Consider the following 462,281-nt stretch of genomic DNA (forward strand, 5'->3'; position numbering starts at 1 on the left):
TATTTAGCTTTAGACAGGTTGAATGGAACATTTATTTTAGGGGATATTGTTCTTTAATTTAAAATGTACAGGCAGTTTAACACATTTGCGAAATCAATAAAGCTCATGTTTATATGATATGTGGATTTGTTTTAGAAAATGTCTATGACTGAAATTTGAAAGTTAGGTGGTAAGTCTTGGTATTTATAAGCAGTAAGCAGCAGGAATCAAACCATAGAGACTAGTCAGAATATGTGACTGTTGCTAATAAATTCTTTTATTTTATGAATGACTCTTGCATCCCAGCCCAAGAGAAGTTTTGTGACAAAGGGTTTCTCTTTGTCATTATCTTTGACCTCACCATTGTTCAGGAGTATTATGTGGAATGGGCAAATGCTGTTCCTTCTGCTTTCTAAACCACCCCGTAGCTCATAACTGACAGCCCACTGAAATTATACAGGCGTGAGCCTGGTCAGTGTCTGGATGGAAGACCTCCTGGGAAAAAAACTAAGGTTGCTGTTGGAAGGTGTTAGTGGGGCCAGCAGGAGGCGCTCACCCTGCGGTCTGTGTGGGTCCTAATGCCCCAGTATAGTGACGGGGACACTATAATGTAAAAAGGTCCCGTCCTTTGGATAAGACGTAAAACCGAGGTCCTGACTCTCTGTGCTCATTAAAAATCAGAGCTTTCTTGAAAAGAGTAGGGGTGTAACCCCGGCATCCTGACCAAATGTTCCATTGGCCCTCACCAATCACGGCCTCCTAATAATCCCCATCTATGAATTGGCTGTATCACTCTGTTCTCCTCCCCAATTATAGCTTATGTATGGTGAGTGCACTGGCGCACAATGGCTGTCGTCTCATCATCCAGGTGGGACTGCACATTGGTGGTGGTGGAGGGGGGTCCCCATTACCTGAAAAGCGCTTTGAGTCGAGTGTCAGGAAAAGCGCTATGTAAGTGTAAGGAATTATTAGTATTATTAACAATACTTGGTGTGGAATGGGTGAATGTTATTCCTTCTACTTTGTCTTTGACCAGAAGGTGGTAGAGTCAAGTAGTCTTGTAGAGTTTTCTGGGAAATGGAGTAAATATTATATAATGTACAGTATTGTACTGATATTCTCACAGTCTGTTCCTTAGTGTGATGCTATTATTTAAACCTGTTATTGCTATTATAAATGTAATTTTCTCTTATTCATTTTCAATATGCTTCAGAGGGATAATATGTCATTAAAATCAAAGTACAATTTCTATAATGGTCAATTAGTAGTAAGAATAAGTCACTAAATCCTTAAATCCTAAGGGCAGAATATTTAATTGTTTTGAATGGTTACAATGTTTCATCTCATGTTTCTCACTGAATTAAATATCACAGGACATTATTGAATGTCCTTTCCCTTTATATGAGCAAAACCATCAGAAAGCCAAACACTTAGATTTTGTCTGATCAGGATTTTCTTGTAAACAGCACCCCATTTCAGACATTCTTCAAACAGAACCCTGTTCTGCTAGGCGAGGTGGGATAGCTGTCATACCACAGCTGATGTCTTTCTCAGAGATAACCACAAGCAGATAAATCTGGGTATCAAAGTAAAACCCGCAGGTCTTAGAGGCTGCAGGTGCCTGTTTCAAAGGCTACGATTTTGTTAGTGGTGACAAGAAAGGACAGTGGACGCTCTTTCACTCAGTTCATTAGTGCCTGGCAGGCTGTGTCTCTTTTTCTCCCTGTAGGAACAATGCGGGTGAGTTATTTAGTTCTGGAGCGACCTTTTGTAGCTCAGGAATCTGAAAGGAATTTTTCTACTCCACAACTCACGATTTCACAGTTTCTTTGTCTTTCCCTGCCTTCCTCTGAGCTCTTTCCCTAGCACAAAAAATTAGAAAATATAGGAGACTCTGAAATAATGTGATTTAAGCATATATTTTATGACTGCTAATTTTTAGGGGATTTATATGTGTATGGAATATTTGGTCATACATTTCTCCTTCCCTGTATTCCACTGAGGCCTGTATGTAGTGTGCTGTAGGTATTAGTCAAACAGCAAATTCTCACTTCATGTCATTCATTTGCCTGAAAGAACTTAGTTGTCTAAATGAATTCATCTATATTCTTAGTCCAGTGAAAACTACATTCTGAAGCAATGAAATTTGAAACACAAATAGGCCCACAGAGAACACAACCCCGAGGGCAACAGCAGTGCACAACAGAGGACATTTTAGCTCAGTATAACCACAAATGGTCTCCAACCAGTGGATTGTGAACGAAAGGGTGGAAGGATGTGTTACACATGAAAAAGTTCAGAACATATTTCCACGATGGTCACATTTGTCCCCAGTTTTCACAATACAGTTGCTGGAACAGGCCCAATCATTTTATAATCACCTTGGTCATCGAATACACTAAACACATGACACCTTAGCCAGCAAAATGTTTCTTGATGTCAACGGATTGACCTGCAAACCATTCATTTTGACAAAGAGAAATGAGAGCCCATCTGTATTCATGTTTTGACATCTGCACCCGAGCTACCCCTTACAAGGGTGGCACGGTGGCATAGTGGTTAGCATTGCTGTCTTGTAGCACTGTGGCACTGGATGCAATTTCAGACCTGGGGTGCTATCTGCATGGAGTTTCTTATGTTCTCCCCGTGCTCATGGGATTTCCTCCCACAGTCCAAAGACATACTAAAAGGTTAAAGGGGAGCTGCAGTCCCAATTTCTCAGACCGGTTATTAAATCTCGGAAACAAAATAAATTCCTTGACGTTACAGAAATGAATTCCAAAGTTCGAATTAAGCACAAAATTGTGAACTTTGTGAAAGTACTGGAAGTCGCCATGCTATCGCAAACTCGCATTCGAGTTCCCACGGATTGAGACACGATTCGGCCCTTCCTGCTCACTAGTCACTGTAGTGACTAATGTAATGAGATGTACGTGTGAATAAATACAGGTAGTGCAGCAGACATGTCATCGCAGAATCGTTCCAACGTGATCAGCATGTAGAGTTAACAGTCACAAAGTCAAGAGCAATATTTCTATTGGATTAAAATACTGTAGATGTATCGCTTCTTTACAATATAATAGGACCACTTCACATTACCACAAGTTTTGTTGTCTTGTTCTGAATAGCAGAAAATGGCACTGCGCAAACCTGGAAATTGTGTCTGTTTTGTGATGTAAATTGAAGGTTTTACAAGTCATCGTGTACATTTTATTTTCATTGTGGTTTGAAATGCACTCATCAGTGCTGATTCTTTTGAACCTCAAAATATGAAAATAGCGTTGCAGGTCCCCTTTAAATGGTTTCTGGAAAAAGTAGCCCTGAGCGTATGGGTGTGTCTGTGTTTGTGTCTGCGATGGACTGGTGTCCTGTCCAGGTGGCACTCAGACTTGCTCCCGAGATAGATTCTGGCTTCAGTTTCTTCTGTTTTTCAGTTGTTGGCCTCACACATCATTGTTTAATGTTGAGGGGTGAAGAAGAGCACCTACTGTATTGGCTGGCCTAAAGCAGAAATGCTTTTTGTTTCGGTTTCTCATTTTCTGTGTCAGATTACTGTATGTGCGTGTCCAGATTTTGTCTTCATTAAAATTTCCAAATTACAGAAGGTTTTGTGGCACATACCGTCTTATAGCAGGCGGCGGTAAGGTGTATGCATAAAAAATAAGAGAATTTCAAGGAGGATTTACAAGAGTTTGTTGATGGTTTATCACTCTCGGTGGGTGTATATTCGTGGCAGTTCTTAGGATTTGGAAAAGAGAAGGACACTGCAAGCTTTCGGACGTGGACAATTTCACAGTCAAATGTAACCAAGATTAATGCCCTTGTAAGTCCTTCTGTATCTCAGCTATTGGTGTCATTTGATCTATTGGCTTGCTTTTATCAGACTGTACAGCTGCCAGTGGAAATGAATGGAATGTCTTTAGACAAGACAGGAAGTCTGCCCATCTACCCTGATGCTTTGAATTTGTATGCACATCTACTGTGAAAAGAACTGTTGCCTTTTGGTACAGTACAGAGATTAGAATGATGATAAAAGCAGTGAGCATTAGGAAAGAAATTTGCATAGTGCACTTTTCTGATAAAGAATTAACAAATGATCCTGTGTGCTATAAAGGCGTCTTTATCTGTTACCTTAAAGCATCTCTGTTAAAATGTGAAGATTTTCATTTGTTTCTTTTTTTTGGTAAGGAAATGCTAACCACGTCACTCTTTTGAGGAAAACATTTACATTGTCTCTTTTTAAAAAATGTTCATGTCAGATTTCCTCAATCGCAGACAAGACGGTGAAGAATATAGTGTGAAACGGTGGTTATGAATGAGAGTTGGTATTCGTGACCACCGAGTTTGTCCTTAAAAGGAGTCATGATCTGCTAGCTTTAAAACTAAGCTAGTTTAAAGGTTAATTACTGTTTTGTTATATTTATAAAATCCCATGCTCATAGTTCTTTTTTTTTAACTACTTTTAAGAGGCGGTTCTGTAGCAAAAGTAACCTGCAATATCTATAATGAGTTAGGTACATTTTGGGCTTGAGGAGAGCAGATCCTCAGACAGATTACATCTTAAAGACATGTTCTTCATTTATAGTAGGTTACCACATTGAATGCATCTTTCCAGTTGAAATACATTCAACATACAACAGATGTACCTCACTAATTGATAGTCACTTTAATTTTTTTTATTTCAAGAAAATAGTTCTCTGATATAGGTATACTGTATACTGCATATATGAAATAGTTCTCTGGAAGTAAGGATCTGTTTTGAATGACTTCATGTTTAGTGAAAAAGGTTGACCCACAATGGGTTATGAGAATGATACTAGAGATAATGACAATATTGCATTAAAATCTTAATAAAATGCAAGCATACAATTTAGGATCGCATTAGGCAGACTTCGAGCTGCCTAACCATTCCTCCAATCTCTCTTGACTTTTTAAAAAGAAATTTGGTTAATCACAATAAACTTTCCCCAATTTTCCTAACCAACACAGATTAGCATCACAGCAAAAAAGGGTTTTAACTGAAAAAGGTTCTATAAATAGCATAAAGGAGAAGAGAAAATGGTGAAGCCGAATGATTCACACACTTGGACTGGAATCTTGGAATGGGTGGGTGGGAAGAGATGGAGAATCTGTTGGACTATTTTTACAGAAAAAGCTAAAGCTAGCCCAACTGCACAAAGATTAGATGCAGAAAAGATGCAGGTGCAGAAAGAAAGACCTCAGTTAGCAGTGCAACAGGCTGGGGTGTTCTGAACTGATGAAGTGTTGTCACAAGGTGTCTTTGAAGATTTCACCTGAAACGTTTTTTTTTCCATAGCAGGGATTCTCACTGAAACATGATGGAGGGCCACACAACCAACAGGTGTGTGGTATTTTCTGGAGGGCACCAGCTTCTCCGTTACAGTAAAAAAACACAAAAATTAAAAATTCTTACAATGAAGCATATCTTCTTGATGATATACCCTCTTGCTCTACAGGAGAAAAATCCAGTGACTCCTATTTCATGGAAAGCAGTGTGCTCTGTTCGTTCAACTGTAAGGTGATGATATGAAAATCCAGCAGCAGAGTAACCCATACCAGAGGGGCCCTAGAAAGGGTTGCTTTCTCTTTAAGAAAAACAAAAGAGAACATTCTGTAATTGGATTGAAAATTAACTGTAATAATTCAGAGAAAATTTGAATTATTCTCTATCTCTGTGAAAAACTATACCCCATAACCACCCCATACCAGACAGGATTTATGAAAGCGATGATAGTCTGGGGTAATTGTAGAAGGATTTTTTTTTATGTTATATATCAAGCCTAAATCAGTGGCCCTTTCATTGGAAAGGCGAGCAATTTACGGACATTTGTTGCTGACAGATTTAACTCTGTCCCTTCATTCTCATCTACTCGTGTTATAATATAGAGATTAAAATCACATAGCCTTGCCTATTCTTTCACCTTGGCTTTTACTGAGTCATTTTCAGAATTGGACTATCCAAGTTGAGTGCAAAGTGCAAATAACTGCACATGGAAAATAAAACTTGAGAATGATCAGGATTTAACTGAAAACAAGTACATCATTTAGCTGTGCTCCACATTTTTACCCATTACTTAAAAGGAGATTGTGATTGTTTTGCTTTTATTATATTGATTATTAGAATGGCAAGCAGGCACAGATGTTAGCATTGCTGCCTCACAGAGCTGGGTTCCTGGGTTGAGTTCCTGAGGTGCTATCTACACGGAGCTTGTATGTTCTCCAGGAGTTTGCATGGGGTTTTCACCTGGTGCTCTGGTTTCCTCCCACAGTCCAAAGATATACTGGTGGGTTCATTGGTTTCTGTGAAATGTGGCCCTGGTTTGAGTGTGTGCATGTTTGTGTCTGTGTGTCTGCCTTGTGTTGGACTGGTGTCCTGTCCAGGGTTTCCCTTGCCTTGTGCCTGTTTCTTTGGCTCCCTTGCAACTCTGAATTGGATAAAGTGTGAGAAAATGGATGGATGTTGATTGTTAAGTCAGGAACTTGTGAAAGGCACCTTCTCCTTGATATTTAAATTTTAATCATTTATTTATTTAGCAGAGAAAATGCCTTTTTGATTCAAAAATACTGCTGAATATTTCCATCATCTTACCTTGCAGTGTTCCCCCATAAACCATCTTTATCTTTTTATCCCTGTATTAAATTAATATAGTCGGCTGTGCGTTAAACCTGATATGAGACATCAGCTTTAAATTAAGTGAATCATGAAAGGAAGTAAATGGTGGAGTGTTTAATTCCCAGTCTACCTCAGGACCACTTCCTGTTCAGCAATCCAGCTGTTAAGCTGTCACACAGCAATATACTTTATAAATACATATGTTTTAAGAGTGGATGCAGAATATTTGGAGAGGTGTTTTTCAGTCTTCAGGGAAGCAAGCTAACACACTAACTAACCTAATACTTCCTACCAGAGACACTTAAATGACCAATTCATCTATGTAAAATAAACATAGCTGTTTATTTTCCTTGCTAGGATATTCTCATTTACATGCTCTGCATGGGAAGAAAATATCGAACACATCCACGATCCCAAATATTCACAGATAGCCCAGATCCTTGTTTGTCCCAGTGAACCAAGTGAGTAGGCACTACCAGCCTAGTGAGCTCTGAAGGACCAAAAAGAGATCATGAGATCAAAGAGAGAACATCTGTCTGGCTAGACTAGAAGTCTGGTGCAGAGGGGTGTTGCAGAAAATAATAATAATAATAATAATTGCTTACACTTATATAGCGCTTTTCTGGACACTCCACTCAAAGCGCTTTACAGGTAATGGGGACTCCCCTCCACCACCACCAATGTGTAGCATCCACCTGGATGATGCGACGGCAGACATAGTGCACCAGAACGCTCACCACACATCAGCTATCAGTGGGGAGGAGAGCAGAGTAATGAAGCCAATTCATAGATGGGGATTATTAGGAGGCCATGATTGGTAGGAGCCAATGGGAAATTTGGCCAGGCTGGGGTTACACCCCTACTCTTTTCGAGAAACACCTTGGGATTTTTAATGACCACAGAGAGTCAGGACCTCTCTCATATTACATCTCATCCGAAGGACAGCACCTGTTTACAGTATAGTGTCCCCGTCACTATACTGGGGCATTAGGACCCACACAGACCACAGGTGAGCACCCCCTGCAGTCCCCACTAACACCTCTTCCAGCAGCAACCTTAGTTTTTCCCAGGAGGTCTCCCATCCAGGTACTGACCAGGCTCACACCTGCTTAGCTTCAGTGGGTTGCCAGTTGTGAGTTGCAGGGTGATATGGCTGCTGGCCATGTAGATATAACCTACAGGTTATAAAATAGGTATAACCAGATTATAATCCAGACGTGACCTATCATAATTACATATTATAGCGTGATGCTGATAAAAGTATGTTTTTTATTTCCTATGTGATCTTCCAGACACTATTCAAACCATTGTTTCAGAGTACAATCAACTTCATGCTAGCAGAGGTACTGTAGTTCACTGCCTCTGAAATTCGTTCTCAACTGTCCCCTCCCCCTCTTTCAGAACTACATGATATGTAAGATGCAAAGCTGACAAATCTCTCAACACATCAAATATATGGTAGCAGACAGAATTCAGATTTAGCAAATGAAACCAGTATAATACTGACATCCGTTTATGAAAAGGGATTTTCAGAAATTTATATAGATGGCTAATTAATAATTTAGAAGAGATTACTGGAGAGCATCTGCCTGCCACAAATCCTGTCTGGTATGCCTGATTTATATGGCATAATCTTTTGAAGTAGTGCTAGGTAGTTGATCGTTTTCTCTATTATATTTTTTGCTTTTACTATAGCCAACCTTTTCACTAATAAGACATGCTTTGTATGTCAGAAGAGAACTCCTTTTGGTATTGTTAATCATCCATTATGGTGATGGAATTCACTTCTTAGTAGTAGTCCAATTGCACCCTTATTTAAAACCAAAAACTCTAGGGAATTTAAATACTGTACATAGTCTCCTTAAATGTTTTTTTTAATTCATTTTATTTATTTATGTATTTTTTATCAAGTATTTAACTTATTCAAATTAGATTATATATATATTCTTAACTACAAAAATGGCAATGCAAAACAAGCATTGATTCCAATATAAGCATTAACAATAAGCACAGGCTTTAATATCATTTATTCAGTATCTGTAATCTTTGAGATACAGTGCAAAGTTACAGTATTAGAGTGCACTTTCTTTCTAAATAGTAAGATAATTTAGTAGTAGTGAAAGTGTATGATTTTGTTTTTAAACTAAGAAACCTACATTAAACATTTCTACTTTTGAAAAAGGATGTGCTGGCTAAAGATGTTTATTCAAATTACACCTTACAGAGGGATCACACTTAAGTGCTTCACTTGTATAAAACCGTAATTCCTTGGCTAATATAACTTTTCCTAACAGAATGAAATGTAGACTATTGCAGTGTCATGTAGAGAAATGCCTACAGCAGCTGCTTGATCCACACAACAGCAACTGTTAGCTGAATATGTATAAATATAGCGTTTATGTGCACAGAGGCAGATCTGACACTGTAAACCACATCAGAAGTAAATTTAATATCCCCCACTTAACCAGCAAAGGTGCATATTCTAATTCAACGATATGATCCATCCATTAATTTTCTAACTGCTTTATGCAATTCAGGGTTGGGGGCAGCCAGAACCTATCCCAGCAAGCAACAAGTGCGAGGCAGTATATGCCCTAGACAGGAAGCCAATCCATTGCACACAGACACCAACACACTCACACCAAGGCCAATTGTCCCAGAAGGCAGTTAACCTACCAGCAGGCCCTCCGAGAGCTCAGGTGAGGCCCGGGCCATTTCACATTTTGAGGCCCCCTCATTGTTTGGGAAGAGGGTTAAATTTAATTTCTATTCTATTTTAATTTAAAGAATGGCATGGTGGGAAGATGAAGGCGGGCATTTTGACACTCCTAAAGAAGGGTAGATTCAGCACTGAAAGGGGGACGTTTTTTCACAGCCGTAGACTTTACTCGAGAATCACAGTATATGGTAAAAGTTCCAAATTCGACTCAAGTCCAGAAACACAGCCAAAGGGGGGGGCGGTTCGGTGGCTCTGTGGCTTAGGCTCTGCGCCTCTGGCTGGAAGGCTGCCGTATCCCAGGACTGGCAGAGGAATCCTACTCCGTTGGGCCCCTGAGCAAGGCCCTTCACCCCAAATGCTCCAGGGGCGCTGTATAAATGTCTGACCCTGCGCTCTGACCCCAAGCTTCTCTCCCTGTCTGTGTGTCTCATGGAGAGCCAGTTGGGGTCTGAGAAAAGACAAATTCCTAATACGAGAAATTGTATATGGCCAATAAAGCATTCTGTTAAAGTGGAGGACCATGCACCTTTGGCTGAGGTGAGACCCTTATTCCAATAAGGGTCCTGGCAAATAGAAGCCTGTCCTGGTGACATAGGACAGAAGTATCACCACTTTGCAGGTTGATGTGATCATCTCCCAGAAGCGAAGCAAAGTTGGGCCCGGTCAGTGCTGGAATGAGAGACCCTCAAGGACCCTGAAGGAAAACCAGGTTGCTGCTGTAGGAGTGGTGATGGGGGGGCACCGTCCTTTGGATGAGACAATATGGGTCCGGACTACCTGTGGTCTTTACAGATCAATTCGCATAGGTCATAACACTAGGAGCACCAACCCCAGTGTTCTGGTGAAATTCCACCCTGATCTTAAACAATGTGGACGACCTACATTTCCAGCTCATCTCAATGAAATAGGATTTAATGGTGAAGCCCATTCTCACTTTTCCATCTGATCTACTTTACTAACTGGTAAAATAAACTGCTGGAAGTTTACTAACTTCCATGTGCCATCCAGTTGTTGCACTTCAGTTGTTGGTGACGTATACCCCTCCTACTGCTTTCATTTCGGATGAACATGGGTGGATAGATAGACTGAGGACATCATGCAGATGCATCTTTTTAGACTTAATCACCTTCTGGGTGGCATCAGAGGGTAGCGGTTAGGTTTCTGGGCTATTACTATTACCTGAAAGGTTGTAGTTGGAGGTATGGACCCCTGTAGCACAACTGAAACAGTTACTTTACCCCAGTTGTTCCAGTTACTCATGATATTAACTATGGAAGTGGGCAATGCTTTCAAGTGGGTACATTTTAGAACATACAGGGTATTTAGGACATAGGGCATTGAGGACCTATTAAAGGCAAAACATATAAAAAACCTTCTTTTTTGCAAATGAAATCAACATATCCACATTTCTACATGCACAACACGGTCCATAGCTGTTGGGGGTACCGCAATTTGTAAGCAGATGGCTGAAGAACTCACTGAGGTTGAATAAGTGTTGATCAATCCTAAACAGATGTTGTTTTGCTGGTGTAGGTGGAAACATCATACTCTTATAATCTACTGTAAGTACTCGGGATTAAACAATATTTTGGTGAAACAATATTTTCAGTAACAGTACAAAGTGAAGTCTACAGGAATGCATGGATATAAATAGTTTAATATTTTCAGTAATGGCGAGGTACACATGTGAAATAACTAACAAGAGTTGTCCATAAATACCCATAACATATACTGTATGCAGCATGACCAGTATAAACTAGTCAGTCTCTGTAACAGCCATTACAGCCAGAAGTTATCCTTTTATACTACTTATACACATTTTTTTTTGCCAAAATTGATCGTGCCTATGTTTGTGTTTAAATCTGATGGAAATAAATTTTGTGAGAAGATAAAGGACTTTGATTGAAGCCCTTATCAGGAGTCTTTGTATAGGACTGTCTGTTTCTTTTTGGATGCAGAAAGGAACATACTTCTGTACACCTACACGTAGATTCTGTACTGCAATTCTGTACAGAATACACTTTAACCATTTATTTATTGGTGTGCTGTTAATATATATGTGTGATATACAATGTCTTACAAAGGTATTTACACACTTTCACGGTTTTCAAATTTTGTAGCTTTAAAGCCTACAAACCTGACACTTTGAAGTAGCTGTAATTATTATTATTATTACATGCACAACCAGCTCCACACATTTAAAGCAAATAACAAAAGAAAAAAGTAAAGGTAAAATGAGTATGAAAGAAAAATCATGATTGCATTCGTCTTCAAACCCATTGCTGTGGCAAACCCAAATTTAGCTGCTCAAACTTACTTTAACACGCCAAACAATTTGAATGGCCTTATTTTATGTGCAATACTAGTGGTCCTCATGATTTCAGAATAAAAACACCTAAGTCATCAGTTTGAGCATTGAACACAATATTAAATTTAAAAGCATGTGTATGCATTAGTTTGTAATTTCTCAAAGTAGGACACCATAGAAAGAGCTTGAATACTTTTTCAAGGCTCTGTATCCAGGTACATTTGCGGCATCTGTCTTACTAAGAGTGTTCCTGATAAGTCTGGTCTTTTTCCCTAGCACCCTTTTAGCATACCCAGCTGACTGGGTCTGTATTCATTCCTGTCAGCTACTCAAAACAGAAACTCTGGACAATTTCCAAATAGGTCAAGCACTAACCCTCACATTAAAGCTATAGTGGCATTTACAGTATGATTCACATTTGAGACAACAATTGTTATATGCTGGTGAACATTACCTCCACAGTCTCTCTATTCTGTGAAGGTGTTTTTCGTTAGTAGGTTCTCACTGATGTTGTCAGGTTATACAGCTTTGCGTCCGGAAACGAATTTAGCCAAAGGTATTGAAACCTGCTCACCTGCTTTTCTCCTAAAGGAGACGTAAAAAAAAAGTCAAGAACAAAATTATTTGATAGTCCTGAGTCAATTCACACCTTCATGTCAATAAACTGAAACACTAAATGTTGTATTATATTCTACAAAATGCACTTCATTTTTTAACTTGTTGCCATTTTACATTGGTACATATGTAAAAGTGTATAAATGTTTTTAGTGGCATTTTTAAAATACTGTTTACTAATATTAGCATGTGCATTAAGTGATGCATTCCAACACTATGCAACCTAAATAAACTGCATGCATCAGCCTGTAAACGTTATCATCATACATTTTCACCAGGAACTTTTCTGGTCATGTACTGTAGGTCACAATCTATTTGACAAAACTGAAACGTTACAGTTTATCACATAGGTTTTGTCAAAATGTACCAATACTGAAAATGAATTATAATTATTTTCAGAAATGTGCTTTCTGCTACAATCCACGTACACTAAATCAAGTTGATATAGAAAATCCAAATGTGCAATCTGTTCAGTTAAAAGGTGAATGTGTACAGTATATATACGCTGCTATTCCCCCAGCAAAAAGCATAAATAACCTTTTACAATTTATAGTTATTAATAACAAAAACCAAATGCGCACTAAACATTTTTTAATTAAATTACGTTAATGGTGTACTCAGGTTTAGCACAAAGACTAACTTTGAGCATCATTATTAATTAACACAAAAAAACGAACTCCCCCCCTTTCTCGAGACCGGCAATTACAAACGTTAACAATTACAGGACATCGCTACTTATTTCCCCCAAAAATGCACAACAGCTCCCATAACGTTGACTGCCGCTATTCCCACCCTGAATCACTACTGCCAAGACTAATTATTAGCGCCCCCTAACAACGTGGAGGCCAGGGTCTCTTTTATCTCACTTGTGTTTGCCGGAGCCTGGAGTCGCAGGAGCCGCCATATTGTGTTCCCACAGACGTTGAGAGGTAATATACTGTACAGAATGTTTTAGTTTTTGGAGTCTTAATTTTTTTTTCACTTGGGGAAAAATAGACGTGTTTTAGGAGCCAGAATGTTAGGCTTGTGTCTAAGGAGGGTTGAGAACAAGAGCTCCGGTCGATGGGCTTTATTTTGCTAGTGTACATTGTGTGTGAGGCTGCTGGGGTTTTTTTTTCAGGTTGCATCTTCAGACCACATTATAAAGGGTGGACACAAATTCTTCTTTATTTTACACCTGCGAGTGTAGCGTGAGGACGGGAGAAAGGCTGGTTTGGGGTTGAAAGAGTCCTTTGGGTTCATTACTTTTTTAAGGGGGGTAGGGGGGTATTTTCTTATCATTTTTGGGGGGAAAAAAAACAGGTCTGCTGCGTCTTCCTGGGATTGAGGCACATATACAGGAGGAAGGAGGGGAGGAGTAACAGCTTCCAACATGGTTTCTGAATTTTACTGAAATGCAAGCAGAAAACCAGAGAGGAAAAAAAAATATTTTCTCTTTGAGGATTTTAGGCTTCTAGTCCTTTTCGTAGTGAACTGAAGGAAGGGGACGTCTGATTGTATTGCCGGTAGCTGACTTGACTTTCCGCCATCGGTTTCCGACTTGTTTTTTTGAGGTGTGTTTTAAGTGATCACATTTCGCTGTTCGTCGTGGCCATCATTTTATCGTAATTTCGCAATAGTACACGCCGTGGGTTTGTATGCATGTTAAAATCGCTATTCCTGCGACTTTCATCGCAGTTCCAGACGCTTTGACGTTAATTTCATTCATAAATTGAATTGGTGTCATTTCCCCAGTATTTCTGGAGTAAGCGTTGGACAAGTCGTATATTTTTAGTATTGCATTTCCAATATTTTCATTCGCAGTTTTTTTTATGTCTCCGTGTGTAAAATATTGCCGGAATATTTTGAAGAGCGTTTACTGGGCTCTAGTGGATGTTTTCAGATCTTGCATCACTTCTGTTTTCTTTGGCGGGGCTTCGCACTCAGGAAAGTCCCAGGTCTGACTGGGCCTTCTTTGGGTGTTGGGTGGTGGTTAATTGAGAAGGGGGGTTTGATGTGCTAAACGCGGTTGTCGGTGAATCATTTCGTTTTGAAAAGCAAAGACAGTTTATGGGAAAGTGTAAAACTTTACAATGTGGTTCCATTTTGCGGATTTCGTTTTAGAGAAGGGGTTTCAAATCTACTTCTTCCTTGCCGTGACCAAATGGGTATTATTTTTTTTTAGGTGCTCGTTGTATAACTAGGTCTGTAAAGAAGTTTTAATACCAAATGTGTGGGATTTGCGTCCAGTCTGCGTTTCCGTGGAGGCGCCGAAGGGATGCTGTCGTAACTGCGATGAAGTGTGGGGCAGCGCATTGACGTGACTGTCGAATCGATTGTGCTTGGCCCGGGCCGTTCTGGGTGTTGCTCGGTGTGGACATAAGGCGTGTGCAGTACAGTGTGTGAACGTGCTTGACGTTGTAATTAAAAGCACAGCCGCAACTAGCAATCGATATTTTGTTCATTACTTTGAACGCTGCCATAAAATTGTGGTATACTGCATAAAGCATAATTAACTATTAATAAACCTCTTCAGCTTTCATTATGCCTAGTTCCCCCCCCCCCAATGAAAATCTCCATGTGGAAGAACCAGACCTTTTAAGTGCTTTGAACAGAAAACATTAAAAAAAAAGTTTTTGTAAGCTAGACGTTTTTTTCCCCCTAGCAATTGTAGTAACTCCTAGTTTTATTAACACTTCCTTCTGGAAATAGGCTGATCTTGTAAGTGATTCCTGCTACAGACAGATCCAGTCCATAATGCACCCGAATTACGCTTGTAATTGTATTCTTTGAGGCTAGCATCCAGTCCTGGGTACATCCTGCCTTGTGGTCATTACTGCAGCGTCTTCTGCTCTTGGTGAGCCTGTATTGGACTACTCGGTTGTTGAAAATGAAAATGAATGCATTTCATCCGCCGCTTTCTACTTTTGAACTTGATTCTTTTGGTTTCCTCTGCCTTTACAGCTCTGTGTTAACATGTTTTGCCTGAATCATTCTCGGGTAGTTGCCACCATAAAAAGATGGCCTGCCAAACAGACCAAAAAATCATGCATGTTGTTCTTTGTTATTGAAGGTGTATTTAGCGGCAACAGAAATTAACCATTAATTAGCCACAATCTGTCCAATGTTTATCTACCAAAAGTTGGCTTCTTTAATGAAACGGCTACACAAGGTTCTCGTGAGATCCAAGTGAGACGGGTATGATGATGGGCACCCCTCTTGCTTGTACACTTTTTTTCATGGGGGGGGGAACAAAGCCATGTTTAAGATATTTTATGCACATCCCTGATTTTAAATGTTTAATTATAACAGTTTGTGTAAAATCGTAGGGCTCATTAGGATCTTTGAAACTATTGGGATGGGCCGTGCACACACAACTGTCTTGTGTGTATTTGAATGCATTGAAAGCTGCTTTAATGCCTACCGAAAGGCATAAGGACAGGAAGTGCAAATTTTGTGACAATATGAAACCTTTTCACTGTTTTAAAATATACTTTCTACCTTATGTTTCTTATACTTTTTGGCTTTGCATTGAAATCTCGATGGTATTTTTCTCATTGTGGGTTCAGTTATAAAACAAACCTCTTGTACTTCCTTTAGACGTAGAGATCTTGATTGCAGAGATCCTTAATAACTAGCTGGTAAATAGAGATGGAATAATCTAGTTGCCGAAGTCCTCTCAATTTATTTTAACACATCAGTCTTTCGGAATTTGTGTTGCTCCATTAATACGTGCATTGATATATTAAATGCTTGCTACTTGTACTTGTTCCCTGGTTATGTTGGTATCGCAACGGTGAGAAATTCTATCCTGGTTAACTGTTACTGATATTTAAAGAGGCACCTTAATTTTTGTACAAATCAGTTTCCGTTGACTATTTGGGAGATCTGCAAAAAAGATTGCAGCTGGGTGGAGTTAGTAACAGCTAGTCCCAGATATGCATCAAAACTTCACACAATTTCAGCTCCTTTCTTAGGTGTTCATTTACAGAAATAGATTTCTCAATGGCCTAAAAGGTTTGAATAATTGTTGCCCTAACCCAGATGTGAAGGATATTAGAATATTTATTTTGATTTGTTCTGAAACCCTTACGGTTTGTTTAATACAATTGAAATGAAGGGATCTGATCATGTATTGTTGGGAAGTCGAAGAATGTTCATTTCATGGTATACCATGGTACAGAATGCAGGTTTTTAAAGTGCAGAATTCCATATCCTAAAAGGTCTCATTTCTGTCTCTGCCGTCTTGATCAATTTTTAGTTTTGAAGTTGGTGGGAGGTGGTGGTCTGTTTCCTGATCAGTATAAACCATCACTATTGAAAATGAACAAACCAAACACCCATTCACAAACCTGCGTAAATATGAATTTCTCTTTTCTCAATAAAACAGATAAGTATCTCTATATGAAAGTATTTGAAGTGTTAAAACAAAGAGGGTTCATTAACTTGAGTGGAAAAATCTGTTTCCGGAGAGCAGCTGCAGGTGGGATCTTTACACAGATTGAGTATATCACCCAATGTAGGGTATTTTGAAAGATGAGTTGTGCAGGAAGGGAAAAATAGAATTTCGAAATTACGAAGCTATGTCAGATCATTAAAACATCTTTAAAAACATGATCATTGCTGTTTTTTATTACAAGGATTTGATTTCATAACTACATTATTAGTTCCTGGTAGAAGTGTAGCATCAGTCGCCTTCTGTACACTGATACAATAAACTGTGTGCAGTTGATCTGTGTAATTGTTCATATTTTGCTTTGCAGTACTTTTGTTTGCAAGCTTGACTGTTCCAGCTGAATATAGCCTATTTCTGTTTTTGTCTAACTTGTAGAATTAAGTGTCATCTTAAAGATTTCCTATATCTTGTTTGAGACTGTTTTTTTTTTTTTAGTCTGAGGTCTGCATGCTAATAATTTTAGAGGAGTCCCTTCTGCCTTCCCAGTCCCAGTCGATGAAGTATGGAAGCCTACTTCAGTACTCCAAAAGCAGCAGATTAACAGGGGGGTGTCACTGTTCGCTGTGAATTTCACAGACTTTGTGTGAACTGACGTGAGGCAGGCTGCCCAGTTTGCATGCTGCAATCTGTTCATGAGTAGTTATGTGCCAGCGGGTTAGATAATGGAAGGGCTGGTTTGTCTGAGGTGTTGGTTTTTGCAATTAAAAAAAAAAACATTGTAGTGTAGACCCTTGTATTGGTGTGTGACTTCTAGTAGACATTCAGTTCCATTCAAGTCTTTAGATGTATGTGCTTGTCAAAAATTGATCTCAAAAGCTATACCATATGTAAGGCTTGGGGTGTCAATCCCACTTTCCAAATTCTGGCTACCCTAAATTTCCCCTTAATTCAACAAGCAAAGTCATTTCTTATTTCATTTCTTTCTCCTTCTGGCCTGATGTGCAGCGTGGCTGTCATGTCTCACCTAGGTGGGTGCTGCGCTTCAGTTGACTCCCTATATCCTTGGGGATGACGAGTGCTGTACTGTTTTTCATATTCTGTTGTTGAGATTCCTTTCAAACTTTTTTTCCCCCCCCCTGCAGCTTATGCTGTTCCACCAGCCGCTCCTGCTAAGCCATCGCATCTGTCCTGAGCACTTGCACCTCTTACCTGCAGCAAGAAGGTACCATACGAGGTGAGACTATTCAGTTTAAAATGTGTTGCATGCTCCTCCAGGACTCTCATGTCCTTCCGTAACTTATAAGTATTAATAAAGTGTGTATAAAGTAAGTAAAGTGGGAGTTTCATCACTTTGCGCGTGCATCCTACATGTATGTAAATACACCTTGATACCCTGACACCCTGTCTTAGTTCCTCTTTAAAATAAAATCAAAGTATTATGTTGTCTCTGATATTGCTCAGCTGCAAGACCTTTTTGTCATCTTGCTTTAATAGGAGCAGATCTTATAACCAGTTGTTAATTCATCTGAATTTCACCTTTTCTGGTTCTTAAGAAGTTGGGTATGGTTAGTGCCAGTTTCGACTGATCCAGTCAGGCCCATGCCTTCACATCTGAAACGTATGTAATTATACTTCTGCAGAACTTCTTAGTTTGTGTTGGTGTCATTCCTACCTTTTAATTAAAGTTGTTTAGACCTAAATAAAAACGGCAACCACTTGAAAAGCAAGTTGAGGAGAGACTGCTTTGAGATTTGTTTGCTAAATCTTTGCCGCACCTGCATCACTATATTTTTTTTACATCAAAGACTGAAATAAGCAGAAACAGGTTAAGAAGGTCTTGTCATGCAGGAGATTTCAGTAAAGTGATCAGTTAGAATTGGTAATTAATGGCTCAGTTAGAACAAAAATCATAAGAGAGAGTGTCCCCGGGACCAGGCTGGGAGATTTTAAAAGGTTTTCGCAGGCCTTCATTTGTTTTCTTCTGTATGTGCGTGTTTTCAGTAGAGTGTGAAGGTCAGCACAACAGCCATGTTTGAGTGGTTATAAGGTCACCGTAACTGACCTACTTACCACTGAAAGGATACGGCATTTTAACTCCTGAAACCACCTGTCATTGCTTAATTGTAACGAGTGCTGTTAAGTTAATTAACTGTACTGTGCCTTCATGTAAAACATATCTGGATTTTTACTTCGTCATCAATAAAATTTACATTTTTAAATTATACATCTTCTGTAAGCTTGATAATTTTTGCTCCAATGTATACGGATACTCTATATAGATACAGAGTCTTAATGTTTTAATTTGTTGTAATTCTCCTCAGTATAATAGGTCCTTTTAGTGTGGCTGCAGGCCATTTGTCTAGCATGGATAGATTGTGTGATAGTTTGCCTTCCTCCTGGAAATGGGAGCGTAATAAATCTTTATTGCATTATTAATGGAACTGCAAGATGGCTGTGGTGCAGAATATACAGTGCTGTCAGAATGTATTCACCCCCTTTGGATTTTTCCACAGTTTTTTTTGCAAACTCTAATAGAAAGGGTGGCATGCTGGCGCAGTGGTTAGCAGTGCTGCCTTGCAGCGCCGTGGCCCTGGGTCCCATTCCAGACCAGGGGTGCTCTGAGGAGTTTGTTCTCCCTGTGTTCACGTGGTTTCCCTCCAGCTTCTCTGGTATCCTCCCACAGTCCTAAGACCTACTGGTAGGTTTGATTGGCTTCTGGGAAGAGTGGACATGGTGTGAGTGTGGGCCTTGTGATGGACTGACGTCCCATCGTGGTTAGAAAATGGGTGGATGGCTGGACTTGAAATATTATTGTGTCACGGATCTACACAAGTTCCTCTCTAATGCTAGAATAAGAATGAGTGTTCTTGAAACCTTTTCCATGTAAATTAAAAGAAAATGCTGAAATGTCTTGATTTTCAGTATTCACGCCTTTTGTTAGGACATTTCCAAATTGAGGTGCATCCGATTTCCTTATGAGATTGTTCTTAAACCAGGCTAGAGTCCACCTGCGGGCATTTCAATTGGTAGATGCGAGTTCAGAGGAAATACACCTGTCTGTATAAGGTCCCTCAGTTGCCAATGTATCACAGAGCAGAAACTCTGCCATGAAGATCAAGGAGCTGTCTGTGCAATTCTTATAATAAAGTAGAAGCATTGATCTGGGGAGGGGTATCAAAACATATCTAGGATGTTGAGAGTTCCCAGGAGCATAGTCAGGTGTATCAAATGGAACCAATACAGAGCCACCCACGCTCTTCGTAGAATTGGCTGTCTGAACAACTAGACAAGAAGGATCTTGGTCAGAGAAGAGAGCAAGAACCCAGTGATGACTCTGACAGAGCTACAGGGTTCCACGGCTGAGATTGGAACCTGTTTAAGGACATACAGTGGGTATAGAAAGTCACCACCCCCTTTCAAAATTTGTACTTTTTGTTGTATGCCACTCTGAAAATAAAAACAAATTAAATTAGGCTTGTTCCATTTTTATTTACACACAGTAACCCACATTAGTCAAGTGACAAATACAATTCTAAAGCATTCTGAAAATTAATATTACAACAGTAAAATACCTTATTTGGATAAGTGAACACCCCCCTTATAATTGCATTTGTGAACTTGCTCAGGTATAACCAATCACCTTACAGATCACACAACAAACTAATTGGCTCCCACCTGTGATCAATTGTGGTGATTTTGATTAGTTCAGAACAGAGGCAGCCATTTCTAGAGGACTCCACCGCTTGGAAGTGCATTTCAAAACAAGGAATCCACTTTGGGTGGAAAAAGATTTCAAAGGCTTTAAGTATCCCATGGAGCACAAGACCATCAAGAAGTGGAAGGCGTATGGCATCACCAGACCTTGCGTAGATCAGGCTGTCCCTCCAAACTGGATGACCGAGCAAGAAGGAGACCAAGAGGCCGATGGCAACTTTGGACGAGCTACAGGCCTTTATAGCAAGCACTGGTCATTGTGTGCCTCCTGTTGTGGGGGTGTTTTCTCTTCAGCTGGAACTGGGATAGAAGGGAAGGTGGATGGTGCAAAATACAGACAAATTCTTGAAGAAAACCTGCAGCCCTCAGCCAGGAAATTGAAAATGGGAAGGTGGTTCACCTTTCAACATGACAATGACCCAAAGCACGCCGCTAAAGCAACCGTACAGTGGCTGAAGGACAGGAATGTGCTTGAGTGGCCTAGTCAGAGCCCCGACCTAAATCCCATCGAAAATCTTTGGAATGACTTGAAGAGGGCAGTCCATCAACAGTCACCACGCAGTTTGACTGAGCTTGACCAATTCTGTAAGGAGGAATGAGCAAATATTCCTCCCTCTAGGTGTGCAAGGTTGGTAGAGATGTATCTTAACTGTCTCAAGGCTGTAATTCAAGCAAAAGATGGTTCCACCAAATATTAACTCAGGGGGGTGTTCTCTTATCCAACCCAGTATTCTACTTTTTTATTTTTATTTTCATAAAATGTGCTTTCTTTTTTCACTTGGTTGTTGCAAGGTACAGTTTGTAAATAAAAGTGGAAAAGGTCTGATTTTATTGGTTGTCTTTTTGGGCTTTAGGGCAACAAAAGGTGAACATTTTGAAAGGGGGTGGTGACTTTGTATATCCACTGTAAGTCTCTGCAACACTACATTGATTGTCGCCTCTATGGGAGAGTGGCTAGATGGCGGCTAATCATATGCCAGGAGCTTGCAAGAAGGCACATCCCCAGGATAGACGGAGCAAATTCAGGCAAATCCCTGAGGCAAACCTGCTTCTGTTCGCAAAGCATTTTAGACGGGGGCAGAAATTCATGTTCCAACAGGACAACTACCCCAAGTGTACAAGTGCCAAAGCAACCCTGGGGTAGCTTCAGAACAGGAAGGACCATGAGTGACCCAGCCGAATCCCAGCCTTGAATCTCGGAAGGACTGGGAGATTGCAGTTCACTGACACCCCCCTTCCAAACTGTGAAGGTAACCCGAATCCAGAAGGACAAAGCTGCTCCATGTCCAAGAAGACTTAAAGCTGTAATTGCTGACTAACGGGGGTGACTTAGGGTGATTTATATTGACTTAGGGGGTTGAATACTTTGGTCAACGGGATATTTCCACTTTTCTTATTTTTGTTACACAAAAAATATTTTCACTTCTTTAAATTACTGTGTATGTGAATCAAGGAAAATGTCATTTCAACGCATTCAAAATTCTGGTTGTAACAACATTTGCCGTTGTCACAGCGCGTGAATAGTTTCTGAAGGCACTGCAGTTCAGACATTAGGAAGCATGCTTACATCAGCTTGAAAGCCCTACCAGTTTCACTTCCCACTTGGAATTCACCTTCTTGACCAGTAAACTGAAACATTCATTGTTCCCTCACCTTGCTTTTGAGTGTGTGACTAATTTTTCATCCTGCTTTGATAGTGTGGATTTAACCATAAATCAGTCTCGTGTACGACTGCTTCAGCAAAAAGAAAATCAGAAAGCTGTATAATTAAAGGTTTTTGTTAGGGTGTAACCATAAAGTAATGTGTATTTTGAATGATTTAATAAGCAGCTGCATGGAAGTACAAACTTGCTAACATCTTGAATTGTTTTTACCATGTCGGATTGACATGTTAGTTGGGTTTAACTTTTCTTTAAAGGCCTTTTTGTCTTGAGATATGTGCCTGCTCTTTTTGTAGTCTTGCTTATTGTTGACAACACTGTTAAGAATAAGCAGTTGAGTGATAATTTTAAAAAGGTTTACGTAGCCATCTGCAGTTACTCAAGGACCACCATTCAGTGAAAGTGCATCTTCTCAAGTGAATTACAGTAATGTTGTTTAGTGATATCCAACAATCACCCTGAATTGTAAATAAGATTGTACAAACAGTATCAAATATAGAACAAATTATTTAAGAAGTGACATTTGCACCAAAATATCTGAATGGATTTGGACAATGATAATGATAATTGTATTCTTAGTGGTTTATGCAGAAGCAGAATGTTAGGTGAATACATTGCACTGCCTACACCTGAAAAACCATTTGCTTAGAAAAGATAGACCTGGACACCCAACCTCAAAGAATGTTTTTCATCCTGTAGGACTTAGTATAAATATTTCTGATATTTTATTACACTGTATGTCTGCTTTGTTTAAATTGTTTGTTGGATGTAGTCCTGATTTTAATAGTTTTATTACAGTTATAAGAAACAAGTTACAAGAATAGACTGACTAGACATTCTTTAGTCAATTCTATCCAGAATGTGTCTAGAATCTAGACATTCTCTACTTTTTCCCCTGTGGATATCATGATATTTACTGGGCTTGTGATATATAGAATTTAATATTTGGATTGTGGCATCTTCAGCAATTTTGTGGATCCTTCCAATTACAGTGTGTGCTGGTGGCTTTAGGGCTCCCTTTTTATAGGCAGTGAGTCACAGACTTCATAAATTAGCAGATGTGCTTAATGAAAAAAAATGTAGTGTAGTGTGCACTCATATCCACAAATGCTTCAGTGCTTTTTTAAAATGCAGTGTGATTTTGTATGGTTTTTCTGTTTTTTTTCTACACTGTTCAGTATAGAAGGATCATTCTCACTTGTGAAATATTTTTTTACTTCTAGATTTGAATTGCAACTACAATAGTGATGTTTTTTTTGTTCCCCTGATAGTAAGGCATCTTTTGGCGGGTTGTAATTTTCTGTGGCGTTTGCCTTTACTGCTGGTCATATCTCTTTCAAAGCTGGAAGAATTGCTTGCTTATAAAATGTAATTTTATAGGTGTAAACATGCCAGGCTTTCTTATTTCCAGAAGGCTTTCTCTGGAGAGGAATGTTATCACTTGCAAATGGTATGTTTCAAGCTTGTACACAAGTATCTAGGCCAATAGATTTAATGTTGCCATAGTAACCAGCTATTATGTTTTATGTTTATGGTTTGAATCCTAGTAGATTTTGGGTGCAAATATAGAAGCATTATTATTATTATTATTCTGTTTTGCTTCCGCCATTTCTTTTTCTCTTGTACTGTTTTGCCAGTGCTAGTGTTCTGTGGGCAGTCAGATACCAAAAGGGTGGATTGTTTCCAGCTTGCGATGGTTCTTAACTCAATAGCAGTTTCTCTATAAGAGTGAGAATGTTAGTGTAATTATATTCGAACTTGGAAATTGACCAATATGAGAGTTCATAGATGTGGAGGAAATGAGTAATTATGTGAGCGTATTGTAATAGGTTGGTCCAAATAGTACAGGTGGTTATAGTATGGACTACACAGGGGTGACAGCACTAGAGAGTATATAGAGGCCCATATGAGAATTGGCTCAGGTGGACTTTTATGCAAATTGATCTCTAGGTAGGAGTGACAGTCTGCTCTACGACTCTGTCTTGGATGGACACTTACTCCGAAAAGATACAGGAAGTTCTGTACTGTTAATTTTCTAATAGAGAGTGCAATCCATACATGGTTATTAAAAAAATCCATTATTCTTAATTCCATATAAATTCAGCTTCCTTCCATTTATGTTATCCACTCCTTGAACTATGTTTAATCTAGCAGAAGGTTATCTTCATCTGCAGTCTTATTGTTGGTGCACAATCCTTACTACCTTCAGAAATGTGTTAGTAGTATGCATTTTGAAATGCATTGATGAGTTGCAGTATATTGTCATTTTTGGCAAATGTGGTAGGTGGTTTTACTGCCGTTTATATACAGTGTCTCTGTTATATTTCTGATACAGTGCTTGACAGTGTTTCAGCAAATTAAGTATTTCAGAAATACAATTCACAAGCTTTACAATTTTTTAAGTAAAGGATAAATTATAGGTTAAGCACAAATTTCCTTTGTGGTAATTCTTTCACTGCAGAAAATATCCCTAGGCTGAAAATTGCCAGACATTTTGTACACAAAGTTGAGGTACAGTGTATTTTCTATGGAGATAATGTTTTCCAAACAGTCGCCTGCCTTAAATGATAGGCTGAGTTTCATAAATTTCAGCATTTCATTGAAGACTACAACTTCACTGCAGTACTGGCTGTTTTGTTCTGTGCATTAACAAGTCACTTTTTCCATCTCGGTCAGCGCTTAGCTAGTTATTTAAAGTGGTACATTTGACCATTTCTGTTGTGAGAACGCACCTTATTTTTTTTTTATCTATGGCACGGCAAAACCTTTGCCAACTCCACACAAATACACTGTATCGTGAGGCTTGAACAATATCATACCCTTCCCTTTACTGGGGTGGTGGATGTAGAAGGTTCTTTTCCATTTGATAGTTAACTTAACTACTTTTTAAAACCGAATTGGAATGTAAATTTGAATTTTCTCCCTTTTTGCGTAATAAATGAAGATATTTTTTAACAGCAGGAGTCTTCTGGCTGTGGGTATATTTCCCCAAACGTCTCTTGAAAATTTAATGCAGATTTTCCCAGGGGCATCTTATGTTGTTTTCAGGTTGCTTATGAATCTGATTTGGTTTAAAGCGTGCCAGATTCATTTTTCCAGTTTTCAAACTTCCAGTTTTGTAACCTACTGCTGGGATTACAGGGGGCAGTGTTTTTTCATTACCTTGGGTTTTTGAGGCAAATATAATGACAGGTTGCACGGTTAAGACAGCCTGTAGTGCCGCTGGCGTAGAAGCTAAATCCCATGTTTGTCTTTCTGTTTTCAGGTGATCCCCAAAAATAGTACCTTCGCCTCTTTGTTCGGAATATGTCAGGACCAGTCCCGAGTCGAGCCCGAGTTTACGCTGATGTAAACACACAGAGACCCCGGGAGTACTGGGATTACGAATCGCATGTTGTCGAGTGGGGGTGAGCTTTTTGGCCGTTCTTTTAAGCTGTACTTTATCACACCTGACGTAAGTTATAACTTTATCCAAATATTTAGCCATCAGGCACTGCAGTTTATATGTTACTTGAAAGTCTAAAGAATTGTATTTAATGTTGAACGAGTTGGAAATTGTATTTAAAATAATGTACCATATTAAGTACTCAAATAACTTTGTCATTTCATTTTAACTTTTCTTTAAAATAGATAATTCAAGTTGCTTAAATTTCTTTCTGTGGTTGGGTCAATACATTTTTTTAGTTTCTGATAAGGAAAGACGTTTTTTGGTTTCAGTTTACTAACATTCCCATTTTGTACTAGAAGAAGTGTTTGTGCTAACCCTTGTAATGTTTAATTCTCGGTTGGAGCCTGACCACTGAAGTCCTTTCCAGCCTCTCAAAACTCAGGTCACTGATGGGTTTTAGTCATTGTCAAGTGAAGCAAATATTAAGGCACAGACGTTTTTTTACATGCGTTTTGGCATTTCTACATGTATCTTCATTCTTTTTGATTCAGAAATCAAGACGATTATCAGCTGGTGCGGAAACTAGGCAGAGGCAAATACAGTGAAGTGTTTGAAGCCATAAACATCACAAACAATGAAAAAGTAGTTGTCAAAATACTCAAGGTATGATGACTTTGTTCAATTCATTTATACTTTTCCTGCGAATGAGGGCACGATAACTGGCACTATTTGTTGTCCTGTTTGTGATGGGATTTCTTTAGCTAACCCAGAAAGCTGTCACAGGCAACACGTGCAACTGTCAAAAATGCGTTAGCGTCACAGCTGTAATGTAAAGCTAATGTTGCTGTAGCTCAATGTAGCAATTTACTTTCCAGAAACTTGGAATCTGAAAGGCTATATACTGTAGTGATTTGTTTTCAGTTCTTTGAAAGTTATTTTCTGTCATTTTTTAATTAAATATTAATAAGTCAATAAGATTTTTACATGCTGTTTCATATGTTTATACATACATAAATATTGGCATATATTCATTTAAGAAAAAACTATTTTTGCAGAAGTGAGTTTTGCAAGCTTTGTCAAAATGGATTAATAGTTTTACTGTTATTTGTGTTATAGTATATCAGGGACTACTTGTATCTACTGGGATACTAGATGAAATATTCTCTAATTTATATGTTCCTTGAGTTCTCCAATTTATATTCTGAAAACTTGATAGATACAGCTGTCTATATGGCAGTAATGCATTGTTGATCAATCTCGATGCATTTTATTCTTTGAATGTTCTTCGAGTCCTCAGATGTGTTGTTTTTAAAAACTCATTTATTTTTCAACTTTACCGTTTATAAATTGATTTCTTTGGCACTGATTTTTTTTACCCAAAGCTTGTACATAAAGGCTTATTTATAAGGTACGAAATATTCATATCCTTTGTGAAAGTGGTTTCCGTTATGGTTGTATAGTAAAATTCTGCGTTGTATTGACTGTTTACAGCCAGTCAAGAAGAAGAAAATCAAGCGAGAAATTAAAATTCTAGAAAATTTAAGAGGTGGCCCCAACATAATCACACTTCTAGATATTGTCAAAGATCCTGTGGTGAGTTACTGTTGGCATTCTGTTAAGTGCTTAATTAAAATTTGCTGCAGTTGTTCCTATGGTTAAAATCACTGTTTGTCAAATGTCGATTTAATGTTCTGCAATTAAGACTTCCCTTCAACTGAAACTGTATTGGTTCATCTCAGTAAACCTTTTCTTTAAGTTCTTGGCTTATACCATAACGTAACAGTATACATTAAAAAAGGTAAAACCAGCTAACTTGATGCATAAATGGCTAATAAAACAACCTAACAAAAATTCTTTATTTTATGATGCATTCTTGTTAGTCTCGGACGCCAGCCCTGGTTTTTGAACATGTAAACAACACAGACTTCAAGGTGAGTGTGTTCATTCCCCCTTTTTTATAAGTCTTTTAACAAAGCTGTAGGTCTGCAAATAGTTTTCCATGTACATTATTCAAGTTGCCAGGCTTAATAGATATTATAAACAGCCATGGCTGCACAGAAGAAACACTTGACATCTGCATTAAAGACATGCACTGCATTTTCTTGAATGTCTAAATTGAGTTTCATGGTCTTAAAATTTTGTTCATTTTCGTAAAACTTTTTGTTTTTCAGCAATTGTATCAAACGTTATCAGACTATGACATTCGGTTCTACATGTATGAAATCCTAAAGGTAAGTCTTTGTGTCTTCTAATGTGCTTGTGTTCTGATGCTGTTTTGTGCGGGTTGAGCTAGCATCTTTCTGTCCATTTAAAGTCTGAAACCATATCTACCCCTCCTCCACAGAACGCCTCAGCAGGTGCAAACACTTCAAGTCTTCTGTAGACGGGGTTGATGTTGCCTTTCATCAGTGGGCTTTGATTAAGACCAGTAAAGCTCAAGTATTTCTGAAACAAATAAGTTGGGTTAAAAGATGTTCTCACCTTTTCTCATAGTTGTAAATTTAAAGCCTCTGAAAAGAGTTTTAACTATTTAGGCAAGCGATGTCAAGCCAGCCAGTGGGGGTTGTGATTTCCATGTCCAGCCTTTTCCCACCACCCATCCACATACAGCTTTCATATTCCTTCCAAACTGCAAGGAGCCCTTGCTCATACACAGTTCTGCCATGAAAACCTTTAAAAAAGTGCGCTACATCTCCACCAGCTCATGTCTTGTCTCCTTCGTGCATCGTGTATGTCTCTGCCCAGCTAGGTGTTAGGTTGTGTATGTTTCACATTAGCATGCCCATGATTTCAGTGCTCTTTTCTTTTGCTGTTTATCATTTGTGTTGTAATTTAATTGCAATGTTTTATTGCTTTCAGATATTTATGGCTCAAGTTGTTTATTTTTAAGGGAGACATCTGCAAATAGGTTTTACAAGGGGGCATTCCACTTTTGTTCCTTGCTTTATGGTGTCCAGGTTCAAGTCACGTCCATATGGAAGTGATGTTCAGTGTGTACAGAAAGTCCACCCACCCTTTTCCAAAATTAACACATTTTGTAACCTAACAGTCTGAAATCAAGGCCGTGGAATCAGAATTTATTTGACCTTTGTTTACACATAGTAACACAGCCTCCAAGTGAAAAGAGCAATGCTCCAGCATTCTGAAAAATTAAATAATTAAAACCTAGAGAAATGGGTTGAATAAGTGTACACACACCTTAATAATAGCAATTGTAAATGAGCTCTGTTATAACAGTTGACTTCACACAATAAGCTAAATTAACCTCCACTGGTGTTTGGCTTCTTAAATTTTTTTTAGTCATCTGGATGTGTTTGGCTTTCCTGTAAAGTCTGCTCCTTGCTTTCTTTCTTGGTGGGCTTCTGAGCACTGCTCCTTTTCATTAAAGATTCATTTTTTTCCATGCATTGATTCACAGGTTTAACTTGCATCGCAACAGGTTTAACGATGCTATAATAAGAATAAGAATTACATCTTTTTTATGTTTTTTCCTACACATTTGCAATCCTTAAATGTAGCTTGCAGACGGTGAGTATGCTGATAAATGACAAAGTAACAGTGTAGCTAAAATAACTGGATGTTTAGCCCGACGTTTTAAAACATCTCGGAACCAGATAATCTGTTGGTGTTGGCAGATGTTTTCATTTTAAAACTTTCATCTACTAGTGCTTAATTTGTCCTGTGTCTTTTTGACATGATTGCATTTTGTTAACACGTTATCGTATAGAAGATTACATTGTGTTAATTATAGGCCTTTGATAAACCTAGCATTGCCACAGTATGGATTCCTGTATGTTGTGGCCATGAAAGCCTCCTCCATCCCCCTAGTTTTTAAAATCTTAGCCATCTCACCCAAACACAAGTGTTTCTTGAGTATTAGTACCCTTTTCCCACTAGTACTGTTGAGCTGATACTTAACCAAGCATGCACAGTGTGACTCAGGGTTCCCTTCCCCCCTGAGGATTGTGGTTCATGATGTTGCATGCAGTGTAGGCAAAGGAGAGAAGGCTTCTTGGGAGAGAGGAGCAATTTCATCTTGGTAGAAATGAACACCTGAAGAAGAACAATGTTTTTGCATTTTAATTTTTTTTCATAGTACTTCCTTGAGTTTGGGCTTTTAATTCCCTTCGACATGCTGAACTAATTTGCTTGGTCTGGTTGTTCCAGACTAATAAATAGGTTGGATGCTATACTTCTTGAGGCATGAACATACCAGCTCTTCCCGAGTAATAGAATGATTTGCCTAAATTGTAATGAGCCTTCAGCAGACCAGTGCTGAACTCTTCTTTCTTTCCACTACTGGATGAATCATTCTGTTGTGCACTGATCAGCAGAGCATAAGGGCCAAATGCAGGCCACTCCAAAGGTTTCACTACACTAATGGCAAAGAGCTATATAGTGCCCTCTCGATGCAGTCAGAGCATCAATGGAATGGGAACAAAAAGCATAAGTAACGGAATGAATTATAGATTGGATTGGCTTAAAACACAAAGTCATGATCTCATTGCACAGAGCAAAGTCATATTGTACATATTCCTTGGAATTAAAAAGTCAACTTTTCTCCAAGCAAACAGATTATCCAGTTTATAAATCTTTTTTCCAATTTTATCAGTATAAATTAATCTGGTTGGCATTTTAACTGCCTTTCAAGTTAATGTGAATCTTGTGATTTATGTGATTTGTCAAGGAAGAAGAGGTTATTGTAAGAGAATGTGGAAGACTCTTGCTTATTTTCAAAGCTGTCTGTTTTTCCTGTCCTTAGGCCCTGGATTACTGTCACAGTATGGGAATCATGCACAGAGATGTTAAACCACACAACGTAATGATTGACCATGAACACAGGAAGGTATTGAACCTACTGCTTATGACTCGTTTTTTAAAATAAATTACTCATTGTAGCCAGTGGTTGAAGGACTAAAATTGTGTAAAACCGTTCGTTCATGTAGAGTGAATGAGAAGTGAGTCTTAAAGATCGCCAGGTGTGTTCATGGCACTTCTGGATTATCTCTTATCAGTACAGGAAACCAGGAGAATTAATTTGACGTAGGTCTAATTTCACTTTTCTATTCAGTTAATTAGGTAAAGCATGTTCCTTTCTGAGGTAAGATAAGTTGAAGAAATTTTGTTTTTGCTCCTTTGCCAATACATACAGCTAATTAGTGATAACACATTAATGCATTATACTAAAGTTTGCCCTTGTAATTGCTGAGATGTGTGTTATTAATAAGGTATGATTTTTATTTTGTTTTGCTGTTGATCCTACTCAAATCTGCTTTTACTTTATGGATATTATGGATGTTGGACATAGTATGGAAGTTCATGTTCATGTATTCATTTTTAACAAATATTAAGCAGAGTGTTGTTTTTCAATGAACAGCCTTGATGCTTATTAGGCTGTACATAAATGGTAGTAAGACCATGCATAAAATCACCTTTAATTTAATTCTGCCTCCATGTTGCAAAAACATAACTGGAAAAATTCTAAAAAAGCCTCGTTTCTTTTGAAACTTGATTTCCCTCATTCGTATTCTCTTTTTCAGGTTTTATTGTATTTTTCTCAGGACTTAGTATTGAAAAGCAAAAGCGCTCTTGTGTTTTTTCAGGTGGGGTCTACCTAATTGTAGGCGATTTAGAAATGATATGAATAAACACTTGTCAATTACAGCTTCGTCTGATAGACTGGGGTTTGGCAGAATTTTACCATCCTGGCCAGGAGTACAATGTTAGAGTTGCATCCAGGTACTTCAAGGGACCTGAACTGCTGGTAGACTACCAGGTGAGTTCAGCTTGTATGTCTTATGGTACTAAGATTCACTGTTAAAACACTTTATAACAATTTACATCCATTATTTAAATGTTTTTAATACAAGATTTTTTATACAACTATTCATATTGTATGTTCAAGTTTAAGCCTGTTTGTAAAGTTCATTTTAATCCAGTTTTGCCAGCAAGTCTTATCTATTTCCCATTCCACACTTTTTTTTTTAACATTGAAGTGGTTTGTGGATTTTGCACTGTGAATCTTTCTTTTTCGAAAACCAGTTCCAATCAATAATATCTTCTTTTAGGAAAACCATATACAGTACCATATACATGACTAGTGCAGTACCATATACATGACTTCTGAAATGTCACATTAAACACGACTCTTTACAAACATTATTCCTGTTTTGAATGCCAGTTTTTAGTTTGGTATCTCTGATTTTTTTCTAATTCCATGTTTTTGGTGGTTTAGATGTATGACTACAGTTTAGACATGTGGAGTTTAGGTTGCATGTTGGCCAGTATGATCTTCAGAAAGGAACCCTTCTTCCATGGACATGATAATTATGATCAGGTATGGGAATATTATTTTTAAAAAATTAAAAATGCTATTTTAAAGTTAATATGTGGTTTGAGCATAATTTCTGATGTTTTTTTCAGCTTGTGCGAATTGCTAAAGTTCTGGGCACAGAAGACTTGTACGATTACATTGATAAATACAACATTGAATTAGACCCTCGGTTTAATGACATTTTGGGCAGGTATGTTTTTTTACTTTCAAGCTTAAAACCACGAAGTGGAGTTATTGAAGAAAATGTATACCTTTGTTTAGCTTTCATACAAAAAAACATGAGATCCAGCAAGCAGCAGCCATGATAAATACAGAAATCATATTATTGTCTTCAATTTTGATGAACATATCTGAGCTTGTTTTACAGTTAAAAAAAGATATGGGATGATCTGAAACTGAAGAACTATAACATTTAAATGCTTTACTGTATGTCACCTTTGTTTGCTAAAGTTGTCTTGCATCTGCCTACTGGAAAGATAACCTGAAATAGTGGATAACTATCTTGCAGTTTCAGCCATCAGGAATGATGGTGCTTTATATTGTAGAAATTATCTACCAGATAAATAACTCAGTGGTTTTTCACAAGAGGATTTAGTGTTAAGGGCTACATTCACATCAAAATAAAATACTCGTCAGGAAGCCCATCAGGATTCACAAGATTTTCACATTCATCCTGTCGATACAAGAATTATACCTAAGTTGATGTTAGTCTTCAAGCAAGAGAAAATAACTTCTTGCATGCACCATACACTTCTGCTATGAAATACTGTAAGTCAATTATGGTAAATACAGAAATCATATTGTTTTAAAGTGTTTATTTTAAATAGCTGAGCTTATTTTACAATTCAAAACTGTACGGGTTAATCGAAAAATTAAGAACAGTCCAGTCTTTATGTAGTATCTTAGTGTCTCTACAGGCCTAATTAAAACTAATTTTGATCAACTGATGGCAAAAATCGGGTTCCCGATGAAGACAATGCTTTTAAGCAAGGCTCTTTACCCAGATTACATGAGTCAACCCATCTAGGGACAAACAGATATCAGAATTGCTAGGGGATAACCCATAATGGTCCAGTGTTTCATCCAGAAATTGCATTGTATTCACGGCTTGATTAACCCTGCAGAAAGCAGGCCTAGCTTGGACTATAAAAGCCATTAAGACTCACGATGGGCTTTAAGATGGACCATAAGACTTTAACCTTACTTTGCTGTTTAGTGTTGTCTCTTCACTTTGCTTTTGAAAATGAAGACCCGAAATCTGCCTACTCTGCAATTTGTTTCCCCAACAGACATTCCCGCAAAAGGTGGGAGCGATTTGTACATAGTGAGAACCAGCACTTGGTGAGCACTGAAGCACTGGATTTCCTTGACAAACTGCTTCGCTATGATCATCAAGCCCGTCTCACAGCAAGAGAGGCCATGGAGCACCCTTATTTCTGTAAGTTACACAGCTAACTGGAAATACTCTGCTTTAAACCTTTTAAGATGCCTTTTTTTTCCACATGTTAATTTAGGGAATGATAGATGAAATTGTCATTTCCACTATGTAAGGGAAATGCAGGAGACACTTGATCTTGTAATATGTGAGGAAAGACTGAACTTTCTTTTAGTTGTAACCTCAAAATCATTCTTCATCAAAACAGGCTGTTCCTGGGTGCAATGCATACCCGAAAATACTTTGAAATTTGGTGGAGTCTACAAGGGATTCTCATAGTATTTGTGCTAGTATATCACTGAAGGTGTTGCCTTGGTTCCAAAAAGCTCTATGGATCACCAGTTTCAGCTTGTCCCTGAATAAACGAGTATAAAAAGTGAGGGAAGTGTCATCTTAATGTTGGGGGTTTCCAGCAAAATGAGCAGGAATGAGTTCAGAACAAGCTGTATGCGGTCTGAGAGAAGTGTAGTGAAGAGCAACACTCAGACGGCACGTTGTGTGATCCATGTCAACGTATGTAGTGTAGAATACCACCATGAAAGTAAAAAATATTTTGCTAGTACTTCAGTGTTTTCTTGAATGGGAAGATTTGTACAGGTAGTGGCATAAAAAGAAACACCAATTTAAAGTCACTTAATTTGCCATTGAGCCACCAGGTTTTGCCAGTTCAGCCTGTCTGCACCCTGGTATAGAGTCTGGTGTAGAATTCAACGTCTTGAATTCTGCTGGAGGCATGTTGCACCACTCTTTGGTGAGAAAGTCTTGTCAACTAAAACCTGGTTAATGGAAGCTGAAAACCCTGTCTCAGACATCATTCCAAAATATCCCAGCAATGCTTGATTGGGTTCTGGTCCGGTGACTAAGAAGCGCATGACATACTGATGTTATTCGTATGTCATATTCACTCCGAGACCTCCGCATAGTTTTTGGATTGGGGTGTTGTCAGACACCCTTCCTGGAAAGAGAGGATGGCTGCAAAATGTGGTGAAGATGCATGCTAAATACTATTAAGTAGAGAATGCAACTGATCTGGCCTTCTAAGGGAATGTGTGTTCCTAATCCATGCCAGGAAAATGCAAGACCCAGAATCTTTCACTGTTTGAGCCAAGCACTCAGAACTGTAATGTTCTTAGGCTGGCGCCACACACACTCATTTGTTTGTTGAGAACATGGCATCAGATGATTCATTTGACCAACTTGCGTTATTCCACTGCTTGGCAGTCCATTGCCTGTGCTCTGTGCACCACTGCACTTGCCCACACAGCCTGCTTCAAAGTCACTGACGTCTCCTCTTGCGGCCATGTTAACCATTAGTATAGGCAATCAGATATGTACAGCATTTCTATACATGACCCTAAGCATGCTGGGTTGAGCCCCACTTGTATAGAAGCCCTTGCTTAAAAATACTTGGTGTCCGTCAGTCACCCAGGTGTTTTCATGTTTTTGTCCATTACCTGTGTATTAGATGTGTAGTGTAATTTATGAAATAGTTTGAGGCTAAAATTGTTTCATCGCTGTTGGCTTTATTGGGATGCTTTCTTATGAGTGAATCAAATGATTACTTTGCTTCCGAAAGCACGTGACTTTTATTTCAGTAAACAATGTATAATTAAACACTTTGTTTTGTGAAAATTGTCTAGTCTTATGTTTATTACTTTTGTGGCAGTCATTTACACTAATTTAGTGCAGAACTATTGTATTAAACCATAAGTTAAAATCGCACACTGCCTCGCTGGGGCACATATCCACCCTTATAAAAAGTAGTTGCATGCAGCGAAAGCACCATTCATTTTGACGAACGCTATTGTTTTCTCTTGCTTTCACATCTGCAGTCATACTCCACTGGAGTCAGTTTTCACTTTAAACAGTATAGATAAGGTAGCACAAGACAGCCCAGCAGGTGGCATTATTCTAGATTCATAAGCACAGAATACTGGAGCAGAAACAACCTGTAAACAGGCTGTATGTGACTTGGTGCTGCAAGAGAAGCTGTCTGAGGTCCTGTCTGTGCTTATCTAACCGTAAATAATGCTTTGCATTTTTCAGAACATCTAGATCCAGTGACTATTTTTACAGTTGCTTCTGGCGTGAGCGAGTGCAGAATTGTTCAGTTTAGTTACTAAAATAGTGTTTAAGCATCATGAAAAGCCCTGTACAAATATCAGGAGCACATTTGAAAACAATATATGGTAGCAGCTCATCAAGAGCTGAATATATTGGTTTGTTTGGAGGGAATATTTTTTAAGTGGAGCCAATCACTATGATTTGTGAAACCATTTTTGCAGTCGGCACTATAAAATATTAATCTCTGTGGGGGGGGAAATGGATATTTTGATGGCAAATGTTGTGGGCAATTGTTTGATCACCATGAAGTGAAACGTGCAAATCTCTGCTCCTTTTGCGTGACAGATCCCATAGTGAAAGACCAAGTGAGGATGGGCTCCTCGTCGGGAATTTCTGCCGGAAACACCCCAGTTAGCTCCTCGAGTATGATGGCAGGTGTGTGATGAGAGCTGCTGTGATTCAGTCTTCCTGCCTTACTTCTGTCATGTTCCTTTACAATTTAAGAATCTTTAAAGTATTGTTTACGTCCAATAAACATCATTTTACTTCTCTGTATAGTTAATTATAAGAGTAGTAATTGAAAATGCAGGAACTTATGATATACTTTAAAATGTGTTCATTGTTTTGGAAGTGATGCTTTCTGCTATTGATTAGAGAGATGTTATTAATATTTAAATTATATTAGATGGTATATAAGAATTGAACACACAAGATTTTTGCCTTGACTACATTTGGTGGTGTCTGGGCACTCTCCAGATCTGCTCCTGTTGTTGGAAAGGCTACACTTCATCTAGCTTTCTCTTTTTTGTTTTTGTAGGAATTACGTCAATGTCTTCATCGCAGCCGATGGGTAACCTTGCTGGATCCCCTGTCATTTCCTCTCCGAACACTTTGGGAACACAAGTCCCAGCTGCCACAGGAGTGCAGCCCTGAACTCTGACCTCCGACCTCTGGTTAACCTGACAAATAGGCCCTCCACCTCATCCCCTTTTTTCATGTTATCTGAGTGCCAGCCAGCAGCCTCCAGTCCTGTGCTATGAGCTGTAGAGGTGCTTGGCACTCTGGAGTTTATTTTTATTATGTTGAGTATAACAAAGAAAAATTAGGTTCCTTTTTTCCGTACAATAATTATATATTGAGATTCAGACGCAACAAAAATTTTATGTTGTGTCTGTGTCTGGATGAAATGTAGCTGCGTTCTTTCATGATCACAGTGTCTAGAAATGCAACTACAATGTAGAAATTAAAAAGAAAAATGGATAATAAAATTTATTTTATATGTCCCAAAAGTACATCCTTGTTTGATGCCATTTACTGCTCCTAACTGTGGGATTGGATCTTTTGTGCATTGCCTTTTAGAATTTTACGTCAAACCATTTATCCCCTTATTTTTCAAGTTCAAAATTGTAATATGGGAGCGTATTAACAGAATTTTTTTGTACATCCCCAGTATTTGATGTAGACTGGTTAAATAGGTTTGATTTGTTAGATAAATCTATTCAGATATTCGTAGTATCAAATATGATTTTAAAGCAGTTTTCCTGTTGGGAGTCTCTGTCCATTCTGAAACACGCTCGAGTACAAAAAGACACTTTGAGGCTTGGAAAATGTGACGAGTAAAGATGTTGATACTCCAGTATGCACTTTATTGTGGTCACAGTTAAATTGAACAGTGCTTAGGATGGAAAAAAAGATGTTCTTTTTCTTTCCAACATATTTTCTCATTTCGTGGTGTTTATAGACTGAAACAGCACTTTATAGAGAAATCTTTTCCATGGAGACCTTTTGTGTTGCAGAAAGACTAAAATTGTTCCATAAGTTTGAAGGTACAGCATGAACACAACTTACTCCAATGTGCTTCTTCTTAAAGGAAACATTTAACATCCTTGAGTAACAGATTATGTAGTCTTTTAGCTTCTTGTCTTTATGGATATTTGCACTGTACGTTCCCATTGATATCACATTTCTTAATGACATGTTAGCATCTGAGAGTAAACAGAGATGCAACACTACTGCTCCAAGAATCCCCTTAAATACATATCTTGTAAAAACTTAAATACAGTACAACAGGATGAGTGAAATATAATAAATCAGCTGCCTGATAAGTTGTTTGCTTATCAGGATACTAGACTACTACTAGCAGGGAGTAGCTCATTACCATAATTTGGCGCTGTAAAGCTTCAGAAGGCCTGAGACATGAGACATCTAAAATTGCAGCCTTCCAAACAAGACAAACATTGCTCCTCCACTCTCAACGCCTCGTCGGACTACGTTACTAAAAGCTCCTTAATTATTCAATTGGCTACCTTTGTTCTGCTTAAACATTAAAGAGTTAATTATACAGGATGTGCAGTGTAATGAACTACACCATCAGTTTTGACCTCTTTAGAAAAGTGATCTGGTTCTTTCAAAACCTTCTTGCATTTGGAGTTTCTGTGCTTTAGTGCACCTACAAAGCTGGCATTAGAGTTACTGACCCTATCTTATATATTTATTGGTGAAAAGGGACCTCTGTGACATCTTGTGTTTTTTGGAAGTCAAACAGTGGTCAAACCAGTTGTTTCAGTGCTGGTATAGTTGAGCTGTGACCCTAGGAATGTTATTGACTTGATTTAGTTATTGGCGATCATAAATATTTGGACAATAAATAAAAATGACTTTTTTTTATAAGACGGTGTAGTAGGTGTGAACCTCCAGCCACACTATCTTTTTTTCACCTCAGTCATGAGAAGCTGTGTTCATTCTTAGAACACTGCTGCCAAAAAAGGCTTTTAATTAGTAGTCAAGTTCCATGAATGCCTTAACCCACACCGTTCAGAATCTGTAATAAATCAGTGTGAAATATGGGCAATGTAACCAAGTTATAAAATTAAGATAGGGGTAGATCTTTGTCTGAGTAAACCATCTGTTAGTTTGTTGACTACCAAAATACGTAAGGTTTGGTAGTGTAATTTTTATACGATTAACTTCAGACATGGGGGAAAACATTGCCTAATATGATGCTATGGAACTATCCCTGTTAAATTAGTAAGGACACTTTTTTTCAGTTGTCTGAATCTCCCATTTTAACACCAAATACCCAGGAAGGCGTTTCTATTGCATTTTCATAGTATCACAAGGTTAGATATTTTCCCTTGGGCTGTTGTAATGGATCTGTAGTGCAGCTTTATTATAACAGAGAAAAGACCGGACTTCATTTGAAAAGAGTTCTGGCTGGTATATCTTGCATGTTTGGCTTTGAATGTAGTGGTGCAATACTATGATAAAGCTGAATCCCAATAAAACAACGTTTTGGTACAGCAATTTGAAGGAAATTGTAGATTAGATTATTTCCATAAAATATGTTGCTCAGAAATTAAGCAGTCTGTCTGCATTCTCCCGGTATTTTATCATAAGTTTTGTATTAGTGATTATTGAATATCGGCTTCATCAGCTTGCAGAAACCTTTTATTGGTTTAACTCCAGCTATTCTTTGCCATGAATCTGTATCTGTGCTTTCTTCAATTCTGTTTGCTTCCAGGGGATTTCCACAATGTGACGACAATACCGTTCCATATGATACTGCCCGAGCTAACAATAAGCTCTGTGAGTTCATTCATATCCTTAACACTGAAATGGAGTAATGGCACACCAAGTATGCTTTCAAGATATCAAAGTAATCTTATGTTTTGTGAAATATTCATTCTGTCAGTTCTAAAGGTTTGTAATCAATACTTGGTTGGCTCTGGGAAAGTAGTGTGTGGCCATTTGCACTTACTTTGAGTGAGCTTTTTTTTTTGTTAAAAAACAGCTTGATTCGGTTAGCAAAATGCTGTGATTTCCATGAGAATTTGTCCTTTCATTCAGTCACATAATGTCCTGTTTGGCCTAACGCTGTGCCCCATTTCACGGTGCGGAACTTGTTTCCTTCCTTCACAGAAAGGCCTTTTCTGAACGTTCCACACAGGATCTTGGACGTTTTCAGCCTCCATCAGCGAAATTTCTGCTTGACGCAACCTGGGACCACACTGAAGTCTTTCCTTATGTCGTTTTAGTTACTTTGATTACACATCCATGGTATTTCATGAATAGTTTTAATATTGGTGTTAGGCCAAAGCTGCTGATATTAAAAGCTTAAGCAACCTGTCCTCAGGAAGATGGCCAGCTTAGTGTAGATTGGTTTTGTTTTTTTAAGCGGGGTTCTTGTTCACTGAATAGTGGAACGGAAGGCTTCTGAAATGAGTGGGCTCATTTGTTTGAAACAAGGTCTTGATTTTCTGTGGTTAATGACAGGCAGGAGTTCTTGGCTCTGAAGCACTGAATGGAAAAGTAATTTCAAAGGGGAAATTTGGCAATCTTTGTCCTTCACTGTTGACTGTTATTCACTAAACAGGACGTTTGGAGGATCCGTCTTTGACGGGAAGATTCCAGGGAAACAGGAGGTGTTTAGAGGTCAGAGCATGTCCCACAGGGCTAGCCACATCAAAACAGGAAACATCACCTGCTACCAGGGTGAGGATATGTCACCTGCAGCACAGGAGAGGGGAAACCACAGGCCTAGCTGCTACCAGCAGGGCTACAGCTTATACCATCATCATGTCCTATAGAAAGTGGATAAAGCATTACTTTAAACAAATCTCCATGCTGCCCAAACCAGGGCTTCAAATAACATATGACAGCCTTTATTGAAAGGATCTTCAAAGCACTGATGACCACAAATGTCAAATGGGTCAAATTGAATGCACATAACGTGTGATGGGTTGCATGGTGATAGGACATTTTGCACTTTAAGCACAAAGTGGGTCCTTACTTTGGTTACTGTGGCACCTTGTGTGTGGAGTTTGCATGTTCTCCATAATCTTTGGTTTACTTCCCCAGCCTTTTGAAGGTGGGAAAAAGTTTGTCTCTCTTGGCCTGTGTCTTTGTGTGTGAATATCCAAAGATAGACAGGCGTCCTGTCCAGGGACTAATTTAACTTTGTGCTCTGTGCTTCTATTATAGGAATAGCCCTGTCCATTACAATTGGACATCACCTTCGAAATGCATTGTGGCCTATCACTGATGAACTGTTTGACTGTGCACAGATTTAGTCCAGCCGTTTGTATGGGATGAGGTTGGTTCTGAATTACTGTTGTGCTCCTTGTGCGTCTGTGAAGGAAATCATGAACATCCCGGGCCAGATGACAGTTATTGCTGCTATGTCCTATCCCTTCTTCCTAAAATGAGGGGATGTGTTTTTTTGATTATTAAGATAAGTTCTGAAGGCTGTCAACTGATCTTTGGAGTTGGCACCCTTCCTCTGCTGTCTAGTCATCTATTTCTCTGTTGTAATGAACAGAGCCATTTGTCTGGAAGTCCGATGAGAAAATGTAATGTTCTAAGATGCTTAAACATGTAGCTTTTATAGAATCTAGAATTGTTTATTCCTCTTATGTCAGTATTCTCGGGAGGAGGACAATGACATACTGTGATATTCTATTTCTCTTCATGGTTGATAGGCGACTGCAGAATTCATTTCAACTCAGTAGTGCTCTGTTCTTTTGTTGCTGAAAGTAAACAGTGACCTGGGATTGTAAACTTAACGTGAAATTATTTCAAGGGACACATTTGCTGATCTCTGAATGGTATTATTAGCTTTTTCCTTTTCCATTTCCTGCTACAATTTCTGATACCTTCAGGCCTACTTTTGCATGTTACACAGGAATTAATCCGTGGATCATCACGGAGCACTAGTTTGGATAATATTCTTGGCAGAAAGAAAAGGGTTGATGTTTGTTTGATTAGAACCTAACAGTATTCCTGGAAAGTTTCTATTAACAGTCTTTGATGTTGGCAATATTAAGCATTTGTTCTCTCTAGGTTTTAGCCTCAGGACTTCAGCATTAGTCTTTAAGCAATTGTAGACGTGTGTGTGGGGTTTAATTCTGGGGGCTGAGACTGGCTTCAGTTTCGACGTCTCTCATTCCACTTGCAGCGTTTCGCTGACGAAAATTGGCATGGTCTCTCACAGTCACTTAGGCACCATTATTAGGGAAAGGCTCAGCAAATCATGTTCGCTGAAAATGGAGACTGAGTGATTGACCATATCAGCGCGCATGAAGTTCATGTATGCTTAATTTAAAGTCTTTAAGAAAAGGTCACCACACTAGGGTTACTCATATGGCTTTTTTTTTGGGAACGTTGGCGAGCACACAAAGAAAGTATTTACAGATGGGGGGTACAGGATTCTGTAAATGCAGGTCTTAAATTTTAAAGCGTGGGGATTTCCCAGCTATGGTTTGTTACAAAGGGGATACAGTTGCAAGGAAAGTCCTTTAGTTGCTTAACTTGATATCTAGACCTTTATTTCGTGACGAAAATAGATAAAGCCGGCCCTGCCTCCCCCCCCCCGGCCCTCAGAATGTCTTCCAGAGGGGTCCAGCCTGGGTTGTCTGAGGAGGTTTCTTGAACGCGCAGCACAGAAATCCTATTCCCCTTGAAACATGCGGGCGATGAATGGAGCACAGATTTATGAGGTACAGGATTTTCTTTTTCCCCCCTTTCCCTTTCCCTCTTTGTACCAGCACCTCGCGCAGGTGTGGTGGAAAGCCTGGAACACGACCCTCTCGAGGGCGTGGAGAGGCCAGCGCACAGACAAGGGCCTACGCAGCTGGGCTTTCATGAACACAATCCACCTACTGTCGTCTTCCAAAGATTTTTCATGCTTAAGACCTTTATCAAGAGGGTTTAATTGTGCTGACTGCTTAATACCCCCCTAGTATATGTGGGAAAACATTTTTCACATGTATTTTATCCCAACACCAGTAGACGGACATCTCGGTGCTGAAGGTGAGGGGGCTCATTTGTCAGAGCCTTTGTTAAAGCTGTGGGCGCCCATGTCTACAGAACAGTTGGCACCATGGGGAGTGCTGGACCTCCTCTGACTGACAGCTTTACAAGCCAACAGGAAGTCACAGGGGGTCACGGTGGCCGGGGATGTCCTCTCAGGCTGAAATCTAGGCTGGGCAGCTGGCCCCAGACCAACCAGGTAGGCCTTCAGTCAGGGCAAGTGCTTCACCTTACCACTACATGAGAAAACAAGTTGAATCAGAACTGTGACCTGATTGGAAAACGTGGCTTAATTATAACTAGACACTACTAAGATATATAGTGCCTATAGAAAGTCTACACACTTTCCAAATGAACACAGTGTGTGGCCTTATAGCCTGAAATCAGTGCTTTAAATTGGAATTCATTTTACCTTTACATTAACCCATTTTTGTGGTTATTTGTAACTTCTTAGCAGAATGTTTAAGCATTTGTTTTTTTCCCTTGGAGGGTTTAACAATTTTCTTGAGGCACTGTACATATGAAAGCAGCATCTTAAAATAAGAGCAATCAAATACAGTATGTTGTGCAAATACAATACTTGTATAGCCAAATTAGCTAATTAAAGCCACATGCTTGTTAGCCATGTTGAAATTTATGTGGTTGTGTTCATTCATGCATCTACCTAATTTGGCACCTGCAAGGAGTCAGTAATGAAGATGGGCTGTTCTGATGAGCTGATCAGTGGAATCGTTGGTTGACAGAAAATGAACTGCCAGTGTTATTCTTACTTTATCTTTTAGTTTAAAGGTAACATACAAGGTCTGTCCTGTCTTAGTGTTCGGTTGATTTGGGTTTAGTTAGCAAACCCTACTCAGCCTGGGTAGCTACTTGTTCCATTGTGAATCTCCACATGGTGGATCATAACTTACCTTTGCTAAATGACCTAGCTAATGCTTGAATTGACACATGGGGATACAGCACTAAACTGAACCTCCACCATTAAAAAGACTTTCTAAAATAGTGAGTAACCTGGCTGCATTTGCTATGAAAGCCATCATGTCTAGTATAGTTTATCATGAGCCGTTGTATCAACATATCTTTTTTTTGGAGACAGGTCAGAAACGTGCGCTCTCAAAAGCCAGAGATCTGTTTCAAAGGTGTCAATTTAATGGGTCACAAGTACAGTATATAGTGCTGTTAACTGTACAGTATCAAAAAGAAAACTTCATTCCAAAGGTTATACATTAGGGCAGCACAGTGGTTAGCATTTGTCACAGTACTGGGACTGTGGGTTCAATGACAGAACTAGGGTGCTATCTGTGTGGAGTTTGCGTGTTCTCCCTAGGTTTGTGTGGGTTTCTTCCAGTTCAATACTGGTGAGTTAACTGGTTTCAGGGACGGTTAGCCTTGACGATGTGAGTGTGTGCATGTCTGTATTGGACTGGTATCCCGTCCAGGGTGTATCCTGCTTTGCTCCCGTTGCTTGCTGGGATAGACCGCAGCTCCTCCAGAGTTAAGAGAGAGCAAGTGAAATTTTCAGAATTTTCCTGTGTTCAACCTTGGGTCAGTTCCATGCAGTTTTTTTAAAATTCCTAATACAAAAAATGCATTATTGTAACCATTAACTGAAAATAGAAAGAAGCATTTCACTATTTTAGTTATCTAGTACAGTTTTATTTCCCCATAGTTCTACTTTCTTACTAAGGGAACTTTCCTTGGGAGTATTCTTAGTCAGGGAGACAGTCCCCTTCTAACATACCGCCAATTAAAGCTACCAACACCCGTGTAGAACTGAAAATAACGGCTGAAAAAAATAAATTTTAATGTCTTGGCATTCATGTTTAGGAAGGCACTCCTAGATTTGCTTTGACATTCAACTTGTAACCTGTGCTAGTCACAAGGATGGTCACATTGCCTTGATGTGCGACCGGTCGCTTAGTTTCTGTGGCAACAAACAAAAAGAGAGAACGTCAGATGATTACGGTTAAACGACACGAGAAGCCAAGAATTTCATCGAGCATTTCAGGAGGACGGGCTGATGTACTCTCCTTGTGAAAGGGCACAAAAACAAGATCATGCATTGCTTTGATTCATTTAGGCTTTCAATTTATAGTTAAAGTAGTCTTCTTTGGCATAAAATAAAGGCAGAAGTTATCCAATATTCAGGCAGTGAGCATTCTACTTACTGAAAGTACCCTAGATGTTTCCACTAGGTTAAAAAAGAATTCCCATAAAGGCAGCAAGAGCTCAAATAGCAAGAGAATGCCTGATGCACCCCTTTTTTTATCTCTGCATAAAACGATGGTTGAAAAGCCGAAATGACTTCTAGTGTGAAGATCATGACAAGTACGCTGAGGTACCGATAGTGTACTTAATCAGCCGCTCTTAAATCAAAATCTGACAATGGATACCTGGACATTATGCTGTTTAACTACATTACTGATCAAAGTGGGGAAATGATAGTGGGCTAAACTAAGTTTAAATCATACAAAGATTAGTAATCAAGGTTTCAAATGAATGCTTCTGTAGCTGACTTTAGTTCTATGAAATGTTAATAAGAGTATAATATATAGGCCGCTAGTGTAATCAATGCGCTTAAACTACAGCCTAGCTCTATATTAGCTTAAACCTGCACCACGCTAGATGCTTTCTCTTAAATATAGAAATATCAGTCAAGATCTCAAATCTGTGCATGTCATAGAAACAATCATACAAAGAATAGCATTCGGGTTGCAAACAGCATTTAGTTCTCTTATATTTACAAGATCTCCACTGGGTGGCAGCATGTATTCAGAATTCAATTAATTCACCATAAGACGGTACGGTTTATACAGTTAGTACATGACAAAGGTGACAGAATATTCCACCTGACAAGAGCACAGAATTGAAAACTGCCTTAATGGTTTTTTTTAAAAGGCTGCTTTTTATTATTTTCTTTAGTCTCCAACATTTTCAGTAAAAGGATGTAAACCACCCGTCCAATCGTCCACGTTTTAATGTTTCTTTTTTGTTACCATGAACAGCCTGAGTTGGGTGACTTCCAAGGCAAAACCAGGTGGATTGTACCTCAAAAGATAGGTTTCCCTAAATACCTGGCTGATCATGATTTTCTGTGTGGACACAGACAATAAGGGGTTTTACATGACTTCGGAGCAGTTGGTTTCTTTAGTCTCTGAGGTGCCATGTTAGTGACTCAGAGCTGGAAATATCATTTCCCCCTCATTCCTCACCTTCCCTACAACTCACCCAAACAGCTGCAAGCTAGTTTTCTTCTTTTTCTCCATGACACATGCCCCAGTCTGGGTTATCTGATTTTGGTGAGGTATTCAAATTTCTTAGCATTTTGTTTTGTATGAAACAATGTAAAAAATAATTTCTTTTAAAAATACACAGTCCTCACGTATCCCAGCCCTACATCCACCCCCCATCACCTCCCATCACCCCGTCCTTCAGGAGTGTGGAAAAACTCATCTGAGTGGTGCTACAGTTGAATGGGACTTGTGCTAGGAAAACATACAAAATAACGTAAAAACAGACGCGGTTAAGCATCACGATGGTAAATTAAGACAGAGGTCAAAAAGTACATGTTCTCCGAAGCTGTGGCAAGTAAAAACACAGACAAGAAAATGCTCTATGGGTTCCTTTGTGTCCATACTAGCTTGGCTTTACAATGATCAGCTTAAAAAGGCGCTACTGCAGCAATCCGTGGCATTGATTGTTTTATTCAAATGTGCAACGTTGAAGCCACCAAACAGGGCAGCTGCTGTGCTTGTTGACAGTGCTGTTAAAATCAGAGGTTCAGTGCATGGTCGTGGCACCCAGGTGCCCCTGATGTACTTGGGAAACACAATGTGAAGTTAGCTGAGAGATTAACCAGCACTTGGGATCAATTTGTACAAACGAAGACTAGATGCAAAAGGCTCGTCTCTAACAGCCCTGAGCTTGAGATCAGTCACGAAAAAAAAGAGTGGCGACTCCTAAGCATCTCCATTAGGTTACAGGGTAGTGTCCGGGTGCATTGGTTGTGACCAGTCCATTTTCTGTAAGCCATTCGGATCCGTCAGAGGGCTAGCCAGAGTCACATGATGCAGCACTTGTTCTTGTGGTTGTGCGGGTCCTTGAAGCGCAGTCTTTGTTTGGGGCGATACTTCTCCAGGTAGGTCAGCTGCTTGCTGTTGATGGCCCCCCTGCGTTTCCTGCAATGCAGATCCTGAATCAGAGCAGGGAAACGTTCCTAAAACTGGTCAGTTTGAATGCTCAAAGTCCGCTCCTTCCCCTATTGCACAAAATAAACCCATTCTGCCTATCACTGCGCTCTGCCCTACTGCTTCTAGAGCAAGATACAGCAAGGGCTGCACTGGCTGATCTGCTTCTTCAGTCTCTCTGGCTTTTGACGACTCAGCAGTCACACGTAGTCGGAATAAGGTGGTGGTTAGAATACTCACTGTCTAATAAACTGAATGGCATCCTCGTACTTCATCCCACTCTCAATCAGCGCTAGTGCCACCAGGACAGGAGCTCTGCAACGCAAATACAGAAATTATACATCCCCGCTGCCGACGCCTGTGAAAAACTTGTCATTTTCACAAAACACTTTGGAATCTCCCGACCTCTAATTTCTCTGCTTGAGGTGGAAGAATGAAGAAAGGTCTTCTGGTGTTTCATATCTACAAAAGAGATCAAACCTTTCACCATGAAATGAAATGTTTATGCCATGTCGGCACCAGTAGAACAGCACCATCTAGTGTACAGAAAATAGAGAGTTGGAAAAACAACTCTAGAAATAGTTACATTTTTCTGAATATTTTCTACATCTTACCCCACCTATTCATTAGTACCAATTAACCTTCCCAGCCTGTCTTTGGAAGGTGGGAGGTACACGCACATGGAGAATGCCCATGGGGAACATGCAAGCTCCCCCCCCAGGAGGTGGGACACCTACCCTGCCACCTTTTGTAAAGATTATATTAAAAGAATTTATACATCCAAGAACATGGAAAATGCAGGCAAAACCATATTGCTCAAAACCAAAGAAATCACTAGAATTTCTGTAATTAGTGACATTTGTTAAAAAAGGACACAAAACCAACAACCATCTATCCCCATATCTTACACATTTCCACAACACTGCAGTCCCAGGCTGGTGGTGTTTTTAAGTGGTGCCACATTGTTCTCATAATTTATTCTAAGAATCAGTGCCACACTGGCTTTGTAAGGAAATATTAATAGGTGGAAACATACTTCTATAATTGGCCCTAGTTAATTTGTGCCTGTCTGTGTTTGTGTCCGTGTGTGCCCTGCAGTGGACTGGCGTCCCGTCCAGGGTGTACCCTGCCTTAAAGCCCATTCCTTACTGGGATAAGCTCTGGCTCCCCTGTGACCCTGAACTGGAAAAAGTGTTTAGAAAATGGATGGACGGAAACATACTTCTGCATTTGTAAACAATCTTTCAAGCATGATGTGAATGAAAAATTGAATACAATGACAGAGATGAAGGAATATGCTTATATGCATAACAGATCATTTGTTACCCTCTTGAGTTTCCAATGTTAGAAACAAAAAGTGTATGAATTAGTAAAGCAGTCGTGAAAATGAGTCACAAAGGATCTTGACTCTTGAGGTTCAAGACTGCCTCATTATGACATTGTGTTGTTCCTGAGTGGGTCACCATGGTAACAGCAAGGGCAGAAGAGGCTCTTTATAGCTAAGGAGTCGAATTCAGAAAGGACTGGTTCTATAAGGTCAAGGGCTGATTTCCAGAACACTGACTCTTTGTGCATCAGCCCTTACCTACAGACTTTCCGACAACTGGAAGCTGCTTTTGTCTTGCTGGACTTGGTGAAAACATCAACAAAAAGCCGGCCAGCCTCAGCAGTTTCAGCCAGATCAGAGCTTAAATTAAAACCTTGCAGTTATTTTTCCTCAAAAAGAAACTAGAAAAAAAATGTTTTGTTGTAAGCTTGGCGTTTCTGTCATTTTTGGTTTGGATTTCTCTCCTGAGAGTAATTAAACTCCATAAATGTAACTCTGTGGGGGGATAAAAAGGTTTCAAGGTGTCAAAATGTAGCCTAATTAGCATCAGATATGCCTTTTTGAGCACATTAGCTCAGCGTTTGACGGGGGCGGGCGGGCGTTCTTCTCTTAAAACTGCAAATGAACATTTCCCATCCCGAATAATAGAAAAATAAATAAATAACATAAGAAAATAGAAAAAAACCCTGGCTTGTTTCCAAAATCTGTAGACAAGTCCCAAACGAATAAATACATGCGTCAGAGATGGTGCTTCACCAGCTAGAGCAAACATGCCGAACTCTAACGGCCAAATGTAAGAGAAACTACTCTCTGGCCAAATTAGAACCAGAGGGAAGATTTAAAGAGGATTTAAGGGGGGGAAAATCCTATCGTTATTCTTTAAGTAAAAAAGAAACTAAAACGGAAAAAAAATTAATAATGAGTCCTCACCATGAGGACAGTTACAGTTCTTTGAAAATATACATTTTCTGTACATTTCATCCCATGGGCTGTAATAAAATCAAATGAAGCAAAACCATGCTGTTCTCTCTATTGAACTCACCCTTTCAACAGCACTGTGGAGTTACTGTTCAATGCATCTTTAAAATACACTGGTTTAAAAACGGGTTGGACAACGGCAAAAATGTGGCCCGTGCTAAATTTCAACAACCAAAAAGAGAGAGCGAAGATAATGTCGCCGGAGAGTTAGCCATGTTGGTCTTGTAGAATAAAGCCATGAGGCCTTTCACGCTCACCGTCCAAGCCCTGCAACACAGTGGACTGCCACACAGCAGCCAGGATCCTCACAGAACTTAGTCTTCAGGAGGTTCAGCCAGTCTTCCACTATCTTGGTGGGAGGAGGGGCCCCATCATCGAAAGGCCAGTCCTGTAAAGACGGAACGTAAATCACACTCTCTTCTACCATGTCAACACTGGTCTCTCCACACAAGTGTGTAGCATTGGAGCAACAACAGCAAGTGTATGCTGGTCAAGGTTAATGTCAAACAGACAACCAAGGTCTTCCACTGCAGCTTCTGATGCTGTTTGCTAGAAACCAATATCGTGTTGCTCTTGACAACACATTTTCCTCTCAGTCAGCTAGCATCAAGGACAGCTCCCAACAACTTTCTGATCATATGCTGCTGTTTATTAGATGTTGTCATTACAAAAGGGCTTCCAAACTTTCTAAAGATGCGAGTACAAGTACACCTTTAATTCATGATTTTTCAAACGACTGAAGTAGCTTCTTCCACATTCCCATATCCTAAATGTTTTGTCACATATTTTAAGTGCAATCTACAATAATAACACTATGTAGCACATTACAAGTGAGGGGGGAGTGGTTAGCATTTTCCTCAGCCTTAACGTTTTCATTATCAAATAATATAATACTGACTGACAAAGCATCGGCTGGCTTCTCTCTGCTTATAATTTAACGCACCAAATCTTGCCATTAAAATGAAAGCAAGGGATGAAAATTCCTTTGAGGCCTTGGTTGCCAGCTGAACAGTGAAGCTGAGATAAACAAAAGCACCTTTGTTTCTTAATTGTTTTCGTCCGTAGGTCTGCTGTTTTCCAACTTTCCCCCACAACCGTTTAAAACAAGCAAGCATTTAGGCTCCCAGTCCTGCTCTCCTGACACACTTCCAGTATCCATCTCCACGTGAGTACAGGACCCAGTAAATTGCTCATTCACCCTGGGAACATGAGGCTTATGTTTCTTTAACAGAAGTGGGAGAATAACACACAAACCAAAATCAACCTCAAAGTTCTCCGAAGGCCATTGTACAGGCCGTACAGACTTATTTGAGAGAATGAACACAGCTCGTAACTGAAGGGTATCTGCCTGGTTAAAAATAGCCTTTTAATCTGTTAAGGGGTTAACTGCCAGCATTTAGCATGTGCACAGTATTAATTCCATGAAGCGGTTCCAAGACGCACCCTGCAGTGGAGTACACTGGAAACGCCAGAAGTCAGATCTAATTGTGGCTAATGTCTGCTGGTTTCCCAGAATTACACCCAGTATTCTTCTGCAATATGATACGAAGGATTTGAGAATTTCCGAACACCTGTTTCATGTCAATATACTTGCTTGATTCTCTTGAGCTGTTTGTAAACACAAGTCGTAAGAAGCAGGGTGCAGACGGGAGGGCTGATTCATTGTGCTGGCTTGCTTGCTGGTAGCTTATTGACCTTAAGATGTTGTTCGGGTCAGGCTCCCAGCACCTCCCCACGTTTCAACAGCATGACTTGGCAGCTCGTTCCAGACTCCCACCACCCTTTGTGTAAAATGACCGTTCAGTTCCAGGTGCCATATACAGTTGCTTCTAACTTTCTGTTCTCTGTTGTGCTTTTTTTTGTTGCTATAAATATGTGGGGCTTTTTGCTGAGTATAAATGAATTCATTGGATTTTGATTACTCCTATTAAATTCTCTAGTAATCTCCTCTGTTCAAAACGTAAGAGCTTCACTTCCCTTAAACCATCTATACATAACCTGGAATTATTTTGGTTGCTTGCACGTCTTTTAATTCATTCTAGGGCAACAATGTTCTTTTTATATTGCAACAGCCAGAACTGTACACAATATACTGAGTGAGTTGAAACTAATGAACCGAATAACCTTATCACTGTTTCCCTTGACTTAACCTCTTAATTCTTCAATTTTAACCATAAACCCAGACGTTTTGATGTCTTTTTTTAATTTCCAAGTCTGTCTGAATGAGGACAATGATGAGTCAAACTCCTAGCTTCAAAACAACATTCGTAGGCTACTTTCTTTAGCACCGAACCTGCTAGCTGATATTTATAGAGTACGATTTATTAGCTGCATGTGTTACTTTGCACATATCTACATTCAACACTTTGCCAGGTGTTTGCCAATTCGTGGATACGGTCTATGATTTTTTCTCTTTCCAATTGTTTGCCTTTCCTTCTGTTTCATAACAACTGCAAAATTCACACATTTAATAGCGATGCAGAATCAAGATCATTGATATAAATTGAGAAGAACAGTGTTTGTAATACAATCTCTCCGGCACCTACTAATTTGAACACTACACACAGTTACACTCTCTTTTCTTAGCAATTAACCAATTTTGGGTCCATTTCTATATAATATCTTTCTTATATCTTACATCTGTTGAATCAATCTTTAACATGGAACTTCATGAAAAACCTTACGGAAATCTGAATATTCCATTTCAAAATCTGTCAGCATCCATCACTGTTGTTTCTTTCTCAAAACAGTCTGATAGGTTAGTTAAACAGGATTTGGCTTCTTGAAACCCATGCTTTCTATCCCTAATGAAAGAATTCCCACATAAAACTTAATTCTTCCAGAATTCATTCACTAAACAAACACAACTGCACCACATTATTACATGAATAAAAAGTACTAAACAAAACTGAAACAGTACAACAATAAAAACACTTTTTGTTTAACAGTTTATATATTGAACTAACTGGAGTACTGCATGAAATTAATAGTTCATCATTAAGTACAATACTGTTATGTGTTGCACCACAAATATGCTCTTAAAACAGCATAATACCTTAATGCGTGACAGCATTTGAGCTCTTAAATAACAGGCATATATTTATTTGTTGATCATATTTTATAGTGCATATAATCTGCTAACAGATCTTAGTCTATGAATGGTAACAAAACTAAAAAGCTGCATCATGTATTTCAATCAGAAAATGGACATATATTTTTTATACAAGTTAAATACAGAAGTATTTGTTTTAATTTTTAGGAGAAATGTCTTTAAACTCTGTAGGGAACTGATACACTACGGAAAACCAATATTGGGCTATCAGCAATTACATGCAAAGCTGTGAACGAAAAATTTACAATACTGATTTCAATGAGCTGTTTTTCTAATCTCAATTTATAGATTTTTTCAGAGAACAGGCATCTTGTTTTTGAGTTTTATAATCATGCACGCTTTACAGATAACCATAGTAAAATGATCCAAAAAAAAGGACTATTCCGATTAATAAAGTGATTTAAGATATACACAGAATATACACTCCAGGATTTGCTCTTTGCAAAGGAAACTGCTGCATTGTTCAAAAGAATAACACTTAGAATTACTAGTGACTACAAAAATGTAAACTTCATACATTATTTAAGAAAAAAAGCAATAAATACACCCCTGTTACACGCTTTAAGATATATAGCTGTCATCTGTAGTCACAAAACTAATCTGCGTGTTTTTAAGAGCTGCGAAGAAACTGGAACTTATGTAAAAAAATATATTTTCAGGTGATGTCATTTGCCTGCAGGGGAGTCACTGGGGACCCAGATGAACCCATTCTTGTTTCGATATTGGGCTCAAGATTTCACATTGAGGCCTAAATGTGGAGTCCTTTTACATCTCCTCAGAAGCAATCACTTCTAAAACCTTTCCCTCTACCCCTGGGGGCAACATCAGGCAAGGGGTAAATTGCAGAATAAACATGTCACTGATTTCTTTTCAAGCAGCCTCTCCCTCCGTGACAGCAGTGGCGTTTCAGTAGAAGTCCAGAAAGTGGAGACCACAAGAAACTGCCTGCAGTAACAACATGATCACCGAGAGACCCTCTAGTTCCCACGGCAACGGGGCAATGTTGACTGGAGAAATTGAAAACACATGTGCAGTGTGGAAAACTGCACTGCTCAGATGAACAAGTAAAGGTTTATTCCCATGCTGAAAAGAGAAGAAAAGAAACACAACATTTCGGCTGTGGAGCCTTCTTCCTTCTTTGGAAGCAGGCTCCACAGCCGAAACGTTGCATTTCCTTTCTTCTCTTTTCAGCAGGGAATAAACCTTTACTTGTTCCTTTGCAGCCTACGCATGCTGACGCAGCTACTTCCTTGCACTGCTCGGATGTTTGGTGGAAAACGGGGAAGAACAATAACCTTTAGCAAAAACGACACTGGGCCACAAATCATGACAATATGACAAAGAGAAAAGCCTATCAGAGCCAGTTAGAACTCAAGCTTAACGCTGAAATCATTTTCTTCTGCCTTCATGGCAGGTTTTACAGCATAAGTTCAATAAATAAGGCTTTTTTATTTGACCTTACCATGCCAAAATGCATAAAGGTAAAGCTATTTAAGATCTTTAGCAGCCTGTTCAATAACTCACAAAATGTTAATAAAAAACATTGGTAGTAAAAAGAGAAAACACAGAGGATTTTATTGTCTAGCTGCATATGATAGGGAGGGCCAAAGCACCTGGGACCTTTAAAAGAATAAACATGCTGAGGCATGCTCTTAACCAGATTTTTATAGTAGAACACAGGGAAAATACACCTTGCTTCTCCTACAACATCTGCATTAGTTCACTGAAAAACAACTACAGGAAATGACGATCCTTCTATCGGTATAATCTTGTTACATTATTGGTAAATACAGGACTCCCTATTGACATGTTTATACAGATTAAATGATTTCTGCAATATTTCCTAGTATTAAAGCAAACCCTGTTGCACATTTGGGCTGTACGGTATACAGGAATTTGGCAAATAACGTACTGCATCATGAAAAATCCAAAATCTAGGCAAGATGCATTTTTGTGGCAAAAACCATGCGTCTTTCAAACAGCTAAAATATTGTGCTTACAATTAAAAATCAATTCAACAGAAATATTGCATTGTACTCACCATTACAGTAATTCCATCCTTTTCTAATGGGGCTTTATCATAGGTGACTTCACAGACTCTAACAACTGTGGTTGCACCATACTTCTTCAGATCCTAGACAAAAGCATTCGTGATATATTCATTTATATTTTACAGCAATAAAATCACTCTGGAAGTAAATTAAACTTTTCACCATCAATAAAATGCTAATAAAGTAAGAAAAAACTTAATAGCATTTTGAACTCGACAGGCAAAACTGTAATGAAACAGACTCTAAAATAATTTATTGTGCTTGTCTCACCAAAGGTACGCATCAAGTACGGAGCTTTGACATTATAAGTCATGCCAATTTCACTGCTAAACAAAACAGAGAGGTTATTAGTGGTCATTCATTTTTAGAGCAAACAGTGCTGACTCTACAGCATGGAACAGCTACTCCACTTCTGTGAAGGAAATCGAAGGTATCCTTTTTGATGTCTGTAACAATTTTTGGCACTGTAAAGGAAAACGGTGCAAAGTTTCTTCCTGATGATGAATGGAGCAGAAAATACAGGAAAAAATGTAATAAAAATATATTTCACTGCTGTTGTTGATGGAGCTATTAATGTCTCTGCCAAATGTATATAGGATCACATGAGAAAGGAAAAGCTGAAGGCAATACTGAGTTTTTGCATATATTTATTTTTGTCTCATCTGCCAATAAAACCTTGTTCAAAAACTCTCCTGGTTCATCTTTGTTGCTTCCAAACACATCCTGGAGCATGGTTGAGTTAATTTTAAGGTCTGAGCATGCAGATGGAACATATGTAAAACGAAAATACATTTTTGATGACATCTGTTGACATTTTCTGCTTCGAATACTATAGCAGTACTTTTAGAAACACTTGGTTCAAGCTCTGCCTTTCAAACAAACAAAACCGCTAATGGGAGGGGGTTTCCCCACCTTCCACTAGTTAAACCTCAAAAGAGTTTGTATTGATCTGACAGCTAAATCAAATTTAACTACTCATTACGTTACTTTTAAAGGGGAACTGCAAAACTAATTTTTATACTTTAGGGTTAGGAGGAATCAGCATTGATGTGTGCATTTTAAACCACAATGAAAGTAAAATGTACACAGTAACAAAATAGATAAAATTTCCAGGTACATGCAGAGCCATGTTCTGCGATTCAGAAAGAGGCAACAAAACTTCCAGTGACGTGAAGAGGCCTTATTACATTGTAAACAAGCACATCTGTTTTAATCCAATAGAAGTACTGCTCTCGACTTTGAGACAGTTTTGCCAAAAAAACAACTTACTAGTTAACTGCACGCAGATCACATTGGGACATTTCTGCGGTTGAAATGTCTGCGGCACAACCTGTACTTATTACTTATTTGTGCTTAATCCAAACGCCGTAAAAAAATTCTATACCGTCAATCAATTTATTTTGTTACTGAGATTTAGTAACCGGTCTGAGAAACTGGGACGGCAGTTCCCCTTTAAGTCATGAATAATGTGAAGCGAATAAGCAGCTAGTAGTTTTACGATCTGTGTCAGACAAGAGGTTGCACGTCCTCACCTCAATGAAAGTGTTGAGAGTAGAGTTGGTGGGGTTGTGTGTGATGAGAAACCTCATGTTCTTGTAGCAGACTTCCACAGGCGCAGGCCGATTCATGCGAGCCATGATGAAGTCACCGTGCCCAACTCTTGAGTCCAACAAAGGAGACTTCTGCCTCTGCTTCACTTGAAGAGCGGGGACGTTTGCCGAAAAGGAGCTCAAGGAAAGTGCAGTGTGCCCACTAAGCCAGTTCCCAAAGGGGTTTTTGTTTCTCCTTCCTTCTTTTCTTTTGAAGAAAAAAAAAACTAAAGAATGCACAAGCTCTTGCTTCTGGTAGACCTGGGTGCCCTTGAAATTCGGCCCAGTCTTTCACGTTATGGATGAGGATGGTTATGGGGAGGGGGGGGGGAGGGAAAGGGGGGTGTTTTCAGTTCTTTTACGCTAACAAACTTGCTTACACGTTACCCCATTTGGATTTCGGAGGAGCCTCAGTTGAAAAGACCTCGCCCCGCAATGGAGATTATGAGGAGAAACAGTTTTCCGTTTTCACATCCAGCTTCTCAGAAAAGTTCTTCCTCAGCGAAAGGCATCCTCGGCTTATTCAGACGGAGGGATGTTGTGCGTGGCAGTAGTCACCACTGCCCCTCAAGAACTCCATCAAACTCCCACCGGTCACAGTGCAGGAAATCTAAGGACCACAAACACAAAAAAAGGTGAAAAAACAGATCAATCGTTTGTTATATAACACTTGAACAAAAAGCTCATTATCACTTAGTCACTGGTTTCTTGGGTAAAGGGGTGTGAGCAGTGGTGAAGAAGAAACATTTGCCTGCTGTGAAATTAAAGCAGTATTGTTTCTTTCAAATCCTGGATAGCTGGCACAAATGAGCATGGAACTAAGCTATTTTTCCACCTGGGGCTATACAGGGTGGTCTATCCAGGTCTATCTATCCATAATGCAGTGAACAAAAGAAGACAAATTTCTCTGAACACAGTGTGAGGGCAGTGAGTCACGTTGCTTTCCAAAGCCCTGCATGACTTCAAGTTATTAACAACACAGTACAACTTCTTTTTTTATTAGGAGTAATTTAATTCATCTCCGAAGCAACAATGGAATAAAAATATCTGGAAACAGGACTGAGCGATTTGGATTAGAAACGAGCTGTAACCCCACCGCCACGCACCGCTCCCAGCTCTTGAGCAACAGATGATTAAATCCCCCTGTCCAAAGCTTCATTTAAGGTCAGAGCCATTTGTGATCCAATGAGGAAAAAAAAGAAAAGCTAAAACTAAAAAAAAAAAACATGAGCTCCTCTGTTTCTCTTGCTCACTTCCAGTGTCTGTAGAGCCAAGTAAAAGACCTTAACAAGGTGTCATCTTACTTACCTTGTCAAAAGAGGTATAGTAATGTGTTCTTTCATATTAACAAAAATTTGATGGAATGCTCTGTGTCCAGTGTGCGTCTTTGCACCCTTTAAACACTGGGTGCCATTTCTGATCTTTTCAGCTATATGCCAGGGACTTGTGCAGTATATTTATATTTGTAATGTGCAATACAACTTTTTGTGTACTGTTCTGGTTTGTTCTTTGTATATTCTGGACTGTGAGCAACTCTTCTTAGTCCACTTCTCACTGACTGCACTGATTGTAGTGTATGTATTGTATTATTGTATCCTTTCGTTACGCTGTGCTATGTCGACTGTGCTAAGCTGCTGTTGCACTGCAATTTCCCTCATGGGATCAATAAAGTATCTATCTATACTTTTTTAACAAGAGCAGGCAGTGCAAGTATAGTCTTCATACAGCCTTTGATATTGAAGGGTGGAGTATTCTAAGTTCCCATTGAGAGAGCCTTATTACGCTGAACTCTTGCCAGTTGCCTTCTGTAAGCCAGTGGAGCACAGCGGTCAGGAGTGTGGTTCACGTGTCGTAAGCCATCATCGCAATGAACAACTCCCACTTCGCTGAGGGATGAAAAGTCCTTCATTCATGCGAGATTCTTGCAGGAACGAGACTCACAACTGCACAGGCACCTTCATCAAAGCCATCATTGGCTACAAAGGAAAATGCTACATACACTAAATCAGGTTAGAACCTGTAATTAAGAGCACAAATCCAGGTCACAGATACGATACACTGCTTAACTCCAAAGCTGTGGCTTTGAGGGGAATTAAACTGCATGAAAACTACCAACATCTGTTAAGTTCTGAGTGTTAAGTAGTAGTACAGCACTGGCTGCTTCAGAAAGTTGAGGTCTTTCTTCACATTCTTACTCACAACTTTAGAAAAACAGGTGAAAAAAAAAAGATTTTCATGGGTAACTTGCTCAAAAGCACCAGATGGTTTGGCTGACAGGAAAATTAAAAAGGTGATTGTGGAATTCAAGGCAGAATTTATTGGCACACACTTATTAAAGCTTGTTACTGCTTGTGTCCGCTGCAGATTTCCTGCCCGTCTCTTTAAAATTAACTAAAAAAAAGAACAAAATTAATTTTAGGCTGAGGATTAAAAAAAAATATCGTCCAAAAAGACCCTTCAAATCATGCTGCCCCTGCAGAGATTGTAATTTTCTATGTTGATGATATTGAGGCCTTTTAAACTAGTGGTCTTAGCCAACACAACAACAGATTTTATCATTTGTTGTGCAAGGTTTTCAACAGTTATAATGGTTCATTTAATTTGAGCGTTTTGTTAAATCAAGGTTACTTTGTAGAGAAAAGGTTGAATTAATGAATTAAGAATTAATGAAACCAATTAAATTATGTTAATACATATGTAATCAAGCATGTGTCTCTTCATTATAGCAAGATGTATTAATCAAACTGAGGTTAATAAACTGAGCTAAATTCTAATATGTAATAGTTTACAGAAAGACAATTCTTCAATACTGCACTAACTGTGAAACTTATTCTATTATACACCTTCTATAAGGTGAGGTAACAGGTTTAGATTCAGATTCATATTTACATCCTTTGCTATGAGAATTATTCCATTTTCTAAGGACCTGCAGGAGGCAAAATCCCAATTGCACAAATCAAATCAAATCCAGGCTGCTGCATATCGGCATTGCTGGAAAGGAACGGTAAATCGTCCTCTTCCAAAACTGAGCACCTTTCAAACCAATTCTGGCGATTTCAACCAAACGATTCACGTTTCACAATGGCGAAAGGAAACATGCAGAATCACCAGAGCGCACAAACAGAAACTGCATACACTGAGCACATTGTACTGAAACAGTATGACAAGTCCTGTGTAGGATAAATGACATCTGCCCATGATTTGTCTTCATTCAGATCTTTGTAGCCCCAGACCAGAAAACTAAAACCTCTGCCTGCAGAGATAGATTAAAGATAATACTTTAATAATGCAGACATGATATAACGAAGGATTGTTCGTATTTTAGGGTTTTATTTTGCGTGTTTTGTTTCAAGGTTCGTTTCCCTCCTTCCTAAGATAAGAACTTACTTTTGCTGCTCTTACCTTTGTGTCATGTTGCTTTCTGCTCGGGATAAAGTCCGTGTCTCTGAGGGGAATGACGCGCAGCAAGCTGCCACTACTGCTGACACTAATAACTGTCTCTGCTCTAAACCAGCTGAAGCTGCCTTCGCTTGCCATATGACACTGACAGCACTCAACTGCTAATGTCAGAAACAAATGCACACTTAATGCTCTTACACAGGAGCTGAGAGTCTGCTCCCACCCCCAGAAAAGATATCCAATGATTAAACAGGTACACTGCAAACAATCTGATGTCTATTTCTGGACCTTTCCTTCAAACACTCTACAACTAAAAAGAAGTATGTTTTATTTTGCACCATACAATACTTCAATACCTGCTGGTAATCCACAAGAAGAGTTTATTTCAGCCTCCTGACAAAGCCATATGTAAGTGGTAGCACACTATTGTATGCAGATGAGAGGAATACTCAAGAGTTATCAATTCTTTCGATTAGCTTCCCTTCTAAATGCACTTTGCTTTGAGGTAATGAAAAAAACTCCACTTGCTATAAAGGTTTATATATGAATGGTATTATATACAGTACTGATATGTTAGTCTACTGGTTCCCAAAACTAATTACTTTCAAAACATTTGGAAACGTTTATATACAGTAAAGCCACTGAATTTATCCTTGTTATTGCAATTTCATTTCAATCCGAATTGAGTAATTTCATGCTATCTGTAAATTAAAAGAAACTCACATTGGTAGCAAATCTTTCAGATGTTTCACTCGTATAATATCAGCTTTTTTCCGTATGTTCAGCAAAGTACTAAAGAATAATGGACGAAACCCAATATTGTTTTGGATGTAAGTAACACTATTTCAGTTCTGTTTTTACCACAAAATATTTTCTGAACAAAGCAAACATATATGGCTGTTTGTTAAAACTCTCTGATTACAGAATTAGGTCAGCTGAGAAGGTTTTTGTGTGTTGAATGTAGTGCAATGCAGAACAAAAGCCTGGACAAATCTCCAAAAGATAGACACAACCTTTAGCAAGGTAGATATAAATACAGGCCTTACTTTGGATCACCTTATGTCTTCTGACATGAGCCATAGGTTTACAGTAATCAAATCGCTGCATGATATGTTCATAGTAAGCAGTACAAGCATGATTAACATCAAGCAACAAACTTAGGAGGCACAGAATAATCACTAAGAATGTTATGCACTTCCATTCCCAGAGCTTGTACACAAAAGCACGTGGTTGAGTATTCTTCTGAATTAGATTCCTAGGAACCTGGGAGTCAGCAGGAACAACTGAACAGGAAATGATAAGCCACTTTAAAATATACACTATATGCTGCTCATATAGTCCCATGGAGTTTAAGTAGATATATTTTACAGTTGAGAAAGCTCTGATCTTTTGAGCAAAAAATTCCATATACCAATACATATATAATTCATACATAATTATATATTTATGTATAACTGAATTCTAATTTTTTATTCTACGCTTGCTCGCCTACAGAATTGTATAACTTTGTTGATTGACAGCCATTGCATGCAAACAGCTCCGCCACAAAGCAGATCACATGGAGGAGTTAATAAAATTACACTAACTGATTTCAAGTGAAAATTCATTGGCACTAGGTTATGCAAGAGAAAAGTGAAATTTAGCTTGGTCACTGGGGTTAACAACCCTACTCTTACTAAGAGTGCCATGAGGCCTTTCACTGTCAAGTGGTTTCATCCAGTAGGTAGCACTCCCTAGACCTACCCAGTCACCATACTGGGACACTGGTTTGGACATTCTGGCCCAGAGGGAAGAGTCACCACCTACTGGTCAAACAACACCAGCAGTAATCTGTCTTTTTCTTAAAGGTCTCTCATCCCATTAATGATCAGGCCCAGCCTTGCTCAGTTTCTGCGATCTGACAAACCAGACTAAGATAAGATCACTTTATTGGCCCTATACAATTTCTTGTACTAGGAATTTGTCTCTTCGCATACCCCAGCTTGCTCTCCATGAGACACACAGACAGGGAGAGAAGCTTGGGGTCAGAGCGCACTGTCAGCCATTTATACAGCACCCCTAGAGCAGCTGGGGTTAAGGGCCTTGCTCAGAGGCCCAACGGAGTAGGATTCCTCTGCTGGCCGCGGGATACAAACCGGCAACCTTCCAGCCACAGGCGCAGATCCTTAGCCACAAAGCCACTGCACCGCCCAAAAACTGGCATAAACTGACTAAAGAGTGGCATCGCTACTGTTGTGTTCAAGTTCAACTTTATATCAAAATCTCCAATTTACCTGAACATACTGTTAAAGCTAAAAACAATTATGAATTACCATCTGGAGATTGAAAATTTGTCTCATCAGCTTCTGGCCAGAAAAAAATTGTACAGTATATGTGATTCAAATACTATAGTGCTGATGTTGATTCACGACTTCATCTATTGAAAATATCAAACGTTTACACAATGCACAGTTCTCAAATTGAGGGCTAACAGCATTGCCGGTGATTAAAAGCGGTCCCCTTCTTAAAGAAAGCATGAAGAACTCAGTGCCCTAATAAAAAAGACTCAAGGACGAACACTGCCAAGGGATCCCTGCCCCTCCAGTATTTCTCTTGTTATGCTTTAACAGCCTGAACACGAATTAGGACCACCAGACAGATCCGAATTTGTAAAACCGCAGTAGGCGAGCAACAAATGTCAGTGAAAATCACAGTAAATGAATTCTGCAAACACGAATAAGGATGCGCTTTTACTAAATGCTACCTGTACATAAGACGAAAGCCCAAGACAGTCATTAAAACTTCATGCCTGAGTTGGCAATGTGGTTGCAGAAGAAAGGGCTGAAGATTCTGAGGGCGCCCATGAGAGGCTATGAAAAACAACTGATTCGAGGCAGCGCGAGCTGATATCAAGTTGCTAGGATCCCAATCCAGAGAGCCCAGCAAGTGATTATTATTGTTATGCAATCCTGTAGCTGGAATGCTCGGAACACACCGCGTGCAATACTATAACTGTGTCTGCTGCGACACCTAAGCTTAGTGCTACAGTATTAGTCTTTACACACTGGGCTGCTTTTGGCTCATCATGCCTTCATCCTATTACACAACTCTTGAATTTAAGACTGTGCAATAAACATGAAACAAACGCTGGAAAGACAACTACGTTGAGGCATGAACCTAAGGAAGAATACACAATCTCAAAGTCAGTTTACTGAGAACATACTTGAATGTATTTCTACATTTTATTGGTCCTTGCAACAGAAAAGTTAATGTGCTGCTGGATTAGACAGCAAGGATCAACCTTGTTTCACCTCAGCTTCCATATCTACTTGACGTCAAGGACTCTTGTAAAGAATTTTAGAACAGTTCTTGTAAGGACTATGCTGAACCCGTTCAATAAATGTGAATTTACTTAGAACTGTTTTGACTCTGTTAAGTCTTACTGTAGGTAGGCACTGGATAATTTAACCAGTCAATCAGAAAAGCACAAAATTCTAATGGGGATCAGCCTGACAAGTGACCCTAAAAACCATACGGTTATTATGGTTGTGTCTAGGGTTCATGTTACTTATTCATTTGAGATATTATCTTATTTGATTAACCGCTCGACAGTGAAGCATGAGGACCATTTTCACAACCTTAAGTATAAGTGACTTACTAATTATGTTATCAATAAGTTACATAATAGGTCTTACAGCCAATCTGCATTCTGTATTAGGACCATCACTGCCTTGCCCAGTCATTCTCAGCAATGTTCCTTCTGTTAACCACATCCCTCCTGGAGCTTTCAAACCACTCTATCAAAAGCAATGCAATCTGCTTCTCCTGTCAGCCTGCCATCTTCTGCCAAAACACACACATCCTTCAGATAAATCTGTTTGTACTCATTCCAGCCGTCCAATGTCAGAATTCCGTGCTGTGACATACTTGCTCTTGTGGACAAGAGAGCCTTTCTTTCCATCTACAATTTCCCTGTTTTTTTGGGGGTTTTTTTAAATGAAGATCTCCCACATCCAACGCGCATTCTTGTGAATTCTTAAACCTTTGAATGAATTTCCCAGCTCTCACCCGCTGCTTGTAAACCATATTCCTTCCTTGCATTCAGGTCTCCAGCAGAGCATTTCTTGCATGTTACACTCATGCTCTATCTTCATTCTGGCTTGCCATGTGTTTTTATTCTTGTCAAACAGAGTCAACATTTAAATAGAAGCCCTTGGGTTCAGGCATAAGGCATACATTATACACTTGTAAAGACTATATTATTTTTTTTACTTACAATAATTAAATTGACCCATTTTTGAACCAGTCAACCTAGCTAAGTCCTTGTATGTCTCTCTAATATGTAGGTAATGAGGTTGACCCCTCAGAGCCTACATAAGTGTAATGGCAGCAAAACCCAGAGGACATATGTTGCTCTTAAAGGAAACACTAAGTTCAAGTGCAGGAGTTGAAGTTGCTCAGGTAGCTGATCGTAAGCTGATCACCTTGGAAAACACCTTAGAGCTCATCAAGGCTCGACTAATTCTACACCACTACTTGGAAAACCTTCATCAGCTAGGACAGGCAAAACTGGGGAGGCCAATGGCTGGACAATAAGGCTCAAACCTGCACTATAAACAAACACCTTGCCTCAGGGACACCTCACGGACCCCTTCTGTAGTTTTGCTTTTGCCCCATGTCTGTGGTGGAAACAAAGTATTAAAATTCTACGAAGAGAGGTGAAGAGAAATGAAGTTAGCGAGTGCTGAAGCAAAATTATAGAACGAGACACCAGAGAAAACGCTGGACTTTTAATGTGCTAAACTTTTACTTTCCATGGAAAGACATCCAAATGTGAAAAGGCATTTTAAACACATACCACCCCTGAATCCTGTCAGTGAAGGTTACCTCTTGGATTACCAAGAAAACATACAGTTTAAGGGCTGCTCTATCCCAAGGCACATTTTTCTTCTAAAGCAAATTAAGGGTTAATTCGATATTTTCTTTTGCTTATACAGGTGTACCCGTATGTGTCAACTTTTGAGGTCTGGTCTGGACAGCTCAAACTGGATTGCTTTGACATCGTACTCTGAAGCACTTAACTTGAGAGTAAATCCTGAGCTGCAACATTTCACTGGCACCTGCTTTCTAAATTTAACCATGCCATCTGCTATATTATAAATTTAGCATGGCTTAAATTAAAAGAGACAGAAAGTTTTAGATAACCAGGGGAGATGGTATCTTGGTGGAGTAGTTGTTATGAAACTGGAGTACACCAAGTACCAATACACTGAAAAAAGGTACATAATCATAGTACTACCAGAAACAAAAAAAAAACACCTTTCTGTCAAAGGAAAGCAAGAACTTCTGAAGATGAAAAAAAAACAACTCTGTAATTACCAGCGAGCCAAGTTTTGGTTCGCCAGGAAAAAGATCTGCAGTTCACGACAGAAAAAACTGTCAGAGGTCAAGAAAAACCCTAAAACAATTATCAGTGAAGTCACCAACAACCTCACAAGAGTACAGGGGTGAAGATATCATATCCGCAGTTCACAGAAGACTGCAGAATTCCAAAGGCTGCACTGCAAGGTACAATCTCCACACATCCACAGAAAGGTGAAATCAGAACAGCAAATCCAGATTAGAAATAGATCGGAGATTTATTTTTTATTTTTGGGAGACCTTGAAAACAACATTTTATGAATAAATGAGACCTAGGTTAACTTACCAAACTGAAGGAAAAGTTAAAGTGTGGCGACAGAAAAAGAACTGCAGATGTTCCAAATCACATCACCTCATGTGAGAAGCTAAGCAGAGGTACTGTACAGTGATGTCCTCTGGCTCACTCATCTTTATTGATGGTGTAACTAGTGAAGACCAGCAGCAGAAAGAATTCTGGGATTTACAGAAATATTGTGTCTATTTATATAAAAGAAAATGCTTCCTTATTGTACCGAGAAACAGAAGAAAAAAAGTGAAACACAGGTCAAACAGATAAGACATTCGGGCACAGGAAATCAACTTAGAGCAATCAAGGGTCTGAGAGACTAAATGATTTAAAATGTCAGCTTTTAAAGATGTCACATGCAATGACCTAGATTCTAGTTTAGTTACCTAACTAGTCAAGTTCTCAGATGGTACAAAAATAGGAGGCTTCTCAAATACTGGAAAGTTGCGAAGAAAATTCAAAAAGATAGATAACAGTTCAAGGCTGGACCAACACCTGACAGATGACATTTAATATAGACAAGTGCAGAGTGTTCACGCAGGTAACAAAACCAAACTATAAATATAAAATGGGTAATGCTAAGCTTGTAGAAGCAATTGCAAACGTTTATGTTGACAAGTACATTAATCTCTTGTAATACAAGCTTAATTTTTTTCCCTGAAAACAGCTTGTAAGAAGAAAACACATGTAACAGAAATTGAATTCCCATTGCTTCCTTGCTATAATCTCAGATTGGCTTCAAAACTCAAAACTCTTCCCTCAGACATCAAAGTATCACCTTGATACAGCACAAAATAGAACCTTAAGTATGAAAACAATTGCATTCCTGGTTAATTATTCAAGTAACATGCTTAAAGTCACATCAGCTGATGCATAAACAATAGGTCCTCCTCCTCATTTTAAGTAGATACATTGTAATAGTAATTTGCTAATCCATAATCATTAGGGCTCATCTGAGAAGATCCGAGACAAGAATCTCAGCAATGTCCAGCTTGCAAGAGTGAAAATGGGTAGGAATGACTATATCTTGTACAAATGAAAACTCGTACAACGAGGGAATACTGTACACACTCTCTAGATTATGGTGGCAAGCATTTAAACACTATTAGACTTAAACACTATTAGAATATTTCAATCAAGGAATCCCATATTAAACTGTATAAATCATCACCATGTTATAAAATGGATATTACTGCTCTGGAATCAGACCAGATAAGAGCAACTACATTCCTAAGTTTAACAGCACGTTGCATACACTGACAGTCTTAAAAAACTGAACTGTTTTAGCCCTGAACAGAGAACACTACACCGAGACTTGTATGAAACATGTACACTGAAACATGAACCACAGGATACAAGACGAAACTTAAGTGTATTTAACGCTGAAAGCTGGACACATTCTTTACACAAAGGGCTCTGGAGGTCTGGAACGAACTACCTCTACACTTGTTGAATTTGACATTCTGATTTCATTCAAGAAATGGCTGGGCGAGATCCTTTTTCTATTAAAAACCAGATTAGCTACATGGCCAGAATGGCTTCCTCTCTTTCGTAACCATTCTTATGTTCTTCTTCCATCTCAAGGAAAAGAGTACAGCTTTCACGATTTGCCACTCAATATTTTGATTCTTGCATGATAAATGCTCTGCTGTTGATGCCTAACATCATGACGAGCAGGAAAACAAAGAGCTTTGACTGCCTGTGTTGTAATCTGGCAAGAATTCTGGATATCTGACACCAGCTGAGGTAAGCCATCCCATAGGACAGCAGTTCTCAGTCCTGGAGTATCCTGATGCCCGCTGGTTTTTGTTCCAACTTGGCCCTGAATGTTAACTGCTGCCACTAACTGAACTTTGTTGCTTGTTGAGACTTATTAATAGATTATGATGATCTTACATCCATCCTTTTTCTAACCGCTTTATCCAATACCGGATCGCTTGGGAGCCATGGCCTAGATCAGGAAGCAATGGGCACAAGGCACGGTATACCGTACCTTGGATGGGATGCCAGTCCATCGCAGGACATATACAGATACAGACATACACAGTCTCACAAAAGGGCCAGTCTTCCCAGAAGCCAATTAACCTAACAGTATGCCTGTGGGCTGTGAGAGGAAACCCATGCAAACACTGCAAGAACTTAAAGACACCACACAGAGAGCATCCCAGGTCCAGACTTGAACCCAGGACCCCAGTGCTGCAAGGCAGCAATGCTAACAGAAGGAGGAAGGTTTATCATACTCAAATACCACTTAGATAGCGATGCCATCTTGAGGCCAAAGATGACTTTGGGGAAATGCATGAGATGGAAGAAACTCCAAGAATCAAATCTCGCCTATACAGCAGAGTGGCACGAAGGAAGCCGTTACTGAATAAAACAAAAACATCCCAAATCCTGCAAGGAGTTTGGAACAAAATACTGGAGTGATACTGCAAACACGTGACAAAATTTGTTTTGCGATCAGACAAAACTGGAACATTTTGGTCTATATGGAACATTTGTCTAATGCAGAATGCAGTGGGTAAGCTTGGGAGCACAGTGGTGAGCATTTCGACCTCCCAGCACTGCGGCCTGGGGTTCAGTTCTGGACCTGGGGTGCCATCTGCGCGGAATGTTTGGATGTTCTTACCGTGTTCTCACCGTTTGTTTGCCAGGTGCTCCAGTTTCCTCCCGCAGTCCAAAGACATACTGCGTGATTCTGTCTGAGTCTTGAGTGTCGTCAATGGACTGGTGTCAAGCAAGGGAATGATGGCATTATATTCTACTGCTTCTACAGTAATCAACATGTTCTGGGAGTGCTGTCCAGATCAAGGGGAACATAGATGGAGCAAAGGTACTGGCACGTCTTAGAGGAATACCTGCTACAAAACCTAAAACTGGGACAAAAATTCACCTTTCATCAGGACAATGTCCCAAAGCTCAAGGCCAAGTCTACCCTGGAGAAGCTTAAGTATAAAAAAGGGAATGTCCTTGAGTGACCCAGTGAAAGCCTTGATTTGAATCCTATTGAGAACTGGAGGACAGACCTCTAGATCTTCTGTCCATAAGCAATCCGCAAGCAACTTGAGAGAGCTTGAGCAAATCTGCAAAGAGGAATAGGCAAAACCTTTACCCAGCTGATGTGCAAAGATGGTATAGACTTACCTAAAGAGACTTGCACTAGAATTGCTTTAAAAGGTGCTTACACCAAATATTTCGCAAAATGTGCACACATCATTTTGTAATTTTTACATACTGTAGATAGAGCACCAAAACGTTTGCACTGCAGTGTAATTTAACAACACTTAGTATATTCATGTGCTTTATTTTTCTTATTTGTGACTTTCAAAAATCCACAGCAGATTTATTAACGTCTGAAGGCACACCCCTCTGCCATGGCTCAATGATTGAGAAACTAAAATCACCTCATTAGTAAGAGCTGACTGGGCACAGGTGACGAGGAGTTTGAACCTGTTGAATGTCAAACATAGTCGAAAGAAAGATCCACAAAAAGGAGTGCAGATTCCTGATCAGCAAGTTGAGGAGAGACTGGCAGAAGGACTACAGTATGTCCTGAAGTTGCTGAGAATTGTGTACTTTAACCAACATATTATTAAAACCAAGGACTGAGTGCAGAAAAAAAAAGTCCGAACCAGCAAGTTCATTCGCAGGCACAGACGACTAAGGGCACAGCTGGAATAAAAATCAGAAGAGACAGGAGAACTACAGGATCAGAACTGAGGACCACAGCCATAGGATATTTCCAGCTGGCGCTGAAAACATGGGTATTTTTGACGTTGTTAGCTAGGTCTGAATCACATTTCAGGGCATGCATATGAGCCTATGTGATTGTAACATCAAAAAAAATCTCACAAATTCAAGTGCAGGAGCTGCCCAGTAAGACTTTTTTTTTGTGAATAAGGCCTGCAGAGACAGCTGGAGATAATCTGTTATTGTTGTGTGACTGCTTTTCACAACTGCCGGTTCTAGAAAGCTACAGCAAGTTTGGTACAGAGCAGTACGGAATAACTGCTGAAGCATTTCACTGAGAGAGGCCGGCCCACAATGACCAACCGAGAAGAAGTGGTTGAGGATGTGTTTTGCGTTAAACTGTGCTCTGACTTCTCTCAGCCTTGTAAGGACACCTACTGGGACATGTGGGAATTTATCTCAAGTATCAAAGCGTGGTATGTGATCCTTATGTCACATTGTGGGTCAAATACCTCACAGTCTACCTGTTAACTTTCATATATTTGCCATGTAAGTGACAACGTAATAATCACTTTGGGTGTGTACAGCATGCATCAGCCTTTGATTAGACATGTCTCTAAAGGTCTGCAACATGTTTACCATAAGTGAACTACAGACGCGGTCTGTAACCATGAGAATTTGAATTTGCAATAAAATTTCAGCATTTTAATGTTGATGGAATAGTCTATTTCGGCTATTTTTTTTAGCAAATTCTTACTTTATAAATATCCCCCCCCCACATAATTATGCATGAATGCATTTATGCTGTAGAAAATATTCATGCTTGAGCTGGTGTCAGCCCATATACAGGACAAGTAATAGGTTTATTCCAGGCTGAAAAAAAGAAGAAAGAAAGCACAACGTTTCGGCTGTGGAACCTTCTTCAGGTGTGAGCTTCAGGTGTGAACCTTCTTAAGGTGTGAGCTTCAGGTGTGAACCTTCTTCAGGTTGCTCACACCAGAAGAAGGCTCCATGGCCAAAACATTGTGTTTTCTTTCTTCTTTTTTTCCAGCGTGGAAAAAAAACTATTACTTGTTCCTTTGCAGCCTACGCATGCTGATGCAGCTACCCACCTGAACTACCATACACAGGACGACTACAATGGTTTTGCAGATAGAAAAATAATATGTTCTAAGACGCTACAGCACTACTTTAGATTTTTGTATTGTAAAATGAAAGCTTACAACAAATTAGGACGTTGTGCAACAGCCTGCACATTTACAGTAGAGTAGCTTTGCTCCAATAATAGCCATTTCTCCATCACATGTTGCACTGCTCAAATTCCCTAGAGATTGCTGTAAATCTATCAACACTTTTGCATGTTTACGTTTGCTTTCAGCACTCAATGTACAGCTGGTACCAATTAATCAAAACCATTCTGGGGTGAGGTCTCTAGAACACTGTATGCAGTAGAATGTCACTACCTATGGTGGTAAATATATTGATTGATGGCACAAGAGGCCAATTTATCAAGTGCCTAAAAGCATCAGATTATAGCAGTGTTTAAGTTCCTCCAACTCGGTTTGATTTAGCAATCTCTAAGGTATTTCTTAAACACCACTTACTGCACATGATGCGGTTGATGCAAAGCTAAACACGTTTTGATAGTGCTCTGGGGCTTTTGGTACAAGAAAAATTCATTTCTAAAAAAAAAAGATGAAAACCGATAAAGTATTGTGTTTGCCAACAGATTCCTGTCACAAAATGAATCATTTTTTAAACAGTATTACTGTATTTCAGTTTTCCAAAGGCCACGTTTAATCAATTAAAATTAAAACAAAGTTTTAAGCTCACCTTCTAAAGCAGAGCCTACTGAACTTGGTTTTGTTCAGTCCTTTGACGTATTAAAACTAATGTTGCATGAAGTGAAAAAAAACCAAGAAGGTAAAAATATGTTGTTACACATCACTAGTAGTACTTTAGATATTTATGAGTTGTGCTTAAATTTCTGTAAATAGTGGAACATGTGTATTATGCATATCACAGAAAGGGCTGTTTTTTTAATTATCCCCTTATTAACTGTGAGAGCTTACAGGATGATCTTGTCTCAAAAAAATCAATAGTTTTTCCCCCCCCCCCACACAAAGAAGTATGTCTTTTAACATTTGAAACAATGAAGAATGGGATTGTCACTTTATGCATTGGATTATATATTAATGAGATGAACTTGCAAAAATGACTAAAATGATTTAAGTCATTTGAGTGTTATGAAATCAGTCTTTGGAAAAGTTGCAGCTTCTTTTGAAAGGAGAGATACTGTACATGTTTTTTTATAGGAATTTCTCAAGATCTGTGATTAAAACAGATTTCATGCCGTCAATTATCACTTACAATGCATAACATCTTAAGACTCTTGATAAGTTCACCACAAAACTTCCTTTCTCCTCCTTCATTTTCAATATGTCAATGATTCATTTCAGTGCCTATCACCAAACATGTGAAAAACACCTCCATGCACTGGAGAATAATGACCACTGTTCAGGACTGCAGCTTTAATTTCAGTACAAGCTAATGTACACAGGTTTCTCTTCAGAGTATGATTGACATTAATGGTTTTATTACTGTGAAACAGCAGCTGGATTTGGAGTGTTAATACTGTGGGACGGCCATGAAACAGCACCCTAGCAGTTATAGGGGGTATCCTACCCCCCAAAAAAGCCTGGAAAAGCACAATTTAAAAAAAAAACAAATTATGGAAGATGCCATAACATCCTTATGTTGTGACAAGTTGCAAGATTGCAATCGACTGGTTGGGCACCCTTGTGCTAGACCATTAGAGAAAATGGCCAGTACAATTTGGACCCTACGAAGATTGGTAAGGTTAAAGCATCAGGGTCAGTCCAGCCTCAGCCTGCTTCCATCCTCCCTCCATCCAAAACTACACCACACTACCCGGGTAAGGAGGATATGCTACAATTACCCCACTACAGAGCGAATCAGGTGGGAAACGAGACATTCCGTCACCAAGGGAAAATAGGGGGAAATTTAGGGAGGCCAGACCGTGAAACACAAAGCACATTTAGCCAGGATTATCAAGGCTAGCCTTACACACCTCACCATGGATTACTAATGACCTAGCATTTTAACTGAAGGGCAGCAGCAGGGGTGAGTCACAACAACCCCTAAACAATAGAGTGTGAAGATGTACATTACTAGGTATACAAATGAAGGAGCCCGAAGGAGACTCATTTACATCTCAAAAGACTTAAACTAACACAACACTCGGGCAAAAACTAGAAGGTGGCAATTATAAATTTGCTAATCTACATTAACGAGGATTTCATTAATAACGGCAGCCAGAACTGAGGTCACTGGACTGATGCAGTGACTCCTCTTATATTTGATTGTACAGACTGTGTGGTGTTTAGATGTTTAGAAATTATTCCGTAAACAATGCCAGTATGACCTAAGAAATTGATCAAAATGATTTTGGATCCATTAAGACAATGCTTTCAATTGGTCATTTCATTATATTTGTATTGCTTCAGTGGTATGTATAAAAATGGATTTATCAAAAGCAGTGTGAGGAGGCTTGGCCTACAAGGGACTTTTAAGTAACATCTTGAAGATAACACACCATACATATAATGACACTAAATTTTGCACTGTCTTGCAGTTTGGTTTTCCACAGTTGACTGTAATCTAATTGTTATCTGCTGTACATATAAAAGTTTTATGAAGTATTTTCTTAGTACAATATACTGCACTGAATAATAATGGAGATTATATGAAATAATAAAATGTATGTTTCATTTACTGCAAACCAACAAGTAATTAGATTTCCAGGCATTTGGAGGGTTTATATTCAAAACCACCATACGTAACATCATAAAATGTTAATATTTGCATAGATTTGCATGTGGAGCTATGGTACAACTAAAGGTTTTCCACAATAGGTGATAAAATTCACTTTAATTTAAAAATAAGCACCAAGCTATACTGCTATGCAGTTTACAAGCTAACACAGACACTGTACTGTATGTGGAAAGAAATTTAGCTTACATTTTTTCAGTTTTCTGATCATAGTCTCCTGTTTTCTGTCAGTGAATATTTCATTAGTAGATTATATAATATACAAATTTACTCTATGATAGTATACTGTATGTCTTCCTTTTTTGATACTTAATAAAAATCATTAGATTTTCTGAAGATGCTATCAATGACTAGAATTTCATTTAAAAAAATCTATAAGCTTTTTTACCAATATTTTTCAATTGTACCAGAAAGTGGGCTGAGCAAAGATTTTGCACTTTGACAGCTGCTGTGTTCATTATTAAAGAAATCATACTTTGGACAGAGCTCCCAATTATAAAGAGAGAGAAAAGCAATCATGGTCTAAGAAGCCTCTCGAATGTGGTCACAAACGTATTTGTTCAATAACAACACCCATGCAGTTCATTCACAATCTTACATTTGCATTTCACTGGAGAGCATTATCACCTAGGTATGATCACCACAGCACGTTAATAAAACTAATGGCAAAATTGAGATCTTTTGGCCAGGAGCCATATCACCCTGCAACTCACAACTGGCAACCCACTGAAGCTAAGCAGGTATAAGCCTGGTCAGTACCTGGATGGGAGACCTCCTGGGAAAAACTAAGGTTGCTGCTGGAAGAGGTGTTAGTGGGGACTGCAGGGGGCGCTCACCCTGCGGTCTGTGTGGGTCCTAATGCCCCAGTATAGTGATGGGGACACTATACTGTAAACAGGCGCCCTCCTTCGGATGAGACTTAAAACCGAGGTCCTGACTCTCTGTGGTCATTAAAAATCCCAGGGCGTTTCTCGAAAAGAGTAGGGGTGTAACCCCGGCGTCCTGGCCAAAGTTCCCATTGGCCCTTACCAATCATGGCCTCCTAATAATCCCCATCTTTGAATTGGCTTCATTACTCTGCTCTCCTCCCCACTGATAGCTGATGTGTGGTGAGCGTTCTGGCGCACTATGGCTGCCGTCGCATCATCCAGGTGGGGCTGCACATTGGTGGTGGTGGAGGGGAGTCCCCATTACCTGTAAAGCGCTTTGAGTGGAGTGTCCAGAAAAGCGCTATATAAGTGTAAGCAATTATTATTATTATTATTATTATCTACTGCACATTGGAGACCCACATGGTTAAAGTAAACATTTAAAATCCTTTTCCCTAGTTATTTACTCAAGCTGACAATTACAAAGGCCATTTTGATGCATCTTCTTCATTCGTATTTATTTTTACTGCTTTTCCTGTAACACACACACACACATTACAGGTCAAGAGCTGCTGTAGTTGAACACTCCAGCCACCACAGAATGCCGATCCAGCAACATGCCTAGACTGGGATAAGCCATGCTTAGTCATTTGCGATTGTCATTAACAATGGATTTACAGGAGACGGGCAAATATAAATAGACCCGCAGGGGTTGGATGAGAACAGAAAACGGGGCCATCTTTTAATACTTCTGTAAAAGGTATCAATTTCACCATTAAGGACAAATCAACCACTTTTAAAAGAGGAGTTGGAGCATTTCAGACTATTTGTATAGGTCTAATAGTACAATCTTCTGAGTCTAACGTATCCTTTAAGATACTTTAAGTACGACCCGTATTCTCAGTGCAAGTATACTAAACTAGGCTATATACTGCAGTACTGTATTGTCGTAAAAACAGAACAAGATACGGCTTGAAAAATATACAGTAATACAGCTGTGTTCTGTTAAGCAGACCAAAATAAAACCACAACTGTAAACCACATACCTGTGGTGTGGTACTTATATTGAAGTTATCGTTAGAATAAATTTTCATACCAATACAGACTAATATTATTAAACTATATATAATAGTTTAAGAATTTAGTTTTAAAATGCCTTCAAAGCATTACCTTTTTTTCTGGAAGCGAAACAGCTGCAGAAATGGAAAACGAGGTATTAGGAAAAGCAAATCTTATTATCCTGTGCTCAGAGATGCAGATTTAAATGCAAGTGAACAGAGAGCTTGCAGAACACAATCACCAAATGAGATCACAAAGCATTTTATCACTGCTGGGAAGTGTATGAGGGGAACCTCTATATCACTCGACAGTCAGGTATCCTTAAAGCACCTTCATAGTGCAAAGGGCTTTCTGGTCAAATGTCCTTTTGGATACGTTTTATTTTGTCTTAGTCAAACCTTACTCAAGAAGACCAGCATCTCATGAAGTGTTGATAAAATGACCTCTGCTTTATGTCCCTTACTGACACATATTACATAAAATACAGAATGGTGCTACCCTTTCTGCTTTATCAACGTTATTGTAGCATGAAGCATATTCCATATGTTTGGAAGTTCTGCTGCAAAAGCAGACTTCTTAAGCTGCATTAAATACTGTGCAGGTGTTTAACTTCCAAAACAGGATAAAGTAACACTATGAAATCACAGCTTAGAAAATTAGAAACCCGCGTGGCTAGCATTGCCCTTAACCGGACAGCAGCTTTAACGAGCACCTATTATGCAATGCTATTAATATATACCGCTGTGCAAATGTCGTAGACATTTCGCATTGTTCTAGTCTGTCGATGTTTTTTTTCTTCTTCCTGCAGAAATTATTCAACGGAATTCTGTCACTGACATTTTGTTTTGAGCCAACAGTTAATTCTGATGAAACTGTACTTTATACTGCAAAGTGCCCACTGACAACTCTGCTGCAGAGTTCCCGGATCCTCTTTGATACTGGATGTGGGGCACCAGCTGTGTGAAATTTGCATGCCGTGCAAGTGTACACATGTGTTTTATCTGGAATCTTCAGCTTCCTTCCACTCTTCAAAGACATCCTGGCGAGGTTAACTGGTCTAAATTGTCCCTATGTGATTATTTTTGACTGTTTACGTTGAAAGGTTTCATCATACGGACCCCACAGTGGCGCAGTGGTTAGCATTGCTGCCTCACAGCATTGTGGCCCTGGGTTCAATTCTGGACCTGGGGTGCTGTCTGTGTGGAGTTTGTATGTTCTCCCTGTGTTCGCATGAGTTATCTCTGGGTACTCCGGCTTCCTCCTACAGCCCAAAAATTTTTTTTTCTAACAAAATAAACCTTATTTCACGATAGACATCTTACAATAAGCAGACACTCTAACAAGTTATATCACAAAAGTTCTTAAAAGGGTGATTGTCCTTTAACAATCCGAGTAAGTGGACTCGGGGGCTGAGTACGCACAATTTTAAAGAGTCCCTCCAAGCCCTGACACTTGCTGTTGTCCATGCCTTGTCCCTGTCCCGGCTCTGAAACTGCAGTCGTCCAGCTCTCCTCAGGAGCTCAGAGGAACAGAGATTTCCTCCTTAGTACCTGTACAGGGCCCACAGTCCCTACCAGTGCTCCTTCGCTGTTGAGAAGCCCAAATTGGAGACTTCATGCTTCATCCTCCCTCTGATATACTGGTAGGTTCACTGGCTTCTGGGAAAACTGACCTTTATGTGAGTGTTGGTGTCTGAGTAGCCGCCCCGCGAAGGACTGGCGTCCTGTCCAGGGTGTATCCTGCCTGGCGCCCATTACCTGCTATAATAGGCCCCAGCTCCTCTGTGAGCATTAACTGTATGAAGTGGTTAGAAAATGGATGGATGGATTAGACCCATCATCAGAACCAAGGAACAAAACAGGCAGAACAGAATGTGCCGGGAAATACAAAACTGAGAAACTGAGACCAAGATAAATCATTACCAAAGTGATGGCAAGTGTGAAGAAAGGATGGATAATGAATGTCATAGCCTGGGACTAGGTGGCTGCTTCTAGCACACACATTGTTGTTGATGATACAACTGAAAACTTCAGCAGCCGAATGTATTCTTAGTTGTACAGAAATATTTGGAGTGCTAATGTAGAGGAAAACGTTCCCATACTTATTGGGCTTCATTTCTGTATAGCCAATGCAACCACAGACACAGGAGCAGCTGAAAAATCTTAAAACTGGTCAAGTCAATCTCCAGATTTTAATCTAATTCAGCATACATGGTACTCGCTGAAGAAAAAGACAGAGAATAAGCAAAAAAAAATCAAGGTTTCTGCATCAAAAGTGTCCAAAGTTGTAGACGTCATGCAGCCATTGTATCACAGGCATCTGTATCCAATTACTGACTTCTACACCCTGTAATTTACTTTAAATTAATTTGTCCCAATAGTGGTCAGTAAAATCACAGGGATCAACAAAAATGTTTTTGTTCTACGATCGTGATCATGAACGGAATTGAATTTATTCCTATTAATCCCGTGATCAAAACTACAAATTGCTTGACTATAAAGTATAAGTGTTGACTTTGCTATCCTAATGCTTTTGGAGTGCACAGTATCATCATAGTAGAAAATAGCAGCAGAGGCTTTGAGTCAATTCGTAATATATATATATACGACTCCTGACAATTAATTGAATAGAGCCGTGCTTATAGTGGAAGGTCTGTCATGTTGAAATAGGAAGGTGAAGTTTAGTTGAAAAGATATCCTGTGTGAAGTAAATCACTGCCTACTGTCCAGTTCCTTAGTACTAGCCTTGTAAGATCTGACAGTCTGAACCTCCAGGACTTTAATAATTCATCCTTAGCCCCTGACCTTCCTACAATGAGTTCCGCAGAGTGGACCACCCCCACCCAGTCTTCCAAGAGGTGGCTCCACTCCAGCAGAACTGCTACTTAAAAAAATCCAGCCCTCTCCAAAACAGAAATGTCTCCTGCAAAGAAACAGGAAGACACTCACAAGGCAAGGCATTCTGGGCCACAAGCAAACTACAGTTTACCCCAGTTTTTTTACACTCTTCCATTGAATGGAAGGGCTGTATTCTTCTCTGCTGGGAGGAAGCTGTGTGAGGGAGGATGGGTTGTAGTCCGCCTAATCATTAATCAAAGAACAAAACATGAGAAACTTGAAGGTGTGTTTTCCAATATCATTAAAATGTTCTTCTTTTTTAACAGGAAGGGGACATGCAAAAGCAAATACAAAGCAGTTACAGTAAGGGCAATTAAGATATAATGGGTGGTATTTTCCCACAGTTAATAAAACAAAATGACAGCTAGGCCAGATGCATTAACAGGAATTAAAAGGCGAATACAAAGGACCATCTCTTCCTCTCTACCTTGTCTAGTCTTAACACCCCCAGAGAGAAGTAAAATCAGTTTCTAGATTATTTTTGTCAGCCTACACAGCTCACAGGTGCTGGCTCAAATAGCATTCTGAGTTTCAAAGGGGCATGTATTGTGATTAACAAGCATTACTTCTATTAAGAGTGCAGTTCTGGAAAACATGCACAGAAGCACAAATATACCTCACCTGGAGGGCCAACACCCACACCAACAAATTAAAGATCAAATTAAAAATCATTTTTTACTCAACTTCAAAATGTATATTCTGCATCCATGGGTATTTCATTTTAAAGCGAAGATCTTTATAATACCTATAATAAGAAATGTGATAAAATAAACCTCATCTTTGAGTCATTTTGCTGAAATTTTCATGATCAGTTAACAAAATACATACTTTACACTTTTGTAGCTCACGTTTGTAGGAAAGAACCACATAATGATTAGGTATGTTTGCTATGGGGAGTCAGCACTGTGCATACTGATTACTGAATCGTGAAAAGCCTGACCCTGCCTGTTTCAGCTCTTTAATTTTACACTTGGAAACTGTCAGGACTGGTAGCGTCAGCAGCCACTAAATGTTTCTTTAAAGCTGCTGATGCACACACACACCTACTTTAACCCACAATTAAACAAACCTTGTTTTGTGTAAAAAAACAGGCCTGTTATGAGCAATAGGGTCATCGAATACACCATAACAGAAAAATCACTATAATTTACCCTATGATTATGCTTTTAAAATACCCCATATAATATCCAAAGTTTCACTTCTGCCTACAATGAAAATCCCTTACCTGTTCCTGAATAGCACTACCCCTATGGATATCTGCAAGTTGCAAACTAAATTATAGAACGAGCTGTGAATGTTAAACATTGGAGTTTGCAACCTGCTGGCTGACGCACTAAAACAAATTCTCCTCATTTCTCAAAAGTCATTTCTGCTGCTTATCAGGAACCAATTCCTTTTAACATCATCTGAGGGCATGACAGGAACAATCCAAAAGTGACAGTCCTGCACCCTACAATAACAGAACTTGTTAGTATACACACACAAGACCTTGCAACATTTATAAGAGATATAAGATCACTTTATTAGCCATATACAATTTCTTGCATTAGGAATTAGTCTTTTTGCATACCCCAACTTGCTCTCCATGAGACACACAGACAGGGAGAGAAGCTGGGGGTCAGAGCACAGGGTCAGCCATTGTACAGCACCTCTGGAGTAGCTGAGGTTAAGGGCCTTGCTCAGGGGCCCAACAGGGTAGGATTCCTCTGCCGGCTGAGGGATTTGAACCGGCAACCTTCCAGCCGCAGTGCCACCGCTCCGCTCTGCTTATAATCCTAAATACCCTGAACTGAAGAGTACTGATACAGAGATGCACACTGCGTTTCTTTGCTGAAAACAACTCAACTCACTTGATAGTTTGAGTGTCTCCTGCACACAGGCATTGCAGACCAAGCCCTTGAAAATGTGCCACTTTGCTTCTTCTCTGACCCGACAAATTGCTTATCAAGCCTTGCAAATAAAATTCAGTACCAAGCTGCTCATGACTCCTAGACCTTCTGCCTTCCACAGACAGTACTCCCCGTCTAGGGAACTGCACATAGTCCAGAAGCATTGCTCCACAGGGCAGAGATCAGCACTGCCAGTGATTAGGTACAAGCAGGAGACGCAAAAGATCTGGGGGGATACCTCAGAGCTACCAGTCTGATGACAACGGAAGAAACCACTTAAGAAATCGAGATCATCACCCTGCCTGGTGATACTCCTAGCTCCTGCATCATGACAAATGAGTACGAATCAGACACACTTGTGAATAAAATACCTGAGTTTTCAAATAGTCTTTAGAAGCTGCCATGATACATTAACATTCTATTTTCCTTGTTTGCACTCCTGCTTCTCTGGAACGTAAGAAGCTGAATCAATATAACTTGTTTATGACACCAACTGGTCTGATGTTCTGTATTCACAGCAGAAATATATTTCCACTGATGCAAAGGATATTTTCTCCCTCCAGTGCAATCCTGTTAAGAAGTAATTTTGAAACACTAGTTTTAGCTAAATAACTACATTTAAGAAACCCAGATATTCATTCAAGCATAGCTGTCAGGTAACCATTAGACTCCACGCCATGAACACTCTCCTCTGGCAGTGACTTTGCACCTAATTTTCCTGCTGTGTATTTCAGTCTAATAAATTCGCAGTATCTGATTAAATGCATCTCACATTTTCATACTGCTGTGAATAAGTAATGGCATCTGTTTGAGGTCTTTACCTACCCACCAATTAGAGCATCAGAGGTCACAGTAAATCAGCAAATCATATACAATTTCAAGACGAACAGTAATAGACCCAGCAGCTGCAGCAACTCAAAACATGCCTTTAAAACATACAGTACTCCAATTTCGGTTTTGCAGAGAAGCAGGTGGTTCTCCAGAGTATGCAAAATTAATCAAAACACTTGAAGCAAGCAAATGCATGGGCAACACTCTGTAATGCTGTTTTGCATCTGTGTGTACATTTTCAAAGAAAAACTGCACTACACTGGGCAAAAGAATGTTTTTTTTTTAAATCATTAGTTTCATGTAGAACAGAATACCATTCACAGTTAAGGAACATCAGAAAGACTGAGTCTGAATCATCAGTAATTACAACAGTTTCAAGCAGATAAATCAGAATGGTATATTTCCGTATTTCCCAAATCCAATATTTATTAATTCAATTCTCAAGAAATGCCTGCCTCTGCACCTCACAAGCAATCGCGGCTCTCTCTGCCCCATACATATTTCACATGTGTAAGATGCAATTACACCTGAGAAAAGACTGTGTTGCACTTCCTCAACACACTGTAAGTACAAATGTCAGAAAATCAATCAGACAGAGAATGCTTAGCTCTGTAGGGATAATCATAGCAAAAGCACTTCATACTTTCTACCATCAGGGAATCTGGTAACGAACAGAATCTTTCACACTTCTTAATTTTTTAATTACACAGCAACAGAACTAAGACCATGCAACGGAAGAAGTTCTAATACACCCGTTTTTGTAAGACACAAGCTCACCTCATGTGCTACAAAGATTGCACACGTTCACTCACAATCATATCGCATATTGTCCTGATTTCTTGTTCCTTCAAATGTAGATAATATGCACAGTTCCTCTCTTAGGATTTATGATTCCGGGAAAAGCATAAATATTCATCTTCACCGACCACTGCAAGCATGATTACAGCACAATCTCTCCAGTCTGCGTCGACGTAAGCAGATACGAATTGCGAAAAGTCCTTCTGTGAACAATCAATGCTACAGGCAGGCATGCCAAGAGGATGTGAGAGCTACAGAACAGGTGCTTTCGGTGACCTCCAGCTTGCCCCGAGTTGAACTCGGCCCACCAGGAACCCATTTCAGCTGGGCCGCGTCGTGTGGCCAGAGGTGTTGGCGCTTTTTCTCAGGAAAAAGCTGCGACACAAAGCCCGTGACCCCCATTCGCTTCACGGCAGTCCAAAGCGACTTGATGCCTGCTCTCAGTTCACAAGCCGCGTGAAGCATGTGACGAACGCTACCAAGCCTCATTTTTTCGGAGCAAAAAAAAAAGAAAATTCCCACAACATTTCGAAAGCCAAGTGTGCTTCCGAACTTGGCGGGAAACCTACAGGAAACACTTCCCCTTGCTGTGGCTCTTGCTCCTGCCCAGGGATCAGCTGAGGTCAAGCGTATGCTAGTGGAAGTGGCCCCACAGCTGAGAAAGTCAGATGTAAATGTCTTACTGTAACAGACAAGTGCCAGCGTCATAAAAAAATATATAAGAGCAATCGCCCCCTCAGGGTCATGGAGAAGTTGCAAAAAGAGCAGATGTTTGTTTTGCTGTTTTTTTTTTAAAAAACTACTGAATGAGATTTAGCAGAAAGAAATGGCTCTATAGAACTGCACACCATCACGCACAAAAAGAACTGTTAAAAAATGGGGCCTAGAAACTGCTTGCACTGCACTGAAGGACAAATGCATTACCAAGTTATTACAAATATGATATTGATTTGAAACAACATTATGCAAGTTTTATCGAGTCACAAAAATAATGTCAGGAAGCCTAACATGTCAGGATTAAATGGGGGCTGCTAAGAGTAACTCAAGGTCTAAACAATCATTTTTTCAAAATCCCAGAGAAACGTCATCAATCAATAAACAGACTGGGTAACAGAATAGTATGTTAAAAGGGGGGTATGTTATGACACACACATAAAAATAATAGGTAAGGATCTTTTTCTGAAATTAAATATATTGGCTTCTTAAGTAAACTACCTCCAGACACATCTAAAATACAGAAGTAACATTTTATATTGCTGCGATGTACATTCGGCAATCCTGGATTCAGAAAAAAAAGAAATCCTAAACTTTCCAGTACTGAAATGGCCCATAATGATATATATTTTGTTACATTTAAATGTTTCGAAACAGATATCATATGAATGACCCTGAGTGTCAAAGGTGTCATCCCAGCTGCTCCACTACAGTAAAAATACTGCATAAACACAAAAGCTGCTTCACACAAATAAAGCAGAAAATCAGCCTCTAGCTTCGCTCTAAAACCACTCTGGAAGTTTTGGTGTTCTTTAGGCTAGCAACACATGCTTTAAAATTATAAGGCTAAAAACTCTTCTAGCTTACCCAGCAGACAGCCCACGTAAGACATTTAATCCATGTTCCACCAAACAGAGCAAAAAAAAAAAAAAAAAGCAGTTTTTGTCCTGGAATAGAGAAATCCTGTTTTGAATTTTTTGGGATATCCCTCTGATCTGCAGCTGGGAGCTTTCAAAGCCTTCCTGCTCTGGACTCCCAGCTTGACATATAAATCTTTCAGAAAAAAAAAGGAACAGGCAACATTAAAAAAAAGAAAAAAAAAGCTGTTCCACTTTGAGCAGTCATGTTAGAATGGCAGAAACACACAGGGTGCAATATGCAAATTGTTAGCCAACTGCAGGCGCTACAATTAAAGCAAGATCTCACCTTTTGCTGCCGGCCAGTCCAAATGGGCTTCAACACTCTTTGGACTTCCAGATAAAGCCCCCTTTTTAAAACAATGTATTTCCTGCTTCTCTGTGTGTGCGCGCAAGTGTGTGTGTGTGTGCACATGGGAGAGCCTGCCAGTTCTGTGATGTCTGTGTTCAATTAGTGGTCTAAAATGCCAGTTCGAAGGAGAGGGGAGGCCGGCTCCCCAGGGAATCGTAATATAACCATTTATTTGGCTGCTGCTCAAATCTGAAAGCTCCACCAGTTCCCTTTTTTTTTATATTTCTGGCCTTCGTCCAGGTTATAAAAGGCCAGGGAAAGTTAGATCTGAGGTCTCTTCAGAAGAGGGATTATAATGGTAAGGTTTAGCTCAAGGCAACACTTCTGGTTTTGCTGTAAAGCTTGGATGGCATACATGATGAAAACCTAAAAACATAAGAAAATACACAGAATCCTCTGACTACAGATCAGAGGAGTCAAATCAGCACATCTAGCTCATTTGGCTGTTAGTTGTATGCAAGAATGACTGCAGTCTTGCAAATGTAGATGTTTCCCTGAAACTTTGTTTTCAAAGCACACTGATATGACACATTCTTCACAAAACCTGACAAGATTACTGTACTTCCTGTGAGATGTTCTACAAAGGACAACAACAACCAAAAAAACACTTGGCAACAATAAATGTTTGCCCCCCCCACAAAGTCCACAAGCCTGAAATTAAAAATGAGACGTTTCCAGGAATAGATTCATTACAACGGTTCTTACTGTGACAACAGCACCCTTGAAAGACCGAACACCGCAGTGCTGAGGCCCCAGTAATGAGAAACAAACATAAGCCTAGACAGTGGCTTGAGCTGCAGAAACTCAAAAGGCTGCTCATTCTGACCGGGGAACGTCGTGCTTCAGGAAACATGGCAGCAGCCTCTAAAGGCTTTCACTGACACCACCGCAGCCACACGTGGAAGAGCTGGGACTCACAAAGTTATCCGTACTGTAACATATTTCTACCACCTGCTTTAGCAGACTTTCATTTTGTTTCCATTCCCTCCAATTTTTGCTCAGTTCGGAGTGCACGCTGCTTTAGCCTTTGGAGAGTTCCTGTGAAGTTTCTTTTGGTGAACACCCTCTTTCTGACTCCATTTATTGCTAAGGGACGTACGGCGGTGGCCTCAGCGGTCAGATTTTCCTAATAAAATAGGAGTTGCCTGCCCTCTGGAGAGGAAGCCATTCCTGCCCCAAAGCAGTCTTTTTACGTCAGGGCTGAGCTCAACTGGCCAGTGCCAAGAGTCAGGCCTACAACATTCCAATCACCTACCGCTCAGTGGGCTGGAGGGCCCGGGCAAGCTGGGTGATTTACAGTAGCCGAGTTTCCCCGAGAGAGTAGGAGAGTCAACACTACGGGAGGCACCAAATCAGGTAGGAGGAAACCCTGCCCTCCGAGGACACATCCTGTACGGCTGATTAGGGAAAACTTCACGGGGAACTGGGATGGGATTCACACCCTTCGAGTTTATGATTTGTGTGAGACGAATTAGCCGTGGAATTAAAAAAAAAAAGGGCAGCAAAAAAGCAGGAGAGTAAAAGACCGCACTGCCAGGAGGACGTGTGATGCTGGCCAGAAAGACTCAAGTCATAGCCGAGAGACCGAAGGAAATAAATGATGCACACCACATGCAACTCTTTTCGCTTCTTACAGTACGAAAAAGATGGAAAAGGAGCTAAGTTTTAAGACATCAAATTACCGATTTCCTCATGGCAGCTAGGAAAGAGGTTCTTTTAACCGAAATTCCAATGATTTGGCATTGGAGTCAATATTTGAGGAGAACATCTGAGTCCAATGCCACGCTGCAAGCTTAAAACGTATTTTCCAATACTCACTTCCCTCTATTCACTCTGTATATAGTAAATTCCATCCATTCCTTTTCTTACCCTCTTCACCCAGTCCAGAGATGTTGGGGAGCCAAAGCCTATCCCATCAAGCAACGGGCACAAGGCAGGATACACCCTGGATGGGATGCCAGTCCACTGTAGGGCAGACACACAGACGGAAATCCACACGCACGCACACCGGTGCCAAGTTCCACAGAGGCTAATTAATTCAAACGCTTCGGGGCTGTGGGAGGAATCCGAAGAACCCCAAGGAAGCCCAAGCGAACACAGGGAGAAGAAACAAACATCACGTACAGAGCACCCCCGAATTGAACCCAGGGCCCCAGCAATGTGAACCACTGTGTCACCCCAGTATATACAGTATAGTGCCATGCATATATTCATGGAAGATTTTTGCTCATACAATGTCACTAAGGGTAATAGTTCCTGCTACTACCCTCATACATGCTGACAGTGGAAACTATTGCTTTCAACTGAAATCAACTTCTTCACACCACTCTCCCCACAGTGACCACAAGAGACAGAACTGAGTAAAAGAGTGAAACAAGACGCTTTCACTGGTAAAACACCAGAGGTCTAGCGCTCCACCGTATGAGGAATCTCATTGCTGTTGGATAATGACACACTGCGGCCTAGATCCAGGTGATGTCTAGACTACAGAGATAAACCTGCCCTTAAAAAAGGCAAAATATTAGTCTAAGAAAGCATGCCAAAATTACCTCTGCAAAAAATAGCTTTTGCCAAACTAGTTAAAACTAGGTACTAGATTATATGCGGCACAGTAAAAAGCATAAACTTTAATAACTCTCAGTCAAATCTTAGACTCTTTTTATACTAACTATACAACAATCCAAAACTTAAAACTTTGAAAAAAACATGTTGTGAGCCAATGAATACTCTAGTTTTAAAATGCTCTGACAGCTTTATATCCAATAGCTTAGGGGAAGGAAAATTCCAAAATGTCAGTAACAAGCCCTAAGCTAGGAAAAAGAAAAACTAGAAAAAAATATTCATCTACTTCAGCGAAGCTAAAGAACAAGTAGGCTGAAATAAAAGAATCTGGAAGACCTCAGATCCTCAAACAAAACATTGAATAGAAAGATGCAAGGAGTGTATTGTTCAGGCAATGCATCTGCTGTCCAACAGATACAAAACAAATCTACTCGTACATGAAGAAGGCTGCAGTTTCTCGTGATGAATTTTGTTCACATTCCACACAGACAAAAAAAACACAACAAGGCAAAAAGTTCAATGAAAGAATCGGGACAAAACCTAGACGGTAATAAGATTGGTCAAATAAAACAAACAATTTCGCATTTTGAACCAATCAGTGCACTTAATTTAGTAACCTTTTCAACAGCTTTCTAAAACTCACTGAGGATTCATGTAGAAGCTCAATGTTCATTGATGATTTGAGCTGCTGTTTCCTCAGCTACAGAAGGTAACGAGTTACTAATATATAGCAGTTATGAAATGTAGTTTAGAGCTCATGCTGCTATATTCCTGATTGTACTTCAGTATTTTGTCGTTAATGCCAGCAGTTCATTTGCAGTCGTTATGATATATATACACTGTACATGCAGTAACACTGGACTAATACACCTAGTCCTGACTATATTTTTTAATTCCAGCATTCTGTATAAAATATTTTTTGCCAATGGCATGTAAATATAGTATAACAGTTTAAAATTATGCACCTCACTCAAAATGGCTTTGCTTTTTTTCCCCCCACAAACTGTCAAAAAGACAGCTTTTCCTTTAATTTTGGGGCTGTACTTGTGATACAAACAGCCCTTTTGCGACTTCGTGCAGCAACATAACAGATTTGTTTGTGTAACCCTAGGTACCAAATAGCACTAAAAGCTCCAGTGAGTCCACCCCAAAGGGGAATTGCTAGTGAGGAAAAGCTCCGAAAGATTCAGCACACAGTTCCAACAGTCAACTTCAAGAGAGCTGATTATGAATTTTAATGATCCAATTCCCTTCCTCACCTTCCTCACTGGGACATGAGTAAATCTGCCCCACATCTCATTCCATCTATGCCACACCTCGGGAAGACTGCTTTTAAGGGAAGGTGAAAAAGCAGTCGCACAAGACATTTCTTCCCCCCTAAACTGGAAAGAAAAGACAATAAACAGAGCTTACACAGTAGATGGCTGTCAGTCAGCCTATGATGAGAAACCGCTCTAGAGTTTAACCGGACAAAGGCAAGTCAAGAGGCTAGGGCTCATTAAGCTGCACCCACTTGTGGGAAAAGTCACATGCACTGCTCCTACCTAAGGCATCACATGAGCTATCAAATCACTGCTGGGGAACCACAAGAGAATCCACCCCCACCCTCCGAGACGCTTCCATAACAAGAGCTTAGGACACAGTTAATAAAATAAAAGACACATTGGAAAGTAAACACTCAAACTTTAAAATCCTCATGCTCACCTACAAGGCTCTGCATGGCTTGGCACCTCAGTACCCGTCTGAACTACTATTGCCCTACGCCCCACCTCACAACCTTCGCTCTTCTAATTCTGGTCTCCTAACTGTCCCCCAAGCCCGTCTACATTGTGTGGGTGACAGGGCCTTCTCCTGTTATGCCCCCAAGCTCTGGAACTCTCTGCCCAAGGATATCAGAGAGTCACCTTCTCTAAACTCCTTTAAATCCAGACTCAAAACCTTCTTTAGAAAAGCCTTTACTTAGCTGGTTCCATTCTTCACCCCTCTGCTTTTCCTAGTACCACTATCCACGGTCTCCTCTGTATATTGTAATTGTGTTTTATCTTGTGTATTCTTCTTATTTATCGTTCTGTAAAGCGCCACCTTTAAAGGCGCTATATAAAATAAAGTTTATTATAAAAACTAAAGGATTCATGAAATCAGAAAACTATTCCCAGGACACAGCTACAAAAGAACAAGAAGTCTTAAAATTGATAACAAAAGCTCAGAAACGTATAAACTAATTTGGTGGGTTACATGTACATTACGTAATATAATCATATACATTCAGCCTTCACTATTCAGACCATGCTGGTTTGATGTGTACCGCATGAAGAAAATGAAAAGGGCTGCCATATACCATTTATTTGTTTCCCCAATCTCAGATGTCTGCAGATTACAAAAGTGGGGAAGTTATAAGGCTGTGGTTATAATCCACTGGCATGTGGTTTCTGGAAAAAAGTGTTTATATATTTATATGTTCCTGTCATCTCAGTGGAAGCCTATATCACAAATTCGTGCTTAAAGTTAATGAAGCCTAGAAAAAGGGCAGTACAGAAGAACTGGTTTGGATTTTTTCACGGTGCTGTCAGCTCTCTGGTAAAAAAAAAGTAGCCTACACATTATTGTAAATTGAGTTATTGGAGTTGTCACTGTAAAAGCGAAATACAGTAGAGCAGAGTTGTTAGTTTGCTCACTGATGAGGTTCCACCACTGTGAACTTTAAGGTGGAACACAAAATCAGTACTGTATTCTTCCCAATATAAAATAAAGCCAACATCTTGGTGACTATTTTTCACATTTTAGTCTAGCTCGTCTCTGGAAGACAGTTATTATAATACCAGATAAATGAAATATTAGACCAACCTTAAGTGATTGTATTTTATTTTCTGAAACAAAAAAGAAATAAACTCACAGAAATACATACCAAACATCAATAGAAGGTACACCTATAACTGCACCAGATTCGCAATGGTATCACTTAGAAAATTAGTTTTTTTGTGTAAGATTTGTCAACATTTTATTGACTAGACGATGTACAGGTGAAATCATTAATGCCGATTATTAATTTGTCATTCACAAGGGAACCATGTGAATATCACAGGTTAGACGCATGTGTGACACCACTGCAGGAAGCACCACATGCCCAGGCTCTGGGACGGTCTTGTGGAATTCTGCATCATTCCTCTCACAGAGACAAGAGGAGCACGTGCCTCTTCACCGGTCTCCGAGCCCCGCACACCACAGGTCTTCCCAGATCCTACCACAGCCATTCAAGCTGGGACTCGGATCTGGAGAGTGGGGCATCCACAGCACAGTCTCGCTTTCACGTCTCGCTGGGAAGCTGTCGGTACACAAGCAGAGCCAAGACATGCGTGGTCCTGCCGTAGTACGGTCACGGAGACGTGCCCATAAGAAATGCCAGCAAGTGAGGTCCCAGGGCACGCAGACCGGTCGACATCACCTGTACGGTTTAAGTCCTGAAGCAACGAGACACTGCCCAGACCACCATACTGTCGTGAATGATCAGTTGACCCAAAAGACACCAAAACCATGTCAGTCAATATCCGACATCCATTTCATAACAAAAACTTTATTTTTATTAAAGCACAAACGCACGAAGAGTGCAATAGGTTTCTTTTGACACGGCGTACATACAGTATAACCAAAAAGTTGGCAGAAACGGCCGTTTTAAAAGTCACTTATTTCACATCAAGTTTGACAACAAAATGATTAATTCTTCCCTTAAATCTTTGTGAATATTTCACCTCTAACATAACAATAAGTACAGCTACTGCTGTATAATGTATGCTTACAATATGGAATCCTGGCCCATAACTACATCACACACTGATGTGATACATACAGTAACACAGGAAGATGTTGCACTTGTGTGGACTTCCTCCTGTATGCAAAGTGCATTGAGATTCTGCACGATTAAGAGCACTAAGCAAACAATTAAATATGAAAGGCAATACGTTTTATAAAAGGTGCATTTACATAAGCCTTTACTTTAAAAGGTATATTCACTTCATTCCCCTTTGAGGTTTCTGTTCTCATTTAAACGGGAGAACATGTCAGCGCATGAAGGGGGTGTCAACAGCCTGAGATGTTGCTGTAAAAAGTAAAAGTAAAAATATGTTGCAGCTTTTGTCTGTCATGACTGTGTGCTACTGTGCGGAACATGAAACCTGAACTACTGGCATCCTCGCAGGGGAAAAAAATTAAAAGTGTACTGAAACGTAAGATACATTCACAGCCATTTGACCCTTTCTTCCTTTCCTTCTTTATTTCCAAACCCAGAATCAGACTGCAATTTGAAACTTGGAAGTACCTGCAAAAAAGGAAAAATCTATGAATTATGAATCTGTCAGCTACTGTACCTACACAGAGTGAAAATGAGAAAAGTTTAGCATTGTACAGTAGACTACACAATTAAAAGCAGGCATATAACATTTGCACTTTATCTTAACACATGCTGAGCTTCGGAATATACAGCACATCAACTTTCATTAAGCACCTATCCAATTCAGGGTCACAGTGGACAGGAGCCTATCCCAGGAAGGCTGGATACACCCTGAACTAGGCTCCAGTCCATCAGAGGACACGCACAGACGCAAACACGCACACTCACACCAGGGCCAGTTTTCACAGAAGCCGATTTACCTACCAGTACGGCTTTGGACCGAGAAGGGAAACCGGAGCACCCTATTCGAACATAGGGAAAACATGCAAACTCCACACAGATCGCACCCCAGAAACTGAAACAAGGGCCCCAGAGATGCAATTATGCACCGCTAATCCATTCTTAACTAAAAAATAATACAATTTTGAAGACTCATAGCAAGAGTAAATTATAACTTCAGTCTGGGTTTCATGGAATGAAGGCTACTAGGAGCTCACTTCTTTCCAGTGACTATCACAGAAAGATTTACCGCTAACCGGCAATTAGTGTGCACAACTTGTCCAAACAGAAACGGAAAAACAAAACAAACCAGGCTCTCAAGGTATTGTTTTAAAATCTAAACTGTGAAAAACAAAACAATAAAAATCAATTATCCTTCCAGCCGACAATGATGGGATTTCAGCACATAGCAATCTCGCTATGCATAGCACATTATGATTGGACTTTAAAATAGAAGAAATCATCAGAAAATAAATATACGACCAAACACAAATCCCAAGAGCACAAAACTAATCTGCCTTGTTGCATAACCTCAGCATTTCTGCTTTAGAAACCAACTGTAATAACAGGCTACCAGGCTGCTGCATATGAAGAAATGTTAAATGAAAAGGTGCTCTCTCAACTTATATATGGTACAATAAATCTGCACAAATCTTGTCCCGCACAGGATGAAATCTTAAATTCTACTCTACATCTGCTATTATATAAAATAATCTTGCTTTGTTCGAGTATTAAGTCATATCCACTGGGTACATCTATTACTGCCCCTCTTACAGGTTTTTCTTGAATCTATTTATCCAAGACTTCTTACAGAGACACAGTTGCTGTACACCGCAGCTTCAAACCAGATTTCTTCAAATTTACGATGCATATCCTAAAATGTCACTATTATTACCGCGTGCCCATAAGAAAACCTTTATTTTATATTGTGCCTTTGAGAACATTACAAAAACAGCAGAGAGGTTTAAACTGAGGAATAAATTAACTTAACTCGTGTATAAAAAGGAGGAATTTGAAAGTTCATTCCACAGTTTTGGATCTTGCAACAAAAAGCACAGTCTTCCGTGATACAGGAAACTAAAAGGCCAATTTAGGTACTGTATTTCACATAAGCCTAGATGTAAGTTGCACGTTCCTTAATGCAATCAAGAGGAACTATTCAATCCCTTAATAGTCAGAAAATGTATTTTTAGATTGACTCTGCAATCCATAGGGGGCTGGCACAAGGAAGCTGAGGCAGGAGACATTCTTGTGCATTTTAGTTTGAGCTGTGACTAAAGTTGAAAAATTATACCATGACTCCCGAGTTGCTCATCGAGTTAATCCTTCTGATTAACTCAATGATCCCAGTGCCAGATGGAGCCCAAAATATAGAGCTTTAAACACAATTTGCGCTTCTTGAATCTGCACCAAGCCCAAAGATTGCATTGGTGAACTTTATCGTTGGATACACCTATACACTGGAAATGTGGAAGATGACTCTGTGAAATAAGCTCTCTTTTAGTAGCCTATCCTGCAACCAAAAGCAGATATTGGTTATACATGTGGGTTACAAACATTTTCAGTTGAGATAAACATCACAGCAGTTGTTAGTTCCTACAAAGTTGTGAGATCTGCTGATGAACATAACATTTATTAACAAAACTGAAATTTGTTATCATCTGTGATCACGCGTGTGTTCAGCTGTCTGTCATTGAAATATCACTGGATAGAAATGCCAGCTGCTATACATTTAGCTCTTTTGCACGGAAAACAACCATTTGATGGTTACTGTAAATAAGAATTATCATAAAAGCTGCTTACAGAAATGTTACACTAAAAGTGTTATAAAAAAACACAAGAAATGGAATGCATCATGTGGGTTACAGTGGGAATTTATATCAAAGCAAAATGCATCACCCCTTCAACTTTAGCCAATGTGAGTAAATGGAAGTGTAGCTGTGAAAAATTGAAAAACAGACCATTTCTGCATAGCAAAAGTAACTATTGAACTTCACATGGAATGGAAACTTTTAATTGAGAGCCTTCAAAACAAGAGAATAGGGCTTTGTTACTGGACTCAAAAACCCAAGTCAGTAATAACAAGAGAAGCAATGGAACAACAAATGATATATCTTACTCACAAAACTGCTGAGAGAAACTGGCAATAACTGGAAAACCAAGTAACCTCCAGGAAAATCAAATTCCCCACAAACACATGATAGGTGGCAAGAAGTTTACCGACCATAACAGTGCTGGCAATAACGGCGATTAGTTACACTTGGTGTGTCTAAATACCCTTTATCGACAGTGATCACATAACCTCGCAATTTATAGGTCAAGTAGTACAAGATGCTATCCAGCAATCATTAAAGCCAATGGCCGCACTTTGTTTATTTGTTCTCTTCAGTGGATATAGATAAGGAGTTTGTACACGGGAAGGAATTTCAAAAGACGCTGACTTCCTTCCTTGCCAAAATGATGTTTTACACAGCACGTGTTTGTGTTTAAAAATATTATACATGTCAGACGATTTTGTTATATTAATACAGAATAACTTTCTAGGTCAATGTGTAGGTATTAAAACAAATGGACAATGTTTTGTCCTTTTTTTTCTACATCCTTAATCCAACTGGAATAAATAAAATAATGCGAAAAGATACCAGAGAGGATTCCACTGTACCTTGGCAAAAAGTGGCAGATACTACCCTCTAGTAGGGCAGAAATCAAAAGAATTACTGTACCTGGGAGTCAGGCCAGAGCAGGGAGGAGTGTGGTCTTTGGTCTACTAAACAAATATGGAGAAAGTGGATTTGTTCTGCTTTATCAGCATTGTTAACTCCTTTAAAACAGTGGAACCCCCCCAAAATCGCAGAAAATGATAAATGTCTGTGCTCTTATACTATAAAATGATAGAAGCTGCAGGAAAGTTGCATGTACAAATATATTCAGATCACTAAAGGTTACATTTACATAGTAAATGTGACCTTGATATTTTGCCATCTTCTCTGCCCCATTTTGAAAATAGAAAAAAAAGTCAGGGTTAACCAGCTACAGAGCAGCGATTTTTAATCAAGTTTTGTTTTCTCAGAGCACAGCTGAATCTTGTAAGTGCGCTGGAAACTCGCCCAAATGTGTTCTTTCATAAACCCACTCCTGGCAAATAAAAAGTAAAAAAAAAAAAATCGGGGAGCTAGCTTTATCGAGAAGCCACAATCTAACCCTGACCATGGAGGACACTGGAAGATGAAGACTCTTTTAACGTCACTCTCTGCAAGGGAACAGCTGGGTCTGGCACAGAAAAGGGGGTCATGTGGAAGTATTTAGGATTCCGCATCCTCATGAGGGGAGGCAGTGCGAAATTCTCATCAGTCCTGAGAATGCCCTCGTTTTTACGAAAAAGGAAGGGTCCTTGAGCCAGCTGTGCACAGGCTGGTAATACAAGCTACGGCTTCAAAATTTTAGTATTTTATACGCATGCCACAGTTAACAGAAATCCAGCGCGCTGGGAAACTGGAGATGAAAAAAGTACCCCCATATCTAGCTATGCTGCTCGTTTCGATAAAAGTTCCCAAAATGAGCTGCAGTATTGCATTTCTGCCCTATTAAACAAAAGGCTAGAAGCCTCCCCACCCCTCGAGAAAGGTATGATTGTTATGTCTGATACTGCAACACAATGACTGAAAGGGTCTAGTGTTGGGCAACACGCCAGATAATCCTGGGGTTTCTGCACAAAGCTAGGTTAACCCAGTCAGTGGGCACTTGCTTCCTCCATCTCCAGCCCTCCAGACAAGATCCAAGTCATTTCGGACACCAAAACAATTATATGCTCCAGCTCAAGAAGAAAACTCATATTTATAGGGTTTTCTGAAACAAAACAAACAGGTTCAGCAGTAAAAAAAGGGCACAGAAACAGCACAGTATAGAAAAGAACCCCAAACAAAAGGCCTAAAAGACCTATACAGTACCAGAGTTATTGCTAATATGATTCTTCTTAACTAAAATAAATGTAAAAGGTAGCCCGTCAGATGCAAAGAAGGGACCAAGAATTTGGGCTAATAGCACTAGAGCTGTTAGTGTACACTTCCAAAGAATGCTGGATATATTCAGATTTGCCTTTGCCCAGTTTACATATTCTATTTTAGTTTAATTGCAATATATCCCTTAACTCAGAAACGGAGACGGTGAAGTAAGTCAGGTAAAGTTGGCTCTTTCCACACTAGATGCTTAAAAGCAGGAGAATCAGGAAAATTCTTTTAAAATTTTAGTTGAGCTTTTAGATTCATACCTTGATTCACAGATCATGGACATATTTTTTGCCATACAGACATAAAACACTCAAGGAAAACAAAACCTCAAAATACAGAGCCCTGATCTCTGCTTGTTGCACTTCGTCATTCAGCTTAGCTTTGATGAAATGCCGAGATGAGAAAAAAAAACGAATGCCGTCAAATCGGCAAAGCTTGCTCGAGGTCGGTCTAGAAAAACACTGCAGAGAAAAGGATTTTAAAAAAACCCTCCACAAACACACAAAGAAATGACTATAGTGCAATGTCTAACTAAAGGCAAAAACGTGCTTGAAGACCTCAAAATTAACTGCTCCCCAAAGACGCGTCTTTTCAAAACAACTATTTCTCCAGCTCCAGAGGGATTGTGGAACCTTCCTTTGGGGGTACAGAGGGAAATATACCCTGAAGACTACTAGAGAAAACTCTGAGAATCATAAAATGTTATCTAAAGTCAACACAAACCGGAGACTCAATGTACTGTAGATTAGCCTGACCAGACAAACAGATGAAGATAACAAATGACTAGATTTAAATTTGACTGTACTTTTTAAGGTGACAACACTCTAGAAAGAAGTAGTTCAGGTGGGTAGCTGCGTCAGCATGCGTAGGCTGCAAAGGAACAAGTAATAGGTTTATTCCATACTGAAAAGAGAAGAAAGAAAACAACGTTTCGGCTGTGGAGCCTTCTCTAGCTCACACCTGAAGAAGGCCCCACGGCCAAAACGTCGCATTTTCTTTCTTCTCTTTTCAGCATGGAATAAACCTCTTACTTGTTCCTTTACACTCTAGAAAGAACAACCCATTTTAAAAACAGGTGATCTGAATCACTTACAATATTTTAATCTATTGGCCAAATAGGTAATTTAACAGAGGTCAAAAAGAAAAGCAAATTTTAATATAGAATAAAAATTCTGGAATAATGTAGAATAAAGCTCCTAAGTAGAAAAAAAATTACAATATATGTGTGCTATACACGGAATTTGAAGAGTGTAATTGAACCCTGTTTGATTTCAAACATGCTTTTTAAAATGCCTCGTATTAAAACGTAGTTTCCAAATTTCTTATACATAACTCTTACAAATTCCTCTTTTTTTTCTAGAATCTTACATTATGTCATAGAATAGCAAATCCTGGTTGTGGGTACAGAGATAAATGCGTGCAAAAATGATGTTATGCAGAGAGTGATAAAGAGAAGTTTAAGACTTCAAGCATGCGACGAGCTACAATTTGATTAAGGACAAAGAAACACTGCAAAGGTTTGGCTTCTGTAACGGATCAGGCAAAAAAAAAAGACAGCAACAGTTCTTGTATAAAAACTGTAGCATTACTTCTGGAAAGTTACAAAAGGGATAAACTGGATTTTGCAAGACAAAGGGTACAGTAGTTTATACAAACGTCATGCAGATACATAGACGATACATGTTGAAAAGCTGGGGCCCCACTTATAATGTGTCACAGCAAAACTTAAGTCTGCACAAATTGGTATTTGAACAGAGCACCCCCTCAACTGTTGTCCGATCGCCTGGTGCCTGGTGGCTGTCAGGAATTTAAGGAATGTGAATCATTACCATTGATATTCATCCAGTAACAGGGGTCCATTATGTCTCTTTCACAGCTTTCATGAGCTCTTGAGCTCAATGGGCTTGATAAGACTGAGGACTCCCTGGGGTTTGGAAATCTCAGGGTGGGGGTGAAAATTCCTTTTCCTGTACCTATCGTACTAGAAGTGGGGGACAGGTGATGATGCCAGGTGAGAAAGTGCCACATTCCAATGGACTGTGAAGTTAACACTGCAAGACATGCAATGACTGTTTGCACCTCTGCAGCAGGTAATTTGTACAAAAAAAACTTCAGATTCAACATGGGGGAGGGTGGACAAAGCATCCTAATGCATCAGATTTCTCAGTCCGGCTCTTTCAAATCCTTTGAAGGAAAGAACCATACTGATGACAAACTGCAGCAATGCTCATCTTTAGGCTGGGATCACAATGGAACTGCAGCTTACAATAGGAAAAGGTGTAACCAACACTGGCAAATATCTTAAGTCAACCACATCCAGGTTGAAAAATTCCAAACCAGAGGAAGAAAATGGCATCCCATGCGGAATGACAAAATGTATCACATTTTTCAACATATTAAACCCGGTAAACACAAAGCGAGCTTGATACAGTATCAATTTCTATTAAAAGTCAAACCTTACTGATTTTTGCATGTTGCTTGTAGCAGCAATCATAACTTTACAGAGGTGGTACTGTCCATTTAGTGGTAAAGCCTATTAACAGTATTTACAAGAATACAGAGCAGTTTCTCTTAGATTGTTGTACTTTGTAAATCCTTTTTTTAACCGTTAGATAAAAACAGTCTAAATGACACAAAGCATGAACACCTAACCTAGTAGTACTCAAAGTACACCTCCATTTTAGTTGTGTACGGCTGCTGACAACAGATGGCTGAAAAAGGTTTTTACTCATTTAAAATACGTACTGAATGTGACGTACAGTACAACTTACATTCTGCGGGAAAGACTATATGCAATTACTTCTTGGTATCAGATCCTGAAAACGCAAGTCCCCTCAGAACTATTAAGCAGATCCCAAATATCTGTTTTGGTATAGCCAGCATCACACTACACAACTTTGCCTACGATTTTCAGGCGCAGCCTTCATTTACATAATTGTAAGAAAATCACAGCAAGCTGTAGGGAGTCGCAGCTTTACTGTCAGTTGTGTAGTGGGACACCCCCAGCGACTCAGTTATAGCCCCTACGACTCTTCGCGACTCACTACGATATCAAACAGATTTGATTTTCTCATTGCGAGTCGCAAGTCGTAGAGGTGGGCTCTTGCATCTGTGAAAGGCAACAGCCAATGAGCGCTCAACCGAAAGTACAATGCAGCTGCAAGGAAAGAAGGAAATTAATTTAATTGCTTATATAGTGCTTTTCTGGACACTCCACTCAAAGCACTTTACAGGTAATGGGGACTCCCCTCCACCACCACCAGTGTGCAGCATCCACCTGGATGATGCGACGGCAGCCATAGTGCGCCAGAACGCTCACCACACATCAGCTATCAGTGGGGAGGAGAGCAGAGTAATGAAGCCAATTCATAGATGGGGATTATTAGGAGGCCATGACTGGTAAGGGCCAATGGGAAATTTGGCCAGAACACCGGGGTTACACCCCTACTCTTTTCGAGAAACGTCCTGGGATTTTTAATGACCACAGAGAGTCAGGACCTCGGTTTTATGTCTCATCCAAAGGACAGCGCCTGTTTACAGTATAGTGTCCCCGTCACTATACTGGGGCATTAGGACCCACACAGACCACAGGGTGAGCGCCCCCTGCTGGCCCCACTAACACCTCTTCCAGCAGCAACCTTAGTTTTTCCCCAGGAGGTCTCCTATCCAGGTACTGACCAGGCTCACACCTGCTTAGCTTCAGTGGGTTGCCAGTTGCGAGTTGCAGAGTGACATGGCTGCTGAAGTGTTTTAGACTGTGGAGGAGAGGCTCGTCGAACTTTGGTGCCAGCACAGATGTCTGTCCGATGTTTTGCGTTTGTTTACTTCTGGGCGGTGCTCCTCTTATTCCGGTGTGCTCCACGTGGATTGGCTGCCAAAATGAGGCGACCTCGCGGTTCTTGCCCGGAGCAATACGAGATTCGGAACCGTGACGAAAAGTCGTGAGGGAGTCGTGTAATCAGTCACCCTCTATGATTCCTCTAGGACAGAAAAGGCAGCAAGATTCAGCAACTGCAGTCGGCAAATTTGACACGCTCTCCGACTAGAAGTCATGTCGAGCCCCCGTAGTATGACGCCGGCTTTAGCACAGGCTGTCTAAACTCAGATGTGTCTATTTACAATTAATAGCAATTACTGTAATGTCACAAATGTATAAAAAAATGGATCATAACACCTCCAATTAAAAAAAAAAATCATAAATATGCAACTATAAAGATTTGATGGCAACTCATAACCAGGGAGGAAAACTCTGGCCTTTCGGCAACACTGAATAATCTCCATTTATTATATCCTACTTTATTTATTAGATCCTACTGACCAGTAGTTCTCTCAGTTACTGTAGTCTTAGCCCTGCCTGCTATCTGCATGGCACGAAGCCAGCCTAAGCCTCTCTTGGCCACCCATGTGACTTTAACACGCAGTATCTATTCACAGTCCACAACAGCCTAATCCCTAACAGACGTGACAAATTCAACAAATTGATTAATAGGAATAAATACGTGGGGTTTCCAAGTGTAACAGTTGGGCTTTGACAACACCAAGCTGTTAAATGACATCAGAAAATAAGACGAGGTTGTTTACTTCACACCTGCTACCGTGATAGCAGTTCTCTTTGCAGTCATTACACTGGATACAATGTAATAAGACAACCAGCTGCAGACTGGGGGAATGATAACATAAGAAAGGTTAAAAGTGAGAGGACACCATCATATCCTTTCTAGCTCATTGGGTAGATCCAAGAACCTCATCTCACCATTTCTTCAAAAGAAACCAGTGTTTGAGCTTCAACGACATGGCTGGGTAGCTTTTTTTCCTGACCCCCCACAAGTGTGAGAGGGAGGCAGATCTAGCAAACTGTGAATCCCAATGGTTTCCTCAAGACAATTACAGTCAATATGCAGTACAACCCCACACCACTGGATTGGTAGCAACACCATAAAACCTATCCTTGATCACCCACTTTTAAAATAATGTCCTTCATTTCAGTCAAAAGAAAATACCATATTCACTATGACAACACTCCATGTTTACATTGTACTACAAGTAACAGGTGGCAATTTCCATTACTATAAGAGGACGCCGCCAATTTCGTTACCAGTCACAGAAATGAAAGACAACCCTTTAAAATTAGGATGACTTCATATGAAGAGCCCTAAATCAACTTTTTATAAATCTCAATACATTTGTTTTTTTAATGGAGAAATACTGTATAAAACAGAACTGATTTTTTATTAAAGCCTTTTACACAAAAAAAAAAAGGTGAAATCCCAGCACTGCATTTGTCACTCCTGGACATAAACCTTCAAATTTTACGAAAGACTGAATTCTCCTGTGTCAGAAGTTCTGTTGCTGATAATTTGGACCTTTTTGGTTCCAATCACCCCATTCTTCTAAACCAGTTTAACACTACTAAGGAACTACAATACACCAGGTCTTCCAAACTGACGTACTGACTGTCTGAGATGAAAACAATCTAGCAGCAAAGAGTAATATACGTACATTTACATTGACATGAGTTTTTCTCTAAGCCTGTATGAAAAACAGGATGTGGTTGGTGAAAAACTGTAGTTTCTCATTTTGTGTGCTTTTCATTTAGAAGCCCCTGGAAACACCTGGTTACAGATACATTTGATCTGATTCTGTTCAAACAATATTTGACAAACGAAGGCACAGAGCACCGTGTAGTGGAAATGGCAATATTGCCTTTCACCGCCATGAGGAGGACGTATTCTACCTTTGACTAGACAGGAAAGGCTGTTTATTTTTCTCCCTCCTAAAGTCTACGTTTCACTCTTTTTTTTTTAACCCGAACCCAGAGGAAGGTTTTTAGGATAGAGCAAGGCTCCATGGTTGATTACTGAGAGAGGAGAGAAAAAGCCCACTGTGTAACCTCTTCCAGTCATTTGGAACCAGGAATCAATCTCAAAGTCCCAAACAATGTAAAACAGCAATCACCGAAAACTAATCACAAAGTTTAACCTTAACACAGGCTTATTTCTCTCTGTTAATCTCAGTACTCTTGAATAATAACTGTTAAAGTCTGAGAAGATCTTTGGCCCACTTCATCCAAGGTACTACAACTACTTTAATTTTTTCTAGTTCTAGAGAAACAAAATACTGCTGTATCTGGGACATGCAGTATAAGTCAGCCTATATAATAAGGTGCTAGTCACCTGTAAACATATGTAAAAATATGAAGTGTTATTTCTTTAGTTTTTAAAATACATAACCACACAGGAAAGCTCTAATTAAGGAATGTGTGCATGTTAAAAATACAGGTGGTTGTTGTGGGCCCTCTCCTTAATGGACTTTTGATTTTTTTTAGAATTAAAATGCAATTAATTAACAAATTAACATATTCAGTCTGCGGAGCATTGTTTCTCTTCCTGGCATTTCAAACAAGATGATTTTCCTATCTTAGACTGGGCACTTACATAGACGGATTCAAAATAGTTTGCAATGCAACAGTCAAAGCAAGTGTGGAAATCTGTTATGACTGAAATAAAATGTATTAAAAGCATTCCCTTCTGGGAAAATTATAATTCATCATCCAATACTAACTAACTGTTTATCTGAAGACTTCAAATATAGGTGCCTTAAATATGATAAGTTAACAAAATAACATTTGAATACCCATACAACAAAAAACTCCTTTTTCCATTTTCCTATCTGCGGTAGAAAAAGTGAGAATAGATTGACAATACTAAATTTTCACTCGTTTTTATTGACATTATCCAACAGTAATGATCATTGTTCTCCCATTTTGCCATACTGAGAAACAGCTGTTACTCAAATTAATCTACCATTTGTTTACTTTTATCAAATCTACATTGAAACGTTTTAAACAGATTTAGAGTTTACCACATTAAAAAATATAGGGCATGCTGTAATACAATATGTACGTCTGCGGTCTTTTTTTTTTAATTGCTTTTTTCTTCTTTCTGGTAAAAGAGCTACAGCAAGGTCTCAAAAATTAATTTTCTACTAACGTTGCCAACACCAAAGTCACACGCTTTCCATAAAAAGGAAAACGCCTTTATCTGTTTTTGTTGGGGAGGGTTGTCGATTATCGTTTTAAAATTTACAGCCGTTTAGACAGAAAATATTGTAAATTCTGTATTATATTAGACCTACATCTCACCACACTGTCTTTATCTGTATTTCACCCTACTGTAACAGACATCTCCATTGTTTCATCACAAACGGACTGAGATGCATCTTCCTACACTTGAAAGGCGAGCAATTTATATTGCAGCACATTTTTATGAATCTACCGGCTAATTAGCACTCATCTGTTAATTATAGTGGAGTCAGTGCAATAGCTTTATCGCCTGCAGACACCCTTTGTAATGAGCATTGCACGCTCTTTGTTTCCGGTAAGGACCCTTTCTTTGTAGGTTAAACGGTTCCTTTGACCTGAGTATTTCCAATTTCTCATTTTCGACATTGTTCTTTTTCCACGTTATCTGCACCGATCCAGAAATTCATATTGGCTAAATTATTTTCATCGTCATTCCCTTAAACCTGTTGCCTTCACCCCCCCTCCCAGCACGCCGGATTCAAACCAAGCAGTCGGATGTGTTGTTTCAACAATCGGTAAAAAGGACACATTTGCACATCGCATTCACCGGAACACACAAGAACCATCTTCTCAGAAGAAGACATGAAAAAGTACATTTTGTGCACATACAATACTGGCCCTGACTCAAATCAGAGCAGCCACGATCTGCTCGTCCGAGTCTCGGAGCCAGGCATTCACACTCCCTTCTTTCCTCCAGGAGAGGAGATCTTCCTACTCACCAATGCCAAATACGGAAAACGTCTTTTCTTTTCTTCCTCCCCACCAAAATACTCTCCCTTCTATTTTATATTGTGCATTCAGACATACTACACAATATCGCATGAGCTAGTCATAGGGCAGCATAGCGAAACTCGGTCCATGTGATTTCAGAAGCAAAATTACATTTTTGTCCCTCCTCCCGTCTCCATGGGGACGCGCTTTGTCATCATGCGGCGTAGGGGCAAAGAGCAGTGTTGGGCGGACTCGAGAAATTGGCGGCGGGATTAAAACTCTGGTGAAATAGCGGTTTCCTCGGCAGTTCGTCCCAAAACAGCATTATTGGGAGTTATTTTTTTCTCAAGTGTTTACAATACTCCAAGACAATTCACTCTTCATTTTAAACGTGTTAGCCAAATTGTCTTTTAAGGCCATTTTAACGAGATCGGTGCTCTCTTGAGGGAGAAGTAACACGGAGTAAAATTGCGGAATAAAAAAAAAAGATATCGGTTCTTGAGGATGAAAATGATGCAAATATTCAAGACAAAATTCATTCTGCGAAAGGTTAATTAACTCAGGCGTCTACCAAAGTACTCGTGATTAGGAGACGCTTCTTAACATCTAAGATGTAATTACACAGTAGCAGCACACAAACGCAAAAGGGAAAATGACAGTTTAGCGGAATAAGCAAGATGCAGAGGATTTATTGATAATGCCAATTAAATTCACAACACTCAGATAATCTGATTTAAATTGAAACAAGCACAAACGCACAAATTTACTTTCCTCTCAAGGTTATAGCAAACACTTAATCTTACACGGATTTCTTCCGGTGAATATTTAAACCCAGTGCTAATATACGATACCTAATTACATAACACTACAAGGTTAATGGAAAAAAATGAACTCAATTTAAAATCCAAATGCATTGAACACTGAAAATTTAACAAGTACGTCAAAGAGATCATAAGATGATTAAACTGGGAATATGGAAAACAGTTGAAAATAAAATGCAAAAAACTTAAAGATTAGACCAGAAAAGGCAGAATGTGGCAATAAATGGAGACGATGTAACCACAAAGTTATTGTCAAGAAAAATGAATGCCAAAAAAAAAGATCTCTTAACAACAATATAGTGCAAATGAATATCAAACAGATTTCACCTGCTCACGGATGAAGTACTGGATGTTTTTTTTTTCTGGAAGGAGTAAAACATGCTGTCAAGCAAATAAAGAAGAGGAAAGCACTGATGATGACCTACTGTATAAAGACACATTGGCACAGGCTTCTACTAAGTGTATGGGGAAATAAATAGGGCATCACTGTTGTGATACCTTTACACAAAAAATGGATAACCACCTTGTAAATCTTCAGAATTACTTTCCTTTTAAATTACACCCCCCCCCCCCCAACTGCAGTATCCAGTTCAGGGAATAAGCAGAGAATTCCAGAGAATTGAATTAGTACCCTGGATCGCCCTTCAAACATGAAGAATGGGTTGTAGTTTTGAACACCAGATTTGTTGATTGAAGTATTTTGCAAGGATCTCTAAAGCATGAAAGTATTGAGAAAACTACACTGATCTAGTCAGTATCATTTATTATTACAGTGGTGCCAAAGCTGCACAAGGGGTTAGGGTTAAGGACAGAGAAAGGTCATAAACCCTTTTACAGCCACAATGCAGTTCTTTAAGATGCTGGATTGGGAAGACAGAGGCCAGAACATTAATAGAGCCACTTTAGATACCAATCTGAAACTTCATAATAGTGTCATAAAATCCAGAAGGATTAGAAATACAATTAAAGTGTAGTGTACACGTATGAAAATGGTTTTAAGCTACTGTTACATGCATCTAATCAGGTTGACAACTTTTATACTGTGATCTGTTACACTTGAAACAGTGGAACTAATTTAGTGCTGAATTGATCCAAAATGATATAAAATGAAATTAAAAGGTATACATATACAAACACACACACACACACACTTCAAAGATAATAACTAGAAGAATTTAGCTATAAATGGTATTAATTGACCACTACATCTCAGATTTTAAAAATGTACACATAATGTACATTGGAATGCAGATAAAATGATTCTCATCCAGATAATGAAATTGAATCAGAATTAGCCAGGGAAGGATCCTTTATGATTATCCCTACATTACTTTTATGAGGCTTCAGAGTCTGTCAGCAGAGCCTAATGAGGCCTTAAATCAGCCACCAAAATGAAATTCAAACACTTGCTAATTAATACCCCTTCCAGCTGCCTAAGTAATGTAAAGCACTCTAGCAAGGACTACCTTCACACTCATGCTATAATATTTAAATGTCTGTTTTCCCCGTTATGTAACTCCAGAAGCTGCAAGATATGTTAGAAACTTGAGTTTTGCTTTACAATTCAGCGCCATTTATTTTTTTTTTCCCCATCACTTTAGTTAAAACTGAAGTCTATAACCTTTCAAGGAATCAAGTGTTTATACTTCAAAGGAACAAGTAATAGGTTTATTCCATGCTGAAAAAAAGAAGAAAGAGAACACAACGTTTCGGCCGTGGAGCCTTCTTCAGGCCGAAACGTTGTGTTCTCTTTCTTCTTTTTTTCAGCATGGAATAAACCTATTACTTGTTCCTTTGCAGCCTACGCATGCTGACGCAGCTACCCACCTGAAGTGTTTATACTTGCCCAGTTTGGCATTTTTAGTATGTGAAAGGAAATACTTTTGATTCATTTCTGTTCAGTTTCTTGTTTTATCCTTTCAAGGGTTGCAGTAAGCCTGAACATAACCTGGCAGTTAGAAGACCACAAGAAATGACTCCTTCTCCACACATCAGTCACACCAAATTGTCCCTCAGCTAATTAACTTGGAAAGCAGGTATTTGGAATGTGAGAAGGCACCTGGGAAAAAACCCTTGTGTTGGCACATTCGTCCTTCAAACTCCATAAAAAGGTCAGAACTGAACCCAGGATCCAAGAGCCACGAGACAGCAGTGCCAAGCACTCTGCCACCAGTGGAAGGGAATTAATCTGTAAGCAATGAACACAATGCTGGGAGACCTGAATCCTGATTCAGTCTGTGCATAGTGCAAATCACATGATCACATCACTTTCAATAACCACTCATCCAATTCAGACTCACAGTGGCCAAGTGCCTGTCCCAGCAAGCACTGGGCACAAGGTGGGGTACACCCTGAACGGCACACAGAAACACACACACACTCACTCCATGTTTACAGAAATAAAATTAACCCATCAGTATGTCTCTAGACTGTGGGAGAAAGCTGGAGCAACTGGATAAAACCCTTGCAAACACTGGGAGAACATGCCAACTTCATGCACAATAGCACCCCAAGATCACAATGCCACCCCATTGTTGCTTAACTACTGAAGTTTTATCCCAGGATGTTAGGGATCTCAAGGAGCTGGGTAAAAATGATCAAAATCACTTGAATTTGTCACTTTGGTAGAATATCAATATTAAAAGACCCGATAATTATTGAATTACAGTTATAAAGAGAACATTGTATCTTAGGGACTTATATTTGTGCATTATAAATCCGATACAGCAGTGTGAAATAGGGGTTAGGTCTCTGAATGGTATTAGACCCACATCCTGAGTGAGGCATTGGTGTTTGACAAGAATTTCACTCAGATTCCTCCAAAAAACATTGAGATAAATATGTACAAATTTAAGACCCTTTGGAATTTGAAAGTCACCAGCCACATAAGACCCAGGTATATATATATTTTTTTACTTTGGACTGTCTGCGAGTACTTTAGATCTGCATCAATAAAAACATAGCGGTTGTAGTGGAATCCATGTTCAAATGAGATCAGTCACTTCTCAGTATCACATTGACTCACAAATTAATAAAGATAAGAGCAAATCAGAAACATGGTAGTGTATGAGAAGATACCGAACAGTAAATTCAGTTAATTACTCATATCCACTAGTGAAGTGGTGCCATCTAGTGTCAATTGCACCTGGAAATCTAAATTTATTCACATATCAAAGTATACAGTATATATATCCATCCTCATTTTATCTTTAACTTGTTTTCATTGTTGGGTGGAATTCTGGTGTAACCCAAAGCTCATAGCATAATCAGTTTTTCTTTTTAGGAACAAAGTATATGCATTTAATTCTTAATAAAACTAATCTGCATTAATTTTACACAAGGATTTGTATTGATCTTGTTTTACAAACATCTCCATTTGTGATGTACAGGGGGGTTTCATTTATGGATGTTCACATGAGAAAAATTTAAAGCAACATTCAGCCTAGGATGTGAAAAACATGGTTTATTTTCCCCATGTGCCAGAGGTGTAACATTAAAAATCTTGTAAACTCTCATCTTCAGAAATATCCAGTAGAAACTGAAAGGGAAGACATATTTCACTCAAACGGTTATGATGAAACATGCCCTAACATCTCCTAAAACTATATGCTTATGTCAGCTGTGTTTTCTCATGTATTAATTTAGCTTATCTAATAAAAAACATAAGCTTTTTGTCTTAGCACAAACAGTGCTCGTCTCACCAGACCAAAACTAACGTTTCCAAATTGCAATTTTTGTTTGATATATAACAAAAAACAAACCATATATACAAATAAAAAGTTTTGTTTCACTTCTATTCCCTGGAATACTGAATATACTGTTACAGTATCTATCCCTTTTCTAACCACTTTATCCATTATAGGTTTGCAGGGGAGCCAGAGCCTATTCTCAGCACGTAATGTGCACCAGGCAGACAAACACACACTCACACCAGGGCCACTTTCCCCTGACGAAAATTAGCCTGCCACTGTGGGATGAAACCCACATGAACACGAGCAGAACATGCAAACTCCACACAGATAGCGCCCCGGGAATTGAACACAGAGCTCCAGAGCGGAGGCAATAATGCAAACCATTGCTCCACTGTACGTTCTGATACATATTCATTATATTTTGGCTATATTCAAGATTCACTGCCGTACCAACTTAGTTAGGAATTTGCCTCAGTGTCCTAACAGTTAAGACAATAAAAGCATTAAACACAACCCAACATAAAACCATAAGGTAACAAAGAATCTTATACAATATTAAAATAAAATGAAATAACTGGTGTATTAAAGGTGTTTATATTTACATTGTCAATAGTCCTAAGATACTAATGTGTAATTGGAAAGCTGTTCAGTATCCGTATATTGTATATAGGCAACTAATGTTATATTGTAATTTTGTATTAGTGTGTCCTATGATTTTCACATCTGAAATTGGATCAAGAAATACAACATTCAAATGTTCGATACAGTAAATGTTTGTCTACTTCACGTTTCTCAGTCTTAATGTATTTCCGTCATACATGCCCAGACATACAGTATTTATTTCATAAAGCCGATTATACTAAAACCTGTATTTTTATATACAAAAACTCAATGCAAGCATAGCTAAACGAACCTAGGTGAGATAAAATAAATTGAAGAAGCATTAAATTTCTGCATACTACAAGAATAGAAGGGGAACGGTAGCTCTATGTAAAAATAAGGTGTTAGTTACACATAAACGAAATACCCAGTAACGTTGTACAAGCGAAAGGATAGTAAGGGTACAGCTATTTTAATTTTAATATTAAATGCGTGTACGGGGGAGTGCTCATGTAGGATTCTTTACTCAGACTGGACGATTGTGAACTCATATACACAAGGTGAGGCACAGCTTTTATAGCCTTGACTAAGTTCTCACCCAAATTGTTCCGGTAAAATACCCAGCTGTAATGGATAAGTGGGTACAAATTTAAATCGCTTTACAGCCTCACCAAACAGTAATTCTTTTTACGTCAGTGCTCCTCAAGGCCACAGGTTTCACATTCTTAAAGTAGCCCCCATTATTCTTTGGTTGTCTATGAAAATATTATAATTTTGTAGTAACTTGCTTTCGTGAACAAATGTACGTTTTTCCCCAACCTTAATCTGATCTCGGGGCCCACCCAAAGTGGTGCTGCCTCCACAGTTTTCACCTTCTGTGGATATGCTAATTTCCCATTAAAGAACGCATACAGCCCATTATTGAACGCATTGTTTCAGGACTACATATAGTTCTGGGGTGTTTGGACTGCTGTAATTACCGGGCTCATCAGCAGCAAGAGAAGAACGTCGGCTACCAAACTGTGGTGAAAGACTCGATATAATCACGAATTTATTCTTCGGAGACATGCAGGCCGACAAGGAGAACCTTCGACCAAGCGCACTTTCTGCCAAACCGCAGAAAAGGGAATATGTGCGCATTGTCAAAACCCAGACTTACCTGGGCTTGATCGCTAGCGTCATTCAGCAGTCTCCAACGAGAAGACTAACATTCCTTCAGGTAAAATACGTCTCTGTAAAATGCGCTGATTTAACGTATACTTTCGGCTATTCAAAGCTTAACATTTATATACTACTTTCTTTTACTTCAATATTTCTCCAAAGTGAATTTTCTCTACCCTTTTCCTACAGATAATGAAGAATCTAAAAGGGTTCGTTTCGGGACAAAAGAAAAAACTGGAAAATTGCGTCAGAGTTACTTTGACGTCCAACAAGTGCTTTGTAAAGGTTTGTATACAAGAGCTGTTTTTTTTCTGTGTAGTTTGGGAAATGCATTACACGATGAGGCAAATAAGAAATCTCTCATCCGTAATTTGGGTACTCATTTTAATGTGTCCTTTAATTCATCAGGTCCCCGTCAATCCGGAGAATCCCAAGGGAAAGAAAAGCTTTTGGGAGTTTGACGAAACTCGCATCACCCCAGTACTATTCCGACGTCACTTTAAGGGCTTGGAGGGCACCTTCACGTATCTGGATCAGAGAATGAACAGAGGAGCGAAGGAAAACTCTCCGTCTTCGGCCACTCCAAGCGCTTCCAAGGAGCAGAATACAAAATTTACCGGCTCCTTTTCAATCGAATCCATCTTAAACAAGAAAAGACCTTCCCAGTCGATTGAGAGATGGAGCCCTTTGCCGGGACCGCCCAAAGCAGAGAGGCCAGGAAGTTTGGAAGTGGTCCGAGGAGGAGCTACAGGGAAGATCGACAGGGATGAACAGGTGTTTGGCTTCTGTGAAACCGTCCTGAATTTCCGAGGACGCACGCTGATGGAAAATGAGCCTAGTGATCCGTTTTCCGCCAGCGGACAGGATAGAGATGGGATCGACTACATGTACCCTAGATCGGGGTGTATAGCGTTACAAGATGATCCTTATAAAATAAGCTCATCTTATCTCCCTACATACACCATTCCACCTGCTTTCATTAATCGTCAATATGATCAGTCCTTTGAAACGAAGTTAAGCAACCAGTCGAATTACCCTATCTGCACGTACAGTTCTTGCAGACACTGACCTCATCACGCATTTGAGTCGACTGTAAAAAATAACGCACTTATGTCTTGTAAGGCGCTTGATTCCTGAAAAGCACATTTCTCCCCTCTCTACACGTGTTGCGTAATTTATCAATAAATACAAGATGTGGAGAAAAAAAAATCACGTTTATCGTTTGGTATCTTTATGTCACTTCCACCTTCGTTTACCCAGCTATAATAATCGACCCTTCATAATAGGTAAAGCACTTTGCTTATTTTAGTCGCGGGTTGAGAAAACTTTATTCTGTACCCGTCTGCATTTCGAATGATAATTCACTGCCAAGAATGAAACTCGGCCGTATGGTAGCAACAAAAAGCTGCCTATACCAAAGGGAAAACCGGCGGAAAGGCCTCTCTTACAGTATGTTCCTGAATTTTGTTTAAACTAATGGGTTTCAACGGCGATTTTTAGCCTTTTCAGAGTGGCTAACTCCTCTTAAAAAATCATGCCCACAAAGAACTTAAACAAATCCCAGATGAGTGTACAAGATATAAATAATTCGTATCTTGATTAGAATCTATTAAATACAGAACAGTAGGTCTGTAGATCTACCGTGGAGAAAAGGGGATCTTTGCCATAACCGGTGCCATCAATTAACTAATAACTGGATCACAACTACTCAACTTCGTGATCACTCTGTTACACTGAGAAGTATATTTATATATCGTTTTATTTTTTTTTAATCCAAATACGTACAGGTTTAACTTATACCATCACTGGTTATACAAGGTAACCAATACTTTATATAGTAGTCAACATATTCTAAGAAAATTACAAGATTAAGAACCATAAAGAATCATGAACTCAACTGTTAAAATAAAGGTGGGAAAAAAAATAGGCTGTAGGCCTGTCAAAACACGTTTACACTGATACTTCCATGTTTTACATCATATGCTTTTAAATAAATTTGTCATTTGATTAATTCTCAAATGATCAATTCAGGTTTGTGTTGGGGAGAAGATACTAGTTTTGAGACTCAACAATGAGCTCAGCCTTGTAAAGTACATCTCCCAGCACGACAATGATCCAAAACATACTGCTAAAGCCACAGGACAGTGGCTTAAGAACCAAACAGGTCAATGTTCTGGAGTGGCCCAGTCAAAACCCAGACCTCAGTCTAATAGAGAATCTGTGGCAGGAATTGAAAATGTCCGTTCTCCAATTGTCCCCATCCAACCTGAAGGAGCTTGAGCAACGTTACAAAGAATGATCAAAAATTGCAGCAGCCAGATGTGCAAAGCCCATAGATGCCTATCCGAGAAGACTCAAGGCTGTAATTTCTGCCAAAGCTGCCTCTACAAAATATTCATTATTATTTTCAAAATGCATTATGGCCCTATATTGTAACAGTAAAATGTGGAAAAAAAAGGCCAAACTACAAGCCTTTGTCCAAACATTTCCAGAGATACTGCTGTTTCCTGCACAGACCGCTTTTAAACAATAAATCCGAATTGAGGTCTGTTGAGATGAACTTTAAAAGACGCTGGTTCTGAGGCCCGGGAATGAGTAGCTCAGTCTTTAAGGTACATCCGACGTGATTCTGAACAATTTTCAATTTCAATTTTCAGTCCTTCTCGAATCTGAAAAAACATGGCGATAGAAATCCCAATAAATACGCAGTATAGTAGCACATACTCATTATATCGTTTGTATAAATCCAACAATGAAATTATATTGCAATGTTGCGTCGATTGGATCCCCTGGCGCAGTTCTAGAAGAAAAGGGTTTTTTTTTTTAGAAACCCGTTTCTACTTAATGTGGGGAAAAAAGGATTAATCATGTGTCGGAAAAAAAATATGCACCTGAATTGAACGACACGAAATGTATACTTCGAATTTAGAGTGAAATCCATAAGAAACTTTTAGGTCTCTAATTTTTCCAACCTTAATGTATTTCTCATTTTGCATCATACATTAAGAAACGTGCATAGAGTATGTATTGTCTTAAAGGGATGTTGTTTCAAACCCTGTATATAAAAGCAGTAAATGACAACTTTTACTAAAAAAGGAGTCTACATGATATGAGGACTGACCATAAACCATTTCTGAAACTGCAAGCTGTTCTAAAAAGTTACTATTATGTTATGATTAGGCGACATCATCTTTCGATAACTAATACTTGGATTTCCGAGAAAAAGGAAGGCGATTACTGCAAGTACATACCAGAAATATTTGAAATTGTTAGCAATTCGGTAAGACAAGGCACACAATACCTGTGAAAAAGACCTGTCGACTAACAGTTCTCAAAAGAGTAAATTAGCATAACATATGGAAATGATAACTGGAGAGATAAGGAATGCAACCTAAGAAAACAAAAAACGCCTAGAAGTTAAACAACTAAAAATAGCATGGATAGTGACACTTCTAAAGTCGTGGGCTACTACAAATGAGTATAATAAGGCTATTCAATACTACTTATTTTTACATTCTAGTTTTAAATCCTATTGTTATACTTCCATTAAATTAACTATTCGGCAAACGCAGGTGCCAAGACATTGCTGTCCATGCAATTGTTAAATTAAAATGAATAAAATGCTACGAACTCGAGACCTCGTAAACGCCAGTAGTCAGGAAATGCTTTACTTGTCACCTATGAACCTTTCCGCACAAAGCCATTTAAAATTTTCTGCACGCAATGTTAAATTAAAATGTTAATTTTTATTTTAGCAAACGTGAAGGGGCACAAGTGTGGATCAATCATTAGGGTTTTTGTCTCTTGACTAGAGGAGTTTATGTCCTAGGGGAGACACTGTCGTACCCATTCCAAATCATTCTGATCCACGGGACACGCGATTATTTGCCCCAGGTCAACTAGAAACTTTAAGACAGCACAGGTCTCTTACACGTTACCGCTTAACTGAAACAAAGCAACATCACCGCCAAGAGCAACATCACCTGTTTATTTTCTTCCAAGATGCATCAACTGATTGTGTTGTCAAAATAACTGGTAGTCTTTTCCAATTTCTTGCAAAGATTCCGTGCCGAAGACGACGCATTAATGAACAGAGGGCAATCTCATTTGCAATGGGGGTAATTAGTTAAAAGGAGTGCAAGGGAATTTAAGTACAAACGCAAAACATTCAAGATGCGGTTGTTTTTTTCGTGAAAGTACTGTAAACTATTATAGGTGATAACTAAACATTAGTTGGCAAACACTTTTTAAATGTACTCCAATATAGGGAAAAGGGGAAAAACCTGCCTATGCCGAAAGGTTTCAAATCTGTTTGTTAACCGTATTCACGCCATATGCTTCACTTTTCTAACCTTTTCTAAAGGTCTCATTATCCTTTGCATGTCTATAAAAAAACAACACTTTAAACAATTTGCAAATGTAGTATTAATTTTCTCCCGTTAACAAATTAAAATACCCTCCCACTTAATATGAACTCAGGGCATTCCTGAAAGTGGTGCTGCCTCCACAGTTTTCACCTTCTGTGGATATGCTAATTCCCCATTAAAGAACGCATACAGCCCATTATGAACGCATTGTTTCAGGACTACATATAGTTCTGGGGGTTTTGGACTGCTGTAGTTACCGGCTCCTCAACAGCAAGAGAAGAACGTCGGCTACCAAACTGTGGTGAAAGACTCGATATAATCACGAATTTATTCCTCGGAGACATGCAGGCCGACAAGGATAACCTTCGACCAAGCGCACTTTCTGCCAAACCGCAGAAAAGGGAGTATGTGCGCATTGTCAAAACCCAGACTTACCTGGGCTTGATCGCTAGCGTCATTCAGCAGTCTCCAACGAGAAGACTAACATTCCTTCAGGTAAAATACGTCTCTGTAAAATGCGCTGATTTAACGTATACTTTCGGCTATTCAAAGCTTAACATTTATATACTACTTTCTTTTACTTCAATATTTCTCCAAAGTGAATTTTCTCTACCCTTTTCCTACAGATAATGAAGAATCTAAAAGGGTTCGTTTCGGGACAAAAGAAAAAACTGGAAAATTGCGTCAGAGTTACTTTGACGTCCAACAAGTGCTTTGTAAAGGTTTGTATACAAGAGCTGTTTTTTTTCTGTGTAGCTTGGGAAATGCATTACACGATGAGGCAAATAAGAAATCTCTCATCCGTAATTTGGGTACTCATTTTAATGTGTCCTTTAATTCATCAGGTCCCCGTCAATCCGGAGAATCCCAAGGGAAAGAAAAGCTTTTGGGAGTTTGACGAAACTCGCATCACCCCAGTACTATTCCGACGTCACTTCAAGGGCTTGGAGGGCACCTTCACGCATCTGGCTCAGAGAATGAACAGAGGAGCGAAGGAAAACTCTCCGTCTTCGGCCACTCCAAGCGCTTCCAAGCAGCAGAATACAAAATTTACCGGCTCCTTTTCAATCGAATCCATCTTAAACGAGAAAAGACCTTCCCAGTCAATTGAGAGATGGAGCCCTTTGCCGGGAGGTTTGGAAGTGGTCCGAGGAGGAGCTACAGGGAACATCGACAGGGATGAACAGGTGTTTGGCTTCAATGAAACCGTCCTAAATTTCCGAAGACGCACGCCGATGGAAACTGACCCTAGTGATCCGTTTTCCACCAGCGGGCAAGAAAGACATGGGATCGACTACATGTACCCAAGATCGGGTTTTACACTGTTACAAGACGATCCTTATAAATGGATATGCTCATCTACTTACCTCCCTTCCCACACCGTTCCACCTACTTTAACAATCAATATGATGAGACCCGGTACTGCTTTGGACTTCAGCATCCAGTTGAATTACCCTCTGGGCCTGTACAGTTCTGAGACACAATGGGCTCCTCTACACGTTTGAGTCGACCGCGAATATGACGGACTAATGTTTGCAAGCCGCTCGACTCATGAAAGCTAACGCGTGTGTTTGGTAGCGTTCGCATCCTTTTAATAAAAATAAGTAACAAAATCCTACGTTGTTTTGCATCCTTATGCCCTTTCCGCTTCCATTTACTCGGATACAAAGTAAAAGTATGCTTATAAAACTTATTTGCAGTTCTGAAGTTTTTCTTAATTGCCGAATATGGAACAAGCTTCCCAGCCATGTGGTAACAATCTACTGACAACCCAAGGCGTAAGATGGGGCGGACGACCTCCCCAATTGTAACTTCATCATACCCATCCATTTTAATCACAGTGTAGCGGTTTCTGATTAGGCAACTCCTTTATGAAATCACTCTCGGAAAGAGCCAATTTTAAAAAATTGAATTGTGTACCAGTTATACATCTTGATCAGATGCAGAACGGTGGGTCAGCATGGCGGCGGCTCAAAAAGCTGTTCTAGCATCAGTAGTTTTGTAGGAGGGACGTCGCCTTATTTCGTTACATGCTGGATTGTCACCGAGGACAATTCGTACAAAATTACAGTGTTATCCTTGTGTATTTAAATTTTCGAATCAATACAAGTATAGAATTCATATAAAATGTCGGTTATACAAGATGACAATTTTTAAATGCACGTATATCAAGTGCAGAATTCTTTACCATCATAACCACAACTGTTAAAATACAGGTTTGAAGAAACGTAGGCTGTAGTCCTGTCAAAATACGTATATACATACACACACCTAATTTTCTACGAGGGTACATTTAAACAAATTTGTAATTTGATTAATTCTGAAGGGATCAGTTTAAGGTTGTGCTGGGTTGAATAGAAGACACTAGCTCTGAGCTCTGAGGGGTTTCTGTTCTAGCTGTGAAAGAGGTCTATGAACCATCCAGGACACAAGGACATTGCAAGCACACTCCACTATTCTCAAACTCATTTCACCATGGAAAACAGTGGAAACAAATTGAACATGTTATAGTATTAACCCCCCAAACCCTAAAAAAATAAAATAAATAACACTCCCTCCCACACTTTGTCTTTGAGAAGAAACATGAAGGTTGGTTCATAGTCCTCTGAGGGCCCTTAACCCTAAACCTTGACCACAGATCTGAAGCCCTGCACTCAGCTCCAGCTGTAGACTGCAAGACACCAAGGCCAGTTTATGAAGGTTTAAGACCACTGCCTTAAACCACAAGCCCTCAGTCATGTAGGCCTGGAATCTGTCCCTCAAGGTCTATGAATGGGAGTCTATTGTGCATATGTCCCCGATAGGACTCCTGGTTCTCAGATACATCACAAACGTTAATAAACTCATTGTCAGAGGCCCCGCAGACCCGCAAACCGCGAGTCCAGCCCTCTGATGACAATTCCTAACAGCTGAACTCCAGGCCACTTCGAGTGAAGGTCACGCACAACCAGGAGACAGCAGTTCTGTGCTGGAGTACCATACAGTTATCCAGAGAGAGAGCTTCCCCAATGTTGTTGGCTAAGGCACAGGCAATGAAGAATTTGGAGCGGGGGGCCAATGATCGTCTGAGGAGACAAGCTGTGCACTTCGTGACCGAGTTCAATGTCCCGATTAATGCTGAGGCACCAAACTGTCTCCACAATACCCTTTCAGCTTAAGCCCTTCATGAGCCATTGCCAGGACCCGTGTTCCAAGAGCCTCCGGAACCCTAGAAGCTGAATGGGATGACTCCCGTCAACGCACTCCCAGCAGGATAACCCACCTCTTGCACTGGGATGTGGCAACAAGTCCCCACCTGCCTTGGGGAGCCACCTTCTCCGATCGGTGTCAGGAGCCAAACATACAGGACTTCTCCTGTGAAGCTCTATGCAGCAGTTCCATAGAGATGACAGAAGACAGAGGTACTGTATATGAAGGACCTACATTAGCTCATGTTCAGCCCTTAAGACCTGATGGATGTAGAGGCTGCTTCTCTGTGGAGGACGTTCCACATCACTCGCACCAGTACATCTTTGATTTTGAATTTATTTCACTCCAAAATTGCTGCTAGTGAGTGAAGCTGATGCTGCACTGGGTGACTTGGGAACTGAGTAGCAACATCTGGCAAGGGTCTATAATTTCTGCGAGTTCTTACAGCTCTGACCTGCTCAAGTGCATTCAGGTGAAACAGCTGCCTTGTTAATGAAACCACGACTACTGCAGCAATTAGGACAGAAATGTTTTACTTTCCGCGCTGGAACTTGCACAGTCACACCACTAGATGGGGCTATGGGTGTATCTTCTGAAAGGTCACTATAGCCAGCCGGTTTGCATGCCAGTGTTCCTGCATCTCCAACCTGCCAGCCAATTTCCACCACTCTTGCAAGTGTTAAGGAATGCAGCTCCAATAACGGGCAATCCCAGAGCTGCACACACACACACAATTCTTTTTCCAATAAGCTGTCACTGATGAGTTGGTCCTGGAGTGCTGTGAATTTGCCGTTCGGCACAATCTTTTGCAAAGCTGACACAGAGGGGGGGGGGGGGGGAACTGCCAGGAGACAAAACGAGGTGTCCGGGAAGCTTACAGACACCGCGTAGGAGTCATCTGCTGGCTGTAGCGTTGAACAGATGCGCTGCTCCTTTGCACCCAGACAATGAAGGAGAACAGTTCTCTTCCTGGGCTTCCTCACGGTGTCTAAACTGAACGCAAGGAGTCTCAAAGGAAGGACTGGAACCATTGGCTCCAGGAAAGAGCCATCTTGGCGGGAACTGTCAGAAAAGGAGGAGATGGAGGTAAAGAAAGATCAGCCATCCTCGTCGGCAAGTGCTGTGTACCGCAAAAGACGCAGGGCGTATAAAAATAACTTAAAATGAAAGAATGCTTTGTTGCTGCAAGCACGTTATACCAACTCCAATATTCACAAACTCCTCTCACCAAGAAAACGTACTGAACATGCCATGGTACTAAAACGGCAACTCACACAAAACCCTGGAGCACGGAGAACAATGTTGACTGTGAACATGACAGGCAAATAAGCATAATATAAGAAAGTCCTCATCGGAGAGGAGATTAGTGAATACCACAGGATATTGGCTAAAAACACAGAAAAAGGTCAATGTCAGCCAATTAAAACAGTACAGATAATACACTTTGTAAAGACAAAGGCTAATGCACCTCAGAGCATACTGATCGACCATTGTAAAGCCAAAAAAAAAGTAATTTGCTTTCAGTTATTTAAAATTAAGTTCACCAAAAATGTTAAGACTATTGTGCATTGTTTGTTATATAAATGTAGTTATCAAAATGAATAAAATGCTATGAACTGGAAACCTCAACACCAGTGGCTGGGAAAGTTTTAAGCATCGTATATTACAGTAGATGTATCTTTATATATTACTTGTACTATGTTCATCCATCATCTAGCCACTTTGGCCAATACAGAGTCACAGGGGAGACAGAGCCTATCCCAGCAGGTACATCTTTGGACTGTGGGAGGAAACCCCAGTAAACACAGGGAGAACATACAACCTCCACACAGATAGCACCCCAATAAGTGTACCCAGGGCCCAGTGCTGCAAGGAAACATTGCTAACCACTCAGCTACCCCATTGAACAATATTTGCACCCAAATCCTACAGTAAAATACAACAGCAAAAACAATAGCCATAGAAATACTGTAGGTACATGCGAGTCACTTTTCAGCCAATAAAACACTTGATACTTTGACTCCTCAATGTAACCCACTTAATTGTATTTCCATCATTTCTTATAGCAGTGGGATTACATTTCAGACATGTAAAACAGTATTAATGGAACCATCATCATCTTAATTTCTGAAGATCTACAGGATCATTCTGATGTACAGGACACTCAGTTATTAAATGTCTTTGGATACCAACTGACCCCAGATCAACCAGACACTTGGAAACAGGACAGGTCTTGCATGTGACCACTATAACTGACATGTAAACATTTTCATGAACATCCACCAACTATTCAACTGAACAAACAGTCAAAAGAGATGGCCATCAGTACCACCTTCTTGAAAGGATTCACTCAAAAAAAGGAAGAACATCTACAATCACCACTAGCCTATAAAAACCAGAACTGTGGAAAAGAAAACACATAAAACAGGTTCTAAATTCCTTTGTGTCTGAATTGCCATGCAGACTGTCAAATAATCCATCACTCATAGAGCAATGCAAGGCACATTCAAAAACCGTAAACCTAAACATCTTTAAAAAGATCACAAACTTACAAAATAAAAAAAATCCCAGAGAGGCACTTACCTTGTTACCTTGGGAAGACCCCCCAATGAATACAAAAGACTGCATTAATAGGTGGCTTTATAGTGCCTGATGGAAAAGGTTGTCCCTAGTGGGGAGAGACCAAATATTATTAAGTAATGTAATTGATGTATATAGTTCAGTTGTTTGAAATGTTGTATGTTTAAAATATTGTATGAATGTTTGAAAAGTTATGCATAGTGTTACATATTACAAATGGCACTTTTTCTAAAATATCTAGTAATTGTGAGAAACTCCTATCTGTGCATGAATGGTTTTGTCCTTTGGGAGGAGCTAGAGATATATGAGTGTGTTGCTCATGGATAAAGGATAGAGAAGATTAATAGTAAGATGCAAGGATATGCTATACTGTTATAGTAAAGAGGATTGAGATACTAAGTTTGTTTTTTTTTGTCAGGTTCCCTATCTATGGTAGTTTGAATTTTGGAAGGACACTGGTGAAAAAAAGTGCATTACTTTTTCATAGGCAGTTTTTTTTGTGCTCAATGTAACTAGTTCAGGGCCCACCTGAAATTAGTACTACCTCTGCTGTTTATACAGTGCCTTTTTTCCCATCACAGAATGTGTACGGCTGAATTTTGTATGTTATTTCAGTGTAATGTTTAATTCCAGGGTTTTTGTGGCTGTTGTAGTTACAGTCTCATGAAAAGCGAGAGAAGGATGTCATGTACTAAACTGTGGTGTTTAGACTTGATATGCTAAAGAATTAATTCTGCAGTGATAGGCAGGGTGACCACTGACCAAGAGCACCTCTTGGCAATCTACAGAAAAGATTCCTTAAAAAAGTGCACATTTAATAAGAAGTCAGACCATAACACCTGTGTTCAAATTTGTGTATCAGGTGACTTTGATTTCTTGACTTATTGTACCCTTTTCATACAGGTAATGTACCCTCTCAGGTTGTTCATTTGGGGACAACAGGATAAAAAACATGGAAAATTGCAGTTACTTTTATTTGAGTTACTTTAATGTCCAAAAAGTGCTTGTAAATGTTTGTATATGAAATTGAGGTATGTTGTTTCCTATGCAGGTTAGAAAATACAATACATAAGCAATACATGATCTTGAAAATGAGTAATTTCTCATCCGTAATTTGGTACTACTTATTCTATTGCGTTCAATTCAACAGGTACCCGTGAATCTGCAGAATCTGCAGAAAGTTGAAAGAAACCCACACCATCCCAATACTACTCTGATGTCACTTTAAGGGCTTGGAAGGCACCTTTAGTGACCTATCTCTGTGAATGAAAAGAGAAGCCAACTGATGGAAGGACTAGCCACAAGGATAAATCTCAATCTTCGGTCACTCCAAGTGTTTCCAAGCAGAATAACAAATTCGCTGGCTCTTTTCAATTAGGCCAGATCTTCCCAGTCGATTGAGAAAATGACCCCCTTCTCAGGACCATCCAAAGGAGAAACTCCTCGAAGTGTGGAGACAGTCAGAGGAGGAGGAGTTACAGGGAAGATCGACCGGGATGAACGGGTGTTCAGCATCAATGAAACCATCCCAGATTTCCGAGGATGCGCGCTGATGGAAACTGAGCCTAGCGATCTGTTTTCCGCCAGTGGGCGAGAAAGAGATGGGATCGACTACATGTACCCAAGATCAAGGTTTACAGTGTTACAAGATGATCCTTAGAAAATGATATGCTCATCTACTTACCTCCCTTCCCACACTTCTGCACCTACTTTACCACAATCATTATGATCAAACCATGTGTTGCAATCGGTTGAATTACGTGCTTGGCCTGTAAGGTTCTGAGACACAGTGGGCTCCTCGTCATATTTGAGTTGACTGCGAATATAAGCGACTAATTTTTGCAAGCTGCTCGACTCATGAAAATGGGATTAAACCTGCTACTTCCTGTGGGCTTTTCCTTTACCTTTACACAGAGGTGAAACTGGACTTTGTTTATTGATCCTCTTATCCCCCTTGCTAGACTTTCCTCTTCCTCTCTTATAAAAATGGGTAGAATTCTTTATTCTCTCTCTTTCTCCTTGTGTGCTTCCAGGGGGTGCCTGTGTCCTTTTTTTATTTCTTTTTCCTGTTATTTTTTCTTCTCTGTGATTAGCACGCCCCCCTGTAAAGGACAAGGGCAGTAAACCTGTGAGCCTGATTCTCCTACTCCAGTTTTGTTCACTGCTGTTTGGTATTTAGCTTTTGATGGCTGAGCACAGAACAAACTGCTCAGCCATGTGGTAACAACATATAAGCTACTATCTGCTAAAGGACAAGATGAACGGAATGGCTTTCTCTCGTTTGTAACCTTTCTTATGTTCTTCAAATATTGTTAAATCTGGTGTGTTATACCAGTGATTTCTGGACATTTCTCACTGCGTCACTCCTTTACAATACATCTTTCAGTCAGAACTATAAACAAAACACGTTGTTAAGAGATAAAGTAGTTCTTAAAGGAGCGGTTTCCGGCTTGTTGGGGTGAAATTTTGCAGAAGGCACTGGTTCTGGCGTCAAGGAATGGGAACAGTATTCTACACTTCACAGTCTTATTAGAAACCGTCGCAAGCAGGGAGTTAAAAATCAACCTACAACTGGAATAAGAGAGTAATACGCAGTGGCAGACATTTCTTATGTGACAAAGTATGTAACCAAACAATGAAAAGTATCTTCAGTAAGATGTAAATAAAATATTTATTCGTTATTAAAATAAACGGTATTTGTAAATAAAATATATTTGTTATTAAGTTGACTGAAGTTTAAGAAGCGTCTTACCACACGCTTGCATTAGAGTGGCGCTGTTTAGTGAAAACAACCTGTCTGAAAACCAAAAAAGTACTTATAGCATAAAAAAGTGGAGCCAGGGGCGAAGGATTTTTATATGCTGTAGTTCGTGCTAAGGTGTGAGTAATAAAAGAAATTTACGTGCCCCACTCGTTTACAATTACCATTCGGATCTTTCTAATTTACATGAAACAAGCAATAATTCCAAGTCAGCCTGGAAGTGGGTTTAAAAAAAACAGCGGCTTTCATGCAGGCGTGCTTTAAACCAAACATTATTTTTCTTTTGGAATTCGTTTCCCAGTGTAAGAAACGAAACGGTTTCTGTAACGTGTGGAGTGGTGCTTTAGAATGATTTTTTTCGCCAAAGATTTAGCAATTCAGCCTGTATAAGTGCAAGGCGTTCTTTCATATGTCAAGGTAAGTAAACACGAAGCTAGTGAACTCTGATTGCACATATCTCCACCTATGTAATTTCTTTTACAAAGGTTGCAAAATCTGATTTCAAAAAAAGATATTGCTGAGCAAGCATTCTGGGATCCTATCGAATTAAAAACAATACAAATGTTGTTTTTATTAGGCTTTATTAGATAAAATTCCACCGCTGATTTCATTTCACACTTGAGCTTACAACTGTTTCTGTAAACACGATTGCTTTGTGCAAATTTTAATTTACATAAATTAGGAGTTACAGAAGGATACTGAAAACATTTGGCTCCGAAGCAAAATTTACTGCGTGTTTTTGGAGGTAATTGCAAAAGCAATTAATGAATGTTTGCCAAATGTTTTTTTTCCCGCGCTTAAAACTTTCTGCAATCTTCTGATTTCTTATGAAATTGGGAAAAACGCACATGAAGTGAAATAACATTTAAATACTATTTTTTAAAAATATAATACCTGCATATGTAAAAAGCAGTTTTTAAACGTTTCTGTACATTTGTGTCATGTTGCATTGATTTAGTTCACGGTTAATTTATGTGAAACACTATGCAGTATTACATTTTACATTTTCACCAACTTTTTATATTTGTTTTTTTATTTTTTTCTATAATTGTAAACGTTATTTAAACGGTATTTAAAAACTACTCGCCAGTAGATGGTGTTGTTTTAATTTGCTAAGTGCTTTAGTAAAGGGGCCCAATTGCCAATTGCAAATCGGGCAAAGGTTCTGGCAGCTTGACACGTATTACTTTCCTTCTGTTGCATTTTACCTAGAAGTGAAGAGTGAACGACCAAATATTGTGACTATTTTTGGAGAGGTACGATCCTGTATCTCAGTTTCTTATTGTACTGGCTGTAAAGGTATGCTGATAAGCACTCATGTGCTTTTAAGTTACAGAGTAACTAGGTGAGGCATCTGTAGTTAAACCAGCGTGTGAAGAAGCCGATATACATTTTTAGCCAACGCAAGTAACATAAGAAAACAACAAGGTACAGCTAAAGGTTGTTAGTATGTGAAAACATACAACACAGATTTTCTGAAAATTGCTAATATTCCAAAATCAAAATCCCCAACGTTATGCAAAACTGCTAAGGAAAAAAAGTCAATGTTTTTAGACTAATATTATACAAATATGCGTCATGGCTGTATACTGAAAAATTTGAGCAACGTTACCAAGCTACTACAATATAAAGCACAAATAAAATGTCCTGTTGGCACCAGATGTTGGTCAGATAATGTAAGGCTCTGCTTCCAGTCAGAGAAAGCACAATAATAAAGCACAATAAATAGTGTTTCTTTCATATTCAATATTGTATGCCCTATTACCCAGTCTGCCTAAACAAGAGGATGGTAAAATCATGATAACATTATTTTCCAAGTGAAAATAAATAACAGCTAATCTGAAATGTTAAGAAATGTGTTTTTTCTTCATCCCAAATTGGTACTGAGCAAGTTTAGTGGATCGGTAACTAGAAAATGCTTTGTTTTAAGAAGAGGTTTTGATACTAGTTGTACTTTCAAACAACACAGTCTTTGTCTTCATCACTCTAGCTCATCTTATTCTTGTGAACAAATGTCTCCACATGAGGGAGAACCTTTAAATATGTACTTTATTCTGATTTCCATCCTGAAGTGAAGTTTATCAGTTATAAAGAAATATAGTTTTATTGTCATTCAGTTAGGGCAAAGTCTTGAGTCCAAGACCAAGTCCAAACTGCTTTTAACTATGGACAGTCATTATGTTGCTAGGACAACTAATGTCAAGATGCGATCTATCTGAATTTAAAGTGACAGGGTGCAGTACTGTATGTGTATAAAACATGAAGCTTGTGTTTAAAAATGTAGAAATCTTAAAACAACAAATGCTGTTGGGTCCAATCCAACTTGCTGACTTTAGCATCAAGTATCTATTGTCGGTTGTCAAAATAAAATGTTGTAGATTAGATTTTATTTTTTAAACTTTTTGAGTAGAAACAAATTAAGTTTGTTTAAAACTAAATCTAGCCTGGTGTTTCCGTTTTTTTTCTCTCTGTCGCGGTGATGTAAAACGGTCTAACAGATTAATTGAATTCCACGCACTGCAACTGCAACTGGCTGCACACCAGTCAACTTGATCACAGCTGCAAATACAACACAGCTGCCCAGGCCATAAATCATTGAAGAGAAACAATCAGTATGAAGCTGGTAAAAAAATTGTCTACGCAGCAAAAGCACAAAAGCTAGCCTCCCCTCTCACTCCTGATTGCTGCTTACACCTGTTTTAAATTTCGACTTCTTCCATTCACCTCTTGCATTCCTCTCATGCTATATTGATGCCCCCATTTGCAGGTGATGTTCATTTCCCTTGGAATGTAACACCTCTCTTCCTAGTACCTGCACTGAATTCATTTGCATTTTATTTTCCTTATCACTCCAGTCCATTGAAAGGAATGGCTTTTCATCCATGATAACACCTGGCATTCCCGGGTCTAAATGCTATGATTAAGAGCATAGATGTGCAGAGAGACCTTTTGGTGGGCACTGGTTCAAAAGGGGAGAAGGGGGCACTTTCCGGGTCAGGATTTGTTACATTAGAGTATCCTGGACACAAATCAGTGCCCGCTTGTATTTCTGTGTTTTTTAATTTTACAGGAAGTTTGGATGTGACATCGGAGGCATTATAATATTCACAACCTTGGCAAAAAATGTTGGTCCATAATTGCTGATTATGTTTGATTAACAGACAAGATATTACAAAAAGGAAATCTCAAATCTAGCTAGCTAAGACAGATAACGTGGCGAGTTTGCAAATTTAGAATAGGCAAATGAAAATAGTCTTTCTTCAACACAAAGTGCTCAATACGACACCCTTGGTGTGTTACTTTTTTACAGTCCTTCTGAAAAATCTGTGTATCTTCTCACCGTTCAAAAATGTTGAACACGACCTCCACAGTTATAGTAGCCTATGTTGCTTATCGACACCTGAAGAAGGCCGAAACATTGTGTTTTCTTTCTTCTTTTTTTCAGCATGGAATAAACCTATTACTTGTTCCTTTGCAGCCTACGCATGCTGACACAGCTACCCACCTGAACTATGTTGCTTATCACTGCTTTTTTCTTTTTACAATGAGCAGGCGGCGGGCACTTGTGCTCGGATTAGATCAATTAGGTCCAACATTGTTTTTTCCCTAACGGAAGATCCGAACTAAATAAAGAAGCAGTATCAAGAATCATCAAGGGGCAAAAAAAAAAAGAAATTGGTTGGACTTTTTTTCTACAAGCCAAAAAGGGCAGTTGGGCCAATGAGGGAAAAGGGGCAGGGGCTTGAGCCAGTGTAGCCACCCCACTCTGCATGTCCCTGATTTAGAGCCTATACTAACCAGCAGCTACATTCATCCTGTGTGTAATTTTAAATTTCTCTTTTGTATGGGGAATTACAAATGGATTTGCAGGGGATGACTTCTACATGTGCTAATGAGGACCATTGTGCCCGTCAGAGGTACTACTGAAACACAGAGGCTTATCTTGGAAGAGACACATTTGGTATTATGTTCAATAAAAATGCTGTTTTCGCCTTTTAAAAAATGCACAACTTTTGAAAACAGCACAATAAGACTTCAAATGACTTTTTTTTGATAAAACGTGTCTTTGATGCCCAGGCTTGTACAAGTCAGTTGTCCTGCAAAGACAAAGTTTCAGGTCAATTACCATTCTTGCTCTGCAGATAGTTATGTTTCCTATTGAAAGGCAACCTCTGGTGTTGAAGGGCTCTCACACAGCCAAATGGAGCTGCTCTTGAGAGGAGAAGGAAGTAATCACACTGCTGTCAATCCTATTGACTCCTTGGTCAGTTGAAATGTAGACAGTGTATAGCACTGCTTGGATTCCAGCACACAGTGTCCAGATGTGAAGCTCATCCTACACACTAAAAAGACTCTGGAATGAGCTACTTCTGAGCCTCTCAGCATCTTGCTTTTTAGTTCAGTGATTACATTGCTGTATGGGCTTTCCCTGAGAAGTCAATTTGTGTGTTTGTTTTTAATCTGTCAGTGGTTGACTTATTTCATTTGAAATCTCACTGTCTTAGTGCCCAGTTATCCTGCCATCATGCAAAAGCTTAATATTTCGATAACACGTCAAGATTTCAATAAGAATTTAGAAATCTAATCTGTGTCACTGCTGTGTGTCTCAAACTGGTTTTGTATCCAGTAGGACTGCTAGAGTAAATCACTAGGGTAATTTACAGATGAATGATCAGAGATTAAAGAGTTTACTATTTTATTTTTTATTGTTTGATTTGTGTACAGCACATCAGACCCTCGCTACATTCTCCTTTTAAATGGTAAAAATTTATACTAATTGGATTTTAAAATGCTATAAACATAAAAGAGGTAGTTGTCAAATGTTATGTTGCTTTGCATAACACAAAACTATTAAGGGTTAAATAAAATTATTTTAAGCAAATGTTTGAGGCTTTTATGTTCTAATGTATTAATAAAACAAGAGAATGTACTCTCCCCATACCACACATTGATGGCATTTTTAATATTTTAAGAGGTAAAAACCAACAAGTAGGACTGATTGTCCTACAGATGCAAAATTCCACAGATTTCTTGAAAGTTACAAATAAAACAAATCAAGTCGCAAGTTGGTCATGATTTTGTCAGTGAATCGTTGACATTCAAAGCATGACAGCAACAGCATTCGTATTAGCGTGAGACAATTATTCAGCACAGACTGCACTCTGCATACTCCATTTTGTGGGATTACAAATCATTGACCTAAATAGTGACCCCCCCCCCCCTCCCCCCGACTGATCAACACAGATTAACAACACTAAATTGGCAACAATCCATATTTCCTGGACAATGTGGCTCAGAAACTGAATTTACAACCACTGGGAATTGTGGAGCTTTTCAAATTGATTTTTGCATGTTTATTAAAATGATCTTTGGTTAATTCTTGGTAAGCGCATTAGCACAGGTTTCCAGAACTGTTAGGTTTCTGGGGGAATTTTGATGGACACCAATTTTCAAGTCATGCTGTGGCTGTGGCGCTGATGGGGACACTGAAGAACTTTTACTTTTTTATTCCTTATCTAAGCTTTCCTTAAAATGTTTTCAGTTCTCTGCTCCATCCATTTTCCTAGTCCTGACATGCCCATAACATGAATCGTCTGCAGCTATCATGCTTCACAGTAGGGATGGTGTTCTTTAGATGACGTGCTGTACTGCGTTTTCACAAAATGTAATGCTTTGCATTCAGACCGTCAGGCTGCATTTTAGTTTTGTCAGACCACAACACCTTTTGTGTCACCTTTTGTGACCACAACATCCAAGCGCTTTGGGAAGCCACCTTTAAAGGTGATATATATATAAAATAAAGTTTATTGTTATTATTATTGTTTTGTGTTAATAAGTTACAGTATGTGCAGCTTGGTGGAGCAGTGGTTAGCATTGCTGCCTCACAGAGCCAGGGCCCTGGTATGAATTCCAGACCCGGAGGGCTGTCTGTGTGGAGTTTGTATGTTCTACCCCTGTTTGCATGGGTTTCTGACACGGTCTCCAGTTTGCTCCTGCAGTGCAGACACAAACTGGTAGGTTAATTGGCTCCTGGGAAAATTGGCCCTTGTGTGTTTCTTTGTGTCCTATGATGGACTAATGTCTCATTCAGGACATGTCCTGCCTTGTGCCCATTGCTTGCTGGGATAGGCTCCACTGCAACCATGTACTGGATAAAGCTGTTAGAAAATGGATTGATGCATAGAAGTGACAGTACTATAAAGGTTCAGCAGTTTATTGTGGTGTGGAACATGATTTTATATGGTCCAGCATACAAAGATGTATATCAAAATGAATTGAAACAGAAAAGTAGCACAATCCATGTCATTTTCCACGAGTTTCTAGGTTTCTTCTCAAGAAGGAACTTTGGTAAAGAAACTTTGCTCTGGCCACTAAACCTATGGTAATACTGCCTACAATTTGCTTTCTGATTCAACTATGATGTACACAGGGTTTTGTGCTGCATGCAGTCTGATATGACTGGCGATTAGAAAGCTAAAAATATGACTGTATCAGTCTTTGAATTTGTGTAGGCTTAGTGATTGTGGCAGGCTGGCCCAAGTAAGGCAATAACAAAATACTTGTCACTAGAGGTTGCCAAAAGGCCTTTAACACCTGTAACTAGACTCAATGGATGTCATTTTGATTATTACAGTTAGGGTGATGGGTTTAAATTCACTCTCTCACTTAAATTTAATTAGAACATAAGAAAAGCTACAAATGAGAAGAGGCCTTTCAGTCTATCTAGCCTGTTTGGAAGTTAGAAGTTTTTTGATCTAAGTATCTCATCTACCCATCCAGTTTCGACAGTTTCTGTGTGGCAGGGTAGATTGCTCCATACTTCCACAACTGTTTGGGAAAAGAAGGGCCTTGTGTTCTCAGTTTTTAATATACTTTCAAAGGTCCATAGCTTCCATTTGTACTCTCTGGTTTGTAACATAACATCACTTTTATATAATGAATTTAACCACGGTACCATTAGGAATATTGCGTGGTCAAAAGTTTAATCAAAATGATACCTTTCGAAATATGATATTACTTCTTATGTTGAAGTAAAACACCCAGAGTTCACTCCTTTATTCCTGCCATAAAACATGGGTCTTTAATGTCTTTTCTTTCCCACAGTTATTGATATTTGGCAGGGAATTGATTCAAAACAGTCCAGAGAGACATCATCAGGTCCACAATAAAGACTTTTTTTAACAGGGGAATGAAGGCCCTCTTATGGAAAAAATAAATGTAATTTGCGAAATGCAGTTTATCTCGCAGTGGTGGAGACCTCAGTTCAATTCCTGACCTGTGATGCAGTCTGCATGGAGTTTGTATGTTCTCCCCATGTTCGTATGGATTTCCTCTAGGTGTTCCGGTTTCCTCCCACGATCCAAAAATATACCGGTCTTGTTTTCTGGCTCTTCACTGACCAGAGGGAGTGCTAAACAATCAAACATAGCAGAGGATGGTTTCAATCAATCAACCTCTGGGATATGGGCCCAGCACACTTTCACCACGCCCCTCTACCTGTAGCTTCATCGGCTTCTGGGAAAATAGGCCCTACAATGTGAGTGTGTGCATGTCTGTGTGTCTGCTCCTGCAATAGATTGGCGTCACATCCAGGGTGTACCCTGCCTTGTGACCGTTGTTTGCCAGGATAGGCTCCGGTTCCGATTTGACCCTGAATTGGAAAACTATTTAGAATACAGTATGTGTGGATGGACAATGCTCACTGACAGCACTACAAGTCATCTGCGTTTTCAACCGGTCATCCCAGTAAATTCAAGATGCCATGGAACTACTCTTAATCAGAGGAGAGAAGCACTCCCCCTGCCACACTATGACTAACAGTGACACCATCTCACCTATCTCATCCAAATCCTTAAGTGTAGCTTTGTTACTAATGTGCTGGCCTAGTGCTGTAATGGATTAAGGCTAATCTAAACCCAGCTGCAGCTATTGATGTGTCTTAAACTTCACTGCAAGTTCACTACAAGTTCACAAAAATCTGATGCCAGATGTTGTTCTTCCAGTATCTTTTACTGTTCTTTCACTTCCAGTATCTTCAGATCAACAACAAAGTTGTACTATTATTGTAATCCCACCATAGTTGTAATAATGGTAAAATACTGTATACACTAGAAATTTAAAGCAAGCTTGTAAGCCTTACCAGAGGCTTCTACTACACCTACTTTTTATGTTTCACAACAAATTGAGATAATGCCAATTTATTTTTAAGTATCATTCACTGTGGTGTGCTGCTACATGCTTTTACAGTAACGCAGGCGCAGGCAGCAACATAGGAAGGAATTGTGCTTCACTGTCTCGTCTGGTCGGGGGCTTTAACCAGTACGTCCTCTGTTATCTAACAATACATCTACCTACTGTACCAAATCTCCTACAATTGCAGATTTGGTTTATGCCATTCTAGTATAGGTGCAAGTTAAAGGCATACAGTAAATGAGGAAATGTACCTTAATTTGCTAAAAAAGACCACAGAGCTACGTGTTCTTTTAGTATCTACAATGCCAGTGAAGCAATAGCCCAAGAGTCACGTATCACACATACTGTATTAGAAACATGCAGATAAACATGTCTTCAGCTTTCTGAACTCAAACTTTCTTTTCATGGCGCGTGGCTTTGATACTCCCCACGACGTGTCAAAGACGTGCACATCACAATATTCTGACATATTTTTGTCTTATCGTTTTCTTTTTATTCCCGTCTTCCATTCGTTCAGTTTGAAACGGGGAGGAAGACCTGCACAGTATCAACTCTTGCATGCTTGGCTAACGTCGTCTCCCACGTCTTCAGTACGTCAAACTAGAGACTCCGACATAAAAAAAACGAGAAGTTTAGAAAAAAATAACCGGAGTTCTGTTCTTTTGATGAAGAGTACACAGAATTATAGACGACACTTTAACGCCTTTTAACCAATAGATGCAATACCAGTACATGCCTTAAGTATTATGTTTAGTTCAAATAGAAAGCTATCAAATGTCTTTGGCCATTTGGCCCATTTACTTATTGCTTGTAGTTTTTTGATCCGAGGATTTATATCAACTGTGTCATGAAAGAAGCCAAGGTAACAGGTTCAACAACATAACTGGATAGCTTATTTCATGATTACACAGCCCTTTGTGTCAAAACTATGTCCTTTTGTCAGTTTTCACAGAGGCTCCACTTGTGTACTCTGGTTCATTCTACTGTGTATACTGGAAGTTGCAGACCAACACTTTTGAGGATTTAAAAAACTCAGATCAGGTACTACTGCCGTCTTCTCTTTTCTTTCTCTTCTTACTTTTCTTTGGAAGGATTCCAGTACAGCATTATATTTCTCGTCACGTAGTAACCAAAACTGTACACAATATTCTGAATGAGATCTCAGTCATGTTTTGCACAATTGAAACATAACACCACTTGCTTTAAATCCTGTTTCAGCTATATATCCTAACGTTGTTCACAGTTTTTATTGCTTGCTCCCACTGTGTTAATAGAAGGTGCAAGCGATGTATCAACAAAAACCTTTTTCAAACTTACTGTTTTCCATTTTATACCTATAGTTATCATTTTACAACATTTTTAGTTGATAATATGCATGCTTGTAGTGCAAAACTGTGAGAATTAGGACTGTAATGTCCCATCTTGGCTATATGTTTGCACTGTGATGCATGGATGTTTTCATTAATTACGCAGCTAGACCCGTATCATGACTGATTAGCCTCTGTACTTGACAGGATGAGTCCTAGTGAACACTAGTGCAAAATTTGAAGGGGTATTTACTGCTTTTATGATATTAGAGTTGTGGATGCCAAAACACTATAGGCATCGCAAACATGGAGTTATTACCATCCAGAAAATTAAAATGGGACAAGAGTTCTCTCTTCATCTGTAACCTTTATGCTATGTTTTTGAATGATGTGCTTTGGTCTCCAGTTAAAAATCTGGCATTATTTTTTTCTGAAATCTATTTGATTGTTTTAGATAATAGTGCAATAATGCAAGAAGAGAGATCATCACTGTCAATAGTTCGAGCAGTACATTATTTGTGATGCTGAGCACACCGTATGAACAGTGCTGCCTAAAATATTTCCAAAACAATTCCGTCCCTTTGCACTGCTTTTTCTTACGGATTAGAATTAGTTACTGCTGACTTTTTAGGACCATGCATTCTCTGAGCAGTGTGAGTTGTTTGTAACAAAATTTTGAAGGAATCACAAGACCAATGTTGGGCCTTATTAGGTAAAAAAACAACAGTACAATGTGGTTTTCCAGTTCATTTAACAGTCCCTGCACATTAAACACGAGCAGTGACCTGTTGCATGAGTTGTGCAATTCCTTCAAGTCATACATATTTCCCCACTCCCCATTAACTCTATTGAATCATATCATTTTTAAGCGGGCAGAAACTTTATATTCTCTAATTTCATTCTCTACACAAGTACTGTATTTATAATAAACCTTTTTTGGGACATGTTATTGAAACATTATAAGGAAATTATTCTTTACATGTTTTAACTGTTATGTACAGACACAGTTTTTATATAATATCCTTATTTAACAGGAAAGAGTAATAAAGCTTAAAAAAACACATTATGATAAAAATATCAGCAAAATAACAATAATGCTGTATAACAAGGCCTTGAGTGGTTTGCTTATCCAGTGCAATGCAGGGATATTGAAAGCGAGTCTTGAACTCAGGCTGTGCAGTGTTCTGACTATGGCCAGGAGTCTCTCTGTTCGTGGGATGGAATTGGAAAATAAAGAGTACAGGTGTTATTGTTTTTTCATATTGGCAGCTTCAGTGAAATACTGAAATTAACACCCCCTATTTCTGTGCCATAACTCAAATTTCCCACAGAGGATAATATAAATTCAAATGAATTGAATTTCCAATGCTATAACACAACGATACTTTAAAATAGTAAGATGTTTCCTGGTGTATGAAGATATTTTAATGTCAATAACCACTCCTTTGTTTATTACTAAATATTTTGCTCTCCTACATACACCACATGACTATAGAGAAAGTTTCAAACTAGAGTCACACTTGTCCATGATCTTCCTTATAAAGATTTCTCAATATTAAGCTGCAACCACCCACTCACTATAGGGTATAATGAAAATAAGGTTTTTGCTTAGAGAAATAAACTAAATAATACCTGCAATCAATTACTTTTATAGCTTCTATCAATCATTTTCATCAAGCAGAGTAATTTCTCCAGTGCAAAGTAGTTGTTACAAATCATTTACAAAACTCTTGAGTAAACTTGTGTTTGCCTGGTATATCTTTAACTAGTTCAGAACAGGACAAGGTTATAAACCTTGAAATTTATCAAAGACGGCTACAGCTAATCAAATTGATTAAGCTTATTAACACGGCTACAAAAAAGTGAAGTATGAAATATAGCGAACAACAATGTTCACATGTTTTTATGTTTGATTATTTATTAAAAAGACCATTGTATCCACAAGCTACTGTTTGGAAACCTTTATTTGGTCTTATGTGTGAAGAGTTTTTTTCTTTTAACCCTTTCTCTTCTCTTGTTTATTGCAAATGAATAAGATTTTCAAATTTCCAAGGTCATAACACTGCACTTGGGAAGGTGCCACAATGTAATCAAAAGGCACTGCCTGGTTTAAGAAAAGAGTCCTACAATTTTATGAACAGTAATGCTTAAAAATATACACATTGTTAAACAGAACAGCCCTATCAGAACTATCCCATAAGACAATGGGAACTGATGTACATACTGTACAGCATTGACGGTTCCTGCACATTTATTTACATCTTAACCTGCTTTGTTTGAAAGTCTGCCTTCAGGACAGCTGGACAAAAAAACCTCCATCTGAACCCAGTGATCACAAGAAAGATTATTGAAAACACGATAAACAATGAAGGAGCTGGGAGCTGTGACGTACATTTACAGTACAACATACAGTAGTCCTTTACAGTTGTCTTGGCTAGCAGGTTGAATTGATTTCACTGATATATACAGACTCGAAATGATTGGAAATCTATCTCATACAGAGGCTGGAAGTTTACACCCAGACTGCCAACATGTTTATTGACATAAATGCATAACTATTATGTAAATATTTTATGCATACAAACTTCTACACAGATTCCAAAAAACGTGGAAACTGAATACTATAGCATTGTGTGTTAAGGCAGTTTTATTGGGTCAGATGGTTACAAAAACAAATATTTTGGTAGAATGGCACAGTACCAACAGTATTGAATACAATTATTTGATAGATTGAATATTTCTTTCATATTTCTGACCACGCACTAATAGTTTTGGCAAATGTGCTATATTACAAGAATTGCAAGAAGTCTGTACTATTTTAAGAGCTTGTACCTCATTCTTTTGGAAAGTTAAATACATTTCTTGAATAAGTGGACAAGAAGGAAGCAGGGCACAAAGAATTAACAAAGAAACAGACTCACTTTTGATTAACAATCCATTCAAACATTGTAAACAACCAGAGGTGCAGACTTATAAAGTGTTTGTGCCATTCAAAAATCAAGATTATTTCAACAAAGGTTTAAAAGTGAGTGATATATGAAACCACTTGGTTGAGACGACTCTGCCCCGTTAAAATATAATGCTTTTATGGCTGAATTTATCTTCATTCTCCAAGTGTGATTCTCTCATTTAAAGAAGTAAAAAAATGTAAAAAGATTGTCAGCATTGCTTGATATCTTCTATTTAATTACACAAATACTATCTTTCAATTAATTTGACTTCATGATTTCTATAAATTGAATAAATTATTCCTGGATTAATAGTACTTCAGTATGTCACTTCATGAACTGCAAAGAAGGTAAAGTTACCTTTTCATTGCTGTCATATGTAAGGCTCCACAATGGCTGTTTGATTTTCCACTTTTTTTCTTTTCTGTGTTGATCTTCGCACCTATAAAAGTATTGTTCAGGAGTGCAATATTCCAGAATGGCTTTACAATTGCTAACTCTGTGATAAGATACATACAATCTTCCTTGCCCTCCGTGACAGGTAAGGGGATATTGGGTATTTACTGCTAGAAGTCTTTAAACTATTTCTTCAGAGAACAATTTGCAATGAAGGGTTTTAAAGCTGGAGTCTCTGAGCATGTTACATGTATATTGTATACTTTATGATAATGATGTTTTCAAAACAGAAAATTGCTTTCTACTATACTATTTGCTTCCTATAAAAATATATACACAAAACACCTGAATGTTGTTTTATAAACAGGTTTCACACAAAAGCATTTTTTCCACAAACAAATACGCACCATGTAGACAGAGAACTTGAGCCAAACAGTTATGTTTCATTTATTTTAATGTTGTGAGAAACAAAAAAACTGTTCTGGGAATTCATCTGCATGGAATTATTTGCTTTCAGTTAAAAACCAAAAACTCAAATCATTATTACTCTTGTGTAGTATTTGTTCCAGTCATAAATTGTAAATCTTCTTTCTGTGTTCTTTCTTGCCAGATGATATCATAAGAACCATTGAAAGCCACGTTCTTTTTGCAGATAATAAGAATGGCCTCTATTTGAAGCTGATAAGTTAGCTATATTGCGGCAGTTTTTCAGTATTCTCATTCATCAATCACTTAAAGATTTGCTAGCCTTCTGTACATCCTTAGAAGACAGACTTCCTAATTGAAGAGTCTCTAAAAATGTCACTGGATTTCATTTCTTTGTCCATGTTCATTACTGAACATTATCTCTTTTTGAAGTGTCTGAAACGGTCAAAAAGAAGGCAACCAGTGATTGACTGCTGGCAGTGGGGAGTCTGAGATGTAATGCCACAGTTACCCCAGTTACCGGAGATCAAACATCTTTCTCCAGTATCATTATTTCTGTTCCTGAAGAACTTGATTGAAAATTATTCACCACCTCTACATTTCTTTCTACAAAAAAGAAATACACTTTTGTAGTTGGGTCTGCAAAGGCAATAGAAAGTATTGTAGCTCTTCAGAAAACACCAACATATACTGTATATTGCTTATGTTTTATATTACTTCTGTTAGATATCCCATGTTGGTGCTTAACAATACAAATCTGCTTTGTCTGTTTCTTTTTAAAAATATTTTCTCCTTTAACCACAGGCGTACCATAAATGGGCTCTAGGATAAATGTTCCATCCATCACTTTTCTCCATCCAATACAAGGTAGCTGGAGTCTATCCCAGCAAGCAATGTGCACAAGGCAGGATACACCATGGAAGGGACACCAGTCCATTGCAGGGAACTCACTTTGTAACCTGGTTTGGTTTTAGCCATGACATTTCAGCAGCCCGCCTTTGTATGCAGCAGATTATGTTGGAGGTAATTGCAAAACAGCTGCTACCTATATCACTCTTTCTGTTTGTCTTGTGACATATCAAAACATCAGGCACAGCACATATATTTATGCACCGTGTATGGAACAGAGTATTCACATCCTTTGCAATATACACTATAGCGGCAATTTTGTAGGACTCATCAAAATAATGTTTCTGTTAATGAATGAAATTTCATGTTTAGATTTAAAACAGGTTTCAAACTGTTTGAATTCATCTGGCTTTACGATTAATCTCCGACTCTACAGCCATAGTGGTGGTTGGACTCTGAATCATCTCCAGGGTGTGGAATAATGTAATTCCACTTACATTAATCCATTACTGAAAGCATCAATTTAGAGTGGCCATTCAGTCTTAAACTATATGCCCAAGTGTGTTCATAGGAATTGGAGCATCAGGTGTATACATTCAAACAAAAAACAGGTAGAACATGCACGCTTCCCAGAGCCAGGACCTCCAGCCCAGAATGAAACCAAACCCTAAGGGTTGTGACACAGTCATTCTAGACGCCCCACCACCATCTTGCTTCAAATTCTACCTTTACTACCAAAATTAGATTAAAGATGCAGTAGAATAATACGTATTTACATGTCATGATTGTTTTCATTTTCATCGACATTGAACAACATAATGTTAAGCGTGAAGCTACTGTTTACCTGGCAAGAAACTTCAATACTTATATATTCCCAGCACGTATTCGGTTTTAGTGCTGCCTCTATCTAATTTTAAATATATTGCACACAATCACTTATGACGTGCACAGATTACAATCACGGTTTTTGGATTTCATCAAAACAATGGGAAAAAAAAGAGAATTCTCACTCTTAGAATTCCTGAGTGGCCAAAATAAACCACAGGAAATGGTGTCTGACTTACACAGCTTGTTATTTTTAATTCTACAGGATGTTCGTCAGCAAAACGAACACGAACTTCTTATTGTTTTCTTGTTAGGTTTGCCACTGTTGCAGCAAGAATAATTTCAGTTAGGGTATATGAAAATCAGACTTATATATATTGTATTTTTTTCAAAGTTTATTATAAAAACACTTTATGTTTTTGCCGTGAATACTAGATAGGGAGAAAACAAATTAAGATCTTTTTAATCCCTTTGTAAGGCTGTTCAGATATTCAGATATGTAAAATATATAGAATGAGGAAGTCTTGTGCTATTAATGTAGCTTTACTTGTAAACCCATACATAAAATGCCTTATATGAGCATGTAACATTGCCTGAGTTAACCAGAACAAAATATTTGTATCCTTTGTCTCCTTACGTGATATTCAAAATGATCTTTGTATGAGGTACAGTATGCATAGAACCACATCATTGATTCATGAACAAACCCCACCTAAGAAACAATATGTATGCGTAATTCAGTTTTAATTTCTGTCTTTTGAAATCAAAAGCAGTTTTCAGATGACTCAGCTGACATCTGCAATGTATTTGTTAGAGGAATTAAAGTGAACAGAAATACAGAACAGAGGTTTATCGGTTTAAACTGGAAGCTTTATTTCATGTCCTGAAAGACATCAAAGGATTACAGTTACATTTTTAGTGGTTAGTTATTTAAAAAAGAAATAGGAAAAATAACTTCAACTGGCTTTAAGAGCCAGTTCAGTACTGAGGCTTCTTAATAATCTTTCATTTCCCTCTCTGTTTGTGAGCAGTTCAAAAGTGGAGTGTTTATCTTAATGTAATCAGCAGCTCAATACATTGCCATCTGTTATCTCTCCTTTAAAATCCCCCAAAAAGCAATGGAAGATTTATTGTCTTGAAGAACAATTTGGTACATCTCCAGAGAGTCTGGTTTCACTGGCCTATCCAGCACTCTGGAGGTGTACAACTTTTAACCATGAAAAGCAATATGAGGTTAATAGATTTTTACAAAGAGCTATTTAATGAAATCAAGAATAAAAACATTACAAAATATATGCTGTATTAAATAATGAATTATCGTGTATGTGATCCCTTACAAAACTGTGTTATTGTACTTATCTTAATCAGTGAGCAATACATATCACTTGGTCAAAGGAAATTAAATTAAGCTAACACTGATTCAAAGTAAATGAGTGTATTCTCTGTAAAATGCACTTAACAACATGGTTGCATTGATATGCTGGGAAGCGCTATTCTTTTCAGTTATGTTTTCATTTATTTTAACACAACCATGCCAGCAATTACACTGACCAATTACTGGAGCACAAACACTTTATGCACTTTGCCCATTTATTTATCTACAAAGCAACTGGTTTACATAGCAACTGTAATTTGATGTCTCTTTAATGCAATTAAGATTATAAAGACATGGTGCATTCTGAATAGGCACATTAAATTTTGTGATGCCTAACGAAGTTAAAGCTTTTTTTTACCCTTCCATGCCGTTTATGAATGTTTTTTATATTTTAAAGGATTAAATCGATCCCTAAAACTTCACAGCAATCCTAAAATTCACAGTCAGAGAAAACTGAATTCGGTTTGTTTGGTTTTAACACAGAATTATTTCATGATCACACAACTTTGATTTTCAGTCTGCCTTTTTAGTCAGGCCAGGGAAAGTTCAGTGTAGTTGTTACTGGTCTAGATACTGTTTGACCCAGATTCGTAGTAATGACTAATACTCGAGGCATTCTGTTGGAAAATCAGGGTATGGTCTTTTAACCTAGCAAATATTTATTTTTAAATTAAGGTGTCTGGGTGATTTATGTCAGAACTGATTCCTCTTTCAAAATTTCCTTAATATTTTTCTAGCTTGACTGAAGAGAATATTTCTTCTTTAAAAGGTACCTAAAGCAAGCCAACCATTAAATTAACTTAACTTTACAAAGCTAATCACAGTGGATTTGTAATTCTCTGTCAATAAAATGTAATTGAGACACCATGTTGAAAAAAATGAAAAAATGCATACCACACTACACATTTTCATAGTTGCTACTAAAACATAGCCCTAAATTAAATGGATTATTGAAAAAGATGAAACTGATTTAGATGGTACACCATATATATATCAGTAAACACTCAAGGATGAAGTTGTTCAGGTGGGGAGCTGCGCCAACATGCGTAGTCTGCAAAGGAACAAGTAATAGGTTTATTCCATGCTGGAAAGAGAAGAGAGAAAACACAACGTTTCGGCTGTGAAGCCTTCAGGTGTCTCACATGGAGCATGGAATAAACCTATTACTTGTTCCTTTGCAGACTACGCATGCTGACACAGCTACCCACCTGAACTACTTCAACCTACTTCTGCTGCGACCCACTACGCCTTCCTCTAAATCTTTTTCTAGATCTCTTCGTTGTTCCTTCTCTTCCTCCCTGGGTCACTTGTCCCCCTCTCTTACTAAACCAGCATACCGTCTCTTCACAGCGAACTGTCCCAAGACCAGGCTTTCCCACCACCTCCTAGTCCTTTACAGATGATGTCGTTATAATATCATTCCTAAAGGATTTCACCTCGAATTGAACACTTTTTCTTTTGACTCCGGTAATACTCGGAGACTTCTACAACAGTGTTCGTGGAAACTAATGCTTTCTACCATTTTCTCCCTCAAACAACAGAACACTCAAGGATACTGTAAATCCCTCTTTCGATTGTTTCAGGCCATTTCTCTGTCAGTGCCTATCAAGATCACAAAGTATATGTGGAATAAATTGCAGCACATGGCTACTGTACAGTGTCACATTCATTCCTCTAAACAACATTAAGGAAAATAAATAAGGCCTATGAAAAACATTACAAAATTAAATTCTGCACTAATCTATATTTCATACAGCATGATATTAGAGATGTTTGTCTCAGACTCTTACACATGTCCTTAGACAGAAAAGACATAGCAAAGGTTCTTCATGCAAAGAGCCCCTGTCTTCCCTTCAGCTCATAGCTACAAATCCAGACCAAGGAAGAAGCTCAAACCAATTAAAGCTGTTATAACTGGGATTTGTTTTAAAACAGAAAACAGTGTTTTCAAAACAAATGCATTTCTGGTGAACCGATCAGATGTGCCCGGATGCTACAGGGTTGATACTATACCCTCAGGGTTTGACATGTGAGCACCAAGGTACTTCAGAATTTGTCTTTTAACTGGCTCATAATTTAATATCGTTCTCTGAGTTATATGGTAGACAGAAGCTTACAGAAGACCATTCATAAAACACACCAAGCACTGCTTTGGGAATCGGTAATTTAATGAGAGCAGGGAGAAAAGAAAGAAAGCACTTAACTGTATTTACATAGTTGTAATTTCTAAGAAACAAAGCAAGCCATGGTATGAAATATTGAGATGTCTCAGAAACAATTACATATTAATTATTAATATTAATAATCCAATAGTCCCATTAATACAGACCTATGCTAAATCTTGCACAGTGAAGACTATGAGGTGACCTAATTCAATTATTATCTTTAATTGCCTCAATCAGGTTAAACCAATTGGAATCTATCAGAAACAACAGGTAAAAAAGAACCAGAGGACTCAAATAGAAAGAAGGATTGAATTTAAAAGCAGGAAGAGGAGACACTTTCTTTTCACTTATTTGTGTGCAGTTTATACAATAAAATTACTCTCGAACCCCAGCTGGAGGGCTGCGGGTTTGAATCTGTGTTAAGTTTTTAATAAATAATAACAAACTTTATTTTATATAGTGCCTTTAAAGGTGTCTTCGCAAAGCGCTTTACAGCACAAAAACAACAACAACAACAACAACAACAAATACACAAGATCTTGCTACAATATGCCCAATGAAAATACAGCTTGACAGGGGACCACTTGGTCTCTGCATTTATCAGGTCACTGCTGGTGATGTTGGAGCCTGTTTATTAAGGTCAATTTAACTCAGCTGAGCAAATTGAAAGATTTTGGATGGGAAAATTAGATAAAAACATGTTTCCTGACCTTTGAGAAGCATAAGCAATTGTCTTCTGTCCAACAAATGCTCACACACACCCAACCATTTAACTCCAGATGTCATGAGTCAAATTTTATACCAAGGGTATTTGTGTATATCCACAAAATGCAGAATCCACGCATATGTGTATTGCTTTTGTGTTATTATTTGAAATGCCCCTCTCCAACACACACACCACTGAACCTTCTGTTCAGAAATTCAGGTGTTCTCATGAAGAAAATTAAAAAGGTATAATTTGAGTGGGCTAGGTGAGGAGGGAAGCTGGCGATGACTGGATACCCTAACAGCTGAACTTTCAAAAACATCAGACTAGCTATTCATATTATCGACGTCCCGTTTCGCTCTTTTCAGGCACTCGTGATGCGTCGACAAGCAAGGTACATTCCAGAAACTTGACTCGGTTTCCTGTCTGAATTCCCAAACAACGTGGTTGAACTACCTTCCCTGAGCGCTAACCGCTTTCCGTACAGTGTGATCTCTGGCTACAAAGCGCTCGCTTCATAAAAGTGGGCTTGGTGCAATACCGTACAAGAAAAAAAAAATAGCAGTGTAGCCCAATCGCCGAAGAAAAGAAACATGGGGTGGGCAGGGCTGTATTCACACAAATCTTTATAAAATTCACTGCTACATCCGTCTACTACAGCTTCACATTGTAAACAAGTAAGCTGTTGTCATACGGAGCGTGGGTGCAGCTGCTGAGCGATTGAGTTTGCTGTAATTTAGGATATTTTCGGTGTGCGTTTGTTTGGACTTTTGAAAAGGTAAGATTGTGCACCTGAAAATGAACAGTGCCTTTGCATGGAGTTACTTTGTTCAGATCATTTTTGTAATGCCTCTTGCACTCTTAAGCCAGCTGTTACAGGAATCGAGTGTGTTTAGACGAAGTAAAGTTTCTTTAAGGGTCTATGCGTTAGTAATTTTTAGGTTGAGGGGGGGAACTTAGTTTCCATTTTGTAAGATCACTGACTCGTCGGTTGCAAGCGATAATTTTACTGATGTAAAATCGGTCTGAAACTCAAATGTGCAAGAAAAAGTATGGAATATACGCTTGTCATGCAAAAACTTGTCATCTATTGCAAAACACGTAGTGCGATCTGACTCTTCAAGTACACACAGTAAAATTGAACGGCACTGAACGAAGTTTATTCCTGTAACGGCACACAAAACACTTGAGCATAGGGAACGTTAAAGGATACTGGGCTGTTTTAAAAAATTACATTGTGAAACAACCTGGGTCTACACTATACCGTTGTTATAGTTTTGCAGAGGTGCTGCAGTTGACAGTCAAGCTCACAGTACCCCCTGCACTTTAAACTGTACTTTGCTGTAAATTAAATAACGTTATTTGCAGTGCAACTCTACTGCATTTGGTGTGAAGAGTGGAAATATAATGAGGAACCTAATGACATTAAAATGTGCTTCAGCAATTTGTTCGCTTGGTTCCTTAATATGTATAAAAAGCTGTGACTGTAAGGACTTTCTGACCAGGATTTATTCATCACGAACCGAAGTCCGCCTCACCATCCACTCCCAAGATACTCTCAGGCGTGTGAAACCAACATGGGAGGAAGTAAAAAGGGGGGAGGTATTCACAGTTGATTGCATATTGAATAAGAATGATGCAAGGCATCTTTCTTGTATATAATACACTTTATAAATACAGTGAGTGTGTAGTTTACGGAGAAAACGTGGTGATGTGTATATACTGATCGGTGAGACAGTGGGTACCGCTCCCCTCCCCTTAGGAAGTGGTCCTTTCTCCTGGGGACAGCTGTCCGCAGTTGACCTTAGTATCGGAACCCGTTTTTTTTTAAACTGGAGACCGTGTACTGCTGCTCCGAGGACACAGGTCATTCACCGGAGGTGCTGGTGTGGTACTAGGCGAGGGAAACCGAGTGCTCTTTGGTTCATTGCCGGACGGTACATTCACATGCGCAACGTGTTTTTTCCCCCCTGTAACCTATAACCCGATTTACTGTATGGATTACTTTGAACTCTCCACGTTCCAGTTAAATTCTAGTTCATACTCTTCAGTTTTTACGTTTTAAAAGTAAACCACCCCCTCCACACAAGAGAAGTTACGTGTGAAGATTACACGAGCACAATAAACTGCTGCATAAACTAAAGAAATATAAATTTGATTTTTTTAAATCTAGTAATTATAGTTTCTATAAGTATACATTCGCTGTATGAAATAATGCTGTCATGACTTAATATATTTATAGTACCTTGATAGGAAAGGTAGTATGAATGGTAAGTGGATTTTGGTGGAATGCACCAGGATGAAGATCAAATAGCGTGAAAGTAGTGTGAGCAGCAAATTGTGCAGGCTAGTTAATCATTCAGTTGATATTCTTTCCTCATGTTTTATTTCTGTAACACATACTGTGCAATCTTTGGGGTGAGGTTTTCCAGTGCAGCCCTGGAGGTCGGTATACCCACATTGGTGTTATAAACCGCTTTTATAAATATTGCATGCATTTTCCTGGAGATTCAACAGGTTCTGCGATTGGTTATTAATACCTTTATATGGACAGTTTTGTTTTTAGTAAGGAGGCACTCATAAAAGCTTATCAACAGCATCTGCAGTTAAGTGAAGGCCACTGAACTTGTGACCTTGGAAAGAGTATATTGCATCTTTAATATGTGCGGTATGTCCTTCAGTAACCTTTCTAAGGAAGTTAGGCCATTATTTAATGCTTTTATACCTGAATGTCTTATTGTGCTTTCACATATGCAGTGTAGTATATTTGTTGTGCTTGATTAACTTTTTTAGGAAGTTAGTTGCTCTCGGTCTGTTCTAGCAGTACCCACCTCAGTAGTCAAGATCAGGATTTCAAAGGATTCACATTGCTGGCTTGGTAGCACAGTGGTTAAGTAGGTTAAGTGGCTTTTGGGAAAATTGTCTCTGGTATGTGTGTGTGCGAGTTTGTGTGTGCCCTGTGACGGACTGGTGTCCTTTCTGAGGTCTATCCTGCCTTACACCTATTGTTTGTCAAGATGGACTCCAGCTCCCTTGTGGCCCTGAAATGAAGTGGGTTGAAAATGGATGGATATCAGTGGTGGACAGTGATTTTTTTTTTTCTTGTTAGTTGAGCAGCACGATGTGTTCATGCGTGCTGCTGCAGTTGCCCGTCATCAGCTGATTGAATAAACTAATCAAATTAGTTTAGCGTTTCAAGTGAAAGAAACAGAAACAGATTTTGGCCCTTTTTAATGCTAAATCCTCTGACTTTTTATCAGTCTGCAGCATATTGTGTGTTTTCACACACTGAGCTGAACAAGGCTTGAAATAGTCCTTTAAGGCTAGACATGGTTGGTATAATTGAATTAACAGAAAACAGAAAATGACTAAAGTAAATCCAGTTTTTGTACAGTAAATTAACTTGTTTACTCTCCTGATTTCGCAGAGGGATTTTCACAGATTCTCATCCACCTTCTGACCCCATCCTTAAAAATAAGAAAACTAATTTGGATGCAGTTGACACTCTTTAAATAGCATCATACTGTAGGTTGACCTACAGTAAATGCACACAATGTGTATTTTCTATTATTTCTAATATTTTGTAGAATTATTTAGGAAGATGTGTTTTGCTGACATGTTTATTAATTGCAACTTCCATTCAACTAATATGCAGCACCAAACAGCTGCATATAGAGTAGAGTAGAACAACAAAAATAAGTTAATGAACAGAATGACATACTTACTTAGCCACAACCAGAACTGCATAGTAATTGGGCAAATACACAGATGCATCATGAGATCTACAGAACAGATATGATTTATATATATTAGTTTATTTTAGATTTTAAAAAATGCTACTTTAAGCTTCTGTATTACAATGACAGGAAAGTGGTGTTTTATGAAGTCCTGTTTTCTCAAGCTGGCTTAACGATGGTTTTTTTAACATTGTGACTACACTAGTTTCTGTTCTGAAGTTTTTTGCTCCCGTCCACTAAATAGTAGCTGTTTCCTTTAAGTATTAGTCATGGTCACATAGTTTCAGCCTGTTGTGTAATACTGCCCATCTCTGATTAGGATGCAACCCTGATCTTAAACCGTTCTTTGGCCATTTGGATTCAATTTTTTTAAATTGTTTTTTAGCATATAGGAAATAATAATATCTGTAAGTTAGATAATTAACTTTGATCTTACTTAAGATGTAGGCCTAAATCCTTGTTTGTTTCTGTTAGGCTATTCAATTTCCCAACTCATTTCATCCTTCCATTTTCTAACCACTTCTTTTAATTCAAAACAGGTACAAGGCAGGGTACATCCTGGAAGCCAGTCTATCGCAGGGGATGCACAGACACAAACTCACACACTCGCACTTAGGGCCAAATAACCTACCAGTATGCTTATGAACTGTGGAAGGAAACTGGGGCACCTGCAGGAAACCCATGCGAACATGGGGAGAACATGCAAACTCCATGCAGATAGCAGGTCTTGAATTGAACCTAGGGCCCTGGTGCTGCTTGGCAGCAATGCTAAACGCTCTGCTACCCTGACGCCCCCACAACCCACTCATTACAACCAGTGTAGTTATCTGATATTTCAAGATTTTGATTGTCAAAATACTGTTTGTGGAAATACATTTTGGGGACTTGCATGTTCATTCAGATTATAATAGGTCAGCTATCGATCATCCCTTGACTTTAGAAAATGCTTAATCCATTATATGTATTCAAAGAGCCTACAATAAATGTTTGTCAAACCTAAATCTCCAGTTTTGTTTGTTAAAATCAAGTGAATTTTTCTTCTGACAAATCTAGGAATTATCGCTGATAAATGGAAAAGACGTCTGTCGCGTGGTCTTGATGATGAGATGGGTTGAAATGCAGATGCCGTGGGCCAATATGAAGGTTCTCTTTTAATGAAACCTTTGTTCTTATTCCCATGTGTTTGGGACGGTGTACATACTGTATAACCTCTGGTTTAATTGCCTTCAGATTTAATGGTTGAGATCTGCTAATGAGGAATTTTATCTGTAAAATAGAATTGTCTCACTTTCCCCACAATAAATGCACAATTAATAAAATAAGGGAAAAGAAATGCTACATTCAGGAATATAATTTCCTTATAGGGGTGGTCATTGGGTGTTATTTTTGTTTTGTACACTTCAGCAAAATGTATTCAGTATGTTTTTGACATGTGAAACAAAGAGCTTGTATATTTATGATAAGGCACAGGAACAATTTTCATTGACTGTTCATTGCAATTGTTAAAAATGATCCAGAAGGCACATATACTTTTATATAAATTTCTCATGTAGTGATTTTGGGGCTGAAAAAAACATCATTTAGGATTTAACGGACACCCCTTTCCCTGTATTAGTCTGTTAAATCAAGTATTTAGTGTATTTACTTGTACATACTGTGAGAGTTTGATAATATTTCCATGAAGAAATCTGTTGAGAATCTGTGTAATCTGCCATCTTTTGTCTGTTTCAGATCTTAATGTACTGTATGTTTTCTGTTGTGAACTGCCTGTATCTGCACCAGCAGTATGCTATTGGTGTTCTGCTTTGTCAGTTATGTTTATGAAGATGTAAATGTAGTCTTAAACGGGCATATTTTTCAGTTTTTTCAGTTGGAGTTCTAACAGATTAGTTCAGAAGGATTAAGAAGCAATCGTTGTTTTCATGTGCAGTCGGTAGGATTTCTGGATCTATGGGGTTGTTTTCAACAGAATGGGCTTGCATTAAGTATACAGTGTAATATTAGAGATTTATCTTCCACAATATATTACAAGGTAATTGGTATGATAAGGTAAAAGATGTCAGTTTGTTTTGTTAGAATATCCCTTGAACTTTAATGAAGTAAGGATATCCGTTTAAATGTTTCTTCACAAGAGTCTATGGAAGTGGAGAAATGTTTGTTAAGTGTTTTCTTTCTTTAGTTTGTTCATACTGCACTCTTCTCTTTATGGAAATGGAAAAACTGATTTGTGCAGTGAAATTTTAATAATTGCTTGTCTTTGGACCAGGGAATTATAAAATCTTTGGTTGCCTCAATATCAGCATTTATTTCTTCATATCCCATAACATTGTGGGGAAATGTATTTTTTTTCCCCTGACTGTAATCATTTTTTTCCACTGCAATAATCTAGTCATAGCTGCTGAGTTGTTTTTATAGTAGGTCTTGTGCTTATATGGTTATTTCTTCATGTTATTTGGATCTGAATGTCTACCGATCACTGAAAACATCTTTTGTTCTGCTTTATTGCTAGTTTAATATTAAAAAAACACATCTTAACAACCTCATATCGAAGTACTTAATTGTAGCCTCTATAAATTTCTTGCTTTTCAAGGAAAATAGATTCTGAAATGGTCTTGGACTTAATTGGTTTTGATATTTCTATATGAGTTCACCTTCTTGGGTTTGAGCTCCGAAACCTCAGGTTTTTAATGATCTGCAGTTGGGGTACTCTGAAACCTTTTTAAAACCTGTGCTCACCGGTTCTTTAAATACTGTTTCGCGGTTCATTCCACCACCTCCTTTTGGTGACCTTTGAAGCCAACGGCAGGCAAACTTGAAATCCTGGTTTATAATAAAAGATGAAAGTGTCATGGTTTGCAAGCGTATTCTTCCAGTACAAAGTAGTTTTTACTGGTGAGTAAACCTGAAAGCTATGGCCTGACACTATTTAACAGATGTTATGCAGCCTTGTACTCTAGTAAAAGGCCAGAATGAGATGCGTTAATGTACAAGTGATCTTTGCTTGACTCCCACTGTAGAATATTACACAGTGCAGACAGGGTCTTGGCAGTTGTGGGTGCTGCAAACCGTGATAGCACTGTTGTGAGGATTGAGCAAGACGACGTCTCGTTGATCCAAACTGGAGAACCTCTTCTCTTATGGTTTAAAGCTGCATTGCAAACAAATTACATGAATACTGTACACCTCCAGCAAATGCATGTTTTAAAACCTTCCATACTTGTAGGAATGTGCATCTGTAGATATTTAAAAGCTAGCAAGCCTGGCATATCCTCAGCATTTCATTTTGGAAGAGGAACTGCTGATAGTTGTACTTATAATCCCAGCCCCAGTTTCTGGAGAGTCACAGCATCTGCAAGTTTTGATTCTACCCAAGCTTTTAATGAATTAAATGAATCTATTGCTATTAATTCAGGGTGTTTCTCTATTTTAGTCTTTGAGATGCTGTATAAAACTCACAGAGCTGTAGGCCGCTAGACTAGGAGAGAGGATCTCTGACCCAAGTAATCAGTAACCTAAAGAACACATACTACACAGTACATTTTTGAAGAGTCATGGGTGCTTGTGAAAAACAGTCCTGCAGTTTAATTTACTGCACTACAAAACATTAAGTAAAACCAAATTGTGCATGTGCTTTTACCAATACCTCCACCCTTGTGCATGTAATGTTAATATGTAATCTGATTTTTAATTTGTTGAAGTTTTACTCTGCACGAAGAGGCAATAATAAGCAGTTTTGGATTAGCTGTTGCGTAACTTGTTAAAAAGTCGGAAAACTCGAATATACTTTTATGGTTGTATTTTGAATTTCAAAAATGGTTTGCTGGGTGTTTTCGGAGAAGGAGGGGAAAAATGCCTCAGAGCATGTGCTGTACTAATGAATTTCTCTGTTTAGATATTTTAGTGAAGCATAACTGATGGTCCTGAAGCAGTCTACCTAAAAGTTAAATATTAACTAAGTGAGGTTGTAGGGTTGCCCTTCACGCGTGTAGGAGGTGACCTAGATGTGGAATGAGACTGCCAACTCAGCAATGTTAACAGACCACAGAAGTAAAGAAACCGATTTTATGGCATCTTGTTTGCTTGGCAGTGCTGCCTATGGGACACATGGTGCCTCTATAAACAAAACAAAAGCTTTTAGTGTGTGTGTTTTTTTCCCCAAGTCACCAGCCACTCATTTCAGAAAGCATTCACGTGTTTCAATCCTGGAATCTGCGTGGGGCTGAAACTTTTCTTAACAAAAGAGCCAGTTGAAAGCGACTCATTTCCGGTGGTTGGAAGGCAAAAAGCTTTTCTTGTTTGGAGAAATTTGTCGGGGTTGTGAAAGTTTCTGTTCAGCAGGACGTTGGATAATGAGACCAGTTGATTTTTTTTGCTTATTCTGATTGGCGATGGAATCTGTGAGCGAGGAGAAAATACCAATTTTCCTTATCGTAGTTGTTTTTTTCCCCCCCAGATCTTATTTACACTTATTATTTTTTTAGAGGAAGAAAGTACTAAAACTCTTAAAGCCAGATTTAAACATAGTGTTGTCAACAACCCAGAGGCCAAAAACAGTGAGAAGAGCACATGAATGCAGCTGTCTGTGGTTTCCAGCAAGTTCCTGCTCTGAGAGGCACTGTGCCAAGTCTGCCTCTCCATACAGGAAGAGCATGATGAGTAACCTTTAGAAACCTCTCTGAACAAAGTACTCGCTATCTCCAGATGTCTTTTTTTTTGTCTGTAGTTTTTTTTTTGTTTACATTAGTACTGCAGTTTCTGGCTTTGAAGATCTCATCTTTCATTTCGAGTGTGGTAATATTCTTTGACATTTTTGTAATGGCAGTCAAATGCAATGTACACGTGGTGACAGTACAAAGAGTGCATGACAAACCTGCTATGGGTTTTAAATACACATGAATGCTTGAAACGTTAGATGTCAGTACAGCACTACCGATGAAAGCAGTAGTGTAGTGTCTTGATTGGGTTCAAACTTTATAATAGACGTTTAAGTCAGTATTCACTTTTCCCAAATATTCTTTGCTCTGTTAAAAAAAAACCCCACTAAATGCATTATGTACCAAAGCAAACTTTCTCAAATGCTGTAGATTAGATGGATTGGAAAAACTTTTTTTCCCCCCCAGAGAGAATTTCACGTTTTGAAATCTCTGTAGATTGGCAGATGAGGAATGCATTGGTTACTTAGAAGCTTTGAAGGTCCTATACTAAAAAGCTTTTTCCCTCTTGAATCTTGTTTACACTTGGATATTTTGTGCTTATTTTTGATCAGACACCATATGCAAGATGATGTCCAGTAACCTATCACAGAATTGAATCTGAGCCTTCACTGTATTTTTGTTTGAATAGCGTTTGATGTAACACACTGATCCGTTTACTTTCTACTTCTACGTAATAATTTGTTGAAATGCTAAGACTCATGTGTTATTCTAGATCATGTTTTCAGTACTGTGAATTTTGTGTGTATTAATGTTTCTTTTTTCTTTTTTAAGGATCGCCTCAGCAATGACGGAGGAACAGCAGGATACTCACCTCACTGAAACAAAGCCCCTTGTGGACCGAGAACTGCCTGTATGTTTTTTTTTTTGGGTTCATTGGTTTGTTTCAGTTAGATCATTGTGAAAATTGTTTCATAAAACCTCATCAGATGACTATAACATTTATTGCTTTTCTTCAGATTACCTTTAATTGACATCGAAACTACTGTTTTTTGTTCTCTTGCCTTTTTGCCTCTCTTCTGTATCTCACAAGGATACTTTAGACCTTTCTCATAAACTGGCTCAGAGAACAGAGGTTTGTAAAGCTGCAAAGCATTAAAAACGACGTTTTCACACAAGCTTTAATCGTTCATGTAAATCCTATTACCTGAACAGGATGCCTGCGTGTTTGATCTCCAGTTTTATTATCAAATTTCATTCTTTTATTTTTTGGGGGGAGTTATTCATCACTATAATCTCACCGTGTTGAAATACTTGCTTAAGCAAATGAAATGCTCTTTGTGGCCAATAAAAGTAATTTCTGCTGAAGAGCAAACAACATTTTAATGGCTGCCTAGCAAAGAAATAATCAGTGAATTGCAGGTTAAAAAAAATGTTTTCATATTGCAAAAAATTGCACATCAAATATGACATTTGTAATATCGTGTACATTCAACAAACTAACAATAAGATGCTTGAAGCCAACACAAGCTGGAAGATCTGTGCAAGTGCTTGGTGAAACAAACTGTATACAGACAGTATGAATACCAGGCAGCAGTGAAGGCGACCCAGTGATATGCACTTCGTATTTACACTCGAAAGGAGCAAAAGGCACTCAAAGACCCACACTGAATGTAACCTGAGAACTGAGAGAGCACAGATGAATCTTGAGTGGGCGGCACAACGGTTCAGTGGTTAGCATTGCTGCCTCATGGTGCTGTGGCCCTGGGTTTACGTCTGGACCAGGAATGCGATCTGTGTGGAGTTTGTATGCTCTTCCTGTGTTTGCATGGGTTTTCCCTCTGGGTGCTCTACCCATAAGTCCAAAGACATGCTGGTAGGTTAATTGGCATCTGTAAAAAAAAAAAATTGGCCCTAATTTGAGTATGTTCCCTGTGATGGTCTATCATTCTGCATGTTATCCTGTCATGTGTGCATTCCTGGCTAGGTTAGGCTCCGGCTCTCCAAGCATCCTTGTTCTGGATCAGCACATTAGAAAATAGATACATGAATGTTGATTAGGCCATGAAAAGTGTCACAGAGTGAGCAGTTCTGATAACTGTGGTGAGATCCTTCCTACACTTGAGTGTGAATCGGCTTTGGGACTGGTAGTAGAGAGAGTCTAATGGAAAAATGGAGACTGTGTTATGGAGGACTGAAAGAGCAGAGTGATTGAGAAAATGGTAGGCAAGGACTAGGGTTTTAAACCAGACGGGTGGAACAGTAAGGAAGGTTGGGAAAGAAAGGCTAATTTTTGCAGTGAGGTCTGCCAAGAGAGTTAAAGTGGTTGGGGCAGGACAGTACCAGGACTTGGACTAGCTGCTGTGTAGAGTAGTTGGTGAGCAATACCTGTTTACTGTGAACGTTTCTCCAAAAAGAAGTGGCATGGGCATGCCAAAGAAGATTGGAGTTCTTGGCACAGGGAGGCAAGGCGTTGGAGTCAAGAGAGATCAAACCAAAGAGGTCCACAAAAAGGGCAAGTAGAGAAAAGGAGAAAAAGGTCAGGCTTTGAGAGGCTGAGTTTTAGATGATGGGATTGACATCCAGGAGGGGATGACTGTGAAACAAGCAGAGGTAGAGAGCAGAGCTGAGCTTCTGGCGGAGCACCGAATATGTGAACACGGTGTGTATGATACGAAGAGGAGAGAGGACACAGTGTGTGGAACTCTAGAAGGACACTGTGAACACCATAGGAAACAGAGGCAGAACCTTGCTAGAAGATCTGGTATGTGTGATCAGCATGGTAAGAAGAAAACCAGGTGAAAATGCCATCAGATGCAAGTGTTAGTGGAAGAAAATGGATTGATCCAATATATTAAGGGCAGGAGAGAGAGGCAGCTTGAGCTGAAGGATCAAAATTGTTAACAGACAAGAAGGCAGTCACAGTTAAGTATGCTGAGCATATGACCGACTGGGAATACATTAATTGAAATGGACTTCTAAAATACTAGTGAGGTTTGGGTGAACATACTAGGGGAAATAGAGTGGACTGATATGTCAGTATTTCATTACAGTCAAATTTGAATGGTTATTTTGCCTAGATCTATATCGTTACATAAACTAACTGTAATACAGTGTATAATATAAATACAACACTTTAAACACTTTAGTGAAGAACTCTTGTCAGTCTTCGTAATGTTCTTTATTCATTGCCTCTGCTCACAGTAGTTGATTGTTGATTGTGTTCACAAACCTATTTCTTTGTAAAGGACACTGAAGGTAATATAGTACTGTCCTGAGGAACGTTCACTTTCATCACAGTTTTCATTATTTTTTTTACTTTAATCCGATACCAGTAAGTTTTATGTGGTAATCTGATTTCCAAATGTACACCTATTACTTTTGTTTGTCTTCCAGGGGCTACGAGAGGCAATTCAGGAGTTTGTGACCAAGGCAAGTGTCCAAGACTTTTGATTTATCAAGATCGTATTTTATTTGTAGGAGAGCTGATAGGCGAGAACAGCCATTTGTTAAGGTATGTTCAAGCGGTAAAGCCAAAATAAATGATCTCAAATGAGTGGCAGCTTCCTAGTTGGCAACATTCATATCACTCTCTACAACATTTTGCCAACAAATTTGAAATTAACAAAAGATTTAATTAACATGATAGGAGTAGCTGGCTTCCAGGTACATTCTTCTATTTTATAGTGCATTTTACTGTATGTAGTGAAAAAAGGAAATGGTTATTACAGGACAGGGGTCAAGACTTTACAACGAAAAGAGTATCGCAGTTTTATACAAAAGTTGCAATTTGATGTAACAATTATAGGGAACAGTTTGAATTTTCCATAAATTCCGGGCAGTACTTGGTACATTTTGATCCACAGACGTTTGGCTCCACCTTGTGATGTGCTCACGACTAAGTAACTGTTGGTGGTGGAAGGGAGTAGGGAGACAATCAAGCTACTGTACAGTATAACGTATACAATACAAAATATAAAGCAATGTATAAAACATTTGACATGCAGTTTCCTCAGTTTTTATTAAGTTTACATGTTTTTGATAGGACTGTTATCGGATCTAATATTTTTTGATTGGATGAAACAATATTTGGGCTGGAAACTGTTGATTGGAGTATGTTTTAATTAGCTTAAACTTTGATTTCTATGCTGGTGTGTTGAACACTATGGCTCCTATCAAGGTTCACGTTTAGTCCTATAACAGCCTTTAGGTGGCACTTGCTATTGGGTTGCCTTGACAACCAATTAAAATTCTGGCTTGTCAGTATTGCACTATATAAGATGTCCTTTTCATGAAAACATAAACTATATAATTAAATGTCAATTACACACCCTCTTCCGTTTCCTTTGTTTTATTTCTATTGTTGTATGAGGATGAGGTCATGTTTATAAAGAATATCATTCAAATGTTTAGGTACCACAGCTTGGTCAGTTCATTTCATAAAGTGTAATACTATGAAACGGGAATCTTTTGTTATTGTAATTTTAGAACTAAATAGATCTGAACTTTTTTTGTTTGGAGATTAATGATGTTGCCTTTTACAAGAAATTAACCATAATTGATTAAGGTGTTTGATAGTCTTGGTTCAGGACCTTGGAGAGCACCAGATACATTAAGTGTTACATGTCTTGCTAAGATAAGACAGTCACACTGTTGCATAGACTGTGCCAGGGTAGTTTTCAGTTTCCATTTCAATTTTAAAAGCTTGATTTGAAGTTGCAAAAGCTCAAAAGAATTGTGTCCTAAAATAAGACTTTATTCTAAAAGCTCTGTGCAATTGTTTGCTTTGATGATGCAAAATCTTGTTGCAGAAATGTGAACAACCACCTTTTTAACTGACAAATTGGTTGGTACATATGAAATAATAGTGCCGAAGATCTGATAACAGTTTTATTCCTGAGTAAACGAATATGAGGAAGGATTTTAAACCATTTGTTTTGTTGTTATGCTGTTACTGTTTTGTGAAGTTTTAGACTCTTAAATTTGCTTTGTAAAATGGGCAAAAATAGTTTGTTTAGACATTAAATTATATACTATGGTTGGTAGTTTAATAAAAGCTTTATTTTCCACATTTGCTTCTCAATATTAATCTCTGTTGCCTTTTGCAGTTAAGTGTTGTTAAGGAATTCACGATTCCTTATTGGGATGTAAAGTTTTAACAGATTTTGGCATCGTGATAATTTTTCCCCCTTCAGTTGATTGCATGAGCCTTTACCACTTTTGTATGATTTAAAGGGGTAGTATGGAAAGGAAAGCAAGCTTATAACTTATCACACTTGAGCAGTCATAATGTCCTCTAACTATAGATTGATTGATGTGTGCACGGCTTCGTTAAAAATTTGAACTTGGCTACTCTTGATCACAAAAAAGGCACTTCTGAAAATTTAATGAACCTCGGTAACAGTTTGAGTGTTATGCAATATGCTGTTATTTAAGAGACGTTTGAGAGGAAGTCAAATTCTAATTGCGCACTTCTGCTCTCCAGCATGTAATTCAGGAGCCATCTTTTCTACACTCCTCTCTCCTTCCCAGCTTCACCATTGTAACAGCTCCCTTGACGTTTCCTCATAAGTGAGGAGGGTTGCATTTCCTCAGCTAGGTGCATTAACGCCAAAGTGTTAACCAAGTTTGTCCTTCGTATTAAGGAACAAGTAATAGGTTTATTCCATGCTGAAAAAATAAGAAAGAAAACACATTTCGGCCCTGGTGCCTTCTTCAGGTGTGTTTCCTCTCTTCTCTTTTCAGCATGGAATAAACCTATTACTTGTTCCTTTGCAGCCTATGCATGCTGACGCAGCTACCCACCTGAACTACTAAGTCCTTCATATTAGTCTGCTTGTTGCATCGTTCTTAGAATTTGACCCGAGCTACTGAATTGTTGGTATGGTTTTTGAGTTTTGAGACGACTAAAATTCTGTGCTGTACTAAATTCTAAGGGGTCTTTGAGCAAAATTCTTTTGAAGATTTATGTTCCCAAGTAAAAGGTAAAATGTCTTCCCAGTTCCAGCAAATCGGAATAAAACTGAACAATATTGTATTTGTCAAAATCATGGTTCAGTGGTGCTGTACCTTTATTTTGCTGCTGTGGTGTTTTCAAATGCACGTATAAATTTCCTTTTGGTAGAGAAATCAAATTTGTGATTAATCATGGCACAAGATTCCTTAGTAGGTGCTGCTTACTTAGCGTTGTTAATAAGGGGATCCTCCTTCTTGCTGTTGAGTTTAATTAAAATGGATACATCGTTACCTGTGATATATTGTCACACCGTTTGTTGATCTGAACATGTGTAGAAGGTGATACCACAATTATTATGGCAATTAATACAGTACATGGTAGAATCAGAAATTCTGGTCCTAAATCAATTGGACATGTAACCCTCATCCCAGTGAGTCATGTTCAACTGCCTGTTATTGGATTCCCAACATTTTTTTTCCCCTTAGTTTACCTCCACTAAGAAATAAATATCAATGTCAGCAAAATGATGTAATGTTGTGTAATACTGTTTCTTTATGAAGCCAATGGAAAATCTTTGTCCGAATACCTATGCATCTGCCTTGCACAATGACTGCCTTTCATACATGACAATGAGAAGGCCATTTACTTTTGAAAACTGTGCAGGAATCTTGCTTATCCTCGAGCTTTATAGATGAGAAATAATTGTTTGGGAGAATGCTACATGCTTTCGAACATGTCTTTTATGATTAACTCATCTGTGAACTTGCTGTAACACATCATCACAATTTAAATACATGTATCATGATGATAAGTGAAAATGAGATCAATTTAAAGAGTAATCCACAAAGGAGGAATATTATAAAAACCGTGTTTAGTAATACAGAGACTGTGTGCAGGGAGTGTTGCTGCCTTATAAATGAATTTATAAACAGATGGCTGTCCTGTGCTGATCCTTCCGAACAGATTACTGTCTTTGGTTTTCCAGGGCAGTGTTTAATATCGAGGACTGTCTACAACTCTAAGAGCATTGACGTTGGAGCAGGAGAAATCCCATCTGCTCTAGCTGCTTCGCACTGCAGACACTAACCGCACGTAGTCAGCCTCTCTGGTTAAATGGGATTAGTGCAGCAGTAAAGCTGCTGATCACTTGCATCAAGAAGGAACTGAGGCAGACAAAGCATCAGATGTTTTGCCTCACGCATGGTACAGTATAATGGACATTGGTTGTATTTCTGGCCCTGCGTTTATATGTGGGTTTTATGAAGAGACTTTTATTACAATGAGCATTCAAATACAGTATGTATTCAGCTGCTGCTTTGTGCTGCCTGGGTTTTTCTTTGAGAAGCCTATAATCATTTTACGCATTGTGCTCCCATATGTGTTCTGTAATAAAGTTTGAAATATGATTTTCATGGAATGAATCTTCTGAAGTAGAAATTATTCCAAACTGTTACAACATTAAAAAAAAACACAGAAACATGAATCAGCACATGCCCCCCTTTTGAATTTCTCTAAAGAGCCCAGCATAGAAAGGCATAATGAAAACATTTCCACTTCTACATAGTTTTTATGAACTTTTTTTCCTTAAATTAATCACAGGCCTGTTCTATAGAAGTTTGTTTTTGATGTCCCTGACCCAAAGAGGGCCAGCATTCTTTAGATGATCAAACCCCCCTGACTTTGACTGATCCAATTTAAAGATCACTTCATCCAGAATTAGCTTGTTGTGGTTACCGTGCAAGGCACCATGGGAGTCCAGAGCTTATGCTGAATAGCAAACAGCAGGAGTATAAAACTGAGATTTCAGCTGAGTTCAGGCTAAGTACTTTAGGAGGCTTTAAAGAGCTTGGGTCTGTCCCACCTTGCACCAACTACAGTAAACATGGTTTTGGAAGATGAAGACTCTGTCTTTGAGATTGATATTGCTGTGAGTAATGCTTTTTTTTTTCGTCTTCAAGTAGAAGGGCTAAAATGAAGTTTTTATGTGATATCTTAAGAATGTGATGAATAAATCAGACTAATGGTTTTTGTTGAAAAATGTAGGAATACTGTAGGCATGCAGCCATCCATTGAAATTGTCTGCTTCTTATGTTACTGCATTCTAAAACACCCAGACTGTACTGAAGGAATTTGATGTTTTGCATTCTTTTGAATGGGTAATACCGAGTTATTGGGGAAACACTAATTAGGTAATATTTCTTTCTTTAACCAATAAGTCCTTGCATTTATACAACATTGTGGTAAGCCTTTAAATGTGATTGAAGCATAGTTCAGATCTTAAGCTTTTTTTATTCTTTTGTCTTGTAATTTAGATTTATTTTTAAATCCACTGCATTTTCACTGTGATGGTCAGTAAACAATTAAGTGCTGGTGAATCGGAGTCCAATTCAGAAACGTGAGCAGTATAAAGTTTTACTCCAATCTTTTACAATGTTAAACTACGGTAGCCTTACACTTGTTTGAAAGTAAAGTATTCTAGAGCTGGAGAAGATCATTTTAACCAGTTTCAAGAAAAGGCGGCTGGATTTAGTTACTTCAGACTTTTTGTGCTTTTGGTCGTTAGGAGTAACTGGTGGTTAGCGCAAGAATAATCCGGACAGATTAAGAGAAATGATCCTCTTGTGCCTAACACTCTGTGGTAATGGATGCCACAACAATGGAATGGTTTAAGGTCTCCTATTGCACATGTGTACTACTGTATTTTGAGACCTTGAAATAAAAAATTGAAAACCTATACGTTATAGAACTGTGGAACAATAGATTTTGATAAAATATACTCCTTATTCCCCATTTCTTTTAAATGGCACTAACTAAGGATAACAGAAGAGTGCGGTTACTTGTCTCAAGTATGCCAACAAAGACCTAACCTCCGTTTTAAATCCACAGGAACATGACATTGATACACCACACGGTCCCATCCATGTCACCATGCAAGGAGTCCCAAAAGGCAACAGGCCTGTCATCCTGACGTTTCACGACATTGGACTGAACCGTAAGTACACCCTTCCGTTCATTTTCGAACTGCTTTTTCAAAATAGGGTCACAAGGAAGCCAGAGCCTATCTTGGCAAGCAACAGGCACAAGGCAGGACACCAGTCCATCTCACACACACACAGAACAATTTTCTCAGAAGTCTGTTAACCTACCAGTATGTCTTTAGACTTAAGACTGTCTTTAGACTCTGGAAACCAGAGCACCCAGACAAACCCATTAGCACACAGGCAGTACCCCAGAGGTGCAAGGCTGCAATGCTAACCACTGTGCTACTGTGCCACCCTGAACTGTAGGTTAAGGGTTAAAATATAGAATTATTTGGACATTTAAATGACATTCTAAAGACAAAAAAGGTTTTAAATGTCAGTGGCATATTCTAATGAAAAAAATCAATTTGTACAACTTGTACCAAAGATTTATCATATCCATTTTGGGATTATACTTTTAATTTATATCCTAGACCATTATTTCGATTATACAGTCGCTATTGATGTCATCACAATTGCATAAAAATTCCTTGTTCTTATTTTGAAACCACTTCCAGTCTGGTTTCTTCATGAAGTGCTGTGCATTTATATTGCAGTAAACCTTTTTTTATAAGGGAAAATCCATTAATATGTGCTGCTTTCCTTGTACAAATTAAAACATTTGGTGACTGTGTGTCCATGCAGAGCTGGGTTCCTTATTGCTTCTAAACCCCCAGTTACTAAAATGTGATTTTTTAAAAATATATATTTTATTTTTCACTTCTTTAAATTTGCTACTAGTGCTACACCTTTCAAGGGCTTGGATGCAGGTTTTGCTGTGACAAAAACATTTTGGGTTTTCTAAGTAGACTCGCATTCCCCCCCCCCCCCCTTTGTATTCAGATAAGACGTGTTTCAACTCGCTCTTCAACTTTGAGGACATGCTGGAGATCACCCAGCACTTTGCAGTCTGCCATGTGGATGCTCCTGGACAGCAAGAAGGAGCCTCATCCCTTCCCACAGGGTGAGCCTCCTACTTCTTGAGGAATTCTTGAGATGGAGTGTAGTTCTGTACAGAAATAGTTTTTTGATATATGATTTTAGTAGACGGTCTGTGCTAGCCGGCATCTGTGTTAAGGCGTAAGAGGTCTCTGACCTCTTCGTTTTTTGAAAATGTAGGTCATGGTGTCAGACTTGTAAACAAGTTAGAATCTTTGATTACTTGGGCTAACAAAGAATGTCTTGTAAACCAATTATCCTTGTCACACTGACCTACTTTCAGTTCAGGACCGACAAAAGGAAGAATAGCTGCATCTTTCAGCTTCCGTCAAAGTCTTCTGAATGTTAAGCTGTTTTATTGAATGATGGCATTAAAAGTTGAAATTGAAAAGCTAAATTTAACGTGCACAAAAACGCTATAGTTTTTTTTTTCTACAAGAACACTGTTATTATCTTAGCTTACCCATTTGGGAATGGGATATTAAGTGTATCAATTGATTTTGACCATGTCAAAATGAACAGCGTTAACACTATAAATTCACATACTGATGGTTTCCTTTTTGCCGCATGCTTTAAATGACAATTTTGACACAAAATCTAAGCAACAAGTGGGTCATAACGGGGGCTACAGCTTTGAAATGCTCACTAAGTAAAAATAAGAGGTTGACCAGAACTGAGAAATTTTCCAGTGTTTTAATGACCATGGGGATATAGTCACTGCCACTCAGAATAATTAAACACCGATTTTAGTTTGATTATAGAAAAGTCTCTGATGGATGCCTTCTGTAATACTGTCTTGATTTAGAGCTTTATGAGCTCAAATATGAATACTTGTTCCATAGGTACAACTATCCCTCTATGGACCAGCTCTCTGAAATGCTTCCAGTGGTTCTCAAACACTTAGGGTAAGCTTGTAATTCTAATGTCCATATTTTTAGGATTCGGTTCAGTATGATCTTCTCACTGTCTAAAACAGACATTCTTAAACATGCGATTTAGATTTGTTTTTGTTATCCATTATGTTAGAGGAATCAGAAGGTAACTAAATATTATATAATGGGCTACTGTAATGAGAAGATTTTTACACGGAATAGTCTTCAGTTTTGAAAGCAATAGCATATAAATGTTCTTCTGTTTACCAGTCTGAAGAGCATCATTGGAATGGCCATTGGGGCTGGTGCATACATCCTGGCAAAATTTGCGGTGAGATTTTTTTTTTCCTCTCAAATCTTTTTCCCCCCCTCTCCATCTTAATTATGAAAGATTAATTAAACCAGGATTACTTTGATCAAATACTTTATGCACATACCACAGTGTTGATGCCGGCAACATAATCCTTCTTATTGTTGGCATTCCCTAAGTCTTTAGATTTCTTTCTGGACAAGTAATGAACTTTACAGCAAGGCTAGGTTTGTAACGTAATTCTTCATTTAGCTCTTTAAACTTCATCTCTAGAAGTCTCTCAAAGGTGTTGTGCAACTAGAAGGTATGAGAAATTCTTTCCATAATGATTATCTCAACAGAAGACAAAATGTGGAAAACATTAGCACAATAATTCTATATTCTGCCAATGTGGTTATATCAACTATTGTTGACAATTATATTGTAATTATGTTTTCAACCTAAATGACTCCCAGATGCCTTAATTGTACTCCTATATTTGTGACGTTCACTAATATTCTTAAACTTATAATTTCTGACATTTTTCTGCGTTGGGAATGACAACAGTCTAATGGGACTTAATGCTCGTTTTCCTGGCTCTCTATTCCCATCTGTTTTGTTTTTTAGGCTGTGGAAAGATTATATATTTTTGACCAAAAAAACACATAATGAAAATGGTCTCTACACACGAGACAGAAGTTAACTTCTGCTTTAGAATTTCCCCAAGTTTTTGTGAATAATCTTGTGTACATCCCCAAATATTTTTATTTTGGTCTAAAGTAGGAAGTAAAAATCCAACAACTCTAAATCTGTCTTACTGTCAGAAAGTATAAATCATGTTTTAAACCTAATAGTATGCATTCTATAATATGATCTTCCTAATTGGTTTTCACTTTGATAATTGTGTACTATAGTAAGTGTCTGTATGTTGCAGCTGAACCATCCTGATTTGGTAGAGGGGCTGGTGCTGATCAACATTAATCCTTGTGCAGAAGGATGGATGGACTGGGCTGCTCACAAGGTACAGCTGTTGTCATACTGTATATAAAACTATCAAGACTCCTGCTTTATAGCGTTTCAGTTTTGTCTAGAACCAGAGCTGACTTTAAGAGTGCTTAAATTATAAGATCTCTGATTTCCTCTTCATGGTGTAATTTAACCATAATGGTGTGTTTGGGAGGAGGTCAAATTCTGATGCTGCACTGCTACTCTCCTACATGCAAGACCTCTCTGCCAGCCCATAACTCTTCACACATCTTATCTAGCATCCCGCCCTCCACCCCAACTTCACTGTGCTAACATCCACCTTGCTTCATTCCTTGTAAATGAAGGGGGGTTGTGAATTAGTGATAAAGTCATGAGAAAACCTATTCCTTTTTATACATCGGCTTGTTTTGTTGTTGGCAAATTCGGTCTTCTGGGCACAAGGGTTTTTTAAACCTTTTCAGCCAGTGAAAAAGCCAGTGAGAGAGTGAACATTTGTTGGCATACTCCTCCAACTTGCGCACCCGCTAAAAGCCACTGGTCTTTGAACGTGTCACTGGCTACTGTACAAGAGGCTTAGTGCTAACTGGAGGAGAGGGGTGTCCCTCACCCACAGTGTTGCAAGCATGCAATTTCTCAGGAAGCCACAGAGTTTGCTGTATCATTTAGGGAGCTGATCAATCCCAGCCCTTCCTTTAGCACATCCAGGTCATTGCACACTGCTGCTTGATCAAAGTTGACTAGTGTATGACCCAGGCCCAGGATGCTTGTATCACAGAGCCCCATCTGTGCATGTCTGCTCCTTTTTCAATTGAAATGCTCATGATCCTCGCTGTTTGCTATCTATTCTAGGAATTGAATTTTTTGTAACTAAAAAATGAAGCCCCCAGAATGTCCCATATTTCAGTGATGGCTCTTGCTAAGAATAAATTATGTATCGGAAGATATTAGCTTTGCTCAATGCTCCTGTGCAATAAGAGGGAGGGCTTATTTTAATTATTTCCTTTGCTTCTGCTGTTTTACAGCGCAAGTTACAGAATAGATCAAACAAAAAGCAAATACAAAAAATAATTCAAATTCAGTAGTAAAAAATAAAATTGCAATGCATCAGACACATGTTAAAAGTGCTATACCTGCGTAGAGTGAAGTGACACGAGATAGATCACTTTATGGGCCATACACAATTTCTTGTATTGGGAATTTGTCTTTTCGCATACCCCAGCTTGCTCTCCATCAGACACGCAGACAGGGAGAGAAGCTGGGGGTCAGAGCACAGCGTCAGCCATTTATACGGCACCCTTGGGACAGTTGGGGTTAAGGGCCTTGCTCAGGGGTCCAACAGAGTAGGATTCCTCTGCCAGCCGCGGGATTCGAACCGGCAACAGTCCAGCCACTGGTGCAGATCCTTAGTCACAGAGCCACCGCACCTCCCGTTAATGTGTGTAGGTAAGGTATTGTTGAACAAAATAAGAAATCCCATTGAGCAGAGGGCAGTATCGACTGCTTCTAAAATTTCACAATGGTGTGTGGATTAGATTAGAGGTGCAGTCTAAATGATCAGGGACTGAGCAGTTTCCATTTCAATGGATAGTTCGTTCCATAGCTATAGATCCAGGGATGGGAATGAATGCCCCCTGGAGGTGGTGGAGCAGGGAGGATACAGGGAGAGCTGAGGGACTGGAGATGGACTGGGGCAGAGTGGGTAAATTGGCAGTAGCCAAGAATGAAAGTTTGAAATGGTTGTATGCAGCTAACGTCGGCCAATGGAGGAACCAATGTAGCAGTGTGTCATATGAAACATGCAGGTAAACAAAATAAGTTTTTCCTGCCAACCTTTGTTTAGAGCCCTAGCACATCATGATCTTGATGTAATGTGGTACTGTGTAAACCTTTGATATAATAATAATAATAATTGCTTACACTTTTATATAGCGCTTTGAGTGGAGTGTCCAGAAAAGCGCTTTACAGGTAATGGGGACTCCCCTCCAGCACCACCACCAATGTGCAGCATCCACCTGGATGATGCGACGGCAGCCATAGTGCGCCAGAACCCTCACCACACATCAGCTATCAGTGGGGAGGAGAGCCGAGTAATGAAGCCAGTTCATAGATGGGGATTATTAGGAGGCCATGATTGGTAAGGGCCAATGGGAAATTTGGCCAGGACACCGGGGTTACACCCCTACTCTTTTTCAAGAAACGCCCTGGGATTCTTAATGACCACGGAGAGTCAGGACCTCGGTTTACTCTTTTACTGTTGTGTAGAGATCGGTTAGTAAATTTTCTGTTAGAATTAAGATTCTAGAGGTTATACAAATGTTGACCCATTCACCGTTAAACCCGTTTTACTTAAATTAAAGATATTATCGGCAAGTGCAGATCTATGTCTGCCTGGCATTTCACAAGTAATCATTTGAAAATTGATTTCAGATTTCTGGGTGGGCTCACGCTTTGCCAGACATGGTCATCACTCACCTGTTTGGGAAGGTAAGTGCCTTTCCTGGGTTACCAATACAGAACTGCCAATATAAATATTAATTGGAAAAGCATTTAATGAAGAATTGTGAAAGGCAAAATTGGGTTATTGAGAAAGCAATTTATTTCAAACCAATGGCATTTTTTTAACATCTGCAGATAAAGGTTGGCATTCAAACAAATATTATTTGCTTGGGAATTCCCATTTTGTAGCCAGAAATACCACTTAGGAGTGTCCTTATACAAATTTGAGAGTACACACAGGCTTGAGGTTTTGGTTATTCTTGACCCTGTTGCTCTCATATTTAAAATCTGGACTCAAAGGTGAATACGTTTACTGATTACTGTCCAAAAATCCATAACGCGTTTTGTATTGATCTTGCTATTTACAGAAAAGATGTATATTGTACTCGAAACTTTTTAAATTCTTACTCATCATTCCAGTTTTAAAAGTTGGTGTCATTATAAAGATTAATTGTGTTTAAAATGAAAATGTTTGTTTTACTTTGCTATAATTCCAAATCCTACTCTGAGAGAACTGTACACTGGTCATTTATTTGCATGAATTGTGATAGGTGTCTGTCAAATATTGTATCTTCCTATGCACCTATCATAATAAGAATTATTAATTGTGGTAAGGCCAGCTGTCAAAACCAGAAATAGTTTTTAAAGGTTATTGTAATCTACTCGGTAAGACTAGTCATTTATCTTGTCATGTTCAATAAAGACTGAGCACTTTTGAGATTAATGAACATTAATAATCAGTGAAAAGATTATATTTAGCCAAAAAGAAGGGCATGTCCGTACTGATGAGCCTTTTCTGCAGGAAGAAATCCATAACAACCAGGACCTGATCCAAGCATATCGTCAGCATATCGCCAATGACGTCAACCAGCACAATCTACAGCACTTTGTGAAATCCTACAACAGGTAAATGTTTTAAAATGCCTCTGGACCTCAAATAGAATTCCATTTGTTTTAATATACTTCTGTTACAAAATGTTTTGTTTTTGTTTACAGCCGACGAGATCTGGAAATTGAACGACCTATTGCTGGTGGAAATGTCAATGTGAAAACCTTAAAGTGAGTTGTACGCTCATGAATGAAATGCTGAAATTCTGCTCTCCTGTTTATTTTATGGAATTTAATGACAGAATCGGCACATCTGAAATACTGATCTAATGGTGTTTTCCTGCAGGTGCCCTGCCCTTCTGGTAGTAGGAGACAGTTCACCTGCTGTTGATGCAGTGGTACGTTCAGTTGATTTTTTTATTTTGAAAAATACTCATTATTTTACTGTAAATTGCACAACTACCTTACCTAATTACCTTCTGCACATTCACCTAAGCAAAATACCAGCTGGTCACCAAAAATAAACCAGCCCATTTCATTCTGTTTCCTATGTTTGATAGCTCAGTGTTAAAGTTTTCAGTTCTAGGTGCTTCTTGCTTTCTCAGCACTATGAAAATAGGTACATAGTTCGGTTATTGCCCTGCTGGTTTGGGAAAGTAACTATAGTGAATCATTCTCCCTGCCACCACCTACTTTATAGTTTTGGACACTCTTTTCTTAGGAAGTTCTTGGGGGGAATGAGCATGCACTTGACCCTTGCCTGAGATAAGATTGACCACAGTAGTAGTTTTACCTACTGAAACTGGTGCCCCCTTTGGGGGGGGGAATGTAGATTTAAAGAGTGCTTCTGTTTAACAGTAAATGTTTTTTTTAAGGTGGAATGCAATTCAAAGCTGGACCCGACAAAGACTACACTTCTCAAGGTGTGTGCAATTTAACTCTTAATGCTAAAGAAGACGTAGGAATTCAATACGATACTGGCACCTATAATAAGTAACAGTAGAAAAGAAACAGGTGATGTACTTTCCAGATTTGCTGATAATGTGGATCAATAAGTACTTGGTAAGTATTCTTAGTTGTGAACAATTAACATATACAGTATTAGCAAAATGTCCTCAAGGAGCCCATGGGCACATGGCCTGCTCCCTGTTTTCTGTTATTCAGTGTGTATTTTCTATTTTTGCAGCTATATATTTAGAGTTATTCCGGTGTGTTGACAAACCTGTTGTGCAGTTGACCAGTTGGTTAAACATTTTTATAAAAGCCTTCAATAATTTTGCCCCCTCTCCAGCTTTATGAGTTATGTATGTGAAACCTGGAAAATAAGGATATAAGGATATGTGAAAGTTTACATTATCTGAAATTATATTTTCCACTTTCATTTGCAGATGGCAGACTGTGGAGGCCTACCCCAGGTTGATCAGGTCTGTAAGCGTTTCTGTTGGCACTGTGATCTGTGGTGGATAATTTAAAGTGAATTTAAGTTTGTAAGAAAGTAGTACTAAATGGTTCCATCTGAAACCATATTTAACAGACCCCTGTCAGGCTGGAGTTCTTAGCTGTTAGCTTAATTCCTGTTTTTATTGTAGCTTTTTGACTTTTTTTCTGATTAAATGTATGATTTTGTATGATACTAGTAAAGTCTTTTCACTTAAATTCTTAAACTCTTTTTTTATGACATGCCGATTATAAACAAAACTGCAACCTGAATCACTCTGCCCATCTGTGTCATGTAAAGATGTCGAAACCCCGGACAGTACATTAATCCCCCCCTGCACCTGTGTGGTATCTGTAGTGCAGTCCATCTGTGCGCAGATGGACTTTGGATTTAAACAACTGCACACATGGAAGATCCACTTAAAATTACATTTGTTGCAAAACACTGAATCCTTTCTACTCTGTTTCAGAAATCTGGTCATTGCAGATACCCCAAATAACCCTTTTCCCCACTTTTTCCATCTCAGCCTGGAAAGCTTACAGAAGCCTTCAAATACTTCATCCAAGGCATGGGCTACAGTAAGTACATTTCTCTTGCAGAAAACACTCCTGATTGATACTTTTCCCGAGAGCTTCTCTTAAAAAAAAAAAAAGAAAGGTACACTTGAGAAAGTACAACATTGGAACAATTGTAAATGAAGTAATCTATCGATGTATGGTTGTTAAGGAATGGAATTTTTTCCTTTGTTATCTTAATTTTTGTACTCCTTACCTTCAAAATCATTCTTCACAACACATCTCTTTTCACGCGTGTGGTAATCATTCCTTATATTCATATCGGCCTTTTATTTTACATTTAACTGTTTTGATAGCACATGCTGAGATTTTACCTTTGTTCCTTCTTTAAATAGAAGTAACGATTCAATGAATGGATTTCAGCATACTGTGATGCAAGTTAAAAATGAGAGGAAATTCGAAATGCGTGCTATTAGAGTCTTTTATCTTTGTAGTATTGCTATTAGAAGTCCTTGTAGTTTGTTCACAAAGAGTGAGAAGCGACTCTGTACTTTTTGAGGCAAAGTTGAAAGTATTAAGATAAGCTTTTGGAAATGTATATACTGCAGTAGGCCTTGCAATATGCTCTGGTTTCAGCCCACAGTCAAAAGACATGCTGGTAGGTTAATTGGCTTCTGGGAAAATTGGCCCCGATGTGAGTGTGTATCTGTTTGTGTCTGTTTGTGCCCTGCAAGGCGTATCTGCCTTGCTGGGATAGGCTCCAGCTCCCCCTGAACCTTGTATTGAACAGGTTACAAAATGGATGAATGGATTTGCATTGTGGAAATGAGCCCAACAGACTCTCAGCTGAAAGCTAGTCACTTTACATCAAGGCAACACAAATGTCTAGTTGCACTTCACGTGTGTGTAAAAATTATGTTTGAAGCCAAGTGTAGGGAGCACTGTTTTGAAAGCACATGCTGAGGTTTTATCTTTGTACCTTCTCTGCATAGGAGTAACCGTTCCACGAACAGTATTTGGTTTCATCTGACCTGTAAGCTCTTGCATGATCTTGCAATGGCATGTAACACATGTAGTGTTTCTGTTCTACTGCATTAGAGTTTGTGCTCAAAACAAACCTCATATAACACTGTAACTACTGATTTTTTTTATTTAAAGATTGAAATATATTCTTTGAATAGCAAATGTAGGTGGATGAATATCTTATGAACTTGTTTTTGGACACAAATGGAAGCCATCTGGCAGTTTCACATTCTCACATTTGATCGCCTTCTGTGTTACTCTGTTGAAAATTCAAGAAAGGCCTACTGTAAAATTCTTCCGCCACCTGCTGGCGGCCTTGTTGAATGAGACCGGGCCTACAAACTTTAAAAAAAAAGTAAACGCATGATAAAAGGAGTATGCATGTCATTCCAAGTATTTTTGTTTCCTTCAGAAAGGTTAAGTATTTACTGTACACTTCAAAGATTGGTAAATGGACATTCACTTGCATGCTTTCAGATCTGTGTTGTCAGTGTATAAAACTATAAGTCACCCTGTAAAAGGGGCGGAGCGGTGGCTCTGTGGCTAAGGCTCTGCACCTGTGGCTGGAAGGTTGCCAGTTCAAATCCCATGGAGGAATCCTACTCTGTTGGGCCCCTGAGCAAGGCCCTTAACCCCACTGCTCCAGGGATGCTTTACAATGGCTGACCCTGCGCTCTGACCCCAAGCTTCTCTCACCCCGTCTGTGTGTCTCATGGAGAGCAAGCTGGGGTATGCTAAAGACAAATTCTTAATGCAAGAAATTGTATGTGATCTGATCTTATCTTAAAGGCACAAAACAAAGACAGAGGGATCGCTTAGGCAGGTCATTGCAAGGGTGTTTGCTTATGCCCAAGAATCCCTACACCTAAGCACCGTGATCGCTTTCAGAGCCTCACTTGTCGTCCTCTTGCTCCTAGTGCCCTCGGCCAGCATGACGAGACTGGTGCGGTCCCGCACTGCCTCCGGCTCCAGCGTGACCTCCTTCGACGGGAACAGGAGCCGTTCCCACACGGGGGAGGGCAGCAGGAGCCGGTCCCACACCGGGGAGGGGAACCGCGGCCGCTCGCACACGGACACCCAGGTCGACTCCAACTCCGTGGACCAGGCCGGGCCCAAGTCCACCGAAGTGTCCTGTTAGACGGGCCGCCTGGCCGGGCCACCCACACACCCCCACCTGCACCTGTGCTGCACTGCTGCTGACAATAAACTGAAGGCATTGCATGATTTGCCCATTGGACGTTTTTCTATTTCACCCCTTCCTCCTCCAAAACCTCCCGTATTTTCCCCGTTGTAATTTTGCACCTCTAATGCCAAAGAATGTTTGCGTTGAGGACATAGGACATGTTTACGAACTGCAAAGTAAAGTGCACATTAACTTCATCTTAGTTTGAAAAATGTAGACCGCAAATAAAAACACTTTCACAAAATCCGACGGTACCATTGTAAGAAATGAATGTCCTCTACTTAGGCTAAAAAGCTGCATATAAATACAAGTGGCTTTTTTTGCTAGGAGCAATGCAGTACAGGCAGCTGTGGCAAAGAAAATGCACCACTGTTGTAGAAAGCTGCATCCATAAGCTATATAAAAATCTGTAAATAGTTAATTTGAAATGAAATCTGTAATTTATCTTCTTTGCTATTGCATCTGTTAAGATTTTTAGGATGTTGCGTGCATTTTAGAGGTTTCGGATGCCCTAATTTAAAAAGCGAAACGAATCATTTCGAACGGAGCTTTGAGATTCTTCCTCTGACAGTCTTTGCATTTAAGATTCCTGGTAGTGGAAAGCTTTAAAGATGAAGGATTTTTTTTCCTCTTACTGGACAGGTATCCTGGCATATCTAAGCACTTAAATTTGAAAGCCAAATTGGGGTTCTGTGTCAAACAAGATGGTGGTCTGACTCGAATATTAAGACAATTTAAAAATGGAAGAATTTTTTTTTTAAAGTGCCACAATGGTTGATCTAGAACTTGGCAACACAAGCAGCTTTGTAAATTCTCAAGTGCAATGACAATTTTAATGTCTGCAACAGGTGCATGTGGTCTGCTCCTGTCTAATTCTATTGACAGGTTGAATGCAGTACAGTATGTAAAAATGGAGTCCCTGTTTGAACCAAGATGGCATCTAGTCTGCTATCTTTCTTGTCAAAAAGTGGCTCAAAACACTAGCCCCTACTAATTAAAATTGTTACTGGGCCATTATATTTAAAATAACTAATTATAGACATCATACTGACAATATCAGTATTCCAGTGTTAACCAAGATGGTCTCATGACTGCCATTTTCTTCTCACAACTTCAGCTTCTGCCTTGAGAACCACTGCACTAACCAAATCGAATCTTGGCAGATTTCATAACCAGCCAAAGCTGCTTCTCATTTTCATATTTACTTAAGCGGTTGCAATTGTTGCACCCAAGGTATGTTTAGAATTGCTTGACAAAATACAGCCCCTTAAGCGAACTGCTCCTGTTCAGGGACAGTTGAGAGATATTGTAGGGATAATGCAGTGAACCTATGGCAAAACAGGGTGCCTGTATTCACCATAATGGTTGCTTGACAGCCCCTCCCATTGTGTGGTCAAACTTTGAACTGCTGCTCTTTTGGAAGTTGCTCCACTGATTGACTTGAAGTTTGTCAGATTTTCATTGTGCCTAAGCCTGCTTCAGAACCGCACCTTACTGGTTCCATTGATAATTGACATGCCCACTCCAGCTCATTGACTGCTTGGTGAAATGCAGCCTCTTAACGATGCTCTTCAAAACTCCAAACTTGGTAGGTATCGTTCTAGTTTCTCCAAAGCTCACTTGCAGTTCAGTCACACTCTTCAGTGGGTATTGACTTGATTGGAAGCCCTTCAAAACAGCTCGCAGTTTTCCAGGTCAAGGTGATATAATCTTGGTGATAGACTTGTGCTCTTGAATTGATTCAAATTTACCAAATAGAGATTTAGCCCATTTAGATGAAAACGAGGGCAGATTGTGATTGCTGATCAGTGTAGAGCTTCCTGGATTGAATTTTAATTTTGATGTTTTTGAGAATATAATGCGCTAGTACTATGAATTTGTGAGCTGTAAAGTGCAGTGTGTTGTGGGTATCCTTGCTCTTCTATATGTGTCTGTGGTATGAGTTACCCTACCAGACTTGGGGAGGATGGCAGCCGTTGCAATGGGGAAACCCTTTTCCATCAAGCTAAATCAAATGTATAAAATTACCCATTTTTTGTATTTTCTTTTCTAATTATAAGATAATTTGCAAGTAATGGTAAGCTGTGGTTTTCTGAAATCTGTTGTCCTATGCAAACAATTATGGTAGAACAAATTGTGCCATTGAGCCCTAAATTTGCATTCTGTGCTACTTCTCCCTGCTGGTTTGAGAGCAATATTCTTCTACTTATAATAGCAAAACACTAACGTGATTCAAATACTTGGCAAGCTTAATTTTATATAAATTGGCATTTTAGTTAATCATTAAAATGTAATATTTGGCTTTCTATAGATAAATGACCCTTGTAAAATTGCAAAAAGCCGCATACTGTAGAAGGATGTTTTTTTTTCTTAATGATAAGCTTGTATTTATTTAAACAAAAATAAAATTTGTAACTTTCAAGTCTTTTTTCTTTTCCATTAATTTGTGACTATTCCTTATTCAAAGTATAGGTGGGATTCCTTTAGAGTTACCGAGTGAAAGGCTGATATTTAAAACAGCAGCTGCATTAACAGAATTAACTAAGTGTTGAAAGTGTTTTTGGAATTTGAATTGAACTTCACTAGGGATGGCAACATCCAAGAATGGAATGCTTGAAAAACTTGGTGAGAAAAGTTTGGCTTGCCCTGCTTGGTTAACTGGCCGCCTCCTGGCCACAGGACGAGGAGACTCGAACCCCATTCAGGCTGAGTGAACCAAGGGGCAGCTGTGAGGTGGACATGTGGTGGAGGAGGGATGCTGGAGACAAATGTGAAGGGAGGTGATTGAGTTTGGTACTGTACTGTATATATATATACTGTAGCGAATTTCATAATGCTGGCGATTAGGTGCAGCTGAGTGAGATTAACTTCTTGTCATCCCTCCTGAATTTCAGTCAATAGATTCCATTTAATAATCGCTACTTTAAATTATTTCCTGGGCTTCAACCGATTGTACTGATTTATTTTGATAAAATAAGAAATGAGCTACATTTTAAGTGGGTTTATTCCTCTAAATGAGCAGATCTAGTTCTGACACTCCAAAGGTAGCTACTGATTCAGAAATTTGAACTGATGAAGAAATGATTCAGACTTAAGTTCTCTGTCAGTGAATCAGTTCTTTTTCCACATCTGTATACTGGATGGTTGGGCCTAGCTCACTTTGGTTGGAGTAAAATGTGAAGCTGTTGGTTGGGAAAAATAATGTTTAAAGGTTAAGAAATAGCATGCAGTCTGCCTTTGCAGAAGTAGTCTTAAGCTCTGGAACCATTTAGTGCTGAAAAGCCTGCAAGAAATTCAGTTCCTCGTGATAAAACTTATCTATTCGCAAAGTTTGGTTTTCTCTTCCTGTCAGTGGAGTTTTCTGTAGTACAGTGGCTGAAAATGAATGTAAATATGGAAATGCAATAAACACACTTTAAGTACAAGGAAAATAGTATAAACAAGAAGCACTTTATATTCAACTTTGAAATGTCTGTTTATTTGTAATATTGACTTTATACAATTTTGAATTAAACACTTCACAAAGCTTTCTTTTTATATTTTGAGTCCCTGATATAAAACAAAAACTAAAATTAGATATTTTCTTTACATGCACTTGGTGCTGTCTCTTTTCTGCTGCTTCTTTTATATTAGTGTAAAATATACAAACAACCTCAGTTTGGAGACCATACTCCAAAAATCGCCATCATATAGTTTTGAGCAGCAGGTTTGAAAATAAGTATTTTCTGTTTACTTTTTTCCCATTGCAGTTATAAACATACAGTTTATAACATAACATTAGATCTCTATGAATAATATATATATATAAATAAATTCTGTACCTGGAAAGCATTTTAATCTGTCTCTGTGACAAAGAGTACACATAGCTTGAATTGGAGGGGAACAGAAAAATTGACTTTTCTAGTTTTGGAAGCAAATAAAAATGAGCAAAGAGTAACAATGAAAAACAAAATCATACCGAAACAAATGGAATGTGTCAAAAGAGGAAAATAAATAAAAATGTTTTGGATATGTAATATACCAAAATATTTACAGTTATTAAAATAACCTGTAGATACAGCATGTGAAAATGTGATTTTGTGTATTTTCTGTTCTTGATTTCCATTCTAGAAAAAAAAATTGGGGAAGAATATTTTGGTAAGAATATGAAGATTCAATCCAAGCTATATCTTTTGTACTGTATATGAAGCAAAACGGTATAATTTGTTCCTTTTCATTATAAAAATGACAACTGCTCTATATAGTTTAGCGTAGAGGTCCTCAGGTCTTTGAGAGGGCCACAATTTAACAGGTTGGGTCTCTACAAATCGTACGTTTAAAGCATTCCTGAGCACTAGGTCATAACTTCCAACACTAGAATATTAACATTAAGAGCTTCAGTGCCCTATTAGTGTTGATATCCATGTGCTTATTTGTTCGTATCACTGCAGTCAGGAGCTCAGTTTGTTTTTTTTTTCCAAAGGAGGCACCTAAAATTTGCCAAGCAATGCTGTGCAGTTTTCTCAAGTGGTAGCTCTCGGAACCAAGAGCGTTTAAACTTTCAGCCTGAGGTCCCGGAACTGTGTATAGTCTGAGAGAAAGATGTTACTGAGGCAGAGAATCCAGAATGTGTGGAGACAGAGGAATGTCGCTAATCTTGGCTTTGTACAGTTTTGAAATTTCATCATTGTTTAATCAAGCTCCAGTTCAAAGTAGTCTTTGTTATTCACGCTGAATATCAATACTAGCTAAAAGTATTGTCGAATATCAATTTTCAAAGTAATGATTATTATTTCAGATTTTTGGATATAGTGCTCAGAAGCCCTGTGACCTGGGATTCATAAGGAAGTCCATGGTTTAGTTAGCATCTGAATTTTAAAACCTTATTAACTTAAAATTAGTTCAATTTAAACATGAGTGCTGTATCTAGCACATTTTCATAACTCTTCAACAACAAACACAACAGAGAGGATACAAAACAATAAAAATGAATGATCAATGCTTAAACTACTTCTCTGGTGCAATAAAGAAAGTCTGTTATATCACTTTGTGGTCATACTTTCTTTTGTATGCTGTCAAAGTCTGGATTTGTGCTATTCAGACATGATATTTTCCATAAAGATTGCTTTAAGCTACAGTATTGCTGTGGTGAGGTTTGATTATATCCTTATATACTCGTAGAGGAGTGAGGAGTAATAGATTGGCCTACATTTGTAGGCTGTAAAATGCAGTCAATATTCCCACTTCTCAGACAGTAAGATTGTGTAAGTTCTTCCAGGCATTGTTGGCTACCAAACCTAAAATAACAGTACAAGATACTGGTATTTCTAAGACATTAAGGCAAGAGACATATGTGATCTACCAATGGATCTGAACAGATTTATAAAAGCAGTTATGTCCTACCCAGGACAACGTCATTAACATAATCCTCTTTTCCTTTTTTTTATAAATATATATTTTCCAATAGGAAACAATATACTTTTTTAGAGATGCACATTCTAAGCACTTTACTGTGCAGTGCAGCATTTCAAAAATAAGTCTTAAATTTCTCTTCAGCGAGTATTTTTGTGAAGGTGCATCACAGAAAACTCAAAAGCGTTGCTCAGGGTTTTAAACTATTAAGTAGACAAGGAAGTGGACACCTAGCGGTAAGGAGTGAGAGAAGAAAAAGTCTTTTTGGGGGGGAATTTAAAGAAAAAAAAACCCTGCATTTTCCTTGACAGAAAAACCGTTCCTTTTCTTAGTTCACGATTTCAGAATAATCGTAATAGCGCTCCAGGTCTGTGAAAATGTCGTTAGGATTCTTGCAACTCAGGTTGCAAAAGCAGGCATTGATCCACATCATTTGCCAAGAAAATACAGAACCATTGGGACACTCGAACTGCACCTCAATGGTCTTGGATTTGTATGGAATGCAGCAGCGATTGTCTGTACAGACCCCACAGTACTTAGGCCTGTAGGGCGTCTTACTGACACAGCCTGAAATTGTGAAATTGCTGGGCTTCTCTTCCCTGTACACTGACAGGCACTTCTTTCCAGGCTGTAATGCACAAAAAGAAAATAACATGTTGTTACGAATGCACGTGGTCGGAGAGGAGCATTCATAGATTAGTCTTAATAGAAAATTGTCAGTCTTGAGGCTTCATCAGTCAGTTTGAAAGCTTTCTAAAGAAATTGGCAGCAAAAAGATGCAAAATTAAGATGAAATCACACAAGTGCAATTCTGGCATGCAAGAGGTCCTACTTTTAATATTCCCTTCAGAGTCTTTCAGGGCCATTTTTGTGATTAAGTACATGCCAATTGCTTCATAAAATGTGCTGAATTTCTCCCTAAATAACTCATATGGAAATTGCTGTGTTTGTCCTTTTTTAGTGGACTCGGATATGACACTTTCAGATTTAGGGTTTTCAGGGTATCGAGGGCAATAATCAGTTGTTAATAAGGGTTAAATGCTCCATGTTATGTGTGTCTTCTGAGCTGTAAACATTGTTAACAGAGGAGCACTGACCAAATTCTTCAGAATCAACAGTGGAACATGAACCATGCGCAATTAGAAACTAAAGGGATGTGAATTTAAAACTGCAAACAGGAGGCACGTTTTGTCCAAGGATTTATGAGACTCAATAATAAGCGACCCATTTAAGTTGCTGATGCAGTTAACCCTTCTTTCAAGACAAGGCTGGAGGGATTTTGAAATTTGGAGCTCTGCTCATGTTCTTATGACAGCTGAGAGGCTTTGACAGAAGTGACTCCATCAGGGGTGAAGGCAGATTGGAAGATGGAGACACAGGTGAGAGAGGAGCAATTGTGATTTAGAAAGGGGCTGACTAAAACAACTGTGGCAAGGGCAGGAGTCGACTCCAGGCCTCTTAGGGAAATTTAATTTCAAATGAAAAGGTCAGTTCATTTCACCACTTTCATACTTCCCTCATTCCGTAGCCTGGTGATTCAATCAACCCCCCCCCAACTTGAAGGTCTGTCTTCACACAAAAAACAAGGACAGGGAGGACAGTAAACGAAAAATTGAATTATGGATTTCTTCTCGCCAGTAAAGACAAGGTCATACTTAAAACTGTAGCACATTAAACTATTCATATCAAAACTTGTTTTACATGCCTACAAAGAAAATGTGCTACTAAAAAGAAACCTACCTTGATGTGCTTGGTTATGTCAACTTCACACGGCCTAAGGTTGCAAAGACGCGTCTCTTTAACCATCTCGCACTGATCGTTGGCATTTGAAATTCTCATCGACAGCCCTCGTCCGCAGGTTTTAGAGCATGCACTCCAAGAGGTTGTCTGGGTCACACAGTTTTTATGCCAGACTTCATTTTCGGCTTGGTCAACTGTGAAAAACGAAAAAAAAAAACCCACTGAGATTAAGCTTCAAGAAGGATGATCAGCAATCACGGAAAAGAGATTTGCAGACCTGTGCAGTCAGACTAGAAGCTAAGTTTCCAAGTTTATGTACCAGCTTTCCAAACACACATGGTGGTCTGTTTACAGCACAGTATAATATCCTTTTCAAGTCTTAACAAAGTTAAAGGGATTAAGCCAATATTTACACAAAAGGAAACCTTGTTGTAAACATAACTAATTCATTTTTTTTGGTTTATTACCGTATAAAAGACAACAAAACAATGTATTATCATTTTAATCAGTTATATTAATGGTAAATAATGTCTCACAGGTTGTGTGTTTATATAAATGAGACAGAGGTGTGACTCCTGTAATCAGCCTCCCCAAAGACCTAACACTACAATGATTTCTGAGAAGGATTTAATCCATTTTCAGTCCACTTTTACTGGTAAGGGTCGTAGTTTTTCATTTTTTAATTTAGAAATTATTCTGAAGAAATATAATGCAGCATTTATAACTGGAATGATGTGGATCGAAATTGTTCATTAATATGCAGGGTAGTTAGCGTATCTGGAGCTTATAGTTCGCTGTGAAGAAAGGCTTATCTCAAGCACAGTAAACCATGCATCATTTTCTTATCTTGCCCAGCACAAGAGGCAAGTCAATGTAGACTGTGTTTAAAGTCTATAAGGACATTAAGTATGAAATATTGAAATACCTTCTTTTTCCTGAGCTTACAAAAATCAAAACCACGGCTAGTATCTCTGTTCTGATTTAACCAAAAGGCACAGAGTTAGAAGCGTTGTACTTTATCTAAAGGCTACAGAAACTGTTCTTTTCGAGTATTTTCTCATGTAATTGTTACTACGATTTTTTATCACCCACTCTCAATTCTGTTTCTGTACATGTGACAAGTGCAATTCTCCCTGCTCCCACTGGGATTCGATCTCTCATGGGCATTGAGCACAAACAGCGCCACCCCTTAGACAGTAAATAACTCTGTCAAGCCAAAAGACTGCGTAATGGAGTAACTGGCAACACAGATTGTCTAGATTTCAAAGTGGGATGAAGTTACTTCTGTAAATGACTCTTTCCACTGAGATCCTGTTACATGTACTACACATCTTAAACATGATGTTTACTATTCTCATTACCACTGCTAATACTATATTACATCTCTGACAGTTCCTTTGTAGCTATGGGCAATTGTTTTTTTAAAACCTGCCCATAACAGACCTTTTTATCACATCAAAAATCTCTTTACAACACAGAAAACAGATGATAGAAACTTTGATGGAAGTGACTTCTCACTCCCATCCCATATGGCACATTGCTGGACAGCACTGGAGTTTACAGAATCAACTGTTCATCCTGAGCTTTGAAACGCCACCCTTTTCCGATGAAGCGCTTCAGAATCCTGAAATGACAAGCCTCTCTGACAGGGGAAAGGCTGAAAAATCAAGATACCTCTAAAAAATGTCATGGTTTCAATGATCGCTTTTAAAGCACAAAAGAAACAGGCTATGCGTCACCTTCAGTGGTGTGCCTGGGTGCTGTTTTGCGGACCTTCTTGGACTCTTCGTCACAGATCCACTGCTCACAGCATTTTCCAGGCACCTTGACTCTCCGAGGCGACTGGCACCAGACACGGGGCGGCTGGGAGTCACAGAGGGACACACAGCCGATGGCCCCATTAACACAGAGACACTTGTACTTGCAGCTGGGCTGGAAGTTCTGGCCGTTGCGGTAAATCACCCCATTGTGCTCACATCCAACTCCGACCACATCTGGACAGGTACAAAACGGCAACGTAAATCACCCCCAAAGCCTGAGTTAATCCAGTTAATGGAAACATGCTCTTGCCCCCTAGAGTTGCAGAGCAGTGTAGCCAAAAATTGTTCTTGTCACTAGGTGTGCTGTCCTCTACGTTTCAATTAAACTTTCAGGGGGAATAGTCCTAACTAGTACTCCAGACCACGTCATTTTTTCTTTCTTGATGTCTATTATTTTTATACTAGGTCACATATTTTTTTTCAATTGAGTGGCATGGTGGTATGGAGGTCAGCGTTGCTGCTCTGCAGCACTGTGCCCTGGGTTCAATTCTGGACCTGGGCTGCTATTTGTGTGGAGTTTGTATGTTCTCCCTGTGTTTGCATGTTTCTTTCTTCTGGGTGCTCTAGATTTCCCCTCCAGTCCAAAGATATACTGATGGTTTCTGGGAAATTGCCCCTGAATGTAGGCACATCTGTGTCTGTGTGTGCCCCGTGATAGACCAGCTCCCCCACAACCCTGTATTGGATAAAACAGTTAGAAAATGAATGGATTCAATCCTTTATTGTTCCACTTGCTTTCCAGTGGACCAACTAAAAATATATATATACATATAATGTACTGTACATTAAAATATCTTCATCCACCCAGACATTTTTTTATTAGATGTCTTACAGCTTCATTTTTAGTGTGGTAAGGCATTTAATAAAAAAATCTTTCTGGGTGGAGGTAGATATTTTAATCCTGTACAAGTCCTCTCAAAGAAATGTCACGCACTTTAATAAATCTTTAACGAGTGCCAGTGCAGTCAAGGCCCAGACATAAACCGTCTCCCTTCAAGCCATAAAATTACAGCTATTTTCAGAAACTAACACGCCATCTGTGATTAACGTTTAATTTCTGAATCAGTAAAAGTGCTCGCTTTGTATACTCAGTGGAGTGCATGTACACTGAGCCCTGTGGTCCAGGTATCCCAACCTGTAGTGCACACAGAAGGTTAAAAGCTACAAGGGTTGGGTTGACTTTAGTCTTACAAGGTGTTCTCAGCCTTTGACTTCTGGGTTCTGCTGGGCATCTGCAAGCCTGCAGTGATGTCAGTGAGCGAGACACTGCTCCTCTAATCACAGCTATCTCTCCTAAAAGGCACAATGGAACTTGAAGCATGCTGAAAGATGAATGACCCTGACAGACAGGTGTATCCACAGGAATTTGTTCTGTGTGTGTGTGTTATTGAGTTTGGTGCTATGACATCATCTTAAACAACTGTTGATTACAAATTGGATGAGTATAAAATCATTGACACCATTTTTTGCTTAAAGGGAATTCTGAGGCATGGGTTTGAACAACCAAACAATGGTTGGGGATATAAAATGCCAAAAAAAATCAGTTCAACATCCAACCTCCTCCCCCCCCAGCAATACCAGAAAAGCTCATTTGAGATAGTGCAGCGTAATTAACAGTGCAATGGATGCTGCAAAAATATGTATTTTGACACTTACATGCACACACGCCTTTTTCGTACCTAGGCTTGTCCGCGCTGTAGTCACAGTAGAGTCCCTTGTGGTAGTCACAGATGTCCGCCTCATTGCAGGTCTCCCCCACCTGCCTGGCACAGGTCTTACAGCAGTCACAGCCATCCATAACCAGGCTGACCCCCAGGGGGCAGCGTGGAGGGATTTTGGGACATTTACAGGGCCATTTGCAGAACTGGGTCCTGTTATACGACTCCGTCGCTGTGTGCGCTGGAGGCATGCCGGTGGAATTCTGAAAATACGCCTGCAGAACGAAGAGAAACATTTTCACTTTGGTGTTTCTCACACCCTTCTCATTGTTCTGGTAGTGTGGACGCTCTTCTGCTTTAAAAAGAACAGCAGACTAATTGATTAAATATGTGCTATTTCAATCTAATTAACCTGCATGGAGCCAGGATGTTGTCGTCTCTTTTAAACAGCTTAATGCCACTTGACCATATTCCTTTCTCCTGAGTTCTTTCTTTCTTATCCTATCTTGGATCTGTGCTTAAAACTTAAACTTTGAAGTGCATGAATTGGTCATAATGAGTGTTTCAGGACAATAAAATACTCGATGATCTCTCCTGACTCCCAATTCTCCAGGGCACTTATTAACGAGTGTAAGGTTGTTACACTGTAGTCACAGTCCAGTCCCTGGTGTCCTGGCCAAATTTCCCCCTGGCCTTTACCAATCATGGCCTCCTAATAATCCCCATCTACGAACTGGCTTCATCACTCTATTCTCCTCCCCACTGATAGCTGGTGTGTGGTGACCGTACTGGCACACTTTGGCTGCTGTTGCATCATCCAGGTGGGGGCTACACATTGGTGGTGGTGGAGGGGAGTCCCCATTACCTGAAAAGTGCTTTGAGTGGAGAGTCCACAAAAACAGTACTTAAGTGTAAGGTACTTTTACTCTCATCCTATTCTCATTCTTAAAACTAGAATGAACTTTTTTTTTTTTACTTGTTAATTGAGTTTAATAATCTATAGGCATGACATCTTTTGCAGGAGGATCGAAACAGAGCCAAATACATTTAGTATTCCTTAAAAATAATCAGACCCTTGCATAGTTGTCACATTTGTTTTGCAATAATATTTGCAGCCACGCAGCTTTGAAGCAGCACTTAATATTTGTTATATACATTACTTGCTCCACATATTCACAGCAATAAAAGAAAACGATCTATCTCTCATCAGCAGGGATTGAGAAGCTTGTCAAGACTGATGGGGAACATAGAGGGAGTAAAACACTCACAAAAGAAAACCTGCTTTATGTCTAAACCTGGGAGAAAGGTTCACCTGTCAGCTGGACAATGATCCAAAGAATAAGCCAAGAGCTGCACTGGAATGACTTAAAAACAAAAGAGTGACTATCCTGGAGCACTTAAATCCTATTGAGAATCGGTGGAAAAATCTGAGGATTGCTGTGCGTAAGTGGGCCTCAGGCAACTTGAGCAAATCTGCCAAGAAGAATGGGCAAAAATTGTACCAAGCCAGTATGCAAAGTTAGTAGAGACTTAAAGACTCACAACTGTAATTGCTACCAAAGGCACTTCTGCCAAATAAGAGAGTTTGTTGAGTTAATGTCACAAATGACAAATGATGAATTCATACTCAGAATACTTATGCAGTCAACATATTTCAGCTCTTTCATCTGTCTGGACATTTACAATAAATTAACTAATTTAAGCATCTCAAATCCCACCCGATGAACAGATCACCTGTTCTATGGAAGGGTCTTAATACTTTTGCAGGTCCCTGTGTCTTATGAGGCTGGCTAGAGCCTGAGACACCCTTAAGTCACACTTGGTTAATCCGCAGAAATTGTTCCTATGAAAAACATCACAGCTGAGTTAAATTCTGCTCTAGCAAACACTGTGTCAGCATGGTCAGATGCTTCTCCACATCTAAACACCAAGTTAATCAGTCTTGATGTTTCTTAGTCTGTGACAAGCTTCCATTTTCAGTAAGTGGTTTGTTTGTTGGCTTTTCTGTCTTAAAGTTTATGCAAGAATTGAGTTAAGAATGAATCATTTGTCATGTGCTTGAGAGCTAGTGCAGAGCCTTGCTCCTATTCAGGGAGCACAGGAGCATGGAACTGCTGGAGAAAAAGACAAAATAGAGGTTCTGAGGGATCTAGGGGTGTTCTACTTTTCTTTTGGCCTAAGTTCTTAAATGCCTCATAAAAAATATTTTCCAAATTCCACCATGTTAACTTTTTGCTTTTTTATTCTATTTTTTTTACAAAATGTGAAACACTTCTATAAACTGCTGGAATATTTAGGAGACTCATCCAGCTTTTTCAAAAATGTCACAGAGTGAGAATGTAAGGTGGTACCAAACTGAACAACATTGATCAATTCAGGACACATAAACCAGAGTTCCACATTTTCAGGAGGAATTCTGCCAGCGTAGAGCTTTCAAAGCCTATTCCCAGTGTGACATTAATTAATAATAAAGTTATTAATCTCTCGCCAACAATACCAAGCTTGTGCGGTGTCACCCTTTGGGATGGGCAAATTACTTGTTTGAATTCCAAACACGTAAAAGAAACACAGGGAACACACCACAGCTTTTGACAGATTATGTTAATCTTTTCTTCAAACGCATTCCCTGTTTTCAGCTACTGTTCTTACAGTGTTATAAAACTGATTTAATTCCTGCATTAGCTGCTAATCTTTTATAAAGCTTTAGATTTCAACTGCACAAACCGCTAAGACTAGTCACTCATCTAAGACTTTGTTTGGAGGGCACTGAAATTACGGGTTAAAAAAGGAAAAGAAGGATTAAACGATCTACTGAAGTTTACCAACAAAAGAACATCAAAAAACTAATATAGTTACAAGAATCTGTGCAGGTTTATGTTGAGACAATGACAAAATTGTTGATTGCAATATACTTTATTGCATAAACCTGCAATTTAGCCATTAACTGACTGTGAGTAGTTTATTTGAATGGCATGTGATTTATTTAGTTGAAGCCACAAGACTGTTACTCATGTATTGAACAATGCTTTCACTTTGAAGGCAAGTTATGTCTAAAGCAATAAGATCTAGTAATAATAAAATAAATACACAGCAAATAAAAAAGCGATACTTAAAGTAGGTACAAATCCGGAAACATTCTAAAAGATATTAATGTACATTTTCATGACATCGAAAATTAACTATTAGTTGTGCCATTTTGTCACAATTCACCATGTACCAATGCTTTTAAACTCTCTTTAAACTGGATTTTTGGGATCTGATACATTGTTTTATGAAGCCTAGACAACATTTCTAAATGACATATTTAAGAATGTAACAAAGACTGTTTAATTTTGGGATTTGGAAAACTCTTCCATGTTCTTAATCTTTAACAAACTTTAAATGATATGCCTGTGAGGACAGGACCACACATAAGGGCAAAATATATTACTTTGTTTCAGGCATACTTTAAGTTCTAATGTTGTTTTTTCATGGCTATTAAAACTGTACAAAAAATCTCTTTAGAGCTGACCAAACGAAAAAAAAAAAACATGCTCTTCACAAGTTGTGTTGTTTATAAACAGCTATTCACCAACTGCAGTGTAAATTCATACATGTAGTCATTATAAACATTGTATAATTGAGGACTGTAGTTTTAGGGAAGTAATCATGAGCATGAAACACCTATTAAAATAATCACACATTAGAAAGAAAATGTAAGTAATTGATCAATCTGAAAACTCAAATTGTTGAAGGCTTTAATCATGAAGACCCTTCTAATGCAATGTCAAGATATCTTTTTGCATCCGTACTGTATGAAGCCCCAAACCATTTGTCAGTCATATAGCCTGTCAATATCACTTTTCAAAGGGAATGCATTCGAGTCTTTGTGTAGTTCCTACTGTCTTCATGCTTGTTAAAACAACAGTCTGAGGCAGGGGAATAGACATCCAACAATAAGATCTGAAGCTTTTCGAAACTCCAGAGCAATGGATACAATGGAGTGTTTGCAAGAAATAGCATCCATCCATTTTCTAACCACTTTTTTCCAATTCAGGGTCACAGGTGAGCCAGAGTCTTTCCTGGCAAACAACAGGTGCAAGACAAGACGCACCAATTGCAGGACAGATGCACAGACACAGTCACACCTAGAGACAACTTTTCCAGCAGCCATTTAACCTACCAGTATGTTTTTGGACTGCGGGAGGAAACTGGAGCACCCAGAGGAAACCCACAAGATCACGGGGAGAACATACAAACTCCTCACAGATAGCACCCCAGGTCCAGAATTGAACCTATGGCCTCAGCACTGTGGGGCAGGAATGATAACCACCGTACCACCATCTCACCCTCAAGCAATAGCCAAAGACGTAACTCTTTTAATCGAAACAGATCTTTAATAACTAATATTAAATTGAATCTTTAATAACCATAAGACAAAATCTAATCATCCACTGTGAGAACAATTTTGAATGAACGAAATGCCACACCTTAGCATAATCTTCATCTTTAACATACTCCAAATAATTTATTTAAATACTCAGAAAAGCCGATATAAACTGGCTTAAATGACATGCAGTCGGTAACATGCGAAAGGTCTCTTCAGGTAAGAAACAAAATTTAAAGCTTATTTGGAAATGATTCAACTTCATTAGCGTGTTGAACAACTGGTGAATTTCACGAAAAGTAACCTGATTAATCAAACAATTTTGCTTTATGCTGACAAATCTAAGGCGTTATGGCAACAATTCATATTTGAACTTACATTTAAATTTGTGAATCTATAATTATCACTTTTAAGACAAAATTTCAACTGAGACAAAATGAGGCAACACCTTACTCACCTCAATAGCTAAACTGATTTCTAAATGCTCTGGTATGACATATTGAATGAAATCCAGATTGTGATTTAACCTTGGTGGGAATGCATGTTTTCCCCACATAAAAACGTCATTTAAAATAAAAAAAACCTTTACAGCATATTAATGGAGCAGATGATTCTTATCATCGTGCGTATTTTGTTACACATCATGTTAATCGGGTATGTATCGCATAAAACACATGAGTCTTGTGTTGAGCTCTCAAATCTCTTAGAGGGAGCCATCTGAAAGGTATGAAATGACTGCATTTGCAAAACAATGACCGGGCACTTTAGAAACTGGCAATTCTTGCCATATGTTCTACTGCACTTTATCTCTGGAAGGCCTCAAAGGAATTCAAGCCTTCTGTAAAAAGTAAATGAATAAACTAGGCCACTGGAAGTTGTTTTGAAAATAAGCGTTTTAATCAGATACCACAGCAATGTGCTCTCTCCAAGCAACAGCCACTTTACCCTCAGAAAAGAAATGGAGCTCCATAATTCTTGGACTGTGCATTTGCTCGACTTCCAGGAAAAAAATAATAACTGGAGAAAGATGGTAAGGAGCACGTGTGTGTGGTTTACGCAGTCTAATAAGTTTAAATTTCTTTTGGTTACATCAAAACCAGACCACTTTCCCTTTTATAAGTTATGGGCTTAAATGGCATTGTCAAAGGACCTTCAACTCCATCTGTGGAGACCACAGTTTCCTGACTCTTCCTGGAAAAGACAACTTTATCTAATTCCTTTTGTTAGAAAATTCTTCCCCTTTTCAAAAGGTTGGGTGAGATCCTCGAATCAATTAGTCTGTAACTACAAAACAGGCTAGATGGGTCTAAAGACCTCTTCATGTTTATAACATATCTTATGTTATTTTATTGCTATAAGTTTTTTTAAACTTATGACATAGTGTGCTTAGAACTTGCCAAAAGTATTAAAACTGTCCACACATGGATGCATTCAAGAGGCTTTCACTCAGTCTCCCTTCTCCACTCTACTTTCCTAAAAAATTGAAAAGCATTGCACTGTGAAACCATTACAGAGCTAATGTACGATTACATTTCCTGTCCTGACTTATTGAAATCCACAACAAGGTTTTGGCTATGCAATAAAAATATGGTTAAAAAACTTGTTAATATGGCATATGTTAATAATCTTTCATAGTCTTCCACACCTGTATACACTGTTTGTCTTTGTACTCATTTAATTTCTCATTATAGTTCTGTTTTACTAAGTCTATCAGCTTCTGACCTACTTGTAGATCACAAATACAAAACTAAACTTTTCCAAAAATAGCTAATTCTGCTAAGCCCTAGTAACATTTTATGAAGCTTCCTCATGGAAGCTTGTCCTTATGACTAGTGAGAGTTTTCCTATACACAGACATACTTGTTTCTAAAAAATTGATGTTTTTGGCTTTTAAAATTAAACAGCAAGTAAAGAATGAAAGGAAATGAAATATGAAAGAAATGTCCAATTAAAACTCAATTAATAGGACAGCAGAAATAGTATCTTATAGTATGTCCCTTACACAGAAATGGCCTGGAATTTGCATCAATACTATGCACTTGTGACAGTAGTTGAAGAAAGATTTGAACTCCTGCTGTTTATGAAGACAAAGCCACTATCTCTAGTCTTCATTTTAAAAGCACTCTCTTAATGCAGCAAAGAGATTTTCAAACTGATTTCCACAGAACTGAGATAAGTGAAGCCCCATCCATTATATACAGCACCAGACAACTATGAACATGTGCTTCAGATATACTTGTCTCCTTGTCTTATAGAAAGACAAAGGAAAAACACTGGAATAAGAATCAAACACCTGAACATTACAGAAAATGATAACAGCTTTGACTCTTAGATGCGAACAACAGAAAAAACAGAACAACAGAAAAAAAATAACTCTTCTTTTTTGGAGTTGAACATTGGAAGAATTAAACTTGAGTAAACATCAGTTTTGTTTTGTTTAATGTATGAAATAAAAAAAAGATGCTGACAACACTTTGTAACATTCAATAATTACACAATAAAATGTGTTGCCAAGATCTCTGGTAGGATTAATTATTGTCCTTCTCCTGGAATTGAATTAATAATTAAAGATCTTTACTCTCGGAGGTTGACTACAGCCGGGCTGAGGCAAAGTCAATCCAGTGGCCTTCTTCAGAATCAACAGTAAAATGTAAACAGAAGGACAGAAGTGGCAATTAATTAACAGCTCAAATTAAGTTACTACAGTAAATAAAGGAGGCACATCTATAGGCAAAGTGTGTATTGAACCAGCTATATTGTTGAAGCTGGTAACCTGGCTTCTTTCAAGAAACAGCTGGATGACATCTTGGCAAAAATTAACTACTGTCAACTACACAAATTAGATGAACTCAGGCTCAGACCTTAAAGCCAGACATTTGTATCATAGTTGATTTTCTTATGATTCAACACCAGTGAAGGGAAAAGTCCACGTACTGTAGAAACATTTCACATCTTCAAAGACAATTATTTTTTGAAAGTAGAACTTATATCATCACGGGACATTTTCCCACTACTTGAAAAGCAGATAAAGCTTGATTGTGGGAGATCCGTGGGGAAATGATGGATCGTGCTCTCATTACAATACTTGCATACTTAATGTATCCTGGTCTTCAAATATTAGCAAATATCCACATAATAAAGTAGTTGATAATGGAAGCAGTAAATAAAGGAGGCACATCTATAGGCAAAGGGTGTATTGAACCAGCTATATATGATATAGAAAATCAATCCATTTTATTTTTATATAGCACCTTTCAATACAGAGCATTATTAGGCCACTTTACAATAACTGTACAATAAAAAACAGTATCTTAGACATCATACACTATAAACCAGATGTAATTGAGAAGAGTAAAAGAAATAGATTGTGATTTAAATGCCATTGAAAACATATACATTTTTAAGTCAGATTCACAAACACTGACAGAGGCTGCGTTTTTTACTATGGTCAGGAAGAGTATTCCAAAGACCAAGGACTACAGCTGAAAGGCTCATTCTCCCAATGTACAATGTGAAGTCCTTAGAATGCTGGGGAGCCTAAAACTTAGAATCAAGTGCCCAGAACCAGTGGAACGAAGAGAGATAACTAGGATGTGTGCGGATAGTAATTCTCGAAGGTATACAGGACCATGCAACACCTTATACTGTAGGTCAACAAGAGAATTTTAAAGTCTATCCTATGAGACACTGGTAGCCAGTGCAAGATCAACTTGTTCAGCCTGCCACAGATTTCTGTATGTAAAAGGTGCAATGAAAGAATTAAATGCATATATTTACAAACAAATGCAAAAACCCTTTTTAAATTGTGACTGCATGTTACTGCTTCCTTTTTCAGTCTGAAACTGTTCCTCGGCATTGTTCTCCTAAAACTGCAGATAGGAGGGGACAGTACCGTCTTTATCCAGGAGGGGGCAGCATAGTAAAGGGCACAAGCCCTTTGAAACCAACACCATTGCAAAAATAATCCTTGAGCAATGAACCAGGTGTATAACTCTACCTCTCTAAATAACCCAGCTTTGCCACCTCCCTTGAAGTACCATTGGTTACTTGGAGATTCAGGGAAAGACTGAGAGACTTTTATATTTTGACACCAGTCTCCTTTATTTGGCAAAGCTTACTGTAACGAGAAAAGGCAATTAATTAGGATCATCCCTTTGTTGAAAGACATTTCGTTTTCTTCTTTAAGACTTCTGTGCAGTAGTTATGAATGCAGATTTTTTTAGCTAATGTATTAGTTTATATATAATGTGTTGAATATATAAGAATTTTCAATAAATACATTTTAGCAAAGGTATCATATCTCCACCAGGTAAAGGTACTGTATATATTATTTTTTTCTAGAAATGCTTCCAGAAAATTTCAGTTTTCTAACTAAGAGAGTTAGATCTAAACTTTGTGGGATGAGCAACAAACTGTTGACAAGGCCAGTTACTATTGATAACTAAGATTTGAATGATCTTCTGGACTGAAAGCCGGATGGCATGGCACCATTTTCACGATCCTGGAGATCCTGGTGTACAAAGACACTTTAAACACATGCTTTTCAACCGGCCTCATTAGGGAATGGATCTAGGTAAAACTAGACTAGGAGGCAATCATTTTATTTCATACATGACTGCTAAATAATTTTTGTGAGGACGACAAAAAAACTGAAACAATACTGTCAACAGCTGCTACAAATAGATAACCCACAGGACACCAGTCACTGACGAACACTTCTCCCAATCTCTCTGCAATTCATAGCAACGGGCAAGCCATCAGTATCATTTTCAGTTTTTTCCTCTTGTAAAAAAAAAACAGTCGGAAAGAAATGCATTGCTACCCGAGCGCCAGCTGTTCGACTGCAATGGCTTGAAGAAGCTGAAACTTTTTTCAAAAGTGAAATTCTAGACACAGCTGAGTCCACGTGGGGATGTCTGTTTCACGTCCCCCCCATACAAGTTCACTGGCATTTAGATTTCTATAAGGAAAAAATCAGATGCTTCTGTGCTTGTCAGATGAGGCTTACGTCGGTTTAAATCAGGGTGGTCCAGCTCTGGTCCTGAAGGACCGGTGTCGTCTTCAGGATGTCTAGGTCTCCGCATCTGCGGCGGTGGAAGTTGTCTAAATTGGTCCAATTAAGCCAGTAATAAGAAATAGACGCAGGTCATAAAGCAGAGGTCCCGCCCTCATGATCAAATAAACTCGATAAACATTAAATAAATTCACCTACCCTGGTATATTTGCATTACTGTTATTTAAATTAGTTCATGAAACTCGTATCTACAAAGCCGCAATAAAGTTATTCCATCATCATACTTACATATATATATAAACATTTAGTGGAGTTTATAGGGCTGTAGTTACATCTCAACATTCACCTATTTTATCTGCAGTACGAGGTTGCCTGCGGTCCGCCTCACTCTTCAAGCTGGTCGTTAGCCTTTGATGTGCAGGAAACAATGGATTGCCACGTGTGTAGTGTTAATTCAGTCACCATGTCTCTGAAGCATGCAAGCAGTAAAGGTCGCCAAGAATTAAATAAAATCAGTAAATGAAACAAATCCCCTTTTTAAAACTGTAATAACAACAGTGGTAGTTCTGAAAATCGTATGTTGTGTCATTTAAATTAACCCACATCGACTGGTGGCGTTTCTCTCCTCTACCGACAATCATTCAGCCTTTTTCATCTTTTAAATGTTGCTCTGAAGGCGAAGTTCCTATTCCCAGCGCACGACAGAATTTTGACTTCCAGTTCTGCAGCCCTTTCACTCTATCAATTCCTCTTTTGTCCCGCATATATGCGCATCTTCGCTGCACCCCGGACATCTGCTCTGTCAAGGTTCCTCAGATGAGGTAATGTTGGAAAAGATGCAAACAATGGACAATAAATTAGAGAAGAGGGAACATAAAAGGTAACCCCAATGCCAGTGACTCACCTGATGAATGCTGGCTGATATTAGAATCCAGCGCAGAAGCCACCTCATTACTGGATCCCAGTATTAACTTCATTGAACCCAGAATGAGATCCTTGTAAAAACAGAACGCATCACTTTTTGTCGACCTTAGTGAACACCTAAAAAGACATCCATCTGACAGCTCTTGCTCTCTTTCGTGTTGTTATTAAACTCAGCCCTGACGTCAGCCTAAAGGACGAGCCCTGCATTTTTGCTTCAGCTATTTTCTCCTGCCTTTCTCTCATCCCCACCTCCCTGTATTCGCTGTTGTGTGAACCCGGCTCCTTAAAGGGAAAGTCATCGCGGCTGCATAAACAGAACCGTCTCGGACGCGTTTTTACAGTTGAACTCCATATTCACTAATTGCTGTTTACTACCTCCTCGCAGAACACGATACCTAGAATTAATGCACCTTCTTGACCAAAGAGCAAAGCGGAGTTACGGAACTGTATATTTACAAAAGCTATGTCCGCTTTTCATCATAATTTACCTTTGAGAGTCATTGCTTATTTTAGAATGAAGTGGCTCATAATAATCCTTATCCACAGAAAGTGTTAATGTCAAGGAGCACGCAATTTATTTTTAGGTGTACTAGGTATGTTTAGGTATGTTTAAACAGACTGATGTGCAGACCTAGAAAAAATGTCTCTCTAAATTTAAATATTGAAGCCTGAAAACATCACAAGCAAATGCACTCCTGCGCTTTGCAAATTTTGTACTGAATTCACTAAAAAAATATTGTAAAAATATATGTCTGGATGACATTTATTGAAAATAATACGTCATTCAATGCATTATATGAGCATATAATATGCACACATCCATTTTCTTACCCTTCCAATTCCAGGTCACAGTGGAGCTGGAGCCCATCCTGGCAAGCAACAGGTGCAAGGCAGGGTACACCCTGGACAGGACGCCAGTCTCTGGCAGGACAGACAGACACAGACATGCACACAGTCACACTGGAATGCGCATGGGAAAAGCATACAAACTCTATACAGGTAGCACACACCAGGGCCACAGTGCCGCAAGGCAGCAATGCAAACCAGTGTGTTATATACTCTTACTGTATATATTATATTGTCCTGTGCACTTTGAAAAAAAATTATAAATCATACTGTTAGCACATTGTCAAGGATCCTGGCCTTTTCACAATGTGTTGATGAGCTTACCTGCAGTGCTCGTGATGCAGAATCAATCAGTTTTCCAGACTGCCCCTGCAGAAAGACATTATGATGACAGAACACAGAGCCGTAGTACAAAGTGCCACTTTGGATATCATCTGCTTATATTGGTTTAACTTTCTGTAAGAAGCTAATAACTTTCCAAAATATTCATTCATTAAAAAGAAGACAGTAGACGAAGAATACGCTACTAAACGTATTGCAATGAAACAGAACAATCTTTAAAAGTGGTCTACGAAATTTCTTTATCTGATTTGAGCGTTATAATAAAAAAGACAATACACATGACAATGTTTACCGTACATACATGTTTATCCGTCAAGAAATGGTAACTGAAAAGCTGTACAAAGGTCTTGTTTTTTCATGGAAATCACAGTACAAAACCTGTCCATTAGCTCAGTTTTTGTCACAAGCTTAACAACAATGTGTATTGGTGTTCAAAGCAAAAAGGTCTATAAATTGATTTACATTTGCAGGTGATATGAGGCTTATTCAAGATGTCTCTAAATCACTAATAGCCACCTCAAAATGTCAAGTGGTTCTCTTGCACAGTCACCTGTATTAAGGGTTTCAGGTACAGTATGTGAAGCCTTTAGTCTTTGATGGTCTTCAGTCACCTGGCAGTTATTATGATCTATCTTATGGATTCCTGACTATGTACACCAGCTGTTCCATAAAACACAATGTGATTTAGATAGAAATCCTCTTAGCTGAAAGGTTTTCATTGAGTCACCTTTAAAAATCATCAGAAATGTTCTGCTGTTTACTAATGTCCACAGCTCCATTACCTCATAATAAAATAAGTGTCAGTAAATAGTGGGCCACGAGATCAAAATTATAATGCAATGCCCTGACATCCCATCCAAGGTGTATCCTGCCTTGTGCCCGTTGCTTGCTGGGACAGGCTCTGGTTGACCCGTGACCCTGAACTGGATGGAGCAGTTAGAAAAAAGATGGTTAGAATCTTGATTTACCACCTGAATTACATTTTACATCAGAATAGATGGAAATTCTTTAGGTTTCTGCTTCCCTTTTTTATGACACGAAAACATAACAGCAAATACCTCATATATTTTCTACCACAAGCCATCCATCTTCCTGTGTTGACCTCAGTTCAGTTCATTTGTCATATGCACAAGTGCAAAGAAATGCTTATTTGCATGTATGCTCCAATGCAAAGACATTTAAGGAATCACCAAAAAACACCAACACTGATCTGCAGCAGCAACAACAAATCGACCAATTTTCAGTGACAGACCTTGTCACTGAAATATCACCAGACAGAAAGAACTTTTTTTGTGTTTTTATCCTGCAAAAATGCTTCCTATTACAATGACTTTTCTTTGCTGAACACCATTAAAAAAATAAGATCCTTTGCTATATGTAGTTGAATAGTGTCCCCTCAGAATCAAGTGTCATGCTGTTGTTAACTGATTTCAGCTGTTTCAGAAGGAAAAGCAGTGAGTAATGGGATATTGTAGTCACTACGGGCTCATGAGGTAATTCAGCCTACGAGTTCATACATTGGAGATCATATTGTTCAAAGATATGGAAACCTGCTTGCAATTTTAGAGTATTAGTAAAGCTTTGTTGTGGGCAGAACCACCACTTCCAAAAACGTTGAAGGGTTATCTGTTAATTTAATCTACATGTTTTAGATTTATGACTTCATTGTGTTTGTTGGGCATAAAAATAAGAATATGTCTCTTTTTGGGACATCTCTGTGTAGTTTAGCATTATAATGTATAACTCTCGTGCAGGAACATCAAATGCTTTAAACAGCAAAGATGAAGCATTGCATTTCCCTAATGTCTCACCTTTTAATGAAAACAGAGGGTTATGTCAGGCTCTTAGTGATTCAGCTACACCTCCCTATGGGTTTCTAACCACATCTGTCTCTGAGGACCTTTGGTAATGTGAAGACACCGTCATTATAACAATCTCCTCTATTGCTTATACCATTTGTTAATATTTAAGTTTTCAAATGACCTCTGTGTTATGGTTTCAAAAAGAAAATAACAACAATTTCCTCCTACTATTTTAAGTATCTTCCTCCCCCCAGTATGGGTATTCATTGCTTTTATAGGAGTAGTGTCTGTCAGTGATCAGAAAATACAGTATATATATAAGATAAGATCACTTTATTAGCCATGTACAATTTCTAGCATTAGGAATTCATCTTTTTTTGCATACCCCAGCTTGCTCTCCATGAGACATAGACACACAGACAGGGAGAGAAGCTTGGGGTCAGAGTGCAGGGTCAGCCATTGTACAGCACCCCTGGAGCAGTTGGGGTTAAAGGCCTTGCTCAGGGGCCCAACAGGGTAGGATTCCTCTGCTGGCCATGGGATTTGAACCAGCAACCTTCCAGCCACAGGCACAGATCCTTAGCCACAGTGACACCACTCCGCCCTGTTCAAGCTAGGTTCTGTATATTAAATAAATGTTTTGTAAGATGTCTTCACTATTGGGTTTGCTGTTAAACATTGCAGGCTTGGGTGGAGATAAGCTTACATCAAATCTGTATTCATATGTGGTTCGGGTGGGTAGCTGCTCAACTTCTACCACTGACTATGCAGGACTTACAGTATGTGCAACTGTTTTTAAATTTCCTTCATTGCCATCCAAACAAATTACTTATTTAGCTTTCAATAGTTCTTTAACAGCCTGGCTTCATTTCCAACAGAATCCTAACATTTTTTGTTGCTAATGGAATCACAGTTGCATCTTCTCCTTGTTCACTCTTGCAGAAATAAAGATGATATATTGTTCCAGAGTGTTGTTTTACAGGCTAATACACTCTGCAAGTTAAATTCACTGGTGCTCCACTGGAAACACCACATTCTGACAAATTCCTTCTAAGCCATCTGTCAGGGGGATTGCAAATGACTCCAGAAAACAAGGGGGGTCAGGTTTAGTGCACATTTTTCAATAACAATGTAATGATTTGTCTTTTTGTTTGATGTCATACTGCAGAGTGAGAAGGCAAGAATACACCTTTAGAGGTGAGAGGAACCTCTAGCCCAGACACGCACCAGTTAAGTCATGCAGCAGAACCGTGGAACAAATTCTACTGGGAAGCTTGAATTGGAACCATCTTGTTCTTTAAATTAAATCAAAGTCTCTCTATATTTTTTTTACAAATATTAAATCTCATTTGATGATTTTAACGGACTTTGGTCTAGAGCAGTTCATCAATTGAATGTGAGTATACAGGACAGAGATCTGTGCTTAAATGTCAAGTAAAATAGCAATAACATGATCTAAGGCGTGTGGTTTGAAGTACGTGACTTTTATCACTTGGAAGTGACAATCTAGATAAATCTCCACCTGTTTAGTCATGCATCGATGTCGTATATGTTAAAAACGATTCACTTCTAACTTCTCCCGTATAGCAATTGAAACCAGTTTCCAAAGAGAAAGATTCCTCATTTCTTCTACAGCTAAAATTGTGCAATTTAACAATTATCTTTACAAAACAATTTCTCTAACAAAGAATGACATAATGTTATTTGGAAAGGAACAATGCATGTGTCATCTTCCTAAGATACAGGGACTCAAGGACCATAAAATACAGCCCAGGCATGTTATGCTAAGACTTCATAGAAGGAGAAATGTGGGCGAAATGATTATTTTTACCTGTATAGTGGCATTGTAAGAATTTAATGTGTGTGCTTACTATATATGCAGTATATGAATACAGAGGAACAAGTAATAGGTTTATTCCATGCTGAAAAGAGAAGAAAGAAAACATAACGTTTCGGCCGTGGGGCCTTCTTCAGGTGTGAGAAAGACAGGGCAGCAAGCAAAGGTAAAGTAGCAGGAGAACAAAAGCTGGGAGAGAGGAGGGGCCTGAGGAGGGAGCAGGGGACAGACAGAGTGGCCCATTAGGTAGTGTGAAGTCAGGATGGGTGAGGAGAGGTGTGAAATGAAACCAACAATGAATAGAGAGAATTCAGAAGAAAATGAGTTTGTCGTTGAGGGAAGAGGAAAGGTGTGATCCTAGCTGCAGGATAATTTTAGTTTCAGTAGTCTTTCTGATGTGGGAGTTAGGAAATCATGTCACACTACCGAAACCCATGTTTCGGAAAATCATGTCCCTCGGCCGAAACGTTGTGTTCTTTCTTCTCTTTTCAGCGTGGAATAAACCTATTACTTGTTCCTTTTCAGCCTACGCATGTCTTCAATACATGTCTTCAATACATTGCCTCCCTCCCGTCTTTCGGATGAGACGTTAAACCGAGGTCCTGACTCTCAGTGGTCATTAAAGATCCTTGAGCATTTCTTGATAAGAGTAGGGAGTTATCCCGGTGTCCGGGTCAAATTTCCCTCCCTCCGCCTTTACCGTGGCCGTCAAATTGTCCCCATGTATGATTGGCTTGCACTTGCCCTGCGATGGACTGGCACCCCATCCAGGGTGTACCCTGCCTTGTGCTCGTTTCTTGCTGGGTAGGCTCCGGCTTCCTAAAGTACAAAGCGGTTTGGCAAATGACATGACGTGACGTTCCCTCTCTCAGCCCTTTCACTGAATTTATTTTTTGCTTTAATTGCTGCTAATAGAAATGTAAGAAGCACCAGCAGCAGTTATTTTAAAACCATTAGCAACTAGAATGGTATTAGTATACTGAATGAAGGAGACATTAGGAAAGAGCACTGAAGAGTACATTGGACTGTGTTTTCTGCTAGGTTCTCAGTTTTTCTTTGGATTGAGATCTGGGGTACAGTCTGGTCATGTTAACAAACTCACTTTTGGAAGTGATGACATGTCAGCTACTGCAAGCAGCATATTTGACTGGAGGTTCCAAAAGCTTAGGCTAGATTTTGGTAGTAGGCACTAAAGTAAAGTAGTACCATATTATTGGATATGTACATACCTAATTCATATGTGTGCTACTTTTCTAAAGGCCTTGCTTAGGGGCCCAACAAAGGAGGATTCCTCTGCCAGCTGCGGGATATGAACTGGTAACTCTCTGGTCACAGGCACAGATCCTTAGCCACAGAGTCACCACTCCTTCCGTAAGTACAAGTATAATTATCCATGGCAAAGACATCCACTGTATGCAGCTTCCACCCTCTTTTTAATATTGGAGAAGAGTAATCCCAAGACATGCATCTTTATCACAGTTTCTCTAAAGATCAGTAGAATTCTTAGGTTCTCATTAAAAATCAGGAAATAGGATTAAAAATCAACCAGTAGATTGATGGTGGGATGTGCAACTATCAAACAACATCTAAAGTAAAGAGACTTTCTGGCACTGTTTTTACTGTAAGAGAAGAGTGTGGAATTTGGGTCCAATATTTGACCTCCAGCTCTGCCTGTTACTGTTATAGTAGCATAGTACATACTGTATCTTCTGTACCACGGCGATGATACAGTTGTTGTATTTGTGCACTCTCTAACATTTGTCCATGTTTCGAAATGTAGGGGATATACACACTTACTCTTTTAAATGATTTTTGAAGTAATTTTCAAGCAGTCACTGGACTTTAATCTTGCTTCCATATGAATCATGAATGGTAATCAAAACAAGGAATGTCCTGAATTTCAAAGAAGAAAATGAAGAAGAAAAACATCACAAAACATTTGTCTGAACTTTTTATAAGGTTTGGAACTGCTAGAAATGATTCTCCTTCCTAAAGAATTACTCACCATGTAACTGCAAACAGCAGATGTAGAAAGAATTTGAACTTGAATGTCCTTCTCAAAGTCACTTCTTAGAGAATAATAACCATTTTTCCTTCTTTTACACAAAGATATAGGTCTAATTCCCACTTTCTACTGTAGATAAATGTTAGTTGTTTTTGCCTCTGAAGGAATAATAGAATACCTTTTTTAATTAAGACCATTCAAAAAAGAAGTGATCATGTAAAAAGCAAGCCACAGAAAGATTAACTACAAATTACATTTTCACTTTTTTCATTTTGATCTTTTCCTTTATTCTTTACTAACTGAGAGAACAGAGATTCTGTTACACATTTTAGATGGAGCTACTGTAGACTGTACAGTTTTATAGTGATCATAACCTTTCAAATGAAGACAAAGAGAAGTGCTGTTCTTTTAGTATTCAAGTTCAAACAAACCTGTATTTGCATAACCAACTGTAGCAGACCATGCAAGCTTAATTTGATTAACTAATGTCCCAAAGCTGCAGTCAAAACTATTTTTTGAAATGACTACTTTTCAAAGAGGGAAGAAACTGAAAAAATACAATTGAACAACATTTTAGAACAAAAATAAAAACCCAAAGAGTCAAAATAAGAAATTTAATAACGTCCCATACAATAAGAAAAGGGGGTTTTCTTAGTTCTGAACACATTCCTAACTCTAATCTGGCATCTCCAATAACACATCACTCCAGTTTTTCTGTTTGGAATGCAGCAGTTATCTAGGGTATCTGTAGGTTATCTCGAAGTCAACAGACATGACATTTTAATGTACTTAAGCTAAGTGCATATAACCTGAAATGCACATGTTAAAACTCGTTGATTATTAGAAACTATTGGGTAACAGGCAGATATCACTTGTCATTGATAGTAAGTCCATAATGTAGGTCTGTTGTTACATGTACTTACGTTGCTTGGAGATCTGTGTTTGTTCTAAAGTTCTTGACTACACATGGAGGGGATGTTATTACACAACTAGAACCACAAAAATCTGAAGATTGATGCTTTTGTCATAGAATTTCATCATTTATTCTTGCTTTGTAGAACACTGTGATGAAAGTTGGGAGGCACCCAAGAAAGGGTTTTATGGTCATGTTCTGAAATGAATTCTGCTATTAAGGGAGATTTAAAAAATTAGTGCATGAGGCAGCGGAGCCAAGTCTGTATATCCTAAGGACATGATAAAATACAGACTGAAGTAACTTGAGAATGCAGTATGGGACTGTGTGTTAAGTGTGAGAAAAATCTCCCCAGATGCACCATTAACTGCCAAAACAGAAAGATTAAAAACCTTTTCCAAATGTTTGGTATAAAAGGAGTGCAAAGGATTTTTTAAAAAAAGAAAGAAACTCCTAACAATGCAGAATTAGGAAAATATTTAAAATACACACAGGAATTAAAATAACTCCCTTAAAGGTTCCCGTAATACTACAGAACTTAAAAAAACAGGTGCACACCGGTAACGTTGCCTTAGGTCTCTTTTGGACAATTTAACATTTGTTAGGATAGCTTTAACAGAAGTGCCCGGGGTTATTACAGGTCAAGCAGTTTCTACTCTTGGAAAAAAAAAGCTGAACCAGACTTGTGGATAACATTTTTAGAAGCTCTGTCTGGATGCTTCATGGTTTCCGACACCATTCCACACACGGCATTTCCGTAGATTGACTGCGTTTTGTACAATTGCAGTGTAGAAGCCACCGAGATTGTTTTTGCCCTTTCCCATGGCTGACACATGGTTTTTCACAAACCTCCCACGTCGGGACATTACTATATCGAAATTAAGAGATTCGAGTGGGGAGAAGTGTAAGCGTGCCAGCCACAGAGAAACAGGACCAGGTTAATTCCTTGTTGCAAAGCAGTAAGAAGGAGAAAAGCACAAGGTGATCCTTCTTCAGGAGTGAGGTGTCAGGTTTCTCCATCAGATTTCCATTGGTCCGTTCCATTGAACGGTTCTCATTTCTGCGGCCATTCTCACATGCTTTTTTCACTGTTCTCTTTTCCTTTGTATTGCCTCTATTTTTCGCTCTCCCTCCCACGTGAAGAAGGCTCAACAGCTGAAACAATTATTTTTTTTCTTTCGACTTGATTCACAATTCTGCTTGCTCCTATATCGTGATTGATACCCGTACATGTTGTCCATTTTAGGACATCTGTGCGTAACTTCTTTTGAAGGAAATTGGGAGTCGATGAGTGAGTTTATATTCTCTGAACGATTAAACACAGATAACCAAGGAAAGGGATAGGTTGACTTTGGACTCACAGCTGCACAAACCACTTTATTCAAAAATAGGGTGTGAGAATGCTTTTTGAAAGTCCTATGAATTTGTTTTGCCTAACCATCAATCACGCTTCAGGGATGACTTCTGGATCATATCTTAATTAAAGGACTGCATGGCACGTTAGGGCTGAAACAGTCCAATAATTATCATCTTTATATAACTCTGGTCAGTAAAACAAGAGCTAGGAGAAGCATCTGGAAACATTCAACGTCCAGCACCCTATAATAAAGGGAAAAGGATGCTGCAGACTGTAAATCATCATCTTTGGTATGTTTATAATTTCTCTTCTTAACTTTGAGAAGAAGACGGACTGACACTTTTAATTGGTAATATGAACAAGAGTTCACATAAGTGCTAATCAAGTTTGCATTCGTACATATTTTAAAGAAAACAACCATAGGTATTTGGATTTAAATGCAAGATTATAGAGCTAATATCATTAATGGCTTCTCATACCATTCTTACTGTATGTCATTATTAGGATGATTATATTGTGTATTTTAAAACATTCAACCAGGAGTCTCTGATTTAGTTCCTGTAGAGCCTTATATATTCTGTTTTTTCCCCAACCTGAGAAGTCAATTGAACTATTTAACTAAATATTTTCTAAATTTGTCATACAGCACATAGGATTTTCTTCATGGCCTTTTACAGCTGATTTCACAAGACATTCACTTCATTAAAGGTAGAGGTCCCTACAAAGTATCACAGAAGCTGGCTAGACGTATTTTGCTGCTAATTAGTTCAATAATTAGATCAGCTATTTAACTGAGAGAGTGGATGGGTTACAAAAAAGCAGAAGATACTGTGTCCTCTGGGAGCTGAGTTGGAGAACAATATAAAAATGACTGGCATTTATCCATACGGGGTTACAGCTGGTACTACCAGAAACTCTTCATGTAATTATTTATTTATTCTGAAGCAATTATGATGATTAAAAAGACCAGCAATTGCCCACTTCATGTAAATTAATCACGCTAATCAAAAAGGAACTGGGAGTGTATTCATTTAATTATATGTTTATCCGACCATCCATTTTCTAAGCGCTTTATCCAATGTAGGGCTGTGGGGGGTTGTTGATGTTCCTTTTTGTCCCATTTCTCCCTGATTCCATTTGTCCGTTCCATTCACCTTTCTCACTTGTTCTGCTCCCTGTTCTCTTTTGCATTGTGTTGCCTCTAATTCTCTCTCCCTCACACCTGAAGAAGGCTCAACAGCTGAAACTTTTTCTTTCTTTCTACTCGATTAGCCTTTACTTGTTCCAATATCAAGATTAGTACCAGCACAGGTTGTCCATTTTAGGACCTTTTTTTAAGGAAACTTCGGACGCCAGCCCATCACAGGGCTAACTCACACTAAGTGTAATTTTTCCAGAAGCCAATTAACCTACCAGTATGTCTTTGGACTGTGGGAGAAAACCAGAGCATTCAGAAGACACCCATCCAAACACTGGGAGAACATACAAACTCCACACAGACAGCACCCCAGGTTTGGAAGTGAAGCCAGGGACCCAGTGCTACAAGGCAGCGATGCTAACCACTGGGCCACCATGCTGCCCTTATATGTTGATCTAATCTCCAATTCTAATGAAGCAACTGGTAAGAAAATTTATTACAATCATTTGTAGGAACTGAGTTTGAAACCCCTTGTGTCAGACACTGGTTTCCAAACAGCTCAGTACTGCAGTGCCATACAGTTACAATGCATTATTAGCTTCTGAAAAATGGCAAAAGAGTGTGAATTAAAGCATTTGTTCCTGTTATAATATTTAAATAAGACCTCATTTTGTTTCACTTTTTTAAACAAGACAGCACTTGCTAGCAATACCTATAAAGATACAACTGACCATTATGTTATATGTTGTAAACATTCATTTCATGGCGAGGATATGCAATACGAGAAAAACAATTACAGTCATCGTATAAAATGGCAATTTAAAAGTGCTGAGCTGGATACATCTAAAATTTCAGAGGAGAAGAAAGTACTGCTTTCATCACAATTGTTTATTGTTGCACAACTTACATACTGTCTGAGGAAGATGCACTTTATTCACCCACTTGTCCCTGAATTTTGCAAAAACGTTAAGAAGTGAATAAATGCTTGTAGACAGGAGGAGGAGACAGAATTGCCTGTTATAATTGAGATCTTGTATGTTGACAAGACAGACAGAGAGGGCAAACGAAGATTAACCTTTACCATGTCACTAGGCCAGATCTCTTATGATGATATATACTGTATTATGCATGTGTGATGTACAATAGATACAGTACATCATATTGCTTTTGTGCTTGGTAAATATTCACAATAATTTAATCTGCTTTTTTCCTGACTGTGGAATTCTAATTTATCCCGAGTTTTGATCAAGATATTTCTTCTGAATTAGCACCTCAGAGAAATGAGGCGATCCTTTCCAACAGAGATTGATTGATTTTAACCCAAGGTGCTTAGGCTATCTATTCAGTTATTTGTTTGTGTTTCAGTGTATCTGTTTTATGAATTGAGGGGGTTTTCTACTTCCAGAAAATCAGTTCTCGTTCCTCCCGACATAAACATTTTTAAAATTCCACATAATCCTGCTATGAGAGTTTAAATCACAGCAATTGAATGCTAATGGGGGAACATTAAGGAATTTCCAAAATCTTGACACAATGACAATGACTAAGACTTTGATTAAGAAGAAAAGATTTTCAGAAATGAAGACAAACGTGTCCACATAATGACCTCATTATTCCCAGTCTCTTCTAACACTTTATCAGAAAACTATGCTCATTTTCCTTAACAGTTGTAAAATGCACATAAACACTTCTCCTCATCTAACATCTATTTTTATCCATACATTAAGAGCATCACATTAAATAGTGTCATTCTTTAACCAGGAATCCTGTCTGGCCTTATTGTTCAAAGCACCACTGACATAACAGACAAGACACAGGCCAGCAAGCATGCACTAACCTCTCAGAAAATCTAACCATTGCATGCAAAATAAAAACTGTTGAAAATGAAAGATCAGCCTAAATACAGTTAGAAAAAAACATTAGGGAAAAAAGAACGTTGCATCAATATGATCATTTGGATTTAGCTCATAATATACAATTTTACAAAATGACGTTGTTTTAAGCAATTTTGGCACAGGTGAGGTGTAACCGGTACGAGAAGCTCTTAAACAGATATCCAAGTATTTTACCAATGGTACCTAAAGAAACAAGAGATGTTCTGCAGAGGCCAACAACAACAACTCTTCCAGCAGTCTCCTGAGTGTCACTGGACTGGAGCTGACTTGAAAGCTGCAAATTTAGAGCCTATCCATTAAAATGGAAACAAGATGGAACTAAGTAATTATAGGAACAAGTAATAGGTTTATTCCATGCTGAAAAAAAGAAGAAAGAGAACACAACGTTTCGGCCGTGGAGCCTTCTTCAGGTGAAGATTGTGGTTACCAATGCAAATATTTTAAACAGTATAAATATGACATTATTATATTAATGGACCTAAACTGATGAGGTTGGTGACATATAGTATATCCAAAAATCTCAGTGAATATTTAGAAAACTAAAGGATCAACTGATTAGTTATTAAAGGAAAGTTCACAATATGTGTTGTTTTTCACTGAGATTTTTGGATATACTATATGTCACCAACCTCATCAGTTTAGGTCCATTAATATAATAATGTCATATTTATACTGTTTAAAATATTTGCATTGGTAACCACAATCTTAAAACTGGCCTTTACCTTAAAACATAACTTTCTACTTTACTAATTAAACTCACAAACACACAATTGTCAAGACATTTTTATTGTTGTAATGAAATGGATACAATTGAAATGGTTTAATAAGTACTGTGTACAGTAATTTAAGTTCATCATTTAGTATCAGTCAAACAGATGGAAAGCGCTCTGCAAGGTGTGATCTGAAGAAATTTGTTATAGAATAAAGCAGAATTTGAAGTAGTGTGTATATTCATTGATAAAATATCAAGTTTGCAAACTCATTGATTACAATAATCTAATTATAAGTGTCCTTTTCAGACTTTGGTTTGCTCTGGGTTACTGTTGTACCAAAAAGTCCAATTAATTTTGTTTCTACTGTAGGGACTGCCAGTGTGTTAGCCTCTTCATTTGAAATTCCACTGGAAAACTGTCCTGAAAAGAGAGTTCAAAATTAACTAAGCTACTAAGGACTGAAAGCATTTTCAGCAGAACAGATTCGGCCTTAAAACAACAAATAGTCATCAAACATCTATCTTAACAGAACTATATTCATGAACAACATGTGGAAAACCCTTTATTGTGTGATGGATGTACATCAATATAATGTAACATATCTTGTCACATTATTACTGTTTTAATATGGATATAATTTAGATTCCTAATTTATATTTAATATGAATCCATATTTGCCATAACAATTGCGTTTTGTTCTAAACTGAGAAATACATACCAGTATTTGCACACATACAATACAAGCACAAGGAAACTGTGGTTATGACTCAAAACCAGGGGTTCAGAACAACATGACCTCACATCATAAGGTGCCTGTGTACAGCTGAGAAAATGAATAAAACATTTATTCTTTTTTTTACTATAATCACACAAAAGGGAATTGTTTAGACCTTCTTGTCTTCTTATAAAATTGTGAGTCGTGGCTCAAGGCCTTTGTAACTTACTTGTGGACTCTGTCAGAGTTGGGATGTAGTCAGTCCAGAAGGAGCACTCCATTTTCCTTAGTGCTTTGCGATTGTCCAATGACTTGCCAAACTCCTTGTAGTTGTCTCCTTCTGGATGTGCCAGGAATCGAGGCCAGGGGGGAAGAGTTTCGCTAAGTGTCAGTTTGGAGAATGAGTAAGGGTGGTTGGGGTTCCTAAAATGAAAAAAAAACAGCAAACATATATACAGTGAACTTGAAGACTGTCAAGTTTTGTTTATTGGACTGACTTTTGGGCTAATGTAACAAGATATTGAACTGAATATTAACTGTTCCCCAGTTCCTTCAGGAACAGTATACTGTTGAGTTGGACACCTCACGTCAACAATAATATCTGGAGGTGACGTTAGTGATTATCCTACCCAGACTTAATGAAATTGACCACGTAGTGCATAATCTTTAGGGACAGGCTTCTCTCCTCTTCAGTGAACAGCTGACGAGTGTTGGGATGGTGAGGGAGACCAAACACAAGCTGAACATCCATAGGTACAGCAAAGTCAGTGCTGAATGAAAAAGAAAGAGACAGAGAGAAGGATCCGGTGAGGTATAAGCTGATATAGCCTCGATTTTGTTTTTGCCGGCAGAGAGTGTGAATGTAAGAATATTGTAAGAAATACGCCTCTGCATCCCGCATAACAGGGTGGTTGGCCACCTGTTAAAGAAGGTCTTCTTTAGCTCAGTCGGCAAGACCCCTGCTGATCAACGCCGGAGACCCTGGTTCTCGAATTCGCTACATTGGTGTCAGAAGTGGGATGGGATAGCCCTTCGCTGAGGATGGCGAATTAAGCAGGGGAGAGTGGAACAAATACGCCCCTGTGCATAGCAGGGATGTTGGCTGCCCGGGCTGAGGAAGGTCTTCTTTAGCTCAGCCGGCAAGACCAAGAACCCAAATTTGCTACAATATACAATAAAGGTTGCAAATCTGTTTTAGTCATCATGCCCATCCAGTTCATCTGTGTTTTGTCCAGCCATTTCTTGAAAGTAGTGAAGGAATTGGTTTAAAAAATATGGGAGGGTAGCTATTCCAGACTCCCACAATCATTTGTTTAAAATAAAGTGCCTCCTTTTCTCTTTGTTACACAAAGGCCGCTACTGACAAAGTGACAGCCACAAACAAGTCCTTTTATAAGGACACTGCTCAGACAACAGGTAAAGGAGTGTAAACCAATTAACAGTGATTATCTAGGTAGTCGACACCAGAAATATTCAACCCACACAGATGAAACGCATGAGATATCTTCAGCTACAGCTAAACACAATGAAAAAATAAATTCCAAAACGGCTTAGGAAAAAATGATCGATTTTTCAAGTTATATTGCACTCACAAAGGTGGAGGATCCAAAGCAAATGAGAGTAATCACTTATTTATCAAAGTCAGCCCTGTGGTGTAAACATGCATAATTAAAACCCAGGCTTCATTCTGTCATGTTGCTTAGCTGTATAATACAGACTTTAGGAAGCATGGTGGACGGTGGTGCTTCACAGATTCAAGACCCTGGGTTTGATTGTGACTTTGAATGTCATCTCTGTGGAGTTTGAGTATTCTCGTCATGCTTACACAATTATACAAGCAGTCCCTGGGAGCTAAATGCATGCTAGCTAGGATGATAGGCTATTTTAAATGGTCTCTTTTTACATGGCTCTGAATGGACAGTTTCTGTTCTTAGCCTTGTCATGCATGCCGTATTGGTGGAATAGGGTTCAGCTTGTGGCATAAGTAGCTTACAATAATGGATGGATTATAGAGCTATTATTTAATTAGAAATCGTAAATATTTCAACAAATGGTGTGCTGGGAGGCAAGCCAAAGGCACACAGATGGGACAATGAGTAAAAGAAAAGAGAGGTCACAGTCTATTGACACCAATTTTACATTCTAACTATTCTAGAGGGGAACAAATACAGACTAAGAACTGCTATGATTGAATTGGTTTAGCATTTAAGAACCTCCTGCTGTGGCTTTAACATCTGCATACCAACCTCCTGCAGAAAAAGATCTGTATGTTTTTTTTCTTTTGGAAAAAAAACATGCTGGAAAATGATTACAGGTGCCTTTTTACTCAGGATATTACATAGGCCTAGAATTGAGATTCTTGGTTGAAAGAAGGTGTCTCAAAGCCCTTTTTTTTGGAAAAGACTCCATTGCAGAAAATAAAATGGTTTTAAATAGTAACAGGTAAAGGTAAATAGAGGCTACAAACAATAATAACAGATTCTGGAGCTAAGGCAAAAGCTAAAAGAGTAAGGTAGAATTAGTGAATGGAAACACTGCAGCAATAATCCAAGACTATATTTTCAGGACTGGTAGAAGCATCTGAATTAAAAGGCAGGTGTTCTCTGAGCTCAAGATATGAAGTTACTGGAGCTGTGTGGGCAGAGAGAGCAGATCTTTTTCAACACAGTGCAAAACGATACAGTATGTTTGTCTTTATTTCATCACCTTGCTGAAGTAGTCTCTAGATGGCATCTACATTTCACATTTACACATTGTAAACAACTGTTCTTTGCCAGTGATATAACACTCAAGTAATATATTACTTATCTGACCTGACCTTTATGTTGATTTCTAATTTGAGTAATGAGACAAAGAATTGAATTGTCAGGAAACAAATAACTGTGGATTAGGCCTACTTCAGGCACCTGAAAGGGCAAATAAATTTAAGGGACTTTTTTTCACTCTTGTTTATTTTTTACCTTTTAGACTTGGAATATGAAACAAATGAAAACTTTTTTTTTTTAAAAAAAGGCCAGTTTAAATTGCACAGGGAAAACAAGAAGCATGCCACGTCAATCTGTGGGATTTTAGTCAAAGTCATAACTTCCTTTTCTGGATGTTGTTCATTACTATGTGTCATGGGAATTTGCTTGCCAAAATCACCTTTCCTTCCAAAAGCCATTACCGACCCGAAGTTACTGTTAACATCATCTGCATTTTATTAACGGCCTACTGCAAACACTTAAAAGTTGCAATGAAGAAAAGAAAATATTTCTGTTCCATGCCTTAGACATCTCTCCCTTGAAGAAACACACCAAGGAAATACAAAGTAAATGCGACATATTAAGTTTATGCAGAAGGCTTTGATGATAGAAGTAGCTATTTATTAAACTGCGCAAGTAAACTTTTCCAATGTCTGTGTAATGCCAAACCAGCCAGCCCTAAAGTAATGGCCAATGTGCAGCAAATAAGGTGCAAATTTTGATTTATAACATTTTACTGAAATGCCATGCTCTAAAATCAAGACAAGATGTTCCTTCATACAGTATCAGAAGAAATAAACAGCCACATAATTATCAAGACTAAACATCTACAGGTTTATGTGAGTCTAGTCAGATTATCACTGAACATAATTTGATGTAAAATAAATATCTTGTCTCTCGAAATGAGTGTTGGCTAAGCTGAAAAAGGAGTGTTTCTCTCTGTTAACAGTCTGGCTCCTCTCACTAAACAAGAATTTCCCTTATAGAGAAAGTAGCGATACTTTATCCATTGGTGGATGTCAGCTCTTTTGAATGGGTTTGAACATTTAAGCATCAATTGATTACATGATATTTAACTGTACTATATCTTAGGTTAAGAGGAAATACATCATCACCAAAAAATAAGAAAAAAATAAATATGCATATTCCTTGCAGTTTAAAAAGCTACCTAACTTAATATATTCTTAGCAAAAGCCTTCAGCAGCCGTAAGAAAATGTTCCATGAGGCAATTCTGTTTTAAGTATGTCACCTCACTTTCTGTTTTAGGTACAACAAGGATTTTAATGGGAAGACAAGAATCTATTTAGTATTAAAATTAGCCCCTGCCATCAGCACAGTACTCATGGAAAACTGCTAGAGCTTGAAGAGCTGATTGGAAAAACAGGGTGTTCAGAAGCACAGTGCTCTTTTCAGTCTGAAAAAAAAGCAACATTTATAAAGATCTCACACTGATCATTTCACATGAAAGGTGTTTCGCTCTGGGACTTTCAGAATTGGTTTGCAGAGTGGCAGTTGGATAAAGGTACAGTATTCTGACTCTTCTGTTCTAGACAAGCAATTCTATTCTGCTGTAACTTGAGGTGGCTTCAAAGTTTTCCTTTCCAATAAAAACAACCAGATCCATTTACTGTAAGGGCACATATGAATATGACACCTGGAGTTGGAACTGTAAGGAATTTGTGTAGGCCTGTAACTACAATGGGAAAGTCATCCTTGTTAGTGGGTGAAGGCAGCATCTCAACGAATATGCATTTACCTTTCACCTACTGCATATGAGCTATGGTTTGTTGATGATACAGTCCAGAAGACAAACAGCAAACAAACAAAAGCTTTCTAATATTAAGAGGTACATTAACTGCCCTGACTAAACAACTAAGACTTATTTTTGTTAGGAACAAGAGTTTGATTGTATATGCACTTGCTTAAATATCATTGTTGTCTTAAACTTCTTTTCATAGATGTCTATAATGAGTCTACCAGTCAGAGTAACAGTAATTAAACCATGAAAATGGAGCAAACTTCTACTGACATTTTAGGAAGCTTCTAGAATGGATTTTAAATGTTAAAATCAAAATTTTGAGCCAAGTGCTATTCAAGAATGACCAGTCTAATACAGTACGGATCTTGATTTCATTCTTCAAATGAAAAACTGCCATCAAGCACTAAAAAAGTAACCCTTACATTTCTATAGCACTCTTTTGGACACTCCACTCAGTATACAGTATAATTTCTATTTAATGAATGGGTTGACTTTTTAATTAATCTGGCCACAGGATTCTGTTAATCGATTATGGTCAAGCATATACAGTTTTGAAACATCATTTGTTATTTATTCCTTTTAGAATAAAAACAGATGCTCCTGGTGTGAAGCTTAGAAACTGGTCTCAAGTACTGTAATTTCAGTGCCAATTTTAAGAGACTCAGACGGTTGTGATCCCTCAGTTGTCATTAACATTGCAAAGAAATATCCTCCTGGTCATTTTAATTCCAGGCAATTGCCTTTTTTTCATATGCCAAACTCATCTGTGTACAAATCTCCACTATTAAGAACTTATCTCCAGTGTTCAGCAGACGTTGAAGCAGAGCTTCATTTAATTCTGAAAAACAGTGTGGTCAGGCCAAAGTGGATTGTATGAGCCAAAAATATTCACTGGAGAAATGCAATGCTTTTGGCAAACGCTCAGGGTAACTACAGCTAAATTCCAGCGATAAGGTACAGGCACAAAAATCTGAGGAATGTGGGAGACATAGCTTTTCAATAGCTTTGAATTACAATTTCCACTTTACCACTGTCTGATATAGTTAGAGCAGGATGTTACTAAAAACATCTGATGATCTTTCTTTGGTTTCATGCAACATTATCAAGAGCATTTCTACTTTTATCTGTTAACAGTCATTAAAACCCATTAAAAGCACAATTTACATATTGACCAACGTTCCTAATAAACTATAACATATTGGACATACTGTATACAACTGAAAAATAACCCACAGCTAAAGTTTAAGGTTTTTTCTCCATTTTACTTTTCAAAATTATTAGCCTGTCCGTGTGTTCTATAACACAAGATGTGCAAATGGAAGTAATATGTACAGTTTTAAATTTAAGCCTACTCTATCTATATACATCTACAAAAAAAATAGTTTTACTCAAATTGCATGATGATGATGTTGGGAAAAAACGTAGAAACAGGGACTAGAGTTTAAAAAGCAAATGACCTAAACAGGAGACATGTTTCTGTAAGATGTTTTGAGAATGTCTCTTTTTAACATCACGTAGTCAATCTGGATTTAACATGACATTTCATTTCAGGGCCTTTTTAAGGGTCATCTCTCATATTTCAAGGGGCACAATGCAACCTAGGGGGTAATAAATACTGATGTAATGCAGGAAGACATGGATGGTCTGGTCTATACTACTTCAAAGTTAAGAGCAAAGTAAATGCAGATACAGTAATTCTGCATCATTTAAAAAAAGGGCAAAACATTTCATCTGGCAATTCTAAATACATATCAGTGCATTTTAATCCTTGAGCGGTACAAATTAAAAATAACCCATACATAGTCAGCACACCTATCTGTTACAGGGCTATACTAGTGCCCAGATAAATTGTATTGTGAAGAAAGTACTGATCTTCCAGTATTGTGATCAGTTTTCACCCTCAAGTTACACTTTTAATTATAAACTAGACTGAAACAAATTTACGCCAGACAAAAATGGTCGGCACATTCGAGCCATTGATCTAAACTGTATCACCCTTTGGTCAATGAACACTAGCCACGCATTTTAAAATGCTTTGCTGAAGTATAAACATAAACATGGAAATAACATTGAACAAGTACAGTACTGTATGTGCACCAGATACTACAAAATATTTAAAAAGAAACCTACCTATTATAGCAACTATTATTGCAGACTGACTCTGTACTGTAAGTTCATTTCTCAAGGAAAGTGGCATAACTGAAGAGTCGGTATTTGGCATAAATGAAGTACATCCTAATGTACCTTTTATTCTAGACTTCTGAGTATCTTGATTTGAATTAGACTTTTGGGAACACAAAACTTCTTTGAAAATGTTCTATTGATATTGCACCTTATGTTTCAAATACTGTATGATAGAATCCTTCTTTTACTTATTGTGAGAAACATAAAGCTCCAGCTCATTGCACTTGGTCAGAATGAGTCACAATAACACTTTCTCCTAATATCACAAAAGCCATATTTTAAATTTGCAGAGTGAAGACTACACTTCAAATTGATATGAATAAATTAAACATTTTGGAGAAAAGTTGAACAAATCCTGTAGAATCCAACAAAGTTGTCACAATATTTTATCACCATCACATTTATTTCAATTTTAGTTTTCTTTAACTATGTCTTTAACTGTTTCTTTAACTATTTGTAACATACAAATCATACATTTTAATCACACTATAGGTAGTGCAAGAGAGAATTGACATCTAAAAAGAAGCTCAAGGCTAAAACAGGCTATGAATCACAGGTTTAATTTGAAGGATTATCCTACAGGTTTTCATTATTTTAGTAGTAGATATCAAAAACACGACTGTACTTTGCAGAAACAAAAAGTTCACCAGACAACATATTAGGAGTCCTAAGAAGCTGTCAGAATTTCATATCTGTACGCCTGTACTTATTATTAACCTTTTATTAGTAGTATTATTATTAGTTATGTTGTGATAAAGTTCTGATCACCTTGTGGTGATATACAAGTGGAACTACTCAGCTGTTTCAGAGCTGAGTGCTTATTGCCTGTAATAAGAAGTAAGGAAGTACTGGACGTTAACATTCACAATGTTTGTTGTGCCTTCACCCACATACAGGTGGAATAAAGGGAAAATGAGAACATAATCAGGGCTCTCTGGCAGAGGGAATAGATTAATGATTAAAGTCATCATGTTTCATACACAGGTCAAAAGGCTCCACAGCCAAAACATTGTTTCTCCCTTCTTTTCCTTTCTGCATGGAATAAACATTTATGATGTTATTAATAAGTTTTACTATAAAATAGGGAAGCAATATTGTTCTAGTATTAATTCACAGATTGATTAATTATTATATTCACCCTAATACAGCATGTGCATCAACTTACTTGCTACAGACAAGATAACAGATATCCCCACTTGACTAGTCTAAAGTAGTGTCCTTCAACTTGTTTTTAGTCAGAACCCACTTTATTTGTACAGATGCAGTGGATCATATCTGAATGAGAAGGGCAGAAATCTGTTTGGGACAAGGAATCGGGAAAAAAAAAACATTCAAAGTTGAATGGAAGAGAATCTGGGGGAAGAAGCCACAGATTAATAAGAACAAGCAAAAAAAGAACCTGATGTAAACAAAAAAACATAAAAATGCGAGAGATAGAAGATTACTGCAGTAGCTAGTGATTATGATTTGATTGGAAGCACAAAACTATGGCTCAGACGGTGAAGAAAAAAAACATTAGGTGGTTTCACAGCATTTTGGACAGACACAATAGTGTGTTGTTTTGTACAGTGCTTTATGATTATGTACCATGAACAGTGCTACATTAGATAAAGATTATGAATAAAGATGGGAAAGATAAACATACTCTATAGGAAAAAGAAAATATTGAAACACAGAAACGTAAGCCATGTGAAAGAGGAGGCCCGGATTTTTTTTACTGAGACATTCAAAAGGCAGAATGTTAGGTGTATGTTGTGAGAGGCCCAGATTATAGCAATTGTCCAGCAAGAGTGCTTATTGTGACCAGGGAATATCCCTATTTAGAATAAAGGACAAGCAGAAAGAGCTGTTTTCCGAACTTGACAACTCTCAAATTTAGAGTCTCCAGACTCTAAAAGCAGTGGTTTTATGTTGAAATGAATTCTAGTAGGCACTGCTTCATAGAACTCTATACATCAAAAACCCATGCAGGTGAGATCCACAGATCAATTAGCTACTCGCAATCAAACATGCTAGATGAGCCAAAAGATCTCCTTTTGTTTGTAATTTTCTGATGTGATTATGAGTTAGTTATATCTATTTTTTAATCTATTGGTTTGAAAATATTCATATTAATATTCTTTTGTTCTTGAATAAGGATTGAATGGCAGTGCTTGATCCCTACTCCTGGTATCAAACACATTATACATTCGGTACACAGAACTGAGCGAGTCACAGTCAAGGTGAATCCTCATTGAAAATAGCTGTAAGAACGTAAATTACTTTTTCACACATTAAAGTAGGTTTTCCCATAAGACATTTTATTTTGTTTTTAAAAACAGGAAAATCTTGTTGATTTTGTCTTTCTGCTGCACAAAAAATCTGAAATACTCTTAATGGAAGTATCCCATATTGAAGAGGTCCCCCAGAGTAAGTCAGATCTTGTATCTGTACGACAACATCAAATTTCTTCATATTGGTGCCATGATACAGAAATGTGTGGAATCAATGGACAATGGATGGAAAACAAAAAAATATAAATTAGATACAATGATGTTTAGTATTAAATTAAATTTAGTATTAAATTATTAAATGTGCTTTCTGACATGGCATGTAAAGAGCATTTAAACTCCAATCCCTGTTTCCACAGCAGAGGTTGTTGGTAGTAAATGCTGTCTTGGAAAAACTAATTTTCTACACTGTTAAAGGACTTAAATAAAAGCAAATAGTAATGTGTGTGTTTGGATTGAGAGTCGTTAAAAAAACAGTACAGAAGAGGGACGGATCATACAGCTGAGGTGATCTAATCCGTGGAGTACCACAAGTATCTGTATTAGGACTACTGCCTCTTCTAGCTTCAATTAACAATCTCGATTCTTGTATAGTTAGTAAAGGAGTAAAGTTTATAGATTAGCAAATGCCGCATAATCTGCAAAGGAAAATCATAATGATTTAGGCAGAATTCTGGATTGGGCAAAGAATAGTCAGATGACATTTAATGCAGAGTATTACAGGAGGTAACAAAAAGACGAATAATAAATAAAAAATTAGTAATATTGCTCATGTGTATACACTACTTATGAAGAAAAGTGAGGTGTTGATGTTGACACATCATTTATGTCTACTAGACAATGTGAGGAAGCAACAAAAAAGCAAATACTGTAGAATAGTAGTATATGTAGTTAAAAGAGTAGCATTTAAATCAAGGGATGTTATGTCAAAATTGTACAATGTACTATTGAGAACTTAATTAGATCATTGTGTATAATTTTGGTCCAGGTTACAAAATGATAACAATGACCTGTAATCATTCTACGTAAGAGCGATATATCCCTGGGCTGCAAGACTCCAGGAATGTTCAAACTGTCAAGCTAAAATACTAAAACCTTGAATTTGTTTTAGTTTCAAAGAGAGACGACAATGAGGGGACCTAATTCAAGCCTGCAAAATTGTCGTGAACTGCTTCAAAATCAACTGTGTGAAACAAAATGGCACAAGTGAAAACTGTGGAAACAGGTTCCCAGATTGAACAAGATGTTTAATGAGAATATGGTGAGAGTACAGGAATCCAGAACAAGCTACCCAGGTATTTAGTTTTGAAGTGAGATTTTTGGATCCATTAGCTACCAGCAACCAAGCAAGCTACAGTAGATGTGATGAGTGGTACCTTCTCGTTTGTAACCTTTCCTCTGTTGTTATGTTATGATATTTCAGCCACTTTTGCATGCTTGCACCAGAAATGCGCATGTAATCACAATGTCTAATCATATATATTATTATTTACATTTTGAGTAAGTGTTTCGTCCTCTGTGAATCAACCACATATAAACTTTAACTGCTGGTACTGTAGGTGTGATGATTATAGTGCAGCTAAGAGACTGTCTTATTTTTGTTTTGTAAATAAACCCAGCTATTGACAAAACATCAATTTTTTATTTTTTGAAATGTGTTTGGCTTCTGTGAAAACGCATCACGAACGTGCAGAATCTATAATCATTTTGCTAAGAATTGTGAAAAGAATGTGTTGCACAAACTCGAGTGGTATAAAATAAATGCCCGTATCTTTCAGAAGCCAACTGTATATTTTCTTTTGATGGGAAGGGTGGATCTTATTTTGAAGAGGGAAAAGAAGCTAAAAAAAAAGCACCTCTACTCCAAAAAATTACTGTAATTGCCAAGTAATTTCTTATAACTTGGGATAATTATGTTTGTTTTTGTGCAGATTACCAGACAAGCTGGCAGGTAAAAGTAGCTATTAAGAGGTAGGCTGGAATTGTGAACTCTGGTTTACTGCTGCTGTTTCCACCCCTGTGCTGCCTGGTGGCAGTATTTTCGTTCCATTTCATATTCCAAGACGTTATTTAACACAGGTGTTCAATAATAGCTCATGAGCCTTTAATTATACTCCGACGACTCAAAATCACAATTTGGGATTTAGACCACTTTCTCTGGCACGGTGTGACTTATTTTCTTCTACTCGTTTCATTCACTCCTCAAATAGACTCCTTTTCGACTGAGGAAAAGGGATGGACGAGCTAATATAAAAATAAAAACATAGGAAAGGTTATAAATAAGAGAAAGCCTTTGGGGCCTGAATTAGTTCTTTTGATGTTAGTTACTTATAGATCACGGGACCACAACAAACTGCTTCTTGAAATAGTCCAGTGGATTAGGTTCTATGACATGGTTATTGATGTAATTAAAAAAAAATAGAATTCTTTGACTCAAAGAGCATGTCATTTTTTCTTTCTCTTTAGTAACTTGTATACTTTTCTCAAGTTTGACTGTTCCCTTGGGTAATATCAACTTCTAAAAAATGCCAAGCACCTGTGTAAAATATAATTCAATGTGCATTTCTAAGAGCATCAACATCACCATAAAAACATGAATTGGTAGCCTTATTTTCCCAAGATTTCATGAAGAAGCCCCATCGTCTCAAAGTAAGACAAATTAAAAACACATCTCTAATGAACATACTGTATGTTAACTAGCAGTTCACTAACATCAGAACAACATTAATGAAAATCTGATTTACAAAGACAATTGCATTCTGACCTTCAATGCTTCTTTTTAAAGAGTTTTTAAAACTCTTTTTTAAAGTTTTTAAAAAGTTTTTTAAAGCATTTAAGTTTTGATTATTCAGGTTTCGTAGATGTGTGTGACAGGGTGGCCTCAAAACAGCAAAACTACAGACAGGATAACCTGTCAGTGTAGTTAATTTATTTCCAAGAGAAAAAAAATGGAAAGTTATTAAATAATATGTCAAATTAAGAGCAGCTTACCTTAATGGAGCATAGCTAAATTGTTAGTAAAAAAGTCAATTCTAGATTAATTTTAAGCAGTCCAATGCCTATGCTAGCTGTAATTAAATGTTTTTAAGCATCAGTCTTCAGCAGCTGAATTGGTACAGACAGAAGACATTAGACTTGGTCAGTTATTTAATATTTGAAAGAATAAGGAATATTTGCAAATAATTCAAAATGGACTATGGTAAACATTTTAATAAGCCTCCATTTGCTCTTACACTTACTTAAGAAACCTAAACAGCAGTGGTTCAGATTCACAGTATTACTGCCATGTCTCGGAGGTGGTCTCATTGAAGCTGAATCTCATCCAATAAATTGCTACTTCCTGCATTACAGAACATTCCAAGGGAGGAAAAAAAACATGGAAGTGTTGTTTTGGGAGCAAAAGCTCTAAAACCCTTAAACGAATTCCAACTAACATCTTTATTTTTCTTTCTTTGTAGATTTGGGTAGGTATTTGCAAAAACAAAGATAAGAATGAAAGTTTTAAAGGAATAGGTCATATGTATTTTTTCAATTACTAAGCATAAAAAGCAGTGATTTCATCTCACTGTCTTTCTCACATTTACAAGTTTCCAAATGCAACAAAGTAAAACAATGTGAATACTGGAATTCAGGTAGGCAAGCTTACGGTTTACTTGCATTTTGCAAATCATTGCATATGTAAGAATAATAATTACAACACAAAAGTCTCATTTTAATTATATTAAAGCGTTGCTGTCGAAGTCGAATGCTTGTGGTTATTTGTTCATATTTTACTACTCATGAATAGATACTGTAGTTCATTGATCTCTTGCTAATGAGAGACATGTTACTGAGCATTCAGCTCTGCAGTGCCTTTTTCTCATCTAGTTTTTTTAGTCTGAGTATAAGAAATGCACAAATGAAATTTGAAAGCTGCACAAGTAATTAATCATCGAGCTTGTATGCCTCAGTATTTCTGCAATTTCCAGACAGGGAAAACTTCACAGAAAAAAACATAGCAGTCTTCCAAAACATTTGTTGCAGTTCAAGGATATTATTCTTATCAAAGAACTGATATCGATATATTAGATTTTATTGTGGTGAATCACAAAAAGAGAGAGTTCCTACACTATATTTCATAATCGCCAAGACATCTTTCCTCTCCAGTATTTTAATAAATGTGTGATTCAGGACTGATAAAATTAGATATAATTTTTGGAGTGTTTATGCCCTGTTAAATCTATAGGACTGCAACACAGTGGTGCAGAAGTTAGCATTGCTCCCTTGCAGTGCTGGGGCCCTGGGTTCAATTCTGGACCTGGGGTGCTATCAGTATGAAGTCTGTATGTTCTCCTCGTGTTCACATGGGTTTCCTCCAGGTGTTCCAGTTTCCCCCTGTAGTCCAAAGCCTGGTAGTTTATTTGGCTTCTGGGAGAATTGGCCCTGGCATGAGTGTGTCTGTGTTTCTGCCCTGCGATGGACTAACATCCAAACCAGGGTGAACCCCACCTGGTGCCCATTGCTAGTCAGTATAAGCTCTGGCTCCCCTGCGACTCTGAGTTGGAGGAAGAGGTTAGAAAATGGGCAGCTGGACTATTGGACTACTGGGGTGAACTCATTACTGAGATTAACATAGAAAACAAATGGGTTGAAAGCCATTTGTAATCTTTCTTATGATCTAGATTACCTGGTCTGCGTTATGCCCTCTGGTACATGGTACATAAATACACTGGATCTTGTGTTGGCTGCCCAGAAACTGGCCATCTTCACAATAGGACAGATGATGAAAAGGTCTCTAAAAAAGACAAAAAGAGAATACTGCTAAGCCAGAGGATAAGTACAAGTCACAGAAAAGGAGAAATGAACACAAACAGAAAAGCCTTTAAATGTTAACCACAGAGTGACACCATGATAAGTCTCAACATGAACACCTTCAGCTATGTAGGAAATATTCATAATCTACTGCGTTACCCCAAGTGGACTCGTCAGCAGAGAAGTCACGTCCTTAGCGATTAAGTAAGGGTTTGTGTCGACCACCTCAATGGGTGTCAGCAAGTGTGGTGCAGATACAGTATGTAGACCAACATGCTAATTGTTACTGACTGGACAACAAACCAGTCTATGGATAATACCAGGTACAGTGGTCTTGGCATGAGAATCAATTTGCACTATCTCAACTCCATTTGCACTAATTGATGGAAACCTACAGTAACTGCACAGTGCTGCTTTTATCAAGTCCTGGGACTTGTTTGCAGGCTGATTGTCATGTGACCACATTACAGCAGGACAACGGGATGTCGGGAGGTCCTGTAATGTAACCAGATGAGTTGGTTACATTAATGTTAGGGATATCCAGCTTGCTGGCCCTGAACCTCACTGAACATTTGTGAGATGAGCTGGGATGATGTTTGGCACCAGGGGCTCAGAGAGGAGTCAACAGGCACATTCCTGCACATGATCTTTAAGACCAAAGGGACAGGACATCACATCACAAAACAGGAGCTGCGATTTGGAGCAAAGCAAGCATCACAGATTTACGGCTTCCAACTCTGGTTACACACAGTGACATTCCCTGTAGATGCCCTGTTGACCAACCCTTTTCATGGCAAATGTTAATGAATTTAATTGTCATATCTGATCAATAAAATGTCAGATAGAAGAAAGATTCTGTCAGTTGCCTGATAATTACCTTCTGATTTGTTGCAATTCTAAGTGATACGGTACGTTTCTTTAGTCGCACAGTATAAAAATACTTTGGAACATGAATATAACTTATCATTATGGAAGTGAATGCTTTTTATTTTATTTGTCATAAACTTAGTCGTTTGCAGGCTGTTATTATTTGCAAGAAACAAAAAAAGAAATGTTAGGTATTTTGAGTAAAGTTCACATTTCTAAAACTAAGGCTTCCTTCATTTAGTCGATTGACTGTAAGCACATAAGAACATAAGTCATTGTCCCCAGTGGCTTGCTGACTGACAGGCCGAAAATCAAACCAATGCCCTTTCTGTCCCTTTTCTGCTGGAGCTTGGATGGTGTTATTTCGTAATTATGATTTATGGGAGTAACAATGCACTGTAGTGGAATCCCAAACATCTTGAACATGATCCCACTTGACCCTTTAGCTCAAGGTCACCAAAGGTGGAAGAGAATAACTTTACATCACTGCATTATCCCCTTGCCCTGTAGCAGCTTTTGAGAAGGAATTTCCAATCTAACCGTAGGACTTTAAAAATAGAGATTTGTATTTCAAATTCAGCTCAAAAGCCCATAAAAAGGGAGATATTGCTGCCTGATTAGTTGAAGGAACTACACTGTTTTAGTCAAAGTAGTGACAGATTACTGCCATCATATTTGAGGGGAATAATTGTACACCGTTGAGGTTCAGCACAAGTTCATTCAAGTGATTAACCACTTTTTGTGGTCTGCTAATATTCAGTTTGGTTTTTTTTTAACAACTAAAATTATATAATGAACAAGACCAATATTCCATTTAATGCGCACGGTCAGTTAAAGCTCTTTACGTTGCTAAATGTTGGTGCCCCTCTTCTAATTAAGAGAAGCTCATTGTTGTTTCTCAAACATCTGCAATTTGCAATAATTTATAAAGATACAACTCTAAATTCTTTAACACGGATTATCTGTATTATGTGCCACAACATTTTAGCAAATACAGATGGAAAGTGTTTGAAAGGGAACATCAAATGTAGACATTAAAAAAAGGAAGTGACAGTTTTAAAGGTTTATCTTTACTTACATATTTGTCTGGATGAAAAGAGAAAGAAATGTGTCTAAACATATTTTTTTAGACTATAACCCTATGGAACATGTTCTGTACTTGCAAGCAGACAGGTGCTTTGATGTTATTGAAAAAATACCAAGGATTAAGTACACATAGTCAGCACTTTTTTCACATACAGTAGGCTTGATTTTCATTTTCAGTTTAGTTATTTTGCTGAGGCTTACAATTTGTTGAGCATCAGAATTCAGTGAATTGAGCAACAGATATGTATGTTGCAATAACATAGAGATGAAACAGAATCAATGACAACAAGTATTATCCTTCTTTGGGGAAAACAAGTATACATACTATAAGCACTAGCTGTGATTTTGAATCCATTCCCTAGTAAGATCATTTATATTTATTTTACAGTCACACACATTTTCAATTAAAAACTGGAAAAAACATTAACATGCACATAGAATTGCTATTTTAAATCTAAGGAAGATCATGAACATTATTTTCAGCGAACAAAAGTTTTACTATTGTAAACCTATATCTGAACCTGCAGCAACGAGAGCTACTGTAATTTACAGCTTTATAATGAAATTCAAATTCCTTTAATTAAGACCGCCACTCGACAAGCTCCCAATCTAAAATAAACATCTGGAAATGTAATTTCTTTTAATGCTTTGAATTGTTCATCATTGTTTTTACACCATATTAAACACAGCATTTTACCTAAATTCTATGATTGCATTATTACAATTACTATTCTACTTGGCTTACTAATTACATAGGAATATATTCAAGAAGGAAAACTAAGTCTCAAAAGATTAGTTACAATTTCATTTTCTATATCTCAGAAATCCCCCAGTGAATATTAGTGTCAGCATATATTTAACACAATGAAGATCATCATGCTTAAATTTTGGGAGACTTCTCGAGAACGAGATATCACAAATATCTCTTGAAATTAAATAAATAGAAAGGCAGGCTTTGTAATTAAAAATGCGAAGCAACACATTTTGAAACTATGCTCGAGATTCACTGTACGAATCTGAATACTCAATGTCTTCTGCCGGAAGGAGATTTTCATGTGTCAGACAAAAAGAAACCTTCAAATTTTGTTTCACATTCCAGATTTCCGTCACAAAAGTTTTATTGTCCCGTCTCTATGTTATGTCTCTATTATGTTAACAAAGATAAGTGGATAGTCATTTTTTCATTAATACAGTAGAAAATGTATAGCTTTTTTGAGGAAGTTTTATGTAAACTCTTAGTTCCACAAAGTGCATGTTCTAATTTAAACAGATATAAATATACTTAGAATTAAATGTATAGGTTGGCTTACTGTGCAAACCTCAGTTCTTTGGGTGTGTTATCCATGGGTCAGATTGCATTTTCTATGTGTACGACACCACCCATTATGTGGTCAAAACATGGGGGCCAGAGAAGTATTTTGATTTGCAAAGCAGTCCTGTGTAACAGTGAATTGTATCTATACTGGCCGGAGAAGAGGTTAGTTCTCCAGAAGCAAATAATGCCAGAGCAGATTTAAGTAACTTTCAGTTAGTGGAGTTTGAATCTAACGCTAATTGTATAAAGAATGAAACTGCATTCGGATTCATTTCACTGAACAATGTAATATTCACATACATGCACTCAACACATTTTGACTGCTCCCTCACTTAAATGAGGGAGTATATTATATACTACCATTATATATAATAAGTCTTAAATACTTCAGATTGAGTGTAAACTTCCTGTGGTACGGTAAGGCCTTTTCAAGTGCAGACATTTTAAAAGGTACTATGCAACTCCATGCAATACTAGTAGGCTTCAAATCCCACTTGAGACTCCTACTGACATAGCGATCCATCTAAATGTATCCTGATTACCTGTGTGATCTACTGACCCCCTGTGGCAATAAAGATTCTCCAGTTCATGCCCTTCTTGTACTTGCTGTGCCCAGAAGTACTAAACATGCGCAGTTTCAGCTATTTAGTATTGTCAATGTTCAAATTATTATTTGTGTATTGTATTCCTGTTGTCTCTCTGTGGCATAACTTGGGTATTGTGATTTTGTTTTCTGTAACAGTGCTTGGAAACTGTGAGCTTGTAAATTTACAGGCACCATGTAAATAAGTGAACTTCAATGCACCACATTTTATATACTATATGAGCTCCATGCAACCATGCAGAAGGAAATGAAAGTCCTACAAATATAACTGTTACCAGCTTGCTTCTAATGTTTTATATGAGAACATGCTTTCATAGTGTCTTAGAATGGACAAACCCTATATTCTTCTAAGTACCATCAAGTAACAAAGAAAATGTAAGAGCTCTAAGCACAACAAGAGGCACAGAAACTTCTGTGACAAGTCACAGGGAGACAAAAAAACTTTATTATTATCATTCAAAATGCCACATTAATACAATAATTCACTAAGGAAAAATATATAATTTATAAATAACTTGAACACCAGTGTAGCCACGGTGTTTCTGGAAGTTAATCAGACCTACATCCACCTGTTTCTTTACTCACCCGTGAATAAAATTGAAGACATGAAAAGGTAGGTTAAAAACAGGTATTTATTTCTGTTTCATCTTGAAGTTGATAAAACACTGTTATTATCTTAACTTTATCTATTATCTTAACTTTACAATTCCAGTTAAAACTTAATGGCTTCAAGGTAAGGTAGATGATAGTTTTTGGTATAATTATTGCCTGACACATTAATATTTTGCATGCTTTGTAAATAAGCAAATACTATGAGTTTCTTCCCAATACCTCTGTGAAACAAATGAAATCCCTAATATGTGAATTACTTTATCAAACCCAAATAGTGGCCTTTCTCTGATGTCTTGAGGTATGAAGAATGCATCAGCATAATTTATCTACTCAGATGAAAAGTTTAAATTCTAGTGCTAAGTTCATGCCACAAAATGAAAGCCAAAGAATGAATAATATGATATGGAAACAAAACGTCTTCCATACAGCTGGGGACATTCTGTTCTCTCTGCTTGGCTATATAGTTGAGAGCTGGCGAAAGTAAGTTTTGGAAACGATCACGCACTTAAATCAATAAAACATCACTGGAGCTGTGCTACAATGTATAGCATCTCATACTAAATAAAGTTAAAAAAAATCAATAAATCATGTGCAGTTTCATACATTTATCCAAAATTATTCTAGCAGAAAAAAAACTTGAGTGAGATCTACATTTTAAAAAGCGTGATAGAATTCAGAAACACAAGAATGTGACATATGTAAATTTTATTTTTGAATATTGCTTGTTTAGTCTAATATTGGCTTTCATAGGTACTCTCTTTAGCTTTATTTTATCTAAAACATGTTTCACATTCTTCTTGTCTTTCTGTGTAAGTCTGGTATTACCCTTTGAACAGGGAAAACAACTGAATCTGCAAACAGGCTTGTTAAATGAAGGTATAGACTGGTTGAATGGTTTTGAGTGCACACAATTTCAGTTCCTTTTTATCAGTTTACAGTTATAAACACTACACGACTGCATTGAATACTAAAATTGCACTACACACCAGGGAAAATTAGAAGGAAACTAAGTTCCAAGAAATTCTATTCATGTGGAATTAGCAGCCACCATGGGCTTAACCTCAACGACATAGACAAAAAACCCCAGTCTTCTCATCACGTGTTGTGGTTCCACTCCAAATAATAACACACTCGACAGATTTTCTAGGGAGCAAGTGCAGTAGTCTCAGAAGGTTCTCACAAGCCACTTGTTCCATTGCCTTTTATTCCACTATCGTATTATATATCCCTAAAAGCTCAAAGAATAATTTTAACTTTTTTCAAAATTGAAAAACTCACACAGTCTTAGAAAATAAAAAAAAATGAAGAATTAGATACAAAATGGATTATTGTTTATGTGGATTACCACATAAAACATTTTTATCAATGATTACTTTCATTTTAGGTAATAGGTTGCTAAATCGTTATCATGCCTATAGGCTTGCACTATAGTGTTCCAGCTCGGATGAAAGACAGCTGCTATAGAAACTGTTGAGGTTTTACATACTCTAACTACAAGAACAGTTTCCTTTCATCCTTTTTACAGGACAAAATAATTTCAGTGGAACACAAAAAGCAAATAAACCAAAATCATCAGAGAAAGTGAACAGTACAAAGAGCAAAAATAATGATGGCAGATGGCAGTATTCAGCATACGTGACATAAATTTAACAATTATTAGGAAGTGCGTTATAGAAATGGGCCTGAGAAATGCAGACCATTACAGCTGAGTAAAGGTGCACTATAATTATGGAACTGGGATTCTCTCTTTTCTTCTCTCTCTCTTGATCTCTCCTTCAATGTGCCATATTCAGTTCCAACACACTGAAAATAGAAATTGTGCCTTTAACCTAACCGAGTCAAACCCAAATTTGTGGTTTGAAGATAACTCTTCACCCCTTGAACACTGGGACTGTAGAATCTGGCAGATATGTGTACCGGCACTCACACAGACAAAGAAAGATACAAAAGACCATAACGCGTTACATATGAGAGGAGGACATTAGGGTTCATTAGCTCATTTGGTTTTTAGTTAGTTGATCCAAGGATCTAATCCAGCAATTTCTTGATAGAAGCAAAGTATCAGCTTCAATAACATGGCTACACAACTTGTTCCAAACTCCCCGAGACAGAAATAAAACGCAGTTTTAAATGCTTATCTCTGTAATGTCTGCTTATATCTTCTGGTTCATATCTTACTGTTGATTCTCAAGATGGTGAGATGGTTTTGCTTTGGCGATTTTGGAATTTTCAAATAGGGACCCTTTTCTTCTGTGTGTGAGATTAAAAGATCAGTTCTTTTAGCCTGTCAGTGTAGGGCATTCCCTTAAGCCTGGGTAGCTCATTTCCATTTTCCGACTGATTCCAGCGCACCAATATCTTTTCTGTAAAACGATAACCAAACCTGCACATGATATTCAAAATGAGGTTTTACGATTGCACTGTACACAACTGTAATGTAATGTAATGTTCCATATTCTAAACTTGTTTACATTTTTTATTGCTTCCAGGTCAAAAAGACGGCAATGTCTACATAACACAAACACCTAGAATAAGTCTTTTTCATGATAAGCCTCTTAAAGCCTGGATTCCCATTCAGTATTCATAGTGTATGTAGTGTAAGTCACATGCACTACGCTCATCTACTGTACATGAAATGTCATCTTTCATGGTTTTGTCCAGTCCAGTTTAAAGTCTTTTTACAATTCTTTTGCAGCTTCTGTTGTGATTGTTAATTCGATCCTATTCTGGCATCATCTGCAAGTGCAATAGTTTAATAACTGTACCAGAGTCTAGTTCATTGATATGGCTCCTAATAGAGATCCCTGCAGTACTGCACTAAATACATCACTCCAATTTGAACATTCACCTCTTATTTGGACCATCTGATTCCTGTCCATTAAATACGTTTTAACACAAGTATACATATTACCAGGAATGTCTTCTCCCTGTAATTTCATAATTAATCTTTTATCAGGAATTTTATCAAAGGACTTAATGAAATCTTAATATACCATATCATAAATTCTGTATGTATCGCTTACTGCTATTGCTTGTTTGAAGACTTTTCTAACTCTGTATTTAGTACCCCTTAGAATCATACTTCTAATCTTATAGTTTAGTTCAAATGATTATTTCCATAGCCTTGCACATAATAGAGGTATGATGCATTGGTACTAAATATAATTACTATAATAATTATGTTCAGTGCTGTAACCCTTTTAAGGACAGGAAAAGGCTGATATCGACATAGGAACACCCAACTCAGATCATAGTGGGCTGCAGTTTTTTATTTTATATTGGTCATATTGGCAACACAAAAATAGAGTAAGTATTATTTTTTTGTCAGTTAGACAACTAATTTTTAGGTTAGGTTAAGTAAGATCTAAGGAAGACCAAAAATAGAACATCCTGCGGTCTTGAAGGACCACACAGTAGCTCTGTATCTTTAACGTGTAGAAAAAAGATGTACAGGGAACTGTTTTACTTTAAGACGAAATTATGGAGTAATTGAATGTGTTGAATATTGATTATTTAGAACATTAAAAGTAAACAACATAAGCATAGATGATGTTCCTTGAGAATTATATCCAGAGTTGATGTCACTGTGGTAAATTATTATTATATTAAAAACAGTGAAGTTTTTGAAACAGTCATGATTTAAGACTGAGAAAAGGGAGCACGTTTTTATAAATGTGAAAACGACCATGTAATGCTGTTTAAACCCATTTCTTAGGAACTTTCAAAAAACGTCTTGATGAGATTACTGGATCAGTAAGATTCTAATAACCAAAGAGGCAGGATGGGTCTCGTGGCCTCTCATTTATAACCTTCTTACAGTCTTATGTTTAAAGTATAAATAATTAAATTAAACAGCTGCTGTTTGAGTTTATCATCACCTCTTCTGAAACCTTTGTCTCATTTACTTTTGCCTTCCTTAAAAAAGGAATACGGGCTCAACCTTTTACCCCCTCTGTGTTTGTTCTGTGCTATGGAGATTTGAATTGTCAGGCATCTGGCAAAAATGGAAGAGAAAAAACTGCGGCCATCAATATCTTTTTTATATTTATAGTACAAGCTTTCTTCCAAAACTGTGATTGTTTTCAGTGACACAATGAATCTATTTAATTTCATTCCACTCCGTAAAGGCGAGAGGTTTTGATACTATCCTGCTTTTTAACAGCCGAATCCCAAACATATGGTGCTGGCAATATTTGTTGTATCACAATTATCACCCCACTCTCTTCAGAGTATCTACTGCAGCTTAAAATAGTTCACACGGCTTCATTTGTAATGCTGTCTCTCAGAGTTTTAATTAGCGTTACACTTAGTATAATAGCATTTCATGAAATAACAATCAAAGATATGCATGAAAAATAGACTATTTAAAACAATTTAGAATCACCAATTACATTTCATTACATACCTATCCAATTTTTAACCCACCAATTGTGACTTTGTGCGTCAACTCACACGACCCCTGTATTCACACAGGGACAGACAGACAGGCAACTTTGAAAGGCCCATGGGTTAAGCCACTCATCTTTGAATGTGCTCCAAGCTCTGCAGTGAGGCACAGGAGGGACACTGCTGATAGGAGGACTTTCCCATTTGGAATGTTTCATTTTAATGATGAGCTATGCGAGCTGCTCATTTTGAATGTTGCTACCAGCGAAAAATAAATCATACGTGACAAGCCTTGTGAACCCTGGGACTTTGAGGATGTACTTTAAAGCACCGTTCTCTTATTCAAATTTTAAAGTCAAGGATGGACAACTATGTGTTGCTGACCTATTGTATGTCACACTGCATACTTCTTATTTTCAAGTGGCTACCTGCGTCAGCATGTGTAGGCTGTGCCAATGTTGTGTATTTGTTTTTCTCCTTTCAGCATGGAATACACCTTTACTTGTTCCTTTACTTCTTATTTTGCTTGATTTATTTAAATTTGATTTATACCACTCTATTTAAACATCCCCTTATATTGCCTTTACAAGAAATATAAGATAAGATTTTTAGTACAGTCGCTTCTGTATCTAAGGTAAGGAAACATCTACCATTTGACAACATATATTAAGTGTACCTAGGATGGACGGTTATTATTAATTTTCTTATTTTATATTTGATAGACGTTAATGATAGAATGTATGTCAATGCTCTTTCAGTTTGATGTTCTACACATTTCTGGTTCACACTTTAGATTCTTCATTTCTCACAGTGTTTCTTTTGTGACGCAATGGTCCTTACTCTATACCTTGCTGAGAGTAAACAAAATTTAGGACAAAATGTAAAGTGTTTAATGACCCGAAGCTCTTTCCCTCTGTATTTTCTGAAAAAAATATGTTTATACTTTGAATGGAAAAACACCAACCAAAACCAGTTTTGGAACTGTACTTGTTTTTCTGCACAGCAAGTCCTAGTATTCACAATACAGAGTATTTTTAACACCATGACAAAAAACGTCACTCAACTCTGCCCAGAATTTATTTCAGTCTAAACCAAGATGCCAGCTTCCTTCCTCCTGACCACGAATCTGATAGCTCTCGAAACTGCCTGCCGTGTCTCACTTGAGGAAAACACGGGGTTACTGTGAAAGCTTTAACTCCTAAATGGATGCTTTCTTTAGTTTTCATGAATATTAGTGTACAGAAATTTGAATTTGACCAATAGCAAAATTATTGAACAGTTACCAGTATGACGAGGCATCGCAGGGATCACAATAATAAATTGAATCCATTATTTGCGGTCTGTTAAACACACAATGATTGAGTGGGACCTTCCGAGCTATGACAAACGGAATGGATTTTTTACATCTCAATTTTAAACTGTAAAACAAGCAAAACAAATTTGACACACGTGACAAAGCGTTTGTTTTACATTCACTTAGTTGTTGTAATGACTGTTATCCAACTTCTAAGTTATTTATAACTCACCACAGGGTTTTTATTTTACTCACAGTTACCAGGAAACTTCCTTTGATGAGGTGGTGGGAGTGCAAATGTACTGTATTATTCATTTCACTCTAAATGTTTACGCAGGCCAGCAACAGTTACAACCACTCAAGTCAGTAAGATACATAGAAAAATAAATATTTATATGATCTTCCCACATTATGACAGTGTGGTGCATTGTGGCCTAAACGGCTTGTGCTTGGGCCTCTTACCGCGTGGCGTTCTCCAGCGCTCGTGAGAACACATTGTAGCCCACAGGAGAGGGGTCGTGCAACAAGGAATAAAACCATGTGGCTGTGTCTTTCACAAACGAGCTGCTGTCGTCTCCACCCAGGGAATTCGATAAAGCTTCATAGAAGGCAGTTTTACTACTGGCTCTCCCTTGCAGTTCTTCAAATTTCTGCATTAAAGTTTAGAAGAGCATGTTTAGGGCAGGAATGGGAGTCGTACTAATGACACAAGTGAATGTGTGTAACTTGACAGTCTTGCAATATCGGAGGACAAAATGGTGACCCAGTATATTAATTGTCATAAATACAAGAGGTTATGAAATAACTATTCTTTAGGTCACTTTGAGCATATATTTTTAAATAGAGAAAGAAGTATTTTATAAGCATCCCCTGCACAGTATTTCATTGATGAAGTGGAAGCAATTACAGTGTTGTTAAAACATATATTCAATATTTTCACATCAATGCCAGCAACACAACGCAAGCTGGTGTAAGTAAACCATTCATTCATACTGTCTTCACAAAAAGCTGGTAGCAAAGATGGTGTAAAAGACTCACCAGCAATGATAGTAAAAGGAGTATAACAGGCTTATATACTGTAGATATGCCCTCACCTTAATGCGTTTTGCTCTACCGATGAGCCCGTCATCTGCTGAAGAGCCAATCATTAAGTCAACACTGTGGAAGCGTGAGCTGTGAAATGCTGAAGAGGGAAGTTCCTGGACAGATATCCCATCCACCACTGGGGCCCAAGCCTGGAAAGGGCCACTGACAGCAAGCAGCTAAGAAAACATAAAGGAGATATTATTATTTTAAAAGTCAGGGCCTAAGATCAGAGGTCTTTTAGTAAGAATGACTAGAGAAACTGATTTGTGTGGAACTGACAAAGCAGGTTAACAGCATTTAACAGCATTTAAAAGCAGGTTAACATTTCCCTAAAAATTCCTTAAATTTATAATTTGTTGGGTTTTAGCTTCCCAAAAACTGACACAAGTTTCAGAGTTGTTTACCCTATTTAACGTATTCAAAACAATAATGCTAATAAATCTTTAACAACAGATTTCTTGCTAAACTGACTGATTACTGCAAAAGAAGACGATAGCAATTATGATGTAAAGTGCATTATTTTTTCATGAGATATCCTTCTGTACTACTGAAGTAACTGTGAAAGATTTTTTAATGAAGTGTATATCTATATTTCAGAAGCACAGAAAATGCAATAACAATATCTTCAAATCAAGGGATTCTTTTAAGTTAAACCTGTTAAACCTGTTTGTTAAAAAAATTAACAAAACTAAAAATTAATTTTGTTCCTCCTGATGAAAGGTGAAAGCACACAATGAATTAAATATTCAGAAAATGCTGGTTTCACATTCAATAATCATTCCCTTTTCTTTGCTGGTATAAAAGAGAGCATCAAAAAGATACAGACATGTCCCTTTCCCAGCTGACTACAATAAATACAGTGATGCAAGGTCATGGTAGATTTACAGTAAAGTCAAAACCATCTACACTAATATAGAAAGAATCAATAATTAGGTACATTCCCACCTTGAGCCAGGAAGACATCTCTTGATGTCAATGTTTGTGTGAATGAAAACAGTTAAATGTTCTATATCTTGTTACAGATCTTTCTACATTTTGAGAATCAAAAAGAAACAAGCTTAGATCACAGAAATTCTGTCTCAAATTATTATTCATAGTTTTTGGAAAAGCAATAAAAAACAACATGGTGCCACAGTTTTGTGACTTAAACAAACCATGTACAGTACTCTGGGAATACAATAACCCCTGATCCCAGACTAGCACTTTCACTAGGGGAAAACCTTTAACATTGTTTTCTAAAAACGTGAATATTGCCAAGTGACATATAAAAGAAAGTTCCATACAACACTGTACCTATACATTTGGAAATAAATGTAAAACATTTTGAAAACTTTTAAAGAAAGACAATTCTTATGACATTTACCCAAATAAAAAACATGTTCGTACTCTTTCCATATAATTTATGTGTTCCACTTATTTATTTCTAATAATTGTGTCCACTAGAGCCAATGGAAAGTCTTTTTAAATCTCATGACACATTAAATATCTAGGACTATGACTTCTAGTTCTGCTATATTTATAATTCAGTAACCATATTCAATAACAGCTTGAATTTGAATTGAAAAAAGCATATTTTCCAGCAGATAGTCTTCAAAAGGTTGTACCTGTATAGTGCCCAGTTTTAATATTTTCTATTTCACTATTTTAGACGCCTATGCATCTGAATATTTTGTGTGTAATTTTCAGGTTGGGTCAACTAAAAGTAATGACATGCCACCTGATTTTAGGCCCATCAGGTGAAAAAAGGTTTTTAATTGGTATTACCATAATTACTTTGTATTAATTTGGTGTGTAAGGCTCTCTACTGAATTGGTGTTTTTTATGCGGGTCACTGAGGTGCTAATTTGTGTAGAAGTAGACAACTAAGTTGGAGTATCCAGAGGCAATGTGTTACTTTAGTCTGTGCTGCGTTGAGGGTCAAAGCTGGTACAGTTCGTAGGCAGGATATGAGCTGGTCATGGTCAGTAGAGGAACAGCCCACTTCAGTGCCCAGAGACGTTGTTTTCTCTCTGGCTTTGAAGCTGTTGATAACAGAAGCTGGAGAAAATGCAGTGCCACCCTGTTAATAAAAAACAAAGACGGAATATTCTTTTTAAAGAACACCATGATCTTTAATGTTTGTTTTGAAGCACAGGTTCGGGGGCTTCAGATTAAGCCTGGTATTGAGGAGTTTAACTGTTTGGCACTTCAAGATACAGATACATATTTGGCTTTAATTTGCTGGGCAGAGGGCCCCTTCAAAGTCGGTGTGTTGAGTCAAGGGGCAATAAAGGAGGAAAAGGAAGGAAAATTATGACCTCTGGAAAAGGGAAGTTCATTATCTGTATCTGCAGTTAGCAGGGGAAAAGATTTCATTCTTGAACTGCAGTCCAAAGAAATCACACACAAATGTTAAAAAGTTAGATACTCTATATATAGCACTATCACATTTCAGTTGATGTAGATTAAGAAAAGCACACGGCATGCGTTCCAATTTAACAGGTGTCTGCCATAATCATGGAAATTCAACTAACACGTTGTGGCACAAATAAACTGTCAATAGTTATATGCAGTATTTGTTCCAGAAACTGTACTGTACATTGCATGAGTGCCTTGACGAGTAAGTGTACATTTATTTGATTTTTGACTACAGGAGAGTTTTGAACTATAAATTCAAATATAAGAGAAGTACAGTACTTCTCCTTCTAAAATTACTCTTACTCTATTCTAAATCACTAAATCTGCAAAGAGACATTTTCTTTAATAGCCTGCATTCAGTCTTCAAACCATCCCCAGAAGCGATGCTTTCTTCTTTTATCCAGGGTCAAGTAATGTCAGGGTGTCTTGAATCCCTGGAAGGCACTAATGTCTTATATTAATAAGGAGTTTGATCAATGTGAAGACCCCCTACTGCTCACATCACAAGGCTTGTGCACATTCTTTGCTGTAATTTTAAATTCGAAGCACACAAGAAATATGCATGTACATGAAACTTGCATAAACAAGAATATTACGATTTAAATACTTGGTTTTACAGGAGCAGTTATAAAAACATTATTTGAATCAGTTGCACTTTTAAATATGCACTGAACAATAAAATTGAATCTGAGAGAGAATAATTTACTTTCCTGGATCATCCTACTTCTATACTTATAGAAATACTATTATAGCAAAGAATCTTAGTTGAGCGATGTAGAAATGACAGACACTGTGGAGAGTGAAATTATTTTCGTTGTTGTAATAGTTATTTATATAACTAAATTACACTGTATTGCTTTTCAGATAAGTGGTAAACCAGATGCAAAACATGTGTTTAAGCCAACAATTCACACTTAAGAGGGAACAGAGAGAGAAGGAGAGTAATATTAGTGGGAATATTATCACTGAGATGTACATATTTCAGTACAATGGTTTTGTATGTTCATTAACAACTGGTGTTTTTGCTTGTTTATTTTATAATCCCTTTTGCTCATTTCTCATCCCAACCTTTATTTGAACCTACAGAATGCTACAGAAGCTATTGAAGCTTTCACTTAATAATGTCATTACATAATCTACACATTCTCAGTTTAAAAGACATAATTGTCTCTGGCTTCTGGAAACACTTTAATGAGGCTTTATACAGCAAATGCAATAATAATAATAATTTTGATGACTAGCACAGCCTGCATTTTACAGTATAATACACTTTTCCAGTTTTGTGTCATTACCTGCTTTTTCTCTTTTAACATTTTACCACCTACAAATACATCTGTGAAATAATTGTTCTAGGCGGTTTTCCATAAGAAAGGCATGGTTATTTCTGTAACAAAAGCTTTCTAAATTAATTTCAAATTATTTTGTATGAAATGAAATTACTACCTGGATATACAGTATAGGCAACATAGTCTGAGGTTCAAACATGGTGGCAGCACAGGTGAGCTGTACATTGTAGGATCAAGTCTAGATTGGTGCTATGAATTCTTTCAGGGGATTGTAAAGAAAAAACAGACTGAGGTCATGCACTGTGATAAACTTTTAGGATGCGTAATGATTGTGTTGACCCTTGGTTCTAAAACTACAAAGACCTTGCCTTAAATCCTTTCATTCTGATAGTAAGAAGGGGTTATGATGATGATAATAATAATAATCTATTTTATTTATAGAGTTCCTTTCTAAACCCAAAGAGGTTGTCCATAGTGATAAAGAAAAAGACAAAAAAAAGTACAATGAAAAAGTAAAGGATGTTACAAAAACACTAGAGCATACAGGTCAAAGTTGGATTTGAAGAGAGCCAAAAAATTAGTTTGAGGAAGGTTACTTCATAACACTGGAGCAGCATCAGAAAGAGCAAGGTCAACAAAAGTCTTGGGTCAGTGAGCAGAGGACCACCCACAGCTGAACAGAGCCTACAGGTGGGTCTCTAAACATGGAGGACAGACAGAATTCTTATAAGCAGGAAAACCAGCAGCACAGACTTTTATGTTCTACTTCATGAAATATCATTAAACAAAATAATAACAAGACACAAAAAGGAAAACCTGCAGTGTTATTCTATCAATCTGTTTACTTTTAAAAAAATCTGTAAATTTCTTTAAAGCAACTTTTCAATATCAGTAATTTTATCTCTAGTATCACCCCCAGTAAATAAAACACGAAACAGTTATACTAGCAAGTTCTGTATTTATCTGATTCTTCAATCTCGTTCAAAAAGTCAACATCTGGTTGGAAAGTTAGGGTGCTATCAGCTCCTGTTAATATGAAGAAGGTTGTGACATAACACAATTAAGGAAGTCAGGTTTCCTAATTACATTACCACATCAATCACATACATTACGTTAGAGTGAGAAAATATCTTGCTCCAGAGGCACAGGGTACATCTTGTGGGTATAAAAGAAAAAAAGCAGATAAAGAACACTGCATTGCAACTTCCTTTCATGCATCACTGAGGTAAAATGAGCGTCACTTGCAATCTATGGAGCACGTTCTGAAACTTACTTGCAAAAAAGATCTGTTTTATTCTTAAAATATACTCATACTGCAGTAATATCACCGGCCTATATGAATCCCAGCTGAGAAAAATACACTGAACAAGTTATGCCTGACATGGATGTATATACTGTACAGTACTGTACTGTATGTCAAAAACACATAAGTGGCTTGGTCAGGAGTAATCAGGCAAGACAGAGGTTCCATTTTGAATTTTGGTAAACTTGATGCAAAAAGAAACAAAGACCATCGCCACAGACTGATCCCAGGGTAATGCTGTGAAAATATCATGCCTTGTCATTGTGTGTGGCATGTACTGTATGAAGTTATCTGTCATAATAGAAGCATATTCAGGTCTGTAGTCATGGCAGGGAGTCACATGATGTCAGACTGCACTTGTTGTTTCTCTGCAGCACATTCTAGTATGCTAAATAGAGTAGTTTGATACCATGACAAAAATAGCACTCAGTTCTTCCAAGAATTTATTTTAGTCTAAATAAACCGGGCTGAATAAATGTGAAACTACTTTTTTTTTACTTTGTTTTGAAGAATTCAAAACACCACTGTTCATTCACATGATCAAAGGAATACCCAAAACAGTCAAGTGTCTGTAAATCAGAAAAGAAAATCAGATAATAGTTTTAAAATTTATTTTAGGAATATTTTGGCTTTCTGTGTTGACACTGCATTTAATACACAGTACATTTTAATATCCCTACAATGGATGCAAAACTGAACAATGGTTTTCATAGCATTTGTTCAATTGAAATCAGTGATATGTAATATTAAGGAATACTTTTACACAAACTGAAATATCATTGATCTTTAGTGATTAGTGGCTAGGGACTTTGAAACTCTACTACAGCACATCAGATTTTGATTTTCAGCATGTTTTCTGCAGTTATCATTCTAGAACCTCATAAAATATTGGCAAGCTAAAAAAGCACACACACCAACAGAAGAAAAGAATAACATTTATCAGCAAATATATGTTTTAAGGAGAAATAAGCACGAGGACCTGTTTTTAAAATAATGTTTCCAATATTAATCCGATTATCCATTTAACTCGAGTGCTTTTTATTTTTGCAATTCTTTATTTTGAACCTTCTAAATGTAGTGAAAATGTAGTTAGTACCTTAGTTGCCTGAACCAGTCTAGAGATTGCTAAAGTATAAAAATACAAAACATAAAAGCTCTTTTAATTAGAGATACCAAAGTCTAGTGTCTAGACAGGTAGGCAGTTCCATTTATGAGACATATTTGCATCCCATATTTCCTGACAAGCTCACAACAGTACAATACTTGTTTATTCAGTTTGTTTTTATTTAATGCCAAGGAAAGTGTAATTTCATTCAGAATTAAATTATATATTGCATTCTATATACAATTACAACTACTTCTACCGTTACTTATTATACAACTTATATTGTATTTACATACGTATTTGAATTGGATGGTGTAGAGAGAAAAGTACTATGTAAAGGGTAGAAAATATATAGATGATGTGCCAATACCAAGAAACTTCGCATCAGAAACATAGTAAAATCAGTAATAATTAAGATTAGGAGCCGAAAATGTGATAACCAGCTTCCTACTGCAAATTAATTGGATGTACGAAAACCCTAATCCTGAACATGGTCTAAAACACACTCCTAACCCTTATATTAGGTTATATTTTTAGAACTGTTCATAACATCATTAAAAATGGAAATGAACAAAAATCAAAAGTGCAAGTAAAATCCTGAACCATTTAAGAAGAAATAAATGGAAAGCTGTCCCATAATGGTTAAAAAACGTCTAAAATATAGGCATATCATAATTGAGCCAAAAAGAGGGTAAAATAAATGAAATTTCCACAATAAATATATAACTGAAATCTGTTGGCAATGGCACCAACCAAGGGGCTGTTTGACGTTCAGACAAACTACCTGTAACCTTTTCTGAGTGCCTTAGTATATTGTATTTGACATTTTCCATCACTTTTCTTCCCTTTTTCCTAAGTTAACCACTTGTTTTATTGAATAGTGAACTACAGTATTTCTTTTGCAAAGCACTGACATTATTTACCAACCTGTTTGAAGGACAGCTCCTAGTATTGTCTGTTTTGTGTTCCACCCTGAGCAGTAAATTGAACAATAAACCTAAGTATGTTCTCAGTTTGACATACTGTATATAGGATTTGTCTTAAGGCTGTGTATAGTTGATGACTCAGACTATCACTTCCTTTAAAGTGCAGTTAAGGATAACACCTCAACGTCATGAAGAATTTCAATTACGCAGTTAAATAATTAGACTGAGGGCTTAGGCAACAAAAGCTAAGTCCACAAGAAATTGAATCTGTCACCCCTACATTTTTAACATTAATCAATAGTGACAAAATGTAAAATGCTGAATGTTTCAAGAAGCACAAAAGTTTTTATAGTCAATATTTTCCATTTTGTGTCACACTTTGAATTTCAAAATTGAACCTGTGAGCATGTTACCAATATTCTTTGGTCAAAAATAGTTAACTAGACTAGGACGCAGAGTTAGGACACATTTTAATCTGGAATATACTGCATGTTCAGATTAACATTTCAAAACTTCTTATTGCTGTGTAGCTCAGTTTGGTTTAAGTTCCCCATTGCATATTAACCCATGCCACGGTTATTAGGAAAATTATACAGTAGCTGTAATTTGCTCCTGTAAGTATATTACAATCTCCAATATAGCACATGTTGTTTCAGCATAGTACCGACATGGCTGTTGTTATGGTAGTTAACAGGATGCTAATGTCATCTGACTCTGTTTTTTTAACATCCTCCTCCTTATGATTTTAAGTGCATCTTTTAATAACGTCAATAACGGTATCTGATGTTATCATGTGTGAAATTTTCTAAGGATCACCCAGACTTCCCTTCATTGCTTCGTCTCCTGCTTGAACTAATTCATAAATCTTGAAGTGGATGTTGGACCACTAACCCCAGGTGCTCAGCAGGATTCTGTGTTGGACATGTTGCCTTGTCTTGGGTGGTTGTCTTATTCAACATCATGGACTTGGGTTTTACTGCTATGCAAATGATACTCAGATTTATTTGCAGACCAAATCAGATACTGATGCTGCGGTTCCTGCACATTACAGGTGTCTGTCTGATATTGACTTATGTGATATAGATACAGACGCGAAGGAACATTCTCAAGCTCAACTGGCACAAGACTGTGGTTATACTCATAGACTCCCAGCTTCACAGAGTTGTTGACTTCAGTGTTTTTGCTGACAGTATTGAAATCAGGCCTTTGACTCTAAAGTTTCATTTGTAAATCATGTTAAGAATGTCATAAGGGCATCTATGCTTCAGCTGTCTCGTGCTGAAATACAGTATTAATACATGCCTTAATTTAATCAAAATTAGACTACATTAACACCTTTGATATTAGATTATCTACTTTGGTACTAAACAGACTTCAGTATTTGCAGAATGAGTTTAGTGGCCATTGTTTTAACTAAAAACACTCTGTGTTCGCATATACAGTAAATGCCATCCTGGTTAACTGCATTTTGTCAATGTGAAATTAGAATGGAGTTTAAGGTCATCTTACTCATATACTAAACAGTAAACGTCCACATAATGTTAAGGAGTTAATATATGAGTATAATTCAGATCTTAACCTGAAATCCAGCTGATATTGGCCTTCATACCCTGCTTAAGAGTAAGGCTTTTGCACTCCAAACAACGTGCAACAGCCTTATTTACAGCACAAGGCCTGTGGAACTCATTGCAAAGATCCATTTTAGAGACTGACATTCACAAAATGAGCTTAAAGATCCATTTATTTATCAAAGCTTTTCTCGTACAGTGTAATCTTGCTCTTGGTTTCACAATGTCATTTTGCTGTACTTTTTATTCCTTTCTTTTTACTCCTGTCGTGTATTACACTTTGAGATTCATGAAAAGTGCTCATAAATAAAATATCATCATTGGGTTTGAACAGTAAAATAAACAAAATTACGACAATGAACTGAACTTAGGTTTTAAAAACTACAATGTCTACACAAACAAATACCCCACAAACAAACAAATTAATACAAACAAAGGGCCAGGTACAGAGAGATTCTTTGCTACTAGTAGTTCCATCCGAATGTCTTATCAATGCATTCTAAGATGGGTCTTTGATAATATGGCTGACTAGCTAGCGTTTTGCTGGGAACATCAGCCCATTGACCATGCCTCCTGTTTTTAAACCTACAGTACATTATTCTAAATCAACTCACAATTTTAAACGTCAACTCACAATTTTAAATGTCTTATATGGAAGGATATTTTGATTTTTAGAACTGCAAACGGGAGTTCCAAAATATCTGAAAAATCAAAGTTCCGTTTTATTTTCGTATCACATTTTTAGCATCCCCTGTGTTATTAAAAGGTCAAGTTATCATGAAAGCAAACACCCTCGCAAAATAAAGAAAAGCATGTTTCTGTTCAAACCTAAACTACCACTTCAGATATAATTTAAAAAGGAATATCATAGACATCATACTGTACATCAAGTGGATTATATTTTTTTAGAATTCAAAGGTTAATTGCAAAACTGGATAACAATTCCAAGTGCAAACAATGAATAAAGTTTTTCCCCCAGATAATAATAATTAACAAATAACTTAATAATGATTTGGTTGTACTAACAATAATCTAATAATGTCCAGCAGTGGTTCTCTGGAGTTAAGAACTGTAATTAATAGAATTGATTCCAATTTGGTATCAATCTATCAATAGCAAGGGGAATGTAAAGGTACATATCAACTCCCTTTTTACAATCCTTTTCCCCTCTAACACAAAAGGGAACTAATTCTCTAAAACATGCAAGTTAGCCTTCCTCATTTTATCAGAGGAAACATGTGGCTTACTGTCTCAGCTCATTGCGCCAACTTAAAAACATCAAGACCCGGAACACTAGCCTTCATTAGCCATGAAGGTGCACCAGTCAGAACCTGATGGTGTATCTACATGCAAAGAAATTCAAAATATATAAATGCTACATTATTATCAGCCTGCTTCTCACTTGGCCTGATGTAAGGGGAAGAATTCATGACTGAGTACGTTCTAAAGGTACAGGATTTCTTCTTTATTCCATTTCAGGGTCAGTTTTGTTATTAATGTGTGACTGCATTAGAAAAAGCTTTCATGTTGCATGTCTTCCCAGTGTAAAGTTAATGTTATTAATGATGATAATGTTTAGCTGCTGTTTTATTTCCTTTACTGACAACATGGAAATTCTTCCAATCTTCGTGAAAGACAGCATTTCACTTCCTTAAATACTGTACAACTCTCTTCTTTAAAACGAACCATGACCATGACTGCAAAGTACAGTAACTGGTTGCAGAAAATGTACAGTACATATGAAAATCTATTTAAGTAAAAACTATTGTTTGGTATAATTTTATTATACGGTCTTATGAAAAACTTTCAGAAACACCAATGATCTGTTTTTAATTGCAAGAGGTGTTACTAGTTTTAAAAATGCAACATTAATAACGCTGTATAGGTAATGAACTTACTAACAACTTTGTTAATAGCATGTTCAAGATTAATGCAGTAATAAATATGTTTAACATCTTAAAAATACATTAACAAAATAAAACAATTGCTTATTTTCAGTTTAATGGACAAAACATTTGCTAGACAATTATTTAATACGCAAAGGAATGGCAAAAGTTGCAAACTGAAAATAAAATTTTTATTCCTTTATTCATAATGAAAAAATAAAATGTTTGAAAAACTAAGTACAATTCTCTTATTTGATCGGTACAGATAATTTCACAATCACAAATTCTTTGCTTACAGTACTGACAATGTATTAAGAAACCTGGGTTCTTTTACACAATTGCAAAAAGCCAGAGCATTTCAACATTGATTAAAACACTGCTTTGAATATGTTCAGGGCAAATGGGCTTATTTGCACATTTGAACAGCATTACGTCCCTTAAAGATAAAAATGCAAAAACCTACTAGTGATGATACCAAAAAATTCGGTGTGGTTACATTTCAGCAGTGATGCTCAGGAAGCTTTTTAACACCTTTTTATAACCATAGCAAATTAGAACATACATTGTACTAGAGGTTATGCACACCATCTAGATATTTATAAGAGCTTTTACAAAAAAAACACTAGTGATCAGGTTGGAAGGGGTTTTAATTAATGTACAGTACATTGCTTGCAAAGAATTCCAATTTTAATTGAACAAGAAGACAAATAAAATAAAATTAAGCGTACATTAAGTATAACACCTTCTTCCCTGTATTTCAACTAAAACTGAGATGTCTATACATTTTATTTGAAAGTTCTTCAAATAAACTATTGTTTATCTGGGGAATCCCTCATCATTTCTCCAGTCTTTGGCATTATTGGATAATGTATTAACAACGAAATGATGATAATTACTATTAAAAACACTTAACACCTATTGTATCGTAAGCATTTTTGCATGCAGAATATATTCCTTTAATACAATTTCCTGTTTTTTATGTCATGTTCACAGACATTATCCCTAAAATATAAGAATTGTTCTCTTACCTTTTGCAGAAAAAGGGATTTTTACTGTTCTGAAGGAGAAACTTCCCTGTCTGGGACTGCTGATTCAAAGCTTAACGAACAGTTCAATAGTATGTTGTTGTAAAAGTCCCCCAGACACCATTAGGAAATTACTCATAAAACACAATTAAGGAAAATTAAAAATGTAGGACAAGTGAATGAAAAGAAAAACTTGTAAAAAGGGAATAAGGCTGTGGCATGCACTATGCACTCTAGATTAATTCCTTAACCAGAACATGGCAACTGGTGACTTAGAAGCATTGATAAAATGCTTAATTAATACGTGCAGGCTTCCATTTTTGAGAATGGTTCTAGTGCAGTACATTTGTATTGCACAACATCAATTACATCGGCAGAATATAAAAGATGCTTGCTTGAGTGACAGGAATTGAAGGTTTGAAAGAGCACAAGATTTATTTATCAAGACACTTGGTCTCATTCCTCAGCTGTTTTCACAAGGGGTATACAGTATATTGGTTTATTTTCTCTGTTAAATAAGAGTCTTATAAGACAGAAATTCTGTAAAATGTTAAAACAGCAAAAGGTGTGAAAATTAATAAGACTTCTAAATAATACAGCTTATAATATATATACAGTATAAGAATCTTAACTACTCTTTCATTTGCCTTTTTCATTACCATTCTTTGGTTAACTCAACACCTACAGTAGTAGCAATCTATCACTCTGAACTCAGCTTTTACGCTAAAAAAAAAGACTAACTTAAATTATGTTAAATATATAAAAGTTGAATGATATCGACCACAAATAAAAATATATTTTTTGTTTTGGTTTTTAGGCTTTTTTCAATACCTAAACAACATGCAAGACTACTGTATACGTAACTCGGTAATACTGTTACCAAATATTGTTTGCTAAATTTGAAATTGTGCTGCCACATCTTATTTGGACTTATTTGCATGTCAAAACGGCCGCTGATATTAACTTTCTGTACTTCCTATTTTGATCACTCAGGGAATGGAAAATTCTGGTCAACAACAGCTCTCCCCAACTTCCCCATTCTGTATAATGCTACCCTGATAACACTTGAGCTGCTAGTAGGAAATTAGAAAAAAAAATGCTCAATGAGACAAGAAAAAAGGCTGACAAAAGTAATATTCTACTGCAAAAATAGGGCAGCTGCAGCTACAGTCTGGAGGGTACTTTTTTGTAGAATCAATGCTTCAGAATCAAAACGGTTTTCAAAATCTGGACATCATAAAATATTTCTTCTGTGCAACAGGCCACTTGCATCTGATGCCAAGACGTACTAATCCAACATGGGAAATGCAATAAAGACTCAGACAACTGAAACTGAGATTGAAAATAGGACAACCTTCATAGATCAAGTGTTGAAAGGTAAGCAGTCATGATTTGCATTGCAATTTCATTTTAAGTACATCCTCGTACGGTTTGCTTTCTGTTTCAATGGGCTTAGTAGTGTGAGATATTCACTTAATATTTTCAGTCTTAATTTATTTAATGAGTCTGAGAAGTCTTTAATAACCGTATGGGTTAAGTGAGAGCTGTTAATGTATAAATATACTGCAACAAAAGCTATTGATTTCAATACTGATTTGTTGTTTTCACCTTTAATATATATATACACACACTTGATTGTTTAAAGATAACTAACATTCTATACATTAAGAAAAGTTTTTTCCCTCTTTTATAAGAAAATAAATAGAAGACACATTCTGTGTCTTACAATCAACTTAAATCATACATACTGTAGCTCTTCAGAAAGGCCATCTCTTTCAAAAACTTAATTGACTCTTTGTGTCATGAATTTATGCCTTGCTAGTCAATAAAAATAAAGGACTACATTCATATTTTGAGCACCTACTCTATGTGTGAATTCACCTCTTGGCTTGCAGTAAAAAACAGAATGAAAAGCGATCAATCAGTATGAAAGACAATAAAAATCAAAAGTGCTTTGTTGGTAGTCAGAACATTGAATCTATTAAAAAAGCTTATACTTTAGAGGCTAATGCTGAAACTATGTGTTAATGGAAAAACAAAGGTTTTGAAGAGTAATTTTGCAACAGGCTATTTATGACAAGTAGATCATGATAAAAGATCTTGATAATTTCTGTAGCAACTGTCTTTTTCCATTTCTACTTCTGCTTTTCTTTAAAAAGCCAATAACCAAAAATTTAAACAAAATGGTAAAAGAAAATACTAGTACATCCGTTTGTGCTTGCTCATGTAAGAATGTGTGCTATTCAATTGCAGTTATATGCAATGTACAGTATTTAATCCTAGTTTGATCAGCAGCAGATAAATGTGAATAAACAAAATAAACATTAGACTCAAATTATTCTTGGCAAAGGAGAAAAAATAAGAATAAATGTAAAAATATATAGGAAAATAAAATGAACACATTTACTGTAGAAGTTAAATTAAAAATTAGTAATTTTTAAAAAAGCAAGGCAGCTAACTGCAATTTTATTCTCATATACTGTATTTTTCTCAGAATTTTAATGAGTTCTTAACAGTTATTTGGAGAACAGAGTGGACTTAAAAATCGTGACCCCATACATTTCTAATAGTGAACCACAAAAACAGAAAGATACTTCTTTAAAAGATGCACTGTAGTGTCAAACTTTAAAGGCAGACTTTTTTTTGGAGATGGAGACATTTAATTTTAGACAGAGATTAAGGCATACTGCTCAAAAAATATTTACAGTACTTGGATGTATCAACATAACCAAACAGAACCCTTATCCCTAGCAGTTAATAATTTTATTTTATAACCATAATACCTGTTATTCTTCAGTGAGCAGCTGCTGATTACTCCTGCTAAAGGGAAAATGGAACAGCCTCACACTATCATTTAATAACTTCTAATTGATAAGTCAAATGTTCTTGGTGCAGCTGTAATCTGAAGTTAATTATTGATTTGCATTGCTTGGTAAAAACAGAACACCAAAGTATAAAAGCATACAGATTAGAAATGAGACAAAGCCTGTTTTTCTTGTTTTTGCTGTCAGTCGCTTAATGCTCTGAATGTCTGACAAATGTAGTTCTGCTCCATTCATAAAAAGAGTTTGTTCAAGCTTCAACAGTGCAACACTGGTTAGCCTCCATGTATACAGTATATGTAGAAATAAATAAAGTATACACTGTATAAAACGTGGTGTATATAGTATACTGCAGATGCTGCAAACTGGAAGCATGAGAACTATCTAGATCTAAGGTTATCATATGATCAGATGTACAGTACTTATTTTCCACAGGTTATATCTGTGCAGATTTTTTTCCAGAGCATAGCGGCTGCACACATTCCTCTGTAACACGCGCTGACAAGCTAGGTTTGCACTGAAGGGAAAACTCCCTGGTGCCTTGTGGGACAGCACTATATGGGCTGATTCAAGACCACTCACTCTTGTCATGTGTAGCCTGTGCAGGGAATGTTGGTCACACTCAGTTAATTGCACAGAATGGCACCAGGGACTACTGGACTACAGGCCTTAACCTGAACACTGTTACCATGGGCTTTAGAGACATTTTATGAGCGGAGACACTGTGGAGTTCAGGGCTTCAGAGAGCTTTCATGAGCAGGCAAGACGGTTGTTAAAATATAAAAAAAAAAGATATTCAATATATTTAATTGATCCTCACAAATATTAAAAACCAAGCAGATTAATACACTTTCCTATTTACAGTGAGTCTCTGCAGAACAGAATTTGTTTTCTCCGTTGCTAACAGTCGGATTGGATTTTCAAAATGAACTAAAACAGGAATGTTATAGTCACTTAGGGCTAAACTGTTTTCTCTTGCTAAGAATTGTAAATTCTTAACCCATTCATTTGCTCATAACAGAGCTACATAATCTGCCTAATTATTTAGCTATTATTATCTATTATGAGCTATTGGCCAATGTATTAGGCACAAAACATTTTTAAATCCTGAATTCTAGGTACAGTAACCATAAATCACTAAGAGCATGAAGAAAAACTACTATTTTGTCAAACTAAATAATGTAGTCAATTAATGTACTGTATATACTGTAACTGTGGTTCCAAGAAGGACAAATGTCCTTTATAATTTGAATGCCTTAGATCAAAAGAAAGATGTTATCTGTTAAAATAAATGGATGTTACAGTATGTACCCCATTGGTAATGAGGTACTGTACTACACTGCAAGATGGCTTCAAATATTAATTTTATGTTTGACATTTTATGTCAAATACTGTTTCACATAATCCCACTGCATATATTATTCAAGACTGATTTATAAAAATCTTATCATTATTATGATTTATATTCCACAGCTGCTGACAATGACATGCTTGTTGTGCTTCACGATTATCCCTCTCCTGATATCAGTGAACCTATCTTCAGGACAGGGGAGAAGCTGAAAGTGCTGTCTGAGTAAGTTTCCAGGCTTTCCTCATTCAGCATTTCTGCAGCACATACTGCACATAAAGCAGATAGCAGGGGTTTCTTGCACAGCACATCTGAAGCACAAACTACTAAAATCCACAATCCCTGGTCGTGAGGTCTTAGGTCAACATGGGCATTTGCACAGAAGTTAACCCAAAGGTATCTGAGTCTGCGCTTAAAGTGACTTCGCATTCTTCGATTTGGAACTGTTCGTGATTCAGAACCATTCACAACTGTGACAGCAAGGCAAACACACAACGCCACCTCAGACCGAGGCCTAATCCAGAGGTTTATTTCATACATAGCTTCGTCAAGTGGAGAAGCTAGAGGAATGGGAGCCAGTAGTCCACTCCCATTAACATGAACTCAAGACTTTGTTCATGATTAAAAATCACCTTTTTTAAAACATAATCACCCCAAGAGGTGTCTTCAAGACCACTATGGACTGTATGTGATTTTTGTGTGGCTTGTCCTGTTCATGAAATGAACAACTATCTACAGTACATACACCATGGCTACTTACATGAACTTGCTTCATTAGACCTGATACTCTACCAATTTTCATCTGTAAAACCTTTACCACAACATATCACTGATTTTATGGATTCCCTGAAACAACTGAAAGCTGTAAATTAAGACCCTGGACATCAACATCAGCAATATTTCTGTTATTCGACAGCAATGGAAATGTTCATACCAGCCAAACTACACAGCTGTTATAGATAAATAAGACACAAAAAGGAACTTCTCAGGAATTACCTGTCAGGCTACGAGTATTGTAGATAAGACATCCATTTTGTTAAATATCTCAGAGCAGCACCTATGAAATTGAGCAGCCCAGCAATCTGCTATGAAATACACTTCTCCAGTACTATTATCCTGATTTTTATGGACACATCGTAACGTTTGTTCTAAGAATACTGTATTGTTGTAACTTTTAGAGCTGCGATCTCAAAAATGAAATGAACACAACAAAAAGTGGGATTCTCCTTCAAGGAAAGAAGAACAACTGTGCACTTTAGAACTGCGGTTGACATTTTGCAGTTACTGAGTATCTGAGTAAAGTGAGAAAAACTTCTAATGGGATGCTCATTTGAACGCCAACCGTCAGAAAAACACACATTTCTTTATTGTTTCAGTATTTGTTATTTCCAGGCAGTTTTTGGCCTCTTTTGATCCGCAGTGCACATGTATTCTTATACTAACATACAGTACGAAAGGTTACAAATGCGAAGAATTCATCTGACCCATCTACAGTAGCTTGTCTGGTTGATTCAAGGCTCTCATGTTTCTTGAAAGAAGTCCACTTGTGTTGCTAAATCAGAAAAATTCAACCATATGGGCTTTTCTGTTAAAGCCTCACAGCTAATATAGACTACATTAACAAACCTGTACAGAGCATCTTGTTTGAAAGGATTATCAAACACTTGCTCTTTTATCTTTGAAAGATGTATTTTTTTCATGCTGTTTCATAAGCCATGTTATCGGAATTTCATCTTAGAAGGCAAAGGCAGCAGTTGTAACTTAATCCATCTTTAACGAGTTATTTTGACTGTTTTCTCATTAGCACTGTTTTAATGATGTCATCTGACATTTAAAAGCTACACTTAAGAAGGAAAATTAATACACTGTTTGACAGAATGAAAAAACAAAAAAAAATTCTCAGAACGCACACATGTGGTTCCTTGATCCGAAAGACACAATCGCTCTATTTAGGAGAAATACACGGATAGCATAACAAAGACTAACTTACGGAAAATGGCTTTTAAAATGGAGCCATAGGAAAGAGTGACAAAACTAAATGTCACTTCAAAAGCACAACTATAACATTAGACTTCCACTTAATCTACTAAACTTTGTTTTGATTTGACAATGAACTATATTTGTACTTCATCTTTATAAATTTCATAGCTTTTGTTTGCATTTTCGCGTTCCGATAAAACTTGTTAGTATTTTTAAGGAAGCATCTTACTGTAATTAGTTTATTTTAGTATATGATATGAAGTCTTTCCACCTTTCTGTTGTTTGTGCTTAAGGTGCTCACATTGGACAATTAGAATAAACTTGATCATTTATTCTAATAAATTCATTCATTTACTGAGTGCTAATGTTTAAATGCTCAATTAACCCTGTTATCTATTGAACACATATTTAACCATTTCTAATATGTTTTTTTGCCTGTTAAAACTAACTTTAACACATTAAAAATCTGAAACACAATAAAATCCGTGTAAATTAAATGTAGTTCAAAATGGAACCTTTCTGTTAAATAATTATCTACTTTTTGTACTATCGTGCTTGTGTATTTAAGACTATGTATAAGAAAAAGTAAAAGCAAATCAATCAAACATAATCACTTAAAGGCAAACTTCACCCTTTCTTGGTCAGACCTGAAAAGCAATGACTAGTCGTTTAATAGGGGAAGATTTTGATATACTGAAGTAGCCCGTGTGCTTATAAAACATATAAAAATGCAGCTAATTCTAGAGCTCACAAAGCTACAATGAAGCATAAATTTTACTTCTTTACAGCTTATTTAACAATTATGGATCATTTGTTTGAATGTTCTGTGATGGTTATCTCTTTTGCTGTAGTTCCTAATTATTATTTCAACAAATCTTCCTCTTCACATATACAGTATGACACTACTGAATGCAGTGTCGAATTACAAAAGGAAGTGCATTGCACATTGCAGATGAAAACTCGAAGTCAAGGAGACAGTAAATGTCTAGAATTTTATTTAGTGATGGTTGTGTTTGTATTATATACTTTTTCCTCTTTTTTCTTCCTAGAGAAGGGTGTTGGTGGAAAGTAAGATCTGTTGTCACAGGAAATGAAAACTACATTCCAAATAACCATGTAGCCAAAGTTTACCATGGGTGAGTCCTCTGTTTAAGTAAATCCACTTGATAATAGGTTTTTCAAGTAAGCGTACAATTTTAAAATAATACTTAGAGCCTTGTGTTAAAATAACAGTGAGACTAGAGTCCATCAACATTCTTGGTTTAATTTAAACCCAAAAAGTGTTTCCTTTCCAAATCAATAAACTAATTTATATCTAGTGACATAGCATTTCAGATTACTTTAGAAAAGCACCTTCATTCTCCCACAAATATTTAATAAAAAAAAAACTTCTTATGTGTTTTCAGCAGATAAGAGGAAAATGATAATGTAATGGTACAATTATTCAAACCTTTTTGGCAAAACAAAAACTTAGAACCTGCAAAACTCCAGGGCTTAGATTTGACCACTAACAAGATGCATTATGTTAATACATAAATTATTTGTATTTAAAAGGTGGCTGTTTGAGGGAGTGGCAAGACACAAAGCAGAAGAACTGTTACAGCTTCCCAGCAACAGAGTTGGGTCTTTCATGATAAGAGAAAGCAAAACTGAAAGAGGTACTAACACATGCATTTACTAACTGAAATATACTGTATATATACACATCTGATTACCTTTTTACATCTCTAGCATATATTCGTCTAAAAAACTAGTATTTGTAGCCATGTGATGCTAATGGGACAAATATATTCCAGGGCTGCTATATTGAGGAAATAGCAATACTATTTTTAGTAGTTCACATGAATGTGGATACATTGCCTCTGTGGATGCTTGAACATGCATGCTACTCTGTGGCATTAAAATGCTTAAAACGCTTTTCTTTGTTTTTGCTTTGTAGGCGTTTACTCCTTATCAGTAAGGCACAGAACTATAAAACATTATCGGATCTTTCGCTTACCCAACAACTGGTACTACATCTCTCCTCGCCTCACTTTCCAGTGCCTAGAAGACTTAGTTAACCACTACTCTGGTAAGTTATTGGCCAATGACAGCTCATCACACTGCAAGTGTTAGTAAGTCAGCAAAGTGACAAAACAGGATGAACAGAAAGAGACCAGAATAGAATAACAACAACAACAACAACAACAACAACAAAAATAAGCTGACCTTTTTGCATTCAGTGCAAAAAGAAAAATTGTGAACCCCCCCCAGACAATAATGGGAATAATGATTTCTCATCACGGTACCCTTGTTTAATTGAAACCGGTCATTTCTTAAATTGAATAATTTTCTGAGATGCCATGGTGCCTGAAGTAGACAAAATGAATAAGAATCAGAGAATATGAACTCATAAATTAATCTCTAGTTTACTTAGTACAATTAATGGGGTAATTAGAATCAGTTGGCTAAATAATAAAATAAACAAGGAATGAGATTCAGTAGCCCTGTTCTCTATAATCAGTAGAATCTTTGCAAGCTTGATGTTCACCATACAGCATAGTGGAAACATCATATTAAGTTAAAAAGAAATTTCAGTGGATCTCATCAGTCTTGGGAGGATTACAAAAATATTTCTAAACATTTGGAACTCATCTGTCATCCATCATCCATTGTCATTGTCTACACATGGAAAATATTCAAGATTTTCCTAGTCGACTGTTCCTGGGACTGGTTCGCCTGCCAGGAGATCACCCCAAGAGGAACCCAGAAAAGGAAGCCACGAAAAACCCCAGAGTAACATCTGAGGCTGTTAGGCCTCTCTCGCTGCTGTTAGTATCAGTTCATGTCTCACATATCAGGAAAGGACTGAGCTGGAATGGTTTTCATGGCAGAATTAGCCGGGACAGATCCGTTGCTCTCTACAAAAAGAACATTATCGCCCAGCCCAAATTTGCCAAAGAGCACCTGGACAACCCACGGGCCTATTGGAGGAATGTTCTCTGGATAGATGAGTCAAACGTTGAACTCTTTAGTCACAAAGTGAAACATTTTGTCTGGCAAAAAACAAATACTGCCTTCAACAAGAGAAGCTCTTCCAGACTGCCAGAAGCCATCAACCGACCGCTGACAGAAGAAGCTGATCGCAACTGTCAAGCAAGGTGGTGGGAGTATCATGGGTTGGGGCTGCTTTGCTGACTCAAGACCTGGATGGCTTGCCAACATTGACAGAACCATGAATTCAGTGGTGAATCAGCAATGGAGGGAACTGTCAGGCCTTCCATTTGTCAGCTGAAACTGAGCCAAAAGTGTGTCATGCAGCCAGAAAATGGTTGTGAACATACAAGTAGATCTACAACCGAATGACATATGAAGATTTTTTTTATTTCAAATTGGCCAAGTCAGAGTCCAGACCTAAACTCCACTGAAATTTTACCACAAGACTGTTTATACAAGAAACCCTCAAATGTCACTGACTTGAAGTCATTGGCCCAGATACTGAATCTAAGGATTTCACATTCATATTCACCTTATTTACTGTTGGATCAATTTGTTAATGAGATAATCTAAATATCTCTTATGTTTTTGTGTGATACTGTACATTTCATAAGCTTATCATCATCTATTATTAAGACTTTCATTAAAAAATGCAGAAAGAATACAGACCAATCTAGGGTGTTCACAAACATTTTCTTGAAACTGTTCACAAAGCAATGTGTTCATTGAGCTTCATATTTAAAAGTTACTTGCTTCAAATTTAATTTCTTCTTATGTCTTGAGTTAACAGGAAGGTAGGAAGGTCTTTTATCTACTCTGATTTCTTTCTTCTAACTCTTCTTTCATTTTTTTATTTTTTAACAAAGCAATTTTTATAATTCATATTCAAATTTAAACAATTTGAATTTAACTTTTTCTTTACAGATGTCATTTTCTGTCTTGAATAGATTTAAAATATCAGTAATGACCAGATATCACCATATTTTACATCATGCAACAAAGACCTTAATTTAAATTGTCTACAAATCATGTTTGAAATGACGAATATGAAACCACAGGAAGAGGATACTTAAGTATCAAAAACCGTCAGCTCACCAAAGATGCATAAACTATAATTATATGGGCATAAGATAAGTTACTGATTCTTTAAGCATTCGTTTCACAATAAAGTATGATCTTTCTTACTTAATTCATGACAGGAAATAGAATTAAACATGCATTATGTACTTCCTGTAACTCAGAGGATGTTAAAATAAGTATTGTGTACTGTGCATATATGTACAATATATCTTCTGTAGTCTTAATGTACAGTACCACAAGCAGAAGGATCAGTTTTATTTTTCATCTTCACGGAGCTCTCTGTGCTTTTATTTGCTAAATATGTGCAACATTTAATTATGAAGACATTACTTCTTTTATTCTGCTTTTAAATAACAATTAAGTGGCTTGATTAAGCGTTAATCTTAAAAAAAATAGATAAAAACAGGACGTAAATATTCGTGGTGGTCTATTGTGCTTTTGAATATTTTCTAATAATTATAGCAATAACCCAGACTGAAACCAGTGATGTCTGGGTATTATATGGCTTAACATTTGTTCTGAACCTTTTCCTTTAGTAACCGAGGTTCCAGAATCCAATTAACCTACAAATATGTCTTTGGGCTGTGGGAGGAAACTACAGACTCTGAAGGAAACCCACATAAACACAAGGAGAACATACAAACTCCATGCAACAGCACTGCATGTCCGCAATTGAACTCAGTGCCCCAGCCACTGCATCAGTGTGCCACATAAGCATGCTTGTGAAAGTTATATATCTGCTCTCAGGCTGTATACAAGCTTTCAGTTTTCAGACACGTTTTTCCAATTCCTATTTACAGCATGGCTGAATCATCAGTCACTGTTCAAAGCAACAGTGTAATCGAGAAAAAATAGAAAGCAACATGGTATATAAAAATTAAGATGCGGAATGGGAAGGAAATGAAGCAACAAGAAATACAAAGAAAAAACAGCCCAAAATACCATACTGTGACCACCTGACTGCCACAATACTATCACAAAAACAGATCAGGAAGCAAAGCAGATGTGCTAGTGTGGCCTCTTTCAAGTGCTTTTTTTGTAAAGTATTCAATGGGTCAACTTTCTTTCCAGAAATGGCGGATGGCCTTTGCTGTATCCTCACCAGCCCGTGCCTCACATTCAGCAATAACAACCTCAACCTCGCAAATCAGCCTCCCCCTGTTGTAATGCGACGCAACAACTTTGACTGGAACAATGTGGAAAGGTGATGTAATCACAAATGCTAATGCAATGAGAAATAACTTGCTTTTACTGTTTCACTGAATGCTCTTTAATATACTGAACTGCCTGTCTTGTTGCTATTGTCTGAGAACCAGTTATCATCCCTTTAGACTTAACGTTAATGGATCAATATGCAAAAGATGACAACCCAGTAGCATAATCGTTTCAGTAATGACAGCAAAATCCTGACTTACCTTCAAGATGTGTGGTGAAAACACAGGAAATCAGAGAACACCAGTTGTATGATGCACTATAAGAAACAAATACCTTCAAATTCTTGCTACAGACCCAATTGCACCTCCACACACACCCTTCTGCTAGAGCAAAGCTCAGAGTGGTGCCTTCACTCTCCCTGTAAATCTCTCTTATTTCTCCTTTAAAATGTTGAGGCTTACAGGTATCACTTAAAACGGACACAAACTTTTTTTTCAGTCCTCACAGAACTGACACCAAGAACATGACCTCATGAATTAAATCACATCTTTGCCTATTTTAGAAAGTTTTGTTACATTTAAATGTACATGTTAAAGCTACGCGGCATTTTGATTTAATAAAAATAACACATAAACACAGTATGTGCAATGACAATGACAAATGACTGTATAACTAAAATGCACAATTAACATTTAAATGAATATAGTCACAGGAACTTTCAAACCCAATTTCATGGCCTTATAGCTTTTCTCTGTGACTTCTTAATAAAACCTACATATGGGCAGTGACATATGGGCACTGCACTCCAGAATACAAACATACAAGTATACTGCACTGCAGAATACTCATGAATTATACAGAAAAACTTCCTCTCTACTTCACTGAATTTTGTCAAACATATTCCGTTTAAAAGGAGCAGAGACAAGATAAACATGTTCCTAAAATATTATTCTTTTTTTTTTTACAGGTCAGAATTAATAGACCAGAGTGCTGCATCTCACAGAGAAAACAGAGACTCTTTAATAAGCTTTGGAGTTAGGAACAGCCTTGCTTCTTACCTGTCCCTTTCAAGCACAGGAAAAACCTCACAGAAAAACAGCCGTAAGAAGAAGAGCAAATCAGTGTATGCAGTCCCTGATTCTGAGCACAATGATTTCCCTATTGAAGATGAATACTATGAAGAGCAAATATAGCACCGATTATACTTTGAATGTCGATATTAAGCTTCTTTGATCTTTGCCTGTAAGTTTCATGACAAAGTTTATTTTTTTTTGTTGTAAATATCATTCTTAGCTTCCTTGAATAAAGTAAAATATCTTATATAATACATAGTACCCAGATTTATTCATAACCCCAATAAATAAGGAACAAAAAACAGCTTATAGTAGAATGAGTTACAGATTAGATGTTACACTAAATTCATTACAGGTTTGCACAGAACAAAATCATATTTGTCATAGATAAATGAGTTCCAGAAAACAAGAGGATAACATTTACTGACCACTCTAATTATTCCTTTCAATAAACTTCAGCACAAACAAATCTAGAATATTATTCTGCTCTGGAAGTACAATGGAAGCTTCCAAAACTATAGTGAGACTGCTGAAGATTTCTTCCTGTTTCTCTGAGATATAAAAAGATAAAACTGTACAGTACATATAAAAAATATCCAATAGTAGTGTGCATCATAATGGTTAAGGTCATAGAGCTTCTCAAAGACTACAAGGAAGAAGGCTTTTCTGAGGGCAAACTACGAAAAGAGGTGACTCAGACTGGCCAAACATCATTTAAATGACAATTCAAACTATCTTATGGCTGGATGATATAAAAATTGAACTTATTGGACATGCTCATCAAAGCGTTACATTTTGTGTTCAAGAAGAAAAAGTTTGTGTTGGGGAAACATGCTTATTGTGAAATATTGTGGGGGGACTATGCTGAAATCTGAAATATTTTGAGAGCGTATGGCTTCAATGGTTCCTGTTTAAGGTTCCTTGTCAAAACAGGCAAAATTATGAGCTTTAACATGTCGCAGGACATGGTGACCAGATAGCAGGAACGCTGAAACTTGGCTGAAAATGGACATTCCAGCATAACAATGAACCGAAACACACAAAATCAACAAAAGAATGGTTAGTTGTACATAAAATAAATGCTCTCAATTGCCCACCTCAGTCTCTGACCTCAATCTAATTTGTGATTCGAAATAACACTTTGTGATGCAGCAGTTGTAGCAGATGTAGCAGCACTTACAAAAAATATAAGCATCTGAAGGATTCAGAAACTCTACAAAAAGCAGTGCTCATAAATCACCCCTTTGAAATGCCATAATCTCATACCACACTACAGAAGGCATGTAGTCAGTACGATCTATGCCAGAGGAGGATTCACAAAATACTAACTTCATTGAAGAGAATAAATGTGACTCTTGTATTTTCTGGACTTTAGTTATCTGGAAATTTTGTATAACAAATATGACTTTGCTCTGTATAATTCTATTAATGCTATCAGAGTTTATTGTTCCTATTTTATTAATTTATGTATAAATTCAGAGGGCACTACAGTATATATTCTCTATATATATTTTCTTTTATACTATTATTTTAGTAACTTATGAGAGAAATCATGAAATTCCACAATATTCATTTTTTATTTTAATAGCCTTCTCTAATTAGCCATGTAAATATACAGTACTTGTATGAAAAAGTGACAATACAGATCTACGCATTGGTTAAATGCATTTTTAATGATCAAACTATGAAGTGCACGTTATATAAGTTTCAAATATTGTACAGTAAATGTGACGATACATAAAATATGAAAATATAGTTTTATAACTAATTTTTTGAATTCCTTATTCTATCTCAAAAGCATTCTCCCAAACACTAAGAAAGCATATATAACAATGGTAATATGTCTCATAAAGACAGTGATCCTTTTAAAGCAGAACTGCAACGCTATTTATATATTTGGGGGTTAGAAAGAACCAACATTGATGGGTACACAATAACATACAGTATTAAAACTCCAATTTATATTACAAAATATACAGTACAATGTCCAGGTGTGCACAGCACCATATTCTGCGATTCAGAAAGAGGCAACCAAACTTCTGGTGAGGTGAAACAGCCCTATTACTGTATATTGCAAAGAAGAACACACCTCTTTTAATCCAATAGAAATATTGCTCTCAACTTCATATTTGGAAACCAGTATATTGGTGAAGTGTCTGTTGTACAACCTGTACTTATTCTCTTGTACATCGCATGACATTAGTCATTACAGTAACTAGTGAGCAGGAAGGTCCATTTCACATCACAATTTACATGAACTCTCACTCACGCCCATGGTGAGACCTGGGGTTTGTAACAACATGGCGACTATACAGTGCTTTCACAAAGTTCGCAACCTTCTGCTTAATTCAGAATTTCTAAAAATTTGTGATACCGTCAAATTTTAAATTAAATTTTGTTACTGAGATTTAATAACCGGTCTGAAAAATTTGGACTGCAGTTCCCCTTTAAAGTGTGTTTGTGCTGTTACTGCAAGAATGGGTTATACCTGTCTGGTTGTTTTTTATTTTTTTATAAAATAGAAGTACTTTCTGCTCTGTAGTCTGTCCTGTAATCTATAATTAGAACAGAAACATTAGTTCGCTGTTATTTCAAAGAAAATATCTGCATTGTTTTATCTTTCTACATCACATGTTTGTCGTGGTAATATTTAAAGGAAACCAATCAATAAAGATAAAAACAAATTATCAGCTAAAACTGGAAATGTATTCTGAAACTTAGCTTTTATTTAACTTATATTTTATAAAATGTCAATCGTCACACACACCATGATAGGAAGCTGCCACATTTAAAAATAGGTCTCTACAAACAAGCAAGTTATTGGAGCTCTTTATAAAATGAACAAATTTGAAAGCAAACCACTATAAATTCAAGGCAGAAATCACCAATTATACCTTAATAAATATCAATGTGTTAGTAATGGAGATTGAATGGAAGGCATGTGCCATAGTGTTATAATGATACCGAGGGTAAGGTTGTCTATAGCATGTTTAGGGCCTGAGTACCAGCCTCAGTTACTGTGCTTATCATTGGAATAGTTTAATTGCTCTGTTGAGTTCCAAGGCTGGATAATGAAAATTAGTTAGGAGTGTTGGAACACTTTAAGAAATATGTCTGTGAAAGAAAAGGGTACGTGACTAGATGAGACTACAGTGGTCAGAATTTAAGTCATAATTTCACCACTGTGGAGAGCAGTGTTGCAATTAAATGGATGTGGAAAAGGGAACAGAGAAAAGTTCATAAAAGGAATAACAAAAGAGCCATGTTTAGGCAGGCTTATTTAATATCACAATTTGTTAATTCTACCTCAGTATTTTGGATCAATAATTAATTACTTTATTACAAGCAATAACCAATTTATGAAGAATATCAGTGATACTGTCTGAAAAGAAGTATGTTTTCTCATATGCATCCGTCACTTATCATAAACGAAAAACTTGATAGTGGACAATAATGGAATCATGTTCTTTGTTGTTGTATGATCACTCTGCTACATGCAGAACAGATAATCACCCTTCAGAAAAGAATATAATTTGTTTCATCAGAGATGTCATACAGTAGTCATGTCTGGAGATGGATAATTTCTTTTGTTCAACAGGTCAGGAAAACACCAGCCGCGTGATATATTTTTTTTTATCTCTGCCTTGGTCATTTCTTCACCTTCCAGAATGAAGTATGATGTGTAAGATCCAGAAACAGTGGTTTGTGCATTTAATACACACTAATAACCAAAATAATTAAAAATAGACTTTAAAAAAGAAATGTGTCCTTTTTTACTGTCACATCACACTACTCTGTTCTCTAATACTGTTTTAAGGGTTTACATCAAGCAAACAGCATTTCTAGTGTTTCACAGGAAGAGCAACACAAGGTGAGAGGTAAAGATAACCTTGAGTAGAGCAGAATAATAGCTCTCAGTCTTGTCACCCAAACTAGACCTTATGGTGCTTCAACACATCTTCAGATATGAAACAAGCATTTTGGTTCAATTAAAATAAAAACGTTAACATTTCCATGCTTTTAATTAGGTGACTGAATTAAATTGTACCTTTCTGGCACGAAGTTGTTTGGGATCGATCCATCAATTACAGCAGACACATATTATCCCATTTGATAGCAACAACTTAAAGAGTGTGAGGGGAATAAATGTTTTTACAACGTATTACAGTATGTTGATCTATCAGCAGTGCATCATAGAGTATGTTTCATAATCTTACCTTGGACCTTAAGAAACCTTTCGGCAGGTTATGGCCTTAATAAGTACTTATTGAAAAAATGTGTCAGCCCACATTCAACGACGTTGACATCATGCAAAAGTCAAAGCATTAGTCTGCAAAGTTCAGGCAATTAATCAAATGGAATCAAGCCGTATTGTAAAAGAGTATTAAAGTCAAAGTACTTTAGGAAGATTTACTTTGGCATTCAAGAGGCGGTGTATGTATCTTACCAAAAGCAGCACTCTGTGGAAAAGTCCTTGAGCGACAGTAGAAGTAAGAAGCAAACTTGCAATGTCTGCACTGCTCCGCTCAGCCCCCAGAGTCACCTTCCCAGGGTCCCCACCAAAGTGCCCAATGTTGCTTTGGATCCACCTCAGAGCCAGCACCTGATCCTGAAGACCATAGTTCCCAGGGGCAGCTTCTGAACCTAAAACAATGGTTGAACCACTCATCAAGACAGTCACCCATCCAGCTGTCTTTGTACTGTTCATGCTAGAGTGGGGTACCCTTGTCCAGTTGTTTCCCTTTCAGAGGAACTTGAAGTGTAGATTTTCAGAACGAGTGAACTCATTAGGGTTTCACAAGGACATTCAACAAATTATGATGTTGTTCATAATTAATACGTTATTTCATTGTTTGTGCTATTTAACTGGAGATCCTGGCTGCCATACATACCAGGAGAAGACAAAACTAGGTGTTACCTTGAAATCCAAAGGATTTGAATGCTTTTAGGAAATTTGCTACATCACAAAATTAATCAAAATAATAATGTCATAATATGAATTTACTTGGAATGTGACATTCAATAAAATCTAGTCTTTGAAATCTCAAAGAATTATGGCACCTTGAGCACTGCAAGATTCTGAATTTAGACGAGGACAAACTCACTGAAGAATATGTGCAGTCCCGATTCAGAATAATACCTTTAATACCATCTCTACAAGGGTGACTTAACATCTGACATCATGAGATGGAAAGGAAATAATACTGCTTTTCTGTCTTTCTAGTTTAGAAATATACTTGCTGACTGAATATTTGCAAGAGCGCTTTTGAAAAGATGAAACTTTTTAATTTATTTAACAATGGAAACATTTACATACGTATAGTGTGTGATGTAATACCAAGAAATATGACATGAAACATTTTAGAGGACACCCACTCTTCTTTTAATTAAATTTTTAGCCTTTGTTTTCATCCAAAAACACATTGTCCATCGTGACGCATTTTTAAACGAGGAGCTGTACCACCCCACCACATATTAACTGAGCTGTCATCTTTTCTCTAACATGCTGGATAATGACATGAACCTATTAACACCTGCTACCTCAGAGAAGAGTTCATGTTCACGGGCACTTGTAACTTTCTCAACTAAACTTCGACAAGCAGCAGTTACTGCAAGATTTCTAAGAGCTGTAGGGATCATTTGAGCATATTATTTCTGACAGTATTTTGTAACTTCGCAACCATTTCTTACCTGCTTTCGTTGTCTCACAACTGTTTTTCATAGAGCGTGACAGGATGTAACAGGTACTATTAATGTCAGTTTTACACCAGTTAAGTGAAAACCATGTGGGTGGACAAACATACTTTCTTATTTTTAACCTGTTCTCAACACATTCTGTCCACAGCCTTCTTGACAAGAACCAAAGCTACAGTACTTTACACTAAAGCCTTTGTCTTGGATCTCTCCCCATTCGTAATTTTTACGTTTAAAGGAAAGTGATCAGGGAAACATGTACAATCTTATCTGAAATGCTATACAATGTGCAAAGTGTTGAAGTGTATATATTGCGACAGTTACTGTATATGAAACCATTAAAAAATCAATATATTGTGTCTGTCAGGGATGATCTGATAGATGAGTCAGAGATGATAAGACAGGTAAGAATTTTGAATGCAAACTAAGACATACAATTTCGGGATAGAGCATAGCATGAGCTATCTAACCTGCCTATTATTTCTTATCCTTTATCTATCAACCTTAACTACACCTGAGGTTACATAATTGTTGTAGCACAACAATCCTCTTGTCAGGCCACTGCAAGGCATAGCATTTCTAGTCAACAAGTGTCATTTCAGTGTGGAAGCTGAATTTCCATTGTGAAATATGATAGAAAGACAAATAAAAACAAGAAGGATTTTAAGCACAGTTCATATTTTTCAAAATGAATTAAAAAAATTCAGATCTGACTAAATGGGAGACATTTAATAGCATTTGCTTGTAAAGCAGACTATTAACAGCTATTGAAGACACTATTTTACAATCTGGCTGTTTAATAGTACAGGTAGTGTCTGATGTAGCTACATTCCAATGTTAACATGATATTTTTGAAGTGACTATAGAGAATATTCAGTGTTTCATAGGTGAAAAATATTCTCCTCAATGTTTGTTTATTCATGTTGTTTTATGGTTTGACAATACCTTGTACTTCATGTTAAAACTTTAAAATCTTCAACAATATTGGGAAGACATCAGCTGCCACTTTGCTTCTTTATTATCTGCAATAATGCCTTTCCAAACCACGTTAAAGGTTTTCTAAAAGCCTTTTGCTGGAATCAGGTTTCGATGTCCCATCATGCTTTTCTAAGAACCAGAAACATACTTTCTGAGATAAGGTTAAAATCTGTTCATGAAACTCCAAAGAAAGATTTATTTGCCCTTCACCAGTGCGCTTTCAAAGATCTACAATTGAAATCCAGATTAACAAGCTTTTAAAGGTGATGTGTCTTCTGCTGTCTGCCCTTTGGGGATCATTAACCTTGCTCAAGTTAAAGGCTTTAACATTTCTACAAGCCAGGCCTAAAGAGGTTGTCTGTTAAACCTGTCTGGCAGACTTTAATGTTCTTATTCAGAATCTCTCCTTCTCTGTGCTTAACAAAACATTGTCCACCAGAGGGAATGGAATGTGTTTCTTCCCTTGCTGATTTACTCAGGTGCCCTCAGGGATGGAATACTTCAAAAGTAACAGTATTTAAAGACGTGAAAACTACAGTATCTATCCACCACAAATTAAAGCAAAACAATATATATTAATTCAACAACAATGAACTAGAACAGGAGATCTAAAATTATTTAAGGCACAACAGCTGCTTTTTAACTAGTAGCCTTGATTTTAGAAGAATACAAAAATTTTGCAGAGGAAAAACTTTTTCATTTGAACGTTGAACACTGTGACTTTCATTACATTACCTGCACTGAGAAATCCAAATGCCCCGACTCTGAAGCTGACTGTAACAACAATGATGTCCCCAACTGCTGCAAGGTAAGAGCCATCCAGTGGGTCTTGTCCAGTATTGCTGGCATCTCTCACAGGGTTGTGGAAAAATACGAGAACCGAGGAGTTCTCTCTCTGTGAAAGACAAAATGTGATTAACACAGCATTAAAAGTTAAAGAGGCAGAGTTGTTTCTAAAGGTTGCCTACAACATGAGCTTCCATTAACCAATCCATTTACTAACTGCTTTATCCAATTCAGGGTCGCAAGGAAGCTAGACACTATGCCAGCAAGCAGAGGGAGCAAGGCAGGATGCCAGTCCATCGAAGGGATAATTTTAAAACAAGCCAATAAACCTACCAGTATGTCTGTGAACCGTAGGAGGAAACTGGAGCACCCAGAGGAAATCCAAGCAAAAATGGGGAGAACATACAAACTCCACACAAATTAGCACCATGGGAATTCAACTGAGGGCCCAGTGCTCTGAGGCAGTAATGCTATCCACTGTGCCACTATGTCACCCATAATATAAACAAATGAAGTCCAAATTATTGTTATAAAATCTCTGTCTCTACATTGGTTTCTATATCTTCACATGACATGTTCTATGTCAATCTTTTATTTTGACATCATCTTTCTGACATAGATTCTCTTGGCTTCACTCCCTTAGGTATCAGGTTACAAATTACAGATTTGCTTTTCAAAACAGCCAGTTACAGGACGAAACCTACAATGCTGCGAGGGACATAGATGTTCAGATACAAGCAATCTTCATCTGCCGCCAATGTCTTGTCATCGCCTGGCTGTAAACAACTGGGCCTGAAATTCAAATGTGAAAAAAAGATACAGTTCAGCAAATCGTTATAAATGAAGATGCAACAGGTTTCAAATGGCCTGATTCCCAGTAATCAGTGTTTTCAACTGGAGATGAAGAACTTTTAGACAATGTTTATTCTCAAGAAGGAACTGAAATAGAGCAATGGGTTATATTCATCTAGCTAAGATTTTTATGTGAGTATTTTGAATGTATTTTTTTCTAAAAAATGCAGTACTGAAGTGTTAACATGTGAAGATAACCCTCTTCTAACCTTCAGCGTACAGTTCTGAGTGAAGACACGTAAAGCAGAGCCAGCCTCTCTGCGCAGAATTATTGTGAGGTAAACAACAAAATGTTACAGACGATGTTTCCTAAATTTACCTAGTGTAAGTAGCATTCCAAGTGTCTGTCCACTGGGGAGGCTGTGGAGCCCTGAAGCGGTTATTTCCCGTCGGAGGAAGAGCATAAGGCACACCCAGAAAGTGGTTCACTTCCTTTCTGTCTGATCCCAGCAGTTTCAACTGTGACTCACCAAGAACCATTCCGTGGTCTGGGATGAACACTGATGTCAATCTGGGTTTGAAGTCTGACATAATAATAACGTCAAAATGATGACAATAATGATGAACAAAAATAATAAGTTTGAATTGTATATACTCATTTATAAATGCACAACTTGACTGTAGATAGATAGATCCCGTGACGGAAATTGCAGTACAACAGCAGCTTAACACAGACAACACTGCCACAGTGTAACGAATGATACAATAATAATAATATGATACATACAATACAATCAGCACAGTGAGAAGTGCACTAAGAAGAGTTACTCACAGTCCAGAAATGGAAATGTATAATAATAACTTGCTTAAATTTGCTATGCCATTTTGTTGACAGCTTTTAAATGAACAAGCCACTCAGAAAAACTAGACCATTTGCTACTTTATAGGAGTATGTTTTTCTTGTAATTCACTGGAAATTTGGAGATTTGCCTTGGGCTTGCTGAGATTAGGGACTTTCAGACTTGAATGAGACAAACACTAGCTTCCAGAAAGAAAATCTGAGAGGTAGGATAAGCCACACTTTTGGGGCACCTGTAAACTCTGGATTCTACACGGAGGATTCACCCACTTTTTCTGTGAAGGACCAGGAGGCCTCGCTCCCTGAGAAGCAGTTTGCACTCCTGGCCAAGCGTTCTTGGGGAGCAGCGGTGTGTGTCAGGGTAGAAAACACAACGGACCGCAGAGTCGGCGATGTCCACAGTCACCGTTGCGCATGAAGCGTTCTCTGTGCATGCTGGGGGAACGCAAAAGGTTTGGTTAATCAAAACACTGGGAAGAGCTGGACATTCCACAAGGCGATAATACATCATAACAATCAAACAAGGGGATCAACAACATCCAAAAAACAGTATCCCCTGAGAAGTATCATCTCTAATCTACTATTTATTGAGAACTTTTAAGGTGTGAACTCATTGGATTCTTATGATGAGATGATATCAAACAAGATTACCACACAGTTTGTAATCTGGGCAGTTTTAAATATTCTGTACCTGAGATTGCATCCGGAACATATATTTAACCAGATACTTAACCAGAAGAAGGTCATGCTTGACCCTCATTTTCTTTATCATTACATACATCAGCATAACTCTGTGAACTGCAGTATATGCACTTAAGTTAGGGCAATGGAACATGCTCTAACCCAGCAACTTCCCTCAAAAATCAGGTGATTATTTTCATCATATTCAATATTTCTGTAAAAGGAAATGAGTTTTTAAGAAAACATTACCTGACAGGCACCAATCTCTGGACTTGTTGAAATCCTCTGTGATATCTTTACTTAAGTGAATGACATCGTACTTTGAGATGGAGGGGTCAATAGCAACAGAGGAAAAATCTAGGAATTCCCAGGCACTCAACACAGCTACAGTAGAACAGAAAGACTCAGAATTAGTAACAACATTTTTAACCATGCGGTGACCAAGTTTTCATCCATCCATTTTCTAACTGCTTTATCCAATTAAGAGTCATGATAGAGCCGGAGCCTATCCTGGCAAGCAACAGGCCCAAGGCAGGATACATCTGGACAGGACACCCAGTCCACTGCAGGGTACACTGATAGAAAAACACAAACTTGCACCATGGCCATGTGCAGTTAGAATATGGTTGGATGAGTGGGGGAATCGTGAAAGTCCAGGTTTAAAACTGAAGGCTTACCATTGCAAACGTGTTTTTAAAAAGGAGATTTTTCAACCACAAAAAAAAAAATTCAAACACAAACCTTCTTACAAAGCTTAAGACAGGGCAGTATTTCCAAATCAAAGGTTGGGAGAGACTTTGAGAAACTGCAGGATTCTGAACCTATCTTAAACCAGTACACATTTAATCACTTGGGTTCATGGGTGCTACAAACAGGAGTGATCAAAGAGATTGAAAAACTATCAATTCATTTAATATAACTAATGCAAGAATAAAAGAAAACATGACGTTACTCTTCACCACAGTCAACAAAACCGACATGCAACGTGCCAGTGTAATGTTCTGTGTCTAATTTAATCATTAGTGGTGAAACAAGCACTTTGAAACTCAAGAGGAAATATGATGGAGGCTATTGTTATAACTGTTATATTTGTATTGTTATTACATTCTATCAGTTAAACATGAAAGAGTATCTTAAACTTATAATCTAAATTATAATCACAGTACTTACTGTATAAAACACAATGAACTGAAAGAATTATCAGGTGACAGGAAAACAATCCTTAATGTGTTTGAGTTCAAGACATCTGAGATTGTTTTGTAGTTAGGGTGCATTTTTTCTCAGAACTTTTAAAAGGAATTATGAGTCTCATGACTAAGTAATCTAGCATGCACACCCGCTATTCATTATGTGAAATTACTGGTAAAATAATATAGTTAATCTGTAAACATATAGCATTAAAAAAATATTTTTTGTATTACTAGTAAGTGCAGAATATTGAGATTTGTAACAATGAGTAGTGCCAACCCCCCCTCCCCCCAATTTGATTAATTTTAGTGGAATCAAGAGCAATTCTAAATTAGATTATTATTACATGTGTGGGGACCAGGAGGCCCAAGTATATATATTTCAAAAGCTGACAAGAGTCTACAGTTTCATCACCATATGGTCTGACTTGAGGGAAAGAACTCAGCACTGCACCCAAATAACTGCTAAAAGTAGATCAAACCTCAAAAACAGTTCATTCTGCTATAGGTCCAAAGACTAAATACAAACTTGATTCTAAAAGGGAACATTGAACATACTGGTATACAGCAAGCCTGCTTAAGTGATATTATCCTGCTGTGATAAGACATCAGAAGCAGAAGCGCACGACACAATACACTACAGCTCCACTGACTGCCCACAGACACACAGTATCATTCAAATAGCACAATCTGCTTCATCTTCAAAGAGAAAATATTGACTCAATGTATGTTCTGAGAAAATATTCATTGCGAGAACAGTAAAAATGGAAAGAGTACGAAGTATGCTTTGAGCTATGATGCAAGTGAGGTCTTGATTTAGCTCAAGCAGGAAGAAAAGCTTTACTAAAATAGTGCCATATAGATGTTATGTTCTGCTTCAGTGATAAGGTTACGGGCCTGTGAGCTATTGTGGCATTGAAAAACCTTAGATCTGATATGTAAAGAAAAAGATCACTTAATACGGTGAATGTTCTGACTAACGTTTTTTTCATATTACAGAGGATTATTGAAAGCATTTGCAATACTGCCAAAAATCCAAAGGGAAGCTAGAAGAAAACTGTTTTCTTAAATTATAAAATTTAAAGTTGTTTTTCCAACCCGGTAACGGGCAGCATATTTGTTATTTCTCTTTCTAGAAAAGAACGTTGTCTTTTATAAAGTTCTTAGTGTTCTTTGTCTGTAAGGAACATATGTATAAGGCTTGAATTTCAAAGAGGGAAAGTCATCTTAACAAATGTGGTGAAAGCATAACAGGGTGCTTTATATTCTAGATCCACAACCATGATTACACCTCTAATTTCTAGATGGTTAGCATGTGGTTAGCAAACAAGTTAAATATTTTTTTCTCTGTAAAATGACTGACAGCTGTAATTTGATATGTAATTGTTTATTTAAACAACAATAGTACATTTAAAGTCTAAAGGTTGCTTAAAGGGGAACTCTTCTAACTATTAAAACGACAAATTAAATAAAGAAATGGTCTATACTTAAAACACATCTTAAATGATTTATTTTTTACAGTGCAGAAAGGCACAAGTATTGTATTATGCACATAGAGAACACACAGTGATAATAAAATAGATTTATTTTTTTGTTTTGTACATAGTGTGGGAACTTCAGACAAACTTATTTGGGTATATAAAGGTTTAGAATTACATGAATCTTACCATTCTGTGACTGGTAAGGAGATGGGAGATGGAAAGCAGGACACGCTTTAGGATTGTGGTTCCATTGGTTTACTACAGGAGGCATAATAAAAAGAAATACTGTACATTAGCTTCTCCGAAATTTCTGCGCCCATCATTCAGTGAAGAATTCATATTGTGTGAAGACCATCCATACAGTATATGAAAATATGTACATTCAAATAGCTGTGCAAACTGTGAAGCTAATAGTTTTACAACTGTTTTTGCATCAGCTCTCTAAGAGATGGAATTTATCAAACACCCATGCAGATAAACAGGTTATTATATTCATCCAAAAAGATTTTCATTCCACCTAGAGTTCAACTACGGTAAGCCTAAAGCCTCCTTTTTTGGAAACACTAACATAAAAGTAAGGTCCCTGACAACAGATATATTTTTATTCCTGTTTTTGAAACACAGACAGAAGAATTATATTTAAATCTAGAGCTTGGTGCAATTTCCTTCATACTAAAGTTCCAACTGAAAGGTCCTTTACAAAAGTAAAAAAATAAAAACGTTTCATCGATATTTTACTTAAAGGCTGAAAGAACAAAACAAGATAATATCTGATAGTGCAACCCATCAAATAGAAAACTAAAGGCAACCACAAGAGCTAAGTGGAGATCAAGTAGTCACAGACAGTGTTCTCTTAAAGACTTCATCAATGTAAAACAAAATAACATCTTTGGAACTTGCAAAACTCTTCAAATACTGTAGGCGCTCCCTTTATATGAATGGAATTTTTAAAATTAATCAACAACAGCTGCATACATATACTGTATTCTTACAGAAATATCTACTCTTACATAAGTAAGTAGCCTTTGCTTTGTCCTCTGGTCCTATGCAGTATTTTTTACGATTGTCAGAACTCAGAAGTAAGGACGGATATGATTAGTCAGTACTGGAGTGAGTGGGAGAGTAGGTGGAGTGTTGGAACAGTATGTTGTGGTCTTCTCTCTGGATTTTTAGAATTTCAAACTAGTGAACTAGTATGGTAACAGGAGAGACTGTGCTCTAGTTGACACTGTCCTACAGATTAAGCATTAAACAGAATTCCTGAGTATTTGCTCATTAAAAAGCCCTTTGCACTGTTCGTAAGAGCAGAGGAATTAACCCTGGTTTGTTAGTTACATTTAGAGCATAGGACTTAGGGCTTGCACTGTCTGGTCTACCTTAATTTTGCTCACATTTCAAATGGTGAAAAAACGTCTCCTTCTGATCCACTGAGTAGTGGGGCTGCTCTGCATCACAAGGGTGGGTGATGTAAGTCATTAGGGAATGTAAAAGATCCTCTGTAACATGTGAGGCATTTTTGACCCTCAGTTTAAATGTACTATTAAATGCAAGTAATTATATTTAATTATTCTTGTTTATTTGAGAACTTCGAATATATAAACTCAGATTCTTGATGTGCAGGCTTTCCTGGGTTATGAGTTTATATATTTTCTGCAATACACACCTGGCTTCTTATAGAATCCAAATGGCAGGACATTAGATTCTGCTTTGGATGTAGTGCAATCCATAACCCGCCAAGTGGTCTTCTCCTGGTCACTGCATGTTTGAACTCCAATACTGTTCAGCGTCAAGCACAGTACCTCATTACCTGAGCAAATAATGAGAGCAACAAAAAATGTCTGCTATTGAAAATGTTATGTCTAAACTGCAGAACTGCAGACAATAAGGTATTTCCTCTTGAGTCACAAACATCTTAAATTCCAATAAATAGAACCCTACTAAATTCATTCAATTTGTTCCTTTATTAGAAGGTTTTTGTACCATAAAATACAAATAAAAACATAGTAAGGAAACAAATGCTAATGATATTTGCAGTTAACACAAAACGTAATTTCCAAAACATTTACTTATTTACTCAAAATTGAGCAATTAAATTATTATGGACAGTTTTACATGTATTTTAGTGTGACAATTAAAACACAGAAAGGACTCCTGGAAGTGAAAGAATGAGCTGTAAACTTTGGTTAATTTGGCAATTCAGACTCGAAAGATGAGTCATATGCTTTAAGGAACAATGTTCACAGAATCTGAAGAAATTCTAAGAAAATATTCTGTAGAAGCTTAAAAAAGGTTAACCTCATGCTACTTCTCAACTAAAAAAATATTCATCCATTTTATGTTTTCTGCTAATAATGTCAATGGGGACATGTAGAACTGTTAACTGGTATTCAGTGTTTTTACAGAGAAGGAATAACCAATTAAAGAAACAGATCAACTGCACCACTACCTGGTATTAAGTTAAAATTCACTCTATTTTACATAAATAAATCTCTAATAAAAAAGTTACTTCTCTTTTTAGACATTTTCTCTTTGGGAAATAATTTATTTTTAATATTGTTGAGATTTCAGATGATCAACATATGCTACATTCAGGTAACAGTTGATTGGAAACTTTAAATGATCTTCTGATGTAGGCTTCCTTTATGTACTGTAGGTTAAAGACCTGCATTTCTTGACATTGTACCAATTATACTGTTAATAGAATAAAATACTGAACTTTACATGGTTAAAGGATTTTGCTTTAGAATCTGAATTTTAAAAAATCATTAACAGAGACTCTACACATCCAAAATGGAAAATATAAGCAAATTGTTCCTTTCCCTCCTCTGTAAAAAAAAGTCTTGCTTGTAACTGTGCAGTAATTCACAGCTCACTGGAACCAGAAAATCTTACCAGGGGATTGAGAATCTCTGACGAACCCAAATCCTTTACAGCATGGATCTTCATCACAGCGTAGCTCGCACTCATTAAACCTGCACATCGACCAATAAACACAGTGAATGACTGTTCAATTACTCCACAAATGTGCAGAGGAACATACACCAATAGACCAGTCAGTTTTATAAAGTTTGAAAAAATTTTTAAAGTACATTATAGTTAATGTAACAGTTAATGTCTGAATAGACATAATATTTTTACAATCCATTCAATGTTCTGTTTAGCAGATCTTGGCCTCATTCACATAATATTTTAAAGTGATTAGAGATGCAGAAACCACCAGGGTGTGTAAAGCATTGCATGTCCATAATTACACACAAGTAAAAACATAGAGGATGTTAAAGATACACGTGCTGAATATTCTAAATGCATGATCAAGTATCCAAACGCACAGGGAAATTAATGTGGTCATGAAGTAAGATGCTTAGATGTAGAGAGTAATGGCACACAGTGTTCAAGAAAACTTTCTAATGATAAAGGTGCACCTAGGTTAAGTGTATGCACATTTACAAATGAAAATCGGGAATGTTCAACAAGCTGAGATCTTTCTTGAGACTTTTTTCAGCATGTGTGGTTTATATGAAAATGGAGTGTAAGACATCCCTTATACACAGGAAAAGAAAGCAGAAAAATTCGGAGTCTGTAAAACAGTGATATAACGTAATGTCATACGCATAATTATTGTTGTTGCTGTTGTTAAATATACAGCAATATATTAAATATTGTCATTGTACGAAAACAATTACATGTTTTCTCTTTAATATTTCCCCACCGGTCCAGAATTATATGCTAAGAATACCTACACAAGAAACACTCATCTTCTTAAATTATTTACACACATCTGAGGGGATGTTATGTGTACATAACATAACTGAGTTATCTGCTCTGCTGTACTTGCATTCGGCATTTGTTTTAATTTCCTTTACAATCTACACTAACTTGAAGAAAAAAAGCATTAGAAACTTCCAGAAAAGGTATTACAGACAGTAGAGGTTACACTTTATTAAGTGAAAATTGCATTTACAAGTGCTTAAGAAGTATAGAAGTATAAAATTGTATAAAATAAAGATTAATTTTATATATTTAGATATAATCAATTTATAAATACATTTCTAAAAATATGAATAGGCTGCATACAACTGACAATAATAAACTCCTACTGTTGATTAATTGGTGCTACAACAGCCAGAAACATGCCACAGCTCCTAAACTAGAGTTGGGTTTCTATAATTTATTTATAATTGTGTGTAACAGCATTCATTAACATATCAACAGATTGTTTGTAGACAGCTATTAACATATGTCTAAAGCATTACTGTGAAGTGCAAGTAGAGGCTTTGATTGAAAACCTCATGCAGGAGTATAAATTGGACACACCTGACTTAATTACAATAACATAACATCACATCACTTTTTTAGCCCTATACAATTTCTTGCATTAGGAATTTGTCTTTCACATACCCCAGCTTGCTCTCCATGAGACACACAGACACACAGACAGGGAGAGAAGCTTGGGGTCAGCTGGGGTTAAGGGCCTTGCTCAGGGGTCCAACAGAGTAGGATTCCTCTGCCGGCTGCGGGATTTAAACCAGCAACCTTCCAGCCACAGGCGTAGATCCTTAGCCACAGAGCCACCGCTCCGCAGTTGAGTACGAATATGTATTGCTGTCAAAAACCGTATGCTTTGTATTAGGAACATCTGCAACAGTGGAACCCAGAGCTGACCTTACCCATTGGTAATGGGCTTTCCCGTCTGGTTGACACGGTTCCGCACTGAATATGCTACCAGCTTTGTGAATGGCACTCGTCTGTAGAAGTTCTTCACACGTCCTGTCAACTCAACTGGAATAAGTTGGAAAAAAAGACAAAATGCGTATTAATATCTAGTGGTCTTTGTCTAAATAGTGTAGGTAACAGCATTCGTCTGATGAGCAGCAAGAGAATTAAGAAACTAAGAGAAAATAAGCTCATACTTCTGTACATTCATGAACCCCATTTAGGTAGATGCACCTTTACAGCTGACCAAAATCATCCTGAATAACCCTGTTATTTTTTCACTTGTTTTTACGTCTTTGGAAAAGTGCTGCTGCTCCTTTACCTGGTGTAAAGCCTTGTTTAATAACTAATAAACATGTACATGCTACTGTGTGTTAATATGAACCAGATGACTTTCCATGGTATCAAAGACTTAATGCTTCCACGTCACCTCCTGAACACAGTCACAGCTCCAGGAAACCTTAATGAATAGACGCTTGACTTTCTGTACCCTTAAATTGAAGATTTTCACTGATTCAGTCTCTTTAAAATTGCGATACAATGGTTTGTTTGTAAATTTGCAAGAGATTCTCTAAAAATGCCAATTACGAAACACAGAAATTACCCTCATCTCTTCAACCCCCGGAGTTAACATGTAGCGTAATTACAAAAGACTCATTTATAGAGCCAAAGAACGTGTCCAACACTTGCTCAGCAATTTACAAAGAGGCATAATTTTGTGCACTGAAAGTACATTTGGCAGGAGAGATACATTTAGAATTTTATATATTTATGTCTATTTTCTTTACATTTAGATACATAAAACACTTGATAAATAGGTTAGCTATTAATAACCAATAGCTACTATAAAACAACAACATAGGTCTACTGAAGAGTTTTTTTTTAAATTTCATCTTTTCATTTCTTCTTGTATTCCTTATTATACACTTAACTCTTAATACCACTAAGGGTACTTTTCGCAAAGTGATGCATGAGAATGATCACTAATGATCTCCAGCTGCTCAAACCTGCCACACATCTCTGTTCATTCACAATAAGAAAGCTTGAGATAGTGCTGAGCGTCTGCATTCCTAACAACAAAAGTCAACCGGTCCACTGTGCCTGATGTCCCCTTAAATTCTTTACTACAAGATGCATGGCAACAATGGGCAACTAACTTTTCTTGCACAATCAAAGTAAGCAGAAGAGCCAATGCAAAGCTTAGAAGAGAGTCTTCAGCCAAAATAGTTATTTTACTATTCAAGTTTATGAGTTCCTCAGCAAAAACACATTGTTAGCAATTTCTAACTGAAGGATTATATTCTCCATATGCTCAGCCTCAAAAGTCAAAATTGGATTGAAATTCTGAAATCTTGTAATGATACTGTATTGCTGAAAAAGTGTTATAAATTTGGTTTTCTTTTTTCTTTTATTTAACTGTGTATACTGTATATGTACTAAAATACATGTATATGTATTTTAAGGGGAATGGTCTCCAATGCAATCTAAGTGGCATGCACCAATAAAACCATAGTAAATAAGACAAAAGGGTACTTTTTGAAAATAACTTATTTGTCTTTTAATATAGGCTGCAATACAAAAATCTGGTTTTGCAAAAGACACATTTTATTTTCTGCAAAATACTTTAAATGGGATACGATGGAAAACTGCTGATTAATGCAAACTAAGAACCCCTTCCATAAATTTTAATTATACAAGTTACAGAGGTTAGGGTTTTCAAACAAGGCCTCCTGGTGGTTCCCAGCATGGATAGGAGTCCTGTCTGGGATTCTCCTTGACTCTGCTCTTTCTTCTTTTCCACCTGGTCTCAATAGCTACAGGCTGTAGTAACAAGGGAGCACATCTGGGCAAATTTCTGTTTTGCAAAGTACTCACTACAATGTAATGTCCTGTTATACATGTATTGTGACAGAACAGTAATGATTGTAGCTCCAAAGTTTTCCTTTTAACATATAAACACTAAACTATTGGCAGTTACGAAATGAATTGCAAAGTATGTCTTTGGAATGGAAAAAAACAAATTCACTGCTGACAGCATGCTGAAATCAAAACACACAAAGGCCACTAAACGCAGATTATTTTACTTCCAAGTTCTTTTGTAGATTTACAATCTAATGTGGGGAAAATTACAAGATAAGTGCATACCTTTATCCATCTAACTAACATCTAAAGATACAAAGAAGGATGATATTGTATTGTTTTATGTTATTTCAACATGAATGCTCTTTCCTATTTTCACCACGTCTGGAGCAAACAAACTCTGTGATTCTCGCTTTTCCTTAGGTCAAACCATTTTAATTCGTAAATGTCATGTCTAACAATGGTCTGCTTATTTACAATACATGCTTCATCAGAAAGCTGCTTATTCCTGGTAGAGTGGTGGCAACTTGAAAGAGTTGTTCCTGTTCTGTAGGAGTAGGCACAAGGCTGGATGAGATGCCAGGGCATCCACACATACTCTATATTTGCAAACACACAGGGTAAATTAAGAAACATCAATTAATCCATTTTTGGGGGGGGAAGGCTCCTGTCATGCATAGAAAGAAGATACAAACTCCACTCGGAAGGAGGCCCTGGCTCGAACCCAGCATGGGTGCAAGAGCTGTACAGATGCAGCGCTAATTCGATTGTCACCCTGCCATCCATTTACTGTACACTGTGATGCCACAAGGGGCATTGCTTTCCCCGAGCACTCTTAATTTTTTTCAAAGCTTTTCCTCTGCCTAAGATGGCAATGCACATCTCAAAGGACATCTGCGATCACCAGAGCAGCTGTGCATCCTGTGCCACGCCAGATAAATAGAGTGCCAAATAAACCAGGATGGATGGGTGGCGACCAGGAGCAGACACCAGAGAATGTACTTAACAGGATCATCACAGGCTCTGACCAGACACAGGCTGAAATATTGATAATCCAGCTTCTGGGCTGAAGACTCTCGCCTCTTTTTCTTCCTAACTTCACATCTGAAGAGCTTTACTGCTACTGCAAAAGCTTTTGCCAGCACAGGCTGTCTGCATTCTCCCCCCACTTAATGCCATCATTCAGATAGGTCAAGCCAATACACCACTACATAACTTTGAAGTCTTGTGAGTAGGGGGTGTCTGTGCCTGAGAACCTTTTCCCTGATTGTGAGCCGCTCCACGTGGCATCACAATGCAAACATAAACATTTAGTCACACACCTCCAAATCGACTTCAGAAATGCTCAGTATCATAACAAATAAAAAGCCCTTTTCACAAAGAAAGAGTGAAAAGAAAGCACTGTTGGTCTCGTTTTGAAACGCAAGCCCAGCATTTCTGCTCATTTCATACTAAGGTAAGTGTGACAGTGAAAAAAAAATGGAAAGCTGGAAATAATTGTAAGGCTGGTTGTATTTATGCTATTCTTTACAAAAAGATAAACATGAAAAATAAAGTGAAATAAACATCAAACTCCTGGCGATTACCACAGTGCAATTCAAGTCTTGCGACAGGAAATCTAATTCTGTTACAATATATGGTGTTTTTGTTATAGAACTTTGTTAAAAACATTCAGGGTTTTGCTTTACAAAATCTGAGGTTTTGGTTAATCAAAATATTTATAGTATAAGCAATTCATCCAATCTAATTTCCAGTACCATGGGAAATAAGAGGGAGTACAGCATGGGCAATGAAAATAATACTTGAACTCCTCCATCACAGGGTGCAGTGAGATCATCCGTGCCTGCTGCCCACATGGAAAGTGTTTTACGCCTCATTTCAAAGAAAGCACCTCTAACAGCAAAGGAGACGAACCATCTCGATGTTGATTCTAGACATGATTTAAACTTGGGAATCAACTCTCAGTCAAGCCAAATGTTGCTATACTTCTGACATTTGTACAAACCTTAAACACTGTGCTCACTAACACAAGTGAAGGTGTTTAAAGTTGTTTATAATAAGAAACTAAAGTTTACCAGCTTTGTGTACTGTACATGAAGAGCATGAAAATGCATACTGAGGGCAACTTAAGGCCACTTTTTATATTTCTTATGTAAATCTAACAGAAAATACTGATTGCTAAAACCTTTTATGATCCGTAAAGAGTACACAGTGCTCCTAATTGTTGATAAATGCAGGATGAAAAACATTTCAAAATCACAGATTTTCTTTTTACATGCTGCCAGTTTGTAACTGTATGTTATCTTACTTGGCTCAGTCTTCTAAACCTTACACTGCCATGAAGGGAAAACAGTTTACACGTGGGTCTAGCATTCTCATTGTCGAAGCTGCTCACTAAATGTTGTGCAGTGTCCTCCATAATACCTTAAAGAAAAGTTAGCTTTGTCTAGAGCAATGATGCATTCTCTGACTGTAACACTGTAACTGTCTCAGGGCATAGTGTACCTGTACACAGCAAGCCAGTGATAACCAGGCCCACTCAAGCCCATCCAACATCGTATGGTGACTATAGAGAATCGTGTACTGCCACAAGAGAAAACTTGCTCACACCTGGCTCTTTACTAAGATAAAATAAGTTTGACCCAGAAATGATGCTTACACCATGCTTGTTGTCACCTAAGACACATGCAGACAATCCATTCACTTTCTTTCACATAGAAATTCTGGAATGCAAACAGCAGACGGATCTAGAGCCTGCTGGTAAATTAACATATTTTACTTCTGGTAACAAAAACAAAATATCAGACATTGACAGGCATTGGTGTAGCTTCAGGTTAGGCTTTTACTAGACATGAAAGCTCAGATTTACAGAGCAGGGATTTAATTTTATTGACAGTATTGTGTTACACAAATACATTCAGGCAGACAAAAGGCATATTTCTATAAAGCCATGAATAGGTTCCCCACAAAATCTAGGGTGTAAAGCTGTGTTACACCCTGCCAATGAAAACCAAGACAAATTCAGACAAAATGAAGATGAATGTAAATGCCATTTTAGGGAGAACACATTAAAAAATATTGATAACATTAGAGGACAACGCATGTACAGTAGCATCATGTAGTCTGTTACTTTATTTTACAGCTAGGAGAAGGCTTAATGAAGATGGAGACAACAAATTTAAAACTGCCAATACAGGGCCTGACAGTAGAAGTCCTACAATAGTTTAAGCCATGAAACTGAATCAAGCACAAGTGAATAATAAAAGCAAATTTCTCTCAACAGCTCAGGGTTTAGGAATTTCAAAGTATAATTCTCACAGCTGTCTAAACTTCAGGACGAGTAAACTCTTGACCAGTTGCTAAGAGCTACAGAATAAAAACAAATGGGCTATGAAATGCAGGAAGAGCACTTTGGTGTGCGTGTGTGAGGGGGAGTGAACTATCATTAATCATTTAATACAGAAAACAACAACTGACTTTAGGATAGTATAGCAGATCAGAATATATTTCAATAACTCTTTTCAATAGTGCTTTTGAGAATAGTTTTACAGCAATATGTCGTCATTAGTGAAAGAAGGCAGTTCATAAAACTGGAAATAAAGCAGATTTTAAAGTTGTGCACTGGTAGTCCTGCTTTTGTTTTCAACTAGTGCTTTACACCAGAGTTTCTGTGACCTTGGAAAGCTATTTTGTTGCTTTAGATATTATCCTTATTAACCCTACAGGGCTTATTTCATGATCGTTGAAAACTCCAAAAGAACTTTTTACACCTCAAGGATGTACCATTTATGATAAAATAACATTTTACAAAAGTCAAAAATCATCATAGGAATGTACAGTATATGGCTGATGATATATGTTCACGAGGACATAAATGGTTCTACATTTTACTTAATGAACACAAGATAAGCAATCGGTAGCCGACAAAGATTTCAACTTCGCAGAACTGTGATGGCAATCTCAAATCATTTGGCTGACCATTAGTTCCTCTCAGGCAATGAGTCAGTTTCTCCCTACTCACTCTTTTTTCGGTGCACACTCTGAGGCTCCACTTGCAGTACGAGGGTGCAGGACTGCTGAATCGGTTTGTTGTAGGAACCACAGATCTGAGTGTCTGGATACAACGTGCAGGTGAAATGGAGAGTGTTGTTGTCCTGTAAATCTGTCACCTTACAGAACTCTTCTTCTTCACAACCTAAATACAGAGGACCAAGCAATTAATAAGATGGAAACACCAGGGAGGCAGAGTTGCATTGTTTCACATGATTGATTAATTCCCTACATAAGAGAATAGCTGCTCTTACGTTTTAAGCACCAAAGTTGAGCCTGCTGTGCTGAGAACTCATGCTTAAAGATCCAGTACTGTTGGTGCGGAATATCTTGAGCTGGATTCACAAGAACATTGCTGCTTTCCACTGGTGTAAATGCCTCTTCCACAGCATCTGAGAAAATAATGCAATAATCACTTAAAAGAAGTAGCAATACAGCGTTTCTTTCTGTGGTCAGACACTACACGGTTTAAGGTTAATTTTCCTGAGCGCCTCAAAGAAAATTCAGGAACTATTGCTCGAATGTGTTATTGAAATGAACATTGCTTACATTGTTATGGTAGAACTGGACAGCAGACTATTGGCATTTTAAATCTTTAAACAGGTTGTTTATTCATTTTCTTCCACTATCCATTATCTGAAGGATCCCCTGTCATATTTTAGACTAAATTTGAGATATAGAAAAAAATACTTACCTTTCCACAATTTTGATTCCAAAAATATTTCTCAAAAATAGAATCACTCTTTTTCTCCTGACAACATTATTGATCAAATGTGAGTCACATCAAACCTAGCTACAGTTATTAAACAACATTTCCCCAGTGTATCACAGACTAGAGTTTATGTAACATACAGTTATGTTTACCTGATAATAAGATCTTTCCTTCAGGGGGCACAATACTAGCACATCCTGGTGATGATTTTGGACGAGTATTCATATCAGAATCTGGAACACAACGTATAGATTGAGCAGATATCTCCTATGAATGACACTTTTATATTTGAAACAATTTCTGGAATATTATCTTAATGACTTTCGGGGTGAGAATTTCAATCAGTTGTTTTACAACATGCTACTCTTCATTACAAGTGTGCAAAAAAGAAGTTCAATTTGGGATTTCTGTACACTTAACACACTTCCGAACACTGCATTATTTAAAAAGTAAATGTTTTTACCCTTCCAGAGGTAAACTCGTTGGAAGCTGATTAAGGTGGCTTGGTAATCTGTTTTATTTTTGCTTGTGGCTGGCAAGGCTGCGTCATCTAAAGAAAATCAATAAACAAAAAAAACAATAAACAACAGAAGCTTCTTAAAATCCAAATTCAGCTTTCTTTAGTTTTGTAGTTTTTGTAGTCCACAGCAAATGAGGAACCTGAAATGATGGCAGCTTGTGAGAAAGGTCCTGACCCATATTTTCTTTAAAACATTTCTGACAATGTGGATTGCCTCATCAAATATGAGTACAACCTGCATGTGTAGAACAAGACCAAACCTACTGGCCAGCCTAGTAAGGAACTATACTGTATGCCTTGCATTCTCAAATTGATTTAGTCAATTTGAAAAGCAGAGCACATATGTAACTAATAATCTTTTGGGCAAAGCACTCCGTTATGCCAAAACAAATCAAATTGTTTGAAATAAAGTACACACAGATGTGAAGGGCCCGTGACCTATCCCACAATTCCCAGGATTCATGGGAAACAATGCGGGGTGTTCTACTAGCCCTGCTTTAGACATGCAAAACTGTAGGGAATCTTCTCCTTCACTGACAACATATCAGGCAGAAGGATTTGGTAAAGGAACATGCATTTGTCATTACAAATAAAATTGAAGCCGATCTTTAACCTCAAGGCTGTCTGCTTAAAACGAAGTTGGTGGCAAACAGGCTAAGACAAATCTTTTCTGCAGGAATTGACAAGTAATGGAGATGTCAGTGGCCAACCTTGCTTTTGCAACCAATGGTCCCTAAAACAATGCACATGCTGTTTGTTCTTAAACAGCGATTAACACAATAGCATAAGCTTACTGAGTGTGAAGTTCTGCCCTCCGAAGCTGAATGTAAACTGCTTCTTCAGTTTGTTATATTTCACCCCTGCTCCACAAACACGATTCCCACCAGTCTGAGCAGCAGCATCATCATAGTCCTGATCATGACAGAGAAACACATCTGGGTAGCTCAAGAGCCCACACATGATAGTGCCTGCAACAGAAACACAGTGTCAGTTCTGGTGGCAAATATGGAGGAAACACGGATAAAGAGAAGCATTCGGTGTGTGACTTAAACCAAAAATTGTGTGACTTTCATTGTGTGAAAATACAGGAAGACATGAACTTCCCTTTCCTACTGATGGTGAAGAAAGATCTATCGAATATCAAATAAACTAAAATAATTTACACACTACCGAAATGAACAATCCCGTCTGAGAGATATTATGCATTTCTAGCTTCATCAGACCAAACTGACATTCTTCTATTTTGTCACCGGTCAAGATCACAGCCCCATCCTCATTTACGACAAAGGTACTTATGAGAAACGCATGTGATTTTGACTTTTTGTGTGACTTTAAATCTGGGTGCTATTAAAGTGATTTCTGAAAGAGTTGCATTATATTGGGTTTTGTAAAACTCATTTGAGTGTTTAAGAGAAGTAAATATGAAAACTGTAACTTAAAAGACAGCATACTTTCTGGAACTCTTTAGCTGAGAGAAGGTTTGTTTTTTTCCAGGGGGAAGTCCCTCTTATTGGTGTGTCTACATCATTTCCTTTCTATCCCATGAGATCCTTCACAAGAGTGATTGATATCCTCTAATGCTTATTATATTTTAATCTATTTTCAACGGTAGACATCATTATAACCTCATTTTGGGCATCAAAGCTTATTTTCTCATTATTCTGAATTGTTATTTGAACATTAATATCAGTACAGTCAAGCCTAAGAAATGTGGGAATGTCTTGACAGAACCACATGCAGGTGAGACCGATTAAGGCGACTTGAAAATTAAGTAATCACAATTCAAGACATGAGTGCATAATAATCACAACTCAACAGGTAAAGGCTTACCTCCATTCAGAATGTTCTGATTCAATATAAATCCATCACAACAGGTTTCCTGGTTGCAGGCTTCTTGGCAGAAATGGTGCACATCTGTTAGTGACGCCCCCCTGGCTTGAAAAACTGAAGTCTGGTAGACTCCAGATCCTGTCTTGTGAAAATCTTGTCTCTCAAACATTTTCTGGGACCTTGTGGTGAATTCATGGCCTTTGGCAGGGAGAGCAAAGACAGATTCTAAAATTCTAGCCAAGAAATATACACATATCTGAGATGGCTGTCCAAAAACAACCAAATGATTGCCAGATCCCAGAGATTCTCTTTGCGCAGGGGAATCAGGCTGAAACTTCTTTTAATCCAGTGATTTAAGCAAAAACATTTGCCTTAATAACCCTAGACATTTCCTTCTATGTTCATATTAAAAAATTTAAATATCACTTCAGCTGACCTGAGATAACCTTTAAAATCTGATTTATAACACATCATATCCTAGGTAGGAAAGACAAGACAGATTCATTATTGGAAACACCTGCCTTTGTTATTGAAACCCATAGTACTCCTAAGCCATTGTATATAATTACACTATAAATGCTATGCCTCTTTATGGTAAACTCTGATATAGCTGTGACTGTACCTGTTGTTTTTTCTTTCATTCTATTTTCCTTAATTTAATTTTTTTAATAAGTTGTTATTTTCCTAAAAAGTGCAAAAATTAACTTCTCTGCGGTGACTACTCTGTAATATTTAATAAACTAAATTGAGATGCAATAAAAAAAACAGTTCTAACATCACTCCTTACCTCACAATCTGCCTAGAAAGGAGACACAACAAACAATAATATTTAAACTCTACATTTCTGAACCTCTACTCTTCTCTTCTGGGCCTGCCAAAATATGTTTTGTCATGTGTGCTGAAAATCAGGCTCTAATATTCTTTTCTAATTCTTTTACATGCATTCTATTCTCAAACCATTAGATGGAAAAACAGATATACTGGACCTAAAACATCAGAACATAAACAGTCACAAACACAAGGAGATCTTTTGGTTAATCTAGCCTGTTTGATTGCTAGTAGCTAATTGATCTGTTGATCTCACCCACATGGGTTTTTGTGAGACTTATACAGAGTGGTATAAAGCCGTGCTTAATAAAATTTATTTTTTTTAAAAACCCACTAATTGACAGTTGTGTTGTTCATATTTTTAATTACTGGTTTCTAACCGTCTCTGTTAACCCAAAAATGAGTCCTTCTTGTATTTTTGACCACTGTGTTTCTTTCAGAGAGATAATTTGGATAGGTTTTATTAAACTCATAGTTGTAAGTTATATACATACAGTATTCGCTCTTTATTACTGAAAATAATCTTAATGCTAGTTTGGTACTGATAAATATCTAATCCACGCCATATATGTGATTCTTCATAGTGATAAAGGTACAGTAAGACATACTGACAGAACCTTTACAGATATGTAATTTGTTATGTATGAAGTGCTAGCATATTAGTCATAAGGAAATGTACACCTTCATTGAAACCTCACTGTTTACTGTAAAGTTTATTGATGTTTATTTACTCACCCTTCTTTCTCAACACCATAAGGCCTTGGCCACCTCCACCTTGTACCTTTACTAAACAGGTAAGGCTATCGTACACATCCGTATCCGAATTTCCGAGAAATCCTGTTGCCTGTGATGAGAAGGAATTCAAGAGAGGCATTATTAATACTTACATCTAATGGTTTGTGATACGCTTTTGATGCTGTGGTATCATATATGTGCCTGAACAAGAGGCTGCAGGAATGTTTCAGTCAGTATATTGTGTGAGACCCATAACTGCTATTTAATATATTGAAAACATACTGTATACACGTTCAGGTGGGTAGCTGCGTCAGCATGCGTAGGCTGCAAAGGAACAAGTAATAGGTTTATTCCATGCTGAAAAAAAGAAGAAAGAGAACACAACGTTTCGGCCGTGGAGCCTTGAAGAAGGCCTTGAAGAAGGCTCCACGGCCGAAACGTTGTGTTCTCTTTCTTCTTTTTTTCAGCATGGAATAAACCTATTACTTGTTCCTTTGCATACTGTATACACGTGTATGGTTAAAAACAAAAACTAATGCAACAAAAGTTTCCGCTGGGAAGAAAACATGATTATTGGGATTATCATCATTGCGTCACTGCATAGTTTCTATTTTTTCCATTAAATTAATAGATCATAGATTAAATGCACACAAAAGTTCACTCTTTGCTCAAGCACTACATCTTTATTTCATTCCTGGGGAAAGTGATCAGAGCCTAATAGTTCTTCTAGTCTGGGTGCATGAGAATCTTATCTTTCACATAGTTAAAGCCTATGGAAATCACCAAGGTGCATTTTCTGAACGCCCAACAGTAAAGGAAGATCATTCCTGAGATGCGTATGACCATTTTACGAACGGTGTTCTACCTTTTCAGAGGTGGTGCATTTGATATTAGCATTGGATGTACTATATAAATCACAATGAGCCGTGCTTCCTTCAGTGAAAACTGCCAGGTGAAGACATGATTCATCAGCTGCACATTCTGCAGATACATATAAAAATAAAGTTACTGCTCTTTGTGTTTTTTGAATCCTCCCATTTCAAATGTCACAGAGTTGAAAGAGAGAGAAATACAGAGTGATAGGCGCAAACGACACAAGTTCTAAAACTTATGAACATACCTGCAATACATGTCTTCAGATAGCTCTCCAGACTTTCATCTGATGTCTTGGAACTCATAATGACAGCATCGTTAGCATCCAGAATCCACTGGGTCTTAGGAACATCTTCAAATTTCTGCATTACTGCATTAGAATAGATATTTAGGAGTACTTAACCTCTCATATGGAATTAAAGGCATGCTCATCAATTTGAATGATGCCAGATATGTGGAGTTTTGAATATCTAGTATATCGTATATTTAGTATATCGGTGAACCTATCTAGAATTTGTCATGTGCCAGAAGTGCTCTCTGGAGATTTACAATCAGTGGAGGGATTTAAAATGAAGAATTGTGATATTGTATGTTTAAGAAAAAACAATGAGTGAAATATGAAACTCTGTATATTGTATTACTTATGACCAGTTAGTGGTCAGCAAGGAAACTGCATAGGGACTGCATATTTACAAATAATCATCACTGTTGAATTCCTTAATTAATATAATTAACTTTGTTAATTTAAGATCCTTTAAAAATCAATCAGGATTTTAATTTATGTATCATCATTCAGCCTTAAAATAAATCAAGCGAACACTTTATTTTATTAATTTATTTAAGTTTAGACAGTATTTTATTTAATGTGCCTTGATGGTAATTTGACCATTAAACAAAACTTTGAACAGTGAAATGAAGTTGTCCTGATTTTTATGTACACTGTCAATAAAAAGAACAGGTCCACAAATCACTCTAAAATGCTGAATATTATGTCCTCAGTTCTCACTCCAATATTTAACTCCAGTTTTTAAATTCAGGAGGTCTGCCTTCCAGATTTGACGCTGACCTTTGGGGCTATTCAGAATATGATCTTTAGAAAGTCCCAATTCAAGAAGTGGAAAAGAGGTCAGCATGTACTCTGCTCTGCTGTAGTATCTACTAATAGCAGGTGAAACACCATATCGTGTGACGTGTACAAACCATTTAGTTGCACTAAAACTGACCTTACATTTAACTCTATTTTTAAAGTACCTGTAGCTGATCATGACAACAGACCATGTGTAGAAACATATTTATAGTAGTTCAAGTAGGTATCTGCGTCAGCATGCGTAGGCTTCAAAGGAACAAGTAAAGGTTTATTCCATGCTGAAAAGAGAAGAAAAGAAACAACGTTTTGGCTGTAGAGCCTTCTTCGGGTGTGTTGCCAAACGAGACGAAGGCTCCACAGCCGAAACATTGTGTTTCTTTTCTTCTGTCTTCAGCATGGAATAAACCTTTACTTGTTCCTTTGAAACATATTTATGCTGCGGTATAACCGGGCTTTATCACACTTGTTTTTCAGCATTTTGCACTTTCCACTTAACTGTTAAATAGTTGTCGGTCTCAAAGCTAGTATTGAAACTTAACATTTAAAGACACTGACATATAAATGGTGATCTTTTAGTTTATGCCTGTGTCAGCCCAGGCTTCAAGGGAGGAATCTTTCTTTTGCTTATATACCAGCAGACAAATCTTCAGAGAACTCCTTCAGTTTGATTAAGCCATTTTAGATCGAATTTCTTTCATAACTAGGATGTGAACCAAAGTCTCTAATTGTGGCTGACTAGTGAAATAAACAGCTGTGACAACTAGGTGCTAAATAAAGTAGTATTTGCCAGCAGCCATATCACCCTGCAAATCGCAACTAGCAACCCACTGAAGCTAACAAGGTGTGAGTCTGGTCAGTAGCTGGATGGAGACCTCTTGGGAAAAACTAAGGTTGCTGCTGGAAGAGGTGTTAGTGGGGCCAGCAGGGGACGCTATGCCCCAGTATAGTGGCAGGGACACTATACTGTAAAAAGGCGCCGTCCTTCGGATGAGACGTAAAACTGAGGTCCTAACTCTCAGTGGTCATTAAAAATCCCAGGGCATTTCTCGAAAAGAGTAGGGGTGTAACCCCAGTGTCTGGCTAAATTTCCCCCTGGCCTTTACCAATCATGGCCTCCTAATAATCTCCATCTATGAATTGGCTTCATCACTCTGCTATCCTCCCCACTAATAACTAATGTGTGGTGAGTGTACTGGCGCACTATGGCTGCCGTCGCATCAGCCAGGTGGGGCTGCACATTGGTGGTGGTGGAGGGGATCCCCATTACCTGTAAAGCACTTTGAGTGGAGTGTCCAGAAAAGCACTATATAAGTGTAAGCAATAATTGTTAGTAGTAGTATTATTTCATTGTAAAGAAATGCATACTAATATAAATAAGTAGGCAAACATGTGACAGATAAAAATATTTTAAATAAATATTGAATTATATTTAGCGATTACATAAAGTTTTAAATTTCACAATCCAAATTTTTCTAGAAATTTGTAGGGGCAAATACATACTAAGCAATCTTTAGAATCCTAAAGATAATGATTTAAATATGCTTTGACTGGAAAATGAGAATAGAATACCTCTTACTAACCATATCAATGTCTTCATAGACATCACAAACTGCCAAAAACATTGCAGCAAACAGCTGTGTGTGTTTCTATTGCAGGTCATTTCAAGTCTAGAGTTATAATATGATTCTATTTATACCTTTGCACTGAGACTCTGTAAGGGTTTCCATAGTTACTGTCCAGTTCAGCTTCTCCCCACGGTCAGTGACACAGAACCACTTTTCAGATGCAGCATCTCTCTGGGCTTCTCTGTATGCTCCTTCTTCAGTGCACTCCAAGCCAAGGGGGTTGTTCTGACAATCTGTAAGGCCTGCAAAACACACGGAAAAAACAGTCAGTTTCCCAAACAGAAAAACGCTGAGTGTTCTTAATGCCTGTTTTACACACTAAAGGCACTTTAAATAAGAAAGAAGTGGATAGTGAGGGAATTGGTACACCTCACCAATCTGTTAAAAACTTCATTTGACATAATTCGGCCAGCTGAGCTACCGTTGCTTCAGATTTCAGTTTGGTGAGGACTGGAAATTGAAATATTTGTTCAAAACAAAACATCATTAAGTTCTGATGTTCACAATATTGTAAATTAATTTAAAAAAATTAAAAGGCAAGAACTTTCAAACCACAAAGAACTATCCTCACACATACAGAACTCTATATTATAAAACAACTATACCCTTAAGCAAATTAAATCTCTTTTAAACACAGGGTACAAGGAAAATGTTCCAGTAAGCAGCAGGTGATCAAAGACTGTTGTCTTTTTTATTACTTACAGTGTGTGGCTTTGAAAGCTCCTGTGGAGCCTGTAGACCAGCCCTGGGGACATTGCTTGCAGAAATGACTTCCTTCCTGGTCCTGATAGGACCCATGTGGGCAAGGAGTGCAAACAGCACCGCTGGCAAAAGTGCCGGTTGGGCAAATAGCTGCCAACGAAAAATGAAAGGAGATGTTGTCGAAGTGTGGTGAGAGGAAATCATTCGCAGATGTCTAGGATTTGGCCCCAGCCTGTGTGCCACTCTTTCTTAGAGACAGCAGGGACAGCATTTCCAAATGTTTCCAAAATAATTTGCTTCAATAAAACAAATGGCTGGTAGAACTGACTGACTGACAAGGAGAACTAAAGAAATAATGGTTCTGTAAAAGTTTTAATGTCCTTACAATGGGGACTACATTGGAAATATCATGTTTGGTTACTAACCCCTGTGAAGAGGTGTCTGGCCAAAATGGCCCAACATTCTGAATGTGTGCAAATGTTCAATAAAACCCACTGCTGTGCAAACTTAGAAGCTTAGTACTCTAAACCATATATAGTACATATATGAATACTTAAAAAAAAGAAATTAGTGTGAAAGCACGCATTCGGAGATCCTTCGGCAAAAATAGTTTTACACTTTGTCTTCCTTATCGCGAGGCTTGTTTGACACCACAAAGTGCCTTTCAGTGAGTAAAGGTGGCTATCTGCAAAGTCTTCTGTTTACATTATCAGCTTCAAAAGTTCCTCCTATCGCAGGCTACATACAGGCCTCGCTGGTTGGATATATTAATAGTGCTTTAAATGCTATCACCCTTTTTTTCTGAATCTACAGCTTTGAATCCACAATTGTTGTTGAGTGAGCAGTGTTGCTCTGACTCTTGGCGCTCCTTTGAAACACTTTGCTCAGTTTTTTTTACGTTAACTACCTCTTTGTAAAGATTATCACTGTCCTACAGATGCAAACCGTTACAATGTGAGTAAAGTTGTAAATGGAAAAATAATTACTTGCAGATTCCTTTCATATTAAGTGACAAAATAAAAAGAAACTAAATAGAACAGTTTTTCCACCTTAATAATTGTCAGAGAGCTCAATTTGTTTTAAATCTATGCGAAAAATCATGATTTGCTAGCTGAAAGTCATCCTTACCAGACAGTTCATAATTCTAGATAGCTGTAAGTATAGAATAAAGATGATGTATTGAAATACTTTGGTCAGAAAAAAAATCAGCCTCTTAAATTTAATGGAGCAACTGTTTTCCAGATGTACTTCCAAATCAAATCTGCAAAGATAAACTGTGAGGAAAGAAGATGTCTCTACTGCATATTTAATTGAAGTATTTTGCTTTTAAAAAACTGAACATATAAATGAAACCTATGTTTTTTCTATTTCTTGTACAGGTGAAAGAATATTTCAGAATCAAAGTACTTCATTAACTGAGTTATTAATTTCACCTCATAATTTTCCAACACAATTCTCATTGCAGTTTAAACAAACTATTTTTAAAACACACAGAAATTACATGTGTGTGTATATACAGTATATATGCATATTGTATATGTGTTACAAGACATTTTACACTTATGCACTTACAGTACAGCTAAGATTAGGGAAGTTATTTTGATGTTTTAACCAAAGCTATTCATAAAATACATATGAAAAGTCCTACTTCTCCCCGGATACAATTAACTGTCTAGTTTTATTACATGTTCACAGTAATCTTAACACTAAACTGTAATAATTATTAAAACTTTTCATATCTGTCACATGTTTTATTTAGGCTCTGAGAAGTGTTAACGTGATTGGCAATTACTATATCACAAAGTAGGAAACAGGATCTTAGGAACATACCACATCCTCTGACACCCAGAAGTGGTCGATACCCTTGTGTGCATCCAAACTGCACCTCTGGGACGAAGTTATAGGACACATCAGGTGGAAATGGTTCTGAGTCCAGGACAGGCCAAAAGACGCCACTTCTGATTAAGTCAATGATGCCTTTCACCAGATTTCTACTGACAAAAGCATTGTCTAAAATCAAAGAAGGTACAAGAGAAAGGCTGAGTGGGTACCTCATCCATAGCCCTCATAATTATGCAATCCAATCTGATGTAACATAAAGATGTGAAAGGTATAAATGTAAAAAAAAGTGTAAGGGATATTGTGCACCTTTTTTCAGCACAATACCATGAGTACCCAGTTCCGTTTGAGCCTGTGTAACTCTACCAGCTCTTTTTGTGGCAGATTAAAGAATAACCCTACACACACACTAGTAGAAATGTACTTTTCTACTACAGCAAAGCATGTGTAGATTCATAATAAAAATACATTGGAGGAAAGTAGAAATAGCTCTCCTACTCTTCAGAATCAGAAGATTCATAAACGGAATATGTTACAGATACACCCATCTTGTCGTTTTGTCAATATTAAGTGCGTTAAAGTTTCTGACATCTGTTACTGTCCGGAACCAAATGCAAATCAAGAAGAAGCAGAAATTGTGATGAAAAAATTCATTGATAACTCTGTGTCAGCGGAGCCATATAAGCAATTTAAATGACTGGGAGTTAATTAAATCCACGTACGGGTTTGGCCCCCATAAGAAGAATTTGTCTTACTTTAACCACAGAAAGTTGGTAAAGAGTCCAAATAATATGGCGTTATTACCATGTATTTACATTAGACAACACAATTTTCAGACAGACACAATTTCCAGAATCAATAGGAGTTGGTCATTTGTAACCTGTGGGGTCTTTAATGCTATTTTCTACCTATGATGCATACATAATATTTATTATTTGTATTTTCATGTGGCTTTCATGAATTAACAAATAATTCTTTCTTAATGTAATTATGCTTTGTTTACTACCAGTAGTATTCCAATGCGTTCTATAACTTACTAATATTCAACAAAGCCCCATACACTTAAATATATCTTGCCTTTATTTTATTATAGTGTTCTTTGTTTTGGCATTTTTGTTATATATTTCTTTTTATGTTATCTACTGTATATGTGCTTGGTTGTTTGTATGGTTTTTGGTTTTCTTTCTAATCCATGTCTTGTACTATATCTAAGTAAGATTGTTCTGTTGACTTATTTTCTATTATTGTACTTTTGAAAATACTAAAGGTTTGAAAATTATACGTTCCAACATTTAGAGCCCACTTCCAGAAGTTGATTTATTTCATGTTTGGGTGGAAACACATAAGCCTAAATTCATAACTCTTTCAGAGACATGACTGAGGGGAAAAATTTCAGATAGTGAATTTCAAATGCATAATTATAAATTATACAGAGCAGGGGAGTTGGAGCTTACATCTCAAATAACTTGCTGTCTGAGCAAATTATGCCAAAGACAGCTCCACTATAATGCGAAGGGCTATTTATTAAAACAAATTATTAATGATTGGCAATATTTATAGGCTGCCAAGTGCCACTACAGAATCTATTACAGAATCCTTTATGGCCATATCACCTTGCAACTCACAGCTGACAATCCACTGAAACTAAGCATGTGTGAGCCTGGTCAGTACGTGTATGGAAGACCACCTGGGAAAGCTAAGGTTGCTGCTGGAAGTGGTGTTGGGGAGGCCACCAGGGGGCGCTCACCCTGTGGCTGTGTTGGTCCTAATGCCCCAGTATAGTGACGGGGACACTATACTGTAAACAGGCGCCATCCTTCGGATAAGATGTAAAACCGAGGTCCTGACTCTCTGGTCATTAAAAATCCCAGGGCATTTCTTGAAAAGAGTAGGGGTGTTACCCCGGTGTCCTGGCCAAATTTCCCATTGGCCTTTACCAATAATGGGCTCCTAATAATCTCCATCTATGAATTCAACTCTCCATCTCTCTGTTCTCCTCCCCGCTGATAGCTGGTGTGTGGAGAGCTCACTGGTACACTATGGAGGGCATCGCATCATTCAGGTGGGGCTGCACATTGGTGGTGGTGGAGAGGAGTCCCTATTACCTGTAAAACGCTTTGAATGGAGTTTCCACAAAAGCTCTATAGAAGTGTAAGGAATTCTTAAATTATTAATTATTATTAACTACTATTATTAACTATACCTCTGCTATATTTTCAAAAGGACCATTGACCAAACTGATTATTTTGGGGGATTTTAATAGAGATTGGCTACATAAATCTTCAACTAAAGAAAGAAATTGATTGTAGGGTTTTAATTTTACTCAACTAATAAAAACACCAACTAGAATCAATTCAATGCCCCAAAATGGTACTTTACTCGTCTGGATATTAGTGACATGACCTGATAGGACTGAAAAATCTGGAATTCTGACAGATTGCTTAAGTGATCATTTTACCGTATATTGTGTCTGAAAAATTAAGCACCTAAGCACCTGCAAAGAAATTATAATTAGACAGTAAAAATATAAATGTTGAGGCTTTCATTCAAGATTTGTTTAATGTGAATTGGGAAACATTTCGGTTAATACCAACAGTGCAAGAGTCATAGGACTACAGTATCTCTGCACGGAATTTACAATGGTTTGTGACACACATGCACCTTGGAAAACAGTTAAAGTCAAAGACAGACATTTGCCTTGGATAAGCTCAGATTTCATACACTTAATTAATCAATGGGACAGGACCCAGGCTAAATTTCACCAAACAAAGGATCCCGCTGATTGGGGCATTTGTGAGAGACTGATCACTTTTTGTCAAACAAAAACAAGGAATGCTAAAGTCTAATGCTTTTATAGTAAAGACGGGGTGCATGCATCCTGCTGGGGGTGTGAGATGCCCTTTCTGGGGGTACAAGGCATGCCAAATTTTTTTAGAAGGTAAACCATCATAAAATTAAGGCCTGGCACATGAGTATAACTGCTTTGTATTTAATTAAAATTAACTACTTAATTTTACCACAAAATTAAAATGAATATATAATTTTTAAAAAGTGTAAATGTTCAAGCATTCTTAGTTTTACTGTGAAATCAATATGGAATTTTCTTTCATTCCATAGCTTTGATATACAGTACTAGTATCTTATGGTTGAAATAACAGACCTACTTCAATGATGTCTGATCAGGGGTGGGAGAATATATTTTGAGAGTCAAAGGGGTACCGTCTGGAGCGAAGGTTAAGGACCACAGTTATCCCTGAATCTGAAGAATCATAGCTTATCCAATCTCATCTTCTTACCAATGTCATGCAAATCAGGGAGTGCCTCAGTGGGGATGTCTCCCAGCTGTGCTTTCCATGTGATGTTTGCTCTCATTCGCTTTGCACTCAAACATTCCAAGGTTACAGTTGATTCATCACAGACCGAAACAGAGACTGACTTTCCAAAGGAGTTCATCTGAAAAAGACAAGGTCCAGAGACTTATGCAAGCTACCAAATTACCATTTTTTTTCTCCTGTTAAAGACTCATCTGTCACGTATAATGCCACATTCTAAGATTTGTACCAATACACTGTACAATACAATACAATACAAACCTTTAAAATGTGATACAGTAGATGCATTTTTTTTTGGGGGGGGGGTTAGTGCAAAAGGGAATGGTTTTCTTTTCTCACAGAACCCAGAGAAGTTGTGTTACAACGCCAAACAATTCAACTGTGAAAAAAATCTCTTAATTTCCCTGTGGTGTTGTTCTCAAGATTGAGTACATGCTGCCTGTATACCCTTCCTGGAGAGATGTCAAACCTTGTAAATAGAGCACAAAGCCACTTGGAAGGTAGGAAATGTGTTATCTACATTACCAGAAGCTAGGAGGATAATACTTGCTTTAAATCTTGCTTGCATAGCTGTGCTCCTTATTGAACTTACACCTAGTAAGGACAGGAGAGGGATCCTTCTTTCATAACGGATCTCAGTGCTCTACAGTTTAATGTCTTCTGACTTTCATTCTTCTCCTATAATCTTCCTTTATATTCCCTTTCTGAAGTGTGAGTTTTTGTTCTAGCTCTGGAGTCCCACATTCCTGTTGGTTTGTGTTTCAGCTACGTACTGAGCAACGCAGCCAACCCCAATTCACCTCTTCATTTGAATTTTGTACTCGTTTTGGACTTAAACATTTTGAACATTCCTTTTAAACCGTCATTTTTTTTTCACAGGAAACTTAAAAAACTCCAAAGAAAAAACGCGTATGGGCTCCCAGGAGATATTGGAGAGGAGAGGGCCTTTCAAGCTGCTCTGGAAAATCAGGAAAGCAGGACTGAAAATTCAAAAACATCATGAAGCTCCCTGGAGTTACCTGGAGGCTGCACCGACCTCGACCCCTCAGATGCTGGAGGAGAGAGGACTGAAAGGGAGACCGCACTGCACTGCATGTATTCTTCCCCTCAGCCAGGGAGAGCTGGAAAGTGGTGTGTGCCTCGACCGCCTGGAACACCTGGGGCTCTGAAACAGCAATGTTTCAGCTCTTACAACAAAGACGTGTCTGTAGTGAAAAGCACCTGATTCAACAACCTCTTATATCAACGTAGTTCTCTAGACAGCAAATTGGAAGAAAGAAAGGGATTTGGTAAGGATGCCAATGACTCACTTTGCCAGAACAGCACATCTTTGTGATGTGGAAGAAAGGCTGATGGTCAAGGTCCATGTTTACAGGAAATTATGACTTTGTTGAGAAACCACAGGGACTACATCATCAGATCATAATCCCATAGACTATAATGGAAAAAACAGGATAGTATACCTAATAAACAGAGACCTAGGAAAAGCAGACACAAAATACTCAAAATAATCCCTGTCTTCTTGGTTTCTAATATTCATATTTAAGTGGAAAAAAATGCCTATTTACTATCAATCCTCCTTTCTCACAGAAGTTTTTACCGCAAAGCAGCAAAAAGAAGAATTAAGCTTTGTCCTTTCGGGGAAAAAAACTGTCATTCTGGTTTTGAAAAAACTCAGGTGGAATTCAAGGGAATGTAAGGATGATTATGAAACAGAGAAAACCACAAGAAGTGAGCTCATCCTATGTTACTAGGTTCTTTATGAATTTATAACAATTCAAATGTGATCAAGAGTGCAGCAATTCTTTTGCCATTTAAAGTTGCAGTTCAGAAAACATTCTTTGTGTGCCCAGCTGGCTTGTTCTTGAAGACTTACAGTAAGTACTACTGTTTATTGACCTTGCACCTGCAAGGAATCTGTTTTGAAGTTCTAGGCTATCAGCCAGTATAGTTGCTCCAGAAGAAGCTCGTTGTTTGATGGGGGTATAACAAAGGCCAGTGAAGAATAATTTACACATATCGGAAAGGTGCAGCAGAAAGCATGCTTTTTAGGGTCATTTCAAAAGCCTGATGTCAACAATTAGTCTGAAACCTGTTTCAAGAAAATATAAAAAGGTCCTAAAATGGCAGACTTAAGCTTTCCAAATCTCAAATTTAATCTTTTCACAGCGGAAAAGAAATCTATCTGAACAATGCTCACATACCCTTAACAGTGGAATTTACCCAGTCTCTTTCAGCTGCGACACTTGCTTATACCACAAACCTGCATTTTGCATTTTGCAAGTTTCAGATGCCTTAAGACAGCAGGAAAGTGGTTGTTTATTTTGTTTGTTATATACTGTATAAGTGCCTATAAATCATGTCTTAGTCACAATGCTCTTCTCCCTTTCCTCACAAAGCATTGATATTAATGCAAAAGAATACTTTATACTCGGTGGTTGAGTGATGTAGCTATCCCTGCGATGTCAACAAGGAATAATATAGCTGAGAGCTTTAGAGCCAAAACATTGCAATGCAGCAACTGGAACTGGATGTTTCTGGCAGTTTGACTACACCATGCACCATAGATCTCCCTTTGCTTCAGACCTGTCGGAAAACATTCTGCATAGAACCCTGCATTCCAGACATATTAAGTGGGTGAATGCATTAAGTCATCATTTCTGTAACCCTCTTATGGGAAAGGTATCTCTTGACTTGTCATTTGTTGAATGTAACAACCCCCCTTCCACCAAGGATCTTAGTTGCTTAAGTCTTTTCATGACATTCAGTGATGGAAATGTGTTAAGCAGTAGCAAAATGATGAATGCCTTTACAAACTGGAAGGGATAAAAAAAGCACTAACAGAGCACAAAGATAGCACAGATATCAGATAGTTAGAATTATTGCAAGTTACTTATCTTGCTAGAGAGCTTTGTTTCATCTTAATTCTGTATGCACACTTCTGTTTTTTCTTAAATTGTGCGTAATTACTATATTAACATTGTTTCAAAAACAGAATGTGCCAGTCAAAAGAATTTTATTTGTTGATATTAACAAAATGATTAATTAAATTAGTATCGATGTGCAAGAAGTTCATGACATAGTAAATTGAGTCTACCGAGGCATTTTCCAGTTTACAAATATATGTAGAGGTGGAAAACTGCACTCGGTCTAAAATGTAACTACTGTTAGCTGACAGTGGACAGGAAGAGTGTGTAGAAACAAAAAAAGTAGAAATTTTACTTTGACAGGCATCAGGAAGTGGTTGTGCTGAAAGCCAGTGACTGGTCACCACATCGCAGAGGAAACGGCTCTCAGGAAGTGTGTTCTGGTAACCTTGGTGGCAGGTCAACTGGCACTGCTGCCTTCTCTGTCCATTCTCAAGAATATCCTTGCAAAAGACAGCACCGTTGTTGATGCTAGGCACCCCAAAAGGTAGTGGGCACTGAGGAGCTGAAACACAGAACGTTCATCTGGGCTGTGGAAACTGCATTTTCCTCCAATAGTATCATTAGTGTTAAAATGAATTACTGATGTTCAAATTTAAGAAGGCAAGAGTGTGTAGTAAAATTGTATTTACAAGTTATATATTTTATTTTATGTGGAAGCTTTGCTCTGCTTTGGCATATCAGTAAAGTACACTTACTGTAAATGAACGTATGTTAAGTGAAAATGTAGTTTGTTTTTGCAGACTCATAGCACAAATAAGACTGTCTGGTAAGTACAATAATGGCCTTCCAACAAAATGTGCAATGTTCTGACTTTAAAGAGCACCGTTTGCTGTAAGAGTACAATCTTTGCATAATGGCCATAAAAACAGATGTCATACTTTCTTGACATGACAAGTGACTGCATGTGCAGGTCACTGAAACCTGATCTTGGGCAGTAGGTTTCTAGATGATACTGCATCTTAAAACATTAGGAATGCAGGATGTTATAGATTTTAGTAATCCCTCATCTAAAAACCTACACTAGACATTTAACGAAAACCTACTGTCACATTTAGGTATCTGCCCAGAGACTCGTCTGAGTCTTGTCCCAGGAGCCTCCTGTCCATTCTGAAAGACACACCAGCAGCTGCTCTGGTCACATTGCACAGAAGAGAAAAGCTGTCCCTCCTCCTGGCATTCAGGGACATAGCCAGTCCCAATGTCTCTTCTGAGCACCTGACTCTTCAGCATTTCGCACCAACCAGGGCCTAAGTAAACCAAAAACAGATCGTCAAGGAGTGCACGGGGTAAAGAGGAAGGAAAAGAGCAATAATAACAAACATTGGAGGCTCCTATAAAAGCAAATAAAAAAAACGTGTATGGTTGCAAAACTCTATTCTTTTTTCACTATATGAAGATATATAACTCAGGATAACTGAGGTTACAGTAAGTCTTTTGCTTGCTGATAGGATGAGAGGAAAAGCTGTTAATTACTTTATACACAAAAACCAAAAGACGGTGTGCAGCAGGGAAGGAAACACAGAATTTCTTACACTGAGGGTTTCCAGCCTTGTTCCGGGCAGCAGGCTGAACTGGTTTTCCTGTAAGTGGGTTGACACACCAAACAGATCCATTTTCTCTGTCTCCATTCTGCAGGATGGTAAATTCCCCATTCTGGAAACACAGTTTCCAAACAGACAAAAACACCACATATGGGGATTATTAACACAAGAATAGAAAGGGCTAAAAGCTAATAAAACGCAAACATTATTAAGGGTAGTGTCACTTAGTGTTCGCCTTAGCTCAAGTCTATTAATCTAAGGAAGGTCTTCTTATTCTGTCTTGAGAATTCAAATGTTGTCAAACCTTCTGACAAGAGGGGTTGATTACTATGGTTGCCATGGCACTAGGGTCAGTGGCTGAACGTTTCCAGTTAGAAACCACAGCTCTAGTGTGAGATCTCTGGCATAAGGTTCCACCTGAAAGAGAGCACACGTATCATTGTTAGACGAGGTGTTTACACTTCTTGCAGAACGATACTGAAGAACACTGAGATGTATTTCTAGTGATTAATCAAAGACAATCCAGAGACTAAGACACTAAGGGAATGTTCTTCAACACCAGGTCCTTGACAATGAATGATGAAGTCAGTGTCTGTGGGAGGTGTGGAGTACCCAACACCTGAAAAGGGATCTAACACCGACAGAAGTGCAGTCAAACAATGAGGCTGTACAAAAGAGATATGCAAAAATTGTTTCAGTAGTCCATTCCACACCTGAGTAGCCAGGTTGTAAAATTAAATATATAACTTGGGGCTCAAGGTGTTAAAGCAAGAGACCAATTGATATAAAGCTTCTGTAGATACAGTTACCTCCCAAAAAATAAAATATCAAACATTCCCATTACTGAGATATCCAAAATGACTTCGGAAAGATAACGTTATTTTAGACAATGGCCACTCATTTGTCTACCACTCATAAACCAGGTTGTTGTTATTTAAAATGACAAAATGTCTGCCAAAAAAGGTACTAAAACATCTAAGAGAAAGCTAGATTATTGTCATTGGAGGATATCGGATCTGTGCTGGTAGACTTGGTTTAGTTTTTCCATGACTTTTATTTTAAAGGTTCTGGGATTAGATCATCCAATTGAAGGAATGAATGGGCACAAATTACATGGGATATCTAAATTGTTAACAATTAAGCAAACAAAATATGATACATACACTGTGGCAGCTGAATGGATCGGCTGGTCAAAGACCCTGGAATGTAGCTTCCTTCTTCATCCACACACCAGCAGTGACCTGTCATATACACACAATACTTCATTCACCTAAATTTAAAAGAATCCATGTCTGTGGCCAGAAGGAATATATTAACAGTCTGAAATAAAGATTGTGTGTGATCTACACACATTACTGTTTGCAATAATGCAATAATACATTTGATAGGCTGATACGAAAAGGTATTGTACTGTCTCCACCACCACACCAGACTACAGACTACTAGACTACAAGCAGTTCTTACTCCAACACTGTTCTTAGTCAGCATTGGAGAACGCCGGTATATTGAGTACGTTTTTCATAAATAAACACGTAAACAATATGATCCAATTAAAATGAAATAACACCCTGAATCTAAGATGTTATATCATGTTATAAAAAGAGAAACCATGGCTAGCAGACAGAGGACTGACTGGTTTACAAATGTCCAAGTATGCAAATGCACACTAACAGATCTGTTCCTGATATGTGCATGCTAAAATTAAAATGATTATTGTTATGCCAAGGTAGAATACAAAGTTAGACAACATACAGTAATCTATGATTTAGGCTTTTGTCCAACGTAGCTGGGCAGTTCATGAAGTGACTGAATTTTGCCCATAACATCAGCAGTGGTAGGTCTGGATGTACAGGCTGGTTATTTTTACAATGCCCCTTATCTGAAGAAGTGAGAGACGCTCCCCACCTGATGTTATCTGAATTACTGGATAGTGAGAACTATGATCTGCTCGCTGCTGGGGACCATCTGCTGAGATAAGCACGCCTCGCAGATGTTTTTGTGAGACCAGATTTTTTTCTGAACTGACCTGTTAAGCTTGTGTGACCCATAACATATTTAAAAGTGACACTTCAAAAGAGAGCACAGGAGCAGATAAGCATAGGAGAAGCATACGGGGTAGAGTGAGGTCTGGAGCTGTAATATTTACAACTTGGATTCCACATTGATGAATCAAAGGTGTAGACACCAAAGTTATCAATGGCTTACAATATGCAGCTTCTCATCACAAAGAATCCCAAAGTGCTTCACATATACAAAGGAACTTATCTCTGTGACCAGCAGCCCAAGTAGATAGCAAATCAGTAGAGAACTGAGAAATTAATTCACTAATTGAATTAATATATAGATTTAAGGAGGTCATATGTTATAAAGCCCTGATGTGTAAGATGATTTCAGAAACTGTGCCATTATCAACACACAACAGTCACTTTCATCACAAATCAATCTTTGACATCTGGAACCGTTGGTTAAAATAAGAATGGCATACACTGCCAAAATGTTGGCTGGCGTGCCTATTTCTTCTCCTGCAGAATCTGCCATTAATAAATGTGTGTGGAGTTCAAAACTTTCAGTCCAAATGATCTGTTAGACACTTTTTCCAAAGAGCAAGACAATTTTAGAAACTTGTAATGACGTAACAAGAAGCAAAATGAAATGTGAAGGGTTTCCTTGAGAATGTTGGGCTAGAGGCTGCAGAGCTCAAGAGTACAGTGAAAATGTTCACCTTTAAACCACTCACCTGTGCTGAAGTAACACTGACTAGGCTGCCATTGACCATGGGCATCACACTGAGGCCTGTAAGGCTGATAACCAAGAAGGAACCCATCTCTCTGGTTCAACGCAGAACTAAAATTAGTCCTCCAGTAGAACTGCAATGCTGTGGATCATATGATAGGATTGTGCTTGAAGGTTTGTATTTCAAGGTAGAAACCTTACAAATTCTCAGGTTTCAAACGTCAAGGGGTACTAACATTGCTGACATGAAATTGACCCAAAAAATCATTCACTTCATAAAACAGCAAGAAACTCCCCCCAGTTCAAAAGGGACTTTAATTATATTTTAAATATTATCTGAGATGAGAACATTTTATAGTACAAAATAAGTAGCAGATGTTTACACAGATATTCCTGTCTCCATACCAACTCCTTTCAAAGATGGAAAAAACTGTCTAAATGCTTTATAGAAAAGACGGGAGAGGAACTTTGCTAGCAGACAGAAATAATAAGCACCAAGATGGATATTTCAATTACATCAAAAACAAAACCCCTAAATTTAGGGATTGCACTTATAAACGTTTTGTAATTAACTACATTCTTAAAGTTTTAGACTCAAATAGAATAATAAATAAAACCCTCCTGTAGATTCTTTACATTAGTAATCACAGCTGGGCCACAGCCTTAAGCAGGGGATTAGAGCTGAGCAATATTTTATAACTGTTTATAACATCTTTAATAACATGCAGAGAATTTGTTTACACCCAGATGTAATGGAGGCCTAACCTGAAATGTGACTGACCTTAAAAGCCTCATGAATTAGATACAAAATCCTTGTTCGTTAAATACTTATGAATGAGAACTCAAGACAGAAGTTCAATGTATCTGTATATATACAAATTATCGCTATTAAGAGACTTAAGTCATTTTCATACGATATTGTTTTCTGATGTGTTCATGAGTTAAAGCTGGTATGAGGAAGACTGGGTGGAAATCCTTAGAAAGAAGTACTGCGTGCGCAAACCTTGTTTCGTTCTTGGACACCATGGTAGACTGGAGGACACCAAGAGTGATGAAAGTAGACACTGAAAGTTTTTGTGGGATTAGGCCAAGTGCTCCTGAGGAACGTTGCCAAACCAAGTAAGTAGCAAGAAAGAGGAAACATTCTGACATACTTGTGTGCACGGCCAGCCGCAGTGCGGAGTCACTGTTACTCAGCAGCTTCTCGTTGAAGTTCAGGCTTGACTCGAAGGAGTCTGAGTTGATGAGAAGTTCTCGCTCAGTCAACTGCAGGCCCTTTGCCTGCAGGAAGCTGAAGCCAAAGGGGATGTGAGAGTTGTTGGAATCGGTGATGATGTCCTCCGCCTCCTGTAGAAACTGGGCCACCCGTTGGTTCACCACACTACAGGGTCCTGGACCTGGAAAAGACCGAGCCAACTGAAAAATCACTCATCCGGTCACGCGAATATACGCCAACACAGAGAGGAACCGCACAGCTGGAATTCATCGCAGCATGTGTAGATTGCATACATGATTAGCATGCTAATTAAAATGCTTTCATGTATGTCAAAAGTAACAACACCATGATAGGAATGTCATCCATAGCTATATTTGATTAACCAAAAACAACAAAGCTATTTGAAGGTTATTAACTTCAGAATAAAATCGAGTTGTTGTCAAATGCATTATACTGTATACACAATGACTTTTACTTTAGTCTAACCACACTCCAATAAAAGCAAACTCAGAAGCAGATTAATAGAGTCTATGAGATCATATCACAACAGTGAACATCTCTGGTGAGCATATACAGCTAATGTAAGGTAACAGATATAAAAGACAGACCCCACTGAAACATCTCCTCAGAACTAATGTACAGTATATGAAGATTCAGAATATTCTATCAAAAGCAAAGTTGTCAATTACTGGTAACTCTTGCATGGAAGATAATGTACGTGGATATGGAAGTTCCTTTAGAATACTACCCTACCTGTGTCCTCTTTATATTTAAATTAGACGCAAGTGCCCAATGAGAAATGTCTTTAAATCGCATGCTGAACTATGACTGGCAATGCCATTTGCAAGTGATATATCATATTTAATAAAGTTTTAAATGTGGAACTGGAAGTCTAAAGGTATCTGGTAATTCACCTTAATATTCAACTAGAATGTTATGTTTTTCAGATTTTAGACCACAAAATGGCAGTGGATTCACAAATTGTACATACAGTATGTGTGAGTGATTGTACATATGCTTGCAGTGAAGTAACTGATAACACCATATAATTGTGTCATTATTGTTTAGACCAGAATTCAATAATGTATGAAGATGCTGAAGTTCGAGAGAAAACTACAAAATTTCATGTAAATTTACCAACACACATCCACATTATACACTTGGGCTTATCAAGTCCTCCTTTACGCCTTAGAAAGTACTGCTCTTTTGTATGCCTAATAAGCCATTAAGAGAAGAATAAGTGTACATAAACAGGTACACAAGCCCCTTTACCATCTGTCATCTGCTGCTGTGGACATATACTTACATGTTGGAATCTCATTGACGCCCACCTTGGTGTCCATGATCATTTCTCCATTCTTATTGACACACCAACACCGTCGGAGTTCAAAGTGCCCCAGAGGTGAGCTGAAGTCAGAGTACTGGCCTGGGTACTGGGTAGAATTCCCATGGAGCAACTGCCACAGAGTGAGTGGATTGAGCAATACCGAGCTGCCAGAGATAGAATCTCTACTGCCTTCCAAAATCTGTTCAGGCACATCACTAAAAGAGGCGTATCTGGAAAGAACCGGGAAGACCTTCTGGTGTCCAGCACTGTACAGCTCTTTCACAAAACCTCTGAAAGATGCTAGGGCCTCTGGAAGCTTCCGATACCCCTTCATTATGTTGACCACATCTAGGACAGATAGCTCTTCCTCTGCGTTATTCTGCTTAATCCACTCTTGATAAAACTCAAAGACTTGCTCGGGAGGTCCATCACACTGAACTTCACGCCAGCTTCCATCTGCATTGCACTGGGGAATGTAGACATCAGACAGCTGTGGTGCTGTGGTGGGACTGGATAGGAGAGACTGAACTGTGCTTAAAAACTTCTGAGCTCCCGCTAATTGACACGCAGATGGACCTACAAAATAAGATGAACTCTGTTCAGTATTCGGGTCAGTTTTGTTTTAGAGCGTCTGAGGGAGACCATATCTGTGGCCCATATTTGCAACTCGAGATACCTTTATGACACAACCAATTTGTCTAAGCAGTGTGAAACCAAAATAGAAAGATGTTGAAATAGTTTTTTACTTGGCTTTTCTCTCAGAACGATTAACATATCTTCAACGTTTTGGAAAGGGCTCCTGTTCTGTGAAATATTTTATCAGTGGTTGTAATGTAACATATTAGAATTAAACATTTTCCGCATTTTTACAGGATGTTTCAAACAGCCCTGAATAATGTACAACATATTAAAAGAGACGTTTAAGAAAAGAGCATCTGAAATGCATCTGTTGGCAGCGAAGATTAATATTTAAGTCTTTATCGTGTGATGTTTTGGCCTTGTTTTGAGTTCTGAAATAGTTTCCATCTGGTGTGAAAATGCATATGTTTACAGAATTGAAGTGGGATACAAAATGGTCACACAAGATAACTAAGTATTATAGAGCAGTTGGAGTACAAAATGAACTGTTTCGAAAAGGGTTTGGTTTCTCTTAACAGTGAACAGAACTGACACTTTATAACAGATTTATGCCTGCTGTTATTTTAAAAGCCCTAGATTTGAACTGAGTTGGAAAGTTTAAATGCTGCGAATGACCCAACAGTCAGAATCAGGGCAATAAATTACTGTGAACTCTGTAGGGAGAAAGTGAAAAAACATATCCTTTTATGATTCATAGATTCATTCTCAGAAACTGAGCCACCTCAATAAAGGAGGAACTGAAGACACATTATACTTACATTGTATAGGCTGGCCTAATGTTGTTCTAGTAATTTTCATTCCAGCACTGTCCATACAGGAGCAGGTCCTGCCTGAACACTGGAGTGGCATGAAGCTCCCATCAGCCTCACATTTTGGGATAAATACCTCTGATCCTGCAGACTGGCTTGCTTTTATTAAAATGGCTGATTGGCGCTCTTTCTCACATTTGGAAGGACACTTGGGCTTTAGTCCTTCAGAGCGGGACCCTGGTATTTCTTTACCCTGAGGGTCCACACACCAACATGCAGAACCAAGGCACTGGACTTCCTCATACTGTCCACGTTTGGTACACTGTGGTACAAACAAAACCGAAGAGTCTCTTTCACAAACTTCAGGTTCCGTATTCTGGAGAAGAGCCTGAAAAAAGCTGCTGAAATCTTCCCTGTCCTCTGCTCTCAAAAATGAGATGATATCTCGTAGTGTAGTTACGAACTGCTCATTCTCTAGAATCATCCCAACAAGCTCGACTAACTTTTGGTTGTCCTTCAAATTTACATTCCTCCCAAAGCTGTCTTTCATTTTCTGGTCAAGGTACAATGGCTTTGAATTAGTTTCAGTGGAAAAGATTTTAGCAAGTTGGACAAAGTCTCCACTAAACTGCTTTAGACCCACTTGTTGGAATGTTTCATTGAAATTGAAAGTACCACTAGGCCCAACAGCACCAGTGAAGTTGAAATACCTAATATTCTTCAAAAACTTTCCTCCAAAAAGGTTTTCCTGAAGTCTTTTGGGGTTGGTGGCAAATCTTAGGGCTTTGAGAGCCATTTCTTTGGAGGGGAAGATTCCCTGAAAGATTTCTCCAACCACAGTTTCAAAGCTGGAGTTTGTCAACTCAGGTAAAGTGAGAAGCAGGCCTGACTTCACCAACAGTTCCTTAACTTCTGGGTTGCACGGACTTAGAAAGCTGGCTCCTTGTTTTCCATCAGCCTGTTTCACAGTGAATACGTTATGCTGGCTGAAGTACCCAGAAGGACCGTAAAGGAGTCTTGAGAGTGCTTGCCGTCTCTCTGAGGGGCAGTCTTTGATTCCATCACCTGTAATGTGAAAGGTGATTTATCACGAGGTGAAGTAGGAAGGTTTTGCAGAAGGCACTTCACTGACAGATGTTTACAAAATTACAAAAACCCACTAGCTACAAATGCATTTGCTTGGACAATACACCATCTTTTAAATTAAAAGATGCTTGTTGGGAAATTAATTGGATTTTCCTTAGTCATGTCATGACTCTGACTTGATTGATTTAATCTGGAAGAAAATATCAGGAAAGAAGCGGTAATCTAGTAGTAACACAGTAGAAAATTAATTTAGGTGCCCCAGTGGAAAACAAACGATAATGGGCATAAACTCCAAGAAATTCAAAAGCACGCTTACTGCAATCAGGGATCCCTCCTTGCGTCCTTGTTCCCAGGATTTCTTTCCCAGCAGAATCCACACACCAGCAATGACCTCCCGCTTGGCATTGCACTGGGTCATAATGGCCACGCTCATCGCAGGAGGGCACATGAACATTCCCTGCACGCGTCGCTGACATCCATTCCCTTTCGCATTGGGTTGGGCCTGAAGGACAGCAACAGCAAAACGTACATGTCGACCTTGCAGACCCCACACTGAAATTAAAGACCGAAATTGCAGAAAATCGCGGACTTACATCTAAACCTTCCACTCATGGCTAACTGGATTCCCAGGAACCGCCTCTGGAGGATCCGATACATATTGGACTTCGTGAAGGACGGCCCTGGCTCCAGTCTGGAGAAAGCTGTGTCATAGACCTCATCTAACAGCAGCTCCAACCCTGACCAAGAAAAACAGCCATGTCCAAATATTTTAAACATTTAACGCACTAAACTGGGGAGCAAGGACATTGAAATCTGCATGTGTACGTAAACTATTTTGGCTCATTGTGCCTTTTTTTTTACTAATGTGACCAATTTTATAAGAATTTGTATAAGAAAAGCCTAGAAACAGAACAGACCACTCTCCACATCTGAGTCTGCCTGCAATCCTAACCCACCAACTGATTTTTGAACAGTCCGGGTGAGATTTAACAATATGACTTGTCTCTGAGCAGTCAGTCCTTGGAATAGTTCACCAAGTCATATGGCTGAATATAAGGAGTGTCTTCCCGGATTCTAAAATGCAGTCTTCCAGAAAAAAAAAGGCAATTGAATCGACTCCAGTATTTTTGCACAATTTTCCTATATAAAATAACATTGAATGTGTTTATCCATTTCTCCAGATGAAGTAAATAGTTCGAATCCTGGATCACATCTTTCCCTTGGCCAGCCTGCATGGCGTTTGTACAGTAAGACACCTGTGACTCTGATGATGATGCGTCAAATCCACCTAAACTTTTCCTGGCCCACAGCAGGGATATGCTTCACGCGTCTCCAAGATAAAACTGGAAAAAGCAAGATGCTCTTTGTGGACTATGTAAGAATACTGAGGCTACCCTTTCAGCCACTACACCCAGGCCTCAATCTCACCTGTGTTTGCCAGCTCTCTGCCTCTGCTGTCAGCACAGAAACAGTAACCAGAGATCTCCGGGAACATTTTTCTAAACCCAGTGAATGTCTGAAACACTCCCGGAAACCTAAAAAATACAGCACAGCAAAAGGTTGTACATGAATTCACTTCATTATGCCTTTATTTAGCCACTTTCATTTTATTGAAGAGAATCTTAAAAAATAGACCAGCCCAGAAAACCAGGTTTCTCCTTAGTATATGGTTAAATCCAGGTTTACATTATCATATGAGCTGGAAAACAGAACATTGTGCTTTGTGTTGTCAAGATGGAACAAAAAATATATATTTTTACCTAGATGGAAAAAACCATGTAACCTCCATACACTGATTAACTTTTAGCTATACTTTAAAACTTTATAGGATAACCTACTCCATTATATCAAGAACAGTATAATTATAATTGTTCCCCTCTGAGGAATAGCATGTAAATCAATCACCACTTTATCTAAACTGTTTCACATACTTTGAAAACACAGTTCAACCCCAGCAGGAAATGTGCATTAAATACTCAAAATTATAGGCTCATGTCAGTGCACAGCGACCTGTGCTCCATAACCAGGTGTTTCCAGGGTTATCTGTTGACAAATAACAGACATTAAACTGCTATCTTTCTTCTGGAGTTTTAGTGATCATTTTCCAAACCAAAGGAGAAATTGCTTCCATGTTTCAGTGTTTTGTGGGCGTCTCATTCCTTTCATGGTTTGATTGTAATTTTAAGTACTACAATTTCCTTGTTTGCTTTGGCCTTTTGTCTGAGTGTAATACAGAGGGCAGTGACTGCTCTTGATCATGGAAAAAGAGGAAGGTAATAACTATGGCTAGTCCAGAGAAGGTCAGACTGTGAAGCCCAGGAGCCTTTTTTCAGAGCTAACTGAAATCTGGAATCCCCATATTGCACAAACTGGAAAATGGTCGCACGAAACTCCCAACTCTCATGGATCAGCAAGCTTCATGCTGACACTCTGATGCTCCAAAATGTCACCAGACTCATCTGTGCTCCATATTTTATTAGAGTAGCTGCAAGTATGCATGGAATCTATGTGTGCAGCACAACGGCTCTATTCCCAGAACTCTCACCAGACAGTAAACACTCAAATACATCCATCAAGTGCTTATCTCAGACAAAATGACCAAACAATAATATCACGAAAAGGTCTTCCCACAAGCTTTTTTTTTTGTAAACACTGTACTTTGGAAGTAAAAGTTATAAACACATCATGCACAGGATGCAGCTTATTAAACAAATGCAATTAATACACTTTAGAAGAGGACTCTCTGAAATGTGAAAAACTTGGTTTAAACTGCCAATTTACTATATATAAACTTTGATTCCAAGCAGCATTCGTGTAGAAACACAAAGAATAAATCATGCTGATTCATGATGGAATACATATCGATCTGTTTATTGGAGAGCATCTTCTTATTCTTAGTAAAGGTCATAGCAATTTAGAGTGTAAACCATAAGGGTTCATGTCCGTACTATGCTCTGGACTGGCTACAATACAAGTCACAAACAAAGGCATGCACTCACACACATACACAGACACTTTCCCCCAGTGAGCCCCAGTCTGGAAGTTAAGAGAAAATTATCTGGTAAAATCTCTTACAAACACAAGGAAACATTTAACCATGCACAAAAGGCACCCCAGTCCAGAATCACACCCCTGGACCCAGGATCTGTGAGGCAGCAGTGCTAACTACAGCACTCAAAGGATGTTCAACTCTATACAGTTATATATTCCCCATCTATTTCAGATATTAACAACCGTCTCTTAAACACACAAAATAAATAACTCCTTCCATCCATCTTCTAACAGCTTCAATCAATACGGGATCACAGAGGAGCCTGAGCTTATCCCAGAAAGATATGGGCAAAAGGCATGGCATGCCCCGAACTGAATGCCGGTCTTTCGATGGGACAACATCACACAATAATGTTTCCTTCGGACTGTCAGAGAAAATCCAGAGAACTCGGTGAAAACGTACAAGAACACAGGGAGAACATACAAACTCCACGGAGATAACACCTCAGGTCCGGATTTGAACCCAGGGCCCCCAAAGCTGTGAGGCAGCAGTGCTAACCAATGTGCCAGACTAACAAACATCTCTCAGGGAAAATGTTGAATCGAACTAACATTTTCTTGAATAACACTAAGGGTTCACATAAATATAGAAGTCAGAAGTAGAAAGACACTATAAAAAAAGAAAGGTCGCGACTAATGCACATGAAATAACACCAGAAACTCTCTGGTTGAGTCTCCCCCTTAAGAAAATTGTTTGTCGGTCCCGGTCACCAGTTGAGCCCTGTACTTTCTGGAAATCCTTACCCTACAATGCCCACTACTGGTACAAAATGATTCTGCACTGACAATAAAAAAATCTGTAATAATGAGAGATTCAGATTATCAACTTTGGTCATTGGCATTTTGGATTAAAATATATATTTCTATTTTAAATACTGAGGCAAACATTGTATCTGGAGGTTTTAAAAACGTTTTACTCATATTCAGCTTCAAAGGTTCTTAAAAGAACTTATTTCCAAAACAATATTCCAGCAAATCAAACAATATGATTAGCAACACATAAGAATGTGTAGAAATGAGAAAATACATACATTATATTACATACTTTTGAAATTAATTTGCTTTTTTCTTTAAATACATGAATTTACATGCATCACAATGGGGTTATTATAGTGGTTATTTCTATTTTTATCTGTAGCCATATAGGCGTGCAATGCAGTCTTCAAATCAATCATAAGCTATAACTATTTGCATAGATTGCAACTTAATTTAAAATGCAGCAGAAAGTCGAATCACAAAAAGCAAATTTCTGCAGTGTATTCAAGGACAGTGCTACACTGCTTCAGCAAAAGCTAAAAAGTTTATGTTTGGCTAAAATATCTTTTTTTTTTTTTTTACCTCCACAGTACAGTATCTCCAGGCTGGTTTCATGAAGGAAACAGTCTGTCATGCAACCTGGTGTGAATAGGTATAGAAAAGGTGGCAGGTGTAGGTGTCACGCAGCCTTGAACCATACATGCTCGATAAGACGGACTTGTGCTGTTTGACTGATGAACATTTTCACCTGTTGAAAGTGTGAAGGAGGTCGAAGACCGTCATGTCGGTGGTGTTAATAAACTTGCACTGCACGGGGAGGAAGTCGCCACTGGCGGTGCACTGCGGAGGAGAGCTGTCACCGACACCATGGAGAAGACGCCGGTCCCTCACCTCGCAGGCCCCGGGACCTAAGGACACACATTTTTCAGGACATAAAGAAATGTCATGTCATGTCATTTGCCAAACCGCTTTATACCACACGGTGTCGCGGGAAGCCGGAGCCTACCCTGCAAGCAACGAGCACAAGGCAGGGTACACCCTGGACAGGACGTCAGTCCATCACAGGGCAAGTGCATGCCAATCATACATAGGGACAATATGGAGGCCATGGTAAAGGCCAAGGGGGGAAAATTTGGCCCGGACACCGGGATAACTCCCTATTCTTATCGAGAAATGCCCGGGGATCTTTAATGACCACTGAGAGTCAGGACCTCGGTTTAACATCTCATTTGAAAGACGGCGCCCACTACAGTATAGCGTCCTCGCCACTATACCGGGGCATTAGGACCCACACAGACTGCAGGGTGGGCACCCCCTACCGGTCCCACCAACACCACCACCAGCAACCATAGCTTCCCAGGAGGTCTCCCATCCAGGTACTATCCAGGCTCAACCCTGCTTAGCTTCAGTGGGCAGCCAGTTGAGAGCTGCAGGGTGATATGGCTTCTAAAGAAACATTTATTGACATAATTCTATGACTATCTGTTCACTTATTCTGAGGTGACTCTATATTGTTACTGTAATAGTATTTTTATAATTTGAAACTGCCAGTTATCCACCCATCAAACCTTTTTATCTCACACAGGGTCGCGGAGGAGCCGGAGCCTATCCCGGCAGGCAACGTGCACAAGGCAGGGTCTTTACAACTCGGCCCACTGTAGCCACAGTGTGAGAATGCATATTCGTCCTCTGACCTGCTCACCCATCACCCTATTCACCTTTCGACATGCTACAAGCTCTGCCGTGACGTACAAGAGCTTCAGCACCAGCTGGAAGAGAGGTGCACCCCTCGCCTGAAAATCACCAGGGTCTCCTAGTTGCTGAGAGGCAAGACAGGCCTCGCTGACTAATCCCAGCCCCGTCGCCGGAGGCACTGAGACAATCTGTCTCTTCCGCTCGGGGGAATCTCGGTCACAGCTGGTTGGCGATGCGTTTCAGAATTTCTAGATAGTATTGAGCCTTTTCAGTTGTCTTCACCCTGATGAACGCTTTTGGCCCCGGCAGTTTAATTGTCCTGCAGCATCAAGTCAACTATCAACGCAAGCAGATCAAAAAGGTTTGCTATGGCTGGAAAAAGCTTACAGGAGGATTATATCTGTCTGTATATTCTCATGGGCCACAATATAAGCCCCCTTGATCAAACAACACATTGGGCATTTGTTGGTAGCTCAGTTCTATTCCTTGGATCCAGCAGGATCATCCATACATTTTCCAACAACTTCCTTCAATTCAGGGTCTCAGAGGATTCAGAGCCTATCCCAGCAACAACAGGCGCAAACCAGAGTAAACCCTGGACTGGGCCTCAGTCCATTTGCAGGGCAGACACAAAGACGCGCACTAACTCACACCAGGGCCAATTTTCCCAGAAGCCAATTAACCTACCACTACGTCTTTGGACTGTGGGAGGAAACCCACACAGACCCAGGGAGAACATACTAACTCCATGCAGATAGCAGCCTGTGTCCGGAATTGAACCCAGCGCTGCCAGGCAGCAATGCCAACCACTGCGCCATCGTGCCACCCATCCAAGAGGATAATCGTTTATTAAAATCCTGGAATTCATATGTTACATGTTCATATGCTATTTTGACCAGGGAAAATGGTGAAAGTCACAAGCTTTTTAAGTCAGTGATGCATTTCCTATCTTTTAACAGGGTGTTCCTAAACTGCTTCCAGTGAGTGCAAAGCCGATGGAGTGAAAAGGTTGGAATTTTAAGATTAAGATTAAGAATAAGTGACCAACTCACAGCGAACTGGCTGCCCATTCTGTCGCGTGCCGTAGATCTCCATGCCTTCCAAGTCCACACACCAGCACTGGCTCCGAGTGCCGTCACACTGAACAGGCTCGTACTCCCTGGAGTCAGAGCACTGCGGAAGAAACACAGCTTCCCCACTCCACAGCACCCGCTGCCTGTGAAGCTCACATGGGGATAAACCTGAGAGAAAGAGACAACATCCGAGGCAAGAGGAATTAGTTTTCCATCGACTGATTGATTCTACGATCGAATCTGTCCTGTCCACAACCACTGTCCACAGTGGAATGAAATGAAAATGTGCAAGAGCATTTCCTGGAGAGTATAATTGTTTCATTGTCAGTTCCCTATAGAATTAAGAACCATTTCAGGAAATCTTTCAACAACTTAGATTCTGACACAATGTTCTTCAAAATCTACCTCCCATTTCCTCTGGCCTTTAGAAACTAATTTTCTGTGCTGCAGATTCCTGAAAAATGGCCACCTTTAAAGCTCTGTGAGAAATTACATATAATTTAGTGATTAGCATGACTGAAGCTGTATTAAAGCTAGTGCATATTTTTAACTTTGATAATGACAATTCAAAATTAGCATGCTTTTCCTAAACGAAGGATCACATCCAGTCATGCAGTAAGATAAAAGAAAAATACTTCTGACTTCTGTTTTCAGTCGACGACAACGAGAAAGCCCCTTTAAGCAGCTCGTTAGCTCCTTGAGCAGTTTTCACAAGCTTCCTTTCCTCGTCAGGGTTATGGGCAAGCTGGCCATGAAATTAACACTTACAGTGGATAGTGGATCCATTCTGTTTGGTCCCAGGAACTTCAGTGCCATTAGCAGTCACACACCAGCACATCAAGCCATCTCTACTGCACTGGATATTCCTGAAATATAGTTCATGCGTCACAAACACGTACAGTGACAAGATTACATCTCTCAGTGTACAATTTTCATGGCATAACTTCAAATAAAAATCGATAAAAGACAATCATTCCATTTGGTATCTCTGTAGAACGGGGGTCGCCAACTTGGGTCCCAGAGAGTTCCAGTCTAGTCTTGTACTGTAGGTCACCTGTTTCCAAACACCTGCAAGTTCTTGATGTTTTATTCAAATAATATGTGCAATTAAAGGGACATTGAAGAATAAAGAATATTAAGATTTTAGTCCTAAATGATCTCTCGGTTTCTCAATTTCACAAATCACTTGTTTCATTGATCACAATGGAACTGTTCCTTGTCTTTCATTCAAGGTCGAGCTGGGTTGGGGATGCCTATTGTTCAAAACATTTAATGGCTAGAACTTCTCACAATCACTGTAATTGTTTCTTCTTCTCTTCAAATTCTTTGATCTTTAAACTGTTGGAGAGAGAATTATATCTCAGTATTTCTCTGGCACTTGGAGCTCGAAAGGTGCAGGTCAAAACCCCAAACAGAAGATTCTGCAACAGCACACTTTGAGGAAATGAAAATACACATTTAGGACTCAAGGACTCAACAAATGTTATTGTTGTCGTAACTATTAAAGATAAGTTAAATGACAAGTCTGTGAACTTTGTAGAACAGATACTCTAAGGATACTCACGGTCTGAACTACAGTATGTATTGTCTCCTAAACACACTTGCCCTTCTTTATACAACTCCCTTTCAGGGTGTTTAATACACAGTAAATAATGTGAGAGTACTGAAAGTCAACAAACATTCAAGGTTGAAAACAAATGATCCATATCATTAAAAAATTTGAAATGATCTCTTTTTTAAGTGCATGGATGCATTCCCTCTGAAAAGACAGCATCCAATTATCAGGCTCTTTCTGTTCAAAGCAGAAACAAAACAGAAAAAAAAATGAAACATGGCTCAGAAACATTATACATGTTTGAACTGGATTTCACCTCTCCAGTGGAAGAAGGAGAGGGAAAATATCGTACCTGAATCGACCGTCGTCCAAGCACTGAGGGGTGTATTCTCCACCTTGGACTGATCCCTTGTCTCTCAACAGCTCACACTGGCTCAAGGATTGAGATTCCAGCTGATACTCTAAAAAAGCCAAACGTAATATCGTACACAGAATGCTCTACAACACCACAATTGAACATTCCCTATCATTGCAGGCTTGCACGTTATCAGCATGAACCCAGGGCCAATTGAATCTTTTATATCTTTAAGAAAGGAGTTCAACGGTCTTTAATAAGAATAACAAAATGCCTGTGTCTCTTCCCTTTAGAATCAGCCCTCGGTACTTGCACTTATTCTTTCCTTGTAGAAATAACAGCATTAATTTACATGACGTGATAGTAACAAAGATTTGAGCAACGACATGAAGCAGCATTCAAACATTAGCATAGTCTAAAAAAAATAATACCCATCCATTTTCTGGCCATTTGATCCAATGCAGGGTTGTAGGGGACCCAGAGCCCATTCTGGCAAGCAATGGTCAAAAGACAGGGTATGCCCAGAGGCATCCTATGCAAACATTAGGAGAACATACAAACTCCATGCAGGCAGCACCACAGGTCCAGAACTGGACCCAGGGCCCAACCACAGTGAGGCAGCAATGTTAACCACTCCACAACAACACAATATTATAGTTTGAAATAATTCTCATTAATTAAGAAACAGTGCCTTGATTGAGGCCATTATGTAAAGTAGCAAGTGCAGCATGCTGGTGGATTACCTGATATTTTGCTCAGCGACAGGCTGAAACAGCACAGGGATATGAAAGCTGAACCAAGGTAGCCCATTGCTGCTGTCTCCTGCACCTTCCCAGATGCAAGAACTGGCTTTCAACATGGGCGAACCTGGGCTTTATATACCGTTAGCTGCTCCTGCTCTGTCATCCTTCGCTGGTGACTGCGAAACACAAAGCCATGATGATGAAGCAGATTTTGGGCCCGCTCTTCAAATGCAGGCCCCTCAAACCTGTCATGAACAGAGCCATTTTGAAGTGCGGGCAGCCAACCTTAGAAAGTTCTGTACTCGTAAGAATCCTGAACCATGAAAAAGCTTCCAGTTTCTACCACGTGGGCACCTCTTAAATAAAACTTCAAAACTTACTAATCCAAAGTGACTCAGTTTAAGAGAATGACTAGGCATTACACTTGTTTAGACGGCCCTCACATAGTGTACTCAATGAGCACTTAATGATCATAACCCATGAAGTGGAAAAAGTGGTAACACTTGAGAACATTTTTCTATAAAGATATTTGGCTTATGAAATAACAAAATCACACTTAAAGGAAAGTAAATATCACATAGAAAAAGACAGGGGAATTAAAATAGCATTTGCCTTTTGATCAAGCACATCAGATCAGCGTCAGTGAGAAATTTAACGACTCAAAATGTATCTCAATTATTTCTCGTTCTTGAACTGGTAAGTGGCACAACTTCAAGGCAGGTATAATAAAACTAATAAGGAACAAGTAATAGGTTTATTCCATGCTGAAAAGAGAAGAGAGAAAACACAACGTTTCGGCTGTGAAGCCTTCTTCAGGTGTGAGGGTTCTTCAGGCTCACATCTGAAGAAGGCTCCACGGCCGAAACGTTGTTTATAATAAACCTATTACTTGTTCCTTTGCAGACTACACATGCTGACGCAGCTACCCAACTGAACTAATAAAACTAATAATACTAGCAAGAATAATTTTAGGGGAATCATCATACTTAACAGTGCAAAATGGATACAAATTATCTATTAATTTAACTATTTTCTATTTAAATTGAAGTATTTGTGCTCACTGTTTTTATAATGGTTATTAGTTTTCCTGCTATCCAGAAGATGAAATGTCAAGAAAGCATATTGGCAAAATATAAGATCACTAATATTCAAGTCTCTTTACATGACAGCACGCTCTTTGTTAAATACCTTACATTTAGCAATGCAATCATGGCCAAAGTGTACATAAAATGTTTAAAAATAAACATTCGCTGGCAGGTTTCTGATATCAACAGACACTGCAGGAGAAACAAAAAGGCTTCAGGAAATAAGACATTGACATAACAAAAACTGAAGGCATATTTAAATATACAGAATATTTTTAATGAACAGTTTACATATAGTAAATTACATAAAGAACAGTCTGGTTTGTAGTTATTTTAAATAAATTCTTAATGTACAGTTGGTATATGTAAAGAAAAGCAACTTCAAGTTTCATACCCTACCAGTTCTAAAACGCACTTTATACAGATAACTAGAACTGCTGAATAAACTGAGGCATTTTCTTCAAGTATATTTAAGTTCATGTTTATGCCTCGCAGATTTTTACAGTTTAAAAAACTGTATATACATTATGTTCAACACTGTAATTTGTTTACATTTACATCCAGCTTGCATGTAGACTGCTGTATTAAGACTAACCTTTATCAATTAATATGTAAACTTAATGTAAAGCAGAGCTGTAGTAGCATGAAATATTAAAACACCAAGACTTTAGAAGGGCTCAGGGGTAGAAATCAGATGGCAAAGAACAGAACACGCATGCTCTAGATGTTCTTAGGCTTCACAGTTTACATATATTGAAGTGAAGGATTGTTCTTGTATTTTGAGTTGCAAGCTGGGTGTAAAAAACAGGTATATATTTGAAGAGCACACTCCATCTCAGAAATTCATCAAAAGGTGTAGCCTTTTATCTTCTTCACTGTCTTCTCCACAATTTCCAACCTTTCCAAACCATATGACACAACAGTAGCATTGGACATCTATGCTATTCATTACACTTGGCACAATACAGGATTACCAATTATTCACAAAGAAGGAATCACAATGATACATAAAACCTACTTTAAAAAAGAGGGCAATGTTGACATTTCCTTCCCCATGATTACAAAAGGCATGAGACTTCAGGAAAATACACTTCTCACGCAAAACTTGGAAAAACAAACAAACAAACGCAAATGCCCAAGGCTTAACTTGAAAGCTCGAAGTTTAAACTCGAAATGAATTCAAGCACAGAGTGCTTTGATCAAATCCAATTATAACACACTAGTTATAGCAGTCCTGAAAATGGAAGTCAAATGTTTGCAACATTCTCTTAAACTTCCAACAGATTTTGCAATTTTTTTTCCTCAGGGCCCAAAACCACTATATTTACATAAAACCTCTGGTAGGGTGTTTCATAGCTGTGGTGTGTTTCCAATTACATGCTCATTTTTATTTAAGGATATTTGTTATGCACTTCATCTATTCATTCACTTTACTTTTCAGTTTCGGCTTATTTATACTGTAGAGCTTATAACTACATTTTACCTTAAGGAATTCAGTGTATATCAAAATGTCTGCCCTGCATACTTTAGCTAACTAGGTTGTGTGACTTTTTTTATTACTAAATGAACCTGTGGACAAGTAACACGACTCCCTTCCATCCCCTGCGGTGCCTTTTCTTGATCGAAGTTTGCTTTGGCACTTCTGAACCTTTTAATTTATGCTTCTTATTGTCCAAGCGCTCTAACTTCCTCCAGTGTTAGTACATGTTGAGTTCTTACGTTCTCTATCCCACAATCCCTCTCTCTTTCTTACACTGCTACATTACCCTTCAACCAAACATGACTTACATCAGGAACAAGTAATAGGTTTATTCCATGCTGAAAAAAAGAAGAAAGAGAACACAACGTTTCGGCCGTGGAGCCTTCTTCAGGTGTGAGAAGGCTCTTCACACCTGAAGAAGGCTCCACAGCCGAAACGTTGTGTTCTCTTTCTTCTTTTTTTCCAGCATGGAATAAACCTATTACTTGTTCCTTTGCAGCCTACGCATGCTGACGCAGCTACCCACCTGAACCACTATGACTTACATCATTTATGTTTACCCAAATGGACCTTGTTTTTTTCCCTTTTTTCTTATGTCGAATCACATCAAACACATTTTGAACTCAAGTGTGACAAAGGGGGAAAAGACTTTTGTCTGAAAGCACCTTGCGAGAAAACAAAAGGCTTCACTGTCCTGTCGCAATGTAGTGTCCTGCTCTTTGCTGCCATGCAGAGGGGCTCAAACAGAACACAAGGTGCTCATCTGCTGTACTTTGCCCAGGTCTGTTAAAAGCTGCTTAATCCTGCGCTTCAGCTGAGGCAGTCTTGCAAGAGGATCTGGTGGTTCCAGCTCCCCAGTGAAATCCAGCCAGCTTTCTAAAACTAAGAACAATAAAGATAAAAAATGTCAAGAAGGAAAATCCAGCAGTTGCCGATTATAATCCTACAGCCTTCTGTTAAATCAGATTAAAAATAAAAACGTGGTGAGCAAAGAAAGTTCTAAATGTTGTAAGCCAAACTATCCAACACAATTAAACAGTGTTATGTATTATGAGTTACGCGGTAAACCATGGTTCTTTAGTCATGTGCTACATACCGTGGCAAGTTTTAGACCGTACCGGTCTGTATGCTGGTATGGTCTGTAATTTCAGTTTCTGGCAGCGGTTTTATTTTTTCGATTTTAACAAAGATTTTCTACTGTTTACATTCATAAAATCAAATTTGATTCAAAGAAGATAAAAATGTCATTTTTAACTTTAAAAGGGTGAGTAAAAAAAAAAGTCATACTACAGGTATTTCTCGCATATCACTGGCTAGTAAGTTTAGAAATATAATGTGATTTTGGAAATAACGTGGAAAGGTGTATTTGATGATTATTTTTCTTATTTCTCCTGAAAAACATATGGTTATTCCTTAGAGCTGTCTTGCTAAGGCAAATCTAATTTCTAAGAGTATCCACAGATTTTTACGGAGAGTCAAAGAAAATTATCATCAAATACTCCTTTACAATTCCATTGGGTACGGTTGCTGCAATATTAAGGGCTGTTTAGCATTGACGTTGTTAATGGTATGTTACATACTGTACTTATTTTCAACGACCCATTGAAAATGTGCTGTTTTTTCTAGTTTTTCTGATTCTACTGTAACTCGTCGAGAAAAAGTCTAGTCTTGATCATGTTTTTAATTCAATTACTACCATTAGACATGCTTTGATTTTTTTTCTTTTTTTGCAAGTAAGATTTGTCTTAAGCTCTTTAAGTCAATATAAAATGTCTTGTCTCAGTAATGTTTTAATTACGTAATGAGGATTCTTTGAAGTTTTAGATGAAATAGCAAAGGGCAATTGAACATGCTAAACATGTTTCATAAGGTTGTGAATGTCAACTTTACACATTGTAAAGAAAGAAAAAAGTTACAACTTACAAGCACCTGTCATATTTTGAATTTTACATTATCTTGCTAAGGAAAATTAACCTCCAATACCTCGTGAAAAAACATTTAATCATTTAATGATTGACAAAAATCTGCATGTTGTTAAATTGTTCTTACACTGTTCAGTGTTATTTTTAGTTCTTTGGTTCCAATAATACAACAAAACAACAATTTTCATTACTTTTTGTATATAACTCAGTATGCTTTGCTAACCATGAAATCAAACTATGAGAGAGTCTCCATATATAAACATGCAAAATAGTTTGCGGTATACCACGGTACATGCATGTATACCGTGTTATGTACTGCGGTACGTTTTCCGGAGGCGGTGCCCAACCCCAGTTATTTATCAAAAAAATGAGAAATTAATATGGGGAAAAAAGCATCAGTTATGTTTTTTTTATTTAATGGAAGTTTTCTCTACCTAAAAATATAAAACGTTTAAACCACTGAATGGTGAATGTGTTGTACAAATCATGGCATCATTACAATTGCTAATCTGTAGTACGGTAACATTTTGTCATTAAGAAACAGAAGAGAGCCTTACCATCAAGTTCCTTTTCAATCAGGTCCATTCTGCCTGCAACCTCATTCTGAACATCCTCAATATGTGTTAGGAGGTTTAGCTGCCACTGGAGGCAGTTCTTAGCGTGTTCTGATTCCAGGCTGCTTTCATTCAAAGAGCCTGACACAGCGAGTGCAGAACTTTCCTGTTTATGAACAAACACAACAAAATACAAATATGAAATATATTTGCCTTTAGCATTTACACCATTATAGGCCTAAACCTACCATTTAAAACAAACTGCAAATATTGTGCAAAACCTCAGCCACAGGCTAATACATTTTTAACTGCCTGACAATTCTTTTGTATGATATACCAAGTGGCTAGAGAAATAGAGACAATTGTGGGCAAAATTTTGCATAAAAAACTTAATTGTAGCAAATGAGTTTATGATCCATACAATATAACTAACACAACTATAAAGAGCATAAAATGATTGACAAGGGAAGACAAGCCAAGAAGGAAAAGGAGACATGCAAATTTTGCAGAAAAAGGAAATAAACTACAGCTCTCGGCAAAGTACCTGAAACCTTATGTGCTTTCCAAAAATATTTAATTTGGGGGATTTGTAACTTTCTAAACGCAGGAAACTTGGCAAGGAAAGCAACTTACACAGAGAGGAAACTTGTTTCTTATTCATGCAAATCACACTGTTTCAATAAACAATCTGTAACTAATCTAAAAAAATGTCATCACTTGTTTCTTATCCAGATAAAAAGATACCTCTTCTTCTTTTGGCACAGATTGCACTGCATGTACTGCTGCATTGGTCACAAGGTCTAGGGCCTCTTCCTGTCTCATTCCCTCTTCCCCATCAGAGCTCAGCAGGTCAGCGACAGGCCTGTGGTCCAGCCCCATTCCTGGGGGTTTCTGGTAACTGTGTTCACTAGTGATGTATGTTTCCTGGTTGGAGTTTTGGGTTACATTGTCTGTTATCCTGTCCTGGTAATGAATACAGTCTGGATGTACTCCCATAGGCTGATCTTCATCTGAATTCACCCATGATCGGGCCCAGAGGTGCAAGCTGGGTTTGTGTTTGTTTCTTTAAAAAGCAGAAGTAAAAAAAAACAATTAATGCTGCAATACACCACGCACAAAAATATAGAAGGATCAAAAACAATTAACAAAATCCTTAAAACTTTAGTAAAAGAGAAGATGTTTTATGACTTACTGTAATATGTCCATTTTAAGCTGCAGTCCATGTAGTACCTTCTTCACACTGTACACGTCACCCAGCAGTTGGTGTGTTGAAACGATCTTTTTAGCATTCTGATGAGAGTAGTTTTCACTCAGAAATGACAAGCCATACATGTGCCCCTTGTTTAACCAATCCTTGTCATGACGATATTTTGCACTCCACCTTTGCCCTAAAGAGAAAAAAAGTTAACTTTACAAAATACATTATCATCCTGATTTAAAGTACAGCATAAGTACCATGAATTTCTACAAAACCTTTATTACCTTCAAGTACAGTATATATTTTGAAGGTGATTCAGTAAATAAAGCAAAAAGCTCACATGATAGTGCATGTAATCATACATAGTTACAGGTATAACCAATAACTCTGGTTTCCTGTATGGAGAATCCCTAGAATAAAAACAGTCTCTCCTGGTTAGTGAATGCATTTTTAGAGTAGGGAGATGGGTCCCTATTCACTTTGGAGCATCTGGTTTTTGTAGACAGAGATTTAACTGTAGGTCGTATCCTGTTTTAGTAAGAAGGCAGGTTTATCTCTCGTTGGCCTGTGTAGGTGTCGTTATAGGATCTTTGAGTACTTGATAGCAGTCTGGAGTTTTACTAGTTGTCAAGGCATAGGCCTCTAAGATGCCTTGTTTGTAAACAGAGTAACTTGTATGTTTAATGTGTTGTTAAGTGTGTTATTGTCATTGTTAATACGTATTTATTTCAGTTTGTTTCTACTTTATTAATCCTTCTGCAAAGCTGTTCCAGAGAACAAAGATCTGAAGTGCCTCTATTTATACTAACTACTCAGGTATATTCTTTGCCTAATCTTTATAATTTGGGGGTTATGATTATGTGTTTTGCTTATTGATTATGCCAGTTATTTCTGTAGTCTTCTAATTTCTTTAACCTACTATTTGTAACAATATTCACAGCTACTTCCTTGACACGATACTGCCGTACAACTCCATAAGCTGAAAATTAATTCCGAAATCATCTCATACTGAGAGCGTGCCTTCAATGAAGTCTGCACAAGGCGACTCATATTTTAACTAACACTAAGGTCCTCTTAACAGTACACAGGATGAAGATCAGCCTCATTCTGTCCTCTTACCTGGTGGATCCCTACAAATGTAACAGATGTATTGCTCAGGAATACTATCCTCCAGCAGTCCCATACAAATGCTGTGCTGCCAGCACATGCACTCTTCACACTGCAACACAAAGAAAAATCACATTTTAGTCTTTCAAAATTGTTTTGCTATATGATACTTAGTATCCTTAAGGAAAAATGTAAATAAAATATCAGTTACCTATGTAGAACCTGTTAACTGTGGGTTATCCACATAAATACTTTTATGCAAAAATGATTCAATCACCGCAAAGCAGAATCAGCAGACAGACCACTTCTTTGGAACTTGTCTTGCGTTGAAAAAATGACTGAATAAATCTGGTCTCTTAACATTTCCAAATTACTTTGAAGGAAATGTGGGGAGACCAGGGGAAAAACATTTTCACATACCTGGATCATAAATCCATTTTCCTCATCCATTTCACAGATGCAACGCACAATTTCATTGGCCGCATCCTCCTCCTCCTGGAAATCATCCATGGTGAGGGAATCGAAATCCTGATTGTACTCGTCTCCGCTCAGAAGCAAGCTCTCCGTCGAGGAATCCTCCAAGAAATCGATCTCGGAGAGGTCTAAGGGAAAGATGGAGTCAAAACTCTCAGTCTGAATGTAGGAGTGCTTAAAACATTTACCAGACTTGACCTCACCAAAGACATGTAAAACAGCTTGCCCAATCAATACTTAACCTTTTTATAATAAGCTAACACCCTTCAAGCTGTTACACAAAAGAATGATGACGTGTACCACATCTTGAAATGCTTTTACTGTAGCTTCCTTGTAATGCAGACACCTAAAAAACAATTATCTAAGCATATGAAAATATTCAAAACATATTATTAACTCTTTTCTTTAAGGATATTTGAAATGCTTTTTGTTTACATAAGATTTTTCACTTGTTTTACATTCATGAAAACTTTAAAATATCAGGATTGTGCCAGAAAAGGGCACACAGAGTAAATTAACATTCAGTTCTTAACAGTCTAAAGACTTTATGACATAAACATTCATATAAATTAAATTCGAAAAGGGCCAATATCACTGTACACTTACTCTCTCCTGTGAGGTCAACAGAAAGTATGGCTCTGGGGTACTGGAAGGACGTATGTTTGGATGAGGAAGTGGTGTGCAGTGTGAAAGAACTACCAGAGGAGCGATTCGGTGGAGAAGAGCATCTTTCCAAAAAGGCCAGGGACATATCTTCATAATCTGAATAACCTGAAGAGAGAGCAAGAGGTAAATGAGCATCTGGGCAAAGTTACAAACATCTAATACAAAACAATTAATCGATTCCACTTACTGTGCTGTTTCGATTTCTTTTTCTTCTTTTTCTTCTTTTTTTGTTTGATTTTAAATGGATCTTTCTCCTTTTTGTCTTTACGTTCTTTGTCCTTTTCTTTCTTTTTTCCTTAACGGGGAAAAAAAAAAGGTTAGGCTTTTATTTAGCACAAAAAGCTCATTGTCAGCATATAACCCATGCTGTATCATGAAGTGAAAGAGTTCAGATGTGTCGTCTGTCATTTTTTTTAGCTGGTTTAGTACAATATTAGTTTAAATGGCATTTTAAATGCCATCAGTATTTATCCAATTTTTTAAATATATATTCGGTTTTTACCTACAATTAATTTTGTTACCCAAAAATTGTGTGCTGTCTTGGCTCACTGTTACTAGACTCATCACCCCTCAAAGATGACAGTAAGGAAGTACAGGCAGATTTCTCCAAACCACATACCATTGATCTATCAGTCTTTTAACACATCACAGGCAATACAGCCCTGAACTGGAGGTTCAGCATCAACTGGAGGACAGGCAAATCGCTTAACAACAGGCACCCCAGACTCCAAGAGCCAGGGGTGCTGCAAGGGTCGCTGAGAGAGCCCTCATGGACAATCCCAACGCACCCTCAGTTGTTCTTAGTTAACTGTGAACCACCACTTGGCAAATCCAGGTCACTGTTGGCTAGCGACACAACCCCCACTCAAATCCAGGATAAGCCACTCTGGAGGCTGTTTTTTTTTCCCATGTTTAAATATGACTTCAAAAACAATTGAGGTCAAATTCATCAACAATATGATCCTACCTATTGTTTGGCTCTTATCTTCAAGTTTACTTTTCTTCTCAGTCTTTATTTGTCCTGCAATTACACAAAAAAGAAAATGACAAGGTTTGCAATTTTAATGGATTTCACTTCTCAAAATCTCAAATAGCGACTGCGGGAAATTCGACGGACCAAAACGTGCCACAGACCTGGCTCTGAATGTTTGTCCTTGTCAATGACTTTCTTGAGTATCTTCTCATGTAAGTTCTCAAAACTCTTCTCGCGGGGGGGCAATGGCAACTGGATGTCTGCACCTTCAGAGCTGACGGAAGCGAAGGATCGCTTCTTCTTGCTGGACTTGGGAGGTTTCACGTTGGTACTCAAAGGAGATTCTAGTTGTAAGGCTTGTGTATGAGGAGACAGGGCTAAATATTGAAAAACGCAAAAAAGAAAAAGCCAAAACAATCATCACATTAATGTTGTGCTGTGGATATACACCAGAATTCTAAATCTCATACCTCATGTTCTAGCTCCACTATTAGTCAGGTTTTTTGAACATTAAGTTTAAAAGCACTTTTGCAAAATCAGTTTTCCAGTTTATATCTGTTCCCTTAGAAAAATCTCATAGTTAACTCACAGCAAGTTAAACAAATACTTTCACAGTATGGTGCCGTGGCTCTGTGGCTAAAGCCTGTGGCTGGAAGGTTGCCGGTTCATATCCCGCGGCCGGCAGAGGAATCCTACTCTGTTGGGCCCCTGAGCAAGGCCCTTAACCCCAAATGCTCCAGGGGGCGTCGTATAAATGGCTGACCCCAAGCCTCTCTCCCTGTCTGTGTGTCTCATGGAGAGCAAGTTGGGGTATGTGAAAAGACAAATTCCTAATACAAGAAATTGTATATGGCCAATAAAGTGATCTTATCTTATAGTGTATAGTGCTACTGCAGAGAAGACTGAAAGACCAGAAGAATAGACAACAAACGGGATTTAGTTAAGCAACAACGGGCTGTTTTCACATACACGCAGAGGATGACACAGTTCGCCGTCTCTTTGCGTCATGACTCTCTGGCGGAGTGCAGGTGGGGACTGAAGCCGACGTTGCCCTAGTCCGCACAGCTCGTTCAGGAGATCCGGCCTCTGACTCCGTCTCTTTATCAGCACTGTGATAATACTTCAAATGATAGTCCAAAAGCTTGGCTTTTCGGAAGGCCTTGGAACAGCCAGGAACCTTGCACTTGAATTTGTTGTGGTCTAGATCTATGAGTGGCTCTTTCGGGGAGGAAGGATCTTCCGGCTTTTTGGTGTTTATTACTGAATAGCAGAAAAAAAAACGGTTGAAAAAAAAAATTAACATACACATGACTGATAAATCTGTAAATTTACATTTACTGAACAAACTGATTTCACTTTCTGGTGTGTGCACTCTTCTATCATTTCTGTCTGCTACTATGTTGCAATAGCGGAATTTTTTGGGTTTGCATATAAAGAACTAAAACATTTGACTTGGCACAACAAAAAGGATTTCCTTGCTAAACTCCACGCTCCTGTTAACTCTAAAGTACTGAGAGAGAAGGTACTAGCCATTCACGTATTGTGATTTGCAATCTTAAATATTCAGAATCTACAAAGAGATGTAATCGAAATACCAATAGGAAAAACTTAAGAAGCTAAATAAGTGAACTTGCCAAGGGGTGAAAACAAGCCTAGAAAACCTTGTTACTTTCAAGAGTTTCTGTTGAGGTGTTGGAGGTTCTAAAAATCATGAGCTGAATGAGGCACTACACGAGGTGAGGGATTCCCTTATGTCCCTAAAATGTCTCGGTGCAGGGAAGAAATGTACTTAAGCAATTTCTTAAGACTCCCACTTACATGAAAACAAAAATGCAGCTTATACTACATCTGCCGAAACTCACAATACTTTAATCAATAAAAGATTTCAGCGACACAAACTAAAAAAAACAAAAATTCTTAAGTGCAACTAAAATGAAAATACATACTTGGCTCCCTCGCATGTTTGTTTGGTTTCAAAATCTTGGGTACTGCCTTCAACACAGCAGCTACAACTAAGTGGGGGGAAAAAAGTGTCCGTTACTGCTCTTACAACTTTGTAATCAAAATTTAACGTAATCAATTACATTATACACCTGTTAACATATACAGCTCTGTGACTGAGAACATCATGGTATGTGATTTAATTTTGTTCTAGGTAATTGCTGGAAACCAGGATTTTTAAAATAAAAGTCTAGTTCTAATATAGTTCAGGTGGGTAGCTGCGTCAGCATGCGTAGGCTGCAAAGGAACAAGTCATAGGTTTATTCCATGCTGAAAAGAGAAGAAAGAAAACACGTTTCTTTTCAGCATGGAATAAACCTATTACTAGTTCTTATATAGTTTATTTCACAAACTAGCTGATTTATTCAACACCATTCTATTGACATTCCATTTTTCACAAGCATGACGAGACTTGATCAGGATCAATACCTGCTGTGGGACAGGGCGTCTTCTCTTCAACAGCCGTCTGCATCAGAGAAGCAGTTCCAGGATCTCCCTGTTCCTTTTCACTATCAGGAGGCAGACTGGGTGGGGGAGATGGTGCTGCGTTTGGGGGTATTGAAACAGGTGGTGGAGGTGTCGAAACAGGAGGCACACTTAAGGAGTCATCAAGGTCCTCAGGCTTTTCCAGAGTGACAGAGGTAGTGCCTGATGCTTAAGAACAGAAACGGATATTTAAATGAAACAAATGCACACAAAACAAAAGAGAAAAAAGCCGATGGTAAAAGATGTGTTTAAGTCACAATATAAAGACGTTTCAAGCATATTAATGCTAGTTTACTGTGATTAAAGGGCACCTACACAGAAGACAAAAATAAATGAGCAGGAATGGAAATCAGTAATAAAAATCATTTACCATTTGTGACTATTGTATTGCTTTAATTTAAAAGCTTGTACACTGTGAGAAGTTAGTGGTATTAAAATAGCAACATTAATTCATCAAATAAATATAAGTACGTGTGGAATGGACACATAAGATACAGCTAAATGCAGTCTTGCTCTTCATGGCACATGGGGTACAAAGTGCTGGGGAACATACCCTCAGGCAAAGTAGGCTCTGGCTGAGACTGGAGTTTGGGGTTAAGAGCTTTCGCTTCAGAGGCGGACGGTGGGGGCTGAGCTGGTTCGATGGAGGAGTCGACCGTACAAGTCGCCAAACGCTGAGAACGTCTCCGTCGCTGGCTTTGCTCAGATGGTCGGGGTGAGTTGGGAGGCGGAGGTGTGGCGAGTGCTGCAGAAAATGAACTTGATTAAACCTTTCTTTTCAAAAAACGGACTTATGTGGAAGCATGATCTATATGAAGAGGCTCTGAAAAATACTTTCCTTTGAAGTTTAAGAGGAAAGAAATGTCTCCAGCCCCACACTAAATCTTATTTTACTTCAAATGACTCAAGCCAAAACCGTGACTATGCAAAATCATGATATGGTATGGTCTAGGTAAATGGGAAACTTTAAATAAAGAACAAATGCAATGGTGCCACTTCATTATCGTAATTTATTTTTAGCACTTGTATTTTCTAATTTTCATAAAACCTCCTTGAGGCTTTTTTAAAGGGCAAGTTTATTCATTAAAGATAGAATTTATTAAAAACTGCAGACTGGGAGACATTTGGTTGTTGGGCAAACTAGTGATATAGCTCCACCAGTTATATGTTGTATCATCTTTACACCTTAAGAATGTTCAGATCGTTTTATTTTACCTCAAATCTATTTATGTTCACATTTTAAAGTTGTTAATTTTTGCAAGTAGAATAAAATAAAGGGTTTATTTGTAGTGGTTGATAAAAAATATTACAATCAAAGCAATTTTAGCAATGATAATGAAAACTGCTTCTGTTTAGCAATGCTAATACTTAATAGGGCTAAGTTGTGCTTATCATCAGGTACTGCACCAAATGATTTTGATCTGAAGTTACTAGACTACGTTAGATTTAAAATCAGAATTAGTGGGGTATGTCCATGATTTGTGATCCGGTACTAGAGATCTTTTCACCAGATTGAGGCCTGTACCTTTCTTCAGTCTTTAAAAACTTCACATAAGAAGTTATTGTTATGCGTGTTTCCAAGCATAACATATGGCTTAAAAATATTTTAGTACTTACAAATAGAAAATTCTGCTTCTTGTTATTGAAGGCAGCACATTATCTCCACAGATATACATGAGTACAATGAATATGGAATAGGCTGTTGATTGAGTAGAGCTGTTTATTGGGATAACAAAATACTAAACTAGTCAAATGCCAGCAATTGATAATTGAGTAGACTAGGAACTTAGAACAAAGCAAAACCAGTGAAAGACACAAAAAAGTATCGTGTAACAAAGATCTCGTTTCCGCTACTGATATGATTTACGGCACCCAATCTTCAAGCAAAATTACCCAGAGAATGATAAATCCTGCTTCCAGAAATATCTGTGAGGGCCAGACCACACTGGCTTAGGACAGTCACACACATCTAATTCATCCGCATATCCAGCTTCAGAGTGCAGTACCTACTGCTTGACAAATTCCAGGAAAAGAAGGTCTGCATGCGAGGTGAACAACAGTAAAGATCTGTATGTTCAAAGCTTTCAAGGGCAATGCTGACAGCAGAAAGATGAAATCCACATCTTCTCTGAGTCAGAGCACATTTTAGGTGGTGGTAGAGAGAGAATGAAAGAATACAGTGTCTGGAGACATTGGGATAAGTGAATTCCAGTGTGGTGGTGGAAGTTTGAAAATGTGGAGTGGAATCTCTATTAACATAAGAATGACTTTGGCCATGAGGTAGACTGACGACAACCTTATTGCTCACTGATGAAGTCCTTAAGGCACAGACTGCCATTCCGGTTTCTGGTGGTTGGGCAAGCTGGTGACATAGGTCCACCAGTTAGTTATATGCTATAACATCTTTACACCTTAAGTTAAGAATATTCAGATCATTTTATTTAACCTCAAATATATTTGTGTTCACTTTTTAAAAATTGAACAATATAAAGCAATTGTTAACTGCTAAAGCACACTAGGTGCTTTACTGTCTCACCTAGTGTCTGATCTAATTGCTTCACAAAGGTCCTAATCCTTCTTTTGTTTGAAATGAGTTCCCTACCAGTTACTGCTAGAGAGCTAGTAGTGACTGCAAACATTCTCCCAGGGATGATGGATGCATTCTGGGAGAATATTTCCGCTTTCTCTAAAATCTCAGAACACCAGCTAATTCGTTTTAAATTTGGACACAGAATACACGCAACAGCATACTGGTGTTCCATAGACATTACTCCTGGCACAGGTGCACCGTGGACATGATTCTTACCTACACGTTGTGAGAGCGTTCAGTAAAAGACTGCTTATAGGTGTACATAACACGAGATACGAGTACTGAACTCGGTTAGTAAAAAGTGTCAAGCCGTCAGGTTGATGTTTGCTTGAGATAAGTTGTAATGTAATTGTAATGTTATACATTATCATTTAATTTCATGTTTAAGTGTGTTATAATATATGTGAAAGATTTTAAACGGGAGAATATAACATGTATGATGCTGGAGAGTTAGTTCCGCTTACAGGCAACTTAGGCACTTGCAATGTTAATAATAATAATAATAATAATAATAATTGCTTATAATGATATAGTGCTATTCTGGACACTCCACTCAAAGCGTTCTACAAGTAATGGGATCTCCCCTTCACCACCACCAATGTGCAGCCCCACCTGGATGATGCGACGGCAGCCATAGTGCGCCAGAACGCTCACAACACACCAGCTATTAGTGGGGAGGAGAGCAAAGTAATGACGCCAATTCATAGATGGGGATTATTAGGAGGCCATGATTGGTGAGGGCCAATGGGAAATGTGGCCAGGACGCCGGGGTTACACCCCTACTCTTTTCGAGAAACGCCCTGGGATTTTTAATGACCACAGAGAGTCAGGACCTCGGTTTTATGTCTCATTCAAAAAACGGAGCCTTTTTACAGTATAGTGTCCCTGTCACTATTCTGGGGCATTAGGACCCACATAGACCACGGGGTGAGTGCCCCCTGCTGGCCCCACTAACACCTCTTCCAGCAGCAACCTGAGCTTTCCCAGGAGGTCTCCCATCCAGGTACTGACTAGGCTCACACCTGCTGAGCTTCACTGGGTTGCCAGTTGTAAGTTTGCAGGGTGATATGGCTGCTGTACTTCAGGAAGCTGTCCAGTGGGTTTATGGGAAATGAAGCGTGTCTAAGCTATACTGGTCAGTCTGTGTACCCAGCTCTCCACAATTTATGTTAACCTGTCCAGGCAGAAAGCATATACTAGCAGCTACTGTCTGCTGGGAAGCATTAGGAAAAGGTTACAGAAGCAAATAGTACTATTCATAATAATGTCGTTATTTACTTTTACCATCTATATGGAAACAAGGCTGAAAAAATACCTAAATACTTAAAATACCTTTAATGTTTGACCATGATTAATGGTCCAGACTTACCAGAATGTGTGCTGTCTGGGAGGCTTGGGTCAGGACTTGGTGAAAGGGTAGATTCTGCCACAGACGTCATCTCATCACCAATTGGCATGGCTACAGAAGAAGGTCCTGAATGCTTCTGGCTGCTGGTAGATTCTCCAGAATCATGTTTGAGCCGTCTGTTTCGAGACTTCACAGGAGACGCAGTATTTTTCTGGGTTGCAGTGGGCAATGTGGCTTGAGCCTCAGGTTTGTATTCATTTTCTGTACATGCTAAGCTTCCCTAGGGAAATATTCAACGAAACATATGGAAAATTGTTGGATTCCTCATAAGAATGGCCACTCAAAACTATTATCTTTTTCACTGTATGTAATGCAATGAACATGCTAAAGCATCACACCCGTTATTTGTTGATAATTTGTACTGAAAAGAAATCCCACAGTACCCATACATGGTAAACATTAACATACAAGAAAACCCTGAAAGTTTTACAAACTAAAGCCAGTTTTATGTCAGAAGTATAGATTAAGACAGACTTCAAGCTACAAAAATTATAATGCTAACAAAGCTAAAACTTATTCAACAACCATCCCCTTTAATTTTAGTTACATAAAAGTAGTAATCAAAATAATATACATACCTCTTCAAAACTCTCTGGAGCTTCTTTCTGGTCTTCCTTGCACTCTACTTCATCTTCATTAGAGGCTTTTGAAACTAAAAGACCTGAAAAAAAAGCACTGCATGGTTAAGGCTCTTGGGCTATCTAATACATAAACAGTGATACATACCTTTTTTTAAAAAAGATTAGACTTACTATACTTGCAAGTTTACTATTAAACCTTACTATTAAAGGGAAACTGCAGTCCCAATTTCTCAGACCAGTTATTAAATCTCCGTAACAAAATAAATGAATTGAAGTTATAGAAAAAAATTACAAATTTCAAATTAAATAAGCACAAAATCACGAACTTGGTGACTTGCAGTACTTTCAAAAAGTTACGCAACACGCATTCAAGTTCCCACAAATTGCGACGTGAAGCAGCCCTTCCTGCTCACTAGTCTCCGTAATGACTAATGTAATGTGATGTACAAGCAAATAAACACAGGTTGTGCAGCAGACATTTCAACACAGAAATGTCCCAACGTGATCTGCGTGCAGAATTAGTAATAAGTATTTGTCTGCAAAACTGTTGCGAAATCGAAAGCAATAATTCTATAAGATTAAAAGAGACATATTCAGAAGCCTGCTTAATGGCATAGGGCTGCACACGTCACCGGAAGTTTTGTTGCCTTTTTCTGAATCACAGAATCTGGCGCTGCGCATACTTGAAAATTTCGTCTACATTGTGATGTAAATTGGAGGGTTTAAAAGTTACTGTGTACGTTGTACTTTTATCGTGGTTTGAAATGCACTCATCAATGCAGATTCTTTCTCACCCTGAAATATGGAAATAAGAGTTCCCCTTTAAGGTATTAAAAACTATTAGCCTTGTTCAGATATCTGCAACTTTCATGATTCAACTATTCTGTGACAGCATAACACTTATCATATTTAAAACGCGAGTTCTACCTGCGATATTAAGAGTCACAATATAAGAAAGTGAATGATATAGCTTCCCGCTTATTTAAATGCTTATACAGTCAAAGAAAGTACAGCTGAGATGTGATGATTGAGACTTTCTCACTCTGAACAAAATGCTTCACACAACAGATGACTGAGCTTTCTTTTGTATAGCACAATGTTTGTATAGCACAAACTTCCCAAATTCATTAGGGACTATGTTCATTATAGCTTCACTAGATTTTTTCATGTATCATTTTTTCCTTTTATTTTACTTGTGTATTATGAATAATTATTGTACTTAGCCTTGACTTAAAAAAAAAGATTAGAAATAAACTAGGTTTGCAAGTCATGTAAAACGTTGCTAATAATTGCAGAAAGAAAATACAGTAAACCTGCAGAGATCTATGAAAAACAAAACTTTGTGTATATTACTGTCCAAATTGGTCCTAATTACTGTCCTAACCCCAGTCTCCTCTTGAACATTTGAAAGGTCATTATCAAGCCTTTAAAGGATTAAAACGTACCTTAAGACTACAATGAGACAAGTCAAATTGAATCATATAGACTTGTTACATGCTCATTAAAGACTCTTCGTTGGAGCTCGATGAAGAGGTAAACGAATTCATACTGCAAACCGTCAAAGTACTCTGAGTACTGATAATTAATAAACCACACACTGAATTTAAAAAGTCTGAGTTGTTACTGTTTTTAATGGATAGATTTTTATGTTTCCTTTGAACATAGTGCTTGCCATTGATATCCTCCCAAACAAGAAGAAAATTAATAAAAAAAGAAAACACATCTCAGCAAATTCAACTTATAACTTGTTAGTAGTGATCATTCAATATTGTAAACCGGTGCTAGACTGTGGCGCTACATCACTACAATCCTTTGGAAAAATAAAGAGCTTCGGTTTAAGCCGCACCTGTAATTTTATTGAGACGAGCTCTCTTCGCATGGAATGAAGTTCCTTGTCCACCCTTCTTCCTCTTTGTTTTCACGGTTTCAGGCTGTTCTGAGGTTTGCTTTTGTTCCTCCTCTGTAAGGATTTTAAATTATGTTAGACTCTTCACATTCATAAACGAAATACCTCCTCCTCTTTGTGTGAATTCAAAATACAACAATAATAAAATCACTTCAAAAGGACTGAAGTAATATATAAAATATATTTTTTTTCTTTCATGTAAAATAAAAGGGGTTATTTACATTTTTACTACCAATTAGGAGTAACTATTTTGGATTTGCACAAGATAAAGCTCAAGTTTCACCATTTATTTTTTTTATCACAAATCACCTCTTAACCTGTAGCATCAAACACAAACACGGAAAGAACTATTAGCTTAGCATCTCTTTTTCATAGGAAAACAGTTATCGTCAGGTGTGATTTACCAAAGGTAACTGATTTCAATGATTGTGATTTTATAACTGTAGTTCAATCCATGAAAAAGAGATGCGGATATCCAAAGTCAACTAAACCTGATTTGACCCCCCCCTCCCTAAAAAGACAAAAGCACTCTGTTAGTTAAAAGTTAGTGATCATGCATTTCAGCTTTATTAAAATGAAAATTCACCCAAAAACCATTTAAAAGTTTAAACTTATACAAAAATAATTCAGCAGTCTGATCTTGTGCAAAACCACAAGAATGACCTTTTCATTAATTTTATATTAAAAATGAAGCACTACTTTACTAATTATATATTATTTCATAGAACTAAAAGCCAAAAAAGAAAAAGACGTTAAACATGTGCAACTCAGGCTAGGCAGATCACAGAAACAAGAACCAAAGATATCAGACCTAATTTCTGAGTAGAATCAGGCTCCTCTTGTGACTCTTTTGCGTCCTGGGCCTCATTTACAGGATTAGTTTCATCCTCTGTCTTCGGGGATGCCTTCCCTGCTCTCCTGTCACTGTTGTCTTTATTGCTGTTGGCACTTGTACGTGGCCTGTAGGTTCCCTTGCTCTTTGCAGCTGCAGTTGCTGCTTTTACAAGGGCAATCCAATCCTGTTGAAACAGTAATAGTTGTGGTCAAAACACATGAGTAAATCTGTTATCAGCGCTATGAAACTACATACAATTCAAATAAAAACTGAAAAAAAAAACTCGGGGTTTGGAACCACGGCAAATTTAGCTTGAAAAAGGACTGGATGAGAATGAGCAATTAAAACTTGGAGGGCTTGAGTTTTTACTATATTGAAAGTTTTTCTATATTAATAGGAATAATTAAATGAACTACAATTAAAGACATTTTAGAGCACAAAGTTATAGATTTTTTTCATTTCTGTGTTAAGATATGAAGGAAATAGCTTCATTTTTAACAACTTAAAGTGCCTACAATGCATACTGTTAGCATTTTGAGTGGTTTGTATACATAAAGCGAGTTCATTTGTTATCATCCTGAAGGGCAGTGTACAACATGTTTGGAAAATTTGGGTTTAATGAAGCTTTTGGAAGTTAAAATGCCTACTATGAAAAAGGCAGTTAACCCTACAATCCAAAAGTATTTTAAAGAATCAGGTTTCTAAAGAATGTCATCCAATCCTCTTCCAAAACGCAAGAGTAAAATGTTCACACAACAGCTATTAAACCAGTGTTTGGATGAATATGATCTCAGTGTGTCAGGTTTCAAAAGATCTAATGAAACAATCTAATTTAGTAAACAAATATCTGTGGTGAAATTATCCCATCTGAGCATGAAACATATTCCAGCCTAATGATTTTGTTAAAAAGTTGTCACTAGCTAAGGATTACTTTAAATATCTGATGTTACAGCTTTTTTACAGCATACAAAGTCTAGTAGCAAGATACCATAAATTACTAAAATAATGCTAATGTCCCTATGTCTCATTCATTAAGGAAATGAGATATAAAAAAATAAAAAGCAATAATATTAAAGAGAACATAAAACAGATAGGCCTACAGTCTGTTATTATTTAAGGATGGCATGTTCTTTTATTGAGGCTTAAAATCTTTATTCCTAATATTTCTTAGGAATGAAAAGGACAATTTCTAGGAACAAACAATGACCACATCCTAGAGAACAAATGGAGATTTGAGGACGGATCTGGGGGTGTTCATTGTCTGGGGGTGCCTGAGACTGCTGCAGGGGTTTAGAAGACGTCAGCAATTGTATCCTGCCTTCACTTTGTGCATCTCCTTCACATAAAATTCAGAAATTCCCTGCTGCCTGTTACCTTCTGAAAAAGAAGGAAAAATGAAATATAACACTAGGGTACCCTAACACAGGACAGATTTCTAAAATGGCAAATATCAACTGGCCTAACAAGCATGATGTATCCTTACAATTAACATTTACATTCAGTTTATGGACTTCAATGTGTTTACAACCTGTCAAATAGTATAGAGTCAAGTGAATTAAACTACTAATAATATCATTTCAGATACTATTAGGCATATATATGTTAAGACTTGCAATTCATTTTCTACCTTACCAACCAAAGGAATACATAATTTACCGTACAGCGAGCACGCAGCTAGTAAGTATGGCATATTTTTGTTCTGCATATTTGATTGCATATCACAAGAATAACACTGTAAAGTCTCTGGTAAGTGTCTGAGCAGGTTACTATGAAATGGATACATGCAATACTGCTGGCAGCACTAGCTAGAATTAGCTAGTACGTCGAGTTATTGGTGAAGTCCTAATCAAGAAAATTCTGCTTCATGTCATCATTTTTACTTAGTCCCTTCAATGGGCATTACAGGATTGGTATATATATTTCTGAAGCAGGTTTGGAGCTATGATCGTCTTTAAAGAAGAATGTTTCTAATTTCAACAATGTTCTGCTCTGACTAAAATAGGGGAAAATGCACAGTCATAGGTTAATCAGTTCTCTATAGCTTTCCAGGAAAGCCAGTGATGTCACATTCCTGCCTCTCCATGTCATGAAGAGGTCTTTCACTTTTCTTTTAGATCTCTTAGATTCTAAACACACTCTATCCACATGTACAATCTGTCAGAACTCAGCCTCAGAGTTCAAATTGACATTTTTGCAAATTTAATGGAGCTCAATTAAGGTACACACAACTGCAGCAATAATGTACAATTTAAACTAGAAAGCAAAAAACTTTCAATGTTTCAAAACCCCTTAATGTACACCGTTTTATAAGGGATTCAAGATAAATCAAACGTAGATATACACCCATTGCAAAATGCAGATAAAATTGCTACCTTCAAACTTTATAAAAAATCCTTTGCATTAGTGCCATGGATTTGACAAACTAATAGAATTGTGATTCAACTTAAAAATTAGACTATTACAATTTTTACAAAATACAAAACCTCGTGAAGCCTTACATACAAATCATTAACAATTCAAGTGAAAGAGTTCTTCATTCATCAGTGTCTTTCACTGACACGATTAAGACTTTGTCTCTAATTGACTTACCTGTCCTTTTGCATCTTCAGGCATGGACTTAATATGCATCCTCTTCACACACCGAATAACACCATCATAAAACTGAACTGTGTATGTACCTGAAATTATAAAACCCAAAGTTCATTGAAATGTATAAGCATCGCATTTAACTAATTAGGAAAAATTGTTTAAAAGAATCAAATACATCTTTATGTACAGTATATGAAAGCTCTGTGGACATAGAACCAATTCATATTGCATACGGGGATCACCTCATCTCTTCTCCCAATGGAATTACATGTTTTAGGCAAAAACGAATCATGTTCCTGACACTTACCTTCTTTGTTTACTGATTCTATCTTAGCTGGGTAGTAACGGCAATCTGTCCATCGAGCTAACACCTCTTCTCCTGATCTCAAAACCTATAGGGAAAACAAGCCAAAACAACCAACCAAAAAACTTACATTTGAGAATCTACTGAGCTTACAGTACCTTGTATAGGGTTCCAATAAGTGTTAATGTAAAGATGAGTAGTAAAGGTTTGTCAAAGTTGCAGTGTCTTAAATAACTTTTCTAGGGGGGCCTTATTTATTTAGATGGGTGTCTTTGAAGAGCAGGTTGTGTCATATTGTATGATGTAATGGAAAATAATTCTTATATGTAATTAAACACAGTAGACATGCAGGACTGCTTTCTAATAAAAGGTGTACATTTTGTGCTTTTAAGGACATTTAGGAAAAAAGCCACTTCCTCTTTCAAGCTAAAAGGGAAATGTTTGTACTACAACTTAACGTTCAACCACATTTACAAACTAAAAATAAAAGTAAATACTAACAGAAAAAAAATATGTTAAATACAAGACCATCTCACCCACACTTACTATGTAGACAAATGCCAGCTCTCCAATCCATAACATGTAAAGCAGTATTTTATACATATATGATTCAGCATGATTCCCATTTGTGCTAATAATCAGGTAAGGGGGTTATGAACTCTTTTTAATCACTAGTCAGACAAGCAGTTAGAACAACCAGATAATTGTAAAACTTTGAGTGCAATTGGAATATATTACTTGTCTTGACTGCGGTAACTCTGTTTGGTCCTCTGTGCTCTCTGTACTTCCAGGATGCTCACGAAGGCGAGATGCTCTCATCTCGCTGAGTCTCTCCTGGTAAAGACGTTTATAGATAAAATATAGATTAACAATTAGTCATGTGCCAAATCAAATAAGTTTAATCTTTTTCAAATGACAAAATTTAGATATACACTTTCATGTTTTATAACCGATTTCCAAAACAGTTTGTACTAAATAAGTTAAACCATAGAGTCAGGATAATGGACATGCTTGAGCTTTCACTAAAGTGGTACATTTTTATAAGCAAAAAAATACAAGTATTCAAAGTCAGAAACGACGGTTTTATTCAGTTTAGCTTTGTACTTGAAAACAACTGCTTAACATTCATAAAAAAAGACGAAGAAGAGCAAAAAGACTTACAGACATCTCTTCCTCCTCCTTCAGTCCTTCTTTCCGAAGACCTGGTCTCTCCAGAGGACGCAGCCGAGTGCTGTCCCAGAAGATCCACTCGTCGTATCGATGGCTCCACCGGTCAAAATGGACAAGCATCTTTCCCTCCTCATAGTCAATCTTCTCAATGCGCGAAGGGTACCTGAAAAGAGTTTTAAAACATGGAAGTTAAACGAGAACTGTTTTTTTCCCCCAGTTCCCTGGGCCCACACAGAGTCCTTTCCATGTCTGTCTTACTTTTGGGATTTAAGGAGAACTGCAACACAATTTTTTTTATTCCAGGGTTAGAAAGAATCGGCATTGATGAGTGCACTTCTAACCACTATAAAAGTAGAATGTACAGAGTAACTTGTAAAACCTTCAATTTACATCACCAAATAGACAAAATTTCAAGGTGTGCGCAGCGCCATGTTCTGCAATTCAGAATGAGGCAACAAAACTTCCGGTGACATGAAGCAGCCCTATTACTTTGTAAACAAGCAGGCTTAGGAATACATCTCTTTTAATCCAGTAGAAATATCGCTCTCAACTTCAAAACAGTTTTTCCGATAAACAGAACTTACTTGTTAACTTTGCACGTGGATCATGTTGGAAAATTTCTGCAGTGAAATATCTGCTACACAACCTGTACGGAATTTGCTCGGAAATCACATTACATTAGTTATTATAGTGACTAGCGAGCAGGAAGGGCTGCATGATGTCTCAATTTGTGGGGACTCTTGCTCTCGCCAGCGGTTTTGCGACAACATGGCGACTTGCAGTATTTTCACAAAGTTCAGGATTTTGTGCTTAATTCAACATTTACCGTCAAATAATTTATTTTGCTCCTGAGATTTAATAATCAGTCTGAGGAATTGGGACTTCAGTTACCCCTTTATCATGTCCTCACTCCCCTGAGAAGCAGGATGCTGATTTTCTGTCATGGAAAAGAATTTTAAATAAATGCTCACAAACAAGGCAGCATCGTAGCTCGGTAGTTAGCATCGCTGCCTTGCAGTGCTTAAGCCCTGGCTTCAGTTCCTGTGGTACAATCAGTGAGGAGTTAGTAGGTTCTCCCTATGTTCTTGCGGGTTTCCTCTGAGTCCTCCAGTTCCTTCCCATAGTCAACGGACACGCTGGTAGGTTAACTGACCTCTGCAAAAACTGGCCCTGGTGTGAGTGTGTGCATGTCTATGCCTGCCCTGCGATAGACTGGCGTCTTGTCCAGGGTGTATCTGACCTTAAGCCCATTGCTTGCCGGGTTAGGCTTCAACTCCTCCATGACCCTGAACTGAATAAAGTAGTTAGAAAACGGATGGTCACAAACGTTAAAAATACACAAACACCCAGACAGGACTACCCAGGATGAACTGTGCATATAAGCGACGTCCAATGTTCTGTAAAATGTGTTGTACATGAAGGTCCTGTAGTACTAAATGACTACAGAAAGAAATAATCATTCTATAAATGAATATTACAGAACTTGCTTACCATTTCTGCAGGTAGTCTTGCGCTTCAACCCGAGCACCAACCTCAAAGGTAATTCCTGGACGACTCGGAGGCCTCTTGCTCATCTTCAACCTTCCTTTTGCCTTTCCAGAAGTCTTGTATTTACGCCTGCACACGACACAAGGTGGTCAACTGACTGCCAAAAGTGCAGTAACCTGAAAGCACTGGAAAAAAAGGCTAGGACACCTGGTTTGTCCAGCACCTATGACTTTTTTTAAACGCATTTCCTCTCCAACTAGCCCCTCTTTTTATGTTTACTGTGATCTGAAGGAAGATTCCCAAACAAAAGACGTGTGAACAAGTTTAACCGTTTCACTGATGTCCGAAGACCAAACAAGGTTACAGCAGTAGAAATCCCCGTCCACATAACAAATGGACCTTTGTTTCCGACGTGTTCAGACTGCTTTGTTAACTTCAACTATTTTTAACCTCACTGTTAATCCGTTAATACAGTCCAGAAACACTCGCAAAAGGAGTTCAGAGTATCATTGCAATGTATACATATGGAGCACTTGTTTAAATTAATCTGGCTTTCCATTTTCCTTTAAAACAAATTAACAGAGTCACGTTTAAGGTTATGGCATTTTTAGCTCTTATAACAGCATTCAAATGGTTAAGAGTAACTTCAACCACTGTCAACCGTTACTGGGTTTTCAAAGTAGTTTTTTATTTGTGATTTTTACTGATTCTATGAAAATCTATCATCTGCAAATCCCAGATATCACTCGACTACAAAACTGTTTTAATTCGTTGTTTAAAGTGCAAGGAAAGCTGCATTTCTCTACGACGTGCTACCCAACTATAACATACGAGATTTTAAATGTATGCTTGCAGCCAGAGTAACGCTGTCATCAATGTCAATCAAAAATGCACATAATACAAACTTAGAAAAATTAACAGTTCAAAGAATTCCAGAAATAGTGGGCCCAAGCGTTTCCAAAACCGATTACTTTAACTCGTTACAACAGTATTTCGTTTCAATTATTCGTTGGCTATGTGTTTCTTCTTAAAACGTACAGTACACCTACTAAACAGTGTACAGCTTTACCTTTGGAAAACATGGAAAATGGGTTATTTTAAAAACTCAGCCTTCTCTCCATTCTTCTGCTCTCTGATACTTTAACCCTCTCCCTAACCCAAACATTGCGGCGTCAGCACGTACGTGACCCCAGCGACGCGAAGCCATGCAGGAGGCAGCCATTGTGGTCACGTGATCTGGGATTCGCGGATCACAGAAATACTACGCGTGTGTCTCGTAGGTGTAGCATCGGCATTTGCTAACTTTTTATTAGTCATTCTTGGTAAATTTCACATCCATAAATCAAAATGGTCTAATAATACTCCCCTTTTTAGTTCTTTTGAGCTGGAGCTGAAACACAATTTAAATCCTATAAAAAAATTGAGAAATAATAAAGCAAGGAAAGCACATGATATATGTAAAAAATACAATTTGATCACTTAATTTACTTCATTACCTCTGGCGGTTAAATGTTTTTTTTCTCTTGTACCTGTTTTTGATCCTCTGGTTGTAGTTGTGTTCGTAATTTTTTTATACATTTAATAAAAACAAATTTAAAAAGTATTTGCTAACTTTCGATATTTAAGATTTACACAGTTTTATTTTTGGCCTCGGCAATACTGTGATTACAATCCCAAATAGCATACCGCCAAACACCATGTATGTGCCAGAACATTTGTTTAGTCTGTCTAGTGCTTCTGGAAATAGCTTGTTAATGATGCATGGGTCTTGCGAGTCGAGTTTATGATATGGAAGAGAATCATTTTCCACCGCCAGACACAATAAACGAAAGAATGTTTACCGATGTATTCGTGTTATGTTTTCAATTGTTATATATTATTGTAAATATGATTATTTACGTTTCCTTATTTGTTTCTCAATCCTAAAATGTTACTTTTGCTGCACGGTTTGTTTGGCCAACCTCGAGTCTTAATGCACGGAGATTCCTTTCCTGTGGCACATTGTGCCTTAGTTCTTAATTAAGTCAGGAACGCCTCCAGTCCCTCATTTCTGTTTTTATTTGGTGTCCTAACGTAACATTAAAATACCTATAGCTGACCATTCTCTGCTGGATTAATTTATTTTTCATTCAGGTTTACTTTTAACCCTGTCCTCTCTTTGAGAAAACCCAACAGTTGTGATTTTTATGATATTCCTAAATACAGAAGCCACGCATGATTTAGTGCTGTGATGACAGTGACTTCCAGACAGCAGTAACTGTAGTTAAAAAGCACATGCAGAGCCCTGACATATAAGATAATGCAAGACCACTGCATGAATGAATGTCTGCAAGTGTGATCTTCCTGGTGGTATTTATGCACAAAGAAGGGTAAAAAAGTTCTATTTCCAGATACATAACACACAATTGTTTGCCAATTGGTTGTCTTATCATTTAAAAATATTCAGATAAGTGGGCTGCATGTTGGTGAACCTGAATTCAGGTCTGGACCTGGGCTGCAGATTGTATGTTCTCCCTGTGTTCATGTTTCCTCCCACAGTCCAAAGACATACTGGTAGGTTAATTGGCCCTGGTGTGAATGGGTGTCTTCCCTGCGATGGACAGGCGCTCATCCAAGGCATATCCTTATCCTAGCCTTGTGCCCATTTTTTGCCACGGTAGGCTTCGGCGCCTCCTACATTGGATAAACAGTTACAAAATGGATGGATGGAAGGCAAGGAAAGGTGACTTTCTCACACGTAATGGACACGGCTCACCAGATGTGAGATCTGACATGCCATTTTTAAGGAGTTAAATAAATAAAATTTGGTTTGTGGTATGGTAGTGCTGAATGTGTCCAGTTCTTTCCCCCATTCACTACAGTGCAGAATGGGGGAAACCATCTTCTAGGACACTAGAAGCTTTCAGTAAGAAGAACAGAGGACCGGTTACCAAGCTGCGCTCTTAATTTAAATAATCGAGGAGCAACGAAAGCACTGAAACTAATCATCTCCTTTCAGTATTCTTTGTTATGGTGATCCCATGCCTGTATTGCTAGGACTTGTAAAAAAACTTTGGGAGCTCATCCGGCATCGGATCATTATGGTGGTGAAAGATACGGGATACAGTGCGGAGTTCCGAGCAGGAAGGGAAAAGATTTGAGTGCTGAGGGGAGCTAAACTACAAGGGCTCCGGCTGAAGATGAAGTCTTCACTTAAGCAGATCTTTGGGGACTTTAAGACATGGTAGCTTCAATTGAATGAAGAGGACCTGTACCAGATAACAGTGTTATTTACGGGGGGTATCCACTGAAAATATTTCTGAGTGTAATGAAATTGAGATATATGAGTATATACTGTCACAGTTTAACAGCAGGGAACTGTTAAAAAAATGGATGATCAGGGCATGTCAGAGCAAACTCCAAACTTCCTGGATGTTACTGCGTACTGTAGCCCATTTACTGTTATGTGTCCTGGCTGTGACTGTCCAGTTCTCCACAGGAGCATGGAGGAAAAGGTTTATCTGGCTTCACTTCTGCCCCTGTACAGGACCCACAGTCTTTTCCAGTGCTCCTTTGCCTTGGAGAAACCCCAAATGGTCACTTGGCTGTGTTGCTCTTCATTCTTCCTCTGAGATTCGTGAGGATCCTTTCCTCCAACTCTGCCGCTTTACACTCTGTGTTGTGTAGGATGTGAGTATTCCTCATGGTTCCACAGCCCTTGTTTTGTGAGGGCCGCCAGCCGCCAGCAAGGTGCTGTGTGTCGCTTTGTCCCCTCCAGTCAGTTCCAGTCCCAGCAGGGTGCATTGGCAGCTGGGCGCCTTTCCTGCTTCCAGGAGTTGTCCGGTGTTGTCCATTGACCCCCGCACTGCTTTCACGAAGGGGGCACTCCAGAACACGTGCTCCTGTGTCTCCTCGATGAAGCACACAGTATGCCCCGGGGCCAGTGTGGGTTCCTGCTGAGTGAGTGTCAGTAGGGGTCGCCAGCTTCTGGTGCACAGCCATCCAGTTAAGATCCATCTTCTTGTTGTCAGGTTCTTTGGGTTGAGTTCCTGCCCAAGTCTCTTTTGGTGTTGTCGGTCTCTCCCCGGTTCCCTCTCACCTCCTTGTACAGGGTCCCGTGGTTGGTGCAAAGCTCTGGCTGTCTCATGGCCTTGTATCTCTGGCTCCATTTACAGCATGGGACTAGGCTCCTCTTCTGCTTTCAGTCCAGTGTTTGACCACTGGATCAGATGCCTCATCAGAACCACAGCTTGACAAAGTACTGGTACCTGTGGCCGATTTGGTTCTGCGGCGCCTCGCAAGGGTTGCAAAAAAGATGCAGTCAAGTTTCGGGGGAAAACGCAATATGTCTCTCGCCCCTTCCTTGACTGCCTGGCACGTCTGATTTTCTTGTGACGTGTGACGTACTTGTACCTGCTACCCAAAAGAACTCAAAGACCATTCCTTGCAGCGCTCGTGTGAGTCTGGCTTGCAGTGGGTACACCACGGCCAGGTATACTAAAGCCGGCAGGATATCTGCTTTCAACACCATCACCTTCCCCGTGACAGACCGTGCGACAGACCGTGCTTTCCACAGACTGAGCTTCGTGTTCACCCTGGCGATCCACTCTTTCCAGTTTACGTCTCGTTATCCTGGATCATACGAAACACCCAGTATGTTAAGGTGCTCCATACAGAGCTTGAGTCCTTCTGCTGCTGCGTTTCTGTCTCCCCAGGGTCCAAAGAACCTGACCTTGCTGTTTCGGCGCAAGCCCAAGGTGTCAGAGTACTGCTCCATGGTATCATTAGTCCTGTCTCAATGCCTCTGCCAATGGCTTTGTAAAAACAACATAGAGAAATGGTGAAAGGGGACACCCTTTCTCACCCTGGACTCCCAAGGGATGAAATACCTCAGATATCTGTTGACATTGACTCTACTCCCCACTTCAAAGTACAGTATCTTTATCCAGCGGCTGAAACGTCCTCCGAATCTGAAGTATTCCAGCACTTTTCCTGTGTGAGGAGAACATACTGTATGCTGCTACCTTCAGAATCAATGTTCCACCCCTCCAGGTGCTGTCAGCTTCCATTAGCTCTGGTCCAGCAAGCCAACTCTATTCCTCAATAGCAAACTTTTTTCACACTGGGCCTGGCAAATGAATCAGATGAACTACCACTCAATCCAGCTGTCCAGAACCTGTGGTGCCTGTCAGTACAGCCTTTGCTGTATATTCTTCATGATTTCCTAACCCACTGAGTCTCACAGGCCTGTAAGCCAGCTCAGTCCATCTCTAGAAAGAACTCCTATCTGGAGAGCGATCTCTATCCTTCCCAGCTATAACCTAAATAGAAACTGAACACTTTTCTTCCCATCACTTCTTTGAGCCAAGATGGTGGCTTCCCTCACATATTCACCATATAGAAGTTAATCTTCAGTGCTGGCAGGCTGTATCCTGGGGAAGCTTAAAATTTTTGAAGCAAGACTATCTGCGCTGTCATAATATTATTTTGGGAAAATTAGATCATAGGAGCTAAGGTTATTTAATTATGTCCCACAGGGGTTTGAAACAGGTTTCACAAAACTTTGTTGTTTACTAGTTAAAAACACCCATTCCCAAAACACTTTACTCAAAACAGATTTTGGCAGTCAGTAAGTATTACAAAAGCTTGAACCTTTTGTTTACAATTTATTTACAATTACAAAAGCTTGAACCTTTTGTTTACAATTTACTTTGTGCACAAGATAAATGAATTCATCTTGGTTAATTATTTCTCAACATATTCATGGAATTACATTAAAACATCTTTTGATTGTGCTGTTTCACTTTCACTCTGAATATCTTAGAGTCATTACTATAAGAAAATAAAATAATTGTAAAATCATTTTGAAAATTAAATATGAACTTCGTGGTTTGTTTTATTATATAAACTATTCACAAAGCTGACAAAAATAAAAGGCATTATTTGTTACATTCTCTTGTAGGAAACTTATTTGTTCTATTCCAATAATGACACATGAATTGGAGGTGAGTTCAAACACAGCTTATTTCATTTTGCCAGAACTATTGTACGCATACAATGTATGTTATTCTGTTTTTAAACTTCCCACAGTCCTCCTTTACAGAAGTATGGAAAGTCAAATGGAGAAACATAACATTATTAAGTACAATATATATTAAGGGTTACACAATGTAATTCTCTTTAAAGAATGAAAACAATGAAGCATGGAAAGCATTATGAGTTCTGTGATGAAACCAAAGGCACTAAGTGTAACAAAAACCGTAACAAAAAAGGAATTGTCAGTCGTTCATTATCATTTTGTGCTAGAATATATGATTGTCAAAAAACCAATGAGTTATATAACTGACTAAATAAAAAAAGAAAATGAATTTGTCCACAACAAATTGTTTTGGAGAATTTGAAATGAATAAATATTTTCTTAATCTTTTTAACAAATGCTTTATCGTTATTCTTTGCTTACATTCATGGCAACACAACGTGAATTTAATTACCAAAAAATTGATTCTTTACAGAAAAAAATAGAAAACACTTTATGTATTTAATGGCATTTTTTCTCACATTGAATTAATTCTCGGAACGGCAATTCTCTCCAGTATTTTACAAGCCTGGCATTCTGAAGTCGATAATGCCTGACAGATTAGCAGAGACTGCCAAATTGCCGACTAGTGGAGAACCTCCAAGTTTATTATGTGGTACAAGGCCAGCAAGTCTTATAGTAACTGGAATATAGCAAAATGAATGAGTTTCTGATTAACCAAGAACTGCAAACACGTCATTTGTTTTAGGGCACAGTTTCAGAGATAGGATATATTAAACACCTTGGTTTTCTGTGTTTTATGTCCAAGAGCTCCTCTACTTACAGACTGTTGCAAAACTAATCTGTCAATCTTTTCTTATTCCTTATTATTCCTTATAACAGGTCATCAGGGGCAAAGCTACCTGCCCTGGGTGGGACCTGCAGGATGTCACCACAGACAGGCAGCTCAGGGATGCATGACTTAGGCCACCCAGGATACCCAAGGATAGTCACTTTCTTATTCTTAAGCCACTCTGCTGTAGTGTTTTGGGTCTTTGTCCTGCAGAAAGGTGACTTTTTGTCCCAGTTTTAGATCTGAGACAGATTTTTCATTAATATTTACCTGTACTTTGCTTCATCTATGTTCTCATCAGTCTTGACAAGCTTCTCAATTCTTCTGGTTCTTCTAAGAACCAGAATCACAACATACTGCTGCCACCACCATGATTAAAAGTACTGTAGGGACGGTGTTGACTGAGTAATGTTCTATGCTGGTTTTGTGTCAGATATAACCCTTGGCAATTATACCAAAAAGTTCTAATTTTGTCTTGTATGACTACAAAACCTTTTGCTACATGTTTTCAGTATCTCGTAGGTGCTTTGGTGCAAACTCCTTTAAGATGTTGTTTTCAGTTTCAAACAACCCTCTTTTGTGGAGTGGCCAGGATATTGCTGAGCCAAGTCCATTTTCTCCTACCTTGCTGAACTCTGTACCTCTTTCAAAGTTATCATTAGGTATCCCTAACCAGTTTCTTTCTTGCCTGGATGCACAGTTTGAAGTGTCTGAGTGCTCTGTCTCAGTCCTAAGCTATACGTCTTGTTCACCTATGATTGTACAGCCACTTACAGCAGCAACCACATCATTAAGTTTGACACCACTATTATTGGGCTGATCGACAACAATGATGAGTCCGCATACAGGAGTGAGGTGGAGTATCTTACAAAATGGTGCCTTGGCAACAATCTGGCCCTGTCAACAAGACAAAAGAACTCATTGTGGACTTCAGGAGACTCAGAGGGAGTCGCCCCCAATCAGCATCAATGGCACAGCAGTGGAAACTGTCAGCTGCTTCAGGTTCCTCGGGCTGCAGATCTCCACCGACCTGGCTTGGACTCACAACACTGTAGCGAATCTGAAAAAGGCACAACAGTGCTTGCACGTTCTGCGGTGCTTAAAGAAATGCAGTATGAGGAAGCAGTTCCTCTTGAACTCTTACTGCAGCACCATAGAAAGTGTCCTCACTACTGGCATCACTGTGTGGTACAGCAATACTACAATGCATGAAAGAGATGCACAACAAAGGATTGTGGCAACAGCACAGAGGATTATAGGATGTGATTTGCCATCAATTGGTGAGATCCACACCATCCGCTGTTGCAATAAAGCCCAATCCATCATTTGGGATCCCAACCATCCCAGCCACAGACTGTTCTCCCCCCTGTACTCTGGCAAGCAGTACCGCAATATTAAAGCAAGGACCACTAGACTCAAGAACAGCTTCTATCCCACTGCGGTACGCGTCTTCAACAGCTAACTGCCATGCCTTAATACACATCTGCACTATGCACTTTTTACATACTCTACCATTTGTTTTGGTCTCACTGCTACATATTTATTTATTGTTCTTGTTGTCTGCATTGTGTGGTGTTTTTTGTTGGAAAAAGGACAAAAAAGTACATAGTCAATTCCATATCCAAGTACTAAGTATATAAGTATATTATACTTTATTACAGTGTGTGAACACTTCCAATAACTATTAGTTACTTGAAATATATAACAAAGCATAAAATTACAATTAAAGGTGGCTGTTTTTTAACATTAGATCATTCATTTACTTGCATTGAAGAAAGCCTACTGTGACTGAAGCATGGACATAAAATGAATTATTGCCAACAAAAGTGAAATACATGTACTGTATTGTAGAAATTAGAATGGGAATTTCTGTGTGACGTTAGGCCATTTTCTATTGGTCCATCATTCTTCCAGATCCAAAGTGGCAGTTATCAAAGAGAAGCTTGTAACCAGGGCCTCCAGCTTTCACGAAGTCACCAACCGTTTTTGATCCTTGGAAATTCTTTGTCTCAATGATCTGAAATTCATGTAAAATGATCAAAGAGGCATGGTTAATAGTGTCACATTTTTAAATTAGCTTCTCCTTTGTTGGATTTGAAAAAGCACCCACTTTAGTAGCAGATTTATACAAAGCTTCTCTTCCAATTGAACAATAACAGAGCTCAGTTCACAATCATACCTCTACTAATATATTCCCATTGAAAATATTAATCAGTACGGTAAAACATCCTTATACAGACCCACAATCAATGCATTCTAATAAATAAGATTAGATGCACAATGTACTGTAAAACAAGTAAATGATTCATAGGCTCACATCTACATTCCATTATGTCTTCTGAAAAAAATTCAGTGTAAAGATTTTCAGAACTCCACGTACAAATGTAAAATGAACTAAACTGTAAATACTTACTTCCCATTTAGAACTCATATGGCGAGCATCCACCACTACAGTCTGTGAGCTTATCCCATAGCCATCCCCTTTGTGAACCAGCCACTTGGATCCATCAGCTAGTGTCACTCTGACCAGAAAAAAGAAGATATTCTTCATTACTATAGCGCCTTGCTGAAATATTCACACTCTTCCAAGGATTTCACACTTTGCTAAATTAGAAATGGGATATGTGTTATTTTTACAGAGGCACTTTGTCACGGATGTCGGAAGGGATGAACCATAGAACAGCAGGAGAGCGAAAAGACCCTGTGCGTAGCGGCGAGACGGGGGTTAGCCCAGGCTCAGCTGTTCAGGGAATGCCGTATAGAAACCTATGCCCTCAGGTAGCGGACGTGGGGCGACCTGGTGCTAGGCGGGTTTCAGGACATCCGAACGTCAATGCTGAGCCCCGGCAGAGTGCAAGACCTGGAAATATATAGCCCCAGGGAACAAGAGACCGGAAGGACAGCAAAGTAGGAAACTAGGGACAGGACAGAGTAGGAGCACCCTCTGGCTGCAGAGGGCGTGACACACTTGCTGTGCACTCTCACGTCCTTCACTACGTAAGCAATTCCTACCTTATTAACCATGCAAAAATACATTTGCTTTGCAAATCACCATCTGACAACAAACAGCTGCAGTATCATCTATACTCCCTACATAACATATGAAACATATTCAGACATATTTCTGAAAACAAGGCCATTCATTATATCAAACCCCACACCAGGAAGTGGCATTACAAATCTTCAGCCCTGTAGTTGAGGAAGAACCACGGTGACAATTCAAGTAGATGTCTTACACCTGTTAAACACTCTTCAAAAGACAAGCGTGATACATTTGAGATGTAAATGTACTGTGGTATTATATTATTTACCTGACTCCAGAGTGGCTCAACGGCCCCAGAGTAAAAGACCAGCCATCGAGGGGTCTTTTCATTCTGTCAGCTTCATACACCGGAGAGTTGTACAGGCGGGTGAGGTCCGACTGACGGGTCAGGTCAAAGCTGTAAGATCCACTCCCTGAAGACAATTAACACTTCTGTTATCACACGCTTCTTCATTACTTTGACATGTTTCTTACTTAAGCTATAAGGATCTTAGAACTACCCTCTCCCTGTACACAAATATATATATATCAACAGCTAAATTGACAAGTTAAATGACAGTCTTACTATGCACAGAAACATCCATAGCCACATTTGTCATGCGTACAGGTCAAAATGTGCTCAAATTTTTTAAAACTATCCCTTTATCTCAAACACAAACAAAAGCAAGTAACACTGAAGTGTAATTTAAGATGTGTTTTAAATTTTAAAATCCCAGTATTCATTTTCATGTAAATATGACTTTATATCAGTAAATACAGTGTACAAACCACCACCAGATGAGGAGGCCTCAGTCAGAACCAGTGTAGTCAGGAGACAGATGCCGAATACTGTCCTGAAGGAATGCATTGCTGAAGCTGGAACAGTTAAGTCTTGCAGTTGAATTCAAGCTGCTTCTGCGGAATGAACTGTGAGTGAAATGTTTCGATGCTGCCTTTTATACCAATCAAAATCTGACCTATCGGCCCTTAAAACCAAATTACCTTACTATTCAAACAAGTTAAGTTAAAAATCAACATTTTCCATAGAGATTCTGGACAAAAACAACTCCACCTTTTTTGTCCTCGATTGCGAAATTCTTCATTGTGAAACATTGGAAGTTCCAGGGAAGAGAATGTGTAACTGAGGCCAAATGAGGACTAAATCTCTTTTGAGCACTTGAAAAGCAAACTATTGTGCTTTTATTTCTAACATTTGGGCCCATTCAAAATAAGAGAATCATTTCGTTTTACTGGCCTATTACATGTTCTTGCTAACAAAATATATTTTATATACATCAAAACCTAGATGCCAGCTTGAAATATACCTGTAAGACGTGAAAGATTCTGAGTGCACAATTAATAGTATATGAAAAGACCCTCTCAAATAAATCTTTTTCAGAGGTAGAGCTGTTACTTTCCTGCTAGCTATTAATGAAGACAAACAACCAGTTTAAAACTTAATTTGAGTGCTGTAGTGACACGGTGTGGGGCTCTGGGTTCAATTCCAGACTTGGGGTGCTATGTCTGTGGAGTTTTTGTATGTTCTGCCCATTTTCTTCAGGTTCTCCGGTTTCCTCCCACAGCCCAAAAATCATACTGGTTGTTAATTGGCTTCTGGGAAAATTGGCCCTGGAGTGCTGTCTGTGTCTGTGTGTGCTCTGTGCCGTCTGTATCACCTTGTGCCTGTTGATTACCAGGATAGGCTCTATATCTCCCACCACCCTGAATTAGATGAAGCAGTTAGAAAATGGATGGATGGCTTAAGTGCAGGCCTTGCTTGTCCTGGGCTTTGACCTTAACTCCACCGAAGTGTTATGGGAAATAGTCACCTGAAAAGTGAAAAGGAACAGAATGCCAGCCACATGACAAATTCCCACTGTAAGTTGATATTGAATATATGTTGATATACTGCTAAAATGACTAGACAATACCCAGAGAAGCTGCAGTTATAACTAATAGAATAAATGTAATCAAAGCATAATCCGTCTGATCCAATAATTCTGACCTCATACTGAATACATTGCCTTGAAATAGTATTCACCCCCATTCCAATAATGCCACATTGTGCTGGATTAGAAATGCAAATGCACACGAGTGAAATACAAATTACAATTGTACACATTTAAAAAAATTATTTGACTTAATCTGATAGAAAATCTGTGGCGAGGCTTGGACATCGCTGTCCGTCAAAGGTCCCGAACCAACATGACAGAACTTGAGTAATTTTTCAGAGAAGATTGAGCAAAAGTTTCACTATCCCAGTAGGAACAGTTGTTAAAACCTTTTCAACAAACACTGACATCTGTAATTCCTGCCTCCACCAAATATTGATTCAGGGAGATAAATATTTCTGCAATGCCCATGTTTTACTTTTTGATTTTGCTTGGCAGTTTTTCCTTATATTTCTTTCCATTATGACTGTGTTCAGTTTCGGCATTCTCATTTTGATTAAAAATATTCATTTAAAAAATCTATAGATGTCATTTGAGTGAATACTTTTACAAGGCACCCAATTATTTATCTTACACTTCACTATCTCTGGTTGCTTCGGTAGGCATAGAAGTATTCATTACAACTCACTCCAAGGCACCCAATTCAACCCAGTTTACTCATTCCCAGCTCTTCAGCCACGTCTCTCACTCTAACACTCTTCAACATTATCTGTCTCTTTTTTACTCTTATCATCTCTCTCTCCTATTTTTCCCGGCTGACCCTCTTTGGCAAGGAATGTTTCTCTATAACCAGCCTTGGCGACCCTCGACACAGCAGCAGCCAGGCTGGTGATTTTCTTGCCTTCTTGCTAAGTCAATGGCCAGCAGCCATATCATCCTGCAACTCACAACTGGCAAACCACTGAAGGTAAGCAGGTGTGAGCCTGGTCAGTACCTGGATGAGAGACCTCCTGGGAAAAACTAAGGTTGCTGCTGGAAGAGGTGTTAGTGTGGCCAGCAGGGGGCGCTCACCCTGCAGTCCATGTGGGTGTTAATGCCTCAGTGTAGTGACGGGGACACCATACTGTAAACAGGTCCTGACTCTCTGTGGTCATTAAAAATTCCAGGGCATTTCTCGAAAAGAGTAGGGGTGTAACCCCGGCGTCCTGGCCAAATTTCACATTGGCCCTTACCACTCATGGCCTCCTAATAATCCCCCTCTATGAATTGGCTTCATTACCCTGCTCTCCTCCCCACTGATACCTGATGTGTGGTGAGCATTCTGGCACACTATGGCTGCTGTCGCATCATCCAGGTGGGGCTGCACATTGGTGGTGGTGGAGGGGAGTCCCCATTACTTGTAAAGCGCTTTGAGTGGAGTATCCAGAAAAGCGCTATATAAGTGTAAGCAATTATTATTAATTAAGTCATCCCAGCCACCTGCTCCCTTCAATGGACAGGGTTTATTTGGGATATAACCTGGGCAGCCTAGACTCCACACTCTTGTGTATGTGGAGAAGGGATGCTGCTACCTTGTGAAGTTATCGCCTCCCTTCACTTCTGGTCCTGCAAAACAACCCTGTTCATCAGCAGCAACCTTCTTCCACACTGGGCCTGACCAAATGAACAAACTACAATTCAGCCCAGCTGTCCCAGGATCTGTGAGACTGGTCAGAACAGCTTTTGCTGTATCTTCTTCAAGCCTTCCTGACCTATGGAGTCCCACAGGCCTGTTAGCCAGCCCGGTCCATCTCGAGAACCCCTTGTCATGAAAGCATTCTTTCCGGACCCTATGCAGACGACACAATCCGGGGTAGAGTGAGGAAAACACAGGGAAAAAAGCATGTGGGAGTCGGGAATGAAAACAAGGGGCGTGTCCGTAGTGCGCTGGTGTTCGGGGAAGGTGTGGCCGAAGCAAACTGTCCAAAACTGAGTCCAATGGGGAATCCGAGGGAAGGCAAAATCCAGAACTGGGCGGTCCATCCAAAACAAACAGAATTAAAACTGGAACCGGGTCAGAACCGGCAGGAACAGGAACTTTAAAACCTTGACGGGACCAGGTGCTTCCAGGTCCCGGACTCGCCTGGTACGGGAACCAATGGAGAGCCCGGAACAGAGTGAGCGCCCGGCTTTTATAGGACGGGGGGCAGGAACCAGAGGCAGGTGCAGGGAATGAGTACTGAACAAGGAAGGGCTGGAGCGTCCTTAAGAGGAGGGCTTTACGATAGTGACACCCCTATCTCCGGAGAACTCTCTCTCTCTTTCATTCCCAGTTGGTCTCTAAATGCAAACTGAATATATTTCTTCCCAAATGGTCTTAGAAACCTCGTGAACAGCCCTCACAGGAGTAGCTAATACCATGGAGAACTTGTCCTAACAATAGCTCTCCCTCACATGGGATCCTACACACTATGAGTGCTAAGTATTCAATCAGGCCAGCTGTGTCTACATTTTTCAAGCTCTCATTTATTAGGTGATTATCTTGGCTTAAGGTCACAACATTGGGCATGAGTTCTGAGACAAGATGGTGGCATGCTTACAAAGGCACCACTCATTACATCATGCTATTACGTTGATTGAAATTAATCTTTAGTGCTGGCAGACTGCACCCTGGACAAGCCTAAAGTTTAGAGTAAGAATCTCTGGGCTGTCATCAGATTATTTTGGGACAGTTTAGCATTGAACAAACTTAGAGCATATCTGCCAAGGCCATTGGAAGAGGGTTCCGAAAAAGGTTTAATAGAAAATAAAAATAATAAAAATAATTACTAGTTGAGAACACTCATTCCTGACTGGTTGGTTCTATTCTTTTACACGTATAATGATGAACAGATATTAAATGTCTTCTTGTGTCTGTCAGGATTACACAATATATCCATGAAGAGTATAAAACTATAAAATGTTTAATAAAGTGCAGAAAACCTTGTTCAATTATTAAATCAAGGGCATTAGGTGACCACTGTGACAAAAAAGAACTGTCACTCATTCTCTCAGTTATGCAAGTTTATTATTTGTTTGCTAAAAAATCTATGACAGTCAGGAAAACTATTTGTAAAATATAAACCCAGATAAAAAGAGAAAATTAATTTGTCCACAACAAATTTGTCTTTTTTTGGTAAGAAGTAATGATGAGGAATTTCAGTATTTTAGTGGCATATACTGTATGTTACTTACACATGTACAGTATGAAGCATCAAACAAGATGAACACCAGACATGAAAACTAATGTTTTATGACAAAACAGCTGTATAAGGTTATACTTGAAATTAATAATTATTTTCTCAATCTTTTTTAAAGATTACTCTACCATTGTCCTTTAGTGCTTGCATTTATGACAGCACAATATAAATTTAATTAGCAGAAAATGCATGCATTACAGCAAAGAGAGAAAAACAGTTTTAAGTTTTTTAAGTAGTTCTGGTAAGAGTAATTCTTTCCAGTATTTCACAAGCCTGGCATTCTGAAGTTGACAGTGCCTGACAGATTGGCTGGCACTGTCAAATTCCTGCTAGTGGAGAATAGCCAGTTTTATGCAATGCCAGCAAATCTCCTCATAGTAACTGGAATATAGCAAAACGAAACAGTTCCAGTTGGTTTCTGATTAACCAAAAGCTGTAAATATTAATTTATGGACATTTGTTTAGAGTCAATTCTAGAAACAGGATCAATTAAACATCTTGGTTTTCCGTGTTTTGTATCCAAGAACTTCACTATTTTTGTTTATTTATAAGTTGGTGCAAAACAAATTTGTCTCAACCTTTTTTTATTTACACAGGTAAATCATGCTGATACCAGACCTAAACAATTATGACAGCTATGCAATCATGTGCAAATCGTACCTTTGATTTCATGTACGCAGATTGTCTTGAGGCAACAACACCTAAATGCAAATGGGAGCAATTCCAAAATACATTATTGAAGGAAATGTTAATCTGTATTTATTATATAATAAAGTATTATTTACAGTCCATAAAGTTTATGCATAAATATTTATACACTACTAAAGAAGTTTATGCAGTTGTAGAAATATGAATTAACAGTAGTGATATTTAATAATATAAAACAAATTTACACACATTAAAAAGAAAGAGGAATCAAAACACTTATGTAGTTCAGGTGTGTAGCTGCGTCAGCATGCATAGGCTGCAAAGGAACAAGTAATAGGTTTATTCCATGCTGAAAACACAACGTTTCGGCCGTGGAGCCTTCTTCAGGTGTGAGAGAGAGACAAGGCAGTAGGCAAAGGTAATGTAGTAATGTAGCAGGAGAACAAAGGCTGGGAGGGAGTAGGAGTGAGAGGTGGGAGCAGGGGACAGAAAGAGATGCCAATCAGGAGGTGTGAAGTCAGAATAGGTGTAGAGAGGTGTGAAATGAAACTTCCGAAGAATGGAGAAAATTTAGAAAAAGAGTAGTCTGTCGTTACGACATCTGTAAAGGAATAGAAGGTGGTTAGAAAGCCTGGTCTTGGAACAGATAGCTGTGAAGATATGGAATGCTGGTTTAGTGAGAGAACCGGGCAAGTGGCCCAGGGAGGAAGAAAAGGTATGACGAAGAGATCTAGAAAAATATTTGCAATCTGTGTGCAGTTTGTATCTTCTCTTTGTGTTTGTGTGGGTTCCCTCCTGGTACTCCCATTTCCTCCCACCTTCTGAAGACATACTAGTAGGTTAATTGGATTCGGTGAAAACTGGCCCAGTTGTGTGTGTGACTGCCCTACGTGGAGTGCCATCCAGTGTAAGTCTATCCTGTCTTGTTGCTTCCCAGGTTAGGATCCATCTCCATCGTTGGATGAAGTGATCTGAAGATGGATGGATTTTCATGTATGTTCAGATACTGCATATACCCGTGGTTCTAGAGCACACAAAATCAGGTAAAATATTGTCAAGTGTGCATTTACCAGGAACTGGGATATTGGAAGGCTCTGTCTTTTAGTTGAGATTGAACCAAGGTTCTGAATAATTGGTTAATTAAATTCCCGTGTCTCTTTTCGAAAGACATTAGCGAAACCCAGGTGTAAATCCTATTCAGAACTTTAGTACAATCTGGCCTTCCAGAAATTCCACGTTAATGTAATCCGTAAAAAGTAACTTTTCATTTCCCCTCCTGCTATCTGTTGTGATGTGTTGTGGCTGTGTTAGCACATAAAGGCAATCTCGTGTCACCCAGTTTGGTGCTGACTTGGGAAATAAATCTTTGCGACCCTTTGAAATGAAATATGCAAGATAAATTGCAATAAATAAAAAGGAATTCTAATTAACAGGTTGAAAAGCATTATAAGGAATTCTGAAACAGATCTAGGGTATGGTGTTGTGGATAGAAGGTGTCTTTGAAATTAATTTTCTGGATTATGTTAATATGTAAATGTAGGGAAGAGATATAAAATTATTCTTTCATTTCTTAGGTCAACTGGACTAGTTGTTATTATTATGTCAGAATTTTCTTAATTTCACTTTTTGCATTTTACATAGATACAGTAGGTGTCAGTAATACACCGAGAGGTTGTGCATTAACTCAATAGGAACGAATCCGCGCAGTTCGTGAGGCACTCGGAAATATTTACTGGCGTACGGAAGAAATCAAATTTGTGGTGTGACGGTGTTTCGAGTCCCACTGTTAAAATATTGTAATACAATTTTGTGCTGTATATAAAATCAAATTACTTTAAAGTAATCCAGATTGTTTATCTTTATCGATGGAAGGTGTGAATAATGACGGAACTCCTTCTGTTATTGACCGGTATTTTACCCGATGGTATAAAACAGGTACGTAAATTAGTTCTTGTCCGTTTAAACTGTTCTTGAGCGAGAGAGCAACTTCAGTATTTAAACAGATTTTAACCTTTTTTGAGGTTATGCCTTAATCAATAAGGTACATGGAGAGAGAAATATTTTAGGAAAAATGATATATATATTTCAAAGTTTAAATTTATAATACAGTTTGTTGTATTGAATGTTAATATTATTGCACGCTTTGTATTTGATTTTACTATATCATTACTGTATATTTAACATTACATTTGCATGACATTACGACTTTTTATAATCAAGATTTGAAGAATAAACCGTGTGAGGACCATTGCATTCTGCAGCATTCCAATAGGTAAGTACAGAAATTATTTTTTAATTGATGTTTAATTTACAGAAACAATTTGTAGTGTAACCAATTTCGGCAAAGATTGCTTAGTTATTAATAATACATACTTTAGCTCCCCTTTGCGATTTTTGGATGAAAAAGAACAAAACCTAAAAGACCTGAGAATGTAGAAATATTTTTTTATTGTAGAAATAAAAACTTTATTTAGCTAACGTGTATATAAACCTATGAAAGCTTATATAAAATTATATACATTTATAACAGTGCAGTGGTCTTGCCCTTTTTTTTTCATGTTTGAAATTGTGTTTGTTCTAAGATTCATCTGAGCTTTGTTTGTGACTCAGGTTCATTTTACAAGATGCATACATGCTCTGATACACAAATACACATAAATTACTCAAAAAGGGATTTTTTAAAGCATCTTTCACCTTGAATATCCAGTGCTGTTTGTACTGGATTGTTGCTGCATAGGAGATGTTTTTGTATTTTTTATTATACCCAAAAAAGTCTTTATGTGTATAAAATAAAGATCAGTTGTTTTGTAAATGTCCTTTTTAACCTTCAAAAAATGACTTAAAATGGTACAATAAAAACATTTTACGTTTGCACTGAGGCTGTTTGGTAGAAATATCCTCTCCTTAAGTTCCTGGCTGCATATTGAAAGAGGACATTCTGTTATAAGGATCAAATAAAATACACTTGTATTAAAAAAGATTAACCTTAGCTTATTATTAAGTTGGTATAAGAGTACTTTAGCACATCTTTTGTATCAAATGCCTTCTGACAGTAAATGTGTTTTATTGGGGATTTTACATGCAGATCTGCAGAACAAGCATGCTGTTTTCTAATTAGCTTAAGTACTGCTTGGGAACCAGCTGTTTCTATGACAACCTTAATATTAAGTAGCCACTTTCAGTTGTTTGGAAATGAGTGGTTTAGTTCAAACATAATTAAAAAAAAAACATTATCACTTAGATTTGTTAGTTTCCAGTTGTCCAAAGACTTTCTGACATTTAGAGTTGGGGAAGAATGTAGTCTGTGAATAAGGTCGTTGATGTGGCTCGTATTGAAGTCTGCATTAAGGCATTTTAACTTGTCAAAATTGTCAACCACAGAAATGTTGTGATAGGTGGAAATGGCTGACTGTCAGCCATGTTTAAATGAATGAAATGCAGTTGGACAGCTGTTTTGTATGAAGCCGCAGGGCTTGCTTTGTGACAAGTTCTAGAATGATCTAAAAATCTTAAGAAGCCCCTGTGGCAACGCAGATGTTACGTACAACCTGTTCAAATCGAAATGTTCGGAAGAAAAACATTTCCCACTTACAAAAATATATATAAAATTGACTTTTAGGTGGGATTAGACAGATCCACAAACAGAAAGGATTAGCTTCTTGTATCTCTCTCATTCTGCATTTCCGCATTAAATAATAGTCTCCATTTGTCTTCATGAGCTTAATACTAAAAAGATTAATTTCCATTGCTGCTGTTAAAGTTTCCTCTTTGATTGGATGCGTCTCAAAAGCTGTATCCACACTGCAGTCAGGGATTCAGACTGCATCTGATTTGCACCCCCAAGTTCATAACCTGCCGGAAAACCCTTTCACCGTTCTTCTTTAGGGTGGTGGCTCTAAGTGTGGTGCTTGTCTTTTCTTTTTTTTTAACAGAATCTGTATCGTCACACTTGCGGAATCGCATCCCATTTTACAACGTGGGAAGAAAATCAAGAGCATCAATTACCAGATCAGTGCCAACTGCAGCCGACTTCAGAACAAAGTGTCCGGGAAATCAAAAAGGGTATTTCTCAAGCCTCTGCATACAGCATGTGACATGCATGAACAGGTTCCTTCTTTGCAGTTTGGTGATACTTGTGACAGTCCTCTCAGTGTTGTTTGTTAGTTGATGGAGGCTTATTACACTGACTGAAAGCATTAGCCTGCTGTATCATGTGCTGCTGGTTAAATGTAAATTACATCAAGTATTGAGTCAATAATTTCTCCGATACTACCAAGGTACAAGGTAAAAATTGTTTTAAAATCATGGGGGGATAACATCAATTTTAGTTTGAAAATGTTCCCAAATTACAAATATCATTACAAGCCATAAGCATGTTGAAAGGGGTGTACGAAGTAATACAGCTACTAAACAGCAGAGATATCATTTGAAGAAGTATGTGTGAGCAATAAATATATTTCTGTATATTTAAAACATAAATTATTTCATCCCACTACTGCCCTTGTAATAAAATGTTTTATCCCTTTATTTCATTTTCTAGGGTGGACAGTTTCTCACGGAGTTTGCGCCTCTTTGTAGAATAACATGCACAGATGGAGAAGAATATACTATTTTTAGGTAAGACATGTACAAAGATGTCACATTTCCTTGATTTTAATCTTCTTCATATCCTCGGTTCTTGTGTCTTGCATGTACACGATGCCTGCAGCGGATGCCTTTGAGTTTCAGAAATGTGAATTAGTTACAAATCACACTTCTGACTACAATTGTTTTCATATTTTAGAGTATTTTTAAGAAATTCAATGGTGAGAAGAGCAGTAGTCTTGAATTTTGGAACCTATTTTATATCTAAATGTCTTATTGGTATGGCTCCAACTGAACTGCAGTTAGCATTACTTTGTGAGTAGCGACTTTATTTTTGAAGTTTTAGATCCCACGTTTTAAGTATTGTTCATTAATAAATACAATAGATTTTAAATGTATTTGTGCTTGTAATTTGAACAGAGATTAAGTATTGTTTTTCAGCTGTTGACTGTGGTTATACTATTCTAGTCTTGAATACTACATTAGTGGATTCGTGAGTCATACCTTGATCACCCCAGACAGTAGATTACTTGATAGTGGGAGAGTCTGGCAATTAATGAGGAAGATCTTATTCATTTTAATAAACCAGTGATATTTGAGTATTCAGACTTGTTGACGCCACATTAAACATAGCAGTGTATCGTCAATTTCTTCATAGCAGTTTGTCTTCTGAATGCATTGTGCCACGGTTCAACAGTGGCAGAGGAATGTTGTACAAATTTGTATTATAAATGCAAATGAGTTTGAAGGTTTTAGATTTCCATTAGTGGAAAATTGTGAAAATCATGATTTTTGTGCTGTATCTTTTCTAGCTGTATCAGAGGACGCCTGTTAGAAGTAAATGAAGACATCCTCACAAATCCAAATCTGTTATTGGAAAAGGTGAGGTCTTTTGCTGTTGAAAGTTTGAATGTGGTAGTTTTACACTGAAGGGAAACTTTAGCCTAATTATGTGGATGTACAAGTAGTGGACAAAAAAATGGAAACACAAATGTAATATTACTAATAGGGCTCTGGTCCACCATGTGTGACCAGTATGACCTGTGTGCTCTGTGTTATGGAGTCCACCAGGAGGAGTTCTGCAAGAGGGATGTGGCACCATTCTTCCTGAAAAAAAATCTTATCAACTCACATCTGGGTAATGGAGGTGAAAAATGCTGTCTCAGGCGTCTTACCAGAATATCCCATAATTCCTCGATCGGGTTGGGTTCTGGTGGCTGAGAAGGCCATAATGTATGGATAATATTTGTGCTCATCAAACCATAAGGTGACCACTTGCTCAGTGGATGAGGGCATTGTCAACCCGGAAGACACCCCTTGCAGCAGGAGAGAAATGCTGCAACTTGGGGTGAAGATGATCACTCAGCACCATTAACTAGTGATGAGCATTGACTTGGCCTTCTAATGAGTGCTCCTAAACCATGCCAGAAAAATATTTAAGATATAGATTTATATAACATAGTAAAACCACCAGAACCCTTCACTGCTGGAGCCAAGCACTCAGGACAGTAGATTAGTTTACTTTGACACCACATGAGAACTCCTCTGTTTGTCAAGAACTTGGTGAAGGATGATTCACCTGACCACATCACGTTTCTCCACGGGGTGGTAGTTCACTTCCTTTGCTCTTTGTACCACTGGACTCACAAACATCCACTGCCGGGTATGATGAGCGGTTTGTGCACTTCCACCTGAATATGGAATCCGGCTCTGAGGAGATCTAAAGGAGAGAATGTGGTGAAGTGCTCGAGGCAATCAAAAGAATCACTTTTAATAAATGTGAAGCCCAAGTACGTTAACCATTCTGGATTGAGAGCTTCTGTCCACTGTTAACCTTTGCTGATGATGGCTTTGCCTTGGAGTTTCATGTTGACATCACCTTAGACACTGTTGCTTGTGAAGCATGAAGTTGAGCCATCTTGGTCAGTGAATCTCCAGCCAAACCCACAAACCCTTCTTTCCAGTCACTGAGGTCTCCTCTTACAGCCATGGCTAGCCATAATTAGAGGCAACCTGGACTGTCCATTTATATACATGGATGACATGTTTATAAATGGCCCAAAGCATGCTGGTATGTTATCTGCTGAATTAATGCATGAGCCACACCTATGTGGAAGTCCTTTTGATATGTAGTGTCCCTCTTTACCCAGATGTTACCTTTTCTTTGTCCACTACCTGTAAATATGCTAGTGTCAATTTCAGTGCCTGATCCAAATTTCCGCTTGAAATGTAATGTGCATCATCATTTTCTGTGAGCTGTCACAGTGTTTTATAACCTTTCAAAATAAGAAATACTTAGTGTAGCTTTTGGAACCACAACTTTCCAGTTTTACTCGGTTTCTTGAAAAAAAACATGCTTAACTAGTATCTGAAATGAACCTTTATGGATAATAATAATAACAATAACAATAGTTATCTAAAAAAAGTTTAAATAGTTATTAATAATTTATTAAACTAAAATGATTTAAAAAGTTCACTATCTTCCAGTTGTCCAATATGTTTGTCTCTATGTGGGACCAAGGAATAGTGCAGTTGTGCTTTCTGAAATGATGTACTGTGAATACTGTGCAAAACTTATCTACTATATTTTCTTCAGATTCAATACAGTATTTAAGGCAGGGATGTCCAATCCTTGCTGCGGAGGGCAGTTATTTTCATGTTTCAATTAATCTCTTAGATTAATTCATTATTAGTTTAACTGGACTCATTTAAAATCTCCCAAGTGTTTCTGCTTTAAAGAGAAACACTCCAGAGACACTCCTCAAAAAGCAGGATTGGAGAGTGCCGATTAAAGATGTCTAAATGATTATTCCTCTTTCTCTCACTAGCCATCCACAGAAGGCTACATTGCTGTGGTGCTGCCTAAATTTGAAGAAAGTAAGATTGTTACTCAAGGACTGCTGACCCCAACAGAGTACGAGGAGATTGTCTCCAAGAGACAGAACACCACTCCAGAGCCGTGCTGACAAGAGGAACTGCTGGATTGTTAGCAGCTTTGTACAAATAGCTGTGTGCTTATGCAGCGTTTAAAGCCCGCTCTTGAATGCAGAAGGGATGTCAAGAAAATGCAGCTTTGGTTTTCAGCTACGGTTTTGAGAGTTTGAAGGTCCCATTAGATTTAAAGGGGAAAACATGTAAAGAAAGCACAGTTTTCTTTTGGTTTGTTTCACAGTTGAAAAAACAAGAGTGAATGATATGGGAACTGCTTTTTGAAAGGAGGAAGAAGTAAGTGCTTAGATATATACTCGGAAAACAAAGCCAATACCATTCCAGATTGAGGTGTTGTAAATTAAGATTTTTATTTGAAAAATATAATTTTACAGGTTAGAGAATTGTAAAAAAAACTTGACTTTACATGAAAAATAAATATGGTACAAGTCTTCTACACTACAAATGTGCTCAGTAGTTCATTCATGCTTTATTTTCCTAACCCATTTGCAAAGTACCAGACTGGCAAGACATTTATGTTCAGGCAATGACATGTCAATTAGGTAGAACATTAACCCTTTGATTATGGATGTGCATTCTGACTCAGGGCCTTAGTTTTTAAAAGGTGAAAATGTATTAGCACAAGAGAAATACACAGTATTTAGACACTCTGTCACAAGGTTATAACCAACCCTATGGTTTTAAAGGAGAGGACAGCTCTTCAGATGTCATAGAATTGGTATTTTGAGAATAGAGAAAATCTAAATCTAAAGAAATGTACGTAAAATCAGAATAGTATTTTTCTGTATACTTAAAATATACTGTTATATATATTCTATGTAAGACAGTCCTAAAATATCATGTTATTCTGCAATCAAAGGATTAATGGTCCAGAACTTACTATAATCAACATTTACTCCTAAACAGTAGATTTTCACTACATTTCATACAAGATACATGACAACTCCAAAGATTTTTTTTTTTGTAAATGACCAGTTTAGCAGCATCTTTGAATCTTCAGGACATTTATATACAGTTACTCAGTCAGGTTGTAATTATGTAAGCAAAGGAATTTGGTATCGTTCTTTTCTTTGAATGTGTGGTGTGCCACGTGCCGTGAATTGTATAAAGCGTGGAAGAAAACAGAAGGGGAGATGAGGTGACAGAATTGTTTTTGTAAAATTTACTGTGCTTGTTTGAGACACTTCATTGCTTTGTAGGAACTCACACGTACAAGCTCATCCATGCAGTTCCAGTACTGCTAACAAATTCTAATGTACTCTCCTTTAATTGAGAGCTTTCTTTTAAAAATACATTTCTCACTTGATGTAATATCTATTTCAACTAATGGTCAATAAAACAAAAACTGGGTGGGTACTTTTTTTTAGTTAATGTTCAATGAACCAGGTATTGGAAAAGTACCCACCTCCCTACTTCTCTACTTGATGCTACATCTGGCTTCATTCAGTCATGGTGACAGTTCATGCATAGTCCCAGTCCCAGAAAGGATTTAAAAACGGCATTTTTTTGGTGTTAGCATTGTAAAATGATGTGCTCTTTTCAAAAACCTTGACAGGCACTTACCTTGAACTACCTTTCTGTAAACAACACTAGGTAGTTTAAGATCAATGTAATCAGGGGTTGCTTGTCATTATTTACTGTACACGGCTGAATATTTGTGAGTAGAACCCGGTCTTACTGCCCTTAGTTCTAATTTGTAGTTTCCATTAGGCTTTTTCCACCGACAAAACATGCACTGTTTTCAGTTATTTTCCTTGTTTTTTTTTTTAAATTTCTACAAATCTATTCAATGAAGGCTAAAATCACATCAAAAAGCACTGAAATGATGCACAGCGATGCCAGTTTGTATTTTCCTCGGCAGAGCTCTGTAATGTCTTTTAATGACATTCTGTGAGTGCCAGGTGGTATACACCGAATGGAGGCAGCTGGGAATGGCTAGCTTATTTGGGAGGTTGATGAAGGAGCCTTGCTAATGAATCCCAACAACCATAAAGGCTTAATTTAGTCCAGGTGGGCAGTGTTACTTGCTCTCAAGAAAAGTGAGGTTGGACATGTGGTGTTCCAGCGATTTTACTCCGAAGCCATTGGCATTCTTTCTATCGAGAGCATCTTCATTAATAGGTGTTGGCAGCTGTTTCTCTCTCCAACTCTGAGGGGATCCCAGACTGCTCTTCTCAGACATGTACTGCAAAAATGTTAAACAATTCATTTTCTAACGAAATCTGCATTGTAACTAATCAGATCCTTGGATGCTTACAAAAGGAACAAAGAGTGAGCATTTGTAATGGGCACACCTTTTCTGTTAAGTGTAATTTTTTAGTTACAAGAGCAATACAATTTCCCTGTAATTTAGTGAAATTTTATTGGGAAGCTTTTTTAAAAAAAATCAAATCCTTTACTTGCTTTTCATACTTACACAATAGGGAACCACCAGTTGCATTTTACTGCAAGCCAATGTAAAGGGAATGAGGACAATACCCACATCAGGTACAAATGCACACTGGAAGTTCCAAAGTGCTTTACATTTAGCATAGACTGGAGAAGTCTAAGTCTAGTCATTTTGACTCTAGTTAACATATTTAGAATTCAAATAGCAAATTATTAAAACTATCACATGGTGCTACGAAACAGCATGACATTACCTTAAGATGAGTATACTTTAATGACACTAGTCTTATAACAAGTGAAATACTTAAAAAAAAGCTTCTGAATAAATGCAATAAACTGAGTTAATAAGTTTGAAGTACAGCTCTGTGATCTGATAAAAAACATGAGTATCTGATCTATTATCTCTTGAAATGTGCCACTTGGAGTCCATAAAACAGCACTTTTTAAAAATATATGTTTTGGTTCTATATATTGCAGGCAATTTGGGTTCCTAAGATAACACCTTCCTGACTTCTTTCAAAGACACTTTAGAAGTTTTATGTCTTCTTTTGAAAAAGCCTGTGGTATTTTAACTTGGAGACTCTTTTATTTTGATGTCTGTCATGAATAGCTTTCCAGTTGGTTAGCTCTCCAATTGCTCTAGGTATTGAGCAGAGCAACTGAAGAATTAAACTAACACTGCTCAGTTTTACCATCAAGATGTAAATGAATGAGAAGCATGGTTTATAATATTATGTATTTGAATAATAAGGGTGAGAATTTAGTTTGTTCAGTAAATATAACTGTATGCTTACCTTTCTGATTAACTTATAACAAACAGGAAGGAGATACACCACCACTGTCATGATGTTTTTGGTGTTCTGAATAGATGAATCAACCTGAAGAGATGAATCAGAAGCAAAATCAATCGGAAAAATGGATCAGGGGTCAAAGATTTAGTTCCGATATTGCTAAGATCCATACTGACATTTTCCTTAAACCCATATTTTTAATCCTTGTTAAATGGTACTTTGAAGAAATTGTTTGCTTTTCTAGGAAGCTTAAGAAGAGGCTTGCTTTCTCTGGTTTTTTCTCAGACCACTCAATCAGTTCAGAGAGCTAAATCCACTTAGCGTCAAATATGACAGGAGAGTGGATCAGTGGCATCCCAGAAGACCATGGGGCAGTGCTGGTTTATCAGAAAAGAACTAAATGAGCCCATCCACATGTTCCACAATTGAATTCTGTAAAACTATTGACGTTTGCAATTGAATTTGATGATACTTTCATAAAGTGTTTTAGAAAATCTCACTACTTGCCTTCAGCTGTGTACCAACAAACACTAAATCAGTTTGGATGGCATTTGAAATACCCGTTGGCTAAGACTAGCTAATTAAAATCCAATAATGAAGACAAAATACTTTAATTCTTTTAACTCTCTGGGTTAAAATCCATTAGTTAGAAAAATGTATTACAACTTTTATGGGGAGCATTGATTTTAAAAGGCATAATGTCCAAAAGTCCTAGCGTCCTTAAGTGCTTTTAATATATCATTTTTAAACTTTCCCCAACAGAACTATCCAGATCAATTTTACATGATCAACTATATCAAGGGATCTCCATTAGCTAATTATTTAAAACGTATACAGACATAATATTGACAAAGAGTTGAAGTACTGTACCTTCATGAAAGTTGCATTCTTGCCTTGTACAGGTGTTTTTGCAGTGACCTGCAGTTGCTGACATAAGGCTCCAAGCTTCTCTTTCTCAGATACAATGAGAGCTTTCTCATCATCTCCCAGCTAAGGAAAAGGAATGTATAATTTCATTAAATTGTAATACTTAACAGTTCAGAAAATCCTGTTAAAAAATAGATCCTAAAATTACATTGCTCTGAAAAGGCACCTGGGCCAAAACCCACTCTTTCCTAGATGACACTGAAACACGCAGTAGGATGTAGTACATGGATTTCCACAAAACTTCTAGAGATGGCCACAGAAGAGGTGGTGTTTCTTTGGAGTATCTGCAGTTCCATTTTTCCTCAACACATTTTCATCGTTTTGGTAAAGGTTTGCCTCGTCTGTCCATAAAATTCTCCTGGTTCATCTTTAAACTCCTGAGCAAAATTTGAACTAAGGAAGTGGTAACATTGTACTTACATTGTAGCCAGGTCTGTGGAACTGCCTTACTTGTATTTATTGATGGCAACTAATGGCAGCATCAGAACGTATTCTGAATTTAAGAAAACTTTTTTTGGTTATGTAGAAGATGTTTCCACAATGCAGCATGACGGTTACAGTACCTCAAAAATATGACTGATACAACCAGACAGTTCAGGACAAAAAAGTGGAGAATCATAGACTCCATATCTAAATTTATTTGAGTATGTATTTTACATGCTGAAGTATAAACTGAAGTCAGAACACACAAAGAATAGATAAGTCAAAATAGGTGTATCAAAGCACCTCAAATGATGACATGAAGTTTAGTGAGCTCAATGGGTAGTACATTTATGAAGTTATTTAAAGGGATTTACAGCCAAATGCTGACTTATATAGTCTGTACTTTAAAGTAAATCAGCCCCAATACATACGGTAACTTTGTTCTGATGTGACCAAATGTGTCATGTTAAAAGACTGAATGTCCTGTCAGGGAAAGTAAACTTAAAGTTAGTTTTATTGAACTGTACAAAAGGAATGAAAAACGTAGGCTACTACTTACCATGCTAATGCACACCGCAGTGTACCCACAACATAGTAGTACTGTCGTAACAATGTATAACATTATGCATGAAATTACACAAAACTAAAATGTCTATTCTACTTCTACGTTATACAAATCCAAATTTCATTTAAAGCAAAAATAACAGTTTAACTTTTCTGGTCCCCATACTTTTGGAGGGCACTGTATCTCATTATCCTTTAATGTTACAGCACTTAACAGCTCAGTCTATGAATATATCTGATCACAGCTTTACGTTCTCCCTCCTGCCTGTTTGGAAACTCAAAGACGACAGAAGCAGGCGAACAGAATGACTCCAATTTGTCTCCCAAGATGGATGGAAGCCATTAATGGTTGTCAAGGAGAGACTTTTAATTAAATACTGCTACTGAGGCTTCAAGGTGCACGGCTGGAAATATACCTTTATTATTTACCATGTCAGGCCTGAAAAAAAAAAACAAATTAAAGTCTTAGCAATGATTTTAATTTCCTGGTATTGTGATTTATTGTCATACCTGAGATGAGAAAGCCTGGAGTGTAGAACACAATTTAAGCCCCTCTTCAGAGAACACCTGCAAAAATAAAAATGGAAAAGCAGTCCATTTGAACAACAAAATGATATTTTGTGCATAAAAATGCACATTGTAACTGATTCACTAGATTTTATGTTCAATACTCATGTATGGTTTCAACTCTCAATCATAAAAAAACATTCCTGGCTATCGAATGAGGCTTAATCTGCTCAGTACTTCAACAACACATAAATATATTAATATTTTTAGATCTCACAGTTAAAACGCTTCCATGATTTACTAAAACCCAGGAAAGGTTTACGGTATATTCCTCATTTGAAGGTCTCGAAAAGACCCACTCCTGTTTCATTACTTAACGTACAAAAACCCTAGCAATATTAGAATTTCTAAGAAAAGAGCACAATGAAATTGTCAAAATACTGTTTTTTAAAATAAGATCTTTTATTTACATGGTCTTTGTCTTTTTAATTTGTCATTCTGTCTGGAACAAAGCCAGCAAACTTTCAAGACGCCCTGTGAAATAGCACATCAGAAATATTATTATATATTATTAATATTATTTAATAAATTACCCAAAGAGAAATTGAATTTATGCATTCCTATACATCCATGACCCTGAAAATAACTAACTGCGAATACTGGGAATATGTTAAGTGAAATTTCATAACACTCCTCAAAACACCCTTCATTCAAATTACGTTAATCTATGAAGTATCTGAGCATTTATACCGAAGACTTGCTTTCCTTAAAATGAATTAGTGTTCACTAGATAAAATAACCAACCATTAAGGAATACACAATCACAATACATACTCAAAAGCAGGGGACCTTGTTAAATATCATACTGTATGTCCAAATCTCAGTACTGCACCAATTATTATTGTTGTGTTTTTTTCCATTTTACTTCACTTCAGCATTCCATAGGTACTGTACTTTAAAAAAAAAACCTTCAGAAAGCAGAAAACTTTAGGGTTAAAATGTTACTTTCCATTTCCACACAGGAAACACTGGACAGAGAGGCTGTTGTCAGTATGGTACCATATTATTGTTTCTATGTGAAGCAGTGCTGCAAAGTCTCATCAGGCATCTGCAGATGTCTCAGGCATACAAACACATGATCAAGGATGCAGTTTAACAGTTAAGAAAGACAAATGACTGTTAGGCCTTTTAATAACATATCGATTGCTGGGCTTTCTGAAAGGAAAATACTGAAAGTCATTACTTTTAATGATGTTCCTGACAGAGTGCATTTAAAATCCTGATAAACTACAAGAAGGCTAAATTTTCAGAAGTGAAAGTCACATGTACCTCAGCTTGGTGGAATAAATCCTGGGTTGTCTTCAGGAGACCCTCCCCTCTAAATCAGAAGGATTAAAAAACTGTATTAATCAAATCTCTCCTGCATCTAGGCAGTTACTGAAAATCAATAAAGAATACAGTAAAATGTATTACATAGATTGTTTCCGACTGGTATGTGCCTGAAATAACTTTAGCTTGAAAACTATCATCCTTCTAAAGAGTCTGAAATACCAATATTTAGAAACATTCATTTACACTTTCAGTTTCTGGAACTACTGTGTACAAAAAGTGGATATGTGCCTTTTTTCCTCCTCAGTGCAAGAGGAATTTGAACTTGAAGAAGAAATTAACCTGTTCATCACTGCTGTATGTAACTCAATGATACCACAATACAGCAAACCACATCCTTGAGGAACTGATTAAAGTAGCTGAAGAGCTGGGCTGATCCAGATTAAATCCAAAACTTGCCCTCGACAGAAACTCTCAAGATACCATAAGATGTTAGTATTGAACCATTACCGATAAAGCACTGAGCTAGTTCACACTGTCAGGGTATTCAAATCACAGAAACCCAAATCAAGTTTTCATAGCTACTATTAGCAGAGGAACATTTACACTAGGTAATACTTTAAAAAAGGAAAAGTAAAAGTTCTTCCAAAGTCAGATCAGAATTACTGTACAGTACTATATCATGACTATGACAGGTTTCAGACATCGGAACTTTAGAATTTCCATCACCAACATTTTTATGAAGTTATTTCTACATTATTGAATTTTGCTGCAGACAGGAGAAAACATAAAAAAAACTTAGAACTCAGAAGGACTTGAATCATATTTGCTGTGGATTAAAGGGCTACTCAACTACAAGTGAAAACAGTTGTGATTAGCTAATGTCCTATGAAATCAAAACATCTGTTTTCCAAAATAAGGAGTAAATAATAACATTTGCAATGCAGTCCAACTATAAAAATTTCTAATAAACCATATATGTTCATTATTTAGATAATCCTATCTTGAAGAAAGCCTTGAAAGAAAGGAGACCTCTTTAAAGATAATCTTAGCCGATATATTGGTTGTTTTGTAATTCTTTTTGTTACTGACTTCAGACACGTTTTGTGCAGCAGATTCCAAAACGACAGTGTAAAGAAAAGGCAAGATCAAATCTAAATTCAGCAAATTGAACATGGATTTATTTTTAAATTACATACATATTGTTACAAACATGGGGGTGATATGGGATAGACCATGTGGCCTAATAAGTAATTAAAATGAAGAATAATCACCCCTAAATTTGAAAGATATGTCAGGAATATACCCAAGCAGTTGGTGTAATTGGAAGCACTTGAGATCTTTGTCTGGCGTAGCTTTTGAAGGAGTAATACATTACAGAACACTGGGTTAAACAAATGTTTATTAATAATGACAATAACACACGACACAAAATACAGCATACAATTTACTCCATTTACAAACAAGGCGTCTCAAAGGCCCACATCCTAACCAACTAGAAAAACCCTATACTGTTACCAAGTATTCAAATCCTTTAAAACACCTACAAAGGCCAACAAGAGAAAAAATCGTGCCTTCAACACCAACAGACTACAACCTGCCGTTAAATCTCTATAAATCAGGATGCTACATACAAAGTGAATGGGAACCTATCTCCCTATTCCAAAAAAGTATCCACTAACCAAGAGAGACCATTTTAAGAGACCACTGAAGGATTCTCTGTATTGGAAATCAGAGTTTCCTAAAAACAACAGAGTGGCAAGCTCTGTTAACAAGGTTCAAATACTTAACTAGAATACGGTCCTTAATATTGATCTGTACAAGCACTTTTTGCCTGGCACTGTCTCTTTTCCTCCAGCCCTTGAATATTTCTGTTTATCCCCTGTCCTTCTTTCTGCCCTCTCCTCTTTGTTTTCATGCTGTTTTCCTGGACTGTCGATGACTCTTAATGGTCGACTACGAATTAATTTGAGTCCAAGGTAAACCAGACTATTCCTTTGATCAATGTGTCTCAGCCCTTCTTCAACTCAGTCAATACCTCAGTTTCTTTCTTGCTTTATAGCTCTCAAAGAACTCAGAACGTTAACATAAGCTAGATGTTGACCAACGTCTCTAAATTCCTAGACACCTCAACAGCCCCTTTCAACAGCTGAAACAATGTGTAACATACATATTTTAGAAAATGTCAAGTTTTGCTTTTGAAATGATGCAATTGAAGAAATTTTGTTTGTGATTTGGCTTATGACGCCGTCACTTGACAGGTACAATGATACCATGTTAAGGATATTTTTTTCCCCCGATTCTAAGAAGTTCTGTAGTTTCAGAAGACTATACCACAAAATGTAAGTGGGCCAGAAAACCATGCTCATAGACACTGTACTGCTGTGCTGTTCAGTATATTCATAGTGAGAGTTTTACAATGCAGATTTTCACAAATGTCAACATCGAGAGCCTTCTGATAGTTGATCCAACAATATGTGTCTAATAACTTTATTAAAACACCCTTTGATCAATTTTTACAAATTGAAGAGATGATCAAACCCTTCAAAGACAGAGCTATGTACAACAGTCACAGGTACCGTCTTTTCTGTGTAATATTTAGTCACTATTATGGCTGAGTTCTGTACATTACCTGGTGAAGAGATACATAGAATAAGCCATACTGGACATGCTCTGGCCCTGACGCACAATCTCGTGCTCCTGGTCCTCCCATTTGTCACTCTCAGAGTCCACGTCAGAGGTCAGCAGCCGTAATTCAAGGCCAAGTTTAGCTATAGTGCTCTGCTCCTGAAAAAGGACAGAAGGACAGTATTTTTTTCCCCATTAAATTAAATGGCTACTGTATATTCAAACACTGCAATGGTTCAGGTAGAGAAAAATAAAACATTCCCGATTTCCATCAGTATGGCCTGGAGGAAAAAGTTGAAAATATACTAAAATCTTACAAAGCGGGCCAAGAAATGAATGAGAAAAGGTCAGAACAGTCTGTAGGTTTATTTATGGCATCTAAGGTGCAGTTTGGTCTTTCTAATATGTACTTTCTTTGCCATTTGCTATCCTTATAACTTTTTTTTTTACACCAACTGTAGGACACACAGCTTTTATAGGCAAATGTATTATTATTTTTTTTAGTTAGTTAATTTATTTTAATTTTAATTAAATCAGATCCTATGCATGATGACGTACATCAATGGTTTAGATCGATCAGGAGTACCATTTAAACAGGGTCTTCTGCGTCATGTTAGATAGCTGGGTTAAGGTTAGGCCCACTAACATGGTGGTATTACTTATCTTTTCTGCTTTGGGTTTGGACAAGACCTTTTATACTACGCTATGCTGAAAGTTTATGAATAGCAACTTGTGTGCATTCAAGATCATAATCATAAGATACCTTTCTTCATCTAATTTTTTTTCCCTTAGACTAGGGTGACAGATTCCCCCTATGTGGAAATTTCACAATATTAATCATCCATGCTCAGGAATGTTTTTATCATGGTCTGCGAGTCATGTCAACCTACCTCAGCGTCTAGCTTGACTGCTTTTACTGTCTTCAGGTTCGCAGAGTGTTTCTATAGGGGGGAAATGATTTAACAAACAAAAACTTGAGTAGCACAGATCGGAGCAAAACAAATAAAAAAGCAAACTAAAACTAATATTAAATAATTGGGAGGGACAAACAATAATACAATGAAGGCCCAACGATGATGACAAAAAAACTGAACGAGTAGAGGAAAGCTCTGTTACTCACCCCTGGTCTGGGTAATGATAAGTATGTTCTCTTGTCTCCTGGCATGAGACATAAAACAAAGATTAAAGTTGTATTTCAACCTAACAATGGGATTTAGCACAATTTAGGAACTAGGACGTCTTATAACGGCCATGTTAAATTTTAAGAGCGCTACAACAAATGTGATTGAGTTGTTTTATGGCATCTGAAAAACGCTGTAAAAACCGTCTGACTGAACATAAACTTTGCACTGGTATAGAAACCCTGTGGTATTTTAATATACCCCCTACTACCATCTCGAGAAGCAGACAAATGGTTCAGAGTTTTACTATGAGAAAGCATCTCATGGGAGCACAAAAACATTCTTAAACTTGAGAGTGTTAGATGGATTCTTCCTCAGTTCAATGACTTTGCCAGGGCCTGTCAGGCTTACAGATTGGGTACCATTAATAACAGTATGTGGCAAAACCACAGGGCTTCAAAATGAGAGACATTGTGTCACGATAAAAAAAAACACACAGAGAATAATTTAGTTACCATTAGCCATTTACAGCCTAGTTTGTCAACTTCAGTGAAGTAGCAACAGAAGGTACTGCTGAGCTTTTCATTTAAAGAAAGTACAGAGTTTAGTAACAAAAAGCAGTCCTTTCCTTACACAATTCCTGCAAATTGTTTTCTTAAACATTGTGATTTTTTTTACTTTGCCATCAAGCTTACCGCTCTTTATATATAAAGTATATAATAATGACATTATACATCATTGTATCAAGAAACATCAAGAAAATTAGAACGCCAAAAACCTCGCAATGCTTTTATCAAGAAAATATTTTTGGCAGCGCCTAAACATGAAGAATGAAATGTTGATCTTGGCGAGTTGGTGTCTGCATGTCTCTCAAACAGAGGCTGGTCACTGAGAGAATGTGTTTAGTTACAATGTCATGCCAGGTTAAAAATTGTCATCTGTGAATACCCCAGAAAATGAGGAAAAGTGCCTCCAATATAGTGATGTTACAAAGGCATTTCGGGCTTGAAAACTGGGACATATCAGCTCTCTCTGAGTTTTCTTACTTGTATCTATTTTTGACATTTAACAGCTTAAATCACCTTACTGCCTTTGCCCTGTCAGTTCTATGACTAATGGGGCGATTAAGTGCTTATGCAACAGTAAAATTTAAGAATTTAATGGTCAATTAATCAAAGCTCTGCCAGAAAAATAAAAGCAATATTCAAAATCTGTAAATTTTAGTTAAAAAAATACATGCCTTGATGTATACAACCTCTGGCATAGAATACACATTTCATGTGTGTAGCACAGTGTTGCTGAAATGAAAATACCCCTGTAATGACTTAAATAGATAAATATGATATTTCTATTGCATTCAAGAGGGTCCAAAACGATTAAAATAGCCGATGGGCAAGAGCTAAAATAACTCCCGCAGTACCTCTCCGTCCTTCAAACACATCATTGATTTCTCTCAGTAGGATGGACATGTCGTTTAATTGAGACTCCCAGGCTTCACAAAATACATCCAGGTTCTCTTTTGCAATTTTGCTGGATGGGTGGAGGGCCAGCGTTTGTGCAGCAGAAATGATCTGAAGAGCAAGAAAAACAACAACAGTTAATTGTTCTAGTTAAGAGTCTGATAGAGTACAACTGCAATGCTGATCTCAGCCTTTGTTAGGACACAAAATGTTAGAGACTTTTGAGAATCCCCTGATTTTGAATATTGTTATTTTTATAAACATAGAATATGGAGTCCTTGTAAAAATATATTTAACATCAAAATTCATTATTGCTATAGGTGAGGGAGTCTATAGAAGTTTTCCTACTAGTACTACGGCCCCAGTGTAAATTGCAGTACACACACTAGCACCTCAGGGCATTCTGTGGATTCTCTGTGGAAATACTGTATGTTAGCATATTTGCATTCAACTATTTGCGATACAGAATATATTTTGGTAGTTGGTGTGTATATTCAAGCTATGAGGACATAAATATCCCCTACCTCTGCAAAAACACAAACAACAAACATTTTTTACTACATTGCTTTACAAACTAATTTCAAATACAGTCCTACTGGACATGAAGTTTTTCTTTACCTTCCTTTCCATCCTTGGCTTTGTGAACCCTATTCAGTCCAATCATTACCACAAGATACTTTGCAACCAAGTGACTATGATGTTCAATGAGCTTTGCAATTACAGCTAAGAATGTTAATAGCTGTAATTTGTCATTTTTGTGCTCACCTGTAACATGTTAAACATTATGACAGATATGCTTACATTCTCTCAAATAATTTTGGGATCACTTATTGACAGCAGTTTTCAAGTCTTTCCACAAATTCTCAGTAGAATTCCAGTCAGGACTCTGACTGGGCCACTGAAGTATATATTTGGCCTTGTGCTTTGGATCACTGACTTGCTGAAGGCAGAATGTTTGCCCTCAGCTTTAAATTTCGACCGACTGAAACAGCTTTTCCTCTACTATTTGCCTGTACACTTTCCCTTTAATCCTAACAAGCTATCCAATCCCTACTGATGAGATACAAAGCTATAACACTGTTGCCGTCACCTAGTTTGACAGCTCAGGTGACTGAGTGATGTGCTACGTTGGATTTGCGAGAGATTTTTTGCATTTAGACCATAAAATGCCAATTTTGTCTGGTCTCACCACAAAATCTTTCGCCCCATGTTGGCAGTATCACCTATAAGTTTGAGACTGTAAGTGATTTAAGATGTTTTTCTTTTAGTTCCATACAAGCCCCCTGTGGAGTGAGTGGGATAGTGTTGACCAACGGCCATTTTTTCCTACACCAGCCACTGTAATGCTTTCAAAGTCACCATTGGCCTCATGGAGCCATTCCTAACCAGTTACTTCTTTGCCTGGCTGTTCAGTATGGGTTCCTTCCAGTTCTAAATGATCTACGTCACCAAGCTTAAAGAGATATGAAGGGTCTTTGAAATGTTTTTATATGCTTCTCCTGATCTATGTCTTTAAACAATCTTAGTGGGGGGGGGGCTTACAGAGATGTAGAGGTGTATTTGTTTTGTAATCATGTGAACCACTATTAATTAATGTCACTCAGCCTAGGGAGTTGCTCATTAAGATAATGTCGTACACCTACATTTATTCTACGTTTTCCATGGCAAAGGTTTTGAATATGTACGCAATCATAACTTTTCAATTTTTCATTCATATCATATATTTACTTCTTTCTTTTAGATTTTTGCTTTGAATCCACAGAGTAGATTGTGTACAGTATATAACAAAAGGTAATGGGTACTTCAAAGTGTCAAGAGCATAAAGTTTAGAGCAATGAATTGTGAAAACTGTGCAGGGCTAGTATATGCTGACGTATAGATTTTCAATGGGGCTTTCAAGTGGAAAGAGGGCAAAAATCCAACTGAACACAGCAACTAGCAATTCCTATAAAAGCAAACTAGGTCATCATTGTAAGCCAGGCCAAAAGCAATCACAATAGGAGATTATGTAACTTTTTGCAGCTAGAATGCATTTCCTATTGAGGCCCAAGTTCTATTGACTTTTCACAAGAGGTTTGCAATAAGAGTCTAGCTGCCATGTGTTTAAAGCCTCAGGCAAGAATGGACAGCGAGTGCTCTGCTCTGCTTCCTAATTAAAGGGACACAGTCTCAGAGCTTAATCAGTCCACCACAGTGATGGCTGGAAGACCAGCATTAAAGTCGTACATTACAATGCTGTTCACACTCTGAGTTTTTACATTTGATCACATTATAGCCCTTGCTTCACAGTAAGTATGGTACGTTGCAAAAAAGCTCCTAAAGTCTTGTCACCGAAACCCTTATTTTAAAATGTTAAACTATCCAATGATACCTCGATTGGATCTGGGTGCTCTGTTTACAACTTACCTGTGGGCCTATAACCTGAAAGGTGTCTTCTGCATGTATGCAGGTTATCTCTAGGGGTTCCGTTCCTGAAACGTGTCGCAGTAATCGACAGGTCTGAGCAAATAAAGAAAAGAGAATCATGCAGCCAGCGCATAAATCTCATGACTTAAGCAAGACAGAAGGTGGAAGGCTGAATTTTTTTCTCAATGAACTCGTGTTTAATTACTCCAGTAATGAGACCAAAGCAGAAGAAATGCCTTCGTTCAAGTTTCTAGTAGTCACTTCCTCCAGAGTCAAAGCAAGACCGCCCCATTACTATCGTTCTAATCCCCATCTCGCAACCTTTGCTTGTCTATTTCTGGCCTCCAGTCCATCCTCCTAGCCCGTCTTTACTCTATGGATGACAAGGCCTTCTCCTGCTACGCCCCTGAACTCTGGAACTCTCTCCCTAAAGATATTAAGAGAGTCACCTTCCCTGATCTCCTTCAAATCTAGAATGAAAACCTTCTTTTTTAGAAGGGCTGCTATTTAACTGGTTCTGTGTGCGCCATAGCTTTCCTACTGTATTCCAAACCCCCATCTACTTTCTCCTTTTTTGTTGTTCTGCAAGCACTTTGAGAAGCCAATTTTAAAGGCGCCATATGAAAATAAATGCTAGTTGATGTTAATTGTGCAAATGCCCTTGTTGCCTAATTAATTCGCAGGATAAATAAAAGACTGCACCCTGGGGAAAAGAGGCCTCACCTCCACCAGCTGCTCCTTCTGCTCAGTCAGTTTGCAGGAGTACTCAGCCACGGCCTCCAGGTTGCCCTCCCCTCCAGAAACCTTCAAGGCTTTCAGCACAACATGATCTGCGTGGTACTTCAAGAGGTCAGCCGCCAACCCCACTGCGGCCTTGTGAAGCTGAGGAAAAAGGATGCTGTTAGACGCGTGAAGTTTAATTTGGAGTTTCAACACTTCTCGGTCTGAGCTGCAAACACCCGGCACAAGTTCCTCTCCTTTGGGCACATCCACACATTCCGAGAGATCTTTTCCGACTTTATCTACAGCATTCCACTCAAAATCTAATTTCCTTCTGCTGCCTGCAGCCTCCTTCTTCAACCATGTACAGTTTCTTTTTTAACTCTCAAGACCATTTTGTTTCAGAGTAAAATTTATGCAGCTTTGCAATTTATAGTATGTGTTTGTGGGTATAATTTATTTATATACTACACCTGTATATACTACACGGTGGTATTTCCCTTGAAATGAAAATACCAAAAATACTTTAAGTTTCATGGACCACAGCCGGACGATGCTGATTTAACAGAGCAGCTTAACATGATAAATTCATGTTTTTTAGACTTCATGACTTGATGATTTACAACCAGGAAACAGAGGTGCTACACCATCTTTTAAAAAATAAGAATCTAAAATCATAAAACATACACATGTAGGACCCAAAAAGTGTCTTTTACTTCAAAATCATCTCAGGAAAAAAAGTGAAATTACTTCCTAAAATCCTGTAATCTGTGACATATGACATATGATCTTGGTTCTATCTGACTGGGTTACATGTATTCAGAGCTAAAAGAATGTCTCTCTAGCAGTTGGGATCAAGTGTGTGGACTCTTTTTTTAAGATATAAAAGGTAGCTCTCACCTCTCTCCTCAGCTCATTCAGACTCTGACAGGTTTTAAGAATGGACAGCTCCATTTCCTCTGTCACTTCTTTGGCCTTAAAGGACTGCTGCTTTAAAAAAGAAAAACATACATAAATGCACAGGAGCTGGTAGAATCTCTTAATTTGTCTCAGAATTACTGAGTTTTTGATCATGTTACTACAAGTGATTTTGCACAGTTATCTGTATCAGCACCTGGGCTATAATAAAACCTGATGTATAATACAACCTTCAACTATGACATTAGTGTCATCAGATCACATTGTTTCCACTATTCATCAAACAGCTGTGGCCTTGACTAAGGTGGCCTGGATATTTTCCAAATTTATCAACATACACTCTAATACGAAGCTATATAAAGACATCTGCAATATTTTCGCTTTTTAAAAAGTTTATTGACCTTTTTCCAACTGAAACTTGGCACCTTCTGAATATTATTATTGCTTGTGGAGGTGGTTACTCCTCTTGAAAAATCTCGCACCACTTTTCATTGTAGTGGTTTAGCATGCATTCATCATGTAGACACTAGTCTAAATATGGTTCTATAGCATATATAGCATATATTGCAATATAGCATCATTTGAAAGTGTTTCAATACAAACAGATTTCAACCTGGGGCGGAGCGGTGGGACTGTGGCTAAGGATCTGCGCCTGTCGCGGGAAAGTTGCTGGTTCAAATCCCGCAGCCGGCAGAGGAATCCTACTCTGTTGGGCCTCTGAGCAAGGCCCTTAACCCCAGCTGCTCCAGGGGCACTGTACAATGGCTGACCCTGTGCTCTGACCCCAAGCTTCTCTCCTTGTCTGTGTGTCTCATGGAGAGCAAGCTGGGGTATGCAAAAAGATGAATTCCTAATGCAAGAAATTGTATATGGCTAATAAAGTGATCTTATCTTAACCTCCATCCCCCTTAAAGCTGCTGCTAGGTTTCTACCTCTGTTTTCAGAGCTATTGACACATTTGGGACCATTTGGCTGTCACTCCTACTGCGACCAGACTATCACTTCGACTGAATGTGGTGAATTCAAACAGTCTACAGGGGGAAATTACAACAGCGCTAGGGTATACTGAGGATTCTGTTACTCTTTACATCACGACATGAACACATTAACAGCAGTCTAGTTCTTAAAGCAGTCTAGTTCTTTTTTTCCTTGTTTCTTTCCCCAGTTCAAAACTGAACTGCATTCCGGAAGGAAGCAGGATCACAAGGCAAACTATTAAGGCTGACGGTTCTTCCTTTCCATCATGAATAAAAAGATCAAACCAGTTAAAAGATCTACTTTTCCGCTGTTGGCTAATCAGTGTAATACATAATATTAATAATCAACTGCTGTCCTCGCCTTCTGATAACATCTACCCTTCTTCTCCTTTCACAGGTGTTTAAGTTTCTGTCATTTTACTTCTTTAAATGCTTCTTATGTGACTGAGATGGTAGTTAAAATGAGTCCTACAACATACTTTGGACTTGTTTCCCATACTCGCAGTCAAGTGTATTTTTTTTTTGCCTTTTGTCAATTTGTTATTTAAATCTTCACCAAGTCCTTGAAATCTGGTTTTGTTACTATAAACTTAAAATCTGCTACTACACTCATTTTTAAAAATAATGGTCTGGACAAGTAATCCTCATCTGTAAAAGGCAGATGATTTAGGGTGATTGGGGTTCTCTAGGATCAGGCTTAGAGACCCTGTGGCTGTGGACATGTTTAAAACTTGATTGAAAGACAAGCTCGATCAATCACCTTTCTATGAATAACTTTGTTTTGTGCTTGGTTATTCTTTTGTAAATGTACTGTGTAATTCCTTTTACCTTCTTTGTTCTTTGTGGATCATGTACTGTATACTATAAGGGCAGTAGAATAGACTGTATTACTCTTCTCTATCCTGCCCATGCGACAGACGTTTTAACAGAATAAAGTTCACCACTACCTTGTGAATTTGAACACAACTGTGAAATACGACAGTCTCTCAGAAACACCAAACAAGCTCAAGTGTAGAATGAGTCTTCCTGCTGTGAGCAACTGCAGCAAGGTAGCAATAGGATTGTTTTGTATATTTGGAATATGATTTCTCAAAACTATAGAATAACATATAACGTCTCTTGAAAAGCTGCAGATAATTGAATCCTTTGCTTTTAATGAAAAGGTGGAGGAGAACATCCTGTTTTCTGATAATGCTGACTAGTAAACCGTAAAATGAAAAACAAAGCAAACAGGAATCAGGACTGGATTCTGTGATATCGTTAACGTCAGCTACAAGTCTAGAGCAGGCATTACTTTAAAGACACAAAACCCACAACCGAGTGCAATAATTTTCTGCCTCCCTATTAATTATGATTTGAAAGTGTTGCCTAAACAATATTAAGGGAATCTAGGCACAGATGTACAAAATTCATGTCCACTGGGAAGCAGAGTAAACTGCATTATTGTCTTCATGAATCTCATATAAAAATAAAACTAATCACTAACGGACTACTCAAAATTCAGTATAGTACTGAATATGAGAAATATAGTTCATTAGGCACATAGTAGCTACTAGGATGTACAGTATGTCTATGAGATATGCAGATAATTACAAAAACTCCAAGATCAGAAGGACAATGTTCATGAAAACAAAAGAGGAACAAGACAGAGAGGAAAAAGGACTTAGTTGAATATAGTTATACTGAAATGAACAATAAGCAAGGTTTCACTAAAATATGTTTGTGTAAGGTGAAGTATAGAAGTGTTTAAAGATTAACATAAAATTCTTTATTGTGAAAATGTGCTTATAACAATCAACTATTTAGCCATCACGTTGACAAAAGACTCTGTAGTTAAAGAGAGAAAAACCTTCAGATGGCTCAAATACAAAAGGCTTTGGAGAGCACTACAGAGCAGGAAATTTGATTTTGATTTTTATAGCTCTTTTTACAAAAATACCCCATGGTGCAGTCCATTGTGAAGAAACCTAGCAACAATCTATATGATCAGAAACATGTGATGAAAAGAAAAGAGAGAGAAGGAACAGTTGCAGTCTGGCCTTTAACACTAGAAAAGAAAACTTGAATAACTGCTTCTCGACAAAATAACATATCAAAAAGGTTACTGCATCTCTCAGAGGCTAAAGTCAAACCGTGAGGAATAGCAGGTAACCCAGCACCCAAGAATGAATTTGTGTGAGTCACCAGTCTGTATGGAATCAACTGCACAGAGATCCAAGACAAAGCAGACCCAGAAAGCCAACCAATTACTGACATCACAACATCAACGGAAAGCAGAAGGTCGCAAATAATAATAATGTTCATAAAAAGTACTTACTGCAATCCAAAAACTATTACTGAAGCACACTTTGACTTTTTCTTCCTCTCCCTTTTTTTTTTAAATAAAGTATTACATTCTCCCTGCTTATGCCTGAAAGGTCTTTTTTTTGTACCAGCAGGTACACAACTGATGACCCCTAAACAAATTACCAATCATAATTTACCTAAAATCAGAGGCCACTGTTAATTTGGTTTGGTTAAGCAAACAGTTAAGTCATTGGACAAAATCATTTAATTGAGCCGAATGAAAACCAATAAACTTTCAAGGTATGGAACTTGGATACCTATACTACAAGAGCCACAACTGTTGTAAAAGCCTTTTCTTTGCCTTGGGAGTACCTTTCTCTGAGGATTATTGTTACGAATTCATGCACGGTAATCTTAAAGAACAGCACTGGGTTAACCCTCCAGTCTCGGCTATATTCCACTCTAGATTTTGCAAACTGGCCACCTGTTAAATTCTTCCATAATTCAATGTCTCAGCTTTCCACCCTGATCTCATGTGTAGTGGAACTACATACTGCTCTTCAGAAGCTACAATGAAGGGGGTCTCCCCCTCTACACATAATGAGCTTCGGAATGAAAAGAGCTCTTTTTAAAATAATAAGGATGCCTCCAGATCTTACTGCTTGAATCCACACTGTGACGAGCTGCTCCAGCTCCTGCCTGGCCAACTGAGACAGCTCAAGGATTCTTTCCCGGTGTTCATGGCTGGTGTAGGCTGAATCTGTGAAGTCCTCTGTGTGCTCCAGGATACCCTCCAGTATCGCCAACAGGCTCTCTTGTGACATGGAGTACAGTTCCTCCCGCAGGCCCTCTACTTTGTTCTGAAGGAGATCAGAGAGAAGGGAAGCAGTCCTTTCAGGGACATTCACTGTTGTTAAGGTTATTGGGATATCTGACCCGCATTATACTCAATACTTGCTTTACAATGCTTGACTGCTCAATGGAGTCTTTACCTCCTGGATCACACTCTCTTCTAACCTGCCTATCCGTCAGGTCATTTGACAGCACAGCAGCCTGCAGGCGACCAACTACAGCACAGCCCCGTCCCTTGCTGAGATCAGGACAATATCCTAGTTGCCTGGGGCTCCATGCTTTCAGATTACAATCAACAGTCACTTGGATAAGTGGAGTTCTGCAGTAACTAGATATTCCTGCCCAGACTATCATGACATCTGGTCTTGAAAAGTTGGTCTTCCCTTGACCAACTGTCTTTGGCTGTCTTCACAAGTTTAAAACAAGCCAGTGCCTTGAGTTAGTCTACCCTCCAACATACTGGCACTGGTCTCTTGGTAAGCAAGGTATACTAATTCCTTTATATGTTTTTCGTTCTATATTTTCACCAGTTGTGACATTCAACGAGTTCAATCATCTCCTGTGACCAATCAACTCTCTCATTAATATGGTGATTTAGCGCTCAAGCAAAAAATTCCCTTGAGAGTACAGTACCATGGTCATGAATTTAATTGTACTTTCAGATATAGATAAACCTTTCTAAAACAATATGCAGAAATCCGGTGCGATAGGTGCGAAATCTGATGCTTACTGTTCTTGAGTGCTGCCACTCCAACGTATTTCTTTCATAATTGAGTCCTTGCCTGTTGTTACACATGGCTGGTTATTCCATAGCTAACCATGACTTTCAGCGAATGCAGATGTTCAAATGAATGAATAATTAAATGAAGCAAATATTTTTTTTGTGTGAACACTCACACTGTGAACACTCTGAAGTATAAGAATAAGACGCAAGAAAATTAAATTTGCCTTGACAAAGAAATCGTCATATCCTAACAAGAAAAACAGTTTTACTCTCTTGAGCTATAAAAAAAAGATACATTAGTGTCATTGCTCACCAGGACACAGGAATACAAAAATAAAAACAGATTACACATTTCTTATACCCATGGGGTGTTGATGATTTGTATAACATATTATAATTTCATACAAAAAAAAACCTTAATGAGAAATAAAGTTATTCAGAATAAGAATAAAAAAAACAGACATAACAATTCATTCGTTCCCATGTATTTTTACCTCTCCCCTCCGAGGAAGGGGAAGTTGGGGTTGTAAAAATACTTCACTGAGAGGAACACAGAAACCTGTAAGTCTTTGGCTCAGCTGTTACTGACTGCACTGTCTATGCCTCACTTCTGGAAAGTCTTATCAGGACACCTGTTACTGTATGTGCTTAAATAACGTAGCTCTGCATCTCTTTCATAACTGGTCCTTTTACCTTCACCAATGTGAATGTGCATTCGGATAAAATGAACCTGGTGTGTACACTTCCAGACCTAATATACAGCTTTCCAGCAAGGGCAGTACAACCTAAGCAACTGACTTTCAGTGTGTGTCTCAAAATCAATGACAAGCCATGCGAACAAGAAAAAATATGTTTATATCATTGTGTGTAGTTAATCCCTGCCAATAATCCGTTAGCTAGAGTACCTCCCACCTCCACTCCACTGAAAGAGTCCCACCTTGAAATCCCTGATGCCTGTGTAGATGCTGATGGTCTGGACCTCAGTCTCTCCATTGGGCCTGGCATCTGTCACAATCTCAATCACCTGCTCCAGGGCAAATCTCATACGGTGGAACACTGCGTCCTTGTTCATCCGTGCTGACTCACAATCTGGGTGTCTCAGACACGTCTGGAGGAGACGATGACAAATTCAGCGTCTGCAAACGTCAGGCCGCTCCACACTTCCTCAGGTACTCAAGTGGAAAGCTGCTTGAATGCTCAAAAAACGTAACAGTTTTCCACAGCCATGATTAAAAATTACTTTTAGTATGCATTAACATTTTTCCATATTACAAAAAAAAACTATATTCTTTATATCTTTACATCAAGTACAAGCAGCTGAACTCTTTATAGGTGAGGCACAAAATATAACATTCTCGCAGTGGTATTACGAGGTCATGTCCTGGTATGTCCAACACAATGTGACTACAGATCCGTTTTTAATCCCCAAGGCACATGTTTCAGAAAAAAAAAGAGGTGTTGAGGTGCCTTTTCTGTTAAAGCTTTACTGATTTTAGCTCATAACATTTTTGAATGAGCAAGACAAATCCAGAGTTTGATCAGTTCCAAACCATGGTACTTTAAACCATGAAATTGCAAAGCTCATTCATACAAGCTCAAAGAGAAATATATAATGAGAATGGAAGTCCAGGTTTTACTTCAATAGCTCACTGGGCACACTTGAGGTAACTCAAGTCAAGTGATTTCCTAAAAGTAAAGTGTGCTCACAGTTTCGTACTTATTATTGATCAATTCGGCTAGCACTCGAATCCAAAGCAACTAACATTTGTATCCATTTATACAGCTGGACATTTGCCTGAAGACAGTTCAGTGAACTACCTTACTGAAGCATACAACAGCAGTACTTAGCAGCAGTACAACATCAATCAATTCTCAGGACTTAGGAGTCCAGAGCCCTAACCACTACTCCACATTGCCACCATCCTCAGAATCCCCAAAAGCATTAATCAGATCTCTTCAGAATCCGTAAATCACAAACCAGAGGTCACAAGAGGAAATTACAGGGAAGTTCGTTGAAAACAGTAGACACCCTTTTTACTGGATGCTTGGAACAAGCTACCAAGCTATGATGCTGAACCAGATATCTGGGCTTCTTTCAGGAAATGGCTGGATGAGATCCTTAGATTAATTAACTACAGGCAAACAAATGCATCAGGGAGGCCAGTCTCATCACACTTGTAACCACTCATATGTTCCTATCTGGTGTGGTGGCTCTGTGGCTAAGTATCTGCGGCTGTAGCTGGAAGGTTGCCGGTTCGAATCCTGCGGCTGGCAGAGGAATCCTACTCCGTTGGGCCCCTGAGCAAGGCCCTTAACCCCAGCTGCTCCAGGGGTGCCGAATAAATGGCTGACCCTGCGCTCTGACCCCCAGCTTCTCTCCCTGTCTGTGTGTCTTATGGAGAGCAAGTTGGGGCATGCGCAAATGACAAATTCCTAATACAAGAAAATTTATATGGCCAATAAAGTGATCGTATCTTATCCTACAGCAATATTCCAGAGACACTACCTTAGAAGCAGTGAGAAGCATCATAGTGCATTTTTCCAGGACTGCCCTTGCTGCTGCCATCCTTGACTTCTTCTTCTCGTCTTTCAGATCCTGATGAAGACAAGTGGAAATGCACCTATCATCTTACATGACACGACAGCAACCTGACACTCATTAAAAGAAAATCACCAGATATAAGCACTTCACTATACATGCATCAGTACTGGAGAACTAAAGCTTTCTTTGTGTGGAAATTCAAGGAACTGGGATATACTGTAAGTACTTCCTAAAATGATCTACAGCCTTTTCCCATGTCTTACTTTCCCACGTCTTAAGGTCCAGCACTGGTGAAAGTGCAGCTTTTGCTGAATATTGTTTCAGGTTGTGTTATAATCCCTAAGGTCACTGTGGAAACAACAGCACTATATTACACCTGTCATAAAAACAGTACTTACACTGAAACATATTAGTGTAGTCTCCACAGAGCCTCATAATTACTGAAAAATTGCTTGATAGTAACTAAAGAATATATCAAAATAAATGTGTTGTTATCTCTTTTATCCCTTATCCCTTTCTTTTTTCTTTTCTACCAATAAGATCAGCCCAAGAGGTGTTTCACCAAGACAAAACTGATGACAGACCCTTCCCCAAGCACTGTGCCTTGGGTTTCAAGAAAAGATCGATTTTCTGTTGCGAGAACATCGACAGTGCTTTTGCACTTTTGCTGTTGTAGGACCTAATTATGGTCTGATCATAATTCAACTGCACTAAAAAATTGCTTTGCTTCCATTTATAACTAAAATACAGTTTGCTTTTAAACCCGTCTGGCAGAAACTACTCTTTGAAATCAGATGTTCAAATATTAATGAAACAATTACATGAAAATTTAAAAATGCATGAACTCTTATAGTCAATGCAATCAATTATAAAATAAAATGCTCTCATGTATTCTTGTGAATTCTGCAAACTGAACCAATCAACGAGGTCCATAGTATCACACTGCTGTACTGTCCCAGTGACTGAATGCTCTGTGTGTTCCAAGAGACTTTTGCCTAATGGATGGTGTTGGAATATCTTGAACCAGGGGGTAAAACACAACTAGAACAAGTAATCGAAAAAGAAGGACCAGTGGCAGAACTGGACTTATGAATATTAGTTTATGGACAGCAAGCTGGGAGGTCACTCCAGCTCTTCAATACCCTGAGTTGTGTGGTACTGAGAACATCTCTAGACTAAATTCTGTCCCAATGCAGATAGCGTTTTATCTAAACCACACATTGTCATTTGATCTAATGACTGCTACTCATTTTACAGACCCCCTGGCTAAATAATACACCAACAAAACCCTCACTTGCTAGAAGACATTAATTAAAAGAGATATCTTTGATGAATGCATGAACATCTGTGTATTTTTTTATAAATAGCTGTATTTATAAGGGCAGGTGGTAAGGTAGTGGTACATACATTCTGTCTGTCTCCCGTTAGATGAGCAAATTCCACCATCTCGTTCCCAAACTGACTGAAGATCTGCACAAACTCCTGGAAGCTGCCCACTTTCTCCAACTGCTCCAAGGTTGTGAGAACCTGCAAGATTAATAGAAAAATAATTTCACATCAACATCACCAAGTGGCCAAGACAGTCCTGAATCAGGTAATACCGGCAAAAGACTGAAAACTGACTTCAACTTGGCAAAATGCTATTTGACATGCAATGCAAGTGTATCAGTGTAAGTTTTGACAATATGTACCATACAGCATCAGTGACAGATTATGAAATGCTATCTTATTTTTCAGCCCTTGTCCTGAGGCATGCCATCTCTGCTTTTAGCCAAGTTCTTTGCATCTGCGCTCTTGACCTTAAAATAAGATTTCAAATGGCAGTTAAGACCTGGTTAAATACAAACTCACCAACACTAAAACTAAAATCAAAGGACACAATTGGCACAACATGAAATTGGCTTAAGTTAATAAGCGTACTTCAGATTTCTCTTCTTTTGTTAGAAAACAAAAACAACCATAGCTAGTTTATATATACAGTAAATGTGCATTACTTTTTATATTTTGAATTTTATGTTTCTCAGATTTCTTTAATTTTAAGATGTTGTTCCTCCAGGAAAGCATTAAGGGTACTCTTAACATGCTGTCTAATTCCTGATCCCAAGATCCCAATAAAAACATGAAATAGCCCAAAATGTAGGTACAAGTGGTGGTATAAAGACCAAATCTTCACTTCGTCTGAGCTCAGGTTTTATGACTCGTTTAATTCTTATGCAGTAGATGCTTTTTTTGTATTAAGGAACACACAACTCTTGCTCAAAAAAGCCGGGAACAGAACAACAATTTGCCATCAATCCTTTTCTCTGCTGCTGACTTCCGACCCAAATTCTAAAGAAAATGAGTGAAATAGAGGATAGCACAGACAAATGGACTTTTCGTCTTTATGAAGCTCTCCTGTTTTCCTTCTCAACAGAAGATAACACAAGCTGGGATTCACACGATTGCCAGCTGAATCGCTTCGCCCCAGCTGCAGAAATTCAAATACAGTACGTGTCTCCTGACAGCACAAAGAAGATAAGTGCTCCCTGGGTGACCCATCTCACTGTTTCTAAGGACTTCTTGTTTCATTGTCTTCTATAATCAGCCACCAGAAATCAGGGGACACTTGAGTGAAACTCTTATTCATTCTGTACAGGAGTGCTTCAGTAAAGGTTCATCAGCAAAGATGGGTTTTGTAATTCACACCCTTTTTATGGGATCAAACCATCTGGAAGAAAATAAATAAAAGGTTCAGCTGTGCTCTGGAGATGATGATTTTGGCTCAGCAATGCATTTGTCTCCATGTAAGAACTTGGCTAATTAATAAAGTCTGCCTCTTGAGTACTTTCTCAGGCATTGGCATTCAGCTACTGAATTTTAACTTATTGACAGAATAATATAAATTATATCGGATCCAGAAAGGGGGAATGGGAATGAAATGTTTTGATTACACTTGTATTTCATCTATTTATACCATTCATAAACTTCACCATTCCCTTGGTTGTCTTAATTTCTTATCATTCATCTAATTATTTTGTATCATATTACAATCCCCCATTTATTTCATTTATTCACTATCATTCATCTATTCATTTAGCTTTATTCCTGTAATATTTCTGCATAGCGGGCAGGGAGTGATAAAACATATGAAAGAAAATGTTTGTGAAGACTTCAATCGGGGTTTATAATTTTGATGCTGGCTGCAGTCATTGTAAAACAAAAACCTTCAGTTTCGGTTCACAGAAAGGCAGGGAGAAATCTTCTTTAGCCAAATTGTATTAGCTTTTTTCCTTTGCCTGCTTTCAGTGAATCAATCTTGTGTGGCCAAAACTCAAACTTATGCCTTTCTCGTCACATGAATCGATATGCACACAGGACCATAAAGCAAACATAATACCATGAGAAAACTACATCAATACAGAACTGTTCTACTACCAGACATTTGTGAACTACTAGTAACTATGTACTAGACAGCCACATCTCATTTAAAATCTCTTCTTCTTCTAATCTTTAGCTTTGCATGTAAAAGCTATAGCTTATCAACACTTTCCTTCACTAGGATTAAAGTACTATTTCTGCTGTTTTTCAGATGTATGAGTCTATTAAATACTTCTTATTGGCATAAACTTGTGTTGTGAAAAACTGTTGTTATTATTATACATTATACTGTATGATTATAATGAATGTCATGTCAGAGTTGATACTGTTGCCTCACAGCTCTTGGGTCCTGGGTTCAATACTGAATGTCCTCCCCATATCTCTTTTGCTCAGATCCCATTTTCTCCCCACACTTCAAAGTAATGGTGTCTCATTGCTCCTAACTTGTGTGTGGAAGTAGTGCATATGGGCCCAGTAGTGGGCTGGAGATCCATTCAGAGTGTGATCCCATGTTATACCTTGCAACAGCCAAATCAGGCTCTGGCTCACTGCAATATTCCAAGGATGAGGGGGTTGCTGAAAATGGATGATTAGCTGGACACCATGACACATCCTTCTGCCTCAAGTGAGATTGATATCCTGTACATCACTTTAAGTCAAATGAAGCCATCCAAAGATTCAGTTACTCAAGCTTCCAGCCCAGGTTTGTTCTGGTTTAGCACAGAAGAAACATTAGCAAAGCAATACATACAAGTGACTTCATATTTACATGAGCAACGCCGGGGTGCTGGTATGATGGGGACTTTTCAGTGCAGTTTGATTAACTTGGAGACCGTGTCAATTCGGTCTGGCTTTTGTTCTTTACATCACACCCACCAAATCACTTTGCCCTGGGACACGACAAATGATTTCTTTTTATAGATCTGAAGGTTAAATGTGAGAAAAAATTCAAAATTAACATTCAGCGGAGTCAATGACAATTTATACTCAAGCTCTAACATTTATATGGCCAGCAGCCATATCACCCTGCAACTCACAACTGGCAGCCCACTGAAGCTAAGCCTGGTTAGTACCTGGATGGGAGACCTCCTGGGAAAAACTAAGGTTGCTGCTGGAAGAGGTGTTAGTGGGGACAGCAGGGGGCGCTCACCCTGCAGTCCATGTGGGTCCTAATGCCCCAGTATAGTGACGGGGACACTGTACTGTAAACAGGCGCCGTCCTTCGGATGAGACGTAAAACCGAGGTCCTGACTCTCTGTGGTCATTAAAAATCCCAGGGCGTTTCTCGAAAACTGTAGGGGTGTAACCCCGGTGTCCTGGCCAAATTTCCCTTATCAATCATGGCTTCCTAATAATCACCATCTATGAATTGGCTTCATTACTCTGCTCTCCTCCTATCACTGATAGCTGGTGTGTGGTGAGCATTCTGGCGCACTATGGCTGTCGTCGCATCATCCAGGTGGTGCTGCACACTGGTGGTGGTGGAGGGGATCCCCATTACCTGTAAAGCGCTTTGAGTGGAGTGTCCAGAAAAGTGCTATATAAGTGTAAGCAATTATTATTATTATTTTCTCTTTACTGTTTTGTCAATAACGAATCTTTCAAGGTTGTTTTTTGTCAAATCGGGCAGCTCAACTGATGAAAGATTTCACTCTTTATGCAGGCAATGAGCTAGAGCTGCAATGTTCTGTTCTGGTTTCATCAGAAAATTGTGACCTGGTATTTCCAAAGCAGCGTAAGCCAATCAGGAGAACACCGAGAGGTCTGGCGGAATTGGGTCAGCCAGGTTTTTCCCTCCATTATCTGACGTAACGGGAACTCCTGGGTGCTTTGAGGTGCCTGAACGCTTGCAGTAATTAGTGATACCCTCTGTGAACTCTCAGTCAGTGCTCACTCTCCTGTCAGGCACTGTCAGGTGCTATGGTGTTCGCAAATTGTCAAATAACGGCACTACCAGACACTCAAATATGTGGGTTAAAAGGTTCATGGACAACATACTCAGGAGTAGGGAAATATTATGATAGCACCTACGAGGGGGTCAAGGAAAAGTAAATAATTTGATGCTTAAGATCTTAAATTAAATTCATATCTTGGGGCCACTGTTTTCTGGTGAGGGATGTGTTGAAAGGGATATGTGGGTCTCGAAGTGACAAAATAAATTATGGAGCTTTAGAAAGGATTTTGCTTTCCCACTCACAGAAAAGTTATGGATTCAGGGGGGAAAAAACATTTCTTTATGGTCATGGCAAAGTAAACCTACAGCCTCAATTCTCTCAAATCTTCACAAAGTAAACATTACCAGTTGGGCTTAAGAAAAAAAAAGTGTACTTTTGTTTTAAGAGGAGAGACGTCTGCTTAAAAACACTACTTTCTGAAATAAATTACTAAGCAATAACAGCACCAGAAAAGTTGTTAGACTTTGCTTTTATGAAGGAAATTATTATAGTTTTTTTTTACTTTTAGGCATCTGGCTTTTATACTATTTTTAAACAGAGTACAATAATTGAGTTTCTAGTCAGACAAACCATTAAGCAAAGGCATAAAAGCAGCTCTGCTCTTCATCTGACCAAACAACCATAACGAGACTTGATTACTTACTGCTTTGAAAATGACTTATATATTTTGTAACCCTAAAAATAAAAGATAAAAGCTGCTTTCTTTTTCGGGGAAATATGTTCCATTCTTCCATTATCTGAGATGTAATTTGTGGCATGTTCCCTGCTCAGTACGAAATACCGCGATAATACTGGACTGCAAGTGCACTACAAGGTAAGAGATCAAAAAAGGTACAGCAATCATAATTTATTAATGCTTTAGAGTTTCTGTACTTTTCTGATCCATTTGAAGGTGCATTTTCTGAGATGTAAACACAGCCATTAAGGTTTATTTAAATATCACTCCCTATACTTCAAAAGCATTTATTACAAATAAAGTTACTATGATTACTTCCATTTCTTTAGTTGTGTGACTGCCCAGTTTAGGATGGCAGCAGTAATAGAAGATGACCATTAATTATCTATCTATTGTATGTACTAACAGAGCAGAAAATCTCAGTCAAGGTGATATCATATCAGATATCTCATATGAGGAAACGTGGTTCTTATGTATCCTCTTATTCTTATGTATGTTCTTATGTTCCTCCTCAACTTTAACTTTTGTCTCTCTAATGAAAAATATAAAAAACAAACACCCACATTTCAGGTCCCTAGGACGAACAAAAAGACTTTACATAATATTCAGGCATATTTTCATAAATATTGTTTGATTCTTGCTAGTTGAGAACTACCATTAGATACATGAACTCTGGTATGACTTTTTATACTGAAAGTGAGATATGAAGCAGAGGCGTAAAAGGTTTACAAAAGCTTTTTTTCACGGATATATTTAACATTGGACTGTGAAAAGTAAATAGGAGTCAACAGATTAAGATTGAAAACTTATGTTTCACTACATTTCTGACTGTACTACTGCTTGCTATTTGTCTTTCCATAACACATATTAAAAGAATAGCAGTATAAAAATTGATAAAAATGTTTATACGGTATTCATGAATGGCAAAACAACACTCTTAATACCTCTAAAATTAAAAAAAAACACATTTACCTGTAACCATTAAAACTCATTCAGTATCTATGATATAAAAGATATCAAATATCAACTATTTTTTTCAAACTTGTACTTGCATTAAGACACTAGAAATGTTGTTTTTTAACAAAGATATTATGAATTGTAACAAGAATGTACACAGTATGTATTTTTTAGAATAGTTTTCTAAGATAGAGTTGGAGAAAGATGTTTATCCTAAATAAGATACGGACTAAAATCACTGGGAGCTGCCAAGAAGCTACAACAAGGAGCCTGTGAAATCTTGTGAAATTGTGCCCTGGCACCACTACAACACTAAACGACGACAGCAAGGTTTGTAGTTTGTGGTTTGTGCTTCACAGACACATTTTGCAGGCTTTTGGAACATTACCCACCTTGTTCCGGGAAGTGACGATCTGTTTGATAACGATTCTGTCAGCCAATACCAGGACTTTGGTCACAGAGGAGAGCAGCATTCTTGCTGCTTTTACCATTCCACTTTTGTCGCTGAAGATCGTCGACCGTCCATCCGACTCCGGATGCTCGGAGCTGACAACATCTGTGAGCTGAGCAATGCTGTCTCCTGGAAGCACAAGAGCATTAGAAGAGCTGGTACCTCTTTAGGAAATGTAGTAGTTACACCAGACAGAGAAACATTACCACAGGGAGTTCTTGTAGTCCTGTACTGATACGGTAGTCCCTGTAGATAATCTCTTGAAATACCCAGTCATATACGTCGAAGATGGCTAGACTTAAAAATGATGTAGATATGATACAGTATATACTACACACACGGCGTAACTTCTGACTGTCTTTATAGTGCTAGGGTGTACAGTGTCGGTGTCTCTGTAAGACCTATGTACAGTGTCTGTTTGTCAATCAATGTTAAACGAATACTGATGTTTGGAAAAAAAAGATTCTAAAAAAACCACAGTGCATTTTGGGTTAAAAAAGGCTTTTGGAAACTAAAAATGTAAGGGACCTGAAATGAATTGTATGCTGTTAAACCTGCTTCTGAATGACCAGTCCACTAGGAACTGGAATGTCAGCCACATATCAACTAGAAAACAGTCAGGGCATGTATAATTTGATAAATGTGTCTTCATGAGAACAATTATAACCCTAAGCCATAGCAAATCTATGAGAAGAATCAAAAGTGTCCAAAATTTTTCTAATGGAGAAGAATGCCTATTTTTCTATACGCAGACATGACCACTGTTTGGACATTGAATAAGGAACATACACTTGTTGAATTTAAGCAGTACATGAATCACGATTAAAACATAATTCTTAAGAGTTTTATTGTGAGCTAATGAGGGAACATTTCAGGTTTAATATACTGCATACAAATACTACTTTTTATACTGTACCTATAGTTTACCAATCCAAACATTTTAAGAACTAAAGACTTAGGGAAGAAAGGACTCTGAAAATAGATATTGGAAAATTTCCCCCATTAATGTCATCAAGCATCCTAAAGCACTTAAGCTAAGCCTGCACTGGCAGCAGCTGTGGGAGAAGTGATTGGCAAACAGTACTCATGCCTTTCAGAAAAGCAAAATGCCAAACTTTTCAGGAAGAAAAAAAAAAGCAAAGACAACAGTGAGTAAAAAAAAGTAAAGAATGGTTACAGAAAATCACTGGCAGCCATAACTGTACTTTGCTCCCTTCTAAAACAGCTTTCAGATCTGATAGAATCTTAGGCAGTGCTAGACTCAGCTGAGTAAGTGTAGCATTAGAATTATGTGACTTAATCTGTGATGACCTCTGTTGCTTTAAATTAGCAGAGATTCTGAAAGGTACTGCACATTGCTCTATATGGAGAAAAACTATAAGGAAAACTGAAGTAAAAAAACAGGTGTATTACATATAGCACATTGTGGCATTTTTTTACATGTGCAGTTAATGAGGAGAAACAGCTACAAAGAGTCCTTAAAAGACTGCTTTATCTGTGAAATCCTATTGGGGAAACAAAACAAATTGTGATTAACTTCAAGTAATAGGCTTTACCAAACTGAATACAAAGCTTTGCCTTACAAAGAGCATTTCCAGCACTTTAGTTTTCATGTCATTTTCTCATTGAGCTGTATATTAACTCAGATTTCAGACTCACAATGGAACTATTATAATGTAAAACAGAGAATCAAAAGACAGTGCTATGCTGTGCACCCTGTTTCTATTTGCTTTTAAATTATAAAACGGCTGCTATTACACAAACGAAGGTTTGAAAAAAATCTTAAAGAGGTTAAACACAACTGGAAATTCCAGGCCCGTTATTCATATCATAGAGGATTTGTCATATCTAGTGGAACAGATTAAATAATTCGAACAAATCTGCCTCATTTCACTCTGGTGTCTCAAAATGACACAGATCAGCAGATTAATCAACCACGTCTTCTATTAAATTACAGTGAACATATTGTTACAAAGTGGGGGAGTGATAAAATTTGTAAAATATAAAGAGATGATTAAATCAATATAAAATCTGGATCTGACACCAATATGCTAGGCAAGCAAATTATAAAGAACGATAATTTCATCCCTATTACAGAGCGTTACACAGGACTTGTGTTCTTTTAATCAGCAGCACAGCAGCATAATAATTAGACACAAACTTATTTGATAAACAACACAACCGTTTCACTTATATATATATAGGTCTGTGAGCATCAGAGCCCTGCTTTCTTTAAACATAGCCCAGAATCACCTTTATAACCTGAAGATGACACCTTGAAGAGAGGACCTGTGTCCTAATAAAATAGATCCTACTTTGGACCACCCCTCTAAACAGATGCTCACCAAGGAAAGGAAACTTCCCTAAAGTTTATTCAATAAAATAGGAGAGACATTTTTAGCGACAAGCACTCTTCCATCACAAAGGATAGAGTCAAGTCTTTCAATGTTCAGATTATCAGGATAATCACGATTATTGCGTTTCTAGTCTCACTGGAAAAAGGCGCTGTTTAAATGATTTATCAGTGACTTTGTTCAACCAGTCCTAATTATGAGGACTCCTTCTTTAAACACCTATATCATGGTAAAGGCAGCTGTGTAAATAATGGTCATGTTTCAAGCCTTTGGAATAAGAAAACTTTGCTGAGAACTACAAACACTAATGACTTAAAACTGAGTTATACTTTTCTAGTGCTTTAACAAGCTCAGCAAAAAGGTTTTTCTTATAGGCTTTTCTTAAATATTAATGGTTTTACTGCTTTTACAATAGCATAAGGGACACAGGTAAGGGTCAAGAAGGGAGAAATTTGGTAAGGTAAAAAAAACCAATATCAATTTTTACAAATACAGTATCAAAATGGCAGTATCAAAATTCAAGAATAAGTTAATAATTTTAACAAGAATTAGAGAACAGCAGAATATTCCCTCATGCATGCCTCCGTCTTCAATGTTCATAAAGAACAGATGAGAAAATGAAAGGATGTATGTAGATGGATAGACAGATAAAAGACAGATAAATAGATACTTGCTGTAACACTTGTGCTGTAAAATGTCAAATTTAGCATTTAAAATGGCAAACAAAAAGATGACATCACCTTTGCTAAATTTCAACTGCCCTGTGGAAACATACACAATAGAAAGTGGACTTTTAAATGTAAGCAGAAATGACAATAAGAATGCCAATGAAGAGAATAATGTCTTGAGGACACAGACCACAGCTGAGAATTGTCAAGTGAAATTAGGTTCTAAAATCATACTAAAGGCAATGACCAACAAGTGGGTGCTTTCTGAAAAATCTCAACTTTTCTCATGGAGAAAATAATTATCTAGGCTCCACTTTTACATTTCAGTACCTCATTTATGTGATAGGTATGTTCAGAGTAAAACTGAATCAATCTTTCACGGAGAAGAGTTTTGCCTGGTACAGGAGGCGATGTTAGACTTTTCAGCACTTTAAACAGTAGGACCCTGTAATTTAATTCTTCATATAGTAAAATGAAACAGCAAAAAAAGTGTAAAGTGTAACGATGGGGTCACTGCGCAGTCTTTCAAAGGGCGTGTTAAAAGTTTCTGTTTCGGCAACAGTGGCAGGATGAGCCGTACAGTATCAGCTGAAGAGCTAGTGCAGGGACACTGATGTAATTGTAACATGTAGAAGAAATAAAAAAATATTAACCAACCAGCTCATTGTGAAGGTATAGAGCAGGGGTTCGTGACAGTACTGCAGGGGGTTCGTGAGATTTTGATGGAAAGGTCAAATTAAAATTCAATTTTAAAATATCTAAATATTTTTGAAAGTAAACTATATTACATTACGACAATCAAATGTAACACTTTACCTTGACTTTATATGCAAAAACCAATGACAGAATTAGCTAATAGATTTTGATTTAGTTAAAATCTCAAGGGGGTATGCAAGGCAAATAATTTAGGTTGAAGGGTTCAGCTGACAAAAAAGGTTGGGAAACCCTGGTATAGAGAAAGAAGGCCTGGAGAGAATGCTAAAATCCCAATAATAATAATAATAATAATAATAATAATAATAAAATGGGTTCAATTCCCAGTGTGATGTCAGTGTGGAGTTTGCATGTTCTCCCTGAGTTTGTGTGGTGCCCCAGTTTACTCCTACAGTCCAAACATATACTGGTTGGTTAATTAGCCTCTGGGAATACTTTCCAGAGGTGTGAGTGTGTGCATGTACGTGTCTGTGGGTGCCCTGTGCTGGACTGGCATCCTGTCCAGGGTGTATCCTGCCTTGTGCCCGTTGCTTGCCAGGTTAGGCTCTGACTCCTGAGCAACCTGATGTCCTGGATAAGCGGACAGAAAATGGATGGATGTTGTATAGGTATGTTTCTTAGCCTATTTTGCAATTGTATAGGTCCTATAGAAAACGCTTGATATTATAACCACTTTTAATTCAGTCTCTTGGTAGCAGTAATCAATTTGTTATAAAATTCATACAAGGTTTGGTTGTAAATGATACACCTCCTCCACTGTATGTTTTCTGTGCTCTCTTGTATCGGGATTCAATGAAAAGCACTTCAAGATAGTACACGAACGGGAATATCCTCTCTCTAGCAGAAAAACAGATTGATTAATTGAGCCGTTGTATATTAGTCACTCTCAAAGGCGCTGCCCTTATTAAAATCTTGTATATTTACACATCTGCTTCCAGTAGGCTCATTTAATGAAAAAGAGGTTTTCAAAGAAAATTCCTTTTTATATAAGCATTCAGCACCATTACCAAATTTGGACTGATTACAAAATCACTTTGGCATAAGAAAGACACCTATGAATGAAGAAATGTAACATTTTATAGGGAATGTTTATTTAGCAAATTTTTCAACAGACACAAAAAGGGTGATAATTCCGCATTAAACCTCCTAAAACATCCTTGCTTGTGAAAGACTTTGAATACATCAATGTTTCAGGTATAATGTTCTGCTAAAACTTATTACATAGGCCATTTTCAATATTCCTGTGCTTATCAAAGACAAGCTGTTACTATAGCAGAAGGTCTGCCATGACTACTCACAGCAAAAATGACATACTGACAATTGACTGAACCATCTTCCCTGCATTCTCACAATTCACCTCACAGAGTTGCAGGTCTTTATTTTTAATGAAGACACAGATACTACTTTCACATTCTGGAAGATATTTAGGATACAGAAAACACTCTGTATGTGGGGTGCATACATACACTGTTTTTGCAGCATCTTCCGTTTACTCAGCTGCTCACTAATAAAACATTAATAAAGAGCTCACAATGAAGCTGTTAAATAAGCCTAAGAAAATACACACAGCATACCGCAAAAACCAGCAAGGTAGTATACGCGAAACACTTCTTAATTCTTTTCTAACTTGGAAAATGCTGACAGTAAATCAAACCACATTCCTGAAAGGATCCATCTATTCAACCATTATGTGACATATCTCAGAATCATAGGGTGGATGGAGAGACACACCCTGGGCAATGTCATCACGGGACACGCATGACACCAAAGTCAATTTAAAGACACAAAAAGTGTGGGGGAAAAAATAAAAACATAGCGTGTCTAAAGTAATGAATGAGAAACTCAAAAAGAAAACCTCAATAACTTGTCCACATGTGGACACACCCTAAGAAAACAAAAATAAACACAGTTTTATTTGCTGTTTGGCAAAACAGAGTGTATGTAAACTATACCACGCAATGGGCACTGGGATTTGTTTTGGTTGAAGCTATTATTTTCCCTTCTATATTCAACTTTAGAATAATTTGATTTTTCTTTAAAAGATGCTTGTTAAGCGTCTGCGGCATTACATTTTGGGATATATAATTTACTTGGAAAATCTCAAAAAGTAAAAAAATAAAGTCATTTGTTCAGTTTTTAATTGAATGGTAACAGAAAGGGAAACTGACAATGGGTCTGCAGGGCTGACAGCATTTGCCTTGATGAGGACGCCCTCTTACTACTGCAACACTCGGGAGGCTACTTCACAGGGTTTCCAAGAAGGACTTCTGCCACTTGTAACAACAACAAATGTTGCTGTTTATTATTCCTTTAGTGATCGAGTAACCTTGACTCAATAAACGAAGATCCAATTTCAAAGCTGTGCCGGCCATAGGAATTCATTTTTAACACAAGCATGTTCCACTGCATATGAGAATCTATCAGATAAATGAGGTTTGTTTCCTTTGGAGTCATGCAGTTACAGTAGGCCAGGCAGCTCATTTTGGAGGGAGGCATTGTCAAAACTCAGCTGGGCTCTTCACTACACAGGTCCACAGTATCTGTTATTGCATCTTTGAAGCTCTGTGATTGGATTTAGTAATCTCATTCTGACAATACTGTACCGACACCCTTTATGTCTCCCAGACATTTTTTATAAGATACTTTGATTGTCTCAGACGATATGAACCTTAAATCCCTTGCAACTGACAACGGGACTATCAAACTGCACTTCATTCTTCCTATGAGAAGATATAACACAGGGGAATAGTTAGTGGAACTTTAACAAGAGTTGGGCAACTTAAATTTAGAACACACCATTAAAATGAGCATTTAAATTTTCTCTATATTCTGGATGCACTTTCCCTACACTGGAGGCTAACTTCCAACTTGACCAGACTGGAGGTTTTTACATCTTTCACTTCACAATCTCTGTCTTAGGCTACTTTGAACATATTTATTATTTACCATTTTGTAATGTACTGTCCACATTGTGTGGTGTTGTCGGTCGTACTGCGTCATCAGCTGTGCTGAGCACGAACAAGAATTCCAATGTACATGTACATATGGCAATAAACTCCTCTACTGCTACCTTACTCTTAATGTAGCAGAATAATATACTGTTGAAAGAAATAAAACAAGTTACTTGGGTAGAATGGCCACTTCTCACTGGTAACCTTTTTTATGTTCTCAAGTCCAGTAATGACAATATTTTAATAAATAAATGCAGCCAAATTATCTCATTCTATGAGTTATTTAAGCTCCCAGTATTACATTTGTTACAAATGGCAAAGCAAGTAAGTTCTTTAAATTGTGGATTTATTTAGTATGATTTATACAGCAGAGGCAGAGTGGTTAGCTTTGCTGGGTTCTCACAGTACTCTATGGGTTCAATTCTGGATTTGAGGTGCTATCTGGTGTTAATGGGGCCAGTATGAGGCGCCCACCTTGTGGTCTGTGTGGGTCCTGATGCCCCAGTATAGTGACGGGGACACTATACTGTAAAAAGGCACTGTCCTTCTGATTAGATGTAAAACTGAGGTCCTGACTCTCTGTGGTCATTAAAAATCCCAAGACGTTTCTTGAAAAGAGTAGGGGTGTAACCCCGGTGTCCTGGCCAAAAATTTCCCATTGACCCTTACCAATCATGGCCACCTAATAATCCACATCTATAAATTGGCTTCATCATTCTGTTCTCCTCCCCACTAATAACTGATGTGTGGTGAGTGTTCTGGCGCACTATGGCTGCCACTGCATCATCCAAGTGGGTGCTATACATGGGTGGTGGTGGAGGGGAGTCCCCATTACCTGTAAAAAGCTTTGAGTGGAGTGTCCAGAAAAGCGCTATACAAGTATAAGGGATTGGAATTATCATCATCATCATCTGTGTGGTGTTTGAATGTTCTCCTCGTGTTCATGTGGATTTCCTCCCACAGTCAACAGCCAGATTAACTGGCTTCTGGGAAAATGGCCCTGCTTTGAATAGTGCACGTCTGTGTGATTCATGTCCTGCCTGTGACCCCAAATTGGATGAAGTGGTTACAAAATGGATAGACAGATTTATACAGCCCTAACTCAACATCTTGGAGCAACCGAACTAATTGAAAAAAAAAAGCTATGAAATTATCATGTTTGATGAAAATACGTTGTGCTTTCACAATATTACATTCACAAAAAATGGCAACTTAGTTTTGCCAGATATAAAGTTTAGCCTTAGTACAAAATATAAGGTAAGCAATTTAAGTAAAGTCAGCGGTAGTAGCTCTGCAGCACCCAATATGTACTGCCTTTCTAGTCACTGTTCTGTATTCATAAGCTGTAACTAACAAACGTTGGATAACCTAAGACCATATAGAAGTTTTTCTTAATTCTATCCATTTCACCTGTTCGTTGTAATGCCATGAATATTGAATAAAAACAGTATCTTAAAGGAAAGAATGGGGGGAAATATGGAATCCATGTAGGCAGTAAATTCTGCTGAAGGTCCCTATATGTTGTTTACCAAGTTTGAACTTCAGTGACTCAATCCGAGTAATGCCCGTTTTAACTGTAGACCGTAAAATCCAGTGTGCTCTCCTCGGAAAAAATCAACCATTCTACTGTATGCCTTAAAAACACAGAAGAGTTTAAGATCTATTGTATATTGGCATATTGGGTATTTTGCTCTGCTAGCACCATTGACTGTAGCTATAACATTTCTCTGTTTTGGTGTTTACAGCTATGACCGTCTTTCAGGCTAGTATTAATTACTAGCTGCAGTTCTACCATTTGACCACAAGAGAGGCCTCAAAGTTAACCCTGAACATTGGGTTAAAAAGCAGCACATAATTAAAAATATAATTTATACTATTAATTCCCCCACACAATGCAAATGTTTTTTTCCCCAATATGATGGTTATTTCATAGTTTAAGAGTTAGCATTGTACAGTATGGGGCAAATTTAAATTGCCAGTACTGTAATTTTCCTTGTTAAAAAGTGAAACAGATTCAAATGTTAAGATGGAAAGTCAGTGTGTAAACACAGTGGAAAACCGATGGAATACAATAAGGTTGACAAACATTGCTTACTATCAATTTTGGTTATTTTTTGGGTTTCAGAGCAAATAAAAAATACATTTTTAGCACACTACATCTTCTTAAAAAATAATAGAAAAAAAACGTTGACCAATTCTAAGCAAAAAACTTCTATCTACTTAGTTGGCCAAAGGTAAGTGGAAGTGTTAACATAAGAGCTAAGAAATGACATTAAATCAGCCAAAGCATAATCCTAAAATATGTCAGCTTTTCCATCTCTAACTTGTCAGCTGGTCTTGTTTTTTTATATCTGTATCCCATTTGGATCCAATCCCTATTAAGCCCCACTGGCAGTTGAACTCCCTTAATAACCAAAGACAACTTAAGAATAACTTCAGACAACTTGTGCCGCAAGGCCATGCCAGGAGTAGGGTAAAACACACCAGCGTATCTGTCATTCAGCTGACAGAGACCAGACTCGATGTAGCCAGCAAGCGTGCCTTGAGACCTGACAATCTAGGTTTGATTCCAGCTCACTGCCTTCAGTATAAAGCTGAGGATACAGATGTACCCTCCCAGCAGCTCCCCACCATATGCTACACTGTGAACTACACTGGAGAATTGGATTTTTTCTTATAACAAAATTTTAAATACAGTACTTTATTTAATTTTAAGATATGTAAATTAATTAATATATAAATGTATGCTCACACCTGAAGAAGGCTCCATGGCTGAAACGTTGTGTTTTCTTTCTTCTTTTTTTCAGCATGGAATAAACCTATTACTTGTTCCTATATAGATATATCTTACTATATAAAGCGTATGCCTTTAATGGATTTTATCCTGCATTCTTGGAACAACCAGCATAACTTTTATTTAAAAAACAGCAAAAGAAAAATGGTTAATTTTTCATTACCATCCAATACCATGACTTTCCACACAGACCTACCAAAATTCATAAGTCATTCATAATACCCGTGTCTCAATAAAATTAGCATGCTAAAGAACAAAGCAATATGATGCACTGCACTAATGTATTTTCGGTGCAGTGTGAACTATATCCCACGACCTCTATTGGATAAAGTGGTTAGAAATTGGGTGGATAGAAACTATGTCCCAGCTTCTAATTTTCTAAAAGGTAAAATGCTCACAAACTTGCAGGTTTCAGCATATAATTAGGATTAATGAAAGCTGAAATTCCAGACATTTAACAACCATAGACTGCAACTCTGCTTTGCTTCTCGTATGACTCAGGGTCCCCATTACTCTGATTCTTGCAACCTGTGAAAAAGGAAAAGACTATACAAAGCCCCAGTTATAAAACCACATTATATATAGATTAAAGGAACAGTTCCTCTTCATGCTTAAAGATTGGAGAATATGAGGGGTCTGAAAGACATTCACAATTTTCAAAGGTACTGACGAAGTGAACCCAAATGTTTACTTTATGCTCAACACCAAAATAAGAATATAATTGCAGAACTGGAACTTATGAGGACTCAGGAGTAGCTTTTCTACACAAGGAGAGGGATGTTTGGGGAAAAAAGCTCCCCTGCTATTGAACTTTGGATCCTAGCCAGATGTTTCTAGAAGGTTCCTATGGAAGCAGGCTCAATATGGTACTTGCCACCAAAGAATCATAACTTGTGAAGCTCCCTCATTTGTACCCTAATTTTAAAAGCTGATGGATTAGTTTATTTATAAATGGCCATTACAGCAGAGAAAATGGTCTCCCCATTTTTGTGAAAAAACAAAACAAAACACTGTGTTATTGTAAGATGATTCATTCATTCATTATCAACCACCTGTTGTTAAAAACAACTGCAAGCCTGTTTATCATGAAATATTAATAAGACTGGCCAAGCATTGTGCATATTATCACCTGGGTCCTAGCTCTATGAAGGGCACAGAGAGAGTGTGGCGAGTACAAGACGTCTGCTGCCTTTCAGCTAAAAAGGTTCATGTCAAGACATTCTGACACTGCGGCTGAACAGCCGAAGATGGGCAGATAAATGAGATCTTCCTCTGGTTCATTTCCACAAAATTAAAACCACATGTGCTGGAGTACTCAGCTCTCATTATATTTCCTAGAAAATAGCTAACAGGCAGGTAAAAGAGCTTTTGAACAAAATGACAAAAAGTAAAAGGACAGTAACGGACTGAAACGACTCAATATTACACAATGCACACGACTATTAAAAACTCTAGTGAACGCATTTTTAGCAAATAGAAACTAAAAGACATCCCTTTTTGATCTTATAAGAGACAGAACCATTGTTAAATAGGAAATGCTTTGTACTTAAAACTACTAAACTTCCCAATGTCAACCACATTTTATTTTTATTAATATATTCTGTGAATCATGCCCTTTTTAATGCGATTTTCTAATTTTACTAAAAACAAAATCTAAAAAATGTATGCAGATGAAAACTAATTAAAACAACTACAATTCAAATAATTAAAAGCTATTAAAAGTAATCTAAAAAACAAAAGTTTTTTGTTGGTATCCTCCACCCTGTCCGACAATTTTCAGATTTATATTTAAGAGTTACATAATGCAGGAAGAATGCTTTTGTTTTTACATTCAATTTGATTTGTAGCGAGATGAAAAGAGAACTCCTTTGATCAAAGCTAGTGTCTGGGCTGTAACAATTACACTCTGTTCCATGGGGTAAGCTTTAGGCAAACAAAGGATGATAATTTAACAAACACTACGGTATCTTTAAGGGATAATTAGATAGGGGACACAAAACTCAAAATTATGAATAGGCATAGAAATAACTGATATTTAAAGTTCAAGAAAAGTAATAATAAATATTAGAAAGTCTAAGAGAGAGAAAGAAAAAGGAATATTGGAATAAAAACTAAACTATAGTTCCTGAAGAATAAAGTGGCCCTAATATGGTACTCTTTGAAGTATATCCTTAAACACTTGAGTCCGAAATAATGGCTTACTATTTCAGAAGTCTATGAAGGAATGAGACAGAGCTTCAGAGACAGAACTGGGAAAGAATGGATATGGATTGTGGAGATCGGAAAATAACAGTTTGAAGATATTCTGTTTGATACTCTAAATAGGTCTGTTGCAATAGCACGTAAATTAAAGGGTAGTGGCCCAAGTGGGTTTAAAAAATAGCTTCAAGAATATGAGAGAAAAGAATGACTGAAAAAGGAACAAAACAACATAATGAACAATGGAAGGGCCAAGAGAGAATGAAAGGAATATTGAAATTGAAGCAAAAATATGTTCTTTTCAGCATCGACGATAGACTGGAATGGTCTAAGAACATCGAGGTCTATGGTCTAAGAACATTGAGGCCATCTATAAGAAGGGACAGAGCCGACTCTACTTCTTGAGGAGGCTCAGGTCCTTCAATGTGTGTAGTAAGATGCTACACATGTTCTATCAGTCGGTGGTAGCGAGTGCCATTTTCTACGCAGTGGTGTGCTGGGGCTCTGGGATTAGAGCAGTAGATTCCAAAAGGCTTAACAAGCTCATCAGGAGAGCAAGCTCTGTCATTGGGTCTGACCTGGACTCCTTGGAGGTAGTGGCTGAGAGGAGAATGATGTCCAAACTAGAGGCCATCATGGACAACTTCTCCCATCCCCTCTATGACAGGCTTGCAGGAATGAAGAGCACGTTCAGCAATAGACAGATTCATCCACGGTGCGACAGGGAGCGCTACAGGAGGTCATTCTTGCCGTCTGCCATAAGACTGTACAACGCATCCACCTTGCGTCTTGGCAGAGGCAACATCGACAGTGACCTGTTTCTGGACTAAACGCATCTACACATCTACTGCTACATCTGTTCTCTTTCTTTTTCTTTTTCCCGTTTACAACCACTTTTTGTGCAATATATGCCAGGGACCTGTGCAATACATTTATATTTATATCTATAGTTACATCTATATTTATATTCATATGTGTGATACGATTTTCTGTGTACTGTTCTGTTCTAGTTTGTTCTTGTGTGTCGGACTGTGAGTAACTCTTGTATTGTATTGTATGTATTGTACTATTATTATATAATTCGTTACACTGTGGCTGTGTTGTGTGTGTTAAGCTGCTGTTGCACTGCAATTTCCCTCACAGGATCAATAAAGTATCTATCTATAACAAAAGCAAAAGACCAGCACAGGATGAAGTACTGTGTTTCAGGGAACCACAGGACTCTCAGTAACGTTGAACGCTTTTATGGTGGAAGGCCAGTCTTTTGGCATAATACAGGGCTGTCCATCTCCTCCCCCGTCCGGCCGGATTGTATAAGTCTCTCCAATATCTCCAGCTATTAAGTGCAAAGAAACGCGTTAACTCACCCAGTCAAGTAAATAATGAGTTCAGTTATATAATTAAGTGCTCTGGTGGAAAGAAAAACCCTTTGGCCTTCTAAGACCGGAACTGTGCACCTCTGGCACACTGCAGTTAGTGGGAGGAACTTGATGGCTCCTTGATTACCACTGGGTATGAAGGGTCTAAATAATGAAACAAACCACAGGCACAGATAGTCTAAGATCTAAGGTAGAAGATTACCGACCTCAACAGTAATCTCAAGCACTCAACAACTCTGGGGATGGATAAAATATTCAGAAATCAACAGCAATAATAATCTGTGTACAGTCTCTTCTTTCAAAATAAACTGGAAGGTTGCCGTTTTGTATCCCGTGGCCGGCAGAGGAATCCTACTCCTTTGGGCCCCTGAGCAAGGCCCTTAACCCCAACTGCTCCAGGGGGCGCCGTATAAATGGTTGACCCCAAACCTCTCTCCCCGTCTGTGTGTCTCATTGAGAGAAAGCTGGGGGATGCGAAAAGACAAATTCCTAATACCTGAAATTGTATCTGACCAATAAAGTGATTTCATAATAGTTTTACCTGCTCGTCGTGCTTCGTAGCAGGCAAAATTCATTTCCTCCTTGAGATCCTCGTTCTCCACGGCGATGGCCTCCCCAACGGTGACAAACCTGCCCACAGCGACATTGACAGCCTGCCCCACTCTCTGAATGGCTCTCAGTGTCTTTTCAGACTTCTTTGGTTTGTCTTTGTGGTTGATCAGGGTAGTAATCTGAAAGATGAGAAAAAGGTCAAGGCTACCCAGAATAAATCAGAGCCCTTGTTAAACTGGTTATTCATTTATTTGGCCGGTGCTGTAATTCATTGTGACTTAAATAACCAACCATTTATACAGAATGGAGCAAACTGAGTGCACTATCGTGCTCAAGGATATAACAGCAGTGCGATATCTGGTATTTGAATCCTCAAACTTCGACTTATAAATCCCCAGCCCTAACCAATAATCCACACTGTTGACCACATTGGTTGTTATAATTTGGGGAATACTGGGAAAAAAAACCTCAGAAATGTGGTGTGTATACAGTATACTGCAAAAACCTCAGTGTTATTTTATATTTAATGCTTGATGTCACCACAACCCTCACTAGACCAAGCAGACTGAAAATGGCTAGAGGTTTAATGTCCTAAAATATTGCAGAAGCTAGGAAACAGCAAAAATAACAAAAAACATCTATTTTATAATTTGCTTCATTACTATCCAAAGACAACAGCTAATATAGATGGAGAAAAGGGTGCTATGTTATGTTGAGCACACTCAAAAATTCATCCGTTTCTTTGTACTTCATGCATTTGAAACACTGTCAAAGCCAAAAGACCAGAACCAGAAAGCAGTTTCTCAAGGCAGGATGGGCAACACCAGAAGTGGAGGATTAGAGCACTATGGGTTGTTCTTTTCCGTCAATGGCAGAAACAACAACCTAAAAACACTTTATACAACCTTTTTTTCTAAATAATTAGTTTAATTAAATAATTAAGATCAATGTGATGAAAACCAGAGGTCTCTTAGGCCTTCACGCCTGGAATTGATCATCTTTACTATTGATTTCTACCCTAGCCTAATTTAATAATTCCAACTTCCATTAACTGGAACGATAGTTTTCCTGCAATGAAAACTAAGTCTACAACACCTGTACTCTCAATTTTCACTTGCTCCAATTGCTTTTCATAACTGCCTGTTTTCCCAGATGCTGTTAATGATAACATTTCAAGTTAAATTCTAGGCCTGACATAACCCTATAGTACGATACCGGACGTTCCCCTATTCTGCAAAAGGAAAGTCACTCACTCAGTGCTGCTTTTAAGCAGCCTCCCCTGCAGATGAGTTCAGTTAAACTTTGCAGGAGTGCATTTCAGTGCAGTCCTAGGAGACCCAAGCTTTTGTCTCCAATCTTATATTGGACCTTATATTCCTTACTTCTAACACAGAACTGGAGAGGAAAGTGCAATTCAATTGTGTCTTCAGACAGAAACAGCTGTCATGGTGACCTCTAAAGAACAACACATCTCTTCAATAGGTGAGATGGCAGGAATAAGAATATACTCCAAAGGCAGTGGGTATTTTGAGAAATAAGCCCAGTTACCAAATGACCTCTGATAAAAAAAACCTTATTAAGCACATTACAGAAAACAGAAGCTAGGGCAGTGAACCAAAGAATGAACGAACCATCTGACTCACAGGAAGCAGAGCTAAATGAGAAGTTGCTCCATCAGCATATACTGTTTAATACTGACCTTACATCTGGTGAACAGTGGCTTGTATAACACGACACAGTGGGAGGAATTAGAAATGTCAAATGTCCCAAATGAGAGGGATTGATAGAAACCCTAATTAAAAGAAAGGTGCCTCAGTTATTGCTTTCTTGGACCTTCTATATACAATGAGTGACAGAGTGAATTTTAACAAAAATCGAATGCCATGCTACAGCAATAACCACTAAAAGACAAGCTAATTAAATCTGTGCATTTTATTTCTGGCCGAGTTTGTGGTTGTAGTGAACTGAAAGATGTAAACAGTACCTGTTGAGAACATTGGGCAATAGGGGTTAAATTAATATTCTGTAACATAGGTGTATCATTTACAGCACCACATTCTGTTTTCTCTAAATTTTACTTTTAGCCTGAAAAATGATACTTTTCACCTCGACGATCGGCACTGACATGCACTGATGTGGTTAACTTAACGGAGGAAGTTCCGCTATACAGATTAAAACAAAAAACAACAAGCAACAAGAACTCCCCCGATAACGAGCAAACTACAGAAGCAACTGTTAAATCTTTCCTGTCTCCTACAGCCACTTGTCATCACCTCACGCTTCCCTCCCCCACAGCTCAGGGCTGCAGTCACCCCAGGAAATCTGAGGGGAGAGAAAAACACAGAAGCTCTCCTCACCCCCCCCCCCGGAAGTATCAGCCCACACTCACCCACGCGAGGTTTCCCTGCGACCCACTTAACAAAACAACCCGGGAGAGCGGCCGACATGCTAATCCAACAGCCCCGAGATATTTAGCGGTGAATTGCAGCACTCAGGCCATTGTTGGCAAGAAAATGACACAACAACCCTCTGCTGCAAGGAGGGCAGATGCTGAAGTGAAGGCAGACTACTTTAAAAGGCCTGTGACTCATCTAATTTTCATTATCCCTGGTATTGCTGCATTCTCTGGACCAATAATATACAGGTAAAGGCTCATTCCATGCTGAAAGGTAAGGAAAAAAAACTCATTTTGGCTGTCCAGCCTTCTTCAGGTGTGAGGGAGAGAGGGAAAGTCACAGATAAGACAAAGGGGAACAGAAGACAGAGTCGGCAAGAAAGGATGGAGAGAAATGGGGAAATGGGGCATAAAGCAGGTGAGGTGAGCAGAGTTTTCTGAAAGTTTCATGCCCATTTCCACAGTGTTTCCTGCCTCTTCTTATTTATCTGAGACTTTTCCTCTCTCCCTCACACCTGAAGAAGGCTCCACAGCTGAAACCCTGTTTTTTTTTTCCTTTCAGCATGGAATAAACCTTTACCTGTTCCTTTGCAGCCTATGCATGTTGATGAAGCTACCTGATCAAACATATTTAATATACATACAACCCAAACAAAGAGGTGTGTGTGTATGAGGGGTGTGCAGAGGGGTTCTGTAGATCTTCTCTAGATTAAGGGTATGCTGATTAATTTAAATGTCTGTTAGCGTGGACAGGGGACAGGGCGTAATGTATGAGACATTTTGGTAATTCCAGAAACAAATGCTTTGCTTGTCAACTCCAAGCTAAAATCCCTATATAGAGGACTTAACATCCTACCTATCAACCTACACTTAGTCACGACCCTTAACAGCTTTACAATACAGCTGATTTCTGAGACTGCACGGAGACTCACACTCGACATCAAATCAGTTTTCTGAACCGACGTTGAAAAGGAAGACAGGATGCACAAGCTGGTAACTCACCGGTTGACTTTCGACTCACTTCAAACAAACGTTCATACCAATTCCCAATTTTTTTCTCGGCCTGACAGTGGTGGACCTTTAACACCCAGGAGGCCCGTTCATCTCTAAATGAGGTCATCAAAAATTTATTGACTGGGCCAATTACATTTCCAATAATTATCCTCTGAAACCGAGAAGGAAAAGCAGAAAATAAAAAGCACTTTAATTGCTGCACAGCTGCAGGGCCACATGCTATTCCCAACGGGGATGGTGAATTTCTGAGTTTCACAGAGCGGGATTAAGGCCAAAGAGCCGAGAGTTGCATTTTGAAGCATTTTCCAGATACGTATAACTCGAGGTTAAAGGTATTTTAAAGACTGAGAATGGCTTAGATATCCATTGTCTTTAAAAAGTGTAGAGTTTATTTATGCACAAGTGCAATGAGATGCTTATTTGCATGTATGCTCCTATACAAAGACATCAAGGAAACCCCAAAAACACAGAACAGCGGCAGCAACAACAAGTTAGATAACATCAAGTGGGGTATACCATAGGATTCAAGCTGTTCAAACACCATCCCTTACTTAAGGAGCATTTTGTCTGAAATTCTTATGTATTTACATCAAATGTAGGTTGATTAAATAAATGAAGTAATGAATGGGAAATTCTGAAATAGTTGTATAGACTGGGGAGTCCACTAATGAACCAATGTGTTTTTTTTGTACGTGAATAACAGGAACCGTCAATACAAACAGTACAACAGTTTTGACAGAAGATCTCATGCGTTAGGGTTCAGGACCCCTGAGAGCTAAGTTAATAAGACATAGAAATAAAGAATGGAGGGCTTCCTTGCAGCTGAATCACAGGGGTTCACAGACAAATAGTGTGTCCCTTGGTCGCTTGCCACTTCATTTTCAAAATGGGAAAAAAAAAAGATTTATTGCCTGAATGAGCACAAAATAATAACGCCTCACAATGAACAATAGCAAAAAGAAGACAATGATGGCTTGATGCAGACACAAAATAGCAAATAGCAATACGTTTCAAGCACAAAGCTTACCTCTAAAATCAAACTACTTGTTGTGGTCAAATAACGGCTGGTTTAGGATAATATTATTTAGTTACAATAAAAGATATTTTGCAAGCTAGTACAGTAATGCAGCTGCTAGATAGCTAGATGCTGTGGGTGGAAGTTAGCACTTGGCTTAAGCTTTTTCCTGTGAGAGACCCTCGACTGACAACATGATAAATGGAGGCTGAAACAGTGCCCTTTACCTATAAAAGCCAGCCAGCTATAACAACCTGCGACTCACAACTGACAACCCGCTGAAGCCAGGCAGGTGTGAGCCTAGTCAGTACCTGGATGGGTGACCTCCTGGGAAAAACTAAGGACGCTGCTGAAAGTGGTGTTAGTGGGGCCGGGAGTGGGTGCTCACCCTGCGGCCTAATGCCCCAGTCCTTCAGCTGAGACATAAAACTGAGGTCCTTTCTCTCTGGGGTCATTTAAAATCCTAGGGTGTCTCTCAAAAAGAGTAGGGGTGGTCCCCTGGTCAAATTTCCCATTGGCCTTTACCAATCATGGTCTCCTAATAATCCCCATCTATGAATTGGCTTCATCACTCTGTTCTCCTCCCCACTGATAGCTGGTGTGTGGTGAGCGCTCTGGCGCACTTTGGCTGCTGTCGCATCATCCAGGTGGGGCTGCACATTGGTGGTGGTGGAGGGGAGTCCCCATTACCTGTAAAGCACTTTGAGTAGACTGTCCAGAAAAGCGCTATATAAGAGTAAGAAATTATTATTAGTTAACCTCTGGTACTGGTACGCATGTTGTTGCAGTGCGCTGATTAAGAAAAAGAACAAAAAAGTAAATTAACCTGCCGATTCCAACTTCTATGCAAGAAATGAAATTCTGAAGACGTCACAAACGGTGCTATCACCACTGCTAAAGAAAAGAACACAGAAAACATTGCTAAAGTGACGTCTGAGACCTGTTAAACACAGACTACCAAGAATTCTGTTTTGATTAGTTTTACTACTTTTCAAATATGCGATGCAAAAGAAATAGTTCAAACATCTTAAAGGCAACGCAATCTGTTGTTTTCGTGGGACTGTTGGTGGTCAATAGCTACCGCACATCACATAGCTCAATGCTGCACAGCAGGTGGTGGATGAATCAGATTCCCTTTAGTATGAAAAACCCTTTGGAACTCTTGGATGAATATAATTATAAAGAAGGATGCCACATAAAATAATTTGTGCTACTGATACTATTTTAACACTTGGATGCTATTTTTATAGAGTGATTTTGTCAAGCATGGTTTTCTGCCAGGGGCTCCAGTTTCTTCCCACAGTCCAAAGACATACTGGTAGCTTAAGTGGCTTCTGGGAAAACTGGCCCTGGTGTGCGTGTGTTTGGGTTTGTGTTTGTTCCTGTCCTACAATGGCCTAGTGTCCCATCCAGGCTGTTTCTTGCTTTGCACCCCTTGCTTGCCAGGAGAGGCTCCCCCATGACCCTGAACTGGATAAAGCGGATGAATGAATGATAAAATGGATGAATGAATGACCTGAATGAAAATAATGAGAACAGATTTTGGTCTCTTTGGTCACACGCTATGTGCCATTATTGCTTTGGTAGGATTTAAATAAGGAAAACAAAGGTTTCCTTATTTAAAATACAGAAACAGCGGTGAATATACAGTATCTTAGACTTAGAAAGGGTTCTACTCAGACTTAGACTGTTCATTCGCCATGACAGTCAAGAGATTTCTCATTGCACTTTCCTAATGCAGAGAACTGCAGTGATGCTTTAAACCTCTTCTTTCTCTATCAGTCAATGCTGATCTGTACACCCATAGCCATGGTAACCACTTACATGTTATCTAGACTAAGCATCATAAAGAGGCCCAAGTTCAAGTATGGTATTTATGAGACCAAAACACAATTCTAACTGGCTCCCATCCAAGAAAATCATCTAGGAGCCAGAACAGGAACAAGCTTGTTGTACCTTTTGCTAGAAAGCACACTTTGTAATCACAAGCACTTCAAAGGAGTTAAAAACGATCTTGTTTTCTTACAGAAGCTTGATGCTTAATTGCACAGGGCCTTTAGCTAATGGCTTTTAAAAAAGCAAATGCAGGTGGCAGATATTGCCCAAATTGCCAGATGAATCCCATCTTTCATTTCCCTGAAGAAAGGTTAACATATGGGCTGCATGCACTCTGTAAACAGAGATGATGCAGAAAGGAAGGGGGAAAAACAGAACCACGGGAGGGACAACCTGCTCCTGGAGGGATGTTTTCAAAAGCCATTTTTAAAGCATGGGCCTTGGCCATTTCTGTTTAATAATAATAATAATAATAATAATAATAATAATTGCTTACACTTATATAGCGCGTTTCTGGATACTCCACTCAAAGCGCTTTACAGGTAATGGGGACTCCCCTCCACCACCACCAAAGTGCAGCATCCACCTGGATGATGCGACGGCAGCCATAGGGCACCAGAATGCTCACCACACATCAGCTATCAGTGGGGAGGAGAACAGAGTAATGAAGCCAGTTCATAGATGGGGATTATTAGGAGGCCATGATTGGGAAAGGCCAATGGGAAATTTGACCAGGACACCAGGGTTACACCCCTACTCTTTTCGAGAAACGCCCTGGGGTTTTTAATGACCACGGAGCCTGTTTACAGTACAGTGTCCCCATCACTATACTGGGGCATTAGGACCCACATGGACCACAGAGTGAGCACCCCCTGCTGGCCCCACTAACACCTCTTCCAGCAGCAACCTTAGTTTTCCCATGAGGCCTCCCATCTAGGTACTGACCAGGCTCACACCTGCTTAGCTTCAGTGGGTTGCCAGTTGTGAGTTGCAGTTTGATATGGCTGTTTGGCATTCTGACAATATCAAACTACCCCTTATGGCAGAAGAACCTCAACCTCTTGTACCAATGATCACTGCTAAATGACCAACATCATAGTTTAAAACCAAAAGGCAAATACTCATTCTGGACCCTTGGGGAACAGCTTCAAATAAAGTCACGCACAATCGCATCCACTACTTGACTGCTAACAAAAACAACAGCTAATTCTTTCAGCTTTTCCAAATATTCGATTTAGCCAGTCCTTGTGAAATCCTGGCAGAAGGTTGAGCATGCTTGACTGACATTTGAACTTAAAAGGCATGTGCAGTGCTGGTTTGGTTTGTGAGTTTCTGTAACAAACATCTGTAAGTACTAAACGTAAGAAAAGGTTTGAGAGGCAAAGTATGATATTGACTATTAAATGCAGCAGACAAAGAGAGGAAAACATTGTTTGAATGTGCCTAAGGAAATTAGGTATAATGATTCAACTGCTGTTATTTCCCATGTCAGCGCTTTAGATACACAGTGTAGCACTTTTCAATAATTAAAAATTTGCTTATTTTTTTAACCCTCATCAGTGGACTTTTTAACATGATAATATGTTATTTTAATATTTGTATTCCTATCTTATATGTCAATAGGAATTGCACAATGAGCTTGACATTCTGTCAAGCCATGATTAGCTTTTTATTTCGATTTAGATTAAAGTACAAGTTAAAAAGCACTTAGCATAACATTAACACTTGTGTGTTTATATTTGACGTCATATCAGAGCCAAACTGTTGCAAACATGCACTGTAATTTTCAGAGTGACAGCCACAGACTGAAAATTATACTTTGGTGCTCTACTAAACCACCCAATTTTCTGAAAAATTGTAGAGATGGTGAAAATATAACAGAAATTTTAAGATTATGAAAAAAAGAAATACATTTTCATGGAGGTTGGTTCTGATGTTGTAGCACAGCTTTACAATATAATAGAACAAGTATAAATTCACCAAGGAATTTAAGATGAGATGGAATTAGTTTTTGATAAAACCATGCTTCTTCCCTTATACAGAGGAGGTTTCTTCTTTCTCTTGGATAACATATTAAAAATGCTGAGAGTTATGAGAAACATGCAAATTAAACAGGGATGACTGTTTCACCTTTCTGTGTAGAAAATATCGAAACTATTTGCTAATTGACAAAACAACTAAAAATACTGAGTTTCAAACAAATGCATGTCTGGAACTGACACTTAGTTGGCCCTCAGTATATAAGCGAACGAGACAATGTCAGCTTAAAACAACATCTGTGTTATTTGTCTAAGGGTTAACAAATGATGTCAACTTTTGACAACTTGCATAAATTGGAGGAATCTGGTCCACCAAACTAAGTTAGTGAGATGACACTTTTATCAGTTGTGGCTTCATTTGCCCAGAAAGCATATCAAATCAAATTATTGCCTTGTGTTATCTCCACACACACTGATGCAAGAATGTTCTGCTTCATTATTCCATCTCCAATTTCTTAATTCAATTTGGCTGCTCGTCCCTAGTTTTTCCTCCTAATTAGGTCCTCTCATGTAGTGCCACATTTCTGCTTGTCCTCCTATACATACACAGACTCAATTAAAGAAACAACCCATCTTTTAATTTGTTCCATGCTGCTCATCAGAAGTAGTAATCATAATACAAACCGAGTGTGCAAGAAATTAATGGAGAGGAAAAATGTAGTTTCATATACTTTTCCATGGACGGAAAAAAAAATCACTAATTTTCTATTAGTATTTCATTGACTGATTAACCACAACTATAGACTTTTTTTGTTAAGCTGCTCAACATCTAAAGTAAAACCTATGATTTATTGTGTTCTAAATGGCACAAATTGTATGGTATCTGAATCCTCAAAAAAGAAATGTCATATATGGACATGTGTGAATAAGACTTGCTTTTACAAGGCCATTTTTTTATCAGCTAAACCCACAATTCTGTCTTGTATTCATTCCTTTTGACCTCCTGTCTAATTCCAATTATACCTTTCTAACACTTAGAATTCATTTTTACCTTCAGCTTAAATGTAGGTATTCAAGTAATTTATTAAAAAAAGAGGGGCAAGTAGGAAAAGCACACCAGTCCTTTGTCAGGAGAAACTGACAAAACAGCTCTGAGCGGTTTATGATGGTTTAAGTGTCTGGAAAGCAGCTTTTAGAATGATTTCAAAATAAATCGTTCCTGGCATTTACATAAGACAGAGTATTATGTGGCAGCTGTTGCCGTTTAGGTTTTGCTTTACATGGCGAAAGAACTCAGGAAAAGGTCCCACCTGGTCCAAACAGTATCTTGGTTAGACTCCTAGGTTAAAGAAGCCTCAAGTCAGATGTGTTTCCTGGCCTCAGGATTGGATACCTCAGATCTCATTTAGCACATCCTCTCAGTTAAAGTCATCAGCTGGTTAGATCATGCTTGAGATCCACCTCTTGGTTTAAATTACCGTTTAGAAAGGGAAAATGTGTTGGGGGAGAGGCACAGTTAGACCTCCCTTGGAATGCTCCACCAGCTAGGGAGCTAGATTATTTTCCTGAAAGTTGGAAAGGGTGGGGCAAACACTTGTAGTCTGGCTTTAGATGTGGAAGGAGAGTATCATGGTTAGGGCTCCCTAAGGTTATGTCTAGTCCCATCCCTGGGAACACTACCTGAGGCTCATGGTTACAGAAGGGAAAACTGGGTGGGGAATGGGAACTTCTTCTCAAGTATGCTGAATGTTTAGGATTTACATTTTTTCCAGAGGTTAGAGAGGGAGTGGGTGCTCTTAGGTAGGAGTCCTATCAGCAGCAGTTGGGTTAGGATGAAAGAATCCCCATCACGGGTTAGATAAAAGGAAACTGAGTAGACTAGGTAATGACCCTCTTCTACAGATCTGTCATTGAGGTTTTTTTTTTACCTTTTCCCTCACCATGTGGTATGCCAACACTTCAGCCCAGGACAAGAAGCAGCTAGAGTGAGTAGTGTTTATCCCCTCCAAAATTGTAAGACGTCATCTTTTCTCTGTGGACTCACTCTACCTCTCCAGACTGAAACTCAAAGCTCTAAAAATCCTTGCCAACGCTTCCTACCCTATGAATCCTCTGTTTACGTTCCTCCCTCTGGTAAGTGGCTCCTGTCTATCAAGACAAGGGCCTCTAGGTTCCGTAACAGCACCTACCTGGAGGATGTGAGATGCATAAACTCTGCACTTTCATTTTGACATTTAAGTGCAGCTTAATGTCACTGTTATTTATTTTATTACTGCACTGCTGTGTGTTTGGGATGGTCTGTGAATGTGCTGGGTGGATCCTCTTTACTATCATCTTTACATTTTACATTTGCATTGCATGTCTTGAACTGAGCTCGCCAAACCAAATTCCGTACAATTGGTTGTTATGGCAAGTATTGAACTCAAACTAAGTCAAGAAGAAAGCAACAGCAAACCTGACTACTGCTGTGTTACGGGTGCTGGAATTGGTTATTGAGAAGTATCCCTGTCTACACAGGATTAGCCAGGCAGGTCTGCAAAACAGATTTAAGTTTAACAGGTTATATTACAGGTTAACGAAGAACAAGGGAGAGAAGACACCAGAGTAGAGTTTTCTCTCCTCCCCAGAAGGGCGGTTTACATAAATCCCAGAGGGGGTTTGGGTTCTGGGGTTTTCAACACCCACGTGGATGCGCCTGAAAGACTTAAATCTGTTGGCTATAAAAAGAGGCGGCTCAAAGTGACCCTTGTGATGCATGAATGCTGGTTAAAAGGGGAAACAGTAGCCAGGGAGCACTCCCAGAAACCGGAACTGAGAAAGGGATAGCTCTTGGAAGGCAGCCTGAGGAAGGAAACCCTGTCTCAGTGAGGTAACGGAGAAATTTCCCTGGGAAGGGAAATTCCGGTTATGGATAATCCCAGAGGGGGTTATGTCAAGAAATAACTAAAGGTTAGGCTGAGAGAAAATGGTTTTGGTGCTGCAAAAAGGAAAAAGAAAACGAATGGTTAAAGAAAGAGAACAGGTTAGAGAGAAAGGAAACAAAGGTTTGGCTCTGGAGGTACTGCAGTCCTATGCCTTTATCACCGTCTCCCAGAGCTGCAAAGTCCCAGGACTGTGGAAGAAATATCCATCTGCAAGTCAGCTGAAAAACCGCACATAATTTGCGTAACTGGGAAATCACAAGCTGCAAATGGCTGAGGTTGCAATGGCACTCAGCCAGCAACAAGCTGTACCCCTTGTATACTGATTTACTACATATATAAAGTAAAAAATACAAATTAACAATTTTCAAATATTTACATACTTTAGTATGTGATTTTAATACACAATTCATTTATGGCACTGGTATCATCTGCACGTATACAGCACTTCTCTATCTGAACAACCCGAGTTCTATTTCACAAGAATTATTCCAAATCTCACTTGTTTTCAACATGTGTTCCTAGGTAAAAAATGTTTCTATATAAAATAAGTCGGCAAAGTTTAATTCTTTCAACATGATCTGAAGGAATGGTCTCGACAATTAAACCTGCTTTTGATTTTACATAACTGTCATAATAGTTTATTTTACCACAGTGGTTTTCACATCAAGTATGTCTTAATTCCTTAGCTCTGAAGGGAACAGAGGTTTATAGAGTACAGGAGTTGTAATTGAGTACCACTATTGGTGAATCAGCAGATGCTCACTTTTAAGGGCTTGAACGATTTGACTGCTGACTTTCTCAATCAACTGTTAACTGTTAACAGGCCAGCAGACATATCACCCTGCAGCTGAGAACTGGCAACCTACTGAAGCTAAGCAGGTTTGAGCCTGGCCCGTACCTAGATGGGAGACCTCCTGGGAAAGTTGCTGCTGGAAGTGGTGTTAGTGGGGCCAGTAGGGGGGGCTTACCCTGTAGTCTGTGTGGGTCCTAATGCCCCAGTATAGTGACGGGGACACTATACTGTAAAAAGGCACCGTCCTTCGGATGAGATGTAAAACCGAGGTCCTGACTCTCAGTGGTCATTAAAAACCCCAGGGCGTTTCTCAAAAATATGGACCACTTCCGAATAAACTTGTGAAACCAGAGGACACAAACGGAAACTAAGGGTAGCACACTAAAAACTATGAAAACAGAGCACTTCTTGGAGTAGGGGTGTAACCACCTGTGTCCTGGCCAGATCTCCCCCTGGGCGCTATCAATCGCGGTCTCCTAACAATCCCCACCTATGAACTGACTTTATCACTTTGCTCTCCTTTAGCTCTCCATTACCTGCAAAGTGCTTTGAGTGGAGTGTCCATTATTATTATTATTATTTAGGATCAGATGCCCATTGCAGACACTGCTGTACAATATCAGAATGAATATGTCTTAATATGTCTTACAGTTACATCAGACGTCTCTCAAAACCTCAAGGCCTTGATGGGATCAGCATTCAAACTGAGCCTCTGCTGTCCTCCCACCGGTAACCCGGATTCAAGCAGGAGAGGTCTCGAGATAGGCCTAGACGCAATGACAGCAAGGCAGTGAACACTTAGGCTCCCATTACAGTGCCATCATCTTATTAGCAGTAGTCAATCCAACCACTTAAAGAGAACAACACGTGGACACTCACAAAATATGAAAAGGGTGCCACCGTGCCCTCTGGACAGAGCAAACATAAGGAACTAGAAACTACTACAGGTGATATTGATATCATGTGATATTGTCTATGAGGAGTCTAATACACTCCGTGAAGTATTTAAGGAAATGATTACTTGTTTAGGACTTCCGAAGGCAGCAGAGTTTCATGTTATCCCACAAATGTCCTAAAAAATTGCTTCATCTACTAGAATCTGGTTTTCTGATAGCAGTGAGTTAACTTACACAGGTGCTACTCTTGCAGATCTTTTCAATACAATAGCAAATGGGAAATAGTAAAACAAACAAAGCAGACAAAACGGTTCAAAAACCGTACCGGGAACGTGAGCGCTAACTGGGAGGAGAAGTACTGCAACCCCTTTCAGACCAAAGCAATGGAAGCCAAAGACCCATCTCTCCCCTTCTGCAGCTCAGACTCATCAGGGAGTCTATGAATCTCCCGTTCATGACATCAAAGACTGAACAACTGCTGTGTGCATAAACTGTGCCTCATACCTTGATCAGTCCAGGCGATAATTCATAACCATTAAGTACCTAGAGGCAAAGACTCACAGTTAGATACACTGCAAGCTCAAAACATCTTTTTGTAGAATACTCAGCTCTTATTTGTTTTATACACAGATACAGCATGTTGTAGGCTATTGTCAATTTTTCTTTAATTCAAGGGCCTCTGTCACTTAAGTCCCAAATAATTCTATGAAAGACAAACGAAAAAGTGAAACACAAATGATCAGAAACTATCCCTTATTGCAAAATAAAGCTAATTACAAAAAAGAAAATGTTCTTTATGGGCAACAGAACAGCCGCTCCAATGGAGAAGGTAACAGGAATGAACCATACTGAATTCTGATTTTTTAATACAATAGCTCAGTTATTGGGAGTTTTTACATTTTAAGCATACACAGATGTTTAAAAAACACAGGGAAAAGTGCAAAAATAAAACCTTATGTTCCGCACAGAAAGCGTGGTAGCTTGGAAAAGAACATCAGAAGAAAACAAATTTAAATCATACATATTTATATAACAGTTCTGACCTACTCTGGTATCTTGTGATAAGGCCAAAAACTATTTTAGCAGTTTGCCTCACTGTTCAAACAGTAACGTATAAAAAATGCATTTTAGCAGTGTTTGCAAAAATGCAATGAAACTTCAATTATCTGTGATTTGTAGAACATTTCTCCTTGAAAATGAATTCCAAATCAAGTGTGACTGTGTGCCTATACTTAAATTTAACATATTATTTTTAAATATTTTTGCATCCTTAATCATCTTTCTTTAATATATGCACACATGCTATCCTAAGTGGATCGTTAAATAAAAAATGGAAAATGTTTCCCTCTCTAATTAGTTCAGTCAGTTAAATGGTGCTAGATCCTTTGACTGAAAGAGAGAACATCACTACATTTGCTAATTAATAACTGGGCAGCAGTTGATAAAAACATGTTCTATTTCTTTATCACCATTGGGTCATAGGAAATTTCTTGGGATTAGCTTTGTAAGACACACATTTTAGCTGTCAGGGTTGAACGGGCACTTGGCCTAGTCAGGACACCACAAGTAATTTTAGATCTTATTGTTTTACGGGCTATCAATAATAAGTATCTGTCCTTTGCACTGAAAGCTGTCATTAACTAGTAGCTATCCTTTGCCATGAAGCCTAACCTTGGAAAATTAAGATATGTCAGGCTTGTAGACAATATATGGCACAAGGCATTTACAGCCCGACCAAGACACCTTCTGAACAAACTAATAATTAACCAGAGGCTTTTTTTTTGCATAAAATCAAATCGACAAGTGTATCCTTACATGTTTTATATATGAATACAGGGCAAAGTATATCACCAGTTCATGAAAAAATTTGAAAACTAAAGAAGGTTAATGCTTAATGCATTTAGAAGTAGAAGTGCTCTTCCTGAACCTCAAATAATTTAAATTTTTTGAAAATATACGCTATGTTCAGTCCTTTGTACTCTTTGGAAATACATGATGGACTCTAATGGCCAGAATGAATCAGAAATGATCTGCACATACTTGTAATGTTCCGTCTCCTCCAGTGGCTACATTCTAATTTCGGAATTGCAGGTCAGTGTGTGGTTAAAATAAACTTCAGGGCTGAATTCATTAGTATGCCATAAGAAAACATAGGGCACAGGTTCGAGTCTCGCCAATTTTTGTTATTAGAAATGTACTTGAAAAAGAATTTAAGTTTAATAAGCATGATTTGAAAGGAGTAACCGAAAAACACAAAAAGATTTTTAATTCACTTGAAGAATAAGCTTTACGGCTGATGTATAGCCCGCAACTGGAAATTGAAATTATTTGATTATAGTGTTGATTTATAGATGTTCACACGGTCTCTAAGAGCAAAGCAACCCAGACAGAAATAGTAAATTGATCAAACAATCACAAGTTGTCCTCACATACTGCCAGGTTACAAACCTCAGTATTCTTAAGAGGAATGATAACTTGGAAAGTGTGTTCCAATAGTAGTCTCGATAAAACCTTGCTACAGAAACAGTGGTTACCGCTTAAATTCCATGTCTCACTAAATTCTTCAGCCTCAATCCATCAGTTTGGATATAATCAAGCCCCACAAGCTACCATTACATAATTCTCAAATTATTTTACCCACTTCATCAACATTTGAGTATTACAATTAAAATAGCAGGAACAAGTATTGTACACACTGAAGGTTTGAGGATTTTGGTTCATAGTAATAAAGAATACACAATTGTACTGTAGTTTAATCAAAACAACATCCTTAGATCCTTACAAGTTTTAGAAGCAATATTATTCCAAAGTTTTCCTGTACCCAGGCTTATGAAATAATTTCTTTCCCCCATCCAAACTGCTGGCCAATCATGCCAGACCAAGCTGGCCAACACAACAGAGTTTGACAAATCACCTGCTCTTAACATTTTCACAGAAATTGATGATAAAACACACGTCATTGCATGCAATTTAAATAAAGGTATCTCGGTTTCAAATAATTTGAATTGAATGAACTTGCTAAAAACAGGAAAAGTGTTTCCTATTTTTTCCAGTTTCTCCCCTCAGCTCATTACAGCCCTTGCACTGTGATAACCTTCACAAAGCTGTATCATCACAAGAACTTGTTTTTGAGGAAGCACAACTGTTCTTATAAATCACTGTCACATGTCATGCTTTTAATGTTGATGGTAAAAGATCTAGGTAATTGGTGTTTAATGCTCTGCTTGATATGACAAATAGAATTTTGTGAATTCAGTCATTTCTAATTCCCTAAAGCTGAGATCTTTCCGGAAGTGTCTGCTGGCCTATGATCTGTACAGGTTTGGATTACATACTGAGAAATACCACATTGGCAGAGAAAGTGACCCAACACAAATGAAGCTGTTTAAAAATACTTTATTTATTCTTGGTAAATTTAGAAGATTGACATTCTGCCAAGTGTCTATGGCCATATTTTCAGATGGGTTTCTGCCCTGCAGATTAAGTGACGAAGATGCAACTTTGATCCAACTAAAAGCACAGACATTATAAACAGTAATTAATGGCTTAATGCAATTGTATACCACATTCATAAAAAACTAAAATCAATCCATGCAATGAAATGAAAACAAAGTACAGTATCATAAAAAGTGGGCAAATGTACTCAGTATTTAAATCAATTTGTTTCTAAGATTCTATTTGAAGAATCATGTTATATTTTTCTATTTAAAAAATCCTGCTGGCAATTAAGAGACATTTCCAGAGAGTGAGTTATCTTGCTTTCCAATTTCCAGTTAAACAGAACAAGACTTCACAGAGATTCATCCTAAGGACACCTAGAAGAGCTCAAGTAACCAATATGTTTGATTCAAACCAGAAACCCAACTGTTAACAGGTCTATATAAAGGAACTTAATTTCCTTTGTGTTAGATAACCTGGGGGAAAAGCAAGACAGCAAATATTTGCCCCTAAAGAGAGTATACAGTTGGTGGCCTACTCTACTGTACAGTATGTTATGAACAATATGCTGATAGGAGACCAATTCTATCAGCAATTCACATTTCAAACATGAATCCAATCAGTGGCAAATAGCTAAGTAAAGGAAAAGTGATGAATAATTATCACTGTGGTATACTGCTTGGGTAAACTTTCTAAGCACAATCAGCAGATAAAACCTAAAATGCAATCAAGGTAGAACACATTCATAAAACTGAAAATAATCTAAGGCAAAAAAGTCTTTACAGGAAATTAGTGTGAAAAAGACATGTTTATATATTGAAGCAGAATCTGTTTAGTTGAATTGAATTTAAATGTTAATTGCTGATGTGGAGACACCTCAAAATTGTAGAGCACAACTAACAAATGACCACCAGGGCTTAGTGACTTCATTTTGGCCTGAGGTGTTTCATGCTTGCAGTATAGCAGTGACCCTTGTAGCACTGGTCATTATGAACAGCAGAGACCCACGTGGCAGTGAACACTACGTACCAGCACGAATCCTTCTTTAAAGGGAAACTGCAGTCCTAATTTCTCAGACCAATTATTAAATCTCAGTAACAAAATAAATTCAGTGTTGTTATAGAAAACTTTCAGAACTTTTGAATTAAGCACAAAATCGTGAAGTTTGTGTAAGTCGCCATGTTATCGCAAACCCATGGTCTCACCACGGGTGAGAACGAGAGTTCCCACGAACTGCGACATGAAGGGGCCCTTCCTGCTCACTAGTCACTGTAATGACTAATGTAATGCGATGTACAAGCGAATATATACAGGTTGTGCAACAGACATTTGTAGTATCACGTAGTATTTGTGGGTACCATGACCCATAACAGGAAGAAGTGAATGTCATGATGGAATGATAGAATCATGAAGAAATGTCAAGATGGATGGATAAGCCTTAGATATGTGCTCTGACTTTCTGATGATTGATATTGTAACGCAACGGGGGCTCAGGCGGGCGCCCTTGCCGCATCAGGTCGGCCCCGCACCGTCCGGGGCTCGAACCCGGGACTTCCGCGTCTCTCTGCAGCGCCCTAGCCCCGTGAGCTAAAGAGAGATCTCTCTACAGCCCAGTAGCTGTAGTCCTGCTATCACAGGGAAGGGCGGTGACGTCACCTGCTCTGGTACGCCGGCTCTTACACAGTACCTGTCGGCCGTAAGCGTTACAATATTTTGGCCTGGTCAGCACATTTTGAAATAGAAAAAAATGTTTTAATCTTCAGTGTGCAGGTTGCCTACAAACTAAGTTGATTATAAAGTGACGATCAGACTTTTTCAGAATTGGAAAAAAAATCAAGATCAATCTTTTCACTATAGCATAAGGATAAAATAAATGTAAAACTTAAAAAGAGGTGCACCAAAAAACTTTTACAGTTGTTCTGCAAGCTTATGAAATAACCAAATATTCCACTGCTGTAAAGAGACTTAAAAGTGTTTGGTTTCATTCCATAATAATGTTCTAACAAACCTTTAGAACACGTGCATGTCAAAAAACTAGCAGAAACTACAAAATGCAAACTTAATAATAATAGACTTTCTTTTATAAAGCATGTTTAAAAGAAGCATCACAAGGCCCTTTACAGTAGGTGTAAGGACACCAAATTACAGAACTAACATATAAGAAACGCAAGCAGTAAGAGGTGAAGCATAGATACATGGTCATTATAGCAGACAAAGACACGTCTTAAATAAAAGCCTTTCTGAAAAGAGAGGTTTAAGCCTAGATTTAAATACACTAAGGGTAGGTGACTCTGATATCCTTGGGGATAGAATTGAAGAACTCAGGGGTGTAAGCAAGAAAGCCCTCCCACTCATGAGTTTTGCAAAGTTTTGCGAAGGCTGGAGATGAATAACATAGAATTAAAGGAACCTTCAAGCTCTTAAGAATAAAGCAGGAGTTGAATAATGCCTCATTGCACATATCAACAAGTGAAGCCTGCAGCTTTCAGACATGGTACACCAGATTTCTCCCAATCCTCACTCCCCAAACTGTACACATTCCACTGTAGTGATTACTCACTCACTTCATCTCTGTAGACAGGTCTGTGATTGACTGGCTTTAGATGAAAAGATGTTTACTCAGTTTCAGCTTTCTCCTGATTCGCTAAAACAGGTGCTTGTCTCTTGGTGAAGAAATGTGAGACAGTATGAGTTAAAACATCTGCTTTAACACGACATGTACCATAACTACGTGTGGAAATGGGGAAGACCGCGTTAAAAAGTTTGCTCTGAAGCTCAAAGGAAAAACTCTTGTGGTGGTGTTGTGAAAAGTTACTACATATAACTTGTACTGCAGAATTGGTTACTAACTGCTGGATATTAAAAAGCTCATTCAATTATAAACATAATTATAATACAGGTCATTATAATTATCATCAAACATTTATATTATATTTTATAACACTCCTATGATTTACCATGTTTTGATTTTAAAATATTCTGCAATTAAAATGTCAAGGAGGTAACTATCAGACCAGAGACTTAAAAAACATCTTACATTGCTGGCTCTTAGGCAAACAGGTTTCAAAAAGTTCCAGTCTTTCTCGGACTCCAATTTGTTTTTAGAAGATTTACATATATAAAGCCATGTATTATAGGGTGAAAGCACTGCTCCAGAACCATACTGATGCGTTTGGAGTGGTCTGGCCTCTGATGCAGGCCAGAAATTTTGACAAAAACCCATAATGACAACTTTCAAGTCTCAAGACCAGTGAGTCCAGGCAGTTGCAAAAAAATCTTGTGACCACGGACGACAGGAATGTTAATCGTCTTGGATTTTACTAAACTATTTTTGAACAAAGAACCAAAAAAAAAATCATTCCACTGTATTATTTTTCCTTCAAGAAGTAAAGGGCAGGGCAAATAACCACAAGAGTTAAACTGCTCTAAATGTGAAAGAAGCCGTTAATACCTTTTCAACAGCACATTATGGATGGTGTACAGCTGCTAACCCACACACTGTTTTCCAGTCACACTGGAATCCAGTGGTTCAGCAAAAAGTCAAGCGCCACATGCCATGGGTTAAAGTTGTTAAATACAAATATTTCACAGTGACACCTACACTTTCTATACAGAATTCCTATATCCTAGCGATTTCTTATGGAAGTATGTGAAAAACAGGACCTTTAGCAGTCATTAGCATCCACCATCTAGAAATAAGTCCATGGTGCGATACAAATGGAATAAGCTATCTAACAAAGAAGTTGAAGGGTCTGATGAGAAATGGCTGAATGAGGTCCTTGAATCAATAAGTTACTGGCTACCAAAAGACTGACCAAATGGATTCCTCTCGTTTGTTCTTAAGTCAAGCCATAGTAACATAGTAACTAAAATATCTGTTCTGTATAACATGCAGCACTATTTTCTGTTACTGTCCAGCTGTTATTTCATCACTTCAGGTTTTACACTTAGCTCTCTGGAACACTTTTTTTTGTGCCATGAGTCAAAGGTTTCCTTTTTTATCGATATTGCCAGGAAAAATGCTGAACGCACTTCCCCACTGCTTCCCACACAAAGAGTGGCATTTTTTCCATGGTGCTCTCCAAATGCAGCACTAATTACTGCGCAAGAACATCTGCAAGACTAATCGCATTAGATGACTGTGCCTCAGAACCACGATTGTTTAACACGATAGAACATGTATCCTCTGTTCTGTTCTTCCAAAATGTTATGTAATGTTTTTACTTGATTGTGTAAAGAGGACTGAGAGAGCTCCGAATTTCAACTGGGCTTTCAAAAGGCTGTTCAATAGCAAAACAAACGCCTCCCTCTGTTCCTTCCTTCCTTTTAAGCTTTGAAAAGCAGGTGGATTTTACAATTAACCATGTATCTCCTCCTCTCCTTTGTAACACTTATGTTCAAGACAGACATGTTTTCACTGTGTGAAAGTAGACTCAAAAACAACATGTTAAGGCACTTTTAGGTGTAAAAGAAGGTAACACTTGGTTAAGCCTCCACATCATCTTTGTCAGTGATTACAATCTTTGCAGGGCTTTTTGCTTAAAGTTTGACCCCACAGTTATAATAGGCCCAATACACTTTCACCTATTCAAGCACACATTTTTGTTATTTCTGTACTTGTCAGGATCTCCCATTCACTCCCAGTGACTCTCATTCTATTATTGTTCTACATTTTGGAGGTTAAAGATTTTTACATTTAACTTGTGAGGAGTGACTTATGATCCTAGTTATCTTGATGGCTTAATATATTTTAACTTACTGCAGGGCTAATATTCCGTACATTTGTTAGGTCTGTTTTGCTGAAAACAGACTGCAACATCACATTCTTCAATTGCTTATGTGTGTGCAGCAGTCACAATGTCCACAATTCTGCCCTTTTGTTCTGGGCAGCTGAAAATGAAACAAAATGACAACATGTAATAGCAATTTAAAGGTAACTAGAAAGTTTTATGTGAGAAAATGTAAGGACTGTACGAGAGGAAAAAATATCAATACCTCCAAGCAAATTCTTTTGCATCTTATTCATCTGAAGGCTGCAGGTGTATGAACAATTTCTAAGGAAGCCAGAGAGAAATCACATGCCATTTTTTGGTTGTTTTCTATTATTTATTTAATAATAACTTTAAATCAGACTAACGAAGCAAAGGCCCTGGAGAATTTCAAACAGTATCCCCCTATTAATTTCCAGTACAGACTCCAGTCTTACACCAAGCCTGCAGAACAAGGCAAAGGTTTTTACAGACTCCACTGAAAGGGATTAACAGTAGTTTATGCTGCAGTTTCCCATACCTGTGAAAACATACCCTGCTGTTCTGCATACGCTTGGGGGATTTATCTAAAACCTTTATTCAGAATGTAATTTTGGTCTCCTTTCATCTTCAGGCAAAAACAAATATAAATGATGTGATGGTGTACAGTACATATTCATTGAATCCTATAAATCCTAAACCTCCCAGTCCTGTTCTCATTCAGTGCTCTATAAAACAAACTTTTTCAATCCCTCAGCTACATAGAAAACAAAAACCTCTACATCTCTCTTATTAGTATGACAGATTTTTAGACATGTTTTAACTCTTAACATACCTGAGATCAAAATAATCAGAACACCTCATTTTTAAAACAGCACATTTTGAGGTACAGAGTTCCCCACTATCACTCTGATACTCAGCTGCATAACTGTATAACCAGTATAAACCATACTGTATAACCAGTAAACATAAACAGGATTATTAACATGAATACTTCCTAGGAAGATAACACTATGTTATTCAGTGTACTAAATGCAATTTAAAAGTATGCCAGGACCTGCTGTGATGAGAGTTGAAGTTTAATCTAAAATATACAAATAAATAAGACTGTGTACCAGATATCTATGTTATATCTTCACACCATTTGATTCATGTTTCCTTTCTGGTATAAAGAGTACAGCTACATCAAGGCAACTATACATAAGAAACTACATTTTAGCCAGGATAAAAGTGGATCTTTGAAAGCTGATTAAGAAAATTGTAAAGTTAATTTTTACCGGTGTGTCATCAATTACAGTACCACACAGAACTTCATTTTGAAACCCTCACAAGCTACTGGCAGTGGTAATACCAAAACCATTTTTTTCCATGGGTCATGAACTGTGCCTAAAATGTTCGCATATTTTAATCAGAATTTAAAAAAAAAACAGCCCTCTGGGTAAACTAAAATGGGATGTTTAAAACCTGTGTTTTAATTACAAAGACCTACTGAGAAACCTTTTTTTAACAGTGTTTAGCACATCATTTCTTCCATCTTACCAGCGTAAAAGATGCAAGTGCCGAGATAAAAAAAAAATGATTAAAGTTTAATGCATAGTAACTAGTAGTCTGGCTTTATCAAGGAGCCTGTCTGTCAAAACGTTCAGAGAACAGTATAGTTTTATGTGAAACACAGATGTTTTCCTGAGCCTATATAATATCTGTATCACAAACACAGATCAGGAACATATGTTCCTCACAATATACAGCTTATTTCTTCCCAGCTAGATACAAAATTTATATTTTCAATACGCCAACAATGAGGGAATTATATGAATAAAATTCCTAGCCTAGCAGCAATAAAATAAAAGCCTCTCAAAGTCTATAGGTTTTAGAATTCTCAAGCGTTTTAAGACAGTTTTAAAATCAGTTTCAGTCACAGTTCAGATGTGATACTGAAATGAATCATTGCAATGTTTAAGGCAAGAAGGGTCCATGACACAATAAATACGGTATGTGTGAAGGGAGCCCACAGCTTGAAATACTAAAGAAATAAAGTACTACTACTGCACATGCCTTAACAGCAATATTTATAGGCAGTGGTATAATGAAAAGAAAATGATCACCAAGGAGTTGAATTAAAAGTGCCAAAAAAAGAAGATCAGATAAATACAAATGCTCCAGCATGATAATCCAGGTGTCAGATCTCAGAGGTGGAGCAGAGAACATAAGGAATATACAGTTCGAGGGGACTCCCCAGTGAGTATGTAATGGCTTTTCCCGCCATGGTGTATCACCTCTCCAGGCTCTTACTATACAGCAAAGTCACTTTTAACTGCTCAGTGCTGTTCGTGACACAGAGCAGAAAGGAATTTTTTTTCTTTCACACTAGACGGTAAACACGAAAATACGGAAAGCAAATTCCTGGTAACACAAAGTTTATTCAGTCTAAAAACCATGTCTGCGACTGCAGTTGCCAATACCTTAAAAAGAGAACCGGGGTGTGTTTGGGTTAGTGGTGTGAGGGATGAGACCGTTTTTTTTTTATTTTCTATAGTTTCACTTTGTGTCAAACTGGTTTACAGAAGGTTTAAACACATGCAAAGACCAAGACTCCAAAGACATCCCCCTAGAGATGCAGCATAACTGTGTTTGTATATTATATTTTTCTTATACTATACTAAAATGATTTAAACACTGGAAACAAGTATATTCTACTGCTAATGAAACCAGAGAACCTCACAGCAGCATCCACGTTCCACAGGTGTGGCAATTTACATTAATAGATTCACTGAAGCAGCACACTTACACTTAAAAGCCTAATACAGAACATAGAAACAAAAACACAGACGACAGACAAGCAATGAATAAAATTCAAGTGCTGCAGAGTAGCAGTACTTTACAGTAACAGTAGTTAAGCCTTTACAATAGAACTTCTAATGCTCATGCTTCAGGAAAGGTTGCATTGATAATAATAGTTAACAGTGCTCCAAACACTTTATGTGGAGAGGCTCTGCGAGGGTTTCTGATTTTTCTTATTGGCAGCAGTTGCCAACATTTTTTCTTGTTCATATTTCATCTGTCTAGCTTTGATAACTCCTCCCATCGACAACAATAACATACTACTGCCGGGGTGTTCCTCAGAGCCCATCACAGAAATCTGACCTCTGACAACAGCCAAAGGAGATGTCATCAGAACACGGCATGCAGTAGCTGGTCCCTAGCACATCTGTACAGAAAGTCGTTCCACACATTAGGCATTCTGGGGGTTATAACAACCTTTTGCACAGTGCATGCACTGAGAACTGCATGACCAGCTCTGCAAAAAACCAAAGTCCACGTGTGCAATTTACAACAGTGCTGCAGACTCTAGAAGTGGCACAAGAAGTGAACAGTTTATATGGCTAAAGGAGAAGACAGAGCCTGATATACCCAAAATGTATCCTCAAAGCATGGATAACTGAAAGGATCGTGATGGCCAAAAGAAGGTACTAATTTCAACCAGCAGACCAGCAATTTTAGGAGTGAAATAGCACTTTGGTCTCCAGCTGTCTCACCCCGTTTTGAATCAAGGCCAGCATCAGTAGCACAATGCGTTTGGCAGCTTTCCTACCAAGGCTAGTGTTCACCGAGGTATGAACTAAAACTAATTAGACTTGATCTCCAGGTATGAGGCATGAAAACTACATGTATTTTTATCTCCTATATCCTTTCACTTCATGTTTTCCGCATGTCTCAAACCGATGTAGCATTAAACATGGTTAGCAAATGTCAAAACAGTGAAAACTGGCTTGCAGATAAACACTTTAAACTTTAAGGGTTATCTGCTAGGAAACCACTGATCAGTAGTTTTTTACTGAATACGTTAGTTATATAAATAATTTAAAAATCACCTAATTACTATGTTTTATTAGACAAATCAACTTGATTTTGCTATGACTCAAATGGTATGAGTTTGCTATATCTCAATTTTTTCTGATATTAACAGCAAAGTGTTTGAGATGATCATTTAGAAAGCTCAATTTGGGGTATTTTAGTTGTACTCAGGATTCATCGAGGACACTGAAACTTCAGATCTATAGGTGATACAGACGCAAACTTGGCATAATATTAAAATGATTTGCACTTCTCAATACAGTACATTTACCTTATAAATAAACTTTATTCTTATTTGAAAGATCTGAATACAAACCTTTTGTATTGAAAGATCTTGGTCTGCGTTTATGCAGTATATCAGCACAGAAAATTAAAGAGTCAAAAATCCGATACTTTAAGTACCGTAACCAACTATGTGATGATGGAGAGGGTGAGGGGGTGTTGGGATTTAAGAAAATGCAACAAATGGACTGCAATTCTAAACACAAACAAATCCCTTTCTACCTGTAACCAAACTCTGTCCTTCTGTACCAAAAAAAATGGTATCTAACAGATGTTCTTTTGGGATCCCAGAACTCTCTTTGTTTACCCATGTCTTCTTCTGACATATGCTGCATTTTTCCTGTTGTCTGAAAAAGGGTCTGAAACTCTCAAAGCGTGGTCTCCAGATATCACAAGAAGACTAGCAGTTCTAGGATACGGGTATGAGCAAGCATGTCCATCTGGAAGGGAGAAGATAACTTGTACTTAGTTAATGTGATTCGACGTGGAAAGCCTCCAGTACACAGCCAAGCCATAACCCCATCACTTTATATTTTGACAGAGACAGAATCCAAATTCTATTTATCCTTCAGGTTGCACAGTGTAAGCCAATTTGGACAAAGTGCTTCTTTAAAAAATACTTTTTGTTCCCTACCAAAAATGAAGATGTGACCTTTTTTTCCCCCGACATCATCCTGCTAATTTTGATATAAACCGATAGATAGAACTCGCTCTTGCTGAACCTGCAATTTAGCTTTTCTACTCTGTCTGTATTGTTTGAAAGATCCAGGCTTTCGGCAAGAGTGTTAATATTTGAATGCGGTTTTCTTTTCTTTTACAAAATAGGAACTTCTCTTAACGGAACCACCTTATCATGCCACTCTTAATGCCGTTCCAGCGCATACAATTTGAGTAAAAAGAGATTTTACTCAAGCTCTTGCTCTACCAAATCGACATCGGTTAGGTTTGCTGCCTCACAGCGCTGGGGCCCTGGGTTCAACTCCCAGGTGTACTATCTGCATGGAGTTTGTGTGTTCACATGGGTTTCCTCCAGGTGCTCCACTTTCCTCTCATAGTCCAAAGACATACTGGTTGGGGAAAATTGGCACTGGTGTGAGTGTGAGTACATTTGTGTCTGTGTGTGCCCTGCAATGGACTGGCATCCCATCCAAGGCGTATCCCTCCTTGTGCCTACTGTTTACTGGATTAGGCTCAGGTGCTCCCTGCAACCCTGCATCGGATGAAGCAGCTAGAAAATGGAAGGATGGATATTGCAGTATTAGAATATGGAAGGTTTATGACAATTTCCACAGACACTCAGCCTTGCTACTAGAAGAGCTGGCGGGATTTGTACAATTAAAAAAAGCTGAGGTAGCTCTCAATCCACTAGCAACTTTCTTGGCATGTTTTTTGAAGGCAATGGCATTTCTGCTTAAGCTTATAAAATATGTTTCCATTACTGAGAGGCTGTTAATCAACTCAAGAAGTAGTTTAATCTCTTGTATCTTTTGAAAAAATTCAACTATTTCACTTCACATCTCTAAATGCCACTAAACATTCTTCAACATTTTCTTCTGTGTCTTTTTATAACACTCATTTGTAATTGAATAATTACCATGAATGTCAGAACTGTTCGTTTGTGATGATCAAAATGTTTTGATGATCCCGCATGTGCTGAGCGCTGACTCTATATGACAATCTCTTCTCCACATCATATAATTGGTCCATAGCTCTTTAACTACTGGGAACTCCAGGCTGTAATTTTCTGTACTCATGCATCAGAGTCTGTAGAACATCATACCAAAAAAACAAGATTTTTTTAAAGACTTTTTCTTCATTTTTTTTAAATGACCATGTGTCAAAAGCTATTGTGAGATTTATTTTTGCTTCTGATTCTCCCTCCACAGGATGGATGTACTGTACTGTATGTGCCAACTTAAAGGAACATTTGAGATGGTTCTATCAAACTCAGTTTGATTTCACACAGAATGACCTTTCTAAAACTAAACTACAAAAGTCACCTAACTTACCTCAAAGAAAAAGAAGTTGCATTGAGTACTACACTAATCACCCATTTCTCTGAAGGTCAAATCACACTCTGATACTGTACACCCTGCTAATCATACTCTGTGCAAAAGTTTCTTTTCTAATTTTGAAAAGCACAGTACAGAATTAAAAAAACATTGGTTCACTGAAGCTGGACTGTGGAATTCACTGTTTACAACATCCCTATCATCAGATCCTGTAGGTTTTACAACTCTGCTTATCTTTGATTTTCTGCTTTTGTACAATGCCAGAGAAAGAAACAATACTTGACACAACAACCAGAGAATACAAAGGCCTTCGACTCCTACAGGGGCAAGCTGAAAGCAAAGGGCACAATCCTTAGAAATGAATTTGATTAGCTGTTCTAACTGGGGAAAGTCTTGCTCATCATCTACCAATGTCAATTTTCAAGGCCACTTGCAAGTGAATGATGAATTGCTTAGTTGTAATTTTATATAAAGAGGTAAAAATAAAATTTTATAGAAACCTTTATAGTAATATTTACACCTAACACCTACGCTGGTAATATGTTAAAGATCCTTTTTGTGATTTTATGAATCTCCAATAAAAGAATATAGATTTATTTTATAGTTAATTGTTTTTAGAACCTTTTTTCTGAATATAGGTAATGCTTATTGTTTAATCAGCTTGGCAAAATGCTTCTAAAAACAGTTATATATAGAACACTATAGCTTATATAAAAATGTAAATTAGAGAAAGAGTTAAATTATTACTTCTACACTTTGATTAAGGCTCTAAGCAGCAAAATGTTGCAAAAGAGGAAAAGTAAAACTAGGGGCATTAACAGAAAAAAAACAGAAGGTCAAAAAGGCAGTCATGTCATATTGCAATATCAAAACTGCATGTAATCTTTCTTTGTGACAGGAATCATTGATTTCTTCATAATGTTTGTCTGTTAGAAACGTTCCATTGCTGTCTAAATAGAAAGCATTTTTCCCCTAGGGCTGGTGTCATCAGGATCAGATTGAAATCATGTCATGTTTCTTGGATATACGTCATTTTGTACAATGAATAACATTTGTCTTTATTTTTCATGAAAGATTAATTGTCACTCACAAATGTGATTGAATACTTTGTATCACTGGAGAGGAAGCATGGGGAGTTTGGGGGTGAAGTCTACTGAGCACTGCCATTCAGAAAGTTGATAAAAAAAGTATTTTAACTGGAGTGTCCATTAATTCGTATGAGTTTTATGTGATTTATAATAATAGAAAGGGGGTACTTTCTATTACATACCTTTCTAATGTGGTCAGAATTAAGAGTGTATTTACAGTACATTTATGTTGTGTTGTGTAATCCAGGTGCATATACTGTTATATATTAATGTTTAGTTACTTATATAACCTCCTATATGGGCTTTATTTTCAGTGCATTCCTTAAATAACTTGACTGTAAAACAGTCTTAATAGTTATATTTGATTTGAGCGTCAACACAAACCTAATAATGCTACAGAACACATGATCAAATCTTCATGTTACTAGCAACACAGACCTCAGTATTTAAACCTTTAGAGGTAATGTTTGGGTGATGTGCTTTATTCTTCCTCTACTATACTGTAACCAGTTTTTCCATTAGATGCACAAAGTCCCCCAACTAATTTGACACACCAAACCACTTAATAAATTGTGCATAACACTGTACTGATTTTTTTCTTAACTGACTTTTACATCATTAAACGATTACAGACTAAACATAATAAACCAGAAGATTTAATACTTAAAATTTGCTATTATCTAAGAAATAATCTAACTACTGTACATACAAGTGCTGATGACTAATGATGTACATAATTAAAGGTGTACGCCCCAGTATGGAAACTGTATTATTTTATGACATGTTTCTAGACCATAATTGCAATAAGACAACATTTTGATAATTGTGTTATAGTGATTTGTAGATAATGCATAGTTGAAACAATACTTTTGTTGTATACCTCCTTAACATCATAGTGCTTGACTCTATACAGCACATACAGTAAAATAAAAGACTGCTCTGTTATCAACACAATAGCCAGGATTTAGTAATCAAGATTTAGTTACAAAATGCAGACATGCACAGCATTTTGTCTGGTAATAATACATGAAAACATAATGAGCCTTTATTTGTCTATAGTGAACTAAAAAATCATATTACAGGGAACAATTATAGATGTAGTGCTGAAGACGTAATTCAACGTTCAGAATGCCATTATGTCTTTTGAGATGAACATTGTTTGTTTTAACTGAGCCTGTGAGTGTACTTACTACTACATCACCAGCATGTTACATTTTTTAAACTTTTTATTAAAAAAATACCTTTTTACAGGATGGTATCCATCATTAAACTTGGCTCCAGCTTTTACTGAATGCAATTAGGTTAAATCCAGGATGTCAAAGTACGAGGTCTCTATCATTTTTAATCTGTACCATCCTGACAAATGAATGGAATCATCAAGAAAACAGTTTGTTTAAACCAACGGCAAGTGTTGCTCCATTAATGGATCCTTAAACACTTTATTCCTTGTTCCATTAAACTACACAAACACTGCAGCCTTAAAGGATTAAAAACAAGGCAATTCCCCAAAGAAAGCATACTGATAAACCTGCATTAAGCGTTGCTTCAGCACTGTCTATTGCCATTAAAACATTTGAATCCTTGAGTTTTATTTTTAGATTTCAATGCATTACATTATATTCCTTATTTTTCTTTATTGACACGAGTCAGCCTCTGTAATTTTTATCTGATTTTTTAAAAAATTAAACCAAATTCTCATCTACTGTAAGAAATCAACAAATCTGCAACACACTTTGAGAACATTTTACCAAGACAAAAACTGGCTACAACCAGCCTTGTTAATATAACTTTCTTTCATCTCTTAAACCGCCAATAACCTATCTATTTAAAGTAAAATATGTATCCTCAAACCTTTTCTAACAAAATTCTTTACACTCGACACCTTTTTTTATTTCTGCTAGATCTTTCATTCAAAGTGATTATAATTCCTATGTCTCGCCTGCTGTTCTAACCCATCATTAACAACATCCAATCAATAACAGTTTTGTGCCACTTTTTCCATCCTTTCTGCATCTTTGAAAACTTGTAGAGCAAAAGATGGGAAGGGAGAGATTACGGCAATTAGTTCTCTGCATCTTTTCATCTTCAGCAACTTGAAGTGCTAGTTTCCTGCGTTTAATGTATGAACAGATCACCCATTTTGCTTACTTTTCATCAGGCAACCTGTCATCTAATGATGTAGTCCCTATAGCCTCACACGGCACTAATGACAAAGACTGTCAATTTCCCCTCCAGATCAGTAATGGCGAGTATTTACAAGACAGCTGCTTCATCAAGGCACTAGTTGATTCAGTGCTTGATGGAAGCTTTTCTTCAGCTTCACCATGCATGCCAAGCAACCTCAGATAAGAATCAAAAGAAAAGAAGTGGCATGTAAGCAGATAAGACTCAAGCAAGAATGTGCCCTAGCCCCTTGTGTAAACAGTTTTCAAACAATGATTTACCAAAGTGTCTTCTAGAACGATGGAACCAAATATTGACAAAACCATTCATAACTGCAGACTACTAGGGAAACCAAGGTTTCAGAGTTTTATTGTACAACAGTTTACACCTCTAGCTAGAAAATGAAAGTATTTTTTTGCATAAATAATGGCATTCTAGTGGGCTTTAATCCCAAATGTAAAGCCCCCAACTGCCATAAGGGCATGACAGTAGTCCATCTGCCTTCTTTAGTAGTGAGTGTCATTCAGCTGTTTCTTTAAAGAAGCCTATGTGTCAATTTAAACAACATGGTTGTGTAGGTTGTTCCCTATTCCCACAACCCCATGGGTAAAAACCTGTTTCCTGTTCTCCACTTCTGCAGAGTTTCCACTTGTGCCTCCTGGCTCAGGTTTCGCTGTTTATTCTAAAGAATCAATGTCTTTGAGGATAAGGAAAACTTCAATATTCAGTCCCCTCATAATCTTCTCTGTGCAAGACTAAAAAGGCTTCTGCCTCTCAGTATAGGAACTTGTAAATTTTCCAATTTAGCAACTTGTTAATTCAATTAAGGTTGCAATTAGGCAATTAAAGTCAAATGGGATTAAATCCAACAGGCATGTGGTTTTCCAAAACCAGGATTGGGAAACCCTGGTATATAAAATATAAATGATGTTAAACACCTATGTTTTTTTTTCTTTAGTAGCCTCTATCTCATTGTTTACCATTCTGTATTTATAGCTTGTTTTTTTATATCTGTATGTAAAACCCTACAGTTGTTTACATTAAGCTTCATTTACCGGTGTTCGCCCAGTCCTGAATTTGATCTAAATCTGAATTGTATTTGCTGCCTCTATAGTGTTTAATAATGCTCCTCATTTGGTACCATTTGCAAACTGGGCAAGTTTGCTGAACAAGGAAACTAATCAAGATACCAGAATCCAGATCATTGATACAAAGTAGGAAGAGCTGTGGTACTAGTACAGATTCCTGAGGCACTCAACTAATTACATTACCCCAGTCTGAGCTTTCACCCCTTATTTGTGCTCTCTTTTGCTCAATTCTCAATCCAAACATCCAAACACACATTTCCCTGAATCCCTATTGCATGTAATTTAATAATTACTCTTTTCATGTAAAAATGTCTTTAATCTTTTTTGAGGAACAATTTTAAAATCCACTCTCAAAGATACTTCAGAAACCCAGATGGAAGTTTACAGAAAACAAAGATTTAATCAAATGAAAAATCAACAAAAGTGTGTTTTCTCCCCCATTAATTTTGAAAAGACAAAATCTTCTTTATTCTGCTATGGTTGTGGAAAAATTTGTGAACAGCTATAAATTCTCCCTATTTCATTTTCTCACGTGCTAGAAGGTGCAAAATCCAGGCTCTGAAATTTCAACCCAGCCAGAGGATTCTGAAGTCCCTGAACCACAAAGACAAACTTTGGACTAGTAAAATACAGGTTAGAAAATGCAACAAAAGGATAAAGTTGATTTCTTAAAGAGAAAGTAAAGATCTCAACTTACAAAGTTCCCAAATATAACCAATACCAGCCAGATTAAGTACATCAGAGTCTGTGTTCAAATTCATTACTTTAAATACTCTGCGAACTAATGAAATGGAACCAATCAGAGTTAATGACCTATACTTAATCTATTTGAAAGATACTCTGCAATTCTCTGTCCTTCTATTTCATTGTTCATCTCTTAAGTGTCTTAATCTTTTATATTTGAAAGGTCACAAGAGAACATCAGAGTATTCAGGAAACAAATGCACTTACATAATAATGCTACATTTGTGTTTTGCAATTTGCCAGGACTATGTAAAACCAAACTATTGTAAAACCTTTTTTAAAATATTTTATTGGAATTTTACTGATGGAGATTGAGCAGTATAATTGAAGTGCCCAATTCAAACAGTTTTTTAAAACTGCTTTAGAATTACCATGCCTTTGTGACATTACTCACCATTACTGTATATGGCCCACACTTTTCTAATAAGAAGCTACTTTTCTTGTAAGAAGCAAAACTTCACAGGGTTATGTTACTTGAAATTCACCCAAACAGTAAGTACAAGCGGTCTAGTGGTTCCCATATAACATAATAAGATCAGATCACTTTATTAGCCATATACAATTTCTTGCATTAGGAATTCGCATACGTCAGCTTGCTCTCCATGAGACATAGACACACAGACAGGGAGAGAAGCTTGGGGTCAGAGCGCAGGGTCAGCCATTGTACAGCACCCCTGGAGCAGTTGGGGTTAAGGGCCTTGCTCAGGGGCCCAACAGAGTAGGACTGCTGACTGCGGGATTTGAACCGGCAACCTTCCAGCCACAGGCACAGATCCTTAGCCACAGTGCCACTGCTCCACCCCCCGGTCTAGTGGTTAGGATTCCTGGTTTTCACCCAGGCGGCCTGGGTTCAACTCCTGGTATGGGAGCTCTCAACTGGCAACACACTGAAGCTAAGCAGGTTTGAGCCAGGTCAGTACCTAGGAAAGCAATGGCTGCTGCTGGAAGAGGTGTTAGTGGGGCCAGTAGGGGTTACTCACCCTGCGGTCTATGTGGGTCCTAATGCCCCAGTATAGTGACGAGGACACTATACTGTAAAAAGGCCCCGTCCTTCGAATGAGACGTAAAATCGACATTCTGACTCTCTGAGGTCATTAAAAATCCCAGGGTGTTTCTCGAAAAAGAGTAGGGGTGTTACTCCAGTGTCCTGGCCAAATTTCCCCATTGGCCCTTACCAATCATGGCCTCCTAATAATCCCCATCTATGAACTGGCTTCATCGCTCCCCACTAATGGCTGATGCATAGTGAGAGTATTGGTTCACTATGGCTACCGTCACATCATCCAGGTGGGGCTGCACATTGATGGTGGTGGAGGGGAGTCACCATTACCTGTAAAGTGCTTTGAGGGGAGTGTCCAGTAAAGAGCTATATAAGTGTAAGCAATTAGTATTATTATTATACTGGAGAAATCTGAGTGAAGCCCCTTTTCTCAAGAGTACAACAGCAGTGCCTCACCTAGGATTGGAACAAGCTTAAAATTCTTAGTCCAGAGCCCTAACCACTAATCCACACCGATTTTCATCTTAAAACAGGGTCTATAAACTACAAAATAGGAAGAAAACAAAACATTTGTTACCATCATAGAACTCTTCCTCAGTCAATTAAATGACAGCTTTTTACTCTTTCACAATTAGAACCATAGAGACAGGGCTGGCTCGACTAAATTAAATGGCAGAAAAGTTCCTTCTAATTAAATTGATTTCCCTAAGAAATGCCAAGATTCAAAGAAATTTACTTGGGCAATAGAATATCAATGTTGATAACACACTGGTGTAAAATAAATTAGGAAATTAAAGTTAAATTTAACGACAAAACGAAGCAACTATTCACTAATGAAAGGCCTAAGGAGACAAAAAGACACAAATAGCACATTCTTGTATTTTACATCACAATAGTCTACAAATAACCACTCTATAAATGTCAACAAACTCATTTCACAATACAATTGTAATTTGTAATGCAAATGCAGTATCAAAGTGAACTGCATGATTAATGTTGGAAAAGAAGGATTATTCAACATCCTCTGTGGTTCAAATACTATTGTGAAGGGAGATTACCCCAAAAACTGGAAAAACTAAAAATTTTATATAGCTTATTAAGGCAGGAAGGAACACTACTTTTCAGTACACAAATAAGGTATAGAGTCCATCTATTAGTTTTTCATTTCAAAGGAAACATTAAGAAATATTTCAGCCCTTTCTGCACAACTGCCAGGCAATTTTGGCTGTATCAAACTTTTTCAGCCCTATATCAAAAATTATCTGATGATTATCTGACTCCGAGTTGGACGTAAAGGGGCTGAAAATCAAATTGTCTAATTTTGAGAGAAATCAAAAATGTGTCATTAGAAAAGTACTATACACATGTGGAAAAGCAAATGATTTGATAATCGGTAGTATTATTTTGAAATGACTGTTCTACTCTTGCTGCACTGTCTCGTGTTTATCTGAAGGGATTTAACTTTTGTCACAAATGAAAGTGTGAACTACCTTTTGAATTACCATGGAAATAATTTCAGCAATTCCAGTCTTTATCCACATTACAGAGTACACCTCGGGATTATAACATGTGGCCGTTCCTCTACTCATCTGCCAACAGCCTGCAAACATTTGTTCTTGCCTAGAAACCTGACCCAGCACCTTGGAATGCATCGCAAACCCATTTGCCAAGATGTTTTAGGGTTGTAACGTTACACAGTCAGTGTTCAGGGTCAGACAATAACACTGGGGATCAGAACTACTAAATCACAGTATCCAGTTTCATTACAGCATACACAGACATTTCAACAGTGCATCTATTACTTTCCTTATAGAAATAAATGGAAATCAAATTCCTAGCTTTCTTTATAGTAGGAAAAGGAAATCAAATTTCTAACTTTTCATTTAAAATAAAACAATTCTTGCTTGCTCCCATTTCTTTTTCTGCTGAGCACATCCATTCATTATTGGACAGCTGCTTATTACTGATAAGGACCTTGGCAACACACCCTATCTTCGTAGCACAGGGTGTAAAACGGAACTTAAACACCAACCAACATGACCAAAGAAACCAGAGCACCTGAAGAAAACCCACCTGGACACTGGGGGCACATGAAAACTCTATGGTGAAGGAGTCCCAGGCTGAAATGGAACACAAGTCACAAAATTTGAGACACAAGCGCTCACTGAGCACATGAAAGGCTGTTTAGCAGATGTTTCTCATGCACAAAATGCCTAGTGAACAAGGAAATGTCTAGAAAATTAAACTAATGCCTCAATATGACCAGGGACACAGAGATATGCGATGTGCTGTCTTTAGGGTGAGAAATTAAACTGTGGTCATGACTACTATGTAATTAAAGATTTCATAGTACTGTTAATAAGAGCAGGGGGTGTGAACCCTGGTGTTCTGGCTAAATTTCACTCCGGTCTTACACAATCTGAGCTATACACATTCCCCCCCAATGCAATTTCTCACTTTTCCACTTGATGTGCAATGTGTAGAGTATGTGAAAACCCACAACCCCAGAGGATGCTGTACTACTGAGGAGGATGAAGCGGACTCCTTCCTACATGTGAAGTGCGCTAGAAACTTTAATTAAAGTGTTCTGGTGACAAACTCTTCCTTGCACACGCATCACGTTTTTCAGCCGCAGCAAAAGGAGAAAAATCCTGGCAGAAAAAACATGAAAAGGCAAAAGAAATGAAGGAGAAAATTATCATAGAAACACAAAAGCAGTTTCAGAAATGGACGATTGGGCAGGCAAGGCAGAAGAAACAGCAGAAATAAAAACAGGCAAAAGACTAATTGTTGATGGCTTTTGCTGTAAAGCACAAAGTATTGCAGTGTAGGCAACAGTACAGTTAAAACACACCTAAACGCATGTCAAAGTCTACTCATGTCAGTCTGATTAAAGAGCGCTCATTGTATTTTTTATAAAGAAGGCCATGCATTTCCTTTTGGGCTTTGCACTAGGTTCGAACATACACTGCAGCCAGGTACTTCTAGGCCAAGTGTAAGGATTTGTACTGTATGCTGTCCAATCGTGCACAATATAGGCCTATTGTACAGGAACTGCTTGTGGAGCTAGAATCTCTTCCAGCCTGATAAGCATGCAGTAAAGCTGGAGCAATAATGCAGAGCTGTAGCCAACCAGATTACGGAATGTAGGCCAGAAATCATAAAGACTGAGAATTAATTCAAGAGTGAAAAAGCGCTCAGAAAGCAGCATGTCTTGCATTTCACAAAAGCTTTTCTACTGCACGCGTTATTGGTGGTGAAATGGCTAATGTATGTTACTGTGCAGTTCCCCTGTGCTTGATACTAGCATGATTGATGGAACTAATTGCCCCAGGACCCTGCTTTAAATATAAATAAGATCAGAAGCCCTTTTAAGCTTTCAACTGTAGCAAAAGAAAAAAAAACTACGTATGGGCTCTTCTTCACTTCCTGCGATGCTTACATTTCTGAGGCGGATACTTCAGTCATGGTTATTACGACATTTTTTCTCTACTGTTAACAAAATCGTACGTCAATTGATCCATTTTTGTCTTTAAAAAGCTCAAACATTCACATAAAAACAGTGATTAAAGTTGCACTAGAAGAAGTAAAAGCACAATTGAAAACATAAGATTTTATATAATTTTACAAAGCTACAAAACTGCATCCTGAATTGACTCTTTTAAAACTAAACATTATATTCTGTAAACTGACTTGATTTAATTGTGCAGCTATATATTGGGATGTCTCTGTAAAATTCTGAGGTTTTCATAGTATTTTCTAATGCAGTCCTTATTAAAAGTATAAAAAGGTATAAGTCAACAAAAACTACTGTAAAAAAATCAAAAACTAAGATGTTGACTGCATAAATATTCACCTCCTTTGCTGTAATTACACTTAAATTGCTTGCAATGCAAATTACTTTGACAGGTTGCTCAGTCAGATGAATGACCTGCACCACTCAGTGAATTTCAAGCAAAGATTCAACCAGGATGTAGAAGGAGCTTGCAAAATAACTCAGGGATAAAGTTGCATGAACATACATATCTTAAGAAGGGTATAATAACATTCCAAATACACTGAATACCCCTTCGAGCACAGAGTTCATCATTAAGAAGTGGTACATAAGGTATATCACATACAGTACCTCCCACCAGATTTAGGCAGTATATGCTAGACAAGGAAGAAACTAGTTCAGGAAGCCACTTTGAAGCAAATGATAACTCTGAAAAAGCTACAGTGTTCAATGACTAAGATGGGAAAAAAATATCCTGGTCGTTACACAAACACAACCAGCATGGCAAATTTGGAAATGTATTGTCAAAATACACAGTGTTATGTCTGGCGCAAACCCCAACACATTGTACATAAGAATACCATAGTTTAGTTTGGGATTTTACTTTGTAGTTTTTGCCGACATTTAAGTTATTTCACCTATGAAAGCGATCAATATGAGCCGTTAAGCTTGGAGTAAAAATTCCCTGAACCAAAAAAGTGCGGACATCATTTGTCATTGTCATTTAACAAAAGAGCATATCACATATGGAAATGCGTGGCACAGTAGGTAATATTGTCTCACAACACTGGGGAGTTCACATGTTCTCCTCAAGTCTGCATGGGTCTAGGTGTAATTGTGCGTGCGTCTACCCTGCAACGGACAGGTGTCCAAGGGTGTGTCCGGCCTTGTGCCTGTTGCTTCCTGGTTTAGACTCTGGCTCTCCCACGACCTTAAAATGGATGAAATGGAAGGGTGTGAATACTTTTACACTGCTCTGTATATCAATGTACATCTGTACAAAATAATGGAAGGAATAAAAATTGGTATCTGATATACTATTTTGCACGATTAGGTACCATTTAAAGTACAACACAAATTTGTCAAGTCTTCAGGAAAAGGAGGATTTTTCCATCATCCTTTAAATGCTCAGCCCCGTACTGCCCATCCCGAGAAAGATACAGATTCCTTGCTGGACGGCTAGCTGAGAAGGGCAGGGACTGACAGTGATGTATTCCGACTTCCAGCACAAACTGACAAGCAATTCTGAGGGCGATGGAAATACAGGCAGCCCAAAACAACGCACTGGGATAACCCAGCTACAGGTTAAGAGTTTCAAGAGGGGACAGAAAACAGGCTGATCGATTTACACTCCAGGTGAATGCAGAATGAGCTCCTAACTGTCTGCCAGGTTCAGTTTACTTTCAATGCAATGTGTAACCTCTAGCTATGGTTTCAACAGACTCTATAATTAACATGCACAACCTGTAACACAATATTACAGGAGAGGAGGGGGGAAAAAAGACAGCGCTCGGAAGGAATGCTCATGTAACACTGGTGTCAGATAGCATGTCTTTGTGGCAAATGTGTATATGAAGTCATTGCAGCGGTAAGAAGTAAGCAAAAGCTCCATCATGTCTCACTGTCCGTTCACACAACTGTTGCAACAAGATGACAGATGAAACACCCCAAGAGAATAGTGTAGTAAGAAATGCGGTTCAGTGAAGATGATGTCAGGCTTGAGGACAGAGATTATTATAGCCAAAAATAAAATATGACTTTTTAGAGTTACAAGAGTTACAGATAATGCACTATTAGGAGAGATCATCTATACGATCAGAACAAAATATGCAGTAAAATTAGGCAATTAAAACACTACATCAAAGTAAGTTATCATCTAAGACCAGGAGGAACTACTTAGCTAAAGTTTTGTTTTTTAGCTTAAATACTACAGAGAAAAATGATAAGCAGAACAATGCACAGTCCATAAAGTATTTCAAGTGTTTTATCTCATAGCCCATTTTCAGAAGGTAGTTCTTGCGAAGCTTCAGGTATAACTTGCAATATTAAAAATGCATACAGATAAAAGAGACACCATTACAGAGAATTGACTTTAGAAACACAGTTCCTAACACACTGCAGGCAATGCAGTATTATCTTTCCCAGCCTGACTGACCTGCTGTATTTCAAAAGGTGCTGTCAGGATGTTCACAAGGTTGATATGACTGCAAAAGCACAGCTAGGGGATAAGTAGTCCACAAGTATCCTATTAAACTTGCTAAATGAGCTCCAGAGGCTAATCTGCTCCAATAGAAGCAATTAAATTCTAAATATTCTTGGGCTCACAATTTTATAAGTCTGAAAGAGACTGAGACAGGCTCCCTTACATTCTGTACGAACATCTCATTAAACTGAAAAACACAACCTTATGCATGTCATGGAATATGTTTCTGCAGAAAAGGAGCTCTTTAAATGTACTGTATCACAACTGTCATGTTGTGATAGTATGCTTTTAGATCAACTATTCAACTGGTTGTCCCAATATTCGGTTAAAAACTAGCAATGCAAAGATCTAAACAACAACGTGCAAAAAAATTAAGGTTGGAATTCATCACAAGTGAATATAGTATCTATTTAGTTCAGGTGTGTAGCTGCGTCAGCATGCGTAGGCTGCAAAGGAACAAGTAATAGGTTTATTCCATGCTGAAAAGAGAAGAAAGAAAACACAACATTTTGGCTGTGGAGCCTTCTTCAGCTATGAGAAGGTGTGGAGCCTTCTTCACACCTGACGAAGGCTCCACAGCCGAAACGTTGTGTTTTCTTTCTTCTCTTTGCAACATGGAATAAACCTATTACTTGTTCCATAGTATCTATTTAGTTCAAGTAGGTGGCTGCATCAGCATGCGTTGGCTGCAAAGAACAAGTAAAAGTTTATTCGATGCTGAAAAGAGAAGAAAAGAAACAACTTTTCAGCTGCGGAGCCTTCTTTGACACCTGAACCTTGTGTTTAACTTCTTTCTTCAGCATCGAATAAACCTTTACTTGTTCCTTAATATCTATTTATATTCAATTAATAATACCTACATAGCAGTCAGCAAAAATGACCAGACGTTATTGTGTTGTATTATGTTATTAATGGTAAATCAAATCCTTTTGGATGTTTTGATATTTTCCTCCTTATAAGAAAAAAAAAAAAGGAATTCACCAGCTCCCCTAAATTGTGGCAGAAAGCCCTTTTCTTTTCATTTAAAATCGCTTGAGCTACACTGTCAGCCTTTGGCTTAAATTTAATATAACACAGTGTCTCTTTCCTGAAAGTTGAATACAGAAATAAATTATATTTAATGAACTGGGAAAAAGCACATAAAGAATGGCTAGAAATGTAACTAAAAATAATCACCTACAACAATGGTAAAACACTTCTAAATAAAGCACTGTTGAAAAGCCATAAAACCTTTGCTCTTTAAATTGTTCTGCTAAGGGAACAAAACGTAGCTCTGGCTACTGCAATGTACTTCCTTTTATACTGCTGCTGAGGCCTTTATAACAATAACCACTGTCCTTGATGAAAATCTATGTGCTCAGGCACAGAGAAAATGGAGCATACTTTATAAGGAGGTGAAAAATCTATAAATCAGTGCTTGACTAGAAGCTGTAAATGCTTCTTTTGTATTATTGCTTTATAAACCATATCACACAGTATCAGTAATTCCCAGTATGAGGATCTACGGTACAATATTGATGGTGATTTGGGCGTGTTGCACTGCTGTTCAGTTTACAAGGTTTCAGAGCTGCCATAACAGTGTTCTTCATAAGCAAAACGGGCTGTGCTACCGTCCCCACAGAGAGTCTAGTCTTAGCGATAGATACTCTCTTCAATCTTTATGTGATCATGAGAGACATGATACTGAAAGACATTCCTGCTCAGAGAGCTATAACATCAAGTGGGGTTTTGATTGCTCTTCAACCATCAAGCTCTGGAACTTCAGCCAGAACTAACCTCAAACTTCAGTCATCTAACTCTGGAGTCTTGCCTCACTAATACATCACAACTGGACATCAATGATTGAGACTGGTAAAGTAATACTATTTGATTCAGCCGAGAATGTCACAAGATTCTTCCTTCAATGCATCAGCAAATAGTACACCATCATGTAAAACTTAAGGCCACAAAAACCTTACTAAGGATTTAACTATGTAAAATCACCTTATAATTTGTAAAGTATGTAACTATCACTCAAACTATTGCTTAGTTCTACTCACTCTTTTTCAAGAAACCTCATGAAATATACTCAAGTGCTATAATTTTTATAATAAATAAGGATGGCTTCCAATGGTATAGTGCTTTTTAATCCCAAAGAATCTCAAAGTGCTTTACATACAGGAAGGAATCTGCTTCATCCACCACTGAAACACAGTGGCCACCTGGGTGATGTGTGGCCTTCACTATGCTTCAGCCACCCCATGGCACTGTAGTTCAGTCAGAGATTAATTGGGACTCTAACTGAATTGAGAATGAAGGAGAAATCTTATAGGACCAGATAGTTCTGGCCCAGAGGGGAATTTTTCAAAGGCACCAGCACACTCATACTTGACTGTACTCAATTACGAAACATAAATGAATTGGAATGGATTCTTCTACATTGCCTAAAATCAAGTAGAACGTGCTTTGCTTTAAAGTATCACTGAAACACCAAATTCTGTTTGATCAACAGACTACTCCCAGCTATGAGCCAAGGGGTCAGAGTTTCTTTCATTTCCTGATCAGAATAACATACAGCACCTAATCTGGAAGAAATGGCTACCTGGTTACTGCATTTATATATCAGAATGCATATTTATTTTGTCTACATCAAACACTGTATTTATATTTCAACTGGACCTGAAACTGGTTTCATTTACATCTAAAACAACAGACCATTATGAATGTGCAGTGCTCATGTACTGTATTTGCTTGGCAAGTTAAGATCATTAAGAGTAATAAAGAGTTAACTATGGAGCTAAGGAGGTCAAGAATGTATGTTACACCATACCTGTTTGTATTTTAATGCTTGCTTTCTTAATTTAAAATGCAGTATATGCACTGGAAAACATAGCTTAGATGCTTTAGTTTTCTGTACACCCTCACTTCAGCCATCAAGCTCCAGTACACTGACGATGCTGTAGGCCCATAGGCTGGACAGATAATATATCTCTAGACATTTGTCAACATATTTACTGAGATATACAGTATGAGAAATTGAGACTTACACTCACACGACCAATACTGAAAATGAAAGCCAGCAAGGTATAAGTGCAGTTTGTGGCTACTTTTGAGGATTGTGACATTTAAACCAAAATCAAATTGACAAATCCCCACCATTTGCAATTTCTACCTCATTGCACAGATCTGAAAAAGTGATAGCGTGCATAGACAAATAATAAACAGTAGTTAATATATAACATATAACAATCTGGACATAACACTACAGGCTGCCAGATTTGGTCCTCTTGAATTAACCTGATTGCCCTTGAGGGGATTTACCTTGCACATCAAGAGCTTATAAACATAAAACATATATGACAATAATATAATGCAAAAGAACATTGCAACATCGCTCTTCTCCCTTCTTATCGAAGGCATTTTCACCAGAACAGGACAAAAGAATAATTTCAATCATATAGCAAAAACAAACAGGAAGAAATACAACATTGACATCCACAAGTCAGGGATGACAGCTGTTGGAGTCCAAAAGCATTGAGACCCAAGGTGTCAGTACAAGGAAGCAATAGTTCCCCATGACTGATTCAATCAGAACATGACCAGATAGCTCCCATGGTAACACAGGCTCAAATTGTCAGAGAGTGTGCGGATCACACACTGGTCTAATCAGTTACCTTTTGGATCATGGAATATAATAATATTTGACCACAAGGACCAGAAAATGACTAGAAATATTTCTATAAGCTATTCTGAACTATACTTTACAACTCTGATATTTTCTAGATATACTGTACTTATGTGGCAAGTACAGCATATTTCACCATTCATTAAATAATTTATGGGCCTCTATAAGTTTGTGTTGTAGGACCACTTCTATACATTATGATTTTGTTCACTTCTTTAGCTTTTTTTTCTCTTGTAAATGCAATACAAGTAGCTAAATTAAATGAAACCTGTGTGTCTTTTTTTTTTATAACACATCCATTAAATATATTTATGAGCACAGAGAATTTTAATTCAGCTTTTTGCATGTTCCAATTAAAAATAATTTACCCTTGATCAAATTTTGTATTGGTCTAGCAACCCCCTGAAGAGGATCACTGTTTTATTGTGCTACATACTTTTATTTTTTGCTACAAGATTATTATAAAGCCATTCAGGAAATGAGAAACCGAACAGGAGTGATAACCCAGTTATCAAAAGTGATCTACTCAATAACGGAGCACAACAAACACTGGAGATCTACGTGATTCATTGCCTACCTTAACTTTTCTCTCTCCAACACATTATCACCCATCTCAAAATACTACCATAAAAGTGCCTTTAATCTACCTGTCAGAGTTACTGCACAACTCCCACTTTTGGCATAGTTGCAACTTTGTGGATAATGGGACTTGACTTGGTAGGAGCTGAAATGTTATTGGCAGCACTGTGAGAGATCCATGCGCATTCTTCTTCTAACATACTTCAACTGTAGTTGAACGTCATTACATTTGAGAACGTGCCTAAACTTCTCCAATCCAAACAGAAGTGTCTTCAAGTTTTGTCTTCCCAGGATCCCTTGCTACCTGCCTCAGAGTTTATTTGCCACCTTACCATTCAGCAAACGAAGCATCCTACCTATTACACAAAGAAATTAATGGTTTAGCAGGCAGTTATTTAAAAGATACAGCCCATCTGATGAGCTTCAGGTGCCTCTCCATTTTTGGTACTGAATTTCTACGAAAACTTTAAAAAGTAGCATATGCTTGCTGCTCAGCAGATTGATTGCAAACTTAAGCTACTGAATATTTCCTAAATTGAGCTTCCATATGGAGAATCATTTTTGTAGTTCTTCAATGTTCCAAAAAAGCAGCTGACTTTGTCCTATCCTGTGTGCCAGCTGAAGCTCAAATACTTCAGCTGAAGCAGACTGTGAAGATCATATCAGTAACTGTAGTGCAACTGGCATCCATGAAACTGCAGTGTCTGTGTCTGACATAATAGGAGAACAAACACATAAGCACAACAGTTTTTTGGGGGGCTCTGCCTGAAAAGTGTCTGGTCTTGTAAAGCCCTTGGAGTTCAGACATTGCTATCAAAACATGCATTTCTTTTTTTGCATTTACAAGAAAACAAAAATCGATGCATTCAGTGTTGCCATCCAATAACTCAAAGAATGAATTCAGAAAAATACATTTAAGCAAGCAGTTTGCAGCATTAGTTGTTACTGTTTATTTATTACAGTTTTCTGTTCCAAGTATTTTTCAGTTGTCACTTTAAACAATGAATGTAAGAAAAGCTTTTCAAGGAAAACAATCAATCAATGATTCCATATCATCTACCCTAAATATATTCACCACTGGCCCCACACTTTTGCCTTCAGTGTCTGTCTACATCTCTCCTGACACATACAAAAAAAGCTTTCCCCTGGCTAAGTAAAAGCTGACCTTTATTTGCTGTACCAGGATCAAGCTGTATAGAGGAAGCTGACTGTTTCAGTTAAATGACACTGTAATACAAACGCTGCTTAGGGTCAAAGAGAATCTTTGCAGCAGCGTGCTGAGCAAATCAGCACTCTCATGAGGATAAGCTGAAATTATATGCAATCAAAAGAAAAATCACTTACAACTGCAACAAGATCACAGTTTATTATCTTTCTGAGGCTGTGCTGACACTTTATTCGAAAGATGTGCCATTGGTAAATTAATTTTGCTGATTAACAGTTGTCATCAACAAAATTAATCACAGGGGAGTACCATGCGTGGCCACTGTTGGAATGTGACACCATTACGGTCACATACTCAGCTTGCAAGAAAGCTGTTGCATAAGCAGCATGAGGCTGGGAATTGTGCTGTTGAAATTTTCAAGAGGGTAGCCGAGTCAGCACGTGCTAGTTTCAACATATAGAGGTTAAGGAACAAGTAATAGGTTTATTCCACGCTGAAAAGAGAAGAAAGTCAACAACGTTTCAGCTGTGGAGTTTTCTTTCTTCTCTTTTCAGCATGGAATAAACCTATTTATTAAAATAGGTTTTAATAGGAATTACTTGTTCCTTTGCAGCCTACGCATGCTGATGCAGCTACCCACCTGTAATAAAGGTTAATTCCACTCGGAAAAGAAGAAGAAACAATATTTTGGCTGTTCAGCCTTTTTCAGGTATGAGAAGGTAGTACCAGGAGGAAGTTAGTACTTCTAACTGTAAGCCACGGTGCATGCAGGCGGAATGTGGTGGTGACTTCACTTTGGTGTTTTTTCATTCTTTCGTCCACTGCCGGTAGGCTAGTATTTTACCAGCAAACCACAGCTATTCCTTAAGGTCTCATTCAGTCGCATCCAACACAAAGAAAGAAATCCTTACACTTATATAGCACTTTTCTGGACACTCCACTCAAAGCACTTTACAGGTAATGGGGACTCCCCTCCAACACAACCAATGTGTAGCCCCACTAGGATGATGCGATGGCAGGCAGAACGCTCACCACACATCAGCTATCAGTGGGGAGGAAAACAGAGTGATGAAGCCAATTCATAGATGTGGATTATTAGGAGACTACGATTAGCAAAGGTCAGGGGAATATTTGGCCAGGACACCGGGGTAACACCCCTACTCTTTTCAAGAAATGCTCTGGGATTTTTAATGGCCACAAGAGTCTGGATCTTGGTTTTATGTCTCATCCAAAGGATGGTGCCTATTTTAGTGAATAGTGTCCCCGTCACTATACAGGGACATTAGGATCAACACAGGTCTCAGGATGAGTGCCCCCTACTTTCCCAGGACAGTCTCCCATCCAGGCTCACACCTGCTGAGGGTTGCCAGTTTGGCTGGGACACCAGAATATCCCCCCTATTCTTTTCGTGAAACGCCCTGGGATTTCTAATGACCACGCATCTCATCTGAAGAACAGTGCCTTTTGTCCCCACCACTATACTGAGAACAACCACTGCTTTCCTAGGTACTGGCCTGGCTCAAAACTGCTTAGCTTCAGTGTGTTGCCAGTTGAGAGCTCCAGGGTGATACACCTGCTGACAAAGGGAGTGAAAAACACTGGTTGAGCCTGGTTTCACCTGCTGAACTACCATACGGAGGAAAACTCCAAACTGAATGACGGTTTGAGTAGTGAGATTTTAGAAAAAAGCATCCTTAAGGAAAACAAGGACATGCAACCAGAACAAAACATAATACATGGACTGATAAACAGTTATCATCTGAATCTTTTTTCCTAAACACAGAGGCAGAGGTAATTTGCAATTAAATAATGTCTGAGGGCACTGATACTTTGTTCAAAGGTACTACACCATGCAGATGAAAAACGCTTGTAGATAAAAAAAAATGGAAAGGAAACATTGGGCTCTTTGGACCAGATGATGAGAATTTAAGCTTGCGCCAGGTAACTAATAAACTATGAGCATGACTCTCCAAACGGGTACTCAGAATATTGTGCTCAAGGGATAGAGTTGCAATTAGTTTGTTAGGACTCACTCAACTTCTCAGTAAAAAGCAGCTAATGTAACTTCCCAGACATTTGCAGGACAGCAGTGATACACAACCGTGCCGTCCATTCAGTGCTAATTCTTCTGTAAGGTGCTGTGGAGATTACAGTGTGTCAAAAGAGTAGCAGTGAAGGGCCTGCAGATCAGAGGAGCACATCAACCAACTCTCATTTGCTCCATGCTGTCATTGTTGGGAGCTCAGACATTCAACAACTGCCAAATTGCCTAACGCCCAATGAAGCTGGGCACAATGAAATTAAAGAAGTGTTAAAAATGGCACATTGTGGTTTTTGTCTCTTTGTCATGCATATCAAACTACTACAGTGCACCTGATATTCAGTGTCCAAAATAAACGTGCAAATCAAAACATGAAAAGGATAATACAGTCTTAAGTGATCTACATGTAATTTATTGACTAGACCGAGAGCATGGAGTATTGATGTTTGTCCAGAAAGCTATAAATGTACAAAGAAGAGGTTTAAAAAAAATTCATTACATTTTATATAGCTCTGCCTGAAGGTTACAGGAATCTATTAGCCAACTAAATTCTGCAAAGACAGATTACTAATTGATTTTCAGTGGCTGCTTTTGTCACGGAAAGAATGCACAAGAGCACACTAAGGATAATTCAATCTGGAATGAAAAAAGCAAAAACTGGATTTATTCTGGAACAAATATTAATATAATTAAACACAAGAATCAGAGATTGTTTATAGCATCAATCATATATTGTTTATAGCATGCACATTCACCTTTACCAACACAGTCCAATCATGTTATTTATATACTGTATTTTTTATTTCCAATTAAAAAGTGCAAGAGTCACATATTTCACAGAACCTTAAAAATTGCATTTACACATCAAGACAGAAAAAGGGATTCTCTGTCACTTACAATTCCATATCTTTTTTTTCCCCTGCATAGCGCTTAGCACTGTACAAAAGTGACAGACCCAGCACAAATTTCTAATAACTAGCCATGCATGTCAGTGAAGTTTAAAACCACTGTGATTAAAAAGTTGGAAAGATCAAAGAGTTACATGGCGGATTTTAATCCCACTGACTCCGAAACCTCCACCCTCTCCCTCACAGCAGCAGATATCTGGTGTTGCAATATCCCACAAGATAAAGACATTTCTACACTTACAATGTACTATGTCTTACAAACAAGCAGACAGTAACATATAGGCTAATTAAAACAAAAAGAGTCCCTGCAATGCATCTGTAATTTGGATATTTGTGGGGGGGGGGGTTCTATGAAAAAGAAGCATAATCAACTATCAAAAGAGGCTATTCTGTCAGTCACAGCTTTGCATTCATACAACCGAAAGATCTAACGTAAACAATTCTGATAGTTGAAGAAATGCACTGAATACATCATGTTGCCTTCTCTTTATTAAGTATTTCCTCCTTTACACTACAGTACATAGTGACTGTCCTGGTCATATACAACAAAACAGAAAATTTAATTTGCTTTGGGTTGGACAACCAAACGTTAACCTTTCTATGTCGTATTCATGAGGAAAAAGAACTGAACGCTCACGAGAGTGCAATTATACCATCATTGCTTCACACCAGATTTGAAAACCAAGATCTGGACACATTTTGAAGGATATAGACTACCCATCTGAGCTGCAGGTTGACCTCAGTCAATCAAAGTCTTAAACAAGATTCTAATTGGAAAAAACACCATGCTTGATCACAGTAGATCACAAAAAATAACCACAATTGCAAAAAAAGGCTGAGCTGGTGGTTAGAATGCCATTAGTTCTGACAAATGACAAAGAGGTCCAACCTGAGTTGATGCTTTCCTGACTTTCATTTCTCTCTGTTGATAAAGCAGTCTGGACAATTCTATTGTCAAAAGACTTGAAGACTTGAATATTTACTGTTATGTAAATACTCAGAAGATTTAGCAACTTATCTGCATTGGGACATCCTATGCTTTTTTTTTTGCTTTTGTAACATCTCTAGATGTAAAGGTCACAATCATCTAGAGTGGCAGTTGAACTGTAGAATAACAGCATAACTAAAGCACTGCAAAATCCTTAGCATACCCTATAAAATGCCAAACTAATGTTTTTGTAGGTTAAAATGTCATTTTGGGTTCTCCAAATTTGAGCTCACTGGTCTTTACACTGTAACGCAGTTTCAAATATCAATTGTTTTCTCTGCGGGATCTGGCCTAGTCATTATCCACCTTCGTTTATTAGGGTAAAAAATTCTCATTATTTTCTGTGGGTCACTTTTGTTTTCCATCTGCTCTGTGTTCAGAATTATTGCTCCTGACAGCACAAACACTGTGAGCCTTAAATAAGACCCCGTGGTTCAAAAATCACAGAAAAATAGTAACTCATTTTGTAAAGAGTGGGCAAACGCAGTCTTTCTTGATATTTCTCCTTTTCTGTGAAGAGGCATTTTGAACAGGATATGCGATGGTGGTACTCACACAGAGGTAATTCAAAAGCATAATTACATAAGGGTAGGAGACACTATCTGTATAAATTAATATAACTGAGGTGTAAAAACAAACAGACCACAGATGGAGCCCAAGCCTGGAAAAATAAGATTATCTTAATCAACTCATCTTTTATTTTCCACAGTACTCCTTTCATTTCCTTTCCAGTTATCATTTTCTATCTCCAAAAGTGAAAACAAACTAGCCCCCTCTGATACGTTTGGAGCACTGACTTCTCTAATCCTGCACATAATAAAGATAACCATAATAAGCACGTTTCCAGCAGTGTAATAACAGAAAGTCACGTGACTTATTGTAGTGAAGGGACACGTCTCATTGAGCACGACTTGGCAAACTTAAAAACAAAATACCAAAATAATATCATATGTCAGAGGCAATGATTTATCCTTACTAAAAACAAAATCACAAAACTGGGGACCTCCCAAGTAAGAGCAGTGAGCCCATAAATGGTTCTTCTCAGGATAGAGGCAAGTATGAAAAATGTCATGTCAAACATGAACACAGGCTGTGCCACTCACTGCTTATATCAAGGCCTCTCTGGTACCAGTAGGGCACCCAAATAACTGGACATGGCCAAACAGCTAAGTGTTTTATAACCTTTTAGATGCCAAGGACTGGCTGGCTGCCTTCCAAAACTGTTGTGGATCTTTCAATCCTTTTGAAGTCCAGGCCAGTTCCCTTGTTTCTTTTTTTATTGCAAGATTTTCTTTCAATAATTATCGACGTGTAAATATTACATATGAAGTGAAAGTGCGCACGCTGGAGTTACATAAAAAATTGAACAGTCTGTAACGTACCCTGTTTAATTATACATATAGATAAACATAGAAAGCAAGCCACTTCTTACACGTAGTCCTGAAAAAGTTATACAAGCAGAAGAATGGTGCAAAAACAAAAATTGCGTTTTGTATGCAGTGCTTTACAACAACATAAATCATTACCGAATGAAAAAAACAGATGGGGAGACATAAATTGTACCATATATATTACTCTTCTACACTGCATTGCACATGAACCAAAATAACTACCGTCATACACCTGAAAAATAATTACTGGCATGTACCTGAATTCAATAACAGATGGAAAGATACAAAAGCATCATTCTTTCCATTTGCAATTCTATATAATTACATATGGCATGCGAATAAAGAAACCCCACAAAAATATGGTATTTTTTCAGATCACGTCCAATTCCAATGAAACTTTAAGAAATTGAGCATGGTTATTTTGGATGAAAAATAACCTTCTGCATCTGGCAGGGAGGAGCTACGCCAATGTCCTCAGTCATCGGTTACATTTTAATGGAAATGAGTGATGAGGCCTTCTCGGTGATGGGCTTCAGAAGAAGCTTTTTCCCCTCATGCCTTGGCAAGGAAAGGATTGCTTAGATAGAAAATCAAGGTAAAAGGCATGGGACGCAACCTTGCAATTCACACCTTTCGAGTTGCTATGTTGTTTTAATTCACTGCTTTGTTAAGATGTTTAAAGTGAAGAATATTCGGAAACACGCAAAATAGGTTCAGCCTACCTCTACAGGCCACCCCTAGCCAGATGTTCAAATTGCGCCTGTCCGACAGGGGTGGGAACAGATTATTTTCATGCACATTCCATTCCAGAGCCGAGCTAACAGGACCGGAACGCAGGCTTACTATGAGCACTGACGGGCTCCAGATTGCTGAGAAGGGAATTTTTGAGATTCACATTCATTAAGCCTGAGGAATTCTGCCAGTTTTGTTTATTTTTTCAAATGAAATCTCACCCAGACCATCCAGACGGCTGCCAACCACCAGCACGATTTCACGCTTGCGTGGCGTGGAGAAACACTGCAATAGGGGACCTCTGTCTTGTCTGGGCAACCGTAACCCTGGACTAACCAGACATTCTCAGGGTAGGAGCGTGAATGGCTTCTCTCCTCCTGCTGGCACTGAAGTGCACAGAGAAGCTGCTTCCTGTCCAGTTAGCATTGAGTGTCAGAACGTTTCAATATACAGTTACTCCCCAGTTAGCTCACCAGTGCAGCAGAATGGCTTAGCAACTGGCAACATTAAACTGATGTTTCAAAAAGCTTGGAAGGAGCATTCTGTAACTTTAAAATTAAAAACGACAATAAAAATAAAAACTGAACGTAAGCTCTGGTTGAGACCATAACTGTAACATATGTACATTTTTCCCATTTGATTAAACTCTTTGTTGGTACATCTATTTGCTAAATTAATTTCATTTTCCACATTCACTGCATATGACTATACATAGGATGCTGCTCTTTGCAATCCTGAGGATAATTCAGAATAAATGTGCATCTTAAAAATGACCATCTTTGTAATGCTCATCCAGTGTTCAATAAGACTAGATTCTGCCCATGGAGCAGTATTCACAGTCAAAGCCTTGTCTTTCGGAACCACTACTGAGAACAACAGGAGACTGCTACGTTAAACATCACAAAAGACGTATATTCTGAATTAGGTCACTTAACAGCTTCTTTGGAAAGTGTCTGTAAGTGATTATAATAGGTGCTTTGAAATTCAGACATCTGCTGATTAGCAATTTATAGATTACTAACCTTTTAACCTTCCCTTCACTAATGAATGGTATTATGTGAAACCAGCTATCAGAAAAAATATATATATTTTAAATGATTCTACTTAATACACTAAAGAAGAAGACAATGGATTCTCAAAGAGATTATTTTTTACCAGATGCTAAGGCCTTTTAGTGGGGGAAAAAAATAATTAACACATAAGATGTCCCATTGAAGAGAAGAGAAACGAACATCATGCACAAGACTGTGAGAAACTGCCTCCTACTGAGAAGCCAATGCGTTTTGTTGTGTTGAAATGGGCAGCACACAAATTAGCTCACACAAAAATCAGAGATAAATGTATTGGCTCTCAACAGCTAATCGACTCTCAGTTCCAAACTGGAGAAGATGGTCCATCTTTGAGCCATTCTTTGAATTCAAGTTACCAAGCCAAGTCATTTTTGTTTTAAAGTCTGTTACTGTTCCATCTTTATCGCGTTTAATAGGGAAGGAAAATGACAACAAATTCGTTCCTGACAAACAACAAAAAGATCATTTCAAAAGACTGATGGAACTGCACAATCCATACTGTAGTTCTCTGAATACATGTACAAGACGACGCTCAATAATGATAAAATGTAGGCTCCACAAAAAAATGAGAAAATACAGTACCTGACCATGTTGCTACTTCAGGATGATTTTTAGTACACAGCAGTAAACTTGCACTGGAGTTGATGCTGGTTAAATACATTGGTTTAAACTGAGGAGTTATAGCCCTGATGTGTCATCTTCCCAAATCCATAAAAGGTAAAACAATAAAGATATGCACTAGATTACAAGAGCTGATTGCACAGTTGCACATTACATGAGTATTCATCTTGACCTCAGGGCCAACAGTGTGGGAGTACTTTCTAAAATGACCTTGGCTCACACTGCAGTCTACAGTACTGGGCTGTTGCACTAAATCTGTAAAGGAAGCAAAGCCTGCAGGCACTGATAATAAATGCTGCTTATGAGCTTTCAAAACGGCACAGTTCTCTTTTTGACTCATATCCAACGACACCATTGGGCGCTCACAGAAATTCAGTAATTTTCGAGATCCTGCAAAATGGAGATCTGACACAGTTGTGGTATTAGGTTACACAAACATTACAGCACATGCCAGCAACCATGTCACCCTGCAACTCACCACTGGCAACCCACTGTAGCTAAGCAGGTGTGAGCCTGGTCAGTACCTGGATGGAGACCACCTGGGGAAAAACTAAAGTTGCTGCTGGAAGAGGCGTTTGTGGGACCAGCAGGGGGCGCTCACCCTGCAGTCTATGTAAATCCTAATCCCCCAGTATAGTGACGGGGACACTATACTGTAAAAAGGCACCGTCCTTCTGATTAGATGTAAAACCAAGGTCCTGACTCTCTGTGGTCATTAAAAATCCCAAGACGTTTCTCGAAAAGAGTAAGGGTGTAACCCCGGTGTCCTGGCCAAAAATTTCCCATTGACCCTTACCAATCATGGCCTCCTAATAATCCCCATCTAAGAATTGACTTCATTACTCTGTTCTCCTCCCCACTAATAGCTGATGTGTGGTGATCGTTCTGGCGCACTATGGCTGCCGTCGCATCATCCAAGTGGGGGCCGCACATTGGTGGTGGTGGAGGGGGGTCCATATTACCTGTAAAGCGCTTTGAGTGGAGTGTTCAGATAAGCACTATATAAGTGTAAGCAATTATTATTAATATTATTATTATTACTACTACATGTAGAACTACAGTTGTGATACAGTTACCACATTTCAGACTTCCCATTTCCTGCGATGTGTAATAGGGTAAAATGTTAAAGACCATCTCCCGAGTAGCTGAAACAGTTAAGGCCTCTGTGTGTAGAGCAGGTGGAGCCCTTCAGTTAAAATTGCTGACTCCATGTGGTCATACCACAAGGTGAAGTAGAACCAGGTTCTCAAAGTGGTGACACACAATTGATTGAGCACCTCAGGCAGGGGGCAGGGGGCCTGACATACAACAGCCAGGGACTCCTGTGGTTTGCCCGGAACCCAAAAGCCTGCATTCTGGGGTCTGAGTCCCTGCTGCTGGTACTGTAGGCTAGCAATGTGAGAAGTAAGGGTATTTGTTTCAGAGGACATTCCCAAGTACATGTGGGTCTTCATCTTCATCTCTCACACTAGTCCTAGAGTAGCAGCTTTTAATTAAATTGATGACCAACTGCCACCCCCAAAGTGGGGAACATACAATTAGTAGAAATTCAATATTTCCAGCAAAAGAAAACACAACAGGTTTTCTTTGCACTTCTTGAAGAGAATCGATGTATTTACACATGTGCACCAATCCAGAACCACAAGACACAAGCGCTGATTGAAATACAAAAAACTATTCTGTAGAATAACCATTAAATAAGTACTGTTAGTCTCAGCTATGTTACACAGTGAATAAAAACTCCAAAAGATTTATGCTAGTTTTGGTGATATAGCAAAGTACACAACTGCTGGATTGCAATGTTTCCTTCTTCTGAAAGAAGTCTTAAAGTTCCTATTGAATAAACATGATACATCCTTCCTGCCAACTGCTTGCATGTGCACAATACAGCAAACTAAAGTCTACTGACATGTTGTATTAGAACATCTTTTGTTCTACATACAAACTGCTAACTTCTCACACCTCAGCAGCAAACTTCGCCAGCTCTGGTCCCAGAGGGCTGGAAGCTGGTTTTCAAGCACTCAAATACCATAACCTGTAGAACGGGGAGATCTTAAAATTGTCCAATACAGACAATAATGAATCCACTGAAGTCATTTAAAGCCCAGCTGGACTGAAAACCCACAGACATACTGGCCCTCCAGGACGATAATTGGGGATCCCGGCTCTAGAGATTTTAAAGGGGACAAATGAACTATTTATATACAGCACTTCACAGTTAATTGCATAGTGGACATTCTTTATATTTCTGTATATTAACAGCAGTATACAGGATTAATATAAAAGGATTTGACAAGCTAAAATCCTTTTAAGAAACTTGCTAAACGTACAGGGCAGTTTTTAAAGCCTTTTTTTGTTTGTTCGTTCTAAGTAATCTTTTCGGTTTTAACTTTCAGATTCAAGGCATTTAAGGAAGGAAACAACTTGTTAGTTTTAACAGACTGTTTATGTGTAAACATTACTAATTAATAACCAACACTCAGCCTACCAAAAACATCTGTGACATTCAGTATAAGGTTAATGCGTCGACTACTGTTATCCACGATACTTTGCGGTTGGCTCAACATCTTCTATTTTTAAATGGTCCAGCAATTTACACTACACAGCCGGTAGTAACTGGGTGAAAACGTGAAAATTAAATCACTTCGATACCATATTAATGTATTCCTTGTCCATGATAAAAATAATTGTAAACGTTTATTTAAAAAATAAAACTTACTTTTCCCCCTTTTGTTATTTTTAAGGGAAAGTGTTACAAATAATAACAAATCTGGGAGAGTTTTTTTTTTATTTTGCGCATCAAACCGAGTTTCCCTCAATACATAATGTTTAAATAGTAAACAAGTGGCAGTATATTTGAATCAATGTTTAAAAACACTTAATGAAAACATTTATACAGTTTTTGTTTGTAGTAGTTCACTCGGTTGCACACATTTAAAAAGCATTTACTGTAAGGTATGTTAATGTTTGCAGCACTGTAGTTCAATTCAGTGTTACCATGTTCAGCAAGGTTGTGTAAATAGCAGATCCGCGGCTCAAAACGCCAGATTCAACGCAACGGGTTTCAATATTAAAATAAATTTAAACAACCTTCAGTATCTGGTCAAAGAGGAACTAGTGATGTAAACCTGCCATGCACTTAAATGTCTACTACACAGGTACAAATCATATGACTAATTTCGTTCACCTAAACCGCAAACGCGCTGCTGTGAATCCCAGTCTCTGCATTATTCACTGGTAACCTAGCTGGCCTAAGAATCTCAATTACAACGCCGAATTCTGGATGATTATATTTCAATAAAGAAAAGTTGTTTCAGTGTTTCACCTTCCACTGGGCCCCCTCTGAAACGAGCACTGCAAGGTACGATTGGAGATCAATATCTCTATCCTTCATGAAGAGTATAAAGCATTAGTTCTGTATGTACGATCAGTGGCAGTTTTATAATGGAATCGTTTCGCCTCGTTAAAACCTACATAAAATTAAAAGTTTAAATCCCTATCGCCGATACAGAGGAATAGAACATGCGGCCTCCAAGCTCTTCCGATAAATTTAGAGTGTGATGCAAAGTAGTTAAATTCTCCACTTCAAACACCAAAACTTTCTATCATATTACTACCACTCTGGCTTACCACAAGAAAACAACCACGCGAGTTTCGCAGCTGCTAGCAAAACTCCATGGCATAAACAGCTCAGTACTGCTTCTGTACAAGGCTGATTGTTTGATTGTGGAAAGCCCACCGCTTTTTTAAAAATGCATTTTTTTCCTCAGCCTGAAATCAACGTAAAATGCAGTTTAGCGCGGTTTCTTTCTCGCAAAACTTACCTGAGAAACAAGGGGAATGAGAGTCTGTTCCACCGAGCGCGTTTTGATCTCTAGCCCGGAATCAAAGCTACTGCTGCCGCAAGGAGATGAAGCCATTCCCGCCGGTCTTTTCTTTTCTTTTTAATTTCTTCTACTGCAAAGCACAATTCGGGTTGAGATTTACTCCAGTTTTTAAAAAGGGAGCGCTTCTCTTGCGGACCGGCAAATGAAAACCTAATCTCCGTGACGTTTATTTGTTTTTTGAAGTCTTCGGCATTACTGGAGAATGCACTCGTGTTCGGCGTTTCTCCTTGCGATAATGCCCACACACTTCACTCAACTACAGTAAACTGCCCGTGCGAACACTGCACCGCTGACTGCAGCACCAAGAGGGTCTGAACACTACCGGGACTCGCCGAGCGGTAACTGGCTTGCTCTGCTGTGCTGACTCTCGCAGCGCCTGGTGACGACATGGTGCCATTCAACACCGCTCCACGAAACACTGCTCTGTCCCATTTCGTATTCAGACCGTCTCCGAGCACATTCCTACTTCATAATCATATTGTACTCTGTGCAACACCTTGATTAAAAGATCTGCTACACTTTCCCCCCCCCTTTTTCCACGTTACTCTTCTTTTTTTTCCCCTTAAACGTTTTGTGGACGTTTCTGTTTTAAATGTACAATGTAATGGGAGATTGTTATTCACGCTTTGCCCAGAACATAGCAATTTATTTGTTTTCAAAGAAAAGACAAATGTTAACATTTCTGAGAGTATGAGGAAAATCCTGTAGGAGCTCATAAAACAAATTGGCTCTAGTTCCGCTGCATTTTCAGGAGCTACATCTCAAGATTTGCAGCAGTGCAGGAACTTGTGTGAAACGTAAATGTGAAGTAACTTACTGTATGATTCTGCACAACCTGTATCTTTCAATGATAGCATACAAAAGATACAAAAACAACTGACAGATACAAAAGTTGAATGTAAGAAACATACGTTAGAGCATTAACATCGTGACTTGTTTCTAACATGTCCAGTGCACTTATAAGCTAATTACAATCTAAGAAATATATATGTATAAATGCAAAATAATGTATTATGCCCATTAGCCTTTTATTACCAGTTATGCAAGAAAAGGTCAGCTGTTATTTGAGTCTCAGTCATGTGGCGTTACATCGCATTTTAGGCTGTAGATCTACACGCCATTTAGGCACTGAGCTAATAATGGAAAATCATCCGTGGTCTATTTGCAGCTCATCCAGAACTTTACTATTCATCTCATACTCTCTCAGGCTCTTTACTTCTCTTTATTTCTCCTTCAGATTGATCTCTCACCTCATTCCTTACACTTCTTAAGGCTCACCTGTAGCCCATATTCATTACTCAGCATTAACGTGATAGATACTTTATTGAAATTGCAGTGCAACAGCAGCTTAACACAGACAACACAGCAACAGTGTAACGAATGATACAATAATAATAATAATACAGTACATACAATACAATCGGTACAATCAGTACAGTGAGAAGTGCACTACTCACAGTCCAGAACACAACAGATGTATTGCACAATATAAATATAAATATATAAATGTATTGCACAGGTCCCTGGCATATATTGCCCAAAAACGGTTTTAAACGGGAAAAAGAAAAAGAACAGATGTATCAGTTTACTGTTCAGTCTAGAAACAGGTCACTGTCAATGTTGCCTCTGCCCAGACGCAAGGTGGATGCGTTGTACAGTCATGGCAGAAGGCAAGAATGACCTCCTGTAGCGCTCCCTGTCGCACCGTGGATGAATCAGTCTATTGCTGAACGTGCTCTTCATTCCTGCAAGCCTGTCATAGAGGGGATGGGAGACGTTGTCCATGATGGCCTCTAGTTTGGACACCATTCTCCTCTCGGCCACCACCTCCAGGGGGTCCAGGCCGGACCCAATGACGGAGCTTGCTTTAATGTGATTAACTACAATACTGTAGTTACTAAAATTATTTTGTTTGTATTCTCTTACAGTATGGCTCTTTTTGTTACCTATCCCTATAGCACAGTACTTTTCCTTTGACATACTGTAGGTATACTGTAACCCAAACAATAGATGTGCCTCGTTGTTGCGTCTCTGAAACTCAGAATGGAACGGATGTATTTATCAAGGTGACAGGTACTGCAGCACTCTCAGAGATCCTCGGTGTTGGGCTGTAAACCCTGGGTTAACTGGAAACAGAAAAAAATGCATTGAAAACCACAATCAATTACAAAGAAAAAAAAAAGTATTTCAATGTAGTATCATTGTAATATAATGTTCAGACGTCCACGCTGTTTAAGTGTGATTATTATTGCATATTGCAGAGGGGATTCTGCAATAAACCATTGGAGGATGAAGTAAATATTATTGTGGAAATGGGTGACTGTGCCTTTAAATGAAAGAATTTTACCATTTCCCAGTATTAAGATTTTTAGTGCTACAGTGCCTTCAGAAAGTATCCTCCACCACTGCACAATTGCAAATATTGTATTATGACTGGAATTTTTTATGCATTGAAGTTCATTTTTGCCTCGTTTCACACAACACACACAACATTTTAAAGTGGCAAAATATTTTTAAGATTAAGATCACTTTATTAACCAAATACAATTTCTTGCATTAGGAATTCGTCTTTTCGCATACCCCAGCTTGCTCTCCATGAGACACACAGACACACGGAGAGAAGCTTGGGGTCAGAGCGCAGGGTCAGCCATTGTACGGCACCCCTAGAGCAGTTGGGGTTAAGGGCCATGCTCAGGGGCCCATCAGAGTAGGATTCCTCTGCCGGCTGCAGGATTTGAACCGGCAGCCTTCCAACAATTTTTACTGTGTAATGAACATTTGTCTGAAAAATTAAAAACAGAAATATCTCATTTACGGGCAACACAGCGGTATACAGTAGTAGTGAGCATTACTGCCTCACAGCGCTGGGGCCCTGGGTTTAATTCCAGACCTGGGGTGCGATCTGTGTGGAGTCTCTATGTTCTCCCTGTGTTTGTGTGGGTTTCCTTCGGGCTGCTCTGGTTTCCATCTACATTCCAAAGACATACTGGTATGTTAATTGGCTTATTAATTGGAAAATTAGTCCTTGGCACGAGTGTGTGCGTTTCTGTATTTGTGTCTGCGTGTCTACCCTGCAATGAACCACCTGTTTAAATGGTCAAACTGAAAATGTTCTTAATGTTTCAAATTTAGGGTTAATTAAGGGTGATCCATAGTACCTGCTGGATTATGGTTCCCCAGGAACAGGGTTGGCCATTTCTGTTCTAAAGCCTTTCTGCCCCATTTTGTTTAATGGAGGTAAATAAAATTTGTAACCTAGCCTGAAAGAAATGTGTAATTTGATTTCACTACCCTTTCATATTCCCATAATTAGTGATTCATAGTTTTATCAGCCTCCTGTCTAGCATTTAAGAAAGAGGTTTAAGAAGCTGCTGAGCTGACATCCATTTCAATCTAAAAGAATGAAACCTGCAATATGAATTATTAATGTTCTCTGTTCCCTCAGCAGTTATCCTTTAGTGGAACAGGTTTGGGGGAGGTGGACAAACAAATCTCTTTAAATGAGGAAACGTTACACTAGGGGCTTCAGTTATGAATGCTTTTACAGCTGTGCTGATGTCTGAGAAAATGAAAATGTGAAACTGACCAGGAGTGTTCACAGCCTTGTCACAGTTTTAACTAACAACAATACCAATTATAATAACACAAAGCTTCGTGACACTGGGTTTTTGTGACGACTGTAAAATAATAAATATGAAATATTTTGAACCTTACCAATCTTTAGTAGGTGGGATGGAGCCATTTTCTTATTCTGAACAGAATAAAACCTATCACATCTAGCTAGAGGCCTGCTTCTTCTTTGTCACACAGCATCTTACGACATGTCCTTTGTGGTACGATGTTTTATTGGCCCTATTTATTGTAGCACTTA

The 462,281-nt window shown here is 38.1% G+C and overlaps 11 protein-coding genes across 22 annotated transcripts; 5 read left to right on the forward strand and 6 right to left on the reverse strand.

Moving 5' to 3' along the window:
• Window positions 1-13,107: 13,107 nt before the first annotated feature.
• Window positions 13,108-36,515, forward strand: LOC148822655 (casein kinase II subunit alpha). Of its 3 annotated transcripts, XM_088928679.1 has the most exons (14): window positions 13,108-13,184; window positions 17,773-17,864; window positions 25,271-25,412; window positions 25,945-26,056; window positions 26,885-26,986; window positions 27,274-27,324; window positions 27,565-27,624; window positions 30,156-30,239; window positions 31,059-31,169; window positions 31,629-31,730; window positions 31,817-31,917; window positions 33,017-33,165; window positions 35,572-35,661; window positions 36,044-36,515. In XM_088928679.1, the coding sequence occupies exons 3-14, from the start codon at window positions 25,312-25,314 to the stop codon at window positions 36,157-36,159; spliced, it is 1,179 nt and encodes a 392-aa protein (XP_088784805.1). In that variant the 5' UTR covers window positions 13,108-13,184; window positions 17,773-17,864; window positions 25,271-25,311; the 3' UTR covers window positions 36,160-36,515. The 3 variants fall into 3 exon arrangements, with proteins under 3 accessions (XP_088784805.1, XP_088784806.1, XP_088784807.1); XM_088928680.1 differs by lacking the exon at window positions 17,773-17,864 and having other exon boundaries at window positions 13,148-13,184; XM_088928681.1 differs by lacking the exons at window positions 13,108-13,184; window positions 17,773-17,864 and adding an exon at window positions 13,759-13,808.
• Window positions 36,516-43,667: 7,152 nt separating this feature from the next.
• ptp4a3b (protein tyrosine phosphatase 4A3b) lies at window positions 43,668-58,851 on the reverse strand. 2 transcript variants are annotated; one of them, XM_088928867.1, is made up of 6 exons: window positions 58,680-58,851; window positions 55,221-55,887; window positions 53,679-53,771; window positions 48,783-48,913; window positions 46,461-46,535; window positions 43,668-46,211 (listed from the first exon to the last, which is right to left on the reverse strand). In XM_088928867.1, exons 2-6 carry the CDS (start codon window positions 55,323-55,325, stop codon window positions 46,094-46,096), a joined length of 522 nt encoding a protein of 173 aa, XP_088784993.1. In that variant the 5' UTR covers window positions 55,326-55,887; window positions 58,680-58,851; the 3' UTR covers window positions 43,668-46,093. The 2 variants fall into 2 exon arrangements, with proteins under 2 accessions (XP_088784993.1, XP_088784994.1); XM_088928868.1 differs by lacking the exon at window positions 58,680-58,851 and adding an exon at window positions 56,586-57,068.
• A 48,582-nt stretch (window positions 58,852-107,433) lies between these two features.
• On the forward strand, window positions 107,434-108,596 carry LOC148822657 (forkhead box protein H1-like). The gene is made up of 3 exons (XM_088929503.1): window positions 107,434-107,586; window positions 107,718-107,813; window positions 107,937-108,596. Exons 1-3 carry the CDS (start codon window positions 107,434-107,436, stop codon window positions 108,594-108,596), a joined length of 909 nt encoding a protein of 302 aa, XP_088785629.1.
• Window positions 108,597-140,178: 31,582 nt separating this feature from the next.
• On the forward strand, window positions 140,179-169,972 carry LOC148822658 (protein NDRG1-like). 2 transcript variants are annotated; one of them, XM_088928631.1, is made up of 16 exons: window positions 140,179-140,393; window positions 148,839-148,917; window positions 151,401-151,436; window positions 156,847-156,952; window positions 157,824-157,944; window positions 158,762-158,824; window positions 159,062-159,122; window positions 160,015-160,101; window positions 162,495-162,551; window positions 163,366-163,469; window positions 163,560-163,622; window positions 163,738-163,789; window positions 164,267-164,314; window positions 164,780-164,815; window positions 165,356-165,407; window positions 167,285-169,972. In XM_088928631.1, the coding sequence occupies exons 2-16, from the start codon at window positions 148,852-148,854 to the stop codon at window positions 167,503-167,505; spliced, it is 1,173 nt and encodes a 390-aa protein (XP_088784757.1). In that variant the 5' UTR covers window positions 140,179-140,393; window positions 148,839-148,851; the 3' UTR covers window positions 167,506-169,972. The 2 variants fall into 2 exon arrangements, with proteins under 2 accessions (XP_088784757.1, XP_088784758.1); XM_088928632.1 differs by lacking the exons at window positions 140,179-140,393; window positions 148,839-148,917; window positions 151,401-151,436 and adding an exon at window positions 155,775-155,887.
• Window positions 169,973-171,006: 1,034 nt separating this feature from the next.
• LOC148822659 (CCN family member 4-like) lies at window positions 171,007-188,703 on the reverse strand. Of its 2 annotated transcripts, none has more exons than XM_088928633.1 (5): window positions 188,444-188,703; window positions 178,158-178,434; window positions 176,421-176,675; window positions 174,682-174,875; window positions 171,007-173,569 (listed from the first exon to the last, which is right to left on the reverse strand). In XM_088928633.1, exons 1-5 carry the CDS (start codon window positions 188,489-188,491, stop codon window positions 173,270-173,272), a joined length of 1,074 nt encoding a protein of 357 aa, XP_088784759.1. In that variant the 5' UTR covers window positions 188,492-188,703; the 3' UTR covers window positions 171,007-173,269. The 2 variants fall into 2 exon arrangements, with proteins under 2 accessions (XP_088784759.1, XP_088784760.1); XM_088928634.1 differs by having other exon boundaries at window positions 178,181-178,434; window positions 188,444-188,623.
• A 12,805-nt stretch (window positions 188,704-201,508) lies between these two features.
• tg (thyroglobulin) lies at window positions 201,509-309,635 on the reverse strand. The gene is made up of 48 exons (XM_088929504.1): window positions 309,569-309,635; window positions 308,823-308,931; window positions 307,684-307,781; window positions 306,895-307,083; window positions 304,896-305,055; window positions 301,769-301,875; window positions 300,934-301,077; window positions 300,657-300,842; window positions 299,264-300,319; window positions 297,846-298,442; window positions 296,478-296,720; window positions 295,328-295,465; window positions 293,754-293,831; window positions 292,895-293,007; window positions 292,582-292,702; window positions 292,093-292,296; window positions 291,342-291,551; window positions 289,139-289,284; window positions 288,084-288,240; window positions 284,779-284,958; window positions 282,949-283,098; window positions 282,318-282,488; window positions 279,782-279,904; window positions 279,527-279,642; window positions 278,662-278,770; window positions 277,099-277,296; window positions 276,063-276,236; window positions 275,212-275,298; window positions 274,901-274,981; window positions 274,291-274,428; window positions 274,008-274,181; window positions 268,081-268,192; window positions 266,306-266,385; window positions 265,077-265,220; window positions 263,600-263,671; window positions 260,995-261,129; window positions 260,335-260,499; window positions 259,585-259,789; window positions 259,114-259,205; window positions 258,363-258,518; window positions 255,403-255,599; window positions 228,920-229,084; window positions 227,034-227,201; window positions 226,402-226,589; window positions 215,651-215,758; window positions 202,656-202,796; window positions 202,256-202,449; window positions 201,509-201,731 (listed from the first exon to the last, which is right to left on the reverse strand). Exons 1-48 carry the CDS (start codon window positions 309,633-309,635, stop codon window positions 201,595-201,597), a joined length of 8,283 nt encoding a protein of 2,760 aa, XP_088785630.1. The 3' UTR covers window positions 201,509-201,594.
• On the forward strand, window positions 236,906-254,689 carry LOC148822661 (src-like-adapter). 3 transcript variants are annotated; one of them, XM_088928636.1, is made up of 9 exons: window positions 236,906-237,059; window positions 239,783-239,898; window positions 242,817-242,916; window positions 245,721-245,807; window positions 246,226-246,329; window positions 246,611-246,742; window positions 249,799-249,931; window positions 250,850-251,124; window positions 254,554-254,689. In XM_088928636.1, exons 2-8 carry the CDS (start codon window positions 239,820-239,822, stop codon window positions 251,073-251,075), a joined length of 861 nt encoding a protein of 286 aa, XP_088784762.1. In that variant the 5' UTR covers window positions 236,906-237,059; window positions 239,783-239,819; the 3' UTR covers window positions 251,076-251,124; window positions 254,554-254,689. The 3 variants fall into 3 exon arrangements, with proteins under 3 accessions (XP_088784762.1, XP_088784761.1, XP_088784763.1); XM_088928635.1 differs by lacking the exon at window positions 254,554-254,689 and having other exon boundaries at window positions 250,850-252,723; XM_088928637.1 differs by lacking the exon at window positions 254,554-254,689 and having other exon boundaries at window positions 237,029-237,046; window positions 250,850-252,723.
• A 1,273-nt stretch (window positions 309,636-310,908) lies between the features above and the next one.
• On the reverse strand, window positions 310,909-335,570 carry phf20l1 (PHD finger protein 20 like 1). The gene is made up of 24 exons (XM_088928909.1): window positions 335,455-335,570; window positions 334,389-334,514; window positions 332,889-333,060; window positions 332,466-332,561; window positions 331,731-331,815; window positions 331,424-331,512; window positions 328,811-329,018; window positions 327,940-328,053; window positions 326,091-326,173; window positions 325,474-325,732; window positions 322,068-322,259; window positions 321,458-321,682; window positions 320,974-321,039; window positions 319,997-320,287; window positions 319,189-319,404; window positions 319,022-319,075; window positions 318,242-318,349; window positions 317,995-318,159; window positions 317,335-317,516; window positions 316,927-317,026; window positions 315,802-315,997; window positions 315,354-315,672; window positions 314,613-314,775; window positions 310,909-313,015 (listed from the first exon to the last, which is right to left on the reverse strand). Exons 2-24 carry the CDS (start codon window positions 334,469-334,471, stop codon window positions 312,873-312,875), a joined length of 3,609 nt encoding a protein of 1,202 aa, XP_088785035.1. The 5' UTR covers window positions 334,472-334,514; window positions 335,455-335,570; the 3' UTR covers window positions 310,909-312,872.
• Window positions 335,571-342,865: 7,295 nt separating this feature from the next.
• LOC148822663 (uncharacterized) lies at window positions 342,866-345,201 on the reverse strand. The gene is made up of 4 exons (XM_088928910.1): window positions 345,045-345,201; window positions 344,545-344,689; window positions 343,647-343,755; window positions 342,866-343,250 (listed from the first exon to the last, which is right to left on the reverse strand). Exons 1-4 carry the CDS (start codon window positions 345,121-345,123, stop codon window positions 343,125-343,127), a joined length of 459 nt encoding a protein of 152 aa, XP_088785036.1. The 5' UTR covers window positions 345,124-345,201; the 3' UTR covers window positions 342,866-343,124.
• A 6,551-nt stretch (window positions 345,202-351,752) lies between these two features.
• Window positions 351,753-357,985, forward strand: abitram (actin binding transcription modulator). Its single transcript, XM_088929395.1, has 6 exons — window positions 351,753-351,948; window positions 352,234-352,285; window positions 353,946-354,075; window positions 354,554-354,630; window positions 355,410-355,479; window positions 357,426-357,985. Exons 1-6 carry the CDS (start codon window positions 351,879-351,881, stop codon window positions 357,561-357,563), a joined length of 537 nt encoding a protein of 178 aa, XP_088785521.1. The 5' UTR covers window positions 351,753-351,878; the 3' UTR covers window positions 357,564-357,985.
• ctnnal1 (catenin alpha like 1) lies at window positions 357,874-458,788 on the reverse strand. Of its 5 annotated transcripts, none has more exons than XM_088929392.1 (19): window positions 458,348-458,788; window positions 402,106-402,295; window positions 388,447-388,634; window positions 382,517-382,636; window positions 381,074-381,163; window positions 379,505-379,675; window positions 377,651-377,851; window positions 373,711-373,797; window positions 372,814-372,972; window positions 372,091-372,183; window positions 369,645-369,795; window positions 368,224-368,261; window positions 367,994-368,044; window positions 367,108-367,262; window positions 364,476-364,524; window positions 363,150-363,206; window positions 361,596-361,715; window positions 360,729-360,812; window positions 357,874-359,731 (listed from the first exon to the last, which is right to left on the reverse strand). In XM_088929392.1, exons 1-19 carry the CDS (start codon window positions 458,441-458,443, stop codon window positions 359,567-359,569), a joined length of 2,265 nt encoding a protein of 754 aa, XP_088785518.1. In that variant the 5' UTR covers window positions 458,444-458,788; the 3' UTR covers window positions 357,874-359,566. The 5 variants fall into 5 exon arrangements, 4 of the variants coding, with proteins under 4 accessions (XP_088785518.1, XP_088785517.1, XP_088785520.1 ...); XM_088929391.1 differs by having other exon boundaries at window positions 373,711-373,800; XM_088929393.1 differs by lacking the exons at window positions 357,874-359,731; window positions 360,729-360,812 and adding an exon at window positions 363,617-363,680 and having other exon boundaries at window positions 361,680-361,715; window positions 373,711-373,800.
• Window positions 458,789-462,281: the final 3,493 nt, after the last annotated feature.

Source organism: Atractosteus spatula, chromosome 12 (assembly GCF_055471065.1).
Source record: "Atractosteus spatula isolate fAtrSpa1 chromosome 12, fAtrSpa1.hap1, whole genome shotgun sequence".
Taxonomy (NCBI): Eukaryota; Metazoa; Chordata; class Actinopteri; order Semionotiformes; family Lepisosteidae; genus Atractosteus; species Atractosteus spatula.

What these genes read in the sequence shown, in the direction of transcription:
- LOC148822658 (XM_088928631.1), top strand. Translation starts at nt 148,852, where the DNA reads ATGACGGAGGAACAGCAGGATACTCACCTCACTGAAACAAAGCCCCTT. An exon ending in TTGTGGACCGAGAACTGCCT is followed by an intron (nt 148,918 to 151,400) that starts GTATGTTTTTTT and finishes TTTGTCTTCCAG; the next exon opens with GGGCTACGAGAGGCAATTCA. An exon ending in TTCAGGAGTTTGTGACCAAG is followed by an intron (nt 151,437 to 156,846) that starts GCAAGTGTCCAA and finishes TTAAATCCACAG; the next exon opens with GAACATGACATTGATACACC.
- LOC148822655 (XM_088928679.1), top strand. Translation starts at nt 25,312, where the DNA reads ATGTCAGGACCAGTCCCGAGTCGAGCCCGAGTTTACGCTGATGTAAAC. An exon ending in ATATTGTCAAAGATCCTGTG is followed by an intron (nt 26,987 to 27,273) that starts GTGAGTTACTGT and finishes CATTCTTGTTAG; the next exon opens with TCTCGGACGCCAGCCCTGGT. An exon ending in TAAACAACACAGACTTCAAG is followed by an intron (nt 27,325 to 27,564) that starts GTGAGTGTGTTC and finishes TTTGTTTTTCAG; the next exon opens with CAATTGTATCAAACGTTATC.
- LOC148822663 (XM_088928910.1), bottom strand. Translation starts at nt 345,123, where the DNA reads ATGCATTCCTTCAGGACAGTATTCGGCATCTGTCTCCTGACTACACTG. An exon ending in GGCCTCCTCATCTGGTGGTG is followed by an intron (nt 344,690 to 345,044) that starts GTTTGTACACTG and finishes AATTGTCTTCAG; the next exon opens with GGAGTGGATCTTACAGCTTT. An exon ending in ATATGAGTTCTAAATGGGAA is followed by an intron (nt 343,251 to 343,646) that starts GTAAGTATTTAC and finishes CATGAATTTCAG; the next exon opens with ATCATTGAGACAAAGAATTT.
- LOC148822661 (XM_088928636.1), top strand. Translation starts at nt 239,820, where the DNA reads ATGGGAAATGCAATAAAGACTCAGACAACTGAAACTGAGATTGAAAAT. An exon ending in CATAGATCAAGTGTTGAAAG is followed by an intron (nt 239,899 to 242,816) that starts GTAAGCAGTCAT and finishes TATATTCCACAG; the next exon opens with CTGCTGACAATGACATGCTT. An exon ending in AGAAAGCAAAACTGAAAGAG is followed by an intron (nt 246,330 to 246,610) that starts GTACTAACACAT and finishes TTTGCTTTGTAG; the next exon opens with GCGTTTACTCCTTATCAGTA.
- ctnnal1 (XM_088929391.1), bottom strand. Translation starts at nt 458,443, where the DNA reads ATGGCTTCATCTCCTTGCGGCAGCAGTAGCTTTGATTCCGGGCTAGAG. An exon ending in TCGTCACTTCCCGGAACAAG is followed by an intron (nt 382,637 to 388,446) that starts GTGGGTAATGTT and finishes TTAATCTTGCAG; the next exon opens with GTTCTCACAACCTTGGAGCA. An exon ending in TGTGTTTGAAGGACGGAGAG is followed by an intron (nt 368,262 to 369,644) that starts GTACTGCGGGAG and finishes GTCTCATGCCAG; the next exon opens with GAGACAAGAGAACATACTTA.
- abitram (XM_088929395.1), top strand. Translation starts at nt 351,879, where the DNA reads ATGGAAGGTGTGAATAATGACGGAACTCCTTCTGTTATTGACCGGTAT. An exon ending in TACCCGATGGTATAAAACAG is followed by an intron (nt 351,949 to 352,233) that starts GTACGTAAATTA and finishes TTTATAATCAAG; the next exon opens with ATTTGAAGAATAAACCGTGT. An exon ending in TGTCCGGGAAATCAAAAAGG is followed by an intron (nt 354,076 to 354,553) that starts GTATTTCTCAAG and finishes TTCATTTTCTAG; the next exon opens with GGTGGACAGTTTCTCACGGA.
- phf20l1 (XM_088928909.1), bottom strand. Translation starts at nt 334,471, where the DNA reads ATGAGCAAGAGGCCTCCGAGTCGTCCAGGAATTACCTTTGAGGTTGGT. An exon ending in AGGAGGAGGAAGAGATGTCT is followed by an intron (nt 332,562 to 332,888) that starts GTAAGTCTTTTT and finishes CGTCTTTACCAG; the next exon opens with GAGAGACTCAGCGAGATGAG. An exon ending in CCCAGACAGCACACATTCTG is followed by an intron (nt 322,260 to 325,473) that starts GTAAGTCTGGAC and finishes CATTTTCTGCAG; the next exon opens with CACTCGCCACACCTCCGCCT.
- tg (XM_088929504.1), bottom strand. Translation starts at nt 309,635, where the DNA reads ATGGGCTACCTTGGTTCAGCTTTCATATCCCTGTGCTGTTTCAGCCTG. An exon ending in GCAGATACCTAAATGTGACA is followed by an intron (nt 291,552 to 292,092) that starts GTAGGTTTTCGT and finishes TCTGTGTTTCAG; the next exon opens with CTCCTCAGTGCCCACTACCT. An exon ending in GTAGAGCAAAACGCATTAAG is followed by an intron (nt 226,590 to 227,033) that starts GTGAGGGCATAT and finishes ACTTTAATGCAG; the next exon opens with AAATTTGAAGAACTGCAAGG.
- LOC148822657 (XM_088929503.1), top strand. Translation starts at nt 107,434, where the DNA reads ATGCAGGCCGACAAGGAGAACCTTCGACCAAGCGCACTTTCTGCCAAA. An exon ending in GAAGACTAACATTCCTTCAG is followed by an intron (nt 107,587 to 107,717) that starts GTAAAATACGTC and finishes CTTTTCCTACAG; the next exon opens with ATAATGAAGAATCTAAAAGG. An exon ending in CCAACAAGTGCTTTGTAAAG is followed by an intron (nt 107,814 to 107,936) that starts GTTTGTATACAA and finishes TTAATTCATCAG; the next exon opens with GTCCCCGTCAATCCGGAGAA.
- LOC148822659 (XM_088928633.1), bottom strand. Translation starts at nt 188,491, where the DNA reads ATGAGGTGGCTTCTGCGCTGGATTCTAATATCAGCCAGCATTCATCAG. An exon ending in TATCAGCCAGCATTCATCAG is followed by an intron (nt 178,435 to 188,443) that starts GTGAGTCACTGG and finishes TTCGTTCTGCAG; the next exon opens with GCGTATTTTCAGAATTCCAC. An exon ending in ACCCAGGCACACCACTGAAG is followed by an intron (nt 174,876 to 176,420) that starts GTGACGCATAGC and finishes CGTTTTTCACAG; the next exon opens with TTGACCAAGCCGAAAATGAA.
- ptp4a3b (XM_088928867.1), bottom strand. Translation starts at nt 55,325, where the DNA reads ATGGCTCGCATGAATCGGCCTGCGCCTGTGGAAGTCTGCTACAAGAAC. An exon ending in TGTGTTGCAGGGCTTGGACG is followed by an intron (nt 46,536 to 48,782) that starts GTGAGCGTGAAA and finishes TTTGCGTTGCAG; the next exon opens with AGCTCCTGTCCTGGTGGCAC. An exon ending in GCCATTCAGTTTATTAGACA is followed by an intron (nt 46,212 to 46,460) that starts GTGAGTATTCTA and finishes TCTGCATTGCAG; the next exon opens with GAAACGCAGGGGGGCCATCA.